Source organism: Meleagris gallopavo, chromosome 4, assembly GCF_905368555.1.
Source record: "Meleagris gallopavo chromosome 4, MGAL_WU_HG_1.1, whole genome shotgun sequence".
NCBI lineage: Eukaryota > Metazoa > Chordata > Aves > Galliformes > Phasianidae > Meleagris > Meleagris gallopavo.
In genome coordinates this window covers 45,923,897-46,411,993 of record NC_139407.1, presented here as the reverse complement: position 1 = coordinate 46,411,993, position 488,097 = coordinate 45,923,897, and the positions used below count along the sequence as shown (strand labels likewise).

Below are 488,097 nucleotides of genomic sequence, written 5' to 3'. Positions count from 1 at the left end.
TAAGAACAGAAGAAAGAAATACCCAGACAATTAAAGGAAAAAACAAAAAAAATTATTATTTCCCAGCAATAGCTACGGAAGATGCTGTAGGGAGAGTCAGGCCTCCTTCCATCATCTCTTCCTTTTGCAGTCTGCTGGTATCCATAGCTGTTACTTTAGCAATACAAAGATTTTTAAGCAGTTATATTTGAGGAGTAGTCCATGTTCAGTGCCCATGTGACTGCACAGAGCAGAACAGTCTTCAGTATCTGCTACCACTGTGGAAAGAATAGCTAGGTTTTCAGCCATCTGTACTTCTCATACAGATACATAAAAAAGACCAGATTTTCTCCCCTCCATACTCTAGCCTTTTCCTGTGATATTCCTAAGAAAACACCATTGTAAAACTGCCCACTCTTACTTCAAGAGATCAGCTGAGGTGGACCCAACGAAGTCATAATATTTTCCAGATCTTACAACCTTCAATGCTCACATCTGCATTGTAGATATACCTAATTTTTTAGAAACAGAAATATGTAATTCTTTATGTAATAATATCCCATATGTAATTAATCGTACTTTAATCACCAGATATTAAAGTATGTTTGTTTATATACAAATTATTATCATGATTCATGCCTATATTCCCTTAAAATAATTAATACAGTTACCAAACTTTTTTTATCTTTAAAAAGATTATCTTTCTTAGCAAGAAGATTATAATTATCTTCTTCTTTATAAGAAGACACGAAGAAATGATTTTAAAACAGTCAGGAAAATCTTCAATATTCATATACAAGTAGAATGCATTAGACGTACAAAGGTGTAACATAAAGAGTGAGATTTTATGTCCCATCCTCATTCTTGATTCTTCTTTCTATCCTAAACCTGCCAAATACGTGTTGTTTTTAGGGAATTGGTGATATTATCTCAATGGATAATTTTTCATAAGTAAGTAATTGTCGGGTCATACAAGACTAGAGAAGAATGTACTCAGTCAGAAAGACTGGACCTTCAGTCCTATTGCCAATCACTAGGTTTTTATTCTGTTTTTGTCACTCCGGGTTTATCTGTGGATGGATCTGCTTCTTCAAAGTCTAAGAATTCTTGCTCTATAACTGGCTTTAGTATTTTCTCGATTTGTGTAAGTCTTTTTTTCAGTTTCTGTTGTGCAGCGTCATACTCAGCTAACAACCTGGCAAACTTTGTTTGTAATCTGTCCATTGTTCCTTCCATATAAGCGACCTTCTCTTCCAGGTCTTTTGGATCACTTCCTAAATTTGCAACTTCAATATCCAGCAATCCATCTTTCATGAGGATTTGTTTACCTTTTTCTTCCAGCATTGCCTTTGCATCAGGATACTCTGTTAAAGCCTCCATGAGATCATCTTTAGACAGACAGAATAAGTCTGAGTATCCAATACTTCTAATATTGGCTGTTCTTCGGTTGCCAGCTTTGCTACCTTTGATATTAAGAATGCTGATTTCTCCAAAATAGCTGCCATCACTAAGGACCACAAATTGTGTCACTCCATCATCAGCGACTACTGCAAGTTTGCCTTCTTTGATGATGTACATTTCTCGTCCAATATCTCCTTTTCTGCAAATATAGTCTCCAGGACTATATACTTGTGGCTGGAGTTTCAAAACAAGTTCAACCAACAGACCAGCTTCACAGTCTGCAAAAATCCTGACTTTTTTTAAAGTTTCCAGGTGAACGTTGATTGCAATCTCTGCTCTTAGTTTGTCTGGCAGATACTTCAAGACTTCCCTTTCATCCACAGCTTTTTTGTTTGTCCAGAGATAGTCAAACCACTTTATAACTCTTTTTTCCATGTCTTTACTTACATTCCGAAAGTGCATATACTGCTTGATAGCATCAATCTTTGCTTGAAACTCTGCCCTGGCAGCATTCATGTTGGAGATCATAGAGCCGACATTACCAACGATGGTAGCAAAAATCAATACTCCAACCAAGAAGTCAACAACCACAAAGAAATACTCCGAATCTTGTACAGGAGGGGGTGTCTCACCGATAGTAGTCAGGGTCAGAGTGGACCAGTAGAGGCTATAGACGTACTTTCTGGTCAAACGGGCAAATTCAGGATGAGAGGTGTTGGGGTAGACCCAGGTGTCAGCCCCAAATCCAATGGCTTTTGAGATTGAGTAATATACACAGGCATTCCAGTGAATAATAATCACAATGTACATGACAAGGTTAGAGATCCTGAAGATATTTGGGTAGTTTGTCCTTGTTTCTGTTCGCTGGAAAAATTCAAACATCCGGGCTACTCTGAGCAGCCGGTTTACTCTCAACTCTGGGTAATTCAGCCCTAACTTAAAGTATAAGAGGTCAGTTGGTATGATTGACAGAAAATCTAATTTGAATTGTAGGGAGCTCTTATATTTCTCTTTAAGCTTTTGTTCTTCTTTCACTAGAAGACCTTGTTCCAGGTAACCTAAAATCAAGTTGTATGTAAGTATTAAAATTTTCCATTTTCAACTGTTTTGTATTTAGTGTCAAACCAAATGTGAGTTGAAAGACATGTTGTGTGCAAGTTCCAGATAATGCATTTTTTTTTATTTTTTAAGCAATTTCTCATATGTCCAAGCATTCAACTTAGGACCATATTGTTCAGCTTAAGCTAAACTACACAGCTTTGAAAAGAATACATTCCTAGTTCTGACCCTTTTCCTCTCACTGATCCAGTATCTGATGAACATATGGGGGGGGGGGGGCAGGGAGGGAGGGAACCAACAAGACAGGCCATAGGAAGGTTAATGGGAGGAAGGAGTTAGAGCCTCAGATTTTCAGTTCTGTATTAGAAGTATCTAGCTCTGGGTGTAGTATAAGACTTTAAAACGAACATATTAATAGAAAGAATGAATTATCAAGTATACATACCTGTTCTTGTCCGTACAAACATGTCAGCAATATAGATGACATCAGACACATAATCAACAATAAACCATACAGCTAAGTAGTCATTCTGAAGTTCATCAAAACAGGCTCTGAATAGGAAAAGGAAAAAGTAAGTTACCATGAAAAGAAAATGAAATACTTGCACAAAATGAATGAATGAAGTGAATTTCCAACTAGGTATATATATTACAGTTTGCCAGAAGTTTTATTAAAGGAGTACCTCACCTAGCAATAATCATTGTCCAGTTGTACATGACAGGCATTGTGATGCAGAACAACCAGTTGTAATAAATATTTCCTGCTGGATCAATGATGAAAATATCTTTCTTCTTCCTGAGTGAGAGGTAGAGAAAAAGAGCTATGAGAAGAGACTGAAAATATATGCAATAAATTCTGAGGAACAAAGAATTCCAGAAAATACTAATGTTAAATAAAAGGTCTTTATTAAAGCTAAGCTTCCTTGAATGAATGCAATAAAACAATTATGTGAATACACGCGTTATATGAGACAAACTACACCTTCCTCACTGTGAAACATCTAGTTCTGAGCTAGATGAATTATCAGCACAATCTATATAGAGAAACCAAAGAATGTGAAAACAAACGAAACACATTTCTCTTCTTTGGTCAAGAAATGATGCTTTTTCCAAGCATAACAAAAAAAGAAGAAAAAGCAAGAGCTTTTAGGTCACATAAAAGTTTACTTGTTTATAGCTGACACTGACAAGCAGAAGACCTTCCTTTAGAACTTCTTTTGCTGCAGAGCATTATCCAAAATATGTTGGATTATCACAAGCCATGTCAGATCTTTTGTTTATTTTTTTATGTTTTATTTTTTCCATGCAGCATTTATGCCCTCATTCTAGTCTCTACATAGGAAAATAAATCGGAACAATTCTGTTCTAGGAGAACAACAGCATTCCATATACCAATATAGAGAGTAAGTATCTTGTCCACACCATGCCCACGAATGCATTTTTTTTAGTTGTACTTAAAAAGTGATTTTATCAAACTAACATAGCAAGACCTAAATGAAAAATACTTACTCTTCATCCTTTTCTTTCTTCTTCTTATCTTTATTTTTGTGTTTTTCCTTTTTTTCCTTGTTCTTTTGTCTTTCTCCATCCTTTTTATTTTCTGACTTGCTACAAAATAGATTTACATTTGCAGTTATTACAGATTAAGCTAAAGCATATTTGGAAAATTAAATGATTTAGAAATAGTAGTAGACACCACTGGTAGCAAAAATCAGTGCTCCAACCAAGGAGTTAACAACCACAAAGAAACACTGAAAAGCCCTTAAAGTAGATTTTCTGTCTTACCTCTTCTTTTCTTTTTTCTTTTTCTTCTCTCTTAAGAAAAAGAAAATACAGCAGTTACTGTTTCCTCATTTAATTATTAGAATCATCTGAGTTCATTAAGGATAAAGAATTATACTTAGCTGTTTGGTCTTGAACACTTGTTTTTCTTATTGCATTACTACAGAACTATTTATATTCATAATTAATAGATATAATAGCAATAGCTTTGATATTGGGAGTGATCTTAATATTTGATGTCTGTAAAGTTCAAATGTATACGCAATCTCTTTTGGGATTACTTGCACAACATAACTGCTTGTAAGGAAACTATTAGGTATAGATTATTCCTTTTCATTGCTGCTTAAGCAATCAGTAAAGCAGCACTATCACTTTTTGAAATTGCAAAGGTACTTACTCGTCTTTATTACTATTGTTGTTAATATTGTACTGTGCAAATGCACCGGGTAGATACCATTTCCTAGGGAACAGCAAAACAACAGTTATGTGTTACCCGCTGAAATTATAAAAAAAAAAATCCTCTACATTGTCACAAGCTATTTGTCACAATTTTAATCATGGGCTAAGTAATCCATGCAAATATTTACCCAAAAAAAAAAAAAAAAGATACATCACATCATTATAAAATCAATTTATTAATAGAGGAAAAAGAAAATCAGACGAAGGCAAGTTATCTATGCTTAATTATTCCCAAATTATTAAATAAAAGAAAAATAAACTAAACGCACAAGAATGGAATGGAATGAAGCAAACCTGGCACACCTGTTTTCTCCTTTCTCTGTCAGTCCAGGATCCTCACTGGTGTCTTGCACCACCACGCTGGGTATAATTGCATGGGAGTGATGGGTCTCAATAACTCCTACCTTCATGGTCAAAATTGTCTTGGGTGAGAGAGGAAGATTAATTTCAGAAAGTATCACAACTAGCAGAACACACCTCTTTTTTTTTTTTTTTTTTCCCCTAAAGATGAATCTCTTATTTCCTTGCTTCCCCCCAAATTCCTAGCAGTTTTTCTAGTTTCCTCTCTCATGTGACATTCCCTCCAAATAAAAATGGTGCTGTGAGTGCTGCAGTGTGCTGGATGATCAGGCAACTGTAAAAATAGGAAATTTTTTGAAGCCTTTCTTGCTATTACATTTGGTTTTGAACAAAAGACTCAAAAGTTTTTTCATGGAGATGGAAAAATACGTTCATGAACAGGTGACATCCTGAGTCCTCAGTATGTTTGACATCTGAAAGTTACAATCTGATGACAACAAGAATAGCTGCTGGAACTCAGTATTTGAAGACTGCTGTAGCGTTCTCATTACACGTGCATAGCATGTAAGATAAGCACATCTTAAGAAGAAATACTGGAAGCTATTTACGTCTGGCTTGTTCATTTCAATATATTTAAAGCTGTAGGGTGCATAATTAATATATTGTATCTTGTACTGCATGAACTTTTAATCACTGAAGTAATTAACTTCTGCTGTTTCTTTGCCTTTTTCTAATGTTATTTTTATGATTTTGTCAATTATATCTTCATATCAATAGGACTGCTAATTGTTGGAGCATCACTGGTGTCTACAAGTGATCTGCTCTTGACAGGGCCTTTTAACTGGAATTTCAAAATAGATGCTATCCACTGCAATATCAATAACCCTACATATATGAAATCAGACTGTAGAGATGCCTGTAAGCCACAAACTGAGAGATAAGTGGTTGTTCCACTGGTAAATGAAGTAAAGTGCCATAAAATAAACCAGTCTTAAAGTAATTCTATTCTGCAGTGAAGCACACAGCAAAAGAGAATAAGGGTGCTACAGCTGCAACAGTACTGCCAGACTTACCTGACTTAATTAACCAATGAAACTAAAAAATATCCCCATACAAGAAATAGGAGAGGAAACCCATGTTTCAAGCAGCTGACAGACATGAATAACACATGTAAGAAATGATACAGAAACATACATAACTCTACAAAACAGAAAGATGAAGATTGAAGGCTAACATCTGTCCTAAATATTGTCTAGCATTGTTGATCAATCTTTAAATGCTCAACAGCAAGTATCAGGTCTAAAGTGTCACAGGAAAACACGTAGCAAACATTAGGTCAGATTCATTTGCATCCTAAAAGCTGTAACAGAGTTTTCACTGACTTGCTCCAAGGGTAGATTGTATTTGAGTGTGTGGAGACCGAAAGTATACCAGGTTAAATTAAGCAGCTTTGTATCTGCTTACAGGTGCTCTGAAAGATCTGCTAATGCTGGCACACAAAGCCCCACCCTGGTTTGACCTATATCCTCCACAGAACTCACAGAAAATGGTGTAAAATAAAGCTGTGTCCAACCACTTTCAATCACTTGGCATGAAACAACTGCAAAAATGCTCATCTCAAGGTAAATCATGCCTATCAATGTACTCTAAATCAGTCCACATTAACACTCCCAGTAACAGCTTTTCTAAGAACTTGGTTTTCATGTTTATCTTTGCAGAAGAATGACAGCAAAATAGATATCCTAGACTTTGTGATATGCAGACATATTAATTTGCCCACAAGCTAGAAATTAGACAATGAGAAGTGGGGTAAAACAGGACATGTAGGAAAACCACGCCTACCCAGAATACATAGCCTGGGGTTTGGGCACACATGTCCTGCCGTTTCCCCTCTTCTCCAGGTGAATAGGAATTTCAATGCATTTTTTGCAAATAAACCAATTTCTCTGGTCTAACCAAAAAAGAAGAACTGTAGGCTACTTTGTGTTCTGAGAAAGCAGAATTTGCTGGGATAGAAGAGCAGCTTTTGGGGGCAGGACTGGAGATTTCATGTTTCTGAGGCACAGGAAGCATTTAGTGGGCATTAAGTATGCTTCAAAATTATCCACACATAGAAACTGGAAGCATTTACTATCCTGTCCCAAAGAATTAAATCCAAATCTCAGCTCAGGTGGCTGCTGCCCTAAGTTGTCTCCCTCCTCACACAGTCAAGGACACATAGCACAAGAATATCTTTAGATTCCATTAGCTCCAGCACACACTGCTTGGAGCCTTAAAACTGTTGACAGAAATGATAATGCACAGAAATGATAATGCAGCGTGTGCCCCATGCAAACTGAACAGATACAACAGTTCCTCCTGATCTGGGGACTGTAGTCAAGTCGTTACAGCATTTGTATCACAAAACCCTGACACTAAGAACAGCAGAAAATTCTCTGTTGAACCCACTGTGCCCAGGATCTCCCTTAAGGCACTTCTGATTACATTATAGAGCTTTTTTATGCAAAATATTTCAGGCTGCATTTGCTAAGTTGTATCACCAAAGTGTTTCCTTTTCTGTGGTTGCACATTGTTTCTTGAACTGGTACATTGTCACATCTTGTTACATCGATGTTAAGTCAGTGCCACATTGTAGTATTCAGGCGTGAAGTTTGAAAGTAACACAGATAAGTGCTTCCTTTGCAAGTATTTTAGGTTTCTTGTTGCTTTTTTTTTTTTCTTTTTTTTTTTTCTGTACCACCACAGTTTGCCTTTACTCCCTTGGATTAAATGTGTTGCCTTTACTCCCTTTCTTAAATGTGACTACTACAACAACAAACTACTGCCTTGTCAAATCTTACGAACTAAAAATTAAATATGTTAATTCCTATGTGTCAAAATCTTTAGGGCTGCAAGAAAATGAAGGCAGCATTACCCTACAGGACTACAGCGAATGGAAGATTAGCTTCCACCTCTTCTGCTTTCTTATTTTACCCATTTCTCACTTTGTCATTAGTCCACTGCATTCCAAGCCATAAAAAAATCAGCAGCAGCTTTAAAACATGAAGTCTATCAAAACATAAATCTGCACTAACATGCAAAAAGAGTCCCTAGCAGTTCTGCAGTAAAAGCTTCCATCAGTGTGCACACTTACCTTGGTAATGTAATCTGCTGCTTCTTGTAGCAATTCCAGTCCTCTAAATGAGCCACGTTTCCTTACTACATAAGTGTAGCCACCGTGAAAAGCTAAATATCATCAACATATCAGAATATCAGACTTATATCCTTTATTAATTGATTTCTCAAGGAGCCAGCTCCATGTGTGGTTCCCTGAATTATTCCCAGGGAAGGACATGGATGTTAGAGGAGGATTTCCTCGACCTGGTGATGGATTTTGAGATTTAGAGAGAGATGAAAGTGACAGTGGCAGTCACTATTATCCTCCTCCTGAGCAGATGCTTACTAGCCCTTTTGACACGCAGAAGAAATGGCAAATATTGGAGCATACTTTGTCTTAAAACTAAAAAACAAACAAACAAACAAACACCTGTTAATAACTATATACTTCTTGTCCTTCGCTGGCCCTTTTTTTTAATAATGCAGATGCATTTTTTACTGTAGCAACAGTCCTTCATTGGAATAGAAGAAAGAGCATAAATGCAAATTTCCTGTTTATTTTCATGATCTTATCATATTGATGAATAATAAGAAACAACTTCAAACTATTGGAGGTTCTTCACTTATCTAACACAACTTTTACATTCCTAGTTCTTTAAAACATATTAAAACAACAACAACAACAACAACAAATAAACCAAAACAATAATACCACCAATTGTGTATATACATTTAGTGGAAAATCCTTGAATCACAGACTTGCAGGGGTTCAAGACATATATCTTTCTGTAACCAAGAGCAGGAGAAAGTAATACTGCTAGCATTCCTATAAGCCAGCATAAACTTTGCAGTGCACATGATTGAGTGGTCTTTCATGAGTGGAAGGATGACCTGTAGCTTTAATCACAAACCCAAAATGATACTCAGCACCACAGATCAGTCTCCTGACCAGTAGAACAATTCAGCCACCATCTGCTGCTATGACTTTCCAACCCTGAAGATAGTTCATTTTCTTTTATAAATACAATACACATTTGAAATTTAAAGATTTAAGGAAAAAAAAAAAAAAGTTTTAAATGAAATAGTGTTCAATAACAAGTATATATGTAATATTATGTCCACTGGAACCCAGCTGTACAAATCTACAGTAAAATATCAACATAGCAAATGGAATAATATGGAATTAGTTCTGGCCACTGTTTCATAATTGTCTTTGAAGGGCTGAAATTCAGTTCCTATCCTAAACTCATAGACACAAAAGAAATTTCTGAAGGCCTAGTATTGAATCAGGATTGGTTTTATCTGTCATTCTTACAGGCTTTCACCTGGTGTGCAGTCTGAATGATCCCACTGTTGAATGCTGAGCAGCTATTTCATGAGTACATGGTGGCACTGAGTGGCCAGAACTTACACCTTGACTGTGAATCTCTTGAGCACCAAACTATAATTGTGCCCTTAGTGGAGAGCAAATCTGTATTTGGCAGATGTCTTGCCCAGAAGTTTTAGGTGTCCGACAATGTCTGTGCTGTATCTCTCATCCAAACACAAACTTCTAAGTAAATACACCTTTTTAATCTGGTGGAGAAGGATGATTTTTCTTTTAAAATAATCAATCCTGTAAAGGAACTCAAACTTCCATAAGTTGCTCTTACCTTTTCAGATCTCAAACATAAAAAGTGGAGTCCCACTGGGTCCAGCCAGTTCCCTATCCAAAAGTGGCATAACTCTATCCCCCTTTAAAAGCCAGTTAACAAGTTGTCATTGACTGTGGTGACAATTAGACTAGTTTAGAGTCAATACCTCTTCCCAGGGATACATTTTGTACCATTTAGTATTTCAGTGAAGTAACCTTAACTGTTGGGAGGATGTCTGCACTACTGGATTATCACTGTAGCAGGCCAACTTTAATCTATTTCTGTATCCTGCTTTGTCAGTGTGTCTGTAATTCTTGTCAATCCTATTAAAGCTGTCTCTGGTTTCAAACACTCGTAATCAAAACACTTGATACAGCGAACATAGGTATTCATAAAGAAATAAATTTTAACAGAACAGTGCAGTGTTCCAGCTGCACATGTTGTAGCTCTGCAAACAAATGGCTGGGTGGGCCTGCAGTTGAGGCAGGCTCATTGTCTGCAAATAATTATCCGTGTCTTCTAGTGCTGATGCAATTTCAGCATGCAGTGAACGTAATGTCAGAAAGGCCGTAGCTGAGAAGGCTCCGAGGCTTCTGGCTAGTTTAGTGCAACTTTGAGTAGATGTGCAATGAGGAATTCAGAATCACGAAGGAGAGTCAGCACCTGAGAAGCCCAGTGACTGGAAAGCCAACAGTGCAAGCAGTGTCTCCACCAGTAGGTGGCACTGCGTTTTTACTTTAGCGTTAGAAGGGTTCTGGGTGGAGAGGAAAGAAGTACGTGCGGTTTAAGATGTGTGTTGGTACGTTAGATTCATGGATGGAGATGAGGTTGGAATCTGAAAGCACCGGTCAGACTTCCAGCTCAATTTCCTGTGAACATGAGGACAAAAGAGCACACAAATAGCACCACGGTGGGATCCTATGTCAAAGCCTTTTACTAGTATAGAAAATAGATAACGGTGACCATACAGAAGTGCCCCTAACTCTAATAGTCTGGCTGGATTTCTGTTTAGCTTAGTAGAATTTTATTTCAGGCTAAAGTAACATGGGAAATCTGGGCTGATTATTCAGAGTAATTTTGCTAAAATACAGACAAAAGTTATTCAATTGAGATTAAGTCTTTTTATTTCAAAGAAAATCATTGACATATGATACTGCCACTGATAAAAGCGATAGAAAATGCACTATGGTTAAAATAAACTTGATAAACATATTCTTGATTGCCATTCATTGTAGTAGAGCAGATAAGAAGTCACTCTGTGCATTTTTAAGGCGCCTTGTACAGGACTATTAATTTCACAGCAAGCACAGCATTTTGATCCTATTGACCCACAATCCAGAAGCACAGTTGAGATTACTTCCTTTACACGTCGATCCTACAGGTCTGAACTCCATAGTGGTGCAGAAAAAAGGAGGTTTCTCATGACAATTTTACTTATAAGTGTAAAACTATAAAGTTGTCTTTAGGTTGTTCTATTTTTACTGAAAACTAACAGTTAAAATCAGAGTTTGCTTGGCAGTCAGTTTCAGCAAAAACATTCCTTGCATAGGTTACAGAATTTTAACACAACATTCTTCTCCATTTTCCAAGAAAAAAAAACAGCACAAAAACAGTAACTTTTTGTAGCATTTTCCTTTATTTTCTTTAGGAAAAGTGAAAACTGCCACAGAATTGCTCTGACTGTTGATACATACAAATCTGCTATTTCATACACAATAGGACTGATCTTTTCTTAGCTGTAGCTGGCAGAAGAGAAGCTGCACTGATTTATTTGCGTTAGCTGATGCTGCAGGCATTGATCTAAATCAGTCACGTGTGCCATTCAAAGGGTAAACTCACGTTATTTTCCTCTTTATCTCATGTGATAAGATTGTATATCAAGACCTTAATTTCTTACCCAGTTGACCTTTACATATCATCCAAAATAAAGAAAAATATATCACTGTTGATAAATGAATCTTACAGACTTTCTTTCTTCCAGGCGATGTCTCAAAGTTCTTTGAAGCTTGTTGAGTATGCAGAGTACTATAAATCATCAATGAAAAATAAACTCATGAACCCACTAACTTCTGTAATTATGTTATAGATGTCTGATGTCTTGGATTTTTATACTTTTTTAACATCTTTTTTTTTTCAGAAAAGAGTTTTTATTGTGTTTTAACAGTCTATTGCAGATTTTAAAACATGAAATAGGAGCTATATAAAGAAGTGTGTGTGTGTGTATATGTGTGTGTGCACTGCACCGCCCAGATATGAAATATCCTGAGCTCCATCGGAAGAAGAGTGGCCATAAGGGAGAGGGAGGGGATTGCCCCCCTCTTTTTTCTCCTCATGAGGCTGCACCTGGAGTACTGTGTCCAGGCCTGGAGCACCAGCACAAGGAAGATTCAGATCTGTTCATCCAGAGGAGGCTTCGATGATGCTCAGAGGTCTGGAGCACCTCTTCTGTGTGGAATGATTGAGGAAGCTGGGCTTGTTCAGTCTGGAGAAGAGAAGGTTCCAGAAGACCTCACCACAGCCTTCCAGTACTTGATGGAGGATGGAAACCAACTCTGTACGTGGTCTAACACTGGCAGAACAAGAGGTAATGATTTTAAACTAAAGAGGGGAGACTTATTTAGACTTCAGAAAGAAATTCTTCACTAGGAGGGGAATGAGGCACTGGCACAGCTGTCCAGAGAAGCTGAGGGTGTCTCATACCTTGAAGTACTCAAGACCAGATTGGATGGGGCCCTGGGCAGACTGAACAGATAGGTGGCAGCCCTACCACAGAGGGGGGTTGGAACTGGGTGGGCTTTAAGGTCACTTCCAGCCCAAGCCCTTCTATGATACGATTTATATTTCAACAGAGAAATAAGTATATCTCAGATTAAATATTTTATTCCTTAATTAAAAATACTTCAACATCCATCATCTACCGAAGGAGTTGGCTGGTGGAGAAATATACCTACAGAAGTATTAACCACATTGTTCCTCAGTATTCTGGGGACCACAGTGAACACCAGAACCATAGTGAGCTCTCTGCAGAATTGTCAGCTGAGCTGCTTGCAAGAACAACACTTAGCAAGCTTCATTTGCTGTGCAGGAAGCTGGGAACATGACACATTATGAGAGAGCCAGAAGCATGAACTCTTCAAGCTGACTGGTCTGAGGGGGCTCAAAGTAAATACAGGAACTGAAGGTGTGTGTCTGTTCAATGCATAGCATGCTTGTGTTGTATGAGAAGATGAAGTTTGCTCTCATATTTTCAGATTATGCTTTAAGATGTCAATATAACTGTTTCAAATAATATTTAAAAATATTGTAGCAGTAATCTGTTTTAGAAACATTGAAGCTGAGAATGAAGCTGAGAAATAACACTATTTCTACAAGGCAGCCTGCACACGGCTCAGGCCACATTCCGTAGAATTTCCTACAGCATGTAAACATGTAAGGACAAAGAGGAGAGATCCTTAAATGCATGCAACACTGCTTATACTCAGAAATAAATGCAGAAATAAAAAATCAGACTAAGACATTCAAATAGATCTCTCAGTTTAACCCTAATACCATGTGATCAAGGCAGGGAACTCTGAGTTGTTCTGCAACTATGTTTCACCATCTTGCACCAGCGTTAATAAACTTGGTAATACCAAGGATCACTGTCTTAGGGGCAGTACTCCAAAGCATGGCTGCAACCCAGCAGCAAGTCCCTGCCATGCTCTGGAGCTCTATTTGCATCTCAGCTTGCATCCAGCTTATGATCCCTGTGCCTGCTCCAGGTCCTGATTATCCTAGGTAGCAAGGAGGCACCTCTAGGCTAGAGCAGAATTACATACATCCTGTAAACATATTCATATAACCATGCTAAAAACAAGGGTTTCAGCTTGAAACTACTGATTGAGAAATAAGGCTAATAGCTTCTGTTCACCTATCTCTGGGCAAAGAGCACCAGAATCTGCTGCCTGCCTATGGGATAAGTGGCAAAGAACAGCATGGGCAGCACATTGCATGCTTTGTGTACCTGCGTGCTCAAAATGCTCACCTCTTCTCCCAGAAGTGAATAGGAACAAAGTAAAATTAGAACGTTATCAAATCATTTGAGTTGGGAGGGACCTTAAAGATTACCTAGCCCAACTGCCCTGCAATTGACATCTACAGCTCAGTCAGGTGCTCAGAGCTCCATCCAGCCTGACCTTGATGTCTCTATGGATGGGCTTCCACCAACATTCTGGGCAACCAGTTCCACTGCCTCACCATCCTTATTGTAAAAAATGTCTTTCTTATTTTCAACATAAATCTCCCCTCTTCTGGTTTGAAACCACTTCCTCTGGTCTTACTACAACAGACCATGAATGCACCCCTGGATGTGCTCCAACAGGTAGGTCTATATCACTCCTGTACTGAGGGCTCCACGTCTGAATGCAGTGCTCCGGGTGAGGCCTCACCAGCACAGAGCAGAGGGGCAGAATCACCTCCCTCGACCTGCTGGCCACACTTCTTTTGATGCAGCGCAGGTTACGGTCGGCTTTTTGGGCTGCGAGGGCACACTGCTGTAGCAGAAATGAGAGAGCCGGCCGGATGCAGCAGCGGGACGGGCAGACACCAGTCCGGCCACGCGAGGACCTGGGCTCGCAAACGACGGACGCGGCACGCGGGGCGTCCCACGGGCCGCCTCCTTCGGGGCGGGACGGACAAGGGACAAACAAGGGCCGGGTAAGGGCCGGGCGGAGCCGCCGCCGCCACCTCCACCGCCTCCCGCCAGCTGCGGAACCGGGGCAGCCACGGGGCGCGATCGGTCAGTGCTGCGCGGGGCTCCGCCGCTCGGTCCTGCGCGGGGGGTGCGCGGCTCAGCGCGGCTGCGAGACCGCCGCGTTGCGCGGAGTTCTGAATAGGACGCGGCTCGGAAGCAGGAAGCCCTGCTGCCGTGAACGTGAACATCTCTCCCCCCACCACGGGGCTGCCGCGATGACGGCTGCTTTACTCCGCCGTGACGTCACGCAGGTGTTGGCCGGGGGGTGTGGCGCTGGGAGGGCTGCTGCCGTGGGTGGGCGGTGTGAGAGGGGTGCAAAGAGCGCCCGTCTGCTGAAATGGTGATAATAATTCGCGTGTTAGTCTTTCCGGCGCGGCTTTGTATCTGTAAACTCGCTTTTCGGTTTCTTTTGTGTGTTTCTGTGAACGCGGGTGTGCCGGGAAGCTGTAAACCCCACGGTCGGGGGTTAGCAGGGGTGGGCTGGCATCTCCCCGAATGGGAGAGGTGGGCACGGCTCCTGCCAGCGTGACCCGGCCTGGGGGTGCAGCGAAAGTGGACAGTGGTGCGTCTGGTAGAAGCAAATGGCTGTTGGGATGAGGTGGGAGCAGCATGCTGAGGGGGGGTGAGGCTGTCACAGCCGGCCTGTGGGACACGGCAGTCACTGGTTTCTGTGGGACTGCAACACTGCAGTAAGTTACACTGGGTATGAGCAGTGAACCCTGCCTGTCTGCCACCTGTCGTCAGATGGTACTCGGGTGGCTGAGGAAACACCTTACCGGGAAAACAGTCAGAGGTGAATTGGTGGCCACCTCCAGCTCTGGATGGTTTCCTGTTGCTATCAGTCTTGAGTCAGAGCTCCCAGCGTTTATTTCTGAAGGAGCGGCCCTGGTGACAGTTTCATGTTGACATTTGGGAGTGGGGAGGAGAAACCAGCTTAGCTGCAGAAACTGGGTGCTGCGTGAACCACCTTCCTTGGGAGCCCATCGACTCCTGCAGCCCTTCCAAGCAACCCTTAAGTTGTTTGCAATGGGCCACAAAGCCACATCAGGCTCCTTTTTCCACTTCTCCCTCCATTCTTTGAGCTGCAGAATGCCATCGTTCTTTATGCAAGTGGAACAAATGATAATAAATAATAAACAGAGGCCACAGCTGCTCAAAGTGACACTTCTCAGCTGGTAGAGGGGACACACCGAAGATCCAGGCTCTCTTTCTAAATGTGAGCAATGATTAGGTTTCAGAAAAGAGTGGCAGTCACTCAATGATGTTCTGCAGGTGTCATGATGAAATTTTCGTTACTGAGTGTCATACGGTCTGATGAGGAACTGAAAACTGAAAAACAAGTAGTAGTATCATATAGAAAGGAATAAGCTGCCATTCTTCAACAGGTAGACGAGTCCACCATTGACAAAAAAAAAAAAAAAAGAAAAGAGAGAAGAGTGTTGTTTTCTTCCCTGTAAAAACACAACACACTGGCACAAAAACACATTTATAACCTTGGGTAGCCAACAGACCATATTTATGAAGAGTTTTTGTGCTTTCTTTTAATTAAAGGCTGCTGCTGCCTCTCACACAAGCCCTGCAGTAGCCAAGTGGTGTTACAGCCTTCGCCAGTCCTGTTTAGCATCATTGAAAGAAGTTAAGCAATCCACTCGATGCTTCATTCCTTTTCTCTCTCTCTCTCTCTTTTTTATGTTATTTACTATGCAACTTTTTCTTTGATCCAGGTACCTCTAAGAAACAAAACTAAAGCCGTGTTACTTTGCAGATGGCAAAAATACTGTAATATGTGGATTCTCCTTTCCTGGAGGATTTTTTTTTAGAGAATCCATAGACTGTACAAGAGCAGCTAGCCATATATCCAGGTTTTCTTGGATATACATTTTTTTCCCAGATGGCAGCTGAGAAATCCAAAACCTTTCTGGGATTTCTGGCCACTCGACAGAGGAGAAGCTCTGGCCACGTTGCAGACATTTAGGAAATCTTCGGTGTGCCTGTGGCACGCATTCCGCAGAGGTGACCTGGACATTTGCAGGAGCGGGTGACCTATTCAGGTCATGTTGCGTTTGTGCTGTATGCAATGACAACACATATATAAACAGCTGTGTGAGAAATCCTGGCTGTCAAAATACATCAACCCTAGCCTGACACTGAGTTGGTCTTTTTTTACTGATACAAAAGAAACTCAAACTGTAATAGAAACTTTCATTTCTATTGTCTAAGCAGACCAGCTCATCCAGTTTGATTAAAGTTACGTGTTTTAAAATCACATTCTGCTACATTTCTTCTATGTCATGTATCCGATTATCTTTGTTTTCCTTCTTGTTCATCTACAAGTGTTTGCTGCAGAGCAGCTAACGCCTCTCATAAAACATATTCAACTCACTCTATGACAAAGCAGATTGAATAGCTTTGCTCTTGAGCCTTCACAATCCCACAGCAAATGGGAATAAATCCATAAAGGAGTTCTCAGCGGGGCATGCTGCAGCCATGGACCACCCAAGTTAGCTGGCAGGCAGTAGGTCTCTGGGTAAGGGAGCAGGAGAGAGGAGCATGGGGCAGGTGGAGGACATGACCCAGGAGCTCTCCAAGCTGGGGAACTAATACTTTACACTAATACTTGGGGATTTAAAGATATTTTCTGGTACAGATGCAAATCTGTATTTCTTATTCCTGTTTCTTTTCTTCTTACCCTATTTCTTCTGGATTATTCAGTTGCAACTTCTAGAAACTGTATGATTTCAGAAAAGTAGTATGCTCACACTATGAATTAATGTATTGTAATTGCAGGATTTTAATTTTCACCTGCAATATATGGACATACCCATCCTGTGCAACCGTTTTAATAAAAAAGTTTGACTTAGAAATTCAAAACAACTTCTATTAGATAGAAACTCTCTTGGCAATCGAGGAAATATGATTGCAGAGCCTGAAAATCAAGTGGAATCTTACAGCAGTGTGTTTGCTGCACTGTGTGGCACAGGACACTCTAGAGCAGGTGTTCATTCTTCAGTCCTTACTTGTACATGGTGGTATCTCCTAATGTCAACATTCTCAGCTGCAAATTAAGATACGCTGTCAAACTTCATGCCATTTTTAATTCTTCTGATGTTTTACATTTTCCTTCCTAAGCAGTATTAGGTGAATTATCCAAGGTTAATTATTGTTAATAGTGTAATGAAGTAATTCTGACACAGCATTAATACTTGTATAGCTTAGGTAGGTGGAGACGCAGAGGCACATCCTTTTCTGCTAAATATCCAATTTTTTTTTCAGTTGCAAAAAAGAATAAGTGTATTGCTGTTGGTGCCATTAGTAGGATGATTCCTTCATGTGCCATTTAATTACAGCGGAAGCACAGAAAACCAAATAATTTGTTTTATTCAATGCTTTCTGTGAATTACAATAGACGAAGCTTTTGTACTTACGTTAAACTATAAACTGCTGATGTGTATCTTAGCAATAAAACATTTCTTTCCAAAAAAGACTGTCCTCATAAGCTGTTTCAGCCTAATTGTATGATCCCCACTATGTGTGTGCTTTAATAACAAAAAACTGAAACTTCTGTTTAAACTGCTGTATGATGTATTATAGCATTGCTATCCCCCTGGTGCTCCCCCATCCAAAATAATTCCTCCTTTTATTCTTTTCATTTTTCATGGATTTGGCTGTGGGTTTGTGTTCTGGAGATCTGGTCTCTGCACAAAATAGAACACTTTATTGTGAGGTTTCAGGTTATCTTTTCAGTATTTCAAGTTGAATTTTACATTGAAGGTAATATCTGGTTGCTTCATTCCTTGGGATTGTTGTAATTGATTGACTGAGCCTATGTAGTGAGAAAGTCTCTATATAAAGTAAGGCATGCACCTGTGAATTACAGGTATGCATGGTGGTCCTGGGACAGAACTGCATCTGTTGTGTGGATTTTGTTCTGACACCAGGATCTATCTGCAGGGCCAGAAGGGACATGAAAAGGAGCAAGCAGCACAGGGTCAGGCACCTTCAGAGCTGTGCCCGGTGTGTGAATAGCTCTCCCTGCTTCCTCCCTCAGGTGCTGTGTTTGGGTTTATGCCATCACATCTACCAGGCTCAGGGCCAGGCCTTCAGTGGGGCCAAATCCCTCCTTCTCCCCTCACCCCTATGGACGGGACTTTTAATGAAACGAGCCTGAGGCCTTCCAAACCTGCAGGAAGCCAGTACCAGCTCTACATTGGCCTGGCTCTGGCAGTCAGTTCCAACATCTTCATTGGATCCAGCTTCATCCTGAAGAAGAAGGGCCTCCTGAAGCTGGCCACCAAAGGAGTTCCCCGTGCTGGTAAGCAGCATTCCTGCTGGGCATGGCTTGATGGTTCCATTACCAGCTATGTTAGCACTGACATACAACTCCTCCCTGACAGCAGTCAGATACCAAATGAAGTTCTGCCTTTGTTCTCATCTTCAAGAAGTCTTTATCTCTATTATTTTTCCTTAATTTTTTTTCTGCTTCCTTTGAGAAGGGAAGTCATGAAGTGGTCATTAGGTCTCCTGTATTTTTAAAAGCCAAAAGTGCAATGAGCTATAGAAGTACTTATTACAACAGTTTCTACAGTTATACAACTAATCTTCCATTGATGGCTGCAGATGCAGAACTAGAAACATGTTAAGAGCTTTAAAAACCTCTTCAGACTGACCTGATAATTCCCTTTATGGCATTTACATACACAGAGTAAGCAGTTATTCTTTTGTTTGTTGCATTTATTGCAAAATCTGTTATTCCAGAGATTTTGGCACTTGAAAGAATTATGTAACTGAACACACAATTTACTTATATTTTGTGCAAGAAAAAATTAGTGCATGCAATGACATTTTCTTTCTAATTTCTTTCAATTTAAATCATAAGCAGAGTCAAAAGGCAGATCTCTATGTAAGAATATACTGGATCTGACCTGGGAAGGCACTTCAAAGTATTTGTTAAGCTCATCAAGAATCTTAGTTGATACTTCACTTTTTCTTGGCGCTTTTCCTCTGTGTGAATTAGTCAAAACCATTTCTCACAAGTCATAAAGTAGCAGAGTGATTAATAAAGATGTGAGTCAAATTCAGACAAAATATTAATGATAACATATTTCTATACTCTATATGATTTGATCCAAATGTGAAGCTGTGCTTTTTTGTTAAAATAAAGTGATTTCTCTCTTCTAAGGTGAGATTTTTTTCCCCACTTCCAGGACATGGTGGGTATTCCTACTTGAAAGAATGGCTTTGGTGGGCTGGACTGCTTTCAAGTAAGTCACCCTTTATCTCTCAACTATATATAAACGCTACATAGAACAGATCATTTTTAACAAATTTATTCTTTAATTTTTCACTCACCTCAGTTAGAAGAAATATCTTTGCAATCACCTTTATGACTGAAACAATTCTGTTATCTCATCTATTTTGTTTGCTCTTTGGGGTTCTTTGCAGAACAACAGCCTCTTCTTTATCATCTAGTCAAAAGCAATATGGTTGAATCTGTCCAGCTTCTATGCACTGTCACTGTTCTTTGCAGGAAGGTATAGCCAGTGCAGAGCTGTTCTGTAAATGACTGCCTTCAGCTTTGTCATCGTAGTCATACTACGCAGTACTTAGGGGATATGCATATAATTTTTTCCAGTCTTTATTTCCATTGTGTTCATCCAAATGTTCTTTCTTCTGCAGTGGGATTGGGAGAAGCTGCAAACTCTGCTGCCTATGCCTTTGCACCAGCAACCTTAGTTACCCCTTTGGGTGCATTGAGTGTTCTCATAAGGTTAGTGCAAATTGGAAGCAAACTGATCATTCACTGTCTGAGGGAAAAATAATGTCTTTGGTTAACAGCAGATAATTTCAATAAGAAAAGGGGAAATACAGATAAGAAAGGCTTGTCATTCCTCAACAAGGAGGATCCGTGATTATTTAGAAATCAATTTCCTGGGTGGAGGGAATCAAGTCTTGTTTCAAAGATTGATACATGCAGCAGCCTTCCACATATTCCTTGTGTGTTTCTTACCAGCATATACCTGGTATAGAGCTGATGCACAGTGTTAGAAGGCTGCAACTTATTTCCTCCTAGAGGAATGACACTTTCCTAAAAAAAAAAAAAACCTTATCCTGTTTTTCAGTAGGGACAAAGCTTTAGAAGAAAATATGGCATTCTCCCCTTAAAATGTTTTCAAAAACATTTTTTGTAATAGAAGTGTAATTTTATATCGAGACTAACTTACTATGCATTTTTGGCAGACTCATACTAATCACCTGGCTGACTGCTGCCTCTCCTTTCATGCAGGTGGCAATTTTTCACAGAAAGCTTGTGAGAACTTAGTGCAAAAAATAACTGAAAATTGATCAACAGGTTGGAAAATTGTTCATGAATATGTCAGTACGCATGTGGCTATGCCTAAGGTTGTGTGTAATTCTTGATCACAGACACTCTTTTGTTGCCTTTTTTGGGTCATGTTATCCTTAGACTAAATCTTGAACCCATAGAGAGCTCAGAGAGAGATGGTGAGGAGCTGTTACCTAAACTTGCTTGTGTTTGTTCTCATGGCAAATGGAGTGCTTTAAACCATTTTTATGAGAAAACAACAGCTCACGTGATCAGCTGTGAGTGTCCAAGGGCTCTGTGTAAGCAGCCCATACCTCTGACCCAGGCAATCACTGATGACCAGTTCCTTAAGAAATTCAGACCCTTCAACCTAGAGGGATCTGATCAGAGTTGCTAAATTCCCCTAAAACTTAGATTGACCTTTGTTGTGCAAAACTCCTTGTTATTTGGTTGTTTCAAGCATGTTTCCCCTATATCCAAATTCAAGAGTCTTCAAGTTGCTCATATTACAAAGTCTCACATGTCTGGTGGACCTGAACCTTTTATTTCCGTTTTGTCAAACAGTGCTATATTGTCATCCTACTTTCTGAAGGAGAAGCTGAATATTCACGGCAAGTTGGGCTGTGTTCTGAGTGCTTTGGGTTCTACAGTCATGGTTATTCATGCCCCAGAGGAGGAAGAGATTACTTCACTGGATGAGATGGAAATAAAACTGCAAGATCCAGGTCTGTACACTTAAGCAGACATATGTCATGGCAGACACATGACAGATTTAGATGTGTTCCCCCTTAACTGGATCTGTTGGTGAGTGAGTGGATTGGGATATCTAATCAGAACATCCTGACTGCAGAGCTTTCTTGAGTTGATTGTGTCAGAAACCCAGAATCCCTTAATAAATGCATGAGCACAAATGGCCTTGCACATGTACAGTATTTCCCAAAGATGCAGGCTTAAAAGCAGTTTGTCTTACAGGGCTTCTTGCAGATTATTCAAGTAAGAAATGATGCACTGAGTCTTCCTGCCCTCCAGCACGTTGAGGAGTTCTAAGGCTCTATAAGCAAGTTACCTCCACTTAAAATAAATCACAGCTTTAAATAAGGCTATTTTCAACCAGTTCATAACTTACTTCATTTGAAATGCTGTTCAATTCTAAGTCCCAATTACTACTTTGCTCTAAGTAAGCAGGCATTCATACTAATTCAAATATCCTTGATGATAGCCCTGGGGTACACTTCAAAGTGAATGTGTGTTTGAGAAGCGGAATAATTTCATATGGAGGAGTGTAGCATAGGACAAAATGAGCTAAATTCAAGTTAGTTCATGAGTCAGCTCGTAATTTAAAAGCTCTTACAATCAAAAATTAAACATATTGTTGGTATTTTAAATACAAAGCATGTGTTTTGTGTTTATTTCAATGCACTGAGTTTGTGCTTCAGTTCTTAGAGAAATTGAATTGAATGACTTTTAGCATGTGTTTGAACATAGTCTGATATTTCATCTTTTCTCTTTCATACAGTGTTTGTTGCATTTGCTGTTCTCCTAATATCTGTTGCCCTCGTGTTGATTTTTATTGCGGCTCCACGGAGAGGTCAGACAAATATACTGATCTATGTTTTAATTTGCTCACTCATTGGTGCCTTCTCTGTCTCATCTGTCAAAGGCCTGGGCATTGCCATTAAAGAAATGCTGGAGTGGAAGCCAGTTTATCGACATCCCCTGCTTTATGTTTTGGTGGGAATCCTATTGCTCTCAGTTACCACCCAGATCAATTATCTCAACAAAGCACTGGACACATTTAACACATCTCTAGTGACACCTATTTATTACGTATGCTTCACCATGACAGTGGTAACATGCTCCATCATCCTGTTCAAAGAATGGAGTAGTATGGACCTGGATGACATCCTTGGGACCCTCAGTGGATTCTGCAGTATAATAATTGGAATTTTTCTATTACATGCTTTCAAAAATATTGATATCACCTGGAGTCAGTTGATGTCCAGTGTTACAAAAGAATCATCATTGCCACACTGCGAGTATGAAACCTCTCACACTTTACTGGAAAGCATGGAAGACCCAGCTGTGTTATATGGGGAAGACAATGTTTTATTCAGCCAATGAAACTCAAGTGACAGTTTCTCATTCCACTGTCATGAAGCAGGCAGAGAAGCGCAGGCAGAGAAGCGCAGACGGAGAAGCGCAAGCGAAGCAGCGCAGGCAAAGAAGAGAACATCGGGTGACCTTGCTGGGAGTTATATCTCCTCGCTGACCGCAAAGCCCCCTGGAGAAATGTAGCTCTTCTTCTCCTCCGGACAGGCACCCAGAACTTGAGCATCAGCAGTCAAACCCCCAGTGCATTACATGATGTTATGATGTGGAATACTGATAACCAAAAATCATGAAACCATGACAAGCAGGCTGCGTAATGTGCAAGCAGTAAATGTTGACACTTTGTTCTGTGAACAGAAAGCTCACAATTTATCTGTAGGAACAAAATGGTAGCTACTGTTCGCAGCATGCTTGTACACGTGCTTGTGTTGTGCCAAGTTTAATCTTGATGCCAAAGCCATGCACTTCCTTTCTGAAAGGTGTTCATGAAACATCTTACTTGTTAATGATTATTCTTTTATTTTAGTGAGGATTTAGAAGCTATCAAAACCTGAGAAGTGGCTCTAGGGATACTTGCTTGAAGTTATTTCTAAACTGCAACCATCTTTCTTTTCCACTTGAATAGGTTTGTAATTGACATACGTACAAGAGGAAGCAGTAATTGTACCAATCACTAGACATTATTTCTAAATCCTTGATTAGAAGAAGCAGGAATTCTGTATTTCCTAGTGGACCTGCTTGTCTACTTTTATGTATAAATAACATCTACTAGGAAAATAATGTTATTTTCTTGTAATGTCAGAAAATCAAAGTTAATGCTTATTTCCATGGTGTACAAGAACTCTAAAATGTTACAAAGTAAATTATGGATTATCTTTTGTATAAAAACTTTTGCTAGAAGAGGTATTATTTTTGAAATTGTTCATATTTAGTAAACGATTTGGAAGAAGTTTAATTTTTACTGAAATTATGCTAATATTTTTTCTGTAATAAATTATACATGGTTTATGTATTAAATGACTGGTGTTTTGTAAGCATGGCAGAAAAAAAGAGAGTAATCCACATTTACAATCAGCAATAAAATTGGTTTTAGCACATCCTGTGCGCACACAGATTCAAGACGAAAGAGGTCTGGCTGAGGTCCCTGCAGCTCATGTGAATCTGGCTTGATTGTGACCTTCTTTTAGTAGTTTTGACTTCTGATTTTTTTCTGTTAGGAAAGAAAATTTCATACTCTCTTAGAAAAGCCATGTGTGAAACTACCTTTAAATAAAAAACCTGCAGTATTCTTATGCAGATAGAGGGCAGAGTATGGGGAGACCGAGAGGTTTTGGTCTCTTACAGAGTGACTCAATTTGTTTGGATGTGTTACTTTCACCCTTATGTTCTACAGAAAGCATCAGCAAGGAGCATTTAATACTGATGATAATATTAGCTGCCAGAAGACAAGGATTTTGAGGAACAAGATTGGTAGGCAAATGAAATGCCTTCCCTTCTAAACTAGGGAAGAGAAACCAAAGCTGAATATTAGGGAGTTTTTTGTTGTGCTTGTGTTTTATGGACAGTATTTCAGTGAACTTTCAGATTTTCGAGGCAGCAAAATGAAAACTATTTTTTAAAGTAATCTGAAATTTTTGGAAAGAAGGTAGAATGGTTAACAACTGAAAAAAAAGGAAGCCTTAAAGGCAACATATCACTAACCAAATTAGGGCTTTTAAATGCAGAAATAAAACCATCTTGGTAGTTACTCATTGCTACCATAACTCAGGACAAATGAGCAATTAAATGAATTACACAGCTGTGCTGATTAGATGTAGGTAAATCAAGAAGACTTGCATAGGTTACATGATCTGCAGGGAATTTGGAAGGAAGCACACAGGTCATTATTCCCTGTAAGAACCTGCCTTCCCAGCCACGTCCCGGTCGGGTTTGTTCCCAAAGAATTCTCATTCAGAACTTAAATTTCTTTACTCATGATGGTTGTGGCCTGGAGTTCTATCTTTAATCATATACTCATGGCAAATGTCATCCTCTTACTATTTAAATTCCAGCAAAACCAAACCAGCAAATGCATTAGGAAACTTTTAAGTGTTTTTCCCATAACTGACTCCTTTCTGGCAAGCTTCTAAACTGGATGAGGAGGTAGGCAGAAGCCAGGCTGGATGATGCATGAGGAGTGACACTTAGGTTCATTTGTTACCTTCTTATGAAACTTCACTGTGTAGGGGTGGGGAAGGAAAGCTGCTCTCAAAAACAAATGGCACTGTAGAGAAACTTGCCCAGAAGTGTAACACACAAGTAATTACTTGCCAGGAGTACTTTTGAGGATGAAAGTCATCTCACATTCTGGAAATACGCTTCAGTTCATCAGCAATTTAGCTTTTGATAGAAAAGAGGTACATCCTAAGGGGTTGCTGCAGAGAAGTTAGGACACCAGCTTTTTTTTTTTCCTCTCACCCATGATACCAGCTGGCTGTTAGTCTGTTTTGTGATATTTGATGAGGAGATAGTGGCCAAATTTTTGCCATTGCTAAGCACTATTAACAGAGAGACACTGTGCTTCCTTCCAATCTTTACTGCTCTTTTCATAGAACCATTTAGTTTGGAAAGTCCCCTAAGAATATCATATCCAACCAACCACCCGTTAGTACAAACCATGCCCCTTAGTGCCACATCCACACATCTCTCTCTTACTTCCAAGGACAGAGACTCCACCACTTTGCCATTTCAATGCCTAATCACCCTCTCTATTATCAAAGACTTCCTGATAACCAATCTAAACATCCCCTGGCACAGCTTGAGACCATTTACTCACATCCTATCAACTTGTCACTGAGAAAAAGAGACTGTCATCCTTCTCACTGCGACCGCCTTTCAGATAGTTGTAGAAAACCATGAAATCTCCCTTCAGCCTTCTACTCTCCAGATCAAGCAGCCTCGTCTGCTCCTCAGATATCTTATTTTCTATCAAAAATCTCTTTTGAAATACTCAAAGGTTTATTAGGAAAAAAAACCCAAACATCTAGTAGACACATATGCCTCTGTTATCAATGGCATGGGTGATTCTCACTGTTCACCTATCTTTTCTTTCTCCTTTTTTTACATGTCTGGGGCTTGAGGTATGCTAGGAGCCACCACAAGGACAAAGTTGGCCTATTGGTGTTTATATGTGGGTGTAGTTTCTCGAGTAAGTAAACATGCCCTACACAGCCAACCTTCGTCCTGCCAGACCTTTCTTCTTACTGATTAAACACTGATTCCACTGATCCTGAAGCACATGATAGTGCTTTTTAATTTATTTACTGTCAGCCTTGTGATATCAGCTATTAAATTCATCTGCGTCAGAGTGGTGACATCAGCCCACTCATAATTTGCCCAGTCTCCAGAAAGGTGAAATTCTGAAGATGAAGAAATGGTAGGCAAGTATTACTTTCCATCTGAGACCAGTGTATGTCAAAGATACACCACGGGACAACTCAACAATGCAAACAAAAGCAGGGTGCTTCAAGAACTTGAACTTACCAGAGCCCCCTTTTATTGCATAGTACTGTGGTATTACATATTAACTTGCAGTAATACATGTAGCAAAACCAGTTTTACAAGAGCTGTCGGAAAATATTCCTCTTATGCTATTAAAAGTCCCTGAGTGCATTTATACTTCAGATACAGTTTGAATTTTTTTTGTAGAGCATCATCAGCTCAAAAGCATTGTATTACTGTAATACAGGCATGAACTTGTAATGAGCTCAAAGCAGTGCTTTGTATAGCATTGTATAGGTTTGTATGCAGTTAGAGGTCTGAGATGGAACTGAATGCTCATGAATAAGTCAGTTATAAAAGTAAACAGAGCCATAGGTTGGTGGCAATTCTTTCAGCAGATTACACAAAAGGATAAGATTATCATGTTTCACTCGAGCGGAAGGATCTTAAAAGTGTGTGTGTGAAGTTACTCCCAAATGGGAGAGTTAAGTACTCCTTTCTCCAGGGGGTGGCAGAATGCTAATGCAGTAAAAATGAACTATTATTGCCATGAATATGCCCAGAGGTGTCATCACCTTCTGGAAATCCAAAACTTGGAATGATTGATTGTATTGTTTCAGTTACTCTTAAAATGTGGAAATGAAAAGACTAATTTGTTCAGACGTCCATCATTCTTCATCTATTGGCTTTGAAGTATTTTGTCTATGATATGCTATAAAATGAAATATGATATGCTTACCTATTAATAATTCACAGCGCAATCACATTTTTAAACTACTGTTTATTTGTAATGACCTGACTGTTCTCTGTATTGAAAAATCACCAAATTCACCTGCCTTTTCTTAACACATTTGCACTGACCAAAATTAAGAATTAGAAGAGAATGATAAGCTAACAGGCACAATTACAGATACGGTGCAAGTAAGGCCTCACAGACTCTATTTGAGCTAAACTAACACAAAACACTTTGTTTATTGGCCAGTTTCCAGCCTTTCTTTGTCTGTTCATCATTCTGGGCACTTGCAGGAGGAGGACTAAGAAAAGCATGGGTATTTGAGTATGCTGCAGCAAGCAAGGAATGGAAGACAATGAAAAGTTCAGGGAGAAGCTTGAATAAAATAATCTTTACTTGTTCTCTGTTTCACAAAAAATTAGCCTTTATCTATGCGCAGGATTAAAATTCTTCTGGGGTGCTGAGCCCTTCCACTGTTTGGATGTGGGTCAGGAGCTGCCAAAGGACAACTGCTGCCTCCACCCCTTCTGTGTGTCTTGATCCCCAGCAACACGCAGTGCAGTGTCTGGGCAAAAATCTGCATGCTGCCCTGGTGGCTGAGTTACCTCTGAAACTGCTCCATTCCTTCAGTGTTATGCAGTGTAAAAGGTTCTGCCTTAAGTCCTAGAACTTTTTCACAAGTTCTTCCACCACTTTTGCTGCTGCTAATCACTATTTCCCTGTGCATGAGCCATATTAAGTAACAAATCATTTCTTATCAATATTGTTACAGGAATTAGTGTAGCTCTGATAAAAAGAATAAGAGCTTATATGGTGAGTAAGCTTGGTTACTTCTTTCTAGATAGGAGATTTTTCATGGAAATAAAGGCTTGAGAGTACAAATCCAGTAATCCAGTCTCCTCAGGTATCTTTCCCAAATTAGGCCAAGCCCAAACAGCTTCAATATGGGGATGCTGCTACCATAGCTTAAGTAGAGACTGCTCTAGAAGGCTGAAGTTTTCAGTATAAGCTACATTGGCCAGTTCAATGCTCACTTTTCAGAAAATACACCTGTATAAAATCCCCAGTTATCCCATCTCCATTATATCTGTGAGGGTTTCTACTAATTCTGCAAAAGTAGGACGTCCTTCAGGCTTCTGGAAAAAAAAAAAAAAAAAAAAAAGCAGAGGAGAAATTTAAATTAATAGAAGATGGTTACAAGTACATCAAAGCAACTGCTTAAAATTATTACTCATATTATTATTTTATTTTGTTGACACAGGTTAAAAAGGTCAAGTTTATCTTGTTCTGCACATCAATGTGCCAGAAATCATCAGAATGAAAAAGTACTTTCAGAAGAAAGCATTTTTATGCAAAATTCCTCTGCACACTACAGGAGGAAACACAGGGGATATACTCAGAACCAGGGATGGTGTAGACCTACTGTGCAGATTATGTGCTTGGTATTTATTGAATGCAACAGTCAAAAGGAACAGAGGCTTTTAAACTAGATGTGAGTTTGTGAAAAAGCATAGCGAAAATTACTGAGGATTCCACAAAGTAGAGGTTTATTGCTCCAGTTTTTGAGGATAGCCTTCAGATTTACATTGCAAGTGAAGTTAAAGTAATACCACAACAAAGAAAGACCAACAAACCTCATGCCAGCAGCTGTACATGACTTTGTACACAGTGTGTGATGCCAAATGCGGCCGATAAAGTCGGTTACCTGCAGAAATCTCATGGACAACTTCATAATTTGATTTACTTTCAAAAGGCATTTTGCCTTCTGTGAAAACTTCCCACATCAGTACACCTAGAAATGAATCAAAATATGTAGAACAAAACAAGTTGTCTAATAATACTAGAAGTCCCATTCTTTTCTATGTATTTAATAATGAATGAAAAAGATGGGCAACCTGAGGTGAATGAAAAAAAAAAAATTGAACTGATGTAATTATGCTCATATTGAAGTTAGCAAAAGTGATGGCTCATGAAAATGAGATTAATAAGCATTTGGTTAATGGAGACACTTCAAGAACATATGTCTGTTGAAAACCAATTTTTTTAGATTAAAAGAGTATTAAAAAAACCACCCACTCTTCCTATACAGACAAGATTTGAAAAACGAGATAGACTAAAGATTAAGATAGGAAACATCAGAAAAAGTTGCTCTTTCCTCAATCTTATCAGTAGTTTTGGGGAAACAGCTTGTTACACATTAACCTAACCTACTCACCAAATGACCAGATGTCAGATTTACTGCTGTACTTTTTGAAATGAAAGACTTCAGGAGATGACCACTTGATTGGAAACTTGGCACCTGAAGAGCTGACATATTCATCATCAATGACGTATCTAAAGAATATCAGCAAATACCATGTATTTTAGTGAGAGTTAAAGTAAAAGCAGTTCTGGCAGCATTTTGCACAGGTGGTTTACAATTCCATGAAAATACTGTGTCAGTTTGTAAGAAAAGAAATTATATCATTAATTTAATATAGAATGCACACTGGAATATATGCAGTTAAAGAAATTTCAATTTAAATGAGTAATTTGATGGCTTGTGAGAGGTATGTCATAATAAAAAGATTTAGTGCTGTCTGTGCGCTCACAGAATGGCTGTTGTTATCATCCCTGGGAAAGGTCCCTATGCCGCAGGCTGGAAAAACAGCAGCAATACATATTATTGTTACTTTTTAAGAAGAGAAGGAATGGTCTTAATTTGTGCCCGGGGAGGTTCAGTTTGGATATTAGGAAAAAAATTCTCTCCAAAAGGGTGATGAGGTATGATAACAAGCTGCCCAGGGAGGTGGTGTAGTCACCATCTGGAGGAGTTCAAGAAATGTGTAGATGGAGCACTAAGGGACATGGTTTAATAGGCAATACAGTGATGAGTTGATAGTTGAACTAAATGGTCTTAGTGTCTTCCCTAATCTTAATGATTCTATGATTCCACAAATTTATGTGCCCAACAGGGGCATTTATACAGTAATATTTTAAAAGGCTGAGCCCAATATCCAAACAAGCTCTGTAAATTGTCATGAGAAGACAATAGATATGCACTGCACAACTCTTACAATTGAAGGCATAATGGATTGGTATCTTTTAAAGCACCTTTCAAAGAATGTTGCATTAAGAGAATCATAGAATTGTTCAGGTTGGAAAAGACTTTCAAGATCATCATGTCCAATCTCAACCTAACCATACTACCCTATCTAACCTTCTGCTAAATCATGTCCCTGAGCACTACATCCAAATATTTTTTAAACACATCCATGGAGGGTGACTCAACCACCTCCCTGGGGAGCCTATTCCAGTGCTGCTGTCCCTGTCCCTGGCACAACTTGAGGCCATGAGAAATTGCCTCTTTGTGTCCCTTTCTTATTTTTGGGGCAGGCACAGAAAGATGAGAGGTTATTGGATAAAGAACATACAAAATAACTGTACTAAACTAGTCTGTTCTGAGCTCTGACTAATTAGGGAGTGTTCGCATCACCTCTCCACAGTGGACAGAGCTTTGTTTCTCTGGCCTGTGCTTGCACTCTCTCTTCGTGTGTGGTTTGTCCCCTCACTAAGCAGAAAAACCACTTCCCTGCTAAGAAGCACACGTCACACTTCCTGCCCACATCTTCCTTCCTCACATACCCTGCTGCTGAGCTCCAAAGGTCAGCGCCAACACCTGCCTCTGTTCCAAGTGGCTTTCTGCTCTCCCTGGGCTCCGGAAATTTGGAGCACCCACTTTACTGAGCTTAGAACCATCTAATCATATAATGGCTTGGGTTGGAAGGGACCCCAAGGATCATCACGTTACAAACCCGCTACCACATGTAGGGCCACCAACCTTCAGATCTGATACTAGACCAGGCTGCCCAGGGCCCCATCCAACCTGGTCTTGAACACCTCCAGGGATGGGGTATCTACAGCCTCTCTGGGCAGCCCATTCCAGCACCTCACCGTTCCCTCTGTGAAGAACTTCCCCCTGACACCTAATACAAACCTTCCCTCCTTAAGCTTAAAACCATTCCCACTTGTCCTATCACTATCTATCCTTGTAAAAAGTTGATTCCCCTTCTGTTTATAATCCTCTTTTTAAATACTGGAAGGCTGCAATGAGGTCACCCTGCAGCCTTCTCTTCTCCAGGAAGAAGAGAGAGCTTCTGGCAGCCCAGGGCACACTGGGCATTTCTATGTCCACAAACTACTGCTGACATTCACCAGATATTTTATTCACCTGTCTTGCACTCAGCAAGAGGACAATATGACACTCTGTCCACAGTACGACAGCTGAACAGCAATGTTATTGATTTGATCAAAATTGTAGACGCTGTGTACAGTGGAATTTCCCACACCAGCAAGCAAGCAGTGAGGGTAATAATGGGCCTTGTTCCATCTGACACGAAATAGGGCACTCACTGAGCTTGTACCTCCTACCTTGCCATGCCGAAGTCAGATACTTTAACAGTGTGTTCAGCATTTACTAAACAGTTCCTTGCAGCCTAGGAGAAATGAGAAAAACATAACTGAAATCTGGGCAAAAGCATTTTTAAGAAGAATATAATAAATAATTTACTTTCAGCTCATGCATTTTATATCCTGAAAAGAGGTGTGTGTCTTGCTCAAAAAGATGGAAAAAAAGTAAAATTCAGGCTCAGTGTTGGTGAACACCTGTCACTGCTGTGTGATTTCATGCACATAGCATATACCTGAATGCTTGTATCATGAGTTGCAATAATTTCAAGTATCCTTGCACAATAAAAGAACTTTTCAGATGCGGTCTAGTTATTCAAGCAGGTATTTTTCCTGAACGTTAACATCAGGGCACTCAATATGAATTATTAAAAAAGTGTTTCTGTGACCTCTTAATTCCCTGTGTCTGAAGGGCAGGGCAGACAAGCCACCTATATATCTCAGCACCAAGGTAAGGCAGCAGGGAGCAGAAGAAATGTGAATACAGAAAGGCTTTGTGAAAGTCTTGCAGGGGACATAAGCAGCCCTAAATTTCAATGGCATGTTCTATATCATCAGTATTCACTGAGAACCTCAGAAAACCCATTGTACTTACTAAGTCGCGGTGAATAAAGTTATTTCTCTCCAAATACTCCATCCCTTCACACACATCCAGGCACATTCCCAGCAGCATGTCTCTGCTGAGCTTCCCCCGCCACTGTCGCAGGTAGTTGAGCAGGCAGCCATTCTCCAGGAATTCAGTCACCACGTAGAGAGGCTTCTGACGTGTGCACACCCCATACAGCTGGACCAGCTTTGGGTGGGATAGTTTCCTGTTTAACATTGTTTAAAACTGCATTTCAGTTAGTAGATCATTTGTCTCTGGTAGGTAGAATCATAAAATCAAAGAATATCCCAAGTTGGAAGGGACTCATAAAGATCATCAAGTCCAACTCAAAAGGTAGCTAGACCTTTCAATTATCATGATAATTTTGAGAAACACCTTCAGTATTTTATAAACATTATTTAATTCAACTAGCCCTGGAGTTGTCCTCTACCTAACGCATTTCTGCAACCAATTTCCTCAAAAAGGTTCATTTTGCAAAATTGTGATAGTCCATCAGTTATACAAATTGAGTGAATATAAACCTTGATTTGGAAATATGAAGCGGAAAGGTCTTATTTTATCTGGCTTTCAGGCAGGGGACATGAGAGGCTGCAAGGGTTCTTCACCTCTTTTTTACCTCTTTCTATGGATTGTGCCAATACCTGGTCTGGATAATTCCCTAATTTTCAAAATTAGCAGGAATGGCAATATAGCTTCTGAAAAGCTTTAACTAGGTTTAATTAGTTCTGCCCATGCTCCTAGAGACACTGAATTACAGACAAAAGAATGGCTGTAGGGGTAACTGTCAGCACATCTACTGCCGCTAGGCTCCAAGTGCAAAGCAGCACACATTCTAAAGAAAGGCCCTGGTGAGCGGTTTAGCAACCATTACACTAGCTTTTTGGTCCTTCACATCCACTATTCCCATCACAATAGCTTTGTTTGTTTTAAATGGACTTAGGTTATATTTGTTTCTCGGTCATCTCAGTGTCATCTGTGAGCTAGAATAACTTTTGTACTTACATCATCAATTTGGCCTCCTCCATGAAATCGTCTTCAGACATCGCACCTTCATTGATTTTTTTGATGGCAACCTTGATGGTTGCTTTCCATTTACCCAGATGAACAATTCCAAATTGCCCACGCCCAAGCTCTTTCATAAACGTCAGTTCCGAGGGGTTCAATTCCCACTCCTCTATAAAAACAGTCCTGTACGTTACAGTAGTCTAGGAGACATGCATATCTGCAGCTAATGTATGCAGCAAAGTATCACAACTGTTCATCAGCTATAGCATGGATTTTAATTATCTGGAATTTTCCACACATGTATGTGTTTACACAAGTGGTACTTTACAGCTTGTAGAATGCTGTTTAAATTGTTTAATGTAGGAAAGCCTGAGGCTTGAAGATAAGGCAAGAAACTGGCTTTGATTACCTCTGAGATTTTTTTTTTTTTTTGGCACTCTCATCTATGTTTTTAACTTTAAAGCAGTTCCAGAGGGCTAATATAGCCATAAAAATAGTCACTGACTGCTCTCTATTGAAACTACCAAAATAGTTCTGCCCTCCAGAAATATTAAGCCTTGATACTGACGCACAGTAAAAATGCACAGTAAAAATTTTGGAAATTCATATACATATATATACACGTATATGTATACATACATACAAATATATATGTGTATATTCATACATACACATCTATCAGTTAATATTAACTTCCTGATTTGTATGCACAGCACCAGCACTTACTGCTTGTTTTCTAACACTGTGTAAGAGATGATTCTTATTTCTAAAACTTCCATAGTTGACAAAAGAAAATCTTCTCTATCAACAATATTAATTTTATCTTCATAGGCATTTAATTAAAAGACCTTTTGCAAATCTGTTAAATGCATATGTGAGTTTCTGGTCTGCTTATGGAAGTCCAGAAAGGCATTAGTGGTAGCGAAAGAAGCACAACACTCACTAAACTAAAGGAATTGATCAGGCCTTTCGTTTGGATTTGACACCTGAGGTGTCTGAGTCTGGTGATTATGAAGCTGGTTACGTATTTCTTATGACTGGGAAATTTAACGGACATAATTATTAGCTGCATGAATGTAATCTCAACTCTTTCCCAGACAGATACCTAGGTTTCCACCAAAACAAGATAAAGAATTTACCATAACTAAATCCTGCTGTTGCTGGTGAAGAACATCTGATTGATCTGACTGGATGTCGGAGACGGGTGATAAGACCTGCAGGAAACAAAGCACCAATATTCTGTTGACAAATTGCTCCATATTTAAGTATGCTACATCATACTTGTTCACAAAAAATATTTTTGTCTCTATTCACTCATGGTAAAAACATTTTAATCCATATTTAAATGATAGGCAGAACCAAGAATGAATGGCATTTTGAATGCTAGAAATTAAAAAAGGCTGCCATGAGCCAACAACTAGGGGTGGCTAACTCTGGTAGGCTGCAAGTCAGTGTTAGAGAGTCCTTGTGCCTCCCAGTTCTGCCTTTTGTTTGTCGTGTGTGTGTCAAAATCTGCAAAAGCTGCCTGCTGGTGCATAGCACAGCTCCTGTTTTTCTCTGATTGCATGCATGCAAGTCACTGAATTGAAGGCAATGAAAAAACTATGATCAAATTTTGTGCAAGTCACATTCAGTCAAATATGAATCAATAGAATACAGAGTGGGTAAGAACATAAGGCTTCTAGTTTCATTCATATATATGAGTTTGGTATTATCATTTTCCATATGATATATGCACATTGCAGCTACAACTTCAGCGGAAAGGATCACAGTATCTTGAATTTATTACCAATAGAAAAAATTCTGCATCTTTTTGGAAGGAAAGGATTAGTTCAAGAGTGACATCCAATTTCTCAAAATCTTGATGAGCTTCAGGGCATCAGTAGAAAAACTTTATCAGCTTACATCCATTACCTGCAGCATTGTGTTGATGATATTGAATGAGCTCAGGAATAGAGGAGAATAGATATTTTTCTGCTACATAATACTGTTTCAAGTGGTTTTTCTTAATTTGATAATGTCGAATGTCTCCACCATGACTTCTGAAATCAACAAAAGATTATGATCGTCAGTAAAAATATTTGATACTACAAATCTAACTATATTTTACTGGCATGACAGCCACAGCACTTGGTGTAAAAACAGGCAAAATGAGATTGTAAGGCTTTATTGTTTGTGCCGCATTGCTGAGATGAGCAGTCCTTGGAGTAGAGTATTTCAGGATTTCTGTGAATGCAATTGATCTTATCTTAGGATATCGGCACCCTGACTCCCAAATGCCCAGCACCACCATTTCAGTATATGGGCTGCAATTCACTGACTGCAGTGCTGCACAAATAGTGCTGGTGCCTCATTGCTCCCGTGCACCATATATCCAGCCTGCCACTCATCCCAAGGAGTTTTAGGGAAACTCTTCCTTCACATTTTCCATCAAATCACAACCATTCAGAGCAACTCACCCTTTAGATCGTGAATACACAGACAGCGTAAGGATTCCCTGTTGGCTTGAATCTCTAACAACAAATGAGCCTTCTTTGGACTGAAAAGAAATGCAGATATTTACTTTCTTGAATAAAAGTCTCTTGAAATAGCACTTGCAGATGATTACTGATTTCAGTGGTATATCTATGACTACTTGGGAGGGTGATAAAGCAGCAGTGAACAGGAACTGATAACGAAGCAGAGCAAAATTAACCAAAGGAGAATATCAAGTGCCAGAGTTAAATATTTTGGGTGAATTACACTCTTCAGTGTGAAATAGTGAGAATTCTTTCATTTATTAAAAGTTCAGATTATACAAATCACTAGATAATTGCCGTAAAACAATTTCATCTCTGGTGTTCTTCTCTGCTCTATCTTGCCCTAGCCCTGTGTTAGCCCTTGAGCCTAATGAATTTACACAAGCTAGACAACACCTAAATGCCCATCAGAGATAGAGGGTAGAACACAGCATGAATTGTTTGATCTGTATGTAAGGAAGGATAAGGGGTTTTGTTAAGCTCTGCCATCTCACTAACTTCCTGCAAGGATTTCAGTCTTCAGTGTTTCATACCAAAGACAAGCACGGTAAGCTCCATTTAACTGATGTTACTCTATATGGAAAATCTTAATAGAATTTGCTGGGGTTACAATGTAAAATTTTGGGATGTCCGGACATTCTGCACTACACTGTACCCCAGAAAGCCATCCTTTTATTTTAAAACACCTTCTCTTACTGTATGTCAAACAGAATTGGATTTGGCTGTTGAAACTCTCATGATGCCTCTACTGATAATCCTTTGTAGATATTATTAACTCAACGTATAGGCTGAGTTACCTTCTGTCGCAAAAGTAGTTCTGCCTGGCTTCTGTTGATGTTCTTGCAATACCACCTGCAGCAAGGAGATGACATATCAACTTCAGCCAGTACAAATTAACGTTTGTTCTGCTTCACAGAAACAAGGGTTAGTCTTAATAGTTGCTCTATCTCCAATGTTAACACCTGAATAGAACTAACCACTGTTGCATATCAAGCATCTCTTAATTTGGAATTACTTCATTAGACCACAGTAAATATGACAAATACTTTCCCTATTGAATGTGATTCACTACAGTTAAACGTGAGGTGAAATAAAAGGAAAAAAACAGGAAAAAATTATGCTAAATTTTGATGAATTTTACAGTGAAGCTGTTTCAGCCCCCTCTTCACTGGAGTGACAATGTATTTTACTTTTCTATCCAGGAAACCAGGCTGAAGAAATTGAAAATATATTCTAGATAATCAACTAGATGTTCACAAAGGGAAGAGATCAGAATAAAGAGATACTATGTAGTGAGCCTACAGAAATGGACATATCTAGATTCTGTCATTATTATTTATCATAATTATATGATTATTATGATTGATTTCATCAATCACAATCCCTAAATTCTTCTAAGCAGGGCTACTCTCAAGGAGTTCTTCTCCAAGTTTGCAAAACCTTGCACCTTGTTTTGTTGAACCTCATTAGGTTCACATGGGCCCATCTTTTGAGTTTATCAAGGTCCCTCTGGATGGCATCCCTCCCTTCTGCTGTATCAGCTGCACAGCTCAGCTTGCTGTCATCATCATATATACAGTCCAAACAGATAGACCATGATAAAAACATTTAACTCATTCTAAGGGTGATATTTTGTAACAGCAACAACAAAAAAAGAGGCTTCAATAAAGAAAACACCTGTTCATAGTCAGTCTTCTGGTAAAAGCTGAAAGATCAAGCACAAAAACTTACCACTCAATTTTTAGAAAAGAAAGTAGAGTCACCGTCTTGAAGAGTACTTACTCATATGTTTCTAAATTACTTTTTGTGTTCTCAGTAACATAATTGCTAGGAATTAGACCTTCATTCCTGAAACATATTAAGGATAATACAATAGTAAGATGTAAAATATTAATAGGATTAAGATACATATTTTCTTTTACTGAATGACAGAAGTTATACATACTATTGGTTACGTCTTTAGATTCTGAATCCCAACATGAGAATCAAATAAGAGTATAACTCCTTTCACCTGAGGCAAAGTGTTTCTGCCCCAGACTGTGAACAGCTACTGAAATGATGCTACTTAGTAGAGTGCCAAGAACAGCACGTTAAGGAAAATTTTCAAGTAAAATCAAAACAAAGATTAAAAAAAAAGTAACATTTCTTCTAAATCAGAAATCATTAGCTTTATTTCTATCCTTGTAACAGATCTTCAATATGAAGAAATAGAAAGTGTGTGGTTGCACATATACAAAATAATAACAAAGTGGACTCTAACAGCAAATCTGACGTGAGAAAAAAAGTGTTTAAAAGTATTTAAAGGAGGGATGTGAACATGTATATTACATAACATGTAATCACTCTTCATATCAGATTACAGGACACACTGAAGAAACTGTGGAGAAAGAGGAATATCATGAAAAAATATATAAATGCAGCAAGGATCCTAGAAGAAGTTATCCAGTTCCCTAAAATGTCCAAGAACCTTTGATCAGGGGTTTTGTTTAACTTAAATATCTTAGGAGTCTCTATGGTCTTTATGAAGACTTTACACATACACAATACGTGGTAGAGCACATGAAGCATATAAAGCTGGATTTTCACATGGCTCAAAGCCCAGTTGTTCACATAGTCCTCAGATGTACTTATGTTGTTTTGGAAGTTACTAAGCCTATGACTTAACCCTGTATTCTCAGCAGAGAGGAGATGCCACCCCATTTCTGGAGTGCCAGATACTGTCCAAACTCTTCTCAATTAACCCGTGTCCCTCGTACGTACCTCCTCTATACCTTCAAACCTCCATCAAAATTACATATACCTCATTCTACATGTTTACAGGGTTGTAGGATGATCCTACAAAGGGCTGTTCTTTTTATCTCTCTCTGTAGGAAGAGGGTTTAAAATTAGACACCCGGTCTCTTACCCATACTGGTCTCTAGCCTTCCACCAGTGAGGATCATACTGTTCAAGGATAATGTATTCTTCCGACTGCTTGAGTGTTAAATCAGAGGGTCCTCTAGCGAAAAAGTCATATAGGGCAATAACTTTGAGTTTCTTTGTGTAGTCTTCAAAAGCCTCAGCAGGTAGAGGAGGTAAAGGCTTGTTCTTTATATGCAATTTCTTCTTACGCTAGTGAAAAAGAAAGTATCTTCCACAGTTAGTCTTTTCTCTCATCTATTTCTTGTATAATTCCCCTACTTCTATAGCATCTCAGTAACTAAAAGGTATTAATCATGGTCATAAATTCCTGCCATACAGCACAATTACCTTGTAGAACTGTTATTTGTTAAATAGTATGACTCACAGTTGAATAGTTTGGTATCAAAACCAAAGTTAAAATGGAAAGTAAATAAAAGACTACCATCTACCTAATATTCCCCCCGTTCTTTGGGTGACTGCTACATAGTACAATTCCCGGGACATCTTGGTGTAAATTAGAGAACAGTGTTGAAAACAATTTATCTGATCAATTAACACGGAAAGCACTACAAATATTCTTAGCAATTGAGCAGGAACATAACCTTTTTCTTATGCACCAGGTTAGGCTTTAGTTTTGCCTTCAGTTATGCTCTGACAACTCAATTCAATTTAGATCTAGCAAAACTGAGGACTTTTCATGTGAAGCTGAGCAAGGTGGATGTGTGCATCAGTACAGGTTAGGAGGTGAACTGCTGGAGAGGAGCTCTGCAGAGAAGGACCTGGGTGTCCTGGTGAACCATAAGTTGACCACAAGCCAGCAGTGAGCCCTGGTGGCCAAGGTGGCCAATGGTATCCTGGAGTGCATTAAACCGAGTGTGACCAGCTGATCAAGGGAGGTCCTCCCCCTCTACTCTCCCCTGATGAGGCCACATTTAAACTACTGTGTCCAGTTCTGGGCTCCCCAGTTAGAAAAAGGCAGGGATCTCCTGGAAGAAGTCCAGCAGAAGGCCACAAAGATGATAAAGGGCCTGGAGCATCTCTTGAATGAGGAATGGCTGAGTAACATAAGTCTGTTCAGCCTAGGGAAAGGAAGATGGAAGGAGATGGAAGGCAAATGGATGAGACCAGGCTCTTCTTGGTGGTGTGTAGTGATAGGACAAGTAGTAATGGCTTACAACTTGAACATAGGAAGTTCCATGCAAGTATGAGGAAAAACTTCTTTACAGTAAGGGTGACAGAGTACTGGAGTAGGTTGCCCAGAGAGACTGCAGAGTCTCTTTCCACAGAGATACTCAAGACCCATCTGGATGCCCACCTATGTGACATATTATAGGGCACCTGCTTTAGTACAGGGGCTGGGCTCAGTGATCTCTTGAGGACTCTTCCAACCCCTGCAATTCTGTGATGATGAAATTGCACCTTCCTAAAGGGTAGACCCACTTTTCCCACATCCATCAGCCAAACCCAAAAGTTAGAGAATGAAGTACCCTCATCCACGACAGCAAACTTGAGAACCGACAACCCTGTATTTCCATCAGTATGAATCTTTGGATACTCTAATTTTTTAAATATTTATGCAACACAGCAACCTATGTGCTCAAGCGCCAGTTACTCCTCTGCTTGTTTCACCAGTGAGCCACTGGATGTCACATCATCTCAATTTTTTCATCTGCCAAAATGTTACTTACTTTACACTTCCAAGTAGGTGCATGTGAATCTTCTGATTGAGAGGCTGAGTACTGGGTCTCCAGGTCAGTGTCAGAGTCCACATTTATCTTTGTTCTCATTGCTCTAATTTTGAAAAATAAGAAGTGTTTTTGCAATTACACCTTTGTAAACATCCACATTAAAATATTTATGGAAATGTATGCCTTAATTCACATTAGGGATGTGCAGGGTAGAGCTTCTTCAAACTTCTGTACAATTAGTATTTCTACCGAAGATAGATGGACTTCTAAAATTTTATAGCAGTTTTTAAAATAGATGGACTTTACCTATAGACATTTTGACTGTCTCAATGGCTGAAAATCTGAAAGATTTCACTTACCGTTTTTGTACCGCACAGCAGCAGCAGCAGCAGAAAACAGACTGGATGGTGTGATCTGTAAACAAGAACATTTTCTGCATATGCAGTGATTGTTTGTTTACAAAATTTACATAATGAATGACTACTTAGCTCTATTATTAACTCTTTCTTGCTGTGAATTATCTAGCAAAACGTTAAGGTGGAATTTGCATCCACCAAAGAGAGCTGAGCTTTCCTCCCAACCCAGCTGTATCTATCCACTAACAGCATTAAAATCTCTTTTAATTATGAAGCTGCACATTAAATCAGGAAAAAAAAAAAAAAAAAAAAAGACATCAGTGAGATATGTACTGATCTAAGTGACCATGCTGCCCTGTGCACAGAATGAGATGGGAATATCATTACAGACACGAGATAAAGAACCAATCCTCTTCAGCAATCACAGAATTTCTACATCACCTGAGCCAAATACAGACCAGCATTTGCATTAGATTTTCTTATTCTGAGACTTACTCAAAGGACATACAGAATATTTTATTATTTAAATCAATTCTGGTTTCCCTGACTCTGTTCCAGCCATTCACATAATATATTCATTAACCCAGGTTTAATATGCTAACAAAATACGTGCTTTACACTTACATACTACGTGATTGATAATTCTGAAACAAATACAACAGAAACACCATCACTTACATTGTAAATTTAGGGAAACGTTAGTATGGTATATCTTGTATGAGGAGCAAGGATAATACACTATAATTCCAGCTGATTTAAAATGGGTTAGAAGTCATTACGAAGACTTGAAATCTTTAAGTAAAAGGTTGACATCTGCACTGTTCCAGTTCCACACAGGCTCTGATATGGAGGTCATAGCACAAGAACAGGTCTCAGAATATTATTTGAAATAGGGTTCCTAAGGTCTTGGTATTTTGATCTTTTATCTTGTTTACAGTTGGACTTGGTGATCTTTACAGTCTTGTCCAACCTAGATGATTCTACGATCATTTACATGATGTATCCTTGCACACACCGTGTCTTCATTTGTTTCTCCCTCATAGAGTTTTTCTTGTTGATCCTAATGACCTGTCTTTGAATAAAAAGGTTGTTCTTTCTGTCAACCTGTGAGACTATTTGCCAATGTATTTTATCAATAGTTCAGCAAAGTGTGCTGACAGCATGTATCCTACCACTCAAAACATTTAGTAACCAGTGTGACAAAAAAGCAATTATTTTCTTTATAAAGGAATATGAGTCAGTAAATCTCGTTGTAATAAAAGAAAAAGGAGAAAATAACAGATGTCAGAAAGGTAAGAACAAAAATAGTTCTCAGTCAGATGTGGAAGAGACCTATTTTATATGTGTTTTGATTAGAGTATTTGTCATGAAAGTCGTAGGGCATTTCCCTTAGGCTTAGAGCAGCATCCTGTAAAGAACCTGCTGTGTGAGAAGGTGGCCGACCTACACTAATCAGAAGACATAATGAACTGTTTGATAAAAGTTTCCACTAACAGCTATGCAAAATACCCAAACCAGATGACAGTGACAATTTTCTTTGAAGAAACCAGGCCAAAAACTTGAAGGTAATATAATTTATTTGCTGCACAATTTAGGTGTATTAAGCTCTCAACTGCTTAAAACTACAGCAACTTAACTTTGAACACAGTCTCTAGCATTGTTGGGCAGTAGAACTGAGTTTGTTAGTGTTTTCAGTGTGATCAAGTTTGGAATGAACAATCCTTTTTAAAAAGTCAGCTGGGAAATATTTCTGTTTTATTTATATTGCTTTTCTGCTCCTGAAAAAAAAACAAAAACAAAAACAAAAAAACCCTAGGAGTTTAATTGCTGTTTATAAACTATTTAAGTGAGGTGCAAAAAGAAAACTTGTCTATTTCTGATGAAATCCCATGTAGTCTGATTAAATACATCATATCTCATTAGATTTGTTGTCCTCATAGGAGCTTATTAGAAATAACTAGAAACATTACAGAGTTTCAGTGTAACATGAAATTGATGTTCTAGGAAGACGACAATATATAGCCAAAGCTGGAAGTCAACGCATAGGTTAGACCACGGCTGTAGCCCAGAAAATCCTGTCCTACACCAACCTCCTTTTTTGACATATTTGGCCAACACTGCAAATGGTGACAGCTTTGCCACACTGAACAATTTGATTAATGTGGCCTACATTTGTATCTTTGCTAGCAACACAAGCAGATCTCTACATGTAAGACCGCCTCCAGATGCCCCTGTGATGCTCACTGCACAGCTACAGGAAACCTGCACTTCCTGCCCAAGGCTTTTATGGCTGCACACACCCTCCCAACGACTGAGGCTCTTCCTTTGTCTTTACCTTCTTCTACTCAAAAGCTTTAAATCAAAATAAAAAAAAAAAGTTAAAATTAAATAGACATCTCTCCATATTTAAATACAAAAAAAAAAAAAAAAAAAAATTGCAAATAAGAAATTGAAAATGGATTTTCAGCATTTCTTCTTGAAATTCTTTTCTGCTAAATCATATCACCCGAAATCATATCACAGGAATCAATGGAATAATTCTGATTTCCCTGTTTTGAATTAGGGACCTTTTCTTTAACAAAACACTGGATTCAAAGATGTTTAGTTGCATACATATTAGTAGCCCTTAATCCTCTGAAGAGTTCGTTATTTAAAAATTAAGCAGTGGTAGTATCAGTGAAAGCAGCACTTCAGAAAGAAGAAAATTCTCCAGCACCCACAGCACCACTAGATCTTTCAGCCCACATTCCCTTGAACTCTGTCAAAATTTAAGCTACAAAAATACATTTGGCTTTGATCCTTAGGAAGTAAGGATCTCTAACAAATCTGTTGGGTGGAGAACTTAAAATGTAGGTTCAACTCAAACAAGATGAGAATTTAGGCTGCTGAATCCAGGATTTACCAATACTTCCTTCTTTAGCTGTGTGGAGAATTTTCTATTTCTAATTTCCAACAAATGTTTGCAATCTCAGATATCAGCCAATTCTACAAATAATTTAACATAGGAACAAAAAATGTAGCCCATCTCATTGCTAGTATCTTTTTCTTCCTAGAAATAGGTTTTTAAAAAGTCACATTTTCCTGATGACAGATTAACAAGTATGAAACCCACCACCAGCACAAACTATGATATCTTATAGAACTATGATGCCCCAAATCAATTTTTTTTTTAGGGCGCCTAGTTTTGAGCAGAGAGAAGATATAGTGGCAAGTGAGTCCTGTGGGAGAAGCAGAAATCCTAGGAATGAGATGTTGAAGCTCACTTGACAAATACAAGCAGAAAAAAACGCAAAAAAAACCAAACCAAAACAAAACAGAAAAGACACAGTGAAAAGATGCAAGTCCTTTGAATGGTCCATTGCTGCCAATAGTTTTCCTAAAAAAGTCCTAAAACATCAAGCAGAATGTGTTGGATTGATAAAATTGTGTGACAGTGTGTGAATTGGCCACAAACACGTGCAGTCTTCCCCTTGTCTTCAGTTATACCTCACTCAATTTTGTAGACTTAGGGAAAAAATATCAAAGGATTAGACAAAAGCAACAGGTTACAGATGAGTTCTTACAATCAGCATTTTATTATTTCTTAAGTCTCTTGATCTGATTCACTTTGATCACTTTTCTGATTCACTGCGTCTCAAAGCACTGCTGTTTTTGAAAGTGCCGTAGTCCATTTCTAGGACATGTATTTTTATAGTATGTTCTGCACAGTTCTTGCACTTGCAGTAGGGATATGTTTACTCTATACACTATTCTGAGGAAAAACTCAAATTCAGCTTCACTCAGCAAAACCAAGTCTTTACCGTAACACTCAACATGCCTCCTAATCAACTACGTCTGATATCTAATCTAGTAGAAAATACCAGTAGTCTGCCTCTAAAAATACTTCAAAAGACAAGCTTTCAGCTTTTCAAATGTACAAACTTAGGCTTTCTCTATTTTTCTGTGTATAAATTCTGCACCTGAGGAAAGCAGGCTCAAGTTATATCAACTTTTTATTCGTATCTAATTTCTATGTGCCACTAAGGACAGCATATGGGAATATCTCCACATTTCCATCCATTTCCATCAGAAAAGACAGATGCTTTGCTGAATCCATCATGTAATGGATTCATGTTTATGTAGTAGTTTTGAAAGTCAAGAAAAGGAGTCCAAATACAGATCATCAGTCTGCAACCAAGCTGCACAAGAGAAAACTGTTGGGTATTGTTAGGCAATAATTAAGTAGCTCATTTGCTATGTACAACACAACTGCTGCACAAAACAATACTTCAAGAGAAAAATATGTAGGCCAGTTTACTTACAGGTTGAAAGAATCATATCTGGTTCTCATAGCTTATATTCACATGAAAACGCAAGCCTTCCTTCATCAGCTGTGCCTGTGAATACCCCAGCAGTGCTCTTAGCTCTGCTGTGCAGCAAGGTAAAACACCAATACAGCCTGTCCCCGCCTACTTTCCTTAAAAACAACCTACTAGATATTAATCTCATGCTCGTTAAGTGTTTGTTGTTTTTTTTTTTTGTTTTGTTTTTAAAGGAGAAATCATGAAAAAAAGTCTTTCTGCTTTCTAAAATCAAACATACACTTTACAGAAAAAAAAAATATATATATATATATTTATTGAACTATAATCAGTAGGGCTAACTACTGCTGAAAATGGTAAAAACATCCAGCAGCTGTATGCCACAGAATTTGGTTCCCATTCTGATAAATTTTTGATCCTGATATTTGGGGGGGGGGGGTAAGTTTTAATAAAAAGGAGGAGAAAGCATGAAGTTGATTAAGGAGTGACTGAGCTCACTCAGAAGAAATGATGATGTGGTATTTTAACCTGCCTTTGATCACATGAGAAGGTTGCCAAGAGAGCTGCCTCAAAAGCTGTTCTGATTCATCCCAAAATTAATCATCTGAGACTATATGCAACTGAAAAATGCATTCATCTAAAAATGAGGTGGCCTCACAGTTCCTGATAGGTCATAAGCATCAAATCCAATGGGAGGTATGTAAAAATTATACTTGGGCAGCATAAAGAGGCAGGTGAAGTTTCAAGAGTCATCTAAAGCGCACATCTCCATTGAGGAAATCTGCCAAATACAAGCACAGTGAGGGTAATCTTTATCATACAGATCAACATATAATTGTTGTACAATAAAGAAACATCCGTAAGGTTTACTAGAAATTATTACTCTCCTGATAATCCAATGCTTTATATATATTTTAAGTGAAATACTGCTTATTCCTGTAAAACTATTTACAGTGTCAGAGGTGTTGGCAATGCTATACCTTCTCCATCAAGAAACTGGAATTCAAAGGAGCAGCTAGAAGAAGGAAGAGCCTGGCTTACCTTAGGTCACCCACGTTACTTTTTCTGCTCCAGGTAGAAAATGCAAGAATTTTCCGTTCAACAATATTTGCTGCTGGTATTAAATTGGTAGTGGTTTGGACTCAACACTTTGGCAAACTCATTCCCATAGCTGTGAGACTTGGTCATTTAAAAAAATAATAATAATAATAATTTCAATCCTTTCTGACACCCTGTAAGTTTCTGATGCAATATCACAAGGAAAAGAAAGCATTTCTTCATACAAGATACTTCCTCCTCATTCAAAATACAAAGGCTTACACAAAGCAGTGAGAGGAAACTAAGCCCCTCCAAGACAGAAATGATGAAACGTGTTAAGGTAACTATATTTACCTTCAATAACTTCATTCAAAATAACTTTGCTATGTTCTTCCTTGCACGGAAACTAGTTTTTTGAGAAGCAAACTGGCAATCTATTCTGCGTTACACACAGGACAAGGACATAGGTAATGACAGAAGAAAAAAATAAAGCATACATGTAATGGAATTAATCCAAAGGTTGGTACAGAAAAATTGAAGTGCAAATACTCTTCAGATGCTTTGGTCCAAAGTTAGGTGAATTGAAACAGACTTCAGCAAGGCTGAGGAGATGTCAGCCTTCAGCAGAGGGGAAAGAGTATGCAAGTATTAAAGAGTTCAATCATTTCTGAACTAAACACAGTTAAATCCAATTAAATATATATTCATATTAAAAATATATGCATTTAATAGAAAGCATGTGTACACACAGGCATGTATATACATGGAAAATCACAATGCCATATTTACATGAACAATGAGTTTGGCTTACGATGCACTGTCTTGACAGTAAATTAGTGGCAACTCTTTACACGTTGTTCCAAATAATAGTTAACATTCAATTTATTTATATACACATGTAGTACAATGTTGTTAAGAATAGAAAGATTAAATCAACGTACACACAGATGACAGACAGAAAAATAAGTCCTCCTTAACTATATTTGAGTGCATTTTCTCTCATTTACAACCCCATACATTGAGAGTTGTATGTAAGTCAAGGTAGGACAAGCTTGAGTTTGAAAATGTCAAGGGGAAAACAGTTTATATAAATAAATGCATGAAATTTATATATTTACAATACCTACAGCATATAAATTATTTTACAATTTATCTAAAACAAGGTACTATGGAATGTTGACAGCCAGCTAAATCTTGGACTGATTTGTCATGAATAATGTCATGACTAACATTGGAAGGTCTTTGGTTGACCAAACAGCCTAGTATAGCTCAAAGCACATCATGGCTCAGTCCTGAAGCAACACTTTTGAGTGTTACACCAAACTGAAGAGTTTGCTGTTAACAACTTACATGTGCAAATGAAAGAGGCAAATTTGTGTTCCTGGTATGTCATGAAACATCCATCAGCTGAGAAGAATAGTGTTTCTGGAGAATCCCTAGAAACATCTGTATGTCAGTAAATAGATACCTTCATTTTTTAAGCATGCACATCACTACTACTGCTACCTGTATAAAGAGCAATTCAGAAACACGGACCATATGTACACGAATCCAAATCAATAAATGCAAATTAAGCTCCCAGACTTGGGTCATTTTTACTTTCTTCCTTCACAAAGAGCACTATTTTCTGGCTACGCAATGCTGAATTTTCAGAGAAAATACAGAGACTGTTATTATTGCTGAAGATACCGTGCTTATTTTCCAAAATCATGTGAAACTGTCCTTGTATTGAATTAAACACTATGGGCTCCCCACACTGTTTGTGCAGCATGTAGCAGCATCCAGGACCAAGCCTTTGAAAACAAACAGTGAAGACATCTCTGGAAAGTGGTTTATTTTCTGTACTTGTGCTGATATTGCCGTTTCTCAGAAAGCATCTTCACCCTCTGCAATGTCAATGATTATATGGAGCAAGTCTTCAAAAGTTGGGCGTCCCTCCGGTTTCTAAAAACAAAAGTATGTACAGCTATGATGAGAAATTAACAAAGCTTTGTTGGTTTGGTAAATTCTTGGTCTTAGTATCATTCTCCAGCAATGACTTCACCACTTCATTAAACGTGATGTGGAAAAAAAATATTTCCTCGTGTAGGTTTTGAATGCATTGCAGTTTCATAAGTGTCACTTTTACTTCCGTGCTATGAAAAACTATAGTATGTATTGCTGGACTACACCCTTCCTGCAATTCATTATTTTGCATAGTGCCACACTTATTCATTTCTCTCTCCAAACCCACCTCCAATATATTCTTCCAGTCTTCCTTTATGCAACTCGTTCATGCTCCTAAGCATTCTGAGCATTATTCTCCAAAATCTTTTACTTCCATATTATTTTTCATATAATGCAATGAGATTGCAATGGAGACTTATGCAATATTATTCTTCATTTATTCTTTTGTCCATATAATTCCCTGTGTGTTGTAATATCCTCTTTGTTTTGTTTAACCAAAACAATACAGAGACAGTTCCTTTACTGACCTTAATGACAGAGTTAATGTAACATCTTTCGAATGCGAGTGTAACTTGCACCTTTCCTCCACTTATCAACCTAAATAAATTTGTATCACCTGCTGAATTTTGAAGCCTCACACACTTCTCAAATAATTAATAAATTGATCAAGCAAGGTACCTAGAGTTAATCATATTTTTTCACAGACTGACTGCATGTTGTCATTATTTGTGCCTCATTTGTGATTTGCAAAGATTCCTTCTCTCACACAATGTTTGCTTAGATTTTAATGTTAATAACCCCTCATGAAATCAATACATTTTTAATCAATTAATTGATGTTCATATGAATTCTCAAAATACATCTAAATTGAAGGAGTGTTAACAAATAACTTAGTTATCTTACAGGTGATTTATTAGTCCATTTTAATGGACATTTCAAGCTGGTTACCAAATACAAACAAAACTTAATGATCTATAATTTCCTGGCTCCTGTGAAAAGCCTTTTGGGACCACAGACATGTTTGTTATTTTGCAGCCCTCCAAGGCACTATAGTTTTTAATCTGTTTTTCGTTTCATAAACCAACTGCTTTGTAAGCTTTAGATATTCACCAGTCAACTTGGTGACTAACTACTTGTTCCAGGGCCTTTTCAATCAAGACAACCATCAGTCAGTATGTCATCTTTCTCACAGGAAAAGAGCAGACCTTCCTCAGCAGCCAATGCAGAAAAGACAAACTAGAAATCAATCATTTAGCTCTTTCCATCCCTAGATCCTCGATTGCTCTCTGAAAACTGGAAGCAACTAATGAAATACAACTAACCTTTTCATATGGCTTCTGCTTTAATACCATGTTTCCATGATAATTAACAAAGTGAGGCAATATCAAAACAAGTCCTTAATTCTGGATTATCTTGACTAATAGAGTTTTGCAAGTAGTGCTTGTACACAGAAATAATCATGATCAATTAAGACTTAGTGATTATTTCATTTTATTACTAAACTTACAGTTCATTTATTTCACAGAAATTTCTTCAATGGCTTTTATCATTACAGCTGTACACTTGGAAACCTGAGAGAGACATATAGCTCCAAGACTGTCAACTATTAGATCACACGGAAACAGATTTGTACCTTTTTATTTTCACACACACATTCTGTGTGCAAAGCATGTGTTCAGTTAATCTCAGTTGTATCAGAACTGTATTTGACTGCCCTGCCCCACTTCCCCCCTCCCTTCTTCTCGCCTAAGGTATATATTTGTCACTGAACTAAAGCCGTTCTCACATTGATCCCTGTACAGAACGATTCCCTCTACTTGACTCAGTTGACTCTTGTTGCAGCAAATTTACAAGTTGTCTACGAACATTCAGCTGTGGTCTACATCTCACCTACTGCACCCTATTTTTTATGCACTATCTGCAGTAGATAAAGGAGAACCTTCTTATCCTTGAATTCCTCATTATGCCCCTTTCACACCACCTGTACAGAAAAGACACTCTGCTCTTTTCTGTTCTAGCAGCCAGCAGCTATTGTCCTCGTATGAGCACCATTCATTAAGAAAGAAATCTTCTAGGATTTCAGGCCTTGATGCCCTGGTTACAGGAAGAATGCTGCAATACAGATTGATTGTTGTTGCTGGATTGACCTTTTTCTCAACTCAAAGGCAAAAATAAAAATGTGCCTACCTCCTGCCAGCACATCATCATGACTTCATATACTTGCTTGCAGGCCAGCTTGGGGCGGTACAAGCGATGTCCTTGGCTAACCATAGTTACCACATCATAGTTGGAACTTTTTTCGAAGGGCATTTTTCCTTCTGTAAACACTTCCCACATTAAAACACCTAAAAAATTTAAATAAACATTAAGAAAATAAGCAAATAATTTCTTAAAATAAATGTTTATTTTGAGCTCTGGACTCAGGCTTACTAAACGAAAAATGGTTTGAAATCTATATTACAGAACAAGCACTTACACGTCATCACCGAATAAACTTTATTCTAGTAGCATGCATTTTAATACACAACAGCTCTAACGACCTCTGTGGAGCTTCATGCAAGCACAAAACCACAGCAAATGATTTCTGTGAGCTCCTTCTTAGATGTGTGAATACTACTTGGTAACTAGGATTCAACCACAATTGACAAAATGGAAAAATAGTGCTTTGTTTCAGTGATAAACACCTTACCGAATGACCAGACATCTGACTTGCTGCTGAATCGACTGTAATTGAAAACTTCTGGTGGGCACCACTTCACAGGAAATTTAGCCCCCGAGGAACTTGTGTACTGATCATCAAGGACATACCTAAAAAGAAAACATCACGTCTGGCCTCCAACAGCTGGCCTCCAAGCCTACAAATTGTTATTTAGATCTGGAACTGAGAATTTGCAGCTCGTATCGCCACCTAAAGGCCATGATTTAGTATTACATGAGAAAATGAGCTTCATCAGACCTTGACTCTCAGTCAAGACACTGTTTCTTTCTCTATTAACTTGGAGTCTTCTCAAGCCTAGGCCACTTGCAAGTCAAATGCTCATATTACAAGAAAAACAATGCAAAATATTTCATTTCTTGCTCTGTTTCTCACTCATCAGTCTGAACTTAGACACGGGGACATGCAAGAGCAGTAGCACAGAAAAGTGGCAAAAGTCAAGCAGTCACGGTTCAACAACTATTGTGTTGCTTTTCTGAGGTTTGTGCTTTGTTTTTAAACAGAAAAATGCTAATAAAAGACCAGTCAGACCACGGAGTCTGTTTAGAGCCAATCCCTGCGATTCTGTGATTCTCAACATAAGAAGCAGAGACACTTAATTCTCTAAAGAATAAAGTACACAGTTTTGTTTTTCCATAATTTAGAAGGAACAAGTCACATCACTACAGAGCAAATAATCTTTAAAGGCACTGGAAAAATAAGTATAAGAATGTTCCTTAGAGAGGTCAAAAAAGATCATTATTACCTGTAATCTTGTTTGGTGTGTATTCTCTTACAGAAAAGAAAAAGGGCTAAGTAAATTTTTCAATATCACTACAATTACGTTTGCACACACTCAGCCATACCTTGTCATCCCAAAATCAGATACTTTAACCACCCCCAAATCATTCACCAAGCAGTTCCTGGCAGCCTGCAAAGAGAATCATTAGATTTAGATTAAAACTTTCAGTCTCTTGGACAAATTGCTACAGACTGATGAGTCTTCACCCTCATCAGTTAGCAAGTTCACTGATTCACCAAGCACAGTGGCATATTCCTACTATGGCCCAGAAGAAAAGCTGTGCATGTATTTGGCTCCTGATAGCGTTGTTTTGACAACTAAACCATTTTGTAAAAAGTCGCCAGGAAAAATTATGATCTCAAGGCATTTTGGAGTGGTAGAAATAGCACCAATATACACAGTTATTTCAGCACAAATAGCTATCAACTTTCTATAAGCATTTGAGAGACTTCATTCTATTTTCTCAAGAGAGAGACACGTCATCTTTTTCTGTACACTGCAGCTTTACATATTTGCTAAGAACCTAAAGAGTCAAATTACTTGTAGTCTTCTGTGAGAATAAAAGCTGATATTTACAAACATGCTGATTCAAAAATGGATAGATACAGTCAAAAACAGCAATTTTAAGGAAGTATATTGCATGATGGGATGTTACCAGGTCTCTGTGGATAAAGCTGTTCCTCTCCAGGTATTCCATTCCCTCACAGACGTCTTGGCACATAGTGAGCAGGACATCTTTACTCAAAACCCCACGTTTTTGTCGTAGGTAATTCAGAAGGCAGCCATGCTCCATGAACTCGGTCACAATGTAGATGGGTCTCTGTTGTGTGCACACACCATACAGCTGAACTAACTTAGGATGTGTTAGTTTCCTGAAAAGATTGGCATCATGTAGTTATTGCTTTCCACCTCCCAGTACTGCCAAAATACACCTGCCTGAAGCGATATAATAGTATATGCCATCAGAGACCAAAAATAAAGGTCCCAAGCATCGTGTAGCAACTCACATCATTACTTTGGCTTCTTCAATAAAATCCTCTTCATACATCGCGCCTTCCCGAATTGCTTTGATGGCCACTTTGTACTGCGCTCTCCATTTCCCAAGGCGCACTACTCCAAATAGGCCACTCCCCAGCTCTCTCATGAAAGTCAGCTCTGATGGATTAATTTCCCATTTCTCTGTAAATCAAGACAAGCAAGAATCACTGACTGTTATTTTAGGATACGTGCTGAACTGGTAGAGAAGAGGAAGAGAAACTCTTCCTAGAAAATTAGGGAGAAAACTTTTTAGAATTAACGCAAAAATGTAGTATGTCCATATCACCAATATATATTTTTTCATCTAGACACAGATTTTAGCCAGCTGTTGACAAATACAGAAAGCGAAAATCAAAATTTCCCAAAGCCAATAAATAAATATGGATATTATTAGACGTGATTCAACACACTACCATCATACGAAGCTCTGCCAACGCATAAAAGCTGATCACGTCACTTGGTCTGCCGTGGTTAAAAATAGACCGCTCAAAACATTAAAAAACAAATTAACAAATCCACCTCCGTAAACATCAAAGGAACAAGTTTGAGTATGAAGTCTGAAGGCTTATTAAGCAGGCAAAGGCACAGCTCTTTAATAAGGCAGAACACAGGGTGTCCACAAAAACATGGAGGAAGATACTGAATTCTCTGAAGTACCAGCAACAGGCTCTGTTTCCCCACACAGTGCCCCCTGGCACCCCACACATGCTACTGGCTCTGGTGGCCTTTCCATGGCAATTCTCTGTGCAGTGCTGTCAAAGGTACAACTTAAACCCACTAGTTAGTTAGAATAGGCAATGATAGTATAAAACTTTCATAATTTTTAGGAAATACTGTGGCCGCTTATACATATGAAATCAGAAGAAAAGGTGTGTAAGATCAGTATAACACAGTTACCATAGCTGAATCCTGCAGTTGTTGGTGCTGTTGTCTTCTCTGGGGTCACAGGGTAACGCAGCCTGGTAACAAGACCTGATGATCAAAGGTAATTCAAGAGAGACTGTTTATTTCTGAAATAGTGCCAAGTAGCAAATAAACCATTTGTTCATTGCAGACTACAACACTGACTAGCAATAAGCTCATACACAGCTTTGACCACATTCTCTGCTAACTCGTTGCTTTGACTATTCAAAGTGGCTACAAGAGCACACAAGAGCACTCAATGAATCTAACTTGCTGCATCTGCTTTACTGTTAAGAGAGAGACATAAATACAAGTATTTGTGCTTTACAATTACGCCAACACCGGCAAAGACTGAGCAGAGACCATCTCTTTCCTAAACCAGATCAGAAAGACTGTCCAAAACACACATTCACAATGTTACTTTTGGTCATTTCTGTTTTGCATGTACAAACCCCTCCGGTTTCACACTTATTTCCTGAAAAAATACTGTTATCCACTTGCGTTTTCTACTTTCTTTTTATCATTTTAAGTTGTGGTGACCCACTAGTAAACTAGCACCTATAGAGTACTTTGAAGAAGTACTATCTCTACCTCTCTGTTCTGGGCTGAAGACCAACATTAGAAACAATACAAAATGAGTGTTTTTTTTTTCCTGATCCAATAAAGCTGTTCTTCTGTTATGCTGTGGATCAGAGTGCACTGAATAGCACTAGAACTGTCAAAAATTAATTTTGCCACAATTTTGTTTTGTTCTGTGTTTGGACATCAGCTGGGGAAAAGGATATAGTCACTGTATAACAAGCAAATAGGAATGGCAAAAAAGCAATGTATACAGTGTTAAACAAAATACTGATGGAAAGAAAACACCACCTGTCCTCAGAAAACCAGAGGTTCAGCCATGGTCTCTAGCCACTACACTTAGCTAATAATAGAATAGCAAGTGGGTGTGGGTATAAGCACAAATATATAAAGCTATATACACATTTATATATATTTATATATATATATGCACACACAATCTTTTGAATGACTAAACACATTGAAAAAATGTGAAATGCAGTTTGGTGTAGTCTTCTGTATCTAGGATCTACAAAATCCTAAAAGCCTTTGTTAGAAACCTCAGATTCCTTATCAAAACAGCCCATAATGACAGGAAAATTTCAGTTTACCTGCTGCATTATGTTTGTGATACTCAATTATCTCTGGAATGGAGTTAAAGAGATGTTTTTCTGCAAGGTAGTATTGCTTTGGTGATGTCACTGTTTCTTTTATATGGTAGTGTCTTATTCCTGATGAACCTTCCCTGAAAAAAGAAAGTAAAACAATGTTATCTGTTGAAGATTAACCACATGAATTAACTCTCAATTTGGCTTGTTCCTCAACGCAGCTCCCGTCGTGAGCACATAGGCTGGCACAAAGGAAAAGACTCAAAAGCATGTCAGAGCCTCCTCCTTTTGGTGGCAGGTCAGATCTACACTAGATTAAACCCAAGGAGGCCTAAAGCACATAGTCAAGAAGCTGATACTATGCCACTCACATTTTCTAACTAGCAGCCCTCCTCTCCCCTCTTTGCTGAGCTTTCTCCCAACCTTCCCTTCAAGCCAAGAATTTCAGTGCACACGCACACAAATTCAGGCAAGGTAAAGAATGCAGGGTGGACACAGAAACTTACCCTCCAAATTTTGTATAAAGGGAAACTGTATACAGGCCAGGCTGACTTGAATCTCTCACCACAAAACCACCTTCTTTGTCCTAAAATGCAAGCACACTGACAGTTTCACACCACAAATAACTTTAAGCTGCATGTCCTTCGTACTTGTTTTGTGATTTACACATGCCAAAATGAAATGTTAGCTTAAATAGGTTTAAGAAAATGCTGTGGTTTGTACACAAGGCTGCCGTACTCACCTCATTTCTAAGGAGTTGCTCTGCCTTGCTGCGATTCAGATTCCTGCTGTACCACCTGCAACACAACATCAGCACTTAACCAGAAGTTCTTCCTGACACTTGATTTATGTAAAAGGCTTAAAACCAAGTACTGCAAAGTTACCATTTTGATAATTTTTTGATGCTAAAGGCCAAGGATTGTACCTGAGTAAATGTACAAAAAAACTCCCAGTCCTTATTACATTGTATAGTTTACCCACAAAAATGCCTTGAAATAAATCCAGAGAGATCTCACACAAACCAATAAAGTTCAGGAAATTTGACTAATTTTTGAGCAAAACATTTCCTAAAGCAGGCCAGCAGCCACGTGGTGGCCCTGAAGCAGCTACCTATACATGGCCCGGTTATCTGCCAAGCTCACTGCCAGCTGTTATTCAGTAACTTCAGGAACAACAGACTTAGATCTCCAATTTTACCCTGGTGCTTTTAAATATCTACTTCATAATTAAATTGGAAAAAAAAAAAAATCTCTCTATACTTTCACAGCTGATAAATTGCATGAGTCAGTGAGACTTCAAATGCCCCAAGTGAAATACTTAATCGAAAATGAGAGCTTCCATCCAAAATATCTGATGTTATGTTTACTTTGTACAATTTCTGCTGTTTTCTCCTCTATCTTCCTGCCATATCCTGGATAGGGATAACATTTTAATATTAAAAAACATTCAGATATTCAGTACATTTAAAATGAAGAAATTTCCTTTAATATTTCCTTTCGTCCACCAAAAAACTCTGAGGGTTTTGTGGTTTGTTTTTTTTTTGGTGATTTTTTTTTGCTTTTTATAGTAATCTTCTAGAAACTACTTGCCTGATGACCATCTCTGTCTTGAGTCTACTTTATACATCACATCAAAAAATCACCAAGGAGAATTAGAACATATATATGCATATTTAAAATAATTAAGTGCTATAGTAAATAGCATTATTTTCAATCCTTAGAACAATATATATAATTTCAAAACATAAAAAAATGCATTGTAATTCTTAAAGCATAGCTTTTATTTTATGATATACCACATTTTAATTAGAATGTTCACTTACTCATACTGATCAAGGTTGTTGGACTTCTTTCCTGTTACATAGTTGCTTGGAATATATCCTTCATGCCTAAAAGAATATATAATACATACTCTGAGCAAAAAGATGCAAAATTACATGTCCAGGAGACAGCATTAATTCTGCTATTACCAGAGGTCATACTAGCAGTCATTCTTCTTTTTTTTTTTTTTTTTTTTTTTTACTGAGCCATCCAATGTACTACTCATTATTCAGTAATGAATTTTCCACATCAACATTTCCACATCAGCCTTCGCTGCACCTAAAGAGTTACATAATTAGCAGAAATGTGCAACAAAGGCAAGAGGAGAGGAAAAGAAACAAGTGACCCCTCTGGTTCTGTGGTCAGAGATTGCAGTCGGTCACTGGAGACTGCCACCGCAGCCCTGCTGTATCTATTAACTCACAATTACCCTTAACTGCTCACAACACTGACTTGATCAATATTGCAGTTTGGTTACTTTCACTTTTAAAATCAGGTGAAAGATTTAAACACAGGAGAACTGGAGTTGAGACATTGTGGTCATTAAGGCATCTCACTGCAGCTCTCTCTCAGCTCTTTCAAAGATCCACTTTTAAATAAGGTAATGATCATTCAAGCTTGGAACTCAGAGCCTGTTGATCTGAAAACATCAATCACAATTCTCCCAAATGAGCCACTGCCTGAAACCAGGAGTATCAGACCAGTCAAACCAGGTTTTGCAGCCTGGTGACACTATAACTCAGAAACCATAGAGTCTGACAGGAGATATCACTGTAAAAGCTTACAGTTCTACATCAGTCTCCACAAACTATTGAGAATTACTTTTTTTTTTAATTGGATTCTATGTGGGAATAAAGAATTGGTGCAAATTTCAGCTATTTGTTAACACGCAATCAATATAAACTACTACAACATGAAAATAGCCTAAATAACATCATAACGAAAAGTAGGAAACTCATGTTTACCCATGTTTGTCTCTTGCCTTCCACCAGTGAATGTCATTCTTCTCGATTACTGTATATTCTTCACCTTTATCTAACCTTAAATCATGACGTTCTGTAGGCTGGAAGTCATACATCGCAACCACTATCTCCTCCTCTTCATTGTCATTTTCCTCAGCTGGAGGAACAGGTGGTGGTGGCCGTCGCTGAAAACGACACAAAATCATCATCATCCCCCCTCCGTTCTGTGATTTCTCTCCACCCCCACCTCTGCCATTACAGCCGTGCGAACGAGCCGAGCACCCAAAGACAAAGGCTGAGCGGTTCGGACTGTCCCATCAGGGAGCTGTGGGGTCAGGTCAGGCATGCATGGGACATTCACAGCATCGCAGCCCCCATGGTGTTTATTTCTGGACCCTCTCTAACAGCAGCACAGATACCTACCATACTTTTTTCTGGCATTGGCAAGGGCAGCGTTACTACACCTAGAAACAGAGCACAGAAAAGCATTAAGTGTCCTATGAAAAAAGACTAGCTCAGAGAGTAAGCAGTGTTCATGGCAAGCCCTGTCAATGGCTACTTTTTGTATAGAAATGTGTAAAGTTGTATAAAAAGGTAGTTTTTAGTCACTTCTTGGGTCCAAAAGTATTTTTGTCTCCTGTGCTTCTTTTTTCCATTCAAAAGGTCTTGTAGAATAAGGGCAACCACGAGCAATCCTTTATTCTTCTTTGAATGGAATGGAATCCACAGTTCCTAACCATTGCCACTCAAGGCTCTGATCAAGGGAACCAACCGGGCACTCCTGATTTCACCAGGAAGTGAGCATTGGTGCCATTTCTTTTCTTACTAAGGAGGATTCATTGAATCAAGTTCAAGGACAAATAATTACTGTATTGTTATGCAGAACAATATTGCACTGAGGGTCACGTTTCCACATCTTCATATGCCACAGCACACACTGTGGAACAAGCAAAGGCTGTGATTTGCATGCTAGAAGAGTTACATGTATTTGGAAGTGATGCTTCATCAGGTTCAGCATTTGAATATTTGCAAACTACTAGGAAACCTAAGCCATGTGTCTGCAAATTCACTAAGTCTGGTTACCCTCTTGTATCATTTTCACGTTGGTGTAATTTCTCTCAATTATTCCTTGCAGATGTCTCCAAATGCTTTTTGGAAAGACAGCTTTTTCTTCTTTTTTTTTTTTTTTACACAAGTGCTTGGAGATGAAAAATATTTTGATTTAATCTAGGCACAGTGTCACTGAGTCACCCTCCTCTGTAAATTTCCCCACTACCTACAGCATTCAAGTGTGATGACATGATCATATCTCAATACCATTTCATGTAAGAACACACGTACTTACTATTTTCAAAAAGATTGTATTTTTCACAGCCAGGTGCTAATTTTTCTGTCTGTCTGCAGCACTGATAAATTCCTTCTGTCCAGAATTTAGGATGATATTTTATCATTATATTGCTGTTGTTCTTTATTCCTACAAGAAATAAAGAGCAAAGGTCAAACAAACAAACCAAAAAGAATAATAAAAAAGCATGACTGCCCTGACTTTTAAAATACTTTCAACATGAAGCATAATGTTGGCTGCCTGTCCTTACTGTAGCATTGCTTTTCTTGAGGAACTTTTCACAAGTCTACACGGAGGACATACACTGATGGCAGGTGCAATTTGTAGGGCCATACGTGACTACTCCAGAAGAGAGTGCTATACTCCCTGCCTACACCAGCTGCTCCAGAAGGTTGCCCTCCAGAGGGCAGGGGGTCAGGGCTCACCACAACAGGCCTAGGCACCCACCTGCCCCCTGCCATGCAGTCAGGTGGCTGTGAAGGCACTGCAGCTCTGGCTGCCTCTTTTCCTTTTGTTACTGCCACAAATGACTCAGAATTTCCTGTAGAGTTAGCGACCTGGAGAGTTAGTTGACACGCACCACTATTCCATGGCACAATGCCTGTAGTTGGTTCAGCAAGCTCCTCACCCCCATCCTTGAAGCTTGCTGAGTTTCAGAAATCACTCTATGATTGATCACAGCAGAAAGCAATCAAGAGGCTCTTGAGAAAATGATCTTTATTCACTACTGCAGCAATAACAGAATCATACCTCAGTGGAGATGTCCCCTCAGTGTTAGACCATCAACAGGTCCCTCATTCTGGCTAGCTACATTCAAACAAAACCTTTGAGTAGTGTCATTAACTAGCTTGGATGAACTTTTTGGAAGCTTTACACATTATAGAAAAGCATAGATTCAAATTCTGATTGCGGTGAGACTTCACTACACAAAATAAATGAAATTAGTCTGGATGTTTGGAGACACTGGCATTGGCTGCCCAGTGAAGCTGGGGATGCCTCATCCCTGGAGGCACTCAAGGTCAGGTTGGATGAGGTCCTGGGCAGCCTGATTTGGTAGGTGGCAGCCCTGCCCACTGCAGGGAGTTGGAGCTTGATGATTTTAAGATCCCCCTCCAACCTAAGCCACTCTACGATTCTAGTGCCCAATACCCATCATCAAATACTGCATATACAAATGACAATCCGGCCCAATTCAAAAGAAATTAAAAAAAAAAAAAAAGTTTCACTATTTTATTTTTCTATCTTGTGATGAGTTGTTCCCGCCTGGCAGCAAAGCACCCACACAGTGTGACAGAGGAAAATAATAGAAAGAGGAAAAGTGAGAAGTTGTGGGCTGATAGCAAGAGCTTAGTAAGAGAAGTATGTACTGAGTTAATGCCATCCTAGTCAGACTCAGCACACAGCTCTAGCAAAGCTATCTAAATATGCTAGATATTAAGTGCAAGCAGTTTTTGTTACCTTCTTTCAGATTCCTCACCCACTGATCCCGGCTTTGTGCACTTGGTGCAAAAATATAAAGTGTATTAGCATCATATACAACCTGCAGGGGGAAAAAAATAGAACACCAATAAAACAAACAAATAAAAAAAAAAAACACCAATAAATACGTTCATATAGTAATGCTATTTATCTGTTTCTCAGCGAAAGGAATATACTGAACAAGGCAAAAAATTACATTCGGTAAAATGAGTGTCCTCAGACACATGAAGAGCATGAGATAAAATTGAAGAAACAGGAAAGTGTTTGTTATTTATAGATAGTGTTGTCAGTAGAGCAGAAAGGATTTTGTAATTATCCTATTATCCCTTTTGATGCTTCCTTCATGCTTTGCTTGGTTCACTGTTTTCTGCACTTATTTCCATTTGTATCACAATGAAAAAAAATACAACAAGGTTTATCTTGATTTTCTTATACCTATATAAATCAATGGTAATCACACATTTGATATAAGGAGTATGCATGCAAAAGAAGAGAAAGGCTCCAGCTAACCCGTTCTGGTGGACAAGGCATTTTCCAGTCCAAAGGAAAAACACACTAGGCAGAGTGTGTTGGGGAAAGAAAAAGACCAACTGTCAGAGGCAGAACACCCAAGAGCAAGGAGTTCAGAGGAAGAAGAGCTTTTGGGGGATGGCTTCCAGCCCTGATCCTGAATCATCTCCTACACAGTCCCACAGAATGGTTTCAGTGACAGAAGCAAGTTACATTCAAACAGCTTGCAGATGTTGAAAAGAGTGCTGTATTTTATATAAACCAAAGGAGCGTACCTGAAACGGATATTTATTTTGACAGGGAATAATACCATCATTTTGTACAACTTCCACACATTTAATCCTTGAAATATCCACAAATCCTTTTCTGTACTTTTTCTGTAAGAGAAAAGTAAAAAAGACATTATATTAAATACAGCCGAAGACTGATTCATCTACAGGCACTCACTTAACAACCTTTTCCTGCCCTCCCCTCCCCTGCAAAGTCTTATTGCTTTCTTTCCCATTCACAATAAATATAGCTTTAACCACAGAAGTAATTTGAAAACAGGTAAGAGAGAGCACAAAGATCTACACTGAAGATCTACTGCTTAGTAGTAAAGCACTACATTTTCCAAGATAAAGTTTCCAATTCTTAGTAATAATAGGCTGGCCTACTCTTCTTTACAAAGGAACTTGTAAAGGACAGCTCGCTGATCTTAAGCTATGACTAAAAGGGGTGAGTGAAAAAGGTTCCAATGCCATCTGATCTACTTGCTTGCTCTGACACCAACGTGCTCCCACTGTTTTGTGGCTACTCCTGTATCTCTCCAGCTTTCCAGAGAAACTGCAATGCACAGGCAAAACAAGTTCAGACAGAGTAGAAAGAAGAGACAGGATGAAACCTGTCCTTGGGATAAGTTGAGGTCTGTGCTGAAAGAACTTTCTTTGACCAAGGCTGGTAGAAGTCTTGAAGAAGCAAGGTCAACTTGATCTAGCTGTACGCGTCCCTGCAAGGGAGCTGGACCAGATGACTTTTAAAGGTCCCTTCCACCTCAAATGATTCTATGACTCTACAGTTCTCAGTGGAACAACAGCTGGGAGTAGCTTGTACTGTGCTTCAGTCTATCTGTAAAAGCAATAAGTAACTGCAGTGAAATCCACCCACAAGCAGATGTTTTTAAACTGGCTTTTTCTGAAATAATTGATTTATACTGTTTTCATTTAAGAGAAGCAGAAGAGGGTGAGTGTGCCAGCACAACACAGGTTGGACTCGATGATCTGTAAGGTCTTTTCCAACCTGAGTGATTCTATGAATTATACTTTTATTTTTTTAATCTGAGTATGAAGAGGATTAAATCTACGGACAACATAGGGGCCACCTCTCACTTTTGGGAGAGGAAGTTTCCACTGGAATCTGGAACAAAAATAAGAATAAAATATAAAAAAAATAAAAAAAGGCAGCAGCTCGTGGCTGGTCCCACGTAAACGCACATAAAACTTTTGCACTGTAAAGCACATCCAAGTGCAGTCCAACATGCAGCTTATGAAGGATGAATACTGTTCAGGCAATGTGGAAATAATTAGTAATTAGAGAATTATTGGAGATGCTCTAATCCCCACTCAGCTCCCCTCCTTTCTCCTGAGGATGAGAATTTCAGCCCAAATAGCAGAATTCTGGCGCAATAACATGCAACTGAAAACATAAAGGGGAGAGCCGTTTCCTGTGCAGACATGGTGATTCTGCCACCCTCGTAATACAACACCCTCATAGCACCATCCAGAAAAAACAGAGGAGCCTCCTCAGCATTTAAAACATATTTAGTATTCCACCTCATAAGTTTGTTATGAAGAAAACAGAGAAACGCGCATGAAAAATTCAGGCTCGTCATGGTCAACATCAGGAAGAATGGCAGGAACCGAGTTCAGATAAAGCTGTAACCATCATGCAATACCAGAGATTAAAAAAAAAAAAAAGAAAAAGAAAAAGGAGCTTTTTTCAAACTGCAACAATAATTAGGCATTAGACATTTCTACTGAGACATTAAAAGAATTCAAATCATTGCTGACAGCGTGTAACGCTATCATGTATTTTGTGGATCCCATCTAGCAGTTAACTGCAGTGGTGAGACAGAAAGAGATTATATGTTTTCTTTTTTTTTCCTCCTGTCTGGAGTCACAGACTTTCATTAAAGGAACAGGCTGTATTACTTTAAGCCTCTCCACCTCCACAGCTCCCAGGTTTTCAGGACAGTTCTGGCATCCATGAGTGCTCAAAAAGAGTGTATGTGTGCTAGGAAGATAAATAACAGGAAATCAAGAAAAAACAACCAGCGTTTTGAAAAAAATATATAAACTAAAATAAAGCAAAGCTCCTGATACACAGAGCAGATAATTCTAATATTTGTATTCCCTAAGTGATCCCTTTGTATACTTTCATGATTTAGGGAGGCTCAGTTTGCATCACCATAAGGTGCTACATTAAATCAATAGCGATCCGACCCTCCTCAAAATCCAGTTTAGCAAATAAAGCCTAACGAAAGTACCTTATTCTACTTTTGCGTATTTAAAAAAATTAAAAACCTTGCATATGTGAAATTAAACACAAGTGTACTGCTCCAGATTACATCTGGAGCAACAGTTATTAATGGCCACCAGCTTTCAAGTTGTCTGGTCTGCAGCTGTGATTCAGTTTAGCATTTCTCACAATTAAACTGTCCTGCACATGAACAAGAAGGAATGACTCAAGAAAGATGCCAAACAGACCACTAGCATTCCACCCGCCCTCCCCATTTTAACAATTTCCTCTTACAGTGGGACTTCTTGCACACCATCGCTGTATTGCGTTTATTATGAACGCCTAATGGCATGCTCTAGATCAAGGCATGAGCATTCAAGAAATGTGGGATCAAGTGAGAGCTTGAGCCCTGACCTATTGTGGAAGTGGGGCAGGTGAGGCAGACGTGAGCCAGCCAAGAGAAAGCCACCAACAGCCACTCTTTCCAACAAGTGACAGAGACAGCATTATTATAAGAGATAATAATGCAGTGCAAAACTACAGTGTAAAGAGGACCATTTTTTTGCAGCTTTTTTTATAGGAAGATGTCTAGCATAGTGGGAAAAGGTTGGATTTGCTGTAGAAGGGGCAATATTTCACCTGTACATTCATGCATGCTCTCTGGATAGAAGTGTTCACAGAGGATTTGAAAATCAAATGGTGAGTGAACACAAGGGACCTACCAAAGCAGAATATACCTCTAGAGGATGCTTACTGAAGGAAAAATGGCTACAATTGTAATAAAAGTACACATAGTGTATACTAATAAGGACAACAAATTGATAAAAGCATGTGCTTCAAAGTCACCCTAAAGGATTGTGGTGTGTTTTTTGTAGTTTTTAAAAATGTATCTGCTTGATGAAAATAACAAAAGGGAAGCAACTCTACTGCCACTACTATATAAAGCTTTTAAAAATACAAAACGCTATCCATTCTTCATACTTCACTTTGCTCCAAAAGCTTGATTTACAGTTTCAGAAGCCTTGCTCCTGCACACAATGAGGATGACCAGGCAATGTCATGTTCCCAGGGCAAAGAATAAGCCATTCCTATTTTTTTTTTTTTAATAAAATACAGTAGTATCAAAAAGTTGTAACACTAGAAATACACTGTCAAATATGGTAAAAGTACATGACTATGAAATTCTCGTACAAAAAAAAATAAAAATCAATCTTAGAATAGAGGAAGACTACAAATATCTGTGAGATAAGAAGCATAGATAATTCATCTTCTACACACTTGAAACAACAACTCGGCTGAACATAGTAGCTTTACAAATTCTTAAGAAACCCATGTTCCCACTGTCAGAGAAAATGGTTCTTCTGCGCACTTCCTCTCTGTTTACGAAGGCATTATACTGTTTATCTTCAGCAAAGTGGGGATGGGGGTGAAGCAGTACAAAGGACACTTTGGAAAAACAAACAAAAAAACAAATAAAAATATGCAGAAATCAATCCTGCTGTCAAGAAATATCTACTTGCTGTCTCACCTATAATTTCTGTTTCTTACTCTTGTTCTTCACACTATTTCTCTCTTCCTTCCTACTTCTCACACAGGAAATCATGAAGTCATCACTGTGTAACCTAGGGAACTTGTGGCCCCTAACGTATCCAAAGGTCTCTGCCTTCATTACTTCTCCTTTTATGGAGCTGCTTGGCAACGCTGGGAAACCTCAGGAAAGCCTGATTATCCCCGTAGTCATCTGAGCCTGTATATTATTATGAATATTCTGTAGAATATTCTCCAAAGCCAAATACAGGGTGCTTGCATACTTTTTTATTTATATATTTATTTTAAATATCCTTGCCATTAAGAATAAGCACTGGATATGGCTGCAGTTCCCACATGAGAAGCATCTTAACCCAAGTCATCTCATTACCAATTGTATAAATATAGTAATACTGAAGCTATTTTTTAGATGGTTAGATTTTTATCTCTTATGTTTTCAGTGCATTAGATATATTAAAATACACACTGCCGCCTTCTTTAAGTTTTTGTTGTTTTTTCTTTTTTAAATTATTCTAAATTATTCTAGGAAAAGCAAGTATCAAGTATTTTTACTATAAAGGGGGGGCTATGAAAAAGAAGGGGACAGATTCTTTGTCTGTTGTGACAGGACAAGGGAAATGGTTTCAAAATAGAAGAGGAGAGATTTCAATTACAGATGAGAAAAAATATTGATAACCAGGGTACAGAAGCATTGGAACACGTTGTCCAAGAGGAAGTAGATGCCCTGTCTCTGCAGACATCTAAGGTCAGGCTGGACGGGGCTCTGAGCAACTTGATCAAGCTGTAGGGGTCCCTGTTCATTGCAGGGGAGTGGGACTAGATGGCCATTAAAGGTCCCTTCCAACTCAAATGATTCCAATTCTGTCCACCTTCCTGAAATGGCTATAACTTGCTATGAGATAAAAGTGAGAGGTGATTATTCTGATATAGCTTGACCTGATCCAAGATTTATGGGAAGAATTTTGAGAGGAAAAAAATAATGCAAACAAATCTCAGTGAGAAGGAGAAGGTCTTAAACCCTGTCTTGCAGAGTATGAAACTGAGAAATCTTTACAGTTGCCTGGTGGCGCAGCAGATGCCAACCACCAGCAAAGACAAAACAAAAACAAACAAATGAAAAAGAAATTCTCTGTAGTGGTACTGATGAAACTGCCTAGCCGTTGCTGCAGTACATTGTATGCAATTTATTATTTTCCTGCAACTGAGATCAGTCAGTAAAACATACACAATTACAGTTCTGTCATATTGCTGTACTCACATCAGGTAGGAGTGCAAATAAGAGAGAAGGAAGCAAAATAAATCAGCCAGTCCTCCATCCATATCAGGCCCTAAATTACAGTCTTCCAGCTGTCTAAACAAACAGCACTTAGCTTCAAGATTCTTTCAGACAAACGTTCTCTTCCTTGTTTCCTGCGACATCCTCACAGAGCTCTGAGTCTGGCTAACCCAGCTAACACTTCTACCTTATTTTCTCCCCTTAGATCACAGATCTTTGCTCTGTCTCGCTGGAGAGTGATACCTTTCCTTCAGCCATCCTTCAGCAGCCCCAGAGCTGTCTGAACACTAGACCTGGGCAACTTGAGCCAAGAAGAGAGGAGAGTTGAAGTCTTCAGGCTATCCAGACCCTCTCTATGACATTTTCCTTCTTAGATTTTCTTAGGTACTTTCCTGCTGCTTCCTTGCTGCTCATCACTGGGGTTTCTGAACCTCTGCTCCAGAACAAAGACTTCTGTTCACCTCTATAGCTCAAAATGCTGTCCAGATTTATATGCAGCTGTATTTTGAACAATTAGTTCCTGCTTCTTGCCCTACCTCATTTCCTAAAATAAAGCTGGTGGCTGATCAGAGGTGGCTATCTCACAAACACACTACTCTATCGAAGCATAGAGATCCACAGGAGCAACAGAGCTATTGCCGTATCAGCAAAGATATCTGTAAGCCTGCTTTGTCAAATTATAACCTCAAGAGTATCCATTGATCAGTCACCTACACACTTGCTAAGTCACATGCTAATTTGCTGCCTTGATTTCTGTCTAATTAAGTGCAAAAATAAACTATCTAACAAACGGCACTAATATGTAAAAGCAGTGGTTGAAGTCGCTACAGAGGCATTATACAAATGAATTAGAAAGCGTGACTATTCACATTCTTTGTATTTAAACACAGATTTTGCAAAAATGAATAAGCAACAGTAGAATGGATACACATTAGTCTCTATTTAAAAACTGAAAGAAAAATAATTAGTATAGGCCTTTGGAACTCGATGTTGTGGTTATGTTGCAAAGGAAGCATTTGCACAAAATTAGCGTTTGAAATACAGCCACACAATTTTATCCTGAAACCTACAGCATTAGGGTGGGTTATTTTTTCCTTCCTTAAATTATTACCACAGTCATGTCAGTAGCTTCTGTCTCTTCTCTATTCAAATTACAAGAACCAAGTAAAACTCATTCAGATGAACCATTTTTCCCTAGAGGAGACTTTCAAAATTAGGAATCCTCAAGAACATCCTCTGCATTTGTCACTTAAATCCTGGATGGTTTTGTTCATTGCAATAGTTGTGCTGTTTATGCAAGACTGTTTTCACCCTGGACTGATCCTGATGGCAAATACCACTAGTGCCAGAGAAGATGAGAGTGCCCTGTACCTCCCAAAGTCAGTTCATCAGAAAGCCATTTCCTACTTGACTCCAGAACACTGTCCTTCAAAGCAAGACTCTTATTTTTTACCCTCTAAGGCTTTTATTTCCCTTTTCTGGAAGCAAATGGTTCCTGCACTCCAACAGATAGGTAAGTGCCATATCTATTCCAGTGCCCTCCATACAAAGATCTGTGCAGCCCGCAGCTAACAGCCCTACTTCAGCCCCTTGTTGTCCTCCCTGTAGTGCCACAGACGCCATTCACTCACGCATGCACAGGATAATCGTGCAGGTCAGAATTTGGTCTATCTCTTTTGAAAATGCAAACGTTGATATGAACATCCTATTACTGCAAACTGCAATCCAAACAGCAAATGTGAACAAACACTGAATATGTTAAGGTTTAAAGCAATTCTGCATGCCTAAGCTCATGCTCATAAGCTTCACGAAGGTCAGGGCAAGTTGCTTGGGCTTAGAGGTTAATGAGAGCTTGTGTGTGGGAAGGAGCAAATAAACCACACAGACCAGCACACTGCCAAGTTAAATACTACCACTGCAAAGGAGCCTGAGAGGGGAAAAAACACCACAGCGGATGGAAGCACTCCACAGCTCCCACAGGTACAAAGATACTAGCAGTCAGTACATTGTTACCACCTGATGAAGCTACAGCTGGATCTGTGGAAGCACTGCACCCATGAGTAACATCAATAGGAAACTTTTCAAATCAGCAAGCTGGCAGGACAGCTCACTTGCACAAACCAGATTCTTTCAACTGCTCTAGTGGCAAGAAGTTCTTCAACACCTACGTTATCACCTTGTCTTCACCTCAAAGAATTTCCTTTAACCAAAATGCTATCTGTAGTGCAAATCTCAGGTGCAGTGGTGCTTTTAGTTCAAGCGAGCTGCTTCATCAGCACGATGATGAACTGACTAAAACTTGTGCAAAATACACACCACCTGCTATCATGGCCGTCCTGCAATACAGAAATAAGCCCACTTCCATAATATCTTCCATCTCAGCTGCATCTTCTGACTGTGTGCTGAAAAAGAATTCACAGTAGTACAGCTTATTGCCACACAAGTAGAAATAGCTAAGCTGTTGGACTTGTGGACCATTCTGAGGGATAGAGCAGCTTGAATTGCTGTGTGGTCTGCCCTGTTGGCTAGCCCAAGAGGAACAGAAGATGCTGTTCTGACAGCAGCTAATGCTCACTCCGTGAAGGAGTATCTGGCCTGTCCTTGCACTGTCCACCAGCGATACCAGTGGAGCTGTAAAGCAAGTATTCTTTTCAATTAAAACTGTGCAGCTGATATTTACAGCAATATTTCCTATTTTTATGATAAGGTAGGCTTCTAGATAAGTACTTAGACTTGACTTTCCAGACAGCCAGTAGGGAGAATGAATGCACCACATTTCAGAAAACAAGAACCAGAGCATTTGAAGTTGAATATACAAGAAAGGAGGCCACATTTGACAGAAAATGTTCTACTGTACTTAGAGCCACGCACTTCCTAACAGATGTCACTACCACTGTCTGAAAAAATCTATTTATAAAACTGGTTTGGTAAGTCTACAGTGCATATATGAGAACACTGTACATATCTTAAATCTTACTGACTGTAGCATAAACAGTTTTATAGTACTCAGCAGTACATCTCCTTATTTTTATACAGTCATGATCAGTACTCTCTGCTTAGAGGCCATTTTAGTTATTTCTTTCTGTGATTAATTTTTGATTTCACCGCAAATGAAATCAATCTCATTCAGATCTCATTAGCCACTTTTGCAACGCTAAGAGAAAAGGGCAGAAAATGCTCTCTTCAATGGCTGCTGATTAACCCTTGCAGACTTCATGAAACAGACAATATTAATGCTGCCTTTTCTATCCTTGCCATTACTGTTAGCACAATTTTATACTGCAATAACGGTGTTTCCTCAACATTTTCACTTCACCATTTTGGCCTAAAAGCCAAAACCAGAAACCACCTTTAGCTTGGAAGACGACACTTCTGTCTTCTGGCAACATATCGAAAATTCATCTCTGTGACATTTCAAATCTGTTCCTCACGTATATTTATTTTCAAGCTTTTCAACGTCCATCTTTTTAACAGCCTTAAAGCAAATATCTTTGCTGATTCTGTAGCTATGCTCTATTGATTTGATAACCCATACGCTGCCTTTATGACTCATGTTCCAACAGTACATCTAGACACAGAAGCTCCATTTCTCCTTCTGAAGATTGTACTGCAGCTCCAAATTCAATATAGTTACATTGCACCGTGCAAAAGTGACAGAGTGCCTGAGTTACTTCAAAGTGCATGAAAAACTAAGTTTTAAACAGGTTATGAACTAGTTCTAAAACAATTTACCCTGTTGCTAGCAGTCATGCTTGTAAGATAATTGCTTAATACTCCAACTAGACATATAGCACTTTGCAATACATAACAAAGAAAATATAGAACAGCACTTATATATTGTGCACTTTGTTGTCAAAGAGCAAGTGAACTCATAACCACTGGATGCAAAGAATGGGGGGGGGGTCAATGAGATCTCCCAGAAGTATTTACATAAACAACGTTTTTCTGTGGTTGACTGCTTTTTGTTATCATAAATTTCCACTTCTGCAACCAGATACATCAAGTCTCCTCTTCTGTTTCTCCATTTACAATCCCAGGTTGCCCACACTGAGTATTGACTTATTTGGTTAACAAGATTGAATCTTAATAAAATAAATTAATAAAAAATATTAATAATAAATAATAAAAGTGGTATGATTATTTACATGAACATAAGCCCTGGGTTCTTCCTAAACTTTCTCTGCCAGGCACCCAGTAGAAGTCAAAACAGAAGAAGCTATCAGTGACCATACTGGGAATCACATCCTTGCCTGGAGAAGCAAAGCTTAGCTACCCTGGACCAACTGCTCCCGCTGCACCAATGTGACCAAAACAATGCTGTGAAGTTCTCTTGGCCTTGGTTTCAGTACTTACCTTAACAGTCTGAACTTCTGTAAAGGACCAACTGGTCAGACTGGTAAGGTAAGTCCACTATCAGCCCTGAAATGAGACTAGTCTGTACATACCCTTTATCTGCCATATCTTTATGTTCAAGCAGTAAATCACATTTCATTTCAGCAATAAACATCCAACTATTCAGAGGAACCATGACTTTCATTTCTGATTACTTTTTTCATTTCACATAAACTGTTTCAGCCAGAATACACAGCTATCTTACTGTTAATACAGATTTACAACCACCAGAATTGGCTTAAAATAGATGAATAAAACCCTCAACCTTTTTCCATTTCAGTTGCTCAGTGACACAAAGGAATAACTACTGCTGCATGACAGAGATCTTAGTCACACAGTAAGTTCTCAAACAGCCCAAGTACTGCTGACATGAAATATTGCATGCTCCTCTACAATCAGAGCTCATTATTTTCAGACACATACTGTAAAACAGAACGCTGATTAATGTTTAAAAGAATCTAATGTGGGAGGCACATTGAAAATGAAAATGGATGGGAGGCGTGGGTTGTAAAGCTGAATGCAGTGGCTGAGCCAGTCTGACAACTTGTTGATGCCAACAGCTGGAGCATTCTGTCCTCCTCCACCACCTGACGCTGTCTCTGGCACATCAGACACTACATGGAGCTAATGCAGCTTCCTAACCCAGCAGAATGCTCACCTGGCAAAAATAAAAATGGATCAAGCATCCTTCTGCTGATGAAAATTGCCTTCAGAGCACCACAGAGTCCTAGAAATGCCAGGACCAACTCAAATAGGGTGAAGGTGCTGCAAGGTGAGGACAGGGAGGAAATTGATCTGTCTCTTTCCACAGCTGAGTTGTGTAGGTGTAGCATGTAGTTTCACACCAACAGTCCTGACCTCAAGCTGGAACATTTCAAGAAGCTACTGTCCCCACAGCTAAGGGCACAATGTCCTACTCCGTCTCACTGCAAGCAAACCTGCAATTTAAGCCTCTCCTCAGACAGATCCACCTTGGAGGCTGGAAGGTATCAACCTGCAGGGCAGAGGTGGTATAAAGCTGGAAGTGGTGACTTCTTGAAAGATAACAGCTAGACCTGAAAAACCTGTTAGTAACAGTTCTGCCTGGACTGAATGTAGGCTGATACACATACACCAAAAAAAAAAAACAGCATGCAAGACATGTTCCAGAGGGCCTCTTAGCTTCCTCCTACTTTTTCTTTGAAGGAAAGGGAAAGGAAGATTAGTTGTATTCTAAAGTAAATCCATATTTTATTGCAGCAGTCAGTGAAAAGTACACAGAAAATACAGAAATCTGTTTCTTGTTTTCAATCCTTGACCTCATACAAGCTACGTGCAGAAAAATGGCAGAGTAAAGGACCAACAAAAAACACTTTCTGTGGTATGTTTGGGTGAGATGTAACAGGCAGCTATAAGAGTCTGCTGTGGTCCTCCAGTATGCAAGCTCGATTCTGTGGTGAGCCCTGGCTCTAGCAGAGGACCACACTAAACCAGCCTTCTTCACCAGAGGTAAGGCACCTAACAGAAGAGGTGCAGAGACATCTCCATTAATTTTATTCGTTGTACAGCTATCCTGTGCGTAGCAAAAGCTCTTCTACATATTGCAGCCATTTTAATTGCCATCTTCACCATGACAAATCTGGAAGGCAGGCTCTGTAACATGGAAAATGTGGCCCCACAGCACTAACTGCATGATGGGATACTTCAGGGACAGGTGAGCCTGATGAAACTGAATCCAGATCTCCTCTGAAAAATGCTGGTCTGAGGATTTGCCTAGTGTACACTGTTGACTTGTCACGTAACTGAATTTACATGAAATTTACATAAAGATGGTATGCCAAAGAAATTGCTTCCAGCTTCACTTCAATCGCTAGGCTGCACGATCCATCCTAATTGAGCCCATCCCTCGTGAACTTGGTCTGCAGTGCCTACCACATGCTCCTGCTCCTGTTGGAATTTGGAAGCCAGTTACTTTACAGATGTGGAAGGAAGTTCACAATCTCACCGCCACATACAAGTTGGGGCTGGCCAGCCCAATTTGGAGCGGAAAAACAATCAAGGCTTTTACCCTAGCAGTGTAAGGAAGTCTATTTGAAAAATCTTCCAAAACACATGTAGAAGAAGTTTACACATGGATAGAAGCCAAAGAAGGGCAATAGCAAAGTTGCAACAAACTCTTTAGTGAGAGCATACCATATGGAAAATCCTATGTGAGAATCAACTGAAAAACTAAAGCATGTCCTATTAGTAGGGAAAATGTAAATTTCTTACAGAAGCCTTTCTAGCACAATATCCAACATGCCATATTCAGAAAGAATGATGCTGTAACCAGTTGGGAAATAATTATCAACAGTGAGTGACAAATGCCAGCAGTAAAATTATGCCAAGACCCTCCCATCAGAAAGATCCATTAAAGATAAGAGAGAAAGAAAACAGCTCTTAGCAACCATCTTTTATTTTATTATTGGCATCCTGGCCATGCACTACTCCCCCAATTAGGAACTAGTTTACACTACCAGATACATAATCGGCACTTCAGTAAACATACATTATAAATAAAAGAAATGAGAAACGGTGGTTTATGTCCACTGCCATCCAGCCCATCCATTCCCTGACAATATGATATCCTACAGGGAAAAAGCTAAAAGCAGACAGAAGAACAAACAAAGGCAGCCTATCATATAGATCTGTAACTCCTACCTCTGCTCGACCTTCATAATATGTTAACATAGAATTTGTAAGTACAAAAAGCCTCTCTTTGTAGTTTAAAGGAGAAGTCCTCTTCTTCTGTTGTGACCTTTTAATCAAGATCTCTTGTAGAATAGCAGTCATATTCATTTCAGCCACTTGTCGCCTCTGTTTCTAGCCATTGAACATCAGTTCCTGTGGAGAGAAACAAAGTCATTACTCTGTCTTTGAAGGATCACACCTCCGGAGATTTCTGTAGTAAAAAGAACTACTTATAAACAAAATTAACTGAAAATACAGACAGCTGGAGTCCATCTGAACCACCTGGAAGTTCACAGCAGTTAATGATTACACAAGAAAGTTCAGGCATTGCCAACAGCTATATCTGGCTGGGCTGAAATAAAGTACATTGCAGCCTATCTGGCTCTAGGTGAGTTTGGACTTGATTATCCTTATGGGCCCTTCCAGCTCAGGATATGCTGTGATCCTATCCCAGAGAGAATAGCTTGACTACATCTGACTATTCTTCTTCACCATAGTACCAACCAGACTTCAAGCATTTTAAGAGAATAATTTTCTGAAAAATTCCCTATGAAATAGGTCTCTTGAAGCCCAAGAACTCAGTGCCATCCTTCCCATTCCACTGTGAGACTCTGGGTGAGCCAGGTGCCCATGAGATATCTTCGGGCAACCAGATTTTAATCATTAAGGCCCACACATATACATAAATGCCTTCTGCAAAAATAAGTTTGCTCTAAAAAAATTGAATATGCAACAGTAAAAGACATTTTGAAAATTGTTGTCTATTACATCAATGAAAGATTTCTTTCACAAACAGTCGTTTAGAAGATGTCACTTTGGAAGCAAAGAATTAAAGAAGCCTAAGTCTCAGCAAATGCTGAGTACATGCCTTCCATCTCCTACTTCTAAAGATTTCAGGCTGACTATCAAGATCTCCATTAAACAGTACATTTCACAGTATCATACAGAAAAGCTTGAAAAGCTGCAGGTCACCTCACAGTATTATCCTACAGAAGAAATGTTTAAATAAAGTTAAACGTAAACACAAGCACTTCAGTGCCTCTCCTTTTGCTTTGTTCTCAAACCTTTCATTATTTGTTTTGACAATACATGCAGTGATGCCCTTTGCCTTTCAGTCCAACCGTGTTACCATGTTTCACTCACTGTCTTAGCTGATAAATTTATTACATTCCACAATCCGACCATTTCACACATCTGGATTTATTTTCTTGTTCACTGCATTAAAAAGTACCTTTCTTTTTAAGGTATATATCTGCATATGTTGAAAGATTAGTCTCCAGTTTACACTTGACAGGATAGGATGCTTAAGTAGAAGGTAACAAAATTGGACAAAATAATTATTACAAGCAATCTCTTTTTGTTTTCCTTCTTCCTCTGATACATGTATGCACATAAACTCATTGGTCATCTGTCACACCGCATTACTGAAAGGAAGATGAGTTTTTGAATTAATAATCATCTTGAGTGCACTATTTAATTATCCAAGCTGCCACATTCTGTTTATTATCCTTCTGAATATAAATTCACAATCTTAAAGGTAATTAAGAAAGAAGGATACTACTGAAAATGCAAACACTGTTCAAAGAATTAAAGGTTAGTATTAGCTTTCAGACCACCTTAACACACACCAGACTACAAAGGGTCATCATAGGCTCTCTCTCTCTCTCTCTCTCTCTCAAAACAATTAGTGTGTTCTCCATAGTACAAACTCACTGTTGGCACTTACAACAAAACTGTCTTAGAAATTGTGATCTCAGAAGTCTAACACAGATACAACAAGAATAATTTGATATTAACTCTGATTTCAGATCTCAATACTGATAACATAAAAATATTTCATCTCCCAGTCAGCCCTCTTTAGTCAAATTAACATTACACAAGAAACAAACAAAAAAATTCTTTTGAAAGAATATCAGTTAAAAAAAATAAAATATAATTGGTCAATGTCTGCACTTTGCTTGCACCTGTTGCTACAGGTATTTATCTACATTGAGTTATTGCTGCTATAGAGATTTCCACAGATTAGAACCAGTTTCCCAGGTCAGAAAATCAGCCTTTGAACCTGCACCTGGTCACAAAACCTGCTTTTTCACATCAGTGTTTCTAGCCACATTTCTGTTTCCATAAGTAAGGCTCAGGATAACAGAACTCTCACCTACAACTCTGAAAGTTCTTCTCCAAACTTCTCAGAGAAGAAGCTATAACAATCACTCTTACCTCTTGCGAAACCTCTGCATCATTTCTTTTCTTCTGCAGTTTCAGAATGATTTTTCCACACTTTTATCCCCAAATATTCAACTGTTTCCAAACTATTCTTAAGTCCATGAAGCTATCGTATGACACATTCTTATCTTGTTCCAAACAGCTGTGGGAGTTTCGTGCTGCCACCCATCTAAAATTTTCATAATACTTCCTGCCTAGGGCTTGCCCATCTCCCTGCCAACTTGAGTTACATGATAACAAATACAATCTAATTTACAATACAGATCATGACAGAAATAAGAAAGAATTACACATGTTCAAACGTTTTTAGGGGAAAATAAAAAACACATTCCCAGCTTCAGGCATCTGTTTGCACTGATCAATCTTTACATTTTAATACATTCAGATGTAAGCCGTGAAGTCAGCATATACTTTTCTCAGAACAAATTTTAAAAGCTTCTAAGATAAATCTATTAAATAATAATGGTCAAGATCCACAAAGCCAGGTTTTTCCTTATAGCTAGAGTTGCTTATGCATGCCACCTCTCCCGTGTTTCTCTAGGAAAACAAGCATCAAGAGATTAGGTAACCAGAGCAGTTGCAACATTGCTCCTGTAGTTGCGAACTACTTGTTCCCACTCCCATCTCTTGGCCTGTATTCGTTTATTGAAACAACTCGCCATTGCAAGCTCATCAGTGAGCACATAAATGGATGCAAGTCCCAACAGAAGCTCCAGTTAGAAAGGAAGAAGTGCATCACAATCTGGCTAGAGCTCCTCCAGCCCAGAGATGTTAATTAACTGCTGCTTTTCACAGCACAAATCCTTTTATCAGAGTAGGAGTTGTTCCGAGGAGTAAAGGCATTCTATAAACACACTTATTACAACAGTCAAAACAAACACCAAGAAAACATTTGTCTGCATCTAAAAAAATCAAGCCAAGCCAGTGCTCTGTTTTCTGAGATTCCTCCCTCCTTAGTGATTTACCTAATAATTCGGGTTTTCCCACGTAAAGTCTTAATGCCTGATGGGCTGCCAGTCATGACAGACAACCCTCAGCTTTCTGACTTGGATTTTATATATCCTGCATGTATGCTCTTTTCACACTTTGGGTGCATCAGTTTAAATCGGCAGCAATTTCAGGCCTCTATAGGGCCTGAAATAACATATCAATATATCACCCACTCTAGCACATTAATTAGAACACTGTGATACTCACCAATTCAGTTTACAAAATATAAAGATGTCAATTTTAAGTACACAGATGGTACTTCGGAATTTTGATGCAAATCTGCAACTCTTCATCAATTCTGTTGTTTTTTGTGAGCTTTTTGGGGGGGGGAAGGGGTGGAGAAACTGGTTGGTTGGTTATTTTTTTTCTCCTCTCTCTTAAGAGAAGACTGAGAAGCCACGTGGCTCTAACATGTGCAAACTATTTTTTAACTGACAGAAATGTAATTCTGGGCAGCAGTTTTCAAACAAATTTGAAAATTACACCTAAGTGTCTGTAAAACCCTAATCTTTACTTGAAAGTCAGTCAAAGTACCAGTGGGCTAGTTCTAAATGTAATCAGGCCCTGTGGAAAGAAAATCCCTATTTTCGTGCACCACGTTCAGGTAAAGAATTAAACAGGCTAAGGGGTAACTCAGTGATGACCCTTTGACTTGAGAATCTCTAAGTTAAGCACACAATGTTGCAAAATACTCTTTTTTCAACTGTAAGCCACTCACATATGCACTGGGAGAATTTCATTTTAATCTGCACAGGTTTTCCAAAATTCCTTAGAAACAGGGTTACGACATTTTACAAACTTAAAATGTTTGTTTTCTTTTAGCATTATAACTTAGGTAGCTGGGTTGGTAAGCAAACACTGAAAACGTGCTGGTCCCTCTTGGATAGGGTGCGCTGGCAATGAGGAGGGGACCTTCAGCACACCAAACTGGAGCACCAATTCACTGCTGGCTATCAACTAGCACAAAAGAGAGGGCAAATCCAAAGAGCACCGAATTGCCTGGGAAAAAAGACTTATTTCCTTTCAGGTTCAGGAGAACAATGTATACGTTTCTCCAAACCCTTTGATCATGGCCCCCTGTAAGGAGCACACTACAATGACTAAGTTATCCTTTCAGAGATTTATAAAGTACCTTCATCAATTCCCTTACGAAGTACTTAGGAAAGGAGGTGGTGCTTTATGAAACAAAAACTACTTTATTATCCATGTAGAAAATGTTTTCTTTTTTAAAAATTATTTTTATTATCTACTAATTTCAAATTAGCAGCACTACTGGATACCACATGAAGGTTGGACTGATTAATTTTCACTTATTCCTCCATAGGTAACTAGCTGTAGTTTTTCCTATTTCTTCTACATGAGCGCCCTACAATACCTGTAAATTTTTTGCCCGCGGTTTATTCAGATCAAAACGACTTCAGCATTTGTAAAGTTCTTTGCTGGAAGAAAATAAAGCTGAAATTTTTATTGGCATGGAGGAAAATAAGGAGGAAAAAAAGGATCATGAAACATTTGTTAAAGTAGCAAAATCCAAGCAGCTTTCTCATCCTACAGACCTCAAGCACTCTCAGCCACCTGTCCTTTTCAAAGATAAAAACCCTTTGAGTATGTCACAGCCTCAAGAAACAGCACTGGCTATTAAACAAGAGATCAGCTCTTGCATTATATTCCATTCCCAGATAGAAACCTACCCTGTTTGTTAGCCAAAGGGTATTATAAGGATGTCTTATAATTTCATCAAAGACTGTAAAAATCAGCTTCATTTCTAAATTGAGGAAAAGCAAAACCCACTGCCCAAGAGTTTCAAATCTCTTTGAATATGAACCTAATCCCCCCCCTTGTTTATTACATGCCAAGTGATGATGGTAAGGCTGCAACATCTGTAAGCCTGCCTCTTTGCCACTCTCAATGTTTGTGAAACGTTTTTGCTGCTTTTCACCATCAGCAATATAAAGTTTAACCTCTATCTTCATCCACCCTCTTTTCATCTCAAAGTAATAGTAATATGACATGAAAATGTGATGGCTTACGTAATTGGTCAAAGGGGTCTTTATACGTATATACATAGACAGAAGGTGGTTAAAATCATCATATTCGTGGGAAAGTAATTTAAAACGTACACAAAGCAAATCTTTAGCAGTAAGAGAATCTCAAATATCTGTCAGTCTGATTTTTTAGGCTTGAGAAAATAATTCTGTAACCGCAAACATAATGTGGCTTTGTATCATCCCTGTTCATTCTAGCAGTTAGCGTATCTAGCAGTTTATGGCTGCTATCACTTCCATAAATACTGTTGCTATTCACACTAGTTACTATTATAAATTCTAATCCAGCATCCAAAATTACCACGTCACTTTTGCTGTAGACGATGGCAAACTTCTAGGCAACACATCACAACTGCACAGTGCCTCCCACAGAAGAAACTCAATCTCAAATCTTCTGCAGACAGAACTGGCCTCTACTGAGATGCTGTGGTTTTGGGCTTACCAGAAGCCATATGCAGTCTGACACAAACTAAAATATCCTGTCAGCAAGGTTTACTAACTCAAGCTTGGCTACAGTTTGTGCATTTGCCTTAGCACACAGATCAAACATTAACAAGACAAACTAATATCCAGTTGGGCCTTCTGACCAGACCTCCTGCAACAGCCAGAGGAAGCACATGTGAGAAAATGAGCATATTTTTAACTATCCTACATTTGGCTCGTGAATTTGATTGTATCATGGGGATTTCAGGATACCGTTGTGATCAGCTGGACTGTAGCTGGCCAGGTGAGGCAGAGACTACAAGGATTTGCCTCTTTATGGGTGCAGCCTGAAGATCTGGTAAAGAACAGGAGTTCAGCTTCCTTGTACAGATGTAACTGGAAATGGGAACACATGAACAAAAGGGTCAAGTCAGGGTTGGAACTGATAGGAGGTATGTGGTATCCTGGCCCTGCTTGTATGTTTTTACATATAGTATAGCTTGTATGTTTTTATGGAAAAGAAACAGTCCTCTTCATTCTGACAAGCATCTGCAGGGCAAGTTAGAGAAGAAAATGGAAGAACTACCCCCAAATCTGCATGGCATTGGCTAAGAGGAGCTGAAGCTGAGAGAGCGCAGAGCATTTATTTCATTTGTCCATAGCTGTGTCCCCTATAGTGTTCTCACTGGCTCCACAGAGCTGGGCAGACATTTGGCAAAGTAGAACCACTGCCTCAGCCCTCCTCCTAAACACCCCTCCTGATAAGGAGGGAGGAGGAACAGCAACACTCACTTACTAAAAACACAGGCAGAGATGAGATTGGCAATGGAAATGGGTGATGCTGGTGGAAAAGCTTTTCTTCCTTTTGCAGGAAGCTAGAAATTAAGAGGGACTAAAAACTAAACGTTCTGCTCAGAGGTTTAACTTAATTCTTCTGTTCAGGGACTCTAAAGCTCACCATTAAGTAGCTAGTGAAATGCAACTGTACATAAAACTGGGAAAAAACAAACAAAACTGACATCAACAGTGCCTCAGGCAGTTCTTCTGATCTTTTTAATTTCACTAAAAGAGAAATTTTAATTCAACTCCTTCATAATTTGAATTTGGTTTTCCTAACGTCACACAATCTCAGATGAGCAATTGGTATATTATAGCACAAATAGCTCAATTTATTTTAGCAGTCAAGACATGCATTTAACATGTTCTAACTAAAATACAATAATTCATACAAATAGCACCTTGTTTTCTGTACAATGAGTGTCTAATATTTCGAAAGTAGCTTTTCTTTCCAACTGTAATGCTACAATGCGATGGAAAGCACTGCAATGATAGCAGAAGTCCTAGGCTGCAGCATGTAAGAATATGCTCAACGTGGCAGCCATGGACACAGAAACAGCATAAGGAATCTGCTTACCCTCAGAAGGCTTCCATTAGGCAGGAATCTCCAGCAGGACACCCTTGCTTCCACTGCCAACCCTTAAATGAAGTCTGGGAAGGGGTGGATCCTGGCTGCACCTCTTCTGGTCACTCAGGTATATCGTATGCACCTGAGCTCCTTGAGTTGACCCTGCCTTCCTACCAAGTGCTCAATCACTGTTTCAGGCCCTGACTTAGTGCTTCCACTACACCAACACAGCAAGATGAACTAAACTACCCTTTCTCTGACTACGAAGTAAATTCTCTCCCTTACCCAGTATACATACCATGTGACTGACACCAATACAAGTCTGCACTAAGTTCAACACAATTACAGTCTTGTTTTGCACCACTGAACTGATACACCTTTTACAGCAGAGAAAGGCATAAATGAGACACACATTAACCATCTGGCCCCTAAACCATTAATTCCATAACTAGAACCAATATCAGACTACAGTATTTCAATGCACAGAAAAACACCTCCCAGTTTTCTGGATCATTATCTGTGTCATTTTAAATCATCATGGAAACTCAATCAGCAGCTGAAGGAGTTCTACCTTGCACAGGCTTTGCCAGCAAACCTGGAATACTTCTAAGCAGCTGTTCTCTGCATCAAAGGGCCATCGTGGCAAAGTGTCACTGGTATGTCTGTAGCATAGCTGAAGCAACAGAAACCCTGGCTGGGATGCTGGCTACAGAAAAAGCAGTACAGTACTTTTCATTTGCACTACTCTGGAACTGTTCATTCAGGTGTGAATTATGCTACACTTGCTTCTGATCCCAGCCAGCTTGTTATTACTAGCTTCTCTGACTTGCATTCTGCTGAAAAGACACAGATGAGTCCAAGCATGAGCATTCTGAGTCACTCATTTCTCAGTTGATATATAGTTTTCAAACCATGTCATGAACTGGATTGACACGTACGTTTGACAAAGGGTTTATGAATTAAAGACATATCTTCATATCTCAAGAAGAGTACATAGAAGCAGTCCATAGGTACATCCCACGTGAATTGGATTTGATAACCTGTGTCTGCTTCCATCTTCAAAGGCCAGCTTTAAGTCACTAAAGCTTGCAGTCACACTAGAGCCAGGTATACTGATCTGACTGAAGTCAAATTGTGAGAGTAATTCACTCTCACAGCGTTCAGTACAATTGCATGCCAGCAGTACAATTAATGGAATGAGTTATATGGAGATGTTCCTTAAAATTCAGGACAATTGAATCACAACAGCATTTGTTTTTAAAACATGCTGCAAACATCAACTCCTACTTGCTGTTTTATTGCTAACGAAGCAAGCTATTCACCTAGCAACCTGCCAGCCTCTTTTTGTACTTGTTTTATTCGTAAGAAATGTAAAGGAACTTTCTTCTTCCACACTACTGGGGAAACTACTATTTCCTACAGCAGGCCTGTATGTGTGTCTACTAAGATTATTTCCATCATTTCAAACATCAGATTTTCCTCAGTCTGTGATGAAAGTGTCTCATCAGAATCCAAATGACTTTTATGACTTCTGCAGTGCTCCTCAATATACTTTCTTTCCCCTGTGCAGTTATATGGAAACTATATCACTTCCCAGAACGGATGACAACTGTTAGCACCTGCAACAAAAAAGCTGTTGGAGTGCTTCAGCACCTACAGAGCAATAGCCACACAAACATGAGCCTCATTGCAAAGGGACAGTTTATGGGAAATTTAATCCAGACCCATCTGCACTGAACTGGTTACCTCCCAACAAAGCACACATGACCATGAAAGCAAGTGTATGGTTGGGAAGAGTTACAAGGAAGTTTTGAGGTCAGGAAAAACTGTGAATGTGTACTTGGTTTACAGGGAATTTGGGGGAAATCTTGAGCATGCAGCTAGCAGAAGAGAGCGCTATGTCTGGGTAAGAGAAGAATGACGGCTGCTGTATTGTTTGTCTTTCATTTTAAAGCCAATTTTCCCAAAACAAGACGAGGAAGCCTTGACCCAGCTCCAGGGGTGTGGTGTTCCTTTTCTCTGGGTTATGGAAGAATGCAAACTACTCTCTATATTGCTAAAAATCATGATCATCTTTAAATCTTTTATCAGATACCCACCCTCCTAAGTAATACACGTAGGCTAAATACGAGCCAAGTTCATATCCTCTCAATAATAGTAGCCGTTAGCAGCTCTACTGCAGGCACAAAATGACTGTTCTCCCTCCAAAAATAAAAGCAGTTTAATAAAATCACACTCTATTTTTAATTACCCTTTAGATGCTTTTGGCAGATGGTCTATGAAGAGCACCTTCACAGTGAGATGTAATGCTGAAACTAATGCATTCACTGCACAGTTTGCTTATCAGAAATGAATCAAGGACTGTCAGAGACTAAGCGCAGCTGTGGCAGGCCCTATATGCGCCAGGACTGGTTCCAGTGTTCATACACCAGCATTTTAACAAAACAAAACATGAAAAAGTACATAATCAAGGTAACCATATGCTATGTGACAAGTTGTTAGTTATTAATTATAGAAATTTGCATAACGTACATTTCTCATTATGACAACTGTTTATTTCCAACAAAATATACCAGAAACTACACTATTTTTCAATTGTATTTATTGTTTTAAATAGAGACAGAAGCAAGAACCTACGACGGGGTGAGGAAGCTAAAATGGTAAGAAATAGCTCATGGGTAATTGGGAATTTCAGCAGAAAACAAAACTGTAAAAGTATCTAGATGATGAATTGACCTCAACAAAAGCCTACTTTTCCCCTGAAATTCGATTATCCTCTTGAGGCAGTACAGTGATGCAACTTGGCAACTGTTAGGCCTTTTTTTTTTTTTTTTTTACACCTATTTAATAGCTGACTTGCCCCAAACCTTTTCTCATACAGATAGTGCTGATATATCTAGAGTTACTCATCAAAATCATCTTTTGCGCACAAGAAAAATACAAGCCAACAAGCAGGGGGCAGGAAATACTGCAGGCTTGCAAGTTCCTCTGTGTCAAGTTTCCCATGCATTGTTTTCATCAGGATACATCATCAAGCAAATGGAGGAGATGGGATTGCAAATCAATGATCATTTTCACTTCAGCTGAGATGTTGTACTGCTTTTCCCACATCTGCTAATTCACAGCTTCCCAAACCGTGTGATTTTTGCTGTGTTTACCAAAACAGAGATGTTGGTAAGGTCTACATTCTTATCTTCTGATTCCAGCCTCTCTGACCCTGATCCGTTGGATGGGTTACAAGAAAAACTTCATATAACGAAGCTCAGATGAAACTCAACTCAAAACTCCCTCACCATCATGCCACACCCTCATGTCTCAGTTCAGTAACAATCCATCATTTCATGCTCGAATTTCCATTTGATTTGCACTCAAAATCATAACAGTCATGCTACCAGAGAGAATTGTACAGTGTCATGCTTTGTACATGCTTAGCTGGCAAATGACTTGAAGGACTGCACTTATTTACAGCAGCTTTCATTTTCTTTCAAAAATTAGTAAAACCTTTCAGTTTCTGCTTTGCTCTGTACTTGAACAAGCTCTATGACATGATAAGGATTAAAAACTAAAAAACAAACAAAAACAAAAACAGGCAAATAACAATAGTCTCTCTACATAAAATCCACACTGCTGGGTACTTTCTGAATGGATAATTGGAAGAGTAAGACCTATTTTCCTGAAGTTTTGGAGGCAGATCCCATGGAGTTCTATCCAGACCTTATTTGTAGATTTGTTTAAAACAGTGAAACTTTCACTTGCATTTCAGCCTTTTACTAACAAAGTCTCTAAATACAGGACTGAAAACTCAGGATGCAACTTTGAAGAATTTCTTCACGTACAACACAGTCCAAGGAGCAAGGAATACTAAAGGACTGTAGTTTAACCACTGTTAAATTTTAAGTATTATCTCAAGGAAATAATTTCTCACCATACCTGAAAATCAACACAACTGAGGTAGTGCTGTCATCTTGTGCATTCCTTTTCTCTCAGGTTCTCAATCCTGTGAGGCAGTGAGCATCTCTAGCATAGAAGCTCATTACCTCACTCCTCTTGATGAAAATTCTTGGATGTCAGGATGTTTCAGCTGTTGTGAGCTAAAGAGGGACAAGAGCACTCATCAAGCATCAAAAGACATTTAACATCTGAAGCAGCTGTACTCGACTTAAACTCTCTTTGAGATATTGTATGATACCATCATTAATGTGCGATAACATCATATGCCATTTAATCCACTCTGATCACTAATGGTAAGGCATAAAAATACCAAGGAATAGGCAACTAGAAGAAACACTTCCACCACCCAGACTCACTGATGTCCAGATTACATGGGATAAATGCAAGAGACAAAGGCAGGATAAGATAGTCATTTTACGGCCAGATCTTAAGTTTTCACAGGGATTGCCTGCTTCGCATTGACTTCCAGAATTGGTTTCAGTTCAAGAGATCTAGAGAAATAACTGAAGGAAGTTGAGGAATCATGCCACTTGCCCATTATTTTGTTTTTAAATCAGCCACAGCATGTGACCACGGAACTGAACACTATCCTCTGACACATTATGCATAAGCAAATTGAAGAAAAGTTGCAATGGAAGTTTGAAAAACCAATTAGTTTTAACACTGAGTGCTACATTCTCTCACTCTGGAAAATGTTCTTTTAATCATCTTTACTGTAGAGAGTCTGGATAGCCATTTTGCTTTCAAAAGGTCCCAAGGTGTATTTAAGACTACAAGTGTTAAGAGACCTGTGGGAAAGTTCAACCTCTACTACCATACCACCACCATCTGCCTCTAGCGTCACGGGGCAACAAAATAAAATAGGAGTCATCGCTTTTGGAGCAGCCGTCATCTATTCATCTCCCTACACTGAGCTGGGTCTGCCCATGGTAGCAATTGGTAGTCATCTCCTTGTCCTTTTCTCAACCCCTGAGCCCTATTCCATGTATTTTCTCTCCTTTCACTGAGGAGAGGAAGTGAAAGTGGTGTGGTGGAGTTTAGCTGCCCATTAGGGACCCTACCACCCTCTACACCAAGAATTTTAAGTGCTGTTGTCATCTCACACTTCAGATTAGTACAGAAAAGATGAAAAAAGATCTCTGCACAGGGCTGCCTAGGAGAGAGTTGCAAGTACTGCATTCAGTTACAAGCAAGGGGCAATTACCATTTGTATATAATACTGAATTATGTGGCTGCTTCACCAGGGAAAGATGACTTCTTTTGCTTTGTAATGCAAGGGGCTGTGCTGGCTGCCAGTGCCCTGCCAACATCATGCTGCAAAAGGATGAACACTACACCACTTTTTTCTGTCCTATTCAAGTGCAAACAAGGCCTACATCTAAGGTGTTCTTCTGATTTCATCAGATCACAGCTCATAAAAGGCACACGGTTGAGCAAAACCCCTCTGTACAGGAAACCCTCCTGTGACCTACTTGAGCACTATGCAGTTGTACCTCACACATAGCAGAGCAGCACCCATTCATACACCCGCCTGTAAGGGAAAAGTGAATAAGGGAAAGTAGGAGCACCAAGAAAACACTTGGCCCATGCTCCATGCACTCCTGGCACATTGGGATTTTTTTTTCTTTTTTTTCCCCAGCAGGTTTCCAGTACTCTTTCAAGTTTTGCACTCCCGTTTGAACACTTGCACGCCCTTTATAGTGCTTGCAAGGAAGTCTATCTGTCTATCATGCCTCCACGGGAAATTGTGAAATCCTACCGTCTACCCTTCTCAGAGCATCTCTTATGATGAGGCCGTTCACCACATATGTCTAGAAGAAGACTATTTATTTTTCCAAGTTTTGTCTCATGTGGTATTTTTCTCATTTCTGCATGCTGACTCTGAATCACAGCGCTGAGGCAGGGGATGACTGAGAGCTGCCAGAGCCATCACAGCCACGGGGCAGTGCTCCATTACACAGCTCTGCACCCCAGTTCCTCTTCTACCATTTGTGATAGAAAGGGCACATGTCCACCCGGACACCAGCCGCCCTCATCTACATACCACCTTCTTTGCTGTATGATAGATGTCCTTCAGAAGTATGTATGTATGCTTTCTGGAAGATAGGAAGGAAAAAAAAAAGAAAGAAGCCATCTCAAGCCTTCTTCTCCATGCCAGACTGCAGTCCTCTTCACCCACGTACTGCTTCTCATACCTTGAGTTTTATACTGGCATTTTTGTATCCTATTGCTGCAGGAGAACTACTATAGATCACAACAACTCACTTTTTGGCACCCACAAGCTTTTTTAAAGCACAATTCCAACTGCAGCAGTGAAAACATAACAGAGTATGAAAAAAAAGTCAAAACATACAGAAGTAGCAAAACATCTTAGAGGTCAATGGTTAATAGAGGCTAAAGGCATTTTCCATGACATTTGCGTTGACAGTAGGAAGCACAGAATTCCATTGTCTGATAAACAGAAAATATTTTGCATATCTGAGATATAAACATTTGTATAAGAAGCACACCATTCTGTGCCTTATCTTGTGTACTCAGTTTACTAGCTAACACAATACAGAAGGAACTAATCTACAACAGGTTACGTGTATGGCTGGCGCAGGGGGAGACTTTTCCTGGTGCTTCCAACCAGTTCTGTGAAATTAACCACTTCCCAGCTATTGTAACCTTAATTACAGGATACTGCACTATCACGGCACTACTGAATACAATGTTGTTTCAGGGCAAGATAAAATGAAATAAAGCCAGTAAAACAATGTCAGCAGTATTTCATTTTTGTCCATTTGCAGCCATTGCAGGCAGCCAGCCAGGCTGTTGGATACAGCACAGAGTTGATTCACAGGACTAAGCACACAGCTGGGAGCTGAAATGCAGCATAACTCAGGACATAATTTTAGCTGCTTCACAATCTATGCTTTTAGAAGATCAAACTCTAAAATAATATCCAAAAGGAAAAAAGAAAATAAAGGTGCTCCTTCTATAAGTTTTGAATAGATAGTAAAATCAGCTCTGGCAAATGAGAACGTGGGTTAAAAGGCAGCTCAACTGGCAGCGTATGCTACCTCTAAATGCCAAATGTTTGGCTTTGATTCTCACACCTGTGAGATGATCACATTTAAAAAAAAAATAAGAGAGAGAGAGAGGAAAAAGAAGAGGGAGTACCCAAGTGCCCAATATAACCACATTGAGTCTGTTTTCAGTGGTTTCGGCAGGCAAACTCACAGAGATCATTTTGGTTCACCCACAGGATTATTTTTGAAATTTAGCAGGGCACGTAAAGCACCCTTTTATATAGGAATAGAAGTAGAGATGGGTGTATTTCACCTTGAGCTTTAATGTTTTCAAAAAATAAAATTGGTTAGAAATAAATAAATACAATAAATAAACCTGAGATGTATGAAGACTATCAGAGGAGAGTGACAACAAATGGGCTTCTTTCCTGCTCTAGCCCCCTACAGATTGCAATCATCAAGAGATTCTACAGTAGGCCAGCGGCCACTGAACACCACTGAACATGACTCCACATGGCAAGAGGCCAGCTCCCCACTACCCCTGCTCCACATACCAGTCCCTTCCCACACTTCCATTGCACCCTGCATGGATGCTGCCCCCTCCCTACAAAACAAACAAGCACCTTCCAGTGTCCCAGGAGACCGTTTGGACCATAGGGAAGGACTTCAGGGAGATGGCATGAAGGCAAAGCATGAAGAGGCCAGAGTGGGAATGGAGCAGAGGTCACAGGTAACTGGGAGTCTGCCTATTTGGCTCTGCACTCTGCCACCCCAAAACAGCCTAAACATGGGATCTCAATTCGAGATTGTTTAGTCTTGAAAAGAGAAGGCACAGGAGAGACCTTGTTGCTCTCTACAATGACCTGAAAGGAGGTTGAGATGAGGTGGGATTCAGCTTCTTCTCCCAGGTAACAGTGAGAGAATGAGAGATACTGATCTTAAGTTGCATGGGGGGAGGTTCAGGTTGGATGTTAGAAACATTCTCAGAAAGAGTGGTGAGGCATTGGAATGGGCTGCCCAGGGAGGTGGTGGAGTCACCATCCTAGGAGGTGTTCAAGAAACATGTCAATGTGGCACGGACAGACATGGTTAGTGGACATGGTAGGGATGAAATGATAGACCTGGTGATCTTGGTGGTCCTTTCCAGCCTTAATGATTTTATGAAATACTTCTATCCCAACCATATGCAACGATTAATCCTTCAGTCACTGGAGAGTTAGGAGAGGAATTAAGAAGTGATGCCTCACCCAGAGCCACACTCTACCAAAGTCAGACTGAGCACCTGTAGCAGCACGTACTCTGAACTGAAAACAAGCAGTCAAGTAGTACTCCCAAGACACACTTACACCGGCGTTTCTGCTACCACTGATTTTTTTATTATTATTATTATTATTCTCTGTAAGAGATGCACTCTTGATGAAATAATACTGGGCACTTCAGATCAGATCCCGTTGGCCAAGTCCACCCGAAAAGCTCAGTGTGTCACTAATGACCGATTGCAGCTTATAGGAACACAGCAGAAGCTCGCACAGTAGCCACCGCGTTAGCTGCCCCACGCAGCAGCTGAGTAGCAGTCGTAGGAGCGCTCCGAGAGGGACGGCCGCGCAGGGCACAGAAGGCACACGGAGCCGTACTCACAACCGAAATCACACACTGAGCTGATCCCGGCCCGAGTCGCGGAGCCTCGCTGAAGCAGAGCAGTTACGCGACTACATCAAGAAACTCCAAGTCACATAAACAAGGAAACACCGAGAAACACTCGGCTATAAACGGGAACCGCACTACCGGACTTCGTATCACGCGAACTGTCGGTCGTTACCGGCGGAGGTTCCAAGCGGTTACCGCTCAGCGCTTCATTTCTCGCCTCCGCTCCCGCTGCTCGCTCGAAGCCGTGCGCTGAGCTGCAGCTGCTGCACAGCATCGGCCAGCAGCCTCCGAGCTGCCAGGCAGCGGCCACCTGCGCGCAAATCCCTCCTCGTACCCACTAACAACTTAGCAGAAGTTTGAGCTTTCTCTTCTATTTTATCACCGCGCTCCCCGGCTCTGCCTTACCTGCGGCTCCCGAGCGCCGCCGCGGAAGGGGCCGTGAGGCAGCAGTACGGAACAAGGCGGGAGGCACGGCTCCGCTTCGGCGGGCGGTGGCAGAGGGAGCGCGGGGCGGGGCGAAGGGCGGGCGGCGGAGAGGCGGAGAGGCGCTGGGCGCTGCCGCAGGTGCAAGGAGCGCGGAGGCGTCTCGGTGATGTGCGCGCTTCGTGGGGGAAACAAACCAAGCGAGGAGGAGGTGGTGAATTGTAAAGAGAGGGTGCCAGTCCCACCCCGGTTTTCAGTGCGCGTCTTGAAAATGTGACGGTGTGCTTTGGTCCTGTTGGTACCTGCTCCAGAGCGCGTCCTGCGTGATGCCCGTGGCAGAGCGCCCAGGCTGGACGCTGTGGTTGCACGTAGCCACCCCAAAGCTTTGTGCACCAGCCACGGCTGCGGTGACTTGTTGCTGAGTTGTCATTCAGGCCCTTTTCCTCACTGCCTTCCATTATCCCAACTTTATCCATATAAACTGTCCGCAAAACTTTCTTAAGAGATAAAGCTTTGGCTAAAACACGCCTCTAAACGTTTTAAAGTATGAGTCCAGAGGAAAGCAAACTGGGTCTGTGCTGCTAACAAGTGCATTGTTTTGCTTCGCCTATGCGTAATGGCTGGATCAGCACAGATGTCTTTCTGTTCAGCACAGAGGAAATGACTTACAGAGCCTTTGTTTTCGCTTGGGGGATTTCCTCCAAAGCCGTGCTGCTCTGAGTCCCGAGAGCCAAAGGGCTTCGTCCCTGGTGCATGGGGCACCTCTGGGGTGATGAACGCCTGGGCAGTCACTGTGTGGCCTCCGCGCAGGTAGCCGTCCCTCAGCCCTCTCCCCAGTTCCTCTGCCCCGCCTCCAGGCCTGCAGCACTGCACTCGGCGCCTGGACAGCCCTCCTTCAGTACCACCCAAAATTCAAACCCTCTATCTCAGAGCACTGTCCAAAAGCTCCTTGAACTCCAGCCTCTTCCATGCCCATGCCACCTGATCAAGAGACTTTTCCTAACACCCAACAAGATGCTCCCTGGCACAGCTCTATGCCATTAAAGAAAAACAACTGACAGGTTGGGTCCTGAGGGATGGGAATGTGCTGAGCAGTCTTCAGGAGACTCTTAAATGCACACCTAGCAAATGCATCGAGGAAAGGTTATGCAGTTTGCAAAAAAAGCATTGTTCATTGTTGTCTGTGGCTTCCTACAGCTTGCTGAGCAGGGCAGCACCAGCCACATGGGTTTTTGCTGCACAGTCTTGGTTTCTTATGGTCTATATGCCTTTGACATTGTTAAGTAGAGCAATGGGGGTGGCTTCACTGTAAGAGGCATGCCAACCCCTGCACAGCACTGAGGCTCGCTGAATTACAGGGGAAGGATCTTTAATTTTGCAAGAAGTATTTGGTTTTCCTTCCATACTTCATAAATTCCAGAAGTGTCCATTGCCATGGCCACCAGTGCATCATGATCTAAATTACTGAAAGCAGAAAGACACTTTTCAAATAACAATATTTCTTTATGTATCTATGTAAACTTCACAGCCAGGAAGAAGCTGGACTTTCCACCCAGGGGAATGTTTCAGCTTTAGGATTAAAAAAAAAATCCAGTGCAGAAAAAGCAGCAAGTTGTAACCAGAAATGATTTCATTTCCCCAAAGTTTCACATGCTCAAACATTATGCAAACAGTGCAGCAGAGGGGGAATGAGAAAAGGAGGGGATATTCAGGGCTTTGGTCCTGCTTCAGCTCCAGAAGAGCTCAATGCTGTTTGCTGCTTCCATCTTTTCTCCATACCCTCCTGGAGGTTCTGGAACCCTGTGGGCTGGTGGCATGGCACCCATCCCACCTCTGGGCTGTGGGGATTGGAGCCCATGCTGTCCAAGCCTTTCCTTTGGTATGGCCTCAGGCACTGGGTGAAATGTGTGGCACAATGACTTCACTGTGCTTTGTGTTATGGGCACCCAGAACTCAAAGCAGTTGATTTTGCTCTTCTGCAGAGGAGGGAAGCAGTGACGTTTCTGTGGCAAAATGCCCATCTTTAGGAGGAAGTTTCTCCATCAGAAAGCATGGAGATTCTTGAGATTTCAGGCACACAAGTGGCGTGAAGCACCAAATAGGGAAAGAAAAAGATGCCTATTAGATGGCAACTCACATAGACTGTATTTCCAGCAGTTATACTGGATATGCTTTACCATCTGATGGCCCATGTCACTTCTGTCCTTGAAGCTACTGTCTGGGGCAATCTCTCTTGTTCAAAGTCTCATCTGTGCAATCTTTCTGGCAGAGAAGCATGTCTACCAGTCCCCACGTCACAGTGAGGCTCTTCTTTCTCCCTGGTGCCTGCTAAGCCCTCTTCACCCTTCTTCACTTCTCAGAGTTTTCTGTGAAGGCAGATACTGGGCATTTCCTCTCTTCATTTCTCTTCCCTCACTTGTTTGGAAAGAAATGACAAACAAGAGTTTTCACACTGCCAGGAGTAAACCATGTCAGTGAGGGAAAAATAACCAGTTTCTCATTATCTGACTTCCATATCAACAAACGTATTGCTTTTTCTGCCTACCATGTCTCCAAAGCTTCTTTTCTTTTTGAGAGATTTTGGAGGTGATAATTCCATTAAGTCATTTTGTTTCTATTTGATCCTCTGTGTGAAACTGAGAAAAAGATTTTGTCCTTCTGTCTAGCTGAGTTAAGGGGAAAATATCAAGCATGGGTCACCAAAGATGCAGTGCGTATTGAAGGGAACAATAAGCCCAGAGTTTCCACTACATCATGTGACAGAGCCAATGGTTTATCCCAGCCGTTGCTGACTGGCTGTGTCAGGGCTTCAAGGGGCCAGGGGCCAGAGGCTCCCTGAAGCTGTGTACCATCTCTCTCCGTAATTTTATTTCAGTAGCCCTGCAGGCAAGCATCATGATGCAATATTTTGTTACTCAATCACAATGTTTCTTCCACTTCTCTACTTCTTTCTCCACTTGTCTGCTTCCTTGTTTAGGATGAATCAAATTTACAAAACAATTACTTCTTCAGTCTTTTACTGTACCTATTTCACAGGCTGCCTTGTGCTTTCATTTCTGTGCATTTTTTGGAAGCTTGGTTTGAGGAAACATTTAATATATTTATGGGATGCCCGATGCTACATCTGATGGATGGAGTGTAATGGATCACCTCCAGCATTTAAGACAGATGGCACAAAGTGAGTATGGTAGAAATGTTAAATGGGATAAAAGGACTGAATAAGAATCTGCTGTGTATTTTCTCTTCCAGTACAAGAGCTAGAAGTTATCCAGTGAAGCCAGTAACAGCTAGACTGATATAAAACAGATGAAGATAGTTCATTATACATCTTGGAAGATGTGTGGAGCTCTTTGCTTTGCAAACAATGTTTATGGATGGAGCAGATCAAATGAGATTCAAGAGAGACTGGGTGGACACTTGGAAGAGGAATCACTAGACAGACCCAACACTTCAGATCCAGGAAACCTCGAGAAAGACACTTGAGGAACACTTGTATGAAGGTGTGATATATATTTGTCCTGTTCTTGCTTTTCCTGGACATCCATGTGTGGTCAGCACTGAAAGCAGGATGTTGGATGGATCTCATGCTTGACTGACACAAACATATTTTTACAGCAGGCCTGTAACATTTGTTGTCTGTAAGATATCACTATAACTTACCAAGGTCATCCTAGCTCTTTCCCCACCATCAACTGATCTGTATCTTGCACAGACCAGGACCTACTTCTCAGCCTACGGTAAAGTCAATCTTATTTTTTCCACTGAAGCCTTTACTTCTGCAACATGCTGAGATTCAAGAGAAACATGGAGCGAGAAAGAGGCAGTTGGATCTTCCACTGATTCAACTGAGACTTTTAAAAGCCCACAAATGTCTTTGAAGGGGCTGATGACTTCAAGTATAAGGTCAGGTTATGATCAGTATAGGGTTAGTTTATAACTACCATTGTGTAATCCCATCAGTCTGAGGACTCAGCAGTCACAGTCAGGGCATACCAGCACCAAACTTGCCAGACAGATACATAATGACTGTGTGCTTGAGTAAATCTCCTGCCTAGCTCTGAGGACAACCAAGCAGCTTTCTGCTGTTGAGAATTGCTTTTACCTGCTTCACTGCAAGCAACTGAACTGCTCCCATTGCCCTGCATCCTCTTTGCAGACAGCATGTTTCCTCTAATGTCATAACAACAGGCAGCATTTTGGCCACAGTAGCTAGACCACAAAGACATTCCCTGCCCTCTTTTGTTAAAGACACATCCTTATCTGGAAAAAAAATAAAAATAAAAATTCTTCTGGACTTACTACTAATAGGTTACAGTAGGAAGAAGAGTTGATCTCAAGCTCAGGTCTGGTTATCCTTCCTTTATAACTCAAAACCTAGGTTTGAAGTTTTGGAATGGATTGCTATAATGGTGGACATACTGAATTGGACACCTCCAAGAGTTCTGTGAGCTTTCTTCTGAGAATACAGCACATATTAATAATACAGAAGTAGCTATTTTTGTAAGAGTTCTTCTTGCAGTGTCAAGATGCAGGCAAGCAAATTTCTAGAACAATTGCTGGCTGGAGGAAGCCCTAAAAGACAGGCTTCACTTAATGTCCTCTGGGGACAATGTGCTCCACTGGAAGATGGAAAAAAAGTACTAGTAAGTCTGACCATCCCTTGCTGCAGGGAAGGACATGGTAACTGGGGAGACATCAGCCATACATCCCTTTTTTGTAGTGGCTGGATCAGCCTGAACACATCTGTCCCACACCATGAGAGCACAGGCTTCCCTGCCACTACTGCTTCTTTCCTCTGCAGTCCATCTAGATCTTTGCAGATCAGGGTCTCTCTATTTCACGGCCAATGACAGATAACTCAGGAAAAAAATAAATAAATAAAAATAAAAAAAAGTAAACATAGTCCATCTTCTGGGGCAAATTTTAAAGGATCTGAGAAACAAACAGCATTCCTGAAGCACTAAATGCGCATCCATAGGAGAACAGGAAATAAAAATTTGAGCTTTTTGCTCTGTTCATGAAAGATACATCCATTTGCTATTTAGATGTTACTCATTTTCAGTCTATAAGCAAACACAAATGGGATAATCAAACATCAGAACAGGAAAAGATGTAATCAGAAAAAGACAGAATGACATCCCTTTTGGCTATCCTTGGACAGGTTCCAGTGGCCACAAGCTTGGCAGCTTTTCTCTCCTTCCCACCTTCCAGCCCACAGCTGCCAGCTCAATGCCAGCCACCAGGGCTGTGTTTCACTGCATTCAGTGAGAGGATGGTGTATCCCAACTGACACACAGTTTTGGAGAGACTTGCATCGCGTGAGAAAGCAGGAGTATCTTTGCAACAGGCTGGGACATTGGTGCCTGGTGCAATAAAATGTGTGCTATGTCTGGTTTGATAGCTAACTCCATGGAGAAAAAGACACCGAGGAAATGCATTATCAACACTTGGGTGATAAATACGTACTAGAAATAAAACTGACAAGACTCTGTAAGGAACGTGAATATAGTTATTAATTAAAGGAGCAACAGGGAAAAGTACTACATATCAAGCTAAATTAGCCTTCTGAACACAGGCAGATGTCTCTATAAAGCTACAGGATTTGTATTCATGCATTTGAGTGTTAAGCTGGATCCATAAATTTAGAGGAGGATTTGCTAAACATCTTTAATTCTTCTCTTGGACCACAATCATTGGTACAATCATACAACCACACACATTCTCTTTCCCACTTTCCTCTGAAGCGCTGCAATATTGCAGTGCCACCTGCCATAGCCCAAGCAACCAAACAGTAAAAACAGACCCCAGAGTAGTGCAGCCTTATTTGAGCAGTGACATGATATAATAAATAACAGCAAGTGTATGTACATAAAATGAGGAGAGTGTAAAGAGTACTTTCTATTAGCACCATTCACCCCTCTTGCTAACTCAGCACAGCAGCACTGGTGAGCAGGTTAAAGTTTCATACTGGTACTGAAGCAGAGAACAACAACCTAAAAAGGCAAAGATGTGGATGGGGGAGTTGGTGGCCCCACTCTGCTGGTTTTCAGCTCATGATTGAGTCCTTGTTGCTCAAGGAACTGCTTGTCAGTGACCACAGCAGATAGCCCCCAGGGCCACCCTGCATCCCCATCAGTGGGATCCTCTCTGCTGTGAAGAAGCCCGAAGGATCCTAAAACCACCACCCTGCAGCAGCACGTCTCTGCACGTATCCTGGGCCAACCTGCGGTGTGCTGCTCCCCCTCTGTGGTGACGCCGGTAAGTGACACTGCGGGGCAGCCTGAGTGACAGCACTGCGTGGCTTAAAGGCGCATCTGTGGCTGTGAAGGAAGCGGGGGAAGCTGCCTGCAGACACCTCTCTGCAAAGATTCAAAGCACGTTTAGGCTTCAGCTACAGGTGGCATAGCACGAATTTAACCAGCAGCAGTGGTCTCCACAGAGCAGATTCTGAGCTTGACAAAACTGGGATTTCATGGCTGACTTCAGTGGACTTGCACCACACTTATAGCAAAAACATTGAAAGGAGATTTAGTTTCAGGATGTGGTCTGTTTAGCTAGAATATACTTCTGAAAAAAAGGTGGTCAGTGTGTAATTTTAGTGTGTGTAAAGTTTCATGTGAGACTCCACATAGGGATAGGACACAAAGCAAAAATGCTAAAATGAACAAAACTTTTCTTTCTCAAGACTCAACATTTCTCCATTTAGAAGAGGTGCTATTGTTGCATTACACAGCCTTGTTACATTGATCTAATTGGAAGGAATAACTGAATCCCTGTGATTAGAAGGCTGGCCTCCGAAACCTTAATCCCAAGAGAAGCTCAGGTTCTGCTGGTGACCACACGACTCAGATGTATTCCCAGAGAATTTACACATAGCACAGGCTACAGCTTTGTTTATGGATGCTTAATGCCCTTGTGATTTCTGATACAGAACCAAACCTGTGCAAACCCACTTCAAAGAGTTCCATCAGCAGTAGGATAGCAGTCTTCCCTATGCCTTTACCAGGACAGCGTGTGGCACCTCACAGTAATAACAATTCAGAGTTAACCCACTGTTACAGTTTCTTACCTCAGTTTACAATTCTGTGAACTTTGTGGCATCCTAAAAACCCACTTTCTGGTCTTCAATGAGAGCAATTAATGTTACTTATCTCTCTTTAAAAGAGAATGGCAAATGGCATTTACTCTGTTAGTAAACAACTGCTAACTTTGTGTTTAAATGTTTTAGTAACTGATGATCACTTTCCAAGTAGCACTTAACAGTGACACATGGCTACACAGTAGGGACAGACAACAAAACCCTTACCTCCAATCCACCTGAATTCTACTGCTGAGCAACCCTAAGTAGGGATAAACTTGTATCCTTGTACCCTTGGTAACGTTGTGTTTGCAGCTGTGGTGTTGCTGGAAACAGTTTTACAGATGTTGCTGCCTTGTTCCAAAAAACTTTTAAATTTGAGGTATAGGGATAGCTAGGGAGCCTCAGGTGATGTAAAGAAGGCATAACTGGCTTTCCACTCTATCTGTAATTCCCACTGTTTTATAACCTCCTTCAACTCATGTCTCAATCTGACCTCATTCTCTATTTGATGTCCAGCTTTCTAATGTTACTTTAGATCTGGTGCTGCTACCCTGCTGAAAAGAAGTGTGCATGAATGTATGGGCATGTACAGACAAAGATGAACATGCATACACAAGCATACACATGCACACACACAGCATTTATTACATATCTATTGAAAGTCACCTCAAAAAAATTCAGCTTGGGTTATCACTTCATACTGCAGGAATAGGATAATATGAATAATTGACACTGATTCTATTTTTTCCCAAGTTAGCACCCCCTGAATGTCATTGGATTCTGGAAATCCAGAGCTTTCTGAGAACTTTTTACTTATCCCTACTTAGACAAAACTCTTAGGAAAATCAAATGTGATGTGTGTTAAAAGCATTCCCTTAAAATAGTAATAGTATTTTTTTTTGTTGTTAAAAAATAATTTAAAAAAAATCAACAGCAAAATCTATGATTTTTCTCAATCGTTTCTTGCAAAAATGCTTATGTGAAAGGAAGAAGACTGTAGGTCTCCTGCCCTCACATGTTTCTTTGTCCTAACACACAGGCATGTCACTGTAAAAGATGCCTGTGCCATGACTACGAAGGGCTGACCCATTACTACCTAACCTCACATTTGGCTTGTAAACAATAGTAGGAACTGAGCCCATAGAAAATACCTCACTCTCGCCAGGCTGCTGCATTGTCTGAGCTGGGAAATTGACACAAACTGCTGGATTCTTGGTTAAAAATAAGAGTCCTTTGATTTTCTCTCTTCTCTGAACTTTACACCAAAGGTTGGCTTCAGTCATTTTGGCACATCTTTTGAGGTCTGAATATAGCTCGACTCTTATGTAGTGCTTTCTATATTGAAAGAATCACACAGCACTGGAACAGGCTCAGATCTACTAATAACAAAAGGGCAAAATCTGTCTTATGGCATCAGACCCCAGCATCCCCCTCAGCCCCAGTGCAGGGGCTTGGTGCTGATGGAGGGAAGGCAGTACTACGCCTGTCGCCTCTGCTCAAGGCAGCTTTTCCTTCCTAACTGAGGTTCATGCATAGCTCTGAAGTACCATCGACTGCACTCACAGCCCACACCTGGGCTGAACATATCCCACCTATTCCTTTAATTCTGCAGCCTCCACAAATCCCTCATGATGATGATGATGAGGGTGGTGACACACTGGAACAGATTGCCCAAGGAAGTTGTGGCACTCAAGGCCAGGCTGGATGTGGCTCTGGGCAGCCTGGTCTAGTGATTGGCGACCCTGACCATGGCAGGGGGTTGAAACTAGATGATCTTTGAGGTCCTTTTCAACCCAAGCCATTCTATGATTCTATTATATGACCCAGGCTTTCCACCAAGCAATAAAGTAATTGAAAAGGCTGCAGCTCCCTGGCATACTCCAAAAGTTGTTCAAGCTACAGATTATAAAATCAGTTACACTGTGCATGTACAGAATACACTGCTGCAAGTGGCTGAGGATACTTACAGAGAAGGATTCGTACAGAAGGTCACTTCTGATGAAAGGGACGTGTTGTTTTGAGCTTGGTACAGTCACAAGAAAGAGGATTTTCCTTGATAACTCCATGTTCAGATATTAATTCTTGATTTCAATTTTGGCAGAGAAATAAGATCGTTTGAAGGGATTAAAATTTGATCTTTTACCTGTCAACAAGATAGAAGAGCTTTATTGCAATTCTACTTATCATTCTGTAACACCTCATTTTAACATTTTGGTTGAATTTAGATATATATATGCAAAAATATATAGAAAGGTAAATGTCAGCGGACATTTGAAACATGCTGTATGTACAAGCACACTCATTATTACTACGTGCTTCAACAAAAAACAGCCCCACTGTTTGGCCAACAGTGACCCTGGCACGTCACAGCTGCAGCTTACCCAAGTTACAAAAGGACACGGTGGGATCTGACACTACAAGGTTTTCATTCAGGCTGATTCAAAAGGGTGTAAATTGATGGCAGTTGTTGGTTATTATACTGACATCGCTCATTTTATGCTCTGATAGATATGTTTACATTACAATGTGTTAAATCTGGTTTACAAAATGCAGCAAAATCTCTCTATTAACACTGCATGGGTTGCTTTGCTTGCATTTAAATGAGAGGTTCCATTATACACTCTCTTTTCTCCTGGTTCAAGCTGTCTGCCAACCCTGAAGACTTGATGAGACAAATCTGCTTGAATTTAAGCATATGCATCAATATATTGCTTGTTCATGTTTGGTCTGCACTGCAAGTATTTGGACAAAGCTGGAAAGGCAACTCGGTACTAAAATCTTTCTCAGATCACTGATCTTGCCTTTAGATATATAGGTGTGTTTTCACTTTTCATGAGTAGTAGTCTTTAGATATCTCGCAATGGACAACTGACTAAAACAGCCAGCTCTTCACTTTTTGTCAGCAGCTGATGCACCTGTACTTCCTGAACAAAACCTTGCTGGTCACTAAATTCCTTGCCTTTGTTATTTTAGAATTCTGTTTCTTGTGCCTCCACTTTATGGCAGTTCAGTCCTTCTGTGCTTTAAAGTCATCTTCTTTGTGTCACCAGCATATTTCATTAATCACTTCTATTTTTATTTATTACTTTTTTGGACAAAATACTTTCCACAAAAGATAAATGCAGTCAATCCTTATGCACTCCACAGTCACAAAACTTTTCTTTCTACAGCCTGAGCCTTCTCCTGTAAGTACAACTCTTTAGCTGGTTTCTTCCCTCTGTTTTTCCAGCATTACCACACTGATATACCATGTCGATCACTTTCCTGATATCCATATGGATTTGCTTTGTTGCAGTTCACAGAATCACAGAATCACAGGGATGGGAAGGGACCTCAAGAGATCCTTGAGTCCCACCCCCCCCTGCTAAAGCAGATACCCTACAATAGGTTGCACACGTAGATATCCAGATGGGTCTTGAATATCTCCATAGAGACCCCACAACCTCTCTGGGCAACCCGTTCCAATGCTTCATCACCCTTACCATAAAGAAGTGCTGCCACATGTTAGTATGGAACTTCCTATGTTCAAGTTTTAGGCCAATGTTCCTTGTCCTGTCACTACACACCACTCCTTTAAGAAAGTCTCATATTTAATCAAAGAAAATCACAAGTTAATTTGGCAGAATCTATCTTTAGTAACTGTATCTCCCACTTTGTATCCTTTCATATATCTATTTCTTTCATGTAATATTTAATCCCTGTATGCCACAAAATAACATTTTTATGGATCCCTTTTTTTCTTAGGAAAAAGAAACTTACTTCATTATCTAATGTTTTATCACATGGCATTGCATCTGTTTTAGTAAATGCATTAAAACTCATATCAAGAGCTTGATTATCTGTTTCTGAGCCTCCACAAGAGCTGAGCTCTTTGCACTTTGCTTTCACCTTGCCTGTGATAACGTGTTTCCACACCCATTCACATTCACTGTTTTGATTTTGCTTCTGTGTACACTGCCATTATCCTTACCAAAGCTGAGGTAAATAGTCTGGGGCATTGCCTACATTCATTTTAATGCCAGTACTTACATTGCGTAAGGCATCTGTTTATCTTAATTTTTGTTTATACGGCCAACACAGCTTTTATTATTTGATTAAATTTCTTCTATAGCCTCTAAGCTGGATTTTTTATATTTTCACCTCCCTCACATGCTTCTGCCTGTAAAAACTTTTAATTTTTTTAACTTTTGTTTCAATTCCTTCTAGGCTTTCTCTTTGCACATTACATTTGGAAAAGACCAGTAAACAAATCTAGTTCAGCCATTCACCCATGCCCATTAAACTACATCTCAGTGCCACTCCTACACGTTCTCTGAACACCTCCAGAGACGGTGACTCCACCACCTCCATGGGCAGACCTTTCCAATGCCTCATCACTCTTTCTGAGAATAGATGTTTCCTAATATCCAACCAGAAAACCTCCCCTGGTGCAATGCATGGTCGTTACCTCTGGTCCTATCTCAGAAGTGCTTTGCTCAATCCTAGCCTTTAGATACTGTTTGTGTCTTAGAGTGGAAGATTTCCATTAGCGCATCCTCCAAACACAGCGAGGAAGGAGCAGAGGTCCCCTCCAGGTGCTCACACACTGCATGTGGGGACCAAAGCAGTGCATCACCATCACCGCTCTCCCACCAGGTCCCTGTGCCACCGGTGCAGGGGCTGCCACTACGTACAGGGCTGTCACTGTGTACAGGGCTGTCACTACGTGCACAGCTGTCACTAGGTGGCGGCGGCGGCCTTCCGAACTGCACCGAGAGGCGAAACGGCAGCCCGACAGGAGGGAGAAGAGGTACTTAATTCCAGTGCAGGTTTTAACAACGAAGCCGTACATCCTTCGGCAAATAAAGCGTCGTCACTGTTCCTCCAAGCTCAAGCACGGGGGCGGTATCCCAGGTTTAATGGAAATCTTCCTGCTTGTGAGCAGTGTTCCCAGCAACGTTTAGGACTGATCACATCATGCCTTTCTTGGCCATCAACCCTAATTGTTTTTTATCAGTGTTAGCATATTGTCTCCAGCCAGGAGTCCAGCCTAGCTAAATATAAGGCAGAAATGAATCAATGAAGCACGAACATAATTTAACTACAAATTTTGTTTTGCATGGCTCTATCCTCTCTGTCACAAATTGTCATGAGAATATGAATAAGATATTCAAAACATAATAGCATTTCGTCAGGTGTGGAAATACAGCATTTCAAGCTTGTCACGTTTGGAAATTGTTCACTTGTCACTAACTGTGTATTCTGAAGGCTCTTCTTCCTGCTAAAAAAGTGCATAGGGGAGACTGCTTCAGAGTCCCTTGAGTGCAGTGAACTATTTTTCCTTGTGGAGCTGGCTCACTAACAGAGGGATGTTGAGAGAGTTCTCAGTACATACAGAAACTTTTTGGAATGGTTTAACAGCAGATTGCTTCATATGGGTGGAGACATGTAAGACTTCGCTCAGTGATGCCCACATGCCTAAAATTACTGTCATCTGTAAATGAATATAAGTCACAGATCCTCTTGACAACAGCAAGTCCTTTCCCAGTGTTGAGTCACCTCACTCCCATCCCAGCACCTTAACCAAGCTGAGCTCAGTGGCTTTCTAAAAAGCTATTATTTTCAAGCGATCAATAAGCATGAAATACGGGTAGCTAACCCCATGATGAAGCTGAATTTACATTTGTTAATGAATATTATATGCAGATTATGCTAAAATTACAAGGAGAAAAGACTCTAAGCATGTAGAAGGAACTCCAACACTGCAATGATGAACCTCAGGTGAGCAGATCTCATTTGGAGTGTCTGTGGTCATATGAGACTTTTATTAGAATGCTCAACCACTCAACTCTGATGATAATCTTTCAAGAGTCATCATTCTGAATCAGCAATATAAATTAAGGGTTAAAGTAGATATTTAGTCACACATTTTCTAGCCACATGGCATGCCACGAACACTAGCCTCATTAGAAACCTGTGCAGTACCCTAGAGTTGTTGTTCTTCCAGATTTGGAGGATAAAAGCAGGTTTAAACAACTTCTTTCCTGTGCATAAAAAAAAGAGGCCTGTTAATTCATGTCAAACAGATACACTTCGATTGAGGATACCCCAGATAAGTGTATCTCAACGGCAAAACTCAGCTGGAATCTTGCTGCCCTCCAGAAAGGCTTGTAACATCATAGGAAGACCAGTGCATGGATGTAGTCCTCCTTTCACACTAAGAGGTACGAGTAGTAAATACAGCAGACCAGCTGGTTGCAAAAAGATTTGTAAAGGCTCTTCTGCCCACAGATGTCTTTGAAAAGATTCACTGCTGCTCACAGTTTCTAAAGCATAGTTAGGCTTCCAGGTAACCTAAATCCAAGCCAATGGATTAAATACATTCTCTCACCACTAAAGAGACCAGATGTACTCAGAGATATCTTTTATAGATAATTAAAGTTGCAATGTTGGTTCTTTCAGTTAGGGTTTTGAAACTAGCTTTGAAAGAGACAGAAACTAATTCCACCACATACGCAATGTTTGTGCATGCCATGAGATATTGTAATGACAAATGATTCTTTTTATTTCAAAGGTTTATCTAACCACCACCTAGCAAGAGCATGTGTGGGCCTGTTGAACACCTCCTTTGGCAGGCAATCTTCCTCAGGAGACTAAACAAATCTGCTTAAAAAGTAATTCAGTTTTTCAGGCTTGAAGTTAAATATTTGCTATAAATGTTAATTTCTCACTGTGCAACTGTCTGTCTTTATCTACTCTTCCTTCTGAGGGATCTTTTGTTATTTCAGGCGACAATTAAAATAAAGGTATGGAAGTCAGAATCTAACAATTTCACTAGAAATAAACTAGCAAATTACAACTGTACCAAAAAAAAAAAAAAAAAAAAAGTTGTCCATGCTAGTTGTCCATGCAGAGGGCACCAAAACAAAGCTCCTAGAGGTCTTTTTCTCAGGAACCACTTGTCAGAGAGAGAGACAAATTGAATTACTTGAGTGACATACAAGCCTTGCCCAGGCTTCTTGTGCTTTGGAGGGACTGCTCCCCATTTCTTCTGCTCACACTTATCCTGAATTAGACCTATGTCACACACACACAGGTAGAGATCTATTGCCCTTCAGCTTTGCTGATCCAATAGCACATAATGCTGACCGCACTGGCTGTACACAGAGGGGCTTTCAGAGTCCATGAGACTCTGCAGAAACACTGATTTTCCCTTTCCTCTTCATGTGTGTGAAAAATAGACAGCACAGACTCAACCTGCTCAGAAAAAGTAAAAAAAAAAAAAAAAAAAAGATCTGCAACATCTAATTTCACAGGCAAACAAATTTCACTTGCTCTTGTGATAGAGTAAGGTTCATTTCATTTTTTGTAGCATTACTACCAATTGTAACTATTCTGTGTAGTCAGCCAGAGGCCTCAGCTTGGGTGTGGCCTGTCACATCTGCCCAGAGCAAGCTTGGAATCTGATGAGATGCTTATGAAGCCCATTATCAGCTCCTGGTCCTCAATTCCCCTCCCGGTCCTCAATTCCCCTCCCAAAACATGACAGGGAAACCCTCTGCACAAGACGATGAGAAAGCAGGATCACAGTCCTTGCTATTCAACCACTGACTACGGTGACTATTAACCAGCAACTCCCTTTGTTCATCTCAGTTGCCTTTACACTTCGGAAAAACAGCAGATGATTCAGCAACACTTTTTTTTTCTCTCCTCACTTGCCTCCCCACTACTCACACATCTTTTTGCAATATGCATCTTGCTGGGAGGAATAGTTGCTGGTGCTGCTGGAAGCAAGGTAGTGTCAGCAGGGGACGATAAGGTGGGACAGGAACCCTGGGGACAGACAGACCACAGAGAGGACTGGTGGAGGGGAGATGCAGGGTACCAGCAGCTGTCAGACCCATAGCTGTGCCACTGTATCAAAGAGGAGGACCCAAATGTAGAACGATGAATAGTTCTACTGGGCAGTCCCAAGAAGCCCAGGGCTCACTGACCTTCCTAATGCTGCCTGCCCAGCTCTTCCAGCACATCATCTACAGGACAGAAAAGTCCAAACTATTGTAACGGCGTGACTATTTGTCCTGCCATCAACAGATGGACTGAAGGTAGGCAAAGAAGGAGGAAGCTGTATTTTATCATTGTTGTATTAATGCTCTCAGTTAGAATGAACTTCTCTAAGTTAAGACCACTTTTACACTCACCAACCACTGAATTGCCAGCAGTGTCATCATGGAACCAAGTGTCCTTATTATCACAAACCTTACCATTTTTCTTGCCTTATGGAGGCCTGCAAGCTAACAGAGACAGCTGTGCTCGCAAAACTTACCTGGATTTCATTAAGGCACTTGGTACCAAACGGTGCTGAGAAGTTGGATTTACAAACCAACGCACAGAGCAATCCTCCAAGGGCTGCTATCAATGCGGCACCGATGAGTAAACGTCTCTGCTCCCAGGCCAAACCTCCTCCACAGTCTGATAACCACCCCAGCAACAGCTCTCCCGCCCTCTTCTTCCCTCTCTCAGCACGACAGCCGCCCGCAGGTCCCAGTCTCCACAGGGCACCAGAGGGCGGTAAGGCAGCACGCCGCGCAGCCCGCCAACACCCGCCCGGCTCCAACGCGGGGCACTTCCAGGTTACGCGCGTGACGTCGTGGCTCGGGCGGGCTGGAGGAAGCGGCAAGATGGCGGCCGGATGCGGGCCCTCCGCCGCCCGCCGGCGCCGCTGAGGAGGCGGCAGCGCCCGCCCCGCCCCGCCCCGCCGCCACCCTCCCGTGCCGCGGGCCGCCCGGCCATGTAGACGGGGCGGCGCGGCCGGCCTTCCTCGCGCAGACCGCTCTGCGGCCGGCAGGCGCCATGGAGGACGTCGGCTCGAGCGTGAACGCGGACGCGGAGGTGCGGAAGCTGCAGGAGCTGGTGAAGAAGCTGGAGAAGCAGAACGAGCAGCTTCGCAGCCGCCACGGCGCTCTGCCCGCCGCCCCCGCCAGCCCCAAGCGCCTCCTCGGCGGCGGGGCCTCCCCTTCGCCCCCCGCCGCCGCCTCTCCGTCCGACGGCCGCTGCCTCAGCCCCAGGGCCGCGGCGCGGCGGCCGCCCCTCGAGGAGCCCGGCGGCGGTGAGAGCGACGGCCCGCCGGACGACGCGGCGCCTCTCCGGCCCGAGGAGCTAGAGCGCCTGGCGTGCTGCGAGGAGGACGAGGCCAGCTGGTGAGAACAAGAGGGAGGCGGGGAGCAGATCGAGGCCCGGCCTCAGCCCGGGGCCCGCAGCCAGGGGTAGCGCGGGGTGGCCTCACCCCCAGGCGCGGGCCGCGGGGGCTCCGTGCGTGGCGATAGCCCCGCCGAGGCCCACAGCCCCATGCTTTTTGTTCGGCCGCAGTGACGGCTCGACATCAGGAACCGGCTCCGGCTGTGCCGCGGATGCAGCGTGTCGTACCGAGGCGGTGCGGAGGCGTTCTGTGAGGCAGCGCAGAACTGGCCCACAGCTGCTGCTGTGTTTCTTTAAATGCGCGCCTGACCTGAATTTCTTTCAGCTGTAAAGGCAGTATATGTAACGCGCTCTGAATCAGAAATGTGGCCCTGCACGTTTTCATCTGTTGCTGGCTGTCCCGTGCAATCTGCTGTAGGGAACCTGTGTTAGCTGAGAGTTGGACTGGGTGATCCCCGGTGTCCCTTGCAACCCCTGCAATTATTTCATGCTACCATGCAGGACCACAGCTCACCGTAGGCAGTCCCTCTCTGTTTAAATGGACTGTTTGCCTGCTGCTCTGGCAGAAACAGCAGCTGGAGGTTGTTACCTTGTCCTTTTTGCACTTAGATGAGCTTCTGCTAGCTGTCAGGGAGGTTTCCTCTCCTAGCATCATGTTGTTTGGCAGCTGCCTGAAGTTTCCCGTAACACCAGTTGAGAAGAGCAGTATAGGAGTTCTAGGAGAAGCAGTGGGGAGGAGCATGGCATTAACAGAAACACAGGTTTCTGTTCTGAGAGGATTTGTGTTTGTGTTCTGATGGATTCTGAGGATGTGTAGTTTCTGTTCTGAGAGGATAAGTGTAACAGAAACACTCTGACTTGAGTCAGAGTTGCTTTTCAAGCTCAGCTGTTGAAGTATTTTTCAAGGACTAATGCTCAGACAAGTAGATTTAAAAAAAAATAATAATAATAATAAAAGTATTTGAGTAACTGACAGCATTAAAAACACTTAAACGTTGCCCATGCATGAAATCATTTCAGTTGCTCAGGGAGGATACAGTGTGTGTACTGCCTCAGAGGAGTCATTTGCTTGACATCCAGCCTGAGCCACAGAGAAGTATGAGAACATAAGTTTATTCTGATCCAACACAAGCTTACTAAATTAAAACAAGGCATCATCTTCCAGAGGATGAGTCTGTGCAAAGTAGCTGCTCTTATTTCCCAGCTTATACCCCGTAATCTACTGGCTTAGAGCACGTCGGGGAAATAGAACATTGTGAATTCACACAATAAATTTGCAGTAATATGGCAAATGTTTTGAGTGTCATATTTTTTAGTGGCAATAGGCGTTATCATTTTTACGTTAATCTTAAATTGCAGACAACTTGATGAACCTCTTCAGTGAAAGTTAACGTCACAGCTTACAGTGACGACATAAATGCTGTGTGTTTTTGCTTCTGCACTTCTGGACACACATGGGCAGGCGGCACAGCTCACTCAGCGCTGCACTTGCTGGTGGCAGGTGTTTGGCACGTTGTGCTGCCTGTTGTTATGACTTCAGTCATGTTTCCATGCAAATTCGAGTCCTCAAAAGACAACAGGGTGTAAGTGCAGTCTGCTGCAAGTTTTTGTTCCTTTCCTATTACAGTGACTACCATATCAAATTTCATTCTCAGTGACTGAGAGATAAAAACATACAACTTGAGAAGAGTCATTTAAAAAATTCACTTGTAGCATTCATCAAGAAATATCAATATGCTCTTTCATGCTATAATTCAATGTGCACTTAATGATATATGTGGTTTGGCTAGATGAAAAGTTGGCTCGTGACATTTTCTTTTTCTAGATTATTTTATAAAAGTGGAAATTGAACTGCAATTTCTGAATGACACTTAATTCAACTGTTGAGACACTGAATAGTCTTAAAACATATTTTCTTATAAGGGTGGGAAGACTTTACACATTTGATAAATGGAAGCTATTGCTCTAAATGAAGTGGAAAATGTTCAGTGGATCAATCAAACAGAAACAGTACTGTGAAAAAATAGGAGGGATGATGTAAGTAGATTTCTCTTGAACTCCTTCATGAAGATCCTGCTCTTAAGGCCTTATTTATGCAAGGACTTTCAAGTAGTTGAACCGACTGAAAAGGGTGAATGTACTCAGTTAAACCTGGTGTGAACTCTTCAAGGTTCAAATGGATTTGGATCACTACTGTTAAACTTAAAAGCCTGTTTAAACTGCGGGATTATACCATTGTAGATCAATGACCATTTACCAATTGGGGAAACCTCAGATGGAAACAAACTAAATTTAAATCACAGCTTATGCTTAAAAGGTTAATTCGTCTGTTGACTTGTCTGCATGGAGAAGTATAGATTTGTCTTAGCTGTTGATTTCAGGAGGACCTGGCTGTCAGAGATAGTAGCTGGTGAAGGCTGCTGGTTATCTCTGTCTTTTTCTCAACTTTGTGTAATGTGGACACTTTTCAGTCCTTGTATTCACATACCCCATTATGAAATTGTCCACAGCCTTGTAATAACAAAATAAATAGTTCTCTTCGCTGATAAAACTGCCTTATTTTACCTTCATTGCTCACGTGAGATTAGTGCTCCTGAATCCTTGGTACGGTGGTCAGACTTTCTGATATAGAACTGAAGGTTTTCCTTAGGCATGTATGCACGTGCACAAAGTACAGCACTTCAGCTAGGCCCCTTAAGAGTTTGGTTCAGGCCTGCTCTGTTCACAGGAGCAGGACACAGCGTACAGCTGCTTGCCTCACTTGCTGTGTAAGGTTGGGCGTGGGTGCATGTCATGCTGAAGATGACTTGGTAACAGTACACAATGTGGCTTGCTCTGCTGCTTTTAAAAAGTGACTTGTCTCATTTATTGCAAGATAAGTGTGTACACGTGGGCAATCACTGGAGTTAAGGTCCTGTGGATGCACACTCTCACTTACTTTGCAGTAACTTGTCACACAGTCACTTTCCTAAGCTTTCTGAAAAGCTTTCTTTTAAATATGAGAGCAAAGCATAGCGATTTTTCTTCAGAACTTACTCTGATGTGCACATAGTGCACTGTATAGAGGTTGCTGTGTATCTGTTTTATGCACACTGCACAGTGAACTTCTACACAGTTGCATCCTCTACACGTGGTGTTGCTTTAGAAGCTACCCTGCCCATCCTGGTGTTTGCCTGTCACTTTCATGTAAAGCCCACCATTATGGCTGGGGGATAGCTCATGGATGACTGACTTTGTTTTCAGACAGAAGGCATTTGCTGCCTATTTAAAGTGAAATTACTGGTGGATTGCTTATGTTAATAGTGAAAACTGATATTTTCAGTATTTGTTAAGTATGCTGTTTAGTTGAAATGGAAAGGGAGTGCTTTTCCTGCTACACACACTATAATTCAGCAGCTATTTCTGTTAAAGTAATACCTATTTTTAATAGTTTACACTTCTGATCTAGTCATCTGTTCCAGCTAGCTGGCTAAGTTGCTGCTTTGAGATATAGAGGATAAAAATACGATTGTCATCTGTAGTGATCATCTTTCATCTAATTGCTTGATACCCGCTGAACACCCTAACGTTTGCCATGGTGAACCAGTAAAATGTGGTGTGTTTCAGTCCAGAGCTGCACCTGAATGAAATCCCATTGCTGGAATTACATTGCACTGTTTTCTGCTCAACTCCTAAAGATGCCTTGTGTTAATGTTGCCTTACCCTCTTGGACCCCGCACAGGTTCTGATCAACTCCTGGCTTGTGGCTTTAAGTAAAAGAGAAGGTGATGCTGGCAGGTTAAGTATAAATTGGATGTAAGGTTTATCTTTTCAAACCAAATTCTGATAACAGCTCCCCAAACTATGAGGAAGGTGTGGAAAGCAACATGTTAAGGTGACTAAGGGTTACGCAAGTTATTAGTTATTGAAGTGTAATAACTCATAACATCAAAGACTAATGTCTTTGAGATATCTTTTTTATTGTGGAATGGATGCTCCAGGACTGCAGAAAGAAAAGAAACTTTTTCCCATTTTTAATTTCTTGTGTGGTATTCCTGGCTTTTAAATATGGTTCATATTTGGTTATCATGAAAGCTTTGACACAAATTTCCTTTACTGCCTTAATGGTATTCCCCAGATTTACCTCATAATCACATTTTATTTTGGCATGATCCACATTTCTGCCTCCTTGTAGGTGTTGGTAGAGTTCTGAAGCTTCTCTAGTTTAGAGAAGCTAACTCTAGTTTAGTTTTCATACTGTTGTGCCCAGAATGGTGTTTCTCGGACTGCCCTGTATTCTTGTCAGATTTATTTACTTTTAGTAGCTCTTTCTCATGGGCTTTTTCCTGGATATCTTAGGGGAATTTCTTACTGATCTGTACTTACTTATCTATTTTTCTTTCATATCAAGTAGCTTTCTTCATCCTGCTTTTGTCTGGAACACGTTTATCCATTCCCTTGTTTCATTCTCTCTTGCGCCTGTTCTTGCTTAATGTGACTAAAATAAGGAAGCTTTAAATCAAGTTTCTTGCACTTGGTGTATTCTGTCCAATTGGATCTTCACCTTGTTATTCATCTGCATGTTTTTTCTCATGCACTTGAACTATAAAAGAGTTTTGGTGCAAAGACTCCTCCTTTCTTCCTGGTTGGAATCTTAGCTTCTGGCTTCATGCTCGTGGCAACCAGCCACTTGTATCTTAATGTGCTGAGAGGTGTGCTCATCAGGTGAGATAATCCTTATGGCAAAATTCCATTCCTTCCTCTGTGTCTTCTTACTTCAAAGCTTTTCCCAGCTCAGCTGTGCCCCTGTGCAACATGCTACAACTCACCATGTTAGGCTGGCATTGTCCTACAAGTGCCTAATGACGATTGTCCCTGTGCAAAAGCCTTTCCCTTTTTGTGCTGCGTCTTCCTAGAACTAATCAGCAGAGCCCCTGACTGCTTTACATTTCAGGCTGGCACTGCTCTGAGAATGCTCTGTCACTCCGACTAGTGACAGCTGGAGGAAGGAAATGTTCCTGTGCAGCACAGTCATGTGCCTGAGCTTCTTAAAGCTGTTAGAAAATAGGTCGGTGCTCCCAAGCTTCTTTTCATGTACTGTTTTCATTTACTTGATCTTGTGCCACTAAGCTGTAGTTGAGTCTTTGCTTTCTTGTGGATCAGTTGGAGTGTAGTTTTTCTGATGTGTTAATATTTGAAGTCTGGGTGGTAACTGTAAATTGCCTGCTTCCTCAAACATGTTCCATTTCCTGTTTTTAGAAGGTGATTTAATGGTGTTTAAAGATGTATGAAGTCATTGGTAATCTTCAATTGTAACGTGGCTGTGCTGCCATTCAGAGGAGTTATTTTGCTGTTGAACGTGTAAATGGTCATGGATGGAAAGAAGTTTTTTCTGGGAAGCTCTTCAGCTAGAGAGAACCTTTAGAGTCCTACAGCAGCTGGACAAAGAAGATCACTGAACTTTGTGAAGTTATATCCACATGCTTATTTTAATTCCATAGTGTCCTTTCTGTTCCTTTTTCCCTTTCTGCTACTGGGAGGAGAGGAAGAAATAGAAGCGTTGCTCCAGCGCTTCACCCCGCTCTTGGTCTTTATTTTTTAAACTTAAATTAAGCAAAGCAAGAGTTGCATCAGTTTCAGAATGTAAATTAGCTGCTCTTTGTCAGACATGGGATAAAGATCACTGCTTCACAAGAATTAATAATGGCACAGCATGGAATAAACTATCCTGAAAGAGTCATCGTGTTACTGCATTGGTGCACGTGTGCTGCTTATGGTGAGGTAGAGAAGTTGCATGAAATGTATACATTCTACAGTTCTGCCTTTTTTTTAAATGTAGGGTGAAACAAAGGAAAAGCAACTGGCTGGAAATAGGTGGGAAATCTGCAGTATGGGTTTGTTTGGTTAGAGGGTGAGTGCAAAAATAGGAACTGTGTGAGCCTGGATTGTATCAGTAAATAAATTGCTTGTCAAACAAATGCAACAGTTGGAAATTGCAGAAAATAATAACTTTTGTCTTTGTAATTAGTCTTGTAAGATTGTGTGAGATACCCACCATGTGCATCTATAGAAAGAGAACGTGCACTTCTTGCCCATGGTGCTGGGTATTACTGTAAACACTTCAAATGTGCATGGAACTTCTCAAACGTGGCAAGGCCTGCTGCCAGGGAGCTGGGAGTCTCCTTGCTCAGCACCAAGGTTGGCTTGGCTGCCTTTGACTCTTTCGAGTTGTGTAACCCTAAATCAGGATGGAAAAAAGAGTACATGAGATCCTAAAAAGAGTGAATTCAAGGCGTTTGAGTGCTGTTAAGTGTTAGATGTTGACTTTGTCTATATGCAGGTAAGTGCATTAAGTACAGCAATTAGTATAATTGTTGCAATGGAACTATGAAAATCAAGCAGATCCTTTTCTTTCCAAGAATATTCAAGGATGTAAGTGTGTGATGGGCTCTTAGCTTTTCTTGTGGGCAGAGTGTTTGTAAGGATCTCTGCAAAAGCACTTTTACTGACCAGCATAACAGTGGGCAGAGTGTAAGCCACGTGTGCTGTTGCATGGAGCAGTGGCTACTGCACTGTTAAAAACAGTTTGTTTCGTATGAAAACCTGATAGGTGAGAATAAATCCTCTCTCCTGCATTTGTAGATACAGCCTTTTAGTTTCAGTGTTTGAGGGAAGAATGTGTTAGAGCGTGTTCTGAACAAAGTGATCAGTGTTCTGCATGGGAGGTTCATGACGTTCATGGTGATTTTAAATATGCCTCTTGGGAAGCTTGTATAAGAAGCAGCCAAGACAGTAAGGGCAGTAATTAAAAAAAAAAAAAAAAAAAAAATCAAGTTCTAGAATTACAGATGAGGGACTAGTTAATAATCTCCTAATAGAGCTATGGAAAAATAACTTCTGATGTCATTGGCATCAAGGAAACAGGAATTTCTGCTGTTTTGTATGCGAGCATGCTGACTCAAATGATTCTCAAGTTTTCCTAAGCTACTGGAATATGAGGTCTGTCACTAGGTGCTCCTAGAAGAGACACACGTTTAACCATCTCTGCAAATGCAAATGCTCTGGTTAGTGCTGTAGATCTTGCAGTTTACTTTGTCTTTTGCTGAAACAAATTTCCAGATTTGTTTTTGTTCCAAAGATAAGGCTTAGGTATCCCTATTTTGAGTGAGCGATTGAATATGGCTTTGCCTTTGAATGGTTTGTTGAGGGGTGATACATTTTCAGCTAAATTTTTAGAGCCTTTAAAATGGAATGCTTGTTTCTTCAGTTACGAAATACTGAGTTTAGAATAAATGAATGGGAGTGCTAATGGGCAAAGGCCTTGCAGCATGTCCACCAGAACGATACGGTCCCTTTGTTTCCCTTTAGTCCCCTACATGCTTTATCTCTTTTTCCTTGTTTTTAATGCTTGCCTGTGTACCCCTTAGGACAGAGAAGTCTCTTTGTTCAGTGTGCAAAGGAAAACTAAAGGATCAGGTGCCAGGGTACAAGTTATAAGTAGAAAGAAAACATTTATCATTCAAGGATACAAAATTAGGAGATGTGTCCTGTTATTTCAGTACTTAAGGCAGTTATTGCTTACAATTTCTTTGCATTTGGGAAAACTGTAGTTGCATATTGCATGATTCTTCTTTTTTTTCTTTAAGGTGAATGTTACTTAAATCAAGTATCAGTTGTACATTTATTGTATGTATCAGATATATCAGTAGTATGTTCATGTAACAGAGTGAAACTGTCCATATAATATGGGGGTTTGTTTGTTTCTGGCATACCAATTGGTTTATGAAGATGTAACAATATGGGCATCAGCTTTTGACAGAAATCCTTAGATAGCCACATGTTATCAGTATTAGACTGTATCCAAAATCATTAATTTAAATCTAAAAATTGTGCTTTCTTTCTATTTAGGGTTTGTACTGTATGTATAGTATAAGAATAGAAATAGCGTAGTGCATAGTATTTTTTTACATGCCTGATTTATCCACATTTTGTTTGTCTTCATAATGTTTTTCTTCTTTTCAGGTTACACACGTCTCCAAAGAAGAGACTGACTCCAATGCAAAAATGTGTCAGCCCATTAGTTTGGTGCAGGCGGGTGTTGGATTACCCAAGTCCTGACATTGAATGTGGTAAAAAGTCACTGATCCACAGGCTGGAACAGATGATGTCAGGTGAGTTCTGAATATTAACACCGCTGGGTTGTACTTACTATTAAACAGAGTCAGAGGGATCAGAATTAGCTAATAGTTGTGAAAGAAGAGAATGAGATGCAGCAGTTAGTTCTGCCTGAAGTTGTCATGGTTTGCAAAAATTCATTGTCATAATTTTCTACATTGTGAATAAAATGAAGCATTAGGTGTGAGGGAGGATCTCAGAGTTTTAGGTCCCCTGCATAACTGTGATCTGTTCCTTTCTGAAAGCTCCTGACCAATGTTATTAGCTTGGAGGGCTTATTTTAAAATAGCCTGTATTACACTAGCTGTTATACCTAATTAGTTGGTAGGCGCTTGTCAGTATGTTAGAACATTTATTTTTCTAGATGAGCTACTTTCTCTAAGAAAATGAAGTTCTTGAGTAGCATGGGGAGATGATATTGATTTGTTTTCCTCCCATCCCCGGTAACGTAAGATGGTGTCACCATCAGATTCAGAAATCCAGAGTTTGATATATATTTTTGTCCTTCTTGTGCAGTATAGTTGGTTATATTCCAAACTGGGGAAGAGTTGAGTGTCTGGTCCTTGAGGAGGAAAACCTACCGCCTTCATTCTTTGATTCACAGCATTCTGATGTCCAATTAGCAGCAAAATGCTGATGGTCTGATTAGAATTTTCTGCCCATCTAATTTCTTCATTATTTTTCCTGTTAACTTACCAGTAATACTTTGCCCTGTGAACGCTCAACACTCAGTTGTAACCTCTGACTGTTTTCCAAAACTTGCTTTAACTTCTTTGTTTAAGTCTATTTTTATTGGGAAGAAAAAAAAGTGATACTGAGAAATACCTTTCTTACTGTTAATATTTATTCTTGCTCCGTATTTCCATCTTTTTTGCAGCCTTGTGCTACTTTTTTCTTTTTTACCACTATCTGCAGGAATTAAGAGAATGATTGGATTTGACCTATGAATATCTGAACAGTTATTTCCACAAATGTTCCCAACCATCCTTCACGTGGTTATACATAAATTTTGCTGAGTTTTATTATGACATTTTCCCCTTCGTTGGATTCTTTGGCGCAATTCAGTCTTTACTCTGATTTGTACTAAGATTGTTCTTAATAAAATTTGAAAACACTGCTAGTAGATAATATGAAAAATCCAGTTATAAAAACTAGCAAACCTAATGCTGAAATTGCCTTCACAATGAGTTATTTCATTTCAGCAGGTATCACAGCTTCTCTAACACTTTTTATATTTATAGAAGTTTTTATTTATTTATTTTATTTATTTATTTTATTTATATTTTTAGAAGTTTAGTCGTAGTTGGAGCAGGATGGCAGGATGTTGCTGTATGAGATGGCTGAACTTGAAAGTCTGATCCATTCAAACTGTGTCTAGGCAACTTGTCTTTTTTCCATATCCCCAACAATCTACCTCTGGCAGTTACTCTCGCAAGAGTACAGCAACTCACCCATGGTACAAACAGGGAAAAATATTTCTGGTAGAAGAGATGGGCACTAATACTGCTAGTTGGAGAAAACTGTATGGAAAAGTGAATTTGTAACAGAAAATAGGATTGTCCTTTAGACCAACCAGACTACAGCAGAAATAGGGTAGCAGGAAGCTCCACTCTTGTAAGCTGTGTGTTTCCTACCCCACAATTTCCAGAATATCTTGGGCTTTGTATTTTACATTCTCTTTGATTCTGCCTCAAGGATCCTCAGCTCTTCACCTATGAGTTAGTGATTCAGTTAATAAATTTCAGTTCCAGTCTCCACAGATAAGGCTTTTCATACTGCTGTTACTTTCTCTCCTTGATCCCTGTTGTTTTGCCATGACTATTTTCTCATTGGCAGTTCCTGTTATGTGATTCTAATCTTTTTGCCTCTTCTCAGTCTCAAATGCACTCTTGTTTTCCAGATTTTCTCCTTTCTTATAAAGTAATCTTTTTCCATTGTGTGATGGTAAAGAAGGGAAGAGGGAATTTCAGCTCCATGCAAACAGTTCCTTAGAACACGAAATGCGTGGTGCTCATTGCTCTTGAGTTGAGGTTTACAGTTGCAGGGAGAGGACTGCTTAGTGTTGGAGGAGAATCCAGACTACAGGTAACCTTAGGTGTGTCCTGGTGCAAAGTCTTCTCTGAGCCTTGCCCTCCAGTCCTGGTCAAAAGTGCAAAAAGCACATTTTATGTTGGCTGGAGACCAGCATTTCCAGCACAAGGGTGTCTAAAACAAAATTGGATTTTATGAATGAGCATGTGAAGAAATCAGCAGCAGGAACCCAGAAATACTATTCCTCTCTATTCTGGAGCAAAAGAGAAATTGAAGACCAATTTAACCAAATGCTGACTAAAATAAACTGGGTGGTGAATGCTGTTTCTGAATCTTATAAAAGAAAATATGCATTAATATAAAAATGCTCGTTGTTTCATTAACCCTTCCCTCTATGTTTTAAAAGCTACTGCATGATCTAATCAAAGCTGATGTTTCATCTAATAGAGAATTGTTTTCATGTTAAAATTTATCCAGCTTACTAACATTGTCACTCCTAAGAAGGATCGTATTTTGCATTGTTGAAAAACACTTAATGCCTTCCTATGCTGTAGAAATCCCTGTTGGAATTCAATACCAGGAAAAATTGCTTGAATCCAGTTGTTTTTTTTTTCGTTTGATTGCTGCTGTTGTTGTGGGGGAAAAAATACAGTGCTGAGGAAGGTAGAAATTCATACTTGCCTATGATGACAAATGTTGTACCATATAAATTTCATGATGTACTAGGGAGCACTTATCTGTATATAATGAAAGTATGCTTGCTTTCATCTGAAGAAATCTGTGTGTCATAAATACTTAGTATCACTGTGGATATGTACAAAGAGCTGTCTTTCAGATTTTATAGTAGTACAGTTGTTTCCAAATTTGTGTTTGATATTTTAGTGTTTGTGTAATAAATACAAAATAAAGAACTGTTGTGCATACTTATATTTTAGGGGTTTCTGGAATAGGTATTTTGGAGTTGTTGCATGAACACTAAAATAGCACTGAGTTGTCTCATCAGAGTCGACCAGAATACAACCACTTTTAATAACCTTTGTTGGCTGGGCTTGATAATAAAGCTCAGGTTTCCTTTGTGGCATTCACAAAATAAAATGGAGGCGCCTCAAGAATATTTACTAAAATTCGTTGAAATTTCATAGCTGGTGCAATTAGCACATAGCTTTCACTTTCAGGCTAAAATAATGAAAGTGAAAGCGGAGCAGTTTGAATTCCTGCTGTTTCTGCCTCTGCTGCACTCTGCTAGCCATTCAGTTGTGGTAACACAATCCCTCTTGGGGTGCTACTAAAAACTGGTCCTCTGATGAGATCAGTTATTATTGACAGTGCTTTAGTAGTCTGGGTAACAGTGCAACCCCTCTATTGCTTGTATTGAGTGAGTGAGGAAGTAGTGACCAAGAGCAGAGTGGGGTGGGAGGAGAAGCTCAAGCAGGCTTTGCTGCTGAAGGCAGCATTTCATGCAACTGTTTCTATTTGGCTTCTTTTAATGTTAAAAAGATAAACAGAATAAAGGAAGTTTTAGTAAACCAAGTGAATGCCAAACTGCCTGACATGGCACAATGGAATTCAGTTATTTTTATCTTTTCATCTACTTACATCTTTTCATCTATCAATAGCCTTTTTTTTTCCTCTTGAAAAGCTCAATTTCTGCTTTTTTTTTTTCTTTTTTTTTTTTTTTCCCCCTGGAGCCTGCTTGAGTATATTGCCACACATCTGTGAAGCCTATTCTTGCCAGTTTCAAAACTGTCATGCCTTACAGTTTAATTTGCAGCTCACTGAGCTGCTGGCTACTAATCTAAATACAATTTTTTGTCAGTTTGGCATAAAGTACTTTCAGCGATGAAGAAACTGTTTTACCAAAACTGATCATGTTTCCTTCGGTTCCCACTTTCCCCATCAAAGTTCTATTTTCTATTTTGAAATGAAAACTGAATTTCTGAACAAAACATTGAAGTAAATTGTAAGCTGGCAGCTGTGGGAGTGGAGGTATAATAGTGGAAATGTATGCTGCTAATTAAAATTCATCTGGAAGTACTTCAGGATTGAAACACATAAGGCCAATAGCAGTGGCAGTTGCCAAATTGTACCTCTTACTTCGAATGTGGCATTTAAGCCCACTGGCAGAAGAATCCCAAAGTAGGAAACAATCCTACAGTTTGAGAGAGCCATTAAGGACTCTTATTTTGATAAGGGATTTTTGACCAGATGTAGTAAATGTGACTATGGATTCTAATGAAATGAATTTCACATTAAGGTAGCTAACTTTCTGGCATACCCTTAAGAAATTAATTTGGCTGAAGTCTTAAATAGTTGGTGAGAGCAACCAAAAGAGAAAGTGGCTCTTACAAGAAGCGTTAGTATAGATGGAAGCATTGGAAGCAGTGATGCTTTAGTTTAACCTGGTAAAGATCTGGCATTTTTACTAACTAGCGTGGCAATGTAGTGATTTGTGTCATCCTGGTGTACTTCAAAAATATTCTCTGAGTAAGTGATGTTGTCCTATGGTTGGTTGCTTTAGTTACATTCTTTGGGAAACTGAAGACTGGTAGAACAGTACAACCACCACATGGCTTGTGTTGGTGACTTCTGGAGAAGCCTTTTTAAGTTCTGTATAAATCTACCTCTTAAGTTTGGGTTGCAGTAAAATCTACGACTGTCTTTTCTGCTTTATCATCCCAAACAGATTCAGAGTATCCAGAAATATAAACAAGCATTTGCCATGCCTAACTTAGATTTTTTTCTTTTGGCTTTGGGAAATTTCATATGCAGTGTTTCTAGTTCTCTGGTACCAGTCTTGGGGTTGCTGTTTAAATATTGCATAATCCAGAATCTCTGAATTCTGGAGAACTAGACACAAACTGCATTTCCATATGATTTATATACATATTAACTACTCTTTCACCCTAAAAGGCAATTGCAGGAGGTATAGGAACGCTGGCTGATTTAGTTCTGTCTATATATCAACACCATCTCAGGGATTAGCTGTGATTCTCTAAGAGTGACTGAGATGAAACCTAGGGGGAATGAGAACAAGGTTGTTTTGGTCAATTGATATTTAAAAACATTTGAAATGGATAAAATCAAAGGTAACTGCTTCAGAAATTTCATTTTACCGTTTGGTTTTCTATGTGGAAATCATGTTAGGATTTTGTCTGGATGACTGCAGTGTTGCAGCAGCTCCTTAGGAGTAGCCAAAAGGAATCTTTTTCTGTCAGTACTTACACATACTAAGGACTCTTTGTCTTCAGAGGGCACTTGCTGTTATTGCTGTAACATCTGTCATTTTCCAAGGTAGGCTGGTAGGGTTGCATCCAGTACTCATTCAGACTGTAATTGGGGCAACTGTGTTTCACGTACTCTTACCTTGATATATGTAGGGATGTCTCTTTTTGTTACAGCTAATTACAAAGAGGATGGTTCTTGTAGCCCTTGATACTTAGTGGTGTCTCTGATTTGTATGTAATGCATAGGTTCTATGTTAGCATAGCTTAGCTACTACAGTCAAATTTTGAGTCGCTTCCCTCCTCCTTGGTTGGGCACGAAGAAAATGAGTGTAGCAATTTTAGATCCGAGAAAGTGCATGTTATCTTATCTTGTAGTTTTTTTGTGTTAGGATTAGTACCTAGGAGACTAAGAAATCAGCTGAAAAAAAATCCCTGCTGACTTAAGTGCTTTGCTTGAATTGTATAGCAATTAAATCACACTGAAGTTACCATATTATTATATGCATTTCTTGTTGCTTGTTACTGTATTATAATTTGTAGTTTTCCTCCTCTTTTGTACAGCCGTGAAGAGACAGAGTTTGTACAATAGTCCTTTCAGTGCAGTCAGCTATGCCAGCTCCTATAGTCCAAATACCAGTAGCCCCTACAGCAGTGGTTTCAACTCTCCCTCCTCAACACCAGTGAAATCTGCATTAGCGAAACAGTTCATATCTCCGGGTACCTCAGGTAAGTGTGTGTGTTTGATCCTTTCTTTCAGAAATACATGCTCAGATACTTTACATTTTTCATGGAACCTAGAATAAGAAGGACACCTCAACTCATCAGTGTTTTCTTTGTAGGAAGTTTGCATCGTGCGGTATTTAAGCGTTTTAGGAAAGACATTTTTTTATACAGACACCTTTTGGCATGAGATACATTTACAGTGTTTTCTTTGGATACCCACATACCTAAGATAACTGGTTACATTTTAACAGCTAGACCAAAACTCTTAGTATGGCTTCTGTGAAGTCCCAGCGCACATAAGAAGCTTCTGGAATTGACCTTCAGTAGTACCTTTAGACATTACCTGTTGGTGGCTGTAAAGTCTTTGCAATTGCATAATACTTATTTACTGAATCATTTGATATGTGAATGCATCCATCAGTACAGCTGCAATATGAACAATGTAATCTAAGAAAGAAGCACGTATTTCAATTAAAGATATTCCTTAAGGCTCTGCAGACATCAGTATAAACAGTAACTTCTGGCAACCTTCTCTGCCTTTATTCTGCGCCATAGGCATTTTCTATGCTTTAGAAAAATTGATGTGTGGAACATCTCCCTACACCGAAGTCAGAATGTTGGCTCATTGCATTTACTTTAACTTAAGTTAGTTTGCAGGGAAGAAAAAAAACATTTAATTAAAAGTTCCACTATCCATAGTTTGCTGTGGACTTATAAAGAGAATCCTGCACTGCAGTATATTCACCAGTCATTACTGAAGTTTTGTTTTCATTTATCTAGCTCTGGTCTTTGTTATGTGCTACAGTCCTGTTGCCATCTGTCACACAGCAACAAACTGTAATGGAATATTGGCAAGAAAGTTCAACCTCTACTGCCATATCACCAACATCCATTCTGACACTGCAGGCCAACATAATCAAATAGAAGGCATTACTTTCAGAGTAGCCCTCATCGGGTGTAGAAATAAGAACAAAGACGTAAATGGAACAGGCATGCAGTGCTCTTTCTATAAGAGCTGTACAAATGTCATAGCAATTGAAACCTTGGCACAAATGGACCAAATTTATGTCATTAAAGTCATCTGTCACCATTATAATGATTTTTATAAAGTTACTCATTTTCAGCATAGATTTGCAGTCAGATATTTCAAATGTTTATCTCTGTTTTAAGTCATAATCTGTTTTCAGATTGTTGGTTCTTCTACCAGGATATGCATTTTTTATTTTTTTTTAAACATCTCCTATTACTTCATGTTCTTTCTATAGGCCATCTTAAAAGCTCAGCTGATAGGAATCCTCCACTAAGTCCACAATCCTCTGTGGACAGTGAATTAAGTGCATCAGAGATGGATGAAGACTCCATTGGATCTAATTACAAGCTAAATGATGTTACAGATGTGCAAATTTTAGCACGAATGCAGGAAGAAAGTAAGTATTTTGCATCCTGAAAATCAAGTGGGATAACTGATCTTTTTTTAATTAAAAAACTGCAGCAGAACTTCCTTAGCAGGAATGGGAAAGAAGTCTTTACTCTATTAGGGATATACAAATGTAGTTTTCCTGAGAACACTAGCTAAGGACTTCCGTTTCCTGGGTAAGAAAAGGAAATGTATACCATTATATACATGTACTCTTGCCCTGGGACATTATGTACATTATAAGCATATACAAAAGTAGAAATTTTAAAAGGATGATGCAAAAGTGAAGCAAACAGTAATTACAAACACTGTTTTATCTCTTAACGTTACCAACCAAAAAATTTTCTTCCCTTTATCAGATTGAATTGTTTTGTGTACCCCTTGGGCTAAGTGCACCCAGCTTTGGAGATCACTGGTCTAACTGAACTCTAGATTCAATAGGGGTAGCTTTTTTTATATTTACTAATGTATCTCAAGAGGCATTTCATTGCAGCTTCTATAATTCTTACAGGGTGGTACGTGATAACCAAATTAAATTGTATCTAGCCTGGGAGAGGAGATGAACAAGTAGCACAAATACAGTGGTAATTGTTGTAGTATTAAAAGGAAGAAACTCATCTACTTACTCAGCTGTTAGACAACCTTGTTTGATACTAATCTGGAATTAATTTTATGTCTCAAATAAAAAGAGGGAAGATGAGCCAAATGTTAGCTTGAGCACTGGGCAGGTAGTTGTGTCAGGGATTTCTAGTCTGCACCATATGTGGGCTGATAAAAAGTAACAGTCTACTCACTGTTTCCAGGCCTCCGGCAAGAGTATGCAGCATCGGCTTCTCGGCGTAGTTCTGGTTCTTCTTGCAATTCCACGAGGCGAGGCACATTCAGTGACCAGGAGCTTGATGCACAGAGTTTAGAAGATGAAGAAGATGGCACACATCACACAGTGCACCCTGCCGTCAGCAGGTTCTCACCGTCACCTCGTAGTTCTCCCTGGCCTTCACCAAAACAGTCTCCAAGGAATTCTCCTCGTTCCCGATCACCTGCTCGAAGTATAGAATACAGTAGAGTGTCACCCCAACCTATGATTAGCCGTTTACAGCAACCTCGTCTTTCACTTCAAGGCCATCCTACAGATATGCAGACCAGTAATGTCAAAAGTGAAGGTAATAAGCTCTGTTCTCACTACACAAGTAGCTAAGGTAGCTGTGTAATTCCCATAAAAGATTTTGTTTGGGGTGAAGTGCTGAAACTATACGCTTGCACAATACCATGGTTTAATCTCAGAGCTGTTTAAGAAAAAGTAGAGTAAGCAAAGCTTAAATACTGCTGGGGAGCTCTAGCTGTCATGAGTTGATAGGCTTCCTCTGTATCTTAGATGTTATCCAGTCAATGAGTGTAGTCAAGTTTTTTTGTGACTGAGTTCTGTCTGTGACAGTGAAATGCACTTCGATAAAGGAGAGCACAAAGGAAACTATTGTTCACCAGTAGGCCTTGCAGATGACAGAACAAAATGAAGAGAATATAACTGCTCAGAATAAGAGTAAGGTTGCGGTTTAGGCATGCCTCTAGCCTGTGAGATAGCTGCATGCTTTCTTCTGACACTGCAGGACTGTGAGCTCTTTGACCATGAATACGGCCTTAACATATTAATGCTATCTTTGTTGACTATTTTAAATAAATGTTGAAGCTGTGCAAACTGCCAAACAGTAAAACTGCAGAAAACTTCACACCGATTGTATTATCATATAATAATGCTGTTCTGATACAATTTTGCTTCTTGAATGTACTTCCTGGTAGCAAGCCAGTGAAAACTCCTTTAACAGAGCTGAAATTCCACAAGCATATTCCCATTTAAAAAAAGGTAGGTATTTGGCAAATAATATTAAATTCAGAAATACATTTCGATTCAAAGAATTGAGCTTATTTATTTCTCTTCAAGGTAAGGTAGATGTAAAGTGTCTGAAGTTAGGTTGATGTAGAAATATATTTTTTAACAGTTTTTCTGTTTCTTTTTTCTCCTGCTGATACAGTAGCAATCTCTATCACTTACAGAATTCCACTGACTAAGAGATTTTCGACTTTTAATTAAGAAAATAAATGTGGTAGGCTAGAGCTTCTGGGGAAGATGACCCTGCAAATCTAATTAGCTATTCAAGAATATCTTTGGAAGGGTTAGCATAAATCTTACCTAGAGGTTTGCAGAAATGTTAGGTACGTGTAGGAAAGCAGTCAACAGAAAAGCTAGTAAATTATGCCTATATTGTGACTTAGTTGAGAATTCCTTTCCCATTCTTTTCTAGGGCTTCATGAAACTCTTAATGCATGCTAGATGGGGTACAACAAAAATATTCCGTGAGAGGCCAGGTACAAAAGGCTGCTATCCCAAGTATCAGAGGGATGGAAATAGAGCATGTAATGACGTGTTCTGAAACATTTCCAAGGAATTCCCTTGCAGTGTCTTTTGTGCGGCTGGATATTGCTTGGATATTCAGAGGCAAAAATGTTGTTTGGGATTTTATTCTGCTCTAGACAGGATAATGGGAAATCTGAATGTTCAGGAATGTACAGACTGCCATGCTAACTTGTAAGAATATTCAGCCTATAAAGATGTTTACTTTCATTTTCACCTTTAGTGCTTGTGCGTGGTTAGAGTACTTCTTCCCTGCATCGCTCCTCATAGTTAGGTTGGCCATTCTTTGTGCCTTGTCAGCTGTGCTCTTCTGTCATGTAGTGCTATCAACCCAGCTCTGCGTGGGTTGGACATACGCAGAATGCCACAAGAAAAACTTAATGGCATCTTTTTGCCTTCTGTGAGAAATTGTACACATTTTATAAGCTCCTTAAACAATCAGTATTAGCTGAATTAATAGTTGAGTCATATGTGAAAGAATCATAACACTGTAGTTTTGAATGCTGAGTGATAGGAATTTCTTTCCAAGCGAGCACCTGTTTGTTACATAGTGTGCTGATATGGGACTGAGTGGTGACAAATATTGCTTCAAAAATTACTGTTTTTAATCTCATGGCAAGCACCGTATAGTATAGTTTTCTAGATAAAGGCTTCAGAAAGTATGCAACACTGGATGACAGATTTGTGTATTCAATTGCTGTACTGCAGGAACAAAACCAAAGGAATTATAATTATGACACGTTTCAATTTTGGAAAACCCCATTCTTGATATATATATATATATATATATATTTTTTTTTTTCCATAAGTGAAAGCTGTATGTTCTTCATTTTTTATATATAAATATAAAACTTTATTTCGAGATGACTAAAGAACTTATGTAGCAAAGTATGCATTTAGATTAGTTTTATATAGCTAACTGTTTGTGTCACTTAGATTTTGAGTTCAGCTATTGGTTAATAACATGAACTTTGTCAGGCATTAGGCTACATGTAGTGAATATCTTTGTGTTGTTTCACACAGAAAAGCTAAGGCGTAGTCTTCCAAACCTGTCCAGGACATCTAACATCCAAGCTGAGTCTGTGAAAAACAGCAGAAGTGACTCAAACTTCCAAGTGCCAAATGGAGGAATACCTCGCATTCAACCTCAAGCCTCAGCCAGTAAGTACTTTCCTGACATTTTAGTGGATATGTCAGAATTAAGTGATGGTACTGAGCTTTCTTCCAGTTTCATGGCACAGAGAAACACTGCATGCCACACTAGAGGTGCTAATCTGGATTTTAATCACATCTGTCTGAAATACTGCTGGTTTTTTTTTTTTTTCTCCTAAAATAGATCAGGTATTGAATGTACTGAAAGAACTTCTAATCTGCTGTTAAAATAACATTCATACCATCCTAAAAGCATATACAAAGTATAAATACTCTGAAACAGTAAAGTAGCATTAGACAGAAAGTATAATGCTTTGTACTGTTGTATTTTATTCAGACTAGAAAAACACATCATGCTACCGGAATGCTTATCTTGATGATGGTTTTGCTACTTTTAACTATGGAAACCTAATAAAAATCATTCATGCAATTTTAACTCATTTGCAGTTAATTTTCTCTGCTTTGTCACCTGAAAGTTTTGTATTCAGTTGCAGATTTTGTTTTTTTCAAACATCAGTGTTTTCTCAGCAAAGGTTTAGGTGAACCTGAGTCCCGTGAAACAAAAAGCGCAGTGCTGGGTTACTGCCTGCTGGTTTGGTAGGAAGTGAACCACTGATATGAGAACACTGCTGATCTCACAAGTCTCTTAAAAATGGTGACCTTAAAGCCAGAGCAAATGAAACGCAAATATTCAGTGCTTCCTTTATATGTCAATATTGACAGTTCCTTTTGCTTAAATGTTTCCTGACCATTTTTATTTCAAAACAAGTTTGAAAATGAATTATCCTGTGTGACATTTTCAAAGGAAGAACACATTATAAATATTATTATTTGTAGAGCTTTGATCTAGAAAAGTTCACCAGTAATCTAAGTATTTGACGAGTAATGTAAGATAGTATTTGTGAATGAAACAAATTTCATTTTTACCTGCTGAAGAATAAAGGTACGCTAGCATATCTGATTGGCCTTTTTAACTATAGGCCTTTCAAAACAGTTTGCTAATACAACCAAGTGCAGTTAAATGCAGAACAGTACAGACCTGGCAAAGACAACAAGATTTCTGTCTTTGTAGTGACTCTGGATGTAAATTAGTCCCAACTGTGTGATACTATAGCCAAATCTACACAGATTGCATTTGGTGTTTTAAAATGGAGTGAACTTGAAAGGGGAGAGTAGAGAGGGCAGCTTAGCTAGTCAGAAAGCTACTTTCTAATTTCTAATATTTGCACTGAAACTTTGTAGAAAGATAAGATAGAAGAAGTCTCCGTTTTCAATATTTGAGTTACTTCATTGCAAAAGTGAGATGTTTATGCATACATAATTGTTTTCAACTACTGGATGGATTGAAAAATCATAAAAAGCATTAGGTAGATCTGTTTGCTTTTTACGGGAATCTTTCACCAAATGTGAACCACTCTAGGGCAACTTACATCTAAATGTAAGTTAAATATCATTAACAAAGCCCAGATTTCTAGCTTTTACAGTTTCCCTGCTCTTACAGATGTTTGTCAGAATCTTGCTATTGACAATCGTAAAACGGTTTGTGTATGAAGTCAATGAGTAAGTATCTTTGCCTAGTCTGGATTTAAAAAAATTCCTCAAAATTGTACATTGTATAAAAAATTTCCAGAATTGTGGTTTTTTTATTATACACTTTTTGTTTTATTGGTTTTATATTTTGTCACCTTGCACAAAGCACTGTTAAATTGCAGCAAAGCTTTGTTTTCCCTTGGCAATGACTTTTGAGTCTAAGGACTCAAAGCTTCCTCATACCTGCTAGTTTTGCATGAGCTTACCTTTGCAAGGATGCTGGCTTGCCACCTGGGATCACTACTTTTCTTTTTGTCAACAATCTGCTGTTCATAATTTACTTGCACATTTGCTGTGGCTGCAAAACTGAACTTGCTATGGTTGCTGGCGTTCAAAAATGAGTTAGGAATCCAGTAAGTTTCTGTACAGACAATTCCTGATATGGTTACGTAGGCAAATTAATACATGCTTGATTAAGGAGTAGATGGAAGATAATTACAGTAAGTACAATTGCAAAAGATGAAGGCATTTTATAAGCTTTAGTTGTAATTTGGTGAAAAATCCAAATTCTCTTTGAAAAGGGATTGAATGAGTAAATTACATAGTAAGTGTAACTACTGGAATCTTCATTTACACGTGGTTCAGTCTGCTGTCATGCAGAAAGGATTTCTGAACGTGAAAGCCAATAAGTATTTCACTATAGAGCACTGGAAGACAGGGTAATACTTGCATTCTCCAAAGAACAGGCATCTTCTAGACTTCAGTGTGTTACAAATTGCAGAAGTCTCTACATTTAGATTGTACTCCGTGGAGACTGTATAGCTTTGCATAAGGTGGTTTCTACATAGGAGCTATGTGGATCATATATGCATGATGCTTTTGAACATACGCAGCATTAATAATGTAAGGATGTGAAACCTTTAAGCAGAGTTAATTACAATGCTTTTTCAAAGAGCTAAACTGTAGATTGTTCAAATTATTAGCGAGCATAGTCTGCTTGCCAAGATCTGGCTGCTTCGCACGTTCAGGGCAAAAGAACTTGTATATTTTTAGGAAACCTAAGTATGGTAGTTCAGTTAATCAGAAATAAATAGAATTAAATATATTCAGCTTGCACAGTTTCTGAGAGATAATATGGAGCTGTCCAAGAGCAGCAAACAGTGTGGATGAGCATGCACTCTATGCTTATCTCAAATCACGTTTCCACAGCATCACTCAAGTTCCCTGCCTGCAGCTCTGTGTAGCACACATGCTGCTTAGTTGTCAGATGTTGGGAGCTTTCCCTGGAGTCTCCACTGAAAAGGAAAGAAGGAATTTGATATATATATAAAATTATTTTTTAAAATTCTTTCCACATCATGTCACATCTCTGACTTGCAAGTAGTGCAATAATGATGGGGGAAGCAACTTACTGCCATGTACAGTTGGCAATTTAAATGTAGTGGAATGATTCAGGGAAAACAACATCCAGGGTCATAAATATGAAGGAAAAAGTTGTTCTTGATTTTGTGTGGTAGAACAAAAACACTGATTCAGCAAAAAGTGGTATTATGGAATCCTTGTGGACAGAAACACTCTGGCCAGTGGTTGGCTTAACTAAATTGCTTTAAGAAAAGATGTCTGGGAATTGTGCTCATTTTTAAACATCTTCATGTGTTTAATTGGCTGTTTAGAAGTTTTGAAAAAAGTTTACAGTAAGGCCATGTGTCAGAAGTTGAATAATAACTGTCCATTGCCTCATGCTTTTTTGCATTAGATCCTAGTTGGCGGAAGGATTTTTTGTTCTTGTTCTTTTAGACACATTTTACGCTTATGAATGTGTTCATTCATTTTTGCTATTAGTTGAAAACAAAATTATTAGTTAGTTATTAAGATCAAAACGAATAGACCACTACCTAATGTTTTTAGAACGAAGGTAAAACACATGATGAAATTCCTTTATAGTTCACAAAATATTGCAAATTTTGCATTGACTGAAGGATAAGAAATCCTTTAGTAAAGGATTAGTACTATTTGCTCCTCCTGCCTTCCGTAGTGATACTCAAGAATTGGTGATGTGAGCACTGAGTTTCCTTACTCAGGGTTAGGCTCTTCACACACAGCTTTTTCCCCATCTTTCTTCCCTCTTGCTATGGAAATAAGCCTTACTGGTGTAGGTAGTTTTATGCTGGCACAAAACTACACACTGAGGTGAGCAGAGATGTTTTTTCATACATCGTCATTTTAAGAAGCCTTCGTGTAGGCAAAGCTTTAATTCACTGACTGCTTTCCTTCTTCCCTCCAAAAATATGCTGCGGTGAAAACGTGCCGAATCAGTGCATTCCTTCTGGCAACAGACAATTCTCTCTTTGCCAGGTTTCTGCCGCTCTTGGAACACAGGCTTCTCTCTTGGTATCTGCTAGGTAGCAAGGATGTGTCAAGGCAGTATTAGCCCTTGAATGTTACTAGAAAAAAAGGCAGGACATAGGAGCTATATAAAAAAAAAGCATGCTGTTTGCTTGCTGACAGCTGCTAATCCTCAGTTTTGTGTCTTCATTCTGAGCTCCTTTGTGTAATCTCAGAGGAAAAAGAGGCAAACATCTCTCAAAATGGCTTATGTTTGCACAAAAACGATGCTCATACCAAAAGCGATGCTTTTGCAAAGGGCTACAACTTTTTTCTTGAAAACTACTTTAAAATGAAAGGTTTAGTCTTGCTTAATCAAATAGGAAGTTAAATTGTCATCTTTTTATCTGATCTTGCACTCATATTGCTGTAGCATGCGTGCTAGGCGGCTTGTTCTCCCTTTGGTGTATTTATTTGTTTGGTTGGTTGGTTTTGCCTTTCTGGGCGTTTTGCCCTGCAAGCAGCTTTACTCTTACAGAACCTGCGCATTTTGCACTGCAAAATTTCTGACACGCTTCTTTGTAACTCTTGGCCATTAAGAGCAAGCACCGTTAAAAAAAAACCATCACTTTTGGAGTCATAACAGCTTTTGGAGTGTTTTACTCACTCTATTCTTTATGCTTCACAAGCGGATGCCATTCTGAAATTCCCAGTAAATTTAGCTTACTTATCATCTTAGACAAATATAACACTTCTTGTCTTTCAACAGCTCTGCAAAGGCAGAAAAATTTGCCTCGTGCTGCCTTCAAAACCAAACAGTTTCTTCAAACTCCATCTGCAAAAGGAGGTAATTAACTTATAGCCTCTTATCAAGCTCCAGCAAGTCTCAGATAATTGTTCACCTGCATTAAATCTCATACATTCAAGATTAATGAAGTTGCTGTTGCATGTTGAAATTAACTGAGTAGCTCTTGGTGTAACGAAGAATCTAACTTCACAGAATGGCCAGGGTTGGAAGGGACCTCAAGGATCATGAATCTCCAACCCCCCTGCCACATGCAGGGCCACCAACTTCCACATTTAGTGGTAGACCAGTAACTAACTTCTCGGTCTAAACATTGAAAATACATTCCTGTATCACATAAGGAAAGAAAAGCTTTACATCTGATTTTGAGATTGATTGATTTTGAGAAATCCAATTGTTAGGTGACTTCTAGCATTGATCACTAAAAAGCAGACTTTTGAATGAGTATTTAGTGGGGTGACACTTGGATGGGATTTTTTCTTACAATATACAGTTTGTAAAACAAGTTTTGTAAACATTTCTGAACATGAAAAATGATCAGACAAGTGAAAACATTGTCTTTCACTTAGTTCTGGAAACAAACAGTAACAACTTCACCCTTCTGCATACAGCATCAGCTGGAGATTTGTGCATGAGTACATGTTGCTTGTGCTTCCTCCCTTCCTCTCAAAACCAAACTATTACCCCACAGTAATTTAGTTTGTGTTGTTTTGTTGTTTTTTTTTCCCCCCCCTCAAGGAATTAGAGACTATTGTTTATAATGTTCCAGTTGGCTAATGACTGAAGTTGACATTTTTGAGAAGTTCCAAATCCAATTAGGCAATTTTAGCTAATTATTTACTAATGCGGGGAGCCTTGCTTGTGACACTGCCTCAGTTCCACTGCCGAGATGAAAACAAAAGTATATGGTATGGCTTCAAATGTAGTTGGTCCTATTGTGTATTACAGACAAGAAAGCTTTCTTTTAAAGACCTTACTTGAGGCTAGTTCATAAGATATTTTTATGTTAGAAACTCTTAAGGATGGTAAGAATCCTTGTAGATCCTGGAGGCGGTTGACAATAAGCATGCCTTTCAGTGCTTCAACACTAACTTCTTTCAGTCAGCTTCATTCTGTTCACAAAGTTTTAGTGTCCTGCCTTCCCTTGAATTAGCAAAGTGTAATGACTTTGACGCAGATCCACGTGGCTGACAGGAAGTTTCTAATGGTCTTTACGATATTCTTTCCAAATGCAAAAAACTTCTCTCAGTGTTCTGCTTTGGCATATGACCATCATTTTTATTCCTTCCGAAAGCTCTGTGCCCTTTCCAGCAGGTTGTGCTTTGCACTCATCCCATTACATAGAACACTTGCAGGGCTAGTGGCCTCGCTGCCTGCAGCTGTTGGAACGTACAGAAACACCAAGATGTTCTGGTCTTTGCTGCATTGGTTTTCTTGTCTATGACCTAAGTGAGATTCTTGGGATTGTAGCAGTGTTATGCAGCAGTGAAACAAGACTTTTGTTTCAGAACAATAAATGACTGTGGGCAGAAATTCTTTTTAGGTTCGTAAAATGTTGGTCATTACATCTCTTAACAGCTTTTGCATAAGCACTTTGGCATGTTTGGGTTTTTTTAATCGTTTTCTGTAAAACATTTCAAAATACCTTCAAGTAACAAAGTCTTTACCTCACAGTAACAGATTGTTAAGGTTTATATGACAATTCAGTATCAGTCACATGACAGAATAGCTTATTGATTTCCATTGCTTTCCCTCAACTGTTCTGTATCAGTCTGAACCATCTCATATTGATGTTTCAGTTTAACTGCATCTGAATTGGGTCAGGTTTCAAGTTGGTGTGCAGCAGCTGGTCTTGGGGTGCAGTCCTTACTGCAGCTGACTTCTTCCCTGCCCTGGAATGGAGAGCAGAATCTCGAGAGGGTGGAAAATCCCTCCCAACATCATGCACAGTGCCATTTATTTTTCCTTACTGCCTGAGGTTTTGATTGTAGTTGGTTCTAGTCACTCAGTGTCTAAGGAGATGGAGTTGTGTGCTGTTGTTTAAACACTACTCTTATGTGTTTTTATGAAACATCTATCAGTTTACTATTGCAGATGGGTATATAGTGTCAAATAGATGAGGCAGTACTTTACTCTTTGTAATCCTGTCTTACAAATATGCTAAACTGAGTTTTATTAAATATCCAAAAACGCACTAAGACAAAAGTCTTCACACGTAGAGCAGAATTGTTAGGTGCTTTGCCAGCAATTGCTTCAGAGATCATAGCTCACTGAAAGACAATTAATTCCTTTATGTAAAATAGTGAGTGCAGCTCTCAGCAATGTCTGCAGTGTGCGTGCTAACAAGAAACACTGTGTGAATTGACAGCTCAAGCTGGAAGTGTGGCAAAATGGGGTGGGAGAACAATGGGGAATGGAGAAGACTAATTCACTGGTGTAATGCTATAATGGGATGATAAAAGCAGGATGGCAAAGTCTTTGGCTCCAACAAATGAGAACAAGCCCAAACACAGCAACCACAGATACAGAAATGAAGGAAAAAAGCTGCTGCTGCTTACCTTTGGAAGATCTCAGGTAGGCAGGGATCTCCAGCAAGATACCCTCACCTACTGCCAACCCTTAAATGAGGTCTGGGAAGAGGTGGATCCTGGCTCCACCCCTTCTGGTCACTCAGGAGTATTGCACACACCTGAGCTCCATGGGTTGGCCCTGCCTTCCCACCAGGTGCTCAATCACTGTTTCAGGCCATGATTTTGCGTTTCCACTACAACTGAGAAAATGACAAACTTTCTTCAGTTACAAGTTTTCATTGCACTCAAGGCTTTGAACCTTTTCCCCATTGTGCATGTGTTAGCAGCCAAAACTGTCCTTGGCAGACCCTAAGGCTGTGCCCAGATTTTATATACTGGCATTATTCAGTAGGTTAGTTGATAACATGGTGCTGTATTTGAGTTCCACCAAGTATGGTGATGAGGAATTTAGTGATGAAAGCTCCCTTTGTTTAGACTGTAGAATCTCTTGGTAATTGCTGATTTAATTACACCAATCTTACTGACAATTTCACATTCAAAAAAAACCCACCCTTCTAATATGTCATCTGTGTAGTTGTAGGAGCACTTTGCTGCCATTCTTGTCCCATCATTCTGCTGTTAATGCTTTCTGTAATCCATCGTCTGGCTTGACACCAAGGTTTTTATTTTAAAGGCTCTTATTTATTCTCCTTGCTACTTACCAACTGTCATGTATTGCTGACATCTCTACCACCTTTGTCAGCTTTTCCCATCCGCAGTCTCATGCTTTCTACTGTCAGTAGAAGGGCCCTCTTGCATAATCCCAAAAGGAATTGAATCCAATTCACATCTGTAATGTACATATTAATCTTTCTATCAACCCCTATCAGGAATAGCTTTGCAGAACAATCTGGAAATTATCACTTTCTCTGTACCCTATAGAAGGTCACGTTCCTATCATTACTGGTTTCTTCTCTTACTTCTCTTTACTCGTAGTGGATCTGTCGATAATGAGTGCTGTGCGAAGGGCCATCTTTGTTAAGTACAGCATCTGTCAAAGAGGAACTCAATTTCCTCTGCATAAAGAAATGTTTTAGTCAAAAAGGAATTGCTCATGCAAGGTCACTAAATGTCAGCGTGGTTTCTCCTTTTTTCTGATTGATTGTCCAACATCAGCTGTTGCTGAATCCCATCCTAATCAGGCTGAGAAACTGGTGAAATTCCATTCAAATATTAAGAAGATTGATTAGTTCAAGAATTCTGCTCGATGATACGTTATGCATATTTTTAAAATATTTCTGATACTCATAAGGAATTGAATTTAAGATTTAGTATTATCAAAGGACTTAAATATTGTCAGTATTTTGCTGCAAGGATCAGTTGTCATTAATTGCTAGTTGTCTTTGAAAATTCAGAATTAATTCTTGTGTATATAATAATTAAGAACTCTTCCTATTGCATTGAGTAAAATAAATGCATAAACAAACAAAAAAAGGCATACATTTGTGTGTGCGTTTTGAATTAAGGGCTTGTAGAGAGTGCTAAATTCTAAGTCTAAGCCAATAAATAGATTGTCACTGGTTTATTAACATTTCTCAGGGAGGATTTGATAAAGACCTGCATTTTACATACTGGCTAACTTTGATAACAAAGTATTTGAATTCAGCTGTAAGTAAAACTGGTAAGAAGAGGAAAGCTATAAATTGTCAGCGTTGTCTGGTTTAAGTTTCATAGCTGCATCTCTTTGGTGTTGGGAGATGGCTGACTGTATTTGTTTTTATATTTTTGCCTTCAGACTATAGATCTTGAACTTGACCCTATCATAAGATGAATCCTGATTCAATGGATTTGGTTGAAGAGCACAAAAGAAACTTTAGGATGCCTTGCTCTGAGCTGCATCCCTGTACCTGAGAAAGTGCAAACGTGCACAGATGTCACACTAGAATCCTATATACTTTAATGTGTTGATTTAAAGATGGAAATTAGGTACACACACATTTCTGAAACTGCTGAATTTCTTCTTACTAAATACGTTCACTTCTGTTTCTTCTGTCTCGATGGATAGAATGGTTACAGCCTTATTGGCATTACTTATAAATCCAGATAAATACTCATAGTAGGTAGAGGGAGCATTGGAGTTATATCAAAAACATGACAAAAAGGACATCTGAATTCCTGTTTCTCATTGCTGCTTGATTGGCTGTACTCCATTATACATTGTGGTGTTTGAATTTTCACATAAAATCCTTGCCTGTTTTTAATTTCAGTCATACTGTAAGTTAGGCTTGAAAGTAACTTCTGCGTTTTATTTTCCAGTACCTTCTTCAAGTAAATTCCGCTCACCCGCAGCGCCATCTCCCCTAGCTCTGCGACAACCTCTGAAAGCATTTAGTAACCACGGACCTGGTCCTGTTGCTCCTCTGGAAGCCACGCAGCTGACACACAGCAGTTCTTCACCGGGGCCTCTTGCAGCTCAGAGTTCAGGCTTGCCCAGCCCTGCCAGCAGTGTTAACAGCACCACCCTCACCAGGCCGGCAGGGGCAGCGGGGATGAGGAGTGGTTTGCCCAGACCCAGTGCCCCTTCCACGGGGGGCATCCCAGTGCCTCGTAGCAAACTTGCACAGCCTGTTCGCAGGTGAGCGTGGGAAAGGCAGTCCAATTGTTCAGTTTGCATACTGACTTCTGTACGTTGTATACTTGTGCTGTTCCTTACTGCAATTTTTAGTTTGGTTCCAGGTCTTGAGAAATGACAGAAATGGAAACCTACATGGCAAGTGTTTGTGTTTTCAAAAGGGGTTTGAAGCAAAACTGAGAGAAAAAGTTTCTTGAATTGGGACAGGAGAATGGGTGAAGCTGAAATGAATAATGAAAGATACTGAACTAAAAAAGTGTCACAGCATGGGCTGTGAAGGCAAAAAAATGGTTCTTGTGTGGTTTAAAAAAAAAAGTCACCAAAACGTAGCCAGCATATGAAAATTTGTTTTGTACCACTGAGTAACACAGTCTGAAGTTGTTAGAACTATTGAAGCTCCTTTTGCAAACCCTGTCAAGTAATGGCACCACAATAGAACACTTTTTGTTAGGAAGGAAGGCTCGTTAACAACAGAGGGGTCATCCATTGTGTATTCTAAACCTAATTTAAATATCAATGCAGTTATGCCACAGGACAAAAGAAAATTTTCAACTCAAACATAACCTCTGTGTTAGCACCCACCTGTAGAAGTTGCTTAATGTCAGAGTTTTGGAAAGCAACCACAAGAGAAGCTCATTATCAGCTGGAAGGCTACATGGACAGTTTGTCTTCAGGAGAATGAAAGGAAACGGTGCATAACATGGAATATGCTTTTAATGCCAAGCTAGTGTGTGTTTTCACTGAAGGTGTCAAGTGGAAGACACCTGACATAAGGAAGCAGTCATCCATGAGGAATATTGAGAATCCCCTTAAGCAGAAAAAATAAACAGTTATCTCCAGTATCATAGGAAAGATGAAACAGTCTTAAAGAGCAGTTCTGCTTGAGTGAGTTTCGGACAGGGAACAAGAAGTGACTCACAGTACTGACTGTTTAGTACTCCATAAGCAGCATGAAACATGATATTATAAACAGCAAGGATGTTTCTTTACAGAAACTTTTTAAGAGAAGCAAAGTGTAGTTGTCCAAATCCCAGCTGGCCTTAGAAGTGCTTCATTTATTACACAGCTGTTGTACATGCTGCAGGTACAGCATGCAGTAACTGTATGCAGTGCAATAGTGAAGTATCAATGAACTTCCAAGATTCTGATGTAAGGAAAGTACTCTAAACAAGGATCTCTCTGCTTATACAAAAAAAAAAAAAAGCTCATTTTTAAATTTGCGTTCTTGCAGAGTACAGTAAAAAATGTTTTCTGATTGTTTTTAGGCAGATTTCTGGTGGGATAATTGCTAAGATCATAAACTGAAAAATACTTTGGAGTTTATGTTAAAAAAACTGTACTGAAGAGAAGCAAATGAGTGAAGTGTATACTTTATTTTAAAAATGTTTAAACTCTTATGTATTGTAGATGGAGACTTCAGCTGTTATGTATGAAACTGAAAAATATCTCCTTTTCTTTTAGATCATTACCTGCTCCCAAAACCTACAGCAACATGAAAGACGAGAGTTGGAAAGATGGCTGCTATTGAACTGCAGAGCTTAATGCAAAGTTCCAGTGCTCATGGATGCTTCCTCACCAGGCTAACACACAGCTTGATTCTACAGACTGTTCGGATGTGACTTTTGGGATTTGTATGAATTCCAGACCTCTCTGTCTCTAATTAGCACAAGCTGGCAGAGATTATAAAGCAGCACTTTAATGACATCTAACATCAGATGTTTGGTGATCATACAATCACTTTCACATTAAATTGCTCTCAGTTATGTTTTGTGGGTTTTTTTCTTGCTTGCTAAAATGGGTCAATTTGAGCATTTATGACACTGGCCGATGTCTGGGCAAGAACCTAACAAATGCCAAAGAAATGCCCATCTTGAAAAACAGCAAGTACAACAATCACTTAGATTTTCCAAAACATCGTCTTCAACCTATTTTAATTCAACAGAAAGGTTGGTAAATATGTACTATTGAAACAAGACTACGTTGATATTCTGATTGCAGACTGCTACAGTGCTACTGAAATATTGCTGTTAACAATTGAATGAGATTCTCATTAGGGAAAGTGGTACATACATCCTTCAGGAAGAACCAGAAGCTACTCTGGAAGATTAGGCAGAACAGTAATGAGTAGCCATGGCTTTCATTAATGCTAAAGGTTTGAATGTAGCAGACGTACACAAATGCAATAGTATAGATTGCATCTTTCCTGTGTTGATTTATCAGCTTTACATGCTCTTATTGCTTGATTGCCAAAAGGGCTTAGCATCAGTTGTACAATCTTTCTGACCTTAAAGTTCCTGGCTCAGGAAAGATGGCCTTTGCTGTTGTAGCCACATTTTGAACACATTACTCGCAATTTAGGGAAAACATTTTTATAGCAGGTTTCCTTAAAAAGGAAGAAGCAAGTAGTAATGTTCATTCATTCTAATACCACACCACTACGCTTTGCAGCCTGGAACACAACTGTAAATGCTGATAGTAGAGGAGAAGGAAACACAACTATGCACTTGTAACATACAAATTTTAAGGTAATGAGTTGACTCTTGATGCCAAATGATATTCATTTAGGTGATGTTCCATGGTATGAGGGAGTTTTCTGTATCCTATTTTTTTACTTTCATCCATTTCTTAAATTGGTTTATTTTAAATTGTAAATATTTTTACAGAAGATATTTCCCATGTAAGTAAGTGTGTTTTAAATATGTACTTTGCCTTACATATGTGTATCTTACATTACTGGTAATAGAGTATGAAACCTGCTATGTCTGTTTACAAGCTCTTAAATTTCTCCTGTGGCTCTGACTTATTCTAACACTCACGTTTTTCTCAAAACAACTCATTTATATAATTAGCATTTGAACCATCATTTTCTGTTTCAGAAGACATCATACAAACTCTTGTAACTAAGGTCATATTTGGTGGGACAAGTTAAACGGAAGGGATTTTGTTTGAAGCTTTTTCAGTATGTTGGATGTACAGTCAATGAAATAATGAAATGTAAATGGTATCCTTTGTGCAATGACTGACAAACACTAAAAGTTGGATCAGGCAGTAGATAGTCTTCAGCCCCTGAAGTACCTGAGTTTGGAACTGCTGGTGTATTTTGACTCCCACCAAGAGAGTAACCCACCCTGAAATCCACACACTTGAGTTTTAGGCTAGCGTCTGCGTATTCCTGGATAAAAAGCCATGCAGTACTACTTGTGTTGGAAGAAGCCAAACAGAAAGTAGCAGAGATTGATTTGCTCTTAATTACTCAAGCAGCTGTAGGCAAGCTATGGATTGATGAGTGAGTTCACACTCCAGACCAATATCTGTGCTGAGACTTTGAAATTGGTATCAAAAATACTGTAATTCACAAGATTTCAGCAGAAGTCACCTGCTGAAACAAGCTAGTCTTGCGTCACTGGCACAGACAACGGATGTCATTAAGTGTCTCATGTAGCTATTAAGTAGAAGAGATCAAATGCACCTGTTCCCATCAAAGACTGAATTTTTAACACGTCAGCATTTTAAAAAGCAATGCTGCTTCACTGAAAAAAAAGATTATTTTTAATTGGTGGATTTTATTAAACACCTTAGTTGACTTTTAAACTTTGAAAGTCAGTTTAGATGACAGTATTGGGGTTTTACCATGGATGCATCAAACTGTTTTGTAAGTTTCCTTAAGTAATTTGTTACTTGGGCAAATTCAGCTTCAGTTCTTAAGCATTCTTTCTCTGCTGTTCTACTCCCCCAAAATACAACAAACAGCTTCCTGAAAAGACAGACCATCTGTTTACTAGAAAGCCTTCGTGCATTACCAGTTTATTGATATCAGGAAATCATGGGGCTCTGTGTTTAGAGATTTACTGCAGAAGTGTGGAAATATGGATTTGATAAACTAGTGCCTATGATTTACTTAACTTATGTTTGATATAGTAGTAAGGGTTTTATGAATGTGGATTACTTTTTGTGCCAACAGCTCGGAATTGTTGTATGTATGTAGGCAGAAAGACTCATTCTGCTTCCAAAGTTATTTAATTTTTTTTTGTTTGAATGTTTTTTTTGTAAGTGTTAAAGTGTAAAAAAATATATAAAATATTCTTACCACAAAATACTGCCTTCATCATTATTCTTATAGCAAACTGTTTATGAAGTCTTCATGTATTTATAGGGTGGGTTTTTTTTTTTTTTTTTTTTTTTGTTTTTTAAGAGGTTTTTGTTGGATTTTTTTGGGGGGGGTGGTTGTTTGTTGTTTTTTTTTTTTCCCCCCTCCAAGAACTATATTCACTTCTTCAATCCTGAAGATCAGCTACTGCCCCTGTAGTTCATGAAGTGAGTACAGTGCTGTTATTTGGGTCTGTGATTTCCTCAGTGAATTGAGGTACTTTTGCTGTGCTCAGAGGCCTCTGCTCTCTAAGTACAGTGTGTGATTCAAGTAACATTCAAGGTTGGAAAAGACCACTGAGATTATCCATCACCCCATGCCAACTAAGCCATGCAGCATTGGAGGACATCTGCGCAGTTCTTGACCTCCAGGGATGGTGACTCCACCACCTCCCTGGGCAGCCCATTCCAGCCTCACCACTCTTACTGACAAGAAATTTCTTAATATCCAACCTGAACTTCCCATGCTGCAAACTTAAGGCTATCATTTCTCGTTCTATCACCGTTACCTCAGAGAAGAGGCTGATCTACCACCTCACTACAATATCCTTTTGCATCACTGTACAGAACTCAGGTCTCCCAAGCCTCCTCCGAACTAACGAGCTCCAGCTCCCTCAGCCACACCTGATAAGACTTGTGCCCCAGACCCCTCACAGCTTCCTTGCCCTTCTCTGGACACACTCCAGGGCCTCAATGCCTTTCTTGCGCTGAGGGGCCCAAAACTGAACAGTACTCAAGATGTTGCCTCACCAGTGCTGAGTACAACAGAACTGTCACCTCCCTGCTCCCACTGGCTGCATTATTTCTGATACAAGTCAGGATGGGCACCTGGGCACACTGCTGGATCACATTCAGCCAGCTGTCAGCTAACACCACCAGACGGTTTTCCTCTGAGCAACTCTTGTTGCTACCTAAGGGTGGGAATCAGCACTTGGTCTTACTGAAGCTCATACAATTGGCCTCAGCCCATCAATCCAGCTTATCCAGATACCTCTATAGAGCCTTCCTACCCTCTGGCAGCTCCTCACTTCCTCCCAACTTGGTGTCATCTGGGAACTGAGGGTGCACTCAGTCCCCTCACCCAGATCATCAGTAAAGACATTAAACAAGACCAGTCCCAATACTGACCCCTGAGGAACATCACTCATGACCATTTGCCAGCTGGATTTGATTTATCATCACCCTCTGGATCCAGCCATCCAGACAATTTTTTAGCCAATAAAGAGTGCACACATCCAAGGAATGGGCTGCCAGCTTCTCTAGGAGAGTACTGCAGGGACAGAGTCAAAGGTTTTACTAAAGCCTAAATAGATTACATGAAAAGCTGTATTCTGAATTTTCAGAATCCCAGTGATTTATGTAAGTCTTTAAGTGCAGAATCTGCCTTTTATCTTCACAGGATTCATGCTCACTTCAACAAAAGAAATAAAATTCTTATTACAAAAATTTGGGAATTTATGTAGAAAATTGAGCAACCTGAAAGTGTATCCAGTAAGCCTCTGTTCAGCTGTTAAGATTTACCTAGTTCAAACACAAATGCCTTTATGTTATAACTGTTAATACGTGGACAAGAAACTGGATATATGCATTAAGAACAGTACAGGCCAACAACTCTCCCAACCCATTGCTTTCTGTTATCTTCTCCCAAGCAATACTGCATGCTTGTACTGTATCTTCTGTTCTTTGCAGCTTTGGTTCACACAGCAGCAACAAGTTTGCTTTAAATTTGGTAACGTGCATTTTGCTACAACACAACATAAGCAATAGCCAGCATGCTCTTCCACACCTTGAATCATTAATACTGCCGTTGTATTAAAGATGGTTGATTGCAGTAGCTGGAAATCATTCAACTTCATAGCTGTGAAATCCATGGCCCTTTGAGCAAGATGTCTGCAGTAACCAATGTTCAGGCTCTTCACAGGCCTTTACAGTGTTCTCGTGGAGGTGCCACATACAAATCCACAGCAAAAACACAGCTGTCAGATTCAGTAAGCCTGTTTCCATAACACAAATGCCATCCTTTCATCATGTCAGCATTAGAATATTTAAGCTGGGCTTATTTCTACATGGTAAACAGACCTAGTGTGATTTGTACAACAAAATTCAACCAATGAGACTCACCATGTATTCCAGCATAGTCCCCCTGGTTTGTAATTAAACATCCAGATCAGAATGTTTTCCCCGAGGCAGCTTACCTTCTAAAGCAGAGCTGACTTCATTCCTCCTGCCACTTGGATGTGAGCTGCTCCTTCTCTTTGCCTTTTGGTTCAGTAATCAAACATGGTTTGCTTCATGCTTCTTCAGGAAAACCTAGGGCAGCATCAAAATCATAGGCAATTCAGTTGCCTTTTCCACATCTCTCCTAGTAGGTTTCTATAATAAACTCTTCTGTATTAAACTTACACTGAGCATCACGATACTGCCAGCACTTAGAATAATACAAACATTGAGGTTGGAAAAGACCACTAAGATCACCTAGTCCAAAGGCCAACCCAATACTCTATGCCCACTAACTTACATCCCTCAGCACTTCATGATTTCAAAGGGAAGAGAATATTTTTTCCTCCACAGTTCTCTCACACTGCAGAAAGGCATGAGCATTTTGTGTCAGTGGTCAGAAGCATTGGGGCAGGTTCTACAGGACAGCGCACTACCCACCTTAAGCTGGGCTGGGGAAGGGAAGTAAATGTGAGTGGGGCAGAAGGCTTACGCTGCTGCTGTCTGTTAGTGACTGCAGAGCACTCCATTGTGATCATTTGAAACTTCTACTACAAGTATTTCTGAGAAAGAGAAATCACAGCAAACTTCATTAAATACAACAGCAATTTGTTTTTAGTTCTGCCTCTTGATCTGTAAGAGCAGAAGTTTGTTGTTTGTTTTGGTTTTGGTTTTTAAGCCTATTAAATTAAAAGTGTGAAGTTAGATTGCTTTAAGTGAGAAACAAACAAGACAGAAAAACTCATAAAATTACTCATGAGCACTGGCCGTCCTCTAGCACAAGGCTGACACCTGCAGGCAGTCTGACCACAGCTTTGGGCCAAGAAGGTGAGGCTGGGATGTGGGCACTGCTTCACACAGAACTTCAGCACAGTGAAGAAACCTTTCCCTCCTGAAGCCTTGTGTTAATCCCTGGTTTGCAGTTCAGGAACGGAAAGGAGCCAACGTTCCCTCAGGCTCACGTTCCCTAGAACTACTCATTTTACAATGGGATCCCCAGTCCCAGTGTCTCACTCAGTCATTCCACACATCGCTGCCTTCACATTGCACAACAGCCGCACTATGACTGCACTGTGTACTGCAGAACAAAGCACAGCTGTGATGGTTACACTTACTTACAGCTCTTCAGCAGAATTAAAAGCACAGGTAATAGAAGTGACTCCCTACCCGCAAAAGGGGTTTTCAGCACCCTCAACTTCTGTTGCAATCAGTTAATTACAAGGTCTCTACAGATTAAAGTTCTGTATCACTCTTCCCCAGGCAGGCTCCCAAGCCACAGGCAGGCTTCCAGGCTAAACTAAGAGCCGTAGTAACCCTACACTGAAGGTCAGACTGAACTGTAGGCATCCTTAATCATTGCAGGCCAGTTGAACTAGAAAGGCTTTGAAGGCCCCTTCTGCCTCAAGTGATTCTATGATACTTTCCTCAAAGTACATCTCCCAGGTGTTTTGTTTCCTTTCAGTTAGTATCACCAGACCAACCCATACATTCAACTACAAAAAATTCATTACCTAACAGAACTTTACTCACCTCTCTCTTTTAACCCTAGCTTAATACAGCTTCTGCTCACAGCATGCTCCAGTAGCAGCCAGAATGCTGATAGGAGAAAGCAACAAACTAAGCTCTAATGGAGAACTTCCAATTCAGAGCTAGATACACCACCCCTCCACACAACCTGCTATGTGAGAAGAGCTCTCTTTATCAGAATGAAGCTGGGCAAAACAGGTGCTGCTCATGACACATCTTCCTGATGCTCCTCCTTGAGAAATGCAGTTTCATTGAAGCAGGTGCTGCCATTTAGAGCCTCATGAGGGATGAAGGAGTTGGGGAACATTGGGCAAACCCTCTGCCCCTGCCTTAGCCTCTGAGTTTTCCATGTATCTCTGCTCTTACACACTGATGTGGAGCCCAGCAGTCATTTATGTTCATCCACCCCCGGACTGATACAGACACAAACGCTGCTAATGCTGCTTTAGCTGACTTGAATACAAAGGAATTAGGAAACCTTTGCCCTGATTCCATTTCAAGCAGTGCCTGGATATCAGTGGCTGCAGTGTTGTGTCACTGCTGTCACCTGGCTTCAGGATCAAAGAATCACTAATAACACTGGGCTGCACGAGACCTTCCTCTGGTTCCCTGCTCTGCCACACGCTGCTGGTGATGTTGATGTATTTTCCTGGCGGCTCAGCTCTTTGTCAGCACCCTGTGGCTGGGAGGGGGGGGTGGGCACTCTGCTATTTAGAGACAAGGGTCAGCTGTAGGCATCCTCTCATCTGTGGCAGCGAGGTGAGCTACAAATGGAAATCTGGTCAACATCTGTTTATAAAACCAAATGTCACAGAGCAGATAATGTCTATTGTAAATGTCAGAGTTGATAGAATTTTTTTTTCTTTTTTTTTTCTTTTTTTTTTTTTTGTGGGAGTGGATTGGTGAAAATCTTAGCAAAGATTTGGTTCCTGTATTTATGCTGCCATTTACACAGGCCTGGATCAATGCTCGGCATTGCCTAGGCTGCACTCTAGGCACAGAAACACTGCAGGACACCAGAACCTGTGTTGCACTGCACCCAGGCCTGGCTCAGTTCTCCTGATCAGGAGCTGGGCTGAATGCCTCCACTGCAGAACTAACTTATAAAAAGCAATGCTCATTGTTGGGCTTAGACCCCATAGTCTTTGTGGGAGGCACTGCCCATGTCTCAGCACACTGCAAGCACTCCCATCCCACATTTCGGTGCTGTTCCCCTCCACCAAGCTTTTCATTACCAGAATGTCTTCTTTACCAGTGTGTTCCCACTTCCTGCATCTTTCTCATTATGAAGATAATTAAATAATATTAATTACTGATGTGAATCACTGAAATTGGTCTATCCATAATCTCGTGATAAAATCAAAACAACAGAGAGATCACATTTATGGACCCCTCCACTCTGCCTTCAGCCCTTCCATTGTACTGTCTGGCTCTGATGCCTTTGTCACTCCGACAAGCACTGTTCAATTTCCTAATTTTGACCTCCTGTTTTCTCTCCTGCCGCACTTGGCATGAGAATCGCCTCTCCCACACAGCACTATGACTCCATTCAAAACAGAAAAAGTATCATTCAGGGTCCCTTTCCTGCACTTCACCTTTTATCCTTAATCATTAAGGTTGGAGAAGAATACTAAGAATATTTAGTCCAACTGCCAACCCACCACCTCATGCCCACTGACCATGTCTCTCAGTGCCACATCTGCATGTTCCCTGAACACCTCCAGTGATAGTGACCCCACCACCTCCCTAGGCAGCCCATTCCACATTTTTGGAGAATAAATTCTTCTCCCGTCTCACTACAACCTTGTTTCAGGTCATTCTAGAGAGCTCAAGTCGCCTCTGAGCCTGTTCCAGACTGAACAATCCCAGTTCCCTCAGTTGCTCCCCATAAGACTTCTGCTCCAGACCCTTCACAGCTTCCTTGTCCTTCCCTGGACACATTCTGGGGCCTCAGTGCCTTTCTTGTGCTGAGGGGCCCAAAACTGTCCTCAAGATGTGGCCTCACCAGTGCAGAATACAGAGGGACGATCACCTCCCTGCTCCTGCTGGCTGCGCTGTTCCTGATACAAGCCAGGATGCCACTGATCTCCTCGGCCACTTGGGCACACTGCCCACAAGACCTGGCACTTGGTATTGCTAAAACTTATACAAATAACTCTGTAGGGCTTTCCTACCCTCAGGCAGATCCTCACTTCCTCCCACTTCGGTGTCATCTACAAACTTATTGAGCATGCACTCAATCCCCTCACCCAGATCATCAGTAAAGACATTAAACAAGACTGGCCCCAATACTGACCCCTGAAGAACACCACTCACGACCTGTTGCCAGCTGGATTTAACTCCTTTCACCACCACCACCACTCTCTGGGCCTTAGGATTTTGGCAACCCAGATTTACTCTGGGCTGTGAACGAAGCACCCCACCTGTCCGGACAGTTGCTGATGGGGGCTGTGCGTCTGTCTGCAGCACCTGCCTGCAGCCAGCAGTGGAATCAGCAACCCCAGGGATGGAACACTGCTCTACGCTTCTTACACAATACCTGCCTGGCACCCCAACACAGAAACAAAAGCCTTTGCTGACCCAAATCACCTTCCCGGTGAATCAGCAGGGCACAACATCCAGAATGCACTTCCCTGACCACAGTGACACAGCAGTCCCACTAAGATCACAGGATCAACATGAAGATTGTTTGGGTTATTAAAACAAGTCTCATCTCACCAAGGTTTTAGAAGAGCACATGCACTGTGTGTCAGGGCTCTTTTTCATCAGGTCAGTGTTCAACACTCTCTAGTAGGAGTGTTAAGAGCTTCCCATTGTGTGTGAGATTTATTTCTTCCCATTCTCCTGAGACTTCTTTGTAAATCAATGGAGATTTAATTTAGGTAACAGCACACCTGGCTTGTGGTCTGGCCTTGCTTTGTTCATGTGCTGATCAGTGCCACAGATATCCATTTTCATTATTCTGTAAAAATCTGGCAGTGGGACAAGGACCATTTTTATTCCATGTTTATGCAGCTTTGCCGTAGGAGCAGCAGTGCCAATGACAGAGGAGTGTAGAGGGCTCTGTGCCATCTGAGGCAGAGCAGTGCTGCTGCTGTTGACCTGTCCCATGGGCTCATCTCCAATCTGAAGAAAGCTTCAGCAGCAGAGGGCTGGGATTCGTCTTTAGGATGTCTTTCCTCAATTAAATTAATACTCCATGTAGCAAACAGTGCTGCAGGAGTCTTTAAATTCACTCCTGTATTTTTTGACATTCAAACTGTTCTGTAGGACGATGCAGTCTCAGTGTCATTTACTCTGACCTGGCTTTAAAAAAACAAAACCAAACCACAGCCCATATTTTACAGGCACAAGACGACATTTATGCGCTTCACCTCGTATGATTTATGTCCCTAAGTGGGTTTGGTTCCCGCATAGGAAATGAAGTGGGGCTTCAAGCCTCAATGGGAAACAGAAGCCTCTAACCCAGCTGGGTCAGGGCCAGGAACAGCACCTCCCAGCCCACCACCATTTGTCACTTTGCGCACATCCCATCATCAGCACGCTGCAGTCATCTCACTCTGCATAAGCACCTACAGCACAACGCGTTTGTGTTCCAACCCCCTCAGCCCCCTGCCCTAGGGCTCACCCTGGGTTGCCAGCAGAGCCTCGCAAAGGCAGATCTGTGCCTGCAGCCTGGCTCTGAGCTCAGGGGTGAGCTTCAGAGGCAGCCCCACCATCCCCAGCCCTGCCATCCCCAGCTCCGTTGTTCCCTGCCCCTGCCTGGCTGGGCACAGAGCTAATTCCGGCTCCTCTGCACTGAGACGTGCATTAGTCATCCGGTCATTTATTTTATTATGCCTTTCATCGTGATGCTGATAGTGCTCCCACACGAAAAAAAAAGATCTCAGACAGCAACAGAAGGCAGCAGTGCCTGAGGCAGAATGATTTCCTATTTAAACTCAGGTAAAGGTATCTAACGTGCAACACGTAGTTGCAAACAAAAAATGTACTAAGGCAGCCTCCAAACACACACTATTAATATCTATCTATTAATATTTACAGCTGCAGGGGTACGACCGCCTCAGCAGATGTCCATCAGCAATCCATTTGCAGGATTAGACCTTCTCCCACGGGCCAGGAGCCTGCCTGTAATGGGATGGCTGGCAGAGGGATCTGCCTCTCAGCTTTGGAAGGTGGATCACACATTGTTAGGACACTCAGTCCTAATGGTGAAATATTGGAACACAGCGACCTGAGCCCCGAAGTACTTCATTTGATGATTAATGGGCTTGAGGTGCTTTAAAAATAACCATGGGGCACACCAAGTACAACAGTGGGGTTTATTTCAACAGTAATTTCTGCCCTGGACTGCTAACACAGAACTGCTCAGCAGGTCTGTGATTAAAAGGGAGGAGCTGCCCGCAGCCACGCAGAGGAAATGCAGCAGGCAACAGGGACACAAAGGAGATCGACAGCACAGCAGTGAGACTCACGCTGCTGCATTCAGGTCGTGGCCAGATTCTTCCCTACCGCACCACCTCAACTTCATAACAACACTCCGAGGTTACGAATGTCAGAGCACTTCCCAAGGAGGGAATAAATAGAGTGTGGGCAGGATTCAGGCACTGGTACAGCTGCCCAGAGAGCTGTGGGTGCCTCATCCCAGGCGGCATTCAAAGCCGGGTTGGATGGAGCCCTGGGCAGCCTGAGCTGGTTGCATGGGGGTGGAAGTGGGTGGGCGTTAGCATCCCTTCCAACCCAAACCAGTGTATGGTTCTATGATTTGAAATAAGAGTCTGAGGGAGAACAGAACAGAACTGTAATGAATGGGGGAGGTCAAAGAGGAGAAACGCTTCCATGGGATCTCATCTGCACAAGGAAGCAGCATGGGTGCTGCACCCAGAAACCCAAGAAACAGGTTGTGAGGCCAGGCAGCTCCAAGACACCAGTGCAAGACAAACCAAAAGAAGGGAAGTCCCACAGCAGAAGAGGCTGCAGTGACTGGGACACGTGGGCAAGGACAAATGCTGCTGGCTGCTGCAAATGGCCCCGTGGCACATGAGGGGATGCTGCCATCATCCTGCCACTATGCCTCTGCAGTGGCTCCCAGGAAGGAGGGCGGGAAGCAACACATCTGGTTCTCTCAGCTTTTGCCTGAAATATGACTGGTTTGGAGTAGGAATAATGCCCATTCATCAGCACGTCCTGACCAATGTCCTGGGGGTGCAACCTTCCCTCTTGAAAGAGGCAACAAGAGCCACCCACTCAGAGAAGGCCCTGCTTACTCAAGAACCAGCCAACATGGCCTTTTCAGCACAGCCGTGAAAGAACCATCAAAATCACCAGCAAGACCGCATATTCGTATCTTGATTCCTAGCTCTCCAAAGCCACAAGAAAAAACCACTCTGGATCCATGTTATAAGTAGCAATGAACACATAGGTCTTGCTGTTCTCAAGGCCCAGAGATCTCTCCCCGAGGCCTTTCTTCTCTCCTCCACTCTCCCATCACTGCTCTACAGACTGCTCAGCACCGACAGGTGCAGGGCACAGTGCTTCTCACAGGAGCAAAGCATTTCAACAACAGCTCCATGCGCTGTGCTGAGAACTCAGTGGCTGAACGAGCAGCGAGGAGGGCTGGGTCATTCCTTACAGACCGGTCAGCACTGCTCACAGCACGCACGTTCCCCTGCAGAAACCAAGCCCCCTCTGTGAGTAGTGTGAGACAACACTATTCACCGCGGTTACAAACAGTGCACAAGTAGCTGCTCTCTTTCCCGCTCCTTGCTCTCACCACCTTTCTGCTCACCCGATTTTCAGCAGATGGAATAACGAGGAAGAAGTTGAGAATAAAAGACGACGGCTTTTATCTGCCATGTCTTTAACACGCCAGCAGTCGATGCGGCGCTTCCTGTGCTGCGGGCAGGCAGTGTGTGCCCCGCTCACAGCAGCAATCAGCACAGACTGAGGCACACTGCAGTGCCCCGTGCACGGGTCGGGCTGCAGCCTGCATCCTCACAATGACACACCATGCCAGCCCATGGCCAGCTGCAGAGATGATAACCACCACACTAAGTGCCAAGCATAACATTTTTGCACTGCTCCTGATGTGACAATACCAAGGTGCTGCCAGGAGGGGGGGAGCCCACAGCTGGGTTATCGTGGCCTCCTCCTGCTGCCCAAGGGATGTGCATACGTTATGACATAGAATATCTGTCCACCACCACAGCCAGCCTGGGCAGTGACAGTGGCAGATAGCACCCACACCTTCTGGTTGAGTTGCTGCACTGTGCCTGCATGCCTCCAGCAGCAGCAAACCATGGGGCACCGCAGCACGAGGACGGTGCGATAAGGGAATTGAAGCCAAGCACCGGCAGCATGAGGGAGAGAAAAAGATTCAGCAGTGTGACGCTTGAAGCACATCCCATACAGCGGAAACACTTACAGTTTGGAACATTCAGCCCAAGAAAGTCAACCTGGCCCTGTGCTCTCCTTGGCCAGCAGCGTGGAGCACAAAATACGAATGAATGAGCTGCAGAGTGCTGGGTCCCATCGGGCTGTCCAGCGCCGATGACGCATCCCGTGCTCTCCTTCAGTTAACGGCAAGGAAACGAGCGCGGACGGAGCAACCCTGAACCTGGCAACATCCCTGGGCGCCTCCTGCCAATCCCACCGGGACACCCGCAGCACCCAGCAGCGCCCCGAACTCCCACCCCCTCCTCCCCTCGCACCAGCGGGAGATCTGCGGAGGGTGCCCCCAGCCCGGGCGTCCGTAGCGCGGCGCGGTGCCGCCGCCCCCCGAGCGGCTCGGTGCCCCCCCCCAGCCGTTGCGGGCCCTGCCCCCGCGGGAGGAGGGCGGCGGGGCCGGGGGCGGCGCTGGCGGCCGTCGGGGCTGCGGCGGAACACCGCCCCCGAGAGCGGCGGCAGACGGCGCGGAGCTCTGCGCGGGCTGCGGGCGCCCGTCACCCCCGAGGGTCCCGCGGCCCCGCGGCGCGCCCATGGCCGGCTCGGAGCAGCCCCCGGCGGCGGGCGGCGGCCCCGACGGCGGAGCGGCGCCGGGGGCCGCCGAAGCTCCGGGGGAGCGGCCGCTGAGCCAGGGGCTGAGCGTGCTGGTGGGGCTGGCGCTGTGCGTGACCATGCTGGGGCTGGGCTGCGCCGTGGAGCTGGGACAGCTGGGGAGGCAGCTGCGGCGCCCCGTGGGGGTGCTGCTGGCGCTGCTGGGGCAGTTCGTGGCCATGCCGCTGGTCGCCTTCCTACTCGCCCTCATCTTCGCGCTGGACGAGGTGGCGGCCGTGGCGGTGCTGCTGTGCGGCTGCTGCCCCGGGGGGAATCTCTCCAACCTCATGTCGGTGCTCGTCGACGGCGACATGACCCTCAGGTAGGCACCGGGCGCTGGGACGGGACGGGAACAGCGTGCAGCTCGGCCCCGGACCCCGATCCTACCACGGGCCGGGGAGGACGGGAGAGGGGGGTGTGTTTAGGCAGCTCCTGCCCCGATACGATCCGCTGTACCTTTCGCTCCCCCGCAGCATCATCATGACCGTCTCCTCCACGCTGCTGGCGCTGCTCCTGATGCCGCTGTGCCTGTGGCTGTACAGCCGGCCCTGGATCCACACGGCGCTGGTGCGACTGCTGCCCCTGGGAGCCGTGAGCCTGACGCTGGGCAGCACGCTGCTCCCCATCGGCGTGGGGGTGCTCATCCGCTACCGGTACCCCCGCGCTGCCGACCTCCTGGTCAAGGTAAGGGCACAGCAGCGGGCACCGGAGTGGCCATCGGTGCAGTGCAGAGGTTCTGAATGCACCAAGTGAGGGCAGAGGGGGCTCTCATGCTGTTAAACTCACAGCCCTGTGCCGTTTCTCGCTGTCTGTGGCCAGGTCTCGCTGTGGTCCCTCTTAGTGACTCTGGTGATCCTCTTCATCCTGACTGGCACCATGCTGGGGCCCGACCTGCTGGCGCACATCCCCGCCTCTGTCTATGCCATCGCCGTGCTGATGCCGCTGACGGGGTACGCCCTGGGATATGGTTTGGCCACTCTCTTCAGAATGCCCCCGCACTGCCGAAGAACGGTGTCGCTGGAGACAGGCTGCCAGAACGTTCAGCTCTGCACCGCCATCCTCAAGCTCACCTTCCCCCCGCAGCTGGTGGGTGGCATGTACATGTTCCCCCTGCTCTACGCGCTCTTCCAGGCAGCAGAAGCGGGGCTCTTTGTGCTGGCCTACAAGGTGTACGGCAGAGACGGCCCCAAGCAGGAGATGCTGGGCGAGGAGGAGGACACAGACATCTCCTACAGGAAGCTGAAGGAGGAGGAGGTACCCGATGCCTCCTATGGCACGGTGACCACTGAGGAGCTCGGTGCTGCTCCAACTGAGACGGCACAGACAGCACTGTAGGCAGATGCTGGGGTGGCAGCCAGGGCCACGTGCTGTTGTTGAGGTGACGGTGTGGTGTGAGCCATGCTTGTGCTGGGTGCGCTCACTCGGACTCTGTTGCTGTTCCAGCTGCTCCCGTCGTACAAAGTGACGTGTGTTTATTGCCATCACTGGTGTATTTCCTCAAAAGTATATATAAATAAAAATAATAATAAAAGAGGAGAAAGTATCACTGCCGCACAACCTAGTGACGGCTCCTCTCCGTGCAATGAGGCTCCCGTCCGCCCGAGCGTGGAAGGAGGAGCGCATCTGGAGCGGCCGAGGGGCTGTCATCTTGCACGCGTGTCTCCACGCTCCCGTCGTAAAGCACCGTGCTACCCGCGGCCGAGCCCAAACCAAACCCGCGTTGCGGCCCACTCGTCGCGCGGAGGCAGCGCGGGGACCGCTCCTCACAGCTCACCGAGCCCCGCAGGCGGCCCGAGGCCCCCGGCCGGGCTCCAGGCAGGCGCCGTCGGGGCGTGGGGAGCCGGGCCCCGCCCTGGGGGTATTTAAGGCCGCCCCCGGCCGGCCGTCGGGGCGCCATGGCGGAGGACGCGATGGAGAGCTACCTGTACGCCGCCTACCCGCCCTACTCGTACCGCTACCCGCCGCCCAAAGGCAAGGGCGGGGCGGGCGGCTGGCGGCCGCGGGCCGGCTACTTCACGGGCTACGGGGAGGCGGCGGCGGCGGCCGCGGCCGAGTACTTCGACAACTACCAGCGGGCGCAGCTGAAGGCCATCCTGTCGCAGGTGAACCCCAACCTGACGCCGCGGCTCCGCAAGGCCAACACTAAGGAGGTGGGCGTGCAGGTCAACCCGCGGCAGGACGCCTCGGTGCAGTGCTCCCTCGGGCCCCGCACGCTGCTGAGGCGCCGGCCCGGCCCCGCCCCGTCGCGACCCCGCGAGGCGGCCCCGGAGCCGCAGCCGGAGCAGGAGCAGGGCAGCCCGGCCACCATCAGCACCCGAGCCGTGCGCTTCCCGCGCACCGTCGCCGTGTACTCGCCCGTGGCGTCCCGCCGGCTCACCGCCTTCCCCGAGGAGCCCGAGCCGCCGCCGCGGGAGCCCGAGGCGCCCCGGGAGCCCGAGGAGCCGCCGGCCCCGGCGGCCGTCGAGGAGGAGCGGCGCGAGGCGGAGGCGGTGCGCGCCAGCTGGGAGAAACCGCCCGAGCGCGAGGCCGCTCCGCTGGAACAGCGCGGGGCCGCGGCGCCGGAGGGGAGCCGGGAGGGGGCAGAGCCGCGGGCGGAGGAGCCGCCCGCCGCGCCCGAAAAGCAGGAGGCGGCCCCGGGCAAGGCCCGTCTGCGCTTCCAGGTGAGGAGCGGGGCCTGGGGCGGGGGCCGGGCGGCGCGTCGCCCTCGGTAATGGCCGTCTCCGTCAGTTCCTGGAGCAGAAGTACGGCTACTACCACTGCAAGGACTGCAACATCCGCTGGGAGAGCGCCTACGTCTGGTGCGTGCAGGGCACCAACAAGGTACGTCCCGTCCCGCACGGCCCTCGCCGCACCCCCGCTCCCGCTGACCGCCTCGCGCCCCGCAGGTGTATTTCCGTCAGTTCTGCCGCACCTGCCAGAAGTCCTACAACCCGTACCGCGTGGAGGACATCACCTGCCAGGTAAGCACCGTTCCCCGTCCCCCCGGGCCGCTCCGACTCCCCCCCTCCGCTCCCGCTGACGCCGCCTCCCCGCAGAGCTGCAAGCAGACGCGCTGCACCTGCCCCGTGAAGCTGCGCCACGTGGACCCCAAGAGGCCGCACCGCCAGGACCTGTGCGGGAGGTGCAAGGGGAAGCGCCTCTCCTGCGACAGCACCTTCAGCTTCAAATACATCATCTGAGGAGGGGGGTTTTGTTTGGTTAGGGCTCTTCCAGGGAACTGCAGGCTAGGCAGGTTGTTTTCTGTTGTAGTTGGTTGGGTTGGGGGTGGCTGGGAAAGCTGCGAGTAAAGATTTGGTGAAGCCTCTGCTGGTCAGGTGGGGCTGTGCCCGATTTGGGGGTGCGTGTTGAGATTTTGGTAATTGTGTAAGGGAAGAGCCCGCAAATACTGGTTTGCAAATTAGTGACAGTCTGGGCTGCTGCCAGCTCAAGGCTGTGTGGAGTCTCAGACAGGAAAGAACGCTGGTTACTCATCCTGCATGCGAAGCTCAACTTCTTGGCATCAGGCTGACATCCACTGTGGGTGGCGGAGCACATCGCAAAGAGGGCCATGGCGGTACTCAGTCACTGTGCACATTGGTGTTGCAGGGCTCCTGCCCTGCTGTTCCTCTCTGGAAGAGGCTGAGAATGACTGTGTAGAAGTCAGGCTGCTGCCAGTATGGCTGCCTGGGCCTGGCTGAGCTGGTGTTGTAAGCTGGGGCCACGTGCTGCTTGGGTGGTCTTAATTTGTCTTCAGAGGCAGCTGTCACTGACTGATGGTGAGGGAGTTTTTGATGTTACACGCATCAGGTGAACAGAAACTTTGGGCTATTGGGAAAAGTGCCACTTCAAAGGCTCCAGGTGACCTGCATCTGCCCAGCTTCCTTCTGAATCTGCAGGTGCCGCACAAAGAGATGCGCACACGGTGGTGTGTGCTTGGGGTCTGCTGCCTTCATCAGGGAAGGAGCAGATCACTGCACATCTGGGATGGGGTTTGCAGCTAGAGGTGATGCACTCAGATTATTTCTGCTGTTAGGGTGAGGTCTCTATAGGGATGAGCATGTTTCAGTGGTGCTATGCACATCAGTGCACTACAGCAGTGCCACCTGCACAGACAACTCAGGGAAACCTGTGTCCCACTACAGTCTACCTCATAGCTAAGGAGTTGGGTAAACAATGGAGAAATGTACTTTCCTGAGAATGCCAATAAAGCTGTTACCTTTGAAATTAAGCACTACACTTAACTGGGTCTTGTGGAGAACTCTAAGGTGGCTTTCTCTAGAGAAGAATTGATTTTACTCCACCAGCAGGAGTGACTGAAGGGGAGCAGTCTGTCTGTGTGCTGCTGTCATAGAGGCTGTGGTATGGTGAGGAGGCAACTGCTGTCCTTACCAGTAGTGAATGCCTGTTGGGGGACAGTGTTAATGCTACAGCTCCTCTAGAACAGACATAGCTCATCCTGCTGTCAGTTCCTGCATTGTGTCCCTTGAACTTACTGGAGTATTTCTGTAGTTCTGTAACTTAAATCTTTTGCAGTAAGAGTACAATGTATCACCAGCAATTAATTGCTCAGTAACTTCATTTATGCATGCTTCACTAATTACTATAAAAGCATGGTGTGTTCTAGGAATCAATCTAGGAAAAAAATCAGAGCAGAGTGCTACTGATTTTTTTATTTTTTTTATTTTTTCCCCACAGCAACACAAGTTCTGTGCCATATCAAGTGTTAGGGCAGCTAACAGAAATAGCATTCAGCTCTTCCTATGCATACAGCTCTCCTCCCAAGCATGGCTTTGAGGACTACTTGCTGTGGAGTTACCAGCAATAGCCAGAATGGAAATGCAATACACCTGGGAACTGTGATACCCCCAGCTGTCTTGGAAAGCACACAGCTGGTACTGAGAGCCCAGCTGATCTTCAGGAAAACTCCCTCAGTGGTGAAAGAGGGGCAGGCTGGCCCTACCTGCTGCTGCGAGGTCCTGGGGTGTGGAGAAAGGGGAATGCAGCAGGCAGTGCTGTTAATGGTGTTAAACAAGCTTGCCTTTGTGCTGTGCTCATTCCTAGTGCAGCAGTAGCTGTGAGTGTCACTCCTCTAACATAAATATATTCACTGCTTTTATTGATGTACAGTTCTGCATCCTTTCCCACTTTACTGCTCTGTCATGTCTTTGACAGCACATGCTGTGGTGGTCCCTAGTTCCTCAATTCAGCGGAAAGAAGGGAAGCTGATGGTGACCTCTGTGATTATGCAAAGCAGAAAGGAGCAGACTTGTCAGCTCTTCAAAGATATCTTGAGCGTGCGCTGCACAGCTTTCCCATGAAAAGGTGCTTTTTGCAGATGTTAGCTCTGATAATACTGCACTCAGTGCATCTTAAAAGATGTCAGACGTTGTGCCAGGTTTCAGACAGCCTTCAGTACGGCTGTGTTTAGCATGCTGCTGGCACTGGGTGAGAATGAGTCATTTGGGAAGTGGCAACCAGCAAAAAGAGCAGCGCTTGGCATGGCCCGATGGCCTCTTGGAGAAGGGGCTGTGAGCAGCCAGGAGCGAAGGATGGGACTTTGTAAGAGAGAACAGGTGGCACAGCGAAGGTCTGGAGGTGGTTCTTAAAGCACAGTGAAAGGGAAGTGTGCAGTAAGAAGAAATACCCAATCATTGAGGAACTATGATTTATGCTCGGTAGGGTAGGTACCAATTTCCAGCAGCCATTGTAAAGCAAGGAAGATGTGTAACTGAATAACTATATGCAGAAGTTCAGTTTTGAGGAGTCTTACAAATTCTCTTTACGTTATCAGAAGATGCCTGGGAAAATGCATGAACTAGACATGAGGAAAAAAACAGGAATATGGGGTTCCCATTCTTCTGTAGTCAGCATTTAGCTTAAGTACTTAAATGCTCCTAAAAATATATGAACTTCTGGCTTGTAAAACTACACAAGATGACAGATACAATATCTTTTATTTTTACAAAAAAAAAAAACCTGGTAAAAGATGATGTAAATAAAAGTGTAATGCGCCACTAAATGTAACTACTTATCCCCCTGTAAATACTTATTAAATAATTAAGAACACCAGCTACGGTACCACAAAACCACCAAAATAATTCAATTTTATCAGGAAAAAAATACAGTGATTATGGATGTGCCTTGACCGGTTACAGAGCTTGTTAGGATAACGTAACTACTGTCAGCAGCCCAACAGTGTGCACAGTGCCTTCAGGTAATGCGCTTCAGTACAATTAATTACATTTCTAGTGGGGTCAAATTCCCCCAGAAAGGCAGAGCTAAGAATTTCAGTTCTACATTCTAAACTCTAGAATTAGAGCCCATTAAAAAAAATCACAGTGGGTAAGAGATGTATATAAAAATACTGGGCGTTCCTTTCAAATCACAGGAATCGTGGGACTACATTCTTTTTTTTCTTCTTCTTTTTCATTTTTTTTTATTTTTTTATTTTTATTTTTATTTTTTTTACAAAATGCTGTTGGTTTCAACAGAATCCAGTTTGTTTTATGCTACAGACTTTGACACTGAACTAGAAGAATATTGCCTGTTTGCATGGTTTGGGAGGCAATCCTTTTGTCTGTATAGTCCCAATTCCTTAGGCTTAAGTTGAGCCACATATGTGCATTCAGACTTTCTGTTTGAACCCTGCAGGCTACTCAGACTGCAAGTCATGCACGTGACTACCAATAGTGAGAACTCCCCTTCCCCTCAGCTTTATACACCTAATGTCTTAACAGTGCATTGCACAAATTTACAAGAAAAATACTGGTTTTGCACTATACAGTTTCTAGAATATTTACAGAATAAAATAAGTTAACTTCTAATGAGAATTGCTGATGGGCAGCATATATCTTTAATATACATTTTAAAGTCTCTGCAGGCAGCTACTTTTTGGTTAGTTGTTATCAATATTTGTAACATAAGCACTGATCAGAGAACTGAGCAGCATTCCAATAAAGTTAACAGATATATTATTTCTTTTAGAAACACTGGGAAATCCCAGTTTAAAATATTATTAAATGTCCTAACATTTACACGCTATGAGGATTAGATCTAATAAAATAAAATTTCTTCAAAAATAATCTTGCAGCTCTTACAAGCATGCTCTGAGACCTCATTTAACAATCATCCATACCTCCAAAAAACAACTGTCACATAGCCATACATACCAACTCACACACATCGTTTCCTCGTTATGGACACCAAAATAAAACACTGAGAAGTCAATGGTTTTTGCAGTCAGAAGCCATCCTACTCGTATTCGACCGCACTCTCTTCATGATGCTGCAAAGTGTCTCATTAGGTATCAGCTGATGATTATATCTACTGCTGCTGAAAGCCAGGGAGCATTGCAGGTCTTCAGCCAAAATAAACCAGCCTTGATTTTAGCCTCATCCCACCTGCAGTATTGATTCAACATTTAGAGGCTGTTACTGCAAACACCATGTATAGTTCTGTTACAACAGAAAATAATGCATATGTATGCATTACATGTAAGCCCTTTTCCTTTCATGTAGGTTTTATACATACATTTAATTAAAAAAAATACTACTGCCACACAGCTACTGTGTAGAAAGAGCAGTTAAGTAAGATGTTAACTTCAATTTTCAGATTCTTTACTTCTGAAGAACTAAGTTCCAGCTGTGATGAAAGTGGGTCATTTGTCAGGATTGCTGGAGTTTCTTTTTTGTGGTTTTGTTGTTGTTGTTGTTGTTATTTTTGTTTTAAATGAAAGGTGCTCAATAATAGTCAGAAGCATCTTCAGTATCAGTTCTCTTCTAAATGACAGCTGTTCAGAATCCAGTGCTCACAAGACTGACTCCTGGTTTGATTTTCCCTAGAAGGTGATAGGATTGCACCATGCGTAAAGACTCTCGAATTTCTAGATTAAGTTCCATCAGCTTTGAGCTGGCCTCAGACATATCCTGGTTGGAGCCCACTACTGCAAAGCTCCCAGTCTGACCAAGTGTCTGATGACGGAAATATATGTGCAGCAGTGTTTGGATTGGGTCATCTTCCGAACTGCCAAAGATGTCGTGGGGCCAAATGGATCTGTGGGGACACAATTTGCATTTAGACATTACATTTTTTTTTCTTTTAATTAAAGTATTCTTAAAACGGGGATCTGAACGGAAGATATGGAAATGCAAGAGGAATGTTTTTTCTGTAGTCCTTATAGTTAACAGTGTGATTTTTCACAAAGCCGAATTCTAAAGAACAAGTATTCCTACAATTGCCTTCTTTAAAATCAAAAAATGCCAATGAACATGCAATAATTAATCAACTGTGCTTGTCTTTTTCAGTAAGAGTATGTAGCAATAGCTGAAAAAAATGGAATAGTGCCTATCCCTGTCTTATCCATTAGTAAACTTTGGCCTGAAAGCATAATCCTTATGCACTCACCTGAAAGCCTTGACCTGTGCTACAGCTGACACAAACTCCTTGCTTCTCAGGGCTTCAATGAGGGAGTGAATCGCTGTTTCTGTGCTAGCTTGGGAAGCTTCTGCAATTTCAATTTCTTCGATACCACTGTCAGATGCAGCCTCAGCCTCTTTCAGACAGCTCTCCAGAAGAGCAAGTTCCTCAGACATGTTTATGACCTTAAAGAAATACAAAAGCAAGCTTTTCTAGTTTAAATATATTTTTAAGCTTCAGCTGACCAGACACATACATTTTTCCTCCTTGGTAGAATCCTAAATAAGACACAGAAAAAGTAATCCAACTATTTGCTTCAGTTCCTTATACATACAGCCAGCTTAATGGCCCAAGTATGTATATCAGGTATTTCAGCTTTCCCGGATGAAATTTCCATCTTTGTCGGTTCTTTAAAATTTGTTCCAAAAAGTACATTTTTCTTTTCACATCACTTAACAACGATTAAATTGATATGAAGCATTAAACACTTTGGAAAGTACAACAGAAATTGTGTTGTTACAATGACAACCTCAACATGAAGAAAAAATCTGTAAGAACTCACAGCCCAGCAGAATAACTGTAATTCAGATAATGTACATAATGCCATCTCTTGCTTTAGCTCCAGCATTTAAGTAAAAGACAAAAGCATGCTCAAAACAGGATTCTGCAGCTGACTTCAGAATTCAGACTGGTGTGATGCTGACCTTCCATGACATTCTTCATACAAAACAAACTCACTCATTTGCAGCCCTACAAAAATCTGGAGATCTAAGTGAGTAACATGCGTCATTTTTTTCCTAAACAAAGACTTCCACTCCTCTTCTTTGTTTTCCTCCCCACTACATCAAGCAAGACTTTTTTCTTTTAAAATGCTACCTCTATTGCATTACAGTCCCGGTGGGAGAATGTCGAGAAGATTATTAACATTGTTAACAGTGTAACTCATTCAGATAAACTCGATTAAGATCAGGTGTGCCACGTGTGCACAGCTGAATGACGCATTTTGCTTCTAAAGTTAGTACACCTCGAAATCAGCCACGAGACATCTAGCATGCATTGCAAACTACACACAGGTTGGGATTAGGGTTGAGGTGAAACTGAATGGCAGGTGGCATGATGGAGTTAAGTGATTGACTGGTAGTAAGTCACTGTGTTCCTAACAGGAAGCACTGGGGTGATGGAAAGGGGCTTCATCACAGAACTCTGCTGGGTGAATTTGTTGTAGCTTGATTAGCAAACGCCAAGAGTGCTGCTGAAATATTTGAAGTCCTCATCGCTGGACTCCCTGCATTCCTGCCAAAGAGCTTTCAAGCTGTACAAAAATCAACACTGATAATTGTACATCTCAGAAAATTCCTGCAACTTCTACTTAGATCTGTCATTAATTAGCTACAGAGTAGCAGGGTACCCTCCTGCAGTTTTTGAAAAGATATCCTGCTGAAAAACGCGTTACCAAAATGTACTCAAAATGATTTGGCTTTAAAATGTCAACAGCAAGTAGCTAAATGGCATGATTTTCATTACCTCTGCTTCTTTTTTGATTGTGTTTACTTGGCTGATAAGTTTGCAGTAGGCTTGGAACAGAAGCAGCAACTGGAAATGCAACTTGTATAGCCTCCGACATAACTCCAGTTCCTACAAATGTAAACAATGTCATTAGATTCACAAAGTGCTGAACATCTACTGTCCAATACGAGAGACAAATGACAACTTCAGTATAGAAGGTGCAAAAAGTAAAAGTAGTTATTTGGTTACTGTTATGAAAATGCCAAAAAGATTTGCAAGCTAATGCAGCAAGAAGCTAATGAAAAGCAAATGAAAGCTTCATTCAGTTCTATATTTATAGGTAGACTCTCTCACACAGGTTAAGAGTTCAAATTTTAATAAGAAGTTACATTTCCAAATGGTAGGAAACAAAGGGATTCAAAATGCATTATAAAATGTCATGTTCCCAGACAGAATATCATAGATTGTTTACTTGATATTAATACTGCTTTGAATTCAAGACCTAATACAAAAAAGTACTGTTGTGACTGTTAAGTACACCATCTTTCATAACCACTAATATAAATAGGTAAACATAGTATATAACCTGGTCTTCAGCTTATAACTGCCTGATTGAATAAGAGGGAAAATAATTCCATTCTTGAATGTACGAATGTTTCCTTTGTGAAAGGGTAGCTCTGTTTCCATTTTAGAAAATATCACATGATATCATCTTAAAGAAATGAAACAGCAGCATTAACTTGTGCACTGTCTTGTTTTAATTTTTATGCTTCTGAAACTGTTTGAGGTGCAGGTAGTGCTAATACTGCTTTACATAAAGACATAAGAGCTAATTCTAATGGAATAATCTTCTATAAGGTTCTACTTACTACAGGATTCTGTTATCTACAGAGAACCAACAGTTCACTGGGTTAGATGATGCAGAAATGAAGCACACAGCATTTTTGTAATAGTCTATGACAGGACACCACTATGTCACAAATGGATGAGACAAATGGAGACCAGCTCGTTGACTGGCATGGTTAAATATTCGATAAATCAAGAACCATCACTTACTGCTAGAATTTCCATTTGCTAAGCAAGATGAGCAGGTCACAAAAATACAAAGAAAGAAAAAAGATCAAGAATTAGTGCAGGAAATCATTTTAATTAGGGTAAAAGATGTCCCAGGTAAAATGGAGAATGAAATACAAGTAACATGCTCCAAATATACCCTGAATGGAAAAAAAATAATTAACAGATTGAAGTTGAATTGCTGTTGTAATTATCAATATAATACAGTGACTTTATTGTCCCACATGAGTACATGAGTAACATACTTCACCTTACAACCCTGCCTGGTCTTTACATATTGTATGGTCTTAAAGGTATGCAAAATTAGAAATTCAAAAGCAGGTCTGAACATCTGTATAATCTGTAGAATGCTTCTTACTTTTCTGCTTAAGCAGAGGTAATTCTTTTTAAAATTGGAGGTGCATGTGGATTCTGAACTTTTTAAGAATTTGTGTTAGGAAATTCTTTTTGCTAAATTCAGTCCTCAGGTTTTCAACACCTCACTGTGACAGTTTTGTGATTTAATTGCTTATTTTTTTTTTTTCCCCTCCCAACAATGTTTGAAAAAACAACAAATACATTCTTTAGACTAAGTAAGAAACTTCTGTGCTTTGTAAAGCACTGTGCTGATGACATTTAAACCATGTTCAATGGACGCATGTATGAAGATGGAATCAGCATCTGATTCTAACAGGCAGGAGCAATTAAGAATTACTAAGCACACATCTAATTACTAGGTGTGTAATAAATTATACACCGCATGCTTAATGGACTGTAAACATTGTGTGGTTTTGTAGTGTACTTGGTGCTATTATACACATAGCACAATTATATAAGCAAAAGCTTCCAATGCAGTGAACATCTTGAACTGCCCACTTTGAGAAGAATTATTCCAATGGAACACAGAGATTCAGATTTTGAGAAATGGCAGAGTCAGTTTATTTAAGAATTAGTCATTAAGTCCCAGTGTTCTTGTCTGCTTGGCAAGACAATCTTGATTTTCCTACCTGCCAGTCATGTATAAACAGTGTAGCTTGAGTCTAGATGCATTCTTTCAAGCTTGCATGTAAGTACCAATAGCAAAAACTCAATAATTACATTTACTTGCACATCTGCTGGTAACGCCTGAGCCAGAACAGAATTCGTCCCACTATTCCATAGCTGTATTGATCACAGAGCTTAAAATTGGTAAGAAATGGAAGCAGCCCTGCAGCCTTGTGTTTCTGCACAGGACAGTACTTAGGTCTTTTTAGCATTAACCAGTTGACTGGATAGAGTTAGCAGTTCTACACTCCACTCACTTTTTGAAAAATGATCTTCTATATCTCCATTCCATCAAGCCACTATAAGCTTCTGTGAGTAAATACGTAACTTACGTAAACTGCATATGTTTATGAAGCAAAATAACAAGATCCATCATCCTCAATGGATACTACATCTTAAAATGATTTTAACTGAAACTGCAGTGCAAGGAATACACATATACACAAAAAGTTTCCAGCCTGCTTTGTAAGCTAGAACAGAAACAACAACCAGAGCAGGTCTCCACAAACAATCATTAAGAACTGGCTGCACAGCTCCTGTTCTGAGGTTGTCTTCAAACACAGCTGAACTGGAGAGGAACAAATAAAACTGCCTTGCTCTGACTGATGCATTCTCTCCATACGAGCTAAATGAAAGTCTGTGTGTTGCTTTCCCAACATTTCTTAGTTTGTCTAGCTATATAATGGGAATAGTAATATTTACCTTCATGGTAGTGTCTAAACAGTTTCTTAGTGTACATAAAGCAACATTCCAATAATGGACTGAAATACACAGATGCTGCTTTTTAAATCAATACGTAGAACATTTAGTGTGCTGTAGTACTGTGTTACTACATAGTGCCAGTCACTACACGAAGACGTGAACCAAGCGTGAAATATACAGATGCTGTGCTTGTAGGCAAAGCAAAAAGCCTCTCACTTGGTAGTGAGTGTGTGAATAATTATATTTTGCTTTAACCACGTTAAACGTCTTTAAAATACTCAACCTCAATGTGGTAAACACATTTCAGTACTCAAAAATTCATATACATTTTGTGACTGGACTTAAAACAAATTTTATATAAAGTATATATGAGACTAAATGTAAACTAAGGAAGGAACAGTTCACGTACACAGTGGAAATTTCTGTTGCTAAACACCACATTTTCAGCAGCAAAAACATTACCAAGTATATCAAGGAATAAGAGTTCCAACTGAACTGAAGTCCTAGTCCACTTTAGGAAAAGTTATCACTCGCTTTAGCAATTAGTAATATTAAACAGAAACACTGTCATGCAAATACATACAGAATATCAAACTGATCTTAATAGGTTAATTCACCTGTTGTTATTAGATGATAGTTTGACAAAAGAGTTTCATTAAATTTTTGCCATTCTGCTATACTGTTCCATCCCACCCAAATGGTGGCTCTGAAAAGGTCATACATATTTATATAACATTAATTATATTAAATTCAGTAGAGATTTTTGGCCAGACAGTTTATCTGAGCCTACAAGCAGAATGCTAATCTTCTTCTAGAAACAGCTGTACCAGTAAGTCCACTTTTCTGCAAAGATGGTATCTAGTCTGCTTATCTACTCAGTGTTATTAAGCCTAGAACCCAGGACTGGTTGCCAGCTTTTATTAAAAAAAAGCCCATTTTATTAGACCACTGCTTCATAAGAAACTGAGTTTCCAGAAGATTACATGATAACTGAAATGAAAAGCTTTTCATATGTTTCTAATCTCTCTTGCAAATATTGGAGTTTTTGTCCAACAGATCTGCTTTTAAATCTCATATCCAGAGACTTGTGAATGAGATGTACCTACCTGGGCATCTGTGTTAGTGCCATGAATGCCATCATCAGTACCAAATGTTCTTTTGCAGTCAGCTAGCCACTGAAAAATAAATACAAACAAGATTAAACATCATTTGAAGTACAGCAAACTGAAAACTGTAGTAAAATTGCTTAAGACATCTCAGTACATCTTTTACATTCTTAGACTATGTAAGAAATCGTGATATGAAATCAGTTTTTATCAGCGTTGTTTCCACTACTGATTTCTGCCATGAAGTATAGCTCTGCAGTTTTTATTGCAGTTTTTGTTGCAAATTTAATGTAGCCTCATTCTTCCAGATGGAGATAGCACACTTCAGTCTAAATACTAATATGACTGAATTTGGGTATTGTTACAGGGAGACGTAAGGGGAGGGGGCAGAAAAACGACATTCATCAAATGAGTTTGTATTTTCTCTTCACTTTCTGCACAAGGTTTACACCAGCATGATTTCTCAGCACTTCAAACCTACCAATCATGCAAACTGTAGAAAAGCAAGTCTGTTATACTTTAGCAACAGCAGTTGCTCCTGTGTAACAAGATGTATGTGCAGATTTACTGGGAGAAACAAAAAAATCCAAAATCTTCAGTAGGAGTTCAGTATCACCTCTGGTTCATATCAGCCAGAGAGATGAAGCGTTCTCACATTATACCATGCAAACAGATTCCACCCTCTTCCATAATACAGCACTGTATTTAACTCCAGTTCCTGTAGTGCATAACAAAGTTATTATTTTCAGTGGGTAATCTCTTTTTTTTAACCCTTAAAAAAGCAGGGAAATTTTAAAGTATTAATATCAAGCATTTGTGGAATCAAATACACTCTTTTTGGATTATGTGACCTGGTGATCTCATCTACGGAATGCTCAGCAGATTCCTCGGTACAGTGAAAACAGCAGCAAGCATGAGGTAATTTGGGTATTACTGAAATAGCAACGCGTCATGTTGAGATGCAGAGTGCAGATTATCTTCAGAAACGAAGAACAGGCTCTGTACATCCATGGAAGAATAATACAGCATACCGAGCGCTTTATATCGTAAGTCTCACAGGAAGTCTCTGTAACCTTTTTCTAACCTTTGTCTGATGCAAGAAAAAGAAAAATGTGATTTCCCATCTGCTCAATTTAATAAAGGTTACTTAGTGAATTAACCGGGCCTGTGTGCTTATCAAGAGGAGAAATGGAATTCTCTAAACACTGCAGTGTCAGCTTCAATTAGTGACATGGATACCGACAGACACAGCAAATCTAATTTTTCTTTTTATCTGACAGCATTCATCGGCAATAATGGAATAGGTTTGCACTGGAACAAACAGCAACAAGAACTGGAAGCCAGTAGTTGTTTTCACATGCTTTCCTTTTAGAATTTCTTTAAATCTTAAATCAGTTTGAGTAAAGGGCACGCCTAGAATTGTACGGAATACGTATAACATTATATTTTATATTACATGCGTCTGAGCCCGTGATCTCAGTCCCTAATATATAAGTGAAGGCACAAGCAGCTTCCTTGCAAGAGAACAGAACAGTAGCTCCAAAAGATTGACAAAATTAATTAATTACAATTTTTGCAAAGAATATATGTTCAAGTGTGCAGAAAGGCCTAAACTTTCTCTTTGAGAACAGCAACAGATTCTGTAATAGAATGCTCGTATGTTTACCTTACAACAATTTGCTTTTCCCTAGGTATCTCCTACAAAAATGCAAGACAGGGAAGTGTGTGATTGCCCTTGGTCACAGTATAGGTTGGTTTGCCAGATGACCCTAAAACAGACACCCCTCAAAAATCCTACAGTACAGATACCTTTTTCTGTCTTATTTCAGTGCAGTTTCAAGCAACTGCAACCTTGTTTTGAATTTGATTCACATGAATGGGAATGCTAATACTGTGCATAGCATGATAGTGACAAACAGCATCTATTTATTTGGGTAAATTTTAAGTAACAATTTTTCATTGAGGATAATGTACAGATTTTTCCGGTAGTTAATTCTAGAGGATACTAGAAGTGAATTGTGTTTATTGAAGTATTCGTTAATTTGTATTTACTTGATCAGACAATATCCTAATTAACTCAGTTTGATCATTTTCTGCATGTTTCTAAGAAAAAAGTGAGAATCTGCAACATGCTCATTATGTATTTTACTTTCAGATTATGCAGGATACGTGTAAGTATTGCTTGCAATAACAGAAAAAAAGATTTGACTTCAAGAAGTTTATTTCTGCCATTCCCTATATTCTGTTCAGTAGCATAGAGAAAACAAATGAAATTTATCCTAAATTTGATTCTTAAGTCTACTTATATTGTGCAATATGAAAATGGAGGACTGAGACCAGAAGAAATAAATCTCCTTCCTTGGTACCTCTTCATTCTCTTTATGAATTATTAAAGAAAAATAAAAGCTGTCAAGATGCTCTCAGTTATTTCACAGTTCCATTGATCCAGAGAAACCTTTTTCCTGCTCCAGTCATTCACAAATGCTGTGGCAGAAGACAGGCTGACCACAGAAATGTTACTAGACACCCTTCTGACAGCTTCACTACAGGAAAAAAAAACAACACTCTTTTACTACGATGTAACAAAAAGAGACCACCAAGCCAATATCCAAAGTAAAATAATAATGCAAACAAGCTTATAATATCCAGCATGGATTTATATCTGTATGACAAGTCACAGAAGAAAACTAGTTAAAAAGAAGTTAAGCAAGTTGTTAGCCATTTGAAAGGGATACAATTTTATAAACCAAACAACACTGTATCTTATTGCTATGACAAACTGTGGACTAGATGAGGAGCATGTACAAAGTGAATCCCCAGTTTTTGGATGGTTACTACTCAAATCATATCCAACTCCCCAGCACCCCTCTACTCTGCTTCAATCTTCTTGTCTGACCCTGGGGAAAATCAGTTACTCTCTCTGTGCCCCAGTTTTGCTCTCTAAAATGAAGAATAAAATACATAGTTTTCTTACAGTACTGATGCATTGGAGATTGTCAGACATTAAGTATTATTACCAACAATAAGGTAATGTTGGTCATTAGATGAGTGCTTTGTTTCTGATTAAGACTAAATGACAAGATGTATTTTATTATATTAGACCTCATGAATTAATTTCCAAACAAATTGTTAATTGCTACACAGCAGGACAAGAAATTCAGCATCTCTTCTGCAGAAATACTGGTTTTCATCCTAAAAATAGTTTACCTGCAGTGCAGCGTGGTGTGCTTCAGCCTTGATTTTGAGGAAACCTCGTTTCCACCAAAAAATGGATGGCTATTCTAGTAACCAAATCAACTGTCAGCAAACTGCAAGGCAGGGGACATCATTTCTTAATAAACTCAGTGCAACAGAGAAAGAGGAAAACTTGTCCTCTGCCAAGATACCATAGATTGAATTCTGGTTCTGTTTCACATCACTCAAATTTGTCTGTGTGGCCAGAGCCACTGCCTGGTAGGCTGCTAGCATCAGTAATACATTCTGTCAAATGTATGTTTAACTTTCCTAAGGATCATTTTCTCTCTATAGGAAAAGCCTCATATATTTGATTTGAAATACAAAACACACTCACCTGTTCTGCAGCCTCTCTTTTGACATTATAAGTATCCAAATGTTCTTGGAGTTCTAAAACACTGAACTTCAATGTTTCCAGCAGCCCACAAGACATTAGCTGAAAGATAAAAACAGTCAGGTAGTATCCAACCATAATCTACATAGTCCAATACATTAGTAATTATGTAACATGAAATTTCAAGGCCATATTTGAAAAAACAATCAAATTAAAAACAGCTATGTACATATGAATCATGACACCTCTGAATTAATAAATTAACACAGAGCTGGATCAGCTCAGACAGTGAGCTTTCAATTCCAAAATAAGGGCAGTACCTAGTCAACAGATAAATGAAAGACTCCAAAGGGAATTCTAAATCTATCAAAAATAAGAGTAATATAGGTCCACTTCCATTAAATTATTTGGGATAGAAGATGTATCTGTGCAATAATATTTGCCAGTATATCAACACAGGTATGTATATGTGCATGAATACAGATGTACTGATATATTTGCATATACTGCTATATATGTTTATATTCCTTTACACACGGCATTATATATATAGATGCATACATATATAAATCTATATATATTTACACACTCCTGCTGTTCTAACTATGCACTGGTATAGCTCTTATTGTGGCTTCTTATCCAAAATAAATGTTGTTTTTTTGATTAATTTATACTGCTTTTCAAGTGACGTAAGTTAAACAAAGACCATTATACATGGTTCCGTTGAAATGCACTGTCCATATCATGCTTTTTTAGTTCCCATATTCCAAAGCAGGAGCAAAAGAGCAGAGATGCCCCTCAGCAACAAGGAAAAAAGCAGGTCATCTCAGTTTCCCATCTGATATCACTTAGGGAAAGGCAAAACAGGACAAGTACGTGGAGATCTATTTGCTTTTTTGTTCCTGAATGCACTCTTACACTGTGTTGCTCCACATAAAAAAAATCTATTCAGGGGTATTTCTTTCATGAATGTTTAGTTGCTTTCTGAAAACATGAACACTAATTGTAAAAAGTACGGAGTTTCACAGTTTGATTATATATCACACAAAGGATCACCTCTCTTTGGTCCTGTATGTTTTGTAAGTCACTACTAGCTTAATTCAAAGCTCTTTAATGCCAAATAAGACAAAAATGCAATAATTCCTCTTTCTTTATCATGATACTGAAAATTTTTGTACAGTTAACAGATTATCTCCCAAATACCTGAAAAATCTTAGTTTGCATTCTCATGTCTTATATGAAAGCCATTCCACCCATCTCTTACTCCCTGTTGCTTCTCTTGGAACAATTTCCAGTTCGACTGTATATACTTTGAGAGCAGTGGACCAGAACTACCCACAAAGTTCACAACGTAGGTCTACTGAGTATATGTATGTTAGCTTAACGATGCATTCAGATTTTGCTATCTCTTTTCATAATTATTCGAGCAGTTTTGTTTATTTTTTTTACTGCCCCTAAGCACTGAGTCAATTTTTCATATCAATATTTATTATAACCCAAGATTTCAACTTGCACAACAATAAACAATTCAAACCCTTCATTATACACTTCTTGCTTTAGTTTTTTTCATGCATGATAGACTAAATACATAGACAATAAATAATTTTAAAAACCAAAATAGTAAGCGGCCTTCCTTTTTCTTCAGGTCTTTATCCAGAGACTACAGAATAAATATGAATAAGTGAGGAAGTTACAGGACAGCAAGGGAGTCTAAGTGATATCTGATAAGTTCACTCCCTGTTAAAATTTGAGGGCTTTTTTTATTATTATTTTTTTAAATTTTTTTTTTTTTTTGAGAAGATGCATTTCATCCTTGTGTTTTCAAATGTTTATGATTTATGGCGGTCACCTCACATTTTAATTCCTTTTTATTTCATTTGTAATAAAGCTTTTTTTAAGCATCTCGTAATTATTCAGGTAATATTTCAATTAGTGACACGAGCACAATCTTTGAAAAGGCAAAAATTAACACTTTTTTTTTTTTGAAACTAGCACTGCTGTTTTCCAAGTGTTTAATCATCATTTTGTATCTCACATAAAAATGTGTACGTAAACTTCTATTTCAGCATTAAATTTAAAAGATTTTTACCGTTTCTGCATCCACAAAGACTGTTGGGCATTCTGAACATAACATCATCACTTCCAGTGAACTCTTAAATTTCTTTCCAATGCGCTGTAGACTTTCTCCAAGAAAGCTGACTGAATCATTTGTTATAGCTACAAACTTTCTTTGAATGGTCTAAAAAGTAAATCAGAAAAAGAATGTATTTCAAAATCCCTCCTGGTGTTTTAGTTTAAAAATTTCAGGGCAAATTTCCATTGTGACAGCATAGATTTTTTTATTAAATTACAAAGTAATTCGTAATTCGTGTGTTTATTTAAAACTATCTCCAGAAAGATAAGAAATAATTAAGTAAAAGAAAACAGCATGCAACTATGAAGATGATACTTCCTTTCATATCTGGATCTTTACCATTAGGATATCCAAACGACTGTGCCATACAGATTCCACTCATTTTCAATTGTTTGTGTTACAGAAAATTACACACAGAATTTTAAGAGTCAGGATAAGCATGTACAGTATTACTTGTGTCCAGAACTGCCACCTGCAGGATTTGTCACCTTCAAAAATCTGTCCTACATATATTATTACACAGACTATACCTTGGAGTAATCTGATACTTTGCCATATACTATTTCATAAATTCTAGACAGTTACATGTACAATAAAACTATACGAGGGTAAGATTTATAGCTGCAAAATTGAACACAGAAGTCACGAAGGAAAGGTCCAGACAAACAAGGTCTCCAAGGTCTCATCTAAGTCTTTTAACTCTTCTCCGTGTCCAGTAACAACTTCTCAGGAAAGTGTCTTTACCCAGACTTGAGCCCAGGGCAGCTACTGCCTATTCTCCCAGGGAATTTGCTGTTCCAGCTTACTGAAGGCTACCACTGAAATCTTTCAAGGCTTTCTTTTCCTTCTAGTGCCTTCTTTAATGAGCGTAGGAGAGTATCAATTGCTATCTGTGTAACACTCCCTTTTAGCCACTTTCAAAAAATGTATTACACAGATAAACTAAAGCTCTGATGTCTTCTAAAGCAAGAGAACAATAATCTAAATCAAATAACAGCAATTTTTCATAGCAAATTGCATATTTCTACTAAAAAGTGAAGATGGGCATGGATGCACAAATAAGTTATTCTGTGAATGAGGTAGGGTATGAATTCTTCACAATTGCTTTGTGGTACTAACCTTAAACCTGCCCCCCCCAGGATAAGAGAGTATTGTGGTAGCATGGTAGAAAAAAATAAATAAATGATCCTTTCACTGAGAAGCTTATTACAGCATACTAAACAGCAGGCAAAATTAGCTTTGGAGAAATAAGAAAGGGTTGGAGTCAGAAGGTCTTGGTTTGTAATACTGTATCTGCTATTAGCTCACTTGGAACATTGCCTATAAATAAAATGGAATAATTATACTCCTCCTATCCCATAAGAAGTTGCCAAGAATAATATGTGTCTACATGGTACTGCTTAGAAAACACGCAAAACACATTCCCTAAATACAGGGAGGAAGCAGTTAGAAAAATTAGGCCACAGGCATATCGTGTTGGATGCCACATCTGTGAGGCAAACGTAACTTCAGAAACATCCAGCTTTAACAGATCTCCTGGTGCTTCAATTTAAAAAAAAAAAAACAACACAATTTCTCACAAGACAGATGAAAGATAATTTCATTAGTGTTTTTCATGCTGCGAACCCATCATAATGAAATCCATAGAAATCCCAGGAGGAAATCATTAATTCTGTAATCAGCACAGAGCTTGGGTGATGTTCAGGAAAAAAAAATAAAAAAGAAAGAAACACAACTTGAACTAAAAGCTTACAAGAAATACTAAATAGCTTCCCCCTCCCCGCCCCTTCCACTGAGCAGGATCTCTCTCTCAGAGACAGTGGATGCAGATATCCCATGGAAAAGCAGTGAGTGAACATACACACAGTTTTGTTTTGTGTTATGGGGTTCTTTTGGTCTTGCTTTTCATTTGCTTTCTAAGGCTTTTTGCTACCACAATCCTACAGCTATGTAGGGAAAGAATAATTTTAAAAGCAGAAGGAATGGATTTCAGACAAACAGCCACGCAGTGGCCATTCACTGACCTGAAACAATCTTGAGAAGACATGAAATGTATACACAGCACATGAACCATCTGTATCAGATAGCATTTGATTGACATGGCAACGCCAGGCTTCCTCTTCATCATCATATGCCACTGGCTGGAAAGCTGCCAATATGGCAGAAAGAAATGGTGAAGGAGGTGGGGAGGTTTGTACTTCTGGGAAGCCATCCTGTTCTTCTTCATCTTGGCTGTGAACAACAGACAAAAGAAGTTAACCCCTAAGTAATTTTCAGGGAAAAATCTTTGATTTTGGTAATAAAACAATTAAGGATTGTCTTTTAAAAAATAATTTATTCATCAGTTAAGCTTACTATGAACCAATTAAAAAAAAAAAAAAAGTAACAAACCTCAAAATTTTTTCTACTACCATATTAAAAAGTTGCTCATAACCTCAAATATCTCCTAAGTTTACTAAACCATGCTGTTTCTCTGCACATCTACAAACTGTTATCTGTAGGTTATAAATAGTTCTATACAGAACTATAAATAAACACACATCACTCAGAAATTGACTTTTCTTTCATGCCCCCTGTAACTGAATTAACATTAAATTCTTCCAGTTTTTATTCATCTAAACATACAGCATTTATAACAAATTCTAGCTTTCAATAGAAGGAAGGCTCATCTGGCAGTTTAATAATAATCTTAAAACCATCTTAAGTAGTACCAGTGAGATAGATGGGAAGATGGAGATGGGAGCACTTCCATTTTTATGAGCAATCAATTTAATAGGCTTTTGTCTGAAGAGCATTCTGCAGTCATATTTTCCATTAGGCACTAGACGGCCGATAAAAATATCAAACTATCAATTAATCAATGTTGCTAATTACAACCATTTAGTTGTGTTTATTACTTGTAATACAGAAAATTTTAACCTTTCTTTTATTCAAGAATTCTCATCTTTTCATGCATGTTGCTCTCCCTGTAGCAAAAAATACCTGCTTCACTCTCCAGAGAGAAAAATTTCTCTGATCAGAACCATCTGAGAGAATTACTGAACTTATTTGCTAAATAGGCATAAACCATTATTTCAGATATGAAAACATCATTTTACCTGCCTGTACTGTGGGATTAACAAAAGAAACTACATCATAAGAAAGACTGCACTGGTTCATGTATTGATGTAATTCCTTTTAGTTAGAACCGATATTAATCTGACCTAGACAAACCAGAGAAGTCAGCTTCTTCTTCTTCACATCTCTCATCCAGTTCTTTCAAAGCAAGAGTGACATCTTCTTCACAGACAGATTCACAATAGCTCTCTGGAGCTGCAGGCTCTGCCAGTTCTGGGGTCTCTTCCAACTCAAGAGGTTCATGACAGACCAGACAGTCTTGTTGTTCTTGTAGTAGATATGACCCAGTGTCTTCACTGGCAGTGCTGACCTGTTCATCCCTTACTGCTGAACTGCCTTCCTGTGAATCAAACATACTTTTATGACTTTTTTTGTCAAAGCTTATGCAATCTTATCAGCTTTTTATTATGGTAAAGTAACAGATTGATTTTAAAAATAATAAAAAAAAGCATTTACACAGGTTCATTTATACTTGAAACATTCAGCTCTCTGTATTATTCAGTTTTACTTGAGCAGAGACTGGCAGTCTTTTTAACTCTTATGGCATGGTTAAGGTAACTTCAAAGGTTTAACTCCGAATCTCTGAGTGAAGATTTTTGACCGCTGGCTTGTACAAAGAGCTGATCATTAATCTCAGGTAGGAATTATTAGACTGACCCTTACTTCCATCTCTCTTCTTCTATTAGCATCATTAAAATCACTATATTGAATTTAGTTGATTTATGATTAACTCATTTGAAAGCTTTTACTTGATTTTTCTGTGGAATAAAAATAGTATCATCCTGCTAGTGCTTTTTCCTAGAGGCAGTAATTATCACATATCATTAATATTTGTGACATTATGTGCTGTTTTATCTCTACTTGGCAGCCCAGAACCAGTCAACAAACTTTTGGGCAGCCTCTAAGCATGCTCATCATTTCACAGCTTTCATCATCCTAAACAAATCTTGGACAAATAAGTAACTACAGACATACTTCAGACCATTCAACTTCAAACAGAACTACATAATTTTCCTTCATGGTGGTCCTAATGTTATCTCACCTTAACTGTGGTATTTCTACATGTGACACTGCTGCCCTTTGGCACAGCTAGTGACCTCGTTTCTAATGCCTCATTTCTTTTTTACAGTTTGAATCTTGAGCTTTATGGCACAAAACAGCCATTTTGTCATACCATGCAGCACATGGGAACACCAGGCATTTTTACAACAGCACAGCAAAACAACTTGGATTGAAGAAGTGGTCAATTTTTGTTACAGACATTAACATATTACTGAAAGTCAGTGGGTGATATACTTAAAGTTTCTCAACTGCACAGAACCTAAGGAAAATTACTTCATATAAATAATTCTTCTATAAATCCACAATGTAGGTGAATAAAGTAGAGTATCATTGTAGTAAGAAAATTACACCTACTTTGTCTTGCAAAGCTTATTGTTCAAAATTGAAATGTTCTTCTAAGCTAAACCATAAATTACAAACTGGTACGTGAAATGCTTTGTCCTTTTTGCAGATATATAATTACTGGGAACTCATCAAAGACATTTAAACAAATTATTTACTTAACTCTTTAGCATCCCTGTAAAGAGAAACAAGGAACTCACCTGCATCTACTCAGCACAAACACACTTTCTCACTCTGAAATCATCTGCCTAAAGACATCTCTCTCTAGACAGATACCTAATACTTATTGTGAGGTAAATTTGAATATTTGAACTGTGTCTGATGAAAATGTATACATTTGACTGAATTCCATATTCTAGCAAGCATAAAATAAGCTTGGATCACATCACATTTAGAAATTACATTTATATGCGATTGCAGTCTATATTTTTCCCTTAAGCACAGCACCAGTTTTGCCATCAATCTGTATGTACAGCTGAGCCCCTTCCCAAAAAGAGCTTCACACAGAAGCCAACCACTTATTATGGTCTAAACTTCTTCATCAAATACTATCAGCCATATACGGTCCAAGAACAAACTCAAAATACCACATGAAGTTTTTATTTCCTCTTGGGGAATCTAGCACCTTTAAAATGTGAGACTTAAAATTTTAGAAGACATCTAAAAAAATACAGTTATTTTAATTGAAACTTCAAGGAAAGGACTGACTTGAAAAGTTCATTGTGAAGGTCTACAAACAAAGAGTATTGGCAAAAAAAACCCAAATTTATACAATGCCATACATGAAGCACAATGCTACCACATTCAGTTTTAACACTAATTAATAGAAATAGGGACTATATTAACTAACTATGCACTCTGATGTAAATACATAGTGTTACTTTTACATGGGAAAGTGCAATAAAGCCTTAAATTACAGACCTGTATCTTGATTGATATATGTACATTTCCGCATCAAGGGATATCTCTCTCAGATAATTTATTTATGAAATAAATGAAATAAACTGACTTTTAACTTCACTGGCAGTGCATTCTTTTCATTTACAGATGAAGAAAAATCTCATTCGCTTATCAGCTGTTGTTTCTGATAAGCACTCTTTGCTAGATGGTGGTTAGTCATGAAATTACTTTTTAGCCCCACGTAAATGTACTCATTACTTTTAATGTTTTCAATATTTTTACTGAAACGTTGCAACTTATTTCCATGATTACTTTCGTATGACTTATGAGAAGTGTAGTGATCTCATAAAGGGAGCTGTAAAAGAACAAGTCCAAATATAAAGGCAGTCTTAGAAACAAATAAGAAAACGCAAAAATGAATTACAGCTTAGAATGCACCATGGGCAAACAACAAGGAAAAGTTCTATTGCAGTGAATGTGATTCTAAAAAAATCCAGCTTTAATGTCACTTCCTTTCCTAAAGGAATTATTTCAAATCTTAAAATAACACACATCTGTCCTATATTAGAAAAAAAGAATCATCCAGATTAAGAGTTCTTCATCGTTCAAAACTCCACTGGAAGAAAACTGCAGAGGTAGAAACACTAACAGCATAATAGCCTGATTGGCAATCTGAGCATAGGCACTCTAAAAATTTGAGACAACTTATCACAATTTATCAACTACAATGTAAGCAAGCGCTTTCATAAATAAATAAATAAATAAATAAAACGAAGAAAAATGCCTTGTTAATCACAGTGGCAAAATTTGAAAAAAGTGGGAAAAAGCTGCTTTACAGAAGTCCAGTGTTACACATTCAGAAGGTGAGGGTTTTACCACAGGACTGCAGTCACTCACACTTCCCCTGTTAAATTCTAAATATATCCTCTGTTGTTTCAGTTACTTTAATTAAACTACATGGTGGTTCACCTGTTAAAAAGAGTATTTTCTAGGTAGCAAATATGTATAGTATACAGCTTTTGTTCAGAAACCATAGAAATTATGTCTAAATCAAGTTAGCTGAAGACTCAATAAATATCAGCTGTCCACTGGTTATTTAAAGGTATGGAGGAATAGCTTAATTTTCTGAAAAACTTGTAGAAGACGTATTCTCTGTTAAAGTCAAACAAAAATAAGATTGTCAGTCTCATTGCTGATTTTAACTGAAGTGATACAGAGTCTACCTAAAACAAGCCACTTCAAATTCAGAAAAAAAACCAGAGTTTTTATCTATAACTGCTAAATACCATAGGAGCTGTAACACAGGAGTTTTATTTTATGAGTTTCGCTATTTTAAATTATTTAAAAGATTTTAAAAACCAAAAAAACTGAAGTACTCACAGATTTGCAGGCAGCCATTAGCTTGAAATCTGTCTCACTCCACAAAGGCCTTTCCAAAAAAGTACACCACTAGCATCTGTGGTCCTTTTTAAAGGATTATTTAATTGAACCAACTGCTAACACAGCTGGCCTGAGGTTTTATTCCCACATAGCACCAATCACATTAACCCAAAGAAAGCAAACAAAGGAAATAAAGTATTTGAAAGAAAATTTTGCTCAAGAAGGATTTCAACCATATCAAGGAAAAGCGTCTTAAATATTAGCCTATTTTCATTCGGCACCATGAAATGTTCATTATCAGCCCTTCCAGAATATTTTTAACCTGTGGTAAGATCCCTGAGTGCATCACATGTACTTTTCTTTCTGAGGGAACCTTTTATAAAAACATTCCAACAGGTTAGAAATATTAAAAGCAAATCAAACAACCAGTGTAACAGATGAAAAAAGAGAGCAAAAGTTGCTACTGAATACTAGAAGGAGCCCAGATCAGCCATGCACCAGCCCATATTTCTCCCCACCTCAGGCAGCTGGTTGCTAGAGTTATCTAGAGACGCCTCCAAACTTGGGGTCTCAGTTCTGATTTGAAGCACCTCTTCTGTTCCCACACTGCTAGTGGAATCTTGAGACTGAAGTGATAAGCCAGCATGATCTGATATTGTTTCATCTATGGCAGAATCACTGTTTAACTGAAAGAGAAAAGAAAAAAAAGTGAAATTCTTCAGTGTACCAAACAGAAAAAAACACATTAGTTTTAAAATAATCTGTTTCAGAGTGATTAATTAGCTGTTTGAATTTTTCACAAAATTAACAGCTCTACACAATAAATAAATAAATAAATAAATAAATAAATAAATAAATCGCATCACACACATTTTTGTAACATGTAACTTCAAAGATAAGTTGGCAGTTATCCTTGGGATCCCGAAAATAATTTCCTTTCTTCCTCTGAAAGGTTTCTGGTAGGAGGAAAAATGCTATGCAAAGCACTGACTAGTAGATCTCTTTGTTATAGGAAATGTGAATACAAACTTTGCCTCGAGTCTGAAAAGGGGAATGCTATCTCTGCTGCTCCCTCTCCCCTGAGACCTCTTTTTTCTTAATTAATTAATGTGATGTAGAGAGACTTCTGAATCACCTACAAATGATTTTACGCAAGCTTCAAAAGGCACAATCACATTAGTAATTTCAATAGTTAAACACAACTGAGGCTCCTCTGGGATCACTTACTGCTCTTGTTTTCATTTAATATTTTGAATTTCTTCGCAGCTAGGAATCCACAAACACTTTGCAAGTAATGTATGTGATTTTACACTTACATTTGAACAACAATAGTAAATATAAAGGCATTTAAAACATTAAAGTTATTTGAGAACAATAAATCTATTTTGTACCACTAGCAAAGTAACTCTCATCAGGAAGTTACTGTGACAGAGTAGCAAAGACAGTTCAGTTTTATTCAAGGCATTTGTTTCTCTGGATGAGAAGCGTGAGCCATACTTAGCAATTAAAAATGCACGCAAAAGCTTAAGTTCTCAGATACTTTTCACCAAAAAATAACTAACCATCTGTGAGCGAGACAGTATCTGACTTGCAGTCAGTGCTGCTTCTTCTTCTGAAGACTCATCAGTATCTTCCTGGTTGGTCAGATTCAAGCTGGGTGTGCTACCAGAGTACTGACATTCTTGAAGAGATGGTGTGTCTCCTTTGTCAATACTGTCAAGAGAGCGCCTACGAACACCCCAGTTGAAGTTGTCCATGCTTTCACCCTGTAATAAAAAAGTTTGCACACGTACATATATGAATGTTAACATATTAAAACTAATATACAAATGCAACATAGACAACACAAGTATCAAATGCATTATGAACAGAGTTTCAATCAGCCCTTTAATTTTATTGGAAGTTTAAACACCTTGCTAAAAGATGTTCGCAGAGAAATTAAAATAAATGGTACAAGAAGCAGAATTCTTTTGATTATCTTCTTGGGAAGTAGCTCAATCTATAATCTATACTATATCGGTATCCATTTTATGTATCTGACTAGAAAGTACAAACACACCACAGACAACAACAGATGAACAAGCCAGGGCACCAGGCTGCAACTTACCTGCAGCTCCTGGTTAGCAAAAAGGAAAACACATATAATTAGAAAGAACGAGGACGAACACTTAAAGATACTCTAGAACCAGGGAAAAATGTTTTATTACATAAGATTTGCAAACAGTAAAAGACTGATTCAAGCTCTGGAAAAAAGCTTTAGTCAAAAAGCTAGCACTTAAAATAATTTATCTTTCTAATGGGAGACTGATTAAAAATAAACTGATGACAAAACACCAAAACCAGCATGCTTATGATACATTTGCTCTAGCATAACATGTAAAGCAACAAACATTAGATGAAGTCTTTTCACTAACACACATGAATCTGAAATGACCACATTCAACTGACAAAGCATCATCAACATTCATTATATTCAAGCTGCAGAAAAATGGATGTCTTCATTAATTATTTCACCAGATACTCTACATCAATTTTATGAAAAGTACCCTAAACATCAACAGCCAAATCCTTCCTCTTTTCATATTTATAAGCTGGGACACACTTAGATTGTAAACGTCCAAACTACTAAATGAAATCCAGATCTTAAAACACTATATTTTTTAAAAATTCAGAAGTACAATAATCATCTTTGATTTTCTCAAGCATTCTGTCAACCTTCAACAATACAACCAATAATATGGAAAACCTGATCAGTTCACTTTGTCAGCCTACAGTTAGTAAAATACTGTACCCAGCCCCAAGTGCGCAAATATGGGGTTTCCAAAATTGTTCTGAGAGGGTGTCTTTTATCATGACAAAAGATCAATATACTATGAGTATCCACAGCGAAGTAAGCATTTTCTAGCCACTTTCTCTCAGCTGTTTTGCTCCACAAAAGATACAAAAAATTACGTCAAAGCAAAACAATCTCAACACCAATAAAGTACTACTTCCGTGGGGAGAAGCACTTAAGTTTCATGAGCAAAGAACATTCTGTTTTTTTCAGTAAAAAACTGGGCATCTCTTGTATCAAGCGCATAACTTGTATGCAAGCTTATATGCTTTTTTTTCTTTTTCTTTTTTTTTTTAAACAATAGCATTAAATGTTGCTTACAGGCATGTAATCAGAAAGTTAAAGATTGGCGTAGTTTGGCAAACTTTCAATTTCTGGCATCCTACCTGTAAAGCCCCATCTACTACTGAGCCTTAATGATTTTAATTTATTTAACTAGCATTCAATGTACGAGACTGCATCTCTATAGAGTGTGGTCACACACATGTAATACATATCATAATGAGTCTACGTGTCTCCTAGAAGATGCAAATAATGGCTTGAAATGAAGCAATCAGTAAGTTTAAGAAAGTGAGATAAAACTAAAGTATAAAGGGAAAAAGCCCAAGATTTTTTTAAAGAACTGGATAAAATCAGGAGAAAGAGAACAATTTTAGGATTTATACAGACTGATATCTTGGTAGTCTGTTGACTCCTGACCTGCAGGAGTCATCAATACTAATTCACTACTTTGTATAGACAGTAACAAAAGTACTGGAAGAAACTACAAAGCATTCAATTTATTCTCTACTTCTCCCCAGTCCTTTCAGCCATACTTCTAAAATTCATCAAATTCTGGTCTCTTATACTTATCCCCAAATAAATCACACTTGTTAAAGGAATTGTTACTATTTCCAAAAATTCAATTTTGTTTTTATCTCTCCTCTTTTTTTTTTTTTGACAGGGAGAAGTAGAAGAAAGGTAACTGCAATAAACCAGTGGAAGTTGTAATGCAAGCAATTATGATGTCTGAAGCAATCATATATAATTAGTATATCGTACAATTTACAACTTTGAAAGTTGTTCTTTATCTTTGCAAAATGCAGAAATGTATCAGGAACAAAGATTATATTTTCTTAGTATACTGCTTCAGAGGTTTCTACTGCATAGTGCTACTGCTACAGAAGTTTTCTATTGCACTGCAACCAGGTGTTCATCTTGTCACTGGCTGTCACATCACCTCTCTCTTTCAGATTGAGTCACTTCACCTCTCCCTTGACAAAGAGCCCCTTCCCCCACAGTATGCAACAACATAACACCGCAAAGTTTAAGATACAAATTTCTTTACTGTGCAAGTTAAATTCAATCACATTATAAACTCTTCCCAATTGAATTAGGTAAAAGAGCTGCCAATTCCTTAGACTTGCACCAACAAAGCTGAATTTTTAGAACATTCTCAAAAGGAAACATACAGAAGAAATCCCAAGGTCTCACCTCTGCATCTTCCAATTCAACATCTAAAAAGTCAAAGTCTTTAAAAACTCCAAACTGTTGTTCACTGGTATTGTCTTCTACAGCCACTTCCTCCTCTTGAATCACTTCTTCTGTTGTTGATATAAGACTGGTTTGTTGATCTCCAACTTCCAAGTCTTCATTAGAGGAAAACACAACCTGAAGATATGGGTAAGAATAGAAATAAAACCTTTCAACTTCTGTAGCGCCAGTAGTGATCCATCCTGTTTCACAGTTTAATAGCAATAGCAGTATTAAGAGTGCCAGTGCAATCATTGTACTGTGGCACGTGCAACATGGAATTTGTTTCAAGACTAGCTGGACTTCCAACTGCATCTTTAAAGCAAGTATATTATTCTCTCATTATTGCGAGAGCTGTGAAAGTCCGGACCTCTTGAAGAATAACAGAAATTCATTGTTTATGATTCGATTTCTATTCTCTTTGCTTTTTATATTTTAATCTTCTATTGGATTTGTGAATTACTGATCTGAAAACCAGTTTCTAAAACCTTTCTTCATACTTTCACCAGTATCTGAAAACCCAACAGCATTCTCATTTATGGAGCTTTAAAAGCAAAATAGAACACCACCACTACTTACTGAAGGATTCTTGGGAAGACCAGATTCTGGACCACACAGAGAAAGCACATTCATGAGCTTCTCCCTGGTTCTTCTCTGAAAAAATATACCAAATAATAATAATCACATAGCAAGGCATCTACCAGAAGTCCAAGTAAAAAAGTAAACGTCTGCATTTTTAACTAGTCATCTTACATGCTGACATCCTCCAGAAAGAGAAAGAATCTTATTCTCTTAACTTGTACTGGCTTTCACTCTGTATTAGTTTATTGCTTTGCCAATACATAATGCAATTTCAAACTACATTTGAACAAATATTTTTATTACACATTCACAAACACTGTATATTGCATGCATAACATGCTTGAGACACAATGTACCTGAGATAGCTGTGGTCTCTTCCAGCTGACAGGAACTAACGCATTTGAATTGGAGCCTGATGAAGTTGAAGAAGTGCTCCGGGTGACAGCAATGACTTTTGGCTTCCCATTTCTACCAGCAGCACTGTGTTGATCACCGTATTTATTCCCAATAATTGGTGTCTACCAAAGACAACATGTGCTTTCTTAAAATTCAAATCTATATTAACAGAGACTACACGTTTGATTTTAGAAATTAGTCTTACATTACCGAGGGCCTTTTTCTTTGTAGCTGTTTTTATTCTAGAATTCTACAAAGTTTGAGCCTAATCCATTGAGCACCTATACAACAATAATATACTTGGAAATAAAAAGTTAAATACTTGTATCTTAGGCAGCAGACTGTCGCTCTACTAACTTGCAATTTTTTTGAAAAATGCAAATTCTATGCTGACAGTCCAGTTATAATTTTAAATGCCTTTAAATTAAAAGTTCTTCTATAGATACCCTCACAGTTATTAACTAATTATTGCCACAGTTCAGCAACTTCTCTAGAACACACACAACTTCTGAAAATCAAGGATTGTATTCAGCCCTTTTCAAAAGAAATGCTATTTTGGAGGATGGCTGCGAGAACAGGGCGGCCATGAGACTGTGTACGAGCATAGCTGGTGTGGCAGCACAGAGTGCATACCCATGAGAAAACATTAGGAGTTAAGATGGGAGACACAACATCCTTGGGGCAGCATGTAAACAGCAGGCCCACATCCGCAGCTGTGCTCTGTGGATATGTGGGGGGCTGATAAGTGGATGAGCGCAGCGGCACAGGTGTGAATGCTGGCTGAGCATTGGTTGAAGCTAGGCAGCCCACCTAACCGCCCACTTTGTGCTCCAATAGTAAGTGAACACGTGTATTGGATCCATATATAAACCCTGTGTGTGCAGCAATAAAGTGAAGCTTGATCACTCATATTGAGTACTGTTGTGCTTCCCCACTTGAGAACAATCTGATTAGGACGCTATCCGCGGCAATGCTATTCTGATGAATTTTGTGGGAATTCCCCAGTGTCTTGGCTTATTTGCATTCGATTTAAGTAACGCTCCTATGCCATGCACATCTCCAATCGTTATCTAGGAACAGTTTCAACCACAATCCTTTATTTTTGATTCCTTCTAAAGTTCTCTCCAGATTCTGAATCCCTATATAGCAGTCAGTTGGCTATGCTCTTATCGCCAGACATACAAGTCATCCGTATTAATTAATACATCATTTTGAGTTCTAACAAATCTTTTCAGTTCAACTTTAGTTACACCTCACGTGTGTATAAAACTTCAACATGTGTTCTTAAAAATGATATTTATTTTTAGACATCAGTGCAAAAGGCTAACACAAAATAAATCCAAGTTTGGAACAGAAAAATCACTGCATTGGAACAGAAAAATCACATTAAACAGAGTGATTACCTCTGATATATCAAAATGAAAATCCAAGGTCTTGCCAGGTAGCTCCTTGGAAACATTATTAAAAATTTTTGTGAAGGAGATTTCAGGAGAACCTATGTCACCTCCATAAGATTTTGGAATATCACTAGGTACAACAAGGCTTGCTGATCTAGACACCACCAGTTTCAAGATATTGAGGGCTTCCTTCCAATATGGACTCTAAAAGAGAAAATAACTCAATCACCAAACAATCATATTGAGTAATACAGCAATTTTTAATGTATAGTAGGCCTTTTTCTTTGACTCATTTCAAGGTTCCCAAAGCCAAAAGCTCTAATCTACAGGTGAGTGCAAGGCATTAGCACTAGCAGTAGCTTTGGAACTCAAAATGCTGGTAAGGCAGCAGCGAAGCATCAGGTCATCCCACGGTTGTCAGAACAAGCCAGGCAGGCTTACTAGATCCAGATCACAGTGCACATTGGACTGTTCCATGCCCCTTGCTCTCAGTATTTACGCAGTTTGTTTATGTGTTTGTCTTTTTTTTTTTTTTTTTTTCCCCCTTTCTTTTCTACCATTATCTGGAATATCTGTCCTTCATATCACAGAAAAAAAAATTGAGTAGCATTTAAAAGCAAAATAATTTCCACCTCTAGACATTTTTAATTATTTTACGCTCAGGGGCAGAATAAACTGAATTTAAAACAGACAAGCATATTGCATGTTTTGTATTTCCTCAGGCATTAGAAAGATGTTTAAAAAAAAATTACAACATTTTTTATTTTGCATCAAACTGATGGAGCTCTTAAAAAAAACAAGGACAAAAGTATGAGAACATAAGAGGCTGAGTCTGAGCTAAGTGCTCTCTCTTCAAAAAGATGATTAATGTGATGTAAATAATTCAGCAATCCCATTTGCAGAGATTGCAGAGTGGATAACAGAAGAGGTACACACCAAAACCAGCACTTAGGAGGGTTAACATTTATGCTCCTGAAAATGTTAGGATTCTGACTGAAACCTACATCTTCCGGTTCTTTGGTATTACTAGTAATTTTTTTTCAGTACCACTATAAGTTTGTTAAAATACTTTTTATTTACTGCATTAAAACAAATAAGCACCACTTGCAAAGCTCTAACTAGCACGTGCTTCTTTGCAATCAATGATGGCCTTCAACAACCTTGTTAATTTCTGTGTATCATAAGCATAAAAAAAAATATCATCTCAACTTGAACCATCCTGTAGTAATTAATATTTATTAAGATGCATTGTGATCACAGGAGACTAAAAAAGCCTGTTTTGTAGCACCACAGTTAAACAAGAAGTCTTATTTTATGGCCTCTTATTACCCAATTGTTTAATTCTATCAAAAATGCGTATTCTTCTCTGGAATATTTTTTCAATACTACCACTATTTTGACAGCTAACATCTTCTAATTGTGATTACAGTCCATGGTGGTCTGGTCCTGCACAGAAAGCTCAGATAAAGGTTAGAGGCAAAGCAAGCAGATGCCAGGCTATGAGGACCACTGTTATGCCAATCATTGCATTTTGCCTAATGCACTCAGACAGGAACACAATATCTAAAGTACATATCCATCAATAACAAATCATCCAGGGAACACTACCTTTCCTGGTTAATTATGATTAAACCATTTGACTGAGCTACATTTGGCAATAATGGAATTCAAGGAGGAAAAAAAAGGAGAAAAATAATGAGAATGTTGTGCACTGAAATGGCTTTGTGCTCCCGGCATTTTTATAAAAATCTTTCAGCAAGATGTTACATTTTCTTCCACAAAATATTTTTCAGTAAATTGTGTTCCAATTACAAAGAATCAAATTGCCTGGGGCAAAAACACTGTTTTGGGGACTTCCTTTAATAAAAAGTGCTCAAATTCCTTAAGGTGAACATTAATGTTCCTCACTTCAACAGATTTATTAGTGCAAGTGATTTAAACATGCTCTTAACTGTAAATCTTCTTTCGGAAAAGGAATGCTCTTAAGTACTGCCCACAAGTTTTATTTAACAGTAAATGTTTTTTATTTAAAGAGTTATATTTTAATAGTCAAAGGATCATCTGCTATGTATGTATATGGCTACATACATAGAACTGTCCATGTCTATAAACAGATGCACTCTCATCCACATAATTTGTCCCAAAAGATGCAACTCTAACTGAACAAATATATAAACCTATAACAAATTAAGTATGTAGAACTAAAAAATAAAATACTATGAAGTTCAACTTTAAGCAAATTTGTTTTTATATTTAAAATATATTAAGTCTAATATTAAGTGTAATTTTCAATTTTATAACAAGCAGAAAGGCTTCTCAGAGTACCTACCTGAACATATTTACCAATAACTTTAATGATTTCCAAATTAAACTGCTTCACTGGTGCTGTGGACAGGTCAATATGACTCAGAAGACTGTAAATGATCTGTAGCAAGGATTGCTGCATACTGGATAACCCTTTCTCCAACAGCTAGGAAAAAGATTTTAAGAATTAATGCTTTTAATGGTAGCAAGAAATGAAAATGAACACTAAAATGTAGACAAACTTCCATACTTATTTATTTTTCCCTATGATAAATTTTAGTGTGCCACTCCACGATTTTCTAAATCCTATTTTATCATAAAAACGGAGAATAAAATGGAATAAAATAACATTATCTGTTCTAACTCATTTTTCCCCAAAATTTCACATCTGTTAGCACAGATCTAAAGTAGCTAATAAAAAATACTTCTTACTAATAGAAGTGCTCAAATAAAGTAAAAATCTGAAAGCTGCATGGAAAACAATTACATCCATGCATGGTATACACAGTCTTATGAATGAAGTAAATATATAGGAATTCATTTGTAAGAACATTTAAGTATTTTTTACTTATCAGTTTGAAGGAATATTCTTCAAGGTCAAGCTCTAAAAGCTTTTCACATCACAAACTTTTTTAAAGGTAACAACCAGTTTGTCTGTATAAGTGCTTGGCAGAATCATATTGAATTCTATCCTTAAATTACCTTTGATGATATACTACATGCTACTTACAAATGAACTTTGAAATTAATTCTTAAGGACAACTTTAAATGTGTACTTAGTTAAAACATATATTTTAAAATATGCATTAGATGTATTTTACTAAAGTCAAGACTGTGCATATTTTACTCATGTAGCATAGAGCATAACTGATGTTACAAAACAGTACTATGTTAAAAAGGGACCAGTGGTTATTATTTCAAGGCACACTCCAGTTGTTGCAATCCTAAGTAGTCATCCCTTTTCCATATCCTAAAACATTTTGTTATTATTTTCCATGACGAAAGATGATCTTTTCCTCCCAATATTCAGAGTCATATGAACAAGGAATAGGTAAAGAGTCAACATGAAATACACCTTCATTAAAAATTTACCTCTGCAAGATAAGTCACGAGGTTAAAGGTGGCATCTGAGAAGGAGTCATGCAAATATCTACACACAACGTTAATCCAGTTAGAACAGTCCCTGGAATAACTGTGTGTACTGTATAAACTCATCATATGAGCCAGATTGGCAAGAGTTGGTGATTTCTCCTCTGCGCAAACCTGAAAAGCCAAAAGTATATACAATTACATTACAGATCACAAAATTTTAACCTATCAGGGAGCAAGACTGTTTAATTACTGAAAACGTAGTTCCACATTCCTGAATGGGTGATGACTACACCCTGATATTCATAAGCCATGACCTGTCGCTTCAGCATTACTGACCATCCTTCTTTTAAATAAATCTTGACTAGCCGTTTTCTACTACCGTGGTACTAATCAGAGCTATGTGGGTTAGCACTGAGGAAGCCAGAATTATCTGCAATATTTATACTGTAGTATCCACAATCCCAGCTTGTTCACTACTCATACTAGTCTTACTTTAACTTTGTGCTGGGGTAGCAGAAAACCTAGATAATCTTCTCAATGAATGCCTGACATCTATAGACTTTGCATATTATAAAGCTATCATAAATGGGTTAAGTCACACTCTCATTTGAGGCAAAGAAGTCAGTAAAAGTTCTGAGAACCAAGACATTCTCAAAAGTAACAGCAGTAATATATCAATCTTTTTTTTTTTTTAAAAAGATATTTCCTGTTAGTCACTCTGTACAAGAAATAGTCTTTGCTTCCTACCCACAAGTATGAAAGATAAGATTATGAAAGATAAGATTCTCTTATCATCAATTATTTAGGAAGTGTGCATTAGAATTGAGTTAGTTTAAATTTAATTAAATGTTAACATTATAATATTACAACCTGAAAATCAAACAAGAAAAAGTAAATGTTATCATTGCTAACATGTAATTTCTTTCTTTACTTATAAAGTTTATAGAAAAAGCTAAATGTATTTATTTTTCAGTGACAAAAGAAAACTCAGGAGCTTATTCAGACCAACCAGACTGGACCACATTTTTGAAATCAAACATTTCATAGTTATCTCTCTATAACTCATAGAATCATATAAATGAATTATATGAAGGAGTGGAAAAATACTGAACCAGTGCTGGTAATAAAAGTAAATTCCAGCAAGCAAAATTCTACATACCTTTGCTATCCTGTCAGCTGTTTCCTTACAGAACTGAGTTGGATTATCAAAATGTTGGATCAAATGAGGAAGTAAGCACAAGATGTTCAGGGGAAATCCTAAACACATACATAAACACAGTTATATGAGCCCTAATGATTTTAACATAATTTAATGTGGACTGTGTGTGTGTGTGTATCTTTCTGGTATTTAAGTACTCTTAGAGTATGATATACCTACATTCACGCATATATATATATTACATATAAATATGTATTATTATATACTATACATCATATATATAAATAGACACTATATTCATGTATAATATGTGTGTGTGTCTAACATGACATGAAACTAAAATCATCACTGGATCAATTAAGCAAAGCTGTCAAGAAATTCAGCAGCTTAATGCAGTACAGGAAAATTATTCATAAAATGTGCAAATGTTGGGCATAGTACTTACAGAGCTTTTTAGTATAAGATCACAAGAAGTAATACATAAACTCTTCAGACTTATTTGTCAGCAAGTTTGAAGTAATTTATACGTCAATACATAAAGTTTTTATGCAGTTTTTTTTTGGCACATAATGACTGTCAGTAATGTATTCCCACTTATTAGCACTGCACTATCAACAGCTACAAAAAACATTTGATTGAAGGGAGTTCCTTTCAAGGCAAATGCATAACCACTAATGATTTTGATTATACTTCACTTGATTAAAAAAACCACGACATTTTCATTACAAATATATTTACTAGTGATACCTGCTAGCTGAGAAGGATCCACCAAAGCATGCCTGGAAATTGTGATGAGTTTACTGAGGAGGTGAACTGTCATTTCTTGTGTGGATGCTGAAGTAAAGCCTTTTAGGAAAAGCTGCTGAAGGCCTGGGAAGTTATTCCATTTCAGTTTATTCTGCACCTTTTCTATCTTTTCCCGACTCTCTGATTTATCCAGAGGCAAGTGAATAAGAAGTTTGTTGAGCAGCTTGAGAGCCAAAAGATATTCATACTCATAGTCTGACTCTAGCAATGAAGTTGCAATCCAAAATATGGTGGCCATCAGATTGACAGGATCAGTAGTTGGCTGCACATCATACATCCCTCCCTCCCTCAGGGAGGAAAGGCTTCTAGTCCTGGCCAAACTTCCACCATGATTTATTCTTCCATCCATTATATCCAGTGTGTTGCTCCGTCGACGGTCACCTCTCCTCTCACTGATCAAATTCAGTCTCAAAGAATTACTTCTGGTATTGTTGTAGTATCCCAAACAACTGCCACTGTTAATGGGACTTGTGCTTAGATTTATCTGTCCAGTGCTTTTCCTATTAGCTGCATACTTGTTCCCCATTACAGAATCATGGTATGAGGTTCTAAAATAAAAATCATTATAACATGTTATTCAATGTAAAATGCAGCAATATTCTTTAGGAAAAAAAAAAAAAAGATCTGACACTAATCACAAAGATAGACAACTCAGTCAGCATTATTGCAGTATGTGGAAATACATGGAAAACTATCACAAAATATGAAAATACTCTATTGAGAATATTTCTCTATGTATTACAATATCCTTGCAGTGTAAGAACAAGACTTTAACAACCCATTACCTTTTTTATAACATATATTCATTACAATCACCAAATGCCCTAATAGTCACACAGCAACTCAGTAAAATAAGGAAAATTAACCTGAAGCATGTAAAAGATGATTTCTGAATTGAAGATCTAGCATTCCGACTTAACTTCTTAATAGATGTGATAAAGGTAGAGAAATAAGTGAATAAATATATATTTTTTGCTTATTACCTTATTTTTCTCTTCTAAAAAAAATCAACTACTTCTAGTTCTCACCCGTAAAATACTTAGAAATGAAATAAATTCTTAGAAATATCAACATTTTCAGAAACCTTTTCTATGCAATTAAAAAAAAGAAGATGTGCGTTCAGCAATTCTCTTCAATTTTGATAAAAGTTATTGAGCTAACCACTCAAACTGGAATGAAACACAGTAAGAAAGGACTCAGACCGTTCAATCAGACTTCCCTCAAACATGGACAAAAAATCTAAGGCCTAAAAAACCCCAGCATTTTCTACTGCTGAAGAAATTTCTTCTATAGTAAGATTGGAAAGTGGTTTGAGAGCAGCCCTGAGGAGAAGGATTTGAGTGTCACTTGATGAAAGATTCAACACAAGCCGGTAATGTGCACTTGCAGCCCAGAAGACCAACCATATCCTGGGTTGCATCAAGAGAAATGTGACCAGGAGGTGGAGGGAGGTGATTCTGCTCCCCTACTCTGCTCTCATGAGACCTGACCAGATCCAGTTCTGACATCCCAACACTAGAAGGAATCAAGCTGTTTGAGTGTGTCCTGACGAGGGCCACAAAGATGATCAGAGGGCTGGAGCATCTCCACTACAAAGACAGGCTGAGAGAGTTGGGGCTCTTCAGCCTGGAGAAGAGAGGTATCTGGGGGGATCCTATAGCAGCCTTCCAGTACCTGAAGGGAGCCTACAGGAAAGCTGGGGAGGTACTTTTTATAAGGGCAGGTAACAACAGGGTAAGTGGAAATGGTTTTAAACTGGAAGAGGGTAGATTTAGACTAGATATTAGGAAGACATTCTTTTGTATTGGGGTGGTGAGACACAGGAACAGGTTGCTCAGAGAGGTTGTGAATGCCCTGTCCCTGCAAGCATTCAAGGCAGGCTGGATGAGGCTCTGAGCAACCTGGTCTCGGTCCCCTGCCTATAGCAGAGAGGTTGGAACTAGATGATCTTAGAGGTGCCATCCAACCCAAACCATTCTATGACTCTATGATTGGAATAGAAGTATTTATTGCAGCAAGATTTTATATCTGTAAACTTTAAATTACTTCTTAAATATTACACAAATGGGGAATAATAAGATCCCATGAAATTATAATATTTAATCTAGTTCATTAGGGCTTGATAAAGTCCTGAATGCATTCACAGTGCCTCTTTTGAGAAATTTCAGAAGAAATGACAGAACAAATTAAATGGAAATTTTTGAACCAAGAGGCTAATTTGGAATGGTAGCAGATATCTACTTCAGCAAATCTAGGCTCTTATGAGTTTTGCTTGGGGAAGAACGCTGAAAACATCATAAAAGAGAAGCAATTTTGCCAGTGAGATATCACTACCCTGCAAAGATGGTAACTAATAATTTCATTACATAAGTTACAGAGATCTTAAATAATTCAAGTGTATAAAAACATAGAATGTAGCTTGACTAGTGAAAGAACTTACTGAGAAAGAGCAGAAAGCAGATCATAATGCTTCATGGTTTCAGCCAACGTATCAATAGCAGATTCTAAAGTCAGAAGCAGTTCTATGACAAAACCCTGGGGAAAGCCACAGGTCATTATAAAACATGCAGTATGCAAAAGGGAAATCACATCCCAACTATTGAGCAATATAAAATCAGCATCAATAACTATATTATTCTTATGCTACAGTTAGAAGATGACCTTGAAGAGAAAGGTCAAGCTGGCTATAGTTTTAAGATGGGTAAAAAAGTAAAATGACAAGCCCTTCAATTCATTCCTAAAATTTCAAAAAATTAATTCTGATTTACACTATTCTTAAGTATGGTCTCACCCTTGGTTACTTAGATTTTCATTTTGCAATATTGAAAGCTTAGATTTAGACATGACACCAAGTTGGATGTTTTTAACACTTCACCTTAATAAAGAACACAAAATTATCTTTTATATGGCTGATCTCAGGAATCCTTTAGTATGAAAGATACAGCATTTTTAAGAAACAGAGGCATCAAACTCTTGTAAAGTTCATACTATATAGCAAATCTCATTTTACTAGGTGAAAATTCAGAAAATGTAATGACTAAAACTGCTTGGATATACAAAGTATCTTTAAAAACAGAAGTAACCAAATCCAAAACACTTTCAAATTTGGCCATCATTAAAATAATAGACAAGGATGTCAGTTTTCTAATAAAATTAGGGGGGGGAAAAAATCAAATACCTGAGCTTCTTCTCCTGCATCTCCAACAGTTTCTACTAATCTGGAGAGAACATCAGAAAGTGTAGATGCAGTAAGAGGCTGCTTCAGAGCCCTGAAGATCTGAAAGGATCTCCCGGCATAGTGTCGAGAGGAACACGAAAGAGCAGTTTGCAAAGCAACTTCACTTAGACAGTGTTCCAATTGAAATCCTCCTATACAAGAAAATAAATACTTTGATATCCCACAAACATACTTGATTTTAATAAACAGTGTAACTGTTGAAGTCATCCTTAACTATAAAATATTCTCGTCTCCTACAATTTTCCTCAAGGAATACTTATTTGAAAAATCTTTCCAGGCGTATGAACATATGCTCCACAATACTTAACACTTGAGAGACTTGCTGATAATAAAACACTTATGATTTGAATGTTATGTCCGCAATAAACTAGTAAGATCTTTATCTCATTCCTAGAATATTATATTTAAATCCGATTCAACAGAAGTATGAACTGAAATGTGTGATGCACAAGAAAATCAGTATTTTATAGAAGCAGGAAGCTATCACAAAGTCACTTTATAGAGCATCTGTAAACTTACTGGCATTGAAAAAAAAACATGCAGTTGGGGACTTAAACATGCTATCATATTTTGACTGCTTTCTAGCTTACCTGAGCTAGACTGTTTAAATATAGATACCACATGCTTTAAAAATACAGTTAACTGTTCAGCACTCTTTATATTAGGGTTCTTTGCCGAAACATCTTCATGATTCCAAAGCGGCCCTCTTTTCCTAAAAATATAAAAACAGAGCAAACATGAAATCACAGCCTTTGTCACTAGTGTTAAATGTTATTCCTGCTTTACGTAACTGCAAAATAATCTACTGCCTATCACATAAATGAAGCCACTTAGAATTGCAGACACAAATCAAAGAACTTTGGCAACAGCTTAATATTGCTACAATAATACACAGAAAAGTAAGAAACAGGGAAAAGCAATGTATCAATTCTAACTGAGCAGTGTAAATCTGCAGAGATGCTCTCCATTAGGTGATATTTAGTGACATAACAAAAAGCCAGTTACAGCTACCACCATTATACAACTGTTAAAACCACACTCTTTTTTTATCTTTTTCTTCTCAGCAGTAAACTACACTATTATAAATTCAGGGCTATAAAAATCTCATAACTTTTGATTAAGTAAATTGGATTTCAGACTTACACAATCTTGAAAGCTTTATATATACTATCACATAATCTGAACAAGTGTTGCTTTTTTTTTTTTTTTTACAGATGTTCTTTGCCACTAATTTTTATTCCCTCCCCCCCCAGTTCCCATCTTTTTTCTGTAAGTCAATCAATCCATAGCCGTTTCCCACAAATCTTGCAGCTTCCTAATCATTTTTCTGTATTTTTTCATCGGGATGGAAGAAAAAATGCAGAAAGCAATGATAACGAATCTATGTAGAACATGGTAAAAGTCTTTCAAACACTGAGGACAAGGAAATTCTTTCAAATAGTTGGAAATTTAGGGTTGTTTATAAACTGCACCACATAAAAACTCTTCAGGGTTAAACTCAATATTCTTATTGATACAACATTTTTTTTAGCAAAAATGAAAATTAAAATCTTACCTTGAGGTAATGAATTCTATGAGAGTTTTTACTTTTTCATCCTGCTCTACTGAAATGTCAACCTCATTGAGGATGGTGGTGTGCATATGAGACATGGCAGCACTCGTATTTCCTAAACTGATGCTAGAAGAGGTAGAACTTGAACTAAGCCCTGAGTCAGTCATTGGGGAGGGCTGGTAATCAGGTATAAAATCATGAACACCTGTTGAAATATAAAGGAGACCATTATGAGCTCAACAGTTCAATACTAAATAAATAAAAAGAAAAATTAGCCCTATAAAAATTAGTAAATTAACAAATATAATGAGAATCATTGCATGGACGCAATAATTTCAAATGAAATCAAACAAACTTTCAAAGCCTTAGAATGAGTGGACCCTTAATAAAGAACAGCTAGATTCCTTCTTTTGAATCACTGGACGCTGTTTGATTTTTGTATTGGTAATATAGTGAAACAACAGCTCAACAGCCTTTGAAGCATCTCATCATACAGTAAAGAAAGTTGAGACAAGTGATCCAAACTGCTTACAAATAACGTGCAGATTTTTATTTTTTTTTTTGGCTAAAAGTCAGTCCCACTGTAACTGACAGCACTTTAAAACAGCAAACGCTAAGTTTTAACTAGTGAATCAATCCTAAGGAGAGCCTTTCTGGCTGCACAGCTTCTGAATTTAGGTTAACATAGTTGCTGCTCTCCATGAAAAGAATCATGAGGCCATGAAAGAGAACTGTACCATCTCCTCACGTTATGTCTACAATGACAAGCTGCTAGGAGAAAGCAAACAGATAAAAGAAGACAGTCATGAATCTCTGACTGTAATAATTGTACATAAACTTGAAACCCACCAACAAACACCAAAAAATAAATAAATAAAAAATCAATCTACTGAGCTACAGGACTGAGGCACTACCTGTTTCAAAGTTCAAATCAACTTGCTTGATCTTGCACTAGGTACACATACATGTAAAGATCTTATTTTAATCCCCAGATGGAAATATTTGATACTGATCATATTGCAGTTCCCCTTAGATATTTTTGTTCAGTAACCATAGCATAATATTGTGTCACATTTAGAAAGTTCTGCTCAAAACTGCAGATTAGGAACAGAATGGTTACACGGGTGCATTAGTAAAGATCTGTGAATACGTTTACAAAAAATAATTCCTTGATTACGTCCACTTTTTAATTCCTCATAACTGTGAATTATCAGATGCAGAAAACAGATGCATATTTTTGGTCAAAAACAAAACCAGTTCTGATTCAGGATGGAACTGCCAGATTTTACAGCAACATACTGCCACCTACTGAATTCATATGAATTACTCTTTTTGCTTTTCTTTAGAAAATACCTTAGGCTTACACCTATTACATTCATGATTACACAAAAAAGAATAGAATTTATTGCATAATTATGATATCGTGATGTTTAGGTAGACCTCACAAGAATATTCTGCTAGGTTACTAAACAATGACAAAAAACTGAAGTCAGAAATTCAAAGTTTTTATGCTCAAGTAAGAGATGCATTTTCCTGTTGTTTTTTTTTTTATTTTATTTTATTTTAGAAGCATCTTAAAAACTGTGCTATTACAGATCCAAAGCATAAAATTTCCTCTGTTTTTTCCATTATTAATTGCTCAACTGAGCTCTCAACTTTGACAATGGGGCACAAAGTCCAAATGTACTTTGTACATACAGTACTCATTTGGTCTTAAAATATTTTTTAGCCAGCTAGGTAGAGCTGAAATAGTTTACTAGCAAGGGCTCTGAAAAACAGTAAAGTAAAAGAGATCTTGATAATGCCTAGAAGTAAACTTCCTGTGTCATTTTAACAAGTCTAAAGCATACCTGTAAAAGTATAATCTAAGTGTGTAGTTTGCTTGACAGTAAGCATCCTGGACTCATTGAACTCTCTGTTTCTGAGTAGGACAGAAGCAACAGATTGGACATTACTGCCAGATCCCATCACTATCAGCAGATGCAAAAGCAGTCGTTTACAATGCTCATAAACTTCAGGGTGACAGTGGTCAAAACCTAACACAGATTTTAAAAAAAAAAAGAAGTTTTATTAAATGCAGAGAGCACATTTAATTCAATTATTATAATAGCAGTTCTTCACATTGTTATATTTTATCAGAAAGACATATAATGAAATAAATAACTGCACACATGATTACTGCTAGATACAGAAGATATTTCTTCCTTCCTCAGATGTTTTTTCAGTGTTCAAATATAAAAACAAAGCACATAGTTTAACAAACAAAGATATCCTCATTTCTTACATAGCAGTCAGAAATCAATATGTTCTCCGTATGAAAATTACAACAAAGACAAACAGAAAGAAAAAATAAGGAGAATTTCACTTTGTCTTCTACATGAAGACAGAGGGAAAAGAGGTACAACAAATTGCTGTTGAACAATAGCAATCCCTCTTAATTATATTCATTTTAACCAAATTGAAAGGTATTCAGGTGAAATCTTTTTCAAAAGGAAAAGGAATGCCATTTTTATTTTTTTAAAGTAAGTTTTCAAATAAGCCATCACAGGTATATAAACAGTGCAGATTTTTAGCAATACAGCAGTCCTTTCCGTGTTTCGTGTTAAAGCTGTGTCTGTAAATATTAACATATTAATAAAATTTAAATATAACGATAAACACTAATTTAAATGGAGAAAAGAACAGCTATGTACTTAGGAAGTATTTCTAGAAGCATGTTCGTACCTATAAAAATGGCATGAAGCAAAAGATGCAAGTAACCTCCCCATTCCACCTTCACACTGTGGTCAACTATCAAGTCAGTCAAAAGGATCACTGCAATGTTGCATCTAAAAACAAAAATAAATCTGTTAGCAGAACATAACATACAACCTTTATGTACAGCTGCAAAGAGCTTAAAAATTCTTTTGAACAGTATTCTCTCAAGTCTAGTTACAAACACCCACAAACTTGCGTTAAGGGAAATACATATTCTCACAATGAAGATAAACTCCAGTTCCCCAAAATAAAAGGCTTAAAAATCTCAAACTACCAGATGTGTAAAATCACAGAAAATAATTGTACTATCTTTATCTATTACCTTTAAATCTGTTTAAATTCCTATATTTGTACAACACAAATTGAAAAGTAATGAATTGCCATCAGCAAGCATTTAACAACTGTCAAAACAATTACCTGTGCAGAGACATGCCCGGAGAAGTTGTTTCAGGCAAATAATCCACTAAGGGTGACCAGCAACCTCCATTGGGTGGAAAAGGGAGAGGCTCTCCTTGATTGTGCTCCATCACCTTCAACCGCCAGTTTGAATACAGAGGCATTGAATCACCTAACACAACAGATGAAAAAACAAAATATAAAAATAAAAACACCCTCAATATGTGTAATTTTGTATTCTATAAGTCTTCTAAAGAATGTTATACAATACAGAAATTGCCTGTTTCTGCTTTACAGTCTTCTGAATATTTTTAAATTCTTGACAAACTGAGGCCTATAAGCAGTAGTTGAACACAGGCAATGATAATTTGGGTGAATTTGGTACAAGAGCAGTCATAGTTAATAAGCCTCTCTTAAGAAATGCCTCCAAAAGTAGATAGCAATTTCAGAAAGGACTGACTTTTATCCTTGCACCTGCACCTCAGAAAAAAACAGAACACAAATCAAATTAAATTAATTAATTAAAGTAAGCTTGAAAATTAATTAGAGATACACTGCAAGATTTTTCTTCCCTGCTATACTTCGCTTTGATAAGGATTCTTAGAAAGTTCTGTATGTTCTTTTTTTAAACAGGTACTGCTGCTGTTTAAAAGAATAATTACTTCTAATTTTATGTCTTTCTTTTTTAACTTATTTTCTATCATTTTTTTCCTCATTCATTTAATTTTCCACTTGCTAATCTCTCTTCTATTTCTTCAGCCTAACATTCTATCTTTCGTGCCGATGGGGCAAAGAAATGGAATGAAACTGCTTCACGTGCAATGACGTTTACAACTCATTCTGGGTTACAAGGTAAGGAAAGAAGGCAAGTTAATCTCCCTTACACACAGTACTGCAATCAAATATGTGCAAGATCTGAACTGCAAAACAAAGACTGAGGAGTGTAAAATAATAATAATAATAATAATAAATATTATATTAAATATATATATTTAAAATAAGTTCATGCAAAAACCTCTTTATTTATCACTACTTCCTCATGTTTTCCAAAACTTTCAGCAAAAGCATTAATTTTTGAAAATTTTATTTTCTATACATAGAAATATTTATAAATTAAAATATTACTTTTTTCCTCTTCATATGATCCTCCAGAGCTGCTGCTGTAGCGAGATTCTAGTCTGTGGTGCTGACGGTTCAAGTTACTGTTCAACCCGCTGTAGATGTCTAGATGTGCATAACTGCAGGAACAAATAAAGAGACATTAGTAATTGACATTCTGTTGTAAAAACTAATTAGGGACTCTGTATTTCAATAAAACTGTTATGCAAAAATATTTCATCTCACCAGGACAATTATACAATATGATATAAAACATCTCAGCTGTGTAAGACCTCCTGCAGCAATGCTACATGAGAGTATTCAAAGAGGGAATCCAGTACAAATCGATTTGATAAATCATTTCCATTAGCATTTAAAATATTAACATGAGTTGCCATTACACATTCTTCTCACTAATGATGAAATGTTTCTTTGATCTTCATTAATCTGATAAACTAGAAGGAAGTCAGAGAAACTGAAGTGCTAAACGCATAATTTCTAAGCTCTTTTGATACAGATTCTATAACTCCTTCCTCTCCCCCAGCCCAATATATACACAGTATATCATATCAAAAAGCATTTACTCGAGGGAGACTTTAGACAACGCTATAACAGATGCCAAAACTTTCACAGACTTTCAAACCTGTCATCGTTACTTTAAAAGCTTCTTCAGCTCAAGCCTGAAAAGTAGCCAAATACTTGTATGTGCCTGGATAGGACAAATTCTGAATGACACCTCAGATTTCATAATTTTCTATGATTTGTTTTAATTGAAGTATGAGGCATGTATCTGCCAATATATTTACCAATTTAATTATATTGATATCATCATCCTGGAGAAGAAAATTGTTCAAATGGGAAATTACATTACTATAATTAGAGAAATACAATTACTTCTGTATTTGCTGCAGAAATATTTCTAGGGCTTGGAAACAAGTCATTACCTACATTACAGTTACATTACTCTATAGTAATGGCCTGCGCATACATTTTTATGTACACACATTCTCTAATGCTAATCAAGGAATCCTTGTTCCTCTTTCACTGTAAAGTGAGCTAGCTCACATTTGACACACAATGAAAGCATGCCCGCAGCAGCTTTGAGTTGGCATCCCAGCTAATTCCACATCAGCTCTTTGCTTTCCACTACATTCACACCAGTACTGCTATTTGGTAAGTTCCTTCAAAAGATGACTCTAAAGAACATCCCTGAAGACTGGAGGATAGCCAATGTCACTCCGGTCTTCAAAAAGGGCAAGAAGGAAGATCTGGGTAATTATAGGCCTGTCAGCCTCACCTCTGTCCCTGGAAAGGTGATGGAACAGCTTGTGCTGGATACCATCTCCAGACAACTGGGAGAAAAGGAGGTTATCAGGAGTAGTCAGCACAGGTTCACCAAGGGGAGGTCGTGCTCGACCAAGCTGGTGGCCTTCTATGATGCTGTCACAAGCTGGATGGATGGGGGAAGAGCGGTAGATATAGTCTACCTTGATTTTAGAAAGGCATTTGATACTGTCTCCCACGACATCCTTATAGCAAAGCTGAGGAAGTGTGGGATAGATGAGTGGACAGTGAGGTGGGTTGAGAACTGGCTGACTGGCAGAGCGCAGAGGGTCGTCGTTGGTGGTGCAGAGTCTGGCTGGAGACCTGTAACCAATGGTGTCCCCCAGGGGTCTGTGCTGGGTCCGGTCTTGTTCAACATCTTCATCAACGACCTTGATGAGGGGATAGTGGCCACCCTCAGCAAGTTTGCTGATGATACGAAGTTGGGAGGATTGGTTGACACGCCTGAAGGCTGTGCTGCCATTCAGTGAGACCTGGACAGGCTGGAGAGCTGGGCGGTAAGAAACCGGATGAGGTTCAACAAAAGCAAGTGTAGGGTCTTACACCTAGGGGGGAATAATTGTATGCACCAATACAGGCTGGGGGATGAGCTGCTGGAGAGGAGCTCTGCAGAGAGGGACCTGGGCGTCCTGGTGGACGACAGGTTGGCCATGAGCCAGCAGTGTGCCCTCATGGCCAAAAAGGCCAATGGCGTTCTGGGGTGCATTAAAAAGAGCGTGTCCAGCAGGTCGAAGGAGGTGATCCTCCTCCTCTACTCTGCCCTGGTAAGGCCTCATCTGGAGTACTGTGTCCAGTTCTGGGCTTCCCAGTACAAAAAAGACAGGGATCTCTTGGAAAGAGTCCAGCGGAGGGCCACAAAGATGGTGAAGGGCCTGGAGCATCTCCCCTATGAAGAAAGGCTAAGTAAACTGGGTCTGTTTAGCCTTGAGAAAAGACGACTGAGAGGGGACCTGATCCAGGTTTATAAATATCTGAGGTGTGGCGGCCATAGCGGTGAGACCAGTCTCTTTTCATGGTACGTGGAGACAGGACGAGGGGAAACAGACATAAGCTGCAGCATAGGAAGTTTCACACGAATGTGCACAAGAACTTCTTCACGGTGAGGGTGATGGAGTAGTGGAACAGGCTGCCCAGGGGAGTTGTGGAGTCTCCTTCTCTGGAGATATTCAAGACCCGCCTGGACATCTACTTGTGCGACCTGGTGTAGGGAACCTGCTTTGGCAGGGGGGTTGGTCTCGATGAGTCCATCTCGATGATGGAGGTCCCTTCCAACCCCTACAATTCTGTGATTCTATGAATCTCAAAAATTAGGGAGGGAGGCATCCTCTTATTGCTACACATAGACATTACCATATGCATGGGATAATGAACTATCAACATTTGGATATCACTGATCTCTTGTGAGCTAGGGAACCGATATCAGAATTTGCTACATTAATAAACTAGTTGTTTTGCCTTCAACATATTCATACACACATACAGTATAATTTCTCTTAGGTAAGCACATAAGTGATAAATAACTAATTCAGACACTTAAATACAGCAGTGCAAAGCCTGACCATTAATCCCAAATACTATTCCAGAATTTTTGCTTAAAACAAATTGTACTCACTTGCAGAACTTCAACACATATTTCCTGCAGCACAGACCTATCAAAGCCATTCAGATGCAAGTATTTATAGAAGCTACCAGGAATTCTTCCGTATTTTAATTATTAAGTGATCTCTGAGGAAATACTTACTTATCTTCAATGCTGTCTTTTATATGTTTACTGTCAGGGTTGCCATCTGTGGGAGCTACCATTGTATTGCTACTAGAGGTGGTACCTGTAAATTATGGACAAAGACACTGGTAACTGAACAAAAATGCAAAGCAGACTTAAGCTATATACAACAACTCTTATTTACTTGTCCATTCCAAGACTCCTAAACAGGAACATGCTACAGCAAGAAGCACAAATACAAACCAAGCAGCAGTGATTACTCCTACTTCATGTAGGAGAAAAAAAAATTGTTGTGTAGACAAAAAAATTCTGAACTGCCACAGTAATCTCACTAACTGGGGGGAAAAACAAACAAACAAACAAAACAAATCAAAACAAAAACAAAAAACCCAAAAAACAAATAATTCCAGGAATCTCTAAGCATTCAGAGTAAATGAAGTAGAAAGGCTTGTTTTTGAAGCAGGATCTAGATATCTCCTTCTTTCTTTCCTTTATTCTATTCATCTGTAAAATGCAGTTGGACTTTGGTATGCAGTTCATTCAAAACACAAACAGATTAGGGATAAAACCTAACAGTGTTCAATGAAGCTTATATCAATCTCTTTTTAAGAGAAACTATCAAGCATCACACTTACCTGATCATAATTGCAAAAACAATTTCACCTTCTTCTCCCTACTTTGTTACAATGAACACTTAAGCATAAGTGCTCCATACTATTTTTAATACATTTTAAACACTTTCATGAACAAGTACCAATGCAACCACCTCGTTATTCAGATAATCCCTAGGTGATAGGCCCAGGCTGCTTCAGAGCATTGACAGCTCTGCAGCAGAAAAGCTAAATCCTTGCTTAGATACTCCCATCCAAGTCTTATGTGGCTCTCTTTGAAAGATGCTTCATCAAAAACATGATTTAAAGTTGTATTTAAAGATGTAAACTGTCCCCGTTGTTTAGCTGAACAGACATAAAAGTGATATGCTGAGGGTAAACAGCGCAAGATCTGAATGCAGACGAAGTCTAACATAAGTATCAATACAATCCTGTTTCTTGTGAGTCTTTCAGATACTCTTTAATAAAAAACTCTGGATAATCTAAAATCTGCCAATCTGCCAATCAAACAGAAATTCTATTATATTACAACTAAAAGAAATAGAACACTGTACTCCTTTTAAATATTTACAGATGAACTCCAATATTTTAAGTGATTAACAGAAACATGTTTGTCACTGCCAGAAATAATAGATTAAGTTCAATAAATTCTGACCTGAAGTGACAGAAGGGATTTTATAGCTGGAAGTAATGCGGTAATATGGTGGATTATCCATATGGGTGACTCCTGAACTGACAGGATCTGTAAGCTGAAGTTCACTCACCAGCTCTTCCAATAGTTGCATTGTTTTGTCTCTACCCAAATAAACAATAACTTTCTTTACCTGCCATCAAATAAAAAAAGTATACGTACATAAAATAGTGATACACATAAATACAATTCTTACCATAATGATTTAGAAAAAAAAAAAAGAAAAAAAAAAGATTTGATCATCTCAACTCAGTAGAACCACTATCTACCTATATAGTGCCAGTGAGAATATCTGTGACTTATTCTAGTTCTAAAAGCAAACAAAAACAGTTTCCACAGACAGAAACACCAGCAAGCATCAGAAACATCACAAAAATTAATCTTAATTCAATAACCATTGTTTAAGAAACAAAATAGCTTTTTCTAGCAAAGGTTTTAGCAACACCTAAGATTAAGATCTGGACAATGACACTAAGAAATGATAAGTAAAATGCTAAGTAATTTAGGATGTTTGACTCGTGGAATTACTTTGTCTCCTGGTTCAAACTATATTGGAAAGATTTGGGGCTTCACTGCTAGATTTTCTGATTGGTAATGAAAACAAATGCCACCTAATGAACTTAAAATGACCTTTGTAAGAACACAATACTGTAAGTCCTATATATTCTCAGACACACACACATCCATACAAAAATATATACTTATCACAGGTAACTCTTTCTTTGTTTACTTCATATCTACTTTTTTGGACTGTTAGCAAATTGCAATTCTCTGATGAAAATAAGTTATGGAGCCAACTTATTTCTTCCTAAAGAACAGAAACTATCTGTGGCTGCTGATTTGCATATTATGATGGAAAGAAATTGATCACTGCATACATGGAATTAACTCAATCTAAAATTAGCAATCAATCTCCAAGTTTCTTTTTTTTAATACAAAGGAACAAAAATGCAAAAACAGGTGTTCAATAAATCTTTTCCTTTTTAAAAAATTTACTTACTAAATAATGTTTACGGTCCATCTAGGACACCCTGGATTTTGACAGCTCATAACTGATAGATGGCTTTGTTTCAGACTTATCACCAAGTAAATTGCAGTATGTTACTGCTACTTTCATAAACAGAAAACTACCAGCATCAGAGAAATTATTTTCACAAAATCTTTTGTTTCATATTACAAATACTTGAATCATTCATCTTTAGTGGCACACTTCTTTAATTTCAAAAGGTCTCCAGGCTTTCAGAATACCATACATTTATTACACTGAAAAGCATTCCTTGCCTCTTGTCATTGAATAGCAAAACAATTCCTTTGCCATGGACAGCTAGTGGCCATTTAATCCTATAAATGGCCTATTTCTAGAATTAGTACACTAATCACAGGAAGGTTGAAGCTGGGGAGGGACCTCTAGAGGTACTGCTGCTCAAGAAGAGAGCAGGCTGCCCAGGAGCACAGTCCAGACAGCTCATAGGGATCTCCAACCTGTGCCAATGCTCAGTCTTTATTCACAAAGCACTGATGCTGAAATGGAAGCTCCTGTTTTTCAGTTTGTGTCATCTCCCTCACCCTGGCACTGGGCACAACCAAAGAGAGTCTGGCTCTTTGCTTTGTACCTTCCCTTCAGGTTTATGTACACTTTGTACTTGATTTATTCACAGTGTATACTGGTCACAAAACATGCAGTGATACTATTACACTGCTAGATATGGGTATCAGAAATACTACCTCATATTTTTTGCTTGGTGATCTTTACTGCTAGAGTTAATTTCTAAAACACCAGTGACAATAAGGAGACTCATACAATGCACTTACATAAGGCAAAAGGCTGGGTTCACTGTTCACTCCACAGATACTGATCAGGAAGTGCAAAATTATTTTCAGATTCTTCGGCCAGCTGTCTGCCAAAGTAGTCCAGACATTTTCAATCTCAGACCAAGCCACTTCATCACCATACTGGAAAACAAAGTAAATATCTCTCCTGAAAACTCCAGCAGAAATTTTTTTTCAAGACTGCCAAAAAAAATAATCAGTTTCTTCATATATTTACAACTCCATTTTCATTCAAGATAAATAAATTTTTCAGATGGAAGGTACAGAGTTGCAGTCAGATATTCAACTAGAAAATCTGATTGTGTCTCTTTACCAGACTATTCAGACTATTATAAGACAGAATACTCCTCATGTATATCCCATCAGATGATATCTTACTAGTTTTATGCTTTCATTGCTCTTTTATTTTACTGCTTTAATAAAAATATTCAAAAATTAAAATAAGTTTTGTTATTTATATACAGTAACTATATTATTTTACAAGAGCTGCTCCAAAAGTAATGCCTCCTCTTTTATTATGTTGGTCAGTGACATTAGAAGTGGGTGTTGATGGAATGGCAGTAGAGGCTGAACTTCCCTACTAATATTCCATTAGATTTTGTTGCTGCGTGATGGATGGCAACAGAGGGACAGTCTGACAAAATGGCATCTGACATGGAAGTGCATATGTAGCAAAAGTATGTCTTCAAATTTCCCCACGTGGAAAAAAATGGCATGCATTGACATTCATCAACACTTGTTGAACATTTATGTAGACCAAACAGTGCATGTGAGTACAACGAGGTGGTAAGTGGTGTGTTTCAGAAGTGGCAACAGCGGGTCACCGCCACTGGTGCAGGTTTTGACAAGCATGGTAGGCAGGCTCTTGCTTATTGCTGGTGATAATGCATAGCTAATGGTGGCTCCTATATTGAAAAATATTGTTTTGTAGCTAAGAATTTGCTCTATCAAGCAGATTTACTTCCAAAATTCCATTTTGAGATCATAGGTAATCATAGGTACAGAGTATAGATGGATAGATAATACTATGTATTATCTACTAAAACAGACATCTATATAGAAAAACAGTCATATGTAACTGCTATATGCAATAGCTACTGAACTATTTATATCACATATTTCTTATAACAACTCAAAACTTGTGTATTCACCAGTAAGCAGACTAATATGAGCAGTAACTCTGGGAAGTCTGTAACGCAGTATCTCTGAACAGTATTCTCCCTAAACACAACAGTCTCCTGGAACACCAGTTAGTTTTTACCTTTGCAGTCATATACATAAGGTTGTTCAGGACCATGGCTGTAGCCTGCGGTGATCCCCAGCCTTCTCCTCGTAGCCAGCGCCTACTGTTTACCATTATTTCTCTATCCTTCAACGAATCTTCTTCATCTTCATCTTGCCGCCGGATGGTTGGCAAAGGTTTCAAGTCTACCAACTCAATATTGTTCATCCATGGCAGCAGATAATGCAGCATCACCTGTCTCCCAGCCGGGTGAGCCGTTTGGATTCTCTGACTTACTTCTGTGATTCAAAGATATAGATAAATTGTGGATCATTAATTAGAATTATTTTGCTAATAACAACCACTACTACGAATCCAGTAAATCACACTACCATAAAATAACACCAATACTGACATAATTTTGTTTAACTAGTGCTACTTCATAACCATTATCTATTCTTCAGTAGAGCTAGTTGAAGACTCTTCTGAGAAACAGCATGGTTGAAGAAGCTGAATTGCTGTATGCATACACACACACACAGATTTGCATGCACAAGCAAGAAAGTGTATACTAGGTTCTGATAGTTTTCTTAATTGCTGAAAGTTCTGATAAAGTAAGCTTAACATCCTCTCTCTCTACTTTATGCTTGTTTCATTTACCAACTCTTGCAAAATACAAGCTAGTTTTATTCTATTAGTAGCTTTTCATTGAAAATGGTAAACAAAATCCAATCTCTATGCACCAGTTTCACTTCTATGGAGAGCAAAGCACAAGTAATACTTTCCAGGACAAAACTGAGTCCTGATGAAAGAAGTATGCATTGCACAGTACATGGTTAAAAACATGGCAAACCAGACTGATGAGCAGACTTTCAGCACTGCTCCTTTCCTATTTAAACAGTAAGGACAAACCAATTCAAACCAAGGGTAAAAAATACATATAACATATCCTATTGTGTTTAGTAAGTTTTAAAAATTATTGCCTAGAAAAATATTCCTCTAATTGAGGAGATAGCTGAAAACCTAAAGCGTGTAAAAATGTGCCAATTTGGCAAAAAAGCACTTTAAAATTTTTCTTACATTTCTCTTCGCTCTTTTTTTTTTTTAAATTTATACGGTTATAATTCTGCAGCTATTTAATATGTTACTGAATATTATTTTTAAGTAATCTACAGTAAACAAAAATACTAGAAAGAATAACAGAAGAATAATTTTGAAAATCATTTGGAAATTATTTTATTAATACATGATTTCTCTTCAGTATTTTAGAAAGTCAGTAAAATATCTTTTGATTCATTGTTTCCTCTTTAATATATCACAAATAGAAATAAACAAAAATTGTTACTCAATAAATTCAATTTTTTCCACTTACTATGAAGACACTATCTTGTGTTCCTTATTTTAGTGAGTTATGAACTATACATTTTGTAAAAGGTTTCAGACCTGATGATCTTTATACTGACTTATTTTAAATCATACCTGAGAAGATGGCAAGTGTTAGCTCAGGATAAGTCCTTGCCAGTTCTTCTGATAGTTGATAGTATGACACAGAATACAGATGTGGTAAAGGAGAAGGCTGACCCAAAACTCCATCTGTCCTCTGAACTTCCAGTTTGTGAGCATAACGGAACATCTTTGGTTCCAAGATCTACAACAGCAACATTCATAATTTGAAGCTCTGTACAGAGTTATATTAGAATTTTTTTATTTAAAAATCACCTTTAAAATTTATGTATCTGCTCCCATTTAATACCTCGTACCAGATAGGTCTCCATACATCTCCTGTATTCACAAACACTGTGGCAATGCCACTGAATAGCTAACACTCATTCCATTTGATGCACTCAATGAAAAATTCTTGATGTTTGCTTTCTCAAAATAACTTATCCAATAGATGTTTTTCCGTAACAAATTGAAAAATACCATTGAGTACTTTTATTTCCAAACAATATTATTTCTGCTTGAGACACGCATAGAAGAAATGCAATCTTTGATGTGCGAGAGATGCAGAGGGAGGCTAAAGCAGTTCAGCACATTCAAAATTAATTTTGGCTGGTCTAAAGCAGCAGCATTCACTTGATAAGAAAGATGGGACTGAAAGGGAGAATGCTGTGAGTGTTGACACGTCAACAACAGTACGACTTCAGAAAGGATTTTACTGCTTAATTTAGCTGACAAGGACCCTGGGAAAAAGCTGTGAGATGACTTTTGGTATGAGCAATGAGCAGTATATCTGTATATACTTTTTAAAATATTAGTGCTGCCTGTATTACCCCTAAATGTCACTGGAAAGGAATTAACAGAAGTAAATGGTTAACAACAATTCTGTTAACCCCTTCCCGTGTTGATGAATAAGGAAAACGTTTGGCACCAATGCAAAAATCAGGAAACTGACAGCTACACTGGTAAAAAGAGCAAAGGAACAGAAGCAACACATCTCTCTGAGAAAGTTTTAGAAAAACTGATCTATACAACACTTCTATAGTGTCAAATCAGAAAAATCTTCATTTAGGTTATGTATCTTAAAAAAGCAAATGTTGTGAAAATGTAAGTCTTTAGGGCTTACTTCTTGAAAACACACATTTTGCTGACATCTACTTAGGCCAAGTAAGGATCTGGGCTAACTATGTACAAAGACAGAGAAAAAAAAACATACATCAGATTTTCTTATTGAAATAACAACTAAATACTACCAGAAATATTTTTTTGTGTTTTTTTTGCTATTATTTTCAACGCACAGAGATTGTTCTAATTTTTAAAACAAAAACAATTGAATCAAAATTAGCTTACAAACCTGTAATAGTTGCATAGCAACTTCATAGATAGCCCTAGTGGAATCAGCTGCTTTAAACAGTATCAGATTTAGAAGGATCACTGTATCACACTGGTAATCCCTAGGGAAAAATCACAAGCATGAAACAAATAGCATTAATTTGATTTGTTTTTTTCTTTATTTGAATTTGTTAAGTAAAAGCTAATTCTTAGGGGATATGAAATGGAATAACCTAACACTTCGGAAAGCTTCTCTACTAACACATACACACGAACAGGAGTGATCTCTACTCTTTAAGGGAGGAAAAAATGTTCTAAATGAAATTATGCTTGGAAAATGAAAGTTTTGAAAAATTCTGTAGTACCTGTTTTGGAACACACTGGCTATGGCTTTAAAGCAGCCAGCTGCTACCCGCTTGGAACCTGTATAGCACCGGTCTACAGCCCAGTACATGAGGTTACTCTGGTCAGGGTTGAGTTCCAAGAGCAGCGTAACTGCCTCGCATCCCAGCTGGTGAACCTGTATTCAGAAATGAACCAATTAAAAATAAAATAAAATAAAATAAAATAAAAAAATAAAAAAGGGCCAACTTATAAAAATGGCATAAGAGAGGGAAATAGATATTTAATCCAAAACATCTGTAATACACAAAAATTATTCCAGCTAAAAATAATAAGTCCACAGTTTAAAACAACAACAGATAACCTATCAAACTGTTGAACATCCAACTTGTACATGCAGTAAAAGATTACTGAAGTAAATAACTAAATAGCTCTAACATTCCTTTTTCTCAGTTCCAAGTCCCGTATTGTGCTATTTACTCTTTTCTGAACACAGATCTGAAGTCAGATACAGAAAAGCACTTAAATATAGGCAGGTATTCCACAGTGGGATACAAGGGGCTGATCCATCTGGAGACTTGCTAATCCCTTGAATCTATCCCACTGGAGCAGTAATTTTATGCTATCACAGTATAAGTGCAATGAAGGCCCTATTTTTAGATGTAAAGCTTGTCTTACTAAATAGCTGTAAAGCTTGATCTTCAGAATTCCATAGGACCCCATCAATAGAGTCGAGTTTCACAGACTTCACGTTAAAGATCTTGTCTCCTTTAAATTTCTGAAGATTGTGCTTATTACTACAACTTTATCTAGCTGATTAGTTTATAAATTATAAGAAGTCTGTTTCAATCCTCCTCTCTTTAGTTCTGCTTTGTGCTCAGAATGTGCCTGGTGATTGCCTTCCTCAACTTGGTGATAGCACGTCAAGGACGAGGCAAAAATATGCACTCCTAAGAGCTTTAGGCATAAGCCACTCAAAGCCTGTGGGTCAGTGAGACCACAATAATTCATGAATGCACTGTTGAAAGTACTGATAGTTGCAAACCAATATTTACACTGCCTGCATTACCTTCTTATCCTGTGAATCCAGAATATTATCCAGCCATTTGTATAAATAGCCATCAGACGAGAGCCCAACATTATCTGCCACAGGGCCACAACACAGTACAGCAGACATAGCCTTTAGAAAGTAAAACACTACATTTCAATAACTCAGATACAGCAGATGTGTTTTTATCAAGCCCATTAAAATCCCAGAAAACTATAGTCTATTCTGACAGATGAGAAAGACTAAGGCTAACAAAAAACAAATAACATTTTGTTAAAGAAATACTTAAATCAAATCAGGTTATTCTGAAGTCCCAAGTAAAAGGTAAAAGTGAAAAGTCTACTTATGCAAAAGTTCATATGACATTTTTATTATTAAAGAACTTTATATGAAAGTCCTTCTCCTTAGGCAGATGAGAAATCATGGGAAGTCAACATTTACTAGTAATTTTAAGTAATTCTTATACTAAGTGCAATGGTTTACAGTATGCAAAAAACAAATTATCAAAACTGAGCAAGTAGGTAGAACAAAGAAATAACAAAGTCATAAATGACGAGGATATGAAAACTACCCCCAAAAAGCCGAGATGTTAAATATACATTAGCAAAATCAACAAGGGAATTTATTTTCAAAGTTTAGAAAGCATTAAAATACCTTTAATGCACAGTATTGGTGTCTGTTTATTTGCATGTTCCTATCACTGTATCTATCCAGGGGAGTAAACATGATACTAAAAGGACCTGCCCAATGACTGAACAACATAAATAGACTGTGGCGGAGACTTTGCTGTGGAAAGACACTTCTTCTCTGGTGGACTGAAAGAAAAGCAAATAAAGTTAGAAACACTTTTTGTATCATTTTTTAAAATAATGTACATAAAAGAGAATCAGGCTATAAAAGGGAAAAAAATAAAGACACACTATATCAGAATCATAATAGCTGGATGTAGTTTTACTGTTATCATGCTTAATATCACTGAGGTATAAGGATGAACTATTTATTAATCTAAAAAATGTAAATGCATTGCCAGCCAAGACTTCTGCTAGATGAGAAAATTACTTGTAGCTTCTAAACAGTATCAGACACCTTTCTTAAAAACTCTCATTGCTGAAGCTGTGTTCAGAATTGATGGTATATTTTTATTAATGTATTCTGCAAATTCAGGTAAGTAGAATTTTTTTTATGCTTTAAAAAAATAATAAAATAAAAACAGTCTATCAGAAGTTATCAAGATCTTTTTACATACCTGGAACATTTTGAATGATATTTGCCACTAAGGCACTAAAATGGCATCGGATATCTTTCAATGTATCAGAATCCTTTTCATTTTCTGCTTCTAGGAGTTGTCTTGTTAGATCAACATACTCAAGTAAAGTGTTGTTGAGGGAATGTGTTTCATTATCAAGGCCACCACTCGCACTTAAAAATAAAAATATTAAATTGTATGCTAAATATACACCTTTGAAAAAAACAAAAAACAAACAAACAAAAAACAATCCTTATCTCTTTCTCTTTAATAGACCTCATCATTGCAAACATTGAATTCAAAGTCAGTTTTTCCCTAAGCTTGTTTCCTTGCTGTATAAAAAACATCAGTTAAAGTAAACAAATAAGCAAGTCTTATTTTTCACAGCTCACTCATCCTTCCACAGAATTAGTTCTTACACTGGGAGTAATTGTTAATGAAGAAATTGCAATTTTAGAAACACAACAAATTAATTAATAATACTTCACTATAGATATCTATACTACACAGTGCACTATAGATATCTATATTACACAGTGATCCTGCTTATCAGTGCAGCCCCCACCTGTGACTAATGACACCAGCATCTGCCAACAGTTCAAATATTCGCACTAGTTGTACACGTAAAATATCTCGACGCCTGCGTCGTTTCATGTTCTGTTCAACAGAGGAAACACAGAATTAGATGAAGTGGGGAAAAAAATCTAAAACTGGATGGCACAAAAAAGCATTATTATACTTAGACAACAATTTGCATGAATTATCAGGAGTGCAAAACTTCTATGAGCAGTTACCAAAATGCCTCCCTATCTTAACAGATCAGGCAGTGAAGAAAAGTTATTCCTTTTGTAACTGCAAGATACACTAAGTGTATTATTACACATATTAATGAAATAATACACTTTTTATTTTGTCACTCTCCTGTCATGAAGTGTGACATGTAAAACAATGAGCTGAAGTACAATACCAATCTTTCCGTGCATGTAAGACTAAGAAAACACACTATAACTATACTCCAGTAACATTCTGAAACAAAAGTCACGTTCCTTCTCATCATCTGTATTTAGTTATGAATTTATTAGTTTATGAGTTTATTAACATGAATATAACAGTTACCATAAAAAAAACCGATAATCATCTGTGCTTGTGTTTACAGAGATTATTATTTCTGTGGATACCTACAGGGGCTTCTAACTCCTACAGTAAAACATCCTCTCCATCAGAAGACTTTTATTCAGCGCAGGCAGCCAGGTGAGCTCACAGCCATTTCCATTTTAAAGAACTAAACAAAGCTGGTTGACAGTAGAAATCAATGCCATCTCAGGAACTACTAATTGCAGGCAGTATTTAACTATGCTAAACCATGCTTAAGCGACACAAATAAAAGAATGTGGAAAAGCTTACAGTAATTTCTAGTTGTTCAAAACTAAACTCCTTTGAAACAAGAATAATACAGAGTTCAAAGCAGAACTCTTCTACTGTAAACAGCTCACACTAATTTGAAAAGGAACATTTCATTTTGTTACCTGGTATATTGACAGCTTTTAGGTGCAGAAGCATAACTAACAATTATTTACTATCATTTTTGAGAAGATAGCTAAAACTCTGCGCCAAATATAGGAAAAAGATCTAATTACCTCTGGCCTTCTTTCAAGTGCTTCCTTAATTATAGGATGTAATTCTTCTATTAGTTCCCTGAATTAAAATAAAATAATCAAAAGAATATGAACAACCATTAAATTATCATCTTAACTAAAAAATTTTTCATAATAAGTGCTAAAATTTTATTTAAAACACCCTTAGGTTTTACTTATAGCTTTCTGACATAAATAAGCATTTACAAGAGATGTTTCTGAGAAGATTTTCCTAATTTAAATACAAACCACCAAATGGATTTCTCAATAATTACACTAAATTTTCATTTAGAAAGTTTTAAATTATATTTCTATCAGGTATTATTTTCATTCACCTTCACATTCAGGGTTTAACAGAGCCTCATGCTGCAAATAGATATTATCAAACAAAAGCAATGTTGGCAGCTAATCACATTATGTTCTTGCAACTGTCACTGTGCATTTACTTGTTAACAAATATTGCTTCCCTAAGGCCAATAATGATATGCTGACAGACTAGTCAGTCTAGTCTCTATGAAAACTGAAAAGCAATGATTTGATGCTGTGGTTACATTCCCAATTTGCACTGAAGCTTCACAGTCTTTTCTCAGTTCCTTCTGCCAAACTCCAATTATCTCATGACTCCATGAAGAGGGGCAAAGGAACATGAAAGACATCAGCAGTGTGGATCTACGCAGACAGCACACTAAGATAAAACTTACTAATTCTACTTTTACAATCGATAGTATAGTAATTACCTCCTCTGTTTTAGGTTTGCTGCAGTGTGTCCCTGGGTACCACATTTTTCTGTGTACTTTCAGTGCTGCTCTAATTTAGACATACCAAAAGCATAATCCACTGAAGTTTTCATGTTAAATGACTGATTCCCCTGCTATGGGGGTCCTCCTTCAGGAAATGTGTTAAGGTGTTGAGAAAGTTGCAAAAATTTTCATTAAATTACATGAGACTTAAGCATGGTGATGGATAGTTTCATATTTTTGTTCAGATTAACAAAAAAAAAAAAGTTGTTTTTTTTTTTTCATTATATGGTTTTTTGGTAAAACACACTCAAAGGTTGGCTTTTGGTAGAGAGCACACAACAAACTAGACATGTGATTAATAATAGAAAATAAAAGAGAAAATGAGTATTCTAGCAGGTTTAAGTGGTGTTATCAATTATGTTTAGTACCTGTACAACCACGACTGTAACTAATATTGTAAATGTCAACAGTCCATAGTCTCTGCCTCCATAGGGCAGTCTTTAATACCAATAAAAGGCATAAAAACAATAAAATTAGTTCAGCTTCTAAAAAATCATTGTCACACAGCTAAGTGCTAGAAAAGAATGATAATCAGTTTTCATAGATTTTTTAATGTTTAAGAAGGTCTTTTTCTGAGTTCTGTTTCCCCAGCTTTGTACCCATTAGCATAAAACCAGATGAAACACAGCAATTACCTAAAAGCTCCTGGGTTGGTCCTGCCAAGTCCCAGCACAAGGGATTCTGTAATTTCCATGCTCTCAGAGCGCATCATTGGAACTATGTGCTTAAACAAGGAAGAAGGGGATGGAATGCCAATGATCTAAGAAGAAAATCAGAATAAACCTGAATGAAGCAGTTATCCAACATGCAGGTAGTGAGATTAAAACATCTGCTACAGTATCAGATTCTTCAGTACTGATCTGAACTACTCATGATAAAAACAAGGTTTCCGATCTTTGGTGTGGAAAACAAATTTCAGAAATGGTACAAAATGCACATCTTTTCCCTGTAGTGAACAAGATGGATGAAGATAATTGAGAAAAAAAATCAGTAGTTATCTGCCCTGAACTTTTCTGTTTTGTCACTGAACCTAAAAAGCCTCTGGGAAGACTTCATCCCATCTGTTTGGCAACCTACTGAGGCTCTGTGCTGAGTACACAAGAGAGCTGAAATAGATTGTTACTAGGGCCAATGACTCTTCAAAAAGCTGAGTATGCATCTATGCAGGATCTTTACAGGCAGCTGAGAGGCAACAGCACTACATAACTTTACATCCTCCATGTGAGAGGCATCTCCAAAAGTTTGAAAATCAAAAATATACAGTGACTTAGAGGTTTACGTGGCCATCTTTGAATAATATATCTCTGAGGTTTTTCCACGCTTATCTTGAAGACATTCTGATTATAGTAACATTTCTGTATTTCATTTTCAGAGAAAAACCTTAATGAGAATTTTGTTAGCTCTCCAATTCATACTTGCATATTCAATTTAGAGGAGTGCTGATAAACATCTTATAAGATCTTCTGTTTCTTTAGGAGGAAGTGTAAGCCTTTTAAGATTTCATTTTGCAGTTTCTCAGATTAAGGAAGAATCTTGGTAACAACCGGAACAGGCTGCTTCTGCCAAAAATATGCTGTACTATCCGTGAGTTATCTTCACTGCCTTTACTCTATCTTCTACAGGAAGCCAAAGAGGAGATTAAAAAAAAAAACCAAACAAACCACAAAAGAACACCCAACCATGTCTGCAGGTAACATGAAGTAATGCAGACAAAACTGTGGTTAGGAAAAATATAACGAAGTATAGTTCCTGAACAGAACACTGCCTCAATTAGTGGAGAAGTGTGAGGCTATTTGCTCAGAATTAGAGGTCTTCTGACAGGAAAAAAAAAAAAAAAAAAAAAAAAAAAAAGAACGGAAGACAAAATATTTCCTCATTATCACCAGATAAGACTTCGAAACTGGGTTAATGTTTTCATTACGTGATTAGATTTTGCCTGAAAAACCACAGGTAGAAATGCCTTTATAATATGGGTTGGAAGAAACAAACTGAATCTTATCCAAAACAAACAAAAAAAGGCACTTTAAACATATTTTCAGATAAATTACAGCCTTCTAAGAATCATGATAGCTGTCATAAGCCTCAAGTGGTTCTACTTCCAATAAAACGTAGCTGCAGTATTTACAGTAATCATTAGAAGAACCTACTCTTGAATCGATGCTGTAACCACTGTCAGGGGTAGACGCCAGCGTCTCAGGAGGGGAACATCTCACAGAGCCAGTGGAAGTAGAGGAGCTTGAAGAAGACGCTGCACTGCAGCAAAGAATCAGGTAATTTCTCCAGAGCCCAATGTAGGAGTCACTGCTTGTAGTTGTATTTACTTTCTTTGCATTGATAGGGCTGCTATTTAAAGAAAAAAAGCTCAATATAATAAATAATGCCTAGGAGGTTTTGTTTCTCTATTGAATTTATTTTTAAATTGTGTATCTGTTTCTGTTAACGTAGTATACTCCAAATAAATTATTCAGGTCAGACTTGTACATCAATAATGCATGCTTTTATAGTCAAACTTGTTGAACTACAATATTGCCTAAAGCATGAATTAATCTTTACAGCAGATAATATTTTTTTCCAAATAGAACTGCTCTAACTTTTTGTTATATGTATGAATGAAATCCATAGAAAATATTAGGAGTGCACGCTGCCTCACCAAAACATAATAGCATTAGGATGATGATGAGTTCTGAAAGAATACAAGTAAATTAGATTGTATCTTCTTTAGAAATGAGCTTACTTTATATCCACTTGTGGAGACAGCATCTGGAGTCTGGTATAAGCAAACATCCAAGCATAGCTTACAGCTGTTGGGCAGTGTTTTGGAAGATTTTCCTGCTTCATAAAACTTGAAAGGCTTATAATCCACGGATCTTGGCCTTGAGTCACATGTGCAAATATCCATATATGTGATGGACTGACCACATCAAACTGGTGGCTGATTGGAGAGGAACTCCAGTCAGCCAAAGTCTGTAAATCCACTGAACTGGGACAGTATAGTAAAGTAGTCTGTATGCATTAAAAAACAAATAAACAAAACAAACAAACAAACAAACAAAAAAATTAATTTCTATGCATATTAAGTAATACTTTTTCACTTGTAGATTTTCATTCTGAAATGTTAGTGTCAAAACCACATTTAGGCATAGTTAAAACACATTGTTTAATTCATGCTGTTTTAGAGAAGTTCCTAATATGAGCAGTGATAGAAACACACTGGAAAGGAAATTAACATTAAGTAAGTAAACTATTGTAAAAAAAATAGCATTTGAATCATGATGACTTATTCTTCCAAAAGATTCCAGACTCTTAAAGTCTTACTACTGAAATAAAACTCATTTCTTAAGCCTAAACACAGGAAAACTTCTCTTCGACCGTTAATAGTTTAAGATAAACATATAACAAGGGAATTCAGCTCTTATTCACCTATGTATACTGCTCTCACTGTGGCTAAAGGAAACACTGCTTGTCAGATACTGCATAGTGACAGAAAAAGTCAGTGGTCTTTCCTTCAATGAACTTAGAACCTGTGAACCAGTTGGTGAAAAACAAACAAACAACAACAACAACAAAAAACAGAAAAAGAAGTGTGTGTGTTTTTGTGTCATGGTAGGCACCTAATCAATCAGAAACTGTACAATGTTGTTGTCAGCCTCAAATCATTCCTCAATTTTTGTTCTGAGAAATAGCTTTGGAGGCCCTGTTTGGTTTTTTTTTTTTTCTGTTTTTTGTTGTTGTTGTTTTGTTTTGTTTTTTTTTGAAGCTGATAAACTGTTGATAAAATTAGCTTGAATATAACGACACTGTGATTTAAAAGACATACCAAAATGCTTACAGAAATGCATCATCTTACACTCAAGTTTAAGATAAAAGCTCTCCTACCTGATCAGCACCAGTAAGATGTATGAAACTCTCCAGGATAGAAGCACTTTGTCTGTCCATTACATCTATAGCCAATTCATCATCACTCTAAAAAAAAAAGCAACAACAAAAAAAAAAAACACAACAAAACAAAAAGCATAAAAATCACAAAGTCATGTAAAACAGTATTCTTTCATTAAGCTTTTACATGAATGGATAATCAACTCTTACCTTAGAAATTTCTAGAAGTGTGAACAAGGCCCTTATTTCTCTAAGCACGCTGACCGCTAATCTTCTCGTTGCAGGCCTTGTGCTGCAAAGAATGACCAAAGCAAAGCCTTCCACCACATGAAATACGTTGGAATAAAGGGTCCTCTCCAGAGGAAGGGTATGGGCAGCCCCACTGGAGACACCACGCTAAGAAATAAGCACAGAAGTTAAACAAATGAAGGAAAAAGTAAACACAATCAAATTATAGTGTCATTATTAGTGATGACAGAATTAATCGTAAGATATTCAGCTCTTGTCTACTTGTCATATTTTAAATTATGAAAATGGCACAGCATCAGTTAGCTTGTATTTTTTTCTCTCTGAATTCAGTCCAAACACCACAAGAAAGTCCTTCTTATTTTACTTCCTCACGTAAGTGATGTAACGAGGGCAAAATTCAAAAAGAGTAAATGACTCTCTCTCATAATTAATATTATATAAAATGATTTCTTATAACCCTTGTATCTCTTTTCTATTAGTTAGTGGAAAATGGTGCTTTTTTGCTAGCTCTGCTGTTTAAAACTGCTATTTAATATTTCCAATTCCACATATTGAATTTGATGTAAAGAAAAATGTGGCAATTAATCAGTGTTTAGAGAGTACTTAATATTAAACTAAATTTTGGGGAAAAAAATAATAAGTCTAAATATCTTCAGCATTGTAAGAAAGTAAACAGAATTTTTATTACTTTAATAAAAAAAGCATACTAACAAAACTGCATATAGATTAAAATATGTTTTGATATCAAAGGATTGTATTTAAAATACCTGAGAATCTTGGGCTTTATTATGCATTTGGGCTGCTTGTTTCCACTGATTTATGAGCTGCACTAACATTTTTACTGCATTGTCAAGAAGCGTTGGGTGGATGTCAGTCACTTCACGCACAATAAAATACACAAATCCTGAAAGAACATCTTCTCGCCAATCTGGAAAATCAAGCATTAATGCTTGGAGTGTATTGAAAGCCAAGGCACGGAGTTCTTCATCCATATGAATTGTCAGCCTGTTTAGAAAAAATACCAGTATCATCAACCCTAGAATTGCATATTCTTAACCAGCCTTTATGAATTAAAGTTTGGTGCTTTCTTCTGTCTTTACCGTACAGTGCAGAACACCACAAAGATGCATTCTCTGCACTGAATACATTTGCAACTAGCTAAGACAAGACCCTGCTAGAAATATAGCAAAATAAAGTAAGACCTCAGAAAACTGAGTACAAACAATTTTCATGAGAGATAATCATGTCTTTTGTATATGCTTATCTGAGTGCAACTGAGCAACCATTTTAGAGCCCAGTGTGGAGGTACCTTGTGATGTGCAGCTTATTGTTTTTCAATGCTTCCTGTCTTCTATGAAAAAAAAGTGTTACAAAAGCCTTAATTACTCTTGCCCACCTTAACTAACATTTACATATGTATAATTCAACACACTCTATGCAAATGAGCTTGTAATTCCAAAACTACAAGCTGAACTGTTCTCCTACACCAAGACTATCTTTATATTAAAAAATGAAATATAACAAATAAATAAACGGAAGAAAAATTGATTGCTCCAGTAATAACTGAAGACTGCCTGCACATACCCCAACCATCTGTTCTCACTGAATGCTCAGACACAACTGCTGAAGGCAGGCAAGAATAAGAGCGACCAATCTGTACACAGTGGACTTGAACTTTATAGTGAGTTGACTGACATACTCTATATTATGTAAGGAGCTTTTAAAAAGGAATATTCACTAAAAGTTATTTTATTTCACTTACCTTGCAAGCAATTCAATGAGGTCAGTCCTGCTCATACCATCTGGAATCAATCTTGGAATAGCAGCAATACAAGTTCTGAATAAATCTATCTTAGGTTTTCTTTCACCTCTACAAAACCAGTTTGTAAACAACAAAACAACAGGAAAATCCACATCAGTATATCACAAAGATTTTCAATCTTAGGTCAAAACTTAAGAAAGTACTAGAAAATTTTTAGCATTAGTAAATGAAATCAGAATGAATTTAATATTCAAACAAAAAGCCTAAATTTGTAATGTAGTAATGTGAAACATTACAGCACAAGATAATACAATATAAGTGTGACAGTGAATTTTATACATACGTAATCATGTCTTCAGGTTCTTTATTGGACATCTGCACGCTAGTCATGCACATGGGCCTTCCAACTTCTTTGTCCAAATGCCTAAGAATGCTGTCCAGAGCTTTTCTGACTTGAGGATAGTATATTGACATTCCTGAAAAGACAAAGAGTTCCAACCACCTCTTTCACTACTGCATGTTCTCACTTATTTTTCACATTCTTATTAAAATATATACCACGTTCAGCTTAGGACAAATTTCTTATTGTACAAAACCTGTCATTAAACTAATTTTAAGTGTCAAAAAGAAGCGTATCAAGCAAGCAGTAGGAGGTATTGTATGAAAGTAGAAGTTTCCTTCAGGGAAGAACATAAACAGAGAAGTAATTATTAGTTGCCTTTCTCATTTCTGAGGATTTTAGTTCTAGCTTGAGACTGTCTTTTAGAGACAATTATTTCATCTGCAGAAGATCAACCAAACAAAGGGATAAAAAAATGTCTCACTCCAACGCAGCTGTATTTTGGAACATTGTAGAGTGGATCAAAGGAACAAAAATTTCCATGCTAATTACCAAACTCACTGTGCTCAGTATTTTGTGCGCTAATCCAGCAGTGCAAAACAGTTTTTAAAAAAGCCACAGATCCAGTCTTGGACACCAGAAGTTCAATATCATCTAGAACTTTTCTCTAAAGAATCATGTTAAAACATGCTGTAACTAAATTCTCCATAAAAATTAAAATAAATATAGAAATAAAGATACACAAACGTATTATTTGAGAATAACTGAGAACATCTATGTACGTATTGGAATGTAAAATTCCAAAAGACCAGTACATACCTATAACTTTTGCTTCCTCATCTGTCAGTGTTTTATTAAGAAAAATTTTCTTCACACGCAGAGTATTTCCTGAGGGAAGAACAACTCCTGTCGTTGGCATTGGTGGTTCACCATCTTTCTGCTGCAAACTATCTGCTATGACAAGGAAGACTCTGAGGCCTATATTCATCCTCTTCAAAAGCAACAAAGGGAAGAAAAAAGAAGTAGTAAACAAAAGGAATTGTAACATTAAAGTGACACAGATGAGGCAAAACACAAACTGCATTTTCCCTCTGTAAGCAGACAGCATTAGTAGGACAGGCATGATTTAAATATTACCCATTAGTGTAACGAAAGTATCAAGAACAAAATTTTAGTTTTAGTAAAATTTAGTGCTGAATGCCTTCTCACATCGCTGATTCCAGTCAACAAAACTGCCATGGACAAATAGACTTAGTGTTTTAGAGTCAATAGAATTAAAGGAGTTAATATGAATCACGAGAATGATATACGGAAGAAACACATTTTTACATCTCATTTATTACACTGGCTTTGTAAGACCTGGGTATGATGTCCCTGAAGAAAAGGCTTTATGGTTATACACACAAGCACACATACCGGGTTTAAAGTTGCAATGAGCTGAAACTGCAGTAGCATTGCTGGCTTACTCACCAGACATGGGACAGCAATTGTACACAACTATTTATTTCTTTAGCTAGTAATAACTAGTTATTTCTTTATCAGAACATCTTTTTTGATATTCATTAATCTGCTTTCATGTCAGCTAAAAAATAGTTAACTACAGTTCCAAAAATTTCACCCCAACATCCTGTTCTCACTGCATGCAAGTAATAAGTTTGTTTTACCTCTGGATTAATTGTGAAGGTTTTAGGTGATTTTCCAACACTAAGAAGATCAAATATTATTTCTTTCATTGCAAAATCCAAGCGTTCCTATAAAGGAAAAAAGGTTTATACATAAACTCTTGTTTATCTTTCTATGCATAGCCTTAATTTCTTCCTTATAGGCAATGGATATCATGCCTTAGAAGTTTAAAAATATAAAAATGATATTTTAAAAGTTTTAAAATATTTGTTTTTCTTATTCTTATGAATTAGTAACACTCTTAAAAAAGTAATACAGTTCAACACTCCTTAATGCAATGTATTAAAAATGCCAAAATACACTATGTTGGCATTAATATACTGGCAAAGTCCATGTGAGTTAGAAAATACATCAATTAAGGTTGCATTTGCAATCTCAGATTACAATTCAAGTTCTCTTTGAATGGTCATATATTATTGGACTTCGGTTTCAATCAGTACAAGAGATGCCAAATGGAAAAAAAAATCAAATTGGCATAGCAAATGCATTTTTTCTGTTTTCTTTTTTTTTTTTTTTTAATGAATACAGCTCAATTCTTGAACAAGTTCAGAAATGTAATATACGTGCTAGAAAGAAAAATGGAACAAATGAGTCTGATACATGAGTCAATTGATCATTCCTTCAAAAAGCATATTTTATTCCTGCTTCAGTTAGGCAGCTCTTATTATTGATGACAGTTGAGTTAGTTAAATAAAGCCTTCACAGTAGGTTACTAATTACATCTACTTCATTCTGAGAATGCCTGATTTCAAACCCTGGGATCTCATTAGTAGAAGTGTCAAATGGAAAACTCTGCTTGTACCTACTTTGGTGAAAATCTATACCAAAGAATAGAAATTTCAGCATTTACTTTCTGCTGAACTTCAGTTCTCCATCTGTTTAACACAGTATAAAAAAAAATACGCTGAACTCTTAAAAAGCATTCTGAAACTAGGGTGAGGGGGCAACAGAAGAGTTCACCATGAAACTGTATTCAGATGCAAAGGCAAAAGAATAAAGTAAATGAAGCACAGGCATTTACAGTTAGGCTGCTTTACAGGTTCAAACATTTGATAATGAAAAATAATTTAAACTTAGTGTTAAAATGAAGAACCCTAGAACTAAAACTGAGAGCATAAAGGATTTTGTCTCCTGTTTTATCTCTATATAAACAGAAGTAGGTCGTTTTGGAAACTGAAGCACAGACAAGCTATCTGTAAGTTGGAAAAACAAGTCTAATTTATAAGGTTAAAGATGAATGAGTATTGTATCCTGTGGGATCACCCCCTGCATTTTGATATTAAGATAACAGAAGCAGCTAAAACAATACAAACTGTAATGCAGTAGGAACTACACACTAACATACATGTTGCAATTTTTTTTCCAGTCTACAGAAGTTAGACTCCTTGCTAAATACAAATGGACATTAATGTTCAGATAGTTTGTCCCTTATAAATATATTATAATGGAATACAGTAAGTATATTACTGTACTTTATCTTCATGTATACATACACACCCGTTACAGAACAATACAAATGTAAATACTAATCACCATGACATCTACAAATCATAGTTATTGAACTTCAAAGGAAAATAATTTTGCCACTTGAAGAAACAAATCAGTCATTCTATTATTATTTGGGTAAATTTTATTCAATATATTAAACTCTACAAATATTTAAAAAAACAGCCCATAATTTATATTTCATAGAAATAATGCTCATAATATTGTATCTCTACCTAGATATATTCTTACCTGAGCAATGAACTGAATAATCTTCACAAATATATTCAGAGGTGTGTCTCGTGGGACCACACTACGTGATCCTTTCGGAAAAAGTGCTGATACAATGCTCATGAGACGACTACAAGAATTGAGAAACAAATGCAAGAAGTCAAAAAATTGTTTTAAGAATACTTTTTTGAGATTCAAATCAGAAGGAGTGTAGGATTGACTACTGCACAACACAGAAGGCAGTACCTCCCATTTAAAGTATAGCCCTCTGTTGTTGAGGGGATTATAATGAGATAGTCTATATGCAGACCAAAATCCTGCTTTTGAGCTACTCAGTCAGGAGGAGGAGCAAATGCTGAATGACTACTCCAAATTCTCACTGTGCTAATTTGTAAAAACACATATTTTCATTCTTTTCATTTCCAACCTATACTAAGTGATGGGCACTTCAGATCCTATTTGTTATGGTATCAGTAGAGCCTGCTAACTAAATTTCCCGCTTTTTATCTCTCCATCCACTTATGTCATCACACACATATAAAAAGGAGAGTGAGGACTCTCTTCATGCTCCTCTTCAAACTAACCAAGTTCCTCTGGTTTTCTCTATTAAGATGAAGTCTTTGTTTCTCTACTTATCCAACAAGCCCATCCCCAAGGTGACTTTGGGATCTTTTTAACATCACAAGAGATAAAAGGGAACTTATGATCCCTTGTGCAATGAACTTACCTTTGAGTTACAGTGTTGCTTTCACATTTTATTCTAATAACATAAACCCACAACAACCTATACAAAGATTCCAGTGCAACTCGGGACATTTTAGGATCTTTATTCTGTAAAACAGAAGAGAAATACAGTTACTGTTGCCTGAAAGACATTCAGGAGATCATACTATTACTCTTTTGACTTTTGAGAATATTTTCAACTTTTTTTAAGAAAGAAAGCTGACATGTTTAATACTGACTATAAGTTTTACTGTGTATATTTAAAACCAAGTGTGCATTGCATATTTCCAATACTGCTTAAATACTTAACAAGTAATTTCAGATTGCTTTATATGCCTTTCACTCTGAAAGCAGAAGATTAACTAATAGTCCTCAGGATGAACACCAAGAGCATATTGCCTCAAAGAACTTTTCTTAGAAAGTAACTGATATCCACTTTATAGCAAACTAACTAGTAGTTTTATCTAAAACATGGGAGTAGCTGCTTAGGATCAGGCACAAACTCCATCTAAGTGCAGTATTCAGTTTATGAGAGCAGACAGTAGCAGGTGCAGAAGAAAAAGAGTGCAGGGCAAGCATTAATAAATTATGCATGGTATGAAGTTCTTTTTCATCCTAAAGCTTCTTCTAGGAGCTTAGCTTTGCTCCTTCTAGCTCTTTCACTGTTCAGAACACTGAGTGACAGTAACGTTTGTCACACCAACTCCAGTAACCTCTTTTTTTTTTTTTAGCTAAGGATGCTCACTGTATTTATAATCTTGAAGCGTTCAACGGGACTCCTGGAATTCACCATTAGTATTATGAATTGGAAATAAATGACTCCCAGGTGGAACTTTTTAGGCACTGTCTCAGTTTAAAAAAATATATATTCTTTCCCACCTCTAGTGAAGTCTTGCTGTTTCAAGACACAATGTTTCTGCCTGATGGCTTGAACACAATTAATTTCACTTTTTGTGGCCTCAATCACAAGCCAGTGGTTCAGAGAAGCACTGCTACTTTGTCCTTCCAGGACAAGTAGAGTGTAAACTCAGACTGTGATAGCTTTGATTTCAACCAACTTAAACTGTGCCCCTTCCCCCCCCCCAGAAAAAAAAACAGGAACAATTACATAATTATTTATCATAGCTTATCTACAGGCCAACAGTTCTTTATGTTCAAAGTAAGATCATGAATTAGTTTGTACATGCTTTAACAAAGACTACCCATAATGCAACATTTAGAACTTTTCTTAGTAGTAGTAACCCACTTGAGCAATGCTCTGATTTCCTTATACTTGATAATTCAAAGGGGGAAAATAATTTACAGTTCAGAAGGAAACCAAAAATAAAAAAAAATTAAAAAAAAGTTTAGGTAATTTGGTTTATAACACTCCATAGCTGAGAAGATTTATCATTCTGATTGGTCATGATGAAGCTTGCTACTTCGTCAAAAAAGCAAAATGTGTGAATAGGTATTCACTATTTTAAAAGTGTAAAAACATTAAAAATACAGCAGTACTTCTGGACGTAAGCACTGCAAAGCTTCATTACCTCTTACTACAACTAGAAAGAAAACAAATATTTTACAAGAAAATGGCTTTTTTTGTGTGTGTGTGTGTGTGTGTGTGTGTGTCTAATTATGGCACGTTGTTGTATATCTGCTGTTAGTATGCCAGTATTTCCTTTCCTCTTTGAGATTACTGCAGTAAACAAGTCTACGTAGCCCCACAGCCTGACTACATTTCAGCATTTTTAGCTGATAGATTTTAAAGCATTCTCTTTTGTGGGCTGTTAGTTTTTTCCAAACACAGTTCTGTTTCAAATCCTAGAATTTTTCACACGGATAAATGATATCAGAAAACTATGGAATAAACTTTAAAGAACTGTATCTCAGTTATAAAACAAAAAAATAAGAGCAAATCTACAATGGTCTAACATGACACATTAAGACAAGTCAATGAAACATATCTCAATGAAGGCAAGAAACAAAACAGCATTTTTTCCATGTTAGTCAAATGTAGTCACTTACTGAAGAAAGTACTTTTTAATACTGATGTTAAACTTTTCTTCTGTTCTGAACTAAAACATTTCCTACTTTTTAAAACCTGCAAAACCAACAGTGTAAAAGTCTTTCAAGTTAGTGCACTGCAAGTTGTTACAGTAAATCAGTTTCACATTTTTTACTGTGAAAATGCTTTCAAGTTTGCTCACATGCAAGACATTTTTTGGAACAAATTAACAGAAAAAAAACCATACATCTGAATATGTAGTTTAATTCCAGTGGAAACATGCATTGTTGTTCAGGGAAACCAGCTGTGATATTGATATGCAACCTCACAAAGTCACATTCTCACCCCCTAGGACAAACTGATATCAGTTTTCTGTCTTTCTCCTTTGCTCCCTATCATGAAGAAAAGACCTTTAAAACATTCCGTGTCCTGTGGCTTCTTAACAATGCCAAGAGCATTTTTTATAGAGAAAGGAAAGTACAAAATACAATGATTAACATAAAAAAGTACAAAATACATTATTTACACGAGACAAAGCAACATTTCACTGAGTTATAACAACATATTAACTCACCTGCAGTGTTTCTATTTGTTTTCTGATACTGTTGTTAGATGGCATCTAAATAAAGCAATGTGAGACAGCAAAACATAACAAACATGAGAATGGAAGGCACATGCATGTTAGATGAAAAAAAGCACAAAAACAACAGATAGCTGTATACTAAGGACTCTATTCAGTAGAAATACTGTTTTTTCTATAGTGGCAAAAAATGTTCCTGTACATTCCTTCCTCTCCCTGTAAGATGTACAGATGCCAGAATCAATTTTCTGACAAATCTGCTAAAATTATTTTGTCTAAATACTAGTCAGAAAAGCAGGCAAAATGATTTTGCAATAGTGACTGATGTTACTGACTGCTGAAATTCAACACATTTAGCTCTCCTGAGCTCAAAGCAACAACAGCAACCAAGCTAACATGTGGATTAAGGTGAGAGCAGTATAAGCCAAGGCACTCCATTTGGTAGCCTCTAGGTCTGAACCAATCCTTACTACTCACTTATCTGCTATTTGCACTGGTCCAGACCCAGAGCTATTTAAGCCTTCCTCATAGCAGATAACAGCTTAGCAGCAGGAAAGAAAAAGAACTAACACCTTAGGCTGCGTAGGTTGGGATGTTTTCTCCACAGGCTAAGGCCGCTCTAAGGATAACAAACAGGGCATGTGCTGAAACCAAGTGCAGTTTACAAGGACAATAAATCTCGCTAGATCAGGATTCAGAGTACCTTCAGGGGTGTTATCAAGGACAGTGTAGTTGCCAAATGAAGTAAGTGCACTGAAATACTGCAGGGTATGAACACAGTACAGCAGTTACTACAGAGAGACTGTCAAGGTGTGAGATTTCACCCCACCAAAACAGGAGATGGCTTAATTTTCCACCAGCAAAGTGTGGCCACAGGACATTCCTTGCCAGGCAAAAGAATGTACTTGGCAGTCATCATGGAATGAACTGGGCACCATGAGTTCACAGCCTGTGTCGCCTCGGCAGTCTGTGCTCATTGTACAGTGTTCCTGCGACAAGGCCTTGGTGTTCTGACTGCTGCAATTCTTAACTTCTTCGTGTGACAGGGCTAAGACGAAACTTCTTAGCACTCCAAACTATTTCCCAATAACTGTCAGCATTACTTCGTTAAATAACGCTAGAGATGATGGGTTTGGAATCCTGATTGCATTTTGCATACTTAATTGCAAATAAATAACTTTGGTGGCTAGGAAATGAGGAGATAAAATCTAAAAGACTAAATGGCTGTGAAAATCAGATTTGTAAATTAATGAGATTACTTATTACAGATTGCATGCATTTAATTAGCTTCAGAAACAAAGGAACACATTCATTCACGAGACAAAGGAGGACAGTAAGGGTGTAATTTTTAGGATTAAACTCAGAAAAGTTTCTGCATAAGCTAAGCGCCTCCTCCCCCCCCCCCCCCCCCCCGGCCCCACAAAAAAAACCAAACCAAACCAAAACAAAAAACCCTGTAATATTTGATAGGCCAAATTAAAGCAACCCCAAAAACATCCTAAATAACTCATTGATGGCAAAGCATCAGGACACTGCAAATTCTGAGCTGCAGAAATTCATATGTAAAATTTCTGCTGAATAGAGCCTTACAATAAATGTGTTAAGCTGTTAGTAGTTAACAAAACTAAAAAAAATATATAAAATGCATGCTACCAGTTGAACTCACTGGCTTTTATAGTTTTAATACATCCATTATCAGCAATGGACATTATGCCAGAAAAGTGCAATTCCTAGATTGTAAGAATTTTTAAAAAAGCTTTAAAACAAAACCAAAAGAAGCCTTTGTAAGCAAAATAAACAACATAAAAAATCTAGGCAAATATTGCAAGAGAAAGTTAGGTGAAAAATATACAAAAACCCAACAAGCAACAGAAAAGTGTGGAAGATGTCATGAAAACAAAATGATCCTTAACAATCCAAGCAGCTAACCCTGTTTCCATTAGACTTCATGCTGGTTTATATATTTTAGCTTTGGAATCATCACTCATACTTAACCAGAATGAATATTATAAAGGTCAATCAAAGAATTTATTAAAATTATCAAAATCAATGCTTAGGCAAAATCACAAACTATGTTAATCAAAATTATGGAAAGAATATGTATAACAATTAATATTGTAAGTAACTTATGAAAAAAAATCCCTAATTTTTAAGCATCAAAATCTCCAAATTTTATCAATCAACTTTTGTTTACAATGCTAACAACTGAAGCCACAAGGTTAAAGGGACACTGTAATTTTTATATGGAAAATACATATCACAAGCTGTTGACATTATTTAGTTTCTGGACTAGAGATTCATTTTCTGTCCCTTCAGTAAATGAAGATAAATTATTTTCTCAGATGTAATCTTCACAAGAAAAATTACACTTTGTGCTTTCTCTAGAGGACAGCATTTATTAGCAGATACTTCTGTAGATTTTGCTCAACAAAACTGGAGGTCCCCATGAGGGAGACATCCATTTCCAGAACTACATAACATCATAAAAGTTTTAGTATTAATGAAGACTTAAGACATTTTTTTTTTTTTAATGACAGTGTCCTTTTAAATAGCTAAGTACTCGTATTTATTTGGCAGTAGGTGTCTGAAAACATATTGGAACAAATGCTACTGATTTGCAACAGTTTCTGAATTGAAAAGGACTCTTACCTTTAGATGTGACAAACAGTTCTGCAGGAAAACGTGCCAGTTATTTAAAAAAAACTGTTTCTGACTGACACACAACAGGCAGGTGATCAATGGATACAAAGCCTATGAGTAGGGGGGAAAAAGAATCGATCAAATTGCTCTTAGCAGACCTCCCAAGTCTTGTACATCGAGAATGAGATAGAGCTGGTTCCTGCCTCAGGCTCTCACAGCAGCTAGGACTGGTCACCAGGTTAGCATTCTGCTGCAGCCTTTGCCCTGTACTAGGACATGTCTGCTAGCCAGGAGCGAGTGCTGTAAGCTGTGTGCTGCAGAGCTCACAGTATAGCACCAGGGGACCACAGTGGAGCTCATCTACCAAGGCCTGACCTCAAGCAAAGGCTGCTGGCAGATCTCACCCTTCTTACAATATTCGCTTTCCCTGCAATCTTATGAGTCATTTCACAGGGTCTTCTGTTGTGGGAGAGGGAACTGCCTTTGAAGAAAAAAAAAAAAAACCTATCAGCTCAGTAAAAACTGAGGCAGACTTGAGGTTGTCAGACATTTTACTGCTCCTCAAGGTCTACTTTGATTAATCAAGAAAAACTAGCTTGATAATAGCTGTGAATATGCAAGCTAGGATGATCTAGCTTTGCTTTTTTAACATAAGATTTGTTTAAAATGTAGTCATGGGGAAGAAATCTGTAGAGATTTCTATCAGAAAGAGGTAATAAAATACTTTGGAAAAAGAAGAATAGATTAGACGTGGAGGGGAAAAAAACAAGCAGAACAAGACTACTTAACAGGCTGTTATTTTGATGGTAAGTCTTGCCCGCCACTTCTATGTTTTAATTAGACATGATATAAATATATGAAGTCCTTGTATGTAAGTTCTTATCAGAAGAGTTATCAGGTTAAATAACACTGTGCTAAAATGAACTAAAACAAGAACAAGTATCAATTTCAAAACAATCTCACAAATGAGATAACAGCACTGTGGCTTGCACAAAGAAACAGATAAATATCAAAGCAAATGCAATATATGTAGCATTAATTGGATTGTACATGAACTGAAGAATTGAGATTGAAATTAATACAGCTTTTAACATAAGATAATGTATTAGCTTAACAGCCTATGATGAACAAAATGGAGAAGTTGAAATATTTCTTTAAAATACCAGCGAATGCTTCTTTCTTGAACTCAAGTCAAAGGTAGTCTGATAAAGCATCTCCACAAAATTTTTCAAACATGGCACATTCACTTCATTTTTAACAGCCTATTAAAAAAAATATACACAGAAATTGATTTAAAATTTTATAAAGAAGGTATTTAAAACATGCATTGGAATGTTCATGGAATTTAAGAGCATTCAAAAGTTAAATTTCACGTTGGCTAAGCATTTGATAACGGTCTGAAATATAAACAGAAGCGTAATGAACCATCACCACAGCTAGATAAGTTACGAAACAACCAATCAACTACAAAACATTATTTTAAAAAAACGGTTTGTTTTCCATACTTACAGAATGTAAAATAGTTAGCCACCATATAATAAATAAAACTACACTGAAATCCTTTAAAAGTACAATTTAAAGTATTTCAAAAATAACAACCATTACTTTTTCATTGTTCCCCTTTTTCAATGTTCCCCTTTTCTTCTATATCCCCCAATTATGAAAAACTGGAAACTTGAAAGAAATGACACACAGATTACTAGGCAATCAACAACACAAGTGGTCTTTGTACAGTCTGCACAATTAATGAAGGAGATGAACACACCTCAGAACTTTTATTACCTAATCCATTCTTGGATTCAAAACAGCCTTCCCCCCACTCCCCTCATCTCTTACACTTCTCTCTGGATGCCTCTTATAATCAATGCAAGTGTAATTTTGATGTAGTACTCTTTTCTTTGTTTGTTTTTTTTTTTTTTTTTTTTTTTTTTTTTCCGTATTTACTGAATTCTGGCCTGTTTTGTTTTGTTTTTTTGTTTGGTTGGGTTTTTTTGTTCTGTTTTTGTATGTTTGTTTTGTTTCGTTTTGCTTTTCTGGAAGAAATTATCTATAAAAGTAAGTTTGGTAATTGCATGTTCTTTACAACACTGCAGAAGCAAACAAATTTATTTTCATTTTGTATTTTTTGACAGAGAACCAGAAAGGTGAAAGCCATTTCTCCAGTTTTCCCAATATAAGCTTTACATAAATAAATATATAAATATATTTATATATTTATTTATTTATTTATTTTTATATGTATATATATAATATACAAATATAAAATAATACAATTTTTTATTTATTTAGTTTAGTTTTTTATTACAGAAATAAGAGTTATTAAAATATATATCATGTCCAAATTGCTAAGAACAATCTCAATACAATAATGTTACAGAGACATAAAAAAAACAAAATACTGTATACTGCAAGGTGTAAAAAAGAAATTTATACATTTTAAATGACTTTTGTCATGTGTCCAAATTATTTCTCTTTTGCTATTCTTAAGATGTAAGTTATTCCGTATTTCCCCTAGTGTCACTTTATAAATTAGAGTCAGTTGTTGCCAACACCTCATTGCCACTTTCAGACATAACCTTGAGCTGATAGATCAACTTTAACTTCCCCTCTGTAAAATATTCACTCATCCATTATACCTGGAGGGTCCAAATCTGGTTGCATTTTTTAAAAATGCCTAAATGACTCAGCAGGAGAACGACAGTAACAAAGTCATAATGCTGAAACCCAACAGCTTACTCACTAGTAATTTTCTGCACCCAAGATAACAGCAAATCCAGATTCAGTTCTTCCCCCTACTTGAAAAGATTCAAATTTGCATCTCACGTAGAGAATGACTAACCCTCTCAACTCTATTTCCACCTGGAATGGGGTTCTCAGCTTCTGTTTAAGAAGCGCCATTTATATGAAATGATTAAAGATTCAGTGAGTCAGAAAGAAAGAAAGATCAAGACACCCTCACCAACTGCTGAAAGTACTGACTCAGCCACTGTTTGTAGGAAGAGATCCACGGCTCATCACAGACGCACGCACCGCACAGCTGATGCACATGCCTCTGTGACTACCACAGACTAGTTCCCATTCCAATGCTGCCTCTGTCCGACCAATAAACGTGTGTTTTTTACTATTTAAATTACAATTTTGTAAATTAAAAGTCATATTTACCTAAATGCTAAGTACTTTCTCTATTCACTACTCACTTGCCCTGTCAAGCAACTATGCAATTCAAAATGACAAATGCATCTACATCTCATCAAGTTAGGTCATTCTTCTCTAGAAAAGAGAAGAAATATGCCCGGGTAAGAGTCAAACTTTAGTCAATAAGCAGTTACTATCAACACCACATCTCTGTGGTCATGCCTTAAAATGAAATATCACCTCCATTTTAATATATTTTTTTTAAAGTTCCAAAGTTAAGAAATCTAGAGAAGATGAATATATCCTTGCAGGTCAAGACAAGACAGATACAATTGAAAGAGAAAGTAGAGGTCAAAGATATTCTTCTATGCTAGATTTTTAGTTCTTCCATAGGAGCTCACACTCTCCCTACCTGACTGCAAAAATGTTATATATATCAGATTATTCTAGAAAGAACTTAGAGATTTCAGCTAATAAAGTCAGTCAGTGAGATCTCAAAATAAACAAAATATTAAATACATGAAATTTCAGTCTTTTAGAACAAGTATAACATCACAGTGTTGTGATACAAGAGTCAAGAAAATAAGAGTGTTAAAAAGTCCTGAAAATACATGGGAAAACCAGCTAATCTGCAAATTGTACCAACAAACTTCCCTTCAAAAGTTTACGCAGGTGCTCATAAGTAACTTACTGAGTAGCACTTCTAAATATGTAAAAATGCAATATCATGAAGGTACTGGAAGCAATTTTATAATGAGAGCTCAACTGTAAAAAAGAAAAATGACAGGAGGAAAAAAAAAAATACTTACAGCAGCCACAGGGATAAGAATTTCCACAAACAAACCAGCAAGTGCATGTTTTATGTCTTTATCTTTTACTTCCAGGAAGTACTGGGCACATTCCTTTGTGATGAAGAATTAAGAAAATGTTTTGAAAAAAGAAGAAAGACTTAGAAATGTCATTATACCATAAATATTACTCACAGTAACACATCAATTACTAGTTCAAATTTTGAAAACAGTTGGTCTTACTTTCTGTAATAATAACAACTTTACAAAAGATTGGAAACTTTAAATGCCTTTTGGCCAGGAACTTGAAAGTTTTTTTCTATTTTTTTTTCTATTCAGAATAAAAAAAGATGCACGTTTTTCTTCAACTTGTCAAAAATAAATACTTATCTTACACTGAAATCATTATAAACTAACCTTTTACATTTTTACGTACTCGTTTGAATTTCCAAGGTGACTTTGACAAAAGGATGCAAAAACAATTTTACAGAGGAATAAATATCCATACACCTGTATGAACGCTCCACTGTACAAAACTGGAAAGAAACTGAACTGTCCAGTCGTGTGGTAGATTTCTCAGGACTAATGTCAAGGTCAATAGCTGTTAAACAGCTAAACAATTTTTCAATCCATAGTCAACAGGAGCAAAAAAAAATTCAATTCTCTCTGAGAATGAAGTGTTTTTCAAACAGAAGTGCTTCTTGGTATGTCAGCCATTTAAAAAAAGATATCTCAAGAAACTTCTTTTTCAAACTACTTTCATAAAGAAATAAAAATAGTAGATTGTTACCTATCTCTATTTAGTCTCAAACAATTTCATGTATTACAGGTTAGCCACATTACTGTGACAACTCAGAATGGGTTCTCATTATGGTAGGTACTCATGAACCACAGAGAAACAAATGATTCATGCGTCTGAGAACTCTGAAACTAACAGAAATGATGAAGGATGACACAACTGAGTTAATTGATTGCAGTAAGTACTGTTGCACTTTCATGATCTAAACAATCAAAATAATGCTTAAATCGGTTTGCTGTGATGTTGTATTACCTGCATGAACTGAAATGATGCTTCAAAATCCTCCACAGGATACATCTTTACTCGAAAAAACTTCATTCCCATAATCAAACTGATGATGCTTTGTACTACATGAGGACTCTGTTCTTTTTGCCGCAGTTCTTTCAACTCAGTGACAAACTTCTTCCTAACAGCTTGAAACCTGAACAAGGGATATAAATTGCATTTATTTGCATTTTCTTTTACATGAAGACCTTAACTTGGAACTGATGTCTTTATTCTGTAACTGATATCAGCATCTACAGTAAATTAAAAACAAACAAGATGAACCCTGATACTAAAAGCTACTAAATACTAAAGGATACTAAAAGATATTAAAAGCTAGGCACTTCAAGAGTGATTACCACATTGGAATACACTTTTAACAGAACAACTACTGAGGGATAGCCAGCCTCTTTTCTCTGCATCTTCAAAAGTTGATTCATTGTTGTACTAAAGTAAAGATTATGCCTTGATTTGTTCAATCTGTTGCACTGGAACATGAGGAACACACATCAGCCTAAATTATTTGTTATCGAGGCCACTAACAAATGCTGCTGTATTAAATACTTTTCAACTCTACTATCATTTTCCCCAAGAAGAGTCAGAGATTGAACTTACTTTGATTGAGCAAGAACCCCTGTCACTTCTGCATACAAGTCTGCAATAATATGCACGTTCCCAGTGTTGGTTCCTGAATATCTAAAAGAAAGAGAGAAAAACATGGCATTCCATATCCTGTAGTATAACCATAAAAACAATGAAATTCATAAATAAAAAGCATAGGTAATATTTGGGCACAAATTGGACAAGCTTCATCTGAACATGAGAAAGAACTTCTTTACATTGAAAGTGACAGCACTGGAACAGGCTGCACAGAGAAGTTGTGGAGTCTCTTTCTCTGGAGATATTTAAAACCTCTATGTACACTACCCTTTGCAACCTGCTATAGGGAATCTGCTTTAGCAGCAGGTTGGAGTAGATGACATTCAGAGGTCTCTTCCAAACCCTATGATTCTCTGACTCTGTGTAAAATAGTGTTGTTTCGTTGATCAGACACACCCTGCACAGGAAGTTAGTAGATACTATTGTTATCTATCACAATCGATCCTCTTTTCTGGCTCTGGTTGGCTATGTAAATCATTCTATGCAAAATTAACCCTACTATTGTTACATCTAACAAAGCTGTGCTCTTTCAAGATATGTGCTCGGTTTTAAATTATCAATCATTGCTCTTTTACAATATTATCACTAATGTGTTACATGTGAAGCAATCAAATGAGAACAACTAGCACAGTGAAGCACAGGCTGAATATAAATACAAAACGTTTTATAATATGCAGATGAAACTCACCCTTCCTTATGTTTAAAGTGCTTAAAAGCCAAGTTTAGAACTTCATGTACTAAAGGATCTGGCACTGGATGAACAGGTATCTGAAACAAAAATTTATGTATAAGTAAGTAACTGAGCACATATGTGTGTGACGTATGAAGTGCATAAATAGGACTGTGAGATGCCCTGCAAAAATATTTCCTACTCTCGTCAGAGCACAAATCCTCTGCTGGCATACGAGGCCAACCTCATTCTGCAAGATATGAAAATTTACACAACCCAAGATCTTAAAATTAAAGCAACACTGGTGACCATATAAGACTTGGTGCAAATGCAAATAGACAAAACAATAAATCTTCCTAACATTCAGTAACAATTAGGTGACAAAATCATGCATTGTTTAAAAGGTCCTTCTTAAAAACAAAACAAAACTAAAAATCAGTGGTTCTCTAACACCTCTACCTTTCTCAGTTTCAAAAGGAAACAACTGACTGAAAAACACAAATCTATTTTTAAAATACATAAAAGATTACTCTCTTGGCTACAAAAAATGAAGCATTTATTGCTTGAGAATTTCATACTCTTCTTCTGTGTAAATAAAGCTATTTATTCAAGAATTTGTGGTTAATGGAACATGCTGTTTACATGGATATAATACAATGAGTAATACGCAGTCATTTAAGTAAGATTTTTGTTCCTACACAGGTCATGCCCATAACCCTCTCTACAGTTGCTCTGTATTTATTACAGAAGAGGTTGGATTATAACCTTTGCATGCTATATATCCAGTTTCTAAGAATTAAACAATGACAAGGCTTCCAGGAAGATAGGCAGGATTAAACGTGAATGTAAATGTGTTTATTGATAGAAAGCTATCCTTTCAACACTTTGACTGCCTAAATGCAAAATACATTACAGGCAGAACATACTTCCCTCAGCTAACCTGTAAGACTACACTAAACGAAGGATTCTCTGTAACATAGCTTGGTTCAGTGGCCCGCTGAAGTACTTTTCCAGAGAAAAATATCCTTGCCAGGGCTCTTAAGGAAGAAAATTTGGGCATGGTGGGTGGAAAGCAGGCAGTACCTCTAACTGTGACTTGTGAATGCATTTTAATGCAGAGAGAATCCTGACCCTTAGCTTGCAGAGGTGATCTGGGATAAGAACTTCTGCAGAATTTAAAGATCAAACAAAATAAAACAAAATACAAAATAATGAGCATCTAGACCACTAGCCATGTATTTGGCTGTTTCCTGGGTTTTTACAGATGACTGGGAAAGGGATGTAGACAAATAATTTCTCTAACAGAAGAAATACAGCCAAAACACTGAGATAAATCCACATTTAGAAGTTCAAGATATAGAGAATCCCCACTAAAAAGAAAGTAACCATCAAAACCATCAGAATTTCTGTTCAGAACTTTCCTCCCTGTTTCAAAAGACTGAAGAATAAGCACTGAATTAGTTGACTCCAGAAAAAACACTTATCTGGATTACACGTATAAAAGGTGCACCAAGAACTACAAGAGTCACTATCGAAGATGTAGCTCAGGCTCTTTTCAGACCAAAAATTTGGCACCTCTTCTGAAATCTGGTCCCATTAGCAACATAGATGTTACTCTACAGAAAAACTGAAACCAGATCAGAATGCAGCAAATGCTCACACAATCTATTCCATTTCCCTTTTATTTCCAGCACTGATAGAAAAACTGAAGCAGGGAGGGAACATGAACAATTTATTTATTTACTTTCTGTAAAACACTAACACATAATAGTTCAGTCATTTTTATACTGTTGTTTAACTGTGTTGCTGTGTTTGCAGCATAGAAATTTCCCTTTAGGTGACTGGTTGGTTTCCCAGCAAAGGATTGACAGCTCTGAATTGTGTTTCACTATTTCCATTTTTCCCTGTACCACAAACATATCATACACAACCACATAAGCACAATTTTCCTACAAGTTATCTGCAAACTAAGCCATATCCCTTTTTCTACTTAATACAGAAAGGCAATTAATTTTCATATACCTACACACGAAAGACACAAAATATATGAGCAAACTTCCTGCTTCAACTACTTAACTCTGCTTTCAAATATTATTTTTTTTTCTCTCAAATATATAAGAGAAAAGGCTGTTACTTGAAGCCAAACTCTGCTATCTTATGCATATACCAATGCTAATTTTATATTAACAAAACTTGTGCATGTGCTACATTAGCAAAAGGCAAAATAAAATTACATATCCTTTCCAATTTAAAGAAATGTGACATTTTAATCTTACTATTCAACAACTTCACACTGTATTTCAGAAGTGTCTAAGCACATAAAAGGTGCTGAATGTGAATAAAATGTTATTTTTACAACTTTACTTTTTATACTGCATTAGCAGTTTTGGCTTTGCAGATCCAAGAAATGAACTGAGATAAGGCAGGGCATAATTACAACCTTACATCTGCTGTTCATACATAGGCTCCAGTTTTCTACATAAAATTTTAGAGGAGGTGACTAAAACTGAGATGAAAAAACAAAATTAAAAGAAATACGTTAAATAGCTTACCTGTTTTAGAACCTCTATTAAAACTAAACAAAAAATGAAATCTACAGCTAAGTCCCTCCTTTCAAGTAGATAGTCTCTTTCACGTTGTTGGTCATCCCTAAAATAAAATTAAATAAATAAAATCAAGAACGTACATATCACACACAACTAATCACAAATATTACAGAGAAGCGCACATATCTTCCATGCAATCATAGTGCAACACAAGTATAAGTGCTTAGAAATACTTTATAGTTTGGTGCAGCACTAAGATCCTGAGCCTTCTTGAAAGGACCTGCCAACAACCAAAAAAAAACCCCCAAAGGGAACAAACTAGCTTGAAGTAATCAGGGTCCAACTTTCTTCTTTGTATCACCCACAAAATCATTAAGTCATTTTGTGGATATCAATCACAAAGTTAAATGCAACATCTCAAAACATCTTCCTCCTCTGTAGATTTAGTCAGTGATCAAAATACAAAATGTTTGTCAAAAAATAAACAGACAAACAAAAAAAACACCAAACACAAAGCACACACATTTTCTTACAAGACACACAAAAATTAAGCAGACTTCTGCAAGGAAAACTCTTACCCCTTTGATTTTGTGCTAGATCGAGGTCTGTACTCATAGGATTCATCTTCTGTTCCATTCTGACGCCTGTACCAGTCAAACAAGGTGCGTAACAAGGAGGGGAGACAGTGCTCTGCTACTGAGCTCATAGAGCTTATCAACTGAAAAAAATAAGAAAAACTGTTTACCACAACAAAGCAATCAGATTTTTAAGTATATGCCTGTTCTATTTAAATAGATCTATAATCATTCTTTCAGACTGGTGTTTAACATTGTTTTATAAAGGATATTCGGATATACAAGGATACAGTAAAATTTCACAAAGCAGCAACATCACATACAATTTTCATCTTGGAGAATAATAGTAAATATGACACAAAGTTAAGTAACATGACAAATATAAGTAGGCAAATTACTCTGAAGCTCACGGGGATCACAAAACTCCAAATTTATACAGAATGCCCACGTGAAACCACTGAGAAAACAACAGATATTTTAAGAAGTCCCTGAATCCTACCATATGCATTTCTGAAGAATCATAGAATGGCCTGGGTTGAAAAGGACCTCAAAGATCATCTACTTTCAATCCCTCAGCTATGAGCAGGGTTACCAACCATTAAACCAGGCTGCCCAGAGCCACATCCAGCCTTCTCTTGCCTACCTTTAAAGTATGACAGACAAAAGATAACCTTTCTAAAATGAACAAGAATGTAATCGCGAAATACATGCTTTTTTGTTATAATGGAAACAATAATAAAAATGAACTTATTTTTAATATTCTAACTCCACATTTAATACACTTGTCTGCCTAGATCTCAAGCTATATTTATTTTCAGCCTAACTCCCCTTTCAGGAAAGCAAACTCAGTGAAACAGTGTCAGTAAAAGGCATTAGAGAAGGAAGACCTTAAAACGATATGGAATTTGAATTATCTGCACTTCCTTTAACTTAAACTAACAGAACTTTTCTGTGCCCAAACATGGAGGGGAGAAGAATGACTGCAGAAAGGTGGTACCAAGCAGCTATAAGCCTAGTCAAGAGGCAGTGGCGAGCCAGTCAGTTGCTAGAACTGTGGCTGGGAAAGGAAAGTTAACACATTGTTCCCAAATGCCACACACTGATTACTTCTTGCAACTTTCAAATGAGAGATTTTGATAGAAGCCACCCTCTTGCTATAACTTATATATTTCTCACTATTCAATACTCCAGAAACCTAAGATAATGTCAGTATCAGAATTTCTTTGCCCTCATTTTAGGCATCCCGCTTTTTCAGTTTTGGGAAAGAGATGGAGAGAAGTTAACCATAGGGAAACCTCAGAACAAGCTTTCAACTATCAGAAAACTTTACTCAGCTAGTTATCCATGTCACAGGAATTAAGCAGAATTCCTGACTCTCTGAAAAAAAATTTATCACAGAGAAGCCTACATAAGATTTATTGGGGAAGGGGTCTTAGAAAATAAACTTATATATCAAATGTCATTTGCCAGTATCTGTTTTCCTTTTGGAAGGAAAAATTCATACAGTAAGCAGCTACTAAAAAACAGTTAAAAAAAGCAACATGTAATTAATGAGGCACTATCTATGGAGCTGCCGCTCCCCAGCAAGGAAGAGGTTACAGGACAAAAACATGCCTAAGTGAGTGAAAGAAGCACAGACAAGAAACATGAATTAATTCAGCAGTTATTCCAGGTGTAGATCAGTTAAGCAAGTGAAACATAATAGCTTTACAGTGAGATTATACATTCAGGAATGAACGAAGTTACACCCTGTATCTGCCTTCCGCTATAGAATCAGAAAGCATAAAGTAACTGAAATCAGCATTATCTGCTTGTAAAAGCCAACCCCCCAAACATTGAAGCACAAAGCAATTTAGGCATATGCTACACAAAGCTAGGAACACACAATCTTTTTGTCCAAATACATTCAACATGTTACCTTCAGTAGTTTTCACTGTCATTCTCAGACAACTAACCTTCTAGTTCCTTATCATCATGGAAAATAAACTCTTACGTGTTTTGGTTTTTCTTGCTTCTCCTCTATGCTTGTTTCTAACAACTGTGGTCCAGTAACTAACCTTGAGGGTCTAAGTCTTCCAAAGCCAACTCAGGCACTCCAATAGAAATGCTCCAACCCACCCCAACACTGTGTAGCAGAAACACAGGCCACTTTAATCCTACATGAACTGCCTTCCATGGCATGCCTCCTACCTGATCAAACTGAAGATCTTCACCTCTTTGAAGAGATCTGGACAAGAGCTTTTCCTGGAAGAAAAGTAAAAAGAAATATAAACCTCATAATGCAATTCACCAAAGATAAGATTCTTTCTTTTTCAGTTATATCACAGAACAAAGAAATAACATTTAATGTGAATACTTGCATTTTTCAGCTAAAGCTACTTCTGAATACATGAAGTGTGCTCACAAGAAACTGAACAGAGATCCAAAATTAATTCAGCAGCACAGTAGTAATAATACTAATCATTAATAATACTGACAAACAGAAAACCTCAAACACCTCTCCCCAGCAACAGACCTCACAGAAATGTGCTCTATGAAAGCAGTTGGCAAGGTGGGCTGGGCTGGGCTGTGGAGAAAAGCCATTCCCCTCCGAGCTCACAGTCTTGCTCAAGTGATCAATTGCTCAGTCCACTGCTAGACTGCTCTTTCCCTGAACAGCAAATGGAAAGAGCTAGAAACCAAGCCCAGGAAAAGGAGTATGTCGATAATAGTTTCCCTCGTAAGGTACAGAAAATGCAATATTAATGGGATGTAATTACAATATTTCATTGCTACCAGTACCATAAAACATACCGCTCTGCTAAAAGCAAAATTCAATTATATTCATGACAAAATAATTCAACGTGAATTAAAGCATGGTGGGAAATGACACAAAACACTCATGAACTATAGTAGGTACAGCTACAAGAAATACAATTTTTTACAAGTCTCTTGCTAGAATACCTGGAAAGTTTTTTTGGTTTTTTGTTTTTGTTTTTTTTTAAAAGACCAAGTCCCAATGATGAAAAAGACCAAGTCCCAGTGATGTATAGATTGGCTTGCTAAACCATAAACCCATGTGCTAGAATAAAGCCTTCAGTGTACACTAAATAGCAGTAAGACATGTAAGGACACACTGAGCATTCTCAGCTAATTGCAGACATGCTGAAGTACTTTTCACTTTATTATAGACAAACCAGAAACCCCTCTGACTTGGACAAGGAGAGCAGAAGTACTGGATGTAAGAAGCCAGAGGAGCCTGCGGCAGGCGAGCCCAGGGATTACGCAGCCCAGCAGCAGCCGCCAGGTGGGATGGCACAGCAGTGTGCAGCTCTCAGCACCCTGCCAGAGCTCAGCAGCACTGCACCACTCACAAACAGCAACTGCTCAGCAGCTTGCCATGGGGCAACACCCTTCTGCCACGCTGCTGACGGAAATTTACAAAGCCAGCACCACTTGGCCTTTAACTCCTGCAAGACCAAAGCAGACAGACAACATGGGAAACAGATGTGGACTGGGGTTGGGTGTACCAAGCTCAGCATTCAAGCCAGCTGCTTATTTTACCTCATCTTAATTGTGATCTTGAAAATTAGAGACAGTTTCTGTCATTTTCTGCTCCAACTGCAGCTGTATCTTTTTCAACTACAAACAGTGTATCTTGCCACTATTACAGCTCTCTAAAAACTTGAATCCAGCATTGCCCGGGCAAAAGGCATTCACCCATTCTGAAAGCATAACATGAAATTGAACACTGAGAACACCTACTGAAAATTCAGACCAATTTCACTTTCTCTGATTCAGAAAACCCCTGTTTATACGGACTACTTGATTGCCTAATTGAACACTGTCTTTAATGTACATCTCAAGTACATTTTAAATAAAACATTTTTAAAAGGCGGTTTCAGGAGAACGCATTTAGTACCCTACAGTAGTACTATTTGTTCACCAACTGATGTTGAAGTAAGAAGGAACAGGTTTCAGAAACAACAAACACACACTTTTTTGAATGTTACAATTATTTATAATTCAATGTGTTATGCCTGTTCAAAATACCATTATGAGAGTTTACATTTTGCAGAAGGTACTAAAAGTTTCAAGGAGTAATCGGTTCGTCAGAATCTCCTTTTAATTACAATCCACCTCCCTCTCCATTTTTTTTTGTTTTGTTTTGTTTCTTGATGCAAGGAAATTTTCTGCTGTAGTGGTGAATTCATGTACTCATATTGTGCTTTCAGATAAACTGCACAAATAATTGTATTCACACTGATTGCATGAGAAATGTTCCACCCAATATAAACACTGTATACTGCTGAATGAGCTGAAGGAAAATTAACTGGAAAACTATTTCCTGAGAAAAAGTGGACTTTCCTATCAAGTGGAGAGGTGACCTTCCTATAAAACAACTGGTAGAGCTGAGGCTCCTTCAGCCTCCCTATGACACAATGCCTGATGTGCCATGTTTTCACCACAGTCCTACAAGACTATTAAAAAGGTGAATAAACGCTGAGGTTATTATATCTATTGCATGTGTCTAAAACCAGAAATAGCTAAACAAAAGAACATACACACACAAAAAAAGTGAAATCATCCAGAAATCTTAAGACAGAAAAGGCCATGTCAACAGATAGCACACTATTTCAAGGTACTTCTACAAATTTAGCTTTTTTTTTTTTTTTTTCCCCTCCATCTCCATAGTTGCATATCAAACAAACATGACATGACCAAATAGTACTCTCTAACCCAGTCACAGGTTTATCAAGGCCTTTGATTTATTTGCACAGCTTTAAAGTTTATTTTCTTTCAAAGAGTTTTTCTAACACTGCGTTGTCATTGACCCTGCTGTCTCACGCGAAATACAAAAATCTATCCAACAGCATGAAGAAAAGGTCTGGGAACTTCCACTGAATTCATAATTTAAGATTTATCTTTCAAGCTTTCTGAAGTTCAGGGAGAGATGGAAGCAATAGGTCTGCATTTATCTTTCAAAAGAGAAATGAAAAAAACACTATTGAATTATCCAAAGAGCAGTTTGCATCTGCTGAAAGCAGAAATGTCAACATATGGCAGGCAGCAATGACCAGGATGTAGATGCGTGTGTGCTGTGCAAACAGTCGCGCTGGTGGAAACAAGTTCCACCCATTGGCCTCACTCCCAGAGCTCCTCAGTGCCAACCCCAGAAGCCTGCACACCTTGGCATGGCAGTGGAGCTACTCAGGTACAACAGCTAGTTTGCACACTTGCTTCTCTCATCCTTCCCTTGCAAGTGCCCACAAGTACCTCATGCCTCTCAGTTTTCTCAGTTCTCTTTTCTCAGTTGCAGAACTACCAAAACTAACAAAGCACAAATCTTGTTTGAGTCCTGTCTCTTTTAAAATGAAATACTGATAGAAGAGACATAAAACAAGGAAAAGCAACATCACATAGAGTACCCTAACAAAATTCGCAACCAGAGAAACCATTCGGTTGCTTTTGGGAATCAGCTCCTGAATGAGCAGCATACCACCTTCCCTGCCCCAGCTGTCCTACAGTGACTGTTTTCCATCCACTTCTGCTTCTCTGCTGGCATGGGCAACTTCAAGTTTTAAGTGCCTAGTTTCTAACTTCATTGGCTCCAAACACCATCCAACAGCCTGGCTCCATCTAACACATTAAGGATTTATGTAACAAATATGTATGTTCTCCATAGCCACGTCACCTGACAAAACAAACTAAAATAGCAAGGGGCTTTCTTCTCCTCCTGCAAAATCTTTTCTCCAATCTCAGCCAACAATTTTCCATTGCCCCTTCAGACTTTCATCATCTTTCCTAAATGTCAAACACTAGAAGAGAACAGTCAGTATTTATCTCAAACGTTACATACAAAAATAAGATCACTTTAGTACTTCCTTTCATTCAGACAACTTTAGCATTCCCTTCAATCCTTGTATGGGCTCAGGTTGTTTTACTTTTCCACAGCTTCTAGCACGCCCTTTAAATTGCTGTTTGCCTCTATAGTTTTTCCTTCTTGTCAATATAAAACCAGGAATGCTGTCTATGTACCAAAATTTAAACCTAACCACATTACAATACATTTTGTTCAAATAAATTTTAAAATGTAGCAAATGAGCCAGACAGAACTGTTAAAAAGACTTTCACAAATCACTGTTCTACCAATAATTATCATTTCATATCTTCTCCTAAGGAATTTTATGTGCACTCACATGTATGTACTCACAATATCAGTATTACAATCTTATTAACAGACCTTGATTAGTTCTTGCAATTACCTTCAGTCCATTTGAATTATAGATGCAAGAGTCCTGGCCAAATGCTATGTTTAACAAACAAGTTATAAAGCGATACTCAGACGGAATTCACTGGTTACCTTCCTGTTTCTGCCAGCATCACCACTCTACACCTCTCCTCTCTGTGCCTTCTGAAATCACCCTTGAGTATTTTCATGAGTGTTTTTCTGCAAATACTGCTGTAATTCCTTACCAAACCCTCCTGAACTCTTAAATCGTTGTAATGTTAATAAGGAACCAGTAAAGTTATGTTTGAATCGTATACTTGTCTGGTACACACACAAGTATACTTACGCACAATGTATACTTAAATAGGTGTGTATAACGAAATGTTTTCTTTTCCTTGGCCTTTCATCTGATTTCAAGATAACTCAGTCAGTGGTACCACAAAATATGTTTGGTTCCTTTTTTTCTACCTTTTTTTTCTGCCTCTTATAACATATTTCATAGTTTCAAAACTGGGGTCCAAGCACTCACACACGCCTTCTACTTTAATAGGACTACTCATTATAATGAAAAATGCTTCTGCAAGCAACTGTTGCACACAGAGGCCTTTCAATTTAGTTGATTTTCTGATTAACATTTCAAAATATTTTTATCTTTGGCTTTTGACTAAAGGGTCTTCAGATTTCAAAACCCAAATTCATTGCGTGCCCAAACTACTGTGGCTCCCCTGTCCTGTTTTGTCCAATAAATACTAGTACAGAGACTGTAGCTCACTGCATATATGCAGGAAAGAGGGCAGAGGAGCATAGGATGGATACTCTTAATATTATAACTATTCAAAGCTATTTGTAGGAAATGGACATCTAGAACAAAAGTTTATTTGTCAGTGTGCCCATAATACAGCATGATCTTGATCCCATGCCTTTGGCACAGCATGGTCACGATCACTGCCCACTGGTGTGTTGTGAGAGAGGACAGTCTATAACAGCAGTTAATGAAAACATTCAGGACATGGTCATGCTGTGGAAATATGTTACATACTTGCAAGCACGCAAAGTTATAAGGCTAGTAACATTTTAAATTTTTACAATTGCATCCAGCAAATTTGTGATCTTGCAATTTATTTATTTATTTAACTTTAAAAGTAAGTACAAATATGGACAAGAATACTGAGGAACTGAGCAATGTCAAGAATGATACAAGCTGCATTATGCCACAGAAGATATAATCTGTATATTAACTTTTATTTCTAAAAATAATATAATTTTAGAAAAAGTTCTGAAAGAACTTGTGTATGATCTGGAGACTAATAAGTGTCTTGGATTTCCCATTTAATTCCAGGATTGTAAGTCACTTCTGTATATTAAAAAAAAAAAAAAAAAAAAAAAAAAGAAACAACAAGAAAAAAAAACATCTTGAAGGGATACTGATACTACTGACTCAGAGTTCATGCAAAGTAAAGATCACAATTGAGCATAGTTTCCAATTAAAAAAGTATATATCCATTTAATTTCAAGAGCATGCCATCTGTATCAGTTCTGGTGAACACAAAGCTGGACATGAGCCAGCAGTGCTTGCTTGCTTGCAGCCCAGAAGGCCAATTGTATTCTGGGTTGCAGCAAAAGAGGAGTGGCAGCAGGGAGAGGGGATGTGTTCTGCTCTTGTGAGGCTCCACCTTAAGTATTGCATCCAGGTCTGGGGCTCCCAACGCAGCAAAGACATGTTATTGGAAATGGTCCATAAGAGACCATGAAGATGACCAGAGGGCTGAAGCACCTTTCCCGCAGAGACTGAACCTAGGCTTCTTCAGCTTGGAGAAGAAATGGCCTTCTAGTACTTGAAGGGCGCTTATCAGCAGGAGAAGAAGTGACTTTCTACGTGAAATAATAACAGGACAATGGGAATGGCTTTAAGCTAAAAGGAGGGAGACTTAGATTACTTGCTAGGAGAAAGCCCTTTACTCAGAAGGTGGTGAGGTGCTGGCACAGCTGCCCAGAGAGCTGTGTGTGCTCCATCCCTGGAGGTACTCAAAGCAAGGTTGGATGGGGCCCTGGACAGCCTGAGCTGGTGTGGGGCAGCCCTGCCCACAGTATGGGGTTGGAACTGGATGGGCTTTAAGATCCCTCCCAATCCAAACCATTCTATGATTCTGTGGTTACAAACAGAATTTTGCATTTTACCTAATCTGCAATATATACTGGATACTGTGTTCCTCACATGTTAGTGTCAGTGCTAACTTACTTGGCAAACACACCAAATGCATCTTTCTTTGAAATTCTATTTTCAAAAAAACATTATTTCAAAGGAACATCAACAGGAAACATGCTTTTGTAGCAGTAATGTAGGAACATTTCTGTAGTCACTATTTCCTTTTGTAATTTTTCAGAACTTACAAATACTAAGAGGCCTTACTTCCAGTAACCACTTACAACAGTTTTGGAGGAAGTCAATAAAATATTATCTAGGTAGCAATCCTGTTTGCAGAGGCCTGTTTATTACCGAAGTAATCCCTGCAAAAACTGAACAGTATCTGTGGATGTTTTTTTCAGTTACCACAGATATGATATATCAGTTTGTTTTAGAGAAAACAAAACAAAACAAATCACTTCAAGGGATATTACAAAAAATTAAAAATTTAAAAGTAAAAAAAGGACTCACCAAAGGTTCAGCCATTACAACTTCAATTTTCTTTTCAGCCTGAACAGCAAATTCAGCGAAGAGGCTTTTGATGACATACTCGCCAGGTTTTACATCTGGATCAATAGTAATGTTAGACATGATGATGCCTCTCTTTTCCCAAGTGGAAGCAACACTTGGAGAAACTCTGCGTTTATTTACTCTGCTGGGTGGCGTGGAGGCTATTAAAAAGAAAAGAAAAGAAAAAAGAGTGAGCTATAAAGCAGAACTTCTAAATAATGACACTTCTCAATACTTTCTCATCCACCACATAAATGTATCTACAGAGTACATTCTGTATCCCAGAAAGAAACATCCAGAAGTCTTTTTCAACTGTTACTTCGCATTTGATAGGAAATTCCACTCTAAGGTTAGATAAGGGAGTACAGCATAAACTCTATTACTGATAAAATGCAAAGTTGCCTCAAGGTGTGTGAACAGCCTCATTCTGAACATAACTGGTTGATGACCATGATAAAATATACAGACTTTAATACACAACGTCTTCAGTTCAAGTATGGCTAAAAATCAAAAGTTCAATTTGTAGGACCACCTCCCTGTATTGTGAGATGCATCTTCTAGAAGCGATGTTTATAAACCATCTAAGTTCAAGGTTCTACTTGGTCTACAAGAAATGCCTCTTTGCAACTTCAGTCTGCAACTTGATTTTTCCAAAAAGAATGCAAGTTCCTTCTAGAGATGTCACACTCACTACTTTTCTCCACTCTTGTTGTGGTTTAACCCAGCCAGTGGATAAGCACCACAAAGCAGTTTGCTCACACCCACCCCCATCAAAACGGGACAGCAGAGAGAAATGGAAAAAAAGGTAAAAGTTATGGATTGAGATAAAGACAGGAAAGGAATGGAAACTGTAATAACAATATCAGCAGCAATAATAGAACATACAGAACAAGTGATGCACAATGCAATTGCTCACCAGCTCCCCGCTGTCCGATGCTCAGTCAGGCACTGAGCAGCAGCAGCTTTCTCCCCCCAGCCAGTTTTTTCTCAGCATGACGCCAGTTGGTACAGGACATGCCTTTGGCCAGTCTGGGTCAGCTGTCCCACTGCTGTCCCCTCCCAGCCCTTTGTGCCCCCCCCAGCTCCTTGCTGGCAGAGCAGCACAAGAAGCTGAAACAACCTTAGCTCTGTGGAAGCACTGCTCAGCAACAACTAAAACATCGGTGTGCTATCAACATTATTCTCATCCTTAATCCTAAACACAGCATCGTACTAGGAAAATAATTAACTCTATTTCAGCTGAAACCAGGACATCCTTCTAACAAAAAATCTTGAAGACTTGTTCCCTGCTAGCCCTACTAATTAACTGATCAGTATATTATTCTCTCTCTAACAGAGCTTTCACTCATCTACTGAAATTGTCATAGGCTAAGATCGCATAATATTTATTCACTTTAAATTTCACTTTTACTCTCTGAGCACTTGAAAGCATTTCTTTGCTATTACTACAGCTACTGTCTGACATGACTTGCAGTATCAAAAATCAGGTATTACAACTCACTGTTCAAAGTGCTTAATACATCCATGACAAGTTGGGGAAACAATAATAATTCTCATATTGCACACACAAAATCAAAATACTTATTGGCTATTAAGTTTTTTTAAATATTAGAAATAGATACTAAGACCTCTTATGATACTGAGAATTTCCTGTGTGACCTACTGAAGGGAAGGAACCTGCTTTAGCAAAGGAGCTGGACTAGATGAGTTCCAGAGGTCCCTCTCAACACCTATGGTTCTGTGTTTCCTATTCATACCAGGATTTTCTTTTCCTATGATAGTTGTACAGGGAGTCTAATATCAGTTTATTTAACTTTATTACTTATTGTGATTTGCCCAGGTAAGGCTCTCTAGGCTTTCTATCATTAAAAAGGTGTTGAGATGCACTTCACCAATTTTTCTTAATTTTCAAAACTTCATTTGTTTTTAATTTGTGCAAATGCAATTCCTACGTGCTAAATGTTATCCACAACTTTCACTCAACATTTTTTCATTCTTCATCTCATCTGTGAAAATACCGGTTATCATGGAAATCAAGTCTTAAGAGTCCTTCGCTTACAGCCTTCCAAAGTTTACCTCTAAGCTGTTCAGAATTTCTTCTGTAACTTCAGAAAGTTATGTTTGACAAAATGCAGATTTCCTCAACTTCCGCAGAAAGTATCCACGCATCAAGTATGTACATGTATCCAAGTAAATGCATTATTAAAGCTGACAATTCAGCACGAAGGGAAATGCATGAATGGTCCCAATTACCTCAATCTCTCATGAAAAAGGTAAGTTCCTTTGCTTAAGCTTGTTAGTATGTACGATCTGTGTTTTTCCTCCAAGTATTTCTAGCACAGATTTGCTGCTCAAACCATTTTTGTTAAGAAAAGATGAGCTGTGCAGTTTGAGCAATACGTAAGTTTTGCCATATATAAACTGCCATATGTCCTCTTACAGACAGGAAGGAAATGCCAAAATCACACAGCCTTGTTGCCAGTAATCAGGGGGCACAGCAGGTGATGTGCCAGAACACCCAGCATACAAGCACACCTGCCACATGTCATAATGTGCTTCAGAACATCCTGTAAGACTTTTATCTAACTTTTTGGTCTTGCTGACAAAAGACACTGAAATATATGTGCCACACAATGCAGGCAACAAGAGCTAGGAAGTGCTGCCAGGCTCCAGATCCCCAGGATGGAAAGTCACTACAGCAAAGTACACCAAGGTTTTTGGGAAGAGACCAAAGTGCCTGCAACAAAGAAAGACAACAATCCAAAATACCTAACTTGAAAGGAAAACTCTTTTCTTATCCCACTTACCCTTTAGCACAGGATTTAAAAACCTCTCAACAAAAAAGCCCATTTTCTTTCCCTACAAGCACTCTGTGCTTCCTCCAACATGCATGTTCGTGCCTTTCTTAGACCCCAATGCTTCCAAAGGCAGCAAAGGAAATGAAGCAGATATGTTATGAGTCAAGAGGAAAAGTACACAGACATAAGGACAGAAGAGGAGAAAAGAAGATCCTTCCTAGCCTCAGCAGGTAACAAGCAGAATCACCAAGTTTCTGAGCTTTACCAAACAGAAAAACATTGCAATACACAGAGATTTGGAACAACTCTTCTTTCATTTTCATCAAACATAAACAACAAAATTTCTTTTAAAAAATGCCTGAATTGGAAAGACTTGCAGACTCGTAAAACTAAAAGTTTCAGGTACTAAGGTGCCTAAAAGCTGAAGTATCCAACAGACAGATATAACATATATTTCTAGGTAAGCAGTTCTTTCTATCCTAAATATGAGTGTTTATAGAAAGCCAAGGCTTTGTTCTACTCAACAGTAACTTAATTGACCTCATTGCTTTAAATCACAAATGGAAGCTAAAAGAAATGGGAGAATTGTAAACCATCCCTTGAGCATTGCTAGCTGCATCTGCTCAGAAAGAAATCACTGAAGCAGTTGCTTTGGCTCCTTCCAGCCTTGCCTACTGGAGCGTGCCACGATGCCCAAACAACCGGGCAGAGCTTGGCAGCAATCAACATCACTGCTGTCCAGCCCACGTTCCTCAACAAGAGCTGGAACTTCGTACCTCTGCATGGAAACTGAGCGAGAGTAACATAGTGCTTAACCTGTAACACTCTTTGTTTTGTGTAGGCAAGTCTTAAAAGCGTACTTACAAAATACACTTCTGTATCCAGCTTTTAAAAGATGACCCTAAAAGGCCCTGCCACTAAAGAATCTGGAAAAGGCTGAGATCTGATCATCCTCACAGTACTTTATTTACTTTGCACCAAACAAAAGTCGACTAATTCTCAATAAGAGGCCACAGAATCTCCTCCAGGTCCATCTGGCTCAAACCATGTTCAAGCAGGGACAGCCAGAGCAGGTGCCCAGGCCCATGCACATCGGGCATTTGGAGATCTCCAAGGAGAAGACCCCTCAGCTTTTGGGCAGTTTGTGCCCATTGCCTCTTGTTCTGGCACTAAGTACCACTAAAAAGAGCCTGGCTCTTTGCACTCTCCCTTTAGGTATCTATGGACCTGCACTCCTCTTCCCCATACTGAGTAGGCCCAGCTTTCAGCCTTTCCCCACAGGAGCAGCTGCTGCAAGCCCTGCATCATCTTGGTAGCCCTCCACTGGACTCTTCCCAGTATGTCCAAGTCTCTAGTGTCTTATCTCACTGACTTTAACACACATTAATTTTCAAAAATACAAAACAGCATCTCACATTCAGGATGAGGTCCCAAGACTATTTACGGTTGATCTAAAACCAGACTTAAGATGAGCAAAGCCACAAATACCTGCAGTACTGCTAACATGCACAGATCTTTCAGTTGGTAATGGATCCCCCACTCCCCACCAAAAAAAAAAAAAAAAAAAAAGGGAGGGAAAAAGATGTCAAAAATGCAATTACAAACAGTATCATGAGAAATACAGTAGATTCCTTGAAGGACCAGCATACTCAAATAGCTGGATAATAGACTAGGATTTACTTTAATCTGTGAACTTGCTGAAGACTCTTAATAATTCTTGCTCTGTATTTGACAATGGTTGTCGTTTTAACTGCTATGTAAAACCAGCAAGTAAGCTTAACATAAACAGGAAAAAAAAATACAAAGGAGGGAAAACAGGGAAGGGGTTGATCTGTGTTTAATAAAAGGATATATATACAGTAGTTCTGTAAAGGAAAGCCAAAATCTATTATCAGATTTCTTAACTACACAATTATCTGGTATAATTATGTTCAGTGGGATTCATGAACTCGCAATTGATAACATTCTAAAAAGGATCAGTGTGGATTTTAAACAGCATATTTAATGGAGAAATCTCATTACAGGGTAGGATTAAATATTTTCTTTCTCCTCCTCCCTGCCACCAAAGCATTCTCTACTGCCTGAGAAAATGTAAGTTTTGAACACTGTTTTGAAGCTTAAAACTAAGGAACAGTCTGCAGCACTTCAGACAGAATCTGGAACCAAAAACCATACCATACCACTAGCAACAGTCCGATAACAAAAAACTACTTTCATAAACTGCTTGAAACACTGGGTGCTATTCACTTGAAACAATATCTTGTTTGTTTGTTCCAATGTGAGCTAGTGCTACGTGGGAAATTTGGAAGCAAGTGCCCCTGAAGAGCTGTAGGAAATATCTGTTAAACAGTATTGTTTGGTTGCTAGGGACACGCCAAATTGTTTGGATAGTTTCAAGGAACACTGAAACAATACAAAGGATAATTAGACAGACAACGCACTCCTAGGTCAAAAGGCAACACACACTGATGGATGTTAAATTAGTAACAAAATTTCTTCATGGTAAACACAAGCATCCAGACCTATGAAAGTTTACTTAATACTGAAGTTGATATTAAAGAATGGTATTTTTATCATCCTGCTTCTCTTTGTATAGTCCAAACATATCAAGTGGCTGAGGATATAAAAGGGGTCTCATATGCGGTTGGGAGGTTATTGAGGTTATTCAGGACTCACACATACCAAGCAGGTACCCAAGGTAACCAATGCACATCAACCTGTGGCAGTGTGGGAGCTCAACTGATTTCACAGCTAATATACAATGGTTTTTAGGTTTTGTATACTTTTTTGGTACTGCTTCCCATTTAGTTAAGTGATGATCCTTCTTATTTGTTTTAAATAGTACCAGGAACTCACATTATCTACCTGAAATTTGCTCTACTTGAGTTGTTACTGCTGCTGAGAAAGCTGGAATGTTTGGTTGGATTGAAGTAGAACTTCTACCGAGTATCTGTCCTCTTTTACGATGGCTGCAAATATGTATAAAGTTATTTTTATTTATTTTAAATACAGTGTGCAATTATAAAATAAGAATACTCAACACACTTTTGAGAAGGCCTCCATCCTCATCAAACTGGTTATGTACTTAGTTGCAACATCTAGCTCATTGCTAAGGTAGTAAACTGTTTTATACAGCTTACATTTCATGATTCATCTTTTTTTTATTATTTTCACAGCACAGACAGCATCACACCTACTTTAGGCTTCCTGTGATACTTGCTGCAGAAGAGGGTTTGAAAGTCCAACTGACAATACGAAAATTTCAAAAGATTGAAAATATTATCTGTGTTTTTACTTCATAGTATTTTAATTAAACTCTGTCTCCTGCTCTGATAAACATCTAGACTATCTCACTCTACCTCACAGAAGTGAAATTAATATACATGAATAGATATCTGTAACAAACATTAAGAGTGCTTCATAGCAACAACTCTTCATTTACTTAACTAGAGAAACTACTTATTTCCTAATAAGGACACTGATGCTCAATAGAGACAATCTAATCTGCCCAATAGTCACCCCAACACTTCATGAGCAGAGCCAAAAAATTAAGTCTCCCATGTCAAAACCAGCAGTCTGCTCTCCACAGCAACGTATTAAAAAACCTTCTCATTTTTTTTCAATTCTCCAATTCTTTTATACCATCAAGTTTCCATTTCCTAAGTGTACTTACTCATAGCAGCAAAAAAAAATCTTCCATGAACATGCTTCATTATTTGAACAAAAGAAATGGCAAAAATATTTTTCTGAAGACAACTAAATTTACCACATAGTTCTCTAATAAAAGATGCATTTTCCAAACTTCAGCCTCTGGTCTACAGATCAAGAATAAAGAAAGAGGCATTCTAAAACCAATCAAAAATTGCTGACAAAAGAAATACAGTAGACCCTCAATGGAGATGCTATTTCAGAACTCAGTAAATAAAAGGCAAAAAAATTGAGTTATGGGGGGACTAAAAAATAACACTAATTAAAAACTCTGGAGTATACATTAAATGATCTACGTCTGTCAGTGATATATTCACTTAGGTCATGTAGATTTACTTTCAGAGCAGCGAGAAGACACAGCGGTTATCCAGCTGGTTTACCTGGGCTACACAAGCATACGATGCTGCAAGAACAGCCACGGGTACTTCCTCGGTTTTGTCCAAACATGCACCACTAGTGCTACTGCACGGAGCCTGTTCCCAAGCTGGATATCTTGGCCCATTAGCTCCAGCTGCACTGAGCCCCAGCTGACCTCATTCACAGCCAGCACATCTGCACACGCGGCGCTGGGCGGCTCCTCGGTTCAGCAGCATCACACAGCCCAGAGCTGGCTCCAGTCGGGCACTGCAGCAGAAAGCCTCTGCATCTGTCAAGGATGAGAAATACTGTGCAGCGCAGTGTAGCGGCATCGGCTGCCTTCCAGGTAGAGGGAAAGTGGCACTGAGACAGCTATAGTGACCCACAGGGCATCATGCTGCATTTATCCAGTTGTCTCCATTTATTTCATCAACACTCATTTACTTGCAAAACGTTACTTGTGACAACAGATTACAGCAAAAGGAAAGAGAAGAAATTCCAGACTTGTAAAATATACATACATACTAATTTTAATCACTTCCAGATTCGAGGGAGCTTGGTTAGTTCAGCCATACAGCTAGTGTAATGCCTGTAAAGCCAAGTCAAATCTTTCAGCAACAGGAAGTTATACATATTGATAACTTCCCCTTCACTTCCAAATCAGGACTTGCACTTTTACCTCTGCAGTAAAAAATATTTCCCTACTGACAATTTATCTAAGGAGCTTCAGATATCCCAGCCAGAGTCAGAAAAAAAGAAACATACATCTATTTTACATCAATCAATGGAAGATGCATTTATTTCTAGCAGTTGCTAACTAAGCATGTGACAAAAACAAAAAGGATGTCCTGGAAGGGAATAGGGAAAGTTTTTTGAGTGTACTATGACAGCTGAGTTTTCAAGCGGACTCAAAGAACACAAAACAAAAACCTCACAGCAATCTTCTCAAGTTTCACCACGTAAGCCATTTTTCTACAGAAAATTGACTCAGCTGAAAGAATAGCTGTCAATGTTGTAGCTTAAGGTACTTACACAAACCTTGCTTTCTGTCTGCAGCCTCTGAAAACACCTGCAAGAAATTTTTATCTTAACTTTCCCCAAAACACAGAACTCCTCTGCTAGTAAACTGAAACAGAAATATTACTCCAAGCCAACACAGACACAGCAGAAATTCTAAAGCATGAAGTCTTGGTAAGGCAATATCCAGCTTTCTGCTATCTGCGACAGATTGCAACCTTAGCAGATATGAGTTGCTACTGATGATCCTCATGTTTGAAGTTCTTCACAGTTAGGCAGCTTTGCTGTTCCAAAGTAGTCTTTTTCTCCACTACTGTTAAAACCTGACAATTTAATTTAGAAAATGTAATTTTTAGATTTTCACTTGGCATAATGTTGTTTAGAAACCTACTGAAACAGTCTCCAAAAAGGGAGAGAGGAGAACAGAAATCAAAATATTACTCCACATTCCAAGGTGCTGCTTTTCTTTATAAAAATAAGTTTAAGAAAAATTCTCCTACCCTTCCCACATTTGTGACCATGGTCTGAGATGCATTAAGTCAGCCTCCTGTGGGTCAAACACACACAGATCACAGAGGCTCTCTCTCCCTTCTAAACTCATTCTCACCAACATCTTCTGGAGAGTTGTTGTTATATTCTCTGCCCCATAGCAGCTTTCTGCCCTTACTGATTTACAGACTGCCTTTGGGGAAGCATGCTGAGGAAAACAAGAAATTCTTCTTGCCTACTTGCTTTAAAGGCTGAGCAAATTCTAACCAGCAAATATTCTGTTTCCTGTACTGGACTTCATCTCTTGCGATCTCTTACCCAACCTATTTTGAGAAGTCTCAAAGCAGAATGGTTATTTCTTTCCCAAAACTCCAGAGGATGGGAAGACAAAATAAATTACAAAGATCAAATTGGAAAAATTATTTTTAAGTACTTCTTTTCCTTAAATTCAGATACATGAGAAGAGAGAAACTGGACTAGTATCTTCCTCAAGTAAATGCTGCTGATTTTGCCACTTCTTTACAAGCACTGTGCTAGTCATTCCCCTTACCTTTGCACAGAGGTGAGAAGCAGCAACCCAACTAAACCTTCTTTCTAAACCTCACTCATTTGTGGAACGCAGCACAATTGCAAAAGACAAGTTTGAGTGTTTAGCCCAAGGAAAGCTTTCCCTCAGGTAGAAAAACCAGCACCACAATTCTTTAAAGTTAGTAGCAAAGTAACAAGTGTTATCCTCGTACGGTAAACATGGGATTGTGATTCAACAGAAAGAAGAGTCACATGTATGGCTTACAAGCATCCGAATCAGATGTGCAGGTATTTTCTACCTATGGAAGGTAGAAAACAGAAATAATTTTCTTAAGAAATATCCTGGCTGAAAAAGAGGTCAGCTCTGCCATGAGGACCTCTAGGGCAGCCAGTCAGGAATGGAACAGCAGCTGTTGCCAGGCTTTCAAAGTCTGCCCACTGAGAACATCAGACTGGAGAGCTGCAAAGGCTGCTACAAGCTGCAGTCTCAAAGACCCCTGCTGCAACGCAGCTGACCTCCTGCACTACGCAGTTCTAATCAGCAGGAGATGGCAGGGGAGAATGTGAGGCCTATGATACAAGTAGCTATCTCTGGAAGGAGGAAACTGAAATTCTAACAAACAAAACCAGAAAAATATCACTAGAATGTCCGTCAAACCAATTTTACCATATTTACATTTTTTAAAATCACAAGAGCTAGAACCTAGACAGGAAATACTTGTGGAGATTTGCTTGCACGCACAAAGAATTGCAAGTCACTATGCCAATCATTTTACAGAGCCTTCTATGGCAGGCCATGTATGCAAGCCAGTTTGAACAGGAAAAAAAAGAAGATATTTGTGGGTAAGCTGGATAGCATAGGGTGCCAAAAGACCAAACCATATACACACAATTTGAAAACAACATGACAAAGCACAAAGATTTGTCCAGAGGAAAAGGAAATTGATTTAAACTAAGTTGTCTCAAGTCTTGCCCAGTCATTCTTGATTACAGCATGACATAAGGAAATTCTGACCATTAAAGAGTCAGAGTATTAAATTGCAGTTTATAATAATTTCTTTTCTAGAAGAACTGCCAGAACAGAAACCCTCCTCAGATAAACCACTTCCATTAAAGAAAAAGTATTTTGAATTTCACAGAAACCTTCATTCAGAAAGGCATCAAAATTATTTCACTGCATACTTCAAAACTGCCAATATATTTAACAAGCTTTGTTTCACTCTCAGAAAGCTGTCTTCATGTAAGATCAGCTTAAAAAAATATAAAGCATAAGATAGTTTGTCTTGTCTCTTTCATCTGCCCCTCGTCTAGAACAAGACCATCACCTATGGAGGTAGCACAGTGGCAGGAATGCAAGTTGCACTGGCAATGCACTAGCACTGTGTCAAGAACATATCCTAATATCTCAGTTTCCTTCAAAATATTAAACTGTAATAACTGGGCACGTATAACAGACCAAGTTCTACTTAGTTACAAATCTTGTATTCTCTCAAAACAGTAACAAAGTAAGAATAAAAAAAAAACTTTTTTTTTTTTAATACTTGTTCCTATATCTTAATAGTGGGCTTCTACAATGTAAGTCACCTCCAGTAACAATGCAAAGAAGTGATTCTATTCCCACGTGATTAAATTGCAGAAGTGCTTAAGGCATTTAAAAGAGCTGTATCTCATGTTTACTTCTTATTTAAAATCATTACTGCAACAGAAGTAATGATTACAATTTTCCTTTAAATAAGGAAAGCAAGGATAGAATGGTGTAACTTTGGCTTGTTGCCTTGGTTCTTCTAATCCACCTGCCCTCAGGAAAATATAAACTGAGCTCCCAAGAGGTCTGAGCTAGCAGTATTCCCTAACTTTCAAAGGGAAGCACACTATTACTATTAGCACAGGTTCATTGCCATACCAGTTGTGGTTTTAGGGCTTTTAGACAGCACTACGAATACACTTAACAGCAGAGGCCATAGCCTGTGAAAGCCCTGCAGACATGTCCTCATTCCCTTCGTTCTAACTCTTGGAGTCAAGAAGACAATTGGAAGGAGGTCAGCTCAGGTAGCAAGCTATATGGCATTGATTCCAACTATTCACACCACCAAATTCTTCTCTACAAACACAAGCTAAAAGAGCATTCTCAATAATGTTAAAGCTGGCTATTTTGATATTATCCCACAGATCATTGTTATGGTTGCAGTATTTAACCAATCTTCAATCAGAACCCAAAAATTAAGTACCCACTTGAAGCTAACATGCATGCATAATCCTATAGCTTCTATCAGTGTTCTCCAGCATTTTGCCACTTGCAGACTTTTTCCTCTTTCAAATAAAGTTTCCAGATGCAGATTCCTACAGAGCAAATGTAAGCTTCCCAGCTTTGGTTTGGTCTCTTCTAGTTCCATTTGAGCATCGCAGAAGGATGGTCAGCTTCTAACATCTCAAGTGAGAGGGAAGCTTGCAGGTGATCTTACACACACTGCCTTTCTCACCCACACCTTTTCCACTCAGTACAGTAAGTATGTTCAGCCTGCAGGGGTGCAGAGAATGAAACACTTGCTGCTAACAGAGAAATCTGGTTCTTCCTTTGCAGGTTTTCACACTGAAGGCTGTATCATATGGGAAACATATTGATGCTGTGATCACTGGAGAAGCTCCCTCTAAATTCTGAGCTAAATCAGATTTGACATTGGCCAAAAAAAAAAAAACCCAAAAATATGCCATCAGTGCTTGGATAAATGATGTTAAATTAAAAAGCACACAGGAAGCAAAGGCAGCAGTGGGAAGATAAACCAGTCAGGACAGAACAGGAAAAAGAGAAGGAAGGAGAATTCCAGATTTCCATATACACTGTTCTATAAATTAAGAAAACACACATTTCCATAGCAATGACAAGACTGAATTTATTCTAAATATCTACTTTATTTTTATTGTATGCTCACTACATGAGGAGGAGGGAAAGTACAAACTAAACTCTACATGTGAAGCTTTTAGTAGTACTTAAAAAAGGAAGTGGTGGATGATGCACTGATGGAATACAAACACACTGATACATGGCTGCACAGACAGCTTATTTCTAACAATCGTCCCCACGCACATATCCTTGGTGAAGTTTTGTTTCCTTCTGACATACTAATACATATATTACAATAAATAAATAAATAAATAAATAAATAAATAAATGAATAAATAAATGCCACAAGCAACAAAGTCAATGTTACCATAAGCTTGCCTGCACTAAAAGATTAAGAGAAGAAATCTGCCCTTTTTCAACTTTTGTAATTCATTCACTTTTCTCTGGAAAACCAGAATTCCCCATCCTCCTTCTGCAGCCTTAAAGGTATTAAATAAACAAACAAACAAACAAACCACACTCTATGAACCCAATCTACAAGCGGATACTAAAAAAACCCTATTGATCCATTGTACTGAGTCAAAACAGTGACAAAATGCTTGACAAATTGTGTTTGGTCTGATTTCAGGGCAGTGGCAGAAGCCAGCAGCTCTTGCAAGGAGTTTCCTGGCCCTGCACAACCCAAGGTAGTTGGTTTTATATCCCTCTTCTCCTCCTCCTCATTCCCTGCTTGTGAGAAAAGAGCAATTCCAGCTTCTTGCAGAAAGAGGAAAAGACTTTTCTTCATTATCCTCAATTAATCTCATTAATGTCAATCTGATACCTTTCCTGAGTTAATGCTAGAAGTAATGAATATTAGCAGCTTTGTTGTAAAAAGTGATTTGGGAAAAAAACTCTGGAGTATCAGTTGTAAAGTAGCCAGTAACTTCATATCAGGCATTATACGTTTTCTTTTTGATCTATAAAGAAACTAAATGATCTTCTTTTCTACTGCTCCATATAAGTATGTTAGTATATAAGATGAAAACTATTTCTACAAAGCCTGAAGACACATTATGTTAGCCTTGTTCATTTAAAGAACATTTTCCCACTTTTTTTATAGTAACTGCCTAGTGAAGTAACCAGAAATATTTTAACATTTTAACATTTACATTTCTGATACTGTGGTATAATTTGAAAATTGAAGTGCAAGACACACACTCCAGGCTTAAAAAAAAACAGAAACACAAGTCAACATATTTGAGCAGTAGAACATGCTCCAGCATACACAAATCAGGGTTAGGACAAGACTCATACATCAAGTATCAGTTTCAGGAAAAAACAATCCATCTCCATTTTGCTTCTGTCAGTTTCGCCTTGCAATCCTCCAGCTGAGGACACAAGCTGAAAAGAGAAGTAAGCTACTGAAGACTAACTCAACCTGCTAAGGTTAAGGAGGAAAAAAACCAACACAACAGCATATTCTCCTAAGTTCGCTGAGAAGGAAAGAACAAAAAAATACAACATTTTGCGCAGCTGGGTAACCAGCTAACTTTAACTATCCAAAGAGGGAGAAAAAAAGAAGAAAGAAAAAAAAAAAAGAAGAGATGGAAAAACAACTCCCTAAATAAAGTTCAGCAGGGCAGAAAACTTCAGCTTTTTGTGAAAATTCAACACTTGCTGAGTTTCGGTTTCTGACACGAGCAGAGTTAGCACATCCGTAGGCGGCTATTTTTAAACTACAGCTTACATTTCCTTGCAGTGACACGTGCAGATCTCATAAGATTTTTGTAAAGTCAATGTTTCCAAATTAGCTGTAGTCTCTTTTTGCGTGTTTCTGTTTCTCAAAGGTACTCCCTTTCATTCACTGAAATCCACAGGATAACAGCAAAGTCAACTTCAGAGCTGGAGAGGCTCTAGAATGTTTATTTTCAAGTTTGTTTTTATGGGGAAAATAATCTGTTGAATGTGAAAATTAGGAAATACCTAGATGACTGAGCACTGCGCTCTGGGATGCTAATACAAACGTATTTTGTTTCTGTGATTAGCAACTGTGTTTTGACATTCCTCTGCACTTCTGAAGTCTTGGTGTACCAGCATGATGCAGCACTGAGTTCTAAGGAAGTCCTACTTACAGATCTTCCTACATCAGTAAGCATGAGACACTTATCCTTCTTACTGGACCTTCTGAAGAAATTTCTCTATGCTTACTACATATAAAAGTAAACTGAACCAGTAAGAATCTGCAGTTTTGCAACTTTCTTAGAAAACACACACAACCAGCTTCAGGCCTTTGAGTCTTCAGAGAAAGTAACAAGGCAAGGGCACGGCACAAGACAAGCTGTAAATTCTCACATGGCATGCAAACCGCACCCAGTGCTAGAACTGGACCTCTGTGAGAAGACAAGACCAAGTGCGGTACAGAGCTATTCTTAGCCATTGTAAACACACCAAGCTTTCAGAGTTAACAGCTTCTTTGTCAGATCCTGGGGAGAAGGCTAGTCACATCTGAAACAAAAATAGGCTATCATATGCTTGTCCACAGAACTTCAAAACGCGTGGTTAAACTGGTTTGTTTAAAAGATGTTAGCTGTACTGTACTGAAAGTAAAAGGCAAAAGAAAAAGTTTTTTGCTCCTAGCTTTCTCAGTCTCCACTTAAAACTTCCTACCCATTTCTAGTTGACTTCAGAAAGTAGTCTGCCTTCTCAAAAATAAGAGCTTTCATCTGGTTTTAATACATTCTTAAGAACTCTAAAAAGCATCTAAGTGCATGGTCACAGAGAACTGCAACCGAGAGGCTCAGGCTAGTAGGAACTGAGGATGTGGAAGTATGAGAGGAGCTCACAGCAAGGGGAGAAGGGGATGTTAGAGTGCTGGTGCTATTGGCACCCATGTGAGCAGGTCATGGAGACCCCAGCACATCTACCTGCAATTTCACTATCCACCCTGATCTGGCCACAAAGAACCATGATGGTTGGTAATGACTTACAGGGGTGGAAACAGGATGGTCACAGTGATCGCTTTGAAAACATATCCAAAATTTGTATGTAGTTTACAATCTGAGAATCATCCAGGAGACATGAAGTCAGTGACATGGTATGAGGCACCCTTACCTACCATGTCGCAGTAATGGATCCTGGACCTAACAGCTGGACACGAGCATCGTGGTGCCTTACTGCTGGCCAGGTGCACTGAACACTCCTGTCCTGCACACACTTCCTGGAGCTTGTGAGACAGAGTGAGTGAATGGAAACGGTTTTTATTTTAAACAACACCACCTTCCCCTCTTACAAGTTCCCATATTTACATTTGTTTATACATGACATGGTTTATACAATGTTGTGATGCTATTTCCTACATTGCTTTCTGACAGAAATTAATAGTATTATTCCCATTTTTGTAAGAAGACTCAGGGGAAAAACAATAACAACAAGAAAGCAGAAAACATCCAGTCTATCAGAAAAATAATAAGAGACAGGTAACATCTATTCTGAAGTATTTCATATGATAGACAGGAATAAACATGTATTGATATCTAAATCCAGATCTTAAAAAAAGCACCCTGTAAGGAGGTAGGACAAGTGAATCCCAGCTACATTCAGAACTGCAATCAATTTAATAGTACAAGGTTTTGAGGTTTGAAAAGTTACTCAGCGTTCAGCTATTCGAGCCTGATACCAATGGCCATTAATGGCAGCAATAATATTTGATATTTTAGAAGACTATAGTTTTCTACAAATGTAAAAAGTAGAAAATAAATCTACCAGAAAAAAAAAACACTTAACTACTAAGATTCTGCTTTACAAATTCTGCAACCTGCTGCCCTCTTTAGAAACAGAAAGTGGAATTCTTTAGCAGAGAACATCACAAATGCAATTGTATAACCCATATATACCTTGACTATTGCTACATGAAGGAAAAAAACATCACAAAGGTTACTGACCAGAAGTAGCGCAGATCACCAGGCAATGTTCCCGTCTCCTAAACTGCAACATATAAACATACTAGCATACCTAAAAACGAAGAAATGATTGCTTCATCCTTGCTCTGCTATATTGTTACCACAAATGTTTTAACATGTTGCCCAAATATTTCTACTCAGTGCTGGAAACATTGTCTTTTCCAGTGAAGCATTTGAACCTCAGCCTCATCAGTATGTGAGACACAAGGAAAATCTGCATGTACTCTAAGAAAACACACTGCTTCATTAATCATTCTTAAGATACAAATTTCATTAATAAGACGAGAACAACTCTGCTTGTGGAGGACCACAAGCATAGAGGAAGGAAAATAAGGTGTGCTTAGCAGCTGCCAGCACATTGTTTGTGCTGCAGTGACTACAGATTTCGGCAGGGATTAGGGCCTTGGAGACTGAGCATAGTGCCACAAACAGTGCTCCAGTGCTGACATCTGGAACAGAACCAACTTAAGCCATGAAATGGAACAAGCCTCAGTCACCCTTCAGTTATGCTGCAAATCAGTGCCCTAGAAACTGGAGCTCCATGTCCAAAGCTCATCATTCATCTTTTTCTCACTGACATGATATTTAAGTTTGTATGGTCCCATATTGATATCACCATAAAACACCGAGATGCTTTTTGTCACACCATAAAAATCTACTTTGCTACAGGGCTGACTGGAAGCTCCCTAGACCCACAACAGAGATCAGTTTTTCCTGCAGGAAGCAGTCTGCTCAGCAATGTGCTTGCACAGTGCTACATCACAGAAATAACATAGAGAGAAGAACAACATTTAATCTCTAGAAATCTGTTACCAATACCCTGCTATAGCAGCTGCATATGATAAGAAGCATAGGTTAGAGAAACAAAGGTGGAAAAAAAACATATTTCTAACTATGGATGCATGTGAGAACTTGCAACACCTTACTATGCTCTCTTATGCCAATGGGTCACCAAGCGTGGGTCCATAAGCCACCAACGTGCCCTTAGGCCAAGGCAGCCAATGGTACCTTGGGGTGCATTAAAAAGAGCATGACCAGCAGGTCAAAGACGGTGGTCCTCCTCTTCTATTCCACCCTGGTGGGGCCACACCTGGAGTACTGTGTCCAGTTCTGGGCTCCCCAGTTCAAGGAAGACAGGGAACTTTCAGAGAGTCCATTGGAGGGCCACAAAGACAGTGAGGGGCCTGGAGCTTCCCCCTCATGAGAAAAGGCTAGGAGAACTGGAGCAGTTCAGCCTGGAGAAGGCTGGGGGGAATCTTATCAGTGCTTACAAATATCTAAATGGCAGGAGTCAAGAGGATGATGAGAATCTATTGGATGCCTGAGGACTGAAACAGAGAAAATCCTGTCCAGCACAAATGAGAGATTGGTATGCTCTTCAGCACCTTTCTCGGGTCTCTAGCTCTGAACGAGCTGAAGCTATGTAATATTGATTGTCATTTGTTGGCAGTCTTAATAACCTTAAAACTGTAAATATAAAACCAAATTACTCTGAAGGATATGGTACCATTTTTCTTGGCACCACTAATGTAAATGGTCTTAAAAGAAGTAAAGAAGAGATAATAAACCTTGAGAAAGAACTAAAAAAGTGGTTAATAAACCTAGTAAAACAGTACCTACATTAAAATCAACTAAGGAAGCAGTACTGCTTCACTTCGGGTCTTCAGAATAAGTAGTGCATGCATGTTTGATTCTGAAAACCTGCATAATCTCTTCCCAAGCTCAGCATAGTTTACTAGAGGAAGACAGCATTCAGGCACAGTGAGATTCGGTACCAGTGAGATTCATCCTTAGTTCAATATGCTTTGAAAAGCTTTTATGCTCAGCTGCCTATTTCACACCCTACACCACATTTTAGATAGTGAACTCCCACAAGGGTTGCTACCAAAAATATGTTTGCACCCTCCTGAGCTGTTCTGCCATCCTCTACCCTATTGGATAAAACAGCTTGCCATCTTGTTGACCTTGCCCTCTTCAAGATGAACACTGCAGCTTTTCAGTTACAGTACTCCCCTTCGAGGCAAAAATCTTGTACTTACATACATGTATATGTGTCCAAATAACCCTTTGAACAGTACTACACTGACAGATGTTACAGAAACTTCTAAGTGTAAAAACACTTTCCTTTTGGTTACCTTTCATCATATTTATGAAACCTGGTCTTGCTTATACTCTTTTCCTTATTGTAATTTTCTTTTTTTTTTTTTTTTAGTTTAGGATATGGTTTGTTTTCCGTCCTGCAAAGGAATACTTACAGCATCAAGCATGTTTTCAGGTTGTTTTTGTCTGTTTAATTTACAGTTATTTAAGAAGAGAAAAAAGAAGAAAGACCTTGAAGTCTTTTTTTTTTCATCTTAGCCATGCACTTCTGGCAGCAAATTTCTTTTCTAACCTTTCTTTCTTTTTTTTTTTCTTTCTGTAGAGAGTTCAAAAGGTAAGAACATCTCTGCAAGTAGAACACAAGAGCCTACCTTAATATCCCTATTCAGTCTGTCACAAGTTTTTGTATCCCAAACAGCTATCCAAAAAACTTTGAACTTCTCAGCCAGATCTCAGTACAACTGGGCTAGCTTCCTCCTTTTCCTTCTTTGCTGTCATAAAAATGAAGCCTCAGTTGCCAGCCTGCCTTTTTTCCAGGACAAGACCCCATTTGTAGCTGAAAGAACAGTACAAATCTGGTGATGTTTGGCCCAACTGCTATGCCCTGCTGACAGCTGGCACAAACAAGATGTCAAAGAGAGAAAAGAGACAGGTTTCCACTGAGATGTCAGACACTCTATTTCCTAAGCCTAACACCAGCTCTGCGTTAAGACCAGCTAAGCTGATATTGAACAGTAACCCAAATGCACCAGCACTTCACAAACAAGTCCTTCAGATCAGGAATTCCTCCAAGTTCTAGCTCAGCAGTAAAAACATAGGGATGATGAACAAGGAAGAAAATTACAATTCATAGAGCTACCTTACACATTGTGATGTAACATTTCTTTGTAAGATCCATTAATTAATTAGTATTGACTTGCAAGTGTTCAAGGTACTAATACATCTTTCTGGACCAGCACTCTGGTTCTGTAGCAATAGGCTACAAAGGATGTTTCATAAGCAACGTTGAAAATACCCCATATACATGGCAGCTGTGCCCAATGGGCAGAACCAGAGGAGTCATTTATGACACCTTTTCCTAGAATCAATTTGAGCAATTAACTACTTCTGGAACTTGAACGGATTGCTGAAGGAAGAAACCTATAAATACTGCTGCTTTTAACAGTAGCAAAATATTTTAGAAGCTCAAAAGGTTGTGTGGTTTATTTATTGTCTTCTTTTTATTTAAACTCTCAGAGCAGTCCACTTCTATATACACTTAAGAGTAGCTCAGTTGGAACCACCTTCGAAGATCATCCAGCCAACTGCCTGACCGCTTCAGGGCTAACCAAAAGTTAAAGAATGTTACTGAGGGCATCACCCAAATGCCTACTGAACAGTGAATGCCACTGAAGCTACGTAAATCTTCAAAAATGTGCTCCTCCTCCTCTTTAGGTTATCAAATTCTTCATTCTTCGGAGAAGAATGAGAAAAGGTAAAAGAGTGAGGATTTCTGTTTTCAATTATATGCTTGTTGTTTTCCAGCACTGCTTTAAAGTATTATTTATTCAGTATTTACTCTAAAATGAGGAAAATTTGTCCTATATATATTGTTTGCTTTTAACTATACCAATTTATGGCACCAAGTCTAAAGGCTGATGTAAATAATTAAAGAGTCATTAAAAAAATCCAATTCTGTACTGAAGCATTTCCCAGTTTTAAATAATTTAGCACTTTGACCATCTCCGTATTTACTTCTTGATTGGTCCATAGTTTCTGGATTAGCCTAGTAAGATTTATCAATACAAAGTCAATGATATAATTTGTTTCTATACCTTAATACCTCAATAATTAATATTCCAATGTTAAGCCATTAAAACAATGGGACTCTATGCCTTAACAATCTATTTTCTTGTTATTGCAGCCTGGCGGCTTATAATCCAAAACTGTGTTTCATTAAATTTCCCTCCATTTTCTCCCCCAAACATATGCAAAAATGTAAAGCTTTTCTCATGACATTAGCACAGGCACTAGGAATGTCAGAGTTCAAAAAACTCTTATTTAAAGCAGCGTGGCCCTATATACTTCAGGTTACAGATACCTCTTTTGATTTAGAATGGTCTTTTCCTCTTGAAGTGTATATTTACACTTTATTTTGCACTGTATCTAACTGAATTTAAAAGCTCCCTCTGACTACCATCATTATACTTTCTTAACATGTAAGGAAGAATATATGCTTTTTTTTAAACAAGGGAAAACTGCAACTGTATGCCAACAGGGTAGAATACAGCAAACACAATACTTCTCCTCTATAGCATTCTGAAGATTTCAACCACTTTTCTAAATAAATACAGTGATCTCTTAAATACTATTAAATCTCCAGTGTCTGAACATTTCCCCCTCCAATAAAAAATCAGCAGAGCAAGAGTTTAAAAAAAAAAAAAAAGAAAAAAGTCAGCAGAAATGGGATATTTGATATGGGTTGCTGCAGTTGGTTTATGTGGAGCTTTCCTGAAGTTCATGCAGAGCACGCAGTTTATTCTAGCAATAGCAGCTGACAGAGGGGTTTGTATGTGGGGCACTTTCTCCTTTCAATAGCATTCTCTTCTGCAATCTGAATCACTACACAATCCAGTTGAGTTATGGGTTTAGCAAAAGTATATTGTTTTAATAGAAAGAATGCCCTAAAGGAAAGCTCATTCTAGCATATCTATGCCTGATGAAAATAAATAATGCATGGCCCAACACATATCGTACTTACTACAATGCAAGCAGCTTATTTAAAAATTTATACGAAGAACCACACGTGACATCATCTTCAAAAGAAGTCATAATTCAAGGTTTTCCATAAAAACATTTTTAAAAGTTCAAAATTAAGGCCCAAAACATTTTATATCCTCATCTACTTATGATTTCTAAAAATCTGGTCACATACCCTTCTCTGATGAACCTCCAGGCCCTTACGTCCAATCTACATCAAATTTCCATCGAGTTTTAAAATACAGACTGTGGGCACCAGACAGATACAGCAAAAAAAAAAAAAAAAAAAAGGAAAAAAAATACACGCATCGATGTAAGTGTTCAGTGAAAGTTACGGAAAAAAAAGATTCACACAGTCATGCAGAAAGAAAATGAGCAAATATAAAGGAAGCTTATGTGCAGCCCACATGGGAGCAAGGCTCCACAGCCCAGCTGAGCTGATGTACCAGACACTGAAAGAGGCAGTCACCATCATATTCATGGGCAGCAGGCCTCGGCCCTTCCTCTACACCAGCCCATGCTCCATGCCTCAGCATAACTCTCGTTTGGCTCATTAAATAAAAGAAAAACTTTCTCCAACATCCCAAGAAAATTTCTGCTGATCTAATGACTCAAACCCCCTCACTAAAAGGATGAGATAAGCACCACAGCTGGCAGATAAGAAGGTGACACGGCTGCATAGCTGGACCAAAGCCCCTTTTGTAGGTTCAGACAGGGGGCGAAATGTTGTCCATGCTCATCCAGCTCACCTCTCCAACACCTAATAGAAAACTATTAGAAGTTCGACACCTTGGAGACTTTCACTTGGGAGCATCCATTTTCCAGCTGTGGGTGGCATTGATGATTTGACTGATTACAGTCTAGCGGTCTCCTGCCAGCCTGTTTATTTACCTCTAGAAAAAAAAAAAAATCCCTTTAAATAATTCTTGTTCTTGATATACAAGATTTTACTTCACATAACATTAGTATCACTTCATTCAATTGAATGTATTCCAGCTGTGCAAATGGCCATCATTAGAGGCCACCAAAGGTCACAAACAAGGCCAAATACTGAGGCTACATTCCATAATCCCTTTTCACTCAAAATGCAGAAATCAGTTCACATTTTATTGGGTGGTTAACTACTGCCATAACTTTGCTTTACCATGACAACTAACAGCCTGTGGCAAAGCCATTGTAAGCCTCTCTCTACGGTAAACAAACTTACTGCTTCAGCAGTACAGGGAACAGATCTGCAATTACATTTACTGTCAGAAAATACAGTTAAATTGAAAACAAACTAGAATGTACAAAATCTGGCACCGCTTTCAAAACTTACCATGAATTTGAATTCATTTTTTATTTTGAAGTATCACTTTCCAGCATACCAAAACCATTCTGGGAGATACAGTGATAGGAGAAATTTGTACATTCCTCAGACATAGTCTATGGAGTTTCAGTATATGAGTATTCACTATCATGACTTTTTTAAGTCATGGTGACAATTAACAAAACATTTCCTTCAGGAAGACTGAGCATTATTATTTGGGATGTTCGGTGCTGGAGAAATAAAATTAATAACCTGTTCAATACTAGTTAAAAAGACAACAAAAATGATCTCATGAAAATAAGATCTCTCTTGATAGTGAAATAGCACGTTTTGCTATTGTAACATACACCTGCCATTAGAAATGCCTGCAGGTTTCCCAGGCTACCACTGCTCACTACTGCCCCAAAGGACATCCTGGAGCAGAAGCAATCATGCAGCATCTCAAGATTCCTTTCTCCTCCTATGCTTCATTTTTCTTTGCAGTCTAACAGTTACAGAGGAGGGAAGTAGAAATTTATCAGAGCGATGATTCTTGAAGTATTAACAAACTGTGCATGTATTGCTTTAAATAGCTCAGTCCAGAAGCAAGCTGCAGCAGAAGCAGCAAAGCTGCACTCCTGGCAAGCGCATGCCCGGCTCTGCAGTAGCCCTCAGCCATCTCCTCCCGAAGGACAAGGCCAACAACAGAACGTTTGTCCTACAGTTCCTCAGACGTTCCCTTCCTATACATGTCCCTGTTAAGGCAATTTGAGGTGACATCATCCTTCTCAGTTAAAGCACATCATATCATCCGCCATGAAATGAAAAGCCACGGGGCAAAAATGTGCCTGTTACATCAAACTTGTTCAATAGAGTGCTATTGGAGCAGTACCTCTCCTGAGAGCCAGAAGTCCATTTATTGTTGGTAACAGAGAAAGCACGCTTCAATCGGGCAATCCTTGGGAACGAGAGCAGCCCTGAGCCCACATGATCTCACCCCATCACCAGGCAGATGGCCCCAAGCTACCTGCCAGCGCTCAAGCAGATGGACCTCTGCTAACTCACCTCCATTCTGGATTCTTTCATCTCTTTCTGGTTCTAGAACACATTTTCAAAAACAGCTGTTGGACAGATCCAGCATGCCTTCCTGTCACAGCATGGTTTGTACATTCCCAGGTTCCAGGAACTTTAACTCCTGAACCAAAGTGAGGAAACCAACACCAAGAATCCCACGAGCCACCTCCAACACAGAGATACCCACCTGAGTGCATGGACTTACTGTCAGACAGACACAGGGCAGACACCCTGCTCTGTCTGCTGAACAGATGCACCACAACAACTGCACAGAAACAAAAACCTGTGCCTTTGCTATCAGATTAACAATGGATACTTTTTATCTCAATTTTCATTCTCTGAAAATAATTATTTACTTTTGAATTTGACAAGATGACCCTTGTGGCAGGTATTAGGAACGCAGAAGAGCTTGTAGGAAGCAGTAAGGGATGGTGCTCACCAGGAAGCTGACCACAAGCTCCAGAAATACATGCAGAGCTGTCATGAAAATACACAAAGGAGAAAGACTACCCTTGCACATTGCTTCTCTTTGTAGGCAGCATTGCATTTGGCTTTAGAACACGCATATTGTATTATCAAAAGTACTTCTCATTGCATCCAGACCTCCATCAAACAAAGGGTTTGTGGACAAAATATGAGTGCTTTCTCATACCAGCTGATGTAAATAACTGTAACTATATTCCCTCCTGCTGTAGAACCAGAAACCTCAGAATATCACTCCACAGACTACAGCTACATCCTTCAATGAGCTAAACAGGACCCGTAACTTTAATGTCACACGTTTTTTCACCTTTAGGACTCGGATGCATTATTATGACTACGACTCCTTAGATACGCAACCCAAAAACAACTCACATGAAGTCACCATTCCATCCATCACTGCAGCAAACAATCCTTGGGCAGGAACACCCTCCCTACAACATTGGTTTAAAAGGCCACGCCTGATTCCCTTCAAAAAGAAGTAATGCCTAAAATTGTTGGCAGAGAGACAGCATTCTGAAACTAGGCCATGCAAGTGTCACTTCATTGTTGTCAATGAAAGAAGAAAGATCAACTACAATAAAACCTCAGCCAGGCCAGCACTGCAGCAGCATTGTGCCAGCTAAGCAAGCCCTCAGCTGGGGTCTGCGGGAGCAGGACGTGCTCTTTATGAGTACTTACATAAATGTGCGCAAGCACGTGCGCTCCCGCTCTGATATTCCTCAGTATACAGTGTTCTCAAGTTACTTAAAAATTCTTTAAGAAAACACAGGAGAAACCTTTCTTATGTAATCTCTCAGCAGATGTGAGTTTATTGAATTTCCAAGCACACGCTCAACATAAATATTACGTAACTCCTTGCTCTGCACACAACTGCATCACTTGATTGGAAAATGTTTTAGGGGACAGAAAGCGAGCGGCCCGGGTGTGAGTTACAGCTCAGGACTGTGCCCAGCTGCACACCACAGCAGCTGTAACCATGCCCACTCACATGAGCGGAGCTACCACTGTGAGGAATGCAGGCTGAAGTGCAGCAGCACAGCCCCTTCCCACCTCCTGGCAGGGCTGGGGAGCTGCTGCTCACACAGCAGAGGGCACAGGGGGGGCACGACGCTGTGTAGCCTCTCCTCACGTACCCTTTGTTAGCATCATTGCCCTGTCACAGCCAGCACTGCTGTCTGATCACGAGCCTGCAGTTTGCCTTATTGACACAGCACTTATTTAGCCAGCAACAGACTCAATTTGTTGCAACCGAATGCATCCCATGTTCTGCTTCTAGTTAGAAATTATACACATTAGTAAAATTAACCTCAGGTTTCGTGATCCTTTTCATGACATCTTCAACTCGTACTGTAAAACGTACGCCTAAATTACAGCTATTTATGAGTAGGCAAGAACATCAGTTAACTGCAGAGTATAAAGCAGAACCTGGAACAGCTAAACTCTAAGACACGCACTAAAGCAGCAGAGGGACGTCAGTTTTGAAACACTCATGTTAGAGCTGTCAGCCTGAAGGTTGCCAATCCAAAATGTGGATCTCAGCGTCAGTGCCAGAAGCAAACCATGCCAGTGATGCTGGGGCACACTGGGTGCCTGCACACCCCCAGCTGATGAACACACTGCTTAATTCCTTATCAGTCATACTGAGCAGAATGCGTGTGGAACACAAACCCCAGCAGCTCCAGAGCATTGCTTGTGAGGGAAAGCCTGGGGCAACACCTCACAGAGCTCACACCCAGCTGAAACACAGGATGCCGCCTGCTTCGGCTGTTCTTTTCCTGTTATAAGGCACGGGTCGTTGGGAAACATGTAGCCTGTCACCCCGTCACTCTATATAAGTCATGCAGTGCAGTGACCCTGCACGAGGGCTGTGGGTGGGGTGAGACAAGGATAGCGTGGCTGCCCCTGCCCACTGCCACGGCCCTCCTCAGCCTGAACGTCTCAGTAGGAGCCCAGTCAGAGATGCTCCGCCTGGGCAGCTCACAGCACAGCGTGCACCTTCTGCAGCCACAACGATCGCCCTGAGGCACAACCACAGCACCCTTAGCCTAGGGATAGAGGCTCCTGCTTCAGAAGCACGCGGGGCTCCGCAGGGTTCACCCCAGCGCCTGCCGCCTGCCGCCTCGGGCAGCAAAGGACACGAGGAGCCTCACCAGCCCGGGATAACCGCGGCCCAAATTAGCGACTCACACGCCAAAACTCCCAAAGCCCGGTTACGTAAGGGCCGGCACGCCGTGCCCCGTCCCACGCACCGGCCGGAGACCCGCACGCTTCGCCCGGCACGGGACCGCCAAAACTGCCGTCACGGCTCGGCTCAGCTCCACGCGGCAACACGCAGAAGCCGAGCGACCCGGCGCGGGGCCGCTGCTCCCGACGCAGCGCCGTACTTACCGCTGCCGCCGCTCCAGGACTTGAGCAGGGACTTGATGCTAATTTCGAAGAAGAGCGAGTCCTGCAGGCTGAGCATGGTGCCGGCTGCGGGCGGCAGCACCGCCAACCCGCCGCCGCCACCCGCGCCGCCGCCGCCGCGCGCCCTCCTGCTGACGCAGGGCCCGGGGGGCGCGCGCTGACTGCGGAGGCGGGCGGCGGGCCGGGGGCGGGGCCGGGCGGGCGCACCGGCGGGGGGCGCTCACCGCGGGACCCCTCCGTGCCGTCCCCGGCCCGGCTCTCGCAGAGAGGAACCGTGCTGCCATCGCGGTCCCTTCGCGGAAAGGGACGGCGGGAGGCGGGGGCCACGCGCGCACGCCGCCGTAACTTCTCACGGCTGCTTGCGGCCGGCCAACGAAAGGCCCCTTTCCAGCCCATCCGCACCCCTACTTCAAACTACACGAGAGTATGAAAAGCTGTCCGCAGTTTGCCGAGTTTTAAATACAACTTCCAAGCGATGTAACAATTAGAGCATTAGACATGATGCCATTAAATGCTAAGCGCCAAGCACCGCTCCGTACAGCGCAGGATGAGCCCAGCAGAACGGCGGCACCGGGCACAGGTCGCTGCAGCAGCGGCTGCCCGCAGCAGGTGCGGGAGGGCCGCTGGCCGAGAAGTTGATTCACACGCCGCAGTCCAGCTAAAATGCATCACACAGGAGGCCAGCATACGCTCCACTAAATCTGCTTTAAAGCCATCAAAAAACCCTGCAGCCCCCACGCTGTTCGAGAAGTAAAGCAGCCGGGAGGAGGGAGTCACACACACGGCCCCTCCAAGGGCTGTCTGTAAGAATGGTGAACATCCCATATTTAAAGGTATTTTATTCTGCCATATAAACCGCTCTGTCCATGCAGCCAAGCTTCTTATTGCACGCAGAGCGAGCGACACTTCAGGACACTGCATCAACCTTTCTTTCACCACTTCATTCAGGTAACACTATCCAGCCTAGTGCCTCCCATTACCTCATACTCATTTTTCATCACCTCTTTTATGAATGCACTCAGAGTTATACTTCAAGCATTTCATTCTTCTCTTACTAAATAAGAAAAAAAAAAAAAGAGGTTGTATTTCATTATTAGTGAGATATAAAGGTCAAATTTTGGAACTGGCTGATGAATTTCACCACTAATTTGAAAGGCTGTATTAATTATGGTTAGTCTCTAACTGCCTTTAACACTGGGCTACAGAGAGTTCTTCAAAGAAGGCCTTGTTAACAGCACACATTCCAAAATCATGAGCCAACTCTCCCAGCACCTCAAAAATAATGACTTTTTAAAATACACTCTGGATTCTTTGTACTTGCATCACCACCACTAAGCTTTTATTCTGTAAATTATTAGCACCAGAAACTTAATAAAAAACAATCACTAATCCCAGTGTTCCACCTCCCAGAGTCCTGTTAAGAGCTGCCAGTGGTTCTGCATAGCAGTGTTTTAAGAGTGAATGGAAGTCAAAAAATACATTTAAGACTGTGAATTTGTCTGTGGTAACAGTGTGTGTGCTCAAGCAAGTTATATGGCCTTCCCCCAAGGCACTTGATTACTTCTGGTAGGTGTTCTCCTGAAGGAAAATAAGAATTACTTTTAAATACAGTTAGCTCAACATTAGCCCATTAGCAAGAACTTCTAAGATGCTAAGAGTAATTTTGTACTTGTATGTACAAAGAAGTATAAGCTTTCCCAGATACTTCAATAGAGAGACTGAACGCTGGGAAAACTCAATATTAGGAACAAAAATATATTGAAAATAAATATGTCTTAAAACTATCTATACATATGACCAGTTCATTTAACAAGAGGGGAAACATCTGTCAGTATCAGCATTATCACAAGCATCACTGCAATAAGCACGATCATGTTATCGCTTTTACAAGCCTTCTAACATTTCCTCTTCTTCACAACCTCAACTTCTATGTTCTTTATTATCAAAGGTGTGTAGATGACAACTACTGCAACTTTGGACTTTATGGTTTCTGTTTAGCCAGTGAGTTAATATACCCATCATAGACTAGAATAAGATTTCAGGAAAAATCACAAAACTTAAGAGGTAACATTTATTTTACTTCTAACCAAAAGAAGAACAGTAGAAGCAAGGAAAAACTTGTATTAAAAGCCCCTGAAGCTTGCCAAGCACAGACAAGGCTAATTCACTAAACAGAGCCTAATAAAACTCATTGCGTAGAGTTATGAGATATCACCATTATGCATTTCAAAACTGTGCAAGAAAATGTTATTTACAGCATCAATTCCTTTTATGACTTTTTTTTATTTTTTTTTTTTTTAAAGAGGAAAATTAAACAGGAAATTACAATGTGTCTAAAACTGAGAGCAATAAGTATGTCTACCGTGGAAGTGTCTAGAAATATTTATCTCTTTGCCGTAGATATATGGGAAGTCTTTCATAAAATACTTGGCCCGCTACTTTATTACCTAAAGAGAAGATGGAAAAAGAGCACTTTTATTTAACTGAGGCAAGAGCTTTGAACTGGAGCTGTTTTATGTAAGAAAAACAAACCAAGAAGAAATCCTCAACAAAATAAGGATATTGCTTGGCAGGACTTACGAGCCCCATACAAAGTAGCAACTCACATGACTGCAATAAATGCATAGTTTATACACTGGCTCTGAAGTTTGCTAACCATTTGCTACTGCACCAGTTGTAAATTTCATCACTAAGGAGAGCAGACTACTATAAAATCAGCAAATGTCTCTGATATTTTCTCAAGACTCAAGGTGAGGCATACCAGTGAATGAGCACATTGATGCCAGTAAGTTCTTCAAAGGAGAAGGATATGACTGCAGAAGTGCTCTATCAGCAACACAAGCTGTTTGCACTCCACTGGAATAACTAATGCCAGCATCAGTTCACACCTTGCTCTTGTTCAGATATGAACAACCTTTTAGCAAAGAGGATGGCTAGAAGCAAACTGCCTGAGCCACTTCAGCAACAAGTCTGTTGACTTCAGGCTGGAAACAACCCCATCCATACATTATGAAGTTCCCATGCAGTAAGCCCACAAGTTCTATGAAGTATTAGAGCGTCCATTTGTGGCACTACTGTACTGTTCATGCATAGCACACTCAAAGTGCTGAATTAAGTTCCTGTTTCAAGAGGGCACACCTTACAGATGTACTATTCAGAACAAGAAAAAAGTATGTGTATTTTACAACCAGTACTAAAACATAGAAGAACTGCTCGGGGTGTTGCAAGTAGCTATAGGATCCAAGCAGTATGAAAGATCAGACAACTTGTGCTACTGTTAGATAACAAAAGTTTCAAACTTCTTTTATTCATAGAGTTCGAAATTTTAATAAAAACATTTCTGGAGATATCAATATACTAGGACCAATTCATTTACTAAAAACATGTATGCAAAGGAGGTGTATACAGCTTTCCTTTAATAGAGGAGCATTATGCCATTTTCTTGGAGCTGCCTAGTAAAATTGCTAGCAAACATTTTGAATAACATAAACATACAAAAAATAAGCACAGCATCTAATAGTAGTTATTTCTGCAGCTGTCACAGCTCTGACTTGTGGTAAAGATCAAAATGCAAGACAAAAATCACGTTCTCTTAGTATATAGGTAATATATATATATACGTATATAATAATATTATTTGAAAATACTTCCATTTCTGTAGGAGTCCATCACACCATATTACCTCGCTCCTCCCCTTAAGCTGTTATCAACTAGGATGGCAGAGATAACAGAACGTGATTTCTCTGCTTCCCCTTCCACAAAGTCATCTGCATTAATCATCCCAGCATAAATATTTCATTTAAAAAATATAGCTAAAGCCATTCTTTTAAGTTGCATTAAAAAAAATGAGAAGACAGTGTTGCTTCAAAGTTTCTTTGAGGTTTCCAGTCCTACTACATTCAACTTCAGGATGACACAGACTGACAGAAAATGCATTAAGACTAAACTACAAATAGTATTTCCTATTTCAAGTCAGTTACAACTACAAGTTTTCCAACCAGCCCAGGAAGGACACTGAAGATGCACAGATTTCTGACCAAACACAGCCGTTGAATGAGATCAAAGAGGATACTGTTAATATTTAACTTTTCCAGTAACCAGAAGTCTATGTTCATTACAGTAAAACACCTATGTTTATTACAGTAATCCTATCTTCCTCCAACCTTCCCTGTCTCCAAACAAACAAAAAAAAAGAAAAAAAAAAAAGAAAAAAAGAACAATGGAATCCTGAAAAATCAGACTGCTTTTCAAGTTGCTTAACAACGAGTTTACCAACTTTGCAAAGACTTTCACTAAACAGATTTTGCTGTGGCCCTTCTTGAGGCTTTCCAGATCACTGAACAAGGAAGCAAATCAATAATAAAAAGTTGCAGCGCTTCAAAAAAAAAACCCAGCAGGCAGTTCTGAGATGTTAACTAATCTCAGGTAAAAACAGGTGAAGCAATACACAAAGCCATAGCTGTTATCATATTTCATAAATTTAACAAATCCAAGTTTCTTGATTTTCATGGCCATATTTACTGTTAAAAGTGTACAGAACCCCAGAGGTTTTACTGCCTCCCAGATGCTCAATTTTGACTTTTCATGACAGAATAAACTTTAAAGACAGACTGATTGCTATGGTTCTGCATCAAACCACCAGAAACAACTGCCTGAAAACATGCTGGGTTCTATAACACATCAGTCATCTTACTGTGCTTCAGCAGGAGTATACCAGTGCACTGCTTTTGGAGAACTAGCATTCAAGTTTTCACCAACCCTTTTAAACGGAAACTGGGAACAGTTTTGAGGCTACACTGAAAATCCCTGCTTAGTTGCTGGGCATTTAAATGGATAGAGCAGGGAAAGGCTTAACTCTGTTACCCTACAAGGCCTGAGGACAACTGTTAGGAATCAGTTATGTTTCTATTTTTGTTGCTCCTCCCAAGCTGCTAAAAGTCTGTGCCACTTCTACAGCAAACATCTTATTTGCATTATGGAAATACAGAAAGTACTGAGGGGGAAAAAAAAAAAAAAAAAAAAAAACAACAATGAAAAACACATAAATAAACTCAGGATTCATCCAGAAGTTTTTGTGCTTTGGTTTTTTTTGTTTGTTAAGCGTTTATTAGTAAAGTCCCAAGTTTCTTAGCGTTCACAAGAGCAGTGTTCTCTAATGCAGGCTGCAGGATACAGCAGGTTGTTCCACCTGTGCCACAGAGGTGCGTGCTGAAGAGCTGCTCTGGGTGTCCCTGCTAAGGCTGCTCACCTGCATGAGCCCACCAGCTCCAGGCAGTGCCACGCAGGGCACGTTGGCCCAAGAGGCTGCACAGCTGGCAGGGCTAAGGCAGCGCCCACACACACGAGGTGAGGGCTTTGGGAGCTCTGCTGGGAAACTGCAGAGAGACAGCAAGGACACAGCACAGGCAACCAATTTTCTCTTCGTGTTTTAACTCCATGAAAATGCCATTATTAATGTTTTAATTACACAGGCAAGAGTATAAGGAGCTCTGCTCGCCAATATTACATTAAAATATTAATAAAGTCATTAATACAGCATTCTTCTTAGTTAAACCAAAATAGCACTTTTCCTCACTCCAAAGGCACACTGCTAAATTACAGTGCATAATTACAGTGCGTTTTTTAAGGCAGGATTCAAACATTTAAGCATTTTTAAGGCTAACTATTACAGCTTTCCTATATCACTGAAACACCAGATGTTCTTGCAGCAACGAGAAGCAGCAGTACAAACCAGAAACTCTTAGGACTGAGAAAAAGGTAACTAACAGATTTGAGAGTTAAACTGATTTGAGAGTTAAAATTAACAGAATTTGCACAAGGTACCATTTCTATACCTTTCAACTTGCTGCTTTATGGAAAAGCGAGAAAGGAAACAAAAAATCAGAAAGGGAGAAAATGGGAAACAACAGCAAACCCCAAAGCACAGCTGAACGCAACAGTTGGATCCTAATCACCTAACAAACACTAGAAGTTTACAACAAAGCCATGGTTGTCTGGAAGTTCTGCAAACAGTCCACGGCACAAAGTCCTCTGCAGGGCCCCAGCCGGAGCGGTACAATATAGCCTCTATAAGCAAGATGCATCTGGCACCTGTGCCCGATGCTGGGTGAGGCCCCGCGGCAGCTCTGAAGCTTATCGCCTTATCAGGAGCCCTGCACACAGCTCCCCATGTGCTCACCTGGCGTGACACAGCGAATGGGAAAGGACAGCAGCAGCACCCCACCGCCATCTCTGCTAGTCACAGAAAGCGCACAACTGGCATTGAGTGGCCAAAACGTATTCAAGACAAGTGAAAAATAGCCTTAAGGCATTTTTTATTCATGGAACTGGCTGCTCTGTCAATCACATTATTTCTCAATGGAGATTTAGCAAAATATCACCTTGTAATTGACATTAATGTGTTAGCTTTCTAAAAACACAGCCTACCCATGAATGTATGTGGCATAATTACATCAAGTACTGGGCAAATTAAAATATTCACTGCTGCAATACTTCCTCCACGGAATAACAATTTATTCTCCGGTTCAGATTTCCATAAAATAAAAACATTTTTAAATTATCTCTCACCAGCAGAAAACAACATGCTGGAGAATGCAGTGTTTTCTAGTTACCAGCTGCTCATTTTCCTATTCTTCCTTTTTCCTGCTTTCAAGTTAAAAAATACTTAAAAGCATTCTTCTTCATCCAGTCATATTCTCAAAGAAATAACCAAGAAAAGGCTCACCCCAGCGCATCTTAAAGATGCAAAGAGACAATAGATGAGGTTTGGGGTTAGTGTCTAACATAACCATGCAACAGCATCCTCTTGGTAAAAAAAAAATAAATAAACAACAACAACAGAACACGATGATGATGAAATTTCCGCAAGCTCAGTTTGCCAGACTGCTCTTGTCAGTAAGCAGCTAGCATTAAGGGGCTACAGAATTAAAATTAATTACACAGAATCATTCTGTAAGGGGCATCCCAGAGCTTATGAAGTGAGGGTAAGCCAAGTCCTGCACAGCTGCAACGTCTTACAGAAACTGGCTGCACACAGGAACTTCATATCTTTACAGAGTATCATTGCTGAAAGGATCAGGCTTTCTGAAAACTACTTCATGCTAGCTTTCCTCCTCAAATCAGTAGTGCATCAGGATTTCTCCTAAAATAATCCTTCCTTTATGAACATGCCCAGCAAAAACTTTAGACTTAGAATAAGCCAGCCCAGAAACACAGACCTGTGAGGGGTTTCTGTTTACAGGGACCTGTCGTAACTTAGCAAGGAGCAGCAAGATGCATTCGGAATAAGCAGACGAGTCCATGAGCACTACTACCCAAATCACAGGTATTCCTCACCAACACTTAAAAATTAAGAAAAACATACTCCCAACTGGAAAATGTACCTGTGACTTGCTTCAAGGGCAACTGAACCCAGTGCTTCCACAGGCACAAAGAACATCATTTACTGAAAGAGGAAAGCCTTTGAAATCAGCCATTTAGTCAGATGAAATACTTGAAATTATTTTTCTCTTAGTTTGGATCTATATAACACCTTTCAGAGGAAAAACATATAAACTTTGCAATTATGGAGTAAAGAGCATTCCGTTATTTAAAAGCTTAAAAAAAGAACAAACCAGTAACATGGAAGTCTACAGATCAAGACAGCATGGCTAGCAGAAGTAAAGCCAGCTGAAATGGCCCAGGGCCACCAGAAGAAACACGTATTATTGAAGGAAGTCATGCAATTGTCCCCCTCTGCTCTGCCCTTGTAGGCCCCATCTGGAGAACTGCATCCAAGTCTGGAGGACCCAGCACAAGAAAGATGCGGTGCTGTGAGAGCAGGCCCACGGGAGGGCTACTGATAGGGGCTGAATTTGAGTGTACACTGCTGATATCACTGCTATGTAATCTCTATAGGCAAATGCCAATTTTATCCTGCTGGTAAATACTCCATTGACTTTGGAGAGTTATAGGAGCATCGTTCTGGATTTTTAAACACAGTAAAATTTTAATGTATTTTAAAGGAAAATTGTTTTATAGTCAATGCCTCTGTAAAATAAGATTTTTATTACATACACTGTCTGGTCTTTTACAGATTCTAGCCTGGGGGTGGGAAGACACAGAATAGCTGCTCCAAAAAGTAACGCATATTACTTTATTATGTTGGTCCATGATATCAGAGGCGGATGTAGGTGATATGGCAGAAGGGGCTGAACCTTCCCATCAATTTCCTACTGCATTGTTGCCAGGAGATCAATGGCAGCAGAGGGGCAGTCAGACAAAATAGCAGCTGACATGGAAGTGCATATGAAGCAAAAGCTAAATTACTTCATGCAGAAAAAATTGCATCCATTGACATTCACTAACACTTGCTGAATGTTTATAAAGAGCAAACAGTGCATGTGAGCACAATGAAGTGGTGGGTCACCTCCACTAGGTGCCATTTGTTATAAGCTTGACACGCAGGCTCTCGTTCATTCTTGGTGAAAACGCACAGCTAATGCTGGTGACTATTTGAAAAAATCTGCTTTGTATCTGAGAATTTGCTCTATCAAACAGTATTATTGTGCTATCTGTGTTTGTTGTAGCTTTCAACTGTCTTGGTGAAAAGTAACTTCAGACTAATTAGGGAAAGATGTTTTTGCTATATTAAAACAACTCCCCTTTTAACTGCATTATCCTGAAGAACTAGTCTAAAGAAAACATTTTTAAGAATATTTGCAGCATAACATAGTTTTGGTTTTGTTTTAATTAAATTGAAGGGGTTTCTCATTACTTTTTCTTTTTCAATTTAAATATTTTCTGCAGTACAGAAAGAAAAAGAACAGGAAAAAAAAAAAACTTGAACACCAGCGTGAACACCAGGATTGTTGATCTTTATTTCCTAAGCCTGCTGTTGGTTCACTCTCGTAGTATTTTGGTTTGGTGCCAATCAGTTGGTACTGGGAGAGAAGGATGGCTACCTGTTGGTTTAGCAGGTTGAACCATCCCCCACCGAGACCTGGTGTGCACCAGGAACACCATAGATGAATATATAATACAACTATACAGATGGAAGAGTATAATCTCCTTTTTAAAGCAGTGAGCCATTACATTGGTTCAGCTATCAAATAAAACTACAGTAACACACTTAAGCTTCAGAAAACCTTTTAAGTGCCTCAAGGCCAGAAAACAATGTATTATAAGATCAGTGCAAAGTATTACTGGTATTACCTTTGCATTGAAAACGATGCAGAGGTAATCCATGATAGCATATAAAAAAAAACACCTGTAAACACTGTTCACTGTATGCCAGAGGAAAACACATTACATCCTCATTAAATCTACATAAGTATCTTTAGGTATGAAGAAACAGCCTTTCAGGCATACTTTTGAGTTATTTGACACTCATCTTGAAGGAAAAAGCAAGTCAAAACTACTGTGTTGTTCTTCGGAATGATGTAAAGAGTTTGGTAAGCAAAGAAAAACAAAAACACACGAGGAAATGAGGAGTATTATCCATTATTTAACCGTTGTGAATTCATCAATGCTCATTATTCAGATGAAACACTGTGCTAAAAGTGTATTAGATGTACAGCCAAGTATATAACAAAAGATTCAGGTCTTTTTTAAAAGACATGCTGCATAGTTCTAAACTTTATTACAGTTCATTATTGATTCAGTCTTAAGCAAACGCCCTCCTTAAACATTCACTCAGTGGTCAGAATTACAGTCGTCCATATCTGCTTATAAGCACTAATATGAAAAAAGGATCATCACTGCACTTAAAATAAAGGTCTGGAGAGATGCTTGTATTCCTACTTATTTAAAATATTTAAAAGTTAATTTTCCACAGATCAATCTATTAAAAACAGATGGCATCCAGAAGGTGACTGCCACCTGCAATGGTCAGCCATGCAGTGCTGCCCCCACTACTGACCAAAGAGGACTCTGATCAGTTGATTCACCTCAACAACAGGATACATGAAAAATAAAGAAACAAAAATCCGCTGTTCAGCTGCAAAAAAGCTTCAAAAGACAAGTTTCCAGAGGCCCTTAAGAAATGTTCCATACTACTTCTCATGGAAAATATACATAGAAGAATTTCCTGGGGCATTACTCAAGCAAAACAATGCTATCTACAATGATAAGAGAACAGGAGAGAGGTTTAGAGATTTTTATGTAAATAGCACTCTGGATCCCAAGCAGTATTACGGAACAGTCTCAATGTAAAGAAGCAAACAGAGAATGAAGGGAAGAAGGAAAAAACAGCAGTGGTGCTCAGTTGCCTACTAACCAATCTAGCACCAACTGAAATTCGGAACATGGATCCCAAACCTGACTTTTATTCCAGATAGATGCTTCCCAGGCATCCTCTGCTGTCTGGGACTGCTCAGGGCATCACCGGAGAGCTGACACAGCGATGCTGCTCATGGGCAGTCTACATCTACCCAGCTGCTGCTGTTAGGCCCTCGAAGAAGCTACAGCTCTACTGCTCATTTCTTTACCACCAACAGCTTATTTCTGCCTCTCAAGCAGGGGTGTTTGAAAGGAAACAGGATTAATGGCTGCAGGAGACATTTTTCATACACAGAAATGATGTGGACACGGAGCAATGAGAACACTTGCTCACCAACAAATTCAAAAGCTTTGGGGTGGTTACTGCAGATTTGACTTGAGCAGCTTGGCATGACACTTGTTCCACAACATTAGCTGCCCTGCCTTACTACCCAGCCCTGAAGTGCACATCCCATGCTGCAGGTGCAGCTGTTACGAGCCCACCAGCACAGAGCTGTCAGAGCACTCACCCTCCTTAACACTGCAACAGGGAGAATATGAAAACGTTGACAGATACATGTCTGCACGCATACATGTCTGTATGCATTTTTGGTAATCACCTATATGAAAATACCTTCTCTAGATTCTCCAGATCCCCTCTTTGTTTGATTCTAGTTGTAGCCTTCCGTAGAGAGACTATTGTGACAAAGTTTTTAAATGGAGAACTCTTAAATGCTACTGCAAATTTAGAAGAACTGCCTGTACTTTTACCAGTACTATTTACATGTTGTTACACATACAATCATATGCAAATACTTCAAGAAAGATTTTTGCCAGTGTTCCAAAAATCTAATAAATTTCAAAAGACAACTATGAAAGATTTTGAAAAAGCTCTTGAAAGTATTCTGACAGATGCTATGTATCATTTTAAAAGATACATATTCACAGAACACAGATAAATTTATAAGTCCTTGCTTTCTACTATAAAGCAGAAGTACAAGCCAATTCAGTCCATATTTTGGACTGCAATACTGATAAATATACCTTAATCTAGAAAGAAAGAATTCATCTCTTGAATTCCATACAAAATACTTAAATCAGATACACGCTGGCAAGTCTTGGTGGGTTTTTTTTGTTGTTGTTCTTCTTAAGTAGTTACCAGACTCCAAATTTCACCTAGATTCTTATTCACACAAAAACTTTCCTAAATAAAAAAAAACAAAAGGCACGGGAGGGGGAAAAAAGGCATAAAACACCACCACCAACAAAAGAAACTCAAATTCAACCGTACCAACTGAACAACAAAATATAACTTTAATCAAGCTCCCAAACAGTATCATTATGCTAAATTCTGTGGTGCATTACCACCAACTCTGCTGACATTAAGCAACCATTTGCAATTCATTTCTTTTTAATCATTCTCCTGTTTTATTACCTGTTCCGTTGTCACCTGCCGCCTGCTGCATACCCAACTGGTAAAAACTGCAGTTCTTTTGCTCTATTCCAGAAGAGCAGTTCATTCCATTACCAAGATACAAAAATAGAAATAAGCAGATAATTTAAAGAGGATTCAGCTACTATCTGCTATGGTAAAAGCATGATCCCAGGACAGACTAAGTCTGCATTTTGCACATGTTGACATCACGCTATTAGATGATAGCAGTCAGTCTATCTAAATTCCTCCCTTTAATGACCTTTTGACAAATACTTAATGAGCGGGAAAAGAAAAGTCACCTTCAACAGTAGGATTGGTGGATTGGCTATTACATTCATTCACTCAGTTATCAAGAAAACGTTGAACAAGATTAGATGAAAGCATCTGTTTTGACTACATGCTTCAGCTACAGCATCTTCTTTTAGGCTGGCACAAAGACAACTCTGAGTCTTCTTAAATTATAACTCAAAAGATATAACATTTGAAATAAAATATAACGCATACTTTTAAGTATCAAAGAATACCATACTGTTGCATAAAAGCAAAATTGGCAAGATATGCCTATGGAGATATTTCAGCTGCACACTTCACACGAATCCAACTTTAAATCTCATTGCTCTATAGCATTTAAAGCCAAACACAGGCTCAAACACGACTAAACAAACATAAGCTTCTAATCAGAGTTATCAAACATATAGGCTATAGCCATTTTAACAGACCTTATTCTGCACAAAGCCTTCAACTGTCCATATTTTTATGATTCATTCCAATTTGCTAAATTGTTCCTGTCTGTAAATTAAAACTATCCCAGCTTTCTTCAACTGCTGATGTTAAGTGTCTGACACATTTAAATATATATATAACGCTTATATTACAACCAGAAAAGCTAAGAAGCGTGTAAGGAAATTATTTCCATAGTTCAGACTAAGGTCACCACTCAACAGAATGAGTGCCATCATCTCCCATGTTTGCAGTTAGACATGTAAACATTTCAAGCCATGCTAATTCATAAAAATAGCCACCATATAACAAAGGGTAAAAACAACCATCAGAATCCAAGACCATAAAGTATCTATAATCTACTTGCATTTGACCTTTGGCTAAAAATAAAGTAAAACCAGATTTTCCACTGCAACTCAGCCGAACTGTCTGAAAAAGTAACATTAACTCATTCTTTCAGTTAAAACTCATTGTCATTTTTCTACCCGTAAAAGTCTAAATACTACAATATCTACTAATTACAATACAATAACTACTACTTAACACAGGCAAAACAGCCCATACTCCTTAATCAAAAATTCTATAAACATAATATATTTATACCAAGTCCGCAGTCTTCAAAACACTAAAAAAAGAAAGCATAAACATTTTTGAAATGTTTATTTAAAAAAAAAAAAAAACAACCTCTCAAAACAAACACTTCAGAAAACATGGGATTTCAGAAACAGGGAGAGAAACAGGCATAGAACTTGAATCCTGCACAGCAGATGCATATCTGTCCAGCACACCTGTCTAGACAGCTCCTAATGTCTCCTTATAGCTACATTACAATTTCACAACTTTAACAGTGAAACACATTTCCCCCTGCCCACAAAATCACAGGGGAGTATAACCAACAAGCACATGAAAAATCCTGTAAAATTACTTCAAAACAGGTCACTAACATGACAGCGTGTCATTTTTAAAGGAGTTCTAAACCTAAGCAACACCATCATCGTAGTGACTCTGACAAAGCAGCACTATTACAAAATTCATCAACTTAGCAAAGTAATTGCTATGACCTGCAGAAAGCTTAGTTATCAGTTTGATGGCATGGATACGTACAGAGATGAGGATGTAAAACATGTATCTCCTCGTCTTCATCTATTGTCTGTCCTAGGGAGAGCAGACTGACACGTCTCATCTTCAGCAGCCTTGGGGAGCTTTCACGGACAGAACTTCCAACATCCAACACAACATCTCCAGAAGCGACTGTAGGAACGATTTTTTTCAGAAATTCCATTTTTACCTGCCTTCTGTAGGCTCAGAATTTACTTAAGCTGCACGTTACTGACTGCAACTCCCACATGAACTTCCTTGAAGGCAGAGGTAGACGGACTGCGCACACGACTTCTTTCTCCCAGTGATGTCATATGTTGGACCTGGGTGGTGCCAGCCCCAGCACGTCAGCTGCCAGCTGCTCCCAGGCAGATTTTAAAGAAGTCTAACTGTACAGACTGATAAGAAAACCAAACAACAACAAGCCAGTCTATCAACTGACATACATTAAACTCTTGACTAGGATAAAGCACCATTTTAGCATCGCAACACTTTTGAGCACTAAAAAAAAATGCACATGTATTTCAAAGTCGTATTTTACAGAGTTCAATAGCTCTTAATTTTCATGAAGTGCAAAGAGAGCATTCATCTGCATTTGAAAGATAACACTTATCATTCTCAAAGCCTCTTCACCAGCTTTACAAAGTGTCTAGCAGCACCACAATTTAAGCCATTTGCATTCTCACATGGCATTAAGTACTAATCACTAAGTTATTAACGTTTATTAAACACTGAGTTCCACTTTCCAGTGGTTCTGATGCTATATTTACCACCTAAACTACTCAAACCGCCTTCCATAAAACCACAAGTACAGAAATAAGCTGTCCCATTCTGATCAAACTTTCACTGTCCCTAAGGCTACTTATCCATATGGTTTAACTGAGTTTTTTGTTTTCATTTGGAAGAAAGTTTAAACACCGTTCTATATTTAGCCTAGAGAAACCATTATGAAAGATGTCTTGCATTTAGAGCAGAAAGCTCATGGGAGAAGGGGAAGGAAAAAGAAGAGAGACATTAGCGTAGAAAAGCGTTCTTTAATGCTTTTTACATTTGGGAACACGTATGGTTGAAACTATTATTCACTAGACATAGAGTGTAGATCCACACCTCACTTTGTCACTGTAGATTACAGTCATTACTCAAACAGAGCAAGTTGACGTGCACTCATTCTGCAGTCAGGGGCAGCCTCTGTGACAGCAGCTCCCTGTCCATGATGTTTCTGAACACGTTCAGCACAATTACCCAACTTAGGTGCAAAGCACCACAATACACTTCAAAAGAAACTACTTAATGCTACATCCACCACTGCAATTCTTCTTAAAAAGAAACAAAATTGCTTTAAAATATATCAAGTGTACACAGCATAATCTGCTGGAGGTCACAGTTTCATTCATAAGATGCTCCCAAAGGACTGGGAGCCACTTGAAAAATGCAGTACAATTTCATTGAAATTGTCACCTGAGACACATTCTCAAACACAATGCAGACTGAAAATGTGTGCTATCTTTGCATTCTAATCTGCATTAAAATCCCCAAATATTCAACTCAGTCTAAATTTCCTTTGTAAATGAGCACAGAATTCTGAATGGCCCAACCTTGTCACAAAAGATACATTGCTAGAACATCATTTCCTGCAGCAAAAGATCTGGGAGATGAAGCAAAGAATTGTCCTTATACGATTTCATGCACTTTTTTCCACTAATACAAAAACGTTGCAAGGAATACATTTTAGAAGCGTTTCACGTTTTTAGAACAAGTAATCAGATATCACAAAGATAAATGTTGCTTACAAAAGACTGAGTCATTACAAACTCAAGCAATCACTCAATAGTATTATTTTTACAGGGTAGTGGGTTTTTGTTGTTGTTTGTTTGTATTGACTCTTTAAGTCTTGCCATAAACCTGATTTGCAGCTTTCAGTATCTGGCAACAAAAGAGAAATTCAGACACTTCTGTTAGCCAGAACGCTCCCAGCCACCCAGCTGCCAAGCCGCAGCTCGCAGGGGGCAACGCGTTAAGCCGGACTCCGGCTCCTCGACAGCGCCCCCTGGCGGCGCCGGCCGGCCTGATCGCACGGGACGCTTCCAGCTGAGCGCGGCCAGGCCCGGTGCGCTGGCACGGTCTGACTGCCGCAGGATGCGAGTTGTCCTTAGTTAACACCATATCCCACCTCAGAGGTCTCTAACTCAGCCTACAGGTCTCCATTAATATTCATATTTCTTACTTAGCCAAAGGGTTTTAGCTATGCGCCCTTGATCCCCTGCTGGGCATACTATTGGCAGCAAACCTCATGCGATACACGCTATTTTCTTCAACTTGCCAATTCAAACTGAGCATCACTGCTTCACGTGGGAGTCAATCTGCTACAGAAATAGAGCAGCCACTATAGCACCCACATATAGGAAGTTTTTCACCCTTGAATCTAGGAATAGAAGCCTGATCTCCAAGTATTTGTCTTATGGTAATAAAAACAATCTGCTCTTCTCCAGTGAAGACTGAAGTCATAACTGAACACAGAATGTAACAGCTCAGCTTGAAATCAAACCTGCACTCCAGCCTGTAAGTTAACATACCCGTATTAAATTCTTGAGAGGTACCAGATGTCTACTTTATGGTTGTCAGCCAATTAACAGGACATTGCTGTAATCTCACACAGAAGCCTGTAGGTAGGGGGAAGACAAATACTATTTTTTTTCTATGATGTAGGCTTTTTTTCTTTTAAAAGGAAAAACTTTTTGCTTTTGAACTATGACTTAACAGCTTTTTTTTTTTTTTTAAACCTAAGTCATATAATTTTTCACCTGTTTGTAAGTATGGTTTTTATTCATGTAGACGTGAAAATTATTTCAGTTGCCCCATGCTTTTCTGAAAGAGTTTCTGGCTTCCAGGTTTCTGAGAAATATAAAGACCCATCTGCCAGCTTTCAGTAAAGCTTCAATTTCTTTTCCTTGACCTAATCTGCACTTTGCTCTACATGGGAATGGGCTTTTTCAGTGAATTATGAGGTTTTTTTTTTCTTTGGAAAGTTGGGGATTTCTGGAGACTTGTTGTTTTTATGAGCTTGGTTTTGATTTAGCATCACTAGAAGTGAACACACCCAAAAGTAGCAATAAAATACTTGGCAAAGTAAATCAATCAGAAGCAGAACACAAAATAAAACTGTTACATTCAGTGACTGAACGCAAGATTATCCTGTTCAATAAAAAAACCCTAACATTTTTAATGTCTGTGTATTAGATAGAAATTGCTCTTATCTTCAAACAGCATGCAAGGATACAATGCTTTCCTGAACGTGTTAGGAGTTCCTGGGAAGTTTGAGGTAATTGTCTATTCTGCAGCTTCTACAGACCTTAGTCAGGATAACAATCAGGTCTTCCTGTCACTAACCTCTTGCTTCTTAGGACTTCTGACCTCTCGCACAAGATCTTCCAAACCTATGAATTTCTTCCACTGGCAAGTTGTATTCAAATACAAACTGGCATTTTCAAAGCAAATCTCAGAGCAGCACCTGCAATGAGTCATACTCATTCACACACGAGCAGAAGACTATTTCTGTCGGCAACAAAACGCATCAGTTAAACTATTCCACGGCAATGGAAGTGGCCAGATCTTCTCCCACATGGAGCAATTAAAATGAATGATGACAAACCATATTTATGCAAAGGTCATTTAGAAAGAAGTAGTATATATATAAAAAAAAAAGGCTCTGTGGTACAACTACCAGCAATCCAGAACAATTGCACTGCTACGAAGCAGCATCTCCAGAGAAAAAGCAGGAAACCATTACCCAAAGGTTCTTAAAAGGTTATCAAAAAATATGGCAGTTCCTGCACCCACAATCCATTTGTTAAGGGCAGCTTTTTGAGAACTGCTGCCACATTCAGAGCTTGCACCTTGATTAGACATCAAATGGGTAGAAACGTGCAACACTTCAGCCAGTAGTTTTTAAGTGAGTGCTGATTGGAAGTACAAAAGAAAAGGATAATTTTTAAACTTTTCTGCATTATAAGTTATAGAATGATCACGTTGCTGAAGTTGAGTACTTCAGACAGCTTCAACAGGGACAGTTCTAGAAACAGTCTTGTTCAAACGACAAAAAGCAATTAAAGGCCATCCTCAGTAACTCATCAAAATAATTGTTTGCTATGTAGTCTAATGAAAAAACAGATCTTTCTCCATATAATACATATAACACGTGCATGAGTGTATACACAAATGTTTTCACCTTCAAGAACAAACACATCCATATTATAGAGAACAAAAATTCACTGTCACGCTGTGTTTGATCAATTAACAGTAAACCGGAGCTGCACTTCTGTGGTTTTCCCTCACACATTGAATTGTTTCTCACATAAAGTTATTATATATTTATTATATAAATATTTGTAATAAGGTTTTTTAAATATATCCTAGTTCATATGTCATATAAATATAGTTATGCAGTCACATTCATACCATACACCGCTGCAACTGTGCATACAGAATTAAAAAAAGAAACAAAACATACGTTTAAGACAATTAACTTTAACAATGAAATCATTTTTCTAAGCAAGAAGTCTATATATAGGATAGAGCAGAGCAGAATCTGCTTCTACTGGTACTAGAAGTTATTTTTATTACTTTTCATGATATGCTGCATGTGATCTGTATTCTCCTAAAATAAATGATGCAAAAAACTTTTATTTTAAGGCTCTACATTCCAAAAATAAGCTGCTGGTCACACTTGCAGATAACAAAGTAAGTTACAATACAGCTTTAAAAACAGTCAAAACCTAGCACTGAAGTGTGACAAGACATGGTGTGATATTATCACACTGAATTTTAAGCAGCTTAGTAGAAATGAAGGCACTAATTACTTTGCAGCAGCCCAAAGGAATTTTTTTTTTTTTTTTTTTACTCCAAATTCCTCTTTTTCTACTGACAAAAAGAGCTCCATGAATACTGTTACTGTAAGTAGGAGACTGTGTGTCAGCATAAGCACCCACGAGAATAGTCTCCCCAGAGGCACACAGATACACCAGCATCATTTAGAACACAATGCTAATGGGAAGGGGGAGTTGGAAAGCTCATGAATGTTTGGGTGTATTTTGTAATTAACAGAAAGCTAGAAACCACATTGATATTCAGGACGCAAATACTTAATGCCTTTATAAAATAATTGACATTCAACCATTACAATCATGTGCCTTATGAGCTATATTGCTTTTCACTTATGTTAGAACAGTACATATCAGCAGAAAGGACATCTAATTACAGAATACAAATAAGAAAAGACAACACAGATGGGATTTCAAGAGGCTCCTCAATTCCTCACTCATACTCTGCCCCTATACTTCTAGAGACTCAAACACACAGGTTTCACAGTCCCCAGCAGCTCTGATGAGTCCACAATTTTTCCTGTTTACTTACATTTCGTTACTCTATCATCTTGTAGTATACACTCAACTACAGTTCAAGTTCATACATTAGCACCCTATTCAGCATGGAAACTGATATCCAATGATGCTTCTCTTCATTTCAATAGTCTTCCACGTATTTGGAAACTGACCTTATATCTGTCTGTCTTCTTGTGGAAATTTCATTCAAGTCTTTTAGTTTATCTTTTCTAGATCTCTGATAATTCTCACTAATCTATTCTGAACTCTTCAACTTAAAATTTTCACATTAAAAAAAACCCTTAAAAGATTTGTGCATGTTATTCTAAAGGAATAACCTGGCTAAAGCAATGTAACTTCTGCAAAGAACAGAACTGAAAGCTCATGCCATTATCTCTAAATAGTTTCATAACTAACCCAACATTTACTTGCACTGTAGCATAACAGGGACTTTTAACAAGAAATCTAAGTAATTTAAGGCATAGGGAATGTCCTCAGTGAAGGAGTTTACTTCTATTAAGTATTTGGTGTATGTAATGGTATGTAATATGTAATGTCATCTTTAGTTGTATCTAAGAAACAAATTATTTAAGATTTTATATCAGTTTTACATTTGACAGCCAGAATTGCGATCAGACTCTCCAATTATGAAGCCACTAATACTTTCCATGTTCATCCTCAGTTTCAAATTTAGAGAGCAGGATGTTTTATGCTGGTGTCTGTAATTAGAGATTACAGTATACCATCTGTTAAGAAATGCTGTATAAATGGTACTGAGGTGTAATAACACCATCAATCAAGGCTTACCTGTAGAAATCTGTATCCCTGTGCTGATAAAGCAATGTTCTCCATATGTAGAGATTTGTCAGCAGTGTGCTGACAATGTTTTCAGTAAATACTAGATCTGTACTCCGGATGCTAGATGCAGTGAAAACTGTCTGCAAGTTTGCCATTCATATATTTTGGGGGCAAATTACATTCTCATTTATTCTATGCTAATCGTGATAGAAGAAAAATACGTAGGAAATATAAAGACAGAAGCCATTTAGCTTCTCTGAAGAAAGGGTTTGAACACTGAAAGCACTCTATTACACAAACAGAACAGAGCTTTCAAGTTATTCAAGAATCCCAAAGTTGTTTCTAGTACACAGCCTCCAACTGCCCCATTTTCACAAGGAGTGATCAACATTTTAATATAAAGAAAAAATATATACATACACACACCTGATGATGTTCCTGCCCATTGCAGCTCTTATGAACAATATACAAGAGTATTAACTATTACTTTACTTTAGAAAGGTAATTAAGTTAGTTTTCAGAGGTGTAAATATCAACTTGTATTAATTCCACATGCTCTTTTCAAGAACTGGTTACACCTTTTAATCTTTTTTTTTTTTTTTTTTTCCAACTTGCACGTTCTCTCTCTGAAAGCAATCGATTAGTGGTTGTATAATTTCGCCCACGAAATAATATTGTACTAAGATAAGCAATGCAAAGGACAGCCACTGACAGCAGACAAATATTGTTTTATTTAGAATATTTTTAGCTATTTAAGAAATAAGTAATTTTTCCATCCAAGAAACACAAGCCATACTTCAGAAGTTCATCCATCTGAGAAGACAAAATACCTGTATTTCCCCAAATGAAACTCCTACGTAAAATACGAGTGATTCAACTGTTATAGATGCAAAAGAAAGTCACAGTTCTTTGGTTAAGAAGTAAATATCAATCAGGGATCAGTAAAAGCAATAAGGAATTGCAATAAGAGAAAAGGATGTATTAGATCAATCCTAAGCAAATAAGCTGAAATTGGAAAAAATAGGAATGATTCAGAAAAACCAATCGCACGTGGACTTCAGGTTACTCTTAGCTAACTATATAGATACTTAAAATTAATATCTTATTTTCTTAACAGAATATTATCCAAAAGGTATCTAATGTTTGCATTCCAGTAGGTAAATAACTTGAAATTTCCCTTTTTCATCTCCCTCTAAATCTTCAGAAGATTTTTTTTCAGTGGAAATATTATAAATGTAGGTTTTAGAGCAGTAGCAATTTTTCTCCTTAAACCTTAAATAAAACACTTCCTCCAGTGTAAAGCCAACAGCACTTGAATTCTTATTAAAAATGTAGACTTCTTTGCCAAACACAGAACATTTATAGATTTTTTTCCCATTGAAAGAATTCTGTTTTAAAGTTCAGTTGTATTTAGACAAGTGGACAGAACACAACTGTCTAAAGGTGTTAAAAACCGCACAGACTCAGATCAGCAGATGCAGCAAAGGGTGCTCCCAGTGGAGCTCTATGTGGGCCTATGGAAACTCCAACATCATAGCTTCAGTGTGTAAGCATTTGTAAACTATATTTAAATATAATTCTAAAGAAAATAGAGTTAATTTCGAATCCCATGTATATTCAGATACGGTAGAAATGAAGTAATTTAAGAGCTTGTACCCATTCCTACCAGGCAAAAAAAAAAAAAAAAGAAAAAAAAAAAGCAAGGAATTTACACTTTCCTAATTTCTAGTAATCCAAGATCGGTTTATTCGGAAAAGTTTTTAGTTTCAGGGTTTGAGCACAGGAGAGGAAATACTAATTTTCAGTGTAAGATGGTAGCTGAGGTCTCATTTACTTTGCTTGTTTGAAAAACCTGAAACCTTTTGATATGAAAGAAAGAGATCCAACTACAAACTAGGTACTAAATTAAGGTTCAAAGATGTTTCTATTAAGCAGAGTGGGGAAATAAGTTAAACAGCAATTCTGGGTTACCAGCAAATAAGAGAACACTTGCTAAATGCAAGTAATTCTCAACATATCAAAGTCACCAGGAAAACAAATGTGTGGGAAGATGAGGGAACCTAAAGTGACCAATTGTTGAATTCCTTCCAAGAGAAAGTCTCCATTTTTAAATATACATGGAACCCTTGTGTTTTTATACACACCCAAGCAGGTTTGCTTGAGATAATAAAAATAAACCCTAGACTTACAGTAAAGTTTTCACAAATGCACAAAGGTAAATGAAACAATCACACCAAGCAATACGTGGCACACTAACTGCAGCTTCAGAAGCTGGATGAACACAGACATTACTTAAAGGGCAGCAATGAAGAAGAAGGATTGCTTCTTCACACAGACTCAACTGCTCACTGACCTAGTGGTAACGGAAAAGCTCAGAGTAACTTCAAGTATTAGCTGTTGACAAGGACCACAAATTAAGACCAATCCATAGAAAAGATTAACGGGTCATGAAAAGAGATCTTGAGAAATACAGATTTTAACAAAGAAGTGTTTGTGCACATTTAACTAACGTGCACCAGATTCAGATAATTATTCTGATATTAGAAATGAGAGTAAATGTGTTGAGAAACTAGCAAGTAATTGTGAAAACTTAGGAAAAGAGTTTTTTCAAATTGCTCTATTATACCTGAAGGAAAGACAAAGCCTGTTTCTGTAAGAAGCAACAAGGGGGAAAAAAAGCTACCTTCAAAGAGCAGAAAGAAGCAAATACTGACTTTAAAAACACAGCTGAGCATGATCACTCAAGAAAGCTAGAATTCCTTTATTGCAAAAGAAACCCAGGCTCCAGTCAGCTGAGTGGAATAGAAAAGCTAAAGAAAGCCTTTCTTTCCAGACCTGCAGCTTTATAAGTAGAGAAAAAATAAATAAATAAATAAATAAAAGACTAGTTGTCATGGTCAAAAACAAGAGGATTCTTTCTCAAAAAACAATAAAGGTTAGGATTACTTCTTCTTTGAGAAAGATTGTGCTAAACAAACTTTACTGCTTTCCATTTCTTAATTTTCAAAAGCAGTCCTTATTTTCAAATTCATCTGCTACATCAAACAAAAAAGATTTGTCAACACATTAACATAAGCAGGTCTGCTTATATAGTCAGCCAGCTGTCTGCAAATGGAAGCACAGAGGTGTCGGTCCTGTCATTTTGTCTTGTCCACACTAGCAGAATCTTTCATTAATTAATGCAAAATAAATAGTCAAATGTGGTTAAAATTAAGTATATCTTTCAAAGCTTTTGACCCATCCATTCCACTCTACATTTTAACCTGCATCCTCAAGGTGTATTTCAAATCAAAGGAGCAAGGACCTTTCGTTATTTTTTTAATAGGTACTTACAAGGATGAAGTTATGGAGGAAAAAGCCTTGCTGAAGACCAGGGGTGCCAAGTGCCTCTGAGCAAAGAATGGCAGGATGTTTTAAACCCTGCTGTACAAAAGCACATCCAAGGGGAATTGTTTCCACAGGAAAGGCCTGTAATTGCGCAGGAGAGATCAGAAGTACATAGCTGCATCACCTGTGCTTTGCCCAAACCTCGAAAACTGCCTATTAATCATCACCTCCCTAACTTTGAAGGACTTGTTTTCATTAGCTACTAGCCAAGGGATAGGGATTTTCCAGTTCCCTAAAGACTTCTCCATAGACACATATTATCATAGACTTTAATTGTAACAGAGTTCTTATTACAGAGTAACTGTACAAGTTCCTCTAGATCCTACTGTTTCTTTCAAGTTAGAAAACACTCCAGTATTTTTCTTTTCAAGGAAACAGTTGTTGGCTGCTCATGAAGAAGAGCAGCATCCCCATTACAATTGTCTGACCAAAACGTGTTAAAAGAAAGATTCAGATGTCTATGCATGCAAAATGCTACAATAAGTTTCAGAGCTATAGAAATGCAGAATTAGCTGGCTGACAAGTTTCTTTTTCCACTACCTTATAATGATGCAGTCTTCTAAGCAGGCTGTTAAAAGAAATATACAACAGTTCAAGTCCTTCTGAACACCAAATATATTTAATGTCAGGTATTTCAGGAACACCGCTGATAGCATCCTATACTTTGAGGTTCAATATACAAGTAGATTACATCAGAATAAATATACTGTGATAAGAAAATTAACTGAACTCCAAAATTATCATTCATGATAAAGTTGTTCTCCATGATAGAAAATAGCTTCAACAAGAAAGAGCTTTACAGAACATTAAAAAAGGAACTTGACAGATTTTGGATGTCACTGAACAGAAAAAAAACATAACGCATAGTTGACCTTCTGAACTTCTAAGAATCCCAGAGAAGGGAAATCCTATAACAGTTTCAACCATTAATCTTTTTCCCCCCACTAATCTGACACACAGCTCTCACACTCGACGAACTAAGCAGCTCTTCTGTGTCCCTATCAGATCTGCAAGAAAGCAGTTGAGAATATCTCAGATGTTCCACATTATTTGAACAATGTAAGGCATCAAGTGCTTCAAATTCTGCAACTCATTTGTCACTATAAGCAAGCATTTTCTATAATGCTCTTCAGCAGAAACACACCCAGTAATGGGGAAGCAGAGAAGAACCAATGGTCAAATGACACTGGAGCACATTTTTTAAATTAACATCTAGAAACATGTTACCTAATCATTAAAATCTTTTAAAGTGAGGAATAATTGGAGAAGCCAGAAGCATAAGCTTTCATAGAAGAACTAGTTACAGCAAAAACAATACTAATGTCCTCAAGTCTTCTGCCTCATTTTTTCTATTTCATTAAGAAATAAAAACTGACCTGGAGTCTCTGTTCTAAAGCTAAAAAGTACACTTATCTCCCCTGAGCACCAGGAATCTAAGGATGTTCAAGAAAGACTTCTGTAATGACAAATTTCTTACTGTTTGAAGGGATGCACATATCAGAAAAAAGTAAATACAGTATAAAGTTCTAACAAAAGAAAGTGAGGCAGGTCAGAAAGTTGTGCAACTAGGAATGAAAAACCAGCAACTGAGGCAAACAGGAATTTAATACACTGGAGATGATCCCATGCCAAGACTTAAAATACACTGAAAATCTACTTCACTGTTTCCTTCTTGTGTGAAGAACATAAACGACAATATACTAAAGGAAAGTAAGAGCCATGTTAAAAACAATGAAGAATATTTAAGGTACTGAATGCAGAAGACCATTAAATAAATACAGTAGCTACAACTCCATTTCAGTATTTTGCCCATATACCCTCTGTTCTCTAAGAGGCTAAAGAAGCTTAATCTACCTGATTTATTGCTAGACTATAGGGAAGCAAAATCTCACATTATTTTCTAAGGTTTAAATTAGTTAAACCTATCTGCACCCACGTCAGCTCAGAAGTACTTTATCTGCAATTGATATCAATACAGACCTACTTAATTAAGTATTTAAACGAAGGCCAGTAAGGAAAAAGAAAATCCATACAAGGGATTGCAAGGGCCTTTGCTAATTAGCTGCACTACCTGGCTTTTTCCACAAGAGGACAGAGCTCAGGCACCTGCCCACACATCCTAGGAGACCTGACAAAGTCAGATTTTCACTGAGTGTACAAATACATGAGAGACTACTTGACAGAATTACCAAACACACCAATTATTTGATAAAAACTAATAAGTGTACATGACCCTAGGGAAAGTATGGGAAGTATACCTGACTTAGGAAGTTCATGAATGAAAGGCTGAATGCTGCTTACTCTGTTCTTATCCTCTTAGGCAGAGGCTCACATCTGTCCATAATGCAATACAGTAACAGAGCAAAATTCCTTATTTTACGTGGTTAAATATTCTTATTTGAAGTAATAATTAATTTCCATTCAGGTAACTGTCATCTGAAGTGTTAGTGCAAAGTTGGGCATGTATTTACTATGTATTTACAGTAAAATAGAGACTACAAAGACCAAGGCAAGAAGACAAAAAAAAAAAAAGCATGGACATGTGAAAATATACTTTATGGCAGAATTCTGAAGAAGGGCTTACCACTCAGAAGCCATTGCTAACCACCAACATGAGCTGCTCACGTATCACACTCAGGATGTATCCATCAAGACATTTTCCCCTAAGTCCAGCTTGTGCTTAGAGATGAGAGGAGGAGATAAAGGTGTAAACAGCTACAGGTCAGTTGGTGTGTAGCCAAATACCAGAAAGTGATCTCCAAACACAGTACAGACAAATGAAGTATAAAACACTGAAAAAGAAAAAAAAAAAAAAATATCAAATGTTAGACAGCAATTTTAATAAAGATATCAACATTTTCCAAAAGCTTTATTCTGAACCTTTTCATTTGGGGGAAAAAAAAAAAAAAAAAAATCAACAAAAAGATCTGGATGATGTGTTTAAAAATTGCTATTCTGCTCAGAAGTTGAAGATCTTTAATTCATGAGTAGTTTGTGTTTTTTTTGGAGGGAGGGAGAGGGCAGAGGACTGATACTGAAATAAAATGTACAACTACTCTTTATGCACACATTTCAGCGACATTTAAAGTAGGAACAGGCCTTATTAATAATATATATCTATACACACACACACTCTTTCCCAACGAAGATCATTCCAAATCATTCCTTTCATATTGGACCTTTTGATTCTTTCCTGTTTTTCCTTCCCTGCTACTTTAGCACAGGGATGCGGTCAGGAAAAAAAGAAACAGGCCGCTCTTCAGCTGCGCCTTTCTAACACAGCCTTGAGAACTTCTGCAATTCCTCTACAACAGAGGCTCCCATGCAACTCGCATACTTGTCACAACTTGCCTCAGCCTCCGAGCTCGCTTTTGTTCTCCTTCACCACCAAACTACAGCAAAAGCATTTCACCCTGGGGGCAGACCAAGCACTTTGAACAACTCAAGTCTCGACGTGCACCAGCAATCTACAACTCCTGATCATCTCGTTTGTATGAAAAAAAAATATTTCAAGTCATAGCGTGAAGAACTGCAGGTACATTCAGAGACTGTACACCCAACGTGACTTCAGCAGCGCTCAGACACAACAAGAACACACTGGTCTCTTTTAGGGATGCGTGAACTATTTAATCATCACCCATTTAGAGACTGTTCCTTCTAATTCTTTATTACCGTTTCTGAAGAGACTCATATAACCGTGATCTAAAGCTAAAAAGCCCCATACTGGAGTTCAACTTGCTTTTACAACTTCAGAAGTGAGACTCAGAGAAAAGCAGGAAAAACAGATCAACTTGTGCAAATTGAATGCAAGTTAATTGGTGCTTACTTCTTCTAACCTGGGAACATACCATTCCTTGAAAAAGCTGGTCATGCTTTATAAGGAGGTAAGCAGTCATAAAGGAATGTGTTTATAGACAGATACAAATCTGAGTTTCACTGCTAAACTCCTGCTCTTAAATGAGTGACAACTGTCTGCATGTTTGACAGTGCAGTGCATAAAATCAACATCACTTTTTCCTCGTTAGACTATTAGGGCAATGAAGTGTTTTCTGTGCAGCAGAAACATATGGGCCTTTCAATCTGTCTCCAGTAATTACAATGCTCACTTTTTTCTCCCTTTTTTTCTAAAAGAGAAAAAAAAAATAGTTTCAATCAACCCATGCAAAGCCTTACATGCCCGCTCCAGTTTGGAACGAGCAGTTGGCACTCCTTCAACTCCTCCTCATTTGCACCAGATGCTCACAGCTCCCAAAGACAACTGAAACACGACATTACTCTTGATAAAACTGAAAGCATATCAGAGCAGAGATTCACCACAGCTTACACCGACGTCGTAGCTCACTTTCTCAAACTTTACATTCACAGATACACAATTCATTCCTTCACACTGTGTGGAGCAAACACACAAAACCAGTCTGTGATTTGCAATCAGACCCTTCTTCACTACTCTGTGCTCCATCCCCCCGCCTTCCCCCCAGCAGAACGCCCAACAGCCCAGCTGTTTACTGGAGGAAATGAAATTAATCTGAGAACCGTAAGGACAGGATGCATAAAATTTCAGTTTAATTGGCAAAGTATCCAAAAGAGGCTCAGAAAGTGGCAGGCCCACGAAAACTCACTTAAATTGTCTCAAGTTTTTCAATTGTACGTACTGAGTAACAATAAACTTCACATTGCAGCGCTGTCCAAAACTTCAAATACAACTATGATTGTATTCACGTACAACCTATGGTTTCCTACAGAAGCAACTTAATCCGATTAAGACAACAAAGGAAGCAAGTACCAGTAAAGGCAGCAAAAGGTTGGAAGTCTCCAAGGGAGTGAGCAACCATTACAGTAACTACAGCATATGGCTGGAGGGAAGACCACTGGGCTTCATTCCATTAACTGCTGCTCACAACATCAAGTTACGATTTAACTGTGCTTTTATCAGACTGGGAAGGCAAGGTGCCATAGACAAGAAGGTTTCAGCTTTGAGGTTCACCTATTAAAAACTTACTTACAAAAAGCTAAAATAACAGAGCAACACAAAGCTACATAAAGGCCTTCCTTATGACTTGAAGGGAACATATAAACAGGAGGGGGAACGGCTGTTTAGTGATAGGACAAGGGGGAAGGGTTTTAAACTGGGACAGGGGAAGTTTAGGTTAGATATTAGGAGGAAGTTTTTCACACAGAGGGTGGTGACACACTGGAACAGGTTGCCCAAGGAGGCTGTGGATCCCCATCCCTGGAGGCATTCAAGGCCAGGCTGAATGTGGCTCTGGGCAGCCTGGTCTGGTGGTTGGCAACCCTGCACTGAGCAGGGGGGTTGAAACTCGATGATCATTGTGGTCCTTTTCAAACCAGGCCATTCTAGGACTCCATGCAAGCTCAAACTATAGGAGATAGCTATCATAAAAATTATTTTAAAAATACCTATCTAAGGATAATTAAATTTTCATACTTAAATTTCAGAACTCTTCTTTAACATGCTGAATTGGAAAACAAAAAACAACCGACCTCACCTTTCAAGCAGCAATTAGATTCTCCTATATACAAGGCTACTGATTAAACTTAAGGAGGTAATGGAGAAGACTACTTTCAATGACTTCACAGAATGGGGGTGGGGATTTAAAAATCAAGCCGCAGGAAATCAGCATGCCAACACCTGCATTTAAGAAGCTATGTATAACACACTAAATTAGGGCCTTTTTATAGTTACTGGGCCAAAAGATGTAATGACATAAGACTCGAGAAATGTTATGTTTTAACTAACTGCTGGAAGTAGTGCTTTCCATGTTACAGACTCTTTTTCCATACACTAGGCATGTTTTTGTAAAGTTAGAATAAAGGCAAAGATTAATTATATTACTTTTTAAAGGCATCATTTAAGCAATGCTGACAAGTTGCAAGAAACCCAGTTTCTGGGCAAACACAATGGTCCATGGTTGCTTCAACATGTGGCTGATTTGTACATTCAGCTGCCCTGGGCTTCACAAGCACATAACACAACACACTGTCCCTTGGGCCAGTGCCAGAGGAGCAGGCAGCACAAGTCCCCAAAGTCACAGGGGATGCACTAACAGCCCATGCAATAGAGAAGCATCAGATTCATTACACAGCCCAGATGTATCACACAGTGTATCAATATACAAAGAGATAAGCCTTGCCTGTTACAGTCAACTGAGCAACTTTCCCATTACAGCACCAAGAGATGCTAACAGCACACCAAAAGACTTTCAAGGGCTGTCCAGCTCCTCCATCCCACCAACTTCATCGTGTACATTTACACTGCAGCTGGTTTGGTCTGTTTGTTTCTCTAACAAATACGTGACTGCCCCATAAGCATCAAAAAAAATTGAGGGCATCCCCAAAAATAACAGTTTCTGAATTTCTCAGAAACCATTTGTAAGCTCATCACCCCCGTGAAACTGGGCTATAAAAGAACAAAAAGGGGGGAAGGTTGTTTCCTAAATCACTATTATCCTCATCTGTCCCTTTTTTTTTTTTTTTTTAAACTGAAGCTTGACATTACTTGTCCTAACAGAAGATTTTTAGTAACAACCTGATTCTTTTGCTCATTTTCAAGGCTTGAGGTATGTTAACAATTTAGCAAATGTATCACAAGATTCAATGATAGACCAAAAAAAAAAAAATGATCCCACGACAAACTGAATGTTACTACATGCTGCCAACAATACAGTGGTATCTCAGCTTGCAGTTACTGACCACACGTGTTTAAGTTCAGGCCACACACTTTTCTGATACCAACAAGCTCCTCACAGAAACAGCTCATCTCCCAGCCCATAGGCAGCATAGCTGGATGACTGCTGGCCAATTAACCATGTGGGTACATGGATGTCATAAGCATGAGCATGGATATTGCTAGAGGAAGAAGCATGGTTGAAAGGCAGGAAATTGAGGCAGTTTCAGCTTCTACATAAGGAATGTGAAAATGAGGAGTAACACTCATGTAGAAGGTCCTGGATTGAGAAGATCATGGTAAAAGAGAATAAAGCAGAATATCTGTCATACAGAAACTTCAGAATGAAGCCAACCTTCTGTACCTGAAAACTACATTTATCATACTGGTTCAACAATAAATCTTCATTAGAATTATGAATAGCTCTCCATTCATAAACTGACAAATTTCAATTGAAAAGACTCCAATATAATCACAATTTGTAGCTGAAAGGCATTTGTGAGATAAACTCCAGAGGAAGACTTTGTGCCAAATGTGTAGTAACTTGACCATAACAGCTCAAAAATGTATTTCTGCATTATCCTTTCTTCAGTTAGCAGAAGAACTGCAAAGTACGTGAATATGAATCATCTCCATTGGGAGACTGCCAAAAACCTGTTTGCTCTTCAAATTTTGATAACTTTTTTATCTTCTGGAAATTCATTTCAGAGTACTAGAAATCTACTAAAATTAAACCTGGGTTTTCAGCCAGAGCGTATTTTATTATAAGAGCTTTCAAGTCTCTCAGCTTAGCCTCTTAATAAAACTTGCACTTACTAGTGCAAGACTAGACTCTAAAACAAGTGACAATAATCGTTTTCCATTATGCCATTTACAAGACAAGACTGTCTGAAGAGAAGGTGTTTGCCTGCTTGCCAAGAAACTACAGGGTAAGTGTTCAAGTGCACTGACTACAAAGTTAGTTATCTGATGTCAGTGTCTGAGGTCATACACTCGCACACAACAATACCAGCTCAAACAGATGCTGCTTCCACCATGCCAGTAACTACAACGCTGTCTGTCCCAGCACAGTACGTAAGCAAATGCACACCAGTATTTTAAAGAGAAGTAACAAGCTTGACTCCAGCTTGCCTACTTTTACATCACCTGGAGATTTATCATCTGCTGTTCCTTTCTGTTTCCCCGCACACTGGGAAAGAAAAAAGGCAGACCCAGCCCCACGGCAGCAGCTGTCTCCCTCAGGTGCATTGCTGCCTGTAACAGTAAAGCAGGAGAGCAGGTCTAGATCCGTACACTGCAGCTGATCCTACTGAAGGTCTCGCAGGCATAAGATCCAAGTGCCATCAATCACAAAGTATTGGCAATAGGAAAAGGAAGAACTCCCACTCAGTATGCAGCATAAGCACAGGAGCCTACCTAAAGCTCTGACCCCTGCTCCATCATCACAACAGGAACCAGTGCATAACTCGGCAAACAAATAGCTGTAAAAGCCTTTTGTCCTTCCTCCCTACCAAAATAAACCACAAGCATAGACTACACTAAAATCAGCCTAAAAATATGAATTAAGTCTAAAAAGCAGGAGCTTGTATCATACCTTCGAGCTTTTTTTTTTTTTTTTTGCAACATCCTACTTTTGAAAGTAATTCAAACAAAAACACAACCCTTCTCAATTCAGTAAGCTTTCAGAAATCAGAATTCACTGCAGTTGAAGCACGTGGAATCACTGAATGAAAAATCAACAGCTTATGTGCTACTTTTCCTCCCTTAGCAGACCGTCAATGCTAAAAATACATTCTATTTTTAAAAAACTGCCAAAAAGTGTTAAATCACCTACCAGTTACATTTCTGTGCTTGTACAAGGAGAAAATACACAGCAATAGAACTTTTCTTCAGTTATCAATACGAACAGTATGCATATTCGGAACCAAAGTATATGGATTTAAAGTGAAAAAGCCCTATTTTAAGTAGGAGCCATTCCCCACTCCTAATTAAAGCTAGTTTTAACAGAAGCTGCGGTCCTATATATCAAATAGCAGCCATTCTGCAACTAGGCCGACCAGCACATGTTGGAGTATAACAGTCAGATTTCCTATAAGCAGTTGCAGAAAAACATCCTTAAACTGATAGAGCCCAATGATTTCAGTATCCTCTGGACTCTGGGAATCTGATGCACATCCTGTAATAAAAGACATTAGTGCTTATTGTTTTTGAAGTAGAATGAGAGGAACAAGGACTCTGCTGTACTTCCACATAGACTGTTCCTATCTACTCTTTTTTCTTAAAAAGAATTTACTCAGAATTCTGTACTCACACAGGCTGAAATGTGAACTTGCTACTTCATTTTAACAGGAACCCAAATGAGGTCATTCTGCATTCTCCAGACTCCATATTCACCAAAAATAAGAAACAGAGAAGTAGTTGAAATATTCTTTTTGTTTCTAAGCTCAAAGCATTATAAAAGCCCCACCGATACCTTCTCCCAAGCATCCTACTCTTCTCATAACAAATGCACATTGGTTTGCAGTCATCTGCTGAATGCCAGATAGTGGCAGAAGTCCCTGACAGCTAACACATTTCAACTCCTAAACATAAAGCGCCTGCACCACTAACTGGAGGCAGGTGAAGATCCTGCACCTTTCAATTATAATCATTTTGGTTTTGAGAGAGCATGCAATAGAAAGTACTATAGAATTACAGGGCCTGAGAAAGACTTGGAAACAGAAATATTTACTCAGTTCAAAAATGCAAATCAAAAGAACGACTTGCAGTGCAACATAATATGGAGTGCGCTATGTAGTGCCTACTGTAAATATCCTCCCAGGCAATAAAAGTTTGGGCTTCAAGTTGGTTCAGATCAGTTGCATGCCATTTACCTCCACAATCACCACAAAGACAAGGATAATCAGTGCCTATCTGATGGCTTGGTTACGGATTTTTAGCAACAAACTGTAATATCAATGGTTGATTGTGATATACAGAAACAAAATGTTCTCAAATGTTTTATAGTTGGGTCTCGTCCCTCCAAAAGCATTATATTAAAGCGTTAACAAGTGTGTACGGTGGTAGGTAAAGAAGTTTCTTCCCTAAAAGCATGTTCTGCTCATTTTGTGCTTCTCTCTACTTATTCCCAAACTTGCTTTCCAACACTTCTCATCTACACCAGCTATTCTAAAGTTATTTACCTGTTAATTATTCAGGGAGGTAGATGGAAATAAACATATACACACATCCCTAACATTTATCAACTCCATCTGGAGAAATACTGCTTACTTTCAGTTTGATAAGAAACCTTTACCAACAAATGCTGAAATGGGAAATCTCAGCTTATTATCAGGGAGGCAGAGGTGAGGATACAGAATCAAGTGAAGGATCATCAGCATGAGGTACACAAACACACCAAGAGAAGCAACAGAGAAAAGGGCAGCAGGACCTGCGTGTATGTACAAAGGAATAGGTTAGCAGTAGCAGAGTGAAAGTGTCAGCAGACACTTCCCCCCAAGAACAGCAGCACTCTCTCCCACCTTCTTTCTCTCTAAGGGTTGGGGTACCCACAAACTCCCCAAGCCACTGCAGCAAACTGGCCTCTGTGGGATCAGCTACAGCTCAGCTCCCTGTCCCCTGGGAATGGAGTAAGCCACAGTACTCAGTCTGCACAATGCAGCACATTTTTCAGTTTTTGGATGACATCTGTTTTTAGATTATGTCTACAGAGGAAGAAATCATACTATTCTTGTTCAAAGTCATCTTTTTTAATGTGATCAGCATTACCAGCAGATTGGATGAGCTCAATTTGCTGTCTATCCTGCAAATTCTGTCAATCTCAAAGATGTTTAGCTGCCCCAGACAGAATCCAAACAGTTCTACCTGACTTAGTCCATATCAACACTTGTGCTCCTGCTCTATTTTCATTCAAGAGAGGCTGAAGCTTTCCCAGAGAAAGCAAGCCAGTCTCTCTGTCCAGCTCTGCTATTAACCACAAGTGCCCTCCAGGGCATGGTGTTTGCAGCAGATGCATCCTCACATTAAGGAACTGAGCACCAACACCAACTGAGCAATCAACAATTTTAACTGCAAACATGAATTCCAGAGACCTGCTCTTATCATAACATTCTCAAAGCTCAGAGTATAAATATTCCCTTGCCATTTGTTATTGTTTCTTAAATGAATATCTATTCTCTTTTAAAAGTCTCCCACACTGCATCACCAGAGCCCTACCTCTCAGGTCAGATACAACTATCTGTATATGTAGTTTTCACTACTCTCTCCCAGCCCTTATTTTATAAACATTTCCAACACTATATTCAGTTACTCCAAACAAACAAACTTAGCTGCTTAGGACTGGCAGAAACCACACAATTGTTGTATTTTGAGACTACTACAGTAACAAATAATGAAGGAAAAAAACAATAGCAGTCTGTCTTCTACGAAGGCTATCTAAGACCGATTGAATATTGCAGAACAGGGCTCATCCATTTTCTCACTATGATCACTATGGAGCACATTCTTGCCTCTAAAAATGGCACTCGATGTTTTCTCTCAGCTTCTCTCCCCAGGTATTTGCACACTGTTAGTGGCACCTTTGAGCTCCCTGAATGCTTTCCTCATGAGCATAACCAACACCACTCCCACTACGGCCTGAACTTTGGCAGGACCAAGGACCAAGGACATAAATACTGCTATTGTCACCCCTCCAGCTTCTCTTCCCATTTAATTCAATGAAACATAATTTGGGTAGCACTACTTTTTGCTGTAAATTGTAGTTTATGAAGACAAATCTGAGAAATCTTAAGTGAAGAAAAAAACGACCTGAAGATCTACTGGCATACTTGCATGAAAGCATTAAAAGACCTAAATCAAGTCCAACAGAAACCTTCTCCAGAATATTTTATACAAGCCAGGTCACTACAAACATGCTACAAAGACAAATTCCATACAAAGTAAGGCAACAATGGAATGGTAGGGCCAGCAGGTGAACAGAAGGCATCTCATCCAAACAAGAGAGCCCGATGGTAATAATACAATTTTAATATACCAGGGAAAAAAAAGAAAAAAAAAGAAAAGAAAAGCCTATTTCAAGGGAGTATGTGGACTAGATATTAGAAAAGGAAACACTATTATTTAAGCTGAACAATAATGTTGGCAATAGCAACTAATAGACTGCTATTAACAAACAACTTGAAAATTAAAAATACTCCAAAGTACCAGAGGAATCTCATTCTGAAGCAGTGTTCCATCCAATAACACGATGACAAGGCACACAAAACTTGTTTTGTTTTTTATCCTCTCATGCCAACTTCAGTTAGATAAATAAATAAAGAAGAGAAAGGTCTGAGCCAGGAGACTTTTCCCATTCTCTGAGAACAGGGAGAAAGGAAACAAGTGACCAAACTAACTCCAAAGTGACCAGTAGCGCCAAAGCGTGCACAGCAAGCAACCCAAGCCTTCTGCCACAAGCAACCCAAAAATCCAGCTGCTGCTTCAGGCAGAACCAGGCCCACCTATCAGAAAGCCGATTTTGTTTACACTCCTACCAAGTGCTGGATTGCAGGATAGGTACCACCTGGGGGGCTCTGTGAATTCCACAGATTGACTTTCTTTGTTATCACCTGCTCCAAAAAAAAAAAAAAAAGAAAAGAAAACAATTTATGCTGCTCACACTGACAGTGGCATATTATGTATGTAAACAAGAAACCAAGGTTTACAAAAGCAGCACCTGGGCACTAGGCTGTTCTATCAAATATTTAGACATTTAAGAGAAATTAAGTCATAACTTTTCAAGCGTTTGCTTGTTTTTTTTTTGTTTTGTTTTTTTTAAATCTGTTCCTCTTCCTAGTTTTTGCTAATAATTTCATTTTGTGCACAAAAATGGAATAAACAGAAAATTCCCTCAAAAAATGAAGCCACGTCAAGAGCAGATACTCTTGTTCAATTAGCTCAAGAGCTTATTCCTTCCTTATGTTTTCCAGTGACAGCACTGACTCCTCTCCCCCCTCCCCCCATGGTACATCTTGCCTTTTTCCTGGGAGGTGCTCATGTCACAGGGAATTAGGGATTGTACTAGATTTGGGGGAGGGGAAGGAAGGACAACACAGTCTTGAAAGAGACAGAGCCATGCAGCGTTACACAGACATGTAGAAATTTAATCACCAAGCACTTGAGGGTAGGCGATCTAAATACTAGGAAAAAGACTAGGAAAAAGAACTGCTATTTTAATTGACAAAAAAAGGCAAAGCAACCCTAGTTGAATCAGTCTGGCTAACACCTACTACTGGAACCGACTGGGATTTGGAATGAAGCTGGAACTGAACTGCGAAACCCTCCCACATTGCCACGCTCTTCTCCAGCCTGTGATCATTCCTGAGAGGTTTACTACAGACCCAGAAGTCATAAAGGTTCAATGTTGTTTGGGTGTGAGCGTGCAGAAGCACCGCACAGCGGTAAGCCACAGCCAGACTGCAGGAGGCAGCTGCTCTACCACAGCGGGTGAGCTGCCCTGCACTTCCCACTTGTAGGACAGCAGACCTGACATTCGTCACGCGGTCACAACCCCAAACCGCTATCCTCATTGTTCTCACAGTAACTTGTGCAACTCATCTCTAACACTGAGCTACCTCCATCTCACATGGCTGTTGGAACATGAGGAACATGACACCTGTGGCTGCCCTTGAGCTATGGCTCAAATGTATACAAAAACTGCCACAAGCCCACGGCTCTCTACACCAGAGGGAGCACATTCTATACTCATGATCTGGATTACAAGTCCACTGAAGTGTACAGTCTGCCTGCATGCCTCTTACAGTGCTCAGATTAAGAAAAAAAAAAACATTTAGCCCTTTGTGCCATAATGAGCCAGCTGCCACGAGCCAAACTGACCAAGATAAAACTCCCTGAAGTACAAAAGTAGATACAAAACAGGCAATTTCTAATGTGGAACTCCTTATTTTCCAAGTCGGTTTCTTTCATACATAGCCAATGGGAGCCGGGTTTAATTATAATCTTCTTAAGTTCTTAGAAAAAGTAAATACAGACAGGGTGTTCTCAATTGTATTAGCAAAAACTTTCTGCACATCAATTGATTTTAACCCCAAAAATTAGAAAGACAAACACAGTGGGGAAAAAAAAAAAAAAACATTTGAGAACCACTCGAGTCATTTGGGGCTAGCAGAACAACACTGGCAAGGCTGCAACATGAACAACTGAGACATTTTCATTGTTACCCTGTAGTATTACAGCCCTCCATCTCCTTCCTGAAGGATGTAACACTATGACATGATCATCAGCTGTGATTGTGCTTCTGCTCAGACAGTCAAACACACAAGGGAAGTTAGCTCAGTATCTCAACCTTAAGTTCATCCTGAAGAACCAAACAATTTTATTTATTTATTTATTTTTAAACAAAGCTCAGCAGCACTTTTCTGTGACAGCATCCTAAAGCAATGTACCACCACTCTGCTTTCTGAGTGGGCACTGCCATCACATACTACCAGCTAACAGCCTCCAGGAGCCCCTACAAACAAAACAAGCTTCTGACACAGAGCATTGTTCTCACCTGTAAGCACTCGACTTACTAAGCCTGCAATGCCGTATTTACCTGGGGTTTGCTTCCTTCCTGTGATATATCATAAGATGAAGCAGTATGTGGTTTCCCACTGCTTGCTCAAGCTTCCACTGAGCTTCTGAAGCACTGGAGCGCATTCTCAGTGCCACAGCAACAGCAGGGAACCTATAGAAAGGCACACTGCAGGAACTTCTTAAATAGCTACAGGTAACTTCACTCAGTGAACCACCTCACAAAGCACAGCACTCTACATGCTCCACACTACACTGTTCCTGCAAACGTGAATGGCTCTTTGTGGCCAGGTCAGCAACCTACCTACCAACACTTTGCTATTTCTAGCCTCATTTCAGTGCCTCACCACCTGATACATCCTTTGCAATGCGCAAAGCCTGAGCTTGGGGGGATGGCCAGCGCATGAGTACAGAAGAGCCCACATCTTTTGTACATGCTCCTACATGCGCTCAGGTCTCTGGTTCTGGGGAGACAGAAGCCCAGGTTTCCTCCTCCTTCACCTCTGGACTGCCGCTGAAAGCGGAGCCAACAAATGGCTCTGACAACTTCTCAGCCCTAGAACGCAGTTTTTGTTTTGTTTCGTTTTCTGTCTCATTTCCGAGCTGGAACTAACCTGGCATTCACTACTGAACCACGGATTTCTGACTAAGACACAAACCGAGCTGCTGCTCGCCGAGCGTTGTTACTGACGAACAGAGCTATCACAGAACCAAAGCAGAGGAAGTACAGACGTGAAAGCGGGCGGGGGGGGAATGCGGCCGAGCCCCCGCCGCACCTACAGTCGCACGGGCAGCACAACACGAGAGCAAAAACGAACCGGAGGTCCGAACCAGGCTCGGGCCCGCCGCCGGGATTTGGGGCGAGCTCCGCCCGCGCTGCCCACGGCCCGGCACCGCTGCCGCCTGCCGGGGCGGGGCCGGGAACAAAGCCCGGCTCGGGGCCGCTGCCCCCGGCGCCGCCGCACGGTCACCGCGAAGCGCAGAACCTCGGCCCGAGGAGCCCGGTCGAGCGCCTACCGGCCCCAGGGCCGCTGCCACGCCACCCAGGCAGCGGAGAACGAGCGGGGGAAGCGCGGCGCAGTCGGAAAGGAAAGACAGAGAGAGGCGGCGGGGCACCGTTACACCGCGGCGGCTCCGCCGAAGGCCGCCCGCCTCCGTCCCGCGCCCCTTCCCCGCCGTAAACAAAGCGGCCCGGCCCGGGCGCACGGCCCGCCCTCGCGCCCCGTTTCCGTCGGAGCGGTCCTTCCCTCCCCCTTCCCCGCGGTCCCGCCGCCACCTCACCGCTCCCGCCGCGAGCCCGAGTACCGCCGCGTCGAGAGCGCCGCGCCGCCCCGCAAAGCGCCGCCGTCAGGAAGCAGGCGCCGCCAGGCACACCGCCTGCTTTATCCCGCCGCCGCCGCTCCCCTCCGGTAACTCGACGGCCCGGCTCGGCCTCCCGCCCCCCCACCGCCCATTGGCGCGCGGCGCCCCACCAGGAACCGCCGCTCACTGGGGCGCGAGAGCAGCACTCACGCGGCACCGCCCCTTCGCTCCCTCCCCGTTGGCTCCCTGAGGCCGAGCCCGCCCTCGAGGCCCCGCCCCCCGGCGTGCCTCTCGACCAATCAAAACGCCGCGCACGGCAGCCTCCTGCGGTGGCGATAGGCTGAGAGGGTGGCCGGTCCCGCCCCGCGAGGAGCGCCCGCTGCCGCCCACGGCCTGGCTGCTAAAGGGTCCGCGGCCGCCGCGGCACCCGGAAACCCGCCTGCCTTCGCGTTCAGCAGTGAGGTTCTCCCCTTTCCCAGCTGGTTACTCGCCTGCTTTACTATGTAGCCCTAAGGATCAGCCTGTGAAGTGATTTACACAGCACGCTGCAGTACCACTTATTATCAACGCGGGTACAATCCTTACTAATTGAGGCTGTGCGTAACGGCTCTACACACGCCCGCTGTCGGTTCTCGCTGATGTGCCACAACGCTTCGGGCACCAAGAAACTGACTCTCGTTTGTCACCGGCCACAGCGGCCTCAGCAGTACTCTGGGTAGAAAAACTTCCGTTCCTCATTAGGAGCAGCTGTTCTCAGCGCAACCCCGCGACCAAGAATCAGCAGCTCCCAGCTGTTGTGCTCCACTCTTTTGTCCACAACTGAGCAACAGCAGCATCTCTCTCCAGAGAGTGATATGCCTGTGCTTGAGCTCCGCGACTCTGTTTTACAAAGTACCGCAGTTAGAAACCAGCTGATTTTCACACCTGCCATCTTCTCATTACAGAAGGAATCAGTTCATTTAAAAATAATCTTATTAGTCTAAAGTTCACTTTTAGTATCACTGATATCATCACTCTGGGACAATACTAAGTCCTAAAAGATAAAAAGCTTATAGTCATGGGTAAGTGAGTTCTACTATATCTAAAATGAGAAGAGAGACAGAAAACTTAAAGACAAAATAAAGGAAGTTGGGAATAGTGAAGTGGGGAAATTGAATGAAAAAGTATTAATTTTATAAGAGGCAAAAAAAAAGAAAAAAAAGTGTAATTATTTTATTTAACAAAGGAGACAGAGAGGCATTTCCTCCCCATCTGAAGCTCCGTGGTAAAAGAAAGAACAGTCCATAAGCACATCCTCCCTTACAAAAAAATGCAAGCTTTAACAACAAATTGTTATCTTTACCTAGAATGGGAAGAAGCATTAAATAAATTGCCTTTAGAAATACGTTAAATAAATAAAAATATTGGGAATTCATGAGGCCAAGTTATTTTGCTTTGGGATGAACAGTGTTCATACCTGACATTCAGGTGTCAAGGAGTGCTTAATTATGGCAGGCTCAGGTGATGAGCAGAGATAAAGGTTGGAACTTATCTGCATTATCAGGCAGAACCACCTCATGCAAGCTGGTAATTTACTTATTCTAGGATGAAAACTACAACACACATCCTTCCTTGGCTCTATCCTCTCAGCTTATTTCAAGAACCCAAATTCAGAAACCCATCTCCTCTAAAGCTTTTTTTGCTGTGGCACTCAGAACCCTGCAGGCAGTCTCTTTTATCGCTTCTCATGCTCCTCAGCCCATTTATCCTGGGTCCTTCACGTGCTCACAAAGCATAGTCACATTCCGTACTAATTTCAGATACTTTGCATACACATTCCCTGCTGATTTCTAACACCTTCAGCCTCTAAACCTTGCATTTCCTATCTTCAGGCACAGGCTTTTTCTGTACAGTCATCAGGCAGCAGCAATTTAAGCCTCTTCACTTGAATTCCAGGGTTCAGAGACAAGGGCTGGCTGCAGGGATGGCTGGCAGGGAGTGGTGCATTCCAGGCAAGTAGAGGCATAACACTGCACCGAGAATTTGAGCAGCAGTACTGAGAGTTTACAAGAAAGCTTTACAGCACAAACCGCATTATCAGAAACATTTTTCCCCCCTCAGCTTTTCCTGATTTCTCATAATCAGCACTCACTCGCTATCACTGCCATTTGAACAAGAGGCCTGTAGACTCTTCTTTCTAAACATGCTCCAGCACCATCCTCACCACCAAGCTCAGGCAGCTGCCTGCCAGGCTCCTCTTCGGGCTTCGTTTAAATAAAGGGGAACCCTGCAAGCAGCCAAGCGAGGAGCCTGGCACTAACAGCGTGAACACCGACACTGTAAAAAGGAGAACAGCCACGTACCGATTACCTCTACAGGATTCGCCACTGCTGAAGCTGTGCCTGTTCACATTTATTAGAGGGTGGCACTCTTTAAGAAGGCAGGAAACAAGATAAGGCACAGGAAGGAAATGTTCTCTATTGAAATTAATGCTTTGCGTCCCGCCTGCTGATGCGAGGCGGCCGCACCGCCCGCACCCAGCCGTCACATCGAGGGGAAAAAAAATAATAATAACGAGAAAACAGCGGAGCAGGCACAGGCAGCGCACTGCCACAGCGACACGAGGCTCCCCCGTCCTCCCTTCCTGTTTCCGCAGCGGAACCGCGGGCCGGAGGCAGGAAGTCCTGACAGAGCTCCCGAAGCCTACGGCCCGCCCCAGGCCGGCAGCTTCCAGGCCCTGCCCGGCACCGGGTTCGGCCCCGCGGCGCCTGCGCGGTGCCCCACATCCACTTCCGGGTCAGCCGCTGCGCCTGGCGGAGGGTCGTCAGGGAACTTCCGGTCCCCGTTCTCCCGGTGCCGCCCGCCCTGGTTCGCTTTGCCCCCGCCCCGCCATGGAGGCCGGGCAGGGCCCCGGCGGCAGGGAGCTCAGCGACCCGCCTGAGGTACGGGCGCGCGTCTGGCGGCGCCGGTCCCAGAGGCCCCGGGAGCTGCGGGGGCCCTGCGGGACTGGAGCCGTTCCCGCTAGGCGTGAGGCGCGAAGCTGCGGCCCCTCGCTCACGCGCGCGGCGGTCCGGCTGCGGGCGGGCTCTGTGCGGCTCCAGCCGGCCCTTGGGGCCGCCGTGCCGTGCTCTCCCGCCCGCCGTGCCCTTGAGGCCTGCTCGTCATCGACCTTGGCACCTCGCCGCAGGCCCCGGTCTCGGCGGAACGCGCAGGGATGGCGGGTGTCTCTACCCCAGGCCTTGTCTGTAGGGAGTGCCTCTGTCGGGCATCTCGCAGCTGCGGCCCGGCCGTGCTGGGTGCTGGTGGGAACGCGCTCGTGTCGTGGTGTTGCAGCCCTGACAAACGTAAGATGTTCAGTGAGCTGTCCAAATTCCTTAAATCGGGAGGCAGGTTGCAGAGTCCAAAGCTGCCTTTCCCAGAAAAAAGGAGCGGTCTGGATTTGAGCACCCACTGAATCTTCTCTCTTTTAATCTGTTTCATGGAAGTTTGTTTGTGGTTTTTTTTTTCTTTTTTTCTGGTGACATTATAGGCAGGAAGGTGCTAGTTTCTTCATCATAGCTGCATCAAAGTATGGACACTATGAGGTCTGAAAGTCACAAGTTTTTAGTTGAAGAATCCCCCTAAATCTTTTTGCTCTCTCTTTAATTGCTTTCCCCAATGAAAGAACACAGTTCCTAAGCACTATGTGCCTACAGAAGAGGAACGGAGGCTCCTCAAGGAGTGTGCTGAAGAGAGCGCCCGCTACCGAGGTGAGTCAGGTTTGATAGGACCTTTTCCCCCATTTTGACTAGGATGCGTTACATTCCTCTCACTAATGAGCTGCTGTTGGCATTCCAGCCTCCCAGTGTTTTTCCTAAGATTTCTTTCATTCCTAAAGCACTGTAGTTTTTGCACATCACAGTGAAAATTGAGGATGGTCTCTGATTTGTTAATCTTCCATTTAATTTCTACACCTGCATAGTTATTCGTGGTGATTTTATGTTTGACTCAAAATTTTTGTTTACCAATCGCTGTTTTAATTTCTTGTTACCATTTTATGTCATATGTACACTCACAATGCAGCATTTGTTTCCACTATAATGTGTAATCTGTCTTTCATGTCCAGAATATTTATGCTGGGCCTATAAATCATTTCTGAGCTCTGAAGGTTAAACTGAATTCCCCTGCAACAAGTTCTGCTAGATTTTTTAATGTAATTTTTTTTTTTTTTTTAAACTTAGATTCAAATCTAAGCTGGCATTCTGTATCACAGAGAACTTGAACTTTTAGAAGATCTACCCTAGCATCTCTAAGACCATAGGGTTTTAAAGTTCAGTGGATTGGAGGGTTAAGTTGTCTTTGAAATGTTGCTTTAACCTCGCTTGTAAACCATGGAGCCCATACTTGTTCTTAAATGTGACATCTGGTCATGTTTACCTTAATGCATTGGTTGGATTCCTAATCTAGTTTACATTTTTCTGAATTTATGAAGGAAAAAGCAGCAGTTTGCAATGTGTATTTTAATGGTGTTGTAAAAATTAAAATTCTGTTTATTTTAACATAAGAACTTCATGAACAAATAGCGTGCTTCAAAACACTAAGAACTTAGTGCTGTTTACAATAAAAAAAAATCCCCTCAGGCCAAGTTAATGTAATTCACATAGTCTTTTTGTAACATCTATATTTGCAGACTTGCTTAAAATGTAATTTCATTATGAGTCCCCGTTGCCATTACCTTTAGCTTTGTCAACATTATTTCAGTGTTATATCTTGTGTGTTCTTGGTTCTACAAATAGTTTCAAAACAGTGTTATCTTCCAAATATTGTAATTGCTTGAAAGCTTTTGCTTCCTGCTATCTGTAGTCATTCAATACGATAAATTTGATGCAAACAGTCAAGCAGATTGTGACAGGTAGTAATGCAGTTCTATGTTCATTGGCTTCTCTGCATTTGACCCTACTCCAAAGCTGGGTAGCTTGATCCATAAACTACAAAAATAACCTGTTCCGTTATTTGATTGCTGATTGACTCTGTGATTTGATTGACTCTTCCGATTATCTCATTTTAATCCAATTATTTTGTGTCTCTTAGAGAACTGGAATTATTTATATGTTCTCAGATTAAAACAAAATGAAACCTTTTGGTTATCAACAATTTTTAGGGGCACTGGCCTCTATGCAGCCATCTCATCTAAAAGCCTGTATATGCTTTCAGATTTGAAGTGTTGCATTTTGATGCTGTAGCAGCTGTAGCCAGATGTCAGCACCTTGCCCCTTTACCCCAGCCGCAGCTGGCTCTTATATTTTAGGAAGCGTGAAGTCTGAGAGCAAGGTGACACCAATATTGCATAACTTGTAGCAGGTCTCAAAAGCTGGAATTGAGAACATTTCACAGTTTTTATAGTTTATTAATTGTGCATATATATTCTCATATAAATGAATTTAGTAAGACCTAGCGTCTCTCATTTTATTGTACATCTTGTTAATTACATTGAAAATTGTGTTGAAGTAACTTCTCTTCTTCACAGCTTTTCCTTTGGCTGCAGCAAGCATGCTAGCTACTAGTTTCTTAATCAAAAAAGGTAAGCTGTAAATACGCCTGGTTTTGTTTTTATTTGCTGAGATAAAACATTTCTGCTTAATAAGGATGCTATGATAATTTTAACTATGAGAGTTCAGACTCTTAAGCTAGATGGCGTGCACTTTCTGAAGCTAAAGAAGGAGAACTTTAAATTAAAACCAAATTCTTCCTCAGTCTATATTGCTCAACAAATACAATATCTCTGTGACTATGAAACATGTTCTACTGACTGTAGTGCTACTCTTTGTGGTATTAAAGAGCTAATTCTCAAGTTGTTAGAATTGTATTGAGAATTCCAGTGTTAGGTTTTCTTGCATTCTTTTGTTCTTTAAGTGTAAAAACGTTATCTACCACCCTTGGTATTATGCAATAGAATTCTCATTTTGCATTCATAGAACAGTCAATGTTTTTTTCAACCTAATAACTTGTTATTTATTACTTTGATTTATCATTTTCAGGCATTCTAAGAGATAGCTCAAGATTTGGCTCCTTTACTAAAGTTGCATGTAAGTAAAAGCTGAGTACAGATTAGCTGGCATTTGTGACTTAGGTTCTGGAGTCTGTTACTCAGCTGTAACTCCCATGAGACCAGCTGGCTGAATGACTGTGACTTCACTCTCTGCTTAAATCAGTAAAACTCTGCTTGAAGATCGTGCCTACATGATCCAATATGTCCAATGAGTAAAGTTCACCTCCTGCAGTTGATTCTAACTAACTTCTTTGTGATGTTTCTTAAAAACAGCATATAATACTGAAAAACTACTGTACTGTATCAAGAGGCAGAGCAATTTGTCATATTCGAATTTGTGCAACAGATTTGGGACAAGTTTTGCTTTTTAGGCTTTCTATAAAGTTGTAAGATTGGAACTATTCTTGTCAAGTGTAATATGAAAATGTAAGATAAAAGCACTGTAAACAGACATTGTGTAAGTTTCCTTACTTATTTTCCTTTTCATTATGGTCTGCTAGGGATCAATATTTTTCTGTGATGGAGTTTAAAGATGAATTGGAAATTCGTCAGAAATAAATTCATGTTTAAGGAGGAGTGTGTGTAGGAACATAACCTGTTGCTATTAAGCATCTATTTGGAGTATTACAACTGAGAAGAACTAAGTAGAAATGCTCTTTTGACCTAGCTTTCATTTCCCTTGGCTGTGTAAACTTTGCAGGAGGAAAGAAACAAACACATGCAGTAACATTTTCTTCTGCTAGCGCCTGAACTGCATATGCTAGCAATTTGTGATGCTTCTATCAGAATGCCATTTTTGATGATGTTTGACAATATTTAGTATTTGCAGTATCTGTTCAATATTTTTGCTTTGGCAAGTAAAACTTGACGTTCTATAAAAGTTTGTAGGTCCAAATAATATCTCCTAAAATATCAGAAAAGTATACTGCTGCTGCAGTGAAGTTGGCTTGAAGGACTTTGCCAGGGTACACCCACCCCTCCCTTCCTAATTTGAAGGTCATTATTCATGTGCCTCACTTGTCCCATTCATGCTATTTTAGTGTTTTTTTTTTTTTTCCTGGATGTTCTGTTATACAATTATGGGAAGACAGCAGTTTCTCATGAATGATTTTGGATTAACTATAATAAAAATAATAATAATAATAAATTATCCGTTTGAATATAATACACGACAGTAAAACAGGAACTCACCATCTTGCCAATCTACTGAGATGCAGCCAGTTATAGCCAGTTATTATCACAGTTTACTTCAGTGGGAGGAGGGCAAAAGCCATGATTTGTGGTGAAGGAAGTATTGTTTAGGCAGATAAATGAATGTGAGAAACCAGGGCTGACATTTGTTTATGGAGAGTTCTACTTGCTTTTTTTGAGCACTAAACAGTACAAACATTTCTAATGAACAATAGAATTACTATTTCCCTGACACCTCCTACACACGTGTTGCTGAAGACCATGTTCCATTTATTTAGCAGAACTCAGTTTTGAAATGGACCAGACCAACTGTTCTTGAAACTGTGGCTATAAGCTGAAATACTTCTTGCTTATGTACACTGATGGACATACAGGCTTTCATTTTAAATGAGAAGAGCTTCCAAAAAAAGTGTGTTTTGGTTGGGTTTCAGTAGGTAGCTTCGTGCGGGTTAGCAGATACAGTTCTAGTGCTGGAATTTTGGGAGGATGTAGTTGTGGTTTAAAAGGCCTGAGTAAAGCAGGTCTCATTCCATCCTCATTGTTTAAGTCAGATGTGGCTGCTGTCTACAGGTTCTTCCTGGAAATTATTGCCAGCTCCACATGGTGTCTCACAGTTTTACTGTATTTCACTCTTGCAGTGAAATCTGCTTGAAGGAAGCAGCAGTTGTAATTATTTTTGTTTTCTTTTTCCTCCATAAGCTCTAAAAGAAGAGCATGTGCAATTTCAAGTACTGGTGCTAGCTCATAGTTGAGGTAAAACAACAATAAAACAGTTTAAGAGATCTTTTTTTCTTTTAGCATTTTAAGGGGTTTTAATTTTTCTGTCTGCGCGTGTTATGTATCTTGCATTTCCTTTTTCTTCCAAGCAGTTAAACCCCTACACTTCTTGTCAGTAAATATTTGTAACCTATGCTTTTGCTTGTGGCTTTTCTTTCCTTTGGAAAACATTTTTTAACCTTTTTGGAAAGTACAGGCTTTATAACAGGGATCACAATTTCAGTATGGTAGGGTAAAATTCCCTGCTATGTTGATTCCCAGGTAATATAATCTACTGTGTGATGGTCTTGAGGAATTAATGTTACTGGTAATTAACTCTTACCTGTCTTAAGGATTATTTAGTCTTTAGCCTTCATAGTTAGTAAATACTCCTTGCATCTGAAGCGATCTAGTCCTCTTCTACAAATAACAAAGATTCTTTTGATGGCCTCTGAGCTCTGCTCCTGTGTGCCCACTCATAAACCTGAAGGACCACTGATGGAAATCAGCAGCTTTCATTCCAGAAAAAAACTGCTGTGATCATTTAGACTTTTTGTCCTGCCTAGCAGGCAGGACATGCACTAAATTGAAAGCATTTGCCTTAAGATTGCAAGAGTTCCACCAATTCAGTTGTAAAACTAGTTCAATACTAGAGCCTAGTACAAAATATCATAGATTTGTCTTCATACTTTTCAAGATCTATCTGTTTCAATGGATTAAATTCTTACAGTATTCTACCTTTATTTACTCTTGACCATTTTATCATCTTTGATAGTCAATTGTTGTCTTTGGAGCTTGGGAAAAGCTGATTGTCACCTTTCAGTCATTAATTGTTATCTTAAATCACCCGATGCTCATGTCATGTTTAAGTCATTGTTATATATCTTCATTTAGCTCTTGCATTTGTTTTTAGTACCCTTTGTCTGCAGAAGTAGTAAAGAGATGATTACTGTATATATTTTTTTTGTTTCAGATTGTCATCTGCTTTTATTCTCTTATTCAAGATGCTCAATAATTCATTTGGAATTATTTATTTTAAAACTACGTTGAATATTATCATTCAGTCTATGAAAACATCTTTTTTTCTTCTTTTAATAAAGTTGCTGGAATGTGTGGATACCTGGCTGGAAAGATATCCTACTTGCCAATCTGTAGCGAGAAATTCAAGAAGCTGAAGGACTCCCCAATAGGAGATGTTCTGCGACAGGCTCAGAGACACAGTTCACATTCGTAAGAATTTAATTCTCTTTTAAATGTAACACTTTTTTCTAGGATAAGACTTTTTAAAGACCGAAGAGATCGAGGCTGCACTGGCAGCTTTCAAAGATCTTCAGATCTGTACTTTCCCTCTTTCCCCTTCTGCCCCTTTCTACCACTTTCTGGAAGCTGTATCATCTGTATCAATTGACCAGCTATAAAAACGCACATTTTGAACTCAACACATAAAATAAATTACTTTGACAAATAGAAAAATAAAAATTTTACTTATGAAAATGTATTGCCTGTAAATTAAGATACGTTTGGTTTCCTGTGGAATTTACTTGTGCTAGTGTGACATCAGAAGTTGCCCTCCTCAATTGAAAAGTAAACTAAGTTAACTGAAATAAAATAGTGTTACCTTCTGGAAGCTTTTCTCATAGTTTAGTTTGATTTAAGTAGGAAGAGGGTGGAAATGATTTCAGTGTTTATCAAAGGAAAGAGCTCAGTAAACAATATCAGTGCAGGAAGAAGCATGGTGGTCAAACTTGTGGCTGTTTGTTTAAATCCTTTACATCTGTAACAAAGTTATGCTGTGCATATGAGAAACTCATCAAGTTCTTAAAACTATTTCCTGTTTTGTTCCAGAATGTTTTCTACCTCAACTGTTTTTTAATTACAAATTGCTTTTTGAATGTCTCACTTAAATCCTTGAATTAAAATCGAGAGAACAGTCTTTGGATAGGGAGTGGTAGCCCTGCTGCTTCTCTGTGCAAAGATTTGACAGATCTCTGTGTAGGACTTGATTAAATTCTTGATTACTTTAAGAATTAATATTTATCAGTTCTGTCTGCAAGGTTTACCTTTATTCTGAATTTTTTTTTATTTTTGATGAGTTTTAGTAATGACTGCTTAATACATCAAGTGTATAAACTCAGCTGGACCTTCTCCCCCACCATTCCACAGTTTTTAATAAGACTTTATCATGAGTGTTAGCTCTGCTCTAGGTGAGCAATCATCTCCTGCATGGTTGCACCTCTTAATCTTTTAGTAGTCCTTCCTTCAGTATCTGAGAAATCTATTTTATTTGCTACTTTGTACTTTTTTTCTTTCCCTGGTGAACCATGAGTTTAAATTCATTCAAATTACATTGTCACCCATGTATACTAGCTTTAAAGCCAGTGATAGAAATCGTTGCATTCTTATTTGTGGCCATTATACATCTGCTAATCAATGTGTAATTCTTTTTGCAGTTAAAAAGGAGCGGGGATTACATTGTTCTTTAATGTTGTGTTTGCAAATACTTTAAAAATATAGTGGAGAAAAAGATGGCTTAGCTGTGCATGTTTATGCAATATGCTATGTGAGAACAAAACAAATATTAACTGCAGTTCTTTGTATGAAGTTAAATATACAGATAAGCAAAAATTTAAAGTAAAAAATGAACAAAGAAAGACCGCAGTGGCACCAAGAGGATGGCATTATTGATAGACCTGACACATTACTCTGAAGTGATCTATCAGGCCGTTCTGAGTAGGTAGCATCAGGTATCAGTTTCAGGAGTATTTTTGCATGATCTTTTTCTTTCGAGAGAAAATTCATTAATGTTTCTTCTGAAAAATTAATTCAACAGCTCAGTAAACTGTTATGGTTTTGTTTCCCCAAGACAGATCTTATTTCTCCTTTTCTTTTGTTGTATATTATTGATCGATTATACCATTTGTAATAATAAACGGATTTTAACTGCAAATTCTTCCTAAAAGATCTTTAGAAATAACTGTTGTTTGCACGTTATTGCTTGTTACAAAGACACACCCTGTACTATTTGTGTCTGTTGTGTTTTCTCTGTCTGAAGAGTCCCTGAGGGAAAGGATTGTCATTTCTGTGTTTTAAAGTGCAAAACACTTTCTTTCTCTTTTGTCTTCTGATTTGGGGGATGAGTTCGGTTTTGGGGAAGAATCAAAGAGTGCTGGGGAAGGACACATAGAGACTTTTGCAGTGTTTAAAGAGAATACATTTTTTAAGGCAGTTCAGTTAATTTTACTGAAAACTAAACAGTTAAACAGGGTAAGTTCTTGAGCTGCACATAATGTTACTCATATAGTTTCATTTTAACGTTAGCTTTAAGTATTTAATATTTATTTTTTTTATTATTTTTCAGCTATTCCAGTCGAAAATCTGAATTTTCAGATACGCCTTCTCAATCATTTACTGAATCTTCTCCAAAAGCTGGATTCCCACTGTCTTCTGGCTATTCAGACGATTATAGTTCCACAGATAGAGCCCTCTCTAGTTACGAACCCGTTCCATTCAGTGCTTCCCTGAATGAATCTTCACCTACAGGAATTACTGATTATAATGTTCAAGGTGGGATCTGCCTTAATATTCAGCAATTTGTAGTAATCTTGCCTTTCTCTTGGCTCTCTCAGTAATATTGATTTCATCCCATGAAGTCATACATGGGATAATAGTGTTTTTCAGTGAAACACCTTGAAGTTCCTAGAATTGTTTTGAGACAGGAGGCAAATACATGTATTATTTTCTAACTGTAAGCCAAGTGCAGGTGCTTTTCTATTTTGTAGCTATAATTGCAAGTAAATGAATTTGCAAGGCTTAGTCTCTTAGGAAACTCAACCTGCAAAATACATGTTCTGACTTGAAGCTCTTTTTTATTTAAATTAAGATGAATGTGCCAGCCTTTTCATTGTGCTACATAAGCCACAGTCTCTACCATTTATCTGCTTGCCTTTCAGAATTATTTAATTTTCACTAATGATAGTGCTTAAACTGTATACTGCTGGTTCCATGACTTAAAGCTGTGTTTTTGTCTTTTATTTTTAATGTGATAAATGTTTAAGTTCTCTGAGAACTGAATGCAGATTGTATTCTCTCACGTGACAGCTGGTTTTCTCATGGAGAAGTAAAAGGGTTTTAAAGTACTGTTCTGTGCAGCTGTTCTCGTCAGTCCAGTATGAACTGTGTGCTTTGCTATTGCAAGGGAAACGTTATTCTCAAGTCTGACCTCTGTGGTATACAAAGGAGTCTGTTCCTATCCAATGCAGAGTTGCATATTTTGAATTAGTTTGGATTCTTAATTTCTTGATGGAAAATGTTTTGTTTCACACACAAAACAAAAAAAGCCTTTTTGTGCAACTCACTTTTAGTTATAGAAAAGTTTCATATGTTGATGTGTCAAGGGAATTATAATAATACTTCATCAGAAATAGCAATGATTTGTAAAGCCTTTATTATTACAAATGTAAATTGAAGTATATGGCAAGTGACATATGATTGTTGTGGTCCTCATCCTTTGAATTTGAAGACTTACTAAAAACACTTTAGATTCATCCAGATTTCTCTTCTCTACAGGTGTATCAAATGTATGTTGAGCATTAATCTTATATCAAGTGACCAGAACTCTTTTATCTATCAGGTACCATGTGCTTGTTAGGCTTTTCATTGGGTAAAATTACAAAACTAAGTTAAAATAGATCTAAACCAGATAAGCAAAATGAAAAGTGTAAAAGGAATGGATAAAAATGGATAAAAGGACCACATAGATTCTCAGTTGCGTTTAGAGTTGCAGCTGTCACGCTCATTTTCGTTTGTGATTGAGCTGTAATGAACTGGCATTCTGGAAAAGGCTGTGGACAAGTTTTGTTATATTATATATATACCATTCCCGGTATTTTTGTGTTTGTTGTGTTTGTAGAAGCTCCTCCAATTCCAGAAGAAAGTCGTAAAAAAAAAAGTGTCACGTATGAGGAATTAAGGAATAAACACAGAGAGACATATGAAGTAATGTCACCACTGAAGGCAGAAACTGCAGGCAAATTTCCCCAGGAAAGACCAGTTAAGGAAGGTACTGTGCTGATTTACACCAATACGTGGTAAATTCAAACAGTAGCAATTATTTTAAAGATAGTTACAAACCCAAAGCTCAATTCTGCCTGCTCTTCAAAAAACTTACAGTTGCAGTGTCTCCAGGTATGTGATATGCAATAGGGTCTTAGCAGAAATACCCATCTTCCAATAGCAAATAATAATTCTTCCTCTCTAGCTTGGTGCCAGACTCCGAAAATCTCATCTTTTTTAATTAATTTATTTATTTTATTTTTTTAATACACTGAGCAATGCGTTTCAACAGAGATTTCTCTGAACTCTGAGCTTTACTAAAGAGTTTTAGCTATGGAAGGGGGGTGTGTGTTTCAGATAGCATTGTTCTCAAAGAATAGAGTACAGTTGATAGTTTTGGAGTGGGGGGTATTTATGAATTGTTTCTTGTGGAATTAGTGCATTTCTATAGTGGTATTGTTTGTAGAGATTCATTATTCTATATTAAAATGCAAAGGAAGGAAACAGTATTTAGCAACAGTATCGAGATTTGTTTTCACAACGAGAAACAAAAATGTACTCAACAAAATAAGAATGCAGTGCTCTGAAGAATAAGACTCCAATCAACTTTCTGACTTGAACAGTTGTTTTTAAAAGGAGACAGCAGTAGCAATTCACACTTACCTGCTCTAGAACTGTATTATTTAGTGTGACAGCTGTGAAAAAAGATATTACCAGTATAAGTGTTTTACCAGACTGCAAAACTATTAAGCTGTAATCATTTGGTTTTGTGTGCAGCAAAACCAAATGTCTTCTCAATGATAATGCAAAAAGATTTGTAAGAACAGATAATGTTGCCTATTGGGCATATTAGGTTGTAATAAATATATAAAAAGGTATGTAAATGCAAAAAGATCTGAAGCAGTAATAGTAAACTTTGGAACAGTGTTTTTTAGGAGTGTCAGTGTTATATATTTGTGAAATACTTTTTCCAGATTGTTTGCCTTCAGAAATAGTCTTCTAGTCTTGAAATAAAACTTAAAATTATTGGGCAAAAACTTAATTACATCATTAAGAGAATAACAGCCCCTTTTTTTTTTCTTTATCATGTAACTCGGTCAAGTAAAACATTGAAGTTGTAGTTTTAGATTGTAAGTTCAATCAGCTGTCAGTTGATATACAGAATGTTTATTTTCAAGATATTTCTTCACAAACAGAAAACCACTAGAAACATCACTTAGGATTTCAAGTAGCATTCTGCAAGTCAGTGTCAGTTACAGACACTTTCCAGTTCACTTTCAGGGGAACATCTTTTCACTTACTGTCCATTTTTCAGTTATGCACAATGTATCTGAGTAAATTCTTAAAGACCAGTAGCCTGTTTTTTTCCTCTCTGACTCGCTTATATTCTAAAGGAAGCTGCCAAATAATAATGGCTGAGTGGTTTCCTAGTAGGGAGTGCTGATTTCACTTTGTTTGTGTTTTGAACTATCCTGAATCCATCCAATTGTGCACGTAACTACATTATGTAGCCACATATTTCTCGAAACATTTCTTGCCTGTTTCCTCCAATTGTCTTTGTTTCATCCACGTGTTGCATTTGTTTCCAAGTAATTACAAGTTCTGCAGGGCAGGATTGAGCACGGTGGGCCTCTGGACTGAGGATAAATTCTTAAAGAATAACGAATGAGCTCTTCTCCCCACTTATTCAAAAGTATCTTTAATTAGATATTTGTTGTGCTGTGACTGACGCTCTCCCCACTCAACACTTTCAATGACAGTGCACCATACCTTCTGACACTGTAATTTTTGCACTTAAAACTAATAACATGGTTACTGTTTCTTTCTCTTCTTTAGTTAAAGTAAATAAATATGGAGATACCTGGGACGAGTAAGAACTGGATGAAGAACTGAAGAAAATTCTCTTCTGTCAGCTCAGATGAGTTTCATCTATATTAGTCATGGATGCTGGCACATTTAGTGTTCTGCCAATCAAAGTTATTAATAAATTAGGAGAAAATCTCGACTTGCCAGAAGATGTAAAAGAATATATTTAGGCTTAACGTCATTTTTTGTTTTGCATAAATGGTGAGCCAGGCTGCTGTGAGGTGTCATGAATGTAAACCATTTGTGCTATTATTTAAGAATGAAGAAGGTAACTAGCAATAACTAATAAAAGTGTATAAGAAAGGGTAAAATGTATGTAAATAAAAGCAATTGCTTGTGTTGGGATGGGAAAAATGTCAAAATCTTCTGAAATTTTCAAAATTTGCATTAAAAGGTACCTGTAGAAATAACCTCTCACATTCTTTTGTTTGAAAATGATGTGTTGGAAACATTTGATCATACTTAATAGTGTTTGGAATAATACTGAATTATTTGGAGAAAAAAGGCTGAGGAACCTAGCCAAATACATGAGTAAGCATACTGAATTGGACTTTCCCTTTTTCAAAAGCGTTTCAGGGTGACAGCAGTATATTTGGACTGTTGTTCTGACTTGCACGTGTTGCACATTTAAGTGGATGGCTAAGCCAGACAGACTGGTAAGAATGTAAATGAGATCTTGACTGTTAGAGATAATTCTTGTGCATTAAATCTTCTTTTTTTTTGTGAGTGTCATGACAAAAAAAAACAAAAACAAACAAAAAAAAAAACTTGAAACTGTTGATCCTTAGCAATGGAGCAGTTACCTGTCAGAACAGAGCTGCATTGGCAAAACTACTGAAAAGTGTTCTCTAATGTGTGCATCATCTGCTCTGTCTCAGTCAAAATAGTAATATGTTATCTTCTGTCCATTTGAGTTCTCTCATTTTCAGCTGTGCTGTTTAATCTCACAGCATTGTGTTTCTTTGGGCTCTTTGATGATAGGTGAGCAAAAGCCATGGTGAAGTTAATAGTATAAAGCATTGCTGACATCTTTATTAGAGATGAAAAATAGCCTATCAAAAAGAAAATTACTGAAGATTTCACTGATTTAGTGGACTCACAGCAGAGCAACATGAGAAGATTGTTTTGGGTAGGTAAGAGCCATCAGCTGGAATGAGGGGGAAAAAAATGAGGGAAAGATGAGAAAATACTTTCAGAGAGAAATTCTATTTATAATCATCAAAACATGAAGATCACTTTCAGATAAGCTGATCATTATTTAAAAAAAAATTTTTTTAAAGCATGCTAATCAGGTAAGCTTGAAGATGTATTAAAAATGTAACTCAGAATATTTTTAGTGGCCATGATTAAAACTGAAAATCGAGAAAACTTGCCAGAATTACATTGCTGTTTTTTTCTGATATTTATCTAGTACGCTGTTCCAAAGCTGATTAGATTTATCTTGGAAATACAAAATTTCTGAGTTGTGAGTTAAAAAGTAACAGGGACAGAAGATTTACATGTTAAAACGAGAGCAAGTTATAAGAAATGCATTTTCATTGGAAAGAATGAAAATTTTGGACAAATGAAAAGCCTCCAAGTGAGAAAACCTACGAGCAAACTTACAGCATTGAGGGGGGGAAAAATGCTGCAACACTAGAAGACGCAGCTCTTGAACAAGAAGTCAACAATGAAAATAATAAACATTTGTGGTTTTTTAAATTTTGGATCAATACTGTATTTTCTTAAGTACAAGATAAAAGGGCATAGTAACTTTTGGTGTGTGTCTCAGGAATCTTAATGCCTTACACAACTAGATGTTTATTTATGTAAGGGGATGGTCCTTTCAGGCACTAACTATGAGAGTTAATGCAGATACCTCAGCAGTGAGGCCATTCCACTGAAAAGTGAGACTCCCTCTAGTTCTCACAAACTGTAATGTTTGGAGAATGCTCTTCTTATGTGCTCATGACTGACTACTAGTAGTTAATACAATGATCAGAAGCCCTTGCTCTAAAACTGGGACTTAGTCTTGCCTTAAATTAATATTTCAGGTGGGCAAATTCAGCATTTTCCATGAATTGTATTAGACTTTTTCCTTAGTGAAAAAATAAAAGGCACGTATAATTAATATTGATATAAAGACCGACTGTCTGTGCTTAATGTAATATTGTATGTATCTAAATTGAACATAAGGTTCTCATTCTGCACACGGTTAGGAGGAACAAATCGGGATTACTATAAAAACAATTTCAAGTTCTTTGATTTCACTTGAGAATTTGGCTTAGTAAGCATTAAGTACAAGAGTTTTCACAATCATAGATGGTAACTTGATTGGCTATTGATACATTTTGTCATTGTAGGGTCACTTTGTTTGCTTTTTGGTGTGCATCGAAACCCTGAATCACTGAACAGCTGTAGAAATTGAGCCTTATCCCTTCCTTTCTTCTGCATTCTTTCATTAAGTACCACAGTTTCAGTATTCTCTTCCACTCCATTTCATATCAGCTATCCAGTTACCTGTATTTATACTGCACCCGCAGTATGAATAAACGCATGCAGTCTGTCTAATAAAGAATGAGAACAGTGCGAAGAATGCAGGACAGATCCTCTTGGTTTATGTTGAAACATGTTTCCAGCTAATGCAAAGCATATTCTTAATTCATTAACCAGACTCCCTGTTTTACTTGAATACAGATTCCCCACTGCTCTTCAAAAATCACAGTAAGAATTTCACTTGGCATTAGCATTTATATTTTCCCTTGGCTGCATTTACAATCTGACCTAACAACAAAGATGATGGGATTAAAAGAGAATTGAATTTGTCATATGGGCCATTGTTCATCAATAAATGTGAATTAACTCTATTCATGTTCACTGTAAAGCTACAGGTTTTCTTTTATTGCTTGAATTTAAACTACATAAAAAAATTAACTGTTGTACTGTACAGCAAACATCAGCAAATCAGTCTGAATGCTTCACTAGGAATGCTTCTAAAAAAGCTTTGAAGCAACTGCTCTCACAATCTCCTAAAACTCTTCAAGGCAGCAGATGCACAGCCAATTTTAAGGAGCTACCAGCATTATCCAAAATCCAGTTGTCACTGATATGCCTGAGCACAGAGAGAGGATTGGGTAAGTGTTCCTCAGCTCTTTTGCAGACTGTAATGCTCTACCTGCATGTTTTGTCCCTGCTCAAGTCAAGGGATGCCTTGACTTGATAAGCAGAAGAACAAAGAGTTTTTAGGAGTTTGTTCCTATTAAAGTTGTTTGGAATGCATCTACATTGAAGATTAACACATAAACGAAAAATTATGTAGTTTGCTACTGCTAAAGCAGATCTGTTGAAGCTTGGGGAAATAGTACGCTCTATTCCAAACAGAACACACAAATCTCTTGCCTACTTGGGATTCAAGAGGGAATCCTGACTTGTCCACTATTTGTTGGAAGCCAAGGACCTGTTGGCTTGCCCCTGCTGGGCTGGCTTCTCTCAGCGAGTAGCTGGGTTGGCCTCTGCTCACAGCTCTGATGTGCAGCCAGATCAGCCCTTCCATAGCAGGCTTTGCCTGCAGTGCAGTTTTTCCGGTTTGCAACCAGCACGGTTATCTCTGTTATCTGTTAAATGACACAACAGCACTATAAATAACCCTTTCTGTAGTCTGATTGCTTGTTAAATGGTTTATAGAAATCAACAAATCATGTTTGGATTTCAGGCTCAAGGAAACGAATGAGGCAATTTGCATCTCATTATTATTTCAGGCTCTTGCCTCAGAGCTGCTCATATGGGTTTGCACTAGTTCAGCTAAGCCAAAGCAAGCGTGCACATTGATATAACTGGAGTCCACAGTTTAAATATTTCCTTTGTTAATGTAAGAAGTAGATGTAAATCACCAGCACCAGAGAGCAGTTCTGGGGCACTTCTGAGTAATTGAATTAGAACATCGAGCCAGGAGACTACCAGGATGTCTCAGCTATGAACAACCTTCCAGTTCCTAAAAGCATCAAGGGAATGATTTCTTTGCAAATAACGAAGATAATAAAATAACTAGTATTTTTATTTAAGTAAGTGAAGCATTAGAGCAAAATTAGAAATGCATAAATGTTCAGATTATAAAATGTGACAGAGAAAACAGCTATTGAGAGAGCTGCAGGAAAGTAGATGTCAGTTCCCTTGGAGACCTAATTTCTATGTAATTACTTCAGATAAATAAAAACTGTAAATTCTTACAGAATCAAACAGTAATAATAGCCATCTTTTAGAGCTTTTGGTTCCGTTTGTTCTCTTCAATGCTAAAGACACTATGCTTCTTTATGTGTGTTTTAATACTTACCTCCTTTACTCATTTTTACTATGCTACTGTTATTTCTTCAACTGGCCGATTCACAATTTCCCGAGACATTAAGATCTGTGGCAGAATGGCAATATATCGTTTCAGTCACAGTGTCTTCTCTATAACAGAATCAAAGTTTGGCCAAAGTGAAAAACAAGAATCACTTTCATAATCTGATACTGCATGAAAAAAACAAGCAGGGCTCACAATAAAAACATTGGGCAATCGTCTGATACAAAGGACATTCAATCATGTAAAACTTTAAATTATTCTTGAAATAACAAAGACGACATTAAGATGAAGGGGAAATGAAGACAAATTTCCTCCACCAAAACTCTGAGTAGATTAGACAGGATTAAAAATCCCTAGTGGGAAGCCTTTTTGTTGTTTTTCCAGTTGCTCAGTGATGATGTAAGATTCCTTTTGGGATATGCAGTCTTGGCACAAACTGCTCCCAAAGACAAAAAATGCCAATTCATTCCTTACATGGAATAATATAAATTCATTTCTATCGTTTCTAACCCTCACTAGGAGCACATTTCTGGTGCATTTTTTTAATTGTCAAGCTAAAATTAAGTTCTATGTAAATCTAATGCCACAATAATTTTGTTTGGTTTAATTGTGTATTTTAAATGTGATTGCTACTCTTAACTAAGGACAACTACCATTTTACAATAGCGTAAGTGATACAGAAAAGGGTGGCTTTGGTTCCAGTACCTGATACTTAAACACCAATGATGTGATATTAACAGCATCTCAGGTCATCATTTTATGAAAAAACAGCAGTTTCTTATTCTTTTTTCATCTTTCATGACAGAGATACAATATTCCTCGAGTTGATTTCATCCTGGAGAGTTACCTCCTCAGTCTTTTGAGAAGAAACTATTTTGTACCTCTGATTAATTTTTTTTCCTCCTCCTCAGTACTCTCAATAAGGGGATGCCATAGAAGTGCTCTGTGTTATAGTTTTTTTTTTTCTTAGGCATTTTTAATGTTCTACTTGTCTTTTGGATGTCATAGAGCACTGATCTGCTGTTTGAAGAAAACTAGGCAAAATGACTCCCAAAGCTCAGTGCTGAGAAAGTCAGAGTGATTTTAAACCAACCACGTGATGCAGTTAGAATTGTCCCCCATGTACTGTGCTACTGATGACAAGGAAACTCATTGCTCAGCCTCACAGTAGTAAGGACTTTTTCTAGTTGTTCTCCGTAAACAAACATGCTTATGTTTTTCCTTTGCCAGATTATGTTAGTATGTTGACCCAAAGCCCTCTCAAGCCTTCTAGATTTTAAACTGCCCTTAAGAACCGTCTCACTATTTCCTGAGAACCTAATTTTCTTTAAAGCCTTCTCAAAACAAACAAACAAAACCCTATACTAAGTAAAATATGATCAGTAAAGAGTAAATATGACAAGCTATAAAAAGCAGTAGCACAGTATGGAATAGATCCCTTTGTTCACACACATCCATTCTTTCAGAATCTGATAGCTTTATAAGACATTAACATCCTGTGAATGCTGTAATGATTGTTCACAATAAGGTGGTATCATGAAGAACTATTATTCATAATATCATGGATATACTTGTAATCCTTTTAGGCTTTGCAGATTCACCAGTTCTGGAGGCAGTTCCTCAAATGAAGTACAGTTAGGAAAACAAGATACTTCATATAAGCCAAGCATGTAAGTAAAAGCAGCTTACTATTTCCAAGGACCTGCTGCAATGCTCACATCAAAAGTTAGATCCCTTTTTTTTCACTCTCCCAAGCAGAATTCCTGGCAGCAATGCCATATAAGCAAATTAGGTGTGGGGGACAACCTACAACCAGCAGCTGTTCAGTCATGAAAGTCAAGTCAAAGAAGCTTGTGTTCCCAAATCAACACTGCTCTTAGAGGCACCAGAGCAGCACCTGATCTAGCTGTACATTCAACCATCTCCTTTGTCCTTGCCACACAGGCTCCTGTCCCAGGGCATATGCTCTACTTACAGCCCCAACCACAGCCCTGCCCATCTGTTAGCTCTGGGTGCTCAGCCTGCTCTGTTGTCTCTTTCTCCACTATAGTGGACATGCAAGTCATGGCTTGAAGCAGTGATTGAGCACCTAGTGGGAAGGCAAAGTCAACCCAGGGGAACTCAGATGCATGCAATACATCTGAGTGACCAGAAGGGAAGCAGCCAAGATCCACCCCTTCCCACACCTCATTTAAGGGTTGGCAGTGCAGGCAAGTGTACCTTGTTGGAGATCTCTACCTACCTGAGGCCTTCCAAGGGTTAAAAAAAAAATTCCCCCCTTTGTTTCTGTGGCTGTTCTATTTGGGCTTGTATTCACTTGTTGTAGCCTAGGGCTTTGCTACTCTGCTATTATTGCTGTGCTTTCTCAAAAGGTAAAAGGATAAGTTCAAAGTATTATTTTTCTTATAGACTTATAAGTGCTTGACTGGTCAACTTTCATCTTTCTATTTTCAATTTTAAAAAAGAATTGTAGCCTAGGTAGCTCACCCAAAGTTAAAATAAGTCAATGTTTTAATAGGAATATGCTTCCTTTTCAATCTATAATTCCTTTACAAAATACAACTTTTTAAAACTGTATATAGATGTAGATAGAAATTTCCCCAAAGAAGAAAATACATTGTTCTCTTTTACTCTCAATCCTTTTCTATTTGTAGTTTCATTCAGTAGATTAAGGCTTACAAAAGGCTATTCCCTTTACATGCATTACAGCTGAAGGCTGTATTTTCTTTCTTGATGTTACTAATCAGATAATGCTTTGTTTCTCCCCAAGCTGCAGACTTCATGAAGCTGTGATATCTCTGAACATACAGCTACACTCCTTTTCCAGATGAAGTAAGTTCTACTTTCCAGGTACTAATTGTTAATGGGAATCTACGTTCTTCAGATATTTTAAACTTTTTGAAACATCTTCCTGCCAATACAGAACATGCACTACAAGAGAACACTATAGAAGGTTTCAGTACTATATAAACAATACTTGATCAACTATTTTTCTCCTGGAGGTTTCCTCTAGACAAATACATTTTGTGGAAGCAACTGATTATCTTAAATCTTTCTCTTTTGTTTTTAATAGATAACACTTAAGTTCAGTTTACTCATCTTCCTCTTTGTTAAAACAAACTCTTTAACCAATTTGCATGGAATGTACCAATAATAACAGTTAACATAGGATAGCTAATGAGGTTGTGCATAGTTACTACAAAATAGCTGTACTAGTAACTTCTCACAGCACTCTGCTTATCATCAGGAGCTTATCTGCCCAAGTAGAAAAATGTGGAGGGTCTGACCATAAAAGCATAGAAGGTTTTGTCCAGCCCTTCCTGTCATTCTTTTCTTTAGTATAAGATAACCAGTATGCATTTAAGTGTTTCTGCATCATGCATTGTAACTACTAACATTCCAGACATCTGCTTATTATATACAGATTTTACTACGAACTTACAAGACACTCTTCCACTCTGAAAAAGCTCAGCAAGTCTTCTAAACAACTCAATTTCAATATTCAGTATCAGATTCCATCCCTAGAATGCACACTCAGCCACCAGAAAAACACCAACACGCCTGGAAGTCAAAGCACAGTGAAAGCTAGTTGGCTCCCATTTCATCAAGCTAACTATCACAGTACATAAATCTTCCCTGTCTTTCTTATATTTCTTGCTTTTTGGAAAGCCACTTAACTTAGAATTTATGCTGTTTTAAACTTTCGAAGTTATACTTCAGAAATATTGCAACACCGTTATAATGAAGCCTTGCTACTCAGCTTCAGACTTGACTAGATTTGTTCATCCTGCAATGCTGGAGAAGCTCTATTTTCACAAAATTAAATAATAACCCTACCAAAGATTATAACCCTGTTAATTCTCAAACCAAGGAGTATTGTGGAACTTGCCAAGCTTAGAGAATTATTTGGCTGTGAACTCTTTAAGGTACAAAAAAAGCTTTTGAACACCGTTAAAGAACAATTTTCCCAAAATCTGTGCTTGTTTTAATTTGAAAAGCACAAGTTTGGTGCTAATACAGCTTAGATTCATAAAAGGCCTTTTCTCACAACTGTAGTGCAATAAGTCATTAACTTAGACTAACACTATTAGCTCATCAGAATATTACTGCCTCAATAGGCAAAAGAGTATGGAAATTAATTCAGAGAAAAAGACATCAATGTTTTGTATAACAGCAGACTTATTACGACAAAGTAATAGGTAGCCTAAACAGTGTTACACTTAAAGCAGCTGTTACTGCTCAGTTATTTCCACCCATCCAGTAACCCCCAGGAGACACCAGTGACCACAGAAGCAACCCCTGAGAGTCTGCCATGAAGTGCCATCTGCCACAAGTGTGTGCCATGGCTTGCCTCAGGTAACCCAAGTGTGAGTTGGTGCTGCCCATTACTGTTATCTTGATGCCGACATCATCTAGAAGGCTGGTAAATCTGGAATGTCTTCTGTTTGTTATAACCAATTAGTAGTTACTTTCTAGTTTTACATCCTATATATCTTGACTGCAGAGTCTCTTTTTGTCCAGATAGAAATGGCCAAAGCAGATGGATCAAAATGGGTACAAATTAGAGGCACAATGAGCTGTAGGAATAACATAGACAAAAAGAAAAAAAACCCCAAACCACAGAAGACAAGCTTCACTAACTCACCATGAAGCCCAAACTTCTCAGTAGCTGTACTTCTGGTTTCCAAGTAAACACTATGAGTGTTTGGTGAAAAATCTGCTCTTGATTTTCTGAGATACTTCATGAAAGTTTGTATGTCATGCTGTTTATGTACGGAATGCACCCTCAAGATTTTTCCTCAACACCTACCAGTCTTGGATCATGTGTGAACCATGAACAATATCAAAGTATTTTATCTTTTGGTTTATCTTTTGGTCTACAATGAATGTGGCACACTTTTAATACCCTTGATAAGGTGTTTTGTTGATGCTTTTTTAAAATATGATGCCTATCAAGAGTTGGTTTGGCACAGTAATTGTTGTGTGATCGTACCCTAATGAACTCCCATAGCTTACTACTTTCAGACCACTCTGTGAACAGTCAGCTCAGGGTCTGAATGGCTGCTTAACTGCAAACTAACTGCAAACTTTCCAGCCTATGTCACTTTCCTAGCTACACAAAGTACTACCAGCATCTAAGTATCAAAGACAAACTTAATTTCTCAGCACTAAGATCTAAATTGCACCAAAGGCAGAAAGAAACCAATAACGTGCAGAGAACAGACAAAATACTAAAAATTGCATGACAAGAAAACTGTACCACTATGGATAGAACTATATTAACATCACACAACCACTTCAGACAAACTGATTTACACTGAACTAATTCAGTTATTTCTTCTCTATGCAATAAAGACTTGAAAGAAGCTAATCAGTAAAATTTTTATCATCTTCACTACATCTTTAAACTGGACAAAGGGAAATATCACTTAAATCCGAGTGTAATTTGCTTTCAACATGGTCTGATGTGAAATTTGTCCATCAAAACTGATTCCTGGCAAATTCAAAATACTATACTGGCCAAATATGAGGAATTTTTCCTTCCAGCAATCAAAAATTGGAAGAAATTTTGTCTGAGAACAATTGCAAGATAAGTACATTTCTGATTGGGTTTTCTAGCCTTTTTGAAAAACAGACACCACCTAAATACCTGGTTAAAAGGGCAGCAGCCAAGGTCTTTGAACATCCAGGCTGAAAAAGGGAGCAGGTCACACAGCAGAAATTCCAGGACCCACTGTAGGAGTAAGTCAAATCCAGACATCTGTGATATCCTGCATTATTCCCTTCATATAGCTGCAAGATTTGTCGTATTGGAGACAAAATTATTTTAAAAGTTAGTTGGTAAATATACACCAGGAGAAAATATTCTCACACAGGATATCTGAAAGAGGGAAAAGGCTGAAAAAGGTCTTTTGTATTTGGCTTTAAGATCCAGCAATCTTGGGCTCTGACAAACAGTAAAAGCGAATCCCACTGCAGCCATCAAAGCCTCTATTGCACTACTCAGGTAATTACTTGTAATTGGCCATCCTTAATTAAATATGTTTTGGGGTCTATGTAAGACAATGTTAACTTGAGAGAAAATCTTCAAAGGCACCTCATCAGCACAGTTGGCTGAGGCTTTAATGAAGCCCATGACTGCTGGTGGATTTAGGTTGTCATTCAATCACAGTTAACTGTGTCTGGCACTTTCCCTTCATGCTGTCACTAGCAAGATACCTCTGAGAAAGATTTTTTGCTTTTTTTCCCCCCCTTTCCTTGAGGGCTTCATTTTCAACTAGAACAGCAAACTGATCGGGCTGACCACATTGCTCCGGATCTCTCCAGCTGGCACGAGAGAAGCACTGCTGATTTTGAAAGCCATCCCTACTAGGTAACCCTGAGCCAAAAAGCATTTTCTGCTAGTTGCTGAGCACTTGCCACTCCTGGTGGCAAATGTTCAAACGGCAAAGTTGATTAAAACTGGGAATTTGTTCTAATGTCCTCTTTCAAAACAATCCTTTCTATTGTAACATTCATTTAAATCTCTGCTTTTGAGTACTTAAGTGGCTTCTGCTAGGATGTTCCATACAGACTGCAGCAATGAGCTTTAGAGCAAGAAAGGGACCATTATCGACATTCTTCTCGAAATTCCTATGTCATAATGGCCAGAGAGACTCAATCCAATCATTTCCACATCAGACTTCTGCCCTGAGCTGCAGCTGGAGCCTTAAAAAACTCGCATGGCAGGATTTCAAGCAGGCCTCTGCCCTCCCCTCTTCCAGGCAGCCAAGCTATTTGCAAACACTTTCACACATTCGCCTGTCTGTGAGAAATGTAGGACAGATTACCACAAGCAGAACGTGTGAAAACTTTTTTAGAGAGCCCAGCTGCTGGTCTGTTTTTTGTAGACAAAGAGTGGGAGTTAGTTCAACCATTCCCCTGTTTTTCAGTCTGTAATCCCTCTTTTTTCCTCAAAAGAATCTTTCTCCTTTCTGGGGTGAAAACATTGCACAGCTCATGTCCCCCACCCCACCATGTGGTTCTTTCATTTCTCACCTCCATGTCTTCCCAGGATAGCATCACTCGTGTAGCATCCTTGTTGAGGCTCTGGCCGAACCATGATACGAGATGTACTACCCACTTCCAGCTCTGTTTGCTATTAGAATCTTAACGATTGAATGCATTTTGAAATATCAATATTATCTGTAATTACTTGATTATTAAGTAAAAAAGTTAGGAATAGAACAGAATTACGTGTTTTCATGCATGTAGTCAATACAAGTAAATTCCAATTGGGTGAATGTGAGGTGTTCTTAAGGCTGATACAGCAAAATGAGAAATTCCACAGAAATGAGGGTCTATGAAAAATAAATTTGGCATGGAAAATAAAATGAAATTATTTTAAATGTGAAAGCTGTCTGTGTAAGACTAAGATACTGAAGGAAATGAACCTTCTTCCTTTCATTTCCCTTTTGCTTCTCATTCTTTGAAAGTGTGATGATACTGAAAGCAAACAAAACATTTGAGAATTTTGCTTGATTTCTCCCAGTACAATCACACAGCATACTGACATTTTGAGGAAGTAATCTCTTGCCTATATTCTCCAATTATTGTGACTACTTAATTGCACATAAACTGCAAAAGATGATATCTAAATGTCTCGATCAATATGATTCCATTACTTACTAGTCCTAACTACCATTTCCAGCAATCACCAAAATATAATAGGAATTTCTAAGCATTCTTTGCCAATGTGCCGGTCAGTAGCGATAAAGCAGAGTTAGGAGCAAAGGGTATAATACAAAAGAGTGTCAAATAGCCACCGTGCATAGCACCACGTGAGGAAAAATGGTGGGAGAGAGATACAAAAACAATGAAGCTTTCCATTATCAGTAAGGTATTTTAATAAGCATAAAAGCTCACAGTGAAGTCTGTGGGAAATATACGAAAAGACAAATGAGATCAATTTTTGTAGAGAGGATTTTTAGAAATGCATTTGACAATGATGAACCACAGCAACTGGTCCCTGAAAAATGCATACAGGAAACGTTTATAGCAGCCAACTGAGTTACAAGACTTCAGTTTCGGAGAAACAGATTATACAGAGAGTCTGTGACGAAATTCAATCACGATGTCAGCACTAATTTCCCTTACCCTTGTATGCACAATGTGGTATTTCTGGCAATGTAGCACTAAATTTTCAGTTTTTCTGTGAAACCAGAACAGAATTAGAACAAAAAGATTACTTCAACATGGCTGGTTTTTCACCTAACTTGTGCTGAAGAGGGAGTCAATTTCCTTTCCTGCCACTTAAAAGCCTAATTACAGTATTACACATTTTATCATATGGTCATAAATTAAACACAGTGCATCAAATGAACAGACAGAAAATCCTATCTTCCTTTTCATAGCAGACTATGATGGTCCACAGATATCCAAAACTTAATGATCTGCTGAGCATGGATGACAATTGGGCTGACATTACTTCTAAAACAAAGGTTAGACCAATTTGAGAGGATAGGTAAGTAAATATAAGCTACCATTGAAAATGTTTACATTAAACTAACTGCATTTCATATATTTATTTTTAAACACAAGAGAATTCTTGTTTCCTAAATCACTCTGGTAATATCTCACAGATTCCAAACACAGAGACTTTGAAAAGAGATTTTGGAGGTCTGCAGATCTCTTCATATAAGCTTTCCTTTATTTTAGAATTAGATACAACTTACTTGCTGTCTTAGGTAATGCTCCATGAGTTTGCTGACAAAAATGCCTATAATAAAAGGAAAAAGTCAGAATGTTTATTCACTTTCTCCTTTGTGCTTTAAGGCCCCGTGGTTTCCTGTAGCTGACAAGTGACGTGGTGTTTAATCAATGGATATACAGATGGTATAGATATATACCCAGGAGCTTAGCTAATAGAATTTATATTGGAGAAATAAGAGAAAGTCACTCACCCTGTCCTGGGCTCACAAGATGAACTCCTGATGGAGCAGATCTCCAAAGAGAGATCCTTCCCCACTGGCAGTCAGCTCTTAAATGGGTCTAGGAGAGGTGGAGCCAGGCTCCACCCCTTCCTGCAGCACAGGTGATTTGCCTTCACCTGTGCTCCCGTAGCTGACTCATTGCTCGCCTCAGATGATCAATCAAAGGTTCAGGCCGTGATTCAGCAGCCCCATACACATGGGCTGGAGGGCCAGATGATTTTCTCCTATGGGATGCACCCACCATGGCAAACTTTAGAGTGGGTGCCCTTCACCCATTACCCAAAATGCTATGTTCAAGTTTTTTATTAGCTGTGATCCCCAGGGGGAACCTCAAGGGGCAATGTGTAGAAGCAGGCTCACTCACCACATAAACAGAATACAATTTTCTTTTATGTTAGCCTGCAGATTGCAAGCCACCTCTATAAAGAGCTCTCTGTCTCCTCACTTTGGCAGCATTCCTTGTCCCTCTGCACCAAAGCTGTATTCATATCAGTATGTGGTCACTGTAAGAACAGTGCCTGCCTTTTTAGAATAGACAAAGGGAGTTAGCATACCAGATGCTGGCGCCCTGCTCAGGCTGTGCAGTGCTCTGCCCCACAGCAGCCCCAGGGAATACCTAACCTGAGCACACATGAGCATGGCAACAGAAACTAGTGGCCAGTCTTTGAATTCATGAATTCTCTCTACAGCTCGTGTTCTTTCAAATGAACGAATGCAGCAATTAATACACAGTGATCAAATCATTATAGCAATGATGATGATGAGTGAGAAGAATGCTGATCTTGGAATACAGCAGGCTACAGGGAAATTTGCAGTTCAGTATTAACTCCAGAGTCTGAACTCTGTAACTTATGCCCACTGTGTATTCTTTCTATTTACCTTCAGGCACTAGCCCCTGGGTGACAAGCATGATTCCAAGAGACAAAGAGCTGTAAGAACAAAAAGAACAAATGTACAGTATTAGACAGAATTTGTTACTCGCTTGTTAATTTTCATATGTTAAACACTTGTTTTATATGATTATAATGCTGAATACATTACTCATCTTACAAACAAACAGCACAAACTAATTTAGTGTGCTGTTTAAATTACCTGCTACACCTGCTTGTTTAGATTACTATCTCTTTGAGGTGAGGATGTGTTCATGCTCTGCCAGACAGATTCTGTGGCACCTGGAACAAATGCATCATATTTAATTTTCTTCTTTCAGAAAATATATAATTTAGAGACAACCTAAAGAGGACTAAAAAGGCACTAAACCCTTGAGTATCTAACGTTCTAAAATCTGAAGAATTACACAATCTCAAGCTACATGGCGATACTTCCCTTTCATTCAAATGCACAGGAATGTGATAAAGAACTTCTACTGTTGTTTTAAATAATTGGCTTCATGAATACTGCCAACTCTATTGTTTTTCAAGCTCACATTAAACAAGAGTTTAATTCAACCACCTTTGCCTGTAATGATTATACTATAAAATAATCCAATCCAATAATCTTATATACTGCTCAGCTCAAACTAGGGTGACAGTCAACTCAGTAACATTTCTGACAAGAAATGATGCATTGCAATAAATGGCATGGCATTTTGCAGCCAATTTTCACAATGACATCAGGAAATCACTCTTGGTGTGTTAAGAACAAGTTTGGATCACTCATCTCTGTACCAGAAACTTTCCTTTTTACATTCTCTGTAGACCCTTGCAATTTCTCCAGCATGGTGAGCTTGTGAGATGGGACAATAGAGCATTGGCTGAAAGTATAAACCTGAGTTAGCTTTTTGAATTTAACCTCACAGGAGGAAATAAGTAAATCAACTAAAGTAGACAAATAATATAGCACCCAAACAAACAGAACTCCTTGTTTTGTTGTTAGCAGTATGATTTAATACTTTAATACCCAATGCAAAACCGGAAAGAACTACCCAGGCTGAAATTGCACATCCTGTTGATCTCTACTTTCCAAACCCAGCACAGTTGCTCCTCACCCCTGAAGCGCATTGCTTTATTTCTGTCAGCCTTTTAATTCTCATGAGCCACTGCAGCTTTCTGAGAAGAAAATTGCAGGAAGTCAAGGCAGTGTGGTAGTTTCTAAAAATGAATGTCTGCTCCATACAGAAGTCAATTTAAGTTCAACAAGAACAGATTTTTGCAAATACTCAGCCCTGACTTGCCTGACTTTCTCTCTGATCAGTTTTAAACATACTCATGACATCAAAAGACTTCAACTGCATTGGCTTCACCTTTGTAATAATTAGCTTGCCATCAGGTTTGGCTTCAGTTAATGACTGGCTCTTTCTTCCTCCCTTTGCTTTTTGTTGATGAAAAAAGCATCAATATTCTTGCATTCTACCACCCATGGTATCAAAATGTGATTATCAATAGATCATATCTCTTTAAAAGATCACTGTCAATACTTACAACATCATTATTGGGCATCTAAAATGTATGGGACAGTTGTCATAAAAATTTGTTCTCTGAGTACTCTGCAGCAACTGTGAGTTAAAGCCAGCTGCAATACTTGTGTTTTTCTGTAAAAGCACACCACCTACCATTGTACCTGTACCTGAAAGCCAATACTTAAGCTTCATAAAACAAGAAGTGCCTTGGGAAACAGAAAATATTTGTCTGTCACAGAACTCTGACTTGTTTTATGCCTGACTGGTCTGTAATTTTGTAAGCATAACAATTAGATGCTTTTATTGCCTACAGCCACCCATTTCGCATTGTAGATAATTAACAGTCTTAGTTTTTGCATTTTGCTGCACAGTCTGGCACTTCCTTTATCAACATACAAAGCGCTGCTGCTTTTCAGAAAGTACCTTCTCAGCACTGCGGCACTGAGCAAGGCTAAAGCAATCGGGAAGGACAGAGTTAAACAGGAAACATTTTGCAACAATTTAATAACCTGAATGATTTTTGGCATTCAGAATATTACTGCATAAACCATTTCCTGCACTTATCTTGGGGTCAGATACACAGCTGTAAAGCTCATGCAGCGTCTGCTTCGCACACACTGGACATTCAGACTGCAATGCTTTCTTAAGCGATGGAGCAGAAGCAAGGCGACCTTCTCTCACCTTGGTAAAAAGTCAATTAAGCACTGCATTCACAGTAACCTGCAGAACTGGTAACTATTTTCAGTACTTGGCTCTACTTTGTTCTCAGCCACTCTCAAAGAATGGCGATGGGCCATTAAGCAGCTTCCTGGTAGCTTTCCCACTTGGGATGAAAGCTGCAAGCTCTACTGGCAAGAACATGGCAAAGGGACAGGATCCGCGTCGACAAAATACTCTCAAACTGAATTGCCAATACGAGCGCTGAGCTCACAGCAGACTCCCGTCAGAGGATCTTGCATGCGTTCTGCCGGGCTCCACCGCCACCTCCTGGCCACGGCTGCCAGGGCCGTGCGGGGTACTGCAGCATTTTGTCTTTAATAAAAGTAGTTTGGGGTGCTTTCTTGTTTTTTCGGTTTTTTTTTTTTTTTTGCTGTTATTTTTTCTTTTTCCTACAGCGAGACTGTCTTTTTTAGTAGCATACCCTAACAGCACTTCAGCACTTACCATGAACTGAACAGCTTGTGAGATCAGCATCGTAATTCCTCCTGTTGTATGACCTCAGCATCTGTATTTCATAACCAGTGTGACAGTTAACTCACAGTTCATTTTCCTAGGTTCAAGAAGCCTTTCATCTTCCAGAAGCCTTAGCCACTCGAAGCCTCTTTCCCCAGAGCATTATCTCATCTTACCAGCCAAGCCAACCACTGGCTCTGCTGCTGCTGCTAAATGTCCTCTCTGTGTGCAGGTTTTGCAAAGGTCGTGTCCTAAAACAGCTCTTAAAAGTGCACCTACATCTCCTATGAGCTAAGAGGTATCCATGAAATCACACGTGAAAGAAAGATTTATAGGTACTCACTAAATGCTATTATGAAAAATGAAATATACAAGCAAATCCCATGCAACATGAATCCCTAAAGCCCCATAATTTCCTAGTTGGTTTGGCTTAAACTGGTCACAAAATGAAAGAGCAACGGAGCAATAATTTCCTCATAGTGCACACGTGTTTCTGGGGATAGCACAACACCTTCCTGTGTAGCAGTGCCTATTAAAAATCAGTGCAGTAGAAACGCAAAGTCATGGCCTGAAGCAGTGATTGAACACCTGGTGTGAAGGCAGCTCACCCAGTGGAGCTCAGGTGCAAGCAATGAAGCTGAGTGACCAGAAGTGGTGCAGCCAGGATCCATCCCTTCCCAGACCTCATTTAAGGACTGTCAGTGGAAACAAGGTGGTACCTTGGTGGAGATCCCTGCCTACCTGAGGCCTTCTAAAGGTAAGTAGCTTTTTCCCCTTTGTTTCTTCATTTGTGGCTGCTGCATTTGGATTTGTACTCATTTGCTACAACCAAAGGCTTTGCTACCCACCCCACTGTAATTTCCATTATGTCATAGCATTCCAATCAGGTTAGATTCCTTTATAATTTTAACTTCAGAGGAAAAGTTGGATATCATAATTAAGTTACTCAAATACTTTGTCCTTAAGATTTACATGAAAGTACTTTAGAGCTGTGATAATGTAGAGAAGACAGTAGACAGAAACAAATAAATAAATGCTAGTGCTTTAGGAAAAAGAAAACAAACCATCTAAGTCACAACCAATGAGATCTGCTGTTGTCAGATTACAAGGAGGCTGAGGAGCTGAGGCTTTACAGTCCAGGGAAAGGCGTGTAGGGCCTGTGGCTGTTTGTCTGAAAAGCCTTTTAGAAGATGCTGCAACACCCTGAGGTTGACCACATTCACCAGTGTCTAAGCCTTCCTGATGCAGTCTTAAACAGAAACACTCTGTGTATCCATAGAGCACGTGAAATAAGAAGGACCTAATATGAAATGTCATAAATCATGGTTTGTTTGTCTGTTAGAAAGTTACAAAAACTGTTAAATGCTTTTTAAAAAGATCTGTGAGGGGGGAAAAAACCTGAAGTAATGTAAGAAAGTGTGGTTTAAAATAATAAATATCAGTAACAAAAATATTCAGACCATGGAAAACCACATAAGAATTACACCACAGGGCACTGTTCTCATGCTAATGGGAATAGAAGTTAAGGGTGAATGAAAAGACATCAGAAGTCACAGCAGGAAACAGTCAACATATTTCTGAGTAAAACATTAAACTCTGTCCCTATTATGCACAAAAAAAAAAGTGTTATAGGGATTTTTATGTCCTGGCTTATTATCTGACTCCTGAATAGACTAATTTCTATTTTACTCTTGGCTTAGTCTGTTGTTTAATAGGGAAGAATGGCAGATAATTAGCAGCTATTTGAGATTTAGGATTTCACTTCTCAGTGTGAAGAAAGCAGCACAACGACCACAGTTTTGTCTTCTCTAAAGCTGAACAGCTATGTGCATACTTTCTCTTCTACTGTAAAGCCCTCCAACTTAGCAGATTTCAACAGTTCTAGGTGCTCATGTCCCGCAGTCAGACTTGGTTATACTGCTGTTCCTAACACACACTGAAGTGAGTCAAGGTGTGCTGTACTGAGTACATCAGTGGAGCGCCTCTGGGACAAGGTTAGTGTATGTCCCACATCACACTTACTGCTTTTGGGAGTAGCTGACAAGAGGTGAGGTTACACTTCAGATCAGGTAACAAATGAATGGCGTTTTGTTGTGGCCAACTTACTGTAACCTTGAGAAAATGACAACCCAAGTCTTTTTAATGTTTATGAGTACAAATATGCCATTATGGGCCCCAGCAGACCTGTGAGTTCTGTGCCTCAACTGTAGCTGTGGTAGATGCCTAACAGTAAGCTCACCCACCCCTGTGCTTCTCCAGAAGATTGTTCTTAATCCTGTTTTGCACCTGTATTTCTATGCTCTCCTCTACTACTCTGCTTTCTTCTGCCCCTTTGTCATGCTCAGGCAGACACAGCTCTCCTGGGCAGTGTGCAAGGACAGCTTTTCTCAAGTACCTAACAGTTCTTCAGAATTCTGAAGAATTTATTTTGGGATTCAAAACATGCTTGTGTTACAATTTGAACCCAAATAAGGCACTGACTTTTACAGTCATTAGCTACAGGGAAGTCTGCCCCTGTCAGCACCAACGCAGATATCCACTGCGAGTTCTGCTTAACTCAGGATTTTTATGCCTGCCTTAAGTTCAGAGTATATTGAACACTAATACAGAAAGAAGATGCTCATTTTGTGAGAAGAAGCTCTCACTGTAGTTTGCTATTTTGGTTTTGCTGGCTTGCCGTTATTGGATTCCTATTGCTTTATTTATCAGCTACATATTTGGCTTGTGTGACTTGAATGGAAGTCACACAAGCATGTCAGCTCTGTGATTCCAGGCATGACTAATTTTATTGGAACTCCACCTCTAAACCACAAAGTAAAACATAATAATTACTAAAAGCATTGCAAAATTGTTCCAGGTATTCACTGTCTGAACTTGGCCTGTGAGCACCAGCCTCTTGCTGTGCAGCTACAGAGGCAGCTGTTCTGGTTTACTCTGGCCAAGGAGCTCATCTTACATGTTCCATTTGCATCGTGCCATGGCAAGATGAAATGTTGTCACCACTTGCATAATCCTACACCAACTATAAGTGAAGTTTACTCAGATGAGGAAAATAAAGGATGCACTTAGTTATATGGATCTTGAAGCAGAGGAAAAACAGGGGGTCATTAAGACTATGCAGATCACTGACACAGGTTGCCCATAGAGGTGTTGGATTCTCAACTCTGGAGGCACTTGAGGTCAGGCTGGGTGGGGCTCTGAGCACCTGATGGAGCTGTAGGTGTCTCTGTTTGTTGCAGGGGAGTTGGATTAGACAGTTTTTAAGGATGACTTCCAACTTTGAGTCTCACTCTTCCTCCCCCAGAGAGGTTCATTTTCTTTTCTTTTTTTTTTTTTTCTGTAGAATACTGGTTTTGGGTCTCTTAAAGTTTGCTCCTGTGGACTGGGATTTTCGCAAGAAAGGCAAAGCAAATGCTTATTATAAAACTAATGTAGGCTGGGGCAGTAAGTAGAAGTGAGAAGATACAGCTGGCAGTTTCCTAGGGTGATGTACGATTAATAGAACTTAAGATAATGCAAAAATTCACAGCTACAAATTTAAATTTTATGCATATACATATATTAAACAAATTCAGCATTTGTTATACAATTCTTCTGCCCGAAGCTGGCAGCAATGACCATGGCTGGGTTCCTATAAACAGGGCTTCTTCTAATTTCTTCTGCTAGGATTTCTGGGCTGAGGTTTAAGCCACTGTGCTTGTTAGTTTTTAGAAGATTTTAGCGATCGTTGCAGGCAGTACGGCTTATTAGAAGTCCTTCGCCTGCTATAAACCATGGACGGTTAATTAAGATGGCACAGTGCCTTAGCGGCCCGTGCTCTTCCTCCCCAGACAGGGCACTGGAGGGAAAGGGAAGCCGTTCTCGACGAGCGGCAGCGGCTCCCGCAACCGCGACGATGACGGCGGTGAGTCCCGCAGCCCCGCGGGGCAGGGCGCGGCCGCGCGCTCCGCCAGGTGGCGCTGCGGTGCCCGCTCGGCGGCGGCCGCGTGCCGGGCGAGGCGGGGCGTCCTGCCGGCGCTCGGACGAAAGGGACGAAGCTGCGGGCAGCGCGGCGGGGCGATGGATCCCCTGTGGAGGGCCGTTCTCTCGGAGAGCCTCCTCGGTGGGTGGCGGCGGGGCCGGGGGGCGGTTAACGGCTCCTCGGAGCCGGGGGAGGGGACGGCACCGTCTCGGGAGCGGCCGGCTCCCGTCGCGTGCCCCAAGAGAGAAGGCGCGGCGATCGCACCGGGGCCGTCGAGCCCTCGCCCCGAGGTCCGTTGCGGAAGCCGCCCGCAGCGGCAGCGCTGAGCGGTCGGCAGAGCTCCGCGCCTGTGGCTGGCGGCGGGCTCGGCGCACCTCTTACAAAGCGTACGGAAAGTCGCAGCGCCGTGCCGCGCGCCTCTGCGTGCGGAGCCAATGAGCCCTCAGGCTGGGGGTCGGTGCCCGACCTGCGCGCGGAGCGAGGTGTCAGAGCGCACATCGGCCTCCGGCCCGGCACCGAGGAGCCCCGGATCGTAGCGGGTTACTTACTGGGGTGTTTGTTCCCTCTGCGAGCTGACCTTTCCCTGGGCTGGGCGATCCTCGCTCGTGGCCGAAGCAGCGGCTGCTGCCATCGCACGGGTAAAGAGCTGTTTTCTTATCCTGTTTCGCGGGAAGATGTGTTATTTTAACTTGAAATGCAAATACTTCTGTAAAGAAATGCTTTCTTTGAAGGTAACTACAGCCTGCTGTTACCTGAACTACTTTCAAAATTTAGTATTCTGCACGTAGAGGTATAACGTGGTACCATACATAGTATGGTATAAAACCATACTGTGTGTGATATGTATTTCTCTTCTTTTCCTTCTTTTTTAGGCTACATTTCTTGGTCTCTCTACCATGCCCTGCCACCGATGATCTATTACTTCCCTCTGCAGACGCTGGCACTTACGGGCTTAGAAGTTCTTGCAGTTGCCTTCTTGTCTCCCATATTCCTGATAATTGGCCCTTGTTGGAGGCTGGCTAACAACAAGTACATCCTTGCTCTTCTGAGACTGACTGTGGTTGGTAAGCACGCACTGCTGTGAGTTACAGATTTCTTCCCCCTCCGTTCTTATCAAAGCATAAGAATAAACATTGTGAATTTCCTCAAGACTCCAATGACTGTGGAATGATGCAGGAATAAGAAATTCTTCCTCTCTCAAACTCATGCATTATTTTTCTCTAAGTATGTTCAGAGGAATATTCTTTGCATCCATTGTGGTAGTTTTTAATGAGTACTGCATAATTAAATGCAATCTCATTTCACCTTCTGGTTTTAGAAACTTTAAATTAGTACAAATGCCCAATAGCAGAAAGGTTTTCAGTATTGCACAGAAATCAGTAAAACAAATGCTTTTCTTTTTTCTGTATAGCATTTCTTTCTAACAAGATAGATTTGGGGGTATTATTAACTTAATCTGCCATAAATTAAGTGTTCTTTTTAGTAGATCTACTTTTGAAATTCTGAAATATGACTTTTTTCTTCATTGTGTGTATCTGTATGCATGCATTGTATTGCTGGGGTTATAGGCTCACCCTGGGTGAGAAGTGACTCACACATTCTGTCAGTTGCACAAGAAAAGGGCTTGACCATAAATTCAGAATAGAATTTCTCACTACCCATCCCATGTGTTCCACCCTAAGCCAAGATGTGCTGGGTTCCCTTTCATTCTTCAGCAAACCAGTGCGAGTTTTAGTTCTTCTTGATTTTCTGGAAGTTTGCTGGCAGGCAGGTTATTACTGATGAGTTTGCAGCACCTGTATGAAGTCAGAGGAGATGAGGGTATCCATCCTCCATAGAGGGAGAGTGCTGCTGATAGATGGTTTCCTGTCTCTTGCTTGCAGTTCCAGGCTCCTTATTTATCAGCCTAGGAGGATAACAAGAGGATCACTTTCCTCTCTTTATTGGTAGAAAACAGACGAGGATGATCTTATTTACTCTGTTTGCATTTTTTATTTTTTATTTTTTCAAGAATCCTTGTTTTACCTCTAGAACTGAATGCGGCTTATTGGTGTCATGATTTCAAGTGAAGTGGAGTTCTTCTATTTTTCTGCTCTTTCTGTCCATCCATTCTAATACTTTTTAAAAAGCTTTTCAGTGAGTGGAGTGTTGCACTTTACCTTTCTGCAGCACTCCTCAGTGCATTGCTTTTTATGAGACTTGCTTTTAGAGAGTAGAAATGAGCAAGCACTTCAAATTGCACCCTGTGTTCCTTCTTATATCATATTAATACACAATTTGCTGTGTTTATTGAAGATCAGTCATTTGGATCATCTTGTTACATTTACTAGCTCACTTTGCCAGAAGAGATGGAAATTGCTGAAGTGTGTGTAGTTCTTGTTCCGCTAACTAAAAAGAGCGGTGGTGGACCTGTTGTGCTCTGTAAAGTCTGTTGGTTTATACCTGTTTACTCACAACAATCCTGAAGGTGTTAACTATGAATGAAAAGCTAGCACCTTCAGTAATAAGGTGGGGAAAGGATGCTCACAGGAGGAGGGCTCCAGAGCTTGAGGAGGCTGAGGCTGTAAGAATCCTCAGACAGGGTATCCTGAGCATTGCTGTACACAGGTGAGGCCTCCCCTTCATTCCTGCCTAGGTTATCAGTGATTGTGTCTCCTGCTACTTCCACTTCCTAATTTTGTACCTCCTTGGCTACTGCACACTGTGTTCTCTGCCAGTTCTGATGTACTGTACTCACCTTTCAGTGCTCTTCAGCAAACATCCACATTTGGGGAAGATGTGAAAGGACACTGCTCACCTTCTTTGTTCCTAGCAAAGAGTTCAGCATCAAGTGGTGATTTTTCTCTTGTCAGCCAAGGTTCTCAAACACCTTTAAGTTATCCAAATACACTTGCACAGGCAGCTCTGGGGTTTAGGAATATCTGCATCGATTCTTTACTTGGTTTTCATCATTTGTATTTTAAATTATTTCTGTCCTACCATAATGTGCTTCTTTCTCTCTTGTCCTTGACTCATTTTGCCTTCTTTCTGTCTTTATGACTAGGCACTTCTTGCTGCTTTCTCTTTGTTTTGTTTGTTTGTTTTTTACATCTCAGAAAGACCCCATGCATGCTGCAACCTATTCTACTGGAAATAGCTGGCCTTGAATTTCAGTGTTAAATAAATAAATTTGGGAAGCTCTTCGTGCTTAGCTAAACTCAGAATATTTAAAACTTTTTAAAATTTGTTTCTAAAAAAAAAAAAAAAGACCTTCCCTTCTCCTTCATTATTGTTCACTTGCTTTTTTTTATCCTGCCAGGAAGCTTTATTTTCTCTGAAGCTTTTGTTTTGATTTCCATATCTTTTCATGTTACTTTGTGTTCTCTTAAAAAAAGAAAACAAAAAAAAAAAACAACCCTTCTGGCAGTGCACTTGTGAGTCTTTGTCTTCAGACAACACATATAGTAGATTTACATGTTGGTTAGATATTTACATTTTGGGTGTATTTGCTCAGCAGCCAAAGGTGTGTCTAATGTAAACAGGCAAACCCACAGTAGCTCTCACCTGACTAGCACAAATGATGAAAGATTTGCAGAATTCAGCATTCAGCAAGAAATCTGTGTGCATTGTATGTGCAACCTGTGCTAAAGTCTGTGCACAAACATCATTCACTACAGTCAGTGATTTCATTTTGCCATCTTTGTGTCTTTTGCTGTAAGCAAAATGGGCAAATAGGCAGTACCAGGATCAGCAATTCATTTCTACCCTTCCTTGCTTAAAGTTGAAGAGATCTTAACTCAGGCTGACTTAGCAAAGGGCTGCCAGCAAGCAGTGTTTCTTCTTCCTGTTTGTCACTAGTGCTGGGTCACAATTTGCTACACAGACTGAAGTTACATGAAAGCATGGACTGACCCATAGTCACTTGAACAGTAAACCTGCTACTTAAAACTGATCATAAAAATGAGGTTTCTGTGCCTTGAGAAATGGAAGACAAGTGCAGTGTCTATTCTGATAAGTGGAGGAGTTGGACTTTTCAATAACAAGATGGAACAGGCTATTGGTGACTGGAGGAAGACGCTGGACCAAAGCAGGTCTTGTTTGCACCCAGTAAGACCAGTTGCCTTCTAATCCTTGTGCAATGCATTGTGACTGCTTTTTTTTATAAAAAAAAAAAACCCTCAACTTTTACGATTTTTGATTCAACCAAGTGCACAGTTCTGAAATGCCTGTATGTTTAGATACTTTATTTACATTTTATTTATGAAATCAATAACGACAGGTATTTAAACTAAGGCAATTACTGCAGTCTTGGATAATGTCTTTGTATTTTATTCTTTTTTTTTTTTCCTGAAAATGCTAACTGTGGCAATATCATATATCCCCAGTCCCTGTCCAAACCTTTTTAGCTTATTTAAAAATACGTAGTGTTGTGTTTGCAGATGAATGGCATAGCCATTCAAATTACAGATAAGATTGAACTAATGCACAGGAAATCCTCATTACCAGTTCCCTGTTGCCCACTAAAGCAACCTCTGCATGTGTTTGTTTGTAGGGAGCTTAGCATCATACCAGGCTCCAAATGCTTCCATTAGACTGTTCATCTTGGCTGCTGGTGTTTCATCCTCATTGCTGGTCCAAACAGTAACATGGTGGTCAGGAAACAGTTTGCAAAGGTATTTTTTTTTATACTGATAGAATTATGAGAGACATCTCGCTATTTTAAAATACGTATCTATGGTTTTGTTTTCTGAGGGAGAAAACAAGATTGTTTTTTTTTTTTCCCCTTTTCAAATGTGTCAGTGATCTAAAAATGATTCTTGCAGGTTCATCAGGATATGGGGCTTCATTCTAGGCAAGATGATGCTCCTCATTCTTCGAATCTGGTATACATCACTGAACCCAGTGTGGAGCTCACAAGCTGCCAATACTGTCATGCTGACAATTGGTTTAGTAGCAGCAGTGGAGCGAATTTATTCAGGTAAATATATTGTAGCAAAGAAAGCAGTTATGAAGACATCCTAAGGTATACCTGTCTATGTGTAAGTATTACAGACTTTATAAACCCTGGGGTACTTTCATTTTCTCAAAACAAGACAATCTATTTATAAACCCTGCAAGCTGTAGTATGTTGGACGTACCTACTAATTGCAGTATCGATAATGCAGCAGAAAAATAAAGAAATAACATAGCTCATTAAAACCAGAATGGATTATCCTTTCCGTGGCAGAAAACATGTGGTGTTACTGTTATTTTCCTAATTCAATCTGCTCTTTCAGCTTTTTCTGTCAGTACAAATTTTTTGACAGAGAAGGGAAATGAGATAAAGCTAAGGAACAGCTGATGTGGCAAAGCAGACAAAAGGAGTTGGAAAAATGGGCGAATTGTCTTGGTCAAAATTCCAGTAAGTTGTTGGAACATCTGGGTGGAGTGCATGGCGATCGGTGCTGGCAAATGGTAATCATGCTTCAAAAGTGTGAAGGGAGTATCACCAAGGACAGTGAGGCTGGCTTGGTTAGCGAGGGCAGTTTATGTTAAATCCTTAGAAGTTCCTTCTCAGTATAACATGAATGAATTAATTGAAAGATAAAACCTTGTCTGTGTGCAAGTGGACAAGTTTCCGTTGTGTGTTTGTGTTGTGTTTTCTGACTTAAGCTATGCCTTGTCCTTCATAATGACTTAAAAGGGAATCTACTGCAGGAAATGAGGACTGGACTCTCTTTTCTTCCTATGTGAGAAAGAAATATGTCGATGCAATTAAAGGCACTCCTTTATCCTCAAATAAGTGAGGAAAAAGGAGAAGAGAAGCAAGGAGTTTTCCTGGCTTCTTTGGAAGTGTCAGGTTGTGTTCTTATCAGAGTTTAGAGTTTCAGACAACAGAATCCTCTGAACAAATTCCAAGAACTTTTCTGCTGCTTTTCAAAGCCTCTTCAATGTTTTACATTCCAATAATCCTATGGGCAGGTCGCTATTTTTGTACTTTTAAGACCAATGGCTTTTCCTGGTAGACCTAGGAATTTTACTAGGGATTTCTGTCTTACCAGTTTTCATGAGCAATTAGACAAGTTAGCTTTTGTGGCTGTTTAATTTGTTCTGGTAGTTTTGTAATCTTGGCTGTTTCTTAATAATCCTTTTTGTTCCTGTTTGACACATTGCTCAGTTACATTCCTATTCTTATTCTAGCCGAAGGCGAGAGGAAGCGAGGAGCAAACACTACTGGTAACACAGTTAGGGAGACTGTCTCGCAGCCTAATTGGCTTTTGTCAGGAGTTGCTTTTGGCAGCCTCATGTTCCTCACCGTTTGGATATTTGGGGAGGTCTCGCTAATTTCTAGATGGGCAGTAAATGGACATCCACATACAGGTCCAGATCCTAATCCATATGGGTAAGTGCCTGTGGTTGGTTGGTTTGCTTTTCTGTTTCGTTCAAATAATTAAAAACAATAATAAAAAACCAGTGTCACAGTGAAAATTGAAACATTTGTTCAACTTCACTTATTTCTGCCAAAAGGAAGGGAACAGACATGTTACATTACTTAGTGTGTTACTGGAAGGAGCTTGGTTACTAGAATGAGGCTGATGGTATAAATGTTTGTGTAGAATAAACTGGGTAAAAGATGCTTCTCACAGAGAGCTTAAGAATTGGGATCAAGTAGTACTGATTTGTTTTCTCATATTTCCAAGCATTGCATCTATACAAATAAATCCTATTTTTTTTTCTGTTCAAAAATGATTTTTACATCCATAATAATAACACCTGATCAGCAAGACTGCAGAATTACTTTAAAATTAGGACTGAAGTTGAAGTGCTTATGAATGAGATGCATCTATAAAAGACAGTAAATGAATCTAGCAGTTGATTTCATCAAGCAGGTAATAGGAAATTGTATACTTTGGGAGACTGCTTGCTTTTTCTTTCTCTTATTATTAAGCATCTATGTGCAATATTAAAGGATATGCTTCTGTAGAGATTTTAGGTGTTAAGAATTTAGTCTTGTGCTGTTAACTGCTCACCTGAGTTCCAAAATCTAGAAAGAGTGGATTAGTTACTCTGATAGCCACTTACGTGTAGCTGTAGGTGAGTTAGTTAATAATTTAGAATTAGCACTTAGAGTTACTCAAAATTGTTAGCAATTTTAGATGCTACATTGTCCCTATTTAATTTCATTGAATCATGCAATATCCTGAGTGGGAAGGGACCTGCAGGGATCACCGAGCCCAGCTCCTGGCTCCACATGGGACCACCTAAAATTCAGACCTTATGTCTGAAAGTGTTGTTCAAATGCTACTTGAACTCCTTCAGGGTTTGTGCTGTGACCACTGCCCTGGGGAGCCTCTCTGAAGTGACCAGAATACTTCTTTTTAGGATAGCTTCAGTGACAGGCTTGTGCTGCTGAACACAGCTCATTTTATACACTGTGTTGAACAGCTGTTATTTTCAGCTGGATTTTTTTTTTTTGCATTCAGTAAAGGGGAGAAAGCGTAGTAGGGTGATACTTTACACTGAGGTCAAACACTCTTTAAAATAAAAGGATTATAAAATAACTACCAACCATCCTTACTTCTATGTCTAAAAGTTTATTTCTCAATGCCAGATGTTTATAAAATGAAATGTATAATTTCTTTTTCCTTTTTTCTTATTAGTGGTACAGTTCTGTTGGGTCTGGCTCATGGACTGATGCTTTCGTTTTGGAGTTGGTCCTCTGTTGCCAGTTTTGCCTGGTTTCTTATAGGTAGGAGCAAGTTTGGAGCAGAATTTTTGTTTTTATTACCTTTAGTTATGCCTTTGGATCCTACATCCCATTTGAGAAAAGTGAATCGTTAATCAGAGCTACTTTATAACTGGCTTTAGCGTGTGCGTGTCTGACCAGTTGACTAAGAGTTACAGGCCAAATCTCCACATAATTGCAGAGCAGCATTGTGCTCTTCAGAATCCCTCGTTGAAGTTCTGTTCCCATGAGCAGCATTTCAGTTCTCATCATCAGCATTGTGCAAGGCTACAGCTAAGGTTATGTGGCTGAGGTGACACAAGCCCTTGGATTCTGCAGGAGGCACAATAACTTGTAATGTGATGAGAAGTTCACCTAGAGGCAAGGTTACGGCTCTCCTTAGTTGCCAAGATTTCTTGGCAATAAAATAATAACGCAAAAGCTGTTCTGCTGAGGCAATGCATTTGTGAATCAGTCTGTGTACAGTGAGTCTGGTGGGAAAAGGGGTCTGAGTGGATCTGCACATCCATTTTCAGAGAGAAATTATAGATGTGCCATAAAAGCCATGGAGCAAGCCATAGAGGAGATAAAAAATTGTTCTGTAATTTTCTCACAGAGAGGTGTTTTTTCCATACTTTATCAGCATGGATAGGTGCAGCTTGGTTTAGGTTGTAGACGCATCTAAGAGAAATTGACTGGCATAAATGCTGTTTTTTAAAAAAAAAAAAACTGCTTCTTTTTGGTCTTAGCTAGTTGCTTGTGGATCATTTTCATCAGGAAGACAAGGCAGCACTTTCCACAAACGTTTAATAAGTGGGACCTCAAAATATGGAAACCAAAGGACGTGGTTTTTTATTACCTTCTCTTTTGGAGCATTGAAGAGCCAATGCTTTCAAGTTACTCTTCACAGTTGTGAAGACAGGAAATTTTATGTGAACTGAGTTTCTCCTAGAACTACTGCTCTTCAGAAGCCAAAATAAAGTAACAAATACCAGGACAGTCTCAGCAAAAGCACAAGAGTTGGCAATGCTTAAATTGTCATTTGCCCTAATAATTAACCTCTTGGTGCAGGTGTTTTAAGAAATGTGTGTTCAGACTGTAATGTATGAGACTTTTTTTTTGATGTAAGCACATCAAAGTTGGTAAACATATAACAAGCAGACCTATAAGCATCTTAAACTACATAATCTGTTGTTATGCATAAACTGCATAATAACTGTTGTGCTGGAAGAGCTTTGTGTAAGAAAGGCAGTTCGGGTTTGGCTCTTTATATTGTCTCTCTGCAGTCTTTTTGCTGCACTCTTTCAGATCAGTAAGCAACTTGTAAGAGAATGAGATGTTGAGAAAACTAGACAATAACCATCCTTCTAGTGGTACCATGACTGCAAAGCACAGTTACGTTTCCCAGGATTTTTTTTTTTCCTCCTGGTAAGAATGTTCCAAAGAAGAGGGCAGACAACATAGCTGACTGTGACTGACTTTGTTTTTTTTCTTTCCCTTCACAGGCATAGCATCTTCAGCTGGTCTCCTTTACTTACACACTTGGAGTGCTGCTGTTGCAGGCAACATTCTTGCTGTCTTTACTATGTGTGTGTGGCCTCAACTGGCTGGACGCTTTGTTGGGTGTCTGCATCCTGGAAAAGCCATGAGTACAGCCATGTTCACCTATGTTCTTGAATTATTCTTCTGTGTGTGGTGTACAGCTTATAAATTTGTACCCGGAGGAGTTTATGCTAGAGAGAGCTCCCATCTTCTTTTAGGTATGTGTATGACTGTGAACAAATATTAATATGCTTGTTTCAGCCTCAATCAGATTTTTAAAATATATATAATGTATAGGGTTTTTTTTTCCAAAAGCTCTGCAGTAAGAGTTCCTATGAGAAAGTTAGTGAAACATGGAAAAAATCTACTTGTTTCTTTACTGTCGACATAGTTTAAAATGTGGGCAGAAAATGGAATGTAGTTGAGAAAATGAAAAGGTGGATAAATAAGCCCGATAAATAAGTACATGAGAAAAAAAGCTGTTAATCAGTCATACCAAAAATACGGTTGCACTGCAATCCAGGGTATGACTGCATCTGTGTGCTAGCTAGCTTTGATAGTGTTTTGGTATCTCAGGTAATAATGTGCTTGCTGGGGACTTGGTGGTATAGGAAGGCTATTAAGTCTTTCTGGGACTGTAACATAATTCAGCACATTATTTAGTTCTGCTCTGAGGACCAAAGTGCAGCATCCTGCTCATCTAGCTAGTCTGCACTTGAGACCTGAGCTTCATTTCCACATAGTTGTACATTACGCTTTGTGGACATACCAGCATGTTTTGAGGAATGTTGATAAGCCTGCAGTGTCAGAAATAGGCGTACAAGCAGAAGAGGGATGGGGGAAGAAAATAAATTGTCAGATATTTGCCAGTGAGGAAGAACTGAGGTGAGCAAATATAAAGGGTTTAGCAAAATGATCCATTGATTGAGTGGGGAGGTGGAAATGAAACCAACCCTTTCTAGTTTTGTCTCTGAAATAATTTTCTTAGTAGGTATTAATGTGTTTCAATAGTATATTTAACTAATAACACTTAAGCAGTGCTAAACATTAACTTGGGCTAATTGTGTGGTGCATATGAAAATGTGACACATTATCCCATGTTGTCTTTCAAAAGGATTAATGAATGCCATGCTTGACTTGCTGCTTCAGTGGTTTCAAACTTCAGAAATGCCTTTCAGCCACTTTCCTCCAGTCTAGTTTCTTAGTTTGTATATAGAGCTTTATATATTTCAGCAATCACTCAGGGTTTTGCTTTGTTATATTTTGACGAGAGTTCCATTACACTTACTGTAGTTTGCTTTGTTCTGTAAGCAATCCAAGGGACCTCTAGAAATTGTTACCTCAGTTCGTTTAGTTTTATTTTTTGGAGTTATAGGAAGAAAGCATGTGATAGGGAAGTATTAAATGCTTTTTTGGGGTAATGCTTTGAGAAAAGAAAAGCTATTATATAAAATCCCTGTCTATCGCTTCCTTTGAAATGCTCTTGTGATTGATTCATCTGGCAGGATCATTGAACAGAAACACAGAGATGATCATAACTTTCTCTCTGGAAAAAAGGAACTTGTGAACTTAACCTATGTCAGGTGATAGCACTACATGAGCTTATTCAATGTGAGAATGCAATTTTTGGCTTTCTGAATGGAATGCCATTCCATTGCTTATCAAAGACATACAAATTGTATTATGAGGCTATGTATTTATTGCTGTGCTTCCTTTACAGCCTGGCTTTCTGGCAAACTATTCTTTTTTATTCTGGTTTCTTCCAGGTGCAAGTGCTATTTCTTGCTTTCTCCTCCTATCCAATATCCTGCCTTTCTCTTGCCGTGTTTTGGGTAGGGAACAGCACTGGGGAAAGTGACAATGAAAGTAAGATCATTATATTCAAAAAACTTCTGTGCTACTTCACTGTGATGTAACATAATGCTAGAGGGTCAAATCTCTGGTTAATGGCTTTGAAGTATGCTCCCTTTCAGAAAAGTTTTGTGTGTACCCACTTCTGCATTACACTACACCCATCTTCCTTGTTTGCCAGCTTTTACACCTAATGTAGCATGTAGGGCCTATAAGAAAATTATGAGTAACAGTTATTTTATCTTCACCTATAACTCTGAAATAAAACATGAATTCTGCAGTTAATTAACTACGACACAAAGATACTGAAGATGTGCTTCCACCAGCAGAACTCTTACCCTGTTCATTATGCTCCCACATTTTCTTTGCAGATAATGGGACACTTCAGCTCCTAAGGGATGAGATAAGAGCTTGTTATTTTAATCTGCACTACCTATCCACAGGAAAACATATTGCAGCAGTTACTTCTCATCCTGCTGCAGTCTGCTTACACTGTTTCTGAACTATTGTTGAGCAATTGCTCTTGCAGTTCCTATATAGAAACATGTTAATTGTATCTTGGTGATAAAGCAGTTCATTTGCAGATTTAACAGACATCTAAAATCAACAGTGTAATTTTTCATCAAGCTCGTATGTTAAGAATCCGTAATATGTGAATGTAACTTAATTGCTCTTGTTCAGGTTAATTCTGGTAAGCTTTGATAGCACTGAGCTGATGTGAGAGTTGTAGCTGTCAGTGGGAGCCTGGTAGTATTTAGCATACAGAATCCACCCTGTACAAGCCTTTTTGACCCTACAACCATACTGCAGTGCTACAAAGATCAGCCTTGGCTTGAGTGTGCTTGGGGAGCTATGGAAGTAGATGTTAGGATACACAGAAGTGGAGAGGTCTGAAATTGCTCCAGATCAAGGATTAATCCAGATCAAAGGATTAAAATCGTTGTTTTATGTTCATCCCTGCTGATGCATGAACAGAGGAAGGGAAAACGTGGCTTTGAACAAATATTTCATTGACTGATAGAATGTTCTACAGTGGTACCCAGCAGTACCAGTTGAATTAAAATATCTCTCTGTTTCCATAGTGAATAATGAGACAGGTTCTGAAGCTTGTAGTTTGTACCCAGTGCAGTCTAATGCTGAGGATCAAAATGTTATCTGGTGATGTTGTGATCTTGCAAGGGAAGAATGAGAATAGTTCTCAGCTGCATCAGTGTCAGCAGCCTCTCCTGAAAAACCCCCAAATGATTTGTGTTTTGGAACTCACTGTAGTAAAGACAGAGTTCATAATATGAAAGGGGCTTGGCTAGGTATTTTTGTTAGCTTTCAGTCTGTTCTTACCTATCAGCAGGCTTACTAGGTTTGCAGCATGCTGTCTGTCTCTCAGGTCCCATTTGTTTGTTCACCCCTCTGATTCACATGTATTAAAGCTTAGATGCAGCTTATTTGAAAAGATACCAAACAAATATTATAGTTTTGAGCTTCATGATCTTTGTCATTATTTTTGTGTGGAATGTGTATTCAGTGGAGTCTCAAATCATCTTTTGGCTTTGAATTCTCACTGCAGTACTACTGTTTTGAAATAATTATTTTGAAATACTTATCAGTGTCGTGCTTAATGTCACAAACTGATTTTAAAGGGAGCAATGTCTGTGTCATCAATGTAAATTAAAACTACAAGACCTTGCAGGCGTAGGTGAGGTGACTACTCTGACAATAAGTAGCATATTCTCCTTTAATTAATCTCATGTTGCCTGCATCACTGCATTTGCTATGGAATTTTTCTGTTTGTGTCTGACTGAATTGTCTTCGTTGTTGGATTTGTAAGTTTGAATGTCACACAGTAGCTGCAAGTTTACTAATGATGCATTTATGAGCAATGTTTAATAAGTTAGAGCTCTACAAAAAAGCTAATAGCCTGTTTTTACAGGGTTTATTATGTTATGCATTGGGCTAGACTTTCTAACAGGATCCAAGAAAGATCTGAACTCCATCTTTGAAGTGAAAAGCAAGCAAAAGTCATTTTTTAAAATGAGTACAAAATACATTAAACTACGTAAGTATAATTTTACTTCATCTCTTCCATGACTCTGAGATGCTATCTGAGGACAAAGCATAATGTAGTGCAATGTTTTGCTCAGATGTTCCGGAAGTGTTTTTGGTGCTAGTCCTGGAGCCAGGTCTGTAGTTGGTATTGCCAGTATTGCCCTAGCTCCAGTTTTGATTAAGATATATACTAACCTAGGAGCTGATTCACTATGATTATGGTGGTGAGAGAGGCTATGCTATCTCTTAGAATATATTAAATGATGACCAAAAAAACCAAATGGGGACAAACGAAAATGTAAACAAGGACTTGTCATCATTTGTGGTTTCATTTTGGTACGTGAGAAGGAGGTCTCTCTGTATCTAATTACATGTAATTATTTTCATGCAAGCTTTCTGGAAAAAACTTATGTAAGATTTACACAAATTTTATTGTGGAAGATGATGTCAGAAGAAAGAATGTACTCCTGATGTTAGCAAATGTTAAGCAACTTCATATTCCGTAAGATGCGAAGATGCGTACAGGATCAGATGAGAGATAATACAAGTCTGAGCATGTGAGGAAGGACTTACAATTGATTACCAAAGTCGGTGTAGATTGTGGATGCCACTGTATAAATGAAATAACCACAGAAGGATTTGATCATCAAATTACAATGTGCCAAGCCCTGACAACTTGTAAGTGTTCATTGTGGATATCTGGAAGGCTATGTGAGCTCTGAAATTGCGTTCTGTGAAGTTGCAGTACTTTTCCAAGCAGCTGTCAATATGTGCACTTAAACAAGGACTACTCTGAAAGTCAGGCAGGGATCACATCTTTTTGACATCTGTAGTCTAGAAGTAAACTAAATTTTCTTCCACACATTATGTTAATGCAAAATAAAGATTGCATGTTACAAATGCATATCTGGAGCATGGAGAGGAAGTTTACGTTATATTCTTACTTACGTGTTGTAACTTATTCTTCAGTAAGTATACTTTTTACGTAAATATTACAAGGAATATTACAAGGAATGTTGGTGTATGTGTCTGCTCAGCCTGTTCTCTTTTGGAGCATGGGAGTGCATCCGTATGCATACAGATATTAAATACACAACTTTGAAACGGTGTTATTCCTGGCAAATGTGGAAATATAAATACGTCAATTCCCCATTGTGTGTGTAGCAGACCTTAGAATGGCAGTATACCCAATTCTGTTTAACAGCAGTAGCATTATTTCCTGCTTTAAAAGCAGCTTTTCTGTGTTTCTCTGTTTCAAGTATTGTGGCTGTTTGTTGGTGTTGGCTTGCTAGGATTGGGTCTGCGTTATAGAACTTACCAGAAGAAGTTGGGCCGAGGGGTGAGTAGTGTGTATGTGAAAGTGGCAATTTTCAAATATACAGTGAAATGTGCACCTGATAACTCAGACTTAAGTCTTTATATCAGTACATACATAAATCTATGACTTGATTACTCCTACAAATTTAAACTTCTGATGCAAGTGGTTGCAGTTATGACTTTAAACTTGCTTTCTTTTGATAACATCCTGACATAGTCATCTGAAACTTGCTCTTGGCGTGTTTCTCTGGTCTGTGAATTTTATCCTAGGAAGAACACTGATGGCAAATGCAGGAAAAGATGCAGAAAAAATGAGAACTGAGTAGGAAGTATGTGTGTGCATATACAGTTGGCTTTCTTTTTGGAACTTGTTGAGAGGTGTAGTACAAAAAATAGGTAGTTACTCTTAGATAAAAATATTCTTTGTCTTTTTCATGTTCATGTATTTACTATTGCTGTTGCAAATTTATTTGAACTACAGTGACTTTTTGCCTCTAGATAATAGTGCTGATTCTTCTAAAAATACCTAAAGACTTTGTGATTCTGACAGCTTTATTAGGAAAACATATTGGTTAAATTTTCTCCACTGGGTGTCTTTCACAGCACTGTGTATATCTGATGTTGTTGAATGCGAAGGTATAGTATGTAGGATGTGACTTTTTTTTTCTGTCTTGTTTTTGAGGTTCCAAAAAGAGATTTCTCTGCTATGATTTGGCCTTTTAGATTTGCATATGACAATGAAGGGTGGTCCAATTTGGAGGGATCCGCTATGTTACTTAATCAGACAGGTAACTTTTTTCCCTACTTAATTTATATTTGAGAGGCTTCATATGGAGAAAGAGAGAGAGAAATAGGAATGTCTACTAAGTCTTTTCTTGCTTTAACATAAGGTCTGTTGTCTTTTCTGGAATTTGTGAGCTGTTCCAGTACAATCACTTCAGTTAAAAATCCATTTGCAGAGATATTTTTCCTTAGATGTTAAAGGTTTTTGTTTGGAGGAAATAATGTTTGTGATCATCAATATCATTTTTTCCTCTTAAATTGCTGAAAAGTCGCTTATCTATAGAAAAAGCCTTTGCATGAATGAAATAATAAATAACTTTCCTTTGAGTGTGGGCGGGCCTTTCCTAGCTGCTACTTCCCTTAGGAACCAGGTAGCTCTTCCTGTTTGTTGTGGCCAAAACTGCAGGAGGATTTGTTATGTGACAAAATTACTCCTCAACATGCAAACGTAGTAGGCTTATGGTGCCCTGGAAAGGGGAGGTTTCTGTGGGAAATGGGGCTGGGAACCCTTATATCACTATGCTTGTTGGCGGATGCAAATAGCTGTAAGCGAATGAATTACTTGGACAGCAGCAGCCTGCTTCCTCTTGCATAAGACCCTTTGGAGAGGAGTTGGATTTGGCAGATGAGGTAAGTGCAGATGTACTGTGTAGCAAGCTCACGTTGATTAAGTTGAAAGCACTAGACGTGATGCTGTGTTATTAATCTGTGTACACAATGAATGCCTTATGCTTTTGAAATACATCACATTATGTATGCACAAGCCAGATGTACAACACAGTCTAATGTGTATCTGCCCATGTGGCAGGGAGGAGCTACGACACCCAGGCATGAGTATGTCTCCATAAGAGGCTTTGGAGCCTGTGGTGACCAAAAGTTTGGGCATCAGTTTGTTACCAGTGTCGGACTGACCCTGATTGACTCCTGAAGGACTTGTGTCCGTCCATGTATAATCAAAAGTAAAATAATGTTCTGTGTTCTGTAAATCATATAAATCATGTTTACAAATCACAATTACTAATTCTTCCTTTCCCATTTTAGGTGCAGATTTTATCACTATTCTGGAAAGTGATGCCTCTAAACCATTCATTGGGAACAATGATCCAACAATGTGGCTAGGAGAAAGACTAGGATTTTACACAGATTTTGGTCCAAGTACGAGGGATCACACTTGGGGGTGAGTCATCTTTACATTCACGGGGAAAGTAAATAAGTGGAAATACTCTACTGAAATACAGACAAAGAATGATTTGAATAATTATGACAACAGTTGCTTGCTGGAGCTTGACTTCAAGAGCATGTGCTGATTCACTAGCATTACAAAGCAATGCAGATGAAGTTGTCTCTTTGTTAACAGCAACCCATTCTTGATGCCTGTACCTGCAAGCTACTTCAGTATTGGTGATGCAGAGAATGGCATCCTGCCCCTTAATGTACAGATTTGGAAATATGACATTTCAAATAATAAATCGGATTGGCCTTTCTCATTGACAGCTTTAGATTTCAGACTTAAAAATGTGATGATAGTTGGAAAATGTAACTAGAAATTAGTTAATAGTAATTAGAAATGTTGAGTTTATTAAACTCAGGTTGGGTTGCACAGTTGGGAAATGAGCACATGTCTATTTGGTCAGAACTTTTTGTGTCTATTTTTATGTTAATGCTTGAACAATTCCAGCTGGATGTCTTTGAACATCTTTGCAGTCTGAAAAATAGTGTCTTATGATGTGTGCTTCTTTGTTAGTTTTTGTTTCAATGAGATTTACGGATCTGTATGGCAGATGGAACTTCTAGTGTTGCTGCAATGGTTATTTAAATTTCCTTGTATGTGCGGGGAATTCAGAAACTCTTTTTCTTTCAAAGCTTGTACCTTTAAATGATGCAAAATGGGACAGAACAGGTAACTGAAACTTTCTTCATTGCCTATTTTGAAAAACCTGATGCAAAATAGCTTTAAGGTTGATTCTAATCAGAAGCTGAAAGAATGAGAAATCTCCTGCTTTAAAGATGTATTTCCACCTGCTTCTGTTTTTAAATAAAATGCTTTTAAATTCCTGGTAATATAAAACTATCTTGTTTTGCCTGGGAATGTAAATTTTGAAGGGCTTCAAAGTAAGAATTCATCTATGTGATAGATTTACCTATCAGAAGACCACCATTCTTTTGTAGATGGATGTGTGTCCTTGGGTTATTGACAGTCTGGGCTTGAATATGTGTTCCTCTGAGATACCAAAGCAACGTTCCTTTCTGCTCCATTTACAGTTCATCTATAAAGATGTCTGGGCTTATATTTATATTATATATATTTTATTATATATATATATATATATATATATATATATATATATATATATATATATATATATTATATATATTTTATTTATTTTATTTATTTATATTATATATATATTTTTTTTTCTTTCTGCATTATTTATAAACTACTCATACCTTTGTTACCAGTTTTGGATTGTGAATGAATTCAGTGAACATCTTTAGACTCATGCTTAAGTAATGTTTTAGAGGAAAAAACACTGAAGTTCAGAAATATCCACTAGAAATGGTGTAAATTCTGATCTGATACTTGAGTTTAGGGACCATTAGACTTCTGGTCACATTTATCTGCTTTGTTCAGATTAGCAATGCTTGCAAACTAGAAAGTTTAACTCTTTCCATCTTTTCATATAGGATTATGGCACTGTCAAGATATCCAATTGTAAAATCTACCCATCACCTTCTCCCTTCTCCAGAGGGAGAGATTGCACCTGCCATCTCTATGACTGTCAACTTCACGGGGAGACTGGTTGATTTTGTTGTTGCACACTTTGGAAATGAAGAGTGTGTATTCTTTTTTGAATGTGGTGAATATTAATGAGGAATATTTTTGTGATGCTCTATGCAGTTGCTCTTTTTATTTATGGCAATATCTAAGATTGTTTCTGCTATTTCCTTAATATTTGTTTTAATTTTTGAAAACATAAATTTGTGAATTGGATACAAACTATACGGCACAAAGAAGCTGCTCAGAAAGCAGTAGGAGCTCCCATTGTCCCATATTGAGTTTCTTCCCTTTCCCCGTTGTAGAAGCTGTGCTGCAAGCGTGTTTACAGGTTTCCCTTTTACTAAGCACGTATGTCAGAAACTGCTCCCGATCTGGTTTCAAAATTCCGTTCTATGTCTCACATAAATGATTGCCCCTCTTAGAAACTGTGAAAGTAGAAGAAAACAGCTCTTCCCCACAGAGACCTAAGATAAAGATGAAGAGGAAAATAGGGGGAGACGCATGGAAAACAAGTACAAATTAGATTGTGTTTTGAGATTAGTGAATTTTATAATTAACGGCAGGCACAACTGCTTTTTTCCATCTATTAATGCTGATTAGGATGGTACAAACTAAGAGACTGGGCAACTGGGGACTTTTAAAGACTGTTTCTATAATGGTGTCCTTTGAAAGAACCCATCTTGAGAGGTGTATTTCTAGAAGGAGCTGTTGAGTGAGCTGGCAACTTTTTATATATCTAGGTCAGACTGCTATTTAAATAGTCTTTATCTTCTCTCTGTCTGCTCCTTCTCCCTAATGCATTTGCTCCAGTCAGAATTACTACTAGTCAGAAAGCAGGATTTCAATTCCTATCTTATTTTGGGATTACAAATTCTAAAATCAATGGTCTGGAGCCCAGTCTACCAAGTGTTTAAAGCGATTAATTTGAAGAATCAGTGAAAGGGAAGTGCCTTGGATATTATTACAAGGACAAGGGCTGCTTTCCAAGGCAGTATTTTACCAGGCTGTACTTACACTATTACTTTTGGTCATGTTGGAACTATTGCGTAAATCTGTTTAAAAAGGTGGAGAATACTTGGCAAATATTCTAAATGCTCATGGGATGACATAGGTCTTAAATTACATTTCATAAACCATGTGACCCAGACTTTAAGACTACTTTTTGCTATGATTTGTCCATCGTAAGACTAAAAGGTTTTGTTGGCATGTCAAGTCCCTATTATACGCCAGGCAGTCTGCAGTAGCGCAATTAAATTTTAAGTACAGGCAGAGACAAAGCCTCAGATAACCAGAAGCAATTACACTCGCATTGCCTAGTAATGAGATAGGTATTAAAACCAAAACTTCTGGTTTAGAAATCTGTTGTTCATTTAATGATTGGGAAGAGAACCCTGATTACATCTACCACTACCCCTGTGGCTTTTATTCAACGTAGTGACCATTTTGCTGAGGAATAAATAAAAAGGCATCAGCCTCATTTCTGTTTTACTGTCATATAGCAGAAAGAATCTGAGCTAAAATAAATGTATATTAAATTATTTTCTACTTCTTTCAGAGAGGACTTGGACAGAAAACTTCAGGCTATAGCTGTTTCAAAGTTGCTGAAGAAAAGCTCTAAGCAAGTTGTATTTTTAGGATATATCACTTCAGCTCCTGGATCCAGAGATTATACTGAATTAATAGAAAATGGAAATGTCCAGGTAATGTAAAAACAGTGCTTCCTTTAACAGTTAGAGATAATATGTATTTGAAATATTAAATTCAGGATTGTAAATGGGTAACTTAGACATATAAAGATATACGTACATTTTCAGAGTCTTCCGCTACGTAATGAAATGTGTAGAGTAGATGGAGTAAATGAGGCAATGTACATTGGTTGTCACAAGGGAAATGCCAAAGAGTTAGCAAAAGAACAAATTGCAATGAGGGTTTTCAAGACTGAGAAGAGAGGCCCAGAGTATTTGTTAAACCTCCATCCCCGTAGATATTAAATGTGGCTGTGGAATCACTGAGCAACGTGCTCATAGTACTTTGTGTATGGGGTTTAAAGTGAGTGAGCTCCAAAGGCCCCTTCTAATGATAAATTGTATGATTATTTTGTTTAAAATTTGAGTTTTGCAATTTGTCAGAAAGACAGTGTTTTTTTTCCCCTTTCTACTTTGTAGTCATGTCTTAAGCAAAGCATTTATCTGCAGCAGGTTTATACACTTGTTACATTGGTTCTGTTACTGATTTGAAGCCTAGCCATAAGGAAAGCTTGCCTTGTTTTTTTTTTTCCCCTCTTGCTCATAGGATATTGACAGTACAGATCATGACAGGTGGTGTAGCTATATTATGTATCGTGGAATAATAAGGTATGTTAAAGAAGGGGTATGTTAAATTCAACTTGACAAAAAATTTTACACTTTTCTGTAGCTAATTGTGTGAGATTCTTACATTCCTTAACAGATGTGTATGAGCAGTTAAGTATGTAATGAAGTAATGCGAAACATCAAACTCGAGAAGAGTTGGTGTATTTCTAAATATAATTAGCAAAGGCAGTGTTAGGAGTTTCATCCTTCTATGTCAAAAACCATCAGATCTAATCTGTTTTGTTAATATAAGACACTTTTTTCCAGGATCCCAGCTCTGGCTTTGCAGCTTCATTCTAAAATGTGAAGGCTAAGCCCTAATTTGTATGTGACACAGAAGATATAAATTATAAACTACAATTATAGGGTATATTCAAATAAAATGCTGACCTAATCCAGCCAAGCTTTATGCTGGATTTAGTGGAAATTTTAACAGTGTAAAGCCCATGCTGAAGTACTTTCCTCCGCCTGGGATGTATGCACTCCATATTTTGTAATACCAAATTGCTCATAAATCATCCTCTTGCTGATGTTTGTACCTGAATGAAATTCAGCTTATTCCAAAATAACTGCATATTCTGCTGTGGTAAGAAAAGCATACCCAATAAACTAGATACCTGTCATAAGTAACTGCACTGAGTAGAAATACCCCACCATTTGCAATCTCATTTTTCTAGTTACTCATGCCACTGATACCTGAGTTCCCTTTTTGAATTTCAGAATCTCTTCAGTGACACTGGTGAGCTTATAGCAGTATGCATATGCTAAAACTGTAACTTTAAACTGAAATTAAGTTTCTAGAACTGGGATTTATTTTTGTTGTCACGCACTGGTTCATGTCTCGTTTTTTCTGCTTGTGACATTGAGTAATGATGCTCATATTCACAGTGCACTTCAAGATTTTTAAGGTGACGGTCAGAGAAATGAAAAACTGTATTGCTAGGTTAAATAATATCTCCTGGGAGGAAAAAAAAGACATAAATTAAGAGTGTGATGAAGCTGCCTTAAGTTATTTCTTCAAGCTAACTCTTCTTGTATCTGATAGGTTGGGCTATGCCCGCATATCTCACGCTGGTTTAAGTGACTCAGAAGTCCAAATGGCCAAATTTAGAATCCCAGATGACTTAGATAACTATGTTGACAATGACAGAGTTGTCATTGATCCCAGCCAAGTTCCTGAGGACATCCATTTCAATCCCAGGTCAGTATATCTTATAAAAAAAATTAAGATGATATACATGATGTCTAGGAAAAAGCTAGTTCTTAAGGTGGTCAGTACCAAATCAAACAGAAGGTAAGGAGGCAGTATATTCTGAATTCTGATTCCACTTTTTTCCACTGACTTGGCATGTGCCTTGGGAAAATCAGCCTGCCGTGTTGCACCATAAATTGAAGGTAATGGTTATTTCACCCAGATGATTAACCTCTGAGATTATTTGATAAGGATGTTTGCCAAGTGATGTGGTAATTCATTTTATAGATGGCAAATCTCTTATGTTTTTCAGCACTCTGAGGATCAGGATCTCAATACATGATTATGTAGAATACAAAATATAATATCTGTGTTAAATGCTCTTTGTATAAGTATTTTAAAATACATTATGTAACTTGAGCAAATGTCAAGTAGGATATCTGATGCAATTCGTTATGTGTCAGGAGATAAAAAGTACGAGACTTTAACACGAGAAATTATTTCTTGATTGCTGTTTCTTTCTTTTTTTTTTCTTTTGGCATTGCATGGCCAGGAGAAATATGCAGAAGGGTGTTTATTTTAGATTGAGTATCTGTGGAGAATCATGAGGTTTGAGAAATGTCTTGCCACAAAGGAAAAATTTCCAGCAATGCCAAACTTACTAAGTTAATTTCTAATTTACACAGTATAGAATACATATGGAGATATGTATTTTATATACACCTACAGTTAAAGTTACTTTTTTGTTTACATCTCAATCACTGGCTTCCTGTCTAAGCAGAGATTTGCTTACATGAAACTTGCCCAAGGTTAGAATTACGATTTCAGACTTTTTAAATTGATTTCAGTTGAGACTTTTTTTTTGTCTGGTTCCTTTGACTGCCTATAAGCAGGAAAAAAAAAAAGAAAAAAAAATAGCATTTAGGAATTGGTTTAGCTTTTTCTCATTAATTGCACTTCTTTTGAAGTGTATTGCAACTATTTCTGTTATTCAGCACCATGTTTTACTTTTGCAAATCTATCTGCCTCGTAGGCAATAATAAAAATCTTGAGGCTTAAACAGAATGTGAAAAAGTTTTGACGTAATTTTTGAAAGATCTGCAATATTAACAATAGAGCTCAGTATTTTTTATACAGTGGAGGGTGAAATGATATCCCAACTGAAGTCAGTGGGGAAAAACTTAAAGAGCATAGGATTTTACTGGATAAAAGTATGCCTCACCGTGGTCAGCTGGTGTTCCATTTATAGAGTGCCCATGGCATTAATCCAATCAGTGTAATTAAATGGCTCCATCCTCAAAGACCTCTAAGTAGGTAGCTGACTTAGGTTATGATTTATATGTAAGCTGGATAGAAGCCTGTTTCTGAAATCAACTGTCTAGAACATTAAGAAGAAATATTAACTATACTATAGAAGCATATGATTTAATTGCATGAATTACATTTTGTTGTAATGTTTTTGCCTTATGGAATATTTTTCTCAGGTTTGGATCTTATAAAGATGGACATAATTATGATGAGAGTATTCACCATTTTCATATGAGCACCCCTAAATATTTTAAACAAACACATTAGAGTAAGAAAATAATGTATCATGGTGACCAGCAAGAAAGGTTTGTTGTTTGATACTGAACTGGCCAAAAAGAATACACTGCTTAAGGATGAGGAGCCCCATGCTGTGTAACACTGTGAACATCCGTGTAATAGTTGGTGACTCTCTGATTTATCATTGTTGTGAGAGGGAAGTTGCATATATTTTGATATACTGGAATCCTCTTGAGCCAGGTATCTGTTTTGTATACATGAAAGCAAAAATGGAACTTGCTTTGGCAATAATTTACTCAATTTTATTAAACATATCATATGTTGTACTGTTTCAGAGTTTAATGGATCTATCCTTTTCTTCAGTGTTAAGATATGACCCCTTTCCTCTCTTGATAGTTCCTTGGAACAGTCATAAGCAAGGAGGTGCAGCAAACTTCCACACTTTTTTTGGTGACAAAGCAAAATAATGTGGGATTGAAGGAAATCTTTTGATACATGCTGCACTTTGTAGTTCTGTTGCTATTACAATAACAAACTTGGCTGCCTTTTTTTTTCCCAAAACAGAAATAAGACTATTTTTAATTATGAAACATGCAGGAACTGTTTGAATGTATGCACGTTTTTCAGTTCTATCTTCTTTCATTCCACATTATATTCTTAAAAAAAAAAAATACAGTTTTAGGACAATTTGCAGATGACTGATACAGTATTGGTGAAAACTGTTATTCTTACAGACTTTAACAAGAGGTTAGACACTGCAGTGTTTTTACAAAGTGCATGAGGTACCTCTGAATAGCTATTGTTCTATGACATTTGTGTGAACACAGCATGGAAGTTTGTTTTTTTTTCTTCAATCATGCTTACCATAATGCAGTTCCTGTGAAGGGAGAAAAGTTGGTTGCAATTTCTATTCCCTGTGCTTACAGTAGTTTTCATCTGCAAGTGCTAGCAGCCTGTCTCTTCTCACAGCCTTCATCGGGTACTGACACCAACATTGCACAGTAGTACAGAGTATGCTCATTTCTCTGCAGCATGCTCTGATGCTAGCTCTGACTCACGTCCAGACACAGGTTTGCCTTTCCACAGCATGTACAAAACATAACGTTAGCTTGCCACATCACTTGTTATTTTCCATAGTCTGACTCTACAGATACCTTGTAATATGAACAGTTTATTCATGTGAGATGAAGGACATAGTATTCATAAAAGCTTGAAACTTACTTTTTTTAACAACTAAAAACAGAATCAGGGCATTTTTCATAAAGTCAGACTCCAAAGCTTGACTTGTAGTAACAGATCAGACTATATGTCTTCTCTGTGTGTAATAGTCAAAGTCTGTGTACGTACTTGAATGGCTTTTCTTGGGATTTAGAGACGTTTTCCCCATTAGAAATCTTCATATAGACATGCATAAAACCTCAGGTTTAAATACTCTATTCCTTTGAGTAGCTCATGCAATGTAACGCTGGTACTTTTGTACCTCACAATGTCTAAATATCATGCTGTATGCAAATGTGATGTGTATCAGTTATACATTAACAGCTGGATTATTATCTCAGAATGACTAAGAGAAACAGTGACCGTGAGCTGTATAGTGCTGCTACTCTGCAGTTAGAATTTGGAAGGTAAACTACACTTGATTTGTCCTTGAAACTTTGCGTTGTTCTAATCCCCTTCATCTGATTAGTTTAGAAAAATGTGGAACACATTTCCTAGTTGCAATCAATGCTTCAAACTATGAAAGAAATGTGCTAGAACAGGTCCTGCTGCAGGGGCATGTGACTGATCCTGCTGTTTTCTAATCATACTTCTTTCATCTCAGCTTTCATAAGGTATTATGTTATGAAATAGAACATATGTGGGTGTCTTTGACTGTACCTTCAGAGATAGCATGGAAAGATAAAATGTATAAAATAATCATGTTTTATTTTCTAAACACTTGATTTTTTTTTCTTTTTTTTTTTTCCTGTCAGCAAAAGGTCTAGGAGCAGGTTGTCCAAGGAGGTTGTGGATGCCCCATCCCTGGAGGCATTCAGGGCTAGGCTGGATGTGGCTCTGGGCAGCCTGGTCTGGTGGTTGGTGACCCTGCACATAGCAGGGGTACTGAAACTAGATGGTCATTGTGGTCCTTCTCAACCCAGGCCTTTCTATGGTTTCCAAATAGTATATTTGGTATTTCTAATTCCATCCTACCTGATATTCTTGTGTAGGTTTAAGTTTCTAGGGATATAAAGGAAGAGACATTTTGTCAGAAGCCTAACAGTCTTTACCTCAGAATAAGAAAGAGGGTCTCTAACATGTGAGAGAGAAAATTCTGAGTGTAATTGTCCTGGATTCTTCAGCAGGGTGGAGGCTCCAGACTCCTGTTATGTACATTTCCACTTTGGGCCCCTGAGTTGGGTATTAATATGTGTACAGCAAGCTCAGCTTCAGAAGCAGTAGTCCAGGGATTGTGACAGAGTACCCTGAGACCTGGGAGATCAGCTCATAACTCTTGGGCTAGGAAGGATCTGAAATTTCTATTTCCTATTTTCAGGGGCGTTGCAGCTACAAGCTTAGTAAGACAAAGTTGGGAGCACCCTGCAGTTTTCAGCTGGACTTGTTAGTAAAACAAATGAGTTTGGTTCTGCTATAGTGGGCAGGTGCAGCTCACTGAAACAGGATGCAGAAAACATTCAGGCCCTCTTAAAGGAAGAGGGTGGTCGCAGACAGAGGTGCTGCTTAATTTGAGGTACCTCCAGGGTTTAGGCAGAAATTCAGAGCTGTTCTCTGAATCTTGGCTGCTTAAACATTCTAATTACTAGTTAAGCAGATCATTTTAAGAATCTCAAACTGAAGTTGAAGGAAACTAGAAATCCAATTTAAGGATTTAAATACGAGGCACTGACTGCCCTGAAGAAATGAATATTACGTTTGTTTGCGTGGTGTAACAGGAGAGCCCTTAGGGTCAAAGTCATACATCTGTAAGGTAAGTAGCAAGGAGCATAGTATGATTTCATGGGACATAGCAGCTAATGTGAGCCGAGTTACTTGAGGAGTGTCTTGAAAGCAGTTACATAATCTGCAGCTGCTGTTTTCTGCCACCTGAGGTCCTCTTTTATCCCTGATCAGTAGTGTTCTGCTGACAGAGTACGGTATGTACAAGAATAACACACAGTTGAAATGCTTCGTTGCAGTTTTGAACATGAAATTTTTTTTCAGAAGCATTATGTAAACCTGTTTGTATTAAGTTGGATATCAATTACTTTTTCATATCTGTGAATGATTTAGAACTGTGATGCTGGGTTTCTTGATTGACAATTTCTCGTCTCTTACAATGCCCTATAATGTGCTTTGTTGATACTTAATTTGCTTTGTTAACGTTTAGCAAGTTCAGCTATGTTAATGTTTTTATTTTCAATGCAGTTCTCTTCCTCTCTCTGACTTGAAAAACATGTAGTGATTTGTGATTGTGGTGCCTGAAATGAGCCTTCAAGTCTATTTCTAAGTAAGGCAAGGTGAACACAGGTATTTGGGAGATAATGACTTGAGCAGTTTTGGGTTTGATAACCCTTGGAGAAGAAGAAAACCAAGAGTTGCTTTTTTTCTCTCTACACATTTGCCAGTATTTTTCACAATCCACTGTGTTTTTTCATGTGATTACCATTTAAAAACTGTTAAAAAAAAAAAAAGCAACACAAACATAGAAAGGTAAATAACAGTCTTCTTCAGGAAAAAAAAAAGTGCACTTTCTCTTTGTGAAGGCATTTGAAAGTGAATGCAGTTTTAAATTTGACCTAGCAGCATGTAAATTGGTAGATGCATTTCCTGTCCCTCTCCAGTTCTTGGTTAAATATGGTTAAGTATTCCTCTTTTGGGTGTTGATGAGAACATTTGCATGCATGGATGGAGAGCTGTATCAAGATATTGAAGATGCTGATCTGGTGGTAAAAACAAACCAAAACAACCAGACAACCTCTTTTGTGGGACGAGGCAGTCTTGTTCTTTGATCTACCAGTTGCATGCTACCTAACTGTGCAAGTAGTTGTATTGACACAAAAGATGCTGGGAGGATTAAGAATTAGAATTAAGAGGAACTGCTTTAAACTGTCTCTGTCCTTGGGAGAATGCTGGATGAATCATGACATAATTGGTGTGCTTTATGTAAAGTACTTCTGTTTTGTAAACTCAGATGTAAAGAAATGAGACAGATTTGGAAATAAATATGGGCTTGCTGACGTAATATCTCCCAGCCTGGAGGCTTTTACACTGCATAATAACAAAGGGGAGGTTTGTATCTTCTTGAGTTTGGAGTGAAGGTATGTGGTATAACGGGCTGGTACTTGTGGGACTGGCCTTTTCTGGCTGCAGCATACGTTCCATTGTTTGGCAGGCAGAAGTGGAAAACAATGTCTCTTTTGTTTTTCCCTATGGATTTCTTTGCAGATCAAGTTTTAAGGAGCAGAGATTATACTTGGCATTCAAGTATTCAAAAATATTTTGAACTTTTGTTTGTCACATTTATTGCTGTTTGTTTTACAGCTGTGAATAGCAGTAGTGACGGAAGCTGTAGTCTAAGGAAAGATTTGTCAAGGCAAACATTACCTTTTATTTTAGACTAATGTAAGTGGGGGGGGGAAAAAAAACCCTAAACCTTTCTAGGGTCAAAATGTCCTCAGATAAAACTGGACAGTTTTGTCTTTCTGTATGAGATGCCTTTCTTTAGCTATTTATCAACTTACAGCTGCATGAGAGTTGAGAGAAGATTTGTGTGCATGTATGAGAATGGTTTTGAATAAAACAACAATGTCCTATGTACTTCAGCGTGACAAACAGGCACTCCTAAAGGAGTTGTTCCTCAGACCAGAATTGGAACAGATCAGCTGAGTTACAACTTGGTGCTCCTACTGGGTAAAAGCCTTTGGGACGACATACAAAGGTGTAAATGTCTCGCATTGTGGGGCATCAGAGCTGAAAAGTGAAATGCATTTCGGCTCTGGTCTGCTTTAAGCTATCATACACGTTTCTTTTACACGAAGGCAGTACTGTAAAATAGTGCTAAGATGATGGAAGGAGGAACAGTATTATAGATGGGGAGGAGGGTCTAAAGAAATAATTCTTGCTTTCTAACTCCTTGAAATTTCAAACAGTGGGCTCTTTCCATCTCTTAGTATGTGATCTTTGAAGAGGTAATTCGTTCTCTTACTCAGTTTTCTACTCAGTGAAAGGGGCAGGGTAAGACATGAGTTTCACTGCTTCACTGATCATCGTTAAGGGTCGTTTAAAAAAAAAAAAACACAAGCGTGGGAGCAATTAACTGAAGGCTGCATACTAACGCACTGCCTCTAACTGACAACTACCTTAAGGCTGGCCCTTGACTTTCTTTTTACTTAATGCAAACGCATATTTTTGCGTGGGTGATTTCTATTCTACTATGCCGAGGCCGTGCCGCAGCGTTCTCCTTTCAGCGGTGCTGCAATATGGAGTAGCGCGGTGCGGCCGGGCCGGGCCGTCCCTTGGAAGAACGTAAGCGCGGCGCTCGCTCTGAACGGCAGCGCCCTCCGCCTGCCTTCCCGCTCAGCGCCCGGATTTGCTCCCTGCCGCTCCTGCGGGGGGAGGCGGGTGGGTGAGGGCACGGCGTTCAGAGGCGCAGAACACCGGCCGAGGAGCGGGCTCCCAGCCGGAGCCTCCCCGACTCGCGGCGGTTCTTGGGCCGCGTACCACGTGCGCTCGCTTATCAATCGCTGCAGCTAAGGCACGGCGGGAAGGCAGAGCCTGGACTCGGACCGGCAGGAAAGGATCGAGAAAGCGGTTGCGGTTCGTCGAAGCCGCCTCCCCCGGTGACCTAGGCGACTCACGACAGGGACCCTCCACCTCGCCAGTTCCGGCGGCTCTGGAAAGCATCGCCAGCGTTGCCCGAAGGAGCTCCGCCCGCAGTGCTGCCCCTTGCGGCAGAGGCCCCGCCCTCCACCCTGCTGAACCAATCGCACGGGGCCGTGGGCGCGGCCCTCCTGTTTCTCAGCCAATCGGAGGCACGGCTGACACAAAGTAGAGTTCGTTGCACGCGCTTTCAAGACCAGAAAAGATTGCCATCGATAATGTCCAATCGTAATGAAGGGAGGCGGGGTTGACTCGGCCGCTAACCCAACAGGAGGGCGAGAGCCGGGCAGAGAGGCGGTGCGGGGCAGGCAGAAGGAGAGTGGCAGGAGCCTGACGCAATAGGAGAGCAGAACCCCGAGCAGCCCGAGCCAATGGGTGCCGCCGGTGGGCGGGGCGGGGGCGGCCGTGCCTGGGCTCTGTGATTGGGAGAGGGGCAGCGGGAGCCGGGCCGGGCCGTGTGTCCGCCGCACGAAAATGCACTCGGATGCCGGCGCTGTCAGTGAGTAGCGGCGGGCAGCGCCGCGCTCCCTCGCCCGCTCTGCAGCGGCCCTGTCCCGACTGGCCCGCTGCCAGGCCCTGCCGTCCGCTCGGCTCCTCCGCACCTGGTTGGGGCGGCGCGGCCGAGCGGCGCCTCTTGTTCGCGGGGAAGGGCGCCGGGCCGGCCGGCGCGAGGCCGGCGCGGAGAGGGCGGCGGGCGGGCCGGGGACGGCGGGCCGGGGGGCGGCCCTCGGCGGGCTTCGGGCGGGAGGGGCCGGGCGGGGAGGGGCGTGCGGCAGTGGAGGCGGCAGAAGCGGCGCTGTGCGGCTCTCAGAGGCTATGACGCAGTTTCCCCGGCCCGGCTGGGAGAGCGGCGGGCTGGGGGCCGCGGGCGGCCCGAGGGGAGCGGCGGCGCGAAGGGGAGGAGGGGACGGGGGTAGGCGGGCGGCGGCGGCGCTGCCTCGCGGGAGAGGTGCGTGCGCGGAGGGGGGCTGTGGGCAGAGCGGTTCCTTCGGGCCGGTGCGGGAGAAACGGGCTGCGAGGGGGGAACGGGCGGCGCATTGTGGGAGGTGGAGGCTCTTCCGCCGCTGCCCCGCGCGGGAGGGCCGGGGGCGGGAGGCCCCTCGGACTACAACTCCCGGCGGCCACCGCGGCGCCCCGAGCCCCGCCCCCAGCGGGCTGCGTTCACCGTCCCGGGGCCGAGCGGAGCCCCCCGGGCCGGGCCCGGTCACGGCGCTGGGGGCGGCGCGGGGCGTTGGGAGGGCCTCGTCTATGTGTGGGATGGTACTCCTGGCCTCGCTCCCTGAGGTGCTCTCGGTGGTGTGCAGCCTCTTGGGGGGGATGGGGTGTTGGGAGTCACGGCCCCGGGGCGCTCTCCACTGCAAGGTTTTGCGAGTGGGGACTGCGGCCCTGCGCGGTGAGAGGGGGCCGCGCTGCCGGGCGGAGCAATGGGCGCCGGGCGTTGTGAGGGGCAGCGCGTCAGCGGGCCTGGGCTCCCCGAGCCCTCAGTGCTCCCCAGAGAGAGAAACTGGGCAGGGAGGCGCGGAGCCCGCGCACGGTGACGTTATGTAATGTCTTTAGCAGCCCTGATTTAGTCTACCTTTATGTTTATCATTATGTGGTGGCATTAAAGGCTCCCACTGAAGCAGAATCAGCCGCCTTATGTTGGAAGTAGGAGGATATTTTTTCTAGAAAGTGCCTTTTGTTTGCTCCCTTTGCAGTATCCTCTGTCTAAAAACCAGAAGGTGCAGGTCTGTATTACGCACTCGTGGGCTGCAGCTGCAGCTACTCCAGCACTCCCTAACGGAGGGTGCTGGAGGTGGTGCAGTGATTTGTGGTTGTTAATTTCTCTGCGTAGAACACACAGAGTGCTGCTACTCGTGCGTGGTTCAGCTATTGCTGTCTTCTCCTTCAAAAGGTCCCTTGCACCAATTTCCATCTTCCACTACGGTATATGGCAAAGCCTTGAAGTGCCTATATGTGTGTATGTGGTATTTTCAATAGGAATTTTCCTAAATTAACTTGTATAATTACCTGTAATTTCATACTCTTTTTCTTTTTCTTTTTCTTTTTCTTTTTCTTTTTCTTTTTCTTTTTCTTTTTCTTTTTCTTTTTCTTTTTCTTTTTCTTTTTCTTTTTCTTTTTCTTTTTCTTTTCCTTTCACTGTGGAAATGCTTGAAACAAGAATTAACATATCTGTTGAGTCTTCTTTTTGATCCTCTCTATTCTGTTAATACATTTTTGCTCAATTTTTCTATGACTGATTTTTTTCCATGTTATATGAGAAGCGCAACTTTCCGTTTCTCCTCTGAAAAGTTTCTTGCAGCTCCAATCAGTGTGATCAAAGATGCTTTCTATTTGCAAGGCAGTAAGTTGAACGAAAGGCAATAAGCTGAATAAGACAAGAAAATAGCCTTCCTCTCACTGTTTCTCTTTATTATTTTGTATCAGGATGGGATTTTATTCATATAATTTTAGTACTTGGTTTGTTTTTGTCTGGGTAACTTGTGCTAACTTGAGGCAAATTGTTAATTCTCTATCTGCTTTACTTTTTCCTCCTTGCTTTGGAATCAGGAAAACAGTCCCTCCCCCCCTATCATTACATCCCAGTTCATGTATTTGCCTCTTCAAGCAGAAGAGGAAATCACACTTGATTTCTATAACATGCTGTATGGAAAGCAAAGAGCTGGGAAATAGGGTTAGGAATGTTAGGAAAATGCTCATCTTTTGCACTCAATTTAGGTATTAGAGCCTTTAATGGTGGGGATGTTTGTCTTTCTGCAAGAAGTAATGCTGCTCACAAAGACTTAAAGCAGAAGCCTTATTTTTAAAAGTACCTACTTGCAGATCTTGCATAAGTGCTTTTCATGTATTGTCTGTTTTAGACATTTTTCTTAAAAATGTAAGTCTGAGATTAGACAGTATTTCTCATTATGGCTCATAAAGAGATTAAAAAAAAAAAAAAAAAAAGAAAAAGCAACAAAAAACATCCAGTTCATGCAGTGATTTTTATTTGATTTTAAAATATACGCTGCTGTTAGAGCCGTGTTCCAGTGCCATTTGTTGCAGGTGTGCGAGGGCAGAGGCACTGCTGCAGCTCATAGCTGAAGCTTACAGCTTCCATGGCTCTGCTGGTGCAGGGCTTTAGAGGAGCACTCTTTAATCCATCAGTCAAATGTATCTGGGTTAGCTCTTGCCAATTCCTTAAATTGGTTCAACCGACATGGTAGGTTTTTGCCTGCAGTGGATGAAGGAATGTGCCCATGACCTGTGCTGCTGGCAGAGCTATGGGATCTGTAACTTTTGGCAGAGAAAGAAGCAAGCAGCTGGGACAGCAGTGCTTGTGCCTGGGGTAGCTGTTTGTAGGCTGCTGCAGTTTCATCCTGATGTACTGATCCGTGTCGTGCCGGACATCCTAGCAGTGCATACCAGGGTTGCATTTCTGCTGAATTAGCTGGAGCACAAAGTTTTTATTAGCTTTATACCCTTTGTAGGATGGCAAATGATATCTAATCTGGCATGAAGTTGGGAGCAGTGCTGGCAGTCTGTACTGTGGCCATAGCATCCAGTGACACAAAGTTAACTCATTGACGTATTTTGGAATGAATTTGATGCTAGAGTAAGAGAGTGGATGAGTACGTTGCAGCAAATGTGCGCAGGCTAGCTCTGTATTAAATGCCTCATAGCTGCATTTCCTCTGTCCTGCTCGTGACGTCAGGACCACGAGACCACTAAGATACTGTTTGATTTTTGTAACTTTTGTACGCTTTAGAAATAGGTTTAAAAAAGATGTAATTGCCCGCTTTATTCATTCTTTTCCATTTGTGCCTGGCTATTCTATTTCTATGATATCTTGACAAGAATCTCCTTAGGAATGCTTATCAGGCACATTTAGTGGGCACACAAGCCATGGTATTTGCAGCAACAGAAACAGATGTATTACACCATAAATGCACGCAGTGTTAGATCTCTGGCTAAAAACCAAACCAAAACATGAGCCAGCGTGCAGAGTTCATTTTAAAGTGTATATGATAGCGTAGCTCTGATTTGTTCCAGTTAAATTAAAGATAAATGGACATTCAGAGGAAAGGAACAGCTATGTAACATGTCTGCTGCTTAAATTGCTCCAAAATCCTCAATGAACTTTAAACCTCAGTAGCTCTTTCTGTAAACAAACCTCCAGGTCAGGGTGCTTATTACATACCTGGGTGAAAGAAGGATTGGTTCCTATGAAAGAAAGGTTAGTGCTTTTCCCTTTCCCTATCTGCAGAGCATGCAGTAGTTTCACAATGCTTTGCTACAAGTAGTGGGAGTGACTGCTGATGTAATATCAAACGTTACGGCCAAGGCTTGTGTGAAGATGGTGCCCTTTAAGTTAAGCGTACTTCAGTGTGCTGTCATTTCAGCCACATTTTGTTGTCAGGGCTTTATTTTAATAACATGAAACCACTGTTTTGCTTCAGGATGTTTTAGGGTGTAGTGTTTGGAAGACATGTGCAAGCTTTCACACATGTATTCGTGCTGTGCTGGCATCAGCAGCGCTGGGTGTTGAGTTCAGAGCTGTGATGCACACGTGCCTCAGGGGCTGTGCCCTGCAGCATGGCACAACAGCCAGGAGAGCTCAGCCTGCTTCTCTTCTATTTAATTGGGAGCCCTCGCACTCCAGGCAGGAACTCACTTGCGCTCTCTTTCTGAATCATGGATGCCCCATCCCTGGAGGCATTCAAGGCCAGGCTGGATGTGGCTCTGGGCAGCCTGGTCTGGTGGTTGGTGACCCTGCACATAGCAGGGGGATTGAAACTCGGTGATCGCTGTGGTCCTTTTCAACCCAGGCCATTCTATGATTCTGTGATACTCAAGGAAATCCCTGTGTGGGAATAAAGTGCCGTGTTTCTTTTTTGCTCGGACAAGGCTGTAGGGATCTGTAACATTGTGCGTTCTCTGTCACTTTCTGATTGGTTAAGAGCGGTGAAACAAAAGTGTAACAATCTTGCAAAGGTCTCAGAACAAAAACTGTACTGTAACCCTCTTGTAAAAGTTGTAGAGCCAACACCTGTTGTACCCAAGCGCCATGGGGGAGTCCAAGTCAGTCACTTTGTTTAAGGCTGCCTCCAGTTGGCCATGGGCTCTGAAAGTGACTTCATCCATCCTTGGACAGGAATGCAGTGTCAGTTCCTGGCTGCTCCACGTGCTTATTGTACTGCACTTGGGAATCTCTGTCTTTAGGTGTGTTGTTTTCCTGTAAATGAAGACAACACTGATGCACGTTTTTCATTTGTTTTCTACACTCGAATATAGAAATTCTACTTTCTGCGTGTAAGTACTGAAGGCTTCCACCAAACATAGGTGTCAGAACGTCTAAACTCATTGGTCAGTATAAATTGTCATGCCATTAGGATAATTCTGTAAGCAGATCAGGGAGCATAACATTGTGTTATGATGTAGTTCATAACGATTACATGATTCTTTTATTGGATAAGTAAGGTTTATTCAAAATCACTTAGGGAGATGGTACTTTGGACTAATATTTCTCCTATTGCTACAAGTTTTCTCCATTTCTGTTGTTTGAAGCCAGGAACAGTATTAAATAAAAACATTCCATTCTAATTTTCAGGGCATGAGTCTGCCCAGTATGTGTTCCTGTCTAATTGTTTTCTGAGAAGCTTTTAGCAAATGACGGCATTTATACTGTTGGATAAATCTTTACAGTCATAAAAATTGCTATGACTCCTTCCAGTCTTAAGTTCTTAATGCAGAGTTGCATCTGGAGCATTTATGTGTCACGTCTGTCTGGCATGATATTTTCAGACAGTTACTGTTAGAATTCAGACCTACTGCTACTAGAGATTTCCTATTTGCTGACATTATCTAGAAGCTTTTAATGGGAGCCTGGGAGCCTACTGCTGGTCTGATCTGGTGCTGGTGCAGGTTTGGTGGTAGGCGATGGTGCACCCAATGGCTGTGGTTTGTCAGAGCTTTGAAGTGATAATTTTAACAGCAGGAAATAAGCTGCAGGTGTCAGGCAGGTAAGTGCCATGTGTGGGTGGGCTTTTTAGGTATTCATTTGTGGTCTCATTTGAATAGTTTGGCAGCACGTGGTTTCCTGTAATAAAAATTATATTAGTCTTTTTTAGTCTTTTTTTTTTTTTTTCCCTGAAAATGTGATTTCATCAATTTGAATTTGACATTTCAGGTAGAAAATATGCAGCTTCCATTCACTTCTGTCATTTGCTTATATTTTTGGTGTATATTGAGGGTTTCTGGGGGGAAGGGGATGGGCTACGGGGAAGGGGATATAAACTATGTTGAGTTTCATTGTATTTCTTAAATTTGTCTCAATAAAGGATGTAGAGCTACTTTTATCATAGTGTGTTGAGGAAGAATGCCCAACCAGCTGCTCTCTCCTTTGCTTCTCCATAACTGTCAGGTCTGTGGTGTAAATTTTAATACTAAAGTGTTTTAAAGGTTATTTTTAATCTTTTTGCTTTCTACAGTTAATTTGTATGTGACTGGGACTAGTTAAATAACCCAGACATTGGCACTTGTTCTTGATGCTGAACTGTGGATAAGGGTGAAGTTCCATTTTATGAGGCTGGTTCTGGCATTTCTTTCCTTTCTGGCTGGATTTGCAATTATTTTACCCAGAATTGTTTTTTCCTTAGCTGTTGTGTTGTGGATTATTTCAAACTATTTAATAGCATTTGGGATTTCCATTGCTTCAGTCCATTGCTAAAGATAGGCTGGCATCTGCAAGAAAAGCAAGCATAGGGTTTGTAACGTAGCATGTCTTTTCTTCAGTATTCCTGAAACAAGCAGCTTTCCTCCACTTGATCCCAGGTTGTTTTTCCTTTTCTGCAGTAATAAAACCAGAATGGAATCAGAGAAGGTTGGAATTATTAAGGTTGCAAAATACCACTATGATCATCTAGTCCAACCACTGATCCATCACCCCATGCCCACTAACCACATCCCTCATCAAGGCAGTTCATGAGTACCTTTAGGGACGGTGAGTCCACCACCTCCCTGGCAGCCCATCCAAAGCCTCACCACTCCTTCTGAGAACAAATGTTTCCTACTGTCCAACCCACACCTCCCCTCCCACAACTGAAGGCCGTTGCGTTTTCATCGTTCCAGGCTGGTTGATCTGCATTGAAACTCTTGTGTTCAGGTGACAAATGGCTTCATCTAGGCCGACTTCCTTCCCATGGAACCCGTACCAGCTGCTGCTGGTGCATCTGGCTGGGCAGCTGATGGAGTGCCTTGAGGTGCCCGGCTGTAGCTAGCTGCTCAGCAATGCTTGATGTGTGACTGTGCCTTCTGCTGGCTTTCCGAGTGGTATCACAAGAGTGTGAGAGGGAGTATTTTTCAGATTCTGTTCATTGAAAAGCAGTTTTTTCGAAGTATAGCTTCTCAGTGTTGTGGAATACTTTGTGTGCCTGTTGCTTGCAGTGTGGATACAACAAGCACTGTGACCAAGTTCAAAAGGGAATTTGAGCTGTAATTAAATTTCCCAATTATTTTGTCTGCCACTCATGTTTGCTTCTATACTAACAGCTGACAAAGCAGCTTATTTTTGGTTTTGGATCACAGCCCCACTTTGGAAGTGTCCCCTGTGGAGAGACAAAATTTTGGATTCCTGTTTTGTTCTAGAAGCCTTAGTATTCATGTGGATATACCAGTCTGTGCACAGCCAAGGTGTGATGCTTGTCGTGTAGGAGCTCTAAAATATATTGCTGCAGCTCCTCCAAGGCCGTCCTGATTGTGTAAGGTTTCCTGAAGTAACAGCTTAAAGTTGTAAACTGTTTCCAATGGATGTGTGAAACCTCCTGGTGCAAATGCTGGGTCTTGAAGCGCCTAGGAATGCGTTATTTCCAAGGCAGTGCCTAGTAGACTTAATCCTAGTTTCTAGAATACTTTTTTTCCTATTGTTGTTATAGATAATATCTAGAATTACTGCTTAGTATTAATTTAGAAGAAATATTTGCTTAGTGTTAGCCATTTGGTGGCTCCAGATATCACTGGTTTCTCTGAAGACCTGCATTCTTTATAGGTCTTAAGCTGTACAAAAGGGGAAACTGTAATGTTTGCGTTCTGAAGAGTTCTGTCTGGGCTGGCAGTTAGCAAAAACACCTTTCCTCATTTTAATCTTGCTCTTCTCAGAATAACTCTTAACCTGTCTTCCCCTCTCTGCACCCCCAGCTCCTCTCCAGTAAGAGGAGACAGACTGTTTCTGCCTTGGTATAGATAAATATATCTGAAGTTTGAAATTCCATCTCTGGTGTATCTGACTTACAGAAATTGTGTTGCTGTGTTGGGGAATGGGGGAGTATAGGGTAAGAAATAAGCAATTATTGGTGAAATGAGACTCTCCAGATAAGACAATAAATAGAACCTGTGATTCCTTGAAATATCTCTTTTAATTCAGCACATTGGGAGAATTTTGTACTGATGTGTGCAGCAAGTGTGCTTCTTCAGTTTGTCATTTTCACTGTCCCAGGGATCTGCTGTTTAATGCAGATTGCTCATCCTTAGATCCTTGGGTCATCTTCAGTGTATTTTGGGAGTGTTTTCTTGAAATAAAATGTGAGAATTACATTTTTTCCTTACTTGTATCTTTTAGGAGGAACTGGAGAAAGCCACATTTGCTGGCAGAAGCACTGCAGCCATTAGCGCACAGCAGTGACACCAGGCATGCAGAGTTGCATTCTGCTTGCAGTGTTTTGCTTGCCAAATGGGATGTGTCTCTGTGTTGTCGGTGTTCTCTTCTGCCCAAGTTCCAGTGGGGCTGCCAGTTTGCTTTTGGTTTAAATGGAAGTATTTTGTAGTGATTTGATGTCTTTTACCTCTCTCAGCTGCTCTGTGCCCAGCTTCTGAGACTCATGCTGGTTGCATGCTCTCTGACTGGATCAAAGTGGATCTTTTTTGTAAATTACTTCTTATCTAGTTTTGTTCTGGGCTTATTTCTAGCAAAAAGAGGTGATTTAATGGAACAGAGAGGGACCAGCTTGTCTCTTTGTATCAGCTGAGGCAAACTCAAGTGTTCACTTGTGAGACAAGGAAGCAAAGTCAGTATCTGTGTTAGGGCTACTTTCGTGAAGTGTCAGAGTTCCTCATTTTGGGTTCTACTGCCTTGCTCATAACTGCTGTGTTGTGACTTGTGGTTCATTATGCAGAAGTTATGTTTCAGCTGTGTGTGTTCCAGTAATTTCGTTTTACAAGGAAATGAGTGTAAAGACAAGTTCTTGTTTCATCTTTTAAAAACCAGTGTTTTCAGTGGTCATTTTGGAATGTTAGGTGATAATTAAATTGCTTTTGGAGTAGGTGGAGAGGAAGACTGAGTAACATGGAAACTCTCTATAACGATTCCTCATCTTAAGGATGAAAGTTGTAAATGATTTAAATTTATCACGTTTAATATAGTTTTATATTTGGCTATAGTTCTGTTTTGCTGGATATCACCTATGCTTTAAGGAGAATACATATAGGCGTAGGATTTCTTCTGCAGATTTGACTTAATGTTTTCCATTACGTGTTGAAAATGTTGGTGCCGAAAAAGGGTTGGCTTTTGTTTTATAGTCTGGTCATGGTTTGATTGAATTACTGGAATTTATGAAGATCTTGATTGCTACAGCTGGAAACCAAGAAGTAAAAAAATTTTTTTTTTTCCCCCCCTCTAGATTTTCAACTGAATTCTCACCTATCAACACTGGCAAATATTCACAAGATTTACCACACTCTCAATAGGCTGGTAATGACTTGCCATTTTCTCTTGGTGGAATTGCTAGGGCGATAGGTCAGAATGTTTTTGTGGTTGAAATCCTTTAGTGATTGCAATTCTAAGAACTATCGCTGCCTGTTTGGCTGAGAGGCTGTGGGTTTTGAATCTGGGAACTGCAATAAACAGTAAATACTGCTGAAAGGTTATACACCAAGGTTCAGAGTGGAGTTTTAGCCGTGTGCAGTGCAACACTGGATTTGAAGTTTTTTCCCCAAACAAGTTTTCCTAGATGATCAGATGATGGCAATCCTTATTACACTTACACCTTCCGTTTGTACATTGCAAATGTGGTGGAAAAGACATTTCCTAAGGAAAAAGAAAAAAGATCATTTGTTTCCAAGATTCCAGCTGAGTTTTAACCAGTTCTTTTTCGGACATGTGTGTGTGTGTTTAGCCATAAGCAATGCCACTACTGTGGTAAAGGCTAAATTCAGATTTTCTAATATGGCATTTATTCATAGAGTTTTTTTGAAAAGCACTGCAAAATTGCCCATTCAATGCATAGTTACTTCCACTCTTCAGATGTTGTTTGTTTTTGAGTTTAAAAAAGTGTTTAAAAATATTTTCCAAATTACCTGCAGATTATCCTTGAACTTTTTAGATACATTTGCAAGTATAATTGTTTTGGTAAATACAAACCCAAAACAAAAAATCTCTGCAGTTTCAGCTACATGCTCCTTAAATAGTGAAAATGAATATTAATGTGGAATAAAGGTTAAAAGGTTACTGAACAATGGAGATTATGATCTTACTAAACTGCATTCATTCCTATTCTCTTGCAGAATCTGACGGAGGACGTTGGCCAAGACGATCGACAGACAGGTATTTAATAAGGATGCAGTAGAAATAGATCACAACAATTTAATCTTGATTCATGAAATAAGTGTCTCTAGCATTATGGAAACTGAGATTTTAGGGAGCTGAGGGAGTTTTAAGAAGCAACTACAGAATCGTTTTTTTCTTTTTTTAAAGATTTCTTCAAAATGTTTGTGCTTTTAAACTCCCCAGTTGAGAAGAACTATCAGGTTTCAGCGGTATGTTATTTTACAATTTCTTTGTGTAAGTTCTTTAAGGAGACCTTACGACAAATTCCTCTCACTCCTTGGACTCAACCCATCAGACTAGCAGAATATCCATGTTCTTACAGTGTTTTGACTCTTGAAGTTGCATTAGTGAGAACAGAGCAAAAGCAAGGCCTCTCATGGCTATTGTGTTGCCTGTGACCGAGTTTAAATGCTGTGCTCCAAACAACCCAACTTTTTTTTTTTGAGTGATTTTGTTGAATGGAACTTGTTCCTATTTCTTGTGTAGATTTTCAGTAAATATCTAAGGGCTATTTCTTAGTTCCCAGTCTGTTTTCCACTCTACAAAATGTCATTTTGGTGAGGCCATCATCTCAGATGTGTGGTACTAGCTTGCTGCCAATTCTTGATTCACCTGCATTTGTGCTTTGTGGCTTGATATCTTTTAACATGTGCTACCTCCCTTTGTGCTTGTTCCTTGATTCCTTTTTTTTTCATTCCTTTTTGTGTTTCAAGCATGAAACTTGAGGAAGGAAAATAACTTGTTGGCTTCAAGCCCTGATATTTAGCAGAGAAGTTCTTCAAAACTGTCCGCATTTGTCCTCTCGTGTCTCAAAGTTGTTCTTTCTCCTGAGGTGCTAGCAATGTGTGCTGATGTTACCCTGAGCACTTAAGAAAGTGAGGAGAGCTGTCTGCTTCTCCTGGAGATTTCTGGAACAAACTTGTAAGTCTACCACTCTCTTGGCTTAGAGCAATGAGAAGAGATACATTGGGATGGGATCCGACAGAACTCACCTGTGGCTTCTGTCACTTCCTCCATACTGACTTTGTTTTGTAGTTGCACTGTCATACCCTGCCAGAAGGCTTCTATCAAATGTTTTCTGTCAGCGTGCTTGGTGATTTCATACCTGAAGTTAGCTCATCATGTAAAAGCTCTGCAGAAGAGGTTGTCAGATGCAGGTAGTTTTGGCAGACCTGTTACCATCCATTTGTTAGAACTGAAGTTCTCTTCTTTCTCCTAATGGAGACTTGAAATTTTCCCCTTTGTGACCTAGGTTCTTGAACAAAACCTGTATGCATCCTTATTTTGCACATGAAAATGTGTTCTGTAGTCTTTTCTCACTTTTGATTGCAAAACTGTTCTGAAGCATCAAGTATTGGTTTTGAGTCAATTTCTATTAGTCAATATTCTATTAGTCAAATTCTATTAATAATCAATAAGAATAAGTAGGCGTGCTTAAGGTGTTTGGAATTTCTCCTCTCTTGCTTAGCACTACCGTCATAAAAGGTCAGTTAAGAAATCAGCCTTAGCATTCCCATTATCTCCTTGGGAACATATTTAAGTATGTTGTTGATTTTAATGTACTGCTTTATTCTGACACCTGTTGTTATTGCCTACTTTGTGTTTGTTAGGATTAAGCTGTTTCAAAAGCTTAAGCATACTCATTGAATGAGTTTGGACACAAAATCCTGGTAAATAATGTATTTCTTTCATAATAGCAGTAAAAGAGCCTTTCAAACCAGGAAAAAGTATGAAATGAGAGCTGAAAGTAGAAGTTGCTACTGGCAAATTCTTATCTTCAGATTTTATTCTAATGTTTCTTATGCTTCTGCCCTGTTTTATATCTCTTTGCACGAAAAAGTGAAGTCCCAATGTTTGCATAACTTCCACCCTTGAGTTCATTTGAAAAGTATACTTGGCCTTCCTCATGTGAGGACAAGTAGATGTTCAGGGGGCCATTTTGGCCATTGTGAATATATGCAGTGATGTCTCGTGTGCCCACTTGTTAGGGGACTTGACACTTGTGAAATGTCTTACAGGAGAGTCTTACGTAAGTCTGGAAAAATCAAACCCATCTTTTCCAAATCGTTTGATATCATTGTGCTTAATTTTATATAATTTCTATTCTCTGGTAGTAAGAAATGTCAAGACCTATTCATTTTATTACGCAGCTTGCAGAACTGCATAGATCTTGTGGATTTATTTAAGATTCTACATCTAGAACTCATTTGACAGTCACGTTAATAAGTCTGTTGCGAAGGTTTCTTTGGGTGTTATCAGACCCAGCTAGAGTTTTGTTTTGTTTTTTTTTTTGTGATGTTTTTCACACTTTGAGTCTTCTGAAGCACGTCTTATCCTTAGAGATTACTGTTATTTTTCTGACGTGTATCCTGGTTAATGCTGTTACAGTGGAGTCATGTATTAAGTCACCTTGAAACAGTGACTTATATCTAAATTGAATTGAGACTTCTAAAGCTGCTTGGAAAGTGGAGATTTCAATTTTAGGTTACCCTTTATTTATAATGAACTTTTAATGCTTACTATATTCTTTCAAAGCAGGTATTTTTGAGCTAACAATAAAAATGCTCGACATCCAAATTATTTTAGACAAATTCTATCTTTTCTAAGAATTACTGTTTTTTTTCTGGAACCATAACTTAAGTATCTAAGAGCTGGAGGATGAGTTTTTCAGATTGTCTTTAGTGATTTGGGGACTATTTGGAACTTTATTTCAAAATATATCACATAATTACAATTACAGTCTCATAAAATGTGTTAGCACTGAGTGTGTTTATATATATCTGAAAAATAAGGTAGACTGTAAATGGGTCAAGGAATTTTAACTTATCAGCTGTTTCTAAGGGTAAGAATCACAGACAGTTGGATTCATTAAACCGTTTGCCCTTTTTCCCCCCATCCTTTTGATATGTATCAACTTGGAAATTTCCCTCCTGAATTTGATATTAGTCATTTTGGTCACGCCTATAAATCTAGCAGTAGCTCACAGTAAAGTCCTACTTTGATGATTAAATTGTGACATGTTTACTTATGCAGACTAAAATGTCTGTACAAGTACATATCCTGCTTTCTCCTGACTGTTCTAACACAAAGAGGTAATGACTTCAGGAAAAATAAAAAATGAAAAATAAATTAAAAAAAAAAAAGCTTCATTGCTTTTCTTGAAATTTGGAAGGGGGCGGAGGGGAAATTATTTTGCTTCTGCCCTTTTTTTTTTTGGTTGTTTTAGAGAAGAAACCCTTGGACTTCCACAGCAGTTCTGTACTGTGGAATTAAAGATAGAGGAGGTGGTTTTTTTTCTTCTTTTCCTGGTTTTACAAGAAGATTGTAAATGGTTTGGTGGTTTGATGAATACCTTAGTTTTTTTTTTCTCATCTCATATCTGAAAAATGATGATTGTTAACTGTGTTTGTGGTGGTTTTGTTGCATCATTGAGTGAGTTGCTTTATCTTTTCCAGTTCAGCATTCACAGTTTGTAATTATTTTTCTTTCTTCCATCTTCTGTCAGAAGAGCAGAAGTGTTCACAGTCATTATCTAGAGAGTAGGTGAAATGATGCGTCTTTAAATCTCTTCTATAGGGACACAGCTTGCAGTATTCTTTTTAATTGACTACTGTTCTTTCTTTTTTGTTTGTTCTGGTTTTGTTGTTATTCTAGGAGTGTCTCTCCCTTCTGGTGCTTATCTTACATACTGTTTTATATTTCTTGGGGCGAGTTTTAGCTCTCGAGTTGATGCATCTCTGGTAACTGTTTCCCGCAAATTTGGAAGTACTGAATAGAACGTTTGGCAAACAACATTTATACTCGGCAGGCTTTTGGCTGGTGGTGGCCTATTCAGCAGCCATTTGGAGGCTCTACCTTGCAAATGCTAGCTTCAAGTGTCAAAAAAACAGTGAGAACTAGGAGGGTTCTGCCAGTCTTGAGTTGAGACCCAGGAGTAAGAAACTTTGAAGATAATCACATCAGAGGAGCTGAACTTGGTAAGTAAAGATCCTGTCAAACTTTGCATGAAGTCAGAGAGAGCTGCATGTGTGTTTGCAGTTGATCAGACCTGTGAGAAGTGAAATTAGTTGGGAAAACCCAGACATTAGTAAGGTCTGTATAGAAAAGGTTAATATTAACGCTACTTAGTGATCTACACTGTAAAGTAAGAAATTGAAAGAATTTAAATGAAGCTACATTAGGATAGTTTTTAACTTTAGATGAAAGTAACAGAAATATCCTGCTTTTTTAACTTTAAGAAACTACGAGAAAGTTACAACAACCCTTCAAATTCAATATACACTAATTCTAGTGACAAAAGTAAATATTTTTCAAGTAGTGTTCTTGCAGTGTGGTTTTCAGTAGTTTATAGATCATTCAACAGTTAAAACATAGTGAAGATTTAGTCCAAAACTAAGTTGTTAAGATGTTAAATCTCTGGAAACAAGTAGAATATGTTTGTCCACATTGTGTCTTTGTGTGTGGGTTGAGCATATGCATTTAATAGCCATTTACCAATTTCTGAGCTCTCTTCTCTTTCCTTTTCTGTCAGTTTGATAACTGCAACTAGATACATTCAAACCAAGAAAGGGTGTAAGATTTTCGTATGAGTTGTTGGAGAAATTGGGGTGCGATGAATTCTGTTATCATTTTAAGACTTCAAACAGGAATTCTTGGATTAAATTTTTTGGTTTGTCTGGGGTTGCAGAGCTGATAAAATGATTTTCCCATTCTATAACTTTTTTTATTTTCATCTTCTGCTATGCATCTCTCTTCACAGAAGCCTTGCATATTTCTTTTCCCAGTAAAATAACAAGCATTAGCAGGAGTAAACTGGACAAATTCTAGGGGGTTTGGTTTGGTAGTTTTGGATATGTTTTACTAGAATCCAGTGTCTGTGACATCATAAATAGATTTCTAAATAGGCATACAAAAAAAAAAACGAGTTTTCAAAGGAATGAGGTGACTGCAGGTTGTATTCAGGTACTAAAGTACATACATACTTTCCAAAATAATCTATTTGTTAGCACACGCTTTGATTTATTAAGTTTGTGTCTGAGTTTGTTCGTAGTTCTGAATCTGTTGGCTGTCTGTAGCCATCTATTAAGTTCTGTTGTCATCTTAAATGTCCTTAGTTTGTGTAGGTTTTCGAATATTAGAACACTGTTTAGAAACTTGATTTAAAAATCCATAAAACATCATACTTTGAGTAATTTCTGAGAGTAGAATTTTGTGGTACCGTTAATTTGCAGGTATGATAAGGTGGAACTAATGCAGTCATAAGATGAGGTTCATTAGTTTCTTTAACCTGGTAGTAAAATGCTTTGGGTGTACTGTGAAATTTTGGTGACCTCTTATCTGTTTCAACTATACTTATTTTTGAGAATATGATTAGTTATAATATCGTTTTATTATATATTCGGGGTAATGCTTTTAGAAGTACATTATTCTGACGTAGCCATTATATTTTGATATGATAGAAGTTTGAGTACAATGCCGGATTTCTTTTTAATAATTAGTTAAATGCACAGTACTCTTAAAGCTTTCTTACCAAAAGATAGTGCAGGTATGTCCGTGCTTTCCTGGGAGGGAGCTTAGTGGACAGAAGAGAGAAGGAGGGGGAAAAAAAGTATGGGAAGAGTATATAAACTGGAAAGAGTATTTCTTGAACTAGATAGAGAAATTTTCTTAACATAAGTGAGTGTAAAGATAAGACCAAAGAAGGCATGCTAAATTTAAAGCTTTGTTAGTTGGAGCCAGGTTTGTTAATGTTGATAACTGGTATGACCTTATTGCCTACTATCAGAAAAATCCTTACTTTTATATGTCTAATAGTTTCAGTGCATGTTTAAAATAAAATACATATAGCAAAGCCTGTGAGGCTGTAAGGTTCCTTACATGTGTTTCTCCTATAACAGGAGAGAGACTTTCAAAGATACGAAGAATAGGTAAGCATAAGATTGCCATTAGTATTTGTTGGGAATTGGGCCTCTGATTTCAGTCTGTTCCCCTGGTGTCGAATGGTAGTACAAGTTTTATTGCTTAATTCTGTGCTGTGATTTAAAATAAAAGATTTTGTGAACGTGCTAGTAAAGCAGAGCTAAACTTGGATGCTGTTGAAGCTAAGAGAAGGTAGCTTAGGCATGCTGTAGGTCTTCATATTTTCTTGCAAGTTTCTTTGGCATCGCTTTGTTTCCAGATTTTTATACCTCACCTCTCCCTTCCTTTCCTTCTAAAATTTCTCTGCATAACATTTAGAGCTTTGTTAGCTCTTTGAGCTGCTCCTACACATACCTTTTTCTGGTGTCCATGTGATCTTCAGTATATGAAAGCAGGGCAAAATTTTGCCTGATTTTTTAGCCTATTGCTTTCATGAGACAGCAAAGATATTTAAACAACTTGCTGTACTAATATACAGAACGGTTTAAGTGGGGATTGTTTTTTTTTCTTTTTTCCCTTCAGTTTAATTACAGGTTTGGTGAGCTGGATTAGCACACTGAAGAGTTACCAGAACTGGCAAAAGGAACAAGTAGGAGTATGCAGCTAGCACCAGTTTTTTAAATTGGCCATTTCCTACTTGCAGAGCTTCACTGTTAAAGAACTACCTGAGCAAAATGATACTCATTTTTTTCCTAATGGTTGTTAAGCATCTCTTTGCAAAAAAAAAATATCTAAAAATAAAAAAAAAACAAATAAAAAAAGCAGCCACTCAAACAACCACCTCCAAAAAACCAAAAAACAAAACTGAAAAGAATCCCCTTTCTCCACCTCCTGCAACAAATCAAAGATAAATGGAAAAAAAACCCCTCCTTTCCTTGCTGTCAGTATCACAAAAGTGTGGATTAAAAATAAAAAGGTTCTGTTTTCTAGAGCTGTGCTGCTCTAATCTTTGGGTTGCATCTGTATTTCAAAAAGTAATGGACAACTCTCAGAAGTTCTGATCTGAATTAGTTACTAAAAAAGTCAGACTGAAAACTTAGATATGTCAGAATAGACTTAGTTCATGCCTTTTGTTAGGCTGAAGTGGCACTGGTGTAATTGTATATTTTGGCAAAGTACTACTGACTTTAACTGAAATCTGGTGAGAGAAATACCATGGAAAGATTTTGCTCTGGAAAGGGGGCCTTTTCTAATTTGTAAATCCACTAACTTTCTCCCTTCCCTTTCCTTTGTAATATGCCTATTAGTGGACACAGTTTGACTGGTCTGCAATAGTTTCATCTCTTGTACTGGTGTTTTTAATTCCCTCTGTAGGAAGTCTCCGGTCTTGCAGTTCATCAGACTGCTTTAGTAAAGTGATGCCTCCAAGGAAAAAGAGGAGACCTGCAGCAGGAGATGATTTATCTGCTAAGAAAAGTAGACATGATGGGTATGTCATCTTACCATGGGCTAAGACTGGAATATCTAAAGATGAATAGCTGATTTGATCATGTTTTTAATTACTAATCGAAATGATATTCAAATTTGATTGGTTTCTTGATGTGGAACCATTGCCTGTGATTGATGTGAACATCTAGTTTCAGTTTGCTTCTCACCTTTTTCTAGCCATATAACAGGCTTGTAGGGAACTTATGTTCTTGTTTGCCAGCTGTCAAAATAGACATACTTGCTTGTTCAAAGGCTTGTAAGAGATACAGTAATGTCTTCATATGTTAAAAAAAAAAAAAAAAAGTGAATATAGTTGTAGGCTATTTGCAGCCACTGTCTTACCTGAAATTCTGCTAATCTTTCCCTTTTGTGTTGGTGGTTTTATGCTGATCATGCAAGAGAAAGTTGAATATTGCTTGGGCAAGGTTATAGTTAATGGTGGAGCACTGATTGAGGCAGTGCTGCTCAACTTCCCTCTGAGCAGTGGAAGTGCAAGTGGGTTACAGCAGTGTGGGAGATCATTGTGCTCTTTTGGCACAGGTGCTGCATAGCTGACTGTTCTGGAAATGCTAGATTTTCTGTGAATGTTCAGTCAGCCTCAGTCCTTCAGCATCCTCTGAGTGTGCTCCTTTTGTGCAAGATGGTCATTACTTATGTGAAATAAGACCATAGCTTGTGGGAGACTGTGCACGCCTGCACGGTAGGTGCCATCACATGCTAGGGAGAGGGCTATAGCATGCTTACATGGTATCTTGGTGTTGGAAAGTGTTGTGTACTACTGGAATATTTGGCTGTGTCTGCCAATAGAACGTGAGCTTTATTACACTCATGTATTACAGGTGACTTGGAAAACTCAAGCTTCTGTAACATGCACCTTCAGAAAGGTGAAAAGATGCGTTTCCCCTGGCAGCCTGAAATGAGGCTGCATACTTTCCTTTTTATTCACTTGCGTGAGTAATAAAAATGCTAGCAGCCAAATTAAGACTCTAGTTATGCCTCTATAACTCCATTGTGCTCAATAGGGTTGCACAACTGTAGCTGCCCTGGAATTTATTAAGTGATCTGCTGAGGCAGAAGAAAGATTTAAACTCCCTTTCATTGCTTTGAGTATGTAAAACTAGCAAGAGCAAAAAAACACTACATGTTCTTAATATTTTTTGCTGGTTTTTGAGAAATATTAGATGTAGAAATAGGATGAAATGTTTCTATAATCTGAGTAGAGATGTCTACAAAATTTAAATAACCACCATTTGGCAAGACCCTGACAAGCAAAACAAAACAATTTAAAATCCCTAGGAAGATTGTCTGTAGTAGTAGAAGATACTGATCTGTGTAATTCACATAAGAAAATGATGAAAAGCTGATTTCTTACTGTTAGTAGTTCATGTAATCACTAAAGAGCTTTTTGAAAGCATAATTCAAATGCTTTTTCTACCTGCCTTTCAGTTTGTACCTAATGCATCTAGTCTTCATTCTACTGCCATCTAAAGTTTACTTCAGGGGAAAACCTCTGCCTGCTTTTAGAAGTGGAGGTGAAACCAGATCTGTCAGCTGTGGGCCAGAGGGGAATATCCTTCTCTGATGTGGTTCCAATTTTTGTTTTCCTTCTTAACTTCTAAGGTTTTCGGGCTTCCTCAGCTTCCCTTTGTTTCCTTTCTTTTGCTTTGATCTTCAAGAAAATAGCTTGTATTTCACCAGACCTGGCAATATGAATTAATTTGCTGAATATTCAGCTCTATTTTAGATCTCTATTTTCTTTTGTGTATTTCTTCAAATCTGGCTTAATGTTTTTTGAGCAAGTCATCTCTTCCCTGCTTTTTTTTGTTTGTTTGTTTTTCCCCAAGTTTTGACATTTCGGTGTGTTAGACAGAAACCTATATGAAATTAGGAATCTCTGCAGCAGTGTGCTCTTGTGAGCCTAGTTATCTCTAAAGCTATTGCTTCTGACACTGTGTGAATGCTTTATACAATAAAAATGGTGCAGGTAGTTTAATGCCAGTATATATATTAAGAGGCTTCTAGGTCCGCTTCTTTACCATTGCTCTCTTTTTAGGTGCAGGTTTGCTTGAAACTTCATACTGATAACTCAGGATAAGCTTTCAGGGGACATTAGCCTATGTGGAATCTGTACTGTTAAGTGAAAAAAGGTAGTCAGTCTTCTTGAATATCTACTTTTCCTGAAAAACAAAATGTATTATCATCTCTCCTGTAGATATTTCCTATCAGAGAGAGGATTTGTCGCTTGAAATGTTTTTGGAATTACCTAAATTTTGTATGTTGTTGTAGAGGAATGTTAACGAATTCAGTAATTGCTCGTCTCCCATTTGCTTTCAGTGTGAAAATGTTGGATGGTACTCTAAAGATTACCAATGGATTGTCATTGTTAAGGGTGTCAGCAAAGGAAAAGCCAAATGTTGATAACTTCCCCTGATTTTTCTACGCACATACAAGCATATATATATATATATATATATATATATATATATAAAATCCTTACATGAATAGTTTAGTTGGATGATCTTTTCAGTCTTCACTTTTTGTGCTTCTATATTTCCTTCAATTATAGGAAGGAATACTTTTGAGGTGCATATTCTTTGCAGAAAGCAGGGCTCTGTACTGAAAAAGGATTTTGAAAGGCTCTTATCTTCATAAACTTAAACAAATATGGTACCAGGGAACTCATAATAGCTTTCACTTTTGGTTTCAGGCTCTTAGGGATACACCCTCATTTTGGAATAATTAGTGGAATGATGATGATGCCTTTTGAAGAAAAGTATTTATAGGAACAAATCTAGATGTTATTGTGGTTATTATTTGGAGAACTGATTTCATGTGTAGACTAACTATGGTAAACAAAGATTCTTTCTTTCTTTAGCATCCCATCCTTACACAACAAGAGCTTGAATTCTGTTAGTTATAATTCATAATTTCACCTTGAAATATGAATGTGATATTTTAGTGGGAGGAATTTTTTTTTTTTTGCTGGAAGATGAACAATGAAAATAATTCAGTGTGTTCATCTCTGGATTGCAGTAAGATTTAGCCCATTTTAGAGAATGGTGTTGGAAAGTAGACCTTTCAGTGCACACCTCTCAGAACATAATGACTTGAAGGCATTTTATTTCCTTCTCTGTTTGGCAGTCTTGACCATGTTGTACTTCGAATTCTCACACTCCAGAGTATTCTCAATTTGGATTTAAAAATGTGTTCTGCACACTGTTCTTTCATCATAATGTTAAGGGTCTTACAGAGGGTTAAACAAGTTTCATGTAAAGATGGTTGCTAGGTAAGAGTATAGTCCCTACTGTCTATCTGCATATCTGTTATGCAGTCTCTAAGCAAAGACTGTCTGCTCCTTAGGAAAAAAACAGAGGTATGTAACATAATGTCTTGTCTTCTTTCTGATAGTCTCGTTTAAAAATATTTCTACTCTTTTCTCCAGAATCATGCTGAGGGGAAAAAACTGACAGTAATGTATATTTAGACCTTAGAATGTTGAAAACTGGGGAAATATATCTGCTTCCTGAAAGCTGTATTAGATCAATAGATCTAATATGGTTGTATGTGTGGACCGCATAAGGAAATGATGATATGAAAAGCAGATTTATTGCTTGAGTTGCAAGCTCTATACTCTGTAGTGAAAAAAACTTAAATTTTTAAAACACAGTCAGTGCTGTACTACTAATGTGGGAAAGTAAGACAGGAAGGTATAACCCTGGAAGTTTTCAAAATCAGTAGTATTGATAGGCTTCTTTATTCTACTGTTATTTAGCAACTGATTCTACTGCAGGCAGGCAGCTTGTGTTGCCAATTGTCATAGGTGCCTAGACCTTATTCCTTGAAGTAGAGCTTTTCAAATAGGCACAGGTCTAATTTTCTGTTTCTTGTAGTTTTTTATTGAGCTGGACTTAATAGTTGTGCAGAAACTAGATGTGTGACTGTCAGGGTGTATGCTGTTATACGATCCCTTAAGTGAATTTTGTTAAATTTAAAATGTTAGTTTAAGTTTTAAGAGATAACTGTGAGCCTGTATTTAGGGAGGAATATGGCACGTTGATAGGAAAGAATTACCTGTCAAGTGAATTTATTCTGAGTGTTGCTCTAGACATTCTTTGTCACACCTTGTTAATATTAAAACATTTCTTTTTTTTAAAACATGGTTGACTATGTTACATATGAAGCAATTGCTAAAATTGGAAGTCTGAGTGAATATGTGCGTGTTCTTTTACTTCTGATGTGTGCCTGAAATTGTACAGGTTTCTCTTACGGACCATCAATGCATAAGCAAATTGCTAATCTGTGATGTAGTTGGTGTAGTTGTTGTATATCTGTTCTAGGGTACTGATGCTTGGCATTGTGAGAAAGCTGTGAGCCACGAGGACTTGAGTAAACCGAAGATCTGTTTGGTAGATATTTGGTTCTCAAAGAGTTCTCAGGTATCTAACCTGTGCACTCTGACAGTTTGTATTCATTTGTGTAGCAATGGGCACCATCCTTAACACAAAACACATCGTCTTATGGTGTGTGCAGAGAAATTCTGAAGACAGAATAAATATTCTGTGATCCAAAATCAGTGCCAGACTTTTCTGGTAGTTTGTGGTTGTCCTCTTTGCACGTGATTCTTGAAGCAATCAAATCTATATTGATGCTAGTTCAGAGAACACAGTCTCTGGAACCACTCTTACCCTGTGCTACCAAGTTGAGCTTGCAGTGAAATTGAACAGAGCTGTCCTGGGCTCTGATCTCAGATACTTACCCAGTTACTTGTTTGTAACTTGCTCTCATCTCACTTCCCAAAGCACTCTGGGGATTAGGATTCTCTAATAGAAATAGCTGGTTTGTCTAGACTGGAAGGGGAAACTCACTTGCTATTTACAGTAGGTGTGTGAGGATGAGCTTCATCTCTATATGTGAGAGCTAACTAGTATCAGGTTTGCTTTGGTGTGCTTGCTTATGTCGTTTTCCTTCTCAAAGTGACCTTTGTCTTGCAGAATATATGCTCTGTTGTTATTCCCTTAGGCTGAGAGAATGACGTGGAATTCATCCAGCCTCCTTTGTTACATGGTTGTAGTTTACAGCAGAGATGAGGGTAGCCCAAGATGATATCCTTTCTAATTTTTGAATTTTATGAAGTAGTTTATTAGCATCATAGCTTGAGAGATCTATGATCAGTTCTTGTTTTTGAGAGATCAGACTCCACTGGCCAGAGACTGAGTTACCTGGCCACACGTTGGGCATGTGAACTTAAAATTGTCATTGTTTCCTCCAGTTCCTAAACAGTGACTTTAGCTTTAAACACAGCAAATCCATGTCGGTTCTATGAAAACTTGCTAAATGTAGATACAGTGAATGTATAAAAAGAGGCACTTTTTTATGTTCCAATTTTCTATTCCTCTTACACATACTGTTCCTCTTACCCTGCCTGTCATCACTGGTGTCTTGGTTCAGGCTACAGTATTTAATTCTGCCCATTGAAAATGAGGAATCCTTTTTCTGTAATACTTAGATGATCAAGAGCTCTGTCAATGTATACGTTTCTTGAGGGATCCTTTCCAGACCCACTGTTCACTTACTGACAGCCACTGTATAGACAAGTTAAATGAGGAATCACGGGAGGCACTTTCTTATCAGCCCCAGTCTTGCAGTGAGTATCATTCTATTTTAGAGAGCTACACTAGCTTTCCATGTTTAAACTCCTGCTACTGTCAATTTTCAAGTTGATATTCCAGTTGGAGTTTTGTCATATTTGCATCAAAAATAAGGGGATATTGAATAATTAAACTTTTGTCAATGTAGCAGGATGTCTTCCTTTGTCTCTATGCTTTCTTCTACTTCCTCTGAATTCAGAATATCCTGAAAAATGTTGGATGAGTCATTCCTAATCGTAGTTAATTCTGCAACTATGAGAACGCCTTTTTTCAGACTGCTTCCAAAAAAAAAAAGAAGAAGAAAAGTAGGTGGGGAGAGTTCAAGGTAGGAAATGGCTCCAGCTTTGTCTTTATCTAACCTAATACCTTCTGGCTTGGTTGATTCCTTATTGGGCAGCAAAATCATCCTGTTCTTTTGCAACTGCAATGAAGGTTACGCATATTAGGTAATTCAAATAGGAAAAAGTGTTTTCAAAATCAAATAAAGAGTAAACTGAGTCTTGAATATATCAATATATGTTTTTGAGATATATGGCTCATTTGTCTGCTGAGTTTCTGTTTCTTGAAGGTCAGCATGTTTCACTGCAATGTAGATTTTTCTTTCAATCTTGAAATTTCTAAATATCTTCATTTAATACTTTTCTTCTAGTTAACAGGTTATAATTTTCCTATGACCATTATTACTTTTCTAATGGTTAGTTGCTTTAAAAAAAAATGATGACAATAAACATAAAATAGTTCTTTGTGCTACTGTCAGTGCAACGTGTACCTTTTACTGGATAGAAACATACAACTAAATGGAAAATGCTGGTAGAAGAAAATGATTGTACTTCAGTCTTATAAGTAGAGAGATCTTTTACCTGTCTGGCTAGAAGGACAAAATGGTGATGAAATCAATCCATTTAATTTCATGAAGTTGTTTCAGAATGATTGTGAAACCAGTTAGCAGCTTGGTTGTCTGCCCCCAGCAAGGTTTGATACTTTGAGAGGAAAGGCTGCATGTTTGGAGTATTTACAGAACTGTTCGTGGCTTGCTTCTCTCATCTTTGCTCCTCAGCTCTTTTCCATCTTTTAGCCTAAGCTATTGTAGAGTGATGGAAATAGATCAGACTTTGCAGCATTGAACAACTTGCACTGCTGAGTCTCATCTCTTTAACAATATGCCACAAGTGGTGTTTTCTGATCCAGAAAAGTTTAAAGAGGATGGAGTAATTTCTGTCATACATTGTATATGTTTTATATGATTCAGATACTCAATTCAGGAGGCTGGTGTTTCAGTGTTATTTCTTGAAAGCAGTTAAAATTCTTCAGGTTTGTCTGAGGAGTACATTACCTTGTCGGTCATCTCTGTGAGGAAGGAAGCACTACTGATTTAAATTTTCAGATAACTGTTGAAATAACCTATGATGAATGGGGTTCTTTGAATTATTGTCAGTGGGGACCTGTAACCTCCTCTCTCTGTTCTTTGATTTTTTTTTTTTTTGTTTTGTTTTATCTTGTTACCAACTTACTGCCTTTAGAATAATGTTACTATGGGTCATGCCTGTTTTGCTCTTTATGCCTTTTCTAGAATTTTTGAAGAGGCAAAGTGTGTTCTCCATAGTCACTAAATAATGCATAAAGTCTGCATACACCTACAGGTAGGACTACAGCTGACAATAACATGGAGTTACTGTGGGTTTAGACCCCAACCAAATTGCAGCCTGTCAGTTGAATATGGTAGCTAGTAATCTGCACAAGTCTTACTTGGACTTGGATATGATACTCAGGGTTGAATCTGGACCGGGCTATTTTTGTTGTTACGATGGTTCATGCACATGGATACAGTATGGATCAGTTGAACTGTGGCAGACTGAGCAAACACAGTAGATTCAGTGATTCTTATACTGCTAAGCAGCTCACTGAGTGACCCAATACACGGTCAGAATGTTGAGTAAATTCATTAGTGAAAGTAAATGTATTGCTGCTTACAGTGGCTGTTGACTAAAATGTTGCTTTTTAAACATTGCAGTACTAATTATTTGTTATCTTTCTTTTTTTTTTAAAGAATGTATAGAAAATATGATTCAACTAGAATAAAAGCAGAAGAGGAAGTCTTTTCAAGTAAAAGATGCTTAGAATGGTTCTATGAATATGCAGGTAAGTGTGAAATGCAAGTTTCCTCTCAATAATAATTCAGCCTATAAAAACTGCATTCAGTGAGCTGAATGAATGAGCATACTTGACTATTCTAATTTATATTTAAATTGTACTTTGGTACAAAATGTTGCCTCTCTGGCTCTAAAAGTTACTCCACCTGCCATGTTAACACTGAGTAGTGCAAAACCCTTCCTAGGGAAGGTATGTTTGTAATGTAAAAATAACTAAGCTAAATAAAAAGGTAGCAGAGGTAGTAAAATTAACTGTTGCTGCTAAATCTGGTGGTTCTGGTTTCTAGCATAGAAACAAATAAACACAAGTGTCCCATAACAATCTTTGAATAGTTTTCCGTTAGAAGGTACAAAGAGGGTCAATCAAATTACTTATTATTGCCTTAATGTACGAGAACTTCCTTCAGGTGTTGTAGGGTTATTGGTTATGATCAATGGTCACAGCAGCTCATCCACTAACAGTGTGTGAAGTCATCGATCATGATTTGTTTTCATTGTTTTTACATGTGCTTTTCTGAAGGGGAGAACTTCAAGTATGGGAAAAAAAAATCTCATAAGTGTAAAGAAGACTAAAAGGAAATGAAATAGGTGTTTGACAAAGGAAACAAGGTCATCTTACAGTTTTCTGCTGTTTTCCTTATGTGTAATGAGGAATGATGTAATTTGATGTAATAAATTATTTTTTTCTTCTAATAAAATTAAGTAGTTTGAGATCTCACATGTCTGTGGCAGTCTGTGAAAGGAGATTCAGACAAATTCAAGCCAAACCTTACCTGTTAGATTCTGTGCCTTTCTGATCAGCTTGATTTATTTTTTTTTTTCACTCTAGCAACAGGGATAACTCATTTTTATCACGACTTTGGTGGAGAGAAGGGATGAAAGGAAGGATGTGTATGAAAGATCTTTTGATTTTTCCAATGACTGCATACACCAAGCTATAACAGAAAAGTGGAGAGTATGATCTTGTTTATTGTACTGAATAACATTGTAAAAAAATGAAAGTTTTTTTTTTCTTTTCAAGTAATAATCTCTTCTGTGCTCCTTCTTTAAAGTCTTCTCCTTTACATCTGCAGACAGATAGCACTGGATTTGTTGTTCTTTTTTTCTCTAGTGTGTCTTTATTACAGAATTAATTTTATTTTGAAGGTGTTTGATTTCAGTCAGAAGTGTGAATGGGAGGATATCATAGGAAGATGGGAAAATATTTAATTAAACCTTGTTATTTCTAGAATAGTAGGTCACCTAATAGTAAAACTTAGAATTATTTTCCCTTTCATACCTCTTTCTTGTACTCTTTATATTGAATAGAAGTACAGATGTCAACCTCTAATGCTTCTCTCCCCAAAGTAAGCCCTTCTTAATGTGAATGAAATAATTCTAAAAAAATAGTCCAAATACAAAGTGTATTAAAAAAAAGGGAAAAAAAAGCACAGTACAATTAATGCCTATAACTTTTTTCAACAATGTAGTGTAGATGCTACAAACATATTTTTCCAAAAGTATTCCAAAAATAGAGTATTTTAATGACATCTGTTTTTGAACCTTTTTTCATTTTAAGTCAGCAAAGATATAGCTATGTGTAATTCATATTTTCATTTCCCCCTGCAGTTACTAAAATTCACGTAATGTGGAGCTGCAGTATTACTGCCATATAAATAAATAGGAACATGACATTTTTATTTCAGAGTCTTTTTTGTAGATAACATTTTATAGAGTTAGTGTATGAATGAAACAGTAAAAAAATAAGTTTCTGGGAATGACAGTCTCTTGTATCATAGGTATTTAGATACTGGAATCTTACGTGATACAATGCTATGAGCAGTAGAGATTCAAGCTAAGATACGAGTTTCAGTAGTCATTGTTCACTCATTTAACCATGCTAATATTACCTGGATATTCTGCTAGTCTGTATACTGTTAAAGATCTTATTCATGTACTCAAGATTATTCATGTATTCAAGATTGTCTTGGTAACTGGGTGGAATAAAAGATGTTAGCAAGAGTGAAAATTTGTTCTATAGTTTTTCTGTCTTTGTTTCCAAAGGTGAGATAAAGATACATGTGTATCCACGTCTGATTGTAAGTGGGGAAATATTTATTGCATGCCAAGTAAACCAACCTAAAGCTTATGAAAGTTCAGATTGTACACTGTGATTAAATTTCTCTTACTAAGAGAAATCTAAAGATCAGTCTATTATCATTCTCAGAGATACGTGAAGTGCATTTTCTTTGCAGGCACTGATGACATTGTAGGGCCAGAAGGTATGGAGAAATTTTGTGAAGACATTGGAGTTGAACCAGAAAATGTAAGTTTGAGGTCCATTCAGAAGATGCATAGTGTGTTATGATGTTGATGAACCTAAATTCTCCTAGTTTTTCATCAGGCATAAAACAAATTCAAATTTTTGGGAGAGAAAGGAGAATAAACCAGGGAGCTTTAAGTGCACATTTGGAACCAACTTGCCTTTCTGAAAGTTCTGAAACTAGAACTGTTAACTTGACTAAAAACTCAATTTGCCTTTGCCACACCTTTTCCCTCACTACTCCTACCAAAAGAAAGAAATAAAAGTTTAGAAAGAGGTGATGACATCTTTTCTGAGACTGCACTGGAGATTTAAAACAACTACCAGTTAATGTTTTCTATGGGAGAAGGGTGTTTCAAATATTGTGAGCAGTATTAGCACTCCATTATGCTGTTTAAAAACCCAAGTAAGGTGAAATTTTATTTTTATATTTATATATACATGAAGGAGAGAGAGAATTTAGGAAACAAATAGCTATACCTTTTGCAGCTTTTTTTCTGGTGTCTAATATATGCTTTTAAAAACATATGTGCAAGTCCCATCTTTTGCAAGATTTGTAAACCATCATCTCTCATTGGTTAAAATGAGAGTTATGTTTTTGATTGATTTGCTGTTAATATAAGATGTAATTTGCTACCTTTGGAATTTATTAGTGTGGTAAACCCTTGAGATTGATAGAGACGTTTCAGTTATGTAAGTAGATATTCTGACTTTGCATTAACAGTATAGAGCTGCTCTAGTATTAGCCAGAGTTGCAGACTGAAATTGCTTAATTACACTTTTTCTTTCTAGTCTGCAGGGATAGTTGCCTGCCACTTTTTCCATGCGTGTATCTTAAGTGTCTTGAATATGACAGTAATCTTCCAATACCACTTTTCCAAATTTATTGCTTCTTTATTGCTTCTGTGTTCTATATGAGATACTAAAAGGATTCTGTTTCCTTTGGGGCAGAATTAGCAATTATGAATCAACCTCTGGATTGATATGTGCTAATGTTAGTTCATTCAGTGTGCTTAACATCTACTTGAATTATACCTCGTGTTCAGACTTGCAGAATTAGATGGGGTTGACAGTACCTTGTGGTAGCTGGATTCATGTGGGATCATTATCACCTCTAGAACAATTGGATTTCATAAAGCTTATGGATTGCAGTGGATGCTCACCTAGATGAATTTAAGAAACGTAACTTGTCTCAAGTTAGTGCTTAGATTTAATAATTTTGGGAAACCTTTTCTATAGCCTGTGCTGGCTCATCTTCCTCATCTTACTACTGTGACATTCTGTGCATGCTGCCTTGAAGTGATGTGACTAATCTAACTGACTTTCTATCTTTGTGCTGGTGTCTTAAGGTTTGAATCATGTGCAGGTTTGTTGTATTCAGATTTAACTTTTAAAGTAGCTGCTCAGTAGCAAACTTCTGAATGTTTTGTTTATTTGAGTAAAGTATTTGTGGCTTACTAAACAGCAACTGAAAAATACGTAGATATTTTTGTTGATTCTCTTCAGCTTTCACATTTTTTCCTCTGAAACAGGTAGTAATGCTTGTATTAGCATGGAAGTTGGATGCACAAAACATGGGCTACTTTACATTACAAGAATGGTTAAAAGGAATGACATCGCTACAGTAAGTGCTTTGAAAAAATTGTTAAGATTTTTTTAATAGTAAATACAGGTTGTTGTAGAAAAAATACATTTTGTTTTAATCATGACTTAAAACTGAGCGCTCTACTTTAGAGCAGAAGCAATATTTCTTTGTCGCTGCTTCCGGTGATATGGCTCATTCAAAGATAACTTGAAACCTGGCTGCTGCTTGTTGAATACTTTTAAAATGTCTGCAGCCTCAAGAAAACAAATACAATGAGAGACATTTGCAAGGACATCTGTCTTTGTCACTGGGTAGGACCTATTTATTTCTGAGCTTTACTGTCATTGCATGAGTGTTAGATATTGGTATGTTGTTAGAGCATATTCAGTTTAAAATGCTAAATGTTGCAAGTGTTTTTTTATGACTACATTTTCATGTTCTTTCTAAGAGCTGCATTCTCTAGTGGCGATCTTACCTTTATGGCATAATTAACATAGAAGTAGTTGAATAACTACGTTTCATAGAGCTGGGGGGAAAGAACTATGCTTTGGCTTATCTTTACAGAACAGGACCACCAAAATTTTAGGAAGTTCTATAGCTTTGCTGAAGTTATGGAAGTATTGTTTACTTTCTGTGGTTTGTTGGTTGGTTTCCTTTTGTAGACAAATTTGTGGTTTAATCTCATGGGGAGTGCATTTTCTACAGCTTCAAACAATTTTTTATCACAGTACAAGCATAAGACTTCGCTAGTTTATCTACATGTTTTGTCCTGTGGGTTAAATCAAGGCATCTTAAGCAGGCAAACTTATGCCTTTGTTTTTTTTTTGCAGTGATGGGGACATATATTAAGATTCTTTTTCTAAGAACACCAGACATCTGTGTAAGAATGTAGACACTGAATTCATTCTTTGCTTTTCTTTCAGATGTGATACTACAGAAAAATTGAGAAATTCTCTGGATTGCTTGAGATCTTTATTAAATGAGCCTACCAATTTTAAACTTATTTATAGATATGCATTTGACTTTGCACGGGTAAGTACTGGAGAATGCTAACGTATAAAACTAAACTTTACCTTGATAGGTAATGCTTAAGAGTAAATATGTTTCTCTTAAGATATCACTCAAGATTCTCTCTAACAAATGTTCATGTTATAATCACTTTTTTTCTTACTGTTTGAGTTCTCTATGCATGACCATTTAAAACAGGAAGGCATTTCAGCCTTTTCTGCGAGTGGTAAAAATAATAAACATGATAAGAGGCAATTATAATATAAATATTAGTTTTAAAAAGTCTTGGAAGATCATCAGTTATGGTCTTAACATTTATGAAGCAACATTAAACAATGTCCTAATGTCAGCGGAGGGAAGAATAAAAGCAAGAAAAACGTGTGAGCTGCAGTAAGTGTTCATTAAGTGAAGGAGAAGTAGAAATAGAGAGGAAAAAAAAAAAAAAAAAGGAAAAAAGCAAGTGTTGCAAAGACAGTTGTTCACTGTCTTCCACAGGTAGACCTAGACAGATGACTAACTTCCCTAAATCTGCCTTCTCCCTGTTGTTGCTGAGCATGATGCTGTAAGGCATGGAGGATCTCTTTGATTAGTTTGGGTCATCTGCATGGTTGCATCTGCCCGCCCAAGCTCTTGCTCATCCTCTGTCTATTCACTGGGTGGGCAGAGGGAGAAACAGCAAAGGACTTGATATTGTGCAAACACAGTTTAGCAATGGCTAAAACATTGCTGTATTATCAACTTTATTTTGGTCGAAGACATAGAACATGTCACCAGACAAGTTGCTGTGAAGAAAATTAATGCCGTCCCAGCCATAACCAAGTACATTGTGTGAAGGCTTATTCTGCTAGTTTTGCTGAAAATAAAATACAGAGGTTAAAAGTACTTAACATTGCCAAAGAAGTTCAAGATACTGGTGAAATATTTTGAATTGATTAAAAAAATTGTTTTACTAACAGCAAATCTGTGCCAGCTGGTGGCCTATCAAAAATAAATGACAGGTCATCAAATAAATTACTTCTAAAGAGGTCAGTGGATGGACTGTTTTCAGGAGGTACAAATGGATCTGACAAACAGTGCTCTCAAGAAAGGTTTCTAACACAGTCAGATGTTCTGACATCTTTTGAAAAAAACGAAAAAACACAAAACTGTAAATTTGCAAGTTGATATGATTGCAACTTGCAGATCTATCAACAAAATTGTTGAAACTATATTAGATTAATAGAGTTATTGAACTTCTAACAGCATAATGTCAAAGGAGGTGTACAGAAGAGTGGCATCTAGAAAAATAGAAATGAGTGCTAATGAGAAGGCATATATTTAGTTACACGCAGCAGATGAATATGTTTTTTATCTGAATGATGCAAGTAATTTATAGAGAAAAAGTTAATGGGAGCAACTTTGGTTTTGACTCGGAAAATTTGTGTAATTTTTGTTTTAAAGGCAATCATTTCAGGGAAGTGCTCATTGGCAAAAATAGTACATCTATAGGTGTGTAACTTTTGAGCTGTACCAAAGTCATGTTTTCAAGCTCATTAAAACTTGCCTACTAATCAGGTGTAATGAAGCTGCTAGATACAGATGGTGATGTTTTTTCTTTAAAAGACAAAATAATACACAAGCAAGAACAAACAACAAGAAATTAATTCCTGCCCTGCAAGCCGGAGTGTAACTACTGCTAAACTGGCATAAAACTGGAACAGTTCTGAGAGAAGTCTCTATTTACTATGTGTTACAGTATTGTGTTACCTGTGCTTGTTTGAGAATTCATTTAATCTGAATTTAATGTGATCAGTAGAATAACAGAACAAGGAACCTCCTCTGATCACTTTCACATAGTCAGTGTTAACTGATAGCTGCTTGGTTACCTTCTGGCAGTTTGTGTTGTGTTGTGTTCATGTTGTAAGAAAACCTCAGGAAATAGGTGCAATGATGCTACTTTAAGACTCTTACGGCCATGCAGATGCATGCATCCAAACATGGGTATGGCTTTTGTTTTTTAGAAAGTTAGGAGGTCACAAACAGGAATACATGCCTCATCAGTAAGACTTTCTCAAATAACTGTCACTGCTATGGAAGGCATCCTCTACAGCAAGCCATTAGCTGTGAGGAATGTTGGGTTTTAAATTAAAAAAAAAAAAAAAAAAGTTAGATATTGCTGTAAATAAATGTTTTTTATGTTTTTTTTTTTTCCCTTTTGACTTTTTTCCATTTCGTGCAGGAAAAGGACCAGCGCAGCCTAGACATAAATACTGCCAAATGTATGTTGGGCCTTCTTTTAGGAAAAACGTGGTCTCTTTTTCCAGTATTTCATCAGTTTCTAGAGGTAAGGTGTTGAAACAGACTTTGTCTGTCTTGTCTGACACTATTTGACTTAGATATAGAATGAATAGATATTTTTTTTCTGAATTAAATTATACTAACACTCCCAAAATGGCATTTGTAACTGGTTATCATTTCTTTCTTTTTGTTTCTCAAATCCTTATGCTGTTGATCTTTCTTTGATGCAAGACAAAGTATAAAATGTCTTTGATTACTTCTTGACTTCTGTTCTTATTGATGCATATTTGTCCACTAAAAGGTGGCTTAAAGTGAAACATGCGTTATTCAATACTAGTTTGATTGTTTAGTGGCTTCTTTAATCCTATTTAATTTTAGATAAGATGCAAATAATAATAATTCATTCCAAGGCTTAAATTTCCTGCACGAAAACCTGAAGTTGAAGGAGTTGAAGATGCGTTTCAGTAACTTCTGTTTCTTCCCTCAAGCAGCAATCAAAATACAAAGTTATCAATAAGGACCAATGGTGTAACGTTCTTGAATTCAGCAGAACAATCAACCTTGACCTCAGTAATTATGATGAAGATGGAGCCTGTGAGTACTACCATATGTTGGTGTTTTAAAATAATTTATTTCTCTGAGCTTAATCATCTGGTGCTCTTTTATGAAATTTTGTAAAATACAGTTATTTGATCTCTCTACAGGGCCAGTATTGTTGGATGAGTTTGTGGAATGGTATAAAGGAAAACAAATGACGTAGGAGTTCAACTATGCACAGCCACTCAAGAGTCACTGTTACCACAGTTATGTCAACCATTAGCCATAAACTGCTATTTGTATCAAAGTGCATGCTGCTTTTCTTGCACTGCGTTCCTTTTGCAGGGAACTTTTGGTGTTTGCCATTTAACAAGCTAGCTATGCTTGCTGTGTAGCATTGTTCTCTTTGAAGGCTGCTTTGCATTTTGTATTTACACTACAAATTGGTGAACTTGCCAGCGTCTTCACTGTGATTATGTGTATATTGCTGTCGAAATTTTGTATATGTGTATAAAAAAAAAAAAGCTTCAACTAGGGATTATTTCTGCAGAAATGTATTGTTAAAATAATTTTGTGGCATATTTCTAGTCATCACTTACTTGTTTGTTGAAACTTTAGTTATTTTGCTTTTCTTTTGGTCTCAAATGTAGCATTTCAGAAAATGGACAGACTGCTTGGACATAGTTAAGATGAAGAACTATAGTCAATTTTAATGTTACTGTTTGGGATGCCAATTTCTGAGGGGAGAAGACATGCAGTGACTTTCTTAATGGAAATTCGCCAAACTTGACCTATTGCTTAATAGGAGTGAAGCATTGATGTCTTAAAAACAACAACGAAAATCATATAGAAATATTAAAACACTGTAGTAGTTGTACATGCCACAGTTTATTTCCATTTGAAGAAAAAGTACTGACTTTTTAATGTTAAAACTGCAGTAGTCGTTACAGGTACAATTGAACAAATTAAAGTACCTTTTAAAAAATGGGTTTTAGACTTTTGTAAATTGCCTTTGGCATACTCCTTTTAATTTTTGTTGTACCAAGAGTGTTTGGATTTTGTTGCAATATAGTGAAACTTAAAGTTCTCGCTAAAAATAGTGGTCTGGGGAATAAAATCTGCTCACCTCTAGCACATAGGTAATAGAGATTTCTCTTTATTGATTTGTAACGTTGGTCTTTCACATGGTCTCTAGCTTTATGTTTCTGAGTAATTAAACATATTGTCAAAATGTTGCTTTTTCTTTCACGCAGGGGATTGGAATTCCCTAGCAGGATGTCCATTGCAGGCAGTGGGCATGTTAAACACCAGTATTAAATGACTACTTTCTATTAGGGACCGCTTCCTATTTCACTGATTTCTTTATCTGTGTAGGACAGTTCTAGCGATTGCTTTGGGAAAAATGACTGAGTGAGTGGGATGATGCTTAATTTCTATATTTTTGTTGCCTTGTCTTTGCCTTACTCTTCTTTATTAAAAAAATGTCAGCATTAACTTTTATAGATAGGTTCTTGAAGGATCCGGTGCTATTAAACTTCATTTTCTAAGGATTTAATAAAATGTTCCATATTAATTCATGGAACATGTAACAAAAAAGGGCCAGTGGACACTTCTAAACAAAGAATAGCATTACTTTTCTGTAGAAATATTTAATGAGGTATTGGCAGTTTAGATATTTTTCAGAACGCAATCCAGGGTATGTGAGGGGAAGGGTGTGTTTTTAGGTTGAATGTGAAATTTTCAGCTGTCCCATTCTGGTATCACTGAAGTCAGGAACAACTGTCACTAACTCGACTGCTTTCAGGATTAGTTCTACAGAAGCATATTGGTTTACTGCTCTGGTCTGGGATGTTGTACCTGTTGGTATGGGTGGTCTAATTGTGTTCAAATCTGTGTTTTGTTGGTGGTTTTTGTTTGTCAGACTAAGCTGCCAAAGACAAAAATTGTTTGTGTGTTTGTGTATATTTGTATATACATAAATATACAATATGTATACATATACAAAACCTGGAATTTCATGAAGCTAAGAAGAAAGTACTACCATTTCCCATGAAACAGTCAACCTTTGGATTTCCATGACACTAAATAAATACATAGCATCCTTTAAAGTTAGTATTGGTAAAACGTACATAGTCATTGCTTTTTCTTTATTAATACACGTGATCTTAATTCCATGTTTGATGCCAGTTTTGCACAAGAAATTAATTCAGTGAAGTGTGGTATTTAATGTTTACAGTAAGCCTCTTACACACACATTTTAATAAGTCTTCTGATGTAAATGTGTATATTACCATAGTATAACTATAAGTAAATATCAGTGGAACTGCTGATTTAGTTCTTAAAGAATGACTTTGGAAGCAATATAACTTGTAACATCAGGCTACATCGTGTTTGCTAAAATCTTAAGTGAAATATTGTAATTTTCTTAAATGTTAGGCTAGTTACTGATAATAGAATTTAGCACAAATTAGCATGAATACTGCTAAAATACAAGGTTTGCATTAAAAGTTTTGTATGTCACAAAAATTTGGCTTCCAGTAATGGAAGCAAGAGCCAAAGACACTTTTAATCTATTACTGTTACAGGTGTAATTTTCACATAACAGGGTCAGCAGAAATCTGTTCAGCTTAAGTGGGTGCTCTTTTTCAAGGTTTCCATAATGTTTTGCAGGATACAAAGTTTGAAAGCAAAGAAAAGAGAGAAAAAGAAACCTCGAAGTGCTCACTCTGTATGAGTAAACTTTCCATTTTCCTCTTTGGATAAAAGTATTTGGGAGCAATGAAAAGGAAGAATGTGTTTGGGAACAGATTAGATATTGCCCATTTTGTCTTCCATTCACAGCCAAGATGAATTTGTGTTCAGTGACTGATTTACAATGAGCATAAGTAAGGTGAATCACAAATGCAACTACAGCTTGTTGGGAACTTTACTAAAATGTACAGAAACGGACAGAAATGGTCTGAAAAAAAGAGTATGGCTTAATAACTATCACTGTTATCCATCCTTCTGTTTTTGCTGTATTTTCTGATCCACAGAGAACCTTAACACTGCAAGGTTTTGTATTTTGAAGGAATTCTCTCTCATTTTTAAATAATTGTAGAAACTTAATTAAATTTGTTTAAGCTTAACTAAGCCACTCAATTTACCTTGCTTTTAGTACGAGTTTGGTGTTTCTTTTTCAGTTCATTATATTATCATACTGTTGATGTACTTCCCCTCCTCCTTCTTCCCCCCCACGCACACTTTAGTAGTATACAGAATATCCTAATTTCTTGAATACTGGGAGGTCTTTCTGGCAGATGTGTTCACGGGTCTTGTGCTTATCCTTTTGATGTAGTGTAACTACATTTGTAGCAGAAACTTGATGATTGATGTGCAGTTCATACCTGGTACTTGGAAGATGTAAAATGAAGAGACAGTTAATTAAAGGAAATCAGAGACTAAGTATTAGACAGGAGCTGAAAGGTAACAAACTTTTTAGAGCTCTTTACTGTCCAAATAGCTGTAGAGAGTATTAGGAACAACTATACACAGATTTAATTTGAGGAACATTTAATTATACAGCAAAAATATTGTAACTTAAAATACTAATTTTAATTCTTATTGATTTTTTGTTGTTGTAAGGTTTTGTTTTCAAGAAAGGCAAGTAGAGGAGGATGGAATTTCTTGAAATGCTTTATATATTTGAGCTTTCAATTAAAACTTGTTTAAGACTGTCTTTAAGCTAAAATAAATATTTCAGTCACCTTTGTGTGGCCTTTTCTGACATATGTAGAGAACTGGAAGCATCTCCCATTTTATCACAATTAAGCATATTTTATTTGAACACAAATAATGTTTGCAAAATCAAAATCAATTTTATCTCATTGTTACTTGGTTAATATTCCTGAATTACATTTTCTGGAGGGAAAGAAATGGAATTCAGTTATGTAAGAGTTCTCCCGGATTTCTGTTGACCCTTAGTCACAAGTCTAACAAGTTGTTAAATGCTCTTGAAATTCATATAGACAGCTTTAAAGGTTACCATGTGCCCTGCTTTTAATTATAAGTGCTAAAATACCTCTTTATAAGCCTTATATTTTAACCATTCTAATTGCTATGTAAGTGTATAGAACCCATTTACCAACTAAGTAGGTCATTGTCTGTAACTGAGACCAAAATGTTTTATTTTTTTTCCCCTCTCTATATATGTGCGTGTGTGTGTATGTATGTGTGTTGTCACCAAGTAGTTCCTAATGAAGCTGCTGTTGGAACAGCAGTTAACTTGTAACTGTGAATGCTTTATGTCTTAGTTATTTGGGTATTGCACGCATAAGGTGTGCTAAACTCCTGTGACTTACGAACTGGTGAAAATGCTGTTATATTATACCACCTAACGAGTTCATTTTTAGGTCTTTTGCTGGTGTTGATGTAAAATGGAATCCCACAAATAAAGAGTATTTGTGTTGGTTTCAGAAACTGAGTTAAGATTTTTCTGTGGTTCATGCTTCAGAAATTCTCTAATGTGAGTATGCTTCTGCTCCACTGGAAACCTTTATTATCTAGCACAGAACTTCGTTGGGCTCCAAAATTCTGTTGAAGTAGAATTTACACAATCTTGTGATTCTTATTCACAATCTTACAGCAAATTAATACTTAAAACATTTGAAAACAGGTATGTTTCAAATGGGGTGAGTGAATGTAAAGAAGTGCTGTTGTACAATTTTTTTTTTTTAACAGGAAGCTGCTGAAATTGCCTATCTTTTTATAGGACAGAATCTTAAAGAAGCACCTTTGTTACCTGCTTATCTTGACATAGGCTTTTGACACTGTCTTCCCCTTGGATCCTGTTAGAGAAGCTGATGAAATGCTGTCTGGGTGAGCAGATGATGTGGTGGGTTGGAAGCTGGCTGGAGGCTGCACTAAGAGGATTGTGATCAGAGGCACAAAGTCAATTTAGAGGCCTGTAACTAGTGCTGTACCCCAGATCTGGACTGGCCTTCAGTCCTTTTGAGCATTCTCATTAACGACCTGAATGATGGGGCACAGCATACCCTAAGCAGGTGGCTGATACACCAAAGTGTTGTGCTGTCGCTGAAAGGGACCTGGATAGGCTGGAAAAATGGGCTGGTTTGAAGCATGTTAAGTTCAATGAAGGGAAATGCAAAGGAATAATCCCGTGTGCCATATAAGAACTGGACTGGCTGAGAAACAGCTTTGCAGAAAGGAATTTGAAGGTCCTGTGGGATGCAAGGTTGAACCATGTCAGCAGTGTGTTTTTGTGGTAGAGAAGATTAGTGTTTGGACTGCATGAAGGGGGAGTGTCTTCATCATGTTGAGGGAGGTGATCCTTCCCTTTTATTCAACACTGGTGAGGCCTTACCTGGAATGCTCTGTCCAGATTTGGGCTCCTCAGTACCAGAGAGACATGGATCTCCTGGACAGAGTCCAGTGGAGGGCCGTAAAGTTGATGAAAGGAAAGAAGTGCCTCTCATATGAGGGAAGATTTTGAGAGCTGGGATTGTACAGCCTGGAAAGGAGAAGGTTCAGTGTGTGTGGAATCCCATCAGTGTGTTCAAATATGTGAAGAGTGAGTGCAAAGAAGAGGGAGCCGGACTCCTCTGAGTGATGCCCAGTACTCAGTCAAGAGGCCATGGACAAAAACTGGAGCACGGGACATTCTATCTAAACATTGGGTTGCACTTCTATGCTGTGAAGGTGATGGACCACTGGAAGAGATTGTCCAGGGAGACTGGAATCTCCTCTTTGGAGATCTTAAAAAGCCTCCTGGACATGGACCTGGGCACCCTGCTCTGCTTGAGTAAAGACACACTGGACCAGATGGCCTCCACAAGTCACTTCCAACCTCATCCTTCCTGTGATGTGGAGCATATGCTAAAGAAAACTCCAGGTATTATTCAAATGCAACACTGGAGGAGAAGACCAGTCTACTAGTATTTGAATGTAGTGATATTTATTTCTGGAAGTGTGTTCGTGAGTTCAATACATGTCTTTCTCTTATCTTTTAGAAGACTTGTTGATTATTTGACTTATAATGGGCAATTGAGTTGGTCATTTTAAAGCAGAAGAGATAATATCTAAGCAGAGCAGTAGAAAAGTTGTTAGCATTAGACATGAAAATTGCAGCCTAAATGTATGTTACACATTCTTGGCTTTTGTTTTAAAAGGAACCATTAGTTAATCTTACTATTCTGTATTTCTTTCAGATTTCCAAATCTAATTTTGAATAGGAAACAGACTTTTAAAGCCTGACAAAATGAATAAAATATACATTTTGGACACATTTCTCAAGATTTTGTTTTAAATTTTGTGCAGTACTTAAGCTATCACTCTGAAGGGTTTTGACAATATTTTAATGTAAATGTCTTTAAGTAATATTCTCATGTTGAGACTATACTAGGGAAGCTGTTTTCCAGTAAGTTTAAGTTGATGATCAAAGCTGGAATGGCCTTCAGCACTCGTAAGAATGTTGTTTTCTCCTTTTATTTATTATTAGGTGAGTCACAGTCTTCTGTACTAGGAGAATTTCCATATTGCTGCCCAAATAGTTTCTGATGTTAATTATATGTAGATTAAATGTGAATGTCTTTGTATTCGATGTTTGTTTTTTAGCCCAGTAATTAATGTTCTCTGGAAAGACTGAAATGCTTTGTGCCTGTGGCAGACAACTTGTTAACTATCACTGTATTGTAAACAAGTAGTTGAAAATCCAAGTTTTGTTTCATTCCAAGTTTCTCCACCTGCTCATAAGACTTAGGTTTTTTTCCTACACTCATTGACTGAGGGATACAGTGTTTTTTCGACCCTTGAGCTGAGCACACATAAGAAAGGTCTGCCCAGACCATTACCAACATGCAGTCAAATCTTCATTCTTCGTTTGAGAATTCATACAGTGTCTGTTCAGATTGTGGTTTTGGTTTTTTTTTGTTGATTTTTTTCTGGTTGTTTGTTTGTTGTTGTTGGTTGTTTTTTTTTTTTACCTTATGTTACTGATGAAGCTATAGAAGTTTCAATGTCTCTAGAGCAGTTGAGTTATACCTTTCAGAAAGTATGACTTCTATGGAGGAAAAAATAATAGGTATTCTAGAAAATGCTCAGAGATTAAATGAAATGAATGATGTTTTCTGTGCAAATGAGATGTAGTTGATAAAAAACAGCTGAATTGTAAAGAAAAGTGAATGGTAATAGAATCCCAAAGGGATTCAGGAAACAGGAGGTTGTAACTTTGGGTAGCTGGAGAAGGGCCTGGAGAAATAGGGTGAATGGAGAAGAGGACACAAAATATGAAGAGCATTGGCTGGAAGCCACAGAAAATGTAAAAGGTTTTGCATTATCTCTAAGAGCAGTTGCTAATGATGTGAGGAAGTATTAAAAAGGAGAAGAAGCTGGGTGTTTGTGTTTTAACAGTAGCAAGGCAAGGGTGCAAGATTATGCAGGAATCTGAAGGTAAGTTTCAGACAGTTTCACAACAATATTGTGACAGTAGAAGGAAATAATTTGGCACATGTTAAAAATTCCTTGAAGGAGTAAATGTATTCTTGTGGATCTGATGAGAACAGCAAGTAATCTTCTGAAGCTTTACTGCACAAAAGGAGTCTTAGAACACTTGCTGCTCCTCAGAAGTAATGTGGTGTATATAATGCTACTGCAGCATTCTGGTGTTTGGAGAAGATGAGAAAAACTGTTGCCAATGTGTATTTTGAAAGCCTGTTGAACTGTAGTAGCAGCAACTGAGCAAATGTTGCTGTGACACCAACAGAGTCACACAGACACCTTTTTTTGCTTTATTTTTTTTTGCCATGATCCACGAAATTGGCTCACTTGTGTGGTTAGATGTCTGTCTTAGTGTGTTAGCAGCTGGTACAACCTAAGGTCAGTCAGTGCATGACATAAAGAGCAAATCTACATTGTCTTAATGTATTCCAAAGTTGCTGTGGCTACTGTTGCCTTCTGTGACCTATAAGTAATTTGCTTTACCCAAATTGTTATCTATGTCTTTTTTTTTTTACTTTCAGTTTGAAGTTTTTCTTGACGAAAGCAGCCAAGCAGTGCTTTCTCTTTATGTAGAACATTTATTTAATAGTTCTCAGAAGTTAAAGGCATTGGTAAAGTAGTCTTCATTGTCTTTAATGAGGGTAGAGTAACCTCTGCCCCTCTATCTAAATGTACTGTTTCTGTTTTTTGCAATGAATTCAAATCCCAGGAATACAGCATTTGAATATTGCTTAGATTTTATGTAATATTGCAAAGCTGGGGAAATTCAGAGAATTGTAATCCAGAAATTGTTTCACAGAAGCAGAAGGTGGTAATATATTTATTTCACATATAGGGTGATTCCTGTAGCAAACATACAATAATAGTAATGATGTAATAATAATTTCAGTGTTACATTTATTTTTGACATAAAACTGTGCGTGTTAGAATTTGCAAAGGAAACTAATATTTCAGTACCAAAAGTAAGCAAGTATATTACTAGACCTCAGCTAAAGGTTTATTAGCTAACATAACTACTGAGGAATTTACTCATTCAGGTATCCTAGAGTTGCAAGTACAAGTTTATGGTATCTGACTTGTATGTATACAAATATCTATGTCAGCCTGAGTTGCCCTTTGGAGTAAGATTTTTCTGAATTAGATGAGTAATTAGATGAATCCATGCTTTACACATCACACAGGGCAGGTCTAGTTCCATGACCTGCATGTCTGAAGTTAAAGGCAGATAGCTGTACTGAGCAAAGATAAGCAAAAAACCCCATAACTTCCTTCTAAGACGCAGTCACTTTGCACCTGTAGGAGGTTAGCAGTGTGCTGCTGTGTCTCAACCGTCAGAGTCTGCTCTCCTACTTTGCAAAATATTAGCAAATCCATCAAATGCTCTTTTCTTCTTAATGAAAAGCTGGCCCTGTCCTAAACTGGTCTGAGCTTTTTGACAGTGTTTTTCACTGGAATCTGGGAGGCTGGCAGGTGTTGTAGAACTGCTCTCTGGTGCTGTCAAAGAAGTGTCACCCTCCAGCTCACTGGGATCAGTTGTTGGGCAGGTTTTGTTTCCTGCAGTCTTTTGTGGGAACAGAACTGAGCTGTGCTGTGTGCTTCTGCTCAGGGAGCTGAGTGGGACTGGTGAGGAATGCACATTCTCTTCACTTGGATCCAACTGGAAATAATTTTCTATGTTGAAGACTGACTGTGTTTTCCCAGGAGATTCAAGGTGCAATTTTGTCATAACACTGCATGATTGCATTTTGTCAGAAAAGCTACAGTTGTTGCTGTCCTGTAATTCCCTGTATTCATCACATTCTTCACTGAAACCTCTTTTTGTTTTATCTTCATGAGTTCTGGCTGAATTAATGTGCTCATCCTGTAGTAACGACTCTTTCTCCGTAATGGCCGTAGAAGGTTTTTCAGTTGTGTTTTCAGATAAGGATGGATGAGGTGACTTGTTGCTGGCTGTGCTGGCATGCGGGAGAGGTGCTTCGTTAACAGTTGCATTCAAACCAGTATCAAGAGGAGTACAAACAAAATGATCGTTCTCAGATGTGTTCGTGTTCCATCTCAGAGCAGTGTCCCCTTCCCAACGGTCGCTTTCAGAGGAGCTCTCATCTGTGAGCTGCTCTGTGCTTATGTCTGGTGCATGTTCCTTCTGTTCTGTGGGGCTGTGTCTGAGGAGGTGCTGTAGTTGAAAAGAAAACCGGTGTGGCTGCAGCTCAGCATCTTCAGGAGTATTTTCGGTACCTGGTGCATATGTAGGAGAATGTTTTAATGAAAGTGATGTGTTGCTGAAGTCTGTGTTGTGCTTGTAGGGAGAATCAGAAATTGAGTTTTGTGCTGTTGACTCTTTGATAAAATAGTCAAATGCATCAGGAACTTCTGGACTTGAACTAATTGAGTCTGATCCTGACGTGCTTACATGATCACTGCGTTTGGCAGCATGAACTGATGCTGCTTCAGGCATGATGGTGTCTGACCCATAATCAGTAGTGGTTCGAAAATATGCACTGTGCTTATCTCCATTTTTTCCAATACACCGAAGTTCTGCAGCAATGCTCAGGGATTCTAGCGGCGCTGAGAAATTACCGATTCCATTTGTTTCAGCTTTCTCCAGTGATGACAGAGGAGCTGGCAAGTTGCTGCTAACGCTGGGTTGTTCCAGGTCAAAGTCTTCTAAGGAGCTGCAGTCACTCATCGTGAATGGAATCCCTTCATCTGAAGAACTGTCACCAAAGAAATCTGCAAAATTACCTTTCTCGTTTCTACAATCTCTTTTACAGCTGTGCTCTATATGAGGTGTGTTCTCAGTTTTTTGGTGAATGCTTAAGTTCTCAATATTTGCATCTCTCTTAGAGCTGATGGGTAAAATAAGATTTCCCACGTCACTGTTTGTATTTACGTTGCTATTTAGACCAAATTCTCTATCACAGCTTTGCCTTCCAGGCATAAATTTTGTAGAGCTTATAGGTTCATGGTGTAAAATGTTCCCTTTGTATTCAGGTGTTGCCTCTGACTGCTGCTGACCAGAGCTGTTGCCCACCTCATTGTCCCTGGAATATTGCACACTGGTTTGGGGTTGCACTGTGGGAAGTGGGAAGCCAGCATCTCCTGTGCAGGGTAAATTTGTGTCTGCAGGATCCATGTGAACTGAGTGAGAGCCAGTGTTGTGTCTGCTGGGCATGGGGGGGACTCTGCTCTGCTCTGAGTCTGTGCTGTTTGTGTACTTTGGGTCTTTCCATGGTGACAAGCTGTTCCCCGTTAATTTCCTTGGTGTTACTTCATTGCTGCTCTCGTAATCCATCCTTGCAGTAAGCTGTCCAGTGTTTACGTACATGGCATCACTGCTATGAGTTTTGGTGTTGGAAGACACCGTATTGTTTTTTACGTTAATCTCATTATTGCTTTGTTTTGGGAACTCCTCAGTACTTGGTGTGCGTCCAGTGCCACCAATGACATCTTCATACAACTGAGTAGTTCCTGTAGGAGAAGCATGTGTGCTTCTTGAAGAATTATCATAAAAAACTAATGTATTATGCTGTGTGTTCATTGGTTTGCTCACGGAGTGCTTTCTGCTTGGAGTTTCATCTGAAAAAGCATAGTTAGCGTAGATGTGTTCTGGAGCTGGGGCTTTGTTCCTGCACATGCGCATCCACAAGCGTGCGAGGCAGGGCCTGGCCAGGACGCCCAGGCAGAAGGCACAGAGAAATGTAATGAACACCGAGAGGCATACAGCCAGCGTCAGGTCCTGCTGCGTTCCTCCTGCTCTAACACCACCTGGATTGGTGTCCCGAGTTTTTCTAACCAGAGGTGCTGGAACCTTTTCTTTTACCTGTACATTGTAGATGAGATACTTCTTCCTTGTTGCATTAAAAGTACACATATATAACCCTTCATCACTTTTCTCAGCATTGTGTATTACTAAATTATTAATTTTATCTAGTGTCAGATGAGGAAGACTGCTTTCCTCTGAAATTCTGCCTTTAGGTGTCCACCACGAGACTCCATTACCTGAAATGAAAGAAAGCACAAATTGAAACTTTCTTAAAAGCAGAGTATACTTGGCTGGTGGAGTCAGGTTATTTCTACACAGGCATACTCTGACCTACCAGTGATAATTTTTGTGTTATTTTTATGAAAATCAATTTTTTTTTCTATTCATGGTCACTTGTCATTGTGCCAAATATATGTTAAATAGCTTTCTATTTTCTCTACATTTAAAACACAGCACATGTAGTGTGTTAACAGCAGGCTTTACAAAAAGAACGGTGTGGATGAGGGAGGAGGACCTCGGGCTGATGGCTGGTCTTTGCCATGCTACAAACCATTGTGGCTCTGCTTGGTGCAGGATGCCTGGTCCTAGCACAGTGTGGCCATGCTGCCTCATGTGCCTGAGAGCAAACTGTCAGGTCTTTGCCAGTCTTTAACTGCTGCACTATTCCTCTGGTTACTGCTCAGGCTGCAGCAAAGACAGTTGGCAAACCAAGACAATTTGTGCACACCCAACAAGTGTTCCAGCCTCTAGCAAGTGTAGGATGTGGCTGGTTTCTGCCTTTTGGAATGTATTCCAATGTTGTATGTACAGCTTTGCTTTTGGACTGCTTAGGCTTCCACTTGAGTTTAGGTGCCACACAGTCTGTTGACTTGAACCCTGATCATATTTTCTGTGATTTATTTGGAAAGCAGACCAGAAGGGTGTTTTTTCTGATAGACTAATTATTTTCATTTGGGGATAAAATGTTCCAAAGGGAAATCCTTACATCCCATAGTACTATTAGTCTGTTAAATTGTACTGCATTGTGGTTGATGCCAAATGCCTCTTCTCCTTTGAGTTTTATCTCAGTGTTCCTTCTGCAAAATCTGAGCTCTGCAGGTTTTTGTCCCCTGTACTGTGAGTGCTATGCCCATGTCTGCTAAACTCTGCACTGAGCAAGCTGCAGTCCATGGGGGCTGCACTTATGTAGGGGTGCGAGTCCTCTCCCTGTCAAACACAATAAACTTTGAATAAGGCCAAGTGCAGGGTGCTGCATTTGGGTTGGGGCAGTCCCAGGTGTTTATACAAACTGGGAAAAGATCTCCTTGAGAGCAGCCCTGCAGAGAAGGACTTGAGGGTCCTGGTGGACGAAAAGATGGACATGAGCCAGTAGTGTGCGCTTGCAGCCCAGAAGGCCAGCTGTGTTCTGGGATGCGTTAAAAAAGGTAGAGGGAGGTGATTGTACTTAGCTCTTGTGAGGCCCCATCTGGATACTGCATCCAGGCCTGGGGCACTCAGTACAGGAAAGACATGGAGCTTTTGGAGTGGGTCCAGAGGAGGGCCACTAAGATGATCAGAGGGTTGGAGCACCTCTCCTATGAGGAAAGTTTGAGGGAACTGGGATTGTTTAGCTTGGAGAAGAGAAGGCTTAGGAGAGACCTCATTGCAGCCTTCCAGTACTTGAAGGGAACCTATAAACAGGAGGGGGAACGGCTGTTTATGAGGGTGGATAGTGATGGGACAAGGGGGAATGATTTTAAACTCAGACAGGGGAGGTTTAGGTTAGATATTAGGAGGAAGTTTTTCACATAGAGGGTGCTGACACACTGGAACAGGTTGCCCATGGAGCTTGTGGATCCCCGTCCCTGGAGGCATTCAAGGCCAGGCTGGATGTGGCTCTGGGCAGCCTGGTCCTAGTAGTTGGCGACCCTGCACATAGCAGGGGTATTGAAATTAGATGATCACTGTGGTCCTTTTCAACCCAGGCCATTCTGTTATTCTATGATTCGTTTCACTCTGCTGTGACCAAATACCAGAAACTCTTCTGTATCCTTCTCCTTTTTCTACATCCTTCCAGAACTGCTACCCCACAGCTGTTAACTGCAGTAAGAGAAAAGCCCATTCTGTGCTTTGTTTGCATTCAATAATTACCTTACACATTTGCAACATATTGCATACTGACATTTGTATATGGTTGGACTTTAGCATCTCTTGTTAGTTTAACACAGGAAATGAGATGAAGGCATGAGGGTTGGAACTAAATGATTTTTGAGGTCCTTTCCAACCCAAGCTATTCTATGATTCTGTTCTATGATTTCTGTGATTGCATTCTATGATTCCACTTTTGAGAAATATGACTTTCAAAATTTTTGGTGTAATAATTATTAATTAGCACGTTAAATTGTCACTTGGTTATATTTAAAGCAGCACCTTCAGAAACCCACTTTCCTAACCAGATTTGTGTGAGCATTCTGCATGCAATAGGATTTTAGCAGCGCATGGGGCACAGCCCTGTTCCACGTACCCAGTGTGTCACCCATGCTGCAGCGCAGCACTGATGTCTCCCTCAGTGGGACCACAGCTGTCCTGGACAAAACACTGTCACTGCAGTTCAGGTGGAAACTTGAAAGATATAGCAGAGGCTTTTGTGAGCTGGTGGCAGTTTTACTGCACGATGTAATCAGCTTTTTTCTCATGGAGGCAGAAAGAAAATGGAGTAGATGTTTCAAAGCACGAAGTCTGTAGTTACATATCCAGGAATTGTTGAACAAATCCACTTTGAGTTGAAAGATGTTCAAATTGATTAATAGGTGAGGTAGAATGGTTGTCAGAGGGTTTTCACGGAGGTCCACGACCTATGTGGAAGTAATTCATTCAGAATTAATTTCATAGCATTCTTAAGATTTGGAAAAGACCTTTTAAGATCACCATGTCTAGCTGCCAGCTGGTCACCCCATGCCCACTAACCAGGTCCCTCATCTGCCACAACGCAGTTACTGAACACCTCAGGGATGGTAACTCTACTACCTCCCTGGACAGTCCATTCCAATGCCTCATCACTCTTTCTAAGAATAAGTCTTTACTAATCATTTGGTAAGAACAGAACAGAATTTGAGTTGCAACATCAACCGTAACATTTCTTTTACTAAAAGAGAGCATTTTTAAAGTATCAGGAACAATATCTGTGCTAGAGATGTCAAAATACTGCACTGAGGTTTTTGATTTTAGGACAGGGGTTTGGCAGCCTGTCATTGTAGGCTACTTCTGTGTGGCTGGGAATCTGCAGGGCTCTTGCCAGAGGATGCCTGCATTAGCAAGGGGCTGTTCAGTCTTTTCAGGACTCTCTGGTCTCCTCGGAAATAGCCTCTTCAGCCTCATTTCTTCTGCAGCTCATGTACAATTCCTTCTCAGCTGGACTGTGCCAAAGTTGATAAAGGTCCATCATAGCATTTTAGTGTTTTGCCTTTCTTTGAGGAGTGGAAAGGGCGTGTGTGTCTGAGCACACGTGGAAGGGTAGGGGAAGGAAGTCCATGGAGATATGCACTGGCTTTTGGCATAGTTAAATGGGTAATTGCATGGCTATATTTTCTATATTTACAATTATATGTTTCTACGTATAAAAGTATTACTTGTGCTATATACAAGTAATGACTATTTAAATTATTTGCTTAAATTTTTATAATTGTGTACTAAAAATCAGACCAATATAATCATTACTGAATAGCTGATTTAAGAATCTTTTAGTGCTGATTAGCACAAAACACTGAAACTGTTGTAATACAACCTGTAGTTTGTTGAGATCCTTGAAGGCGTCAGGATGAATGTTTGCTATCCTGTTGTTTTGCAAGTAGATATTTTTCAGCTGCGAACAGTTGTGAAAATCATTCAGATCAATTTGCAGTATGCCATTGAATGACAAATGGACAGTTTGTAAAGACTGCAGAAGTCCTAGCCCTAGGAAGAGCAGAATTATTTTACATTTCATGTTCTTGTTTTCCCAGTTGTCAGGTGGTTTTAAAAAATTGTTTGGAACAAAATTCATTCCATTGCTATCTACCGCAACTAGTGGCTGCAGGCTTTGATTTATTGTGCCTTTTCTACACAATGGTTGTCCTATCCTGAAAGCTGTATAACATCAACAGCAGGCATTGTGATATATTCACAACCAAAGGATTTTTTTTTTTTTATTGCATCTCCATAAAAGCAGTAACATTCCTTCATGCTGTGAAAATCTTTTAGCATGCTTCTCTGGAGAATGAGTGATGACAAAGGAACAGTTTGAAGAGATTCTGATAATTACTCCAAATATTAATTGCAAATAAAACATGGAGATGCAAAAGCTGATGCAGTTTTTCCTCTTCACTCCCATCCGCATGTTCATGCACATTTTTCAGATGGGGAATTATTTAAACTGTAACCATAGGACGTGCACCTGACTGAAATCGAAAGCATGTTGTTGCTTTCATATCCCTCTGTGCCTGTGAATGAAGTGTGATAGTATGTCTTTCAGCAAACCCTCATTAGGACAGTGTCTGCCCTGCATAAGCAGCTCTATGGAATGCTGAAGATGTCTTGTTTTCTTACACACTGGTGCAGGGAGCCCCAGTTTAGCAAAGTCTTAAATAATTGTTAATAGGAGGTGTCAATTTGGGTGCTAGATGGCAGGTTTGTTTTGAATGAACTGAACATATTTTCCTGTCTTTGCAAAATACTGAATTTGGGGCCAGTTTTGTTTAGAAGAGTATTGACTTTATTCTAAGGAGTAGCATGAAATTGCTTTTGTAATTTTCTTAGATATTAATATCCACAATTGAGATGTAGAGGCTAGTGGTCTTCCTTGCCTCTCATGGGGTAAATTTTAGTTATACTTCACTGACATTAAGCATTACAATTGCAAGGACTGTAGAAAACCAAACGAATCCTGAATGACCCATTTGTTGCTGAACAATTTTCAGTCTGTATTTGGATACAGGTGAAACCTGGCCACACCTTACACATAACCAGTGGAGATAGTCTCATTCTAAATCTAGTCAGATGTACCGAATTTTATCCAAACCAATTTAATTCTTGTGAGTGAGGTCTTAAATATTTTGAAATGCTCACCTGTTGGAATTGCATGGAGGTTATTCCTTCCAGCTGACAGTACTTTCAAGGCAGGCAGGAAATGGTGGATTTCTCCAAATGTTTTAGACCCATGTGCAGGTGTAGGTGGGTCCAGTGTGAGGGTGCTGATGGAGTTACCATTGAGGTTTAGAGTTTCCAACATTGGTAAATTTCTAAAAGCAGTTATGGAGATTTCAGAAATCAGGTTGTTACTGAGATTCAGATGTTTCAGCATCCAGTCTTCATTTCTCCCAGTGGTGCACAGGAAAGTTTTGATGTTGTTGTAACTTAAATCAGCTGTTACCGCTGGTAGTGATATATCTTCTGGAATAGCACCTAGTCCCATGAAAGAGCAATTCACTACGAACTTCTCATCCCACCAGCAGGCTGTATGGCGATGTGTATTAAGAAGCTGCTTGGTTCCCACTGATCCAGAACAATTAAAGTAAAGGAGCAGCATAGCTGTGAGACTCAGGTGAACATTATCCATAATGTCTATATGTAAGATGTAAAATTAGGGTAAGTTCAGCATAACAAGAGGTGAAACAGAAAGAGGAAATACTTCAGCATTCAAAAAAACCAACACTAAATAAATACCCAACCATTACCAGCGTTCTGTCTGAAACACACAGCTTTAGAGGGTTAGGTATTTTTGAAAAAAGCACTTCCATAAACTGGGGAGCTTCCCCCTCCCTCCCCCTCTCCCAAAGACAATCCAAACCTTTTCTTTCTCTTCCAGTCCTTCAGTTGAGAAACACAGCTTCTCAGGAACCCGTGAACTAACCACAGTAGAGACTTTTGAACTGTAACTTCAGGTATAATATATAGCCATCACTGATCAAAGTCCACCAAATATAATCTATGACAAATAGCTGTGGAATGATTTTCATACTTACAGTTAACACAATACCAGTTTCACTGTCAACACAACAATGTGTTTCAATGAAAAAAACACATTCTTACAAATAACAAGTCTAAACCACAGCTGAGTCTTAAAATTTATTTTTTCATTTAAAAACAAATTTAATTTAAAAACAAAGATTAGAAATGCAACTGTCTTCCAGCTACTGAAGCAACCACCACTTTTACAGATGCTGAGAATTCACCACAAGTATGTTGCTTTGGTGTACCCAGTAGGTATCTTACACAGAAGCATGTAGAACACAGCATTTCAAGTGCATCCGTGGGATTGAAATAAACAGTGTGTCACACAGTGTTTTAAATAAGCATAGAAAAATGTACTTCAGGCAGTTAGAAGATAAACAACAAATAACTGCACAACACGGGGTATGCGATGTCAACATTTCTCAAACTGTAATGAAGGCAACAAAATACCAATGCATAAATAGTGGCCAGCAAGAGTAATTCATATCATTGGGTATTTATATGACTGGTTTTGCTACATTTTGACTAAAAATCCACACTTCAATTCTCCAGACCATGATTTAAGAGTACCTTTGTGACACGTCTCTCAGCTATGCTGTGTGTAGTATAAGAATTCTTGATAATTATAGGTCTGGAATCCAATCCTAGCACGTAGGCATGATATCAAGCAGAGAAGAGCTATAAAGTGCTCTTCATGTGTATTCTACGTGACCAAGGCAGTATCTGTAATTTACCAAGTTCTATTATTTCAGCTTTGAGAACACCGCTGCTTATATTTATATATAAATACATGCACCAGTATTAATGTCAGTTATGTATATCAGTATTTGCATGTATATGCATATTTGTGTAATATATATGAATATAAGCAGCATTATATAATGTACATATAAATATGCATTATATGTGTGTAAATAAAGTGACAAACGGTGCCATTATCAAGTGAGTGCAAGATCTAAAAATGTAAGTTTTATTTCCTCAGGTGAAACATCCTCATTGGGAACTGCTTAGTGCCACGAACATGCATGTTTTCAGCATGGTTAATACATGTTAACTGTAGTAAAACTCTGAAGTTCATGAAGTCAGTATGCAAAACATACTTTATGTTTGTATTTTCCCATAATATTTAATGTAATTCAATGGCAGCAGGAGCTGACTTGTCTTTTGGAATTCAGTGTACTTCGAGAGCTATAAAACAAAGGTAGGCAATTCATGTTCCCGTAACAAATGCCCAATTCTGAAGTTAACATTTAACTTCTGCTCAACTTTTAGGAAGATAAATATGTGCTTATCTAAAAAAACTTGTCAAAAAAATGACTTGCAAAGTCACTATTGTGGCCTCCTCTATTTAGATTACTTGATGCTACTGTAAAACAAAACACACAGCAAACCTATTTCAAACAGAAGAAAAGTACATGGGATGAATGAGGATAATGAGCTGATCTCTTTTTAGCACAGAACACAGAACACCATCCCTCTACAAAAGCAGTTCTAAGGCTACAGTAATTTATTTATAAGGCCCCAGCTCACCATAGACGTAGTTTCATTGTTGACAAATTCAGATATACCTGTGGTTATTCTGCTGTCACGGGATCCAGTACCATCACAAAGAATTGCAGACTTCAGTTTAACTTCAGAATTGAATACTGACAATTCACAGGAAAAAAAGAGACCTGACCTTAGACACTGCTGCTTACAGTTATGCTTCAGTTCTTTAAACATATTCTACTGATCCCAATTCAGGAAGGCATTTCAGTATGCACATTAACTGAAAGCTCACTGAATCGGTGCCACTATTATGGCTAGCACAACGATGGCATTCAACTGCTGAATGTAACAGCCTGTGCTTAAAAATATTATGTAATAAATGTCAGTATAAACTCTTGTAGAAACAGAAATCCTTGAAGGCATGCAGTTACTTCATACAAATACTTGTAAACACATAAGAGAACTCTTCTGGTAGTGCTTTGCATTTCAGTGTGTGGCTCCACACGGATTGACAGAGGTCTGACAACCCATGTTGTGACCTGTCACTTGCACCTTGAACAGTGTTCCATCCGCACACATACAGAGCTTGAATCGCAGCCAGTTGCCGTTGTTAAACTGCTCCCCATAAGAAGAGCTTGGCAGTCGCGATGGGCTGACCATCACAGTTCCATTCAGGATAATGCTGTTTTCCTTTTAAAAGGGAAGGAAAAAAAGAGAATTTTTGGGAAGGACAAGCTAGTTTAACAATAAATTATGTTAGAAAGGTTGTAGAAATCTACAGAATATAATATAACATATAAGAAGGTTTCATTAATTAAATTCACGAATAACCCAGCAGTTTCTCCATTACAGCCACGGTACTTTGCTATTCTAGTGGTAGATCAATACTTAGAAAGCAGTGGTAATGTGCTAGACAAATCTTCACAGACCTATAAGCAAAGGCAGTGAATTAAAAATATGTGAAATGGACTAATTTTAGTCTCTGTGCTTCTGCTGAAGGTCACTGTCCACAATAAAGCTTCAGGAAAAGAACATGTATTCCCTTTGGTGTTCATTTCAGTGCAAAAAAACAACAGTTTACCTTGAATCACTTTATGGGATTTTAGTGTCTTATAGTATTAAAACAGCATTACCTAAACACTGCTAAACCAATAAACAAATAAAAAGCGTAATAATAATCTACCTTAAAAAAATCCAATTAAGTATGCTGATTGCAACCAAACTTTTATGAATTGCTATTTTATATAAAATTTGAATCAATACAAAACAAAAAGAGTTTATTATCAGCTTGAACCCGAAAGAAAGACATTCAGAAAATGCTGTTGTGAAATACTTACTGCTTTAAGCTCCATGTTGCCCCCCATTCGAAACTCAATGGTCTTGCCTGTGATGAAAACGCCTTCATTTCCACGAACAATAGCACGGCCATCAACCTTTATGTTTAGGTCACTGGTTGCATTGCTAGTAATCTGAAAACGTACACAAACACAAGTAAAATGTGCCACTTGGGTTCATCTGAGTAACTTTAATAATCTTGAAAATATTGCTCAATAATTTAATAAAAAAACTTCAACGTGTTTTGTGCCCTTCTTCCAGTATGACTATGAAGATTTTGCTCATTTGTTATTTTCTGCATTTACATTTGCGTGACTTACTTAATTTTGGAAGGTAAGTACATAGTTCGTCTGTGTATTACTTGATTGTGATAAAAATAACTCATGTGACAGTTGCATGGGATACAAAATCAATGCTGCAAGCAAATGCAGCCTTCCATGTAAGGACTGATTATGTAAACTTGTTTCTCTGTTCTTATTTAACCTATTGCTCTGACATACTTAAAGTTCTACTTGTTATTTTTCTCTCTGCTGCATACTTTTTAATTACTAGCCAGCAGAGGAAACGTAAGGAAAAAAATGAAAACCACTGTCTTTTCTTGGTCCTGAGACACATGCAACCCTCAATAAACCCACCGACGCCACTCTGTTAAGTGTTACACAACAAAACTGTGTGCAGTATTGTGTTTGGAAGGCCTTTATTATGACTGATATGCAGGAAAGAAGTTTCAGTCTGGCGATAAGATTGAGATTATGCATACAAAAATACACAGGTTTTTGATTCTCTAATAAATAAAGCATATTTAATGTAGAAACCAAACTAAGAACACGTTCAGCCTGGAAGCCATGAACTAACTAAACTCTCATAACGCCATGATTGTTCTCTATGCTTCTTAGGAATTCTGATTGTACTAACATTTATCACCAATAGAACGAAAGCGATGCACGACGTTGAAAAGTTCTCACTAGAAAAAGAAAAGGTTTTCATAGGAATTTTATTTCTGAAACAGCTATCCTCGTACAAACAAATGTATGTAGATGCTTAACAAAAAGTCACACAGGCTTCCTAATCCTGATAATGGAGCCAGCGTGGTATTCCAGATGTTACACTTGCTTAATAATGTCAGTTTTCATTTCTATTCTAATTTTTAGGATGCGTTTGGTTTTCAGAGGTGCCAATTTTAGCTATATTTAGTGAAATCTCTAGATTTGAAAGATGGAATTAATAAACTTCTTCCGTATTCTCCAACTAAGACAATTCGATAATTAGCTTTATAGCGAGTACTTAAAAAAGTTAATTTTTTAGAAGTTAAAGAAGACATACCCTCTCTGTAGAGGCCTTTTGTACATTCAAGATTTTAACTCCATTTGGCAGATGAAACTCATGAGTTTCATAGTCTGTGCTGAACAGAGTATTTTGTGTCCGTGGGTCAACAAATTCCATGCCGATATCACTGGTGATGGAAGTTTTGTCTTTTTCCACACTAAGCTTGGTTGTTCCTTGCTGAAATACAATCTTCAGAAGCAAGAGTCTTTAAGTTAATGACATTTCAAACATTACGTTTATTAATAACCCGAGTGTCATTCCAGTTCAGGACATAACTTACAGGCTGATTATTTCCAGTGATCACCAGATCTTCATTCCGTCTGCCTCCTACAGTGCTTTTGTACAGTGGATGTATCACCCCCATGTCAGAAACTTGCTTAAACCGCAGTAAGCCGCTCTCGTGGAACTCCATGCTGTCACAGCCATTGGGACCGATTCGAATCACTGCCCAGATAACAAGTGTAATCTGAAAGAGAAACACACGTTGTCAGATGTGACTTCAATATTACACACAGCTTAACAGTGAATCCTGGATACATCTGTACTGCACTGATAACATTTTGTGTATTTTGTGTTGCGGAGTTGGGGGAAGGGAGAGAGAGCATCAAGGCTCCCTCATCGAGGCTCCTGCTCCTGTGGGCTCATGCTGGGACCGTGCCAGTGAAATACTGATGACTGAACTGGAAGGATTCTTCTGTCTAATCCTGCTCAGAATACAAAGGAGCAAAAAGGAGAGGAAAAAATTATGTGCTTCCTTCAGTACTTTTTATGTCCTTCTCAGCCATACTAAAGTTCAAGTTTTCTTTCTCTAATGAACAGTCAAAATAAAATACATCCTAACATTGCTTACAGCCTAAGTATTATACTCACAATCAGATTGATGACAGCCAAAATAAAAAGAAGGACGATCACACAGATGGCCAAATTGCCTTTCCTGCCACGTAAGCCTGTCTTATGGAGTCGGTCTTCATCAATTGGAATGTATCCGGCTTTAAAGTTACTGTTGTGCTCCTTATTGACATTCCTGCGTTCTACAGCCTTCTCACGCATAGATTTCTTCACTGGCCCATTGGAACTTTGCTATGATACAAAGCACAAGTTAGCTGTTGCGAGGTGTGTATAAATCCACCAAAGTGACACACATCTATGTATGAAAAAAATACACAATTGATCATTAGAATATATTATATTCTACCTAGGATTATGTTATATTACAGCCTGCCATTCTGTACTTACAGTATAAAGCCACTGCCAGCTAACCTGTTGGGGTGTAACTTGGCAACCTGGCTGGCTGTAACTTACTGGTTGATGGTGATTGGATTGCAAGGTGTTTCCCTGCAAACAGTCATATTAGTGCATATCAGAAACACTCATAGACATTCATAGGAAAAGAAAGCTTGATTTTCCCGGCTATTTTCATAGCTTTGTACAATGCTTTGTTCCACCTTTCCTGAATGACTCAGGTCGCTGTGTAAAGGTCCAAAAAGGGGTTCGGTCTTTTGACGGCACAAGGTGCGTTCGGCTGAATCCCGGAGCTGCCCCGTGTGCTCGGTGTACGGGCACGCGGATGTACCGATGCGGCGGGTGAAGACGCCTTCTGTTTTCTTTTGGAGCCGAGCAGGAAACGGTACCGAGCAAGACGCCTGACCCGAGCACAGTCTGACGTGCCGAAGCCAGCCGAGCTCGCCCCGCGCTCCTCCACGCCCTGAGCCGAGCGCAGTGACTCAGGCGCAGCTCTATTTATACCGCCCGGGTAACGGGCCGCTCCGTCACCCAGCAGCAGCTCGTTCCCACTCGCGCAGCGCCGCCACGGCTCCGTGCCAACACGTCAGAACACCCCGCTTCCCAAAAGTACCCTCCCCGCTCGCTTCCCCGCCGCCCCCCCAAGGCCCGTTCACGGGACACCGGCTGCTGTAACGACCACGGCACGCAGTCAGCCTCCCGCCGGCCCCAGATGTTCGGAGCGGGACATCTGTTGGCTGCCGGGATCCCCGTCCCGAGGGCGGCTCGGACCCTCACCGCGAAAGCGGCGCCCCCCGCCCTGCTGCCCCGCGCACAGACCTGCTCTGAGGCGGCCGCCGCCATCTTCCCCGGGTGCCGCCGCGGCTGCGGCAGCTCCGCGCTCCCCCTGCCGGAGAGAGGCGGCGGGCTGCCCGCCGATGGCCCGCCGCTCTCCGCAGGGACGCCGATCGACCTCCCGCCGCCCTGCGCTGCGGATCAGCGCCGTGACCGTCACGTGCGTCCCCGAGCCCATCGCGACACTCGCACGTCCGTGACGTCAGGCGGGGACCGGCCCCGCGGTGACCCCGCGTTGCGGAGCGGCCCCGTGGTTTTCCCGCAGTGAAGCGTTGGGAGCTGGCAAAAGGCTGTTGGAATAAAGAGCTTATCCGCGCACGTGGCCAGCAGCCCCTCAGTAGCGCGTACGTGAGCGTTCCCAGCCACAGGTCCCTTCGCAAATAATTCAGGGATTTCTCTGAGTTAAGCCAGAGGGATATTTAATTTTTTTTCCTATGCTAGGAAATGAAAATGAGGGGTGCGGTGAGACATCCCTCCTGCTCCATCGCCGCCTCCTCCTCAAGCCCGTACCCGTGGGGCGATCGCTCGTCCTGAGCAGGCAGCAGCGAGGGCGGCTGCAGACGGCAGAGAAGTGTTATGGCGCCACCTGGCGGACGCACCGTGTGCCCCTGCGCTCCCCGCCGCGCTGGGCCGGGCCGGGCTGGGGCGGGCAATGGGGCCTGGGGGTGGGGTGGCCGCCCCGTTGCCACAAGCGAAGCGCGCCCTGCTTGCGTCGTCCTGACACCCGCCGCGGCCGGCCTACGTTACAATCGCGGCTATAAAGGCAGCGGGGCCGCGGCGCCGCCCACAGCCGTGAGCCCCGGCGGGAGACGTCAGCTCCTCCCGCGCTACCATCGGAGGGCTCCCGGGTGGACGGGACGGGACAACGAGACCACAGCAGCCCGTCCCAACCACGGGCCCAGCCGTGAAAGAGCTGTCCACGAGTATGGCTGGCAGCTTGAAGAAACTTGTCAAAGCCGAGAGCTGCCGGCTAATGCAAGAGAAATTAGAGAGCTGGTCTAAGGACTATGAGGTGCGGAGAGCCGCGGTCCCCGCATCGGCTGTCCCTCCCCGGGACCCGCGGGCAGCGCGGCCGTGGGGCCGCAGGGGCGGCGGGAGGCGGCGGTTGCCCGGCGCCCTCCGAGTTGTGGTTCTGCTGTGATCGCAGCTGCCCTCTGAGCGCCGCGTCGGGACGCGCACGTGTACACACTGCTGCCTCCTGGCGTGCGCAGCTTCAACGTTTTTACTTTTCTTGCGCCTGTGGCGAGAGTGGAAAGCTAGAAGGGATCTGTGCGCTGCAGTAACCGGGATAAAGTCAAAGAGAATTTTGCTGCGCAGGTGGTAGGAGGCACGAGGCGAAACAGCGGCCAAGGGAAGGGCAGAGGGTGCTCGGGGAGTGCTGTGCAGGGTCTTGGGGGCAGAGAACTGCACGGGGAGGAGAAAGCTGGAGGTGGGCGGGAGGGGATGGAGTAGGATTCGGGGGTATGGCAGCAGCAGGGCTGTGTGAAGAGAGAAGAGGGCAGGAGGTGGAGGAGGCGAAACCGTGTGAGCAGGACAGGAAGGGTTACATCGAGGGGAAGGTGTTGCGATGGAGGGAACTGAAGCTTGGAAGTTGTAAATATTCTCAGCAGTGGTGATGGCCACAACATCCTCACTCCTGTGTCTCAGGGCACTGCGGCTGCCCTCAGCCTGCTGCTGTGATCGGTGAGCACACATCTTGAGCAAAGATGTGACCCTTTTGTGCATACCTTGTTGTATGAAGGGTTACAGTGCCCATCAGCCTTTGTGCAGGATTCCTGGCTGAAGGCAATCCTAAGGAGTAGTTTGAGGGAGGCTGGTAAAGGTTTGCAGAACACGGGGCACCAGGAGGAACAGGAGCACTCACCTTATACCCTGCATGTGGGTACTGGCAGCAGGCCATGGGGCTGCTCAACAGCACAGGAAGTGGGTGAGTGTAGTCCACAGGTCTTGGAGATGGAGTTGAGCAGCTCTCTGCTGTGAGGAGCAGAGCTGGCAGATGGGAGCACTGTGGGTGTCGTGTCAGTGTAATGAGCTGGAAAAATGCAATTTGCAGTGGTGTTCTGGTGAATGTTAGCAGGGTGAGACTGTACTTCTTGAGGACAGAGGAAAGCATGCTGCAGCACTCAAGTGTGAGGTGACTATATATGGGTGAGGGTCATTCCTGTTTTCAAAGCTCCTGCGAACTACATGGAGCCACTGAAGCATAAGGACCTGGTGGTCAATGCAAGGTGAAGATGATAGCTGTATTACAAATAAAGATGAAGGAAGTGGGTACAAAGGGTGTGGTTTTTTTCCTGGCAGGTGCAGGAGTGTCCTGAGAAGTTGAACTCCATAATTTCCTTTTGGGAATTGTATTTGTTGAAAGTTATTTAATTTTACCGTTCTGTTGTTTCCTAGCTTAATGCTGGGGTTTGCCCAGACTTGAGTATTGCTTGTTTCAGCTGATAACTCTTAAATCAGGTAAAACTACAAAGAGCTCTTGTGGCTGTTGGTAAAGTTAAAAAAACAAAACAAAAACAAAAAGAAAACAAAACCCCCCAAAAAACTCTGCTAAAAGATTTTAATGCATCTTTATATTCTTTTGTTTATAGTTGCAGTTTGTTTGTCACTGGGGAAAGGAGTTAGTTTTGTCTAGTGGTGACTTAATGGGGCCAGAGAATCCTGATGTGTAGCCTGTGTGCTTATTAGCAACGTGATCATTCTGAAGATGATTATTCTGAAGGGTGCAGTAAGAAATAGCTGTGGAAATGTAATAATAATAATAAAGTCACATAAAGAGCTAACCCTTTAATGTCATGATCGCAACAGGAATTATTCTAAGCAAGAAATTCCAGGCAGATCTATTAATACCAATTAATTTACAGATCAATTCCTGTGATCAAAATCTGAACCAGTGTTGTGAATTAATAGAAATGACATCTATGATTCAAGGGCAGCTCTTCACAATCCTCAATGAGACATCTCAAGACGGTAAATCAGTGCCTTGCCTTATTACTGGCACATTTCACATGTGCCATCTTCTTAAGCTCTGCTCTTCGTATAAGTGTCTCATAGTTTCCTAATGCTTGTATTTTCCTAGGTGGGCATTATGCAGGTGTAGAGACAATAAAAACTCGTCTCCTGCCGTGGTTAGGGGCTTGGTTTTCCCATGCTACTTCAGGAAGGCTCTTTGAAACTAGCCTCTCCTTAAATCAGGTAGGTAGGAAGTTTATTTTTAAGGGAATTTTTAAGGGAATAATAGCCTCCCTCCCTCGTTTTGCTTAATGAAATATGTCATTTGTTGCTCATAGTAATAACTGCACGTGACATTCAAAGTTTGAAGAAAAGCCTGCTGTGCAGTTACCTGTTTAGTACCATAAGGCAAATCTATAGGTTGTTAAAAACATAGCACGCTGCTGTACATGCAGCTTTCTTGAAATATAAGTTACCTGACTTGTTTTAGTAAGTATTTCTTCTATTTTGTGTGCATGAATTCACAAATCTGTACTTGTTGATGGCATAGTCAGTCATAACTTTATTTTCAATTACCTTAAAAATGGTTGAGGCTTGGAGAATATACCCTACGAGGAGCAACTGAAGGAACTGGGGCTGTTTAGTCTGGGGAAAAGGAGGCTGAGGGGAGACCTTATTGCTCTCTTCCAATGTCTGAAAGGTGCTTACAGCAAGAGTGGGGCCGGTCTCTTCTCACTAGTGACAGGACAAGGGGAAATGGCCTTAAGTTGTGTCAGGGTAAGTTTAGGTTGGATATTAGGAGAAACTTCCTTACTGAAAGGGCTGTTAAGCACTGGAATAGGCTAACCAGGGAGGTGGTTGAGTCACCTGGATGTTTAAAAACTGGATGTGGTGCTCAGGGACATGATTTAGCGGAGGGCTGTTAGGGCAGTATGGTTAGGTTGTGGTTGGACTCAATGATCTTTAAGGTCTTTTCCAACCTGAGCAATTCTATGATTCTACGGTCTTTACTGAACTTTTTAGAAACATGCATGCTAAGATTGCTATGTTACTGAAGGATTCTGTAAGGTACAATATTGAAACTGTTATTTTGTTTCACTGTAGGATTCAATTGAGAAAGAGAGACAACTGAGGCAGACTTTTCAGCTGCAGGAGCTGCAGGAAGAACTGACATCAACTCGTCTGGAGCTTGACCATGTGCAACAAGAGTAGGGGAATTAACTGGGAGTTAACTCCCCATAAAAATCCCTCCCCCCCTTTCTCCTCCCCTCCCCATTTTTTTCCCCTGCAATACTTTTTTCTAGTGACATTTAAATACTGGAAGATTTGTAAAATTATTCATTTCTGGCTTAAAATCAGTGTTTCAGAATATTCCATTTGTGTTCGAAATGGACTACAGGTGATACAGTCATACTTAGATTCCTTGATTGACCTGATATGTTTTGCTTCTGGAAGAAGTGTTGGCAAACATGGCAGTACTCCAGACAAGAGTTTTGTATAGAACATAACCATCTCACTTAAATTATAGTTCATAGACTTCTACAGGCTGAGCAAACATTGATTTTAAAAAATAGAGTAGCTTCAGTGCAATCATTATTGAAGGATGTAGAGCATATCGTAATTAGTATGTAATTAGTATGTGTATTTCTAAGATCAAAAGCCATTATGGCAAGATGAAGGAAGAAAGGCAGATTTTTCACATAGTCCAATGGAACTGAACAGTTTTTGGATTGCATGAAGCACATTTTATGGAGCACTGTAGTTACAAAATAATTGTCTGCTTCATAAACAGGTTGATCTGGTTTGAGCCACTTCCAAGAACATTTTGGAAGTCACTCCAAGTGACAGATATTTTCCATTGTGTTCTATTTAGTGTGAGAAAAATGAATGTTCACAATCGCAGGATCACAAAATCATTGATCATTTGGTTAATACAAAAAAGGATATAAGTTAATGCTTTTATTAAGAAATCCAAAGAATATCAAGTTCTCAGGTCTGCGAACTGTGTAAGCTAGAACTGAAAAAGCAATTCAGTAGAAAGAATATTTCATCATGTATCCTAATCTGGCAGATGCCTCCTACTCCCCAAGTATCTAGTATCTGGATCTTGAATAAATGCAGGCATTTTGATTTTTGACTATCAAAGAAGTCTCTCAGATCATCTAGTCCAACTGTCCACCCATCACTCACTAAGGTGTGTTCCCTCAGTGCCACATCTATGCTTTTCTTGAAAACCTCCAGGGATGGTGACTCTACCACGTCCCTGGACAGCCTGTTCCAATGCATTACTGCTCTTTCTGAGAAGAAATTTTTTCTTACTATCCAACCTGAACCTCTCCTGGCACGACTTAAGGCCATTATGTCTGTTATCTCATCCTGTGACTGTTATGTGGGAGAAGCAGCCAACCCCCACCTTGCCACAATCTCCTTTCATGTCACTGTAGAGAGGTCAGGTCTCCCCGAGCCTCCTCCACTCTAAACAATCCCAGTTCCTTCAGCCGCTCCCTGTAAGATTTGTGCTCCGAATGCTTCATGGCTTCCTTGCCCTTCTCTGGACCTCCAGGGCCTCGATGTCTTTCTTGTAGTGAGGGGCCCAAAACTGAACACAGTTCTTGAGGTGCGGCCTCTCCAGTGCTGAACACAGAGGGATGATCCTCCAGGATCCTGCTGGCTTGGTGCAATTTCTGATACAAGTCAGGATGCCATCGGCCTCCTTGGGCACCTGGGCACACTGCCCATGTTTAGCTGGCCGTCATTTAACATGTACAAATCCTTTTCCTCTTTTCAGTTTCCCAACCGCTCTGTCCCAAGCATGTAGCACTGCTGGGTACAACAACCCCATGCATTTGGTCTTGTTGAACTTCATCTCGTTGGCCTCAGCCATTCCCTCTGCTGGGCTTTCCTCCTCTCATGCAGATCCACACTTCCTCCCAACTTGGTGTCATCTGCAAATTTACTGAAGTTGCATTCAATCCCTTTGTCCAACAAATTTGCCATTATTAGGTAATCTTAAAAAAAATAATTCCAGCCTGGAAGATTTAATAAGCAAAGGAGTTGTCATGTGTTGATATTTCTGACTATTGAGAAGAGTTGTGGGAAATTAAAGTGGTGAGGCACTGGCGCTGGCTGCGCAGAGAAGCTGTGGATGCCTATCTCTGGAGGCATTCAAGACCAGGTTGGATGGGGTCTTGGGCAGCCTGATCTGATAGGAGGCAACCTGCCCATGGCAGGGGGTTGGAGCTTGACTGAATTTTATGATTAATGGATCCTGCAAATGTATACAAGTAAATACCTGAGGGGAGAGTGTAAAGAAAATGGAGCCAATCTCTTCTCAGTTGTGCTGGGTGCTAGAGGTGGAGACAAGAGGCAGTGGGCACAAACTGAAACAAAAGATTTCCTCTGAACATTAGGAAGCATTTCTTCACTTTGCAGGCAATTGAGCACTGTTGTGGTCTCCTTGGAGATTTTCATAAGGGCAGCATGCTCTGTGTGTCCCTGCTTAGCATGGGTTGGACCAGACAAGCTTCAGAGCTCCCTGCCAACCTCAGCTATTCTGTGGTTCTATGTACATATGAAGTTCTGTATATATAAAGGTTGATTTAAGCATGAAGCACTTCATCCTATGCTCCTGTGTGGATAGACTTTATTTGCTGAGCTGGGGAGAAGTGTTGGATGGTCAAGTTGAGAAATACAAGGAAACTTATTCACTACAGAGATTGTGTGTGTGGCAGTTTGCGGTACAAAACAAGGCAGGTTTAGGCTTGTTCCTTAAGAAGTGGCAAAGATTCTTCACAGCTTTGTGGGCTGCGTTTCTTTGTGCAGTCAGGTTAGAAAGGGGCTGGCTGTGGTTTGCAAAGGCAGGACTCTGGAAGGCAGAAACCTCAAAAGAGGTAATTGTAGGTGTTTCAGGCAGAAGGGAAGTTGTGTTTTTATCCTTTCAGGATGAATGATGCTACAGAGTCATTATTGTGTAGTTATTGATAACAGGGGACAGATGCAAAAGGAAGAGAATTCATGTCCCACGATACCCCATTTACAGACGGTGAAGTCATTCTGAGCACTATAAATTGTTGGAATAGATGAAAAACTGGTTGAGCCTTAATGAAAAAAACATGAGTTGTAGCAAAATAATTCTGTTGCTTAGTCAGATATGACTTATAAACTATTTTGTGTGCTGATAGCCTGCACAAAGCCCACTGTGATGGTTTTCATATGTTAAATTGGTACAGATTTGGTCTGCTAAAACAGTTATATTAAATTCTCTGGTGGAATCTCTGCCTTTGCCATGAAGGTTATTAATTTTTCTTGCAGTCTGGCACAAACCCAGTTGGCTCTTGAAGACACAAAGACCAAATCAGCCACTACTCTTTTGGCAGCAGCAGATGAAATTATTCAGCTAAGAGCAGCGTAAGAAAAATCTAATCTTGCAGCATTTGTGGCAGAAAGTCAGCATGCAAAGACTGTCTGTCTTCTACCTGAGTGGATGCTGTTTATTCTACTACACTGTCCCATGCTATAGAGAAAATATGTCTAGGTCCTTGACATCCTGGAGCTTTTTTCCTCTGCTTTCTAGGAAGAAGTAGCACAAATCAATCCAAGTGAGAAGGATTGTTATTCTTGCTGAACTTATATCCTTTTCTCTTTAGGTTAGAGGAAGGGTTACTTTGAAATTATCAGCTTGATAGCACTCAGTCTTGTAGATAAAATTAATAGGAGTGAACCATATTTGGAATGTAGTGAGCTACAGACACGGATTTCCTGCTATGATGCTCTTGAAAGTAAGCATATATGTTAGATAGAAAACATTTTGGTCTCTCTGCCTTAAGGTGAAGTTATTTATAAGGCTTTTTCTTTCAGACTGTTTTCCAGATCCTTTTGCCTGTCTGCACAGACCTGTACATGAGTATTACTAATGTTGCTGTCTCTGCTTTAAAAATTTTTATAGTTCCTAAATGTCTTGGTCACATCTGGAGAGTTAATTTGGATCAGTAATAGAGCAGCTGGGGGGACTTCCCATTCTGCTTCAGCACAGTAGCCTTTAAAACTAATTTTCTTTTGTGGCTGGTTCTGCAGTTCTAGAAGCAGTTATAATTCTTCACTGTTATGAAATGTAGCCCAGTTTTTGTTTTTGTTTTTTAAAATGGTTATATTATCAGAAAAGAATGTGAAAGAGTATTAGGGATTCTAAATGCCTATCATTGCTTCTGGAATAATATTAATTCATGGATTTCATCTATGGACTTTCCCTGGTAGGTGTTCATCACTTCAGACTTTAACTTTTTGAATGGATATGTGGAAGATAGACTTGTATTCCCATAAAATGTTTTTCTTTTTGATTTTTTTTCGGCTGAAAAGTAGCTCATATTAATATTTTAATTCTTAGATGAAAGCTGACCACTGTTTTCCAGATGAAAGCAATTTGTTGAGAACAGAGCCTCTCACAAATTCTGAGTGTAGGTCTTAATGCAGACTGCGTGGAAATTTGTGTTGACATTTGTATTAATGGCAGACAATAAAACATTCCTGTCTTTTTGTGAATTCAGGATTTCTGCAATCTCCATGTGCTTATTGTTTGTGTTCACCCTCAGTTTAGTGGCAATTCTGTCTTTGTGTCTTTTGCCTGGGTTCTGAGCTTCTGATTGAAGCAATTTCTGTGTTCTTTGAAACAACTTTTCAAAATCGCAGGAGAGTTGGACTAGATGATCTTTCGGGGTTCCTTCCACCTCAAATGACTCTATAAAGACTGTAACCTTTTTAGCTGAGTAAAATCAGATTTGCCTAGCCTTCACCTGCCTGCGACACCTAGGGCAGGTTTATCTATTTATCTATCTTTTTATCTATTTATCTGTCTCTATCTGTTTATCTATTTTACTGAAATAGCAGTTTCCCAGGACTGTCCTTTGCTTTTGACTCTTTTTTCTTTTTGGAATAGCTGTTGAACTCATTTGTCTTGTCTGTAGTCTATCTGTCTTGTATATTTCAATCATTTTTTTGTCAGACACCTTTCTCCTGGGCTGTTAGAGCAAGTGTGTTCTAGGCTCAATATAATTAACTTGTAGAGTCAGTGTAAGTTTTTGTTATATTGGGATATGCATTATAACAGGATTACATATTATATGCAGACTGAACGAAATCTTATTAATACTGTTATAAATGGAAGTTCTCTCCTCGGATATTTAGAGTTTTGCCAATCTTCACTCAATCAAACACAGCGAAGCCAGACACCTTGCTGAAGAAAGTAAGGTCATGAGGGCTTTTCGGTCTGTTTCTGCTTTGTAGAGGACGTGTTATATAGGTTAGCAGAAAGAAGTTCTGATAAATGTGATTATAATTATTAATGTTCTATATGGTACCTGAAGTCAGTGACTTTAGGAGGCTGTATTTTCTCTGTCAGAGAGGACTCCTCTTAAAAAAAAAAAAAAAAAAAAAAAAAAAGGGTCTGGGGAAAAAAGACATAAGTGGATTGTTCTTGCCTTGAATTTCTGTGTGAGTCTAGCTTAACTAAAGAAGTGGTGGAATGGGGAGTGTCCTTGTAACTACTGAATTGTTCTGGACTGGAGGTTAGCAGAGAGATGCTGTTATCCAAAGAGCATTAGATATTTGACAGTTCTCAAGGCTGTTGTATTTTCTCCTAGTGGAATGGTGGAATTTCATACATCAAGGAATGGATTCTAGCCTTAACTGCAAATAAAAGTGGATATAAAACACTGTTCTGTATCTGTAGCTTTTCCTAACCAGGTTGAAAGGACAGTTGTGACAGATTTGCTGACCTTATCACTTGTGATCTTCTGAGTCCTGCTTTCCTGCAGCTTCTCCTGAGCAGAAAACTTGCCAATTGATAGGTGTAATAACTTTCATTCAGATTCAGGTTCAGATTGTGGAAAATCTCACCAGTGCTCATTAGTAAAGAGAAGGGAGGACAAACTGAATGCCTCCAAAATGAATAGAAAGCATTGGTATTTTTTTAGAAAGAGGAAAACAACAGTGATATTTGTGCTAGCAGGGGAAGTGGAGGTGTTGAGATGCTTCCTAGCGTTATGTAAGAGTAAACAATAGACTGTAAACTTGCAGATGCTTGAGAAACACTTTGGGGGGAAGAGCAGAAGAGGAATCATTTGCTTCTAGTATTATTTAAATAACAGCATTAGTGATGTCTTTTGAGCAAAACAATTGAAGAAAAGTACCTGAAGACATGATGTGAGAAAAGAATTGTCAGCTCAGTTTTCTTTCCTATAATTTCCTACAAGTTCTGACTCTAGATGAGTCAGAATATGAGAAAGAAACCAATGGTTTTCTTTGGCCTTATGATCTAAGGTAGTTCAAGGACACCAGAAGTTAGCCAATCATCTCTCCTGTAATGTAGTGCAGTGTATCCTGTCTCCTGCCACAGGGCACATTTACACTTTAAAGTGTACTTAAGAGTATTGTTTTTTTTATCTTTTAATCTTATTGTATTTCAGCACAAAGAGTCTCCTGTTCTGTTCTTGTTTGATAAGGGTTAATTGATAGATGGTTTGCATTGTTGGTAGAAGGGCATCTCATGACTGACTTTATTCGATGTGGTTAAGTCTGAAGGCTTCCCGTGCCCAGGAGGAGAACTCTCTGAGGAGATTAGATCATCTGAATGACTATGAGCAGCAGATTGAAATGTTGCGGGATGAGCTTTCTATCCTGGATGCCCAGAAGTCTGTTTTGCAGAGCAGGTAGGGCCATTTTTCAAAGAAGTCACTGGATTGGAGAAATTGTAAAGGTTAGGTGGCATGAGGTGGCTCCTCATGTTAATGTGAAGCATGAACAAAAGTTAAACTTCTGTACTTTGGTTGCAGAGGAACATAAACCAGCTTCAAGCTGGTTTCTCCTAGTGCATGAACTTTTAATTTTGTACAGTTACCCTGAGCTTATAACAAATAGAATAGCTTTAAAAAATACATTGAAAACAACTGTACAGAATAAAAACGGATGATTTGTTGTTGTTTGTAAGTCCTCTTTGCATACTGCACCATTATGGGGCAGAAATTACTATTCTCATTTGTTCAACTTCACAGCTTCTCAGTGATACTGAAGAGAAATATATCTCTGAAGTTTCCGTAGTTAGAAGTGTGTTTATCCGGAACAAAGTGAATAGCTTTATACAGTTTGGGAAATTGTTCTATTTTATCAGTTAGGATCCAGCCCATGAAATATACTGACACAAATGCCTTCATGCTAAATCAGCTGCAGCCTTACTTCTTTGATTTTTTTCCTTCAAATCTCGGTGTCCCTGACGATAATTAAATTGATGTAAAGCTGCCACTAGGCCAAGGCACCTGCAGATGCTGAAGTGACTGCATGTTTTGTTGCGTGTCTCTCCTAGGATTGCAAGGAGCCGCTCTCCTTCCCCGAGACGCATGAGGAGCAGGTCATCTAGTCCTCTTCCCCTGAGGAGCTGCTCACCTGGCCGAGCCAGGAGCACGAATGCTTCACGTCATGCCTTCCTGGTTGCTCGCTTTGGGGACATTTATTCTAAAGATCGCTTTGATGCAGAGAGGATTTTGAGGATGTACATCAATGATATGGAGATGGTGCAGAGGATAATATACACAGCAGCAGTGGTAAGAAAGGAAAATATTTCTCATTTCATAAAGTGCTATGACTGGATTGGATTACTTGGTGTTTGTGAAGTACAAAAAAGAAAAATTTCTCTTCTTGTTTTCCTTTTCCTTCCCTTCCACTTCTACATTAAACTTAGTTTAATGTCCTTTTATGTCTGTCTTGCCCCTGCGTTAGAACAGGGTCAGTGATGTGCAGTGCATGTGCTAAGAGAGACTCATAAGAAAATTTGGAATGGCTTGAAAGGTAGATGACTTTTACACTAAGCATCACTGTTCCATTTAAATGAATACTTTTGGAAATATTACATTATACGGAGCTGAAAATGTTTCATGTCATGATTCCCTCTTGCCTGTAGCTATATGTTTTTCTAGTTTTATGGGTTCCTTGAAATTACCTATGTACCTCATGTTTACTGTGAGAGCTCAGCCTGAAGAAATTTGTTTTTCTGTGTTTAATTTTCTTGTCTAATGAAATTCACATAGTCCCTACCTGTGTCAGAGAGGTAGTACATCTTTTAACGTGTGCGATCCCAAGCACATCTAACTTACTGCAGTTTCTTTTTTCACAGTTGTCTTTACCCAAACATTCTTCCCAACAGACAAGGAGTACTGCTGTCTGACATGTTAGGTTGTAGCACTTAAATGCAATTATTAAATTCTGTACTTGATATTGTACTTCTATTGTGTTGATATGTGTGTCTGTGTGTCCTGTATGCAAGTGGAGTGTTACCTGGAAAGCTTTTCAATCCCACCTTTGAAAAGTAAATCATAACTTGATTTCATCAGAGAAGTCGTCCCAAAGAGGGATATTTTCAGCCATCACCTCTATGGCAGTGTTTTATCTTCCTCCTTCTATAACACTGGGTTAAAGTCAGTCTGAAAGGATAACAAAAATCTGACCTTGCAATCTCCTGAATTTAACTGGACCTTCTATATAATTCCAGGAGTCTTTCCAAGCAGCAAAGATGGCCTACAGGCAGTTCAAAATGCGTGTAAGAAAGACACTATCTATAGGGCACTCGGGGCCTGAGTCACTTGAAGACACTGTTATGGATTATATCGTTCGCCATGAGGATCTGTATGATGTTCAAGCCAGCGTCAATGTAAGTCAAGGGCAGCAGGGAAGGGATGTGTTGATCTATTTCAGTAGCTAGTAAATTCACTGTGTAAACTAGAAATGCAGTGTACCCTGGAGCAGGAAGAGAAGTTTATTGCATGGATTTTATGTCTTGTAGCGGTTTATTTTCCAGAATAATATTGTTATGGCCCAGTTGTCTCTTGTTTTATTTGCCTATGACTATAACATCTCTGTCAGAATAATAGTGTTGATAAGATGCAGTGTTATTGTATTAATCACATAAATATAAGGTGAATTTTATTATTTTTCTTAAGCTCTGTACTGAAAAACTGTATCTCCCTCTTAAAACCGATGTCAATTCTGTTTCTGTTTCTCTAGCTTTCTGAAGCTAATATTTTCTGCAGTAACCTAAGATAACAATTCTGAGAGCCTTTTATATTGATTTTTAAGTGTAGAAAGCAGAGACTCGTATTTCAGATGGATTTTCTTACTTTCCCATAATAAAAGCAGTAGTGAGCTCTAATTACTCAGTTGTGTCTATTTTCAGGAAGTAATTCGCTCCATGAACATCAACCCAAAGATTTCATCCACACCAGAATTTGATTTTGCTGTCATCAGCAGTTTTATTCGAGAGCTATGTCGTGTGGCTTTCTCAATGCAGACACTCACTCCTCCTCTTGATATTGCCTTTGGTATGGATGGTGAGCTCTTCAGTGAGACCAAGTAAGTACGCCCTATTTTCATTGAGACTCTTGTTATAAAAAAATCAAAGATGGAAAAAAATCCATGAGATTGCATAGTCTATTTCTTTCCTAACTAATATGAAGGTGTAAGATTGATGAACACTAATTTGGCGCAAATATTCCTGGTCTGTGGTGAATTCCCTTTGTTTTTAAAGTATATAATTGTTTAGAAATGCTAGGATATAGGCCAGCATTTATAGCTTATTTTTTAATGAGCAGCATAGCAATTTTCAAGATAAACTTCCATCTCTTAAGTTTATTCAATTTGTCTTTTCGGAGGAAAATTATTGTTCTTCCTTTCTCTGCTTAGTCTCTGTCTGTGTCTAGTGTTTATAAAATGCCTGCGTCTTTGCTCTGTTTTCTGTAGTCCATTTGGTAAGTCATTTTTACTGACATCTGCCTGTTGGTGGCTGATACCAAGATCTGTCAACATCTATACTGTGATTTTCAGGCTGTGACTGATATATGACATATGGATTATAATCCATATGCTCTGTCTCTTCTAGTTTAGAGCTGAGAAAAAAGGAAAATGCCTTTTAAATATGGGATTTTTGTTTAAAGAAAATACATACCATAACACCGCTTTTCTTTTTTTTCCATGAGTTTAGGGCTGATTGCTTTGTTGGCTGAAAGAGTATTCCCAGTCCTTCAGGAAAGCTAATGGGATTGATAGCTCAAACAAAACTGCTCTTGAAAGCAAGAAATGGTGCAGAAATAGGGAGGCTTCTAATAAAAAATAAAATAAAACGGAGCCCATATGAGAGCATCCTGAAAGCCAAGAAGAGAAATAAAAATAAAAGTAACCCTTCAACAGAGTACAAAGTCATACGTGACGAGAACTGTCCAAATACTGGTCAGTTAGCTATTTTATATCCAAAGCAACTGGCTGAACTAAGAAGGCAGCAATGCTAGAGTATAGTCTTCAGATGCTTTCTACACCTGCTTAATGTGTATGGCCTTCAAAAATTAGTGTTTGTATTTATATGTGCTGCTGTGGGAGCTGTGTGTGTATAAACACATATGCCTACATCTATCTGTCTACCTGTATAGGTATATGTGTGGCATAGATATATGCTATAGCATTCTATAAAAGGATTGAACAAATCACATTTTACCTTAGGTCTTCCTCCAGCAGAATTTCTTGCTTATTTATGACATTATTCTATATGAGTTGCTATTGTATGTACGTTAGTAATGTATACATGCATTGCTATTTTCTGTTTCAGTTTTTTGGTATTTGTTTTGAGTTTGAATATGAAAAACCAGGCATTTATTATTCAGCCAATTTTGCAGAGTTTGGGAGGTAATATATGTCTGCTGCATTAATACAGCCCTTTCAAATAATTTTTAGGAAAATCACTGTTTCATTATCAGTATCTGAGGATCTCATTAGTAAAATTGCCTCTCGTGTCACATAATCTTGATAATAAATTTACATCCTAGTATCCCAAATATTTCTGTAATATCCTTTATAAGAGTCTCATTTTGACAAGATACTTCAGGAAGATTTAATGAATGTGACTGTCAAAAAACTGCTCCGGAGATTTAATTTGTCAGTGAACCTAAGGGCCTTGACTTCTGTGGGGGATATACAAATACGTGGCCTCCCAGCCATTTCAACTGTTCTACCAAGTCTGGCTTGTGAATGGATTTCTTTAAGGATTCACTTAAACAAAGCTTATTTTTGTGATATGCAAATAATGTCAAGAAAGATGCTTATGAGCTATACTAATATTCTGCTTTTTATCAGCCTTGGTAACTTGAAGAATCATATTACACTTAAACACAGATATTTCTTGTACGCTGTGTTACTACAGGTATCATCGTAGTGTTGACTCAGATTATACAGCTGCCTTGGTGGCCTATCATGTATGGCCTGCTCTAATGGAAAATGATGTTGTGATTGTGAAGGGAGAAGCAGTCACAAAAAGAGGAGCTCTGGTATGTATGTTCCTTGAGGAATGTATTAGGAGAAGTCATTAGATTTAAACTCTATTTTAAGATCAATGTGTTAAGGAAAGTAAATGGATTTAAGCTTTTTTTTCAAATTTAAAAAGATGAATTCTAGGTTGTTCCCTAAATGGCTGGAGTGATGTATGTCAAATGTAAGATTTAAATTATCATAGTGTATTTAAGATGAATTGTTCAATTTATTTTAATATATTTGTCATGGAATAAAAGTTGTGCTGCTGTTGACAGAGCCGTTTTTTAGAAAGAAAATTCACTGTATTTAGTGTTTGTTCTGTGTCCTCACAGCTTGTCCCAGCATGACAAGTCTGCTTGCAGAGTCTGCTTTTTGTAAACACTCTCTTAAAAGAGGTTTGCTAATCTCTTCTCTCGTAGTGGTCTCACAGGAGCAGAAGTAGAAGTCGGAATCGCAGTGTCAGTCCTCTTCTGTCTCATGTAAGCCTCAGCTGAATCTTGGTAGTCTAAAAAACATCAGATATTTTAAACTCAGAAAGACTAGGGACTTGCTGAATTTGATTTTGTACCACTGGAGTTGCATTAGAGAGTAAACTATGCAAGTTTTCCGAATGTTGATGGTTCCCCGGATGCCTTTCTTGGGTACTGCTCTTTGGCACAGCTGAATTCTCCATTCTGTTTGTCTTGCAGTTATCTCGAAGCCGTAGTCCTTCACCACAGAGAAGTGGAAGTCCAAGTAGGTGGGAATATTAGTTCTTAATGATTCATGATTTTCACATTAGCCCTTGGAAGACTGAGCAAAGAGATGAAATAATATGCAGAATGTCTTTGACTCTTAAGAACAAGACTTGGACAAGTATTTAAAATGAGTAGCCCTTTTTCTGTGTATGTAAAGGGGCTGAAATTTCTGCATTTGAAATTAATTTTCACTCTGCTCTGACCACTGTCACATGCTTTCTTTTTGCTGGTTGCCTTTGCTTTGGCCTGGTCTGTAGTAAGTAAAACTTGTTCACCTTCCCACAAGAGTGACAGTTATCCATCTACATGCTGTCTAGCTCCATGCCTTTACAAACCCAAAGAAGTAGCTAAGTGGGGAGGGTGGCGTGGGAAGATTTTAAGCAATATGAATTTGCACTCACCTTGAAGCCCAGACAATACAGAGATATAGGAAAAATTACTGTGCTGAAATGTGTATTTTTCTTCAACAGGGCATTAAGATAGCTGCATAAGTTTCTGTGATTCTGTACATCTGGATCCATCAACATTGCTTGTGCCTTTTCCTCTTCAAGGAATACCTCAAATGTCGCAATAATGTGAATGGCCGTGAACTCAAAAAGGACTGTATTATGTTGCTTTTTTTCAGTGTGTTTTTATAACTTTAGAAGTCTTATTTATTACTTATTATGACCTAATATGACACTAATTCAGCCCTTCCAATTAAAAAAAAAGTGCCACATATGATCATATTAATTTGGCAAAGGTTACAGAGCACTGAGATACCCTTGCTGTAATTATGGATGGAGATAGATGCAGTAATTGTAGAATGGTTTCCCTAGATACCAAATGTTTCAGTTTATCTTGATAGAATCTTTAGCATAACTTAGATGGTGAATATTACAGAATGTTGATGTTAGTTGTTACTTGAAAACAATTTAATTAGCTGGTGCTTATTTACAGTTTTAGAAAATGAGATGTGAAATTCTCAGACACATCCTTTTAAATATCTCCTTTGTCACATGAATGACTGTCTGGGGTCTTGAGTTTTTACATAGAAATATAAGATTTGTCATAGTGATTCTGATACATAATTCACCAAGTTCACTGCTTCATTCCAGTCAATATTTAAGTGTACAGCTTTCCCTAGATTTAACTCTGTGGTTTTGGGTATATAAACAATTAGAAGCAAAAAAAAAAAGATCTTTCTTTCTGCCTCCTGTTGCAATAGCCTGTGCACTGGAACATGACAATTCATTAGTGTTCCTGTAATAGCATGAACAAAAATATTTTTAATGATTCTGAAATTATTTTGTACTTAAAATTATGTTACATGAACAAATTCTGTGATTTCTTTCCAGTGATCTTGTACAGATTTATATATCCACATTCCTTCTCGCTGCTTCTTGTGTGGCTTAAGACCTTGGCACTAAACTCTTTGGCACAGATTTCAGGCAGCCTTTAGCATTAGTCCCCATGAGTTATGAATCAGCTGTACTCTTGTTCTACAAATATATTTTCATTGGAATTAGGCCTGTTAGGAACCAATGAGAGCAGAATGAAGTCTCATACATAAAAGACTATTCACAGAGTTTCCCTGAATGAATAAAGAAGACACAAGTGAGAGGTGCGTGGATTTATGTGTTTCGCTTTGTCTGAGAAAATCAAGAGAAAATGCAAAGTGATATGTGTCAAGAGCCTACTGAGAGCCATCGTGGATCTGGGCTTGAGGCAAACCTGCATATTTCTGCACTGATCTCATGATTCAAACCACCACAGCTGTGGAAAAAACTGAGCACCTGCAGATTGTGTGGCAACAGGATAATTCGGTATCCCAAGTATGATTTTGAGCAACAGAATGAAGAATTTCTCAAAAACTTTTTATTAGCAATGGCCAAAGAAATGCAAGTTGTTTTTTTTTTGCTGTTTTTTTAAATAGGAAAGCGTATTTTTTTTCTTTAGCATGTGTTATTTTGAATTGAGGTAAGTTTCTCTTCCAACTGTGAGAAAATTAAGATGACATCAAGAGCATATTTCTTCCTGACAAGCATGAGAGGCAGCATAGTTCCAGACTTGCACACACCGATGATCATAGTAGGAACTAGTATTCCCAAAGACTTGAAAAAGGCTGTAAAAGTGAGATTGACGCTGCTTGGTGGACAACCTCATCTTGTTCCACATGTACGGGATGAGCTAGTAATCTCAGAAAAGAAAACTAGTGAAATAGCAGCTGATGAGCTGTTAGAGAAAATAGTTCTAGGACTTATTTGTATATATATATATATATATTTTTTTTTTGCAGAGCAAACAATTTTTAGCAAAATAGAAAGTCAATCTACTGCATGGCAGCACTTAATTACAAGCAATCATTACTATTCTGAATTGCACTCAGTAGCTTATATGTTCCTATAACGAGACAACAGCACTTATTGCCTGCACAGCTTATTTATAGACAATTAAATCCGTAAGTCAGTCAGGATTGCTTTTCGTGTCAGGTTAGACATGAATAGCTCCTGTGCTTTTTTTTATACACATGACAACAGTGCAGAGAATGCATACCAGTAAAACTTATGTGGAATTAACCATGCCCTATGACCTCTCATACAGTTTGTATCCTTTATGGCTGACTCAGTTGACAAAAGATTAGCTTGATGATTTCTACAGGTAACTGTAATTTGGACAGGAATCTACCTAACTATAATCAGGTGCAGATAGAGCTGGATAAGCCTTTTATATAAAAATACAACACATATTTTCATTTCCAATCTGTGTATGGTGTATTGCTTGACCTAAAAAGTGTGTGGTTTAAATGAAGCACTTTCTAAAGTTTGTCAGCTATTAAAGCAATGAATTGTGTATGAAACTTTAAATGTCACCATTTTGAGTTGGTTAATACCAGTTAGTACCATATGTTTTTCTCACTCAGACTGAAATTTCAAGGATGACTAGCTACAATCAAAATAATGTTTTGACTTCAGTTATTCTGAATAAACTGTTTTAAATTGGTAGCTCAAAACTGTATTGTTAATTAGTTAGTATGGAGAACTAATAAAATATCAAGCCTAAAATGGTGTTTTTTTTTTTTTTTTTTTTTTTAAAGCTAAGACCACCTGACCAGCTCCGAATTTATTTTAAAATAAGATCTTAATTGCTGTTGCTGCAAATGGATGTCTGATGCTAGACCTCGTGGTGACATCTGTTCAGCATAAGCATGTGTTCTGTTTTCTAGGTATCACTGAAATCAGGCTGGCATAGTTTATCCAGAGTTGTGACTGATTGTCCACAGGAGTTTTCAGTTAGGCAGTGTATGTTTGACTTGCAGTACGTGTGCAACAGTGCAAGAAAATCCCAGGGAGTTAAACAGGAAGACAAAAGAGATAAGTGGGACAGTTTCTTCTCACTTTATAATACTGGTATTATAAGATATTAATACGAATTTTGTCACACTGGCGAGAGTGTACAAGCACTAAGTGAAGGTCATCTCTTACAATTTTTCCTGACATTTGGCTTCATTGATAATGCTGAATTAATAGTGTTGTGGAGCCACTGGTCTGTGCCTGAGATTCATTCATGGCCATGTCTGGATCCACTGAGCACAGCTTGCAGAAAGAAACTTACTATGAACGCATGCTCCTGTTTGATTCCTATTTTTTGTCAATGTCTATCAGATAGCTCCATAACCCCCCACCATAGAATCATAGAATCCTTAGAGTTGGAAGGGACATCTAGTCCAACTCCCCTGCAGCAAACAGGAACACCTATGGATAGTCAGGCTCAGAACCCCATCCAGCCTGACTTTGGTGTCTCCAGGAACGGTCTTCCACCACCTCTTTGGGCAACCTGTGCCGATGCCTCATCAGCTTCTCTGTATAAGAATTTTTCCATGTCTTCAATCTAAATCGACCCTCTTTGCAAAGGAATAGGCTGTCCAGGTCTCGAATGCTTGCTGGAATTTTAGCTGGGGAACCCTTAGAGCATTTGACAGCTGGCAAGTATGGCAGCAGGAAGAGAAACCTTGCTGTAAAGGCTGAAGCACACAGCGGGGCAGTTCTGCCTTCACTAAGTAGCCAGGCACTGGGAGCTAGCTAGAAGAAAAGCCCTTGCTCCTGCACACATCCCTTGCTTCTCTTTGTACAGGGAGCAATGAAAGATGCAGAAGCATCCTTGTGCCCTGCAAAGCACTCAGGTGGAGCTGGGTTTGTAGATTAGCATGGAGCAGACTAAAAACCGTAGGAAACCTTATCACAGCACTCAGAATGTGACAGAAAGCATGTCAGATGAAAGTTTATATGCTAACCCTAAGGGGTCAACTTGAAAAAAAATTAAAATCTGCATATAGGTTTATTGGAGAAAGTCTTGGAGACTGCAGAAAGGCTCCCAACTGGGGAGCAGATGGAACGGAGCACTTCCCACGAGATGGCACTATTGCCTCATGCACCGGCACAGCACCTCCCGGCCCTTGAAAGAGCGGGCTGCCAAAAGAGGTTCTCAGGTACGTGTGTGAGTGTTGCAGCTCGGAGCAGCATGACAGATGTGAAGCAGAGAATTAGCTTGCTGAGTGATCTGATGCAGGTTGCTGCCGGATAAGAATAGGAAAATCCTGATACACGGCTGATGAACATCACTACCAATCTGTTATTCGAAGAAGCTGGCTTGGGCTTATACTGTTTTGGGTCGTTTTAAAAAGAAAATAATGGGCTCTCCAAAGGAAATGGCGTTTATCTGATAATATTCAAATTGCTCTTTCCAAATAATTTGTGCTTAGCTTGCCTTCCTCCCCAGCTGAAAATCACATTGAAAGTGTGTTTGAACTGCTTTTAATTTTTGTCCATTTTTGATTATTTCTATTTCTTAGCTATTTCAAGAAAAATGTCCAGTGCCCGAATTATTATATTTTGAGAGACTGTTGAGCAGTGATGGATGTCTGGCAAGCTTTTCTGTTCTTCCCTATGATTGAAAGAGATATTTGTCTAATAAATTTTGCAAAGTCTTTAAATCAGCAGCACGCTCCCTGCCTTAGAGCTGTACCTCCTGTTGATTTTCTACTCAGGGTCAGCTGTACCTCCTGAGCCATCAGTGTGGTGCTGGAAGAAGCAGCACTGTATGGAATCTGACTGCCACAGTAACTGCTTTGGATGATCATGTTCTCAAACTGAAGAAAATAAGTTTGCTTTGTGCCATGCCCTTTCTCATTGTAGCATTGTTCCAGAATTTCACTTCTCTGAAGCTTGGAAGTTTTCTTCTGAGTCCCAGCTCACTTCCAGGCTGTACCTCTGTTCTTCTGCCAGCACTGCTCTTTATGTACAGAAGTCCTTGTTCCCATCTTTGGTATTTATCCTACAGATGTGCTCCTGTAGACCAAGCCCACCTCTCAGTTTTTGTTTCTCTCAGTTTAAAAAACCAAATCTTTTCATCTCGGAAGAGGCTCTTTGCTCCCTTGATTACCCTGTTTGACAGCCCCTGCGTATACTCCTCTTTCAATCCATCTCTCTTGAGTGCAGCTGACTAGGAATGGTGCACAAGGCATAACAAGAGCTTTGGATCATGATGCTTATCATTTTAATTATACCATTGTTGCATCTCCACAGGAAATCCCACAAAGGATCTTATTTCTGAAGGACGATATTAATCTTTTCCAGCACACATTAATGTCTCAGTATGTGTGATCAGTTATGAAGCTTTATTATCCTCAGTTGTTTCAAACTCATGATTCATTTCTTTCCTAGAATGTCAATCCATCAACACACTTTTTTAGCGGGCTCTTGATTTTTTTTCTCTAAATGCCTTTCGTATGGTTGACACAGTTATTTTAGAAAATCAGAACTTGGGACACCCGTTTCTCCTATGAGGAAAGGTTGAGGGAACTGGGATTGTTTAGCTTGGAGAAGAGAAGGCTCCGGGGAGACCTCATTGTGGCCTTCCAGTACTTGAAGGGAGCCTATAAACAGGAGGGGGAACAACGGTTTACAAGGGTGGATAGTGATGGGACAAGGAGGAATGGTTTTAAACTGAGACAGGGGAGGTTTAGGTTAGATATTAGGAGGAAGTTTTTTACACAGGGGGTCGTTACACACTGGAACAGATTGTCCAAGGAGGTTGTGGATGCCCCATCCCTGGAGACATTCAAGGCCAGGCTGGATGTGTCTCTGGGCAGCCTGGTCTGGTGGTTGGCGACCATGCACATAGGGGGATGAAACTAGATGATCACTGTGGTCCTTTTCAACCCAGGCCATTCTGTGATTCTATGATTCTATGATTGCAAGTATAACATGGCAGTGGTTTTTGTGTTGCTACAACCATGTTGAAATATAGGGTACTTCTCAGTGGAGAGAAAGTGCCTGTTAGCATTAGCAGAATGAAATACTAGAAATCCCACATGAAAAGTATGTAATGTGTGCCGAATTGTTTTGCAACAAGAGCTAAAAGTCAAATCAATATGTTCTATAAGATATCTAACTTCTTAACTCTGGAATGACTCATGACATGGCTCTAATTTCTTGAGAAATGCTTTTTCCTCAGTCATATTTATCTATCTTTTAAATTCTCAAGGGATGTGGTGGCCATCTCTGCAGTATATGTATGCTATTATAAACAAAAACCTCTGTGAAAGCATTTTCTGCAACTCCCCCAGGTTTGTGCTGTTTCCTGCAAGTCCAAGGCTACCTATAACTTTGGAGGCTGTGTTCCCTTGGTCAGTTGGTACTTCCCCCATTTAGGAATGGCTTGATGCCAAACTATGAAACAAGTAATAGCCAAGTAGGCAACATGAGTTTAGCAAACAAAGCCACCTGGGAGATGTTCTTGAACCAAGGACAGGAGATCTTCACAAGATAAGCTTTCACCCCAGCTGCTGACAAAGAGACTTCTCAGTATCAGAATAGATGGGCTCTTCTTAGGATTATTTTTTCAGCTCGGCCTTGTAATAATATGAGATAAATGAAAACTTTGACAAATGATGAAAGTTGCCTGAGAGAAATTGCTTTTGGCAACTGTTCCTTCTAATTAAAATGAAGTCTGAAAAGCCTCAGTCTTTGGGAGCAATTAATAAAATGCCAGCATTAGATAAGCTGCAGATGATTCTTGGTGCCTGTGAACTGCTTCCTCCACTTAGCATGTGTGCTCAGCCAAATGCAACCATCATTTCATGTGTCCCTCGCTTCATGGACGGGAGTGAGGAGCCGGACCTACGTCCCTTGTGAGGAGCTGGGTCTACACCACCCTAATGAGGCTTGTTCCCTGAATAACTGTTCTCCCAGCCTCCTCTGCCCCCCAAGAAAAAACACCCATAATCAAATATATAAACACTGGCAGCTTTCAGGCTTGTGTTTTTGAACCTAATTTAAATGAACAGCAGACATTTTATGGGCTTTTCCAAGTGAACCTACAGGGGCTTATTTGCTAAAGTCTGACTTTCTGACAGCTCTCTACAAGGGCTAATCAAAACCAGACTTACACCCACAGAAAGCAGACTAATATATATTCAGGCAGCTACAAAGAACCAGGCTAAATAGAGTAAGTCATAAACCATTACCATGGTAGCAATCGTTCAATTGTGTGAATTTACTGCGCTAGGATTTTGGAACAAGTGGTGCGTTTGTTTTGCTCCCATTTTAAATTGAAAGTTGTGCTGGTGAGGAGCCGAGTAAACAGGACTTGTGTCTGGAAAATGCCCCGTATATAAAACAGAGCTTGTAGCTGCAACACAGGGACATTCCTTGGCCTGTAATGTGAAGGCTGATCTGATGCTTGTTGAGGTGCGATATGCTTGGTCGCTCCAAAGAAGCTGCTATGGCACAGCCTAGGACAGGACAGAATGGACACCACAGACCCCAGGACCAGTCTGGATTCAGGGCTGAGTTGTCATTCTTGTGTCTGTATTTTGTCATTCTTCAAAGCATAGACCATATTTCTGATGTTCTTAGTGCTTTGGTTAGATGCATTCTGGGTAAGATAGTGCTGGGAATACTGCTGAAACATGAAATAGTTAAAATATTTTCAAGGAAACTTAACCACCAATCTCTGAAAGGAGACCTTTTTCTCTTTCTAATTATCCCAGAGTGTTCCCATTGCATAGTATCACCCTTCTCCACACAAGGATTTGTTCATTTTCCGTTCTTGACACCTGGAATAAATTTCTCCTTATCTCTTATGTGCATTTTCAAGTAAAATGTGAAAAGAGGTGCTGGCTGATAAAGCAGGAACATACATCTGGACCAGATGGTGAGGTGCTGCAAAGGAGAAGGCATTCTGCATGAAACAAGGAGGAAAAGAAGGCACTCTGCAGAGTCAGGCCAGCCTGGAGAAATGAAGAAGTCCTGTGCACATCAGGGAGACGCTGGGCTGCTGAGCCATCCTCCAGCTTTTAACAAAGACATAAAGTTGGCTTGAATTTGGACAGATTTCAAGAAGCATTGGACTGTATTTTTTCCCTGCCTAATTTAGATATCAGTGTTTCCAGTTTCTCTTAAAGCACAGCATGACCAAAGTTTTTACCAGTTAGAAGTCAGCCAGCACTGATCATCACTTCAGTAGTATGGTCCACCTGGTTTCCTAAAACACATAAAGCTCAGATATTCCATGCTGAAACCACAGTTTAGCAATTCTTGCATTTTCTTATTGACTATAGGGTTGATGAAGTTTGCTCTTGCCTGAAAAACTACATTATTTGCAATTGCCTGCTGCAATTTCTCTAGAAGGGAGATTTCAGCATTATTTTCTTTCTGAGGAATGGTACAGTGGTGTGTTTTCTGACACCTTGTGGGCTGAGATTCTTCCAAATGCTGTGCTCGTGCAGAGGATGCCTATTGTGTTGGACTATGTGATCCCTCTCTTCTTTAAATGGTGCTTTGGGTAGATGTAAAACTGATAACAAGTTGGTTTGGGTTTGTTCCTTGTAGTGACTTGCACTGAGTGGAAATTGAAAATCAGTTTCATCTGTGGAGATAAGATTGAGATTTCTTTTTCCTGGGGCACTTTTTGAGGGTGTTCAGATCTAGAGTTTTGATTCAGAGTCTCTTCAACTGAAATTTTGGTGGGATTTATTCTTTGATATTATCCTCTTTTGGGTTGCTTTTCACCAGGTACGAAGCCAGCACGCAGACATATGCCATCAGGTTCATGGACCAGGCATGTTATTTGAAGTCATTTTTCACCATTCTCTGTAAAGCATTATCACTTAAAACCTTTTTTTTTTTTTTTTTTTTTTTTTTTGTTGCTATTTGATGTGTTTTCCAGATTTGGTATCTCCCAGCAAAATCCATTACAGCATAATGACTCGCTTTTAGAAGAGTGTATGATTATGATTATCTTGCTTTAAGAGTATAGAAATGTCTTTTATTCCTGTTTTTATGAGTAATATCCACTTTTGGCATGAGAACACCCATGCAGCATAAATCAAATGCTTTTAGATACTTAGGCTTTTCATCATTTTAAAAGATGTAGATGTGTTGACATTTTCTGAAACCACCTTTAAAGTCTTTTTGGATGGACCATTTATTCTGCAATATGTTATGGCTTTCACTATAATCTTTCACTCTGTCCAGTTTTATAGGTGTCATGGAGATGCAGAAACAAGAATTTCTGCTTCTTTCTGTCACTTTTATAAACAGACAAGGTGATGGTAATAGCTAACAGAAAAACATCAGATTTCAGTAGGATTTTTTACAAGAATAAGAGGCAGACAAAAGGGATCTCCTTACCTGATTGCATTATCTTTTAAGCATTTTAGTGGCAGTTGCTGGAATAAAATGAAACTCTTTTCTAAGATGTGACAATTAATTTTTAGCACCCCATTATAAAAGATTCTCTATTAGAGTTGATTTGCTGCCTACTGCTGGAGCCTTCTTGCCACCGGGAGAGCCCAAGGCTGTGCGGAGGGCAGTGGGTGTTTCTACAGCTGCATGCACAGCTTTGTATCATTCAGTCTCATGGGCTGCAAGAATTCTTGTTTAATAAGAGGAAAACCATTTTCCAGCAACGTTTAAAGAGTAGCACTCAGTATATCAGTGGTTTCATTTTCAAAAGTTTGGCTGGGTAGGACAACCATGAAAGCACGGATATTTTATGAATATATTCCACTTGCTTGTGCACCTGGCTACACAGAGGATCCCCCAATTTTTTTCATCCTTTATTTGTGAGAGAGAGAGAGAAAAAAAAGGGCCATATTATGTATTTTCACATAGAAAATCATCAAATCAATCTTAAAGTGTCTTTACAATCAAAACAAATACACAAATACTTTCCCCTGTGCACTGGTGTTAATGATGAGTATTCAAGTTCTCTGGACACTTGAGGAAGTGTTTCTTTTGGAAAACAAACTCCTTGGCAATTGATGGCATGGCGCAAGATATGAATACATGTCTTAAAATCAGTCATGTTGACAAAAAGCAATTATACGTCACTTGGAGAGGACAGGCTCATTAGTGAAAGAGGAGGTGGTGTAATTCACAAGATCAGCTTGATAAAACCAGCAGTCTCAAGGTCTGGGTTTAACCATTCTTTTACCCAGATAATTCTCATGAGAAACCCTGGTCCTGCAAGAAGAGGCTGCAGCCACTTGAGTCAAATGTGAAAGAGCTTGCCCCTTCTCAGCAGTAAAGACAAATTATTTGTATCACTTAAAAGAAAAGTTGAGATTCGGTGTCAGCTTTTTCATTATTATGTCAGTAGTACTCATAAGTACTCTCCTATCATGCCAAAGTTGAATTAGAACATCAAAATCCAAACTCATTCTTCTTGATGATGATGCTGGCAGTCCTTATCAGTGCCTCTGCCTGTTTGTGGTAATGCAAACACTTCTTGGGTCTCTGCAAACCACAACCTTGTGAAGACCTAATAGCTAAATTCTAATTGCACCTTTCATAAAGGTGTTGTTATGGAACGGTGACTATAAGTGAGTCGTCTTCTGGACTTTGACCATCCAGGTCCATTATTTTTGGACTCTCTATCTGCACATATCCCGGATGAGTTCCTTGCTGCTTGGCAATAGATAACTTTGTGATAATAATAATAGCAAAATTCCAGTTAGTTATGGTGCACAGCAGCTTTTCACACAACAATATCCAGCTTGAAAGGAAGGGGATCCAGGTACATTTTTGTTTTCTGTCTCACAAGGAGGATTGCCTTACCTACACCTCCTTAAAAGGAAGAAAACAGAAAGCAATCCATACACAGAATACATATTTGCTACTGATTGCCAGCAGATAAAAGCAAGATGCTCGTTTCATTACTGCTCCATTTTTTATTATTTAAACCTGGGTAGTATGCCAAATTTCTCTCTCCCTCATTAAATAAAGTATATGGAGGAGAAAATTGAAGTTTTCTGCTGAGTTATTTCTTGCCAAGCCCTTTCAGCTGCAGGATACAGTGAAGGCCAAACTCTCTGAAGCATATTAAGACCGTCAGAATAATCAAGGGGAGTTGCAGTGTGGTTAAGTTATGAATCTATGCTACAGCACCCTTGTGTACTGGATATTTATATTCATATATATGTTTATTATGCCAGGATACTGTGGCATAGCTCCATATTTTCCTTCAAATGCGATTGGCCTTAACTGCTGTATGTTTGTACATACACACTACTTAGTTTAGTTCTTTGAAGGCAGTATCTGCTCATAGTGAGATGGCAGTAGGCAGATGTTCTAAAGCTGGGTTTAACCATAGCATAAATCGAGATTTCAACAATTCCTTGATATTTGGATATGGCACATTTGAAACAGCATGTATTTTGAATTTAAGAAAGAGGAATAACCACTTTCATTTTAACTCAGATTTTAGCCCCAGTAGCATTCTTTTTAAAAAATGGTGAAATCCTTTGTCAGGAATTACATTCTTTGGTATGGCCACAGTTCCCACTGGAACCGGGGGTTGTGATTTGGGTCATTTGTTCAGGGCTGTGGTTGTGCAGGCTCTCTCTGCCTTGGCTGGTATGTGTAACGTACCAGTGTCCTTACAGTAGTCCCCATCAGTATTTATAGGGAGATTTTTCTTTACCAGAAGTTATTAAGTTGAAGATACGATTTTTGCTCAAATAAAATATGCAACAAAGCTTACGGACAAATCAGCTTTTATGACGATCATTTTAAAGGTCCTTTTTACAGTAAAACTTGTCAGGAAATTCTTGCATGTCGAACATATGTTGTTTGCTCTTACACCACAGGAGGGGATTGAAGGGGACAAGACAAGATGTACAGTGGTCACAAGAGGGTGCTGCCTGTATTACATCACCTTGGCTCACCCACCACATTGCTGGAGAGAAGCACATCCCAGGCTGTGATGGGATACAGATCGGCAGTTCCTTCTGCAGGCAGTCTGCTGGCAAAGGGTCTGCTCTGGCCCAAGGACACCACCATTCACTCTGTAGTGAAGCAGGGCCAAAAAAATCTACCCTCTCTTTATCATGAGTTTATGACACTCTTGGCTTGTGTGGTTTAGTTCAAACAGCAAGTCCTGGCAAAGGATGGTTGGATTGTACAGCTGCTGGGCTTTTCCAGGATTACAAAGCCATGTAAGTCTGTGCAGTTTTGTACTGTGTATCTACACAGATATATACATGGTGGGATTCAGCTGTGCGTGGGCTCCAAAGCAACATTTCATCTCTGACGGATAATTATTTGTCGTAGACAGATGAAGGAAACAATCCCCTCCCAAACAAACTCTGTTTGGTTTTCAAGCTGGGAGAAAATTTGTCCATAGTTAAACAGAAGATATTTATAGAGACATTAGCCGAGTGTGCAAAATACTTCAGAAGTTTGTTTAGAACTGATTGAAATCAGCTGTTACTGAACCAAGAAACAGCCACACACACAAACTAAGCCTGTGGGTCTCTGCAGTCTGTTAGCTCAGTGCTTTCTCCTTCCAGCAGTGTTACCAATTCAGGGCAGTAATACCAGGCTCTTGGCTCTCACTGGTGAGTCTTGATAATTCAAGGATTAAACACAGAGCTGAAAAGGAATGATCTCTGTGGGTTTAATGAAAAACTACTCCATCACTTATACTTACATATATTAAAACATTGCTGTGTTTGAGAAATCTAGCACTGAAGCATCAAGAGAACCAGAGTATGCCCCAGACAGGAACCTTTTTTCAGGCAGCTTATAAACCCAGCCAGAAGTGCATGAACTGGACTGCTTATCCTCACCCAGCCAAGTCAGATGCCCTGCACAGCCATATTTAGTTTTACTCTTGCAGCTCTTTCTCTACCTCTCAGCAAGTTGTGGGTGCAAGTACAGCAGTGCATTTTGTGCAAGATGAGGGAGTAGAGCAAAAAATTTCGTTAGGGTAATGAACAGAACATGTCTCGTGTGGAAAAGAGCTTTCCAGATAATGCACTGCTTACTGAAAGCAGCTGAGATCCACTGGTGCCCTTCCTCCAGGCCATTTCTGGAGTATGGAGTTAAACAGAAGCATTGTTTTGACTCCTATATAATATTAATGAGGATCACTAACTTCAGGGAATTAATCAGTAGGCATCAAGTTAGCAGTATCTTCTTTTTTATTCCTTTTTCATATTTCCTTCTCTTCCTTCTTCTTGTTTTCTTTCCTTTTTTCATTTCTCCCTTTTTTTCTTTTTTTACCTTACACTTAAATACTTCCTATTAATTAAATAGCATATTAAACTTGCCAATATTCTAATACCCAAGTATATCTCTCTTACAGCACCCTTCTTTATCTCATAAAGAACAAAGAAGAATAAGGAAGAGATAATAGTGACACGCCCACAGCAGAGCCAGGTGTAGCTGCAGCCTCGCTTGACACCTGAGCAGCCCAGAGCTGTGCTCTTCTTTGGCATATTCTCTGCTGGGAACATCACAGCCTCAACTCTGCTGAGGGTGTCTGTATGGTTCCATGTCTCTGATGGTGGCTGGATTCACAGAGACTCACTTCCTTGATGAACAGCGTGCAAAACACATTCATAACAAAAAAAAAATACAAAGATGCCTTCAGTGCATTTTGATGTAAGGCACTTGAGCATGTGGTAAGAAGGAAAACCTCCCTGTATTTAATCTGGTAGTCTGAAGTTTATTGCTGATACTGACACAGATGCCACAGAGCTGGAACAACTACACATCTGGGGAAGAGGAGACTCAATCTCCCTTTCAATTTTGTACTGGAAACATGGTCAGAGAAAACTGCCTGACAGCATGCATAAACCAACATCTTGTCCACAGGAAAGAAGGAGATAGTTGGAATGGAGCATAAATAATGTAGTGCTAAGATGGAGAGATTGTCTCATACCTTTTTTTCAGAGGACTGCGGGGAATGGTTTGCTAGGAAAACTCTTAGAGAGCTGCTCTAAGTGCACTGTTACAAATGCTCTCTTCACCTTCACATACAAGGGTAGATGAGCAGGATTCCCTGCAGCTGCAGACAGAGGCAAAGGAGGAGCAGGAGACAGAAGACCATGCGGAGATCTTTTGATATATTTTGTCCTATCTTTAGCTAGGGGAGTGAAGGAACAAAGACTTTTTGGTTTCAGCAACATGAATAAAAAAGATTTTATCTTTTCCATAAACTTTCCAGATTATAAGAATGAAGACGTATGCTATTTTTCATTCATGTGTCCTCTCCATAAAAGTGCTCCCATCTCTTATTTTTTACAAGAATGAAATTTGCTGAGTTAGAACACTGGTAGACATATTCCTTCATAGCACTTTTCTTCTCTGGGTGGAAGCTCTGTTCCTCCTCTACCCTGAGTTTTGTAAATCACTGGAGCCTGTTAAAATGCCAAACATCTGCACAAACCAGGGGAGAATGCGTAGAAAATCCTCATGGAGGTACAGAATCAATTCACGAGGACTTCTGCTGCTCTCGATCTCTGCTTCTTGTTTTCTCTGAGGTTATTTTCTGTTGTATCCCACACTTGCCAGAAAATACCAGAGGAGCTAGGACAAATAGTTCTACAAATAGTGACAAGGCATGGAAGGACCATTTCTTCACAAGCCCACCCGCTCTTTTGGGAAACCTATTGAGTCTTTTCCTCTTGCAAGATCCCCTTCAATTCTTGCCAGGGCAGTCTGGCTCATTCTGCTCACGCCTAAGCTTTATGTGTCTCTAAAATCACAGTGCTTCAGCTTTCTGGGCAGCTTGCAAATTGTCCCTTTGTACCTCTGAAGACTGAGAGCCCTCATAAAGAAAGAGGCTCTGTCCTGAACAGCAGACTGCCCCAAGCAAGCTGTTCCAATAGAAGTGTACACAGTTGCCTCTCATGGGTAGCTTCATTATTTAAATGTGGGGCTCTAGGTGGTGTTGTACCAGTCCACCATTCTCTCAAGGTTTTTTTGGTCTCGTGTCATAGTACTGCCCGCAGGCCACATGTGACAGCATCTGGGTGTAATATTAGAAGCTTTGAGGCACAAGAAAATCAAGACAGGAGAGGTCATGTAGGATTTTCCAAATAACAGAAATGTTTTCGCTCATTCTGGTGACCAGACAAATGCTCTCTCATTTTCACTAAGTGTATGCAGCTTTTCCAGGATCCTGTTAAAATTCCAGATGAGCTTTCTATCATGGTACACAGCTACAGAGCTGTGCACATCCATATGACTGGAGATTTGGCCAGTTCTGTGTAGTCTCATTTTGCTTTTATTGCTGGAAATTCCCTCCTTGCTGATTATATTCCTCTAATTTTTATTTTATTTTATTTTATTTTATTTATTTATTTTTAGGAATAAGAATTTAAATGTAATACAAGATAGTTAGAGAGGCCTATCATGTAACAGCTGGTTGATATTTGAAAGTGATCTGTGTCCTGTGACCTGCTGTGACCACAGACTTTTCTACTGACTCAGCTCCTGTGCTGTAGGCTTTCCTCTGTCTTCCAAACTGGCTTTGAAATGTAGTTCATTGCCTGTTGCCTGTTTTCTCTCTTGTTGTTCTTCTCTTGATGATGTAACACCTCGTTAATGCTCAACCCTAAGTCCATAAGCTTTATATTTGGGAGCAGCTTCTCCTATATCCTTACGTTGGCCTGAGGACACTTGCTGAGGCTACAGCTGACCTCTATTGTCAACATGTTTCCAGAAAATGAAACAATGCTTTCTGACTTAAAACCAAGAGGCTGCAGCTGTCTTCAGCTTCACACTGGGACACTGTCATGATAAGGAAATAAGTGCATGTGGTGTTACTCAGTGGTGTCTATCCCTCTGCATCACTGAGGGCTTTTATTATTATGAAAGTCTTCAGTTTGGTATTTGGAGAGCAGTCTAAGCAGACAACAGTCATATCTGATGCAATCATAGTCACCTCAGTCTCCCTTTCCAGTGATGATATGGTTTATATCAGATAGCGACCATAATTCCGATGAATTAATTTCCAGAGGTTTCTAAACTTGTATTGACAGTGCTGTTCTTTCCCGAATAATGAACAATAACTATACTTTGTATTCATTAGTTTGGAGATATGAGACCACAGCTAATAATTCTGCTCTCCCTAGGCTTTGTTTTCTTTAGAAAACTGTTTCAAGATTGCTTGGTAGTCTTGTTTGCTTTTTGGCCAGACTCCAGCTAAACCAAGTCTAGAAGCTACAATAATTAAACCAGTCCTTACTGAGAGCTGCCAGACTATGAGACATATCTATATTTTCAACTCTGAACTTCCTTCCTGAGGACATTATATGTTTTAATGAAAAGTAACATGATTTCTTCAGCATTTTTTTTTCTCTTCATGAACCACTAAGATAAGGTCCATCACATAAGTTGTATATTAGAGAAGAACTCAAACAGTTAAGAGAAAACCAGAACATTTCAGTCAGCCTCGTTTACTTTGACAATTTCTTTATTTCTTTAGCAAAGGGGGGAAAAAAACTGACATTAGCTGCAAGCCCTGCCAAAATAGACATTTGTTTTCCATTAGCTGCACATACGCTTTCTTAAGAGCTTACTGCGAACTGAGATGCAGCTCTGGACATGGATCTGGTTTATGTACAGAATTTTTGATAAGGAGAAGTAAACCTCACATTCAGAAATTTACTGTCTCTTTCTCTAATTCTACATGCATTATCTCTGCTTAGCACCCAAGGACTTTGAATCTGTCCCACCCAGGAAGAGGTGTGCCTGAAGAGAAGACAGGGAGTTAGGTGGCACTAGGCGTTTGGAAGTCTTACATCACTCATTTAAGAATAACAGGCTATTTAAACCTGTGATATCATTCTCAAGGCTGAAAGATATAATCCACAGGGGCTCTGGTGGATGCTGTAGAGAAAAGGATTATTCCTCGGCTGATCTGCTCGGTAATCTCCAGCAAGTGGAACAAGAACTGTGTTCCAGACATTCTTTATTTTTAGCTGAAGTGTGAACTGGAAGCAATTATTTGGCCAATCCATTACCAGAAACCTATGGTGTGTACAAGTAATAACTCCTTTTGGAACGAGATGGACTAAACTGCTTCTAGCCATATGGATACCAGAGGGTTTAAGAAATCGCTGTTATTTGTACTTTCATATTGAAAAAAGCATTGTGAATAAAACTCGTCACAGATTTTAGCAACTGCATTTTCTGTGGTGCTGAGCAACATGAGTGCCCTGGGTGGATCATAGTACATGAAAAATAAGATTATTGATTCTTTGGGTAGCCCAAAGACCAGTATAGCAAGCAAAAAGAGGGAGCAAAATGCAACAGTTCATCACCACTGCAAATTGCTGCAAAGCTGAAGCTCAGAAATATCTAGCTGGTCCATAGGCTGTGTCCAGCTCCCTGTCATGAAGGGCTGGGAATACGGAACATGCTTGGCAGGGTGTTCTGCTTTGATGATATCCCCAAGCTGGAGGCTAACAACTGAGGCCAGCTCTACCAGACATGGGCAGCAGAGCAAGTTTAGGAATGTGTGTTGTGTTCTGTCCATGGAATCCACAGAGAGTCTTGCACTGGGAGGATGTACAATTAAAAACAAGCCTACAGCTGAAGAGAGTTAGGAGATTGTCTTAGAAATATGCCATGCAGAAAGGATTGGAGAGGGTGTGAGCACAGCAAGAAATGCCCCACTGCTTTTGACAGAGGCATACTGACTTATGGAAGCTCTGGGACCTCCTTTTAGAGGATGAAGAAAATGCATTGGAATAGGTGCTAAATGTCTTCCAGTCTTACACAAAAGAAGCTGGTAAGAAATTAATGATCTTTGAGATAAGAACTGAGAAAGGGAAATCTTCATCTCTAAAAGAGAAAGCTTCAGCTCAGATTTCATTTTGACTACATAGTTTGATAGCAGAAATGCTGTCCTGTTGAGGGGTCTTTAGTGTTTGAAATTATGATGAGGATGATATTTGACAGCTTGTGCCACATGGGATATAGAAAATGGGATATGAAATAATTGGGAAATCACAGTGGCTCCCAAAGCAAGGGAGATTCCATCCCAGATGATATTTTGATGACTCTTCATTGTTTGTTTGACTGTTTTTAATTGATTATTGCAAATAATCATTACAGTCCGAAAATGAATTAGACATTCCCTCACAAATCTTACAACCTGGAATGAAATCACTATTTTCCCAATCTGATTGTATCGCTTTCTTTTCTGCTACAATGTGTGCTGCTTCCCTTGTTTGGCTGGTCTGGCAATGGACATCTTATTGGTTTCCTATTCCTTAGGTCTGGAGTTCACAGTGATGCTTCCTGCATATGCAGGAGCAATCTCCAGCATCTCAGTACAGGGAATCAATCTGGGGAGCATAAAACCAAACTGTCCTCTATGGAGAATTCAGACCCGTGAAATAGTGTGGAGGACGTCTAAGAAAGCTATGGTTCTCATAACAAGACATATGGAGAAGGAAGATATTTAGAAACAAGATCTGACAAGAATAACTTGACATAAATGCCTTGGATATGCCTAGCTGTTCAAAAGCAGTTGAAAAGATGTTTGCTAAACAATGGCAAATGTTTTTTTGGGGATCCAAGCAAGAACAAATCCTCCCCCTTTTTAATGGAAGAGAGTATTTAAAGGAATATTCTGTTTTCTGTATTTGGTTATATAATTATTGCCAAAACAGGCAGTGGATACATGTTTTTAGCATCTGACTACTTTTAGCTTAAGGAATTTTATTTTTTTCTTTCAATGGGATTTTTTTTTTTTAATTATATCTGAATACATAGATATTTTTATTCTGCGTTTAGTAGCATAGACCTTCTACAGCTTTCCATAACAGTAATGGAGATAAGATGATTCAAATGAGTTCATGAAGTTTTTAATCTATGCTTTCTCTCTCTCTTTTTTTTTTTTTAATCTTCTAGGCACATATGTTCCCTTTCCTAAAATATATTTCTTTTGAATAACTTATGCCAACTGAACTTCTGGCCAAAAGGAAGATAGTAAAGCTTATTTCAAGACTTTCACTTTTTTTTAAACTTAAATCTTGCATTAAGACTGTAGAAAGATGCTTACTGTATTGTGTTAGTGCCTGTGGAGACCTGATTTCTATAAAATTGACTTTCACTCAAGTGTTTGTTTAGCTCATCCCTCAGTTGCAACCGTACACCCACAAGGTGTCATTTCACCTTCATCCTAAGAGCACCTGGGAAGGTCTGGTATTTGCATTGTGAGCCCTTTCTGCAAGTGTGCCCAGGGCTGCCATCCACAGCTGAGGACTGTCCCATGGGTGACACTGCATGTTGTGACAGACTTTCAAAGAGCTGCGTGGCATGCCCCAGGAAACTGGATCTCCTCTCTGTGTGCTGTAATTTCTGCAGAGTGTCTCAGTGTGATGTGGTCACTTTTCGGTCCTCGTGGCCTTTAAAGGCCACATCACAACATAGACTGTCCTTCACTGAACTATCTGGCCCAGACTCTTTTCACCTGGAGGTTCTTGAAGACCAATAGACTCAGAGGAGTTCCAAGTGGCCCCATTGAGGCAGAGGTCTGTCTATAGGAGTGTACTCCAGGAATGGGGCCCTAGGTCACCCTGTGCCCTCGTTTCTCTTGGCTAGCAGAGAAGGTGCAGCTTCCTTGAACTTATCTGTTCAACAACCTCAGTGTTTAAATTTGCATCAAATCTGAGCTGGCACTGATGAACAAGTGTGGCCTGTGTGAAAATATGTTCTGCGCATTGTGTCCCAGCTCCAGAGTGCTGGGCCAACTGTTTGCTGTGAGCCCCATCATAGGGCTGGCCTTCATCCCACACCTCCAAATTCTGGTGATCTGGGCTCACATCTTGCCAGCAGCCTCTGGCCCCCAGAGATGCTTTCCTTTGACAGAATAATAAGTTTTTTAGCAGTCAGCAGCAAGGCATTTCTGTGTTTTAAATCACAGCTCTGTTCCCTTGAGTGAATGTCCTGTGCTGAGATGTGTTATAACCTTACCACCTACAGACTGTAGGAGTTCGACTTATCTGCTCTCAGCTGCTATGTGGGTAGGGGATCTTTGGGTCCAGGGGCCACCAGGTAGCTTGTGTAGGAAGCAAGGAGCCTCAGAGAGGGAAAAGACCTGGAAGACAGGGAATCTGGTTTGGGATTCAGAAGAGCTGGGAGCTGGCCCCTGACTCTTTGCCTTCGGATCCCTATCCCTCCTCCCTTGCTGGGTCATACATGCAAGGCTGGGCAGATTGCACAGTCATGTGCGTGTCCTTAGCACTGCTTATTTGAGTGATTGGCAGAGAGGAGTCTCAAGGGCTCAAGGTGACTGCTGGCTCAGTTTGATTTCAGAAAAGCCAGCATGAACTTTTTTGCTCTTTCGGAAACAGCACCTCATTTTGGCAGGAAATAATTCTGAGTCTTCGTTACAGTTTGGAAGGACAACTTAAAAGATTACTGGAATTTCTGACAAAATAGAAGTATTATTCCTCGTGCTACCAGACTGCTCTGAGAGTACTTAACTACACTGTTTGTTTACTTTTTGAAATTAATGGCTGCAACAGAACAGAGATTTTTCCTCTTTAGTGTTCCAAGACATAGACCATTTAACATGGTATGCTGGGATTACTGTGGCAGTCACTGATCTACAGGGGTGTGCAGCCAGTTTTCCTTTATTCACCTGTCTCTACTGAAGCCTCGTGAACTGAATTCCTCTACAGGTACAAGTTCACTTGCATTTAATGGAATTGTTTTAGCTTAATAATTTAATTATTATTTTTTAAACAATGGACAAGGAACATACATGTGAGTGACAGCTACAGCAGTTCTGGGACCAAGTCTCTATGGCCAGTTTTCAACACCTGAGATTACTGATGACTGAAGGAGACATCCCACTTCCACACATTGCCATCATCCCCTTTTGCTTGGATCCCCCTGACTCTGAGCAGTACTACAAGAAAGAGAGCCTTGATCCAGCAAGCAGCTGTAACACCTTGGGAAATCACTCAGCCCACAGCCATGCACCAGAGAGATCTAATTAACATAATGATAGGGGCTATAAGAGGCAGCTGCCAGCTGGGAGCCCAAAAGAAAAGTAGTTTGAAGGATGGAGTTATATATTTGTCCTGCCTGGTTGCTCCTAATTCTGGGGGAAGAATCTGGAGTGAGAGGCTACTAGAAAGTGTGTGGAGGTGAGTGTGGATACCATGAGAGTAGGGCTGCCTTGTTAGAGGTAAGTGTGCTGTTTAAACTCATTTCTGAGAGAGAATAGGAGCAGTGGGTCTGAGGTGGAAAGCAGCTGAGGGCCCAGGAAAATGATGATTTGGGGGTATCTTGCTATGGGCAGGAGGATGGTTTCTGGTCTGGCTATGGATATAGATGTGTAGGGAGTTTTATGAGCTCCAGAAATAATTCTCCTGGGCTGCTGGAAATAATTGGAGAAGGATGAGAGAAAAGAAGTACTGAGAGTATTAATGATCACTACAAAGTGAAGAAGTGTTATCAATGTCAGGTTGTGAAGCTTTAGCCTCTTTGTTTCTCCAGAGTTTACGGTGGTAGCACTGATATAGAGACAAAGAGAACTTGTTACTGTGCACTGTCCAGACCAGAGCTAATAAAGAATAGATATTGACTTTCTCCCTTGTGCTGAATCTTTAGTGAGGGTGAAGTCTGTGGACAATCATTAAGAATCTTCAGTCTTTAAGAATCATTTCAATTACTAATTATAGTAGGGAAAAGTGAATACCAACACAAGTCTAAAACAACACTGTTCAAGTGCTGTACTTGTTTTAATATCAGTATATACTTCTGCTGGCAGCTGAGCCTGCTGTTAAATGTGAGATCAAAAGGAATGAATCTATGTTTGGCTATGAGTATGAAGAGAGACTCAGAAGTACTGTGTAATACAGAGGGTTGCCTATATCTAGGAACTGCAGTTGATCACAAAGGAACAGCAACAAAAATAAGAGCATATGCTGAAAAGTATGGATACAATGAGCTTCTGAAATCTTGCAAAACCTGTACAGCAACTGGTATGAAGTTAGATTTGTAGTGCTTTCATTGTGTCTATCTAATAATGGCAATGAGGCCTCTTGCTAAGCTGTGGCAGCATTTCCAGGGCAGTGGTCTAGATGAGAGCTTATTAACTTTTTCTTAAGCTTGCTGATAATTTTATTGTCATCTTCTCTTCCTATTGTACCCTTGGACTACTACTATTTATTGTGTTGTCTCTTTATTTCTTCTTTCATACTATGCTCCTGTTGAAATCATAATAATATTTGCATAAGTGGCCTGAAAATGACCTTAAAAGTAATAATACAGTAACTTCTCTTACGTCAGTCATCCAAGACCGAAAATGAGTCTCTAATGTGAGAAACTGTTGTTACAAATCAAGACCCTTAATTCTTGAAGAAGCATTCTTCATTTTTTTTCAAGCTTGTATACTGTAGCCTCTCAGCAAGAGTCAAGATCCCATGTAAGTGCTGAGGGCACTGAGGTTTGTAACAGGGTGCTGTAAACAGCTGGATCACAGTAAAGTCTAAAGGTGTCAGCATCTCTAAAAGTCTACAGGAATATTAGCTATTGCAGGCAGATAGTGAAGGAGGAGAGAAATCATCCTGTTGATGAGATTTACTTTATTCTGAGTTCATCATTCTATGTCTGCTTATGCCCTCAAATAAGGCAAACAGTAACACCCTATGTGCTGTCTGTGAACCCTGTGATCATGAACAGGATGGTCTGACTTGCATCTGGGACCTGGAGATGTGTATGGTCAGTGTCTGTGGCAAGTCAAAGTGGGAATATGGAGCCAGATGACAAAACCTGACACGGGACCTTTGATCCTTGGGAGGGTGTCCCAAATGCTCATGCTGCACACATCTGTCTGGCTCTGTGCTTGGTTGTATGGTAAGGGACATATCTCAAAGCCTTAGCCCTTAAGGGGAAAAAAGGAAACTTCAGACCAGTGAAAAGTAGCTGATTTAGTTTTTTTTATAAAAGGGAGTTTCCATACCAGATTTATTTGAAATTGCAGAAAAGCAGGAAATTCCAGGATCCCATTGAATCTCCTGTCATAATTATTATTATTCTGCTTTCTTTCCCTATTTTTGGCATGGATCGTATGGATTTCCATGGCATCTGGCATGCAGTTTTCAGTGAAATAAGAACTAGAGCACCTTATTTCCCTTAGGAACTCACATGCTAATTAAACCTGCTCTACTACAACTGATCTGAGCCAGATGAAATCAAAGCTTTTAGTTCATACACCTTCACTTTGAATGACTTCAATTCTCATTGTCTGGATCAATCTGAAGGCTTCAGAAACCAGCTGTAGCTCCATGGAAACAATAAAATGTGTGGGAAGAAATATGGTTTACACCTGCTGAAAAAGCCGTAAGCTAAATTGCAGTTTGTCAGATGTTATCCATTTTTGAAGCTGTCTTCAAAGCACTGCAGAGCTTCATTCATTTTCTTATTCCTTTTTAAGAGCTGTGTATTATGAGTTCATCTTCCTTACTATTGCCAATAGCAATACAGTGTTCTGATCATTATGTACTTTAGGATGTATTTCTCCTTTCAGTTTTCATTCTTCTTGCAGGTAATTGTCAGCAGAGAGCTCTCTGGGCGCTACTAGGCAAGATGTTATGATTTATGCATAGCATTTAGCATCTTTTTTGAAGTATGTTCATAATTTCTCACAAGCCTGAGAGCTTGAGTTTTGAACTGTAATTCTAGAACTTAAAGTCTGCCTAGCCCTCTGGAAAAATAAACCTCTGTAACAGAAGTTTTGTGGTTCCACAATTGCCTCTAACCACAATTGGGCACCATTTGTTCCTGAAAAGAAAATATGCTTGCTGCTTCTCATCACAGCTGTAATTCGGTAGCAGTGCAGAGTGATCGGCTGAATTGAATGTCTGAGATCACTTCATCGGTGAGATAAGAATCAAATACTTGAGGTGAAGTGTTTGGGGTAGGGCTGTCCAAGCAAATGGGTATATGGTCAATTGAACCGGCCTAAGTGTTTGTCTCTTGGGATGCCAGAATATTTTGTTGCTGCTTATCCCATGGTAAGTAGGAAAAATTCTCATAATATTGTGTTTACAGTAAGTTTTGAAAGTCTATTTCCTTAACATTGTCTTATTGGACGGACAAGACAGGCAGAAATGTTGTGTTATGGCATGGAACACTTAAAAATGGATCTGTGCTTTGATTTGTTTTAAAGAATAACATGTAGGAAAAAGCAAGCAAAGTGCTCAGGGGGTAATAAACATTATCTGTTTTAGCAAAGCACACCAAAATGTGTTCATGTTTAAGACGACCTGTGGAGCTTTGACTTCTGCACAAGTTGCATGTAAACCAACTTGGAAGTAGTTTCTGTCCCTTCCTGTAGGAAAGTTCATCACAGCACTGCTCTTTTCAGTTATTTTCAAGAAATGCTGCAAGTTGAAGTTTGAAGGCATACTCCTTCGTCCCGTGTCCTTTTCCTTGTTTGCATGAAGCTTTCACTTTTGTACATTTAATTTTCCTGACTGGAAAGTCATAATCATGAATGTTCTTGAGGCCTGAGATGATGATACCAGAAGTTTATATTGCTCAGTGCCTCGTCCCTGGATGAGGCCTGTTGCTGACTTGTAGCTGCTGTGCTGATTCTGCTTCCTGAGGTCAGTTATCATTTGGAAGGGCAGGAAGAATTTCATGAGGCTCTGCAGGCAAGCTAAATCCAATCTTGCCTTTAATCTTAGCAGATAGTGGCAGAGAGAAAGGTGGCTATAATCTAATGGAGCTTTAACAAGACTGTGTTGACTGTATACAACAACTTTAATTCAGATGAAAGTCAAATAACATGCAGGTCCCACGGAGATTTTATGACTAATGGCATTAAACATACCCTGTAAGTCTATGGAACAGTGTTCTCAACTACTCATTACTGCTTAAAAGTACTACAGTGACTAAACATATGATCTTCTGACAGAATGCTTATTGTTGCATTTTCCCACACTAGATTTTGGGATTGTACTTGGCTTTACAACAGACAGTGATATTACTTACACTGCAAACATCTGTAAGTGAGATCTTGTTCCCTAGGGACTGGTTCCTCAAGCTATCTGCTTAGGTTTCTCTCCCTTGGAAAAGAGAAGTGTTGCTCAGTCCCTTTCTATTCCTATCCTCCCTGTGGCTTCTGATCAGGACATGGTGTGGAGAATGCCGTTTCTGTTTTAAGTGATGGAAAAGTGGTGTTTGCAGTGCACTAATAGGAATGTTTCCTAATAGGAAAGCTAATTCTGATGCAGAGCTCTCTGAAGCTCCTGCAAGCATGTTATATGGATCTCGCCTAAAGCTAGAATCATGGGGCTGCTGTTCCCTGGGACAAAGCAGAATCATCGTACTCATTTGCTTAGTCACAAGAATTAAAAAAAAAAAAGCACTCAAAACAGGGTCTGGTAAGAAGTAAAAAGCTAATAACTTGTCAATGACTTGTTTGATTGCTGCACATAGTTGAAACTAAACTGAGTTATGCAATGTTATGAAAGAGACACTGAAGAACTGATTAAATGCGCAAATCCTTTGTACTTAAAAGTGATTTCTGGAAGTTCCCAATGCTAACCACAGCATATGGCAGTTTAAGCATGACATGTTTGAGACCTAAATATAGTGAGCCAGGCAGGCTCTCTGTTGCTGGATCAGTGTGTGGAGATCAGAGATGACAATGGACCTGCTGTGTGTTAGGATACTCCTGTCCACTCTTTCTATCCATTGTTTTGTGGATTATTATTTAATGCCACTTAATCATTAATTACTTGATTGTTTTGGAAGTCTGACTACAACTACCTGCATACCTAGCCAGCCCATAAAGTTATCTTGTTGCAGATGCAGCCTGTTAACATTCAACATGTGGTTACTCTGCCTGGGGAAACATTAACTTTTTTTTTTTTTTTTTGAGATCACACCATCAGTCAAGGACTGCACTCCTCTGTGTGAGGAAAAGGTCCCTGGAATGAGCAGACTGCTTTCCAGCAGATTACCTGCTGCCATGAAGGTGCAAGAGCAGAGCTGCTGCTTGTTCCCTCTGGCTGAGGCACACCCTCACAGCAGGGCTCAGCATCTGTAATATGAGGCTGCTGGAGCAGCAGGTTAAGTCAGGCTTGCAAAACTGTGTATAGCTATGTATGGCTTTTTAAGACATCTTGATTGCCTCTAAAGGATGCTGGGGAGATACCAATCCATTGTGAGATAGAGGGCTGCACAATAACTCAAATCAAATAATATACTTTCCACTGTGAAAATGGCAAACATAAGACTTTAGTTTTAAATGGGGTACACCATAAAAAGAAATTTTGAGGTAATTCCTCTTGTCCCACCTCCCAAAGGAGAAGTCTGTGCAAGACTAAACCAAAAACAAATTTGATGTGTGTAGCATTTCAGTGTGAAGGGGATTTATTGTCTAGGCTCCCCCATGGCTTAGGGTTGATGAACAAATTGTCCACATAGCTGAAGTACTACAGACCAACTGACAGCTACCTGAGACAAGGTGTTGAGAGAGAGAGAATAATGACTGGATACAATATGCTGTAGTTAATATTGGACAGAAACAACAAAAAATCCCCAGTATTCTGGATGTATGGCCTTGTGAGGTGTAAAATGAAGAGATGCTGGACTTCTGCTTATCACTTCTGAAGGCAATGTCTTTGGGTTCCACTTCTGCCAAATGTGTGGAAGAATTTCCTACTAAAGCAGCTCTAAATGTGGCTGGATGCCTGGCTGAAGGAGGGGAAATTCCAGTGAAGTGCATCCTCTGTTTTAATCCATGAGTCCCTGGAATTATTGCATAAATGACTCCTATGCAGTCTTCCTGCTGAAAAAAAATATGGCTTACTTTTATGCAAACAATCCTACTGAATGCTCTAACTGGATAATCATTTTCTCAAAACTTTTTTCAACTGTATGACAAGAAGGAGAAAACCAAGGAATAACCTTGTGAAGGAATAAGCCCTTGTGATGACACAAGCTAGGTATTGACTAGATGGGGAACAAGGTGGGCACAAGCAGTAGTGTGCCCTGGCAGTGGAGAAAAGCAGCAGCATTCTTTGCTGTGTTAACAGCAGTGAATATTCCCTTGTTTGGTGTTTGATCAAATCTGAATACTGCATCTAGTTTTGCTTCACCTTGCACACCCATGGACAATAAAAAGAACACTTTAACAACTAGGATCAAGTCTGGGGATATCTACCAACCTGTTCAAGGAGGAGCACTACTGTGAGGAGAAGTTAACAGGCCAGAGCTTGCTTGACCTTGAATAGATGCTCTTGAGGGGATCCAAAAGCAGCCATCCATATCTATGGGATTATTATCTAACTTGAGATAAAGAGCCCCTTGAGGAGAGTTTAGTATTGTAGTTGGCAGCCCAGAGTTTCTGCAGGCTTTATCCTTGGAGATCTTGAAAATGGAGCTAAACCAAGCCTGAAGCTGCCAAATCTGACCCTACAACTGGCCTAGAGACCTCCTGTAGTCCCTTCCAACAAGAACTATCACAGAATCCTGTGATCAAACTGTACTGTGTACTAACATCATCACCTCTGTGTTAGCTGCACTTTGTTATTTTGACAGATATTAACATGGTGGATCTTCAGTCTTTCAGATGTGATATGCACCCACAGTTGGGTTGATGGCAGGTTGCTATGTTGGATGACAGATGTGCAATCTAGCTAGCCAGAAGAAATTGATAGTCTTGCAGTTCAACAGCTGGGAGAATCTTCTTGCAGGCCATTTGTATATGTAGTTTTTGGTGTGTGTGCGTATACATAATCCTCTAGATTGCAGGCAAGTAATCTACAGTGAAAGGGGAGAAGCTAGTGTATAGTTTTTTTTTTTTGTAGAAAGAATTGTGCTTTTCTCCCTTTGATGTGAAAAGCACAGTGTGATCAAAGAAAGTCATGCTGATTAAATACTTTAAATGTGCAGGGGAAAAAAGCTTTGACTCAAAGCTTTTTTTTTCCAGAAGGAAAAAGCTGCAATGACAATTATCATATTTCTTGTCATTACTTATAACAGTCGAGAAAGGACAAAAATCTTAATTTAGTGCAAGTTCATTAGCATGGCTTAAAGTGTTTTTTGCATCTAATATATGACTCTTATTCAACTACCCTGTTGTTTTCTGGAAGACATGGCCAAGAATTTGGGTGTTTGAGCTATAATGTTAATAGTCCTGACAAGAAAAGATAATGATGCCTTCGTGGGATATGTGTTAAACTACTATTTAGTATTGTGGACTCTGGTACATCATACTTATTTTGACCTTACTTCATAAAATAGAAATAAGGAATCGCTGATTCTGGCAGCATGTATGTTAATTTGAAGGTACCTGGAGTCCAAATCCTGTCTCTGTCCCCAATAGAAGTTTGTGTAGCAAAATGCTAAGAAACTAAATATATAAAAGCAGCTAATGTCCTGGTAGTAACTTGCTTAACTCACCTGGTTTTGTTTCCTTAGAAAATAACTCAGCTCAATAAGCTTTAGCAAATTTCCAGAATTTATATATTTTTTTCACTGCTGTCGTGGGTCTTGTTTGACCTAAGTCTTAAATCAATAATTTGAACTTGTGCACTATCTATACTGACTTGAATTTTAGTCTATATAATTTTTTTCTTACTGGTAATATAAGCCAATGGAATCTTTGTAACCCCGAACACCCCCCAGTTCTGTTGCTAGCTTGATGTTCAGATGAGCCTTAGGGCTGTTGTCAAATATACAGAGGATGCTTTTCCAAGTTCTGTAAATACCTTTTGTTGTTTGAGTGTACTAGCATCAATGTTATGGATGTATAAAATGTCATTCACAGTCTTGCTAGCAGCAAGAAAAATTTGCTTACTGAATGAATTCCTGTGTCACATTTATAAAGCATCCTTCACCTGGCTTTATTCTGCTTATCCTAAGTTTGTTTAAAATAAAACTCCCAGCCTTCAGCCTTTATGTATGACTCATGCGATTTCCTTATTCAACTAACACGATTTCCTTAAGTTACCCGATCATCACCTATGTTTGGGGTGTGGCCATGAACAAATTCTGGACTTTTACCAATCTGTTATTCTAGTACCCTTATGTTTTTGTTAATCTCCTGTGTATTTTCTTTCAAATGCCACTCTGTTACTGACTAGCTTTGCCTTCAGGTAGTGCTACTGCATGTGTAGCAACCTTGCACAGTTTAGACAAATAACAGGACCTGTCAGTGTGACATTGCTTACAATTACTGATGCATCAGTGCAATTGTGATAGCTTTTGGAGCATTCCCAAACGTTTTGTCCTCACTGTTTACAAACTGGCTGCTGTGGTCATCATTGTCCGTGACAGCTGATACTGTGCTCTTTCGCCTGATGTATTTTAGAAGTGTCCATATGACTACTAAATGACAACTAGCTATTAAATATTTCTCTCCATCTATTGGAGGAAGGAATTTGAATTTTCTGCTCCCTTCTTTGCCTTTGGCTTGGTTCTTTTTCTCTACTCTCAATCTCTAACTTCACTTATCTGCAGGCTGCTTTTCTTTGGCTGTCCAATTCAAAAACTAAAAAGGAAGAGGCACTGGGATTTCATTCCTGCCTCTCAAGGTATTCCTACAAACACACATGTACTATTCCTAATCCCCAGCTTGTCAGGCACTTGGAAAAGGGAAATACTTGAGTAGTAGAGCTGGCTTGCTGTTCCTTCCATAAACATGCATGGGGAACTTGTTGTCTTGAGGGTCAGTCAGCTCTCCTTTCTCATCTGTGGGTAGAAGAGATGACTTTGAAGGGATGATTCAGGTCAAGAACAAGAGACAAGTAATAGCTTTGTAGTTTGAAAATATTCTTTCCCTGAGGAATAACAAATGACCGTCGGCCTTAATTGATTTACAGTAGAGACTACAAATTCATTATTCACAACAGTGGTGGAAAAGCCTAAGAGCTGGGAGCAAATTACTGGCTAATAACCAGAGCTGAATAATACCATAACACTGAAAAGAAAGGACCAGTGTATTGTAGTTGAGGACTTTGTTTAACCCCCCTCTCCATTCTTCCCCCCTTCTGCCTGCTGATTACTTAATACCAGTGAGGCTGAAACAACAATGAAAAGAATACTGTTCATTTCAAACCTTGCTTAGAGTAATAAACTATGAAATAGAGGGAATCTGATCTGCTTGGCTTTGGTCCTTAATATTTGCACTGACTCATCAGCTTTGGAGATTAGGGCTGAGGAGGACAGACAGGAACTAGACAGCCACCTTCTTAGTGGGGAAGCTTTTAGAGAGATACTGAGTCTCCTGGTGCTACCTACAGAGGTATTTTCAGATAGACCGAATAGCATCTCATGTATAACATCAACACAGACAACTGAATTCCATTCTGACACGACTGATATTCAGACATTCTGAATTCTTTCCTGTAAGCTTAACGTGGTGGCTACTACTGTTTGTTTTTTTTTCCCCCTTTCTTTTGCAACAATTCAAGTTAGTTTATAGGCAATCTTCACAGCCTGAGTGTGAAGACAAAGAATGAATCCAGTTCTTAGAGAGCAAACAGAATCAGGAACAGACTTTGACATGTTTTGAAGTCCTGGCTGAATGCAATGCATAAGAACTGAGCTATAAACCTTGATTATATTACAGTTATTCTTGTCAGTGAATAGTGTGGTCATCATACCAGAGAACAGCACTGTATGATGAACTACATAACTCTCCCTCATCCTATGTTCCTGCTGTGACCAGACCACTAATGATAACTACCCAGTTCTCCAAAGGGGATTTAGTTGTCAGCAAACAAGCCCGTATATATGGCCAAGGCCTGAAATTTTAAGTACAAACTTATGATTAATTTATCCAGTTCTTTTTCTCTGTCTGTAACACTCTAGCAGCAAGAGTCTTCTTGAATAGAAGCCAAATAGGAGTATCAGCAATAGTTCTACATCAATTGTAACCTAAAGTCTAACTGTTTGATGCTTTTCTAGTCTACCACAATTGTTTCTTTCCTGTTCATCTCGACATGGCAAGGGAGAACTGCAAACACTTAGAAGTGAATCCTTTTTTAATAAGTCTGCTGGTAACAGTGTATCATTCTTATAAGTTCTCGAGTGGTTTTGCATTACAGAATTGGCTGGATTATGGCTACCTGTCCTTTTCCATCTCCCAGCTCAGCATATGGCCGCATTTATTGTTTCTCCTGGTTTCCATGCTTTTCTGACAGTGTGTGTGTGTGTGTTTCTCCCTCCCCCCCATTTATGGTTCAATTTGTGTGGGTATTGCAAACATGCTTTAGTCGTGAGCGCTTGCATTACCTTGCATCCTCCAGTGACGCCCACTACCTCTTGCCCTGTATTGCTTGCAGACATCCTTTAATAAATGTAATGAAGAATATAATTCAGTCCCACAGCTTGCTGGGGTTGCACACGTAGGAGATTTGGCTGTGATCCTGAGGGCAGTAAACTAGTGGGCAGGTCTCAAAGTAGTGTGATCCAGGGACTGTGACAGGCTGAGAGGGGCATCTAAGAGCATCTGCCTCCCTTTTTGGGTGGGAACTCAGGACCAGAAGATCCTGGCAGCAAGCTGTTGCTGATGAAATCATCTGCACTGTTCAGTTTTCTGCTCATCAGTTTGAAGAAAGCCAGTCTGAGATGTCACCAGTTGTTCAGATATCACCACTGCACACATAGAGATGTGCACTATCCTAGACATGTGCTACCGAGTTTTTCAGACCAAATTTCAGGAAGACTTTGTTTCTGCGATCATTCTCAGGGCACCACAATACATAGTCTAAATCTACATTTCCAAAGGCCCTCTTGGTGTATCTCCTTCTGTTGCACTTTTATTTCTTTATTGGATCAGGGTGCTCAGGTGAAGTCACTGTCCCTGAAGGTGTTCAAAAAATGTGTAGATGAGACACTGAAGGACGTGGTTAGTAGTAATGGTACTGATGGGTTAATGGCTGAACTAGATCTTAGTTCTGGTCTCTTCCAACATTTATGATTCTCTAATTCTAAAATTCATTCTTGCTTCCAGAGCATTGCATAGTTGCAACATTTGATAATATCAAGTCTTACTAGCTCCTATCATACTGATGATGCTTTGTTCTCTTCTAAAAATGAGTGGCTAATAGTAGCAAAATTCTCCTGTGGATTTCTGCCTAGAACTGGCTGTCTCATATATTTTGTTATTTTGGGCTGTAGATGGGGTACTGTACATCCCTCAGGTTTTCTCAGTAGCAGATATTCAGACACATACTTGATCACAAAGTTCTCTGCTAGTATTTGAATTCTTAACTGATACTTACTGATTTAATTCTGAAATTAAAATCCAGAAATATTTCCAATGATTTTGTCTCCCTGCAATTGGGAAGCCTAAAGATCCAAGCTGTTTTTCTCATGCTTAAAGCACGAGTTCAAAGAGTACATGCAGCTTAAAGAATTGCTAAGACAGATGCCTGCTCAGCAGTTAGTTAAGAAAGATGCAACCTGCGTGTGGCATGCAAATTTTTTCATTTTGCTGGATTTGTAATAATTTCCACATCTTTCTCAGAACTTTGTGCACAAATTCATTCTGTGCCCAGTAGGAAAACTTGGCTGGGTTGCTGCAAGAACCTGTGATGATCTGAGAACCAAAATATTAAGGCATTGCTTCCAGTATGAGTTATAATTTGTGATGAGTTATTTCTGGCTTGACTAGCAGGATCTGTGGTGCCAAACTGCCTTTTTAATGATGTGAACAATCCAGACGTTGGGCTGAGATTGGCATCATTAGAAGTAAATTAATTATTAAAATATGGCTTTTCAAATGGAAGAAGCCTGTAAAACAAAAAACAGATTAGATTCTGTACTCTCTTCAAATTGCCACCAGATGGCAGTGTTCCATTACATTTTAAAACTGTATCTTCAATTTTTGTTGCCACTGAAAGATGGTATTGCTGCACTGTACACTTAGTTATGCTACCAGTCATCTGGTAGCAGGCATCTTAAATCCAGGCTTTATCAGATTTTTGCTACAATAACTCCTATCACACCTCAGTTTATCTAAAAAAAAAAAAAAAAAAAAATAGAACGGAAATGTTTTGAAAGCAAGTTTGAACGTAACTTATTGCTGTGAATCTCTATGTATGTGAAGAATACTTTTATTTTTCCCCAGACGAAAACTAGCTCAGGCTTTGCAGGCTAGGATGCAGTGGTAATTTGAGCGCACTCTACAAAATATTCCTCAGGTCTGAAGTCTTAATGCTATATTTCCGAACCTGAGATCTTTTCCAACCTTTAATGATTCTATAATCCATATTGCTTAAATATCCATGATTTCATGTTTCTGTTCCAGTCAGAAATTTAGCATAACTGCCCAAGTAATTACAGCACAACAGATACTGTTGGTATCAGTCTTAACAGCAGGTCTCTAGTGGATGGTTCATGTAGGAAGAAGTAATGATGCCTCTAGAGGCTTCTTGGTGTTGCTGAGAAATCCAACAGGATGTACATACCTAAATGCCTTGCATATGACTCTGCTCTATGGAAGGAGAGATCTCAGTTTTCTGAATGGGATTAAAAAAAAAAAGAAAATGCTTTTACCCCACTATTTTTACCTGAAATCATCAATCAGCAAATACAATTATTTCTACCAATTTTGGAAATAAGCAGATACTATTGGTTTCTTCTTGGGGCAGGAACATGGACTTGATGAGAATTATTGACTGTCCCTCGTGGTCTTGTGATTAATGAAGTATCAAAGGTGGACAATGAAAGCACTACTGTGAGTTGAGTTTTTTCATTCTGTCAGTCATTACAAACAGACTTGAGAGTTGTGTTGAAATATTTTTAGCTGCAACTGTAATTTTATTTATATGTATGTAACTTTGATTCAATAAAGTAACTTATTAGCACATAATTATCTCTCCTGACAGATAGCAAAAAACACCCCCCAGTCAATTTATCAGTTGATTAAATCAATTTGATTAATTGATTTTTTCATATATTTTCCCAGAAAGATCAGATGGATAATCACAAGAGATTTCTTCCAACTTATTTTTGAATGCCATTATGACAACAGATTGTGTAGCAAACAAGTCTGACGTTAACAGTTAACTGTAAGGTATAGTGGAAAACCAAGATGTTAAGATTTCAAATTAATGCCATACACGTGAATATTTCTACTAACTTAATTGTGAAATTTTATTGCTATGACTTTTGCTCTATATAGAGTGCACTCTCTTGTGTTTTTCTGACCGTCAGTCTAAAATAACATATTGAAAACTTACAGTAAGCCCATCAGTGAAGTGGCTGAAAATTTGGAGTCTGTTGTATAGCAATCCTTTAGAACTATAAGTGCTGCTTCCCTTTCCTTTCTATAGGAGTAGATTATGGGCTTTAATTCTTTATATCCCTTTGGTACTAACCCGTAAGCTGATGTCTACTGAAATTTACAGACAGGCTTGATGTGTCGGGGTAGCTATAGAACGAAATACTCAATTCCCGTGGCGCTTTCCTTCCTTCCCAGAGACTTAATTTATTGTAGGTTTCTATTTCATTCGAAAAAGCAATGGATGTTTTTGAATGTTTTTCAGAGAATCAAGGAGCTTAAAGTCCATCATTCATGAGCCAGAAAAAAATCTATCAGGAGGCTGAGTATTAAGCATATGTTTATTAAAAGAGCTTTCTACCCATTAAAGTACAAACCATCTAATGATGCCTGTAATATCAATTCAGTGTCAAGGAAATGTGGTTGGAATAGCACTCAGGCATACATTTACCTCCTATAATTCCATATTTAACAACCACCTAAACTAAAAATAATTTAGTCTCGTAAATGAGTCATGAATGTTGGAGGAAATGAATGACTTTTCCACAGTGAAAGTAAACTCTCCAGTGGGGGCAGCTCTATTTTTTTCTAAAGCATCTTACTCTCTTTATTTTACCTACAGCAAATTATCCAATCACAAACTTACTTAAAGACAGTTGAAGCTCTCCAGGGGCAAAACAGCCCAGAGCAGTTAAGGCATGCTCTCTGGGAATAGATGGCTAAAAAATATGAGGTAAAATTTGTCTCGGTTGTCCGTCTAGCTGCGGTTCTGCTGTCAGAGCTGTGCATGTGGTAGCAGTGGACATGGTCTCTTGTTGCTCTTTGCACTGGTATTTTAATCCAAAGAATGTTGTTTTAAATCACTGAAAAAGTGCCTTAGCAGCAATAGAAGTAGCCCTCTGTATCTCACCCTTCTAGAAGGGACCTTTTCTCTCTTGTAGGCTCTCATACTGTTGCTTGTAGCTGTGACAGTGTAGTGGTAAAAATTTCATTGTTTGGCCGTTTTAGTTCACTACAACTGCTGTGGATGATGCTTGTGCATCCTATGTTTTTGCCTAACCTAACCCTGCCAATCTTTTTACCCTCTCCAAGCTCTTTTCCCCCTCCAAAAATGACATAAAATAACAGGAAGCTTTACTTTGATGCAAGAAAGGGCTGATCTAATGACATCTGTACTCACCTCCAGAAACTTCAATTAAAAAAAACACGGGTTCAGGTTTAGCCTTAGATCATCAGATTTTGAACTATAAAAATGAAGTCCTTATTCCTGAGTGAATAACACAAACACAACACAACTTTCCAACTTTCTGTTGTCATAATAAATTAGTTGTTTCTACTTGCCTTTCTGCCTCATGCTGCTTTGAGCTGTCACCACCATTTGCTGAGATGAAAATGGTGGGCAGCTTCTCCAGCCCTCCCTAGGAGCTATCTTTCTACTGAGTCCCACAGAAGGATTACTGAGGCCAGCTGTTGCCTGCGGGACCCTTTGAGATCCCTGGACCAACAGATTTCCCTTTCCTTCAGCTTGGACAGCTTCTACTTGGGAAAAACACAAGGGCCATCTGCCTTGGCCTCATGGCCTTTGAATGCTCCTAGATTTTAGACTTGAGTGGGAGAGCCCTGAAGTCACTTCCAGTAGAAAGAAAAGTGTGAGAAAACTTATCAGCTTGACAAGACCTGAACCTAAGCAGCAGGAGAGTTTTTACAGCTAAAAGGCTGCATTAATTTATAGTGAAGCTCCCAAAATGAACTCTCCAGGAAGGGAAAAGACATTCAAAGGCACTAATTCATATGTGATTGGGAATAATTAAAACATCTTCCTGTCTTTCTAGTCTGTTTTTCTTCACCAACAGTGTTTATGCCATATCTTGGCTGAAGGATCCTAAATATCCTTTGCAATGCATGAATTAATTTTGGTAGGTGTGTGTTCCTTCAGGCACAAAATACCCTTCAGCTTCCTGTTTATCTATAGCTCTCACCATTCAAAAATCAGGACTTGAAATTACAGTCTTTATGGGACAACTGGTGACTGCTATCCTGCTGCTGCATGAAGTCAGCCCCCTGGAACACAGCCAGCTGATATTTTTGGCAATATTCCTGGAGCAGCAAGAGGACTTGCTGACCCTGACATCTGGTGCACCTTATGAAATCCAAGCAATTAATCGTGTTCCAAGGTAGATTCTCTCTAGACTGGCTAAGAACGTCTGTTTAGCAGAAACCTTGTGGTATTCATTAAGACCCTTTCAGATAATTTCCAGCAGGTAATTCTCCTAGCCTTGAACAGCATTAGGTAATGTGTTACCCAGAGCTCAGTTTAACATTCAGCTGTGTTTCTTGGAAGGTGAAACAGGGATTATTTACCAGGGGATACAGCAGACTGAAAACAAGACCGAGGATAGAAAACAATTTTTGTGTCATTGTCTGAGATGCCTTTTGGATTAAAGGTGTCAAAGAACAGGGTGGGTCTTGGTAGAGTTGACCAGCTGGAAAATGGATCTTGCCCCTGTTGTTAACCAACCACACTGGATAGGTATGTCACTGTTACTTTGTCACCAGTCTATTGATAATTGACCACAGAAATCCCTTCAACAACGTTATTTCCTCAGCTGAGGTATTAGCAGGGCTTTATTCCTGCTACAGATGAGCAAAGAAGAGCAAATGTGAATTTTATAAGCTTGATCTCTAACTGTGGAAGAGCAATGAGCTGCTCAGTTTGAATGTATTTTGCTTCAGCAGGTCATATATTTTAAATGGACATAGAGTATTTTGGGTCACTCTCAGCTCTTGCTTATGCTGACGATGTTGTACAGGTAGCGCAGAAAAATGATCGAAATGCAGAGGATCTTGTTTCCATTCAATGAGAACTGTGACCTGATTCCACTGCTATAGTAATACATACAGAAGAGCTTTCCTTCCAAAGCAGGTATTTTTCTCTCCCATGCATCACCGTCAATATTTAGTAGTATGTGATTTTTTTCCAAATGGTTGTTTTGCTAGTAGTTACAGGAGTCTACTGAGAAGCACAGCTGGTTGATTTTGTATTTGGTGGTATAAGACTTTGAACTGCCATCTGGAAGTTAGAAGTCAACTCTAGAACTGTGGCATAAATATCACCTTTCAAATACTCCATGGACTCTTAAAAAGTGGCATCAGGACTAAATGAAACTGACTGTTCCACAGTTTATACTTCAGCTGTCAATACCCAACTAATAAGCATAATTTGATCTGGTTAAGTTTGGAGATCTTGCATTGCAGGTGCTTGCTTAGCTCAATTGCTACTCTGGGAATCATGAAATTTCAGTTAATATGTGCAAAAGCAACTCATCATGCAAAGAAAATTCCCAGTTTGTAATAAAGCATGGGTTTTCCAGCATCTGAGGGTAAATTGTTCTCAGTAGGATACTAAAGTAAAAAAAAAAAAAAGTGCTTGGAAAAAGTTTAAATTTCCTGTCCATTTTCAATAGGTGTCATTTCAGAGTCCCAAAGTTAATCTTAGAATCACTGACTAGTTTGGGTTGGAAGGCTTCAAGGATTGTCAAATTCCAATCCCTCTGCCACAGGCAGGATTGCCAACTGCTGGATCAAGTACTAGATCAGGTAACCCAGGGCATCATTCAAGTTGATCTTGAACATCGAGGGACAGGGCATCCACAGTCTCTCTGGGCAATCTGTTTCAGCACTTCACCACTCTATTGCTGGAAAAACTTTCCCGACATCTAATTTACATCTCCCCTCCTTTAGTTTAAAACAGTTCACCCTTGTCCTATTGCTGTTTCATGTGTGAAAAGTTGATTCCCCTCCTGTTTAAATTCTCCCTTTTAAATACTAAAAGACCATAATGAGATATTCCTGCAACTTTCTCTTTTCTAGACTGAACAAGCCTAGTTTTTTCAGCCTGTTTTCGTAGGAGAGGCCCTTGGATCATCATCTTGGAGGAAAGCCTCTGGACTCTCTCCAAAAGCTCTGTATCTTTCCTGTGTTTGGGATCCCAGACCTGGACAAAATACTCCACATGAGATCTCATGAGAATGGAGCAGGAACGGACAATCGCTTCTCTCACACTTCTAGCCATCCCTCTTCTGTTGGAACCCAGGATACGATTGGCTTTCTGGGCTGCAAGCACACACTGCTGGTCCTTCTCAGCAGGGCTACTCTCAAGGAGTTTTTCTCCCAGTTTGTATACATATCTGGGATAAGTCTGAACTAAGCTCAGAACCTTGCTTTTTTGCTTTGTTGAACTTCATTAGGCTCACATAGGCCTACCTTTGAGTTTATCAAGGTTTGAATTTATCCCTCTTAATGGGAGGCATATTTCTTGGCACTGTGGCTTAGCAGTCAACTGTGCACTTAATTTTCTTTTTCTTGCAGAGATTAATCTGATAGAGATGTTTTTGCATTAGGGAAAATCCATACATGAAAGCCTGAACCCATTCAGCCAAACCAGCACTAGGAATACCACAAACTTGGAAGAAACATGTCCCATGTCCTGCAATACACTGTTTAGAAGACATGGTGTCCTTTTTTCATTCATGCTTCCTTTCTTTACTTTTTTTTTTCCAAATCCTTTTACGAGTGATTTAGCTGGATGTAATGTTAATGCACTTCTAGAAGACCACAGAAATAGTCAATACTTCTACAGTGGGGAGATCTTGTTTTCCCATTTGCCTGTGATGTACTTTGATCACAGCTTCAAGCATATATCAGTTGTTGATGATTGGAATAGCAGCAGTGACTGAAGAGGAGCTCTGTAATTGTCTATAAGGATAATTAAGCCCAAGTAATAACTGCAGTTCTTACGGAAAGGATGCTGAACTGCAAGATCTGCAGGTTGGGTAGTTAGCAGATTTTGTTTTGAAGAAAAGCATAGTGGCTCTAAAGAGACATATCTCTTTAACACCAAAGGCTTCAGGGGAATGACTCCTGTCTTGCAATGATATTAGGCAGAGCAGGATGTTCCCTTCAGCACTACTGCGGGGCTCATTGTATCTGCTGTGTTTAAGTGGTGTTGCAGACATTATGTGATGCATCAATATGTCTTTGTCAAGGTGATAGGTCTCTTTGAGGAGTAAGATTTCTTCTCCTGTACATCATGAAGTACTGTAGGTTCTGTATTTCATGTATGCAGTGCTGTCTGAATTCCTAAACTTTGTAATTCCCTCTGCACCATCTGTACATCTTTTGGAGCCTGGGATACTGATGAGAACTCTCTTGTGCTTTGCATATGCCAGAATAGAGCCTTTAAATCATCACCTCTTTACAAGGATGGTGATTCTTGATGCTCTATCCTGCTGCCATCAGCATTACTTCCCTGAAAAATCTTTCTAAATACTGTTGGGAGTCTGCCAGGCACTCCACACTTGTGTATGAGTTACAAATTAAAGTAATAATGTGAACAAAACATTGTATTAGGGGGAAAAAACAAAAACCAAAAAAACAAACAACCCAACAAATGCAATATTCATTTGCTGTGTATTTGTATGCTTAAGCAAAGAAAAACTATGTCAGTTACAGAGGCTGTTCAAAGGATAAGCCTATATTTCTATCTCTGTGTCTTTAAAATATTTGGCATTACCAATTCTGTTGATTAGAGGGATGATATTTATGAGCAAGGAAACCAGAATCTATCTTTAATTCTGCTCCAAAAGATTTGGTAATATGCAGTGACAGAGGAGTATAGAGGAGGAGATTGCTTCTCCATTTGGTTTCATATAAGAAGATTTCAGCAGCGTGAAGCTGGTAGGAAAGAGCAAGAAGAAAGGGATGAGGGCTAGGGGGACAGGAA

General features: G+C 39.3%; 14 protein-coding genes and 3 long non-coding RNA genes across 62 annotated transcripts; 8 read left to right on the top strand and 9 right to left on the bottom strand.

The window, feature by feature from the left end:
- Positions 1 to 1,020: 1,020 nt before the first annotated feature.
- On the bottom strand, positions 1,021 to 5,155 carry CNGA1 (cyclic nucleotide gated channel subunit alpha 1). The gene is made up of 7 exons (XM_031553312.2): positions 4,975 to 5,155; positions 4,619 to 4,681; positions 4,225 to 4,254; positions 3,949 to 4,047; positions 3,128 to 3,235; positions 2,885 to 2,991; positions 1,021 to 2,438 (listed from the first exon to the last, which is right to left on the bottom strand). The coding sequence occupies exons 1-7, from the start codon at positions 5,088 to 5,090 to the stop codon at positions 1,021 to 1,023; spliced, it is 1,941 nt and encodes a 646-aa protein (XP_031409172.2). The 5' UTR covers positions 5,091 to 5,155.
- Positions 5,156 to 14,255: 9,100 nt separating this feature from the next.
- NIPAL1 (NIPA like domain containing 1) lies at positions 14,256 to 23,890 on the top strand. 5 transcript variants are annotated; one of them, XM_085223204.1, is made up of 6 exons: positions 14,256 to 14,487; positions 18,491 to 18,754; positions 19,647 to 19,703; positions 20,119 to 20,209; positions 21,329 to 21,489; positions 22,425 to 23,890. In XM_085223204.1, exons 1-6 carry the CDS (start codon positions 14,271 to 14,273, stop codon positions 22,883 to 22,885), a joined length of 1,251 nt encoding a protein of 416 aa, XP_085079330.1. In that variant the 5' UTR covers positions 14,256 to 14,270; the 3' UTR covers positions 22,886 to 23,890. The 5 variants fall into 5 exon arrangements, with proteins under 5 accessions (XP_085079330.1, XP_085079329.1, XP_085079331.1 ...); XM_085223203.1 differs by having other exon boundaries at positions 14,352 to 14,487; positions 22,281 to 23,890; XM_085223205.1 differs by lacking the exon at positions 14,256 to 14,487 and adding an exon at positions 14,494 to 14,689 and having other exon boundaries at positions 22,281 to 23,890.
- Positions 23,891 to 27,457: 3,567 nt separating this feature from the next.
- On the bottom strand, positions 27,458 to 46,512 carry TXK (TXK tyrosine kinase). Of its 2 annotated transcripts, XM_085223202.1 has the most exons (15): positions 44,910 to 46,512; positions 40,612 to 40,666; positions 40,253 to 40,355; positions 38,569 to 38,774; positions 37,446 to 37,511; positions 36,461 to 36,515; positions 35,604 to 35,683; positions 35,059 to 35,186; positions 34,284 to 34,358; positions 33,142 to 33,313; positions 32,128 to 32,344; positions 31,497 to 31,561; positions 29,302 to 29,420; positions 28,721 to 28,878; positions 27,458 to 28,222 (listed from the first exon to the last, which is right to left on the bottom strand). In XM_085223202.1, exons 1-15 carry the CDS (start codon positions 44,923 to 44,925, stop codon positions 28,154 to 28,156), a joined length of 1,584 nt encoding a protein of 527 aa, XP_085079328.1. In that variant the 5' UTR covers positions 44,926 to 46,512; the 3' UTR covers positions 27,458 to 28,153. The 2 variants fall into 2 exon arrangements, with proteins under 2 accessions (XP_085079328.1, XP_085079327.1); XM_085223201.1 differs by having other exon boundaries at positions 40,612 to 46,512.
- A 144-nt stretch (positions 46,513 to 46,656) lies between these two features.
- TEC (tec protein tyrosine kinase) lies at positions 46,657 to 104,722 on the bottom strand. Of its 9 annotated transcripts, XM_085223193.1 has the most exons (20): positions 104,540 to 104,722; positions 98,202 to 98,377; positions 84,052 to 84,212; positions 73,006 to 73,188; positions 60,890 to 60,991; positions 60,084 to 60,165; positions 58,626 to 58,754; positions 57,704 to 57,744; positions 57,284 to 57,465; positions 56,321 to 56,386; positions 55,241 to 55,295; positions 55,005 to 55,084; positions 54,502 to 54,635; positions 53,327 to 53,401; positions 52,399 to 52,570; positions 52,047 to 52,263; positions 51,456 to 51,520; positions 50,584 to 50,702; positions 50,082 to 50,239; positions 46,657 to 47,891 (listed from the first exon to the last, which is right to left on the bottom strand). In XM_085223193.1, exons 4-20 carry the CDS (start codon positions 73,141 to 73,143, stop codon positions 47,814 to 47,816), a joined length of 1,893 nt encoding a protein of 630 aa, XP_085079319.1. In that variant the 5' UTR covers positions 73,144 to 73,188; positions 84,052 to 84,212; positions 98,202 to 98,377; positions 104,540 to 104,722; the 3' UTR covers positions 46,657 to 47,813. The 9 variants fall into 9 exon arrangements, with proteins under 9 accessions (XP_085079319.1, XP_085079323.1, XP_085079320.1 ...); XM_085223197.1 differs by lacking the exon at positions 84,052 to 84,212; XM_085223194.1 differs by lacking the exon at positions 98,202 to 98,377.
- Positions 104,723 to 104,878: 156 nt separating this feature from the next.
- On the top strand, positions 104,879 to 138,418 carry SLAIN2 (SLAIN family member 2). 2 transcript variants are annotated; one of them, XM_085223199.1, is made up of 9 exons: positions 104,879 to 105,413; positions 113,413 to 113,561; positions 119,382 to 119,546; positions 120,809 to 120,970; positions 121,764 to 122,123; positions 124,394 to 124,531; positions 129,147 to 129,224; positions 134,009 to 134,327; positions 135,786 to 138,418. In XM_085223199.1, the coding sequence occupies exons 1-9, from the start codon at positions 105,067 to 105,069 to the stop codon at positions 135,850 to 135,852; spliced, it is 1,785 nt and encodes a 594-aa protein (XP_085079325.1). In that variant the 5' UTR covers positions 104,879 to 105,066; the 3' UTR covers positions 135,853 to 138,418. The 2 variants fall into 2 exon arrangements, with proteins under 2 accessions (XP_085079325.1, XP_085079326.1); XM_085223200.1 differs by lacking the exon at positions 129,147 to 129,224.
- LOC146544492 (uncharacterized) lies at positions 109,820 to 113,418 on the bottom strand. The gene is made up of 2 exons (XR_014883156.1): positions 111,446 to 113,418; positions 109,820 to 110,993 (listed from the first exon to the last, which is right to left on the bottom strand). It is a non-coding gene; the product is annotated as an uncharacterized LOC146544492 (long non-coding RNA).
- On the bottom strand, positions 137,949 to 152,216 carry LOC109367356 (uncharacterized). Its single transcript, XR_014883155.1, has 3 exons — positions 151,627 to 152,216; positions 140,666 to 140,780; positions 137,949 to 140,464 (listed from the first exon to the last, which is right to left on the bottom strand). It is a non-coding gene; the product is annotated as an uncharacterized LOC109367356 (long non-coding RNA).
- Positions 149,052 to 150,780, top strand: SLC10A4 (solute carrier family 10 member 4). The gene is made up of 3 exons (XM_003205828.5): positions 149,052 to 149,571; positions 149,723 to 149,933; positions 150,069 to 150,780. The coding sequence occupies exons 1-3, from the start codon at positions 149,192 to 149,194 to the stop codon at positions 150,582 to 150,584; spliced, it is 1,107 nt and encodes a 368-aa protein (XP_003205876.4). The 5' UTR covers positions 149,052 to 149,191; the 3' UTR covers positions 150,585 to 150,780.
- Positions 151,110 to 155,768, top strand: ZAR1 (zygote arrest 1). 2 transcript variants are annotated; one of them, XM_085223209.1, is made up of 4 exons: positions 151,110 to 151,909; positions 151,977 to 152,069; positions 152,135 to 152,209; positions 152,285 to 155,768. In XM_085223209.1, the coding sequence occupies exons 1-4, from the start codon at positions 151,145 to 151,147 to the stop codon at positions 152,426 to 152,428; spliced, it is 1,077 nt and encodes a 358-aa protein (XP_085079335.1). In that variant the 5' UTR covers positions 151,110 to 151,144; the 3' UTR covers positions 152,429 to 155,768. The 2 variants fall into 2 exon arrangements, with proteins under 2 accessions (XP_085079335.1, XP_085079334.1); XM_085223208.1 differs by having other exon boundaries at positions 152,135 to 155,768.
- On the bottom strand, positions 155,166 to 310,379 carry FRYL (FRY like transcription coactivator). 8 transcript variants are annotated; one of them, XM_085223189.1, is made up of 64 exons: positions 310,197 to 310,335; positions 297,246 to 297,453; positions 245,804 to 246,003; positions 239,127 to 239,180; positions 236,940 to 237,079; positions 236,368 to 236,464; positions 233,834 to 233,913; positions 233,101 to 233,181; positions 232,474 to 232,642; positions 231,444 to 231,536; positions 228,663 to 228,761; positions 227,509 to 227,610; positions 224,854 to 224,898; positions 222,297 to 222,400; positions 221,591 to 221,699; positions 219,835 to 219,921; positions 218,990 to 219,161; positions 218,174 to 218,306; positions 217,831 to 217,938; positions 216,836 to 217,073; positions 216,030 to 216,215; positions 215,820 to 215,906; positions 214,678 to 214,946; positions 214,091 to 214,286; positions 212,579 to 212,703; positions 211,147 to 211,204; positions 210,075 to 210,166; positions 209,510 to 209,682; positions 208,918 to 209,078; positions 208,285 to 208,395; positions 207,239 to 207,393; positions 206,896 to 206,995; positions 205,581 to 205,749; positions 204,141 to 204,400; positions 202,862 to 203,002; positions 201,014 to 201,182; positions 199,766 to 199,850; positions 196,708 to 196,820; positions 195,604 to 195,754; positions 195,154 to 195,257; positions 194,280 to 194,465; positions 192,433 to 192,634; positions 191,468 to 191,589; positions 190,818 to 191,008; positions 190,080 to 190,174; positions 187,580 to 188,187; positions 186,833 to 186,930; positions 185,674 to 185,844; positions 184,607 to 184,747; positions 182,284 to 182,481; positions 180,841 to 181,002; positions 180,482 to 180,556; positions 179,864 to 180,040; positions 177,120 to 177,323; positions 176,076 to 176,243; positions 171,960 to 172,213; positions 170,781 to 170,988; positions 168,712 to 168,861; positions 166,626 to 166,724; positions 163,055 to 163,123; positions 160,206 to 160,223; positions 159,168 to 159,278; positions 157,632 to 157,828; positions 155,166 to 157,280 (listed from the first exon to the last, which is right to left on the bottom strand). In XM_085223189.1, the coding sequence occupies exons 3-64, from the start codon at positions 245,921 to 245,923 to the stop codon at positions 157,022 to 157,024; spliced, it is 9,099 nt and encodes a 3,032-aa protein (XP_085079315.1). In that variant the 5' UTR covers positions 245,924 to 246,003; positions 297,246 to 297,453; positions 310,197 to 310,335; the 3' UTR covers positions 155,166 to 157,021. The 8 variants fall into 8 exon arrangements, 7 of the variants coding, with proteins under 7 accessions (XP_085079315.1, XP_085079316.1, XP_085079310.1 ...); XM_085223190.1 differs by lacking the exon at positions 297,246 to 297,453 and having other exon boundaries at positions 310,197 to 310,379; XM_085223184.1 differs by lacking the exons at positions 297,246 to 297,453; positions 310,197 to 310,335 and adding an exon at positions 285,108 to 287,111.
- Positions 310,380 to 312,965: 2,586 nt separating this feature from the next.
- On the top strand, positions 312,966 to 325,499 carry OCIAD1 (OCIA domain containing 1). Its single transcript, XM_085223207.1, has 8 exons — positions 312,966 to 313,138; positions 313,861 to 313,945; positions 315,703 to 315,756; positions 316,214 to 316,261; positions 319,272 to 319,401; positions 321,530 to 321,735; positions 323,081 to 323,230; positions 325,060 to 325,499. Exons 1-8 carry the CDS (start codon positions 313,088 to 313,090, stop codon positions 325,095 to 325,097), a joined length of 762 nt encoding a protein of 253 aa, XP_085079333.1. The 5' UTR covers positions 312,966 to 313,087; the 3' UTR covers positions 325,098 to 325,499.
- Positions 325,500 to 337,305: 11,806 nt separating this feature from the next.
- Positions 337,306 to 346,574, bottom strand: LOC146544491 (uncharacterized). The gene is made up of 4 exons (XR_014883153.1): positions 346,463 to 346,574; positions 339,262 to 339,311; positions 338,125 to 338,168; positions 337,306 to 337,601 (listed from the first exon to the last, which is right to left on the bottom strand). It is a non-coding gene; the product is annotated as an uncharacterized LOC146544491 (long non-coding RNA).
- Positions 345,905 to 373,223, top strand: CWH43 (cell wall biogenesis 43 C-terminal homolog). Of its 3 annotated transcripts, none has more exons than XM_085223160.1 (16): positions 345,905 to 346,055; positions 346,787 to 346,978; positions 350,446 to 350,566; positions 350,717 to 350,871; positions 352,074 to 352,275; positions 353,534 to 353,622; positions 355,104 to 355,358; positions 358,919 to 359,044; positions 360,294 to 360,373; positions 361,034 to 361,139; positions 362,176 to 362,311; positions 363,820 to 363,969; positions 365,469 to 365,613; positions 366,206 to 366,267; positions 367,310 to 367,465; positions 368,941 to 373,223. In XM_085223160.1, the coding sequence occupies exons 1-16, from the start codon at positions 346,013 to 346,015 to the stop codon at positions 369,029 to 369,031; spliced, it is 2,109 nt and encodes a 702-aa protein (XP_085079286.1). In that variant the 5' UTR covers positions 345,905 to 346,012; the 3' UTR covers positions 369,032 to 373,223. The 3 variants fall into 3 exon arrangements, with proteins under 3 accessions (XP_085079286.1, XP_085079287.1, XP_085079288.1); XM_085223162.1 differs by lacking the exon at positions 345,905 to 346,055 and adding an exon at positions 346,192 to 346,552; XM_085223161.1 differs by lacking the exon at positions 358,919 to 359,044.
- Positions 373,224 to 375,205: 1,982 nt separating this feature from the next.
- On the top strand, positions 375,206 to 412,751 carry DCUN1D4 (defective in cullin neddylation 1 domain containing 4). 10 transcript variants are annotated; one of them, XM_085223180.1, is made up of 12 exons: positions 375,206 to 375,359; positions 384,514 to 384,584; positions 385,397 to 385,436; positions 391,337 to 391,366; positions 392,673 to 392,787; positions 400,482 to 400,573; positions 402,819 to 402,889; positions 404,419 to 404,510; positions 405,395 to 405,503; positions 407,698 to 407,802; positions 408,248 to 408,350; positions 408,461 to 412,751. In XM_085223180.1, exons 1-12 carry the CDS (start codon positions 375,335 to 375,337, stop codon positions 408,514 to 408,516), a joined length of 909 nt encoding a protein of 302 aa, XP_085079306.1. In that variant the 5' UTR covers positions 375,206 to 375,334; the 3' UTR covers positions 408,517 to 412,751. The 10 variants fall into 10 exon arrangements, with proteins under 10 accessions (XP_085079306.1, XP_085079305.1, XP_085079308.1 ...); XM_085223179.1 differs by having other exon boundaries at positions 408,245 to 408,350; XM_085223177.1 differs by lacking the exon at positions 375,206 to 375,359 and adding an exon at positions 375,662 to 375,773 and having other exon boundaries at positions 408,245 to 408,350.
- A 3,830-nt stretch (positions 412,752 to 416,581) lies between these two features.
- LRRC66 (leucine rich repeat containing 66) lies at positions 416,582 to 425,473 on the bottom strand. 4 transcript variants are annotated; one of them, XM_010710186.4, is made up of 5 exons: positions 425,354 to 425,473; positions 424,633 to 425,127; positions 423,314 to 423,483; positions 422,054 to 422,384; positions 416,582 to 419,786 (listed from the first exon to the last, which is right to left on the bottom strand). In XM_010710186.4, exons 2-5 carry the CDS (start codon positions 425,120 to 425,122, stop codon positions 417,112 to 417,114), a joined length of 3,666 nt encoding a protein of 1,221 aa, XP_010708488.1. In that variant the 5' UTR covers positions 425,123 to 425,127; positions 425,354 to 425,473; the 3' UTR covers positions 416,582 to 417,111. The 4 variants fall into 4 exon arrangements, with proteins under 4 accessions (XP_010708488.1, XP_019470412.1, XP_010708489.1 ...); XM_019614867.3 differs by having other exon boundaries at positions 424,633 to 424,968; XM_010710187.4 differs by lacking the exon at positions 425,354 to 425,473 and having other exon boundaries at positions 424,633 to 425,300.
- A 145-nt stretch (positions 425,474 to 425,618) lies between these two features.
- Positions 425,619 to 431,930, bottom strand: SGCB (sarcoglycan beta). Its single transcript, XM_085223183.1, has 6 exons — positions 431,728 to 431,930; positions 430,537 to 430,746; positions 429,947 to 430,132; positions 429,664 to 429,855; positions 428,343 to 428,474; positions 425,619 to 427,695 (listed from the first exon to the last, which is right to left on the bottom strand). Exons 1-6 carry the CDS (start codon positions 431,749 to 431,751, stop codon positions 427,492 to 427,494), a joined length of 948 nt encoding a protein of 315 aa, XP_085079309.1. The 5' UTR covers positions 431,752 to 431,930; the 3' UTR covers positions 425,619 to 427,491.
- A 522-nt stretch (positions 431,931 to 432,452) lies between these two features.
- Positions 432,453 to 450,811, top strand: SPATA18 (spermatogenesis associated 18). 10 transcript variants are annotated; one of them, XM_085223163.1, is made up of 12 exons: positions 432,455 to 432,754; positions 434,607 to 434,712; positions 434,822 to 434,937; positions 435,799 to 435,902; positions 442,263 to 442,397; positions 443,048 to 443,285; positions 444,230 to 444,388; positions 444,911 to 445,086; positions 446,924 to 447,047; positions 447,450 to 447,509; positions 447,720 to 447,769; positions 448,238 to 450,811. In XM_085223163.1, exons 1-12 carry the CDS (start codon positions 432,668 to 432,670, stop codon positions 448,248 to 448,250), a joined length of 1,368 nt encoding a protein of 455 aa, XP_085079289.1. In that variant the 5' UTR covers positions 432,455 to 432,667; the 3' UTR covers positions 448,251 to 450,811. The 10 variants fall into 10 exon arrangements, with proteins under 10 accessions (XP_085079296.1, XP_085079297.1, XP_085079289.1 ...); XM_085223165.1 differs by having other exon boundaries at positions 432,456 to 432,754; positions 447,720 to 447,765; XM_085223169.1 differs by lacking the exon at positions 432,455 to 432,754 and adding an exon at positions 432,767 to 433,059.
- Positions 450,812 to 488,097: the final 37,286 nt, after the last annotated feature.

Excerpts from the sequence above, each read along its gene's own strand:
- ZAR1 (XM_085223208.1), top strand. The coding sequence starts at position 151,145 with ATGGCGGAGGACGCGATGGAGAGCTACCTGTACGCCGCCTACCCGCCC. Across the intron at positions 151,910-151,976 it reads AGGCCCGTCTGCGCTTCCAG|TTCCTGGAGCAGAAGTACGG; the intron begins GTGAGGAGCGGG and ends CGTCTCCGTCAG. Across the intron at positions 152,070-152,134 it reads GCGTGCAGGGCACCAACAAG|GTGTATTTCCGTCAGTTCTG; the intron begins GTACGTCCCGTC and ends CGCGCCCCGCAG.
- TEC (XM_085223193.1), bottom strand. The coding sequence starts at position 73,143 with ATGAATATGACTGCTATTCTACAAGAGATCTTGATTAAAAGGTCACAA. Across the intron at positions 57,466-57,703 it reads CAATGCCAGAAAAAAGTATG|CGACGGCCACCACCACCTGT; the intron begins GTAGGTATCTGT and ends TGTCGTTTTCAG. Across the intron at positions 51,521-52,046 it reads GCTTTATCCACAGAGACCTG|GCTGCCAGGAACTGCTTGGT; the intron begins GTAACATCCCAT and ends TTCTCTTTGCAG.
- SPATA18 (XM_085223163.1), top strand. The coding sequence starts at position 432,668 with ATGGCTGGCAGCTTGAAGAAACTTGTCAAAGCCGAGAGCTGCCGGCTA. Across the intron at positions 447,048-447,449 it reads TCACAAAAAGAGGAGCTCTG|TGGTCTCACAGGAGCAGAAG; the intron begins GTATGTATGTTC and ends CTTCTCTCGTAG. Across the intron at positions 447,510-447,719 it reads TCAGTCCTCTTCTGTCTCAT|TTATCTCGAAGCCGTAGTCC; the intron begins GTAAGCCTCAGC and ends TTTGTCTTGCAG.
- NIPAL1 (XM_085223204.1), top strand. The coding sequence starts at position 14,271 with ATGCAGCAGCGGGACGGGCAGACACCAGTCCGGCCACGCGAGGACCTG. Across the intron at positions 20,210-21,328 it reads GCATTGAGTGTTCTCATAAG|TGCTATATTGTCATCCTACT; the intron begins GTTAGTGCAAAT and ends TTTGTCAAACAG. Across the intron at positions 21,490-22,424 it reads AATAAAACTGCAAGATCCAG|GCCTGGGCATTGCCATTAAA; the intron begins GTCTGTACACTT and ends CATCTGTCAAAG.
- TXK (XM_085223201.1), bottom strand. The coding sequence starts at position 40,691 with ATGCAGAAAATGTTCTTGTTTACAGATCACACCATCCAGTCTGTTTTC. Across the intron at positions 35,684-36,460 it reads AACTACTTTTGCGACAGAAG|TCCAAAGAAGGCTCATTTGT; the intron begins GTAACTCAGCCT and ends ATTTCTTTTCAG. Across the intron at positions 29,421-31,496 it reads TCTGACTTCGGCATGGCAAG|ATACGTCATTGATGATGAAT; the intron begins GTAGGAGGTACA and ends GATATTCTTTAG.
- OCIAD1 (XM_085223207.1), top strand. The coding sequence starts at position 313,088 with ATGGAGGCCGGGCAGGGCCCCGGCGGCAGGGAGCTCAGCGACCCGCCT. Across the intron at positions 313,139-313,860 it reads AGCTCAGCGACCCGCCTGAG|AACACAGTTCCTAAGCACTA; the intron begins GTACGGGCGCGC and ends CCCCAATGAAAG. Across the intron at positions 321,736-323,080 it reads TACTGATTATAATGTTCAAG|AAGCTCCTCCAATTCCAGAA; the intron begins GTGGGATCTGCC and ends TTGTGTTTGTAG.
- SLC10A4 (XM_003205828.5), top strand. The coding sequence starts at position 149,192 with ATGGCCGGCTCGGAGCAGCCCCCGGCGGCGGGCGGCGGCCCCGACGGC. Across the intron at positions 149,572-149,722 it reads GACGGCGACATGACCCTCAG|CATCATCATGACCGTCTCCT; the intron begins GTAGGCACCGGG and ends GCTCCCCCGCAG. Across the intron at positions 149,934-150,068 it reads CTGCCGACCTCCTGGTCAAG|GTCTCGCTGTGGTCCCTCTT; the intron begins GTAAGGGCACAG and ends GTCTGTGGCCAG.
- SLAIN2 (XM_085223199.1), top strand. The coding sequence starts at position 105,067 with ATGGAGGACGTCGGCTCGAGCGTGAACGCGGACGCGGAGGTGCGGAAG. Across the intron at positions 113,562-119,381 it reads GCTGGAACAGATGATGTCAG|CCGTGAAGAGACAGAGTTTG; the intron begins GTGAGTTCTGAA and ends TCTTTTGTACAG. Across the intron at positions 120,971-121,763 it reads AGCACGAATGCAGGAAGAAA|GCCTCCGGCAAGAGTATGCA; the intron begins GTAAGTATTTTG and ends CACTGTTTCCAG.
- FRYL (XM_085223184.1), bottom strand. The coding sequence starts at position 285,285 with ATGGAATTTCTGAAAAAAATCGTTCCTACAGTCGCTTCTGGAGATGTT. Across the intron at positions 217,074-217,830 it reads CTCATTGAATTGCTTGCAAG|GCTGACAATTCATATGGATG; the intron begins GTAAGTGAAATA and ends TTTTCTAAACAG. Across the intron at positions 157,829-159,167 it reads CAATCAAAAAAGAAGCAGAG|GTCATAAACATGTCTGAGGA; the intron begins GTAATGAAAATC and ends TATTTCTTTAAG.
- CWH43 (XM_085223160.1), top strand. The coding sequence starts at position 346,013 with ATGGATCCCCTGTGGAGGGCCGTTCTCTCGGAGAGCCTCCTCG. Across the intron at positions 352,276-353,533 it reads CCAGATCCTAATCCATATGG|TGGTACAGTTCTGTTGGGTC; the intron begins GTAAGTGCCTGT and ends TTTTCTTATTAG. Across the intron at positions 361,140-362,175 it reads TATGTTACTTAATCAGACAG|GTGCAGATTTTATCACTATT; the intron begins GTAACTTTTTTC and ends TTCCCATTTTAG.
- SGCB (XM_085223183.1), bottom strand. The coding sequence starts at position 431,751 with ATGGCGGCGGCCGCCTCAGAGCAG. Across the intron at positions 430,747-431,727 it reads CGGCGGCCGCCTCAGAGCAG|CAAAGTTCCAATGGGCCAGT; the intron begins GTCTGTGCGCGG and ends TTTGTATCATAG. Across the intron at positions 428,475-429,663 it reads AAAAGGCCTCTACAGAGAGG|ATTACTAGCAATGCAACCAG; the intron begins GTATGTCTTCTT and ends GTACGTTTTCAG.
- LRRC66 (XM_010710186.4), bottom strand. The coding sequence starts at position 425,122 with ATGGATAATGTTCACCTGAGTCTCACAGCTATGCTGCTCCTTTACTTT. Across the intron at positions 423,484-424,632 it reads CCTCCATGCAATTCCAACAG|GGCTAGGACTTCTGCAGTCT; the intron begins GTGAGCATTTCA and ends TGCTCTTCCTAG. Across the intron at positions 422,385-423,313 it reads AGGATCTCAACAAACTACAG|GTCGTGGACCTCCGTGAAAA; the intron begins GTTGTATTACAA and ends ACTTCCACATAG.
- DCUN1D4 (XM_085223173.1), top strand. The coding sequence starts at position 375,677 with ATGACGCAGTTTCCCCGGCCCGGCTGGGAGAGCGGCGGGCTGGGGGCC. Across the intron at positions 402,890-404,418 it reads TTGGAGTTGAACCAGAAAAT|GTAGTAATGCTTGTATTAGC; the intron begins GTAAGTTTGAGG and ends CCTCTGAAACAG. Across the intron at positions 405,504-407,697 it reads ATGCATTTGACTTTGCACGG|GAAAAGGACCAGCGCAGCCT; the intron begins GTAAGTACTGGA and ends CATTTCGTGCAG.
- CNGA1 (XM_031553312.2), bottom strand. The coding sequence starts at position 5,090 with ATGAAGGTAGGAGTTATTGAGACCCATCACTCCCATGCAATTATACCC. Across the intron at positions 4,682-4,974 it reads GGAGAAAACAGGTGTGCCAG|GAAATGGTATCTACCCGGTG; the intron begins GTTTGCTTCATT and ends GCTGTTCCCTAG. Across the intron at positions 4,048-4,224 it reads AAGAAAAAAGAAAAGAAGAG|CAAGTCAGAAAATAAAAAGG; the intron begins GTAAGACAGAAA and ends TCTATTTTGTAG.